The sequence below is a fragment of the Drosophila arizonae genome, chromosome 5 (assembly GCF_054131065.1).
Source record: "Drosophila arizonae isolate 15081-1271.41 chromosome 5, UAZ_ARI_1.0, whole genome shotgun sequence".
NCBI classification, from domain to species: domain Eukaryota; kingdom Metazoa; phylum Arthropoda; class Insecta; order Diptera; family Drosophilidae; genus Drosophila; species Drosophila arizonae.
This window is the reverse complement of record NC_142925.1, coordinates 24,016,450-24,585,414: the sequence shown is the minus strand read 5'-3', so window position 1 is coordinate 24,585,414 and position 568,965 is coordinate 24,016,450. Positions and strand designations below refer to the sequence as shown.

Below are 568,965 nucleotides of genomic sequence, written 5' to 3'. Positions count from 1 at the left end.
CGGGCGGCGACGACTGCGCGGCGCGCATCTGGGATGCAGTGGATGGCAAGCAGCTGACCAAGATGATGGTGAACTCGACTGTGCGCTGCGTGGCACTCAGCTCCAAATCGGAGTACCTGGCTGTGGGCTGCCTGGATCGAAAGACGGGCCATCGCACCGATAAGGTTCTCTACATGTACGCGCTGGAGCACCCGGAATCGCCGATGTCGTTTGAGGGCCAAGCACGGGGCGTGCGAGATGTCATATTCTGTCGGGACGATCGCGCGATGCTATCCTCGTCGCACGATCGCTCGATACGCCTGTGGGATCGGATTAGTGGCAAGCAGGTGCACTCCATCTCCTTGCCGCATCACGCCAAGTCGGTGGAGCTGTGTGCGGATGGACGCACTGTGAGCATTGCCTACGGCCACAGCACCGTCTTCGTCGATGTGGACCGCTTCGAGGTGCTGCAGCATCACAAGCTGCCCGTCCGCCTCATCGGCGTCTCGCTGCATCCGGAGAGGAAGACGTATGTGTGTGCGGGCAGCAACCGCTGGATCTACAAGTGTGACTATGCCACGGGCGAAATCCTGGAGACCTTCAACGCCCACGAGCGTCACATGCACTGCATCAAGTACAGTCCCGACGGCGAGGTTTATGCCTCATCTGCAGCCGACGGCGGGCTTCGCCTCTGGCAGCAGACAGTCGGCAAGAAGTATGCATTGTGGGATGCACGAATCCTTCCGATCGAAGAAGAAGATGACGAACAGGGCGACGCAGATGATGATGATACTGGGGGTGATGATTATGATGATGCCGAGGACGAAGGCAACTACGGAGAGGAAGCCAACGACGACGGAAATGGCAACGACGAGTATGAGGATGAGGATGAGTATGAGGACGACGACGATGGCAATGACGATGGCGACGGCGATGATCGCCGTGTCGGCGTCGTCAGCGACGGCCACTACGACGAAGAGTACGATGACGGCGGCTGCGACGAAGACTTCGATGGCGAGGGCAACGATGCCAACAACGGCGGCGACTGCGATGATGAAGAGGAATACGGCGACGAAGAGGGCGAATACGAAGAATACGACGAAGAGGACGAATACGAATACGAAGGCGACGACGACGACGACGACGATGGCTCTGACGACGCCGAAGCGCAGTCGTATAGTTGCGCTTAGAGCTCGGAGGAAACAGAAATCGGCCCCAAATCCAGAATCCACAATCTCGAAAACTGGATATCAACTGTGGCTGCACACGTGTTTAGCGTTTCTTTGGGTTGATTTTCATCAGTTTCTTAAATTTGGTTCCAATAATAAAATAAACGAAAAAGGGTCACGCTCTGGTCCCTCTAATAAATTTGTCTGCAACCGCGCGGCGTTGTGTGATTGACTGCCCCAATCTATCTACCTGTGTCTGGCAGTCTGTACCCACAAGCCTGTCATGTCCGTCCGGTTGTCCGTAAGCCGCGACTCTAACTACCTAACATTTTATTGTCTTCTCCTTTTGTATACCATGTAGTCCCCGAAAGAGTGGGTATACTGTATTCTGAGATCTGTAATTTGGAGTATATATATAATGTAGATGTTTCCATACGGTTTATATGTAAATTATTAGTAGTACACATGAAGATATGAAATTCGTCAAGGCTTTAGATAAATGCAGAAATAATGGTAATCTTATATAGATCTATGTGGGTCCGAGCCTTACTGCCTTCGGAATACCGTGGCATTAGAGATATACAATTTTGGTTAGATATTTAAATTATTGAATTAAATTTTCGATTTTTGAGATATCGGAAACACTTTTGTTTAATTTTATAATAGATCAGCTTTTAAGCAAATCTACCAGCACTCCTGGCAAAAAATAGAATATATGAGATCTAAACAAAGTGATATCTAATAGTCGTGTATACCCGGTTATTGTTACTCATTTCGACTGCTCAACCTGTTTTCGTTGCGCATTTGACTGAGTAAAAGGTTTCCTGAAAGGATTTTAGGAAAACCCAAGAAGACGTCGCTCAATGCCCCAAACTCTCTGGTGTTTGGTGTTTTCAATGCCGTTTCTCACCAAATCAGAGTCATAAATGCATTTTATTATTATTTATACAGTCGTGGCAGTCAACAAAACGTGGCCCTCTGGGCATTGAAATCGTTTTATTATGCATCCAAAAAGCAGTACGTAGGTTCTCGATTTCTTTCACTTTGGGGTAGGTGCAGGGCGAGAGAGTCTGGCTGCAGCTAATGCACTACTGATAGAGTAGGCAAACAGAGATACAAAACATATGAAGATACAATGCAGCATAGATACAAAGTTTTTGGTGGGGCAAACAACGAAATGCTGACCTAAGTTACCTAACAAGATTTTGTCGCTTGACTTCGTATGTTTGTTTGCTCTTGCTGCAAATGCATTTCCATAAATATATATGTATGTATATACACAAATTTTCTTCTGCTGATAAAACAAGTTTTCCACACACACACACACACAAATAAACCCCCTGCTGCTGCAATCATGCTGCGCTTAGTTTCCACGCGTTTACCAGGAAAAACACTCCAGTGAGGACGTTCCCAGTCTGCCTCTCCCTCTCTCTCTCTGCCTCTCGCCATCTCCTTCTCTTTTTGGTTTGTTTATCTAGTAGGTTGTTCCAATAAAAAGAAATGAGTTGTCATTTCGAATCGGTCCTGCAACAAGGTTTTTATCTCCAGCACAAGTGTGCGCCCTGATTGATGAGGATTGTTATTGCAGACTGGAACAAGTAGCACAGTAGCCCGGAAAAGGATTTCGTTCTCAACGGTAGCCAGCACAAATATTTGCATATGTACAATATTTAAAATCTCCTATTTGCTTTGCATTTGAAGAAAAGTCATCAATATGGCTCATCAGCCCATTAATTTTGGCTGATCTTCACTGTCAAACAGGACCCCAGCACTGACCGCAGCAATTTGTCCGAGAGTCTCAGGTCCAAGATAAGCCACAAGTCATTTATAAATGTCATGAGCATTTCTGATTTGTTTTTATATTAATGGTCGGTCATTTAACAAGGATCGAGATTCTTAGCACGGATAGAAGCAGCGTAATTGAAATAAGAGGATGAATTTGATATGCAGGGAGTGTCTGGATATTTAAGGAAGCACGATCTGGTTTTGCTCAGACTGACAAATGTAGATTCCTCAAAGCAAACTTTCCTAGTCTAGATTAAAGCATTTATGGAGATCGTATTGTTAGCAGTATGCACATCTGTTGTAATTTTAAATCTGAGATCTACCATGGCATTCCTGAGATTGATGTACTAAATATTGCCCTACCCAAGCAGCATGGCACTGTGAATGTTATATTTGAGGGAACTAAACATCAGTCTATAACGTGGAAGCGTGACAAATACATATTAATTTTTTTCTCGCCAAACAGAAATAGAAGCTTGGCAACTTGGATAATATATATGATATGATAAGACGATAAATAGAACACATTAAATATCTGCAAAAAATAAAGCAGGAACACAAAATTCATTTTATTGTTAAATGCAAAAACTTTGTTCTATATGATCTCTCTAATACTTTAAGTATTATCTATATTTAATCTAATATAATCATTAAAATTTATACAAGAAGAATTATGATAGATGCTAGAAGAAAGGTAAACGTATATTCACAAACTACCATTACGATTAATAAAGAGTTTTCTACCAAATTATACAATCATAAATAATATTAGAATTATAATAATAATAGCACTTATATATGGAGATATTTTTGCAGCTGCTTAGATTCTTCGACATTTCTCATATCAAGTAATTCCCGTACAACACAAAAATAACCCATTTGCTTGGTTAAAAAAACGCGAATATAATCATTAAAATTTATACAAGAAGAATTATGATAGATGCTAGAAGAAAAGTAAACGCATATTCACAAACTGCCATTACGATCAATAAAGAGTTTTCTACAAAATTATAAAATCATAAATAATATTAGAATTATAATAATAATAACACTTATATATGGAGATATTTTTGCAGCTGCTAAGATTCTTCGACATTTCTCATATCAAGTAATTCCCGTACAACACAAAAGTAACCCATTTACTTGGTTGAAAGAACGCGAAGTCTATTGCAGCTCACTTATAAAAGAAATTACAATTTTCCCATAGGCTGTTAAACTTTATTAGACCCTATCGAGAACACTTCCGCTGCTTGATGTGAATAATATCGTGACAAGCCCTTAAAAACGAACGCGAAAAATATCCTTAGCCATAGCGCACCTGCCCCAGAGTATCTCAGTTCCGAATTGCGCTTTGCGGTCACAGTTCGTGAGCTAAACAATTTTATGGCAATTTCCTTACCAGAATGCCAGAATGCTATATATACACATGCATATATGCATATGTATATTTTGTATGAGCAGGCATAGAACAAAATATATCTTACGGCAATTTGGAACGTTACTTCGACTGTCACGCTAGGTGGGCAGGAAAAACTCGATCGGCCGCCCGCTAGGAACACGTGGCATATCGTATGCTAAGTTATTTTTTATTTTCATTATACTATCTTGAGCTCTGGGCTCGGGGGGTGTCTGTTGATTTTGTGTTCCGGTCGGCGCGATAAGGCGTGCTGCATTCGAAATGAGTGTAACGTATATTTTATGCAGTGTCCATTGAGTTTTTACCAAGTGAGATAATACTAGTATATTATGCTTGCAATGGCGACCTTCAACTTGGGCTTCTTATCGAGTCAGAAAATAGAAAAGACACAGTCTTATCAGTCGAAAAGCGACCATGAGAGAGAGTAGAGCTATAGATTAAAGAGACCCAATCAAATATTGCCCTGATAAATTGAGCTATGAAACTTTTATATTATTTGTTTATCACTCAAGTATAGATCTGGGAGACAGAAATGTTTGATCAACTCAAAGAATTATCAAATATTGACAGAGTTTTTGATTCGTGCTGTATGAATGATCTTTACATAAGTCTGTGAATATACAATCTATCGTCGATCAAAGTTTTATAATATCGTCGAAACTTCTTATCAGATCATAAGATATAAATGCAGACGCTTTACTCTATTTATTTCTCCATTATATATTTATATTTAATGAATTTTATAGAGGTTAAATAAATACAAATAAAAAGAAGAGCTAGTGATAAGAATATTGTCAACATGTTCTAAACTATAGAGATATTCAGCATTTCTTTGCATACTTTGGAAAAACCTTAGGTAAATATTATGTAATGAAGAAGTATTCATCTCAATTTTATATATTCCTTTAAAGTTCAACTAAAATTTGTCTATCAGCCAAGAAATGTTTTTGTTTATTGCGACAACCAGCATTAAAGGCTCACTTTTCTAAGAAAACAAATACGCATCTAAATACCCGCACGTTCCAAAGTTGGGCAATCCTTTGATGAGCTGCCCTTATAAAGGATTATGAGCACCACTTGAAGGACACCCCGAATTGTGTTGAGCTGAGTTACCTCTTTCATTATTCCTGCACAATTCGACGCCTCTCTTTTCCGTGTGTTTACACAGCAAAATACAGCCCATATATATTTTCAGTACATCCTGTTAAGATATCGTCAACTCGAGGAAATTACTTAAAAGGATCACGAACTCTCGCCAGCCATCCATGGGCCTCCCCCCTTCAAGATCGTGACTTGTTTATGTTTCAGGCATGACTGCAACTCAACGCCGGCAGAATTTTTCCAAATTTGTTAAAAAGTGTGTAAATTTACGTTCCTATATTCTTCCATTTTTTTTTTTTTGTTTTTTCATCGGTTTTAGGAGGGTGTGTCCCATAAACATAGAGCTCTGCGGTATGTCTGGCTAGAGGGGCGAGTCAAAATCGAGACTTGGCTGCCTAATCGATCTATAGATCGGTTTCCTTTGCAGCCTTTTCTGGGGTGATTGCACTCGAGACTCAGTTTTTCCTTTTCCACTTTTGGACAAAAAAATAAAAATAACAAGAGTTTTTCTTCTCTTCTCTCGGCACAAAGCAAATGATGTCTTTAGCTATGAACCGGGTTGACTTTTCTATTCTTTTTCTCGCTTTTTTGTGCACTTTAATTGCATTTGTGCAAACAATATAAATCGTATTTTATTGCCCTGGCAATGTAATTTAATTTTTTACGATTTTGCACTCAAATGGCGAAAAGCTTGGGAAATCTTTGTAATCATTTTTTGTTCGAATCATATTAAAATATGCTCCCTATGTAACGGCTGCAAGTTTCATTATCTTTACACTCTGTTTCGCGTGCTCTAATGCACTTTTCCACAGTCTGCCCCACTTTTGAGAATCAAGGCCCCCGAGTTACAATTGGAAAGTGAAACTGTTGTAAAACGGTTGGAAACTGTCTGCGCGGCCGCCCTATATCCAATTTGTCCGACTCTGACATGGCAACAAACACAGGCACACACACATACAAACCCAAACACACGCACACAAATAAACCAAATCCAGTTTCAGGTTAAACAAACCGAAGCCAAAACATTTTTATCTACTCATCGTATTCAAGCCAAAAGTACAGCTCCAACTCGGGCTGCAACAACGATGCGCAGGGATTTTTCCCTAAGCCGAATAAAGAATGTTCTTATTGATATACATATGTACATACTTAGTATAAACATTTTAATAATTTTTCAGCTAAGCACATTTTATAAAAATATTAAATAAATTCTTTAATATATAGCATGTGTTACCATCATTAAATAATTCTGCTTCAACAATGCTTTCATTGCTTCTATTTATCGAATATTACAAAGCTCATATTAAATTGGGTATGCCGCAGTTTTCTTAGAGCAAGAGGAAAACACAACAGCGTGAGCGCTCACTCTGAGCTGCTGCTTTGATCATTTTGAATTCGAGGGTTGCTATGCCGCTTTTAGTAGTACGTCGTATGGCAACGCTGCGGTGGTTGTTTGACGTTTCGTTTTGTGGTTGTTCTCTTGCGCTCACAACCTCTCGTGCGCTCTCTGACTTTGTGAGACTGAGTCTTTTAACAGTGTAGCACTCAAGCTAGCAAGAGCGTAAGTGTCCGCTCTCTGAGCGCAAAGATAAGCGTGTATAAATATCATTTTTAACCGTTTGCTTACGTTCAGTTTTGTTATTCTGCTCGTTGCGCTAGGTCGAAGAGTGCGTTCGCAGTGCGCACTATAAGGCAAACCAATGAAATATTCATAAAAAGAAGCAAAATCATTCGAACGCTATTATAAAATATATTTAATATATTACAACTTACGTTGTAAAGCAAAAGAAAAACACTAAATATAAAGTGCAAGCAAGTTGAACGCGTATTTCGCAACAGTCGCAACTCAAACTCAACTCGACTCGTCAGTTTCTTCTGTGCCTTGAGTGAGTGGTGTATTTGTACGTGACCAATAAGACAGCAATAATCGACATTTGCCAGTGCAACAAAAAACATTTGTTTATATCATATTTCTATACAAATACTTAAAAGTAAAAAAGCAACAAATACGAATTTCACTTTTAAAACGAGTGTCTATAAAGAAAGACGCAAAAAGAACAGCAAGAACGAACGCACACAATCAAACATTTACGCTCAGGCACACCAAACGACGACGAGTTGTGGAGACTCGTGTCGCGTGTAAGTGTGAGTGCGTGTGAGATTGCATGGGAGTGTGTGAGTGAGCTCTCCCCTCTTTTTGCGTTGGGCAGCGAAAACGTACAGGCGAGCACAAAAAACAATTTTAGTTCCCGCCAAAAGTTTGACGGTTTGCTTAGTCGCCAATTCGCAAACAAGTAGAGAACAGTAGACACAGAAAGACTCCCAAAACACACGAGAAGAAAAAACAAAAGAACGAATAAAAATAAGAAATACATCAAATAAAACACGCATAGAAAGTGCAACAATAACAACAGCATGGTCAGCGCACGAATGCTTCATCCAGTGGTGCTCAGCGAGCTCTGCAAGATGAGCTACAGTCCAGCCAGTCGATTGCAGTCGCCCTGTGTCCGCCAGTTGGACGTCAATCGCATTAAGCGCAATCTGTTTGGTTCAGTGCCGCTAACAGAAAACAACCCGTACGTAAAATATTAGTGTATAAAATGTAGTGTCATATATTCTATATCAATATTAATAAAATCATTTCAATTTTTAGTAGCTTCTTTAGCGCTGAGCTGGAGCTTCAGCAGGAACGAGCCTCGCAGAAGTGGGGCTTTGATTTTAGGGCAGATCGCCCGCTGGCCAGCAATGCCAGCTACAACTGGCAGCGCGTTAGTTCGCAGGAGTCGACTTTTGCCCCACAGATGTACACCCTCACCCGCGCCGCTCATGTGCGTCCGGCGGCTGGACCGGCAAGCGATATGGATGTGTTGCTGAACGATCGGGCAGATCGTGAGAACTCGGCGAATTCCTCGCTGGACGCGAGCACGGACACCGAGTACGACTCGCAGGATGAGTCGCTGAGCTTCAAATGCAGCAGCAGCAGCAGCATCAGTGTGGTCGCCTCCACCTCTGCAGCCGCATTGATCGCCTCCGCCTCCTCCTCCGCCACCGCCACAACCTGCAGTTCGCCCGCGCAGCAACGCAAGCGACAGCTTAAAATCACAGGTGAGTTCCGTTTCCTGCTGCGCCCTGTTTATGCTACTACCCTAGCGATCTTCCCTTACCTTCCCAACGTTCTGCTTGATTGCACTTGAACTTCGTTTTTTTTTGTCCGTTACAAATTCATTTCCCATAACGCTCAATGTTCGCTTATTGAACGCTTTAGTGGGTGAGTTCGTTAAATGGGAACTAAACCCAAACAAGGTGCGTACAGTGCTCACACTATAATAACTACAGCTGATACTTATAATTAAATTTAATTTTTTAATTATTTGAAAAATAGTTTTCTCTAATTTAGAACTCTTAAAAAAAACAAAAGAAGAAAAAAAGCGAGAGTTCTCTTCAACTTGATCAACTAGGAATGTTTTCGTGCAAGGGATTAACGCAATAGAATCATATAAAACTCACAAATAAGTTGAATATCTAAATACTTAGGCATGCGATCTATTGTGTACACCGGAAAGTAAAGACTTCTCAGACATAGCATATACACATATGTGTATCCTTAATGCATTCCGAGGTTACTTCATTAATCGTTTTCTGCCATGGGCGCAGCCTTTTTCATTGATTATCGCGTGGGCGTTGTTCCACCATCCCCAAAATTGAATGCCATAATAACGGGCTCTACCCAATGCGGCTTTAAGGCATATAATTAGTTTTGTTTTATGTGATTTGGTGAAGGGGTTACGATATAGCAGCGCGATCAGCTGCAGCTGTTTTCGAGCTCTGATTCCCCCCAACCGTATACCCTCCCCATCCCCGCTGGCTATCCCTCTGGCTTAGAGTCAATGCACGCAACATCCCTGCGATTGCCCCTGCAACTGGGACTGCGACTGCGTCGCGGGGGTTGATTTTCAAATAAGATCATTGCATGCGGGTTGCTGTAAATGTTAACAGATGTGCGCGGCTCTGCTTCGATTTGACCTCATTAGAGGCAGCCAAAAGCAGAGGCAGAGGCAGACAGAGAGAGAGAGAGAGAGAGAGAGAGAGAATGATAGAGAAAGAGGGAGCGAGGAGGGGGAGCAGCACACAATGCGCCGCCATCAAAGCGCTGCGCTTATCAACAGCCGCTGATTGCTTTTGTATTATAATTTCTGTCTCTCTATTTTTTTAGTGCCACTTGGCACAGTTATTAACATAAAAAAAAAAAACGAAACGAAACGAAAAAGAAATAAGTGTCTGTGCTGGACAGCCCGCATGTATCTAGCCCTGTTGTGGGCATGGCTGTACTTTTGTGCAGCGAAGCCTAGAATCTTGCCCAGTTGGCAGTTGGGCGTGTAATTTATGCAGCTATGCAGCAAGATCGATGCAGCGCGGACTACCTGAGTGCGCCTCTCGTTTTCCTTCTGCGCTCATTCATTTCATTCATTCGGCTACCCCTGCTGTGGCAGCCAACCCCTGGCCAGCCACGTGCCACGTGCCACAATTCCGAAAAATCAAAATGTGCAAAAACAGGCGGCGCCTGCTGTTATTATTAAGCATCAGACAACAAATGTCGTGACTCATTCATTCACTCGCTAAGGGTAGCAATGCCAGCTGACTCTGATATCCCTGTCTCTATTTGTGTTTTATTTGATTACTAAATGTCTGCCCTTTGTTTCTTTCTTTCAGAGTTCATGAAGGAGCGCAAGCGACTGGCCCAGGCACCCAAAAAACTCTCACCCGCCAAACGTTTGCGCACCAGCTCCGGCAGCAGTAGCAGCAACGCGAACGCCACCTCCGTCGGAAGCCTGCTGAAGCGCACGCGCCACAACTAAAACACACTAAAACATGAACACAAACATCAAACACAACCTACACGACCTGCAATTTGTAATTTTATTTTTAATTTTTTACAACACTGCAAAGGGCAACATAGGTATTTTTTACAAACACGATACACGAAACGAAACACACCAATACATTTCTATAGCGTAAATTTTAAGTAGTTTTCACATTGCATTTTTTTACATATACAAAATTAACTACTCATTTTTGTGCAGTGCAAGGGCGAAAGTTGCGAATATTAACTTATAGTTTAACTAGTTTATATGCCAGTTACTACAACCAGTACTAGTACTAGAACAAAATAGATACTTAGCTTTAGCCAAGTAGCTGAATCGAGCTATATGAAACTTATTAGATTTCTCTAGTGAGAAATGCCATAAACTAAGTGATTAGTTCTTAACAACTACAACAACAACAAAATCAACATTAAGAACAATAAGAAATCGAAATAACGTAAATCTAAACTGTAAAGGAAATCAGAAAACTTTGAGACATCTTTAATGAAAGCCACATTTGAATACCATCCTTAACCATGAATTATCTAATCTACTAACTTAACTAAATTGTAAATCCAATTTGTTAAATTTTACCAGCAACCTTAAGAGTTCCTTGTAAAATTTGCAATTCAAAACTTGACGTAGTTCTGCCTTCCTTGAAAATTCTTTGTACTCATTTATTTGTTTATAAATCAAAATTTGATTGAATGCAGAGTTATGTTGATTTTTGTTCTTTTTACCAAAGCAATCACTAAAACTCACAATTATAATTATGGTTTAATTATTAATTATAATTGTTTTTGTTTTTGTGGCTGTGACTGTGAACAAACTCCTTAAATTCGACCAGTGTAATAATATTTATGAATTAAGTTATTTCCTTTGCTAATTTGTGAGCTTTTGCAGATTCCTAATTTGGTATTTGCAAAACTTCATGAATTGGCCATTACACAATTGTAAACTTTATATAAAATTAATTTCTATCCGTTGCCAAATTGTTTGGCAAATGATGAAAGAGATTTTGCTTAACTCTAATGTACAAATGCTATGAATACTATATATATATTCATATATATGTATTCACATATATATATTTATATATATATCAACTATTATATAACTAGGCAGAGCCTATATTATTGAATAACACTTACACTGATCATCCTACTTCATAAGTCTAGCATAGAGAAAAAATCCAAAGTATTTATATCTAATGCATATTGTGTTTATAATCCCACTCATACTTCAATAAAACAAGAAAACAAAAACAAACTATCATCCAATATTACGTCTAGAGTTATTCATTTTTAATTTTTATGTTATTGTTTTCTTTACACACGTATTTGTTTATACACTATAATATTTAGTCTGTAGTTTAATTTCCTTAAGTTCTTTGGTTTTTTTTTTTTTTAAATAAATCTTTGTTTTTCTTTTTGTAATAGATTAATTTTTTATTATATTATTACAAGTTCTGCGGAGCTACAAAGAAGTCTTGCTGTGTTTTATATGAACAAGTGCTTGGTTGAATTTCGTGCTACATAGATCAGATGGTTTTGCTATAAGTTCGAGATTTTATTTTTGAAGACTGTCTATACTTAATTGTGAATTATGAGTGGATTCTATCTATTAGAAGAAACAAATCGGATAGAAATAAATCATATTTTTTTTCTCGGTATGATTTTTACGTGGAGTATTTGTGTAGCTGCTTTTTATACACAATCATGAAATGGAGCATATTGGGTTTCGAACGTTTGAGAGACATTCAGCTCGTTTTCTGTAAGATCGTATCATATATTTTTAAAAGTCTCCGACCTTGAAAAAATGAAAAATCAATAAAAATTTCTTTTGAAATGTATTAGATCAAAATTACTTATATATCATTCTAATGTCCTTTTTTTTCAAGTATAAATTATCTGCCAAAATATATTTTCGCAGAAAATATGGTTACGGATCAATTCGAATACGAGAAAGAAAGCTATAGTATATGTAGATTTAAGTACGAGTGGATTATAGCAAAAATCTAAGGTATTTCAAATACCCATGAATTCAAATTTTAAATTTAGAGACTCGACCTCTAAAGATGTAGGGCTCAATCGATAAAACCAGTACGTAGGTAGTTATCGATTATTTAAAACAAAAAACGTAGTCTCTAGCTTTTATATTTGTTTAAATCGACTCGGTTAAATATACGTACAGGGCTATATTTATATATATTGAAATATATATAATAATATGTAATGAATATACAATATATCAAATTTTAAATTTAGAGACTCGACCTCTAAAGCTGTGGGGCTCAATCGGTAAAACCAATACGTAGGTAGTTATCGATTATTTAAAACAAAATACGTAGTCTCTATTATATTTTTATACCCTGACCCCATTTTCAATGGGAAATCAGGGTATAATGGTTTTGTTGAAATGTATGTAACAGGCAGAAGCAGGCGTGGCAGACCCCACAAAGTATATATATTCTTGATCAGGGCGACGAGCTGAGTTGATTTGGCCCTGTCCGTCTGTCTGTCCGTCTGTCCGTATGTATGAACGCGTCGATTTCAGAAGATATAAAAGCTAGAGACTTCAAATTTTTTTTAAATGTCCGTAATTACAGCGCGCATATCAAGTTTATCATTAAAAATCGATAACTCATCCCGGTCTTTTTTATCGATAAAAAACCTTATCGAAAACCAGTTATAAAATTTTATCTTCTACACCTTTATTGCTAGAGTGTCCAAATTTTTAATGTATGCTTATATGCAATTTATACAATTTCGGGTTTTGTTAAAATTTACCCCCCACCCCTATATTCACCCCCTCACCCTCACATTTGTAAAAGGAGTATTTCAAATACTAGAGACTTCTGCTTTGGCAATTACATGCATATCCATGTTTTAATCATAATCTAAAAGTCATGAAGATCGTACGTCCACAAAAAAAGTTATTAATCAATTAAGTTCTCATATGCCTGTGTGTGCGTGCGTGTGTGTGTGTGTGTGTGTGTGTGTGTGTGTGTGTGTGTGTGTGTGCGTGTTTCTTGTGTAAGCTGAAAGACGCGAAAAATTATTGAAATAGCTATTACTCCAAGGGTTCAGGGGTTCTCGTAGTCGAGTAGTCTCGACTAGAGCTTTCTTACTTGTTTTAGATCAACTCGTTTAAATATACAGGGCTATATTTATATATATTGAAATATATATAATAATATGTAATGAATATACAATATATCAATGTATTCATCTGATGATGACGATGTGTATTGATCGATAATATATCAATATCAGTATAAAATTTGATTTGTGTATGCTCTGCAGGGTGTATGCCGAATTCAGGATATACCTCAGCCTGACCTACCCAAGACCGATTGAATTTCGATTGAAGTCTTCCATTTAAGTTTTATTTTCAATAAATTAATATCATTTATCACTTACGACAAATACATAAACAATTTGATTCATGCGAACATAGAAATTGACTAACTGTAACTGCGATTGACTAAGTTTGTATTTGTATTTTCCTTAATGATGTTCTCTCATTAGTTGCGATTGATTTTTGAGCTGTTTGTCGAGTTTATAGTACATGAATTATATATAGGATTATATACAGTATTCAGATGGTACCGTCGTCCACTACTTCCCCGTTGCCTTCTCCTCCAGTTGGGCCTGTATGTGCTTGACGTTCTGTCCGCCGCTGCTGTGGCTGTGTCGCTGGAAGAAGGCATTGATGGAGCTCATGGAGCGGTACTCGAGATTATCGCTAATGTGCCAGTCGACGCTGATGCTCTGATGCCTGCCCACGGGATTGCGTATCTTCGTCTCATTGTACTTCTCCAGCAGATGCAGCAAGCAATCCTTCGTCGTGTTGGCTGCCTCCTCCAGATTCACCGTCTGATGCGTATCCGGCAATCCGATGGGCACGTCGCGACTCATTTGGTTGATGCGAAACTTGGCTCGTCGACTGCTCGCCGACTCCGTGAAGACATGATTGCTTGAGCTGGCACTGGAGCTGTTGCTGTTGCTGTTTCTGGTGCTGATGCTAGAATAGAATTTGGAGCTGCTGGTGCTGGTGCTGGTGCTGGTGCTGGTAGAGCTCTTCTGCATATGACTCTTAGCATTAGCCGTGCTCATGGTGCTCACTGTAGGCTGGCTGCGCAGCTGGGACTGGGACCAGCTACTGCTGCCATTCCCATTACCATTGCTCAGCTTCGGAGTCTCCTCTATGGACTGCTGCAGTCGCGCGGACAACGAGCTCACCTTCTGCTGGCCATCAGCGGATCGCACGTGTGTCTGGCTGCTGGAGCTGGAGCTGGCGCTGTGCAGCTGCCCGTGTGAGGTCACGCGGGTGCTGCGCGTGCTGCTCTTCACCTTGTTGGCTTCCTGGATGACGCTGCTCTCAGTGGTGCTCGAGTTGTTGCTATCGCCCAGCTTGGTGTTGATCTCGGCCAGCATGAGCAGGTGATCGGACAGCTTGCGTATTTCATCTGCCAGATTGACGCGCTCTCCGGAGCTGCGCCTTCCCAGCAAGTAGGTCGTGTCCGAGTTTCGCCTGTCGAATGTGTGCAAATAACTCTTCATGCTGCGCCGCTGCTGTGCGCTGCTTTCGCTGCCGGAGAACTCATCGAAGTGCTCGTTGAACAGATGCTGCGGCGTGGGCGTGGCACAGCCAGATGTACCCGCTGCACCCACTGCTGGGAAGAGTTTCTCGCGGGACTCATTAATGGGCGTGGTCGCCACCGAATGGGGACTGTCAGCGCTTGGCTCATTCTCCTCCTCGAGGGCCGCTCCAGCCTCTTGCTCATCGTCCGTGAGCGTCGCTATGGACTCACATGGCGAGGGCGAGCAAACTGTAAAGGCAAAAGGATTTTAGTCTGGAGCAGTTGGGCGACGTAAAGATCCACAAACAAATTAGGTTATTTTTGGGGTTAGGTTTGGACGAATTATTAACATTGGTATATCCGAATTAGATATATATAGAGGTACATATAGACAGAAAAATAGAGCATGCGTATGAGACAGACAGCCCAGTTTGTTAACGGAGAAGTTAATAATGGATTGTACCAACTAGCCCTGATAGACAACACACTTTGCGCAAGGATCGAACTTGAAGAAATGAGCTTTCCACTGGTTTTGTTCTCTTATCTATATAAGATATTATTAAAATTTGTACCTAACAAAGTCCAGAAATATGGTTTCGTAATATTAATAAAAATATTTTTGTTATACTAATTTTTGTTCTATTGAATTTGTTTCAGTACTACAAAAAAGGATTCGCTTTAATTTTTTAGTTCAATTCAAGTAGTTCAAATTTATTACTTTTATAACTTTTTTAAGAAATAGTTAATGCTCTTCACTTACTATCAGTACGGGTTAATTACATTATTTAATGACAGAGTTTTCAAATAACAAAATTAAGCTTTGCGAATTCGGATTTCAAATTTAAAAAATTTAGAGCTTTAGCAATTTAAATTGTAAAAATTTGTAAGGCTCAACATTTGAAATATATTTTAAAATTTGCTTAGATGCATTTTAATAATTTCTTACAGATACGGAACGCAACACAAATAAGCATCATGTTTTGATGAACATTGAACCCGTTGAATGAAATGATATTTTGACTTAAACTTTTGAATTTTGCAGCATTGATCGACAGTTTTTGCTAGATCTTTGATCGATGAGTGGAGCTTACCTTGTCCGATAGTTTTGAATCTGTGGCTAGGTGTTGAGCTAAACTTGAACTAGGTTTGGGATAATGTCTTAACTTGTATTCGATATGTTATTGTTTGTTTGCTTTTGGAATGTTTGGATAGTTGTGTGGCTAACGTATTTGAAAGAAAACTTGTAGTATTTGAATTTGAAGTATATTTTGGTATTACTCTTGTCATTGGCTGTCTTTATCACAGTGGCGAAACGCTAAGCAACTTATACAATAAGGCGATTTGGTTAATAGAGGTAGCATCCGATATATGGATGCGCTTAAAGCTACAATTACTTAAAGCCTAAGCCAACAACACTTGAAAGTACTTTGTTGTTGTTGGCATGCCGAATTTCTCTCACACATACAAGTACAACATAATTACAATATAGCTCATTAAAAGTTTATATGTTAACACAAAACACAAATTGATTGCAATATACATAAATAATAATAAAAAGAAAAGTTAAGACTGAGAGGCAGGAGAGCTTTATGAGTGGGCACTCAGCGAGCCCTTCTTTGCACTTCTCATTAAGCCAACTTGGTCTACATTCAAAGTTAACAGAGAGTGAGAGAGAGAGAGAAACAATTAGTTGGCTGATTTTTGTTTTTGTTGCTCTTTTGTTGTTGTTGTTGTTGTTTTGAAGTTAATTATGTAATTTACAAAATTGGTTGTGATTGCGTCGCCCCCGCTCATTTGCCATGGATGAGCGCATGCCGGTCGCGCTGCCTCTGGGAGCCACCGTCGCGGCAGTACTCACCTCGGGACGAGGAGATGCTGTCCGGGCCATGGGGCCGTCGGGGATGCGTGTAGCTGCTCTCATTTAGAGGCGCTATCACGTTGCCCTCGACGTCAAAGACATACGGACTGTTCGGATGCGTCTCCCAGCGCACTATGAAATTCTTTAAATTATCCTTCGTGGCATCCAGCTCTTTGTTCTGTGTGGAAACATTAGGCAAGCACAGAATGCTACAGTGCTCGGTGCTTCGCTATTTAGCTAACTTTCTATTTACCTCTAGCTCATGTGTTTTGCACAGCTGCGCCAGCTCCTCGCTGTCCTCGTCCTGTTCCGTCGCCTCGCCCTCATCCCCATCCTCGTCTCCATCAACATCCGCATCCTCGATTGTTTCCGTTGAATCCTCAGAAGACTCCGAGGCTAACGTTGTGGGCGACTCTGACTTCAGTCGCGTCTTGCTGCTCACTGAGTCGCTCTTGCTAACTGTTGTTTCAGCTCCTGCTGCTGCTGCTCTTGCTGCTGTGGATGCTGTTCTCTTGAGGGGCGTGGCGGGGGGATGCTGCTGCAGCCATTTGTGTTTCACACAATCGGCGGCTGTCATGCGGGTGCTGTGGGGCATTTGGTTGATTAAAAGAGCGAGTGCTGGTTGTGTGGCCCGGTTATGGGCTAGACAACTAATTAACAAAAAACCCACCTCAAGTCCTTGACTAGGAGCTTCGATATGAAATCCAGGCATTCCGGGGATATGCCATTAAAGCATTCATCCTCAAAATCGTATTTTGCAATGGTTACATTTGACATTGTTTCAATGTCGTTCTCGCCCATGAAAGGCGACAGACCAGATATGCTGTAATTGTTTTTATTGTTCCACGTGTGTGTGTGTGTGTGTGGGGTGTGGCAAAGTCAATAAACATGAAATGTAAAAGCAAAGCACACAAAATAAATAAATACATAAAAAACACACAGCAGCAGCATTTAATTAACTAAATTAAATTGGCGTCGAGCGAGTTTTCTTGTTTAGTTATTTGTGTCTTTGGCAGGGGGGATTGGTATACCTTGGCGGTTTGCCTCGAACACCTTCCCAAACAGTTGTAAGACTTTGATTATTTAATTCCTGACTGCCGCAATTTTCACAGATTTTTAATTAGTTTACTTTGCTCACTCGAGCAACGCCAATGCAAAGCCCGACCCCGCACTCGGTCCTTAAGCTAGCTTTGATTAAATTTTCAAGTATCATATTCTTGAAGCAACACTGCGCTACATAAAAGGTATTAGAGCATAGAAGAGTGCACTGCATTGAAATATAAACTCTTTAATTTGGTTAATTCATTAAACTCTAAAGAGTTTATATTCTTTAAAGAAATGAAATAAATTCATTTATAAATTCTTTGACATAATTTGCCAATAATAAATCTATTTATCTTATAAAAAAAGGAATAAATAGAAGCTAGAAGTAAAGCTCATCTCAAATATTGATAATAGAAAATGTAATAATTCTGAAATTCAGTTCCCAAATTTAGTTGTCAATTGGTTTCTATAAAATTTTAAATTAATTGAAGACTTTTCTGTAATTAAATCTCTGCTGTGTAGTGTAATGAAGTTTTTATTCGAATATCTCGACACCAAATACTTACAGCACATAGCAAATGACGCCAACGCTCCACATATCAGTGCCATAGGAGATGCAGTCAAAGTTTACCACTTCGGGCGCCACAAACTCAGGTGTGCCAAAGAGAACCTGAAAGAGTGGTATGCTATATAGATACCCTGTATGAACAGCAATCAACTGAAACTCACTCGCAGGCGCTTATCGGGATCGAATTTGCGTGCCAGTCCAAAGTCAATGATCTTGATGCGATTTCCCTTTTGTGACAGTACCAAGATATTCTCGGGCTTCAAGTCGAGGTGGATGATGCCGTTGCCGTGTATAAAGGCCATGGCCTCGCACACCTGGCGTATAAAGACTCGGCACACGCGCTCTGTGAGAACAAACTCATCGTCCACAACACGATCGAAGAGCTCGCCGCCTTCAATGCTAAGGAGTCAATGGGTGAACACCATTTAGAGGTTTTTAAATATGTTATAGAGAATATATAAATATACATAACAATAGAGGATAGAACATACAATAAGCATGCAGCTAAAGCCAAGACCACAGTTAAAGCAGCTAATTTAACTCCCATTTAGTGCTGAGTTTTAGACTCATTTCAGTTGGCTTACCTGCCACGGTATAAGTCTATTTATGTTATTTACAAGAACTACGCATTGTTTGACATAACACGAAAATCAGATAATACATGAACATCAACCTACGAGGAGAAAGTAAAGTGCAGCAACTGAACTGCAAAGCATTCCACATTTGCTGAGAAAAGCAAATGGAAAATGCTAGGCAATTGAAAATTTCGTGTATCTTATGTCAGTTCCTGCAATTTACTTCAAAGTGCTACATCTATGAGATTTGTTGTAATCTACTTGCATTGGATATATTACTGTGTTTATATGAATTATATGTGAATCCGTATACTAGACACTCAGAGATTTTATTGCTTGCTTTATAAAATTGCGATATATTGTATATTGTCATAAAGTCAGGTAGAGTCTCTTAACATATATTGTTTTTATTTAAAAAGAGTTTTTTATACTGCTTGAAGTTTTAAAACTCTGGTGTAGAAAAAGTCTTAAATAATTTATTTTTGATTTGATATAAGATTTGCCCATACGTCTTTCATATGATGATTTTCATTTAATTTATAAATATGAAAATTGTAAATTATTAGTTAAATTAAGTAACTACTTTATTATTTTAAATATAATATGGATAATTTCCCGCATTTTAATCGAGAATACCCAATATCATATTACTCTTTAATTCTTCAAAGACGGCAATTTTATTAAAATCAGCTTTTCAAACTGGAGTTTTTAGAGTTGGAGTGCTGCTTCTTATTCGCTTACTGTCGGTAAATTACTGAATAAATCCATGTCCTCCCATTGTATTTTGATATTTATGAATCTCTATGTCGCTGTAAATTGCTTTTGTAGTGAAGCTAAGAGGAAAACGTCTTGATTCGAGGTTTATAATTATGGTACATGTACATTTTCCACATTTGCCTTTTTACTTTGATTTTAATTTAACATTAACTTGATAGAAGTATTTTGTACATATTCAATGATACATTTAAAGAGTTAATAGTTTCTTAATCTATCTCATTTAGCCCAACCAATCTCTGGTTTATTTATCCGCCTGTCTATATACATTAAAAATTGCCTGCCTACAGTCCTAGCCAGAATATCAATTTCCCATTCTTCGTATCAAGAGATGAAACATTTAACAATTGTTTGTCCGTATTTAAATTATATCTGTTTCAAATATCGTTATTCATATGCATCGAGCACATTTGTTTGCAGGGTAAATAAAAAATGCAGGTAAATACTTTCAAGCTTGCCCTTTACTCGACACTGGCAATAAACTAAATTCACTTTTACCAGTTTTCATTCAATTTGAAAAGACAAAAAAAAAAAAAAAAAAAAAAAAAAAAAAACAAGAAGGAAAATAAAGCATTTAAAAGCTAAAGTCAATCGGCTTATTTGTGAAATTTTCCAGCTGCAATTCTCATGTGCAGTAATCGATGTGACTTATATGACTTTTATGCAGCTGCAGAATATATATTTTTGTCAGTTGACATAAAATGTGAAATATGAATTATTTACAGAGCAAAAGGGACAATTGAAAAAGCTCCATGGCAATGCCAGAAATTCAAATAAATATTATTGTTTGTGGAAATAAACTGCAATTTTCATTAGCAAAGCAAATGGACAATTTACAAAACGAGTTTGCAGTTTGCAGTTTGTCAAGGATTTTTGTCTTGGCACAAATATGTTTGCTGCATTTTATGAATATGCAAAGCGACGAAACAACTTGCGCAAGTAAACAATTAAGACTCCCACACAAAACAACAACAATAAGAACTGTCAGCATTGTTGTCGACTGTAGAACAGGATAGAACAGATAGAACAGAACAACACACTCCCAGCCATGGAAATGCATTTCAAAAGTAAAAAGTCAAGTGAGCTGCACAAAAGACTCGCAACTTTATTGTCTTTTTGGCTCTGCAAGTGTTGCCGTTTTATTTCTGTGGCGAAAAGATGCCCACTCCAGGCAAATGGGTCAAGGCCATGGCTTAATCAGTGCACCTTTGCCTGACTCAAATGGTTTTATGGCCCAAAGAATAGGGCCCGCCTACGTTTTTATTAGAGACCAAATATGGGATACAGCTAAATATGAGTTTTATTTTCTTATCAAATGTTGAATACCCTTAAAGTTTAATAATGAACAATTATAATATGAATATGGATATTAAGCCCCATCTAAATATCGTCAAAAAAGAAAACAGAACCTATAGCTATATTATTTACTAAAATACCTAAGCACATGAGTTATACAGTTTATGAATATTCAAATGCATCCAAATTCAAGCTTATAAATTTTGCTGATGCATCTTTATGATTCATTTTTATTCCAAATATAAAATATGTCCAACTGAATAAGTGAAAATAAAAGAATTTTTCCCGATCCTCTTCTTTGTTTGCTCTCTACTTTTATTTCTTGCTTTGTCTTGGTCCCATTTACTAAGATTTTCGTGTCTCTTTTCTTTAAGTTTTAATGTATGTATGTAATATTCATTTGTATATGTTTTTGTTTTATCTTCTTTGATTTTAATTCTTAAAGTATTCCCTTGGACTTTGTGATATCTAAATATGTCTTAATCAAGATCGTTACTTAATAAACTAACCTATTGATCGATTACCAAACATAGAAAGACGTATGTGTGCGAATTTTTAATTTATTGTCAAACTTTAGAGACTTTTTAACGGTCAGACAGAAAAGACTAGTACCTACCGATAAAAATTCTAATTTCGTGAACTTCCTTGTGGGTGTGTTACACATTAACTGATAAAAGTGCAATGCTCCTTATCAGAGCACTAAATACATTTCTAGAACAAGGAAGTGCGATAACCTGTTGCTTAAGGTTTTCTTTCTGAGTGTGCCCAAAAAAGGAAAGAATAAGAACGAAAGAGAAAAGCATGGTAAAACTTTTATAGTTGTGCGGTGCGTGTGTGTGTGCATGTGCATGCGCGGAGCGGTGTGTGTGTGAAAGAAGTTTACTAGTTTACGATAATGTGCGTACGTGTAAATCGTATTTTATGCACATTTCCCGCTGATTGCAAGATATTGTGTTCCACAACAATGTAACAACAACAATAGAATGGAACAAACAAAAGAGACCAACAAAAGTTATGAAGATGTTGTCAAAGTAGTTTGCCATCAAGGGCAACAAAACACACACACACACACAGAGACGCACTCCACAATAGTAAAGACAACAACAACAATAATATGAAATCAACATATTCTTCAACATGAATATAGAATTTCTACTATATAGCAACTGTATATATAGAGAGAGTTGCGTGTTCGTTTGGGCCTTACAGTTCCAGGACGACGCACATCATTTTCTGATATTCGTATGCAGCATACAATTGTATAATGAGATGATGTTGCAATGAATTCATAATCTCCACTTCCCGCTCCACGTTCCGCTTGTCCTCGCGCTTCGGTATGGGCACGAATTTGGCTGCCAATAGGAGGCCGCTGGCCTTCTCTCTGCACTTGTACACTGTGCCGAATTTACCACTGAGAATTGGGTAGTATATGATTAGCATTTCATTCCACTGTTTGAGGGGCGCTCTCTGAAAGATTGGGCTCCACGCCGTACTCACCGTCCCACCTCGCCGAGCACGTCGTACAATTTATGGGCGTCCACATTGCGGTTTATGGTCACATCGCGCATTGGAAAAGCGGGCTCCAGAACTGTGGAAAAGCAGTGCGATAAAGAAAAGTGAGTGCTGAGTTCAAGTAGCTGTGCTTAGGGCTAAGAATAATGTAATGCTTAAAGTAAGAAATATCAATTTTGCCCTCCTCCCGAGGGACGAGCTACGAAGATTAAACCATTTGAATTTCATGGACCAATTTAATGAAAGCCTTTCTATACAAAACATAAACAGTTAGTTCTTTCGACTTATTTTTATTCTGTTCACCCATAAATACATTCCAATTTCTGTTGTCAATTTTACTCTTTCGCTGATTTATGATTTCCTTTCTTATGCGAGCCACTTGCAGCTCAGCAAGTCTGTTGTGCTAATATTTTGTGCTACTGCATGACCTCTCTATGCGCTTCTCGCGCTGTCATGCTCATGTCTGCCAGATAGTCGGAAAAGGCTTAAAGCGAACAAATTGAACTTCACTTCAGCATGTATTCGACTACTGAGAAGCTCTCTTGAAATATGGCATTCAATCATTTTCATTGTGCGCCCATATGAAATGCATTTAATATCGGGTATTATGGGGCTGCCTGCCTTGCCTGCTCTTTCTGCAAACTTTTTTTGCTTGTCACATATTTCGCAACATATTGCAGACAATTTGTTGTGATATTTTTTCGTCTTTTGTTATGTTTCTTATTCAAAAGGAAACCCTTTTCAAAATTTATTTGCTGTTGCTGCTACTGCTACTTTTACTGCTGTTGTTGTTGCTGCTGTTCTTGTTGTATCTACAAGTTGCCAAACAAATAAAAATGACTTCATTGAATTGAATTCTGCAGCCAAGGGACATGAGACATAACCGCAGGCAAAATAAAGAAAGAAAAAAGAAAACAGGACGACAACAACGATGACTAACGGGAAATACACAAGCACATATACACAGGCATATGTATGTGTGTGAGTGTCCCCAAGCATGTTAGTACTGTTAGGTGTGCCTATTGAAAGAACTATTTTTGTTGTATGTATATACCCTGTAGCCCTAGGGCATTATAAAGCTATAAATCTGATGGCGTCATAGGCCCAAGTAGAAATTTTGTGAAATAAATAACATATATATTTCGTTATTGGTATTGATTATACACTTTTGTTTATTTACAAGTTTAGATTTAATATATACCCGTAACCGTATAAAGTTTAGATTTAATATATACCCGTATAGTTCAATAATAAAAACTAAATTTTAAAAATGTTTTCAATCTTCTAATTAAAAGCTTAACAAACCTCAAGATAACATAAAATCTGAATTTATCATCTTTACACTGAAGCTATTTTACATGAATTTTACCATTTAATGTATTAAGAAATATAAATTAAAAAAATACATATTCATTTATATGTGTATATCATTAAATAATTCATGTAATTTGTTTTTCAATTTTTAAAAAAATTTTGTTTTGTTTGATTATTTAAAATACTGCACTTCAATTTTATAAACTCTTAAAATATTAAATATTTACCATCATTTCATATGTAAAATTCGAAAAAGTTTTTTTAATTTTTTTTTTTTATATATCAGTTCCATTGAATTAAAAATGTAATTCTGGCATTTCTGACTAGGCTTGAATTTTCTATATAAAAATATAAAAGACATACGTTTTCATACATCTTATATATTTATAAATTTCAAATACATATTCAACAACAATGAACTTATTAAACTCAGTGCAGGGTATTTCGTAGTCACGCTTGCCTAGCTCTTTGCCTTGCAGTTTATTTTTCTATACATATGTATTTCCTTTTAAATATTTTTCTATTAAACATAAGCAGTCCAAATTGACATTTGGTCGCAGTGAACGACCCTCTTTAGAAGTTTAGCCGAAAGCTTGAGCAGAAATCAGTTTGAATTTTGCTATTTAAATTATTGATAAAAAAATGTGCACACGAGGAGAGCTCCTTCTCTATCTCGCTCTCTCTCTCCCTCTGACTGTCTCCTTCACGCCGTCTTTCTAACTCTAGCTTGCTCTGAGCGTGTTGTTTGTTCTAAGCATTCGAGATGCACTCATAAGCGCTGCCAACTGGAAGAGTTTGGATGCTGTCTGCTCTATTAATATGCAAATGGCGCATATAAGTATGCCACGAAATGCACGATAAATCTTTAAAATCAAAGGCGAGCCCATAACGGTGCATGACTGCACGAGTGTGTGTGTGCGTGTATTTGCTCTAGTGTGTGTGTGTAAATTGAAACGTCAGTCGTGGAGCCAGCAGCGGGCAACGGGAAGCTGCGAAGTGCATCTTGCGCAAAAACTTGGCAAATTCAAAGTGAAAGTTGAATAGAGGCATGTGTGCATGTGAGCATGTGCTTGCATGCGTGTGTGTGTATATGTTTGTGCAGTGCCATTTCTGTGCAGTGAGGCACTTGTGCGTGTGCAGCGATTGCTGCAACTTGACGCCATCTCAACAACTGCTATCTGCTGCTCTAGGGCTGTGTTTGTGCTCCCTAAACGGCTTTTTGGCGCAAAATTTATGCATGCCTGCTGCAAATTTTCAGTGTGTGTGTGTGTGTGTGTGTGTGCGTCTTTTGAGTGCACTTTGCCAATAATGCGCACAATTTAAGTTGAAGCAAACACGCCCAGTGCAATTGGAATTGCAGCCGCCTGCTGCTCGTTAGATCAGCGAGACATATTCAATTCGCATTCAAAACTTGGCCAGAAGTTCAGGTAATAGCAAAAAGGAAATATAATTTTTTTTTTTTTTTTTTTTTTGTTAACATAATTTATGGGCAGACGCTGAGCAAATCAAATATTTTCATAAATTGCATGCGTGGCAGACAGAGCCCGCACATATTTTATCCACAAAAACAAACTTAAATACACATGTGAGAACACTCTCTCACACAATCACAATTACAAACACACACACACTGACACCCACTCACACACAGTCGCGCAGGTAACACATTCATTTCCGGTTTTGAGCTCATGAATAAATGAATTTATATCGACTATGGATGGCAGTTGAACTGCAGCGCATACTTTGCAGCGCTTATCCTGGCATATCCTAGCTGCCTCCTTCTACTGCTCAGTTTCGCATTCTCTCTGGCTCTCTCGTTGCAGCTCTTGCGATTTTAGCTCGAAACTTGTTTGTGCCTCACGAATCGAATTGGATTTGAGTTTGGATATTCGATACGTAATGCTGCTTAGCACAGAGCCTCGAGCTCTGGCCATCGTCGTGCACAAATGCGTTTATAAACACAGCCAAATGGAGTCGAGTGGAGCCTTATTAGATGCCAGGCATCTGCCATTGAGCCAGGTTAAGGCTATGAATAAACAAGTGGGCTCGTGCCGCTTGCAGTCAAGTCCAACGATTTCCAGCTCTATGAAAGTGTGCTTTTATTCCTGCTAATTATTTGCCTATGCAAGCGGCTGGCAAAGCAAAAGCAAACATTTCATGTATCTTCTCAGCAATTCTAAGAAAATAATAATTTATATCAGCACTTTAGCTCAAAAATCCAACAAGTTTTGGCCAGAATAATTCTCTCTTAATTAAAGCCGGTTTAAACTAAAGAAAGCAAATTTGAAAGGAAGTTCACAATCTGATAGAAAGCAGCTAAAAGATGGATTTTCAACCTTTCCAATTAACACAGTAAAATATTTTTAATTTCAATCTGTAAATCAAATAAAAATAGCTCTCAAAAGGGCAACTAATTTGATTGAACTCGAGTTCAAGTGGCAAAGGGCAGACAGCTCTTAACTGATCCATTTAATATAATCTGAAATGGCCCACCTTAAAGCCACGACCACGACCATGAGCATAGCCACGCCCCCATTGTGGGCGTTAAATGGTACTGATAAAGTGCCACTCGTTGCAATTTCACCCGACTCAAAAAACTTTGCCAAGTTAATTTATGCACAATATCAAAAGCGCATTTCGAGAGGGCGATTGTGAAATGCCTCGAGAGTGTGAATGGGCTAGGGGTGGTATTAAGAGAGAGCATATATATATAGTATATTCAAATAATATATAGTATATAATGTATTTGCCAGCACTCTCATTCAATTGAGTGCTGTTCGCAGATAGCTAAACGGGACGGATTTTTTTTTTTTTTTTTTTTTTTGGGTTTTTGTTTGTGCTAACGCCGGCAATTTTGGTGATATGAAAATCAGCAGTTTTTGAATTCGCAAAGACTTCGCAGTCGCTATGCGCTTTTCTTTTGTGCATTTTGGCAACTGCTGACAGTCTAGACGAGTCGACATTCATTATCGTAAATTTCGAATTTTTATGGCAATTTAAAATTTGTTGAAATTAATGAAACATTTACTGCTTCCCTTTAAGGGAGCGACTCGTTGTACAACAAATTGTTCAGGAAATTTTTAAACTGTTGCACATCAATATGATAACGATGCACACCCACGCCCACACACACACACACACACACACAGCAACATTCACACACCCGCAAAAAACAATATTAATGTGTCGCATTATGCATACGCCGCGTACGCAGCAAACACAAAAAAAAGTCGGTTGTTTTTTATTCAACAAACGCGTTGGCATTTTAATATGTGCGTTAAAAAGTTTGTATCCTGGTGGCAGCGGGACGAATTCGTATGTGGTTTATAGGTTTTTAATAACACTTTTTATACGTCTGCCAGCCGCACAGCACAACAAATCCACGACTTAAATGCTTTACTTCGCTGCCCCACCCGCTGGCCGCTACCCCAAAGCAATAAGCCAAAGTATGTCAAGCATTTAATGGCCAGGCATATAAATCCAAAACACGGCATATTTACACAAAGATTAAGCAAGTTTTATTCTCATATAGAGGTTGATGTCAAACAAGTACAGCCCCAAGACCACCCAAAGATGTTCTCAAAAATAATTCCGTTGCATGTTTCAGCGTTGCAATGTGAGCAAAGTTTTCCAGCAGAATATTGTTTATGCCCAAAAGAAGGTAATGAAATAAACATGTTTAAAAACTAAGCTTTATACATACATAAATATATCATACCCAATGTTAGTTTGTGCTTTAAATATTATTTTTAATCTAAAATTTTTTAGAACTTTGAATATAAAAGAATTATTTTACAACTAACAAATCTATAAATACCAAATAAAATAAAATGAAAAGATATAGTTTGATAATATGAATGTATAATATATATAATTTTATAAGATGTTTTTTCTTATATCAAAAAAGTTATCATTCAGAAAAATAATTAAAGCTATATTATTTAATTTTTTTATATTTGTATTTTTTTTTTATATTTTTTATTTTTTTTTTTTTTTATTTTAATTTTAATTATTATCTATACAAAATTAATGACTTCAAGAAATTAAGTTCATCATTTGTTTCATTTCTTCTCTTGTAAAGTTTTCATTCAATTTCTAAAAAATATTATTAGTTTATTTTTTATATAAATTTGTTTGTTATTGTATTTTAGCTATTTATATTCGAATTGTGTCAATAATCCAAACATTCCAATTATTATTTCTGTTTGAGTTTTACATTTCTATCAAAGTTCCGTTTATTTACTTTTTAAAAATTTTTTTTTAATGTTTGTATTTAAGTATAAGAAAATGTTTTATAAGAACGTTTTCAATTCTTGGAATTTCGGCTTAAATATGTTTTTGTCAGCTTTGGCCCAGACTAACAAATAATAACTGACATTGCAGTTGACTAATGGCGAAAAGCATATGACAAACGAGCGAAAAAAATAAAAAAACTGCTGAAAATTTGTAAGAGTGTCTGTGTGTGTGTATGTGTGTGGCGCTGTAGTTGTGCTAATAGTTGTTGCTATTATTATTGTAGCTGTAGCTGTTACTGACTGGTTCATGCACTTTAATCAGCCTAAGTGCTGGCAAAGGAGAGAGTCAGAGTCAGAGTCAGAGCCAGAGCTGGGTAAAAAAGTAACGTGTAACACGGCGAAAGGGAAAAATTAAAAATGGTAAAACTTTGCTCGTTTGCTGCTCTGATGGTCGCTGGCTCTGCTGCGACTGCGACTGTGACTGTGACTGCGACAGTGGCTGCCATTTCGAATTGGTTATTACAGGGAATCGTCCATACACTTACACCCACAGACACACACACAGACACTCGGACATGCCCACGTCGGCCGTCTCTGTGTGAATGCAATGAGCAGACACGTGCTGCAGCTTTTCCGCATTTGTGTTGACTGTTTGCCTTTGCATTTGCACATATTGTTTGCCGGCTTGAAAAGCCGAAAATGAGAATTGAATCGCATCATTTTTTCAATGTAGCTCTTACTGATTCTCCGATGGTATTTGACATCCATGCAGAAGTGTTCATTTAGCCTAATCAGATTTTGCATAGAGAATTTGAAAAAGTGCTAGCAATCTGCTATGAGCATTGGCCTAAATGAATTCATTATTTTCATTGCAATGCATTATTTAAATTTCGCTTTAGTTTGTGTTTGGTTTCTTTTCATTGACTAAAACTTTCATAAAATTGTATGGTTAATGTAGAAAAAATGTTTAAAGCCAACCATATAACAAATATCATAAGAGAATTGAATTTTGACAATAGAGCTTTCATTGTTTGAGTTTTGCTGTAAATGATTGTTTCACATTTAAACATAAACTATATGTATTTGACTAGGCAGGTTGAAAATGTGGGCGAAAGTAAATCTTTTGTCTTAATTCCTTAAGTATATATTGACAGCTAATGCATAATACGTATTATGCGACTGTGTATGTATAGAAAGTAATTTAAATATTCTTATGTAACAGTATTTCAAAAAATCTAAATTCTTGTTAACTTTTAAAGATATATAATATGTAAGGACAATCGTATATAGCCATTAACAAAGTAAAACCAGATTCTTGTTAACTAAATCATGTTGGCATGTGTAATTTTCATAAACATCTCTTTCTCAAGGCAATTCACTCATAGAAACACACGCTTGTTAACATTACCTGGAGACAAATATTAATCAAAACTCGAAATGCTAAATATAATTTATTTCTTACAATTGAATGCATTCGCTTGAGAGCTTAAGGCCGCAGTCGATAATCAATGGAACAGATGATGAATGACGAGGCCAGAATGTCTAGCCCTGTCTAGATATGATTCTACACAATACAGATTTTTGTGTTTAAAACAAATGTGTGCGGTTCAGCGAGCATGCAGCAAATCAATAACATCAACAATGTCGCCCCAAAATCTATTAATACTCGTAAATATATTCGTATATGTATGTGTATGTCTGTTTGTATGTATTTGATGTGTTCATGTAGATACAGATACAAATGTATCTACAGCCACATGGCAGCGCCAGTAATTCATCTTCATCATTTTTGCATGCCATGCGTAAATCCGTTGCCACGCCCACGAATATTTTAGCATAGCTCAAGTGACAACAGCGTATCAAAAAAACAAAAAACAAAAAAAAAAACAACAAAAAAATGCATAATATATGAAAATCGTTAAAGCGAAATGAAAAGTAATAATCAGTAGCGCGAACCCCTGAAAAAATTGTATAGAATCAAGCAAGGCGAATAGCAAATAGGAGACTCTATGAAAACTGTGTCGGTTAGTGTGTGTGTAAGCTAAGCTGCTCTAATGCACTGTCAAGTGTTTCAACTACCAAGTCTGGCCAAAGTGTTGCCATGAGCCAAGCGCGCACTTTTCAACTTTTCGTTGCATACTTTTGTGGGCCACTTTAATTGCCCATTGACATTTAAATTTATGCGTGTGCGCTTATACATATACATATATATATATATGTATGTGTGTGTGCGTGTGTGTACTGCATGAAAAAGTGCCAACTAACTGGTCTGGTAGCTGTTCAGCGTTGCTCATAAGATTTTATGATTCTAATGCCGCTTGCCAATTTGAAAGTGGCGCAAGTTGATTATAAGCCATCAGAGCAACGGAGCAGCAGCAGAGAGGTTGGGTCACACGACTTTCGCATAAACTTTGTCAAGTCTAACCAATTATTTGGCCACACTTTTTGATGAGTTGCTTAGGCAACAGATTTCTGAAAGTTTCCCCATTATTACTATCATTATTTATAAATACATTTCCTATATTGTGTAATCTATTTTAGCTTTTGCTTTGATTTGCGCGGAGTGATATAAATATAATTATATCCTTGGTAAATTTAGTGTGAGACATTAGTGAAAAAAGGAAAAATTGCAAGAATTTAAACAGACTAAACTCATAATAAAAATAGTTGTAGAAGAAAAAATCGTTTGAAAATAAAAATATTGAAATTAAATATATTTAATAATACTACATTTATTTATTTATTTATTATTTTTGAATCAAATATATTTAAATAAAATTGAATGATATATTAGTGAACATTATTTAACTTTATATATATAGCAATGTCGAATGGCAAAACTTATTCGTAGAGTATTCAAATTGTAGCTGCTGAAAGGTTTTTACTTAGGTAATTTTTTCAGCGTCTTTATTTCGGGCTGACAGCAGCAAATTAGCATTAGTAATTTGTATGCATGTGTGTACAAATTGAGTGTTGCCTGGCAGAAATTTCATTTTCATTTTCATTTGGATTTTTTTATCTCTTTATTTTCATTGCTTTTTTCATGAAGTGCGAAAACTCATTTGGATCGCGCACTTTGACTAACCAAGTTATTTCTATGCATTTCAATTATTTGCAGTATTTTCTACTTATTTTTAATTTATTTTTTTTTTTTTTTTTTGGAGGCACAGTTCATTAAGCTGTTTAATTCAGGGGCGGACGTATGAAACACGCATACGCCATGTGCGCCGGCTGACAAAGGCATTGGTCTAAAAGCATTTCTGGCGCGCACATTTCTTAAATTGTTTTTTACCAAACACTTTATGCGGCTGTGGCATGCCCCAGAGAGCCGCCCACCGACTGGTGCAAGCGCTTTTGTGGCGTCTTATTTCTATGCGCACTCACACGATGTTTAGCTAACCCTTTACACATTCATTACGCGCGCGCTCTGAGGCGCTGGGCGTGTGCATATTTCGCGCTTATGTATAATCAGCGCTGTCTATGCGTGTGCGTGTGTGTGTGCTTCCTCTTTTTCCTTTCAATTCAGTGTATGTGTATGTGGGTAGCAAAGTTGGCAAAGTTTTGAGCGCTTTAAGCAGAGTGCCATAAAATTTAAATCAGCTGAAAGTGCTGTCTACATGCTGGCAAACGGGGCCAGCGCTAATTGATTGATGTGAGCACAGCAATTTCAAGGCAATTTCAAAGTTCAACAATGGTTCAACAATGGCTCAACATGGCCCTACAACCGACAACCGACAACCGACAGCCGAATGGAGACTGGAGACAGGAGACAGGCGACAGACGCAGACGTACAGGCCACACAAGATGGATGCAAAGGGCCAGCTGACAGCTGCAAAAGATAAACACAAGAGAGTTCCCTCCTCATCTCCTGCCTCCAGCTTCGTCTGTGCCTCCCTCTCTGACTCCACTTGCAATACCATCTCCATCAGCTTTAGCTCTTCAGCTGCAATCACTGCACTTTTTTGTATACCCTTGCAGTGGCTATTCTGAATTCACAAATCACAATGATTGTGATGTGCATTTTCGGAACGGGTCAGAGATTGTATTTATTTCGATCTGTGTCAAACCGTTAGTTAAAAAAGAAGGAAATGCATTTCAGTTGAGACCATTTAAGGTATATCTGTATATCTCCTCAGTGATTTATAAGTCTACGCCCGTCGATCTTCATTATGAAATGTGAGCTCAACTTTTATAATGGAGGCAACATTTCAGTTAGTCAATTTATTCGTATATTCTGTTTAAGAGTGAAGCAAATAGCTCAAATTAATTTCAGATGCATAAGTGTTTCGACTAGAACCATGTCTACATATACATAGTTAAACATTTAATTGAGTATTTTCGAGTACATATTTGCAGAGTATTTACATTTCGTTCATCGAATCCTTCTTTATTCTCCTACATAGCTGATTTCTTTTTTTAATTTTTTGTCATGTCAGCAACAGGAGCTGTAGATATAGCGGGTTCCTTAACTAGACGTTCCGCTCTCATAGAAAATGCAAAACAATTTTAAGGCTCTCTAACGATGTATGCGATACGTCGTTTGGCTATAGCCACAGCCACAGAGAGATAGATGGAAAGAGAGCGAATGAGAGGGTGAGAGAAAGGTAGGGAGAGTGAGAAGGAGACACTCGGTTCTGTGTGTCAGACAGTATTCGAGACGCGGCAAAGATGTGGCGACGCAGTGAACTCATTAAAAGTTTGTTTAGCTAAGTTGCAACAAAACGCTGCAGCTGCGACAAATGTTAAGCGTTGCATGTGCAATGCCTAAATAATATGCAGGTGGCAGCAATGCATTCACGATTTCGCGTCGCCTTTAGATAGCGTTTAATTAATTTAATGAGCTACCTTCTGCCAAGCGCTACGTATGCCATTCGCCATTTGCGATTTGCCATTTGCCATTTGCCATTTGCTGTTGTCTGCCTCCTGCTAATGACTTGCGCTTCACGCAGCCAAGCAGCCAAGCAGCCAAACGTGCAACGTGCAGCTCGTTACCATAACAGCCAGCCAGGTGGCAACATTTTGCCAATGAAGCCAACGGGCTGGCGCTTAGTTAATTATTGGCGTTTGCGGTGACCAGCGCAAAGCGTATTAATTTATGACACGCATACGCCATGCTGTACAATCTCACACACATAGCCGTTATGATACCTGCCAGCAGCAGCAGCAGCGGCATCAAATGGGGGAATTAACGGTGCTGCGGCTGAAAGCTGTTTCGGAGCGTTTTTTTTTTTTGTACTTGGTCCTTGTTGTGGTTGTCGGTCGGCGCTCTTGAACCATAATTTGCAATGAAATGTTGCAGCTCAGGTTAATTAATAAAAGGTTATGTTGTTGCATCATGATTTTCGGAATTTCACAAGCAAGCGCTATAAGCATAAATATCAAAGCTGCGAAACTCAAAGCTAAAATGCTGATGGTTTGCTTTACGCAGAAGTTCAGTTACCTGGCGCATTGCGCGGTTGCTGAACCAGCGCTCACACGACCACAAAACATCAGCTCACTTCATTTTGGGCGGCCATTAATTAATTATTTAGAGGAATTTTAATTAACATTTTATATTCTTGTTCAATTTGAGATTTCTTATTGTTTGCTTTTCCACTGACAGTATTTAAAATATTCGTTTTCTCAGCTTGTTGAGCTGATGTTCGTCTCTGTTCAAAATTCGCATCAATCAACATTATTTGAAATTTAATAAAATCCTGTACGAAAGAGATAGCAAAAATATATTCAAAATTGAGTTAATTTAATTTCCGACTTTATACGCTTTAAGCTTGATTTCATTTTATAAATGATTGTGATTTAAATGACCAAACATTGACGAAATATCTATATATTATGCTATATATACATATAGACAATATATATATATACATATATCCATTTTATATTATTTTCTTCACATATTGAAATAAATCAATCATTGCGTGAAATGTTTTATTTATATTTTAAATTATTTTAGTTTTATCTTTCCTCTGCACTCGCTTTTTACTTGAATATTGGATTTCGGTTTGAATATATATTTTCTCAACTTTTGTAGTGACCGAATTGGCGGCTGCTAATTAGGCTTGTGCGTTGGCATCGCATTCACTTATCTGCCGTCGCACATTTCCGCCGCCGCCCATAAAACGGAAAACCACTTGAAAAGAAGGCAACGCGGCCAAAAGGCACAGCAGCCCAGCAGCAACAGCAAAAGCAACAACAAAAGCAAGAGCAACAGCAAAAAGGAAAAGCAAGCCACAGCCGCAGCCGCAGCCACAACAAAAAGAAATGAATGCTGGCGAACAGGCAACAGACATGGGCAAGTTTTAGGCCAACGGACGTCGAGAATCAAAAGAAGAGGCAGACGAGTGTAGTATGTGTGTGTGTGTTGGTTGGCGTTGTGTGTGTGTGGCTGCTTTAAAAGCGAAGGCAAACATTAGCGAACACATATTTGCACTCAAATTGAATTGAATTGAATTTTAGGCATAATCTAATATCAACTGTGAACAACGAACTATTTGGCCAAAAATGGCGGCTAACGCCAACGGAAGTGCATGTGCGGCTGTGCTGAAATGGCCGACAATTTGGTCGAATTTGCTGCGTGGGGCAGCAAGATAAATCAATTAACGTGCCGCCGCACAGGGCACAAACAAAACAATTAATCAAGATACTGGTTTTTAGTTACATACGTACGCGGAAATGAGGTAATTGAAAAGCCATCGATTCAATGACAGCTTCGGGATCAATATGTGTGTGTGAGTGTGTGTGTCTGTGGGGTCAGCATCTGGCACATGTTCGCACGCGCAACTGACAACAATTTGTTAAAATTTAACGCTTTATTTACTGCTGACTGGCTGAATGCCTGAATGGCTGACTGGCTGCGACTGCTGGAGCAGAGGGGGGCAGGGGCCGGAACACGATTTCTTCCCAGTCTTCCCCACGGACTGCCTGGACACTGTGAAGTGTCCACGTTGAACGACAGTTTGACATCTCTAAATAAAGTTTGCAGTGTCTAGCTACGTGTGCCAACCAATACACACCACACACACATACACACACACACACACACACATCTTGACAATCTAATGGTGTTGAGGTTATTTATACAATACGCTCACTGCAATCACTCAAATATTCAACAGACTGCAGCCAATGACACGACTGGCTGACTGGCACGAAGTGCTGGGACATCTTAAAGCGTTTACCAGAGCTTAATTCAATTTAGGCGAGTGAGTGGCTGGAGACCAACAAATCTAATATTCAAATTATATTTTATTGCTTTAGATGCAGTTGGAAAAACAGACAGGAAGAATATAAATTACGTAAGGCTTTAAAAATGAAATATTACAACTTGCTTAGGGAGGGACATTAAAAAGAATACGAATTTATATATGAAAATATGGAATCTAGAATTATATACTCAGATAATATTTGTTTATTGAATCTAGATTCATATCCTCAATAAAACATGACAATAATTGTTTTTTTTTTTTTAACTTTTTAATTGTAAATTATATTTAAGTATAATTTAATATTATACTTATTAAATATGTATGAAATTTAGATTCGTTGCACTTTAATGAAATATTTAATTGGGAATGTTTTTTCAAACACAATTTTACGGTTACAGCTTAAAGGTGTTCAATTATAAAGCAAAGTGATAACATTTGTGCGTGCATTAAGCGTATTCCATAAAAGGAATTGATAGCACTATAAGCCAGCAGTACTCATTAAAAGTTCTACAACAAATTGCTCTCACTTGAAGTAAAATATAAGAGATTTAAGGAATGAAGCGAAGCAACTGCTGCAAATGTTTATATTAAAGAGCAACTTTTATAACCCAGAGCAACTGGCGAGCCGTGACCGCAGAGAAGGGTCATAACTCAGCGGTAAAGCGCATTATATGAGCCACCCGATACACATTCAGCTACACTCAGCTACTCAGCTGCTCAGTTGCTGAGTTACTCAGTTACTCGGGCACTCTGGCCATCAGATATTTGGCATTGCATTTAATTTGAACAGCACTCGAAATTAATGGGCAGTGAGCGCCGGTTGTATCAGGGCGAATGGATGGCGAGTTAACAGAGACAAATGTGAAAACAAACTGGAAGCACTCCAGCCCTTATTACATGTCCAATCCAATCCAGCGCAACTGGCCCAAAGGCAATTAAATAACGTGCGCGATTTGCAATAATTCGACAATAATTAACCAGCTTTTAGTGTAAACACAAACAGAGGCCATGCCCATCGGGATTCTGGTGCCCTGCAGCCCTTGAGGCGGGCCCTCGCTGCGTTTACGCAATGGCGTTAGCTGATTAGCGGCGCGGCGGGGTGAGGCGCGACGCGGTCAATGTTGCAATTTATCAAAGCTGCCACAAGTTTTTTCGCTTGTTGCAATTCACAATGTTGCACCCAAATTGCAACAAGGGAGGGGAAATGGAAATTCGCATTGCATATCGAATGCGCAGCTGAGCGCCGAAATGTTTGGGCCAAAGCGCTGAGCGCTGGGCGCAGAGCATCGGGAGCTGGCGAGTTGCAATAAATAAAACAAATGAGAGCAGCGCGCAGGTATTTACATAATTTCGATTATTTTTGCGAAGCTAGAGTACTGTCTAAGCTGACAGCAGTAACAACAACAACAACAATATTGGCCACATTGGCGACATCAATGTTTGCAGTATGGAAATTGCAGTTTGTCAGTTTGGCATTTTGGCGCGAAAATGTGTGTGCATGAAAATTGAGTTTCCAATGCTTATGCATATACGCACACACACTCAGACACATACATACATACATATAAATATATTTATTATGCTTGTCTCTGTTTGCATTTGCCAAATGCAATCTTAACAAGATTTCTGGTCGCTCTGCCTGCAATACATTAAATTGCAATTTTAATTTGCTTAGCACGCGCTAAGCTCGCTCTCTCTTTATCTTTCTCTATCTTTCCATCTCTCTCTCTCTCTCTCTCTCTCTCTCTGTCTCTCTGAATTCTCTTCGAGTGCTCAGCTCTTTAGCTTAGTCTGCCAGTCGCTCCGGTTTGCTGCCTGTGCACCACATGGCGTATGCGTTATAGAGTCGTATAGGCATACACAAACACACGGACAAACATATATGTATACAAACAGACATACATATGTACATATATGCATGCACTCACGCCTTGTCTGCAATTTTAATGTTGCTGCTGCTGTTGTTGGCTGTTATTGTATTTGTTATTCTTCTTCTTATTGTTGCTGTTGTTGTTATTGGCGGTGCGGCTGCTGTTGTTCCACCTGCAGCTGCGGCTCAGACAGTCGCCAGATACTTGAGCATTAAAAATTTAAATAAAATTGCAGAGAAACAGCGTGAAAAAAGGAAAATGGTATTGGCTTCTGTTTCATATATGCATCCATATACATATACGTAGACATATGTATACATACATATATGCTATATGAAAATGGATATTGGATAGCTGTACTGGGCTCTGCTCTGTTCTGCAGTACGTGTTTGGATTCTACTCAAAGTACTGTTACAAACAACAGTTCAATTGCTTACAACGATAAACATTTGAATATGCTTAAGAGCAGTTGGCTTTAAAGCCATTGCCTTCGATATTACGTATACGCAGTGATTACATTTTATTGTTAATGTGTTTCTAGCAAAATATGTTTGCCAATGGCCTTTATTAAACTAGTATATATAAAAATAATTCACTAAATATTTTTAAGACGAAGTCCAAACACATTATTTCCATCTGGTAAACAATTTTTTGTGACATCAATATATTAATATATTTAATAAAATCTTAATCAAATTCCTACTTAATTATTTAAGTATTTTGTGTGTATATAAAATATATTATTATTATTTTTTACTAATAAATACTTGATATATATAATTTATATAGGTTAAAATAATTTCATGATTTTTATTATCAATTTCAAGTTCAAATTTATATATTCTATTGTTTCTACAGCATGCTTTATACAAGTTGTGCTTTTACAAAGATTTTTATTCACTGCTAAAATTAACAGAAAATAAAAAAAAAAAATATCCGCGTACCTCCATTGTCAATCGCGGAGAGAGAAACGTGGGAGGATTCATGAAACTTGGTTTCTGGCCAATTTTTCGGCGCACAGCGACACACAGACATAAGCACGTTCATTCAGTTTTTAAATAACCAATCTGCATGTATTTAGCCAAACAAGAGAAAACAAAAAATACCCGAAAATTCAATCAAAGACGAAGATCTGCTAAATGGCAAAGCGAATCACGAGGGAAGTGCAGCCAAAGCAGGAAGAAAATATCCAATTGGTCGTTGCATAAATTTATCTAATTAATTGACATTTCGACAAATTACACTAAATACATATCTATATGGGGAATATTGTGCAACTATTGCAAATTTGTTGATCATTAGCGTAAAATGTGCAAGCCCCAAATACGATGGAAAAGAACGCGGCATGAGACAGTCGCAAGGAATTTGCAACGTCAAATGAAGTGAATATCAACGAACGACCTTCAACATGAAATGCGACGTAAAATAAATTTATCTCAATTATATATGTATATAAAAATACATGCATGTGTGTTGTCGGCACAAGTATGTGTGTGTGTGAGTGTATATGTAGATGTATATGTGCTACTGCTTTTCAGTTTGCGCTCATCTGCGCTGCTAGCTGGGAATAGCTTAAAGACAAGACGTGAAAAGTTGTGTATATATTTATATTATATATATATATATATATATATATATATATATATATATATATATGTGTGTGTGTGACTGTGTGTTTGTTTGTTTTACATTCACCTTGGAAGCACACAAAAATTAATAGAAAAATATAAATGATTTTCATATTTGTGCGGCAAACGCGTAAAAAATATGAAATATCTATCGCCCTACAGTAAATACTCGTTACATGAGAAATCGACTATTTTCATCTGTTAACTTTTAATTAAAGCTAAACAGGATTTAATTAACATAAATACGAGTCGAAGCGTGTGTGAGAATAGTTCAAAAATGATGAAGAAAATGGAGAATGATTAAGAATCGGTATGACGTGACCTCAAATGTGGTGTGAAGTCAAATTGTTCAAGCATGAATGATGACGAGCTTGTTAGATGTGGTTGCATATGCGGTGCGATGAATGTGGCATGGGACTCTGACAATTGGAGAACAAACCCAATTTGCATAAATACTGTGAGAATTTGACTTGAAGTGGGTAAATTGCAGTGGAAATACACACAACAATGAAATATACGCTTAAATAATGCTGAAAATATATTTGATTTCTCCCGTTTTATAAGCAATATAATGCTTGAGTTTGCCATCTACAATAGATAGACTTTACTGTGTCCCGAATATCTCTTAGCTACATATACGAATATTTGTGCGCAATACATGACGCCAACACACGAGGCGCTCGTTGGCCAGTATTTTTATGCATTTTTTGTCGGCTGCTGTCTGCGTGTTTTTAAATGTTTAAACAAAAAACAGTATGTACGAAAATATTGTGTATACTATAGCATCTAGCTCGGTGGCAATTTGTTTGAGTTGGCGCTGATATAGCAATTGAATACATAAATTGTGTATTTAGCAGACTAAACCAGCGATTCATAAAGTAAATATGAAGTACTGGCAGAGCTTTTAAATCATTTATAAAATTTGATTTATTTAAAGTATTTTATGTTTATTCATTTTTTAATGAATTTCCCTGCGTGGTTTGGCAATTTCCGCTCAAATATATACATACATTCATTTCTATTTCCGCTTCGTTTTTCATTTTTGAGCGGACCTAATTTAAGGAGAGCTTGGAAGAGCTTGCCGAGATTATTTGGCTAACGGACAGTGTCCCCAATCGGAAATTGAGAAATCAGCTTTCGCACCATTAGCACATAATTCAGCTGTGACAACAGCCTACACGCACTCTGTCCCACACACACACACACACACACACACACACACACAAAGGTGACAAATAAAAACTTTGCAATTTGCCAACACACACGCGCACACACCTACATACTCAGAAAAGGGTTCAGGTTCTTCATACCTGTAGCAAAAGTATTTCCGTTTGTTGTTATTTGCCAATTTGAGAAAACAGCCTGGGAAATCGAGCCGCCGCAGTGTAAAACCTTTTTTTTTTTGCCTGTGCCTGGCTTGTGGGCGTGACGCAGGCGTTGTGAGGTTGCCCAACAGTAAATCACGACACCCGTGTGCGGTCACACCCCTTCCCAGCGACAACAAAAAATAAAAATAACGCAAAAGCCAACGCAAACACACGTACCGCAGTCAAGATACCCTCTGCCAGCTGATGATTAGGGAGTATCAAGTAATATAAGCGGAAATGTGTTTTTGGTTGAGCGATATGACTATGACTATCATCATTAGAATCTTAAGGGAAATATGTACCTAAATCTAAAAGCTTGAAACATTTATCAAATATATTGAATAATTGTTATTAAAATGATTTAATTATATCACAATATTGTCTAGTTAGTGTTGCTTCGGCATCAACAGCATCTACTCTCTAGATTACAGCAAAAATATAATATTGCATGATGTATAGGGTATTTCTAGTCGTTAGTTAGTGCCTACAATGCTCATACTCGTCTGATTTTAACCCGTTGGCCCTTTCATTTTTCAAATTGCTTCGCGCTTACCATTTTTCAAGCTACACGCTTTTGCCTTTATTCAGCCTGACTTTTGTCTCACAATCTGTCTCTCCTCTACTTGCGCCTCTCTCTCTCTCTCTCTCCATCTCTCTCTTCTCCCTCTTTCCCGTCTCTTCCGTTTTCTGTTGTGCCGCTCATCCAACTACTTGACACTTCCGTTTCCGTTTGAGTCAGCCTGACATTGTCTTCGGTTTCTAAGCCAGTGTGAAATTTCAAAGCTGAGCCACTGTAGTTACACTTGCGCATACCGACGACCCCCTTTCCCCCTTTGAATTTACGTTTGACGTTTATCCTTCAGCGCCTTTTCGTTGCCAGCGCCCAAACTTTAATATGAATGCCAAAAAATGAGCGAAAAAAGCAAAGTGAATACCATTTGCTTTCAGTGTTTTATGCGTGAAATTTATTGTTTCTGACAATGAAAATGGCGGCGCAAACGTTTCCTGATCAGAGCCCTTCTTATCTATGGACCCTTTTCCTCTGCTCGTTTTTTGTTGTCTGCCGGCTCCATTGTCGTTTTTTATTGAAATTCATGTATTTTTAAAAGCCTTGGCCATTTGGTAGCTGAGCCGCATTGGCTGTAAATCGTTTAAGCATTTGTTCTGTATTTTGTCTTCTGTTTTGCTTTTGCTCGAATTATTTTCGTTTGATTTTTACAGATATTTCGATGTTGTTTGCTTTCGGCTTTTGACGTTTATCTGAGCATAAAAGTTAATGTTTTGCATCATGGCGCACATATGTTTATTGCATCGTAGACCTATATTAAAGCGTAGTTTGGAGGCGATATCTAAACTGCCAATGGGCCCGAAATGGAACAGCTGCTAATCTATAGATTTGCCTTGATTTGATTTGTCTATGTGCCGTTTGTTGCCTTGTTAGCTTCATATCAAGGGTTGCAATGAATGGATAGAAGTTTCCGTTATTCTTTTCAGCCGTCCGCAAAGAAAAAAGACCAAATTTAGCAAAGATATTTTCTTTTCAGTAATGTAGTTTTACTCTATAAGAATTTTGTTTGATTAAGAACTTAAATATTTCTTATCTTTTTTATGGACTGTCGATTTATTTTGTGACCTTGACGAGTAATCGGAAACCCCCCAACGAATATGAAGGAAAAGAGAAAGCACAGCTATTGTTTATTATTATTTCAAGTCAACTGTTTGGTGTCAAATAAGTTCGGAAGTTGCACTCGATATAATTATGTTAACCCAAAATCGATATAATTGAGTCTGGTAAATAAGAAAGTAAAATTTTTTATCCACATGGCTCTGGAATCTTAACTTTTTGGAAGATTTCGAGAAACGTCCGACTTCGACATATGCATTATGAACTAATGGCAAACTATGAATTGGAAAGCCCCAAGAGGCTCACCCTAATCAAAATATCAATAATTTTCGGCCTTAATTATTATGCCTGAAATCAGTGAATCAGTCTACTAAGTTGTTGTTCCTTAGACAGAATTATTTCGTTATTATGCTATTCAAATCTTTAAAATCATATGGAATACTATTAATATTTATGTAATTGTACATAAAGAGAAACAGTTATTATTAACTTTACGTACTTTGCCGATTGACCTTGATCTTCGCTTATCAGAGACAACAATCAGTCTGAGGCTTTAAATAGAATACGCATAATGCTGGGCTGTCCCAAGTTGAACAGATAAAATCCATACGCCGTAGATTCTATAAATTATTGTCCGCTATAAACTATTCGAGAAGTGTTGTAAAAGCTTTTTAATGCCCAATTTACAGCTGTTATCAGAGTCGTATACTTGCCGGCATATCAGCAGATAGGTGCACATGGGTACAACTATATACATACATACATGTATATGCATCATATATATAGTTAGATATTTTTAAGGTGAAACGCCAGACCTTATCTTATCATTTATCACTTGTCACTGATACACTGATATACATAGGCGTAGTGTTCTTGTTTTAATATCTCACTTCAACTATGCCACATATATGTATGTACGAGTATTATTCCTTCAATTAGTTGGTAACTAACGTATTTAGTTCAGTGACTTACCGCCTTCCGGCTCTGAGTCATCTATGTAGATCATTTTCCTCTGGCTGCGTCCCTTGGCGCTGGGTTCACGTAGACGAGTGCCCGTCTTGGCGGCTTGTACTTTACAATAAATATGTAGGTATATGTTGGTGTATGTAGGTATAGATATATTCAATATATATTTTCTATATATTTATGAGCGTTTTTTGTTTGCACACACTTCGAAGCTTTTTGCTGGTATCTATAATATTTCGTACAAATTTCTTTTTATAACACAAAACATTTCGTTTTTGCGTTGTGGCAAAAATAAATGATTTTTTCTTTTGACAGAACTTCACTTCACAGCGAGAGATTTTGTTGTTTTGATGTTATTTACGTTGTTATTTGTTGTTCTCGTTTATTTGTGGTTCTGCTACGCACTTAGACGAAATGACACAGGATTATTTGGGATACTTTATATTTCTGCCTGACTTGTTGATCGATACACGTTGCGTATGCGTAATATTAGCAAAATAATTGTAGCTAACTTTCTGGGTTATTTCTTTGAACTGCTTCGGGTTGTGGCTGTGGCTGTGGCTGGGGCTGAGGCTGCCTTTTGATTGCGTGCTATTGTGTCATCGTCATCGCGAGCGAGCGTTTAGCATCAAACTGTTTTTGGCCTGCGCCACATTATTTGATTTGGGGCTTCGCGTTGCCAATAATTTCTGTTCTTTTGTTGCTTTTCGCTTTTCGCTTTTCGCTTTTGCTTTTGCTTTTGGCTTTTTGCTTTTGGTTATTGCCTATGTGTGTTGCGCTCTTGGGCGCTCAATTATAAATGTGTTTTGCCTGATAGCTGGCAGCCTGGCAGGCAGCAGGGGCAGGCAATGCGAAGGGGCCGGTACGACTTGTCGCCGATCGACTCGACTCTGACTCGAGTCTCCGAGTTTCTCAGGCTAGCCCAGTGCCAGTGCCAGCGCCAGCACTCGCGAGCGTTTTTCTATTTATAAATAAATCACATATAAAAAAAATTGAAAAGGGAAAGATACAAATACACTAGTTGCTGCTGCTCTGTAGTTCTATCTGTATCTTTATCGGTATCTTTGCCTGTTTAGTTATAAAAATAAATTGCAAAACAATTTGTTTGCTGCTCGGTCTCTTTCTCTCTCCGTCTCTCTCTCTTTTTGCGGCTTCCATGTGGTAAGCGAATGAAAATGATTTTCCCTACTGCCGCTTAGCACATTTTTGTAGTGTGTAAACTTTTTATATATCGTTTTTTTCTTTGCCAAGTTTTTGCCCACCTAGTTGCCGTCTAGTTATGTGTTTATATATGCATCTCTATATATTTTCATGAATATTACCGGGTATTTGCTTCCTATTGTCCCGCCCAGTCGCCTCTAATCTCTCTGCTGCCAGTTTTTTCCGACTCGCAACTTGTTGCCATCGTCAGCTGCATTTTCGCTCTGGGCAGGTGTCACGTTTTTTCTCTCTTTATTCTTTCGGGAAGTAGCTTATATTATATTTTTGACCTTCGTTGAAATTTGGCTTATCAACTATAAATATTACTACTATTTTGATATTTCGATTGTTTTTGTTGTTATTTTACATTCTTGTGAAATTAAATGCATTAATAAAATTGGTAAAAGTTTTATTTTATTTTTTTTATATTTTTATCAAAACCTACGATGATGATAATTATCTATCAAAGATAATTAAAACTGTTATTTAGTGTACTTTTCCTAGTTTTTATGTCCATCATCTTAACTTTGAACTAGATTACAATCATGACTAGAGCAACATGCTATCCCAATGTGAGTTTGGATCTAGTCAGAGCAGTCTAGTAGTAGGACTGTAATAAGAAGCTACGAGACTCAGCTACCGAATTCCGCACATTCCTGAATCCGCTGGGGTTTAAGGTCTCTTTCTCTTTGTATTTGTAGATCAAGTGTGAATTATAAATATTTGAAAAGTTCTTCAGACATCAGCAGGCACATTATCTGGGCCGCATTAAATTAAATTACGCTTTTCTATATTTATATGGGTTAACATCATGGCCGATAAGAGCAAGCTCACACACCCCCCACACAATACCTGTGGGCTTGACTATCTTATCAGACGGAAGAATGCTTAATTGCCGGACGAGCGGCCAATAAATGCGTCATCATAGTAATGCAGATAAAGAAACCTAAGGAAACATGCAACAGCAGAGAGAGAGAGAGAGAGAGAGAGAAAAAGAGAGAGAGAAGTATAACAAGAGAAAAGATTGAGAGACAGGTGGAGTAAGCATTCGTAACTACAGATGGACTGCATTCTGGTTCTAATTGGGCCGCTTTGTTGCAGGCGTCCAACTTAAATTGCTTTAAAACGTAAACAACAATACGAACTAAGCCGACAGAGCATAGCATAGTCGACCGCTCGCCCGAAGCCGGGCCAATACAAAGAGAAGGAGAGAGTGAAAAAAAGAACACGTTGCGTATACGCCATGTGGTCGGACTTCAGCCCAGAGTGGACAGCAAAAGCAAATAAACACAACGCTGTCTGCCGACGTGTTTCGACGCGTTTGCGGCTGTGAACAGGAGTCGACTGGAGGGCACTGCTTTAAAGCCACGGCAGGAAGCGAGCAGAGATGAGGTGAGCCAGAGAAGGTCGCAGAGGGGTTGGCGTGGCACTAAGCCACGTTTTGATTTGCAAAAGGTCCGGCAAATGCAAGAGGCTTTGATGCACTCTCTAAAGTGACTTGGTCCAAGGCAAACGTTTTAGTCCAGCTCGAGCTTTGTTTTAAATAATGCAAATCCCTTAAATGCGCTAAACGGAGCGAACTTCAGCTCAGTCTCCACATAGAATGTTCCTTTTTTTTTTTATTTTTGTTTTTTTTGTGTGGCTGTCTTTCACTTAAAAATCGAATCGAAAATCGCGCACACGGCACGTTTTTGTTTTCCTGTTTTGCAGTATTTGTTGTTGGTGTATTTTGCTTCCGGCCGTTTAGCTAGGCGTTGTCCAAATGCTTTTCGTGATCAGAAAAACAACTTTTTGTTTGTTATTTAGTGTGCACGAAATCATTTAGCGAGTGCAAGCGCCTTGCATTCACAATTGTTTTGCTTGTTATTTACTTTTATACTTTTCTGTTGCTATTATTATTTTCTCCTCTTCTCCTCTCTTTTTTGCGTCGCTGTGTATTTTATTTGTTTTCTAAAAGTGTTTACATATCAATGCTGCACAGTTTTTTGCACATATTTTGATAGCATTTTTACACGGATTTTCGTTGTCGCTGCACTCCGCACGGCTGCTCATTGCACGCTGAACTGCTCGGAAAATATTTAGTTTTTCACAATTTCAATCAGGCTTTCGGGAGAACTTTTTTCGTATGTGTATTTCGGGCTGCCAACGCCTCGTGGCGCTATTTTCGTATTGTTCGTGCACATTTTTCGAAACAATTTTCGTTTCTGTTGTCCGTGCGTTTTTTGTATTTTGATGACCTGTAGGAGAAAATATAGGCTCGATTGAAATACGATTTATCTATAATTTTGAAATTCAAATGTGAAGCATATACTGGCGCAAAGTAATCTACGAATGTACCGGACATCTTCAGGTCGAGCACTTGTTGTAATAAACCTCATAGTCTATATATCCGTTATCTACGGATATCACTTTTATATCAAATTCCCGTCACTGGGTATTGATTCGTCGTTCATTTGCTACAATTACGTTTCTCACTTATTTTGTAATTTTGATGCGGCTCTGCGGAGTGGGGAAGGGAGAGTGCAGAGTGCAGACTGCGTGCTGTTGGCGCAACATAAAGCCAATGTGTTTACCGCGCCAAACTTCTTTGGAGCTAATTATAAACCGAATCTGTGGGCATTGCATGCAACACAGCAATGGACCATTAGCCCCAATTCTATGTGGGCGTGCGCTCCAGACGCCTTCCAGCATGTTGCTATACGTGCGACGTAGCAGGAAGCTCAATGTGTGCCACTAAGTTTATTCGCTCTAGAATTTTTAAACAAGTTTTTCGGCTCTACAGGTTGTCGATATTTCCATTATATTTATTTGAGTTTGCAAGTTAATAAAACATAATTCAAGACACATTTACAGTATATATAAATTTGATTGCCCATTATTAAAGGTCTAGCGTATTTGATATGCGTCTAATATTTTATAGACATCGGATTCTTCAGATGCCAGCGCGGTCCTGTGGCGCAATGGATAACGCGTCTGACTACGGATCAGAAGATTCCAGGTTCGACTCCTGGCAGGATCGATTTTTTATTTTTATTTTTTATTTTTATTCAAGTTATTTTTGAGCTATGAAGTAAAGCCTCTTCTTAGATTCTTAAAATAACAATTAGGAATTAAACAAAAAAAATCAATTTAAATTTCTTAAAGTCACCTATTAAATCATTATGCAATTGGTATTTTCGGTTCTCTGTTTTCTACACTTAAAACTGTATGCTCAGCAAACTTCGAAGTACTCTAATTCTCCAGTTGGCAAAATATAGTACTGCGCCCAACGTGGGGCTCGAACCCACGACCCTGAGATTAAGAGTCTCATGCTCTACCGACTGAGCTAGCCGGGCTGGTTGGCCGCAATCCGCTAAAAATATTATACTATATAAATAGGTGAGTCCACAATGATTTAATAATATCTTGAGTTGTATAACTTACCTATTTAATTATTGTAATTATTTTGTTTTCCTTAGTTTCTATATCTCTTCTGCAATTATCTCTCACTGACCTTGAAATACTCACACACACCCACACACACAGATAGACACAATATTAGTGAGACTCTTTCTCTAACCACATGGCGTCTTCCATGTTGGCCATCTACTCTAATTCATTCTGTTCGCCTTTCATCTCAGCGTGCGCTTTTCGGGCTGTTGTCTTAGCCGCAATTATTTTTTCTGGGTCATTAATGGAAAATATGCAAAGTATGCAGACAAATGGCAATATAAATTATTTAATTTCCACAAACATATTTTCGCCTGAATTTTATGCTATATGGAAATGTACACACACACACACACACACACACACACACAGAGAAACACACATACATCTTATATAAATATTTCATTCGGTGCTCTCTAAGGTCGTCGCCGAGTCGTTGACTGCAGCTGTGCTCGACTTTTGTTGTTGGTCTGGTTGGCGCCGCATTTTACGACAGTTCACGCACATAATAGCTTTGTATATAAAAAAAAATATATATGTATTTATATAGATCTATATATACGTATATATGTGTCAGTGATGTCGCTGGCTGCTGCTTTATTATTAAAATTAGTGGCATTTGGCCTTTTGCAGCGCGTTGACAGCCAGAAATCAATGTTAACGTGGCCCGAAGCGCTACAAATTTATGAGTCTCGTCGGCCTTGTCGCTTGAACTTGTGTCAAAGTGGCACAATGACAAAGATGCGCAATCACAGTGGCCAGTAAATGCAACAGCAGGCTATAGCCACGGGCAGCAACAGTCTGTCCCAAAGTGACCAACAAGGAGATTTCAATTGATACCCTGTAGAGCAGCACAGCATGAATGGAATATGCGGTGTGGTTAAGAAAATAAGCTAAGAATATGGCTATATGTGATATGGACTAAGAGCTAATGCTCTGTCTTTTGAGCATAATTTCGTTCTAGATGGTTGGCATGAAGGTTAGTTATGATGGTGTGATTGGCTTTCTTGTCACACTTCGATAAATATGTAAGTGTTCAGGCATTATTTTTACATTACATCTTCTATCTATATATATAAAAGAGAGTTGTGTAAAAGTGTCCAAGCACTTATAACTCGAGATCTGCTGGACCAATTTTCATGGTTTTTGATTTGTTGGATTTGTCTCCGCAACGAGTTTAGTATAGGGTCTTAAAAATACTGAAAAAATTTGCCGAATACTTGAAAAACGCGGTTTTTTCCCCAAAGGTTCAAATTTTTTTTATACCCAGTAGGCTTGGTAACAGTGACAGTTTTGACAATAGTGTAGAAGTAAATAAACAAATGTAGTCAGTCAGTCTACGGCACAGCCTCGAGCAGGCCAGACTATTCAACAAAAAAAAAAAAAAAAGACTATTCAACAAAAAAAATTTTTTTTCCTAATCAAAAAGAAAAATATTTCAAATCAAAAATCTGCAAAAATTAAAAAAAAAAAAAATCAAAAGATTAAAACCTGACTGTTCAAAAAATAAATAAAAAATTTAAAATTCGAAATTCAAAAAAAAAAAAAAAAAGTTAATTATTAAAAAGTGTATTTTTGGCTTTTTATATTTTTGGACTTTTAAACATTCTAAATATTTCAAATCAAAAATCTGAAAAAATTAAAAAAAAAAATCAAAAGATTAAAACCTGACTAATCAAAAATAAATAAAAAATTAAAAATTCGAAATTAAAAAAAAAAAGTTAATTATTAAAAAGTGTATTTTTGGCTTTTTATATTTTTGGACTTTTACAAAAGCTAAATATCTCGAAAGTTCAGGTATTTGTTTGTCTCAAACATAAATTTGTGTAAATTATTTATATTTATATTTCTCGATTGATTTATATGGTTTTGTGCGAGGGCAGTATTACTATTAATAAAAATGCCGCGTCCTAGAAGATCTAATCTTTCCCGGCGGACCCATAATGCAATTAGGCAACGGAATAGCGCGAGTCAATTATCTGACGAAGAGCGAGAAATCGCCCGAGAAAGGCTCCGCGTTAGTACCCAGGGAAGAAGGGCCTTAATTCGTGCTTCTCAAAGAGAGGCAGCCCGTGAAATGGCAATAAGAAATGGTTCAAGGATTGATTTGAATCGAGCAGCGTTTCGATATGATTGCACCATTGATTACAGCTTGAATCGTTTAGTTTGCATTGGTCCAATGGACGTTGTTTGCCAGCATTGTGGCGCATTGAAGTTTGCTGGTGAAACGCCCGGTTTGTGCTGCCTTAGTGGTAAAGTGACATTGCCATTAGTGGTCTCGCCACCAGAGCATTGCGTTCCCTGCTTTACGGCGAAACACTAGAATCACGACATTTTCTAACGAGCACTCAAAAATACAATGCCTGTTTTCAAATGACTTCATTTGGGGCGGAAATTATTGGTAACGGATATAATCCGACATTTAAGGTAATTTACGTTAAAAATGTTATTTTCTATGACTGTCAAAATAAAAAAAAAAAAAAATTTTGGAATAATGTAGTTTGTTAGATTTATGTAAAAAGTGTTTGTAAATCTAACTATAACTATGGCTTTGAATTTAAAGATTCAAGGCCAGATTTGCCATCGCATTGGATCATTGCAACCTATTGAAGATGCACAGCAAAAATTCTTGCAAATATACTTCATGGGCAATATGGAAGAACAACTTGACCGGCGTCAAGAAATGAACACAGCTATGAAAAGAGCAATTCTCCAAGATTTGCATGCTTAGAAATTTAAACCAACCAAAACTGTGCAATGGAACGCGTTTGGTGATAAGAAAACTGATGAGCAATGTGATTCACGCGTCGATACTCAAAGGAAAATTTAAAGATGAGGAAGTTCTTATTCCTAGGATTCCGATGATCTCAAAAGATATGCCCTTTGAATTTATTTGAATTCTCGCTTCGTCTTGCCTTCGCCATGACGATCAACAAGTCACAGGGCCAATCTTTGACTATTTGTGGCCTCAATCTAGAAAATGTGTGTTTTTCTCATGGTCAATTGAACGTGGCAAGCTCACGTGTTGGCAAACCATCCGCATTATTTGTTCTTGCACCTGACCAAAAAACGAAGAATGTCCTTTACAAGGCGCTTGAATGAAAATCCGATTAATAAATTAATCAGAGTGTATCCCAACCTGAACAACATAGCTTTCAACAATTTTTTACCGAGAAATAATATAGAGGGCAATGCAACGTTTGCCGGGCCAGCTATCTTTGACTATTTGTGGCCTCAATCTAGAAAATGTGTGTTTTTCTCATGGTCAATTGAACGTGGCAAGCTCACGTGTTGGCAAACCATCCGCATTATTTGTTCTTGCACCTGACCAAAAAACGAAGAATGTCCTTTACAAGGCGCTTGAATGAAAATCCGATTAATAAATTAATCAGAGTGTATCCCAACCTGAACAACATAGCTTTCAACAATTTTTTACCTAGAAATAATATAGAGGGCAATGCAACGTTTGCCGGGCCAGCTAGTATTGAAATATTGCAAAGAAAGCTTCAATATTTTTATTTATTTATTTATTTTTTTTTTTTATTTAGTATAAGTACTTTTATAGGGAAGTTAAACCTTATCATGCAGTATGAGGATTTTAATCGAGGGTGGCTTACATTCGTCCAATTGTCTTTGCCGTTTAAGCCTCGTTAAAGGTCTGGTTGCGAGTGGGCCTTGTGAGCAGGCTGTATCTCTGTATCTGCTTGTATGCTTTAATAACTTTACGATTTTGATTTAATTAGTATTTCATATACATATATGTGTCAAATTTTTAATATAGGCAAGAATAGATGGAGCAGTATTTTGTATTGAAATATATGCGCAATTCGTGCAATTTTAAATTTTTTTTGTATTTTCCAAATGGGAATTATAACACATTAATATGGTAGGAATAGCAAAATCCAAATATACTTACTCGAATTTATTTATTTAAACATTTTTCGTTATAAGTGCTTGATGGACAAGTTGGTTTCCATCATGCCACTTTAGTATTTATTGCCAGCTTCATTCGCTGCTGCTGCTGTTGATGTGGACGTGGATGTATATGTTGTTGTTAATGTGGATTCGATGTTTTTTTTTTTTTTTTTTTTTTTTTTGTTCTTTACGTGGCCTACTTCCGGCGGCTCTTGTTTACGTCTAATTGGGCTGGGTACGTAAACAAATGTTCAGGTAAGTATTTATAGGTGCTTTGGGTGTATTGAGTTGGATTGGTGCTGTGGCTGCGTCAACGGCTAAAGAATTTCGCTTGATTTGCGCTGCAGATAAATAAATTTAATTGACATTTATGCCAGGCAGCTGACTGCTCGTTTATCATACAGATACGAGAGAGCAAACATACATTTTAATAAAATGTATATAAAATTCAAATTATTGCCAGACGGACGGACGGACGGACAGACAGACGGCCGGACCTACGGACTGGTTTATGTATTTTGTGGTTCTTTCGCATTTCTGATCTGAGCCGAAGAACTTTTGTGGTTAACCGCAAAAACAATTTAATTTGATTGCCTTTTAAGTCCTTGGAGTATTATTCGGCTGTGGTGAGCACCATCCGCACGCCTGCCCTAATCCTTTTCGCAAAAGTTTCATGTCTTGGCACGTATTTCCGGCACGCCCACACCTGAGAACTCAGTTGCCGCTACTGCTGCTGCTGCTACTGCTGCTGCTGTCATGAATTGCAGAAAATTTATTTTACCACAAGGACTAGCTGCTGTTGCTGTTGCTGTTGCTGTTGTGGATGCTGTGTGGCCAACACGGATTTATGCCGAAAACAAACAAGTTTGCTTGTGTATTTCGATAAAACTTAAAGTCAGGCAATTCATTTATTGATCAATTTAAACATTCCCTTCAACCGAAAGGTCACTGCGATGAATCGATGAATCGGCATGCCAGAGTGTTTCACACACGCGCACATCTTCTGTGCACAAAGGCGAGCAAAATAAATATTTATGAATTGCGCAAATGCCAACGCAAATGGCCAGTCCAAAGTTGATGACGTTACCCCTACACACCCACACACAAAACGCACCTACACATACACACACACACACACACACACACACACGTGCACACATGCACATATGCACGCCTACACGCACAGTGACAGATAGCGAGAGCGAGCAAAAGAGCAAATAAATTTAACCGCTGCGCCCAAAAGTATGCAATGCCAAAATGTGCTGCATCAAGAGATCCAAGGCTTGGAAAATGTGTTGCATACTTTTAGCTGCAAATTGAAATTACTTTCCAAATGCAATCGCATCTACGAAAGCTGCTCAACGGCTGCAGCTTAATCAATATGACCATTTCAAAAGCTGTAAAATAAATAGATATAGTCAAATGCAGTAAAATCGTTTACATACATTTAAATTAAATATTTAACGTTCATTTACAAGCCAGGCAGAGAGTCAGAGAGGAAGAGAGTGCAAGCGAGAGAGTTAAAAATCTAAATGAAATTTGGCAACACACAAAATAAATTGCCTTTGTGCTGTATATCACTCACTTCGGCAAACTCTCTTGGCTAACCCAATTTAATTAAGTTTATTAAGAATGATTTAAGAGCTTGTTTGTAATTGACCGAATAAGCTGTAGTGATTGAAGTTTAAAATTTATGCCGTATTTTCGTGCGAAACGAAACGACTGCAGGCTGCAGATATAATTGAATTTCGTTCAGATGAACGAATATTAAGAAATAAAAAAAGTCTCAGTTGCAAAGAAAATAATTCCGGTTGAAAGGCTCCTTGAGAATGTGACCGTTGCACCCTGCGGAGCTCCGTGTCCACAATTAAGCGCGTGCTTACGCAATGTAATGCAGAGCAAACCAGAAAAAAATGTATGTAAATATACACATATATATTAAAAAACTGTATAAAATAAAATTGATGGCAAATGTTGCGCAGCAGCCATAAATTGAAAGCCAGACAAACAAAAGCTGAAGCGCCAAGGGAGCTCAGATGCCCTGCACAGGTGCCGGCAAAATCTCATCAAAAACGCAAAACCAAGAAAAATATTGAATGCAATTTTATTTGCCGCACGCATATGCAGCAGCATGTGGAGCACAGCTCAGCAGCAAGCTGCAACCGTATAGCGCTTCTTTTCGAGCTACTGCCTCATGGCAACTGAGACTGAAAGAAATATATCATGTTGGTGCGCGTGTGTGTGTGTGCAGAACTATGCTACTTAGCGTCTGTTTGCATAGGTGAGCGACTGCTTATAAGTTGGCTGTCACACATACGCACACGCTCGCCCAAAAAGAAATCGTATTTCCTGCTGCACACAATGCAGCTGAGCGTAAGGTGCAACCGCTCGCCGCACATTGTCATTGCAATGCGCTTGCCACTGCCACGCCCACCGCTCCTCTGGCTGTTGTTGTTGTCAATTCAGAGCGTGCTGATGTTCGCAGTTCTCTGCAAAAAGACTCACGCAGCCATGGGTCTACCAGCTAACAACATGTCCCTAGCCAACCAAGCCACCCGATCACCCGACCACCTGGCTACCAGAGCCACCTGGTGGCTCCACCTGTCTACTCGTGTGTGCCTCTAAATGAGTTTACGTGCTGTTATGTGTGCGTTGCCACCCGTTGCACCCTCAGCAGATCCTGTTGCCAGCTCTGGCTCCTCTGCTGTTTCTTTGTTTGTTTGACTTTCTCCTCTCCGCATCGGCTGCAGGATGAGTTCCTGTCCTTGCCTCAATTGTTGTCTGTTGTCTGTTGACTGGTTGGTTACCTGCCTCGCTCGGCGTCTGTGCTGCTTGTCTCTCTCATCAAAATCCAGTTTAAGATTTTTGATTTAATTTTGTTTGCTTGTCGGTTTCCTGATGCACGTACCATGCGCTTCAGGTTGGCTCTCGGCATTCGGCATCGTTCCGTGCAGTTGTTGCCCCAAACGAATTTATGTGAGACAATCAAAAGGTTGCCTTTGACACACACGCACATACGCACACACGCACACAAACACATTCACAAACTTGGTATGAAGTGCTTATCAAGTAGTAAATATGAAATGCTAATTTCAGATGATGCTGAGCATTCTCTTCGGAAATGCCATCACACGCTGCTTAGCTTGTTTAGCCGGCTTCATGAGTAAATCTGTGATTAGTAAATAACTTGGATTATTCTACTCGAACACCTAACTTTAAGAATTATTTGCACTTTTTCTAAGAATATATAGCTGCTTTGACTTTTGTCACTTGTCAAAGCAAGTCCTTTATATAACAATGGAAGCCCTTTCACTTCTCTTTGTCAGCGTCTATTAGTGGCTAACCAAAGCACACGCAAAATGTTTACACTTCACTGTCGCTTATTTAAAATCAAATTAAATTCACCTCAATTCACAGCAGAAATAGTGAGTGAAACAGAAAAGAAAAAAATCAGCAATAAACAACACCAACAAGAATTGTAAATGAAATCAGAGCAAATTAGTTGTAATTGAATTGTTGCCTACTTTGCATGCGTTTTGCTCTAATCGCCTTAAAGCGAGCAGCAGGGGCAGAGCCAGAGCCAAAGGCAACAAGAACTTGTTGATTACCGACGACCCAGACAGGTGATCAACAACAACAACAATAACAACAACAACAATAACAACTACAACAAAAGCAGCAACAGCAATAATAGTTGGAATGGAATGTCGAGTTCAAGTACACGGACTGGTCAAAGGCGGTTCTGTGGCCCTTGTAGTGCACGCCTCATATCGTATTTGTAGCTTCTGCATGTATTTGCCACGCCGACAAAACGGCCAAACGAATACAAATATTTGACGTTTTAGTCTAATTAAATTAGCTCAAACCCAGCGCTGGCCCTCGGGAAATCGGTATAAATTTCTGCGTTCCGGCCAAGTGGCCAAACGCAGTTCAAAATTCGCTAAAGCCGGCGCGTAACGCAACACAGTGTGCCACAGTGCGGCTAGCAGAGCGCTACCATGTGTATTTGTAACTGTGAAAAATAAAACATAAAAGAAACAAAAATTAAATAATATTATACATGCAATTGCTATGCACGTGAGGAATATAAAAAACTGCTATGCGTCTTAACGTGTGCAATACAAAAGTTAAGCCACAATATTTTTACCTCTAAGCCACATGAAATTCCATTGTCCATTGTGCGGTCGCGCTGAACAATTGCACACGTTTTTATGCGCCAGAATGCAAGAAGTAAGTGGCTTAAGAGTCCGAGCGACCAAGTGAATTATGTACGACAGAGCAGGGGCAGCGGGAGGCACACATAGAAGGACACTGAGCGCAATAGCAACAGAATTGAAAAAAATCGCCGAACAAAGCTGTTGCCGGTCATTGTCTGTACACACACATCAGTGTGCTAGTATGTGCGTGTAAGTGAGAGTGTGGTGCATATTTAAATTGAGTACTAACAAAGCCTGCGAACGAGGCAAAAACAAAAACTGCTGAAGCTTAAGTTAAAAAAACTCCAAGCATAAACATGAAAATATTTTTAAAACAGGTATTAAAAGCCCCAGAAAGTAGACATGCCCCCGACCATTAGAAACTATCAATTTCATGAATTTAACATCCTCCAATTATTGCTTAGATATATAAAACAGTTCTTAAACATTAAATTTCACTTTGTAGTACCCGAGAATAACATTAAATATTGCTAGATATTCATACGACAAATTCCAAAATTCCTACACTCAGTAGGCTAAAATTTTGGTGGGCTTTAGTTATTGAAAACGTTAGAAAAACAAGAATTACTCAAAAGAGTTTTGTGTGCACGTCGAATGATAAGAGCATTTAGCCACTGACCTAGCTGAGCTCAATGAACTTGGAGTGACTAAGTGGTTATAGAGCATCCCGAAAAAACGTATGCACCCGACAAAGCTGTTATCTCAGCATACTCTTAGCATATATCATTCCCAAGAATTTGGGATTAAATAAAAGTGACTCGATAAATTATTATACTGGTCTTCATTGCAATAATTGTAATAGACCATTCTTAGTTGTCGATGTCAGAGCAATCTTAGTTTCGCTTCCTACTAAGCGAACACACCCACACAGCCGAGCCATCAGCTGACGCTGCGTATACGCTGTATATCAGCTGTGTTTGCAGATAAAAATGAATTTATGATGGCAGTTTTATGTGCTTCCTTGTCGGCAAAAGGAAAGAATTAAATGAACTATATGCATGTTAAGTGACAAAAAAGTGCGCCAGGCGCACTTATAATTCTATTAGCTTAATTAAACAATGCAATTGTTGGCTTTTGTCCGGCAGCTCCGCAGCTTCGCACATACCTCCTGCTGTTCGCTTCCAGCGGAAGTGCATTTTTTTCAAGGGAGGACATTTAAATTTGCATTGGCTGGATATTTTTTGCTTTTTGTTTTTTTTTTTTTTTGTGCCACTGTGAAAGCCCTTCAAAGGCAAACGCTCTTAAAAAATATGCATAAATTGCAAAGTTTGTTTTAAATAAATATTTATGCATTGATTGGACAATTGCGAAAATCAACATGTTAATTAATTGAAGTAAGAGATTTCATATTTTGATGTGCGAGTTAAGCTGCGACGCGAGCTACAACTAAAAACAATATTTCGTTTATGAATTAAGTTATTTGTGAAATAAAACACTTGTTGGCCAGCGGGCGTGTGTAAACAAATGCAGTTATAAACAAATGCAACTGCACAGCTAAAGAAAAACACAAACACAAAAATCAAATTGAATTGCGAAACAAGCTGCGTGTAAAATGCAAATGTAAAATTCGAAATTGAAAATTTGTAAGACAAAAAAATGTGTGAAAGTTTTACTTGTGATTTTTGAATAAAACAATACATATGATACTGAGAAAAAGAAAGATATCAAAATGAACAAGAAATAACAAAAAAATTAAAATATCACAAAAATATGTGAAGTTTAAAACTAACAGCTTGACATTTCTATACGGAAAACAATTAAAAAATATAAAAAATTTAAACACAGAAATTATAAATAACCAAAAATTAAAAAAAAATTTAATAATTATAATAATAATAATATTAATAATAACGTTATAAATAAATAAGCTAATAATCATATATAAATATATATCATATATATATATGCTTAAAATAATAAATATCTTAAATATGTATTAAGAAAATTATTTTTAATATTTTCCATGTGACTACTTCTCCCTTCCAATTATATTTAATTCCTCTACAGTAACTCCATCAATTTACTTGCAGTTGAAAATTGCTCAAAAATTAAATACATAAAATTGTCGAAGAACTTAAAACAGCTTAGCTGAGTTCAGGCAAAAACTGAATAAAATAAAAATAAATTAAAATTATAAACAGCTTAACGGACACTGACCAAATACCATAAACCATGACAAAAACCAGCTGCATACCCACACACGCACACATATACAGATGAGTGCTACATGAAGTTCTGGAAACAAGAGTGATCAAAAAAAGTGAAAATAACTTCACTACAAAGTTGCAGCCAGAGGGGCTTAGTGTTTGCGAGTTTTTGGTTTGGCTTTTGGGCTGTGAACGCGTGAGTGTATGAGTGTGCGTGTGTGTGTGAGTGTGAGTGTATCACTGTGAATGAGTGTGAGTGTGCTTAAGCCCATGCGTTGACAAGCAGCTGCAAAAAGAGAAACCTGCAATAAATGAGCTTAGAACTTTTCTCAAGCAACACAGAGACAAATAAAATACAAGTCGCTTCTTGTTAAGTGAATTACGCCCTCACACATCCATACATACATATATAGAAAGATATCATAAAACAGTGATAAACATGGGTCGCAAGAAGAGGCAACCGATGGGCGTAAGTATTCAATAGTAGTTGCTCGAATATTGCAAGTATCAAGCAGCTGCCAGCTTCTATTTGCATATTACGCATACGCCGCATTGCACGCGTATCAGCTAGTGACTGCTGCCGGCTCCTGGTGGCTGCTGCTGCTACCGGCTACCGGCACTTAGTTTAAACGCTCCAAAAGGCACATTTCATTTCCATGCCATTTAAGTGGTGCGAATAAAGCAACCGCTCAGCCAGGCAACCAGCCATCCAACACTTTGTACTTAATTTCCCTATATGTTTACGTTTATGTTCTTCTCTTATTTTTATTTATTTACACCTGCGTGTACTTTCACATACTGACTCTGTATTTTTTTTTTTGCATTTTTTTTTTCGTGGCTCAGTTGCCGCCCGGGGGCATCCCTAAAACTGTGGGCGGCTGTTGTGTGCCGCTGGGATTACCGCAACCTTTGCTGCTTGAGGAGAAGAAATTCTTGTTGGCTGTCGAGCGTGGCGATATACCAAATGTTCGCAGGTGAGTACCGTGCCGTGCCGCGCAGTGACGTTGCGCTTCTTCTTCCACCTTTTTTTTTACAGTGCTACCAAATTTGCGCCTGTTTTTTAAATGTTGTGTCAGGGGACGCGCAGGTGTCGATGGGTCGTATCCGTATCCGCGTTTCGTATCCCTCGACGCGATATGCGATATACGGGAAACGTATAAATCCTATCACCACGAAGGCGTGTGTGTCTGTATGTCAGTCGCATGTGTATGTGTGTATGTGTCTGTGTGTGTCTGGCTGTGTGTTTTGGGTGGTTTCAATTATTTGCATAGCTGCCTGTTTGTTTGCCCTGGGGCATATCTTGCGTGCCACTTAATAAGCAATATGCGGAAACGAGTCCTGTTTGCCATTTCATGCCATTTAAAATCGCATTTTAATAAATTTACAATTAATTTCGTTCTATATTTAAGAGCGCAGACACCATGTTGAGTGGCCAGAGCATTTAAAGTGCCATGCAATAATATCTAATTACATATTTATCAAATTTCCAATGAGGTTAAATGAAATTTCATTTATATTTCATTTGATTGGATGTGTTGAGTTCCAAGGGCTTTTGCTTCAATAAAAAATAAAAAATAAATCTTATATTGCTCGAATTGTAATATAATCTATCTAAGTTTATTTATGCTTATAACTATTAAATTGGATAACTCAATAAATAGCTCGACAGATTTATTAGTTATATGATTGCAGGAATTATGGCTTTTACGTCAATGGGTTATACGTTTAAGGGTTGTTTCGTTGCTATATTAATAACTAAACCCAACAAAGCTCACTCACTCTCAATATGTCTACTATTCTATATATTTGATTTGTATATTTTTACAAAATTAGAGTAAATTTGTTTTTTTTTTTTTTTGCTTGTATTAAACTTTTGGACCGATTTTAAATTTATTTACCAGTACAATTCTGCAGAATATAAGTGATATAATAGGCTACGAAATCTGTACAGACGATTAACAACTCTACACGTGGAAAAATAATATCATTATATGCTTTAGTTAAAAAAAAATTTGTTTTGTACATTGGGTTTTCAATTTTGTATATTATATTTTGTTTAGTATATTTGTTAGTCTTACAAAAATTAGAAAAAATAAAAATAAAAATTAAATAATCAACAAAAATAGAATACAATAAAATAAATAAATAGTAATATAAATCGAAACTCTTAAATATAATATGTACAATCCAGAGATTAATCTTAATGTATTTTTCTGCTAATTCCCAATATTATACAATCAATTCACGTGTAAGGCCGGTTTGGGCTCTTGTTTTAATTTTCTGTCTTAGGTAGGCGGACAGACTGACAGAACATCAAAACCAACAATCATATCAGATTTGAATAGGCAATTGCAGATACAGACTGAAAGAACTCTAGTCTTTAAACTGCAGAGGTGTCCAAACTCAAAAAGCTTAGAAGAAAGAATTAATCAGGATTGTAGCTTAAACAATTACTAATTATTGATTTATTTACATTTTTTATTATTTGTCAACGTCTTTACTCCTCAAATTTAAAGAAATAAAAATAATACAATAGAAAATATTATACCATATTTGGTTCATCAACCATAGACCCAAGAACCAAAAGCCACTGCTCGGTTATATAACCATTTATGAACAATCATCAATCGTTTTAAACATGAAAGAGTACAAGCATTAAACACATTAGATCCTGTGTGTGCTCTGTGTTAAATATGAAATCATAAAAGTGTAAAAACATCGAGTCATTTGGGAGGGGGCAACAGACTCTCAACGTGTAGTGTAGTGTAGAGCACGGTGTTGATATGGTTGTAGCGGTGTCTTGTTGATGCTGTTGTCGTTGTTTTTCTTCTGAGGCGGTTTGCTGTTGCCTAATTGTTTTTTTCGTTACTTGTTCTAGGTGCTGGTGCTCCAGCTGCTGCTGCTGATGTAGTTGATGTGGTTTTTCTTTTTTCTTGTTTTTTTTACATTTTTAAATTAATAAAACGATAGGGATTGTAGCTCTTCATCTCGTCCAAGGTGTAACGGTAGTGTGCCTTGGAGGGCTCCTCTTCGGAGCCAATCGAGTCATCCTCCTCCTCGCGCTGCACTCGAATGCCCTTCAGTTGGCAAGCGCGACGATAGAGCTCCTCCTCGCGATCCTTGTAGAACTGCCAGGAGATGCGGCTGAACGCGGGCATTTGATTGAAGTCTTGCCCAGCTCCATTCGGTGGAACGGCAAACCAATTTGCGCCACCTAATTTGACTGTTTGCGTTTCTAATTGATGGATGGGTGGGTGGATATAAATGGATGGATGTATGGACACACCCGTTTGTTTATTTAACAGTCGGCTGTGGGGTATTCGGCACTCACCCTTGTTCTTCTGTGCCATTTTAATGACCAAGCCTTGATCCTTAGTAGCGTCCATACTAATTGTTATTATATTTTTTTGTTTCTTATTGATTTGGAATAGGTTTACAAATAATTTAAGTGCCAAAACAGTTTGTTTTATTCGGCGTTCTATTCAATATATATTTCGTTTTTCTTTGAATTTTTTACAACAATTTATGTTGACGAACAATTGTAAAATGAATATTCGAGATATGTGCTGCAAGGTAACTAAACTGAAATTTTGACAGCTGCAAGTCAAAGGTAACTACGTTGACTGTTGTGTTAATCGAACAGTGTTGCAAAATGCACCATTCGAGTAGCTCACTTCAGCTTACCAACACTGTAGACCGATACCAGGAATTTGTTTTGAAATTGAAATTCTTTATGATTTGATTTTACAAGCTTTTCCATATTAAATTTGACTCTACTTACAGCCCCAACTAGTTGCCTTTTGTAAAACAAAAAACAAATACTGAGTGCCCAAAAAATTTTGAGTGCTTTTATGGCACTCGATTGATGGGCAAACTTTTCGCTGAAGTCGCATATAATTAAAAACTTTAGGAGCCGAAGAATAACGCAAGGGCAAAAGTTATTCCCGGCCGCTTCTGTTTTCCAATAATTTGCTTATTTTTTCTTCTCTTAGCCAATTGATTTTAATTATTTGCCACGCCCACTTGTGGGGCACCTTTCTTTAGGATATTGCAAAAGGCGTTGCGGCAGCAGCACATCAACATCAACTGCATGGACCCGCTGGGCCGGCGAGCCCTCACCCTGGCCATCGACAACGAGAATCTGGAGATGGTGGAGCTGCTGGTTATCATGGGCGTGGAGACAAAGGATGCCCTACTGCATGCCATCAATGCAGAGTTCGTTGAGGCCGTTGAGCTGCTGCTCGAGCACGAGGAGCTCATTTTCAAGGAGGGCGAACTCTACGTAAGTAATACGACTGACGACTGACGACTGACGATGGCGACCGACTCCAGCTTCACACTTTTCTTATCATGGCCATACATAGCCTGGTGCTGCACTCAGCTAATTTGTGGCACACATCGAGTGGTTCTGCTTTCAGTAGCTGCTCGAATCTGAAGCTAACACGATTTTAATCAGTTTTGTGTGGCCTCGTTAGGCACGTACATGACAGACGCTCAAGTGATTGGGAGTGTGCGATAAGCGAGCCAATGCTTCCGCCTCCGACTGTTCCTATATGCCACACACAGTATGCCCGATAATCCCGCCTGTGTGCCTGCTTATCTACATTATACACTTTCATTGGCTGGCATAACTTTCTTGTTCTATATATCACATATGTATGACTCTGCTGTAAACTATTCGTATCATATATATTTTAAAATAACAGTTTAAAGCTCATCTACTAATTTAAAGCTAACTTTGATTACTTCTCATATAACTTGTATTGTGTTCAATTTAAAGGATCATGTAAAATCTTTTACGTTCGCTCATTATACTAAATATATTTTTGTTTATTTATTTGTGTGGTTTTTATATATTTTGTTTTCCACTAGGCTAAGTTCGTTTTGTATGAGATATACTTTGAGCTTTTAATTTGTTTAAGTGATATTAAAAAATATATATGTATATATCATGTATTTCGAATATCTTTCAAATTCTAATTTCAATGAAAATGTACAATAGAAAATTGAGCTGCTGTAAATTGATTTAAGTTCATGCTTCAATGAGTTCGAAGAGTTGGATGATTTATTAGCAACTCCTAGGTTACCCTATGTAGGATCATTTTCATCTGCCAAGCCCTTAAGCGTATTTAATCTTCGGCTATGACTATTTAGTATTCTTCTCCTGTTGAAAATAAAGTTGTATGAGTGTGGGCACGCTTCTTCCTAGTCTTCTGCCCCACTCACACACACAGACACACACACATATATATACATATTTATGCACATATGAGCGCACGCTTCATTAAGCAGCCATTGGACGCAATCGAAGCGTGAAAATTACAATTGTAACTCATATGCAATAAAACGTTTAATGAAGCCAAAATATCAACTCGAAAACTGAGTGACTTCTTGAGTTGGCGCAACTTAACCTTAACTGTAATGTGAATAACTTTCGCAGAGCTGGCAGAAGGTGGACATCAACACGGCCATGTTTCCGCCGGATATAACGCCGCTGATGCTGGCGGCGCACAAGAATAACTTTGAGATATTGCGAATACTGCTGGATCGAGGGGCCGCCGTGCCAGTGCCCCACGACATACGGTAAGTTGGCCCCGCCTCTCGCGAGTTGCCATTAACCTTGGCTCGTTTAGCTGCGGCTGCGAGGAATGCGTGCGTCTCATGGCCGAGGATTCGTTGCGGCATTCGCTGTCGCGCGTGAATATCTATCGTGCGCTCTGCAGTCCATCGCTCATTTGCCTCACCTCGAGCGATCCCATCTTGACAGCCTTTCAGCTATCCTGGGAGCTGCGCAACCTGGCTTTGACCGAGCAGGAGTGCAAGCTGGAGTACATGGACCTAAGACGTCAGTGCCAGAAGTTTGCCTGCTGCCTGCTGGATCAAACACGTTCTTCCAATGAGCTGGCAATTATACTAAACTATGATCCCTCTATATCCAGCTATGAGCCGGGAGATCGGATGAGTCTCACGCGCCTTGTGCAGGCCATATCCTACAAGCAGAAAAAGGTAAAAAAAATAATTCGATAATCAATGTGAGATGCAATATTTAACGATCAAAGTCTTTATTGTTACATATTCTATTAGAGAGATCATTCTTATATCTGACTGATTTTATATTCGAAAATACATATCGCATAGCAATTGTATTTCTCCTATGTCCCTCTAGAGTGTCCAATTAAACTTTTAGTATTTATATTTGTGCATATGAATTTTATATTAATTGTATACAAATTAATTATAAACCCGAACGAGGTCCTTGCCTTGTTTAAAAAAATAAGACTTTAATTGTGAAAGTGTGCCTACATAGTGATTCTATATGAATCTATTAGGCACATTTAAGAACGCAGGTCAGTTCGGGTGAAAGGTATTTCCCAGTCGGACACCCAGGCTGAATTCTTACTGGTTTTAATCTGAGCTTTGGCTGTTCACATGCTCAACAATCTGAGATAATGCACAGTTGCCAGTAAGCCGCTTTGTATCTTACATAGTCTATTGTATCTCGAGGAAGCTATTGAATCGCAAAGATACCTTTGCAGCGCAGAGGCGCCATTGTGTGCTGCGGCTACTTTTGTATCTGAAAGACGTACTTTGTTTTTAATAGCTGCATGTCCATGCCGTTTCAACATTTTGTTTGCAGTTTGTGGCCCATTCGAACATCCAACAATTGCTGTCATCGATTTGGTACGATGGACTGCCCGGGTTCAGGCGCAAAGGCATCGTCGACAGATTCATCTGCATAGCGCAGGTGGCTCTGCTGTTTCCGCTCTACTGCTGCATCTATATGTTTGCGCCGAACTGTCGCACGGGCCGATTGATGCGAAAACCGTTTATGAAATTCCTCATTCATGCGTCTTCCTACGTGTTCTTTTTGTGTGAGTATGGGGCGGGGCAAGCGCCAATCGGGGTCGTGGGTCAAGTGAACCGTTTATGCTGTAATAACAGGAGCAGAGTCGGAGCCAGAGCCAGAGCCAGAGCTCATATCCTGACTGTTTACCTTGCAGTTATCCTCATATTGGTATCTCAGCGGGCGGACGACGATTTTGTGCGGCTCTTCGGCACGGCTCGCATGAAGGCTGAGCTGGCTGAGCAGGAGCAGCGGCAGCGAGGCCAGGCGCCCAGCAAACTGGAGCTGCTTGTGGTGCTGTATGTGATTGGATTCATGTGGGAGGAGATCCAGGAGATTTTCGCCGTGGGCATGCAGAACTATTTGCGTAACATGTGGAACTTTATTGATTTTCTGCGCAACAGCCTCTACGTGAGTGTCATGTGCTTGCGGTAAGTTCACGTACAACTGTGAACGTCAGCCAACAGCTAACTATTCGTAATGCACCCGCAGCGCCTTCGCCTACATTCAGCAGGCGACGGAAATCGCGCGAGATCCGCAGATGGCCTACATTCCGCGAGAGAAGTGGCACGACTTTGACCCACAGCTGATTGCCGAGGGTCTGTTCGCGGCGGCGAATGTCTTTTCCGCCCTCAAGCTGGTGCACTTGTTCAGCATCAATCCGCACTTGGGCCCGCTGCAAATATCGCTGGGGCGCATGGTCATTGACATCGTCAAGTTCTTCTTCATCTACACGCTGGTGCTGTTCGCCTTCGCCTGTGGACTGAATCAGCTGCTCTGGTACTTCGCGGCGCTGGAGAAGAGCAAGTGCTATGTGCTGCCCGACGGCGAGGCGGACTGGGCCTCGCACGGCGACTCCTGCATGAAGTGGCGACGCTTTGGCAAGTCAGTCCAGTCATTCAGTTAATTAGAGGGCGTATGTAATCCTAACCGGTCCTGCCTTGCAGCCTCTTCGAGTCATCGCAGTCGCTGTTCTGGGCCAGCTTCGGCATGGTCGGCCTGGACGACTTCGAGCTGACCGGCATCAAGTCCTACACCCGGTTTTGGGGCCTACTCATGTTCGGCTCGTACAGCGTCATCAATGTGATTGTTTTGCTGAATCTGCTCATCGCAATGATGTCCAATTCGTACGCCATGATTGATGTGAGTCGCCGAAGTGGGAGCTCCACTGGCCAGTGGCTTCATTAATGACTTTGATTGCGTGATTTGCAGGAGCACTCGGACACCGAGTGGAAGTTCGCACGCACCAAGCTCTGGATGAGCTACTTCGAGGACAGCGCGACGCTGCCGCCGCCGTTTAATGTGCTGCCCTCGGTTAAGTGGCTCATTAGGGTGTTCAGGAAGTCCAGCAAGGCCATCGATCGACAGCGCTCCAAGGTGAGCACCACTTAACGACGCCCCACCCAAACTGTTTTCACTCAAACTGTTTTACTCCCGATTCCCGCAGAAACGGCAGGAGCAGGAGCAGTACAGCAAATACGACAACATCATGCGCTCCCTGGTCTGGCGGTATATCTCGGCCATGCATCGTAAGTTTGAGAACAATCCGGTCACTGAGGACGACATCAACGAGGTCAAGAGCGAGATAAGCACGATGCGCTATGAAATGCTGGAGATATTTGAGAACAGCGGCATGGACGTGTCCTCAGCCAATAAGAAGGAGAAGCGTAAGTGCGCACAGTCGACTACTTGACCCAAATATAGGACAGATATATGTGTATAATATATACCCAACGCAGATCCGCGACCTCGTCGCATGAAAGTCTGGGAGCGACGGCTCATGAAGGGCTTCCAGGTGGCACCGGTGCAGGCCAGCAGCGAACCGGAGCTGCTCGGCAACGTGAACGGCGAGGGCGAGATGCGTGAGGTCAAGGTCGAGTCGGTGCCCTCGAGGCCGGCCAAGGAGACGGCGCGCGAGCGCTTCCAGCGGGTGGCGCGCACCGTGCTGCTGCAGTCAAGCACACACAAGTGGAATGTGGTGCTGCAAGGCACGCTGCAGAACTCGCAGATTGGTCGCAGCACCAGGCATCAGCGCAAGAGTCTGCACAATCTGGGCAAAGCCATCGAGGAGGCCAGAAAGTGAGTGGCTCTGCAGTAAATCTAATAGATGATTCTAAATAATGATAAATGCTCTCCAGGCTCATTCTGCTCAACCCGAACTGCGCGTCGGGCCGTGAGTCACCCATTCGCATTGAGTTCGAGGACGAGAAGACCAGCACGCTGTTGGAACTGCTCAATCAGATCAGCGAGGAGATCAACCACCCTCGGCTATCAAGCAAGCCCTGCTGGCGTCCCCCCCTGAGCACTGTGTCACCACGTGCGATGGCCGCCAGCAATGATTGGTCCAGATCCCACACGGCGCCGGAGCTGCAGTTGAATCGGAAGTCGGCGCCTCAGTCTCAGCCACAGCAACAGCCTCAGCCACAGCCTCAGCCTCAGGCGGCACCAAGTCGTGTCGGCTATCGCACACGCGAGCTACCGCTTTGTCCAAGTAAGCTGGTCACGGCCTCTGCACCCACCGCCAAAAAGACGGCACCACCTGCCCCACACGTCCTACCGCCAGCAGCTAAAGCTCCAGCAACAGTTAATAGCGGCAACAGGGCCAGAGCGACGATGCCCTTCTCTGTGGAGCTTGGTCTAGGCAGAGGAAGCTTACATCGCGTGCAGCCCAGCCATTCTAATGCCTTCGATATACATGTCGTCGACTTGGATGAGCGCAGCCCAAGTAGCACTGCACTCGATAAGGACAACATGTCCGATGTCAGCTCCGTGCTAAGCGTGAGTCCCAAGCGGCCAAATCCTTAAATGCGTCGTTTGCGTGGCCCCTTGTGATAAGTCTCTGCCCCAGCCCGAAGCAGACTCCGTCTTTAGTGCTACTTACGGCGTATGCCAAGCCAGCAAATAACATACGTATATACTATAAATGATACAAAAATTATATACATTCGCAAAATATAAGTCAAATGTCTTTAATATTTTTTATTCTTTGTTTCATATCATCTTTATTTTTGCATTCATTATAAATTTGAATATGTTTATTCACACGTAATTCCCATGAACAAATGAGGACAATTTGAAGAGAAGTGTAACTAACAACACCCTGTACAAAATGAGAACGCTAAAGATGTGGAAGATCTAAAAATGACTATACCTATAAAATATTAGACTTAATTCCTTTAAGAGAAATAAATTCATATTTAACAAGATTATTTAAACTACTGCTAGACAATTTTAATGGAAATTTTATTTAAAAAAAAAAAAAAAAAAAAAAAAAAAAAAAAAAAAAAAATATATATATATATATATATATATATATATATATATATATATATATATATATATATATATATATATATATATATATTTAAATATGTTTTTTAATGTTATTTAAAAATATTAATATTATTTACTATTATTAGGGCAATTAGGATTCATTCATATCAATAGAATTATTTATATTGAGTTTAAGAATCACAGAAAATCTCAAAACATTGCATACATTAACATTAATGTCGAAGCTCATAATTGTTTGTTGAAACTCAAAATATATCTTAAAATATCTTAAAATAAATTTTATACACTTAGAAGTAAATCTTTAAAAGAAGATATAAAATAAATACAATTAAAGTTGCCGGCAGATCCGATTAAATCTATAATATTAAAAGTGGTATATTATAACTTTATCTAGACAATTTTAATTAAAATTATATTGCAAATAAAATATTTAAATATGTTTTTTGTAAAAAAAATATATATATACATATATATATATATATATATATATATATATATTTTTTTTTTTTTTTAACTTTCTTTTTCTGATGAATTCACATCAATAGATTATGCAGATATATGACTAAATAGGGCCATGCTCCTTTAAATTTCGCATACAAACTGCGCCTTGAACTGTGCATGCCTGACTTACAAGTACTACACTTGGCTAATAGGCTCGCCAATATAGCCATTTACATATAATCGCATGGCCTGGACGATGGCAATAGACACGCGAATGCGAACTCATGCCGAGGGGCGACCCTTCCGGCTGGTTGATTTTTTATACCATCTGCGCCCGGCTGGCAAGGCAAAACGTGCGTAAATTCTTAAGCTGCCAGCATTAAACGCAATAAAGACAGAACAACATAAACAAGTCGCCCGGAGAGCTAAACACCGCTTTTAGCCGCCGGCCATTGAGCAAAATGAAGCGAAACAAGGAGACGAGGAGTTGGGCAGGAAAATTACAAATTCAATTTGATGTCATATCAATTGATTTTGCGATACATCTTGTTGCCTTTGTTGCTGACAAGCTGCAAACACAGTTCAGCTCAGTGGTAGGGGTATTCCCCATACACACGCATATATATATATATATGTACGTTTATTTTTTGGCTGGGTTTTTCCCTGTGCCTGGCATTTGATTTTGATGACGCGTGGCACTTTTGAAATTTATGCGCTACTCTAAACACACTTTGTATGCGCCCAATGCCACGGCAAACATGACGAAGAGTCCAAGTGGATGCCACAAAATATGTGCTTGTGCGTGTATGTGTGTCTGTATGTTCTGCATGAAATTTGAAGCTTTTAGCTGATTCGCTCTGTCAGTAGGGGATAAACGCAGGTATTTTGAGCACGCGCCGAGAAACAAGAAATAAATAAAAAAAAAATAAAATAAATAAAACAAGAAAATGAAGCCAGATAGGTAAGTTCCTGGAATAAATTAAGACAAATAAGAGTTCCTTTACACGCACTAATGTAAACTTATAAAACATTAGAATATAATTTTAAACGGCAGGCTATGACTACTTTCTAAACTTGAAATAAATAAAAAAAAAAGTAAGCAGCACATTCACAAACACACACACGCACACGCATAAGGGTGCAATCAGTGTTGCCAGTTTAGCCTATTTCAGACTAGAGCTCGCCTATTGATAATACATCCATTGAAAATAAGCATGGGATGGAATATCAAGAAATTGAGCCAGTCTATGCATAAGTCCTACTCCTTAAGATAACTTAAGAGAAAAATCTGCTATCTATGCCATCTAATATTTATAAATATTAATAATATAAATAAGCTAGCTTAGAATATCAGGCATGTACATACATACATATATGTATACATTCTTGAGCAGCGTAATGAGGTAATCCGATTTAGCGATGCGCGTTTGTTTGGCTATATATTTGTTCGTATGTCAGTCTGTATATCCGTCTCTCTGTCTGTCTCTCTGTTTTATCTCAGAGTCGGTCAATGTGTCTGCAGAACTGCAAAAGATCGTTTAAGTTTTTTATATTTATGTATCATTCCTCAGTTGGTATTCATATTTGCGTGAGACTAAGTTAGAATGCTTGTAGCAGCACAGAGTCACTTAAAGCTCGACTGCAACGACCTCTACCTGACGTCAGACTCAACATATAAAGGGCAGGCCTATATAAAGGGCAGCAGATGCAGCATTTCTTCAGTCGCCCAGGCCTGGTTGGTCAGTCGTGCAGTGCAGTAAAGTGAAGTGTGTGATCGTTCAGCTAAGCATTCAAGACGTGGAGGAAATACGTAGACTAAATACTTAAAGAAAATACTTAGAGGTAATTCGTAAAGAAAATACTTAAAGTAAATAGGTAAAAGAAAGAAATAAATAATCGCCGACCTTATAAAGAATATATATATGTGGTTTGCTATGACTTCTGGCTGATTTCCCGATTCAACGGGTTCAGGGTATATACATACATTTATATATATTATTATTATTATGCACCTCAAAATAAGAAAAAAAATTAAAAAAAAAAATTAAAAATTATTTTCATAAAATTTTTCCCACATACAATTTCATCTATAATATCCGCACTGATTGAAAAAGTAAAATTAATAAACAAAAAGAAAAAAAAAAAACATGTAAGTATTAGAGTTGTTTACCTTGACTATTTGCATGTGAAGCTTTAAGGATTCGGCCTGCCAACATCATTCCAGTGTTTCAATTCACAATAAAACAGTCACAGCTGGCATTCACAATATGATAGATACTTCTGGCAGTCAAACAATGTCCCAATGTCCAGCCTGTTGGCACTTACGCAATTTGCCCTCAGTGTCTACCCAAAAGCATATTTCATTGCCAATTGCGTTGAAGGCAGTATGAGGCTAGGCAACGAGGCGGCCATAAATATGCTACACGAATATGTCATAAACTATTAGCAGTCATGTCCTTTCGTATGGCAGCACTGACAAACAATCTTTACACTACACACACTCACACGCCCACACACAGCTTGACACTCGTTGTCAACTAGAGAAATTGAGGACATCCATGCATGCCACTCACGTACCCAGAAATCTATCAAATTACCGAATATAATGATCATCATCGTCGTCATATGGTAATGATGAGCCTGAAAAAAGTGGCCAGCGCTTGCATTGAAAATATTTCATAAATTTGCAAAAGTTGGTTTTATTTACACGTTTCTGTTTTACGAGTAGAGCAGACGAGAGACTCACGTGCCGCTGTCTGTTTATATGTATTTAGACTATGTATTATACAGCTGATTAAGCATGCATTAGCATATATTGAATACATTTAGCACTAACAACTATGTCTAATAGGAGCGTGTCCTGGTCACACATACACATATACACAACATGGGAGATGGCGCAGCTGGATCAATCGCTGGTTAGCTTCAGTCGCACGGCGATGCGTTTGCACTTCCACATGAGCTGAGTCTCCAGTATGCTGAAGGACATGGCCACCAGAACGAGGCCCAGCAGCAGATAGGCACAGCAGGCGTACAGCTGCAGCTCGGGTCCATTAAAGGTGCGCGCCGGCACAAAGTCGCCGTAGCCAATTGTCGAGAGCGTGACAAAGCAGAAGTACGCGCCATCCACCAGTGACCAGTTCTCCCACAGCGCAAAGATAACGGTGCCCACGCATATATAGCACATCAGTATAAAGAGCACCAGGCTAATGGGCACCTGTCGCTGCGACTCCTCATTATAATCATCATCATCGTCATCGTCCTCCAAGTGCTGCTGCTGGAGCTGGAGCTGGTGCTGGTGCTCCACGCACTCGTGGGAGCCATTGCGACGGCTGTGCTTAAGCTTCTTCAACACGAACTGCTCGCTGCCGTGCTGCATGTACTCCTCGTCCTCGGAGGTCTCCGTGTTGGCGGTGGCATCGTAAAGCGCAGTCGCGTGCTTCTGGCAGCGGCGCGTCAGCATCAGAGTCTTGCGATTCAGCGGCTGCAGCGTGTGGCGGTTGAGGCTGGCCGCCGTCGCATTTAGCAGGCCGCGCGCCTGATAGCCGGCGCCCGGCTTCTCCGCCAGCGGCAGCTCGTGGGGCAGAGTCAACGCGCCGCAGCCGGAACTCGCTATCAACGGCACACGAGACGGTGTGCCATGCGGGCAATTGCTGTGAAAGAGAGGATATAAAAGACGTACGTAAGTGTGGTAGCCATGGCTTTAATAAATATTTACGCGGCACTTGGTTATAAAACGGCGTCAATTAAAGCAGCCAAAACACCAAAAACAAACAGATACAGGCTATAAAAAGAATAATACCCAGGCACGTTCGCCATGCGGTCAGTGGCCAATCAATAAGCCATAAAAACAACCAGTTGGCGTGTTATATGTGGCGTATGCGTTCTGTTATATTGCGCATACGCCTAGTTGGCCAAGTGATTTAGCTACTAGACGACTTTAAGCAAGATTTAATTGGATTGCGAAAGGGCATGAATGTATTCATGAACCAGTGGGCGGCACAGTAGGCGTGGCTGTTACCCAAAATGTGCCGCGACCCAAACGGTTATTGATAATAATTGCTTTCGGTCAGCTATTAGCCTTAAGGCTTAGTCTAATCTTTGAACTTGCTTTAACCTATAAGCTGACTAACATCAAACAAAATAAGAATACAGCTATTTTTAGAGGCCCTGCTTTTAAATTGTTTATTTTTCATCCGTTATTTATCTGCCTTAAAGGTATGAGCTTAACTCATTGCTTTTTCCATAGAATCATTTGTATCATGAAATCAAAGCTGGCCAAGAACGTTATTTTGACTGAGACCAAAATTGATGTCATAGCATGTAAAACATTTGATTGATTATACCATAAACAGTTTCCCAATTAGCTGAAAACCCAAATAAATATCAAAGTGACAACTAAAATTGAATAAAAATAGAATCAAGAGGTATATAAAGAGAGATATGTATATTTACTTCAATCTAAATCAATTGAATTTTCATCAAATATCCTCAAGATGGCCCAGTCCAACAGCATGCCTGATGACAAGTTTCTGTGGGATGTATTTCAGCGCATTGATAAGAACAAGAGCGGTTTTATTTCCGCCGATGAACTGCAGGTGGCGCTTTCGAATGGCACTTGGTCGGCCTTCAATCCAGAAACAGTGCGACTGATTATTGGCATGTTCGATCACGAGTACCGAGGCACAGTTTCCTTTCGGGACTTTGGAGCATTGTGGAAGTACGTGACCGATTGGCAAAATTGTTTTCGCTCATTTGATACCGACAATTCAGGCTATATCGATAGGAAAGAACTGAAAAGTGCGCTCAGCACATTTGGATATCGTCTAACAGATCCCCTAATCGAAATCCTACTACACAAATTCGATCGCTCCGGCCGGGGAAATATTCTATTTGACGACTTCATACAATGTTGCATTGTGCTGCACACGCTGACAACTTTGTTCAAGTCACACGATACTGATATGAAGGGTGTCATTACCGTAAACTATGAACAGTTTCTCCGAATGGTATTGGCACTTAAAATATGACAGGGGTATATGTGCTCAACTGAGGAGTTAAAATTGTTCGAGCTGACTAGTGGAGCTGGCCTACTTTTCGGCAGGTCTTTATCGGAGTCTTAAATGAGAGATGCTCAGGTACAGACTTGAATAAATTTGAAAACGCCTCAAATACAAAATTTCATTCAATTGGCAGGCCTTTTATGAAGGAAGCAATGAAGTCGAAAACCATATAAAAATTAAATATTTGCATTAATTCGAGTGGCTAAAAACTTTATAAATATACTTCGAGCTGAGCTTGGCCAAATAAATAAATATAATATGATGATAGCGATCGTAAGCTAAGCAAATGACCGCCACTTATAAAGAATGTAGCTATATCTAAGAGTATAAGAGCTCAAAGACTAATTCAAATGCACATTGCAGCTGGCGGGGGGAAAGTCCACTTGAGCTGCACTCGAGTGCGGCTGACAAGTGTGCTTGGTCAAATCAATTTGCGGTACGTTTATTGAACTTGTCTGTGGCAATGAGCAGCAGTGGCAGCTGGACTGGCCGAGGCTTGTTCAGTCTGGTCGAGCCTGGCCGGATGTCAGCCACTTCGACTTGCACTTAATGTGCGATTGGCCGGCAGCTTGGTAAACTACAAGCAACAGAACACTCGAGAGCGAAGTGGAGATAGATAGAGAGAGAGAGGGAAAAAGGAAGAATGAAAGAAAAAACCAAGGCCTTTAGGCTAGTCAACTGTTTTGATTTAGGACGCCCGGTGCTGCCATGTCGACAAGTGAGTTAGACTTAAAGCTCATATTTTCTGTAAACTTAAGCATCGGAGCAACCAAGAGGATAGCTAAGGGAGAAGCCGCACAGTAGATTGAGGTTGAGCCACACAATTCGCATGAAATTAATTGACCTGATTCAGTTCGCAGCTCGGCTTACAATTAATTACGCGCACACACACACATACATCCATAGACAAACACTCGAAAAACACGCACACACACACTCGCAGTTGAAATTGAAGAAGGATGCGAAGTACGCGCCGCCTACCGCCTACCGCCAGATGGCGCCAGAGGCGCGTGCACAGGTTCACTGTCAAAATTAATTACCATCTGCTGGATTTTATTAAATAAAATGCTCAAAATGTATCTCAGTGAAAAAGAAAAATAAATAAGAGAAAAACCCGGCTACGAACGCAACGAAAACCGTGAAATTCGGGCAGGGCCACTGACGCCGCCGCAAATGTTTGGCTTGGCTGCCAAGTGTCCGGTGCAATATGCAAGCGGAAACCTTGAAGTGTTGATTTAAAGCATCGTCGACGTCATCAGCATCTTTTTTTTTTGTTTTTTGTTTGTACAGCTACTCTGCAGTGACAAAAATTGAAAGGGAAACTCTTGAAAGCTCTTAACTCTATATAGAAATTGTGAAATCTAAGCTAAGACCAATTTGGATTTGAAAGATTTCAAAGCTTTTAGCACTTATAAATAAAAGTATTTCCAGTTATTATGCTTTGAGATGAGTTTTAAAAATCTTTTTGAATACTTTTTAAAGTAAAAAAACTGCCGAGTTTAAACTAAATTGTTAGGAAATTTGCTTTGAAATATAATTTCAAAAAAAGAATTAAATACATGCTACTTTAAAATTTATTTTCAGTGAGCGTCTGTGACATAATAGAAGTATATACATAAATATATTTAAATGAAATATTCTTGATGAAGTAAATTAAAATTATTTGAATATAATTTGAAATACGGACGAAACGCTTTACCGACCGCAAATACGACTCGTAGCAGAGCTCTATTGTAACTGTCGTTGCCAACTGTCTAACTATGTATAACTGGATTGTGGTAAAGGCTGCAGCCATTAGGGTCTACCGCCAACGTCAACTGACCAATTGAAGCGTCTCTACTCAACAAGACCAACAACACGCCGCACAGCCTCATTTGCAAAGGCAAGTTCGCCTCTTGAATGGCATAAGCACACACACACACACGTACATACCTGGAACGTTCTCGCTCCAGCTCATCTTCGTCCTCCATAATGTCCACATTGCCAGCTGAGCTCAGCAGCGCCGACAATGTTGCTGCTGCTGTAGTTGTTGCTGTCGTTGAAGTTGCTGTTGCTGCTGTTGCAGGAGATGTTGTTGCTGTTGCCGCTGCTGCTGTTGCACTGACTCCAACGCCACAGACACCTGCGGCCATAAAACTGTTATCGGCCATTGTTGCATTTGCTGCTGCTGTTGGCTTAATGCCGCCTGACAGCTGCGGGCTGCTTGTTGCTGCCGTGTAGGTTAACAATGCAGCGCCTGTTGCTGTTGCTGCTGTTGCTGTTGCTGTTGATGTTGCTGCTGCTGTTGTTGCAGCGGCTGCTCCAGATAATGCATGCGGCAATAAATCATGCCTGCAGGATAAATCACTCGATCCCCCACACAACAGCGCATTGATTTCTGGTGCCAGCGGCTGCGTCACAAATTTGGCTCGTCGCACGGCTGCAATGAGCGGAGCAAGAAGACGGTGCAGAAAAGTCAGTGGAATTAACAATGTGTTGATTAAATAATACTTTTCGAAGCACACACTTTTTGCTTGGCCAAAACAGAATACAATGCAACAAAACTGCTAACGAACGACAGAGGGAAGCCAAAAAAATAGGAATAAAATAAAATGGGGCAAAACTTTTTACGAACTTTCATCAACTGCATTTGTGTGACCCCTCCACACACTATGTGTATATAGGCATGCCCATAAACATATATATTTATATACATACTATAACATGTTGTACTTAGTTAGTAAAATTATTTGTTTTCGCTCGAAAAGTTGAGCAGCATTTTGTAGCGGCTGGTTTCGAATTTGCACAGTAAAAGTTTTGGCCATTGGCAGACGATGAGAGGAGGGCGCTGCAACAGCTGGCGAGCACTGTGGGCAGGGTTGCCAGATTTATCCCTGTATTTACCGAAAATATTAAATAATCCTGCTCAAATCAAATATGGTGCCTAACTCATTTTACATTATTAGGTCCATTTGAATAATACCATCGGACTAGCATATCTTTGTTTATGTGATCATAGAGCTCCACAGATTATAAAGAATTTAATGACTATGTAATAAATATATAAGCTGTTGTTAACAATAACCTATTCATATTCAATTGATACAAAATTAAACATTTTGATTTTAGCTAAGGGTAACTTTCATGTTATATCGCTCTCTAATTCTATGCCAGGTAATTTAAATTAAATTAAAATATTTATTAAACTAAAAGCCTTTCTCTACATATTGCGAGATAGAGAGAGAGAGATAGAGGATATATATATATATATATATATATATATATATATATATATATATATATATATATATATATATAGAGAGAGAGAGAAAGAGAGATGAAAAATTTACATTTTTCCTAATATAATAATTTGGTATTAAATGTTAAAATATGTGTGTGTGTTTTTTTTTTATATATATTTTTGAAATCAATAAATAACAAAAGACGCGCATTACAAAGTCTTTTTAAATAAAAAATGCCATATTTTTTCATTAATAATAAACACTTTTTTACAAATTTTAGTAAACGTATTTAATAAATATATTTTATTAATTATATATTTTAATAATGGTAAGAAATACTTAACAGCAGAAATAAATGAATTTGAATTTAAAGACAAATTTATTTAAATTTAATTTTTTCAAACATATTTAAATATCAGCTCAACTTCACAGTTTTCTGCCACGTACATTTTTCATATCTCATATCAGCAGAAAATGGCAGGAATAAGGAAGCCAAAGCCCGGAAGGAAGTGACTGTAATGGCATCTTTCACTTAGCCCCGGCGCAACTGTTCACAGAACTCGCGTGGAACGCGTTGGGCTGTGGTCAGCGCAGGACATGGCCAATTTCAAAATATTTACTTAAAGTTGGCTGCAATACACACACATGCAGACACACATATACATACACATTTATTAGAGTGTTGAATGCATTTCGTACATGGCTGGGTGCAATGTGGCTCGCAGTTTGTTGCAACTTTTTGTGGAACGTTAATGGCGTGGTCAACCGCCGAGGCAGCAGAGGGGCAGAGGGGCTGAGAGTTCAGCCTGAGCGTGACGAGACAGATAGATAGAGAGAGAGAAAGGGGGGGGGAAGAGGGAGAGAGAGAGAGTGTAGCAGGACAATGACCACGCTTTGAGTGTCGCCGTCCTTTGTGCGCTATTTGGCACAGCTGAAATAATTAAGGTGCATATTGCAATGGCGATGGATGCGAGCGTATTGATATATTGACTGCAATTTGTGACAGCTAGCATAAAGGAATGGGAAAGAGCAGGAGGCGAGGACACATTGCTTGTGTAAATCTGTCACGTGCTCTCAGCAGAAAGTAAAATAAGTTTAATGAGTTTTGCATGCAGCTGACACGCAGCAATAAAGCGTGATACAGGAGCGGGCTAACAGGCAAGAGGGCGTGCTGTCTGTCCGTATACGGTCCGCTGACATCTTGCGTCGTAGTGGCATGCGGCATGCGGCATGTGGCAAGTGCCAAGTGCCAAGTGCCAAGTCATCATTATCGTCAATAAAAGCTGTCGCACATGTCTCGCCTTGACTGGAGTGCATGTTGCTCGTGTTGTTCTTGTTGTCCTTGTCATGTCCTTGCCGAGACGAGCTGTTGAAAACTTTTAATGCGCCGTCCCCACTATAAAGTACAGGCAAAAGTCGCTAAGAGCGCTAGCTTAACTCTGTCATTTTAGCACGCTCTCCTCTCAGCTCTCTGCCCATTGTGCTGCGGCTCTCAACAACGATGATTGTAATGATAATTTGCTGCTGACAGCAAATTGTTAAAATAATTATATGCGCAAATGAGCTGAGAGCCGCACACGTTGTACCACGCGGCGTATGATTGATGAATATCATTTTCATTTGCGGCCTTCTCATGCATCCAATTCAAAGCTCCTCAATCACAGATGCACACACATCTCTGTGGTCTACCCCTGTAGCTGTTGAGCTGATGAGTTAATGATAGATTTCTGCTCATATAGACATGAAATTAACGCTTCTTCATTGCACATATTAAACAGATTGCCTTGTGAAAATGATATTAATAATAGTATTCAGAATTAAACAAACGTTCTTCTTTGACTTTCACTATAATGAAATTAAATATTATCTGAATGATGTTTGATGCTTTAAAATCTGATCTATCGGTTGGTGATGATATATTATAATTGTTAAAATATCCTGAGACTTTGTAACATTTTCTATTCCTTTAATAAAATATTATTTATTTTGAGTTTATTTCTAAGTGGAATGTTCTAAGCATCAAAATATATATTTTTTAGAAGCTGCTTATGTAGTTTACTATATTTTATTTGGGCTACTAACTTGGGTGAGCTTGGCCCAAATTGTATATTCCTTTATAAATACAGTATATTGTATACATAAAGACCTGGGCAATAGGGATAATCTGTATATTTCGCAGATATCATGTTCACGCCCATTAGAAGAATTACAGGACTGATTTTATAATAGAAAATATTCTTATTCGTATAAATTTTCATCTTTTATTTGTATCTATTATTATATTTTGCGTACTTTAAATTGAATAATAAAGGTTATTGAAAAATATGTATTTAATAAATTTATTTATTAGAGTTTCATATAATAAAATAACTATATGTAGTAAAATGAAATGGTAATTGTTATATAAAGCAAAACAAAATTCTTAAAAAATATACGATTTAATGTAAATAATATATAAAGAAAATATAAATATATACTTAAACTTTAGCTAGTGATAGATTTAATTCCAGCACTACTTTCTCATTCCATAATTTAAACCTGCTTGAAAGGCAAGACACAATTGCAATACCCAGTCTTTCACGTTGAACGATATAGACATTATAATAACTCTCAACGGTATTTACCGTTTAAGTATCGTTTTTCTTTCTGCTTAAGCAGCTATAAATGTTCATAACACCATTTGGGATAAGTTGCAGCTTATCTCTGCATAATCCGTGTACTCACCATGCATATTAGCTGTCTGATAGGCAGGTGGGGGAGGCAGTGTGATGGTCTCCAGTGTGGATGTTGCTGCCGTCAGGTCGACTGCCGTTGCCGTCGTCGTACCCGTTGCCGTTCCCGTTGCCGTTGCCGTTGCTACTGGTGCAGCATCCAGAGTGCTCAGCAATCGATGCTGTTGCTTGGCAGCGGGCTGCAAGTGTATCGTATGATACTTGACCAACGGCTGGGCGCAGTTGCTTGTGCTGCCCGTGGCAGACGCGAATGGAAAGTAAATTGTGGCCGTGGCTGGAGCATAGCAATTCGGAGGGCCTCCTGCTGCCAGGGGCATTGTGGGTGCAGCAGTAAAACGCAGCATGCTGCTCGGCACGGCGACAAAATTTGGAGGCTGCTGCTGCTGCTGCTGTTGCTGGTGTTGTCGTGGCAATGTTGTTGTCGATAATTGCTGCTGCTGTTGCTGCTGTGATGCGTTAATGTATTGCTGATGCTGCTGCTGGTGCTGCTGCTGTTGTTGCTGCTGCTGTTGTTGTGGCAACGCTGCATATTTCAGCAACGCATTGCCACTCGTTGTTGTTGTCATTAGCATGACATCAGGCTGCTGCTGTTGCTGCTGGTAAAATTGCTGCTGCTGCTGCTGCTGCTGCTGCTGATTCAACTTGCTTGGCATCGCATTGCGTAACAATTGACAGGCATCTGCTGACCGCAGGATAATGGCGCGAGTGCAGTCGGAAAAGAGGACATATGAATGTTGATTAACGATTTGCCAATTGTTATGCTGACAATTCAATTCATAACTACTGCCCCTCCCCCCCTCTCCTCCTCTACCAACCGCTTTGTTCCTTTGTCACCTACCTTCGCCTTGTTCCAGCGACAACTTGCGCTTCATTGTTGTCGCAATCTCCGACGTCGTCCCTCTCCTTTGGCCACACTCATAGCGCTCGCAGAGGCTCGTTTCACTGCTGCAGCCTTTACAGCTCGCCTGTAATTAAGCGGGATAATTTTATTAATGCCGCACAGCCGCATTGTCATGTGAAGATATGAATAATTGTAATTGCAGTTCATATATACGTATACATGAGTTGGTAATTCAAATTGAATACCTTTATGCACTTATTTAAATTTAAGATGAATCTCCTCAATTTGAATTTGTTGTCACAAATATTTGCATTGAGCTTTCCTTATCTGTTGTCAACACAATGCGCAAGTTCTGTGTCTGATAGGTGGTTAAGTTCATGCTATCCGAATTAGGAATTGGCAAACATGATGGTTGACAGACTTTGGGACAGTCAGATAAGGTAGTTTGATAAATATCCTTTGCTTGTAAAACATGAAAAGTATAATTGAAGGATTCAAGCAACGAATCTCTTTGTCATTTGCGTGATTAAATGCCGACACGAAAGCCGCTCATCTCGTTTCTAATTAAGCCAAAAGGCAGCCAGACAGACCGATTCGGGGACCGCAACACAATTAACTTTAACAAGCTGCACAACACTTGGGATTTGCACCTTTATTTGGCTACCTTTAACAAACGTCGGGCGCTGCTATAAAATCTCAATGAAATTGTAATTGACACATTTGAAAAGCTAGCAGCTCTATACCCACTCATTCATACTCTCAAAATGATATCCTTGCTCTAATCTTTGTTGCGGTCCTCGCTCAACGTTGCGCGCTGTTATGCGAAGCGTTGTCATGTTGCTATCGTGTTAGTTGCGGTTCTGTGGCAGCATGATGAGATGCTGACGCAACCACACACACACACACACACACACACTTGCATAACTCAAATGATTTGCCAGTGTGAGCTTGCGGCTGGCCAAAAAACCATTTACAGTGTGCGTCATGATAATTGCAAGGGCAACAGCCAGGACGAAGGATAACGAGCTGGGCAAAGACGAAGAAGAATGCCAAATGCCAAAATGCCAAAGGCCAAATGCCAAATGCGAACGGTCAACATGCTGATAATAAGTCAAGCGATGAACGCATATGGCCCTTGCGTTAACCGCAGGGCTTATCAATTGCCAGCGCCTCAAAGGACACGGAAAGGCTTCCTGTTAAAGCAGCAGCAGTCGTAGCAGCTGTGATTTGCTTAGATTGAATTAAGCCCTAATGAGTCGTTAAATGAGAGTTATGTGCAAAAGGTTTCCAGCTCAGGAATCCTTTTTCCACACTCTCGATGCGATTCAGCCAACCTCAGCTTTCGCACTCTATGCAAATTACCTTTCGTCGGCAGCAAATGCGAAAAACTTGTTGAACAACTACCCAACACATTCAACCAAACACGTCTCGGCCTAAGAGCAGTGAGAGTTGAGACTCGTAAAGTGCATAGCGAGCAGCATTTTTTATTGCCACGTGCTGCATGCGGCAACAATGCGTCATCATGCTGGAAAAATTTATGCTTTTCCCATCGAACTACAACGCAAAAAAAAAATTGCTTGAAAAAGCATAGCTCCATTTTTCCATTATATATATTTAAGGTAGAAGAGAAAAAATTGCAAAATAAAATGTTAAATTCAACGGAAATTAAATTTTTATAAATTGCCGTATAACACATAACATCAGTCGGATTACGTAACTATATCAAAATAAATTTTAAATGGTTCCTTGAATTTAAATTCATAATGAAGTAAGTAGTGATCAGAACTAAAATTTATAAAGTCATTAAAGCCCATTAAATTACAATTTGGCATAAAAAGACTAGAGAAGTTGATAACATGAAAATGAAAATTGGAAATAAATTTGAGAACGAAATGAAAGTTAAATCTAAATGAAATAGCGTAAAACTCATAAACTAATTGACATTTTGTAAGCATATCAAAATAAATTGTAAATGGTTTTTTGAATTTAAGCTCTTAGTTAAATAAATAGTTAATATATATTTGAGACTTAAAAAGCTTTTAGTGCCTATTAAATTTGTAAGTAATGTTGAAAGTATGATCAGAAAAACGCAATTCAATTTGCTTATAAAGAGTAAAAGAGTCAATAATATGAACCCACTGTAATTTGTACTTTGAAAATTAAATGATAATAAATTAGCGTACAACTCATAATAAAATAAAAGATTTATTAAATTATTACAATTACGAATAACAATCATGATTTAAATATTTGATATTGCATTTAGATTCATGAATAAGTAAATGGTTAAAAAAGAAATTAATAAATGAACAGATAATAATGCATTCAAACGTATTCAAGAACTTAAAAGACGATTACATGAAAGGTTTTAGTGAAAATTGTTACAGTAAAGTATTTTGTATAATAGAAAAGTCTATTTGAAACTTTGCATTCGCCGCCCGTTATATTTGGAAAGTTTTTAATAAATGAATTGCTTGATAATGTCCTAAAGTGGGTAGTCAATTAGTTTTCCATTTCTTGAAGCATTCGAGTTATATGTGAGTTTCGGAATTGCCCCAACCCCTCCACAGGAAACACAAGCAAACAGTTTCCACCACTTTCCCGCAGCGGCTCATAAAAAAATCAATTACACTTCGCATTGTGCAGCGGAAAATGAAAAGTTATTGCACGCTTTTAGCCTGGCCAGCGTAATTTGCAGGTCCGAGCCGGGCAAAACTTTGCGCTGGAGCATTTTTAAAGTGAACGCAAACTCATTTAATTTACTTAGCTTGGCACTTTACGTGGCCTTTAACCAGGAGGGGCGCAAGTCAAATTGCAACTGGCGTCAAAGTTTCGACCATGCTCAAATTGTCAGCCTTTAATGCTGACGAAGTTCGCAACTTGGCCGCGGCCAAAGTTTCTATTCATTGAATCCAGTGCTCTGTCCGCACTGCACCGCACTGCACTGCACTCTAAAGTAAATGTTAATGTTTATGTTAATGAATTTCAACCAAAAGCCAAATTAAATAGTAATATTTTAAATGACAAACAAACTGCTGCAGTCCACTCAGCCCAGTGCCGACCGCAGTTCAGTTATTTGGTCACGCACCGTATGTTGTTGTTTTTCTGGAGAGTCACTCTGTTTGTTTTTTATATCTTCCAATTAAACAGAAATTTCTGCAACCATAACCAAACAAACGTGCAAAAATGAGTGGCATAAATAAAACAAGCTCCGATAGTCTGGTGGTAAATCAACTCTGCAAATGTCCACATGAGCTGAGAGCTGTGTGTGATTGATGTGCTAGCAAATACTCTATATGAATGTGCAGATATATACATACTATGAAATTATGAAGTATTATAAAAATGGACGGGTATGTAGGTGGGTAAGGTAAATAATTATATACAGATATATATAAGCGTAATCATTCATAATAGATCAAATGTTATAATAAATATAAGTGAAAGGTTGCCTACAAATATATTTTATTAACATCAGATAGAAAGCCCTTGCCAATCTTGACTTCATAATATTTTTACTATACTAACTAGCCTTTTAGCGTTATACCTTATATTGCTCGATAAAATATAAACGAAACTGTCGAAACACACTATTGTTATCGAATATTTATAACCATAGCTGATTGTGCAATCCTGATGACCAATTCTGGCTGAATGAATTAATTTGTTTATTCCTATAATTTCAGTCACCGATTTCTGCAGAATTAATCGATTTCAGATGTTGACAGAGAGAATGTGAAAAATACGTTTCAGCCATAAGAAATACGAATTTTCCTTTATCTATAAATCTATCAGATATATGTTTACTGAACACTGTTTAATTTATCTATAATTTGTTTATATAAATTTTTATATGTTTGTAAAATTATATATTATGAAAATTTAAATAATCTCAAGAGGTATTATTCTTATTCGAGCTTTATCATTATCTATAGTAATATGATAATTTATGGGTGGTAGGCGCACATTGAATCAATTAATGAAGTAAGCTTTTAGTGGGGCTATCTGAATGCAATGAAAACATAGCAGAAACGCAATGAAAATAATTGTACTTAATATGTGGAGGTAGTGAAATGCATAAATGCATATTTTTAATGAGTGCAAAAGTTCTTCTTCTTCATGGAAATATAAACAGGCTCAAGGCTCTAACTAAATAAGTCTCCAACACATAAAAAGTAAGCCATAATATTGCTACCGAATTGATAAACTTGCTCTAAACGAACATATCTCTCTCTCTCTCTCTCTCTACAGCTTGTGGGCACCTCGTACATCATATGAAGAGGAAACACACTCAGAAAGTAAAGCGGGATTCATAGCTCAGAGTTTAATAAAAATGTCAGTGAGAGTCGTGGACGGTAAACAAATGACTTACAAAAGTTGTGCACGAATGCACAAAACATGCAAACAGAAGGCCGAAGGCCGAAGGGACCGTCACCCTCCGATTTTAGGCGGGTCTACAAATTATATATGTATATGGCGTGCGGAGTGAACGCGACAGCCAACTTTTTTGTTATCACAGCAAATAAAAAAACGTAGCCTGATTTGCCAACACACACACACACACACACACACACACACACACACACACAATAATAAAAATAAAGGAAAAAAAAAGGGGAGCAGCAAGCAATCTGGACAGTTCGCAATCTGTGGCACGATCCCAATTTTTGCGCAAATCAATTACAAACTTTCAGTTTGCTGCTGAAAGCAGAGAAAAAAACGACGTATCAAGTCCGGCTGCAAACCCAAAAATGGGTCTAGAAACTTAAAAGGTTTCTGTTGTCTTAATTAAAAATATGTTTTGCCCTATCGAAATTCAAATCCATACTGAAACCTAAGTGCACAAGTCCAATGCTAAAGTGCTGGGCAACTGGAACGCTGGAAGCTTTAAAATAAACAATTAACAGTTAGGTGAATTTTCAATAAGAGCTCGGAATATTTTATAAACATTTTTATAGCCAATTAAATGTTCAATTAAAAAATAAATTATATAAACTAGAAAGTTTGTAAATAAAATTAAGGACTTCCAGTAAATAAGCTGCCATCGAACTTTATCGCATTTCAACATAATCTTGCTATTATTATAAACTGCATACAAAATACAGCTTCAATAGTTGCAGCTCAAAGTTACTTTCGCATTTTAACAACTGACTGCGAAAATCTTTAAAAATAAACTACATGCACAATGCAAGAAAAGCCAACATTTTTCACGTAGCTTTAGTTACAGCAGACGGAGAAAAGTTTAAGCGCAAAAATGTGAGCAGCCAGCGAAAGTTTTTGGCCAACAAAAGCACTTCCTTTAGCCAGTGGCCGAGGCTGTGGCCATCAGCGGCTACTCAACAATGGAGGGATGCGCAGCATTTCCGGGAGAGGGCGGAACTTTATACAGCAAACACTTAAGCCACGATTTTGAGACACACAGTTCACGGTGTTATTGCAGCTGTGCGAGAACTTTGACAGGCGTGCCAATCGAATTAAGATCCATAAAAAAGTCAACACGATAAAGTTGCTGTAACTCGAGCTTTTGCTGGGCAGCATTTGGCCCGGGCAGCTGTTGCATCAGCAATCGAACAATATCAATCATACGCACTGTTTGACTTACCCCATTTCCAGCGCCGTGGCGTCGCTTTGTCAGTGTGCCCGTCGTCGTCGTCGTTGAAAGCGCTGCGTTCTTTTCCCCTCCGGAGCCCCGGCTGCGCTGCAGCTGACAGCAGAGCCGCATGTAGGTGCACTGCAGCGCCTCAGCGAGCAGCGCTCCCAAGCTCGACAAACACATCAGCATCAAAGGGACCCCGATGAGCGCATAGAAGATGGTCGCCAGCTTGCCAGCTGCTGTGCGCGGCGTCAGGCTGCCATGGCCTATAGAAGGGAAGTAAACAGATTTGCGTTAATATAATCAGTTTCATATTCTATTACCCATAAATCAGAAGCAGAAATAAAAATATGCCTTTAATCATTGATAATATAATAATAGCATGTTAAGCTGAAGCATATGATATTTATTGCACTTATATAAAACATTCGAAATAATATTTTCTCAGCATTTTTAGGTTAGCAAACTTATTAAATTAAAAAAAAAAAATTAATTAATAAATATTTTAATATTAATTAAATTATTATTTGTTAATTATATAATTAGCTATATAGTAGAATAGGTCTCTGAAATTTTCAAAGTCACGAACTGACTCTCTTTAAGTTTCTATGTATAAATATTAATATAATTCAAAATATTATTTTCAGCATTTTCTAATATTTTAAAATCATTCCTTCCCTGATTATCCAATTGTTAGTTGTTATTAATGGGCTACTTTTAAAATATTCAAAAGTATTAGGTTTTGTCCAGAAATCGATTTAATCCATTGTTTTTATACCCTGAACCCATTGAAAATGGGAAATCAGGGTATAATGGTTTTGTGAAAAAGTATGTAACGGGCAGAAGGAGGCGTGGCAGACCCCACAAAGTATATATATTCTTGATCAGCGTGACGAGCTGAGTCGATATAGCCCTGTCCGTCTGTCCGTCCGTCCGTCCGTCCGTCCGTCCGTCCGTCCGTCCGTCCGTCCGTCCGTCCGTCCGTCCGTCCGTCCGTCCGTCCGTATGAGTGCGTCGATCTCAGAAGTTATAAGAGCTAGAGAGCTGAAATTTGGCATGCATACTCGTGTGTACCATACGCAGTACGAGTTTACTTTATTTTTTCGATAAATCGTCCGATAACTTTTTTATCGAGAATAATCGAAAAATTGATTTTGTTTTTTTAGCCTAACTTGAACATTTTTAGACCTGGAGTCTTCAAATTTGTGTTGTATATAAAGTTAATCGATACAAAGATTTTGTAATTTACAGATTTTGGATACCACGCCCCCTTCTCCCCCAATTTGTAAAAAACGCATTTCAAGTACTAGAGACTTGTGCTTTGGAATGTACACACATATTTACTATATGATTACACTCTGAAAGTTTCATTAAGATCATATGTTTACAAAAGAAATTATTCGACAAATAAATTCTCATAATATTGCCCACACTGCAGCGCAGCCCAAGCGCAGTCGCTGCTTACTGCGCAGTTAGCAGAGCGCAGGCTTATGCGTGCGTGTGGATGCATCTGTATGTATGTGTGCATAAAAGAAGTGCAGAATGATTAGAATATCAGATTAGAGGGTTCAGGGTATCTCCTAGTCGAGCAGTCTCGACTAGAGCTTTCTTACTTGTTATTTATTCTCCGCTGAAGTCCACCCAAAAAGTTTAATTTAAATTTAAATACCCAATTGATTCTTGCAACGGCCTGCTCGAGCAAATTAATCCTATTATGGCCGTATCCTTAATCATATTTCCGCCAAAATTAAGTTTTGTATACGATGCACTTTGTTAAAGAAAAACACTTAAGCTGCTCTTAATTTGCTGGAGTATTTGCAGCTGCTGCTGAGGGAGAGCTTAACTATCAGCCGAATAACACTTCATATTACTATATACGTGTATGCATGAGTGTGTATAGAGGGAAGTAGAGTTCTGTTGGCACAGTAAGCAGTGAGCACAGACAAGAGAAGAGGCCTTAACCATATGCAAATATTTTGGCAGGGCCCACTGGGCGTATACATAATATGTATGTTGTCTTGCCTATGGCTGGCGTCGATGTTGCTATTGCTGATGGCCCCACTGCAATGTAAATATTAGCAGTTATTACAGCCCACTGCGATAAATTCAAAATACCCCGAAGATGATTGTAAATGCGAAGCAAACAGAGTGCCTCGAAATAAACAGCAAACAGCTAAGCCGGCGACTTCAAAGGTGGCTCTAAAATGTTGCTTTGCTACTTACCAATTGTTGTTATCACAGTCACCGAGTAGAGCAGCGCCTCGCTAAACGTCCAGCTCTGCGTGTCGCCAGCGTCGTAGCCAAAGTGGCCCAGTGCACTGGCACTGGCGCTCGCCCCAGGTCCCGCCATGGCGCCAGCTGCCCCGCCGGGACGCGTGGCAGCCACGATGGAGCCCTCGAAGCGACGCAGCTGCTCGTGCACCAGCATCGTCCAATTGCGCTCATACAGCACGTTGAGTTTCTCTGCAACGGGACATAACAATTAAAGCATAAATAATTGGGTCAAATGCATTTGACGCTCCCCCAGTCTGGCGATTGGCCAGTGGCACTCGGAAAAACCCTTGGATGCAACCTTTGCAATTATGCAATTTCGTGCAATGTACACTGATAACCTTTAAGCTCGAGCAGCGCAGCCTTTGCGTCTACCAAGTGTCGCCCAGCAACGCCAGCCACACCAGCCACGCCTCCGCTTGGCTGCCGCCTGCTTTCGATTTTGCTTGGCTTGTCTTGCGGGCGCTGCTCGCATTTGATTTTGATTTTGCCTCCACAGCAAATTGCAGAGGTTGCTGGCTGCCGCAGCTTGTTAACAACAACAATCGTTAACAACGCCCACTTGACGCCATTTGGCCTTGGCTATGGCCCCACTGCCGCCCCGGAGGCATCATTCAGACCCACCAGCGACTGCATCCATTTCAGCTAGAAATGAAACACTCAATACTCTGGGTCCTTGTATTGGCAGCTAGAGATCCTTGCCAGATGTAAATACCACAGCAAATGTGCTTCGTGTTCAAGTCGAATTCCTCCACAAACAGACATAGATATACATATACACATGTATATGTGCATATATACTCATTTTAATAGCAAATGAATGCGCAAGTGCTCTCAGCCTTTGGTTTCATACTGAAAGAAGTCTGGAAGCACTTTACGTGACTATTTGTGTAATATAAGTTGTTGCTATGCTGCCTTTGGGTTGCCAAGTGGAAGCCGCAGGAGTCGGTTGGCCTTCAGCTTTATTTAATGTAAGCCAAATACGTCGATAGCTAATTTAAGCACTTCAGATAAGTTGCAGATAAATTTATTTGAATTAACGCTGAATGCCAAAAGGAATAAAATCCTGATTTCTATCTAATGGTTCATGTCTAACATTTTCTATTCACACTTTAAAAATATTTTTATTTAACTATTCCTGTATATCTGCTCATATTTTAAATATAAATTAAATTGGATCCAAATGGGAAAAATATATCATTTTACGGACACTAAATTTGTATAACACTTGAGCACCTTGAGATCCGAAACTAATCTAATCTGCAAGTAAAACAAGAAGAAGAAATGTTTCCAAGCATGAAATTCCATTTAATTTTCTATTAAAAGTGCTTCACGCGGCCTTCACTTAAATATTTACATACTAAGATAGACTATCAAATAATGAGTATCTGCTATAATACCCCTCTAGACAGTTGATTTAATCTCGTCATGAGAATTATTAATTAAATATGCCCCTAAGTGTTTAAAGTCTTCGTACCCCAAAATTCCGGGATTTGTCAAAGGAATTGCGATGAGTGAAATGCAAAGTTTGAGTCAAGCTCGGCATCATTAAATGCATAGTCTTGTATATTAATCATACGCCAGGTGCGCGACTCCAAAAAGCAAAATGCGCGTAAATTAATTAGTTTATTTATGATGCGAAATTTTCATTAAATCAACATAAGCACACGCCAATGCACGTGCCAGCGAGACAGACAACAAGCGAGAGGGAGAGTGGAGAGTGAAAGGGAGTGAGACAGTCTGCCACAGAGATGGGCACGGTATGCAAATAATATATTTTTTTGAACATAGAATTATTACAGGGTCTTTTTTTTTTTTTTTTGGTAGAGAAAAAAGCGTGCTATTAAATTTTTGAAATGAAAAAAAAAAAAGGGAATACTATGTATATTAAATCAACAGAAATATCTCAGCTCTTAATTAGTTGTCAAATATGTCAAAAAATATTTATTTGTATGTTATGAGATTGTTGATTGTTTTTTGGTATGCGTTAGACATTATATGGATAATGTATTTAACATTTATAAATGTAGAATAAGAATTCAGAATTTTGTGGAGTCATGTTTATAGAGATTAAGGCAACAGTTTAGCTAAAAACATTTTATAAATTCCATATGACATTTTCTAAGGTTTAACTGCCTTTAAAACTCAAATTTCCTATAAGCAATTCCAAAAAGATATGACGAACTGAACCTCACTTAAGAATATGAATATATATTTTAATACATCTCTCATATTAAAATCATGTTTATGCCCTTTAAGCTACCAATTTGGCCCACGGTATCAACGCAATAATTTGGTTAAGGAAAATACTGAAAATAAAAATCAAATGCTTTTGCAGTTTATGGAGATTTCCGTGCAAATTGAGAGCCAACGGCAGTTGCAATCTAGGTAACAAAGTAATTAATTTCCAATAAATCACGTCAACTAGTCGCAGCAGTAGTTAGATCCCCCACACAAACACACCCACACCCACATACATATGTATATTCCATGCCCTCTAAATAGTTTGCAAGCTTTGCGTAAAATTTGTGAAAATTGTTTTCTCAATGTAACCAAATATTTGGCTTTGCAAATATTTTGTTATTATTCAATTTGGCGCAAATTCAGAGGCTAACTGAAAGTTAATTCCAATTAAAATATTGATATTTGTTTAGCATTAATTGCCATTAGCAGAGAGACCTTAAAGTCGCTCTAAATGCATATGTATGTAGATATGTATAGTTGTATATTCCAAACAAATCAAGCGTTAAATACAACACAAAACAATTTTCGGTTCATATTTATGGGCAATGCGGCAAATAATTCACGCTTGATTTATGCGTATGCGGCAAATAAACAGTTTAACAAATTTTGCTGGCTCGCTCACCCGTTATGATCCACAGCTCGCGCAGACAATCCTCCCGGCTCTTGGCAATGGCCGCCGACTTGCTCAGGTCCTGCGGTGCCTCCAGCAGTGGGAAGATGAGTGCACCCAGCACCGAATACCCTGTAACCAGTAGAACGAGGCCGGGCGCAGAGAGCAGCAGCTTAAGCAGCTGACCCAAGCAGCGTTCAGAGGTGTGGCGTTTGACCAGAACACTGGACTTCACGCCGCCAGCCTCCTGACTGAGCTGCGGCTCGTCCAGCTCCTGCCGCTCCTGTTCCAGTTCCTGTTGCTCGTCCTCATTGTCGTCGCTTTGATTGCTCTTAAACGCCTGCTCAACGTCACACATGATCGCAATTTGTTTGGCATTTGCAATTGTTGTTGCAACATTTAGTTGACGTCTGCTCCTTGTTGTTGCTGTTGTTGTCGCTGCTGTTGGCTGTCAGTGTTATTGGGCGTGCACTTCCGTTTCCGCCTCAACTTATGATTCATGCTGTGCTGCTGCTTGTCAGCCATCCGTTTACTAATTACAACAACGTTTTCTCATCATTCCTTTGTTTTTCCTCTAAGTCTCTTTCGCTTTTCGTCCCCCTTTGCTGGCAGCTGTTAGCGTATTATGTTTTAAGCTGCTGTTGACTTGTTTCCAGTTGTTGTTCTTGCTGTTGTTCTGCTTGTTGCTGTTGTTGTTGTTGTTTTTGTTGCAGCAGTTGCTTCTGTTGCTGACATCGCATTTTGCATTGTTCCCGGTCTGTGCTCTTCAATCCGTGCACTTGGTTTGTACTTTTAAAGTTGTTGTCCCAGTTTATTACCCCAGCTTTGCCAGCGCCACGCCCTGCTCCGCCCAGCCGTCTGTCGCCTGCAATTGAAAACAAATGTTGTATTGTAATTGTTGTTGCTGCTGTTGCTTGTGTTGCTGCCGCTTCTACTGCTGCTGCTGCTGCTGCTGTCGCAGCTAGTGAAGTGCACTCGGGCACAGGTTAAGCACACCCCTCGGGGCTGACAAAGTGAAAATGCACTAAATTTGACACTTAACTTAATCTAATTAACAACTCTCAAATGCCACTGCATTATGTGACAGCCAAGACATTTAGTCGCGAGCAAACTTCAGCTCCAGGTCTCCAGTGTGCCATTAAAATATGTTTAAATGTTAAGTAATTGCGGGTTAATTAGTGTAAAATTTAATTTCAAATCAGCCGAATACATGCTAGAATGGACAATAAAGAATTTCATTTAGTAACAAGCAAATAAAGCTAAATGACGAGTTGAATCGGCATCTGAAATAGGAGGAGCTCTGTCATACCGAGATGCGAAGAGTCATGTAAAGTCAATAGCAGCAGGAAATAGCTCAAGAGTGGTGCAAGAACATTAGCCAAATATCAGATTCATATGCAGTACGTTGAGAATCTTCAAACGAGTTTTCTTTTTACCGTTGCCTTAGCAATTTAATTTGTTAATAAAAAGCCAAAGTCAAGTTGCAGACAATCCCAACACTAAATTGGAATAATTTATCGCTAAATTTATAAATTAATCGTATCACTCTCTATTATTATGTCTCGTTCTAATTTCTAAGCAAAACATTCACTTAACAAGAATAGGTTAAAGAAACTTCATTGATTTTCAAGTAATTACAAATATCGTACACATCTCATATACATTGCCAAAAATCAAATTCAATTATAAGTAAACTAAGCTAAATGAAGAAATCTGAAGCGCTAGTCTTTCTCACTAATCCTAATCTGTGTACAGTTGATTTCATCTGCATTTCACATTTATTTATGCCAATTTACCCAACAATTTCTACAGAAATTCATCATATTTAAAATAATCTTTATGGGCGCAGCTAAACTCTTCCGCTTCCCTAATTTCCAATCAAGATGAGCTTTTCTTGTCGTGCTTTTCACACTTACATAATCTATATATTTTATATATATATGTGTGTGTTATTTGGTTCATTTAGTCGGGGTCATTAAGATTACAGCGCGTTTACAATGGGCCAGACATTATCGATAAAGCCCATTAAAGAGTGACATAAAAGCGATAACAATGCCAGCTCATGTAATACAAATTGAAGTGAAATAACAAACGCAAAGGGCGATAGCTGTATCAGACCAACACACACACACGCATACACACGTACATAGAAAAGCACACTAATCATTATTGACGCTGCGGCTCGTCGAATAATGCGCTTAGAGTGCTTCGATGGAATCAATTAAAGCTAAGCAGAAATTGTACTAGGGAGAAGCATCCCAGTAGCGATTAGCTAGTTCCTTCTGCAACTATTGAGGTGTGACGTCTGCATCATCGATGAGCCTGGCAGAGTGCGGGCCTTAAGTCGACGTGATTTATACAGTTGGCCGAAAGGCAGCTGGCTCAAGTAATTTCGGTTAATTGGAATACAAAATGGGCCGGCGTCTGCTCAAGCTCGAAGCACTTGTCGCTTTGACAAAGGCCACTTTTTTCCTCTTCACATTTGCTTCTTGGGCTTTTTTATGAGCGAGCGCGCATAATTAAATTTGCGGCTAACGTGGCGAAGGCGCAAGTCGAGTCGGGGTCTGGCTAAGAGGGCTAATGCAAAATTAATGTCAATCGCTTTTGGCTATCGTCAGCATTGACTTGGCCAGGCCCCTGCGTCCCACTTGTAACTGTCGCTCGGCTGGCACTTGAACCTTTGCTCGAGCACGCATCAAGCAAGCTAAATGGGAAGAGCCCTTGAGGCGCCAGCCAAAAGGCAACGCGTCTGGCGGAAGTTATCCCTTTTAGTCAGATTGAAATCAGCTTAGCTCCGGCGCTTAATTGAAATGTTTGCATTTCACTTTAATTAAAGTGTTTTTCGCTCCAGACCAAGAGTCACAAAAAGAAACAGAAAACCTTTTTAGCACGCACAGGACACACTGTTGCCAGAGAGGTGCGGGACGAAAGGAGTTTCTTTGATTTCAATGGCATTTTTCTTACGTTTTTCATCTTTCATTTCAGTGTGCGCTGTTTTTCGCACGTCATTTTATGAAGTTTGCCGTTAAAGTTTTGTAGTAGTTAAATGAAAACAACTCGGTTGGCTCCTTTGCCAGGGCCCGCATTCACAGCCGGGGCACTCTGCTCGCCTTTTAATGCATTTTCTTTGTGCGTGCGCTTTTCTTGCGCCCAGCGTCTGCCCTATTATGCAATAATAATTATTATTATTTATAAATGCAATGACAACAAACGCAGTTTAATTACAATTTTCTTCTGCTCGCTCATTTTCTCTTCTCTACCAACTCATCAAATGCAGCAACAGCAACAGCAGCAGCAGCAGCAGCAGCAGGAGGAGGATCCAGTAAACGACGTCCGATGTGACGCTAATGGCGCTAGCCTCATTTCTCGCCAGCTCTGGAGCTGTTCTTAAATCCAATTTTCCTTCATAATTCTATAACACGCCCTAGCAGTAAGCCCTGGTCCCCATTGGTCGCATCCTTTTCGCCATCCGCCTTCCGCCTTCCGCCCACTGATCCCTGACCCCTAATCCCTGGCACCGTTGTCCACGTCGCCATCATGGTCGTTGCCTATTCCCAATTTAATTGCATCGCTGACATTTAGCACCAGCATAGGAAGCAAACAAACAAAAAACAAACTACCAACGAGCAGCGCCAGCTTAAATAGGATTTTGGTTTTTGGTCCCACGGCTCTTTGCCACGTTAAACTAAGCCGCGTCTCTGCCAGTCACTTGTTTAATTGAACTTGACTCACGGCATGCCACCCGTGCAGTGCTGCACTCGAACTGTGAAACAGTCGAGCAGCCGCGTCTAAACTATACACAATACGCGCATTCCCAATTCATTGGCGCCCGGTGGCAGCCAAAGTGCAAGCCAAATGTCATTCAATTGAAAGGATTTAACTCAAAGTTCAGCTGCACTTCGCAGCTTTTCTCCTCCTCGGGGATTCGCTCGTCCCTTGGCTGACTGGCTGCTTTTGTTGCTGCTGGGTTTTATTTTCTGTGGACTCGATTGCTCTTTGATGTAATTACATTAATGACAACAGAATGAACGCAGCATAGAGAGCAGCAACAGAAGTGTGAGAGCGAGCATGTTTGACTAGGATATACCCGGTTGTGAGAGACTTAATGGAGATGTCATTGAATGAAAGGCAACGCATATACAATCGTATTATGATTGGAAGATGTAGAAGGCGTCACGCTGAAGGATATGAAGATTTGATAGAATAAATGTGTGATGATTAGTAGGAGTAAAGAGAAGGAAAAGACGAATTTTAGCAATTAGAGTGACAGCAATCGTTATAAAAATCACATAACAAGCCATAATTTTAAACAATAAGACGAATTATTTCAAATGCGATTACTTATGATTTATGCGTCAAGAGAAGGGATAATTAATCTTCGATTGGTCAAGTGCTAATAGGCCACACAGTTCATAAATTCTAGATAGATGGAAATGAAAGGCAATTAGATGCAAATGCCTTAAAAGTTAAATGAATTGTAAAATTTTATGTGGCAGACAATCGAAGAACAAGCTGAAAACTCGTTTCGGCTGTGCGTTAGGAAACAACAAGCCAACGCCAGACTAATAAGCAACATTTATTTGCAAATTTCTCACCTACCCATGGACTGAGGGATAATTTTGTGCAGTCGAGTGTCTATAATGAAAATTGAATGCGAAAAGGCGAGCGCTGGGCAGCAAGGACCTGCCAGGATATACGCCAACGGGCAGGAAGCAGGCAGTGGGCAGTGGGCAGCGGGCAGCGGGCAGCAGTCAGCGAAGCGTGTCCGAACTTTTTACACATTAGCCAGCTGGTGGCGAGTGCAGTGCAGTGCAGAGGTGTAATTCGGATACGAACAACAAGGGAAGCTAAAACAATACCTAATAAGTATGGAATTGAGCGCAGCGGAAGGAAAACACTTGAGAGCCCAGCTCGGCCATAATTTATAATAAAAAGGACGGCAGCGGTGCAAGTGGCGAAAGAATAGCCCAGGATAATGACCATGTTAATGCAATACAAAAGTGCACTGAAAGGAAATGAGCAAGATAAGTAACATGGGTCCGACCCCCAAAGAGCTGACCAAAAATTTCGCCATTTTAGCCCCACAAAACTTTGTGGCGCAAAACAAACGATGCCCGGTCTCAGGCCATGCTCATTAAACGCGCTCAACTCGACTGCAACTGACTTAATTATGCGCCCAAGTCTTGGCTGGTAAGCCAGAGGAGGAAAAGTATTAAGATAAGAACTATCCGGGGAGATGGAGCAGCGAAACAAAATACTCTTCATGAAGAGGCTGATGAAATATATATTGAAATGGAAAATGATATTTAATACATATCTTAAGCCACTTGAGAACAATCTTTTGCACAGGTAGTTTAACGACTGCCAAAGACAAACATTTGTAACGCAAAAATATCGAATCATGGCTTTGCCTCATCCATAACTTAGTCAGGATGCCCTACAGCATGCAGAGTATACGCAGCACAATCAGCGCTGAAACTTACAAGACATCGCTTTGCCGAAGCTGATTAGTTTTTGGAGTGCCTCAAGTGCAAGTCAAGCACTCGCGCAGTCAGTCGGACGAGCGGGCATTAGGTAGTCAGTCAGTCAGTTTGTTAGTCAGCTTGTCAGTTGGCCGAGCTGTTGGTCGAGCGTGTAAACTTTTGCCAAACAGCCGGCAGACAACAACCAAAACAACAACAACAACAGCAACAGCATTTTCTTAGCCGTTTTCTTTGCAACAAAAACTCATTAAAAATGGCGCAAATGCAGCTACCACGTAAATATGCAAAGAAAAAGCTAAATTTGAAGACCAAGAAGTGGAAGAAAAAGAAGTGAACAACAAGCGAGCCAAGCTAAACTTAACTAAATGCAAAGTGCACAATAATTAGCGGCAACACTTTGAAGACGCTTATAATGATGGGCTACCTTTGTGCCGGAAGAAGAGCCGTGATTAATGCAGGATTGCAAAGAGAAAATTAGTAAAGGCGTAAATAATTAATCTGTATATTCAAACTGCATTTAAATAAATATAAAGGAAAATCTATACAAAAAAGTCAACAAATTTTAATGCTGAGACTTTAAAAATGTCAAGAAAATTCATTATATTAGTAAATCTATTAAATGAGAAATCACTTAAATGAAATAATACTTTCTCTTTATTCCAATCCTGTGTCTTATTTTTTCTTCTCTTTCGTTCTGTGCTATTTTTTGGCTTCCACTCTTCTAACATTCATGGTTATGACTCATCTCGTCTCTGTTTCTTTTTCTTTTCCTTTTCACATCTTTCACTGTTCCAGCTTTCTACTCTCCTCTTATACTACTGATAACTGCATTAAATGTTCTATCATCTCTCTTTAGTTCTTCAATAGCCTTGCCTTCTTCCCTCTTTTCTATTGTTCAACTTTCCTTTTACCTCTTTGCTAGATCACTATGCACTATTCCATTCCTGATATATTCTCATTTCCTATATTTTTACAAAATATATCTCATCAGCATTAAATATGCTTTTGTTTCTTTAGTCTAAAATAAAAATTTGTATAATCAACTGAATATCCCACTTTGGCCTTTGCACATAAATGACACACTTTTGTGGCTAAATTTTATAAATTTGAAACTGCCTCTGGCATATTTCGTTGAACATTTCCAGTTGAATGGTGGACAGACAGAGACACACACACACAGAATGGGAAGGACAGGGAGAGGGGGAGGGGCAGAGCCGGTTGGTTGGCTGTAGCCGTCTGCCTCTGGCAGTTCAACTTAAACTTGTTAGCTCTCGTAATTAAATTGTTAAACATCAGTTGGACTTTAATTGACTACCGGTGTAGCCGTTAAGCAAATGGCTGTCAGACAGACAGTCTGCCAGGACTCGGGCAGGACTCGCATACCAATGGCGACCTTCCCGTTAGCCAGCTCAGCAATATTGCTTAAGTGGCAATTTAGTGTCAATTTGCTTTTGTCTTAGCACTTTTTTTTTTTCTTTTTTCTGTTTTCTTTTCTGATATACAAATTTAATGCTAATTAAGCCCAAGGCATTTTATATACACAAAAAGCACAAATACTGGCCGATGTCTGCAATTATTTCAGTGTGAATGTGTGAGCAAATGTTTGCCTTTAATCGTTTACAGCAAAAAGTTGTTAACCCTAACAAAAAGAAAAAAACAACAACAACAACAAAAGGGAAAAAATTTTAATCAAATAAAATCGAATTGTTGGCCAATTGAGCGCCGCAGCGAGATGAAACGCATAAAATGCAGAATGTGGGAGTGGCACAAGAATTTGCATAACTGCGCGCGAGTGTGTGTGTGTGTATGTGTGCCTTTGATAATGCCATTTTAAATGCACTTTATGCGCTCTTTGTCTCAGCTCAGTGCCATTGACAACATGCAGCTTTAGCGCGGCTAATCCCCATGAAATATAAACTGCACCGATTTGCATATATAGAACAATCGGGCATTAAATGCGATAAGAGCAAAGCAAAAGCTCACTTGCTCTCATAGATATGACGACCTAGCTAAATTCTGAACCAATTTTCAATTTCTGAACACACGTGCTGAATTTAACTATCTTTAAATATGACTTAAAATCTTAAAATAATTGCTAAATAAATATTACAAATTTCAATATATTTAAAGGCATTTCAGAGAGTGAAATGTTTTAATTTACTTATTTTTTTCTGTTTATTCTTAATTAATTACTTTTGTGTAGTTCTTCAGACTTAATTTAATTGAATTAATTCAATTTACTTATCTTAACTGAATTGATTTTTTATTGTTTATTACAAATCCAAATATTTCTTCATTATTTATTGGCCAGTCATTGGTTATTGTATTTATTGTTGCTATTGCTGTTGCTATTGCCTTCGATGCAGCTGGTCTGTTTTCTGTTTTCGTTGGCTAATTGCTCGGTCGCAGGATAGCCCAAAATTAATTAGTCACGTGAGGGCAAGACGTGTCACCGTCTGCCGCCTCGGTTAACGTTTGGTCGCGTTTGTTATTGATGATATTTCGGTTAGCATTTAATTTGATGCACGAGTGCCTTGTGATAGCCAATGCTAATGATTGAGTGTTAATGGAGTAAACGTGGCCGAAAAGGAATCAAAGCCGCTCGGAAAACATGCCTGTACATGTTTAATAACGGGGCGGATCAGCTGACCCCGTTGAAATCGGTGTGGGTGCGGGTGGGGCAGGTAATGTGCAGGTGGGCGCTCGGGTCGTTCAGCAGCAAACACAGCGCGTGTCAATGCGTTGCCTGCTAAGGAGCACCAAATAGCAGCAGCAACAACAAAAGCAACAACAACAAAAGCGAGCGGCATAACCAACATGTTTGCAGAGTTGGGTAAGGCCTGGGCACAGATGCAAACATTGAGATATGCAACGAAAAGCACACACCCATACAATAACAAGCTGGCAAGTGTGTCATGGACATTGCTCAGTATGCATTATACATGTGTGTGTGTGTGTTTGGGTGTGTGTGGGTACAGCACACTAACACGTGTTTCAACGGCTGCTGGCTGGTAGTTGATGCTGTGACTGTGTCTGTGACTGTGGCCGTTGCCATAAAAAAAGGCACATGCTAAAATGGCAATACGAAGGACAAACAAACACACTAAATACACAGATACTCATCCCATACGAACACACACACACATCTACGTATGCGCTGTAATTGTGCTTGAAAAGTCTGACAACACGTATTTATGCAAGATTGCAATTATGATATAAAATACTTGTTGGGCTCGAACTGCTCGAAGAAATGTATTCAAAAAAGAGAGAAAGAGAGAGAGAGAGCGATAGTGAGAGTGAGACGAAAGAAATGATTATGCTGCCGCATTGTGTGCTCAATGCTCGAGTGCATTAAAGCTGAATTGTGGCCAACCAGCGTACTTGAATATTTATGTTAATGTGCCAGCAGCTGAGAGCCAAGGTCGCAAAATATTTGAAAAGCTGCACAGAAGCAAACAAATTTAGGATGGGAATATACAATCTATAAGAGAGGGCCTGTCTGGATAATCTTCGAGAATTAATTGTAACACTTTATTTTCATTTTAAAATGTATCAAGTTTAAAGCAGGAAAGACACTTGCTCAAATGATACTCAATTGAAAATCATGACAGTTGGGATAAACTAGTATCGGAAAAAGAGATGTAAGAAGAGCTGTCATATATTGTATTTTGAATGAAATAGATTATATCAAGTCAAGTCAGCATATAGTGTTATATCTTATAAAATGCTTAAATCGAATTCGTTATTTCAATTAATTTTTATCAAGTCTTTTTCCTTTTACTAATTATGTTTCTTTCATTCTTCCTTACCTTCACTTTCTCTCTCACAATTTGCGTATTATAAACCAATTTAACTGTAGTTTCTCCAACTCCACTTTAATGTTGCAAATCACAAGTTTCTTAAATTGCCAATGCCAATTAACGCATTGAACTTTGCTTGACCATTTGACATAACCTAAATGCGCTTGTGGGCGTTGAATGTCCTTTTGTTGTCAGCCTTCCTGCGGCGCTGGCAAAACTGTCATACCGTTAATTGGGTTTGACACTAATGAGCGTGCAATCGTTACATAATTGATTTATAAATGCACCAGTCTACCCATCCGTTCATCGCTGTATCTCTATCTCTTACTCTCTCTATGTCTGCCTCTCTCTCACACCCTGCTCGATTGAGTTGAGCACTTGAGTTTATGGCGTTGTCGCTATTCCGCGTTAATTGGGTCAGTCAAACAATGGCCAAGAGGGAAGCTTCAAACGCCCCAAAATATTTGAAGGCTTATGCCGCTGCTGCTGTTGCTGCTGCTGCATTCGCCAGGACACAATTCAAGCCGCTTGACAGGATAAAATTTGCAGTGGAAAAGGAGGAGAGGCGCACATACGCCCGTGTAAGCCCATAAAAATCGCTCCGTAATGTTTGCGGGCATAGACAGCATAATTATAAGCAGCATCATCATAATTATCACATGGCCGATGATCATCGCAATAATCAGCATCATTTTTGTCCTGTGGGCGGGCCGCTTGCCACAAGCGCTAATTCCACACAAATTGTAATTAATTTGAATTAATTATGTTCTACTTCCACATGCCAAAAGCAAACACAGGCACACATACATGTCTGTGGGCGAGGCGAATGAGACATATTTTTTGTTTTAAGCATACTAAAGCATAAGCACACACACAACCACAAATACACCGCAGAACGGCGGGATAAAGAACGGATTTTGGCTGGGTTCCGCCAGCAGCTGGCAAAGTTTTCGTCCTTTTTCGCTGTCTACTTTGGCGCGTCGCATACAATTCAGCGAAAATATCTTTAGAAGTTGTATAAAAATAAAGTACTGTTACAGTTTCATTCAAGCGTTAGAAACACAGGCAAAAGTTAAGGGACTTTTTAGAAATTTAAAATTATTAGTTTTTATTTTTATTTATATCTTTAAATCGTTATGGCAGCAGACCACGTTTAAAATATTTGATTGACTTATTCAACAACATGTAACCTTTTTGGAGAGCATATCATTCGTACGAAAACTAACTTCTATATCACCTGAAACGGACGCAATACGAGTAGATTATGTCACGATCCTACTGTCCGGCAAACACTTTAAGCTCGTTTGGATTTATATATTTAAAAAAATTTTCATTTAAATCCCCGTAGTAGTAGGCTGCGCTCAACTGAATTCTAGCTGATGCCCGAGTAACATTGATCTTCATTTAGTTTGAAAAATTACACAATTGGCTACAGAACTTATAAAAATATAATTTTGGCTCTCTACGACTAAATTACGCTTTCGGCTTGCATAACCTTTGAATTACTGAGAGATAACAGCAAACACGATGCATGTACTGGTCATAACGCCGAATGGCAAGACAATGAAGGTAGACGTCGGAGAGGACGTCGATCCCGCTGATATGAATCTTGAGGGAATCGTGCCGCTAGACGAGGCCAAGGACAAGTACCCAACCACCTCGGAGCAGGCACAGATCCACCGGCAGTTGGACTTCATTGATAAACTGACCGAGCTCGAAAGCAGCGAGACCAAGCATTACTGCAAAAAATCGTAGCTGGTCAACGGCACTACCGACTGCTTTCAAATGGTATTAGAGCTGCATGAAGCGGGAAACTTGTTCTTTCAAGTTTTTTAACTATATATTGGAAAGAAGGCAAAATTGAATTGTTTGAAGTTATGATTGCGACGTAAGTGATAAGGAGAAATAAAATGCTCACGCTCACATATATAAATTCATAAGCAGAACCGGAGTTATATTTTGGCAACTGTGCGTCGTCCGACAAAAGTGCAAGTGGCACTAGCTCCGTACAAAACTCGTTTCATTTTATGTAACTTTTATATACAACAAAGTGCACTCAAACTCATTCGAATGCATAAACTTAATAAAATATTCCCTTTTATTGAAAAACATCAACTTTATTATATGTGGGTGTACTTTTTTTGTGGGTGCAGCCCATTTTGGTTTCGCTGATAACGAAATGTTTACTATATGTTAATAAGTAAATACGTTTAAGAATATTTATGCAAAATATTTATGATAAAAATCTATAATGTGACTTCCTGTGTATAAGAATACATCATACCAACTTGCCTCTACCTTACCCAATGAGCGAAGAGACTTAAAAGTTACAACTTTAGCAACTATCATACTCTTTTTATACTCAGTATAAGGCGAAAGAGGGACGCAGGAAAGAGTCTTGATGAAAATTTCCAATCTGTCACAATTAAGGCAAATAGGCCTTACGTTTGCTTAGAGTCTGGTTAGGCTTGATCTAGCTATTTGTGTCCATAGGCCGAAGCGAAATAAATAGTATTCTATGGACGAAAGAGTGTAGATAGATGTGGGTAGCGGGGAGCAGGATGTAATTAGATGTGCAGTCAACTCTAGCAATTGCCTGAATTGCATGCCTATAATACGTAATATCAATTACAATATAAATACAAATATCTCTTTGAGTATGAGCCAGCCACAATAAATAAACAAATACTGACAACTCTTTGGATATGAGTCAGCAAACAGATATTCTTGCATATGCAAGCAAAGTTGCTTGAATTTTAAAATGTTTGTTTGTTCATGGAAGCGACTAGGCAAATGCAACGGTACGAAAATTTAAATGATTATGATTATATATGAACTTCCGCATGCTTAGGCAAGAGCATATTTGTATAGCATAATTCTTGAATGTGGCAAAACTCTAATTTACACATTGACACTGACAAATCGCAATATCATGCCTATAATTAGGAGTTCGTAGCATAAGCTCTTTAAAGCGAGAGTTTTCGTATTGCCTTAAAAGAAATTAAGCCACAATTAAAGAAATTCAGTTTGAATGAAAAGCCAAGAGACAGTAAATCCCACTTTGGTTAGGGTATTAGAAAGTAAGTCAGTGAATGCGAGCATGGTCGTATGACACGTTTGCTCTAATCTTTAAGCAAAGAAGACGAATCCAAAGTATTTAGGCAACACGTGCTAAGGAAATTAATATCACAAATGCCGAGTCTAGCTTGAGGTGGTGCAAAAGCCGCCAGAGAACTACCCAAGCCACAGCGACAAGTGAATGACATTGTCTGGCACGAGTGGAAATGTTGACAGCAAAAATTTAACGCTTAAAATGCCAAACACACAAATATTTTGACATTCAAAACACAGAGTGAGGCGCACACACACACATGCACAACCGAGAGGTTGCTGTTGTTCTATGTTGGCTTTTCTTTTTGCGTGGCAAATTTTCCATGAAAATTGCATGAATTGCAGATTTTTATACGCACGAAATGCGCTGCGCTTGGCATGCGACTGGAGTCAACTCTAGTTGAGTTGAGCTCTCTTTGTGGTTGTTGTTGTTTTTGTTGTTGCTGCTGCCGTTAGTGCTGCGTGTGCTTCAGTCATTTTTATGGCACCGCCGGCGGCACTTGGTGCAAAAATAGAACAAAACAAAACAAAACAGCAGCAACAACAACAACTACAACAGCAACGAGCACAGCGTGCCTTACATTGTTATAGAATTTGGCTTTAACAGTCGCTTACGGGGCACCTAACAATGACTTAATATATTGCAGTTGCGATATGTGCAATGTGGCGTATGCGTGATGTTCCTTGGCCACAGCATGCAGCCAAAAAGCTGGCAATGTCAACAGCAGCAGCAACAGCTCAATTATGTGTAGTTGTCGAGCACGGGGCGTATGATTAATGCAGTATATATTCAAATGCCAGCCGAAAAGTATGCAACAGTAAACGGCTAACAATCCAACACTTGTGGCACACCCACACACACGCACACAGACATGTGTTGCTGCCACAATTGCGACTGCATGGCTAATGCAATATATCTGTAGCTGGGCCCAGACAAATTGCTTAGGTGAACTCTGACCCCCAAACGTAGTTCGGCCCAAGCCGAGGTAGTCAGAGCGATTACTCGAGTTGAAACTAATTTGTCAGACGAAAACTTTTACAATCAGCCTGAACTTAGTTTATCTTGGCTTTGTTTTAAATAAGATAAGATGTATGCTACCTCTAAGCTGTCCAATTTAATTAACTCGATATGAGTGTCGAGATCTGTTCTCGAGATAGCAAAGCAACTAGAACTTGTTTGCCCAGCGCTTGGATTAACTTGATTTTCCAATTAATTATGGTCATTTTGCTTTTTTTCGATGAAATGAGCTAGAAATAGCCGTGGACGACTCCATAGGCAATGCGTATTCTCAATCAGATATGGTGTTTATCTATAATATTAAGGCAATTCCTTATAGAAGTACCATTTAATTGTTTCGTCATGCAGCATGTTAGTTAAAGAGAGTATGCTTCATATAGAAAGCAATGTCGTAATGATGAAATAGTTATATTGTATTATAAATCTAAAATTTTGGTTTTATTATAGATAATAAATCAAATAATATATACATAAACAAAAAAAAAAAAAAAAACAAAAAAAAAATACACATAAAATTTAACAAATATATACATAAGTAATATTGTTATTATTATTTATATTATAATTATATAAATTAAATACAAATTACAATTATATTTATTTTCATTTAATATTAATTGTATTTCATTTTATTTCTATATATTTTTCTGTATTTAAATTAAATTCATTGTTGAACAATTCTCTCATCTAATACGCTTAGAACAACACCCCACGGAGGCATTTATTGTGCCATAGTGAAAACTAAATCAAATTCAGCGAGCATTTTAGAATTTCAAGCATCCATTCGTAATGTTTTTACGCTGCATAAATCAAGAGTGACAACAAGCTGCCACCTGACAAACGCGGCGTATACGCAATCTGCCAGACCGCCTGCTGACCGGAAAATCTTTAACCATCTGTTTTCGCAGCTGCTCTCTGACATTTGTCTCTTTTGTTTTTAATGTCCAAACGCTATAAAATTTAATGTACTATCGAAACACACAAACTCAACAACAACAACAATTGGGTCCGGCAGGACGACAGGATTGCGGTGGCAGCCTCTAGCTTTTACCTTAAGATGTTTGTCTCTGACTCGGGACATTTGGCAGTCGCCAGCCGGAGGTCGCCAGTCGGTGGTAGTTAAACAGTTGTCATTTCGATTTGTTTAGCCATGATTTATGCCCAACTGGCGCTTGATAAATGACTGCACGCATTTCTAAGTGGCTTCTACTTGGAGCTGAACCGAAGAAGCCTTCCCGGAGTTCGGCTAGGGCATAAATTCGCAGTTGGCTGCATGTCTAAATTAGCATTGAGGTAATTGTGGATATTTTGAGTGTGCGTTAAATATGTAATGGGTTATTGCGGCAATAAAGCAGATAACTTAATTACATGATCTTTGCGTAGCCGAATAAATAAGCTTAAACCACAAATGGGCCTCGTCATACATACATACGTATGCGCCTTGTTCTTTCATAAAGATCTTTCTCAACATAGCACAAATATTTAAGAAACATAAGAAATGTCTTCTTAAACAAATCATTCTTATTTTATTCATTCAATTTGTGGATTTCAGATATTTTGGTATAAACTGATTTAATTGTAGCAAATTGATTTTAAAAACGTTTCTCATTTTTTTTTTTTTTTTTTATAAAGAAATTTTATTTCAATTTACTATTGATATGCAAAAGTAACTTAAATTCAAATTTAATATAAATGGATTTTATAAATAGTATTAAACAATTTTTTGAAGATATGCTTGAATTTATAAATATTGTATTATTTCACAATATTTAGCTTTTATATAAAATCCCTAAAATTCCATAAATGTAGGCTAAGTAGGAGTTAACTGATTACATTCTAGATATATATATATCTATATAATAGCGTGTATATACTGTCTTTTGAGCAAATGCAGACACCGACGACCGATAAGAATCCATATCACAAGCTACATTCGCATGATAATGCAAGTGTTTATATGATTCGTTTAACAACTTCTATATAATTGTCTTATATGTATGCATATAATATATGCTATATAATTATAGTAACAACAATCGCATAAAATCTGCAAATCTGCAATGCTGAACATGCGTACAAAATGTGGCTACAACCACATAAAAAGGTGAGAGCCACGAGTGTGTTTGTGGTAAGGCAACTCAAATTTTAATTGGATGCGAATGGCCAGGAACTACTAAACAGTATTCAAACAATGAAGTTTTGTTTTAAGCACAATTTGCTTTTTGGGCCATTAACTCGAAATTGACCGCAACAGAAAATATTTCATTATTTGCTGAGAGCAACGTTGCATTATACATTGATTACGAGTTAAACCATTCAATTGAATTGAAAGTCTATATATGTATATATATAAATACATATGTATGTATATATCAATGCTTGAGAGCATACTAAATTGCATTTATCGCGCCCGCATCAATAAATTATTTTTATTGTGCATTCACTTTTTTCTCCCTTATTTATTCTTGATTTCATTTTCATTTTTCCTCTTTTCATTTTTGCCATTTAGTGTGCAATTAATTTACATTAATATTGAAGAGTTTATCTACATTTTTATCACTTGCGCTTGGCTATGAATAATGTTGAACATAAATAAAAAGATCGCAGTCAATGCCAAAAGGTTTGGACAATTTACATATGCAGTTGAGTTAATTGATAAGTTAATTAGCCATGGCTAGCGAGCAGCAAAAATTAATCCTTTGTTGAACATGTAATTAAATATGTGGTTTTTTTTTTTTTTGGTAAATTTTTATTGTTTTTATTTGGATGTGGTTAGCTCTTTTTCAATGCAGTGGAAATTTTGCTTAATAATATTTTTTTATATCAGGCCAATTATTAATCTAATTGCATTGTCTAGACGTTGCCCGAAATCAACAATACAATAATATAGCCATTTCCGCGTAAAAACGTCAAGATAATGTGTAGATAGTTTTGTTGACTTTTTATACATTAACTTTCGTTCAATAAGTATATAAAATAACAACGAAAGAAAATTTTTTAAATGAATCGACGGTGTGCCCTTGCATAAGAAAATGCTCAAACTATTTAAGAAGTGTAGAAAAACAAGTAAGAAAGCTCCAGTCGAGACTGCTCGACTAGGAGATACCCTGAACCCTCCAAGCTGATATTCTAATCATTCTGCACTTCTTTTATGCACACATACATACACATGCATCCACACGCACGCATAAGCCTGCGTTCTGCTAACTGCGCTGTAAGCAGCGACTGCGCTTGGGCTGCGCTGCAGTGTGGGCAATATTATGAGAATTTATTTGTTGAATAATTTCTTTTGTAGACATACGATCTTAATGAGCGTAATCATATGGTGAATATGTGTGTACATTGCAAAGCCCAAGTCTCTAGTACTTGAAATGCGTTTTTTACAAATTGGGGGAGAAGGGGGCGTGGTATCCAAAATCTGTAAATTACAAAATCTTTATATCGATTAACTTTATATACAACGCAAGTTTGAAGACTCCAGGTCTAAAAATGTTCAAATTAGGCTAAAAACACAAAATCAATTGTTCGATTATTCTCGATAAAAAAGTGAACGGTTGATTTATCAAAAAATAAAGCAAATCCGTACTGCGTATGGTACACACGAGTATGCATGCCAAATTTCAGCTCTCTAGCTCTTATAACTTCTGAGATCGACGCAGTCATACGGACGGACGGACGGACGGACGGACGGACGGACGGACGGACGGACGGACGGACGGACAGACGGACGGACAGACGGACAGGGCTATATCGACTCAGCTCGTCACGCTGATCAAGAATATATATACTTTGTGGGGTCTGCCACGCCTCCTTCTGCCCGTTACATACTTTTTCACAAAACCATTATACCCAGATTTCCCATTTTCAATGGGTTCAGGGTATAAAAACGGATCCCCTTGTCGTTTCAAATTAAATAATATATTAAAAATAAATGGTAATGGAATAAATAGAGGTAATGAATAATATTTGTTTTGAATTTTGAAAGTTCGATGTATTAAGATCTCATATTCTGTCTGGAATAAATTAATTAGGTAATCATAAATGAACTAAAAATATTGGTATTTTTACTAAAATATAATTATTATAATAAAAAATTAAAATTTATAGTCCCTGTTTCATTTATTAAATAACAAGTAAGAAAGCTCCAGTCGAGACTGCTCGACTAGGAGATACCCTGAACCCTCTAATCTGATATTCTAATCATTATGCACTTCTTTTATGCACACATACATACACAAGCATCCACACGCACGCATAAGCCTGCGCTCTGCTAACTGCGCTGTAAGCAGCGACTGCGCTTGGGCTGCGCTGCAGTGTGGGCAATATTATGAGAATTTATTTGTCGAATAATTTTTTTGTAAACATATGATCTTAATGAAACTTTCAGAGTGTAATCATATGGTAAATATGTGTGTACATTCCAAAGCACAAGTCTCTACTACTTGAAATGCGTTTTTTACAAATTGGGGGAGAAGGGGGCGTGGTATCCAAAATCTGTAAATTACAAAATCTTTGTATCGATTAACTTTATATACAACACAAATTTGAAGACTCCAGGTCTAAAAATGTTCAAATTAGGCTAAAAACACAAAATCAATTGTTCGATTATTCTCGATAAAAAAGTGAACGGTTGATTTATCAAAAAATAAAGCAAATCCGTACTGCGTATGGTACACACGAGTATGCATGCCAAATTTCAGCTCTCTAGCTCTTATAACTTCTGAGATCGACGCACACATACGGACGGACGGACGGACAGACGGTCAGGGCTATATCGACTCAGCTCGTCGCGCTGATCAAGAATATATATACACTGTGGGGTCTGCCATGCCTCCTTTTGGCCGTTACATACATTTTCACAAAACCATTATACCCCGATTTCCCATTTTCAATGGGTTCAGGGTATAAAAAAACATTATCAAAACAAAATAAAACTCCAAAGATAAAAGACGGAAAGAAGCAACAACAGTTGAAATATAAACGATTCCTGAATTATATGATTCCCTATATGAATATCTAAAATCAAATAAATTCAAACAGATCTCAAACAAAATATTTCGCCCAGTATAAATCGATTATTAATTACTTTAATATTCGACGTGGATCACGTCTTTAGCATTACCAAATCAAGCGTCAGACAAAACCTATGGAAAAGTTTTGACCTATTTGCGTTCTCAATACAGGTATTTTGTTTTTAGCTTTTATTTTTATTTTTTTTTTTTTATTTATTTATTTACTTTTATTATTAATTTTCTTTTAACCTTGCTTACCTTAGTCAAGTCAAGTTGTGAGCAATTTCTTCCGTTATACGCTGTCACAGTTGTCGTCAGCGTCGCAATTGCTGCCGGCGTCGCTGCCAGCGTGGCGAAGTCTTGCCGTCGCGACGTTACAGACAGCGCTTCTATATGGCCCAGAGACTCCGTTCAGTGATCACTGGGCCTTTGTCGAGTGCAGTTCGCTGTTTTCAAATCGAGCTAAAAGCAACCCCTGGAAATAAATTAAATAATATAAAACTGATCAGACGTGTGTGTTTGGGGGTTAATTGCAATTAATTATGCGTTCGGGCTTATATAATTTAAATAATTGAGCAGTTGGTAATATGCGCGAGACCAAAATTATGATAGATTGTTTGCCACATGCTTAAATCGCGTTATACAGTCGCGGCTCAAAGCCAAATTGGTAAACGAATTGTCGCGTGATTAACGTGCCGCTCACAAACACCCAAATCTGGCTTATGGAATACAATTTGACTGCAAATAAAAAGTAAATAAATAAATAATTTACAAAATGTGTTGATAATTTCCCTCATCTATAGGCTGGGCGCCGGCAACAGTTGGTTTGTACATAGTTGAGGCTTAATCATTAAGCAAATAGTACAACGTAGAGAGAATTAAACAGAATGCCAGTCGCGTGAATAATAAAAATATAAAAATAAAAAATGAAAAACAAAGTAAAGCAAGCGAAAACTGATAAACAAAACAGAGAGGAAATTAACTGGTTTGCGTCTGAATCCAACTGTTAAAACGAGCAGAAATTTCGCTCGTTAAAGAGACTTTTATTCGGCGTGTATAATAAACCCAATGAATACGCCCGTTTTATGGGTCAAGGCTTGAAAAAGCCGCCATTCTGGCTTTTATGCAACGTCAGTTTATAACTAGTGCTATATTTGTTAGAGTTCCCTTTACGCAGCGAAAGCTCTGTGTTCCGATGTCTCAGATAACTAAAACTTTATTAGGCTTCTACTTTGTTTATTGTATGTGAACATAAAAATCTAGCTTTATCTGGCCATGTATCTTGTCTACCATTCGGCTAGTACAAACCAACGCAATAACAAATCTATAGCTGGCCGAACGTGTTCAAATAGATAATAATATAAACTATATTGGAACCAAACAATAACAAATCATTTGCGTGTCTCATTTAAAATATAGATACAAATAGATCATCGAAATATCTGTTCGCATAGTCATTCAAATTCTTCAGTTAGAAATGGAATTATACGTGCTCTTGGGTCGTCAAATACTGACCCACTTTAAGGTGGATTCCCCACTGCAATTACGAGCGGCACGTCTCGCGTTCCTCGTTCCAACTTTGAACGCTGACATTTCGCAGCGAGGGCAACGGCTCTATGTACCTTCACTTTTCATTAGCTACGAGAACAACAATGCAGTAAGAGCAGCAAAAGCAACGACAACAAACAGATAAACAACAATTGCAACAGCAACAATAACTTTGACGACACGCAGCTGCAACGCGCTTCGCTTTGCGCATGCGCAAATGCAATGCAATGTTGCAATAACAACAACAACATACACAACAAAAACAACAGCAGTAACAACAGCAGAAAAGATAATATGAAAATTTGTTGCAAAAATCAACAGAGAAAACTATTTTAGGAGTATGTGATTGACGCTAATACCCTTTCAAGCATTTTCATATATGTATATGATATACATATACCTTTCAATAAGTATATATTATTCAAATCTCTGATATTCTATGTAAAATGTCATATGTGGTTATTATACATATGTTGAGTGTCGCAATAACCGGATTCTACTGTATATATATATAGCCAATTTGTACCAATTGATTACTAGAAACAGCAGTTATTATAATATTTTCAATATAAATTTAAAGTAAGGTTTTTTTTCATGTGCTGAAAAAATCCGCATTATCTTTCTCTCACCTTCCTTTTTTCTGATATACTAATGCTATTGCATTAAATCACACGCCCAAGCAGAATGTTAAAAAGAAAAACGCATATCTCCTTTTTTGCCTATCAATCATGATAGCCCATGCAACAATATAGCAATAGCAATGCAATTAATGGCATATAAATGAGCTCTATGATTGAAAATATGTTCACTAGACATATCAACTACAAACTTCAATATGAAACTGATAATAAGCCATATACATGTGTACCTTATCAGCTTCATGAACGTTGTCTATGATAATTCAAAGAAAATGCGATCTTTGCAGTTGAGCATAAACGAGTGCGTGATACTTCTTTGCGTCTGTAAAACTTCAATTTCTGTTTAAAAAAAATTGCAAATATGTAAATTGCTTTACAGACCATATAGCTCATAGATTGATATGTAGATCATCTAATCAATAATTAACCAGAAAAAGCTTTTAAATATGATTTATTAATGTTTCCAAGTACATGGATTTTATAATCCCATCGTAGTTAACGACGTCCAATAGATCAGATGACGAGCAAATATCTTAAATTTCAAGACAATTATACAAAACAAGACTTCAATTATTCGTGAATGTGCAATTTTGTATTTATAAATATCTCATCTAAGAGATAAAGAGCTCTTCAAGTACTTTTTATACTTGTGAAATTAACAACCCACCGTTAATTGCTGAATTCTATTCACAAACATTGTCAAATCGTAAATTATTGCTTACAAGAGTTATGATGGGTTTTGCTAAGCAATAACATTGTAAGAAACTGGGAAAAGCACGCAATAAACGATTATGTCTGGCTCTTGTAAATGGATGACTAAGAACTTCCTATGAATTTCCCATTTGCTATAAGTGGATTGTCTAATTAATTTATAACCTGCCGTTTAGATTAATAAACACTTAAAAAAAAAAATAAAATATGTATTCATTTCAAACAGTTGCCAACACAGACTGATCTGTCTTTTAAAGCCCAATTGTTCATACAATTTATTATTTTCTTTTTATAATATCAATATTTAATATTAATAAAAAACAAAAAAAAAAAAACGGAAAACAGGAAATGCAAAAGACCTATCAGATTACAGATATTTAATATGTCGGTCTGCACTTAACATTGCAAACTTTAAAACCATATCCCAACCTATGGTAATTAGACACCCCAGTTATCCATTGCAAAATGAATGACATTCATATAATGCTCGGGAATCCCGTAGGTCTAAGAAAGTGAAATGTAAACAAAAGTCAAATCGAAGTTAACTGAAAACAGAGGCAAATGCTACACGATCTGAAACCCGCTTGAGAAACTCGTTTGGCCCTACAAACAAGAAGCTGGCAGCAAAATGTTGGATTTGTATTGGTTATATGCAGTTTTCTTATACCCTGTATTTGCTGAAATTTAGTGAAAATGGATAAGATGATTTTATGAGGTGTTACAATTAAGAACAGATTAAAATGGAAAACAATATAAAGTTTTTATACCATACACACTTAGATGATGAGAATTCTTATTACAAATCATTAATATATGCTTTCTGTTTATTAAAAAAATAAAAATAAAAAAAAAAATTGAATTAAATCCATTTTTTTTTTTTATTTTGTGTTTCTTATTATTATTTTTTACTTATTTTTTTTTTATTATTTTATTTTATTTTTTTTTATTTATTTATTTATTTATTTATTTTTTTTTTTTTTTTTTTGCTTTTTTGTAAAATGTCATCCAAGCTAAATATATCGGATCGGATTCAATTATTTACGAATGCAACCTTATTCGTTCATTCATATGCATAAATGCATATTACAGGGCATCTCTTAGTCGCTGACTCAAAGCCACTCTTACTAGTTGTTTCTCGTGCTGAATAAATGCCGCAAATTGTTATATAATCGATGCTTGAGTCAGTGGGTCACTGACTTAGCTGCATTTGTATTTGTTGCTTGTCTTTGTTGGGTCTGCAAACCGGTTGTCCGCTTCACTTGCCGCGTAGTTGGCGGTTTTTAATTAGTATTGAGCCACAAAACTTGACCATAAGAGTTAACCTTCAGCTGGGGCGCATTTTGATTGATTTTACAGCTGCAATAACAGCAACAGCCACAACAACAACAACGACGATGGAGCAGCAAAGCAATAATAACAACATCAACAACAACAACAACAACAGCAACAATGGCTACCTCAATCCCGCCTATGTGGGCTCATCGAATGCCTCCACCATTTCCATACCAGGTGCCTATAAAGCCCAAGCGGAGGGCCCAGCGCCATCGAAAGACCCCAATAATGGGCACAAAGCGAGCGAGGCCCAGGAACCACCCGCTCCAGCGGATGCGGAGCAAGCCAAGCATCGTGATGGCTGGAATAATGATATTGAGTTTCTCATGTCCTGCATTGCGCTGAGCGTGGGCCTGGGAAACGTTTGGCGTTTCCCCTTCATTGCCCTGGAAAATGGGGGTGGCGCATTCCTGATACCCTACCTCATCGTGCTCATACTGGTGGGCAAGCCCGTCTACTATTTGGAAATGCTGCTGGGACAGTTTTCGAGTCGCGGCAGCGTCAAGGTCTACGATTTTGTGCCTATACTAAGAGGTGAGTATTCATTAGTGTGTGTGTGTGTGTATCTGTAATAACAACTCCCACTCAGGCATCGGCTACGGCCAGGTGCTGGCCACAGGCATTGTGACGACCTACTATGCCACCCTAATGGCGCTCACGCTGCGCTACTTTGTGGAATCATTTTATCCCACATTGCCGTGGAGCTACTGCCGCGACGAATGGGCTCCCAGTTGTCTGGACTCGGCGCCGCAGCAGGGCAGCCTAGTGGGCGGCAATCAGTCAGCGGTGCGCACCACCTCAGCCGAGTTTTATTTTACGTGAGTAAATCGGTTTGCAAATGTGCAATATCAATGCATCTCCTCTATCTGCTCCCCCAGCAACATCATTCTGCGCGAGAAGTCAAGCATTGACGACGGCATCGGCTATCCCAGCTGGAGCTTGTCGCTGACTCTGGCTGTCGCTTGGCTCATTATAGCCGGCATTATGTTCCGCGGCATCAAGAGCTCCGGCAAGGCGTCCTACTTCCTGGCGCTGTTCCCCTATGTCGTTATGCTCATATTGCTGGTGCGTGCCCTGACTCTGCCGGGAGCCACTGATGGCGTCCTCTACTTCTTGAAGCCGCAGTGGCACAAACTGCTCGAGCCCCAAGTGTGGTATGCAGCTGTCACCCAGGTGTTCTTCTCGCTGGCTATTTGCTTCGGCAACATTATCATGTACTCGTCCTACAATCGGTTTGGCCACAATATATATAGGTGAGCTGATTAGCTGATTTTAATCCATCAAGCATTTCCCATAACTAAAAATCAATTTCGCAGAGATGCCAACATTGTGACCACATTGGACACGTTCACGTCGCTGCTGTCCGGCATCATCATCTTTGGCATCCTGGGCAATCTGGCCTATGAGAACAACACAACCGACATATCTAGTGTGGTGAATGGCGGGCCGGGCTTGGCTTTCATATCCTATCCGGATGCCATAGCCAAGTTTAAGGTGCTGCCGCAGGTGTTCTCAGTGCTGTTCTTCCTCATGCTCTTCGTGCTCGGCATTGGAAGCAATGTGGGCATGGTCTCTTGCCTGACGACCGTGCTGAAGGAGCAGTTCACGCAGCTCAAGCAGTGGCACATTGTGGTCTTCATATCGACTATAGGGTATCTGCTGGGTCTGCTCTACATAACGCCCGGCGGCCAGTTTGTGCTGAATCTGCTGGACTTCTTTGGTGCAACTTTTGTGGCCCTGGTCCTGGCCATCTTTGAGCTGGTTGCCATTGGCTGGGTGTACGGTGTAAAGCGCGTCTGTCGCGATGTCGAGTTTATGTTGGGCATCAAGACGTCCATCTATTATCGCATCTGCTGGGCGGTGATAACGCCGCTGCTAATGCTCGCCATATTGGTCTACATGCTGGTCCTGTATGAGCCACTGAAGTACAAAGACTACACCTATCAGTCGGGCGTTTATGGTAAGCCGCACTCTAATCCCAATTAGATCCGCAGCTAATTTAATTTTGTACCCACAGTCTTTGGCTGGTGTCTGAGCGCCTTCGGCGTGGGTCAACTGGTCATTTGGGCGGTGCCCGCGGTGCGACGGCAGCCCGTGGAGCTGGGACTTTGGGTGCGCATACGCAAAGCCTTTGAGCCACTGCCCAACTGGGGGCCAGCCGACCCCAAGACCCTCAGGCGCTACCAGCTGCATGTGGAGCAGGCGAATGTTAGCTCGATGTTCCAGCGCAGCGGTATCTGGCACAAAATCTATGACAATATCTTTGGTTAGTAATAAAAATCTGCTGTAGGGGAGTTACTCGTTTTATGTGTGGCAATCCGAAACACTATGCGCTCTATATAAAGCTCCACATATGCACACACATATATGGCGCAACCCTTTCATAATAAAATCCAGGCTTAAGTGCCAAACGTAGTCGCAGCACCAGTTGGCCTCCAGCGAGTCCTCTAAGACAGTGGCATTGCGCTAGAGATGGGCTAACCCGAATGGACCAGCCCGCAGAGCAGCACGATAACACGCGTAATACTTAACGAATTTATTGTTAAACACTAGAAAAATAAATAAATTAACTTTTAAATTTTAAATTTCAATTTCGAAATTGATAACAGATTTAGCAGGCGGACTCGAAGGGATGAAGCAACAACTTATTAATTTGAATTCCATTCAAAGTAAGCATAGATGAATTCATTAACAAATTGAACAGATAAACCAAATTTATTTTTATGTGTTGAGATACCGTTCTTCGGCTCATTCTACGACTAACTGATCGACATATCGAAGCTTGAGACCAGGGCGCGACCTATCGATAACTTACAGGGGTACAGAAAAAATATTTAAATTTGAAATGATTTGATTCACAACAACTAGCAAAGGTGATATGGAAACAAAGATCAAATTTATAAACTTTTTCATTATAATCACTATACATATTTACATGCTCCAAAACCACATTCTATATAGTTTTGCATTATCATTCCCTACAGCTTTATTGTGTAAACTAAATAGCGCTCAACATCGGCAATTAATCTTCATTTATATTTTAATCACTTTAAATTAAATACGACATGCGGCTAGAAAATTAACTCAGCTTAATATACAAACAGTGTTGAAAGACCGCAATAATTAAAATATATATTCTCATAAACTAAGATTTTGCTTACTCTCGGTAGTCCGAAGTCGTGTTATTTGGTGATTTGAAAGGCCTCTAAGACGAATTCCATAGCTTTGCTATGGCTCTCCAAGATATTTATGGTACTCGAAGATATATATATCTATCAGAATTACAGGTCCGTTATTGTGTATATTTACCTCTTAGCCTCTCAACATAAACATGTTTAAACATCATTTTAATATTTTCAAGTATTAAACTGACAACTTCCTTAAATTTTGTCAGATATTTAATATTCTGAGTATATAAAGCGTCGCTCATCAACAAGTAAAACAAATGAAAGGAAGCCAACGCTTCTAAGTAAGCTAAGCAAATTCCTCTAATTTGAAACTAATAAGCTTTGTGTATAAGCTAAGCCGCAACACTCTGACAGCTCCAACACTTCCACATACTTCAACAAAAAGTTATCTTTCTCCCACTTTTAGCTCCACGTCAACTCTCGTGACTTTCGTGTTTGTTCACGAGCTCCGCCGCAGCGTGTGTGGCAAATGCAGAGCCAAAGCGCAAACAGGCGCAACTATAAAAGACAAGACAATTGCAGCCAGCGGCGCTTTACACACACTCACACACACACACGCACTGATTATGCCGTAAAGGGTAAAAAGTTCTGATTTTATGATTGAGGCAAAAAGTTGCAAGTAGAAAATTGTCCCGAGCACACATAACGCATGTGTATTAGCGCACGCGAGCGTCTGTGTCTGTGTGTGGGTGCTGTAAAACACTTCCACTTCCGTTTCCGCGTAACAGCAGGCGCAAAGTATTCAAGTAATTTGTAAGTAAAGAGCCAGCTCCTATCCCTCTTGCCTTCCCCCTCTATCACTCAGTTTCTCGCACGCCTGCTGTGCAGATAAGCATAAATGGCGTATTGTTGTTTTGTTTGTTGTTGTTGCCGCTGGCAGCGAAATGACAAACGAGACGCCTATAAGCATGCAATATAAGAATACAAGTGAAAAAAGCTTTAAAAAACAACAAAACGAAAATATGTACACATATACACATATATATATAACAAATAGTAGCGTAATAAATCACGTGACTCGCAAGTAAAACACATACACCCAAGCATCTGCATTCATTAGCCCAAACATATCGGCAGGTTGACAGGGCTCAAAGATAAACAGAGGTGAATCTGGTACTGACGAGCTGAAGCTTGTCACTTATTTTGATACAGAGTATATCTGCTCGTTTCGAAATCGTCTCAAAAGGCAGGGGTTTCACTTCTAATTAATTAAATAAAATCTGCTGCAAAAGTATAAAATTTATGTTCAGATTCTTCAAATCATAATAACAATATTAATAATAAATAAAATAATAAAAATAAAATACATTTTACATATTTCGGTGTTCAGAAAAGAATTGCAGTTTAATGAAAAAAATCTACTAACACCTAACACATGTGTCTAGTTAACTATTTTTTTTTTTTTTTATATTTATTTTGTTTTTGGATTTTTTTTTTTAATTTAATTATTTTTTAATTTATATTTAATTTAATTTTTTAACAGAAACATTTATTTTAAATTAAATATTAACAAATATAATAATTATAAAATAATCAAAATAATATTACTTTTAGATATTTTTTATTGAAAACAGCATTTTTGTTAGATTATAGATAATTTATTTAAAAATAATATAAATAATCTAAAATATATGGCGAAATAAAATCACTAATTCTGTATACTACTCAATAATAAATAACAAATAAAAATTAATATTTCGTCAAGATGATAACAAGCAATTATTAAAATATTATTAGCACATCTACTAGATCTGCTAGTTTTATTAATACAAAGTTTTCTAATATTATCAAAGCGAGCGAAAACTCCTTCCAAAAATATCAAACTAACTTCACATCTTCATTATTATATTATTTAATGATCCCTACGAACCTAAGATTCATATGATCCCTAAATGGTATCCTAGACCACACCAACTTTTGGTTATAACAATTTTCCTATTTTTCAGTCACATTTTTTGTTGTCGTTTTTCACCGGCCCGCAGCTGGGCTGCATTTGCAATCCCTTGCTAGTTCAACTTTTTGGCTGTCAAATTAATGCGGCTGTCAACAGCTGAAAGCCAGATTCACTGTATTTGTCAGCAGCTCGAAAACGACGTTGTGTAATTGCATTGATAAAATTTATAAAAGAGTGAATAAAGCACTGCTCACAGACGCTGCTCAGGGATTTCGGCGTTTGCGAGGCGTGTGCTTTAATCAGATACCATATGTATATACAAATAAAAGTATATTTATTTAAAAATGTTTGTATATATGTGTGTAACCGGAAGTGAATGCATTTCGAGTTATTTGTCAAGCCATTGTGTCTTGTTAATGAGTTTTTAATGGGCAAATGGTGAAAGCACAACTCTTTGTGCATTTCATTCGAGTGGATACTTTACAGTGCCACGCCCATGCCACCGACACCGCCCCCTGCTATGGCATACGGTCATTACTCAAACCTTTGCTAGGCTCGCTTAATTTCATTGTTATTCACTGTAAATCAAACATAATGCGATATTATGACCGCGTCCACGCTGCGTATGCTTAATTAAAATATATATTAAATAACTGATTGCTGAAACGCAAACCAATCATTGCATCAAAGTGAATTCAATTTGCGCACATTCGACAATATCAATTCGCAGCTCTTGCGCTCCTGCGGCCACAACGATTTCACCTATAAATCGAACGTTAACCATGAATTTTCGATATATTTCGTTATAATTAAAACAAACCCATAAACCGCTCAAGAATATTTTCAGATAACATTAATTAAGATATGACGATAAACTCCATACGAGAGTTTCTGATTTATCGGGAAGCATTTGTCATAAATTAACAAAAGCTATACAGGTTATAAATAAATGTTCCTAATTAATTATTTTTATTTGCAACTATATTCGTATTCTTATAATCATATTGACTACTTCTAACATTTGTCTGGGATCTGATAACATTGCACTGCGATCTATATGGAATTGTTTTTTATAATTATGCAATAGTTGGGTATGACACTTAATCTATATTATACTTATACCCCATTTAATAGCCTAATTACTGAGGGATTTTCCCCTACATCCCTGCATACCTCCTTCTATCTATCATTTCTTTTTTCACTTCTTATTTCACTTACTAGTTTCTCACTTCACTTGCGTTCAGAACAGAGCTTTCAACAAATTGGCAGCAATTCAACTCCATAAAGATTGTCACGTTTATAAAAAAAGAAAACCCAGCTAGTGTGAGAGATAAAAAAGTGCTCTATGGCTCTCACTTTCACTCACTAAAAGCTCGACGCTTATCTAATCCAATATTATGCGCATGGCTTACGCTTGTCATCAAATTGAGTTTAAGGGAAATAAAGATGATATTATGATTTACGTGATGTCTGCGCTATATTGAATAGCAGATTTATGGCCAAGCAATAATAACTTAAAATCATAGCGACCTGTTTATGGTCTAGAAAATCAGAGCCACAAAACATTCAGCAAATAAATCAGCCCTAGGCGCGGACACTGGCAGAGGCAGAGGCAAAGGCAAAGGCAAAGGCAGTGGCATCAACAGCAGCAGTGGCAGCTGCGAAAAGCGGTAAATGACAGGACAGGTACGCACCGTTACCTTCCACGCACATTTCCCCAAAGTAATCAACGCCATCGCCGCAAACAAAAGGCCAAAAACGCAGTCGTCGGATGTGGGCCATATGGCTGCCAAAGGAAGCTAGTCCCCAAATTCAGTTGGCCAACTTTAATGGGCGATAGTCAAGTGTTTATCTGTGTGTGTGTGTGTGCTAGTGCGCTGCTGTGTGTGTGTTTGGGGTCGACAGGCCTGCTACTTAGGTACACATTAACTTTTGGCCTTTTGTGTTGAGGCAAACGCTTTGCCTGCCTTGCTGCTCAATTGTTATCTTAGGGCTAGACACAGCTGCCATTACTTTACATTGTTTGTCTTCCCATTTTTAGTCTTTCTTTTTTTTAAATTATTTAAATAAATCAGCGCATATTGTTTGTGCCTGCCCCTGCTGTCCATATAGATTGCAGGTGATTTAATTTGAATAGCATTTAGCTGGAATTTCCATTCTGCTTCTAAAACGACAGCCGCGGGATGCATTCGCGCGTTGGCTTAATCCGGAAAACAACCTAAAACGCATTGTTGTAAAAATTTACTGACAAACTTTATTGGCCACAACTGTGTACCCACTCAGCCTGGCTATAAAAGCATAAAGGCAGCAGCCAGCCAACCAGCCTGCCTATTAGATTACTTCAAATAAATGCTGCAACAAATCCCATAATCGTGTTCCTCTACAAATTTGCAATTTAATGTTATTAACAATGTTTGAAAATTTACATTTCATTTGAGCCTGGAGAAAATGGAAAATGGAGAGAATAAAAAACGAATTGTCGAATGATAAGCTGCATTTAATAAATTTAATAATAATAATAAACACATTTATAACGGTAAGCAAAATTAGTGCAGCATAATAATAATAGAAATATATTTCTAACAAGTAAGAACGCTCCAGTCGAGACTGCTCGACTAGGAGATACCCTAAACCCTCCAAGCTGATATTCTAATCATTCTGCACTTCTTTTATGCACACATACATACACATGCATCCACACGCATGCTGCGCTAACTGCGCAGTAAGCAGCGACTGCGCTTGGACTGCGCTGCAGTGTGGGCAATATTATGAGAATTAATTTGTCGAATAATTTCTTTTGTAAACATACGATCTTAATGAAACTTTCAGAGTGTAATCATATGGTAAATATGTGTGTACATTCCAAAGCACAAGTCTCTAGTATTTGAAATGCGTTTTTTACAAAATGGTGGAGAAGGGGGCGTGGTATCCAAAATCTGTAAACTACAAAATCTTTGTATGATTAACTTTATATACAACGCAAATTTGAAGACTCCATGTCTAAAAATGTTCAAATTAGGCTAAAAAAACAAAATCAATTTTTCGATTATTCTCGATAAAAAAGTTATCGGACGATTTATCGAAAAAATAAAGCAAACTCGTACTGCGTATGGTACTCACGAGTATTCATGCCAAATTTCAGCTCTCTAGCTCTTATAACTTCTGAGATCGACGCACTCATACGGACGGACGGACGGACAGACGGGCAGGGCTATATCGACTCAGCTCGTCACGCTGATCAAGAATATATATACTTTGTGGGGTCTGCCACGTCTCCTTCTGCCCGTTACATACTTTTTCACAAAACCATTATACCCTGATTTCCCATTTTCAATGGGTTCAGGGTATAAAAAATACCGATTAATATATTCATCACATTGATCAGTGAACCGCCAATGGAGATGATTCAAAAAGTAATATCTCCAGGAGATGAATTTATATATATTTTATGCATAATTTATAGTGCTCAATAAATATGATTAAATTCTTTTTAAAAAATTTAAAATCCACGCAATCCATAAAATGTTGAGAACTTTTAACTATTCAAACAAATGCCAATGAAACGGAATTAATTAAATGTAAAACCAAAGTTGGGCAGCTGCTCATGCTGCACGCTTGAATGAAGTTTCCAAGCTAAGGCTGAGAGCAGACCGACCAAAAATGCCAGACAAAACAGATATTTCTGGTATTTCGCATGACATTTTATCAAAGGTTGCCCGGCCAAAAGAATAAAAAGAAAATAATGTAAATAAGATAGTGAGAGAGAGAAAGACAGACAAAGAGAGAGAGAGAGAGAGTGAAGACTGGCAGCCGCAAAAACAGATCCTGACGATTGTTATGTCGATGGTCGTTTGGTCTGAGTTGTTGTCCTGGCATATGTACTACATAGTTTTGCGTTATGGCTTCTTACCGGCTCTGCTTTTTTTCCTTTCTTTTTTTTTCTATATTTATGACTGTCAATGTCTGTCAATGACAGGCACGACCAGACGGACAAACAGACAGATAGACAGACAGAGTACACAAATAGAATCCAGCTAGTGTCTGTTGATTGGCACACTTCACCGGAGCGAGAATTATTATTGCTGCTATCAAGTGGGCCAGCGTTGTGCTTCAGCCATCGATTTGCCGTGTTTTATCCATATAAAAATATATACGTAAATATGTACAAAACTATCTATATGAGCTGCCAATTAAAGCATAAACAATTAAGTCGCTTTTTGCCTGCACTTAAACCTCACAACTTTACGGATTTGCAACTTGTTGTTGCCTGAAGTTGAATTTGGCCGGCTGTTTTTGTTTCTGTTGGTGTTGGTGTTGGTGTTTTCCTTTATCTATATTTTTAAGCTATAAATAATTATTTTTTGCCGGGCTCTGGAAATGACGAGCAGAACCGAACGACAAAACCTTGACAACTTTGCGAAAGTTTTATGACAAGTTTTTGCCTTTTTACTTTGCTGTGTCGTGCCAAGAAACCAAACAGACATTAGGCCAACAGTTGTGAGCGGGCTGTCGAGTGGGTGTTTTGTGTGGGGGAAGTACCCGCAGTGTATGTGAGTGGAGAGTGAGCGTGCTGGCAGAATGGGAGAGCAGCCGCTGCAGGAGGGGACAATAGAATAGTTAACAGTCAGCCAGGTGTACAGTGGTTCGAGTACTTCCGAAAACTTCCTGATGACAATAAATTGTATGATTGTGAAATCAGGAAAATCACAGTTTACGAGAATTTACTTCAAATAAAAGAAGAGTTCATAGTTAAATCGAAGAGTTCATAGTTAAATCAAAGCGTGTATTAAAAATATATGAATATATTAGCACTTTACAGTACAATATTATCAAAACTCATTAAGTAAGGCTTTGAATCATTCGATCTGAATTGATAAACTTTTTTTTACTAGTTCTGAATAATTAGAAATAATTTTTATTTTAATGCCACTAAATCAGTGAAATGATCAAAAGCCATTTCTGAAAACCTAATGAAAGACAGTGGACCCTCGGTTCGTTAAGCAAAACGTTCGTGACCGAAACCGAAAAGGATAAACCTAAATTGGCAATAGTGCCAAAAAATGCCACTCTTCAGCAAATATTATGTGTATTCAGGGTGTCTCCTATTTTGTTGTTAAACACAGATCGAAATTTTACCTACAACATTGTTTGTTAAGCGAAACTTATTTTCCCAAAAAATGTGTTCGTTATGCGAAATGTTTATTAAGCGAAGATCCTCCTAACGTAGGAATAACTTACATGAAACTGTCTAAACATTTGGGAGGCCGATTGATAACCATATTTCAGTCATTTCGTATTATTAATTATATTTATAATTAACGAGAACTGATTTTTTGTCATTCCTCTAAATTATAGCTAAACAACCGCTTACATATATTCCTTACTCTCTTTTGAATTTATTATAACGTATACTACTATTCATCCGCTTAATATTATATCAAATATATTCGTATATTTACGACTTTACAGTCCATACACTAATATTTATCACAAATCTATTCGATCTTGCGTTTTCTACATCTGAACGAGTCGGAAAACCCAGTTGTCTGTCTCTATTCAGCTTTGCCTAATTGAGGTATTTCAATCATATTAAATATTATATTAATAAATATATTAATGTAAAATATATTATATTTCTGTCTGCACAGCGCAAAGCCCTCTCCAGCCTAAAGAATGGCTGCCGCAATAAATGTCAGGATTACCTGAATAAATACAAAATGAATAAATTTTTAAGGACTCTGCCTATCAACAAGCACTCAAGCAATTTGCTTTTAATAAGCTCAACGCCCACAGTGCCGCGTGATGTGGCAGCTGACATGCCACAAAACAGACAGGCGCCACAGGGTGGGTGCAGGGCAGGGGGGAGTGGCAACCAGCCAGGCAGCAAAAACACCCCATGCCACAAGAAATGCCTTCGGAAGTCGCGCCAATTTGAACCCAGTTCTATGAGGCAAAAAATAAAAAATGAAAATATATGTAAAGAGCAGCCAGCAGGCAGCTCGGGGTTTATGAACTTGTTCAACACGTTTAGTTGGCTAAGAGCTGAGAGCGAGAACTTTAAATGCGACGAGTTAATTATGATAAAAAAAAGGCGTATCAAATTATATGCACAGCCATCAAATGATACACAGCCCCTGGCTGTCATTTTGAGTAGTCACTGTAGCTTAGCCAGCGCCGTTTAGTAGCCCTTTTTGCCAGCGGGTACTGGCCTATAAAACGAAAAGTCAGAAATATTTCTAGACTCTCAAGCTGTTGAGATCTTTCAATCTAAATGGCTAAACTTTCAGTCAAGTCGTGTTAAATTTATCGTCACTGCATCTTGCTGGCTGCCAGCGCACATAAACTTGGCCAAAATTGTTTCCGCCAACTATAAAAGCCAAACATCCACAGACACACACACGTATACATACACACTAAAAGATCCAGAAACACACTAAAACTACAGCCCCTAACTATGCCTAGTTATAAACAAGCAACAATCAGTAGATTTCGGTGTATGTGTGAGTTTATGCGTTTATGTTCTGGCTGTTGGTTTCGTCGTTTTGGGCTTGTCGGCAGAATTTCTACTACATAACACATCAGCAACAGCAACAGCAAAAGCATCAGCAGCAACAGCAGCGACATCAACTAAAAGCATCGTTGAACGTCTTCAAAAACTGTTGTTTCGCGTCAAAAAGTTACAACAATCAACATTAACATTCATGCGTGCATCTAGCCGGAAATGTTTCAACATTTAGCCGCAATGTGCCCCACATGTCGTATACGCAATGTGCCACACTTCAACCAAATTTCAACTATGAAAAGCTGTTCCTAGCTTGCTTTTCTTTTATTTTTGTGGGATAGATTTCTAGTTTCACAAGTGCTTCAGTCTGCAGACTAAAAGTTAATCATAATATGTACTTTTAATTTAGTTTGACTTATTTGGCGTACGGTTAGTTAGGAACCTAGCCTTAGGTCGATTAATGTAATTAAAGAATTGACTAATATAATTAAATAATTTGAGTAGCACAACAATTAATAAATAAAATTTATTTAAATATCATATATTTCTTTTATAAAAAGATATTTTAAATAATGAAAATATGTAAATACAAAATAAAATAATATTTATTTTTTTTATTTTTTATTTTGATCATTATTTAAATTACATATGTATATAAAAGGAGAGCTTTCTGACTTTAATGAGGCTATAAATTGACTTACGACTTAGATGCGCGTTTGTCCTTTCGAACTATGCAACTCAGCGTAATAAATTCCCCCCACAATTGTCAATTTAAGCGCGACTCTGTCTTAATTATGTCAATCTTATAGCATAACCGCAGGAGTGAATGCTGTTGCGGTTTTATTTATAGAGTCGAGAAGAGCTGTTGACCTCTGCCCTGATGCCACATCCAAAGCAGAACCGCCACAACCATTAACCACGAGGAGAAGAAAGACAACACCTGGTATACGCACACGCACACATCCGAACCTTTTGGTACAAAATAACAACAATGTCTTTGTATATTATCTGGGCTATTGATTGATGGCTTTGGCTACCTTATCTCCCTGGCAAGAGCCACATACAAATACAAATGCGAAGTGAACAGCATCTGCGTAGGTAGACAAAGTCATTTGCCAGGTAAAATCAACAAAAATCATTTTCTTAAGCTGCTCCTTCACGTCACGGCCAATGAGGACTGTTTTCTTATCAAAGATACATCAACATGACAGGACACAAAAAGGACTCGCGCACTCTTAGCTCAGCTCGGCAGATTTGTATAGATATTGAGAAGGCGGCAGTACAGAATTAAATGCTAACAATCTTGAGTAAACCACATCATACTAAATACAAATCTAAAGAAAGAAAATATAGATATAAATCTAAAGAAAATGTATATCTTATATACTTATGTGGATTATATAAATATTGATTATATGTTGAGAATTTCCAAAATATTAGATGTTTTTTAAGCCAATTAATTAAAAATGTTTATTAAAAAAGATGTAATATTTTAAGCCATTACTTTACAAAAATATAAATAAAATAAAACAACTAACGTGATTGCCTTTAAACAAATTTAACATATAACTTCTAAGAAAATATAGATCAAATACAAAATTTGAGTCTTTGGCCACCTGTCTATGGTGGATGGATTAAATCCTTAAAAATAAATATGTATGAATACATGAATTCATAAATATATTATTTTTAAATTTTAAGAAATGTTTGAGTCATTTCATCTATTCAGTCAAACTTGTAGAAATTTTTATTTCTATATTTAGTAAAATATTTATTACAATTATATTTGCGACTATTTATTTGAAGTCTATTTCAATAATATTAATAATGAATAATAATGAAAATTGTGAAGGGCTCACAGCTAAAGCAAACCCTCGCAGCCAAAGCAATCCATCAAAATTTAAATGAAATGAAAACAATGCTTTTCCATTTTATTGCGAGCCTATCAGGATAACTGGATAAGTCCCAGCAAATGGAGTTAAGCCAAACCAGAGTCCAATGTGGCGACAGCCGAAAACGTAGCCCAGCTCAAGCCAAATGCTAAAACAAATACACAAACAGAACCGAAACCTAACAACAATTTATTATTTGCCCATTTCTCAGCTAAAAGCGTTCAAGTTTGCTTTTACAAACTTAAATAAATAATGAAATCGGCATTCAAAGTGGGCCAAGACGGTGCTGCTGCTGTCTTCGGGTGCTACTGCTTCTACTTCTGCTTCTGCTTCGACCTATGCTGCTGCTGTTGATGCTGTTGTTGTGGTCAATAGCTAGATACGTATGCAGATGAAATAGGTTGGCTTACATTGCGGCCGGCCAAGCAAATCCATCTAGATCTGAGTCCCTGCTCACCACCAAGATAAAGTCAGGGCAAAGCGTGAGCCTAACTGACTTGTGCGTTCATCAGTCATTTGTCTGGCGCTTGGGTTGGTGGAAGGGTCGGTCATTACCAGCCCAAAGGGTGAGCTCAGAACTCAGACCTTGCAAAATCTACAAATCGGAAATTTCTCAATCATATTTAAGTGACGTCTAAAGGATGAAAGCAGTGGGCATGGATGAACTTCTAGAGTTGGGTGCGTGTCGTGTTTGCATAGCTGGCACTTAAAGCCAAGTAATCTAAAAGTTATGTTTCGGACAAATATGCGGTTACACAATTATATCTCCTTGCAAATAATACAGATAGAGATGCGATCGTACTACTAAACCGAGTCGCATCATTGCCTCGGAATATACTGTAATTTGCATACCCTTTCGTAGGCAAACCCATGTGAATTCTGGGGTTTGACTAAACGTAGCTAAATTTTAAAACGAACATAAGTTTAAAGGAAGTGCTAAATAATTATTTATATATTTATTTATATTTATAATTAATGTTGTGTCAAGTCGAATTTGACTTTCTTTGAGAGTGTGCTATTCCTAGAGCTCTAAAGAAATAACTATTATTGGGTCACTTATTTCCAACTATTATCTCATCAGCAATCAGATATAAATTTTTAATTCATTATTTTATTTTTTTATTTTCAGTACTAAAGTCTCAAGTTACAAAACGAACTTCTTAGTGTCCAGAGCATCCACCAAATCGGTTCTTCCTTATCGCATATAAGATAACGAAGCAATAGCTGTACAAAGTGAGAATCTGATATATGTACATATTGATATGTTTCGTTCGTATAGTGCTGAGATTTTGCCGTGTCTGGCTAAATATTTGTGACACGCGCTCAACTCTCATAGGAACTGCAGCAAAACGCACGCCCACTACCATTAAAACTAAGGCCGCTTAGGCTCCGTTGGCCCTAGTCGACCTTTTTATGGCGTGAACTTAATAAAATATGAAAAACCTTGCCGTAGAAACGCCGAAACGCAGAAGTCGCTCGGCAAGGGGCGAATGAAGGAAAAAAAAAAAAAAAGAAATCATATAGCTACGCCAGGCACTTGGCAAGTTTATGGAAGAGCTTAGCAAACAAAATTATATTCAATTTCCTTTAATGGCTACCATAAAATAGCAGTCAGCAAAAGTAAAGCCAGAAAAATCCGCCCAAAAAAAAGAGAACCGACAAAAATTGAAGGCGTTGCGGCGCAAACTTGCGAGAAATTCCAGATATGCCCAGACCACTTTTCCTTCTTCTACTTTTTTTTTTTTTTTTTTTTTTTTGGGTAGGTAAGCAAATTGTTTGAAGTATTGTTAGTACTTCACATTGGCTTATGCCTAGATGTATGTTTATAGCGATGCAGCCGGCTTTGGGCCATAAGCTCAATTAGCCAGCTAATGAAAGGACGTCTCAGGCTCAGCTAGAGGTGTTGAAGTGTGTGGGAAACTTGTCAAGCGAATTTGCATATCAACAAAAACAGCCCAACTAGTTCAAAACGGCATTTCCGGCAAATTAATATGCCATTTTCCAGCCACATTCAATATTTGTGTTTGTGTGCGTGTGTGTGCGTGGGTGGCGCACAAATTGTCAGATTATTATTAATTAAGCACCATTGATCAAGCGAGCTGCCGGGATTGGTGGGCTGCTTAGTGTGAAAGCCAAATTAGTGAGCATTTGCATTTGCAATTTGCAATTTGAACTAGTTCGCTCTTTGCTTACACAAAGCCTCGCCAGCTGCGAGTTGTATTAAATGAGCAGTCTTTAGCCACAGCTGTCAATAGGGATTTACATATAGCTACACATTTGTTTGTTTGGTAAGCTTAATATGCATCACAGATAATTATTTGCTAGTTGCATTTACAATATGTTATATGCAAATGTTGCAAATTTTGCAAGGCTAAAGCAAAATTTGATGTACAATGGGCCATCGAACTAATTTGGGTTTATGAAATAATTAACAGCAATTTATGGTAGCTTATATGAGGTAAGTTTATAAATGAAACACAATTTGATTTAAGCTAATAGCTGATTCAAATTCAATAGACGTTATATTCATTATCTAGAGAATATTGTTGTTATTTATTTTAATTTTTTAAATTATTAAGTAATATATATGTTTATCTGTATCCCGAAAAGTTAATAATTCAACTATTGGATAATTTGAAGCTCGGTTTTCACATTACTGATTTGCCATTGTTGGACGGACGAGGATTTCCTGTTGCCGTTCACCAGCGAACACACAAAACCTTTTATTACATTAAATATTAAAATTGATTGGAAAACAAGGTTTAAACCCATATATATTTATACAAATATATATCCTGTATGAAAACCACTTTATACATATCAATAGTAAATTCACATGAAATAAATTCACATGTTTATGAAATGACATTATTTTCGCGTAAGCCTCTAAGCAAGGCCGATAAAGTTATCCAATGGAAACATGGTCTATCGAGTTAATCAGCACTTCAACAGGCAATAAATTATGCGTCTAGAGTTGCCACTTACACCCACACACAGACACACACACATGTGAAGTTATTGTAGGGTTTCGCTTTGGAAGCTGTTCCCTCGCACACTTTGAGGCAAACAGTTAATACATCAAATGCGAACGTCTTGACAGCGACAACGTTTACTTTTTGTGGTCTTTTATGGGCCTTGCGGGAGGGCTGACAACTCTGAGTATGGTTGCCATTGACAAGCCGTTTGACATGAAATGAATTGTGAAATTAAACAGGCAGCACAAAATGACAAAGGCTATTGAAGGGCTGTCACAGCCGCAGGGACAAAAGGATGCGAGGCGAGTGCTGCGGTAACAAATTGCTAAATGATTTTGACGTGAGTAGAGCAAAGGGCGTAGGATTGGCTGAAGCCAATAAGCGTTCCACTAAAAAGTCGACAAAGAATCTATTGGACCTAACACTTGAAATCATAAAAACAAAAAACAAAAACAAAAAAATATTCAATACATTTCGTGTTAGACTTTTCGAGCCTCAGTGCACTTACCAGCCATTCATTGGAGCTATATATTTCAAATTGCAGAAGAGGAAGAGTGGCCTGTCAATTAGCTGATTGCACACAAAAACAATTCACACAACTAATCACACACGCGGCGCTTTAATCAAACCAGATCCAGATCCAAAGCCAAAGCCAAAGCCACACACACAGATGCACACCGACACATATATACGAAATCAAGAATTGCCCAATGGCAAAGCTTTTTTGGACTCTTCCTTCGCTATCAATTTTTGGCAATCGTATTTACAGTTAGTTCATTCGCTACGCGCTGTCTGCATGTACTTGTATTCAAAATACCGTTAAACAGTTAACACACCGACGCTCGCTCGGTAACGACAGCAACGCGCTTCCGTCAGCTGCGTCTGTGTAGCCAGCCGACGTCGTACTGAAGCGATTTGGCGTGCAGCAGGCGCTTAAGAATGCCAACAGCCGAATGCGTTCCAGATTACGTTCCACATGTGCCCAGGCGCAGGCGCCATGCGCCGTGTGGATGTCATTTAAAAAACGTTTGATTTTCCCTCTTTTTTTGATGTTGCAAATTTTTTGAATGGGGCAGTGCTTAAAGCAAACTTTGTTGCCAAATTACATTTGATTTTTGGCGTTTCATCGAAATACAAATACGGCCATTCAATTATGCACAGCTCACAGATGTGACATTGGCTGAATGGGAGGCACCAGGGAGCGTTGCATACGTCTTAAGCTGAAACCCATTGACATTGGCTCCTCCCTATCGCCACGAACGAGTTGTTCTTTGGTCCGTTTGCAGTAGAGGGATTTAGTTGCGAGCAAATAAAGTAAACAAAGTGCTATTAGCTGCAGGTTGCAGCTGTGCCTGCCACACATACACACATTTTATTTCTGTATGTGTGTATAAGCGCAGCTATAGATGGAAGAGTTTCGCACAATACGACTTCAATGCAGGTTGCTTCCAACCAAAAAAATAATTTTAACTATCCAAATTTTGAATTAAATAGTATTTCGGTATTAGAAATCATATTTATACTCATTCCCGAAAAGAAATAAAGTGAATATTGGTTCTCTGAAATGTTGAGTTTGCGCTGAGCTCGAGCACACAGAAACCATTTCGCCATTATTGAATCAACAGTCTTCGAATTTGAAATATTCATACTCCGATAAATTATTAATTATTATAAGATTAAGCCGGTATATTTATAAATTACAGCCTCAGCTACGAAAGCACGAGCTTTTTCAGTCCCATATCAAAAATGTTACCAAAATTGTTTTATTAAAAGCTTCATCGATGTTCAGTTATTACAAATTTTGTAGATCCTCAAATTTGTAATGTAGCTTTATATTCCAAATAAATGTAATTTAAAAAAACAATTTTTTTTAAATATCATACACATTTTATATACACTTTTTTTAATGGTATTGTTTTTTTTTTTTTTTTTTTTTTTTTTTTTTTTTTTAGTGAAACTTGATATCAACAATTTTATCATTTATCAAAGCTCTCTCTCCTCTTTTAATAAAATCGTATCATACTGATCAAATACAAAAAACGTATGATCAATAAGGGATTTGACCACACGGAATATAGGGCCTAGTGATCCGGTTTAGGTTTTGCCATGTCTCACTTGTTGGTTTGTATGAATATTATTTATGGCATATATGGTATGTTAATTCGGTCATACTTAGGCATATTACATTGGCAACTTTACATAGCAGAGTTGTTAATGCCATATATATTTCTTTTTTAGACTTGCCAGCGCTAATGAACGTTTAAAAACCGTTTATAAATACAATCAAATCCGGCTAAAACGACTCCGCTTATAGCGTTGGTACAGTTATTGCGACGTAGATTCCGGTCCCTGGACTAACTGAAAGCGTCTTCCGGGTATACCGACGGTCCATTGAGCGTTGGTTTTACCTGACTCTACTATATATTCAAATTTATATACATATTCCTCTTTTTTGTTTCGCTGTAGATTGCATTTGTAAGAAAGTATATATGTTAGATTATGTTTTTATATATTCCGGACTAATCATTCAATTTGCATAACATTATCTCAAATTGTCGCACTCAGAAAATTTTAAGAATTTTAAATTGCTTAAAATAACTTTAATATTTCCTACATTTTTATTAGTTTGAATTCCCTTTCTTCTATAAACTCTATCAGAAAGCAAAGTGTTTTGCTGCCACACCTTGCTCGCTTTTACCCCATCCCCCAACCCCTTCCTTCATCACAGACTGGCTGGCTGCCTGGCTGGCTGGCCCTTTGGCAATTCTAGAAGCTGCATAAAATGCGTTCGCAGTTGGCGCTCGAGCTGCCTAAATGCAATTTCAATGAGCACAATTCCCCCTACCTAAGCGCAGTATAAATATATATATAGGTATATGTATATTGGCAGCCGTGCAGCAGTAATAGCCAACGGAAGTAATTGAATTTTGTGCAAACGAGTTGAAGGACGATTTGCCGGCACAATCGCAGCACTCAATTTATTTTGCAACATTGTTGTTGCTATTTCCACGGTTATTCTTCTTGCTGTTGGCTAAATGATTTTAACGGATAAGCAGCAACGCGTAGCTGCTTTAAATGTGGCTTTGATGTTAGTGCCTAAGGTCCTTGGGCGGTGACTTATCAAGCGCTCGTCAGCCATAAATCGCCAGCTGCCCAATTGTCACGCTCAGTCAAGGAGCTGCCCAAGCGCCACTAATTGCATGACAACAGGGCGCGACAGAAACAGATAGAGGGAAAGAGAGAATGGGAGAGAGATAGACAGAGTGAGTGTGAGTGTGAGTGGGCGATACAGGTAATCCTATACAGGCTATTGATGACACTATCCATATCCACACAATGTCTACTCGGCGGAGCTAAGTCGCTTTGTGTACTTCCCCAAGCAGGCGGCCAGCCACAGCAATTTTCGTCCTTCGTCCTGCCAGCAGTTTGGTTTATTAATGGGCCCAGACATACACCGGACTCATAAATCAAAGCCTATGAAATCAAGAACAGAGTATAAGCTATAACAGCGGTCGGTGGTAATTGGTCGATAATTTTGTCTAGCTGCGGCTTTATCAACCCTGACAATGGATGGCCATTTGAATATTTATTTAAGAGTTCTTCTATCCCAAGAGTGATTCATGAATTGCAATGATTTTCTTTTCTTAGTCTTAGCTGATGCTGAGCTGTAATAATTGATAGCCGAATTGATTACAAAATATTGTAACCGAGGAAAAAGCTAGGCGTATATGCGGTCAAGAGTACAATTTAAAATATGAAAAATATATGTAAGTACAACACATATCTCCGTGATACCAAGAATCAAACAAAACACACACCTAACTAAAGTATTTTAAACCAGAATCTCTTAAGTAGTATTCATGTTTTATATTTATTTTATTTACAAAAGGTTTTAGGGATAATCAACTTTTACTCTATGCTAAATAGTAAATAATATATTTTATTTATTCCATTGTATCTGTTCTTAATATCTGAGATCCATAACGTACAGCTGACAGAAATATGGGAAAGTGTAGGAAAAAAGTGCCGATGAGAAAGAATTTTATATTCCTATTTATACACTTTTGACTAAAGTAAATTCGAGCATCAATCCTTTGCCAGGAAAAAGCATTAAATAATAAAATAAAATTAGAAACAAAATGTGATAATATTAGTTATTATTAGTTTACTTAAATAATTGACTATTGATTACTTGATTTTTGCTTCACGCATCTAAGTACAAAATGCAATGATTGTAAAGAAGTCATACGCCAGTTACAGCGACAGCAATTACAATAGGATTCGGACTAGGGTGACACGTATGGAATAAATTGGCCTGCTTCAGTCCTAATGTCCTGATGTCCCGGTGCACTGTTTTATTGTGTCCTTCGACATGCACCAATGACTCGAATTGTATCTCTCCACGGGTCTCTAACTGTTTCATAGATAGTTCCCTCTCACAATTACACAGGACTAATCTTTTTCCACTTTTTATTGCAAGCAAGGCGCGTCAACGTCCATTGAAATCCTGTCTAATGGCAGCCGCGTGACAAACCGTTCGAAAGTGTTAGTCAGGCAAAGCCCCGCGGCAACGGACCCAATCAGGGCTCGTTTTAAAGTTTAGATCATATTCATGATACCACGACAATAAACGCACTCCTAATTACACACACAGTCGCATATGACGCAGTAAATGACATTAAAATTTTCAGATTAACGTAACGCCCTTGGCTTAGCTTTGAAATTAACTTATCATGTGGCATGAAATGAGATGTTCTCATAAACAGGAACTCCTTTTGAAATGTTCGTGGCTTGAATAAAATATAATGTAATAGGCATAAAAAAAATATTTATAACAGTCGATTATAAAACTAATATATTTTACTTGATGTAAATTGAGTCAGAAAATATTTAAGAGAACAAAAGTATATCTGAAATAACAAGTAGCTGAGCTTTTAAATTATAATATGGTGTCATATATTGTTATTAATTTAGTTCTTTCCGATTTGACCTAAGCTTGTGTACACATAAACAAATTTGTAGCCTCATACTTATCGTAGTTATAAAATTGTACATCTTAAATGCTCAAAAATCATGTATTTGTATTTATTAATAATAAGGTAAATATAAATACAGTTACATAATTTTTAGTAGGTAAATTTAATTATTTTAACTTTAATAAACTTAAGTAAGTTTAAATAATGAACGACATCTTACATTTACATTAAAAACGATTCGCTTACCAACACTTAAGACTTACATCTATTTGTGGAACACATGCGTGCGCCACTGCCGCCCAGCCCCACGGTAGGGGCACTACCTCGCCTTTTCTTCGCTTCCCGTCCTTTTCCTTATATTGGCCAACGTCCGCCGAGGGCGCGCAAATCGCGACTAACATGACCCTAACGGTAACTGCACGCCATTTTGTATGCGGTCGCACGAGCTTTGAGCATGTTTAAACATGATTAATTTGTGTTGATAAACAGTTATTTTAATTAATCGCCAGGTGTCGCTCGTTGCAGGGCCATTTTTCGCGTGATTTTGCTGCCATATTTTGAATAAATTCATTGTGGCTTTTGATATTTTTGTTCTGCACAGCCTAAAGACATTTAAATTTAAATCAACTCTATATAAGTATATACATATATTTTGTGGAATAACTAATTGCAATCACATTTGGTGGAACTGCATAAATTTCGAATGTCGAATCCCATTTATCAAACAAAGAAACGCTGGACCAAGAACCAGCTACGATTACACACACACACACACAGGTAAACACACACACAAACGAAGGTAATCAAAAGCGAACTTTATCTGAAATTAAAAATCGCCTTTTACATAAATTTTGTCAGCACTTTGCAATATGCGAATATCTATGTATGCATGTATAATGTTATATACATACATGTATGTGTGTGTGTGTGTGAAGGTATATATGTTCTAACCAATTGGACTGCAACTGAGCAAAAGTCAGTTGCAGTCAACAGCGCAAAAATTTTACCATAATTAAAAGCTGGCTAACAACTTAGAGCACGGAAATGTTAACATGCTGCAAAAAAAAAAATCAAGTAAAATACCTGAAACTAAATAAAAGCAGTTTTGTTGCTGCTGTTGTTGTTTCAGCTGCTGCTGTTGTATAGGTTACAACTTTTCTATCTTTTGTTTGAAAGTTTTGTAAATCAGAACTTTTAGGCATTCGCTCTGCAAAACTGAAATTCTATCTGTATTGGCTGTTATGCTTACCGAATTTAATTACATAGCAAACTAATATCACACAGAAGCCACAGTCAAATACAAATACTCAACCACAAAAAAAAAAAAAAAAAAAAAAAAAAAAGAAACTTCAAGCTTGAGAGTCACATGTCTATTGAAATTCGAATTTATCTTCTGTTAAATTTCGACCAAAATCAACTTGTTTCATTTTAAGCAAGCGCCACCTATGGCTCCGAATTCGAAATTGAGTTCGGACGGATAAAAATGTAAAGAAATGGCTATCTACAGCTCGTATTTTATTTTATTCGACCAGTATGGTAGTATTTCAAGAACGTGCCATCTATAGCTCATATTTCCGAAGCATTTCAAATTTCGGACTGAAAACTATTTGTTATCTCAGCGCCATCTATAGGTCATAATTGCAATCTATTCTAGTGGTGACACAAACCAGCACTACAAATCGCGATCTATGCAACACACGTTTCACAGCACTTGTAAAACTGAACATGTATTTCCAGATCAAAAATTGAATAAACTATAGGTATAAACACCTAGCGATTCTCTTCAAATCACCCAGCATATAAACATTGTCGACTTTTTCATCTACATGGTAAAACACATTTTTGTAATTTATTGTGCAAAAAGTTAAAAATACTTAATTATACATTTCTACATAAAACAGAATAGATACTTAACAAAGCATAGCTCTTTCGTTTTATCATTATAGTATCATATATATAAAAACATTCTTATTTATAATATCAAATGCTTCAAAGTAACAAATTTATAATTGTATATCAAAAATAGTGAAAACTTAATAAAAAACTATTTCTTTTTTATTTTTGCTTTGTGCATATCAAAAGCTGCGCTGCAAGAAGTATGTAAAACTAAAGTGTTCAATACAAATACATATATATAAAAAATCCAAAAATACATATAGTGTATATATATATATATATATTAGAATAAATCTTTAGCAATCACATTACTGGCACTTGTTACGTTGAAGCATTCCATTCTTTTTTTTTTCATTTTGTTTCTGCTAAAGCATTTTCTTGGTTTAAACACAGACGAAATTTGTTACGTTATTTTCTTTTGTTTGTTTTTAGAAGGAGGGGGCAACATCTATTTGGGGCCCAGATGCAGCTTGCCCAGCAGCTGGGAGGCCTGCTGTCCGGCGTTCTCCTGTGCCTGGCTGGTCGCCTCCTGGATGTTCTTCTCGAGTCCTTCGCGTTTCTGGTCCACGTACTGGTTGGCCTCGTTCAGCTTCTGGTCGACAGCCTGGCTGGTCTGCTTCAAGGCGCCATCGATGGCGTTCTCGGCCTGCTTCAGCTTTTGATCGGCCACAGACTCGGCGGCCTTGACGCTCTTGTTGATCGCCTCGTTGGCCGCCTTCTTGGTCTGGTCGACAGCATTGGCAGCAGCGTTTTTAGAGGCCTCCGCCACATTGGCGGCCACCTGCTTGGAGTTCTGGACAGCGGCACTAGCCTGATTGACGGTGTTGTCCACAGCCTGTTTGGTTTGATTGACGGCGCCGGCAGCGCGATTGACGCCCTGGTCAATCGCTTGTCCAGCCTTCTGTGCCTCGGCAGCGGCCAAGGCGGCAGCATCCTTAGCTACAAAATCATAGATTTATAGAATTTTTAATTCCTCTCTCTCACTCTTTCTCTCTTTCTTTCTCTTTCACTGATCTATCGAGTTACCTGTGCTGGTTGCCAGCTGCTCGGCCTCGTTCTTGGTCTGCTGCACTGATTGTCCGACCTTTTTGGCCTGCTCCTCAGCCAGTTTCTGTGCCTCGGCTGCCTTTTCGTTGGCCAGCCTCTCGGCCTCATCCTTCTTCTTGCTGAACAAGTTGGCGGTCTTGTCGCCAAAGCTCTTCAGTGAGGCTGTCGGAAAAGAAATATAATTAAAATCAATTTTACTTCCAATTCAACTCAAACTCTCTCCCTTTTCGCACATTTGGGCTGCTGGCGGCTGGGATACATTTTAGCTAAGCTTTTGAATTTCAACTAAAGGCTATGCCAGTTGCCGATCATAATTTATAGACTGGAATGTACTGCAATCAGTCGAGCTTTTGGCCGAGCTTATCGATGAAAATTGTCAATTGTGAAAACTGTGCCCAGACGATGCTAATTGCCAAAGCATAAAGCAAAAATACCTGGACACGGCCTGGAATTTCATCGAGCATGAACTAATCAGATCGTAATTACATGCCATGCCTGATTCTCACCCTGATTAGAGGCAGTTGACACCCAGCCAGCTGCTGCGCAGTTCGTGGCACTTAATTTGGAGGCGGCAGCAACAAATTGAAACGCATCAAATACGAAAACTAAGCACGTAAGATGATTAATACTTGGGTGCACGACTACTGAATGCTCTGTGCATGCATTAACATATATATATATATATATTGTATGGATTGGTGAGGAATGGCTGGAGCTACGACTACATGAAAATAAAATGGAGCTTTGCATGGCTGATATCAGTTGAATACCAACTCTTATACCGCTAGCTCTAAACAATTCTGAGTTCACTGAGGATGCCAATTTTATATTAGAATTTAGATTTCGAATGCATCAGATTAAATCATACCCAAATTATAGATCTTTAGATTTTATATAGCTGCCGAATTCGCAAAGGAAATGAATATATCCAAAAACAAGATTTAACTGCGTAGGTCTTGTATTAGAAATATGTAGATGCTATCATACCAAATTTCATAACATAGTTCGATGAGGTCACGCAGTTGAATCGACTAAAAAATAAGACTATATTAATCGAACGCTGACTAATATATATGTATATGTGTACATATTATATAACTTGGAGAACGAAGTCTTCACAGTTTGATAATAACAATTTGTACATACACAGGGCATACACAAGAGAAAAAATAAAATTTTAATTATAATTGAATAGGAATTGTGCGCGTCGGAAGCAGTGTCCCAGCCCAGAGAGACTGTTCAGCTGCTGCATTCCCATAAAGTGACGTGTGCGTTCACTCAAATAGAAACAGTGTGCCATTAAAAGCCACCGCAACGGCAATCCGCTCGAATCGTCGATTTTCGAGCTATATATGTATATGTATGTATGTAGAACTATTCTAACAAGGCATGCCAAGTGTAACTGTATGTGTGTGTGTGTGTGTGTGTGTGTATATATATATACATTAAACAATGCGCAAACATTTGAATAATTTACAGTATGTGATGTCATAATGGCGTTTCGTGGTAATTTATTCCAATAGTTTTCAGCTCTTTATTCACGCTTTCTTGCGGCGCGGCTGGGAAAGCAAAGTGTTTACATACCAAAACTAAATGGCCTTTCGAATTTAACAATATGCATGCCTATATAAAAAAATATACTATGTACTAAAACCGCTTCTTTATATTTATTTTCGCTTTTTAGATATTTTTGGCACAAAAAAAATGTTAATTAGCATTTTGATTGGACCACGCGCCGATGAGTGCGAGAAAAAGTGCGAAAATTATGGAATTCTTTTGGAACGCAAAATATGATAATGGAAGAAGCAGGGAACTTCGATCAAATGGTATACAAAGTTTGAGCCAAAAAGCAAGGCAGAATAGACAGAGTTACTTGCACTTGTGCTATGAAACTCGACGGATTTTCAGCAGAAGCCTATATAAAACAATATAACTATAACTGGTTATACAAAAACAAGTAAGAAGGCTGTAATCGAGACTGCTCGACTAGGAGATACTCTGAACTCCCTAAGCTGATATTCTAATCAATCTGGACTTCTTTTATGCAAACATGCACACGCATCCACACGCACGTATAATCACGAGCTCTGCTGACTGCGCAGTAAGCAGCGACTGCGCAGTAAGCAGCGACTGCGCTTGGGCTGCGCTGCAGTGTGGACAATATTATGAGAATTTATTAGTTGAATAATTTCTCTTGTAGTAAGAGTATCTTTATGAAACTTTAGGAGCGTGATCATATGGGTAGAATGTGTGTACATTCAAAAGCACAAGTCTTTAGTACTTGAAATACGTATTTTACAAATTGGGGGCAAAGGAGGCGTGGTATCCAAAATCTGTAAATTACAAAATCTTTGTATCGATTAACTGTACACAGTAAATCTGAAGTCTCTAGGTCTAAAGGTGTTCAAATTAGGCTCAAATTAGTCGATTTTTCGATTCTTCTCGATAAAAAAGGTATCGGATGAGTTATCGAAAAAAAGATAAACTTGTACTGCGTATGGTATACCCGAGTATGCATGCCAAATTTCAGCTCCCTAGCTCTTATAACTTCTGAGATCGATGCACTCATACGGACGAATAGACGGACAGGGCTATTAGATTCAGCTCGTCGTGCTGACTTTATGGGGTCTGCGATGATTCGTTCTGCCCGTTACATACTTTTTCACAAAACCATTATACCTTGATTTCTTACTTTCAATGGGGGCAGAGTATAAACATATACAGAGGATTTGTATATGAAATTAACGTTAGAACATAATTTTAGATATATTGTAAATACAAATAAACAAAATTTGAATGTTCTTAAATTCTTTCAAAGTAACCTGTTTATTATATATTAGTATTAAAAAAGTATTATAAAAAAAGAATCTTCCCATCAGCTATAAAAATAGAAATAAGAATAAGATACAAAAAATTGTTATTGTGGAGAAACTTGTAGCGAACGAGTTTGCTGTTTGGTAAACATCAAAAAGCTAATCTATATTTGCATTTGAAACCAAAACCGATTTCACTTACAAATTAATAAATCTGTAAATAAACAAAACAAATTGCCTGTCTTACAGGCGATAGCAAAACAAATTTGTATTCTGCTTGCAATCGACTAAGAATAGAAATGTCGAAATCATGTGGCGAATAGCGAGCAAGAATCCGACTATGAAACACTAAGTCTCCATTATACCAATAATGATTATTTATCAAAATGAATCAAGTGCTCTCAACGCATTTGTGTAATAGTACGACGCAGATTTTAAGCTATGCTGCGGTCAATAATAAGAATAAACGAAAAATAGAAACACAAAAAAACCGGCTAGAATGTCATAACATGGCCATAAAGTAACACAATAAGCCACAATTGAGAGCAAGCGTCGAGAACCTCAGATGTTTTGTGTTTTTCTTTTTGCTCCTCATCGCCGCAGATAATGCGCAAAAGAGCTAAGCAGAAAAATATAATACATGAAAAAAAAAAAAAAAAACACAAAAAATAAATAAATAAAACCTGAACTCAAGACCAACAGAACTCAAGCGCAACAAATACAAACAGGCGACAGACACAGCTAAAGATACACCAGCAAACCAGATACAGATACAGATACAGACACAGATACATTTGTATCTCTCACTCATATGTATGCGTATCTTGTCGTTCTATGAGTAACTGCCAGCCCAGTTGAGAAACTTACGTTCCACACCAGGTTTTCACAGACCTCACACACACATGGGCAACTCAACACACATAGCTGTGAATCGATGAACCGAACTTTAGATGCTGCTTCTGCTGCTGCTGTTGGTGCTTCTCAGTTGTTGATGATGTCATAGGAATCGTAATCGCTCGCCACATGCCCGCCCGGCTGAATAATGAAAAATTCGCACGCCCCGCTAATTGTGTAGCTTCAAGTTAGCTCATTGTCGAAGGTCAATACCAGACAAAAAAGAAAAACAATTTCTCAGCTTGGCAACGGAGCTGGTACTTCGTGTCCTGGTAAAGGACACGGCTGCAAACAACGAAATGTCGAACAACAAATACAGAATACCGAATACGGAATGATGTCATATGCACCCAAAAGGTAAATCAATAAATGATTCATGGCTCTGACCAAGGTCAAGGTTTTTCCTTAAATATAATACACCTAGATCAAAGCTTATGTAGTGGAATGTGATTTGATGGTAATTAATGAAGTTATTACTATTTGATAGCATAGAAGGAAAGTATAATACATTATAATAATATATTATATAACTATGCAATTTTAATATAATCCTACCCTTAACCAACGGCAATCTTTTTCTGTAAATATAACGAACTTAATATTAAATATAAGTAACATTAAGTTAGGTCTTTCAAAAATTTAGTTTATTATTTATTAAATTAATGAGTAGGATTCAAGCTGCAAATATTATATTAAAATCCACTTTCTGATTAACCCTATTTTCTCCTCTAAAAATAGAATCATTTCATTCTTAAAATTTATAAAACAAATTAATTTTAATAGACTACCTAGCATTATTTCATTGTAATCTTTACTGTCCATTTTTTTTTATTTCTGTATAGAACTCAAGCATTTATATTGAATAAAACTGTTTTTATTATTATTATTATTATTATTATTTTTTATTTTTTATTTTTTATTTTTTATTTTTTTTTTTTTTGTAATTGTTTAGTTTCATTTTCTTTATTTTTATATGCAAACAAATACAACAACAAACTGTATATTCGTCTATTTTCAGCACTTTGTAAAGATCTATTAACAAATAATGTTTACTCTGCGGAAATTCGCTGAAAGTAACTATCAATGGCACTCTGGCAATGAAGAATTCAATTAAACACATAACCCCTGTTGACCCACAGACACAGTAAGCGGAGATTTCATCAGCAAAACCAACTTCGATGACAGCACGCCGTCTGGAGTGAAGTGTATGTAGCATTCTTCCGGAATGCCCGACCAAGTGAACTCAACTAATTGAATTAGCTGATCATTGGCATGGCAGCTGGAACGATCGATAAGGGATTGGCGCGACCATATATTTAAGAGGCATGGCAAACGGATTGGCAATTGCACGCTAGGAGAGGATATAAGTACAGGAGCGAGCAGCGCCAGAGCACACAATGGTGCATTGGTCAGGCGAGATGAAGCACATCATAGTTGTGATCATTGCCGTGCTGAGTGTCCTGCACAGGGATGTACTCTGCTCAACAAACACCGGCTGTCCTCGGCGCTATCTGAGACGCATCAACGGAAAGTGTTATTACTTTTCAGTTAAAAAGGTAATTGCTTTGGTGAACTAAGTGATCGATTATTTCTTATATATCTCTCTATCTCTCTCTCTCTCTCTCTTTCTCTCCCTTTCTCTGTCTGTCTGTTTGCAGCTGAACTGGTTTGGTGCTCTAAACAATTGCCTACGCAAGGGCCTCACACTGGCCGACCTGAGCAATCCACGAGATTTCAACGGTGCTGTCGAATTTCTAAGCTCCAAAGGCAACACGGAGGACTTTTGGTTTGGTGCCAACGATCTGCAAACCGAGGGCCGTTTTCAATATATCAGCAATGGTCGATTAGTACGTTACTTCAGCAATTACAGCCTCGTGGGGGAGTCGGAGCATTCGAAGTGCGATGATTGTCTGGAGGTGCGCATACGCAACAACATGACAGTGGTGGCCGCCGACAATTGTCTAGAGAGGGAGTATTTCATTTGCTCTGAACGGTACTGCGACTTCGCCGAAAGCACTAAGAAGCGCCATCACAGTCACGAGCACTTACATCACTTCCATCACGATATTGGCGAGCCCAGCGACGAGGCTGGGGCAGGGGTTGACGTGGATGGACAGCAACCTGAAGAGTTGGTAACGGAAAAGCCGGACGGCTCGGAGGAGGGAGTTGATCCACCAGTGGGAGGTCCGACGGGTGAACCACAACCGGATCCAAACGAAAAGCCAAGTAATGGGACAACTATAGCCGAGAATAATAATGTAGCGACTACAGTTCAAGAGGGATCTGTAAAGCCACCTGAAGTCACAACTGTGGATCCGAACAAGCCATCTGGAGTCACAACTGTGGAGCACAACAAGCCACCTGGAATCACAACTGTGGAGCCCAACAAGCCACCTGGAATCACAACTGTGGAGCCCAACAAGCCACCTGAAATCACAACTGCGAATGCTAACCTGCCACTTGATGTCACAACTGTGGTTTCGAACAAGCCAGATGCAGTCACCGGACAGGATACGAACGCGCCAGATACCTAACTGTTGGAGGATGCCACGGAATAATGGATGTTTCACAAATGGAAACAAATTGTATGCATACTAATTAATAAACCAAATAAATACAAGAAGAAAATGCTATTGAGGGCACTCGGTCAAAGATATTACATCGAATATAATATCAACTGGGCATAATTAATGCTGCTAACTGAGGGTACATTTCGAAAAATCACACTTAAATTGATTCAAGTTTTCAATTGCTATAGCTGGACACACAGTTGCTAAAGCTAACGCAATTTGATGAATTATATGTGAATACGTTTTGTGCATTTTCTGTTTCACAGAGATCTGTGCGATCATATCGACAGACAGATGGTAGAACAACAGCTCTGATCGCTCTCATCAATACTAAATATATATTTATACACACACCTCCTAACAAGTGAGAAAATCCCATTCGAGACTGCTCAACTAGGAGACCCCCTGAGAATTAAATTCTCTAGCTGTTGTACTTTCTAAGGCCGGCTCCGCCATACATATGGACGGACAGAGGTAAATCAACCTAGCTCGTTACCTTGACCAAGATCATGTTGACAAAGGGGTCTGGTACGCTTCCCTCTGCATACACACATTTAACACAACCAATAACCCTGATTTCCCATTTTCACTAAAAAATGCAAATATCGAAATGTACAACCATGATTAGGTTAAGTAAAACTCTTTTCAAATTCAATGAAATCACTCCAGAAACTACAATCACATCAAAATGTGATGTTACATAAAAATAAAACACCAAAGTGTACTGTCCGTTCTTAAGGTGCTTAAAGAGGGGAAACAAGTTGCTTACTTTTGCTTACTGACTCATTCAGTCATAAAGATGTTTGGCTTGACCGCAACGAATTTAAATTAATTGATTTATTGAACGCTGGGCACAATTGAAGCAGCACAAATTATGCAATTTCAGTAGCATAGTTGGCATGGATAATGCAATTGTCACGCCCCCAATGTGGTTATATATAGAAGGAACAAGCTAAATTGACACAGTTTGTGGACAACGGCGCCTGCAGCCATGAGGTTACTGCAAATTGTGATATTGACCCTAATCGTAGTGTACCCAGATGATGTCCTCTCCGGAAAAGGCTCAAAGCCGAAGCCGAAGTCTAAGTCGAAGGCGAACAACAAGAGTGATTTAGGTCCTTGTGGAAAGCGGTATTTGCGTCAAATTAATGGCAAATGCTATTACTTTGCCGGCAAAAAGGTTTGTATTCGTCGCAACTTCATGGACTATACAGACATTTTATGGCAGAATCCCTTGTAGATGAACTGGTTCGGCGCACAAAACAATTGCCTACGCAAGGATCTCAATTTAGCTGATATTGCCAATAAGGACGACTTCGATGCCGTTATGAAGTTTCTACGCTCGCGCGGCAACATGGAAGACTATTGGTTCGGCGGCAATGATCTACAGACGGAGGGCCGTTTTACATATATTAGCACTGGTCGTCCTGTACGGTATTTCGGTGGTGCGGCGGCTATTGAGCCGACGCATAGGGCCAATTTGGATGACTGTTTGGAGGTTAGGCTGAGATATAATGGCACCACGGTCACCGACGACAATTGCGAAGAGGAACAGTATTTTATATGTCAGGCGACTGAATTGAAGTGTGCTCAGCCTACGGAGGATTCAGTTGGTAGTCAGCATCATAGCCATGAGCATTTGCATCATTTCCACCACGATCCGACCAAGAACGAAAATACTGGGAATGCGACACGTACAGAAAGTTTGGAAAGCGACTCACGGCCGCTTGATAATTCGAATTCGGCGCAAGCGGAGTCGAAAGAGAATACCACTACAACTGAAAATGACGGAACGGAGAGTACACTCACGACGGCAGAATCAGATATAACACAAACAGAAACAGATGGTACAGCAGAAACGAGTACCATGCCGACAGGAACAGTAGGAGAGCATGGTAAGCCGACAGAAGCTCCCACGCCAACACCGACAGATATAGGAGGGGACCATGGTAAGCCAGATGCTTCCACGACAAGACCGCCAGATATAGGTGGAGATACTGGTAAGCCGAATGCTCCCACGACAGGACCGCCAGCTATGGGAGGAGATACTGGTAAGCCGGATGCCACCACGACAGGAACGCCAGATATAGGAGGACAGGACGAAAATTCCGCGCCGCAGGCAGCACCGCAAAGCTAAACAGCTTAATTAACTGTACTCGCCACTGGACGAGCTTCTCAAATATCCCCAAGTCCCAATGAGTTTGTTTATTTGCAGCAAATAAAATGCCAGAGATTTTATTTGGCCTCCAATAAATCAATTTTATGTTAATTTACTACGGATTGAGAGGTAGCATTAAGGGGGTGGTGGTGTGTGGCTATCGCGATGGATTGGAGTAGTGGTGGTGCTAGTGGTGGCATTACTAATGGTGGTATTCAGAATTGCGGAAACATTCTGTCTAGAGAGCTACAAGACGACACCGTAAATAAATATGGACACTCTCAATACAAAATAAATATTTATTTAACAAAAAAAAAAAAAAATATTTTTTAATTTGAACATGAAGTTTCAAAGCAATCTTCAAAAAAACATTCATATTTCTGAACATTTAACTTTTTACTTTACATTTTGAATTATCGTCTTTTCATCTTCAAAAAAACATTCATATTTCTGAACATTTAACTTTTTACTTTACATTTTGAATTATCGTCTTTTCATTGTTCTGAGTGTATAAATTATCAAAAATGGCATATTATATTAACTTAATGGATTTTACTTACACTTCGAAGCATCTGTTTGCATTAAGTGGAAACAGAGAATATTAATCAAAAGTACAGTTCAACATAGCCTAAAAAAGTTACTAGGAAATATTTTTAAAATTCAATTCTCTTTTCTTCTTTCTCAAACTGAACTCAAATGCAGGGAGACGAGAAAACTGCGACTGAACAAATTTTAAGGTAACGGAAATAGAGTAAATTATTTTTAATTCGTCTTTCAACTTGTATATGTGAGGGTATGTGTTTGTGTACACACACAATGAAATACATCAAAGAGGGATCATAACTTTCTCAACATTTGCTCGCAGATATATTTATAATTTCAATAGAATGCTAAAATATATATTAAACATTTATAGATTCTATACACACGACAATATATGTATCTATGCACACACGCATACATATAATATATATAAATGGCACCTTTTGGGTGTGGGTTGTGCCAGCGAGAACAATTTATGATACATAGACAAGTATATATATATATAGATGAATACTGCGCCATAATTGACTGACGCTGCCGTATCGTCATTATCATCATCATCGTGATCATCGTCAAGCTCTATAAGTAATCGTAGCAAATAATTAATTCTATCTACGCGCTACTACTCCGTTTTTATTGCTTGGGACGATGATGTAATTCTATTGTAATCCTGCAATGCGGTCATAGGCTTTACGAGTCCTAACAGCAAGGTCTCACAATACATTAACTCTTTAGTTGCCGTTGTTGTTATTTTCTTTCATAGCACATAACACCAACCACAGTTTGCATATTTAATTCAACATGTCTCTTTGTTTTCTATTTCGAAAACTTTCACAAATAGCTTAACCTGAGTTTTGACTTTATTATTCTCCTTTTCATATAATTCATTATTCTTTATTTCTTGTTTCGTTTCTTTACCTGTAAACGAGCTGAACATGTTGAAAAATTTGTGTAGTTTTTAAATTGAACTGTTATTTGAATTTCGCTTTGGGCTGATTTTATAGTCGATTAATTTTAGTACGATGCGCGTTTTAAACGTTCCGAATGCGTCGACGGCAAAATTACGAATAAATTCCAAGCGAAAGTATCTTATTGGAATTGTTGTCGCTGACACTTTTTCTTGTTTGCTGCGTTGTTGTTTTTAGCTAAAAGTTCTGGTTCTGCGTGTGGAACGTATTTACTGCATGTGGACTCTAGCATTGAGTACCATTGCTGCCAGATTTGCATATGATGTTGCGGTTAGACTAGTATTAGTGCTGCCAGACGTAAATATACAGCCTGGTAGCAAGTGCTAGGAATGTTCGATGCCTATGAATATTGTTTAACTTACAAAGTGATTTGAATTTTAATATAAAATGCGACTCACCACGGTGCTCTAGAATCTATAATCTGTTAAATCTTGATTATCTCAAATGTTTTAGCGTTGCCAGACTAATAGATTACCATGAAAGCTAGAAAAAAATCATTAAGAGCTTTTGATCAATTTTTTAAATAAAATCTCACATAAAAATAATTATATAACAAAGAAGAACAGGCATAAATAAATTGATTGAATAACACGGATAAATATCATTGGCCAGAGAACACATAGACTAAACATCTAGAACAAATTTTGGTGTTCTCTGGTTAGTGTAAATACACACATATATACATTTCTAACAGCCTTTTTTTGTGCTGAAATCTGTTGTCATTATTTGGCATTATTTCTTTTAACAGTGATAACCGGTGAATGACTTAAAAATATGAAAAAATAAATAAATAAATAAATCGTCGGGATAAGCGGATTGTCGTTAAAAGCGGAGACGTACTAAGCGGAAGCTCTTTCATTTAAGTTTGTATGAAGACCAACCAAGACATTGAATTAACATAATCGGTTGGACACTGTAAGCGGAGTTGTTATAACCGGATGCCACTGTATATACTTAAAAACAAATTTTGCAAGTGACAGAAAGATTGAATTCAAATGGCCTAACGAATGGATTTTTCACTACGATTTGCATGTATTGGCTATGGTTTACATAATAAATTTCCTTTTTGATCAAAGATTTATAAGTCAATCATTTCGAAAAGCCGTCATCATGAAGCTACAACTATTGGCACTGGTATATTGTTTGGAGCACTTTCAAGGGATTGCAAACGCTTATCGGTGTTTCTATTTAAGCAGAACGGAGGTAATGATACCACTGTATTTAAATGTTGATAATTATTATAACATTGTATCATTTTGTAAATTGTACCATGCAGGCCACCTGGCATGAAGCTTGGCAGATATGTAAGAAACATCATCTCTGTTTTGCCAATTTCGAATCGACCACCGAATACAATGTACTGGCAAGGAAAATGATGTCCATAGATCAAGCTGACTATTGGTTTGGTTTCAAGGACGAGTACGGAATTATCAGAGCGATATCCACATCGATAGAGAGCATCTTGAAATACTCTCCAAGAATAAAAAAACAAATTGATGTTAACGATAACTGTGGCTACATAAATACACAACGCGACATTTCAACCACTGATTGTAATACAAAAAAACGATTTGCATGCCTTAAAGCCGTCAAATGCTTTAATCTCGGTATGCCACCTACGACGGTGAACGAGGCGGAGGTGTTGCCTGGAATTGTGCCGTGCAAAATAAAACCCCAGATCCGGGAAAAGCTGGAGCTAGATAGCAAATATTTTGATGAGCTATAACGAATAAATATCGATACATGTCAATTTGAATGTCAAATCAAAATGAATAAAAGATTATATCAACATTTTGTATATTTATTTATTTACTTTTATTATTTTTTACATATATTTTTACTTAAATGTTTCATTCTTGTATTTGTAACAAGAGAGAATTTTCAGCATTATCAACTCTGAATAAAATCTGAATACTTGACAGTGTTTTTGATGGAAAACTTCAAACTTCTACTCGACTTCAAACGAAGGATGACACCATTTTATCGCATACCCCAACTCAGTTAACTCATGAATTATCTCATAAAATCGTTTATTCTCTAGCTAATAATAACACTTATAAATATTAGCTAAAATAGTCTATTCGTCCGTCCGCCTGCCCGTCTTTCCGTATGAACGCAGTTTTTTTCGGTGCTATTGAAGCTAGAGACTTGAAATTTGGAACACATTCTCGTGTATATCTCCGATCCGCCGACTAGGGGCGTGGAAAATCGGAAAATGGATTTTCCGGGCGCGGCAAATCGGAAAAAACTGTAACTCCAAGAGTTTTACAGCTACAACGCTGAAATTTTGCACGTAAGCTAAGACCCACGTAAGCTAAGCCCAAGACCAAAAAGCTTCGACGGATATATGTCCGCCCACAGGAAGCGTGGCAATCCGCAAAAGTTTATTTTAAAATATAACAGCTAGAAGCTTCAAATTTGGATAGTTGAGTGACTAGTAACCTCCTCTATCGATGACCCCGATGACCACGCCTCTTTAGGGGTGTGGCAAATCGAAAAAATACAGTATTGGAGCTACACTTAGCTGCTAAATTGCTGATGGGATGTGAATGAGTACTCCGCAGTCAGTAACGCCCGACTGCAACGTTCTTACTTGTTTTTTTAAATATAATTGTCTTAGAAAGTTAACTTAGCTAGAAAATAAAAAATTCGAATTTATTATACTTTCATATATTCATATATATATGTCATAGAATGATTTACATTTCTTTAAGTATTTGGTTGATCTTTGGTTCAGTTTATAGGTAAACTGTAGTCAAATTTGATAAACAAGAACAAACCCTCATGCGGAACCTGTGAACATTGTGGGTCAACTTATTTACATTTTTTTTATTCCAGCAGCTGACGAACGATTCGGATAACATATTAAATCGGTCACGATTCGTTTTAGTCAGCCTTTTCTTTTTGGTTAGTTTTCAAATTTTGTACTTAACATATACGAATAGCCCCCTTCGCTATGGGTCTATAGAACTTCTTGTTCCTAAATACTTGAACAACCCCAGTAGTTTACGATAATTGCTTCAATAATTGCGCTTTTCTATAGACTCTTCGTAAACTTGAATTATGAAATGTATATACATACATATGTATATATAATAACTCTATTATATCTTTAATCCGAATATGGCAACAGAAATATGAAAATGCAAGACATGATTTCAGTCCCTCGCACAGATTTACAGATCTCGCTATAAATTCCAAGTCTTCCATTTCACTAAACTTGACCGAACAACGACTTGCGTCCATCTGCTTAGACCATTCATCTGCATTCCACTCAGTACTTCGATACTTGATCCGCTATACTGTTTACACTAATTGAAAAAAAAAAAAAAAAAAAAAAAAAAAACGCTATATGTGAGGCTCATATATTTCTATATATTTATTATTATTTTGAATAAATCCGAACTACTTAACACAATAATCTTTGCGCTGCTGTCGTATAACTGCATTCAATTTGAGGCACTGTTGTCGCAGTTGATCATTGTCAGCCTTCAGCACCTCGATGGTCTCCTCCTGTCGCTGTATCGTTTGATGTACTCTATACAAATAAAAAGGGCAAGGAATAAATCTGATCTATATATATAGTTACATCATCAGCTCTTTACCTCTTCTGCAGCTGTTCCATTTCCTGTTTGTGGCGCTCGTTAAGCACATTCAGCTCGCTTTGTATATCCGCATTAAGGTTGTCGCGCAGCTTGTCCCGCTCGTTGATGAAGTCGCCGCACATTTTTTTGCTGTGGCTGAGCTCCATCTGGAGCTGTTTAACTTCTGCCTGGCTATTGCGCACCTGAGCATCAGCCTCGGCCAGCTTCTCACGCGTCTCGGCATACTTTTCCCTCAGTGACTTTTCCACGTTCTCAGCCAACTGCAAATCCTTCTCGAACTTCTCCTTGAGACGTCTATAGATGGAGCATTAGTTGGTAACTCGCACAGCTATTCGTTATACTTACAATATCTTTTGCTCGTGCTCCTCGCTGCTTTGGAGTGCGTCTGCCTCCATACGCACCACCAACTCGTCTAACTGCCGATCTCGCTCGGCTCTATAGTGCTGCCTTATAGCATTCTCCTTCTCAGCCAGGGCCAGCTTGGATTTGTTCTCGTATTCAGTTTTCCACAACTCAAAGTCAGCTAAGTATTGCTGCTCAACGGTATTAATGCGGTTCTGATACTTCTCCTCCTGCTTGGCCATCTTTTCCTGCATCTCAAACTTAGCCTGCTCCAGCTCGTTGTCGTGGTCCCGCTGCGCCTCCTGTCGCTTGGCTAGGTATTCGGCTTCCTTTTGCCGCAGCTCCGCCTGCAGACGCTCGCGCTCTGCAGCAAAATCATCGGCAAGTTTCTGTCGCAACTCGGCCTGGACTTTCTGCTCCTCCTCCAACTGACGCTCAAAACGCTCTCGTATGGCCGTACGTTCCTTCTCAATGATGCTCTCACGATCCTGGGCGCAACTTTTGCGAATCCCATGCTCGATTTGTTCGTGCTTTAGCCGCGCCTCCTCCAGTGCATCTAGAAGCTCCATCTGATGCGCACGCTTCAACTCCGTCACCTCGCGCTGATGATCGCAATTCATTTTGTTGATTTCCGCCTCCAGGCCTTTGACAGTGAGTTCCTGTTGAGGAACAATTGTGCCATATATAAAAAGCCTCTTTGCTCAATTTTAAATTAAATAATTAATTCACAATACTAGCTCTTTAGCTCTGTTTTCTAAATAATTTATATGTATATGTATGTATGAATGCAAACAGACAATGATTTTAGCGAAGAGGATTTAGTCTCTTTAATGAGTACTCAGTATAAATAATGTTTTGATTATTGAAGCTCAGCCGCGACAAACCAATCCAAGTTTTTTAAAATTAAAATGCAAATAGTTTTCAATATAATTAATTTACTTTAGAGGTTTGCAGTTTTGTTTGCTAGACATCTTTGACATCTCTAGCGACTAGAACCACCAACCATATGGTTAGTCTTAGAACTTAGGTTTATATGGAAAAGTGTAGCTCTGCATATCTAAGAAAATAATGTAAATTAATCGATAGACATCCTCAGCTAATCTTATTAATCATCAATTCATGGATAGACATATTCAGTTAACCCATCAATAATGTCTGAATAAATATATACATACATACATACCTATACACATACATATGTACATCTTCATCAAGCTAAACTTACCCTACACCCACCTTAATTTTCTTGGTATTCTCTCGCACCCAACGTTCTCGTCGAATCTTCTCGCCTGCTAGAGTTGTCTCCTTTGTGCGGGCTAGTTCGGTTTCGAGTCGATGCTCCCAGGCTTGATTCTGGCTCTCCAGGCGACGCGTTAAGGCAGCCACCTTCTCGCAGAGCGCGCCCTTATCCTTGAGCAGCTGCTCTATGAAGCCCTGATGACGCGTCACAACCTCCTCGTAGTGCTTCTTCTGATCGCGCATTTTCGTAGCGCTGTTGGACTTTTCGGCACGGATCGACTTCTGCTTCTCGCTGCGCAGTTGAATCACATGCTCCTTGGACATATGAATGGCATTGGCCAGCTCGTTGGCACGCAAGCTGAGCGCAATGACGCGTCTAGCCAGCTGGTGATTGGGAAGCATTAGCAGCTCGGAGAGTCTGTAAGGAAACAATAATCTTATGGCATATGTTGCCTATAAGCGTATATCTAGATCCACAACTCACTTGGGCACCTCATCAGTCAAGTCCGGCTCCACCACAAATTCCACTTCGGAGCGATTGCTGTCCGGAATAGAGCGACGGGTTTCCATCAGAGTTTTGTCACAGCTGCTCTCCACATTATTTAGATATGCCAAAATGTCTCTGCAAAGATTTTAAAATATCGGATTCAGCTTTAAGCAACACAGATATTTAAAGAATGACTAGACAAAGATATTGCTGCTATGTTTCATAGCCAATCCGCGTTCTCTGTGTATTTATATTCTCCGATATAGGTCATTATGTCAAGGTGATCAGTTGAAATATATCTAAACCTGTTTTAAACTAAAACTAGCTATACACAGCTTAATCTAGGTTAAGTTCGTGTGGGTCTATTTATATACCTTCATATAAATTATATATATTTAGTGAATGTTCTCTGGCCCACGATTATCTTTGTATAACATAATTATCATTCCCAGCTCTTTGTATTTGAAAATCAAAGAGGTTCATATAATTGAGCCTTGAGGCCTGAGACTCCCTCATATTCTAGAGTGGCTAACATTTGTACTATATGTCCACAATCCCATCAAGAAATTACATTTTGCTTGCATCAAAGATTTTTGTATACCATAATTAATACATTAATCCATAATTAGCCACTCACTTGTACTTGTCGCCACTTTCGGGCATCTTGTCCCCGATTTGGCTAACCGAATCCGTCGTGTCGGCTCTTGAGCTGGATAGCTTGAGGTTCAGATCACTGGGCAGACGTTCAGCAAAGTTATCTGAAAGATGTTTATCCACATAAGTAAATCAAATAAATTATCAATATTGTTCTGAAAGCGAACCCCGTTTCTTATCCTCCTCAATCTCCTTGATAACTGACACAATCTCATCGTAGGTCGAGCCTCTAGAGTCCTCGTTCGATTTGAGCGACAATTGAGAGCCACTGTCGTTGTCATTGTCGTTGCCCTCGTCCAGCTCGTCCACGCCCTGTTTGTGCAGCTCCTCGAACTGGGCAAGCGCCTGCTTCTGCTCGTGAATGCTCATCCAGCTGTCTACCTTGTCCAGATTGTACTCGGTCAGCTTGCGCTCCTCTCGCAGGCTACCCACACTGACGGCCTTCTTCAGCTTGCCGGTGGAGCCAATTGTTGGATTTTTGGTCAGAAATTTAGACTTGTTGCTGTTTCGACTGCTGGCCTCTGCACTGGCTGGCTTCACATTCTCCTTCTTTTTGCCCACAAATGGGGGAGTGGAAGCGATCTTTAGATAATTGCTAATAACGGAATCGGCGTTGGTGTTGCCGAAATTTCTGCGATCCTCTTGCACAATGGGCAGAAAATTATTCTCAGCGCCGAAATTACGTTGCCCAGTCGAGCGGTAGGTGGCGCCACTATTACTCTGAGCGTGGTTGTTGTTATTGTTGTTGTTGCTGCTGCCATTCACTGGACTGAGATTCTTCTCAGACAAATTATTCTGCTTGTCCTTGGCCTGTGCTGCATACTTATCCAAATAGTTAGGTAATTCCATGTTGTTTAGTGGCTCCAACGGCTTCAGGGTTTTATCCGGAGACACGCCCACCGCCTGCTTATACTCCCTGATTACACTCAGCTCCGACGAGCCAGACTTGGGCGTGGGCGTCGGCAGCGCAGACGGGGGCAACTGTGGCTTGGTCTCCGCAAAGCGACAAGTGGGCGCATCGCAGGAGCATTTGATGTCAGCGGTGGCTTCGTTGGTGCTGGCCGTGGAGGAGGAGCGGGTGCTGCAGGTGCAGTTCTCCGACGGGCATTTGGGATACTCATAGGTCTCAGCCAGCACCTCGGCACTGCCGCTACCCGAATTGGGACTGCCGAAGTGCACAGATTTCTTTTGTCCACTGGCATCGCCCGGTTCCAGCTTATTTCCGTTCCCGTTATAACTAAAGTTGGGAAGTGTTAGAGGACCTGGAGCTGAAATATTGATGCTATGGCTGCTGTTGGACCGAATCTCCTGCTTATCATTGTCACAGTCACTGGAATCCACATCATTGTGCTGACTGCTGTTCGGCTTACTGAACGACACGCGACCCGGCAAATCTGGCTTAGCAGTCTTTTGCAGTAACGTCGCATTGCTAATTCCCTGACTCTTGCCCGCCGACCAATTGGAGGCATACGATTTTGTTTTGTCCGTGCCTGTACCTGTGCCTTGTCCTGTACCTGTACCTGTGCCTGTGCCTGTGCCTGAGCCCGGCATGTTGATCAGAAAACGTTCCAGCTGCTCACCCTCGCTGCAGTGACTTCTGACTTCTGACTTCTGCGAAAAATCCGACTGTTCGTCAGTGGAAGAATTGCAGGTGCTGCGGCACAGCCAGCTGCGCTTGATGGGCTCCTCTAGCAGCGATTTGAGCAGATCTGTGGAAGATACTTGAGCCTGCCAAATAGAAGGTAGAAGCAATTACACACTCAGAGTAAAATAAATAGCTCGAATAACCATAAAAGTGATCAATATGTAGCATATAAACTGGATTTCAATTCAGTCATGGATCTGCCAGACTAACAGAACAAAAATATAATTGAATAATATGTTGTCTTTTAAAAAAACTCAACTGAAAATTTGCTATAGCCTAAGCTCAATAATGAAATGCTATATTTCATAATACTGTTATTGCGACGGAAATTCTGGTTCCCAGGCAAACTTATATGAGCAAACTACTGCGGTTATAGAGTCTTCCAAGTATTACGTGGGCCCTTGAGTGTCGTTATAACCGGATTATACTATATATACATTATACGAATTTGTATACTAAGAATAGATATCACTAATGTTCTTTCAGTTTTTGGATAAATGTAATAAAATTATTTGATAAAATATTATTTATTTCCATTTTGCGTAACTCGCTAAATTTTGGTCCATTTTCTTCTCGGCACTCTCTATTAATAAGCAAACGTCATTGTTTGACAGCTGGTACTCACGTGCTTATTGTGCCGCAACTCCTTGTCACCAAAGTAAACACTTAGCTTGCGTCCGAACTTGGGATCCGCCGACTGCGGTCGTCCCAGGAAGGGCGAGGAGCGACTGCGTTGCTGCAGAAAGTTGGCCGAACGTGGACGAAAATGCGGCGTCGGACTGTGTAGCGTGGTCAGGGAGCGACTATTGTACTTGGGCTTCGATTTTTGTCTAGCGGCGAGGTTTATCTATATATGCGAGGGGAGCGACAGGACAGTACTAGAATAGCCCAGACCCTACTCAGTATGTCTACCTACCTGTGAGCCTTTAAGACATAAATCCATAATAGTATAAAAATTCGCACACGACACAACTTTGACACTCGCTTTTCACTTTTCATTCAGCTAGGGTTACCTTTTTTCCGAAGCTTGCTGCATTGAGCTGAACTGACGGCCGCGCCACAGCCAACTGATTTCAATCGAAAACTTGTTTGGCCCATGGTCGCTTTTGTTTTGGCCAACCTCTGTATATGTATATATGTATGTATATGGAAAATGAAAATAACAGCCCCTGGCCAAAGTATCGATTAAACGCTGTCGCCGGTCAGGACATGTGCCCACAGATGTTGGTCAGCAATGCAACCCCCGAAGCCAACCTGGACATGGTTACCATGGGTCACGAGCGTCACGCTCGACAAACTCACAGCTAAATGGAGAATTAGACAATACAGGTGCTTGCCTCTCACACATTCAAAAACCTTAAGCTGATATCTATTTTTAAGCAAGTATCGATATACCATTCACGCCCATCAAGCGATCAATCACTGCCATTGAATAATTTCATTAATTCAAGAATATATTTAAAGACATTTATATTTCCTACTGCTGAAGGACTGTCTAGTTGTGCCTTCCAAATGTCAAAGTTCAATTGTTTAAAATACTTTTCGCACAAGCGATACATATCTAACAACATTCCATTTTCAAGGTCAGGAGATATGCTAATGATAATTGCATCACTATACAGCATACATTCATATACATATAGTGTTTTAATAATTTGTAAAGCAAGCTAGTGCTACGCGTGCATTTATCATACTTTGGTCTCTCTCGTATTTCCATATTTTTTGAAATAGCCTTATATAAATAATTATAAAAACTTTTTAATTATCCTTAAGAAGATTAGGTAACCCTACTAACTGTCAGATTCAAGCGATAAACTTTTTGACATGCCATTTTTTTTCTTATTTTCAATTGTAGAGCAATTATTTTTGGTTCCAAAACTGTAGGAAATAAAGATTTTTATAATTTGTATTGCCCACTTTCTTTTATCATGTGATATCGAGGCTTGAGAAGTTTAAATAATAACGTTTCAAAGATAACAGTTGGAGGATTACAAAATTTTCCACTAGGGGAAGTATCGGAAAAATACTTCTACCTTATTAGGCCACGAATATACTATATAATCCCAACCGCTAGCTTCAGCTGCGGACGAACATATTGAGTGTAAACATTATTATATACACATTATTTTTAAAATGGAAAAACTGTTCAAATAAGCTTTATATATAAATAAACCAAGTGCTTGGACACACTTCGAAAAGCCGTACAAAGCCGGTTAGGTATCCAGTTAATAATTAAATTCAGCAAATCTTCGTATTTCGTTTGTAATAATAATTTATTTAAATAAAGCAAATTGTTTTTGAAGTAAACATAGTTAAATGTAGCTGGTGGCCAGCCACAAGAGGCGGAAGCCCCAGGCGTGGCAATTGCCTCAACAGCTAGCGCGTAGTGTGTGTGTGTGCGTGTGTGTGTGTGTATGTGTATGTGTGGGTTTGTATGCGTGCGTACACGGATACTGACTGATGCGCAAAAGCATAAAATTAAATTTGGCAACATTTCTCATAATGAACTTAGTCTCTAACACAAAGTACACAAATACATTAAGTTTTCGTTTCTCGTTTTGTTTATCTTTCCTTTTGATTAATAACAAATTGCACTAGGAGCCCACTAAGGGATTTGGGTGTTGGACGAGAGGAGCAGCCGCCTACTCCGCACGCAAGACGGGTGTCACCTGCACCTCGTTCTTCTCATCACTTTGTATATCGAACTTAAGCTTGGTCAACTCCTGCAGCTGCGCATCGGCAGACGAGGCGGGCACCTCCTTGGTCACCAGCACCGTGTCGGGGTAGTTGTTCTCGCCAGCGCCCAGCTCTTGTGAGAAGCTGACGACCGTCTTCGGCTCATAGTTGACGCCAAGCGCGCCGCTTGGATCGGCCCTAGCTACGGTGGGTTGCTCACTGGAGTGTCCATTCGTATGGGAGATGGTGATGCCAGCTTCCTCAGTGGCGACGCCGTTTTCAGTGGCTGCCGCTGGAGTAACCACCTCGACCTGTGCCTCTACGGCAGCCGGCGGCACTTCATCAGCTGTAACTGTGGGTACAGCTACCGCTACTGGTGCTGCTTCAACTTGGACCTCTGCTTGCTCCGATTCCGCTTTGGCGTCGTCATCCTCGCCGGCCACAGCCTTGTTGACCTCCTCTATGGCCTGGGCCACCTCCTCGGGCGCCACATCATTATTCGCCCGTCCATTGCTGAAGGGCTGCTCCTGTTCCTGCTCTTGCTTCGGCTCCTCCTTCTCCTCTCTCTCTACCTCTCCCTCCTTCTCGCCATTGTGACCATTGGTAAGCACCGCCGGCTGGTCCAATTCTGCTCTGTGACCATTCGCAGTGGGAACAACTTGCTCCTGCTCCTGTTCCCGCTTGTCGCCCTGCTGCTCTTCCTCAATCTTGGCCGGCAGAGGCATCTCCAGAGAAGGAACTATAGCCGGGCTGGCCATAGTTTCAGCAAAAGAGGTACGATTGGGTGAATCCGGCGAGATCATGACGTGCGTGAAGTAGCCACTGCGCCGATTCTCAAAGTCCAGCACATTCTCCTTGGCCAAACGCTCCTGAATCCGTCGCTGTCGCAGTATAAACTCCGGCACGTTCTCATCATCCCCAGCTGCAGCCGCCGGTGCTTCCGAGCTGGCCAGCTTCGGGCGACGCAGCACCACCTTGGCTGCTTCATTCTGTTCCGCAGTGCCGTTGCCGTTACTACTCGCCCAGCTGGCGGCTGCTGTGGAGGGCTTGAAGACGCCATTGAACTTGGTGCCGACCACAAACTTGTTGGTGTTGCTGTTGTTGTTGTACCCGGCGCACTTGTAGGGATTGTAGTTGTTGTTGGCGCTCGGTTGCGGCGACAGCGGATGCTGGCCATCATTGTCTTCCAGCTTGGGTGAGCGGGCGATGGTGAAGTTCGGCTTGCCGTGGCTGATCAACAGCTTCGTTGCCGGCGAGGGGCTCTTGTCGCTGAGGGGCGAGGGCAGACCGCTGCGAATTTGTATGCTGGGCTTGTTGATGGTATCGGCCATGTTGCGAATGTGCGTGTGTGTGTGTATGCCGAGGGAGATGTGTGTGTGTGACAGAGTGTGTGGCTCGTTTGTATCAGATACGCGCTTTTACTTTCCGTATGTTAACGGTGCTTCGCCTGTGAGTAGCTGTAAAAGATGTTAACAAAAAGTAGGAGAAAAAGAAGTAACAAAAAATTAGTCAAATGCAAATTATTTTTTCTTCTTTTTTGGCTTTTTTTTTTTTTTTTTGCCCTTTTTTGCCCAATCATAATCATGTTTAATTTGTGGTGAAAACCAAAATCAAACGTCGGTTAGCAAATTTTTGTTCGATTTTTATTGAAATTAAATTTTAATTTTATATACTTTAGTTTAGTTTCTTTTTGGAGCAGCACCTTGAGCATGCGGCGACTGCTTTCTATAAACTATTTGATTTTATGGCCACTCAGGCCAGTTTAAAGCGTTTTTATAATGCCCACAAAGCAGGTGATTCATTTGCTGGGAAACTTTTGATAAGACACTTTTAAGTTGCTGCTTTTTTTAAGCTAAGACAAATCAATTACTCATTCTTTGTTTATGACATGAATTTAATGTTAATCAACTCACAATATATGTATATCTATATACATGTAGTTTGTGGCATTTATTAATCATAAATAACCAATTCAGTTTTACTTATGGCTGTAGCTAATTTATAACATATTTATAAGACTGTTAACTATGTCCAAAGTGCACAAATGCCACAAGCTAGAAATTTAATTGATGGGCCCTTGGCAATTGGTTTACTTCATGAATATATAAACATATATGTTCATTTAAATCATGCTGTGCCTAATATTAATTGTATATTGCAATAATGCGATCAACTCATGAGCTCCCCAATCAAAGCTCTCATTCTCCGAAAGAAAATATCACTATCACATGGAATTCATGTTGAATTCTTGTGGGATGCTTGGGTAGTCAAGTTTCTTTAAAACTGGCAGAGTATCACGACAAATCCTCTGAGATACATACAGGATCCATTAGCTAGCATTGCTTATGCTGTCAACGCTCTGTTGTGAAAATCAAACAGATCCGCATATAAATTTGAGACCGTTTTCATTTTTTCCATTTAAGAAAACCTTTTTTTTTTAATTATTTAATTCATTTCATATTACTCTACTATTGCCTAAGATTCGCGAATATTTAGATCAAATAATCATTAAGTTTTTAGAAAATGAATTAAAGTTCTTTAAACTGAAGGAATAGTGAACAGAATATTGCTTAAATAGAAGTTTGTGATCCATCATATATACATATTTAGCTAATTATACAGTCTGACATTATATTAATTTACTGTGTCTAATGTACTGCAGTATGTCGAATCTAAATTGTTGTTTGGACTAGAACTTTCTGTTGAAACAAATTACAAATAGTTGCATTATAAAGACTCATCGAATATACTAAAAATATTAATTGCAATCTATACTGCTCTGCTTGTAATATTTATATTAATAAACACATTCAATCGGCATTAGCAGCCCATATCAACTCAATTTGCCACAGATAAGGAAGTCTGTTCCATAATAAATTATAATTATGTATTATGATGATTATGAAATTGATCAAATATAATACCACTCTGAAATAGCCCCAGAGTACAAAATAAATAAATAAACTATATTATTCTATTGATAGCTCACTTAGAGTGGTGCCTTGACAACATATCTTTATGGATGTAGATATATCAATCTATGGTGTGGTTCCTTCCTTGGTTCTTTATCGACTGGGTTATATAATGGCCACACGCTCTCCGCACAATTTGTGGCTTATTTATCTATCTCTCCGACTTGGCGCACAGCCTCGTGCTATCGATCACATGTTCAGACATCGACAATAAAAAAGCAATACTTTTGCATACTTTCGCTGGCAATTTGTACCGTGTGTTTGCGTTTCTGTTTTTCCAAAAGCATTTTTTATGTTTTTCACATGGCGTATGCGTAATTACGTAATGCGATCGGACAGTGCATGGCCAGGGCCATCAACTGGTCATTGTCTAAGCTGCCCCCAACCAAAAAAAGTAGGCAACAAACACGATAAACAAATGCCATTGATTGTTTATTGAGCTATGTGAGCTGCTTAAATAACAATTAGCGGGAACCATTCGTACCATATACACTTCGGGCCGTAGCACAGATCGATCAACTGCATGTGACCCAACTGGACTAGAATCTTATCAATAAACCAGTACACGTACACGTATACGGCTGATTTGAGTACAATTTTCATTGTCAAGCCTTGACGGTCGGAGCCTCCCCTCTCCATCTTCAATGTCAATGGCTAATTTAATTAGTAGCTGCAATTTATGGACCTGCATTGCAGTTACTCTCATAAATTCTATGCACATTCAATTACTTAGCCAAAGGTCAGACTCACAGTTTATTTGATTTCATTTTCAGTTTTATTGTTCAGCTGTAATTGAACTTATTTTTGTAGTTTATTTCTGTTACTATTGCTGTAGTTGTTGTTGTTGTTTGTTTGTTTTATGGCGTCTGGCTGAGTGTCTGGCAATTGCGACGCATCTAAATTAGGTAAATACGCTCAATACCGATAAAGTTTTCCAAGCAAACATCTAAAAGTTAACCGACTCGAAACTAGATAAATTCAGAACGAAAAGTAAAGCTCTTCATTTAGAAAGTATTGTACAAAAATATCAACAACTATTATCTGTAAATCTGTCAATTTTAGTAGGTTCTCAAAATTGTCCTTGGCAAACCAACTTCTTGTAGGCAATGTTCACTGTACTCCACTTGATTGAAGCTGAGGAATATCAGAGCAGTGCACATACATTATTGACTGACATACTGACTTAATTATTTATTCCATTAAGCAGCCGAACGTGCCGAACAACTCGTATTAATTTGTATTTGTCTTCAACGTACGCACAGAAGCCCATGACAAATATCTAAATAATGTTCATTTATGTGCACACAATATACACATACGTGTAGCTGCTTATATATTGATAACTGAATATATACACAAAAAGAAAAAATAATAATACTAATAACAAAATGCCAATTACAGAACCAAAATAAACTGTGCTCAAATCTTTTCACCGTTTGTACTTTGCCGCCATGGGGCATTTTGTTTTTGTAAAGTTTTAAGAAATCTGTGGGGCGAGCGGTAGCTGGGTAGGTTTGGTGGGTTGTGGGTTTGTGGGTGGATGTGGGCTGTTGGTTGTCGGCCCGCCTAATTAAGTGCAAATATCCAACTCGGCGACAGCTGTTTACAGCAAATAACTTAAGCTGTTTTGAACATATTTTCCGTGTCTTTTTTTTTTGTATTTGTTTTTATTTTAATTCCAACTTGAAAAAACACACAAAAAGTTGCACATGATCTGTTTATTGCCTGGGGCACGGAGCACTTGAAAATGCGAGTTGACCTTGGGCTTTGACGACTTGTGTGGAATAAGCTGAGATTTATATATTTCGTATACCCTCGGACTATGCAAATGGGGTGGATAAATTTCGCTTGACGAACAATTTCCTAAGCACTAACATTATATTTTCATATTATTAAAATATCCAAGAATTGTCTTAAGCACTTTTTGTGCGTAGAAGATCAAACATACATCTGATGAAGAAATTAAATTACTTTTATCAAGATCGACAATAAAATGCTGAGTTATTAAAGTATCCATTTACACTTATCGTAAACTAATTATCATATAATATACTGTTTATGCATTTATCTCAAGTTTGTTGGTTTTAAAGCTGATGTCATACAAATCGGTTTTGGGTGTGTCGTATTAAAGATTAGATAAAAATAAACAAATTATATTGATGCTATATATGAACCCACAGGGGGAAAAGGAAAAACAGCATCTATATGGATATAATTCGTAAAATTGAATTTAAAATTCAAATATACCAACTGCTAGTCGAGCATTCACATTTCATAAAAATGTTCCATTCTACTACATTTTTATATGCAAAATATTTGCATAAAGTTAGCGAGAGCGGAAGGCTATTAATATATTTCTGGCTGAATACAGAATATTGCACTTAAATAAGCTCTCAGAGTAAACATATCGTATATAATATATACATATTTATATATGACTACATATATTTATTTATTGATTAATTGGCAAAATTTATTCATAAAAATATACAAATACTATACAATGATTTATCTCCAAAGTTTTTGCTGCTGAGCTAAACGTTCGTAAAAAGAAAAAGAAAAAAATGAAAACCGGCTTTTAACCTAAGACCTTGGCTGAGCACCAAAGAAAGCGAAAGTATTTACATTGTAGCCTGATACACGATTTAAAAAGTTGCATATCATATACATATATGCAAAGCAAATAACAGAAAAATCCAAATTTATAGATTGTCAACTTTCTGCATAAGATTTGATAATAGCAGCAAGGCAGCTCTCCATTTTTTGAAACTGTCAGCTATTTATGAGCTAAAACCATAAACAGCGCATTTGGGCGAAAAGTTCTGGTGTTGAGCAAAAGCTGTTAGGTGCGAAGTGCTGCTGTGACAAATGCCCCAAGACAATAAAAATAAATAACCACAAACAGAAAAAAATGCTGCTATAAAAGACCCAGCCCAGTCCCAGTTATCGGCTACGGAGAGCCCAAACCGCCAAAAAAAAGACCAGGCCATTCACATTTGTTCAAGTTTTTGGGTTATATCTATTCATTTCTTCGCATTTAGCTGTTGTTGCGTGCGTTTGGTGCGTCTATCATTGGTAAATCAAAAATTGCTTACTTGGCCCCCTTTTTGGCCCGAGCAGAAGAAGTAGGTGTGTTGCCAACACGTCTGGCCATGTGTGTGAACACGTCGCTCGCTGCTCTGTTGCCACAACAATTGCATCGACTTTTTATTATGATGTTATGAAGTGCGACGCACAACTCATCATGCTGGGAATCTCGCACTTTTTTCTCTACATATGTATTAAAATAGGCCCGGTAAATCAAGCAAATTTTACAACTCAAAGCAACATCTGAGCTTGAGTACTTCGTATGCCTCCTCTCCGCAACTATACTATATATGTGTATATATAGTATTGTGAAGCATCTCCATTTCATTTCTATGAGAACCTTTTTAACATTTCAATACTCAATAAATTCGACTTATATAGAGATATGGAAATATAAAAAATTCTAGCATTTTATAAATTTGATAAAGGTATTATACTGAAAATTGTAGCATCAGCCAGAAGTCAATCTAATCAACAATCATAAAAGGCAAAAGCAACAATTTCTCGCAAAAACAACGAAAAAAAACCCAAAATAAACAAACTGATAAAGAGCATAATCCAAAAACGCGTAAACCCCAAGAACTTGGGCGCGCTGTAATAATTTATTATCTAATCAGATGATTAACGGCCTCCACCTGCAAGAAAGTGAAAACTCGCTGCATTAAAACCAACAGCATAAAGTGTTCAGAAATAAAACGATGTTGTAAAAGCGCACAAAACTGAGTTCAAGGTAAAAACCCAATGCATAACGGTAAATACGACTTGACTATATACATATATATATATATATATATATATATATATATATATATATATATATATGTTTTTTTTTTAGTTTTTTAAGATCGTAAAACAAAGTTTTGCATGCAATCGAAAAAGTGAAAAGCATTTGCCGTTTAACGTTATTATAGCGTGTCTGCATGTGGATTATATATATTATATTATATATATATAGATATTTTTCTTGTAGAATGTACTATAAGTTAAGCTTGAGCTACGCGACACTTGAACCGATTTTCGAACAATTTGATTTGTCTACACTTGACTGGAAATTTAACGGACCAAGTCACGCACAGATTCTAAGCGGCTTTTGCTGGCATTTATTTTCTGTAGCGGCCAACGCGTCGTATGCGCAATTGTAATCGCGTAGAATGCGCTCAAATATGATTTACACGTTAGCAAAATTATTTTATTGTTATTATTTTTTTTTATTATTATTATTGTCATAAATATTATCAATTTTTTTTTTTTTTTTTTTGGCAACAAACGCACCTTGAAAGCGATTGTCGTTGATGTTGTTACTGTTTGTCCGCTGCGTTACCGTAAAACGCCAAAACGTAACTGAAACTGAACCTGAACCAACTTCAACACTGACGAGCACCTCTGAAGTCGTCCGGCTGTCGACGTCGACGTCGACTCTGTTGTCGCTTTTATAATACGCAGCACCCATTGAAGCAGAGCAAATAGGGTATCATGATTTTGCTGAAACATGGACACGAAATCAGGACATCAGTCCAACTATATAATAGCACCATACATTTGTCTGTCTGTCAGATCTATAATTTTTTCTCAGTTTGTGGAAACTTACTTTACCCGAATATTACACTCCGACCGAACATATTTCGAATCATCACTAATTCATTTCAATAAATGTTCATATCGTAAGCCCGGTTTTTGAGGCAATCCCACACTTCTGAAGAGCTCGAATCATCGAAATTTGGTATGCATATACTATTGTAAGGTATCAAAGCTAGGTAAGCTTATATTATATTGTATTCCATATATATAGTATATTCAAATACAACTTATTGGATTCATTGGATTCTTTACAAGGTCCACATGGTATATAGGGTATGTTCTAGTCGGTCACTTCCGCTTTGAGCACTTTTAGTTGCTATTGCTTCTGTGTTTGTTGGCTCGGTTATCGCGTAAAGTGCTCGTGCGCATAGCTGCCGCAAAATAAATATATGTATATAAAAATAAAAATAAAAAAAAACACCGCGAAATAAAAGAAAAAAATACCTGAGCAACAAACGTGTAAAGTTGACGCAGTTAATAGCTAAACAAATGCCCTACAGGCGCGACCCACAACTGCGTGAAAGGTAAACCGAAATCCAAAGACATTTCCCTTTAGCCGAAAAATTGTTCGCTTTTCGTTTTTCACTTTTAATTGTTGCACAAATTATGCATAATTTCTAAGACGGGCCAAAATGACTGGCATTTCCGACACTTGTTGTTAGCCAAAATGGAAAAGTTAAACAAATATCGAAGACCTCAACGCTTCAGCTGGTTCACACGTGTACCGAGCACGTGATCAGCTGATCACGTCAACAGACCCAGTTTCAAATGCGTATTAGCTGGACTTGTTCATATAGACCTTTATCTCATTATACAACCCTGCCTGAATCACTCTCGATTTAGTAAGCCTTTCGACTTAGTGATATAATCGTATGTACATACATATAGCGTAATATGGGTCAGAGATATTGCAGCTCTCAATTGTTTCAAACGTTGCAATTACGGTTCGTATGATTATATAGATTTATAAATGTGCGTCAAGCATTGCTAGCAAGAGTTATTTACTAGCAAATATTTAGAGAGTTTTTCAAACAAACAATAACATTTACGAGTACGAATCGCTTATCATTCGAAAACAACAAAAATACATGGGAAAAGTGTAAAATATTCTACTTTAAATGGTGTAAGGCATGAGATAACGTATATTAGTCACTCACATGATGAATGCTATTAGTGAAAAGACTAGTATTATAATAACTGATATGAAGAGCTCAAAGTGTTCATCAGATAATAAATAGTACTCAAAAATAGACAAGTATATTTTGCAAAAATGAAATGAAAAGTATAAGATAAAAGTCTTATTAGAACATTTCTATAAGGCTGTGAATATTTTAATCTTCCACATGATTTATCGGATAGCAAAAAAAAATTAATATATTTAAAAATTCAATATTTAGATCGGATTAAATTCCTGAAAACAATACAAAATTTTGAAAAAAATTTTTATTTTAGGACTTTCTACACTTTATATTTATTTGCTGTGCTCCTCAAGAAGAAGTTTGCAGTAAAAGTTTTAGTTCTATAATGCCACAGATAATGTGATGGATTTGCTAAATCATACTACCTATCACCTATAGACATATACATAATATTTGGCAAATCTATATGCTCATCAGCCACTTAGATTTAGATAACTTTATTTCTTGCTCTAAAAGTGTAAGGGATATCATTTTTCCCATGGACCACGCCTCAGTATAAACTTACAAAAAATTTTGTTTACATCTTTATAATACAAAAAAGTTCAGTCAGGGATTCTACTATTCTTGAGGATGTCAAGCGCAACTTCATTATAAAATTTTATTTTAATTTATCTATTTAATCTATATAATCTAGATAGTATGTATATTATATAGTATTTATTAGACGAGGGCTGCCTACGCAAATATATATTTAGAATTTGAAGTGCTCAGCAGCAATTGTGTCAATTTGTAAAGGATCTCAAAGGTAACTCAAGCGTCAAATTAATATCTCTCGCACACTAAATAAGAGCGTATCTTCTTATGCCAGAATTAGAATTTTCTGACTTACCACGTCGAGCGTATCTGGAAAATCGGAACATCTTTATGAGAAGGGGTTTTATAACAATAAAGTTCCTATGAAATAAAGTTTTCTTAAGTATTTTTTAGAATCAATCAACTTTTTTTCTTGAAAGCCGATAGTAGTACAAATACCAAAACCAATTACAAATATGAATGTAATCACATAGTTAGGTTTACGGAGTCCCATCTACATAAAAAACTTGTTGAACCACTTTTAAATAGAAGCTTGATATCTTCAAATAGAATATAATATAAAAGGAATAAAAAATTTAACAATCTTTCCTAATAAACCTTCTAGTATACAATAAAAACAAAAAACAAAAAGGATCCAAGTGAAATAAATATAAGTTTTAATAAAATAAACCTTAAACATTACAATTTTATTTTAATATTTTCTATTGATTCGAAAATTGGAAGATTAGCAGTTTCATATTTTGTTCACATAAAATATTAGCACGATACGCCAGTTAAGGTAATTCAACAAATAAGAGAGATAATAACACTCTTATAATACACTCCCCGAAAAATTTCAACTGCAGGAGCATGCAAAACGTAATGAGCAAAAACAAAATGCCAAGAGCTATGTAAGCGAGCTATTACCGCACGAAATTCCCCACTAAGAACGTTGCTAATCCGGTATTTCAGTTTCAGCTGTTGTCGTCTTTTCATTTCGTGGAATAGCAGTACCATCACGTTCCCATTGCCCGCATGAACGTGGCCAAGCAATTGGTGCACGCCAGCAACAGCAACAGCAACAACAACAACAAATATTGTTAACAGGCGCTTCTCGTATCGATTTGATAAGTGTATTTATTTATTTTTTTTTTTTTTTTTTTTTTTTTGTCTTTGCGATTGGCAGCAGCAATTTTGGTCTGGTGTTTTGTGTTTTTATACTTTGATTGTTTCAAATGATATGGGCCGTGGAAGCGAGAGAGTGTTTGACTTTTACACGCTACGATTTTTGACGGCTCCTAATGCGGGCGTCGGCTTCCGCTGCCGCCAATATACATACAAATAAATAATAATAATAATTTACAAGCAACACTTAACGCGTTGGCCATGAAATTGTGGCCAAGGCGCTGGGTTGGGTACAAATAAAAGCCGTTTGACTTGGTTCACCAAGTGCAAACTGGAGGAGGCAGAGGCGAAGGCGTGGCCCACTATAGTTCGTCTGCGATAAACGGTACTCATATCTCTCACAGAGGTAAACTGGTATGTGTAAGCCTTTCGACCCGTTTTTTGTAGTAATAATAAGACTCCGTTTTTTTTTTCTGTCTCTCTCTCTCTCTCTTTTTGCTTAGAACCCAAGCCAGTTTTGTATGTTATGTGTTAATAGCTGGTTTGCTGAATATTAGCGGTTAATTCAATATTGGCACATCGTTACAGCTGAAATTTACTAATGTGCTTTGACTTTCAAACTATCTGTATGCAAACATATGTAGATATTTGCCCGGTTGAATTTGGCTAATTGGCAGTGGAAAAAAAACAGTGAAAGAGGCGCCGAAATGGATCGCGCTGGAAGTTAAGCCGCCATTCCAATCAACCTTAACAAAGAAATTTCAATTTGCTTAAAGGCAGACGAAAAATGTGTTTATCATATATGGAACTTATATTGGTCCAGATAGCGACACGTCGCTTCAGCTTTTCGAATTGTATCAATTTATTGCAAGAGCCAAACGAAGAACAAAACCAAACCAAGCCAAACGAAATACACACGCACGCAATTCTGTCTAATTCCACATATATGTTAAGAAATGCCGACAGCAGAAAGCATTTTTGATTGGCTTAATTATGCACAATAAATACAGTTCGTCCACACATACATATGTGTGTGTGATATGTTATGTCCGATATCATATTTTGCAGCTTTCTTTTCTCATATGGTAAATTGTTGGGCGCTGCCAATTAAAATAGAAATTGTTGACCTACCAAAAAAATGTTTATAGCGCGCTTACTGCATTTGCATAATAAATTACTACAAATGTTGCTGCAAACAAACACCGAAAACGTAACACAGTATTTCGTCGGCGTAGTTGTTACTGCAAATCACACGCGTTTTGTTCAATAGAGGACAGAATAACTTTCGAAATACACACGACTTTTAAATTGTTAAAGCGCAAAAACGCTCTGCACAGGCGCATAACGTGTTTTAAACTGAGCGCAAAGTCGGAGTCGATCGGTCAACATCGCGCGCACTCAGCGCCAACAGCTTTAAAAACAACAACGACAACAACAACGACAACAACAACAACAGCAACTACACAGCACAAAAGCCACAATAGGTAGCTTTAGTGAATGAAAGTGTATTTTTTTCGACTCAGCTGTCTCTATTATTGTTACAATGACAATGTGCAGTTTTTATGCATGAGCTGGGGGCTTACAATAACTGTCCTTTACATTCCCACAATACTGCGGTACAAACAATGAGCAAAAGCATGACTAAAATCTAACATATGCTGCGCTTGTAACGCACAGTGAGCATAACTTTTGAATTGAAGCGCGCAGCACCTATACAAATTATCGATAGCCGCTCCTAGGGTTTTGCAACACTTTTTTTAGTGTACCTAAGCAACAATCGAGTTTAATCGAAACTGGCACTTGGCTCAGCTGTTTGGAAGAAGCAGCACAACCTTTTGCAACGAATTTTTTTTGCTAACAAAATCATTAAGAGACAAGAACATGGCTGGACGTGAAGCCGTCAAACGTGCCGTGCAACAAGTGCGTCCCATATTGTCCGTGGACAGAGAAGAAGCACGCAAACGTGCTCTTAATCTGTACAAGGCATGGTACCGTCAGATTCCTTATATTGGTAAGTCCGTTTGTTATGTCATCAAACTGTCCCGGCGGCTACCAAAAATAAACAATATTCTTTTTGCGAACAGTTATGGATTACGATATTCCTATGAGCATCGAGCAGTGCCGATCCAAATTGCGCGAGGAGTTCGTCAAGCATCGTCAAGTGACTGACATTCGTGTGATCGACATGCTGGTCATCAAGGTGAGTCTTCCTCAGATGATGATCGCTGTCCTTAATTTATGATTGTTTGCCTAATCAAATACAGGGCCAAATGGAGCTAAAGGAGACTGTGGAGATCTGGAAGCAAAAGGGGCACATAATGCGCTATTGGAAGGAATCGCAGGATCCCAAACCAACAGATTTTCTCTCAAAGTTTATTCAGGGCGTTAATTAGTAAATAAATCGAGCACTGTGCAAATGCTTACTAAAATTGAAATAGTTTAAATACGAAGATTAAAATGTTTCGCACGAAAAGAATATCTAATTAATCCGGATTTTTGGGAGCGCTTTCGAAGCACTTGATTTGTTGTTTATTTACTTCAAAATATCTATGAACAAACTATTGTGTGTGTATACCCTACTTTCAAGGGTATGTGGAATTGGTGAATTGGTTTTGGGTAAACGAAATACAATTTAAAATCGGAGCTAGATTGTGCAAGGTATGCTTTGTGATAACGGCTTTTGATTGTTACTGCATGATGAATGGTTTTATTGATTGATAGGTGCAAACAGTCTTCCAGTTCTCGTTAGCTATTCATCGCTGATCCTTAAAATTCTATACAGGTAAATGTATCCGTTGCCCTTCATGCTTCATGGCACCAATTCAAGCAGATTGTCCAGCGCGTTAATGGAATTCGAAAAGAGATCGGTTGTAATATCATCGTAGTCCAAGCCCATGCTTTTAAGCTCTGCAAAACATTCATCACTGAAGCCTGGTATTTCCAATGAGTTGTTACTCTTGCTGAATGCATCATGTCGATTAGTATAGCCAATGCGTTCTCTAAACATTTCGGCCAGCTGCTCATCCGTTAGCTCCACCGCATGCATCTTCTTGGAATGTTGACGTATCCTTAAATACAAAACGTTTAAATATCTCTTATATTTTCATGTAAAATCAGCACACTTACTTGCCACGATCAGCAAACTCTTCGGGGCAGTGCTGGCACTTGTATGGATAGTCTGTATGCTCGTATTGATGTTGTCGCAGACGCGCCCGTGAATTGGTCTCGAAGTTGCAATTGTCGCAGCGCCAAATCTTTGACTTCTGATGATTACGCTGCTCATGTTCACGCAGTAAGGCAAAATTTTGAAATTTACTGTCACAAATGCGACAGCTGACCACCTCTTCCTCCTGCACGTGGGCACGTTCATAATGCACACGCAGCTCGGCCGCATTGATGTAGTTAAGCGAACACTTCGCACACTGATAGTGCCGCTCTGAATGCCGCTTGCGATGCACCGACAGCGATTCGCTGTTCTTAAAGCTCTTTAAGCATATTTCACATTCGTGCAAGGTATCCACTGCATGCTGTTGCTGCAAATGCAACTCGTATTTGCGCATGCTGCTAAATTGTTGCTCACAAAAATTGCAGTGCACAGGCTGCTTCACCTGGCAGAAGCGCTGATGCGCCTGCAGACTGCTCTTCAAGTTGAACACCTTGTCGCAGGCGGTGCATATAAATTGTTGCTCAGCAATATCTGCACCCAATAGCTGCTGCTGTTGAGGCGTATGCATTCTTGTATAGTGAGTGCGAGCCGATCGCTGATCCTTGAAAATGCGTCCACAGGCGGGACAATTCTGTTGCACGTAGCAATACATTTCTGCAAAGGATTAAGATCAACCCTTAGGTTTTTTTTTTTTTTTTTTTTTTTTTTTTTATTATCAAATACGCACCAAAATCGCCATCAATTTTGTGATGCTCTATTAGATGCTGCTGCATGTCCGTGCGACTATTGGTCACGTAGCTATTACAAGGTCGACATTTAAAGCTTTGATCTATGAATATTGCATTATTATATAGTTGTAGACACTTGTAGTTTAGCCAAGCCTTACTTTTCGTCAGTCCAATGATATCATCCTCGGGCACATCACAATTGTGAATTCTCATATAATGGGTGCGCATCTGTTTGGCATCCGTGTGCGTGTGCTTGCAGATAGTGCAGCTGAGCAACGGTATGTTCACATTCACTTCTTTACTGGTCTTTACCTTTGAGGTGGTGGCCATGGAGCTGGTACTTGAGCCACTCAGTTCCTCCGTAGCTTCAAATTAACAATGCAGATTTAAATCAATTACACGTCAGAGAGTTTTGAGCTTAGTGCTTACATTTTAATAACGTCGCTTTAATGGATTCAATGGATTGCAGTTCCTGCTTGCTTTGGCCGCTGTTATTATCCTCGTTCAGAGTCATATAGAGAGCGCGCTGTATAAGATCGCACTCAGCATCCGGCAGACCGGATAAGTCACCATTTTTGTTATTAAAATTATAATTATTGTTGTTCTCGCTGCTTTTGCTTTCATTGATATTAATACTATTGTCATAGAAGGTTTCACTGTTCTTCGCATCCGACCCATCGTTTTCATCCTCCTCATCCTGATCATTGCTATCATACTTGACATCAAAGATAATAACTGCAAAGCATTTAAGATACATTTAAGATACATTTCTATAACTATTAGTTAAATATGCTTGCTTTCATCCTCCTTAGGTGGCTCGTTGCTAAACGTAACATCAGTGTCTAGACGTGGCATTTTTGCACCGCGCATATAAAGTACATTCTCCTCTATGGGCGCGGATACACCATCGTAGCTCTCCACGAACTGCTGGAACTCTTGACTGAATTGATTCCAATGCAGGAGCTCGCTGCTAGCTTTTCGCTTCAGTTCACCTGTTGTCGTGGTCGGCGAGGTCGTCTGTGCCGGCGGCAACAGCTTTAGGGTTTGCGACTCGGCGAATAGCTTACGATTGGACTCCAGGGCGAGCTCCACGAAGTGCATCGTTACCTCAAGGGCTCGGCAGCAACGAACGCAAATCTGCATGGGCCACCTGTAGCCGCCGGGTGAGCGAGCCGTTAATGGTAGATTCGTACACTGGCGTAGGCCTTGACCATAGGTGCGCGCATTTTTCAGATCCGGTATTTTTGCATCCAGTTTGACGGTCTGGCGACTTACTGAGAGGCACGCGCGGCATTTTGTGTTGTTCACTTTGTTCATAGCAAGCAGCGCGTTGGATTTTGCAGCATCCGCTGCGGCGGCCATTCGTATGCAAGTCAATTGTCTGTATATACGCACGTAAAATCTGTTTCACTGTATTTATTTGTTTAAAATGAGTTATTTGTATGGATTACAATTTGACAATGCCGCATTAGCTTTTCACTTGTTTTTTTCGCACTCTCGAAATATTAGAGAATCTTGAACAAGAGAGTTTAGTGTGAACTGAATCGATGCCTTATGAACAAGTTCCACGGCATAGCAACCATGTTTATTTGAATGGATATATCTACCATTTCAAAATGGGTACAAAAAAAAACTTATAAACGGAATTTATTAGTTTTCTTATGATAACTCAAAAGCAAGAAAATTATTACTATACTTCAAAGAAATAATAAGCGGATCCCTGAAGCGTTTAAATTCTATTCGATATTCACTAACATTTATCGATAGTCATTTACGATATGTCAAGATAAATTCATCATTGACCCGCGTAAATCGAAATAATTAAATAAAATATTGAAGAAATCGATATGTTTTAAATAAATTTATTATTTGACAATGCCCTTCTCGAGCCCAAATAAAATATCATTTTGAGTTCAAAATAAATATCATTTAAAGTTTCGTTTATATTAATTAGGTAATGATGGACTCACAAGTCCAATTTAATCAGCTAGTTAAAGAAATACACTTTTGTTTTAGAAAAGAATTGTCTTTAAAACTTAGGTTTGGATAGGTTAATATCTAAGTACTCTATATTTATACAAAATATGTACATATATATAAGTTATACAGATACTAATTAATGTACGCATTGATGGCAAAGACAGCACTTCAAATTGATGTAGATGCATTACTAAATAATTAAACTTTATTACTGTTAACAAAATATATTTAAGTAATGATGCAAGTATATTATATAATGTGCTTTACATGAATGTTTAAATCTTGGAGATGCTAAATAAAAACTGAGTTAATGCTTATAATGTCTCTATGTAACCATAATAATAATACCTTTTCACAAAGGTATGAACAAATAACACTCGATTTACTATTTCGATACGCATATCTTAGATATATAACTGGATACTTATATATCTAAAATATAAGCATACTTGATTGCCATGTTAAGTGTAACTCTAAAATAAGGTATGCATTAAAGCGTTTGGATGAGTGTTACATTGTATGCTTATACTACAAATATCTTTGTACAGGTTGCCATTAAATTACACAATTCTTATCATTTTTACTTTCAGCTTGATGCGTCAGATGGCTGGCTAGTCAGACTGGTCGATCTCAACCCTCAACGATCTACGCTCACGAAATTTACCCAAAGTCGGTATATCATTAATGCAGTAAATTTGATCAATCTCCTGCTCGGTCAACTCCCACTTGTGCTCACGTAGCGCATGTCTGCGAAAACTAAAAAACCAAACCAAAACAATTTGTATTCAAATATAATTATTTCGAAATATATAAAGAATAAATCAAAACTTACGGATTGCGCCTCATATAGGTGCGCACACATTTGGGACACTTGTACGAGTGTGTGCTCTTATGGCTGGACATATGATTCCTGAGATGCAGACTAGTTAGCATATCGCGTCCGCATTCCGGGCAAATATACTGCACGGCCGTGTGGGAGGCAGTCTGATGGCGTTTCAGATGATGCTTGTAGTTAAATGTCTTAGTGCAGCCATTAATGCCGCATTTGAGAGGCGTCTGTGCTCCGACGCTATGCTCCGCCAATAAATGCGACTCCAATTCGGATATGTTTGCAAACTCTTTAGGGCACTGTTTGCATGGAACTTTTACGGCAGTAATGGCATGCCGTTTCATGTGATAGTTAAGTAGCGTTACAGTGCGGTATGTTGTATTGCAGATCTTGCACTGATGCTGGTAACTATTGCGCGCCGATATTATGCCACTGGAATGTTGCTCCAGCTCGTGTTGCAACAGTTTGCTAAGCTCATCGAAGGTGTGATTACATTGCTTGCACACAAAGATAGGGGTACGGGGTAGGCGCGAGCGAAGGTCTTTAACTGGCGATGGCTCTAACGCAGCAGTTAGTAGCTTATCGGTTCCATTCAATAGATGACTGTGATTGGGTTCAATGCTGAAGCTGTCGCTGTTCTTAATGGCCGTGGCATGCTCTCCATCGCCTATAAAATCAAGATCGAAGTCAAATGGAGTGGGTGTTGGAAAGAGTGCTGAGCCAGCAGTTGCTGTTGTTGCTGGTCCTTCTTCACTTGTTGCTGTTATTGATGGTGTTTCTGCTTCTGTGGTGTTAGTGTTTGCTGGTTCTGTTGATCCAGTAGGTTCAGTAAGTTCAGTTGTGGTTGCATCGATTGTGTCTTTTGGTGCTTCGATTTGTGTATTTGTGGTTACATTTTCCGTTGTGAATCCTGTGTCCCTGTCTAGCGACGATGAACAAGGATCATTGAACATCAGCGTAGTTAAGAAACATTTTTAAATTGTCATTTGAAACGTTAAGTTGTTGCAGTTGTTGTTGTTCCGGCATGTGTTGGGCATATTTGGAATTTGAGTTTGAATTCATTGTTGCTACGCTATTGACCCTCTTACCGCATTTTCCATTGCCATCGCCATCGCCGTTGCCATCGCCTCCACCGCTGCCATTGCCATCACCATCCACAGAGTCCGAGAAATGCTGCCCCAATATGTTCGAATCTAGTGTAGTTGTCGTCCCCGATGTTGTTGTTGCTGTTGTTGATATATTGCCATCACTGGCGTTGAGCGGCAATGTGGTTGTTGCCGTCGATGTGGTCGTGGTTGCCGCTGAACTAGTTGTCAATTGAGGCGCCTGCATCTCAATAATTGTGTCCACTAAATGGCTACGCTGCAGATGTCTTATAAGCGTGCGCTTAGCCGCAAAGGACCGAATACAGCGTGGACAGTCATAAGGCAATTCTACTCAAAGAAATTGCTTCAATAATTCATGCTTTATAAATTAATCCCAATATTGTTACTTACTGCGTATGATAAACACCTCATTGGCATGCGTAGACCCTGTACAAATTTTCGAGGAGAATGGTTTGTTTAAATTTATTTTTAATTTTAATATAAATATATTTACCACCATCGTTAATGCCATGATGCGCACTTAAATGTTTGCGCATTTCACCCTCCTGTTCGCATTCAAATGGACATTTAGCACACATTACCATAGGATCTGAAAAGACAATGGAATAACATAAGTACTGAAAATGAAAATAGACGAATTTTTAAAATATGGACTTAACTTTCTGATCTTGGTTCACGCACTACAAAAATAACTTCTAGACATATAAATAAATTCTTAGGAGTTAGATGAACTCGCATCCTTTTTTATTATCGGCTATTCCACACTTGTTTCTCTTATCAATTTAAGGATGCCCAGCGGATCCCTAAGACTATCAGTTTGACTTCTTAATTTTTCTTTTATCTATCTAACTTTATATATATTCGTGATATGATAACACTCTATTCAGATACTCCAAGTACTTACTTTTGTCAACGTGAACATTTATCTTCTCAATGGCTGTACGGGCCACAGAAACCTTGTCGCCCTTGGCCTGCACCATGTCCCGTGTGGGCATGCGCTTATGCACCGTCTTATAATGTCGAATGAGCAGTCGTTTCATATTATACAGATTGGTGCATAGCTCACAGCGATACGGCGCCAAACCTACAGAGCAACAACTCAATGAAGTTAAACAAAGAACAAACATTTACTAGATTCACTCACCGCGGTGCACGAACATGTGATTCTCGAACTTATATTGGCTGGTGAACTTCTTATTACAATGGATGCAATATGGTTTCTGCAGATGCTTCGATTGTTCATCATCGAAGTCGTCAACATCGTCATCGTCACTGGTAAGCAACAGATTCTGATCAGCAGCCGCATCGTTGTTATCATTTTCATCCTCATTTTCAGCATCCTCCTCGTCTTCATCTTCTTCGCCAACCTCGACATCTTCAAAATCCTCGAATAAATTTTCCGCATCAAAGTCCAAACTGATATTATTGTTATCAATAACAATATCATCTCCATCAACGACAGGCATATCATCGGCGGGTATAGTACAAATGGCAGCCACATCGGTATTATCTATAAAATCTTGCATATCACCAAATATACTTGTGTTTGGATTTGTTGTGGCCGATGTGGCGATTGCCGCACCGTTGGCGTCTGCTGCAATTGTTGGCGGTGTTGTTGTTGGTGTTGTTAGGCTGTTAGCAAACGATTGCTCTGGGAACATTGAAAATGTATTTGACTCTGTAGCTGCAGTCGTTACTGATGTTGTCGCATCAGTATTCGGTAACTGCTCTGCAGTTGCTGCATAGAACAATGGTGTGGTATCCACCACAACATTTAGCTCATTCATAGTTGTTCCCACAGTTGTTGTTGTCGTTGTTGACTCCAGAATTTGTGGCGCACACGGAGTTGTTAATGTAGTTGAGGCAGTGGATGCCGATGACGTCATTGAAGGATCTTAAAATAAAAAATTCTTTGTTTAAATCACACTAAATTGGTAATTGAAATTATTAGTCTTACATTTTATGGCAACTGGAATATCAGGCTGGCTGGAAGCATTACCACTGTTTACCATTGTATTAGCGCCCCCCTGCTTCGGCTCATGCGTCCAACTGGGACGCAGTTGCACCTCACTGGGCACTATTAGATGTTTATCGCTGTAGTGCACACGCAGTTGCCCACTGGTTGCCGCCTCGAATAGACACATATCGCAGGAATAAATGCGACTTTTATCTGCCGGCAAAAGTAATTGGGATCTATCCAAATTATTCGAACGATTATCGCCAACGCTGGACTTATGTTCCGTCGTATAATGCTGGATGAGATCGGCGCTGCGTAGCGAATAATAGGAGCACTGATCGCAATAGAATTTTGGCAAATCTATAAAGAAACCATTGTTAAGATAAATAAAGTGCGCTTTCTTAATTTACATTGACTCACGACTATGCGTTAATTGATGAGATTTCAGACGTGCCATCGTGGGAAATGCTTTTGTACACAGCTTGCATTTATGTTTCAGTGCGCCAGTAGACGCGGGAGCTGGTCGTGCCTTCGGCTTGACTACAAATAGAGAGCAAATCTTAGTTAGCAATTACTAAAATGAGTAAATGCGTTGTAGGACACACCTTTTATCTGTGGCAATACATTGCCCACAGACATATGACTTAAGTCGATGTCCATTGCACTATATGTCAAGTCAGGCTTGGAATCATCCAGTAGGGTCTGTAATGTCATGTTAGGTGCCGCCCCATTGCCGTTTTTGCTGTCGTCAATGTACTCGAATACCACACCGCCATCATTTACTTGCTGCAAGGAGCCATCGGGCATGACCAGAAACTCGGCACCTATGCTTACATTGCCGCTATTGCCACACCCTATTGTTGGCTCAGGCGCCTGGCTGGTGGACTGCACGACGGGCAACGAGTTCGCCAATTGTTGCTCTATATCACGCAGCTGATCCGCATCAAGTTGAGGATGCGAAAAATCTTCTGGCGTCAGCACAGTGGGAATCAACAGTTCCATATCCTCCAGAGTGCAGACCTTCACTTGCTCTTCGCCATCTCCTGGTTCTATTGGTAGTTTTGGCGGTGATTTTATTGCGTTTGCAGCTGCCTGCATGGATCTGCGGATCTTGAGCTGATGCTCAATTTGGGCAGCCGTCAGGCCATGTATTTTGCGATAATGTTCCAGCAGCTGGCGGTGCTTGTACGTGACAAAGCTGCACAATTTGCACTGATGAGTCGATGCATCTGTATGAGCGTCCGGATTTGAATGTGCGTGCGTAGAAAGTACAAAATGTTGCAAATTAGTTTTAAGTCACTTTCAACGTAGCGATATTCAATGCCAATTACGAATTAGCACCACATAGGTAATAAGTACGATTAAATAAATAGCATACATATATATAGTTTGTAGTAGTCGTAGCAATATGGAAATCAATATATAAAAGCAATACAAATGAATTAACTTAAATAGATTGAACATTTTTCAGTCTATCCTCGACTGAGGCAATGTTTCTCTGCATTTTCTAAATTTGAGTTTATTACTCAATTCCCGACACAATGTCGCCAACTATTTGACAATTGGACAATAACAGAGTCGCATCATAATAACAAACTGTCAAAATGCACCTGAGTCATCCCTTTCTTACCTGCGTGCATGCGTATGTGCTGCTTGAGCTCCATGCGATTGTATACCATGGTACCGCATACTTTACATTCGTGCCGCGTCATGGACTTTTGTGGCTTTTGATCCCAGAGTCTGGACTGAGACGCATCCTCGCTCTCGTTGGACTGCAATAAAATCAAAACAAATGCTTGAAACACACACCCACACACACAACCACAGGGCCTCTCACACCCACCTCGAGCCTTTGTGTTGGCTGTTGACCATTGGAACGCGTCGAGTTTAGCTTTAGCTTGCCGGGGCACAGTTTCCGACAGAGTATTTCATGTGCTCTCAGTCCGTTCTGTATGAAATAGTAGGAGATTTGCAAACTCTTACTACACTCCACGCATATGTATTGCGGCAGCTCGGGCTGATTTTCGATGCGCATGCAGAATAATAGTAAACGCAGCAGGGGTATTTTTGTAGAGGACGCGTCATTTTCGCCACTGCCGCACTCGATTAGCGAGTCTAGTTTGTAGAATTCCGCCTCGGATTTAAGGCAACAGCGACACGAAAATTTGTAATTCGTTTCCATGCCCTCTGTTTTTAATCGCTTGTTCGCCATGTTGGCACATCTAAAACGGTTTAGAGTTATGCGGCGACGGTGGCTATTGCTTTTATTGACAGCATATAAACAAAAATTGAAATTATTTTGTTGTGTCGCGCACTAACGCAAAAATAGTGTTCATCTAGCCGTTCTAGAAGCGCAGACATTAAAAAAGCATTAACAATGTGACGCCGTCGCGTTAGTTCAGGGTTGCAACTGTATTATCATTTTGTGTGAATGACAAATAGTGATTAAATGTTATCGAAGCCTGAAAACTTACTTTGATAAGGAAATACAAAACAATGCAATTGAAAACTCCAATTTATTTATTTATTTTTTTAATGCATATTTTAGCTTATTTTAAATGCTAATTCTGCAGCAATGAGTGTTAATCAAGCTCGTGTTCAAGCTCCACGGCATGCATTTTTTTAATATGACACTTAAGCAAATGGTTTTCACGATATTTCTTTGGACAATACGGACAATTCACCGCGGGCGCCAAATGTGTGCGTCGATGCACAGCCAAAGAAGAGCTGGACTTGGTTGAAACCCCACATAATTCACATGTATATTTGCGCTCTCCACTGTGCGTCGGCAAGTGTGCGCGCAAATCCCACTTGTTTGGGGCGCAATAGCTGCAAAAAGTACACTGCCAACGGTTCGACTTATCTTCATGGTAACGAATCCTGTGTAAGCGGAATTTACTGGCATGGGAGAAGCCCATATGACACACATCACAGACATACGGATAGCTGCCGCTGTGTGCACGATATTTGTGCCTTCGCAGGTGTTCTTCATTGTAAAAACATCGCTCGCACTCATCGCAGTTTAACATTTGAATATCCTGAGTGGGAAGGAACTCCAACAATTTCTCGTAGTAAGATTGATAGCGGCAGCGAAATCTGGAATTTGCTTTACACATTGCATGCTGCTTCTGAAACCATTTAATAAGCGCACAGACACTGCGACAGACCACTCGTGGACTGAGTGCCACATTGAAACGTTCTGCCAGCCTTTGACTTATTTCCTGGGCACTTTTCATGCGCTCTTCCTTGAAGTCTTCGTTTCTGTGGTCCTTTCGCCATAGATATTCATGTTGATGCATTTGATCAATAAAGTCAAGCAGAAGCTCTGGGCGAGTATGCTGCATGCTATAGAATGGCCGATTGGTGTTCTGGGTGGAAACTAATTAATAATAATAGAATTCATTAATAAAATTCCACTTACCTACCTGAGCCGGTTCCTTGAAAGTCAGCACGTCCTCAACTTCCGCTCCTAGCTGCATATTTAAGTCTACTTCATCCAAATTAGAGTTATCTGTTTCGGCCTCCACATCTGAACCCTCATATTCGCTGTTAATTTTTTTTAGATTTTGCAGCTCCAGCTCAACTTCGGCCTGGATTTCCAAATTCAAGTTCGGTGCGTGTTGTCCCTCCCATTGGTCCGCGGCATGGCTTGTTCTCAAATGCCTGAGAAACAGCACCCAGTCTGCAAACCCATCTATGTCGCAAAGACAACATTTAATAAAAATTTCAGCAGGTCCACCTAATTTTAAATAAACTCTTGCACTTTCTATATAATTATTGTTTATATAGACCCTGCTCATTGTTCACTTGTTAAACATGCCAACTTGTTCTTATATAAATTTAATTTGCCATTCACCCGATTTCGTTTTCCATTTGGTATTTGATAGTATATTATTATAAGTTATTGCCGGTACACAAATTGTGTACACTTCCCATTTAATTAAAATTATTAACGAAGAGTTGCACCGTTTTGAATTTGTAAAGCACTTTAAATGGCAAACAGTTATGATATACCCAGTTGGGCAGGCAAACCACCCACTGGGCTGCATTTGGATGTGCTCAAGGATGACAAGCTGGTTCAAAAGCTAATGGTTGACGAGAAACGTTGTTATTTATTTGGCCGGAATAGCCAAATGAACGATTTCTGCATAGATCACGCATCCTGTTCGCGTGTGCATGCAGCCTTTGTCTACCACAAGCACCTGAACATTGCCTTCCTCGTTGATCTCGGCTCCAGTAGGCTAATCAAGTATAATGAAACTTCATCTTTACTCATTGTAAATTGTTGACATTACAGCCCACGGAACATTTATTGGCAACCTACGCCTAGAGGCGCATAAGCCCACACAGCTACAGATCAACAGTACCTTTCATTTTGGGGCCTCTACACGGAACTACATATTGCGGGAACGACCCTCAGCGGGTGGTCAGCATAGTAATATTATGGAGGATCTGCCAATGAGCGAGACGAGCGACGGAACTTTGCTTGGTCTCCCCGAGAGCCAAACTGAGCTGGATGTACGTCAAGGCCAGGCAACCTAATACTTATCTAGTAATGCTGAAAAATTCTTTCTCACAGAACCTGACCGAATATAATACGGCCCACAACCGCCGTATCTCAATGTTGGGCATTGCCGATGACAACAATTTACGCAAACAGAATGCTTTAAAGCAGGGACGCAAGAGACGCAATGTAACCTTTAACGATGAGGAGATCATCATAAATCCCGAAGATGTGGATCCAAATGTTGGACGGTTTCGCAATCTGGTCCAAACAACTGTGGTGCCAGCGAAACGTTCACGCTATGAACCAAATCACATGGGTCTTCACACAGGTACTAGTAGTGCTGCCAGTGCTCATGCTACTCATCAGATGTTCCAGCAGAGCCTAGTCGAGATGAAACAGCAGCAGCTACAACAACAGCAAAATCAGCAACAGCAGCAGCAACAGTTGCCGACAACACCCCAAGCCGCTAGCCACTCGCCAATCAATTCATTATATCAGGGATTGCCAGCCAGCAGCTATGAGCACAAAGGCAACAGCGAATTTGAACCGATTTCCCCACTGGCCATTGGCTCAAAACTGGGTCTCATGTTACCGAATCCGGCACCAGATGTAACGCCCACATTCGAGGAGCCGCTGATTCCCAGCTCGTCAATAGCCCAAAAGTTGGCTGTGGCCAATGCTAACGGTATGTAGTATTGAATATGATTTTAATTTTAGGCCTAAATTATAATTTGTAATTTTCAGTGCGTCGCTTTGTGGATGATGCGCATGAAACAAGTGGAGAGGGCGACTCAATGTGTCCGCAGAAGAAGAAATATGCTAAAGAGGCGTGGCCCGGACGTAAGCCAATGCTGGGGCAATTGTAAACCCTGTCCCATAATCTTGGATAAACACATGCAAATAGGGTACACAGCTATTCCAAATTGGAATTTCCCTGGCGCCCTGAATGCGAATTAACTGTAACCCATTTGTAGTTCCATAACAATTTTTATGAAAAATAGAAAGAAAACTAAATTTCTTGATTACATTTTGCAGCTGTGTGGATAGCGTGGATAGGGTATGACGTCCCTAATGTTCTTAACTCCCGTCAACAGCTGAAGATAGCGCTCAAAACCCATGCCAAAGCCTCCAGTCGGCAAGCCACCATATTTGCGCAGTTCCACATACCAAGAGAGGTCCTTAGGAAATTTTGGATGTTTACTCAGTAGCTCAGCATCAGATTCACGTAGGCTGCCGCCGCACAACTCGCCTACAGAAGGCATCAGCAAATCCAGCGCATGAACTCGCTGTGGATCGCTGCGTGAGACCTTCATATAGAAGGGTTTTTGTTGTGTAGGCCAGTTGAGCACAAAGACTGGTGCTCCGCAGTGTGCGACCAAAAATAACTCTTGCTCCTTGCTAAACCCATCATCTGCACTCACAGGCGTCTTAAACTTATCTCTATTAGCCACAACCACTGCCAAAGCCTCATCATAGCTCATAACTGTCCAAGGCACCTGCATCCAATCCAAGTCTGAACTGGCATTAGCCCTACTCTGACAAAAATGCAAATCGGACGCACTGTTGTTGAGCAGGCGCTTGGTAATTTCCTTTAGCGTACACTCTATAAATGCCGCCAGTTCATCCACCTGTTCCATATATACAAGCTCCGCCTCAAACATGTAGAACTCGGCTAAATGCAGCGGCGATTTGGAATTTTCCGCACGAAAGGCAGGCGCAAACGTGTACGTATTGCCCAAGCCATAGGACATTGCTTCTAGATGCAGTTGACCAGAGACGCTCAGAAAGGCCTTCTGATCGAAATAACTCTCCTCCATGGGCACATTAGGCCGCGACATCTGCTTGAGCAACTGCTCTGATTCGGGTTGAACGCGAAAGACCTACATATAAGAGTATGGAAGGTTATTTTAAGCGAAGCAATTTTTCTGTTCTCTTACCTCGCCAGCTCCTTCGCAATCGTTTGTAGTAAGTATGGGCGTGTTTATCTGCACAAAATTCAGCTCGTCCATGTAATCGTGTATAGCCTTCTGTGCCTTGTGTCTGACTCTCATCTGGGCTGCAATGTAGTCGATACGTGAACGCAAATGCAGGTGCTCCCGCACATATTCCGGCGCATGCTGCTGTTTGGGTGAGAACGGATACCCGTCCTGCAGATGACCCTCCGCTGCACACAAATAAAATATGAGTCGTGTGTATTTATTATATGAGCTACACATGTATGTAAGTATTTACCTATTGATTGAACATTCTCAGCGTGCAATTCGTAATGCCCATTTGGCGCCACTTGTACACGACCTACGGCGCTGACTACGCTACCCGCTGTCAGCTTCTGCGTCTCCAGAGTTCGTGGCACAACCAACTGAAACTTGTCGCTAGTGGAACCATCGTTGATGTCCAAAAATATATTGTTTTTTAAACGTCGCACATTCTTTATCCAGCCCTATAATAAAAAAAATCGTAAATCACATAATAGTTAGCCAGGCCTTGTCTCTTTACCTGTACTTGTAGCGTGTCACCTGGTTTATTGGCGCCAGCTATTTGGGCAATGCGTTTAACGCTGCTATAATATCTTCTAATCAAAAACATTGCATTCACATTTGCTTGGCCGCCAATCAGCTGTTTCCAGCAAAGGCAAGTACGCTGCTCCAAATGCCGGTTGCCAAGTGAGTATGGCCGGACAAGCTTCGATAATGGTAGGTACTCAAGTTTGAAGTCGCATTTTAAAAACCCACTCTACGGAATACCCATATATATTGCAAAACTATATATATGTACGACATACTAGCTTTAAACTGCAGCGCGATGCATTACAATCGATTACGATCGATAACACTATACTATTCAAAGTTTGGCAGTTAAGTTTGTACCGTGATGAAGTGAAATTAATAAATTTCTTCTTTGAACCATTGGAAAAATTTAATTCCGTTTATTACGTACGATAAAAACGTACAATATTTATTGTTTATTTAATACTTAGCAAATATTAACTTATAAAATAGCACATAAATTGCTTTGAAAGCCAGATTTCAAGTGCCAATATAGACTGATAATCTTTACTGTTTTAATGAAACATCTACATTTCATCGGGATATAGAACAGTCAGTATTTTGCTGGATCCAATCATTAGCTAGTTTTAATAGTTTTGGATTATCCACAAATTCTTTTTGATCCTGCTGCTTGGCGTCATTATCTTTGCCACCTTTACGCACAAATGCGGCTTCGCCCCTCCTGAGAATTCCAACTTCTGCCATTTCATTCATGTTGACAGACTTATTTTCACGAAAGTTTCTAATGCTTAGGTGATTAACTAATTTTTCCACTCCCACAGTATCGGGAAAGTAATTTAAAAATTTGCCAACTTTTTTTATAGTACCTGGTAGATCTACGAGCATATCCTCATAGTTAAGATATAGCACATTTGGGAGTTGACTATGAGCCTTGGCCTCTTTTATATGACTGAAATAAGGTAGCCAAGGATCTGCAATTAGTTAATTGTGTAAATTTTTGAAAGGAAGCTAATATTGGAGATGTATACTTAATCCTTGCTGAAAATAGCGCCAATAACGTTCGAAGTCTCCCACGTAGCCCTGTGTGCGAAACAAACGATTCAGATAATAATAGGAAACAGCTACATCCTTGGGATTGCGAGCCACATAGATGATCTAAAAAAAAAAAACAATAGGAAAATATAACCGAATTTTTGTTTAGTTTAGAATTTCAGTTACCTTGCATTTATTCTCCAGGACACTTGGTGGTATCAGAGAAAAGGGAAAATGCGTTTTAATAAATCGTCGCTGACTGTGAGGTAATTCGCCCAGCGTCTCGTAACCCGGTCGCGAAATTTGTTCAATAAACTCTAGAGCAGCTGGAGAGTGACTATTCTCAAGTTGAAGCTCTGCCTTGACATCATCATGCACGAACAAGGGAAATCTGTGGAAAAGTTTATAATTAAAAGAAAAAATTCTGCATGTTTCGAATCTCTACTTACTCTAGAAAGGGAAAACGTTCAGTGAGAGGACGTTGCTGTGCCTGTGCAAAGTCCAGACGATTGGCTAGTAACCAGATTAGCTCTTGTGTCCAGGTGGTGCCCGATCGTGGAACGGTTGCTATCCATATATCATCGGGGCGCGCCTCGAAATTGTAATATTGCGCCGCATGAGCCTTATACTTGTATGGAAAGAAATAACCCTCGGGTCCAACTTGCACAAAGCCCGTGCGCTCACCTACGAAGCGTATTTCGAATAAATTCAATTTGAGTATTTCCATTTACTGCCCACCTTTGAAGTACTCTAGCAGCTCCGCATTGATGGAAGCTTCCACATCGCGAATCTCATAAGGAAATATTTTTTCGCACTTTTCCATTGCTCTACGAGACGCACTCGACAAGAAGCTTGCATTAACTAAATGCGACAACCGCCCAACTGGTTGCGATTGTGGCCGGGAAAGCGTCTTGTTAATACACGTACACACACAGACACACGCAAATATACTCTCACACACACACTCAATACATTTGGTTGCAACACTTTCGGCTACTCAGTGAAAGTGACCTCTGCGGCCGGAATTCGACAGCCGCTTGGCACAGTATTCAATTGGAACTCAATAAGTGCCTAGATAAGCGAAGTGTAATGCTGAATAAAGTAAACAACAGTAATTTGCTAGGCTCTGCAAATACCTTTCAGGCAACTACAATGAGTATTTTTTAAAAAGCGTTGCAAGCCCTAACTGTGGTCTGACATTATATGTATATAGCATATATCTATCTGAATATATGTAAGTTGCAGTAGCTAAAGTTCCTCAAGAGGTTTCTTAATGCTAATGCATATGCCACAAAATAAGTCTTAAAAAATAATAAATGCGATAAAAGAGAAATAAATTCCAGTCTCTAAATTTGTGCTCGAAATCAAAATATTAATAAAAATGGTAATAAAAGATAATAAACATTCGAAAATTTTTAACTAAGAAAATGGAGTATGTTTATACATAAGTTTACATTATTACTTCCGAATAATCAAAAGCGATTACATTGTACAACTAATTATTTTTGCAATATAATTACTTCAAGTTTTTCCGGGGGTTTTCTAAGAATACATACATATGTGCTATATACACAAACATCAAAACTAAAACTTAACTAAAACTAAAAAAAAAATGGTTTAAAAATTCGTATCTTTCCCAATAAAATCAGCAATAATACAGTTGTAGTCTAGTATACCCTTTAGTTCAAGTGCATCTTATGTAAGCAGAGACGAATGACAATCGAGTCGCTTTTAATTATGCCAAGTCTTGAATAATAACAAATGCAATTAAAACAAACACAGGCGTGTTGCGTTGATTACAGCAAAACGTTTATTGCGACTTTATTTGAAAAGTGTTACAAATATGTGTGGAATGATGCAGCTGTAGTTCTCCAATTTGTAGTTGTTTACTGGATCTAGCAGGCTGGCAGGTTGCAGCGACGCTGCTTGACCAGGCGCTTGGGGCAGGACTGGCCACCATGCTGCGGTTCGCTGATGACATAGCGATAGCCCTCGGAGTAGCCGGAGCCACAGCTCACGCTGCACGGCGACCAGTTGGACCAGTCGGACATAACGCAGTCTTTGGGCAGGTGGGTGGGCGTGTCGACATTCTCGCCACGTATCTTGCTGCAGGTCTGCAAGCAATCATTCTCGGTGAGGAAATTGTTGCGATTGCCTCGGCAGCCGCCGTAGGTGAAGGACTCGCAGCGATTGGAGTGAGCATTGTAGGCGTAGCGTTGATAGTTGCCGCGGCAAGGACCAGTCTCTGGCTGTTGCACGCATATTTCCTTGGCTTGCTCCATGTTGATGTTGCAGTCCAAGGCGTGTTGGCATTCCTTTTGTTGATGCAGCTCCAGCCGTTTGGTGCAATTATCCTTCATCGGGCCATCTTCCAGCAGCACCAAACGTTTGCGTATGGTGCTACCCAGTCCACATATACCGGAGCACGGACTCCAGTCACTCCACTGGGTGGTCGGACAATCGGGATCAGGCAATTCCACCTGTTCGTATGTGCACTCCGGTCGCATGCACTTGTTCTTCTCCACAATGGTGATGTGCGGACAGCGTTTACGTCCCTGTGGATTAACAAAAGTGCGTGTACGCATGGTGATGCCAATGCCGCAGCTGGCGGAGCACTCAGACCACACGCTCCAGGGTGTGGTTCTACAGATGCCAGCGCCTTCGCCATTGTCATTGACCAACGATTGCGAATTGGCCAGATTTTCGCCCTCATCGTCGTCACGTTCTTGGCCAGCCGCACCATTGTCGCACTCCGGCACATCTGCGACGCACATCTCCTTCGAAATCAGTTGACGGCTGCATTTGCTCTGCTTCGCGAGCTCGGCATTTAGGTAATGGCGGCTACGCATGCGTATGCCCTTTCCACAAGATACTGAGCAAGGGCTCCAGGCACTGTAGCTGCTCACACGACATTCAGCTAGGAAGGAATATTAAAATTGGTTAGAGAGGTTATTAATCTATGTATATGATGATATATGTCTTACCACGCGTGTCCTGTTCCTCGGCATCATCGGATACCTCCAGTTGCAGGGCTTGCAGAAAATCGTCATCGCAATTTCGTGAGACAATTTTCTCGCGGCGCAAGTAGAGCTTGGCAAGCGGCGTCATTTGCTGACTCTTTGGATTGTAGAATGGTGCACGTGGATCCTCGGGGTACATAGTCGTAATCCTGTACATGCGTTCGCGCGGCTGAGTCTCAGCATTGGGGGACTACAGTTCGATTACAGTTAGTTTAAATACAACTTAGAATAAGACAGAGTTATTTACCATATAAGTTATGCCGCTGTCAGTGCCCGCATCCCAGGGATAGAGATCAAAGTCCATGGACTCCTTCCAGCTGCAGTCCGAGGTGCAAAGATCTACTCCATTAATGCCCACCACCCAGTCAGGTGAAGGACCAAACATGGATACCAACGAAATCTTGGGATGCTTGCGATCCACTCGAAATTTAGAAGAAGTGTTTTGATTCACATTTGGATACCACAACCCTGCCGCTTTGATGAGCGTGCGCAGTTTGGGACCTTGAGCACGCAGCTCCGTTTCCAGGGCCGTGGGCGAGCCCCATTCAGCCAGCGAGCGGAACCCATCTGTGGCTATATGATTCTCTCCCCAGAAGGAGAAATTTGCCTCATGCGAAGCGCCAATTACATCGGAAAAATGCGTCAGCCAGATGGCAAAGGGGTAATCCTTGGGATGCGTTTCATTTGACCAGATGCCCTCGAAAACAAACTGCCAAGATGCTTCATAGATTATGCATATGGATTATATTGATTATATATCTCCAACTTACGCTGTATTTAGCCTCATCACAGGCACAGCATTCCTTCTGCGTATCAGCTGCGGTTGGCTTGTGCTCGCAAATTACTTGGGTAAGCTGACCGTCATCCGAGAACCAGGCACGTGGACCTTCGTACACCATGGCGGATAGCGACACACAACCCGAGCCTGCCTCGGGTGCCACCCACATGACCTGCACCTCTGTCTTGGGTAAATCATCGGCTTCTGAGACTGTATTGACGCAGCGATCGTTAAATTTGGTAAGTGAATCGCTGAAGAGCTGGAAGCGACCAACACGACGTGGACTGGCCACCTGGGACCGTCTACCGCCAGTGTGTGCCTCAGCAGCAATAGTAAAGTGGGTAAAGTGTTGGATTTTTGTATGGGTGCGTGAGCCAAGCAACAGTACTGAAATAGAATACAAGGAAAGACTCGTTAAAATTTAAATTAATTTAGCGCTATTTATCGATAGTTTCAACAAAGAGATTCGTTAAAAATGAAATCCAGCGTCGATAGCTCAGCTTGATATTTTACGTATTGCAATTATTCGTGCTATCGATAGCTAAGTACAGTGGCTTTCATACTCGATCATCCCGCGTTTTCAGTTTGCATTGTTATTCAGTTATTGCTTTTAAAATTACAAACAAAACAATAGCTAGAAATAAAGATGAGTTGCTTTTTCAATTCGCTTTCGGATGGCTGTGTGACTTTCGAAAAGTGTGGCGATGTGATCGTTTCACCGCAAGACAATATGATTGGGATGTTTTGTCGTTTTTGTTCTGACATTTACACAAATCTGTCGGAGTTTCTGCATCATTTGCAGTGGATGCACAGCGATGTGCTTAGATTTACCAAAGCACACAATGTCTATAGCATGGAAGAACTAATGTCTTCCACCGACACACAGAACGATGATCATTTGCAAGCAAATAGCAGCAGCAGCAGCAGTAGTGATTCCGGGATGCCAGCTGATGCGGCAGATGCAACAGACGCATCAACTGGATGCTTGAGTAGCGTCATTAGCTGCACAATGGAAAGCGATGCAATAGCAAGCATTGTAATGAATAAAAATATATTGAGTGCCTTAGCCACCTATGAAGTGGACTATCAAGAAACGAGAGCCAGCAAGAAAACAAATTCACCCAAAAATGTTTTGCAGTGGCAAGCGGAAGGTGAGTCCAATGAATTGCTCTAATTGAAAGTGATCTAAATATATATATTTGCAGTGGATAATTGCCTGCCGGTAGCTGATCAAGCAAAAGACGTCATAGCGGAAGTGGAGGCCATGTTGTTAAACTCTGAGCTACGAGCTGAGGAATCATCAGCTCCCAAAAAACCAAAGCTTCAGTTTGAAGATTGCTCCGATCATAAACTGCAATTGAAACAAAATCCAGATTTTGAGCTATCGAAACCTAGTTCAGTAGACCTAACCGAAAAGCCCATCAAATCCATTGAGGAGCACAAATCAAAGCGTGGAAGACCACAAACGGAAACCAAAAACAAAACGCAGAAACCTGAAAAACCAATGTTGACTTGCGATTATAAAAGTTATGCTATTTCGCGCTCTGTGCGCAAGCGAGAGCAGCAACAGCGTTTGCAAATTATTAAGAAACGCATATTTAGCTCGTTAAAAAGCGATTTCCGTAGGACAAACCGGGTGCCATTTAAACCAACTGAAGAATTCAATATCATTGAAGATCACTTGCTAGTGAAAGCTAAGAATATAGCGAAGCAAAAGGAATCTTTAATTAGAGACCAACTTGCCCAAATCGACCGAAAAAAGCAGATATCGTCCACAAAATTAAATCTTCAAATTGAAGCTAAGACAACCCTTCCAGTCCGCCATGCCAAACTTAAATCTGAGTCGGAAAACTGTTCGAATACCAATGAAAACCATCTTGAGACGCTTACGAAGAATAAGGCCAAAGAGACACAATCATCGACAATTGAAGTTAATAGACAGAAGACAATGCCACCTCGGCGACCCTCTTATTCGGAACCAAGCGTTGCCAAAAGTCAGCTACAGGCAAAAACCGTCGAGCTTAGTAAGGTAGATACAACCGAGAACGATAAGAAAAATTCTGGAAATGTTGTATTTGAGACACGGTGTAAGAAAGCGGAACAAAATACATCTAACAGAGTCTCACTGAATTTCGATTTATCCGAAAGCGCCGTAGAGTTTCTCCAAGTAAGCGAAAGAGTTACACGGCAACAAATTATAAAGTTACGATACTTTGTCTAATCAATTGTTTTATTTAATTTTTTGCTAGAGCGAACTACAAACTTCATTGGTGAATGCGGATAGCTTGCTGGAATTGGCTGTTCCTAACAATGCGCAATACAACAGCAATGCCTCTGACACTTTACCTAATGCAATACCAAGCGAACAGCAGCAGGTACAGAAACAGTTGAGCACACAGACGGAGCAGGAAAAAGCAGAAATTAAAATCAATTCAGTAGACAAAGATCTACGCAACGATATGACCCTCCTTAAAGCAGTTGGGGTAAGAAAGTGCAGAGTAAAAAATATAAATAAATAAATAAATAAATGTTAACTTTATATTGCAGCTATCCATCATAAAGAATGCAGATTTTGAGGAAGTAAAACCGATTGAATTCGTCGATTTAATACGAGGAAAGGCAGCTAAATTTGCTAATATACTGCGGCAATATACTACTGTTTGGAATCCCAAGAGATTTAATACACAACTTACACAGAAGGTCCTCAAGGAACTGCTTCTTCTCACAGAGGAGACGAATGCGGAATTTCAATTCAACTTGGATGTCAGCGAAGTGAAGCGCATTTTAAATTTAATCAACACCTGGCATGCACAACAAATCGATCTTAAGTTCTTCAAAAAGGTCACGCTGTCTAGTGCAGTTGAATTTTATCTACAGCTGTTCGCCTTTCTGCCCAAGATAAATAGTTGTATGTATTATTGCGAGTGGTGCGACGAAAGCAGCAGCAACAAATCGCGCTATGAGAAACATCGTATAACCCATCTGTCCCGCTACGCCTGTCCACAGTGCAAGCGAGGTTTTAAGAAACAAGGCTATCTGTTCAATCATTTGCGCACTATGCACGGCCTGAATCATTAGAGTTGTGCCATAAACCAAACTTATTAAGTTTTTAACTAGTTACTAGTTAAATCTTGTTTTTTTTTTTATATTTTGTTTAACATACTTTGTACTTATTATTTAATTGTGTTTGAAGTTGTCAATTTTGTCAAAAATGTGGAAAGTATGTGCCATAAGTTTTATAGTATTTATGTTAAGCTAAATGGAAATTCATTATAAGAATTCAGAAACTAGATCAGAGATCATTTGTTAAGCAAAATTTTTGCTAGTATTCTTTAGACGTCAGAGCTAAAGAATATTGTAATTTCTTTATCCTTATCAAGGATTCTATATATTTTACATGTTAACCTTGTCGCAGAGTAATGCAGTTATCATGTGTCATGGAAGGAATAGCTTGTATCTTTACAATTAATGCAAAAATCGAGCTTATTTAACTTTTTGAATAAGGATCTTAAAACATTGTCTAACATACTCTTTAGTTACTATGAAAAAGTGTTACATTTATGTCGGGAAACCCTTATATTATCATACAAATAAATATATTTGAATATTGGACTCTACTTAAATTCAGAAAGGTTTTTATTTTGACTTTTCACTCATAAATAGTCAAACCCATATTGGGAAATAACAACATTACAATAAAGATTGTAATTAAACTTAATTTACATGATAAGCATTTTGATGAATACTTTATTTGAATAATATCAAATTATACGGCAATGTAGAGCTACTATCATAAAAGACACACACGACACGCTCCATACACACACACATCTTTTGTATACTTGTTGCTTATCGCCTTCGCTTTGAGCTGTGCGTTTTAGGGGTCACAAGGCCATGACCCTTCCTAGCGTTGATTAAGAAAATCTTTTGTTTTTTTCCTTTTTGTTGTGCATAGCAAGATTTTTAGATCCACCTAACACTTACGATTGTACGCCTTGCCGGGTACATATCCATTGGGTCCATCAGCCACAATTAATTTGTATCCATTGTCGCCGCGTGTACGTCGGCCGTGAGGCAAGTGTGTGGGAGCCCGGGGGCAGCCAGCCGTTGGACTAATTGCGCTTGCCACAAGACAGAGGGCAATAGCAACGCTGATAAACGACGGCAGCGAGTGCCACATTTTATAATCTTTCAGATTTTCTTTTTTATTTTCTCGAGCGAATAAACAATACGCGACCGTCGTCGACAAAGCGCACAAACCGACTGAATCCCAATTTGAGCAATTTCCAGTTATCTTCGGGTGAATGTTTTATATATACATATATAACAAATATATTCTGATTGTCTTACATAGTTGTATGTACTATATAAGCAACATATGGATTTCCATGTGCACTTTGCTTCTCCTGATTAAAGCAGCATCTGCATGGGCAATCACATGTTAAAGATATTTTCAATGTTGATATTAAATGTAAATTTACAAATATTGGTATAGATGTTGAGCCTTCCTGATTTGTGTTTATTTTGCCCTCTTTTTATTTAATCGGTGCGATTTGAAGATATGAATTATGATTCGATTAACAAATCAATTATTTATGTGAAATGAGATTCAAATTATATCAAGGTAATAAATACAGGTATTATTGCTAATAACCTCTTGACAATTAGAAGCAAGAAGTGAAAATAATATACAAATATTTTCCCTGATCTTCACTGTTGATCAGCCCATTTAAGAATTCAATTTGTCTTTTAATAATTATTGTACGCAAATGTTTTTATTTCGATTTACAGTTTTGTTCTCTATATATATGTATATAGTATAAATGTTCCACATAATTACAATAGTATTATTACATACATACATACACATATATAGCTTTTATTAATGGTAACAATTCTTTTATATATTTTCGAAATGCAGCGTATTAGTAGGTGTATATATCAATATATATAGCTTATAAATTTGTAGGTTGGCTCAGCGTTGCATTTACATACAAGCATGCTATACACCCATTCAAATACATACGTTTATCTCACATATATATTGTTACTAATATATATAATAATGCCCCCTAGTTAATCTGAATAAATAGCCTAGAAATCTGAACTCAGCTACGGACATTCGAATTGGCATTATTTAAGCAAATTCAAAAATTAAATTATGAAGAATGGAGCAGCAGAACTGCTGCCACCTGAGATACAAGTAAACATTGTTCCATATATAAAAGTAAACTTAAAGAAGGATCACATGATTTGCCAGATCTAATAAATAAAAGGAGATATTTCTGTATAGGTAATACTTTAAAGCATAGTTTAACAGCAAATCACAAGCGACGAGCAAAGCTAATACTAAAAAGTCAGTATGGGCGTCTCCCGGTGATCCAAAAGATCTGTAGAAGATGAAATGAAAAAGATCATTTAGTAACATTGACATACTTTCTTATTATAATTATATTATATATTTAATGACAGTTCTTGATATACTCTTTGAAGTCAATTAAAAGTTTTTAAATATTTCTTTTCAATTAATAATGAGATCGAAAGCTATGTATATATGTAGATAGGAACAATTGAAAATTTGTTAGGAAAACAAATAGAGCTATAGAAATCGTCTAAACTGTCTAGCTCCAAGAGTAAGGTCAATCAATCATTTGGTATGACTCACCCTTGGCTATGCTCCACCAGGGCAGTGTAACATATGTGAGGAATGCGTTGAGCGGCGTCGATTGCTGTCTCCGATTCTCCTTCCAAAAATGAAAGGATTGCGTAAACCCGCGACTGGTCCACAGGGGATTATAGGCGCCATCGTCGAGCTCTGCAAGCATAGAAATGTAACTAAATCAGTGAGGCAAGTAATTGATATTCAAATAAGTTGATAAAACATGCAGAGTGGATATTGGACTATATTATGAGTATGGTGTTTAGTTAACCTTTGAGCGCCTTCTTGGGCAGATCGCACCAGTAGTAGATATTGGTGCCATCGGGCGTACGGCGCTTGGGCACCAGATGCAACACCTTGTGGTAATAGGATTGCTTTGCTGTGCGAGGCAATGTGGCGCTGCTGCCCGCCGTCTCGTTGCCATTTGCCGCATCCGCTTCGCCATTGAGCAGTGGCTGCTGCTCCGCCGATTGCTGCTCGGTCAACTCCGGCTTCTGCTCCTGCTGCACATTATTGTAGTTGTTTGCGCTGTCTGCCGACAGCTGCAATGGATGGCTCTCTGATTTCACAGGTACACGTATACACTTATCGAAACGCTGCGCGGACGTCACCTCTGCTGGTGGCGATGGCGTCGTTGGCGTCTGCTCCACCACAGGCAGCTCCTCGCGCCCGCGCACGCTTATCAATAGCTTGCTATCGCTTTCGCTGAGTATGGCTATTTTAGCAGCAGATGTTGCCTCGTCAGCGTATAAGGATTGGCCATTCAGGGAGGTGGCATCATCAGCGATTTCGTATTCCTCAGTTTTGGCTGCAGCTGTGCTCACTATGACATGATTGTTGTTGTTGTTGCCAGTTTTGGACTTGATTGCGGCTTTCGGTCTCTCCTTCTCCTTATCCTTCTCCTTACTTTTGTCTTTATCCTTGCTCTTCTCTTTATCTTTGTCCTTCTCTTTCTCCTTATCGACGGCTCGGGCATTCCGCAGCCTTTTTGGCGACATCTTTGCGAGCAAAGTACTGGTACCATTTGCTTTCTGATTTGTGGATTTCTTGTCGTTCTCCTTATCTTTATCCTTGCCCTTGTCCAGCTCTTTGGACTTGACCAGACGCACACGCGATGGCGTCACCTTTCTAGGCATTGGCACACTCGTTCGTCGATCTGCAGCGCTCAAGGACACGCTTCGTGTAATATTGCTGCCGGCCTTTCGCTTGCTCTCTAGGCTGGTAAGCCTCAGGCTGCTACGCTTTCTGACCACCAGCTCGCTCTCCACGGACAATATGCTTGGCGGCTTGGGCTTGAGCCGTGTCTGGGCCCGTTTGTCGGGCATTTTGCTGAGGCACGCGGGCGTCTCGTTGGCCGCATCCTCGCAGCTGGGGCAGTACACCTCCGACATTTCGGGAGTGTCCACCGCGCTCCTATTCACCGATGTCCAGCGTTTTTTGCACTTCTTGCCACCGAAGCAATTGCAGCCCGTGCTGCTGCTGCCTCCGTTGCCGCCATCCGTAACCACCTCGACTGCTGCGCTCAGCGGTGGGGGAGTGACCGCTGTGACAGCCATGGCTGCCGAGTCGCCAGTTGCGCTACTGCTAGCAACTGCTTCGTTGTCTATGACAGCTGGCGTTAAATTTGTTTGGTCAGCTAACAGTTTGAGTGATTCACAATTCAGATTTGGGTACTGTTTTGCAGCGGATGCCGAGAAAGCAGGACGTTGCTGATCTACAAGTAGATATAGATCGGTTTGTTGCATTTTTATAAAGCATTTACAACGACACATACAACAATCGAGCGAGACTCGATAGGCAAGCAACATAAAATTTATTTTTGGCCAAGTAACAAACAAAAAAAAGCAGCTTAACAAAATAATAAATGAAAAACCGGGATTGCGCTATATAGGGTGAATCACTATATGTGGTTACGGCGTTGAGGAGCAAGTAAGGTTATATGGAATATCATAGGAAAAAGGCAAATGAGTACTCATAGTGGAAACACAGCGAAGGAGTCGCCTTGAAGCTATTTACAGTGGATGAGTGGTCGGTATTTCATGAATATTATCAATGAACATCCCTAATCCTGTATATGGAAGAGAAAAATCTAAAGTTTTACTATATATATTTTATATGCTAAGGATTTCCTTTCTATATATTTAATGGTCTTATTAAATCTGTTTCTAAACATATTTCCTTTTATATTAATTTTTAATCCAACTATTCTAATATTATATTACACCGATCCTAAATAAATTACTCGTACTTTTCTTATTTTTTTAAATTGCAATATTTAAAAGCCAACGCAAATTTAAAACAAAAATTTTATATTCTGTAGTTGTTTTTGATTTTTGTTTTTGTTTTTAGTTGTCCTGCTTTCTCGGCAAAGTCAAGTATTAGGTATATACCTGTTGTTCCTTTTTGGAAATATTTATATACACACATTGTAGTTGGTTAATTTGAATTTGAAATTTGTTAATTTAAGAAAAATCTTAGGAACCACAACATGTTTACAAGGAAATAGAAAACAAAAGCAAAGAAAGGAAATGAACGAAAGCAGAGCAAAGCTAGCAGGAAAAGCGACACAAAATAAAGACAACAACAAAAAAATACTCTACAAATCAAAAACAACTATAAGTGGGTTAACATTATTTACAAATGAGCGGAGTTCATGCAAAATATATAAAAAATACTATTTCTGTGACATCGTTGCGTTTAGACAAATGTACAAAGAATATAGATTGCTTACCATCGCGCAAGTCGCCAGCTTCGATCTCGGATACCTCGCTGGCAAGCGAGTCGAGTCCTTCGTTTTCGGAGCGCGCTTTGACGCCGGCAGTGGTGCTGGTGCCACTGCCCACCATGTCTTGGTTGGTATTCTTTGTCCGCCAGCCGTAGCGGGAAAAATTATTGAGATTCGCGCTCGGATCGCTGAGTCGACGTTGATGACGATATGTGCAATAGTCATCGTTCTCCTCCTCCCATTCGTCCCACATGTCCGTGGCGCAGAAGCCAGGCTCGCTAGTGGGCGTCTCTACGCCAGAGCCTTTCGGCTTGGTCACTGCCATCTCGGCATGACCCTTGCCCTGTGGCCCCTTCATGCGCACGAATTCGCAACGCGTTTGGACTCCTGCTCCACTGCTGAAAAGCCCAAACGACATGCGTTGCGCCACCTTAGAGCTCAGACTGGATTGCTGTAAAAGCAAAATATTAATTTGACTTCGTATTAAATGGATCGTTAAATTATCCTAACCCTGGCATCATAGATTTTCTTCAGCGCATCGTAACGTATGGAGCCCAGAAAGATAACGCCCTGTACGGCGCCATCTTTGTCATTGGCCACCAATTCCACGCAGACCATTTCGCCATCGCGTACCAATATGTCGCTAAACACCTCATCGAAGTTGTCCACCATGAAGCATATATGCGGATAGGTAATCTCTTCGCCCTCGCCCTTGGTATCCATCTTTCGGCGACTGGGACTCGCGTAGACCCGCTGCGAGTGCCGTCGCAGGACCTGCAGCTCCTTGGGTGAAGTCCTTGTGCATATGGCCAAGGTTAACGTGTAGTCGAACTGATGTATAACCATGTTCAAATAGACAGTCTCCTCCCAATCCACATCCGGATCGCCGATGGGCAACTTGCGTGAATCCTTGCGAAATACCTCAACTTCAGTCTGCAAGAGAATAAATTAAAAGTAAATGGTTTACGTCAGTGTATGATTAACATTAACCCACCTCATATTTTGGCATATGGCGCGAGGAGCTTTTCACGTGCTTTTTGCGCACAAAAAAGAGCAAATCATCCGAATCGATGCTGTGCACAGGCTCCGTTTGGAATAGAAAATGACGCACAAACAAATCCGTCCAGTAGGTCGTGCCCTGAAGCACCACAAAACCGCCATCTGAAACAACAAATTAATAGTGTTTATCATATTAGAAAAAAAAAAAAGTTGGACGGGAAATAGCACTAAACTTAATACGCTTTCGATGTAATTACTGTATTTGAAATGGTATAATATTTGATTGCAATAATTTTAGACTGAATGATCTGATTAACAAAAATGTTATTAAATTTCTATGCATTGAAATCCGTTTTTTTTTTTTTTTTTTTTTTTTTTTTTTTTTTTTTTGACTTAAATCGTTGATGCAGGAGCAGTGTAAGTCCAATAAGTGATGTGAGCTTTATAGGTCAGTACAAACGCCACAAAAAAAACTACAGGTGGTCCCATATTTAACTGATATTTCAGATGCTATTTAAAAAAAATCCATGGATGTATTTTATAATATATATATATGTACATATAACATACATACATAGAAAGATGTAAACATATATACATACTTAAAAAGTTTAGTCTATAATAGTGCTCGATATTTACATTCATGTATTACATAGAATTGCTACTAATTCGATATCAAAGCAACCTAAGGAGATTTTCACTTTGCATAAACCACACACACACATGAATATGTGAGTACCCTTTACAGATGGAGACAAGACCTTACAGAGTAAACAATCACTTTTGCTAAGCTAAAAAGCTGTTTTAGATCCCAAATAAATGTATATGGATATGTATATCCTAATCTGCATACATACATATATGTATGTTTGAATGTGTGTACATATGTATGTATTTATGCAAATAGATTTGCTAAATCGGAGCACAATCTGAGCAGACATACAATCAGCTGTGTATGTGTGTGGGCTCTGTACAAGGGTGGAAGGAGTTGCCGGATGGCCGCTTGACAAATCGATAATGTGCAAATGTAGACAATTTTTCAGAATAACGCATATGTAGTTTCTTGTTAATCATGGTTATAGTATGAGGTTATTAACAATTAATTGTAGTTACCATCCTTGAGCAGCTGTCGCATTTCTTTGGTGCGCTGGAAATTAATGTCCTCGAGCAGCTGCTGGAGCGGCGTTTGTGGTTTGAGCAGGGCGCCCGCTGCGCTGGCCAAAGCCATGACGACTTTTGTGAGGGGGTTTTTAAAGATCAGCAAATGTAGACAACGATGGAAAAGCAATTATTTCACAATTCGCTATAGTGTGACATGCTTTGAAGTTGCTGACTAACATGTTTAGTAGAAAATTTCCATGTTGTTTCTCTTTAGGTAATTTACAGCTAACCGAAGCGAGTTAGTGAGCAACGGAAGCAAAACTGAGAGTTTAGTTTAGATTGACGAGTAGACCGCTCTGAAAGCACTCAAGTTGTGACTGAACAGCAACCAGTCTCTGCGTCGCTGCAGCTTTTGTGCACTGCCCACCTTTGATTTTTTGTCACCCTATTTTTTCAGATTGGGGTTGCTAATTTTACAGCTGCTGCTTCTGCATTGTCTCCATTTTTATCAATCGTCTAGTTTATTTTGGTCAGTCAGCTGTTCAATATCGTCATGAGAATAGCGAAGTTAGGTCCATCATATTAAACAAAAACAATTTCACAAGACACAATTTAAAGCTATATTACAATATGCATAGTATAATTAAACAATAGTAAAGCTGCAAACTCAAAATGAACCCTTTCCTCAAGCAGTTTTACATATCGTCCGCCTCCACAATATTGTCTCGATATGACTAACTATCGACTAATCGAACTTTAACGCTAACCACTAACCAGAGAACACATAGACTAGACATCTAGAACAAATTTTTTCACCGGCGAAAAAATGCGCTGAGGAGACTACACAACTTCGTATTTGCTCGGCTCAGTCTCTTGAGGCTCAAGCATTGAAAATAAGGCAAGACAAAATCAGTGTGCTGCGAGCGCTGCCACGAAATGCACGCATTACCAAATGAAGCACGGCTATGCGCTCTTTTTCCCTTGCTCACTCTCTCCCTCTCTTTATGCTCTCTCTCTATGGTCTCTCGAATGGCAGCAGCGCACAAAAATTGAAAATTGTTCGCGACGATCTGAGCTCGTTCCTTTTGAGTGAAGGGTATACCGAAATTTGTAAAGCGTTCGCCACGTTCATGCAAACAAAATGTAAGCGTTTCGATGGTTATTCGTGGGAAGGGTATGAAAGCGTTGATACGCATAAACAATATGATTTCGCGACGGACAAGTACACACACACTTGTAGTCTCTTGCTACATGTATGAGCATTTGTGACCTGCGTGCGTTACTCTTGCTGCTTGTAGCAATTTTAAAGCCCAGCATTTGCATTTGGTCGGTCTTACGGACTGTCATAACCACTTTATACAGATGTACTATGTATGAACATACATACATATGTACATAAGTACATTTATATATTATTATTGCTAATCATGTTTATAAATGTGTTTATATCCGTAAATAATTATATATAATTAAAATTATTTTATACACATTTTTAACCGAAAAAATTATAGTAAAACACTACTAACTTTATTAAATGCTTTGCAATATATGAAATACACATGTCATATTATACTCAAGCTTTACTCATTATTGTCAAAAATTTCTAATTAAGTCATAATGGCCCATTTGATAGTCACCCTACGATTCAAATCATACAAAATTTACAAAATAATAAATCCAGAGACAATTAGCTTGCCATCCCATACAAGCATACACATACACAAATGTATGTATGCATGTGCTCACTTCACAAGGCAGACCAATTCAATTCTTTCTCAGTATTTTTGTCTATTATGATTTTGCGACGGGCATGCACACACACACTCTCCCTTGCTACATGTACTATGAGCAGTTGTATGCCTGTGTGCGTTACTCTTGACTTTTCATTTGGTTGGCCTTGGGAAGTGCTCACATACATACATATGTACATATATACATTGGCGTGGGCCTACCTCAACTTAGAATTGTGTAAACGATTTTAGATTCGAATTGCAGAGGCGCGCTTATACAATATTTAAGTACCTTATTTTGTAGCAATAATTGTGTGCTTGCCTACCGAAGTGTATAAAGTGGTTATGACAGTCCGTAAGACCGACCAAATGCAAATGCTGGGCTTTAAAATTGCTACAAGCAGCAAGAGTAACGCACGCAGGTCACAAATGCTCATACATGTAGCAAGAGACTACAAGTGTGTGTGTACTTGTCCGTCGCGAAATCATATTGTTTATGCGTATCAACGCTTTCATACCCTTCCCACGAATAACCATCGAAACGCTTACATTTTGTTTGCATGAACGTGGCGAACGCTTTACAAATTTCGGTATACCCTTCACTCAAAAGGAACGAGCTCAGATCGTCGCGAACAATTTTCAATTTTTGTGCGCTGCTGCCATTCGAGAGACCATAGAGAGAGAGCATAAAGAGAGGGAGAGAGTGAGCAAGGGAAAAAGAGCGCATAGCCGTGCTTCATTTGGTAATGCGTGCATTTCGTGGCAGCGCTCGCAGCACACTGATTTTGTCTTGCCTTATTTTCAATGCTTGAGCCTCAAGAGACTGAGCCGAGCAAATACGAAGTTGTGTAGTCTCCTCAGCGCATTTTTTCGCCGGTGAAAAAATTTGTTCTAGATGTCTAGTCTATGTGTTCTCTGGTTAGTGCGCTAACGGAATTGGAACTTAATTTGACGGTATTATGAAAACAAGCTATTTATAATGCACAATAAATTATAAATTACAATAATTTTATTATAATAAATTACTCAATTTTGTGACTATTGTCACTCTGGAGCATAGTAGTCCATATACCAGTAAAAAAGAATTGTCTTATTGATTGCCGTCTTAAATTTGTTCCGCTAAGACTAGTTCATTGAAATCGATTTTGGCGCTAACGAAAGTAAGATTTCAGTATTTTGAAATACAAAATATCAATAAATTTTAATTAATCACATCATTTGGTTGTTGCAGCACTTTCATGTCATTTTGAAGCTCTTTCAGCTCTCTAAGCATATTACGTGCCAAGTGACCCTCCGGCGTGCAGATAGGTTCATAAAGCAGCATGCGAAGTGATTCCCGCATCATAATCTCAATCTGCTGCAATTCTCCCTGCATAATTGATAGTTTTTGTTTTAGTAATAAATATACATATTAAAAGATGTGAGTATTTTACCAATAAATCTGCAGCGTTATGCTCCTGTTCACTGAACAATTTTCGCGCAAGCTCAGCTTGTGTGTTGGCCAATTCATAGAGTGCAATTGCTTTAAGGCGGGATATGCCAGGAGCCAAAACCTTAAGAACCAACAATATTTCTTGGCATAGGCGAATCTTACGCTCGTACACTTTACGGCTGGGTCGATGTGCCATATTCTGCAAGATCTGCCTCAGTATGGATGCTATATTCTGTTTAAGGTCGAGCATAATATAATGATTGCCATGGAGCAGACGTCCCAGCTTGGCCAGCAGCAACTCTAGACGATAAATATCATCGCGAGCATGAAAAACCTCTTCCTTAGCACGTTCCACTACACTTGCCACAAATTCTGGTTTCAGAATGTGCTCCGGATTAAGCAAACACTGCCACGCATTAGAGCCAGGCTGTTTTACTATATATCCACCTGCACAGTGGGAGCATACGAAGCTGCTCATGTGAGTGCCCAGCTCAGTAGGATCCAGGCAGCGGACACACTGGCAATCAAAGCACTTTCCAATCTTCAAAATCTGACGTCTTTCGTCCGTGCCCAGCATAATGTTCGTATAGCAATTGTATAGAATCTCCCCAGCGGCTATGGATCGATTTGCATAGAGCTTGATGCGATGCTGTTCATCGATGGCCGCTACTACATTGGGAACACAGCTGTGCGCAAAAAGACCGGCTCTCAAATAGACACCGCGCATGGAACTCCCAGATTCCGGGGCGCGTATTTCAAAGCCATTGATGTCCGCAATGCCAAGCATGCGTTGCAGCAGCTCTTCATCGATTTCCGAACCATTTCGCAGCTGCAATAACAATCCGGCTGATTGAAGTGGCTCTATCACCTGTTTCTGATAAGTGCGCCAAATTTCTGTGCCCCGACGACGAGCTAGATGTGCCTCCATTTGTAGTAGCTCTTCATACCGAGAGTGCATTTCTGCATGCTCCCTCAAAAGCAAAAACTTTAGAACATTGGCAATCTCTGCATTCCCTTGCAGCTGCTGCATTTTCTCCACATGCAGCTGCAGCTTCGCCAAGCGTAGGCAGTCAAGGCCATGATGATCCACGCACTCCGCACAGAGCGGCATTAGATGACACTTGCTGGCCACTCCCCGAACAGAAAAAATGTCACACAATGAGAAGCTCTTTAGGATTACGCTGGTCAAGTACCTACCCGCAAAACGTGGAGGTTAACTGATGGCAGTTGCAACAGCGTCTATCAGCGTTGTTGGCGAGCAGCAGCAAAGGTTGCTCCAGCAGCAGCGTTTCTCCGGCCTTGATATTGACAGCAGCTACCAAATACCTTTGTAAATAAAATATAGGCAATACGTCAACATGTCATAATTGTATGTATGTATATCAACAGGATATTTAAAATGTTCTTCAACATAAAGTTTAATATGCCGTTCTCCAGAGCATTAAATAGTGTAGTAAATATGGAACTGAGGAGGATATTAATATAGTTTTAGCATGTCATTTAATTTGATATTAGTAGAGCCAAAAGAGTACTTAATAAGGTACTCAAAATGTTCAGCAATATAACTATCAATACGGCATTATCCATTCAATTTGGGCATGAATATGCAGATGGGATATTTAAAACGAATTGAATTGGTCAATTGATAAGGTATTCTTTGGTTTAATCCACCCACCTGCCCATCGTCTCGTTTTCTTTCACTTCAAATTTATTGGCAAAGTCTTCCATTCTGAATGATTATTTGAAATGTGAACGCTTCCCCGTTTCTTTTGGCCACGTTTTGCATCTGGTGTTGCCAATTAGCACTTTTCGACTGAGGGCCCAATATTGTGTCGAGCGATACTGAGACTCTAGTATCTATTTAGATTTATTTATATTTAAAAGCGATTCTTAATTTAATTTGTATTTCAATGTGTGTTTTCTCTGCCCATCGTCCGGTCACTGACGCCTCTCTCCCCCCCTGGCTCGTACACCTGAAGTGAATGCGCTTTTGTTTGGCTATTGAACTCCTTCTAGCCACGATCTAGGATATTGCTTTAGAAACAATCAGAAATCATCTTGAATTTAAATCGCAGATTTTAAATAATGTTATATTCTCTTTTATATAAAAAAATATAAATTAGTACTTAAGACAAACTTTTAAATGGAAGACTGTACTGGAAACGTTAAAAGTTCATTTTAAAATTGATATATCCCTCTGAATCAAGTGTATTCATCTGATTGTAATTTTATAGAATCATTTTTTAATTTGAATTGTAATAAAATAAAATATCTTATGATATTCTCTATTGTCTGCTATGGGAGACTGTCTGATCAAATGAATAGCCAAAACTGTTAGCAATGTTGACCAATGTTAGTTAAAATATAGTAGTCAGAGATAAAAATCATTTAAATTTTTTTGAAATTTGTAATTAGTAACATTTAAATTAATATTTTGTGAACTGAACTACCCTGAACTGAATAAAGATGGGAAATGATATACCATATTGAGGAGGGTTTTTTTCTTATTTTATTTTATTATTTTATTTTATTTATTTTTATTTATTATTTATTATTTTATATATATATATATATATATATATATATATATATATATATATATATATATATATATATATATATATGTGTGTGTGTGTGTGTATGTATATGTATTATTTTCTTTATTCATTAAGCTGGATAGTTTCTATAACAGTTCAAATATTTTACAATTAGTAGATTTCAGGCACTCCAACTCCACCACTCGACCATAATATGCTTTGGTCAATATTCACATATGTACGCCATTATCACATACTAAAAGTTTAATAAGGACTGTCTATTTACAAGAACAATAATTTAGTATCAATTTTCCCTTAGTGTAGCCAAAACTACAGGCTGAGTGCAGTCGATGCGTCAACTGCGCTGTTAGCAGAGCGTACGCTGTGTGAATGCGTTGTTTGCTACGTATGTACATATGTATATACATATGTTTGTATAAATAAAGAAAAGCGTGATTTTAATGTAATATAATTTATTTCAACCGATAAAAAGATCTCTATTGTAAGCATTCAAATTTTTTGAAATTTTAGCTACAAGTTCGGATTAGGGAAATATTGTTGAAAACATGCATTGAGAATTAAATTGTCTGCCAAACATTGTTTTATTTTGGCCTCGTAAAGAAGAAACCCATTTTTGATGAAATGAAATTTTTCAGCATAAGATGTTTTCAGCATGCGATTCTCTTCCAAAAAATTATATTTTCTACATATTTTACAAATTTTCATGTTGATGAACAACATTTCCTATCGAAACTCTCATTTCTAAGATATTTTAATGTTTCCCGTATTTCATTAGATCAGATTCGATGCGCTCTAACTCCATAGCAATGCGTTCGGTTAGAAAACCCTCGGCCGAGTTCTCTGGTTCGAATTGTAACAAATCCAGTGCTTCCTTGGCCACCGATTGGGCACGCTTCAGTTGCGCCTATATAAATGAAGGATTTAGGCATGGATTATGGCTAAGAGTAAACTAAAGATTATATAGTTTACGTTCCACTTACGGCGTATCCCTTTTTGTCTACATCGCCTTCGGAGAACTGCAGTTCGGTGAGTTCCACAAAGGACAGCAGGTACTCGAACAGAGCAATCGCATAGAGCTTAGAGATGCCGGGTATGACCGCACGACAAATGGGCAACAGATCACCGCAGAGCTCCACGCGACGTGCTAGCAATTTCTTGCAGGGATCATTCAGAGAATTCATTAGAGCTGCTGCACGCAAAATGCTCGCAATGTTCTGTTTTATATCCAGCAAGAGGAAATGATTGGGATGTAGCAGCTGTTTGTTCTGGGCAAGGAGGGACTCATAGACACTCAGCTCGCCCTTCGCATCGACCAGAGCACCGCCGACTTCAGCGAGCAGCTCGTGGACATCGGCAGCTGGTATAACAGCTCCGCAGCTCACATCGAGGCAACGCCAATTGCCAGTTCCGCGCAAATCACAAACGGCATAGCCATCAGAGCAATCCCGACACTTCATGCTGCTCATGTGGGTGCCCAGTTCCGTAGGATCCAAGCAACGTACGCAGGCGCACTCCATGTGCCGCGTCATTCGCAACTGATGCTGTCGCTGGCTGGTGCCCATTAACGGATTCGCATAGGATGTGAAGATGACCTGGCCGCTCTCAAGGGGCACAGCGGCATATAACTTCAAATTGAACTGCTCGTCTAGAGCGACCACCGTATTGGGGACACAGCTATGTGGCAAGTTAGCTCCGCGCACATAGACGCCTTTAAGTGTATCTCCATCCCTTGCGGTCACCTCGTAGGCGCTGCAATCAATGCGAATGCAATGAGCATGCAAGGCATCCGATGTCAGTTGCTGATCCGGCAAAGCCTCTGCTAAGCCACTGTCCATTATTGGACGCACCACCTGCTCTTCATGCTCCTGCCAGACTCCGTCTTCATTTCGATAATCTTCCAGCTTAACTGGTCTTTCCAGCAGTATTTGGCATTGCGCCCGCTGATCCGGCTGTTCGAGCAACAACAAAAGCTTCAGCAGCGCACAGATGCCGTAGTTCTTAATTAGCAGATCTTTTCCGATTCCACTACCGGCTCCACTCGCGAAGAACTCGCACTCGAACGCATCGTGCTCGCTGCAGTCCATGCACAGCGGATATACCTGGCACCTGCGACATATAACATACGACTCCTGTAGACATTGAGCGCACTTTAGTCGATCGCATTCCCAATGGGGCGCCACCAGCAGAGGCTGCTCCTCCAGCAGCGTCTCGCCGGGCTCAATGCTTAGGCTGGCCACTAAATGCCTGCAAAATTTGATATATATTAACTAATCTATGTAGATGTTTCCACTGATTTTCCAGCACCTGCCCAATTTCTCATCGTAGATATCTTCCAATTTTTCGCTGTATTCTTGCATCTGCTTTGATTACGTGTTGTACGTCTGCAAAAATACAATAAGACGAAATGTGTGTTTTCACGGCAATGCGACCAAGCAGCGACTGCCAGACGCTTTACTTGGAACTCGCCAATTATAAATATAGCAGGAGCGAGTCTCTCTCGACTGGCTGCCGCGCTTTCCTAAGTACTTTGGCTAATTGCGTGAGTATCTCCACAGACATATTAGATTATTTTTAGTTAGTTGTCTCTTAAGCAACAGCGACTGCCGATTGTTCTCTTTACTGGACGCACATATTTTTATGTATTTTCAATATGCTTAGTTGATGATATCGATAATTAACGGTTTCAATTGTAATTGAAGCTATCGCAGATAGAGAACGATGTATCCGATTTTATTATAGCAATTTTAACGATGGTTCCCCATGCGAAACAGTTGGCAGCCTTGTTGATTTATAAAACTTCGTTAAATTTTAAATACAAGTTTTGGTGCTAAGGGCTTGTCTAAAATAATTAAATTGAATTGAATTTGTTACACGATTGGCGTCTACCAGTATTATTTAGGTTTTTTGAATTTATTTGATAATTTATTATCAGTGTAACTTTTTTTTACCGTAATGTAATAAGTGGCAGCATTGTCGGTTTCTGGCGTTTTTTGTTTTTTTAATAGCGCAGTAAGAAAAGTATGCCTGAAACGATGAAAAACAATGGCTGATTGAAGAACACTAATCTGTTCAATAAAAACGTCGGAAAATTGCAATTGATTTTGTATGCATTAAAGTTTTATTTAAAATATTTCTTTGCCATTTCTTTTTTTTGTTTGTTTGTTTTGTTTCACACCTTCCTTATTTTGTTGTGTTGGTGTGCTTTATGTGGCTACTAATATTAAACATTATGCTGCTTTTAAATTATAATTATGGCTTTTGCTCCGCCGATATATCAAAACCACATACAAATTGTTGTGTATATGTGTTTTCAAACAATTTTAAGTGTTTTTTGCTTCCGGCTGTATTTATGTGTGTGTGTATAGAACATACAGATACATTTTGTAAATGGTAATAGTAATAATAATAATAATGATAATCAGAATGCCTAATGCATTCGATCTTCGTAAAAGATACATATACAATTACATATAGGTAACTATATATATGCATGTATATTTAATTTGATTCCTCTGTTGTTGTTTTTGCTTTTTAACACTACATTGCGCGCACACAAACACTCACACACACACACACTTTCGCTGGGTGTGTGTGTGTGCGCGCGACTTTTATATGTAAATATATGTGTGTATGTATAAGTAGTAAAAAATTTAATTTGTATATGTTTTTATGCTTATTTACTGCGTTTGCCAGATGCATTTAAGCACCTATTGGCCTTTTGTACTCTACGTGCCTTCTTCGCCTCCATTTGCTCCACGAAAACTGCATTGCCCAAATGGGACTCAGCAGTTGCTTGAATTGATTCACTTTTGATTGGCTGGAGCAATTGCAACTGCTGCTCGTTTCCCTTTTCCATTTCATTGCCATTGGGAGGCAGCATTGGCACCAGCTTAATGGACACTGGACTCACAATCACGCCGCTACGTTGATGATTGCCATAAAAGAGTTTCGTCGAATAGCCACAGCTGGTGCTGCCGCTGGCTTCGACCTGTTGACTCGCTAGATCCTGAGACGGCGATGTCGCATTGGACGCAATTATATTGGACGTTGCAGCGATTTCGCTGTCCATCATCGTTGAAGCATATTTGCGTTTGAGATTTTTGGCAGCCGAATTAACGGCTAACAGCTTGGATGTGGTTGCCTCATCTGGCAGGGCGAATGGGTTCTCAACGCTTGCGTTCAGCTCACACCCGTCCACATTGGCGGCAGCCGTCTCATCCGCCTCGGTCTCATCGTTGATTATGATTATGTTATCCGGATCGACACCCTGATTGACCAGCGCTTTTAAATCCTCGTGCGGTAACACTGGAGTCACTTTTAAATTGCATGAACTGCAGACCGACGGTATTGCAGGGCTCTTAGAGCGCCAGAATTGCAGCTCGGTTTTGCACTTGTTGAGTTCCTACAACGATCGAAATATATATAATATCGAATATATTAACGGTGCACCGTCTTCTTACGCACCTGCAACAATGTGGAAAATTTGCGTGCCATTTCTTCATTCTTCTTGTCATTCTCGTCCAGGCGATTGGCATATTCCAGCGTCTGCTTCTGATGCTCCGCCAATAGATTTTGCTGTTCGGCAAGCTGTTTGCTCTGCTCAGCGGATTTGCGTTTGCAGTTCCTTAGCTCGGTGCGCAGCACTGATAGCTGATTATTGTACATCTTCATGCCCTGCTTGATCTTGCGTATGCCCTTACGCAACACCATGTGGTTCTGAGGTGGTGAGTTATTCGAGCTGTCTGAGAGATCTGAGCTAATTGCTAAGGTAGCTGGAATTGGTAGAGAAATTGTTTTAATCACCAGGTGAAGAATTAAAATGAGTTCGACTTACGCCGCTTTGTGGTAACGGGCAATTGGAAAAAGTCCTTGTTAAAGTAGGCCAGGCCCGGCAGAGTAGGCTCAATGCGGTCCTTAAAGTACTCCATAGCCATGGTGGAGAGATCAAATAGCTCATCGGTGACACGATAAGGACGCTGCAAGCGCGGCGTAATACTGATGTAGTTCAAAATCGAGTGCACTTCATCAAGAATCTGCAAAGGCATAGCGATTGAATTCAGATAGGGCCAAACTAATTGCTAATAAGCTTCACTTACGGCACCCGGAAAGAAACAGCAGTGACCACGCTCGATGTGCTTGCCCATGGACATTTGGAGCAACGACAGTCGCATATAGCAAGTCTCGATAATGTCGCATTCGCAGGCCAACGGATGATGACGACGAGCCGACTCGCGGCGCGGCATGCTCGACTTTATCGATTGAAAGCGATTGAAAGTCGTCTTAATCTGCTTTGCGAAAGCCGCATTCAACATATTCATGCAAATGTCGTTCATGCGATTCGACACCTGCGAAAAAGAAATCATGTACAACACATGTCCATATATTACTTTTAAGTTCATGATTCTGTTTAAATTCAGCAAGATCACAGAGCGCCAGCAACGACCCGCATCCCAAATTTTTAGCGCATCTCATAAATATATCAAATTACGATTGGCTGGCTACCTACTACACAACATATTCTCAAATACACGCACACACACACACGTGCGCTACACATGCACACATAGGCAAACATACGAATGTGGACACAAAATCAAATGCATGACAAAACCCAAGAAACAAAAAAACCAAAGATAGCGATGTGTATTGCATCTCTACGTGACACGACTTGCTCGTTTTTTTTTTTTTTTTAATACTAATAAAAATAATTGTATTAAAGGTATTTAAGATACAACATAAATTAGCATTATTAAAACAGATATAGCTCGATGTGAAACTACAAAATATTTTCCAATTGGATTTGAATTCAAATAATAATTAGAATAGACAACATATTATAACTAATAATAATACTGATAACGCTCGATATGAAATTTTACAAACTATCATCCAATAAGATTTTAATTAAATTTATATTCTATAACATTTTGATATTTCTTAGTACTGCTCGCTGTATTGTAGGCCTAGTCTAAAAGTAATAATTTTACACTCTGTCAAATGCCGTAGCTTCTTTCCTGTTTACCTGCGCACACATAAAGGCATCGTGTCCATTTATGAAACATATTATCGTGTTGACATTCGAATAGCAAAAATGATAAATATTCCAAAAACAAGAGCACGCACAAACATGAATCGCTCGGTCGAGCCACGACCCACGCTCCGCTCTAGCCGCCGATGACTTTTTAGTGGCAAAAATAATATATATTACAACAAAAACATGCACAAGTGCATGCAGGTAGTGGAATAACATGCCTCTACCCCTCGAACCGCCTATCCATCGACTACTTAGCCAACGACGACCCACGCGCATTCTACTTACATTTTGCAAATTGCTTTTTATTGATTAAATAATGAAACTCGCTTTGCACTTGTAACAGACCAACCACACCCCAACTCCTCTCCTTCGCAGCCTGTTGTCACTTACCAATCTTAAATTGCTTATTTTCTTATAATCCAAGTAGCCGAGCGTTTTGATGATCAGCTCCGTGGGCAAGTCCAGGAAATTTAAAACGGGAGCGATGGTGGCCAGCGGCTGCTGCCGCTGATGCTGTTGCACTTGCTGCTGCTGCTGTTGCTGCGGCTGATGGTGATGGTGCTGATAATGTGTGGTTCGCCGCACTACTGTGGCGCGAGTAGTTATTGGCGCCTCATCATAACCACCGGCGCCTCCCGCATTTCCACACATTTGGCGCGTTGAGACCATAGTGAACAAACAGCAAAGACACTTAGTTGTTTATCTCCAAAACTTATTAGTTGCAAAGTGCTTTGAAGTATAGGCTAAATCGTCTTTGATGGACAAATGCTAGGAAATATGGATCGAAGAAAAATGTTTAATTGCAGTTTTTTTGATTTCGATTTGTGTCGACATAATTTACAATCGACCGAAGACAGGCATCATTCAATTTAGTTCGTTTGATCGAGTCTCCTATATATATATATATATACGTGTGTATGTGTGTACAGTGGGGAACTCTTGTTGAGAGCAATTTGCTACGCACTTTAGGGATAGTGCATTTCTTACCCGTTTTATTCAATGGAATTACTGTGTGTACATTGTTTTTTGAATACTATTCAGTACGCGTAAGCGTTTAGTGCACAGCACAACACTTTTTCGTTGTATTTGCAACGTTTTCATGGACTTTTCACACAATTTTTCTCGACCAGCACAATTAAAACTACATACACGCAAAAAAAATGGTCGAAGACACAGGAACCAGCTATTAATGCTATCGATAAGTTTCTTTACGAGTATCGAGCTAGTTCTTTGCTGCCACAGTTGCCACATAGAGACGCGCGCCAAATGGTAGACGAGTAGTGTGAGGTGGCAACGCTAGTTGATGTTAACTAAACAGTAGTCTGTAAGGTGGGGGCAGTCCGTTCTGTTAAGTCAAAACTCGCTCAACATGCAGGCTGAAAAAAACAGCAAATGTGCTCATTTTCATTAATTGATCACAAATAGTATATAAATTAAAACAAAATTAAATGGTAATAAACCAAATATTCGACACGACAGCACATCAATACCAAATCAGCATATGTGAAAACAGTGAAAGCACCAGAACAGAACGCTTTGTGAGTGCGTGCGAGTGTGTGGCTTACGAGTGCGTGTCAGTATGTGTGAGCGTGAGTGTTGACAAAAAAAATGAAAAAATATATATATGTATATATTGCTGCAAAATCAAAACAGGAAGTGCATACAAGATAAATGCATGGAAACAAATATTAGTGAAAACAGATAGTTGTAAAGAATATGCTTCTAAACACTGTCTAAAAACAGAATTTAACGAAATTCATGTGGGGGCGTTTTTTTTTTATTTGTTGAGCAACTTTCTGTGTTATTTTGTTGTTGTTTTCAAGTTGATGCCGCTTCAGGGACGCTTTAAATATTATTGAATATCACGTCATTTGGTAACGCTCGCGCGCACTCGCTCTCTCACTCACACTCTCTCTGTTGGTTTTGTTGTTGCACATTTTAAAAGCAAAACTCACACGCACACACACACTCACATGCAACAAACTTTTTTGCAGTGAAATCGAAGACTTGCATTTAAATGAATGTACAAGACTTACTGTTGATTGCTGTGAGTGAGTGTTGTATATGTTTATATGATTGTGTGAGTTTTTGTACGTGTATATGTGCGCTTTGGAGTTCGTTTTCATATGTTAATGCATGCTCATAATGTTCGCTTTTATCTTAAAAAAAAAATAAAAATAAAAAGTTTCGCGCTATCGCCGAACAGCAGCAGCCGCTCCCATTCAACATTCTTGCCAAGCACACACAAACACTAAACGGAGCCACAGCGGAGAATAAAAACAACAACAAAAGCCACAGCAATAACAACAAGAACAGAAACAAAAACAGCAGCATCAACAGCAGCACTTGGATGCCTATTGCTTGCCCACGCCCACAATGACAGCCGCTCCGCCCGCCCACGATAATGGCGAGCAGAACCACCAACAACAACAGCAGCAGTACGCATTAGTCAAACGCGCCGAAGACGAACGTGAGGATATTTTCAAGCGCTATGAGCTGGGCCTGGATCCCCATAACGTCGTCGACTCCTGGGAGAATCCCACATTTGAAATCTATCACATAACAGACAAGTAAGTAAGGATGGACTTTGTTTTCCTTTGTTTCAAGCGATTAGCGGCTGTGTGTGTGGTTGTGAGCTGACTAATGCATAAATAACTGTTAATCGCAACAATACAAACATGTGCCAACAATAGGAGGTAGAGGTATTTAAGAACAGCCAAAGAAGACTTAAAAAAAGAAAGTATATAGGCATATTCCGAATTTAGAATAATCTCTTATTGGCCACATTAAATGTGAGTTTGGCTGACGCATTTTCATATCTCTCGAGCATAAGTTAATGGAATGTATGACATTCTATTGCTACTTTCTTTATATATAATTTGTCGTGATATCTTATCAGGTAGCAGCAGCAATTGTTTAATCTAATACATAATAACCGCTAATCGCGAACAATGTAATCAAATCTTTTCGAAGTGTTTATTAGAGAGAACTGTTTATCCACTTTGAGTAGCCAGCATATAATCAGATCTAAATGTAAATAAACCCAGGCTCTCCATATCTATGTTGGCTCAACATTTTCATGTCTTATGTGCATTAAAGAAAGTTAGTTCAGTTAGGAATTTGTGCACCTGATGAAATCGTTTGTCTACTGCTATCTTATCAGCAATGGCAATTGTCAGCGTTAACGTGTATTTAATGTATCTTGTTTTTAGATACGGCTTCATGCACGATTCCCGCCTGCCATCGTCTCGCGACTCCCAGGAGGTGCAGCGCACGAAGATCGAACTGGAGCGTGATAAAAAATGGGTCAAAATGCTGAATCACTGGCCTCCGCCACAGGACAAGCTACACAAGCGGGTCTACAAGGGAATACCGGATCGGATGCGTTGGCCGGCTTGGAAGCAATTGCTCAATGTGCAGCAGTCCATGGACAACAATGTGGGCGTGTACGCTCGCATGCTGCAGATGGCCAAAGAGAATGCAACTGAGACGCGGCAAATCGACGCGGACGTCAATCGTCAGTTTCGTGACAACCTGGCCTATCGGGAGAGATATAGCGTGAAGCAATGCTCACTGTTTAACGTGCTGAACGCCTACAGCATTTACAACTCCGAGCTGGGCTATTGCCAGGGCATGGCGTGTGTTGCGGGTGTCTTGCTGCTGTACATGCAGGAGGAGGAGGCATTCTGGGCACTCAACACGCTAATCACAGATCGCAAATATGGCATGCACGGCCTGTTTATTGAGGGCTTTCCAAAGCTGACGCGCTTCATCGAGCATCATGATCGCATTCTGTCGAAGATAATGCGCAAGCTGCATAAACATTTTATGAAACACAATGTGGATGCACTGCTCTATGCCATCAAGTGGTTCTTTGTGGTCTTTGTGGAGCGCGTGAGTAAAATGATGAGTGTGCCAAATTATATTCCGTTAATTTGATCAATATTTTTGTATTTTCAGGTACCATTTAGTTTAAGTTTACGTGTTTGGGATATTTTTCTGCTTGATGGCGATCGTGTTATATTAGCCATGGCCATTACTATACTTTATTTGCACAAGGACGAACTGTTGCGTCTGAAAGATATGGATGGCATTATTGAATATCTGCAAGTGAAGTTGCATAAGAACTTTGGCTATAGTGACGACGATGCCATTCAGGCGCTCGAGCGTGTCATGAAAAAGTTGAAAGATCTGAAACTCGATGTGCCCCCACCAGCGAAAACCAATGAGTTTCCCACACGGCCACTCGGCGTGTTTGTGGCGGCGGATCTCGAGAAGAAAACTGGACGCAGACGTGACTACACCGATACGGAAAAGCAAGTCTTAACAGATGTGATAACAAGGTGCGAACATTTGCGCATTCAATTTCTATACACAGTTGTTAATGTATTCACTTTATTGTTAAATTGATAGGCAAGAACAAAACGCAATTGAAGTACAATCTACGGTGTCCTATGAGACATCTGAGTGCGCAACTGGTGAGTTTTTGTATATATATTGATACCTATTCAATAGCACAACTACTTAACTTGACTTTTCTTATATACACTATATCTAACGCTTGCTTTTCTATTAATTACAAAAATAATAAACCCATTTCTTTAAATCTTTTTATAAACAAACATGACTGTAATTTGTAGTGTCTGTGGTGCAAGCTTTGAAATTAGTTTAAATATTTATTTAAAATCCAATCAAAAGTAAATTATAATATTTTACAACTACAATTTAGTCTTATGATCGTTTTAATTTTGTATACAGTTCCATTAATTGTATTTTTACCAAGCGTTTATCATACGTATTTAGTCTTGTACATCTGTAATGAAATCTCCCCATTTGTTGTATATTATTTGATGTTTGTATATATTTTTTTTTCTTGTCTCTTTTGTTTTAAATGTGCTGGTTAATTTTTATAAGATTCCAAAAGGTTTCAACTTTTGTTTAAGAGAGACAATGTCTACATAAGGGACAGACCTTTAAGAATTTCCTATTAATTTCCAAGGCTGTTTTTTATTAATTGTTTATAATGAACTTCAACCCAAAAATGAATACCAAAAATAGAAAATGTTGCATTGAGTACGCATCGCAAAGTTCGCTGACCCAATTAAGTGGTTGTAATTGGCTAAATTTAACGACCGGACTATGTGATACCCTGTTGTATTCTTTTTGCGGTTCTGGGCTGCGGGTGCGAGTTGTGGTTGTTGTGCTCACTAAAACTAAAAATAATGTATATATAATGATGAATGAATGCAAGATAAACTGCCTATGTGTATATATTTATATTATAAAATTGATTAAACTGAAGCATAAACCGTCGCTTATTAAATATGCGTCACAGTTCACGCGTCATTCGAGATTTATATATATACATGTATAATGTTCCATTTGAATTGCATTTGTCTAACAATGTCCGCTCCATATGTATATCACACGCATTTATTCAAACGCTTCAATTGCAATGTCTACGCGGGATTTTTTCTTGTGGAAACATGTTAAAACCTCTCTGTGTGGCGTCTATCGAATATTTAACTAAACCAAAAACATTCGAAAGAAACAAAAAAACACTGCATAATCTCTATTGTTCGTAGGTGATGCGTATTCAATGAAAACCTATCAGAGTATGACTAGTTTAGCCACCTCGCCGGCAATTAGTAGCTATTCGCTATATAGCAATGGCAATGGCTTTGTGATCACCGGGACCGAAGACAGCCGCAGCCAGAGTGTTAACAATCTCAACTACCATTGGCAGCAGTCGCAGCAGCAGTCCTATGCCTATATGCAGCACATCTCAGCCGATCGTTTATCGCACCAACGGCATAGCTATAGCAGCGATAGCAATAGTCGCAATCGACTCGATCTGGATAAGGCGCTGGAAGCGCTGCAAAGCCAGCAAGTGCAACTGCAGCACGAGAATCATCATCAGCAGCAGCAGCACAGCAAACGAATCCTGGTCGAGAATGGAACTGATAAGCTGACGCAGGAGAACTTAGCCAAAGCAGTCAGGCATCATAATGAGAAAAGCTATGATGTCGATATTGTTAATGATGTTGACGTTGATGTTGATGATGATGATGCGCTGAGCGTGGAGAATACGCGACTGTAGTCTGTTTATTTCATCAATCTACAATCGTACATTTGTCGTAGTTTTTAAGTTGAATTTTGTACTTGAATTTATAAACTTTATTCGATTGATTTGTCGTTGCTCAAATTGAATGCCACTTGATTAGTTACAAATTTACATTAATTAGTAATTAGATTTAATTTCTTTGGCTATCGAAAATTGTTGCTTAGCACACAAATTTGTTAAACGTAAATATTTGTTGTTGTCTAATGTCAACGTTTTGTATTTAGCGTAAATTTCTCAAACACACACGCAACTGATATTATCCTTACATATATATTGAAATCATTCATATATATACTTATTCCAAAAACAAACAAAACTGATAATTCCTAAGATACCAACGATTCCAGCAATACGTACAACGAGTTTCAATGCGCAACCTAACTAAAACCACTTAACCTAAACTATTAACTACTCTATACACGTATTTATTAATGCCAACAAATCTGATATATACCCTATATACACAAATGAAGTCTATCTACACATATATTAAAATGTAACTGCATTTTTAAATTATGTTTCTGCTTAAATTAAGTTTGCATTTATACATCATTTCATTTGCTACTTAAAACACACAGAACGCCAAATTCAGATTGTAGCTCTAGATAAAAACATGAAATAGACATATATATACAAATGTATGTATATATATATTTAACTAAAATAAATATATATGATTTTTGTACTGAAGCAAATTTTCATTTCTTATTGCCAGTTTATGTTTTTATTGCACTTTGCATGTCCTTTGAATCTAGACAAACTCTATTGCAGCTTATAATTGATAATAAATTAAAATACGAATCATTTTTATTTTGCACAACATACACTAACAAACTATTTAACAACCAATTCGCAATCCAAACTAAATGTTAAATTGTTTTTTTTTAACAAAAAAAAAAAACTGAAAATAAAATAAAAAAATCTTCAATCTACATTGGAAAACGCAACAATTGGAAAACAACGAACTACTTCTAAACATATTGGCAAACGTTACTATATCACTCTCTTTCTATAAAAACAAAATCAAACCCAAAACGAATACATAAACTATTAGTTACGCTTACTGTACCCGAGGACTCGCACTCAATTCGAAGTTCGCTTGCAGGTACTTCAGTTGCCTCTCACGGCTCATCGGAAACCATGTCGCTGGAGGACAATAAGTAAAGTCTTTGCATTTACTCAATTTTGGATTCTCAATTAATATGTTAATGATTGAAACATTCGTTTATTGCAGCATTCACTTGAAAACCGCCAATATGCTGCAAAATGCACCGCAACGTGAAATGCTGCTGGGCACCTGACGTCAGCTGCCGCCGGCATCTCAAGCGATGTCCGCCGCGGCAGCAGCAACAAACACTAAAACAGCAGCAGCATCACCAACAGCAACTACAACAACCACTACAACAAACACTGCTACAACTGCAACAAGCAATGCAACCACTAGAACAAACACTGCAACACCGCCACCCGTGCCGCCGCGTTCGCCGCTGGCGCTGGGCTGATTAGCAGCCAGGACGACGTCAACGACAACATCGACACCGGTTAGAGTGCCATACTTAACCGTTAAGACATTCTAATTGTGTTCCACGTCCAGTCATCGTCGTTCTTGCATAGTTTTTAAGCTTTGTCGCCTTGCCACAGAAAACTGATATTTAAATGTAATGTAAAACGCAAGCCAAAAACAAGTTTCTCAAATTTCTAGTTCGGTTTATTAACAAAATTGTTCGCAGTCAATCAATTAATCGGCAATTTGTATGTATATAAACATATATATATGCCTATAGATTTTGTATATAGATACTTAACAGAGTGTGCTTGCAAAGAAATTGCACAGAGCCAAAAAACAACTGACAAGGGCCAAGCTCACAATCAATAAAAAATATAAAATAATCTACCGCAAGAAAAGCAATCGAGAAATAAATGCAGATATTTCTTGTAGCAAGAGCAACATGTATTTAATACAAAATAAACTAAAGAGAATATGAAATTATAGAGCTATTATAGGCATGTTGTAAATTGTATATATAAACCCAAACAAAATACAAAGCAACGTTAAACAATATATATATATATATATATATATATATATATATATATATATATATATAAACAACATTAAAAAGTTACGTCCATGCTACCAAATATTAGCAAGTGAGCAAGTTGATATATATACATATATTGATAATATATATATACAACAAGAGCAAACGAATGATTATGATTATAATTATAATTATCTACATAATATATCTATGTATTGTTTTGTATGCCCAACTATATATATACATATTAAATTTAAGTAATTTATATATTTGAAAAACAAGTGGAAAAACAACTAAGTACATGCGTAAATTAAGTTTAGTGCGCACTGAACTTTATGTTCGTCTTATTAGCAGTTTACATTTCTCAGAATAAGTTTATTTTAACTTTATTTAAGTTACAAGTTCATTGTAAATTAAATTTTTGAAGTGCGTTTCAAACATAAATACGATTTGTTTAGCAAATATTCATAGGCTTAAGATTCGGCATCGATTTTAATTTTGCCGCCCTTTTCGAATATGTTGCCCAGATCCTTAAGGGATACGTCAGCAGTGCCTCGGGGCAGTGGCTGCGGCTGATTGGGCCCCGGCTTCCAGCCCACCAGGTAGATAATTTGAAATGTCGCTGGGACGCCTTCCTCGTTCGGTTTGCCGTAGAGCTCCTTGTAAATAGCACTCGCTGCCATTAAAGTTTCGCGACTTAGATGGGCGGGTCTATTGAAGGCGGCATTGTTCTCGGCCATGCCCTTCAGATCCCACATCAGCTCAAACATGCTGGGATAGCCGATGACTATCTCGTCCGTATCTATGGTTAACATCGTAAAACCGGCTCGATTGAGCAACGAGCCTATATCACGTATTTGAGTAAAGGGCGAAACGTGAGGAGCGATTCCGCCCTTTCTCTCCAGCTCCGCCAGCTGCAACGAGGAACGCAACTCGTACAACGTGTCACCACCAAATAGCGAAGCAATAAACACGCCATCCGGCTTTAAGCTACGTTTAATACGCGCAAAGCAGCCAGGCAAATCGTTGACCCAGTGCAGACTCAAGCTAGATATTATCAAGTCCATGGAGTTCTCTTCAAACTACACGGATAACAAATTATAAAAACAATAGTTTAATGCATAAATTTCATTCGTTTACCCACATCCAGTTGCTCCTCGTCTTGCAGTAATTTGCTCATTCGAAGCCCTGGTGTGCCCTGCGCCTGTTCCAGCATGGAGGCACTTGTGTCGGTCAAGGTCAGGTGCTCCACACACTCGGCGAGGATGTGCTTTGATATATAACCACGGTTGCAGCCTATATCGGCAGCGGTTTTGAATTCGCGCTTTATGTCAAACACACGATCCGATAAACGGAAGCCCACCTCCTCCTTAAGATAATCATATAGCGCCACATCTTGGCTGTTGGGAAATAAATTGCTATAAAAGAACTCGATGAAACTTTGTTGAGTATCTTACTTAAGTGCCGCTCTTTCTTTTTGTAGTCGTTTTGCATTTCTGTCGAAAATATTCATGTGCGATGGCTGCATCGAAAGGCAGCGCATTGTGCCATAATTGTTTGTTAAATGTTTCGCGCACGTTTTGAGCATTATTGAATAATATTGTGCCGTAATGCCGGCAGCAGCTAAGAAAACAATACTATAGGGAAACAGCTGTGTTTATGTGGGGTCCATGACATAAAGTCGGTATATAATAATATTTGATATAATTAAATTTTACTTTTTGTTTACTTTGTGCACTTTATGGTTTACGTTGTTACATATGCATTTGTAATTATTTATATTTCTTTGCACAGTGTTGAATCACTATATTTTATTTTTATCGTCGTCCCATAAAATCAGCTGATAAATTGCACGCCAGGTACGCTGTTCATATAAGTTGGGGATGGTGAGTGTGGTATATACTAATTTATTTATAAGCATATATATTTTATCTGATTTAAAGTTTGTCTGTGTAGAGATAAATAAATTAATTTAAGAGCAAAAGTAAATCGTCATTTGCTTGCACTAATACACGGACTGGCAAGCCAGTCAGTGCTGCAAATGACGTTTGACGTTGTGCAACACTGCTTAGTTACGTTTTGGCGCGAAACGCTTAGGAAACGAAGGTCGAGGCTGAACCAAATCTCGGATATAAATAATAATACAAAAATGAGTTTTACGCGCAGTTCACTGCGTTATGCGCACACTAATGGGTACACTGGACTATTGTACACGCCTAAAGGTGATTTCATGATCACGTGCGGCACTGATGGCGATATACGCCACTGGACCTGCATCAGCGACGATGATCCCCGTTCCACCTGTTTGGGCGAGTTTGTTATGTGCATTGCGCACACGGGAAGCCGACTGCTGGCCTCCACAGACCGCAACACGGTACACGCATATACATTTCCCGACATGGACAGCGATGGCATACTCATGCGTTTCACCGCACCTGTTACGTGTCTACGAGTCAGTGGTTCCTTTACAGCTGCAGGCAGCGAGGATACACATATAAAAGTGCTGAAGGGTGACAATGCTGGAGCTGAGACTACGCTGGAGGGGCACAAGGGACCTGTATTAGCTCTCGATCTGTATGCTGAGCGACATCTGTTGGCTTCGGTGGCCGGAGACGGTTTGCTTAAGGTCTGGCAGTTTGAGACGGGCGAGGAGCTGAAGAGTATATCAGGATTACCGCGAGTAAATAGCTTTGAAAGCGCTAGCCTGTTCGGGACGCCTAGCTTTGAGCCACAGCGCGGTGAACAGTTGGCCTATGCGCTAGACAAGGAGATAATTGTGCTCAATACTTCAAACTGGGAGGTGGCCTATAAGCTTCAGGATGATCGTGTCTCTAGCAACTACAGTTGCTGCCAATTCTCGCCGAACGGAGAGCGTTTGGCAGCGGGCACCACTAGTGGGGAGCTCAGCATATTCGATGTGGTGCGCCGAAAGGCATTGTCGGTGGAAGCACCTCCCAGCGACTGCAAATCCATCACGTGCCTCGCCTGGAATCCAGCTATTGCTGATGAGCTGGCCTTTTGCGATGCTACTGGACAATTGGGCACCATATTTCTGGGCGAAGAAGAGACACGAAGCGGATTAGATGGTGAGCTAGAGGAGGAGCAGGATGAGTTGCTCACTGGCACTGGATTTGAATTTGAGGGTGGAGACGATGAGGATATGGCGGAACCTGATGACGGCGATGGAGTTAGCCTGGAGCAGCTGAAACGTAAAGTGATGAGCAAATCGGGGTATATGCCAGATGAAATAGACGACGAGCAGTCGAAGCACTCCATAGCCAGCAGCTCCACTGTTCCCCCTGTTCCCCAGCTGAAGCTCTTCAAGCAGCAAGCTCCATTTCAGCCAGGCGCCACACCAGTTGATTTGGAACATCACTATTTGGCTTGGAACGAAGTGGGTATTGTGACAGCGCATACCGAGCCAAGCGGTGACGGAGCTATCGATGTGGAATTCCACGATGCAAGCGTGCATCATGCGCTGCACCTGAGCAACAACTACAACCAACATAACCTGGCCAGTCTCAGTCGTAGCGCCTTGGCTTTGGCTTCCACGGAAAGCAGCAAGCTGGTTGTCATTGCCTTGGCCGCAGCTGGCAACAAAGAGTGGTCGCTGAGTCTGCCGGACTGCGAAAGCGTGGAGGCGCTGGTGGCCACCAGTCAGCTGATTGCCGTGGCCACCAGTAATCACTTTCTGCGCCTTTTTACCGTAATGGGGACGCAGCGCGAGGTGCTGAGCCTGCCTGGACAGGTGGTCGCATTGGCCGGACATGAGAATAGCGTGATGTGCGTTTATCATGCCGCCGGCTGCAGCCAGAGTCAACAGCATTTGGCTGCCATGCTGGTTAATGTGAGTGGCTTGAGCCTGCGCGTGGAGCAACTTGTGTTGCCTTTGACACCGGGACGACAACTGAACTGGCTTGGATTTTCGGATGTGGGCTCGCCCTGCTTTGCGGATAATATGGGTCTGGTGCAGCTATATCGTCGTGCCAGCAATGCCTGGTTCCCCATCTGCGACACCCTAAAACAGAGCTCCAGTGTGTCTAATAACTACTTCATAGTTGCTCTCTCAGAGCGCAGACAGATTATTGAGGCTGTGCTCTGTCGCGGCAGCTCCTATCCCATGACTAATCCACGTCCTATGCTGCAGGAGCTGCGCATGCAGCTGCCGCTCTGTGACATTGAGCTGGAGAAATCGGAGCTGGAGGACACGCTATTGAGAGCCAGCTTGATGCAGTGGGAAGGCGCTGAGAAGATACAGAAGGAGACGGCCATAAAGCTGTTTGCTTTGGCCTGCAGTAGCGAGTGTGAGACGCGGGCACGTGAGCTAATCGAGTCTATTGCCTGCACAGAGCTGCTCCAGCTAGCTGTTAAATATGCTTCGAAACGAGGACGCATTCACCTCTCAGATAGACTATGCGAGCTGCTGCCGCAACTGGAGGCAGTTCAGGAAGCGCGCAAGCACCAGCAGCTACTTGGCGCCAACGGTATTGCGGCCACCATTGTTCTGCCGATGGCTCCAGTGCAGACTACAACGCCGAAATTAGCGCCTAAGGCTATGGAACTGAGTGCCTCGAAGCGGGGAGCCTTAAAGCGTTTCTCCAATTCTCCAAATTTATTTAAGGCTGCTGCTGCAGGAGCATCTCGTCCGGCAACGCCAGATGTAACCACAGCCCTGGATACACAGGAGAATTTATTTGGTGAGTCAGAGTCGCAGGCAAGCGACTGCAAGGATGGAGAGCAACGTTCGCCCCTGAATTCCGTTAATCCGTTTGCTATGAAACGCAAGCTCGTTGATACGGGAGTCATATTTGGCTCCGAGAAGCTGAAACTGGCCAAAAAATAAATGATTTTATTTATAAACTTTTTTACTAGTTATGTAAGATTGATTAACTTTACAAATAAATATAAACCGTTTTCATCTTAAGATACGAAATTGATTTGTGCAGTGAGACCTGGTCTGCTCGAGAAAATACTGTTCATCGGATTAGTTAGCAATGCACAGGCTGGTCACACTACAGCGCTTGTTTAGCCTGTTGATAGCTGTTGCTTAACAAAGACCAATTTAGTTTAAAGTCGGTTCTTCCCGTTACAGTTGTGTGAGCTCTCAGGGTGGTCCTTATCCACAGATAGGTGGTTTTACCCACAAGTTGTGTACGTGTCTACCAAGTTATTTCACAACCTGAACGCATTTTAGATCACACTCACATTTTGAATTGAGTTATATTTTAAATCGTGTTACACGCAACATTTTAATACCTACAAAAAAAAAAAACAGACAAAAATACATATATACAATACATTTTAAGAAGGCGTGGCATGTTTTTATCGCAATCAAAAATTCGCAGTGGTAAGTGTATGCATATGTATATATATGCGTTGTATATGCATATGTGTGTACGTACATAAGCATGTACAATTGTTTCTGGTTATGTATGGCAACAAGAGCATATTGCCGTTATTAACCGTTACATGAGCGCGCGCGCATATATCCCAGAATCCATCTCTCGCACACATATACACACAGACGCACACTTAATCAGCCGAGCACAACGCTCACTTGCAAGAGCGTGAGTGAATCAGCATCAGCATCTTCGATTTCTGTTAACAGCTACCAGATCAATATCGAATCGTAATTCTAAGCTCATGTGCATATACGTGTGTACATACATATATAAGAGCTCTGATAGCTGCAGTTTTGCCATTTACCGTTGAACCATTGCGGTGCGCAGGTTGTTCTTTGTTCAGTGCCAAAACAAATGTTCGCGAAATATTGCAATCTCGTTAGTGTGTGTTTGTGTGTGTATGCGATCGTCGAGCTGTGTACTCAAACAAAATCCGTATTTAATTACAGTTTAGAAACCAGAATCCAGAGTGCTATCAATTCTTTTTATTTTTTGGCACTGCTACTGTGAGTCAGTGTGCACTAGTGTGGGTGTGCGTGTGCAGTGTGTGTGTGTGTGTGTGTGTAAGAGATCGTGCGCGTCTGTGCGTGCTTGTAAGTAGTGCAAATCATCTTCGTCCCTTTGTACGTATTTACTATGACAAAAAATAAAATTCAAAAAAAGGCCAATGGCCAAAAGAAGGCGATCCCTGTCAATAGATTAAAAATAGTAACAAATACAGCAACAATGCCACCTTCCATTTTGACGCCGCCAGCGACGCCGCCGTCAACATCATTTGTAAACTTAAACAACAAAAACTTAACAGCCAACAACCACAACAGCAACAATGCTGATTTCCAAGCCACACAGCAACGCAAGCCATGGGGTAAGTGCATTAACTACTATGCTTTATTGTACTATTTTTTAACTCTGCATTCAATTAATTTCTTAAAAAAAAAAAAAATAACCTTAGAGCGCGAGTTAATTGGCTCCTTTCTGCTAAAAATGGCTGAGATCCAGGTGGTGAGCGCGCGTAACAGTTGGTTCGTGGATAAACGAACGCTGCGAAGGGAATTCGAAAAGCATCTGCTACGGGAGCCCAATAGCACAGAGCTGCACGTTAAACTCTCCGTAAATGGGGCTTATAATGTAAGTAGACAAGTGCTACATATATTCTTCGTGGGTGGTCTGTGAAAATTATATTCTCCTGTTTCGAAAATTACATAAAAAAGATACAGTCAACAGTTAATATAATGAACTAAATTATTGATAAAAAATATTAACCGATAATAATTTTGAATTTCGAAGATTTACAGACCACCGTTAAATACATACATATAACAAAGTAGCAGTCCACAGTCGATATAGTGAATTTCATTTTTAGTTGCTATCCATAGACTATCTATATAGACTCATTCATGTAGCTTGTTAATATTAATTTCTTACTTGACAAATCTTGCATTAAAAAGTTAGGATCTCTCTAATTTGCTCTATAATTAATATTAGTTGAGATCAGTTAATGACTAGAGTTTTTTTTAGTTTCATATGGCTTATTATTCTGTATGCACACTGTACTAAGAACATTCATATCTATTTGTGCTTTCTTTGTTATTCAAACAATCACTTTCTTTTTTTTTTTTTGCAAATCTTTCAATTTTCTATACCTAACTTGCTTTATCAACTCAACCCAGCTCTCTATCTCTCTCTACAACCGATCGTAGATGTGAAAATCGGTTAGTCATATGTTTGCAGGCAGCTCTCTGGGTTTTGCCAGACAAAACTGTAATCTATAGTCGCCTCTCTTAGTTGTATTTTTTAAATTTGTGTATAGTAAATGTTCAGCCATGTGCGCTAAGCCGGTTCTACATTCTATTGTTATTGCTATATAAATATACATATGATTTGTATACATGTATAACTACACATGGGTATATGTATGTATATATGAACAGATATGTACGTCTTAATTATATTTTGTTATAGATGCATGCAATTTGTGTTAACGTGCCAAATGGAAATTAGTTCTGCTACTATAAATATATACATACATCAATATATTGTTTCCCAATATGTCTTCATTTATTGTTCCGTAAAAATGATAATTCAGGATATACTGGTTGTATACAACAGACAGATTTCGTTATCTACATACATACATACATATGTAATTATGCATATGTATGTATCATCGACAAGCTCAATGAATCTAGTCTGATTGACCTATCCGGCTATCCCATACCCAAGTTAGTGTTGCTTGAATGAATTTATTTAAAATTATATCTTAGCTATTCATCAAGTAAAAATCCCAAATAAAATTTGGGCGAAACCCACCTAAATTTACTTTTGTATATAAAATTCATCTGCTCTATTCGTGGGATTCCTCTTTCTAGATACACATTAAAGCTTAGAACAGTCATCAATAATAGTGTGTATTATTTATTTATTTTTAGATCGGCTCACTGCTGCAGCGTACAAACTTCTTGATGAATACTCCGCGCGGCGATTCCAACTACCGCATCAAGAGTGTAGCTCTAATGGAGTTTCGAAGGGAGAAATATAATGCCATCGACGAGAAGCAGCGACAAACTGATTTTGCTGCTGTCAGCAATGTGACGGATGCTACGCAAGATGGTCCCATCGCCCAAAGTAAGCTATACCCATACGTTTTGATCCTTCCGCTTGATTATTGATTTTTTATGGGATACTCTATGTGGGGTGTCTTGTTTTTCTTCTCAGAATATGTGCTGGATGAGGAGGCCGAGTCAATTCCATTGAAATATCAAAAGACGCAAAAGCAACATCGCGATTTGGACTTTGAATTAAGTTCGATGGGTTGCTACATTTGTCAATGCAACTTTGATAGCATTGAGAAGTATGAGGAACACATCGAATACCATGGTGATGAGTCGGACTTTGAGTCGTTGCAGAAAATGACAAAATAGTAAGTGTTATACAGATAATCTAAGTAGAATGTATATAAGAAAGCAGTCGTATCTGTGTTATATATATATTATTTACAATTTCTTAACTGAAACAATAGTATACTATATATAAATGATGTATGTAGAATGTTACCTGATAGCAAACCATAGTTATAAACAATCTATATTATATGTTTAATAGTTGTTGAGCTGTTGTTATCAGGTCACATTCTATAGAGAATGTGTGTGCGCTTAAGCTCATTTATATTACTCATTTCTCATTTACTCGTTTCAATTGCTTTAATCTGTTTGCGAACTTGCAATTTGTTATTATTTTAAAATACTTCACAATTTATGCCTATGTAGTTATTGGCTTGTATTTTTGTTTACTTATAAAGAGATTGTTACTGTTTCTAACACTATCTCTCTCTCTCTCTCTCTCTCTCTCTCTATCACTCTACTTTTAGTAGCCAGCCAATGCTGAAGCTTTCGTATAGAACCTGCGTAGATAGTCATTATTTTGGTTTTACGCTGGAGACGCAGCTAAAGGATATCGTGATTGAGAAATTTACCATTGTGCAGTCGCGTCAGTTTTATTACGTCTACAACAATCGATTGCCATTGGAGGTGACCGAAAGTGGGCAACTGATCTTCTTTGTCGACTCGCACGTCTTCACGATACTGCGTGAACAGCCGATTGTAATTGGATACAGTCAGCTGGTCAATGGGCAGCGCCATCATTATGTGGAACAGCACCACTTTATGCGTACCGATGCATTGCCTAAGGCCAGCTTCGATGTGAATCCCTATCGGCTGTCCAGCAAGAAGCTGTTTCGTGGCGGTCGGCTAGAGCCGGCTATACCACCAAAGCCCGTGGTTACCGCACTGAAACATAATGCGGAGGATGCCCAAGCTCGATTGTCTGAATACAACAAGGATTATCGAAACTTTTGTGAATTGGGGGAGCTCACGCAAAGCAATATTTATGAGACGCTGCGCACCCTTCTCCAAGTGGAGGATATTGAGCGGCTGCAGTGCTATGTTGCCCTTAAGCAATCCAAAATGGAGCTGCATCAGTTCGGCAAAGAGTTGTCCGTTAAATTGCAGCCAAATTCCAGGAACTTGAGTGCCGAGGATATTCTCTCGCCTGGCGATGATGTCCTTATCATCAACGAGCGTTGCACGATTACTCCGTCAGAGACGGGCAAAGCGAACAGCATCAGACAGCTTTTGGATAATAATGGCCTTATATTGGAATTAGCACTCAAAGATTTCGATGCGCTCATTCAATGGGGTCAGAAGGTCAACGAACAGTTTGGCCTACCCGAAAAGGATCGTCGTGAGCCCCGCGTCTATTTTGCTCGCATCCTGGGCGTCTCGACCCAACGCGTCAATATCACCTGCGATCGTCATTTGCTAGACAACACTACGTATACGCTGCTCTTTCGACCCGTGCGAGCCGTTCTCCGATATCAATATCGGGCTCTAGGTCAGTTAAAGCTCAGCAATCCAGAGCACGTGGACCGTTTGCTGTTCCCACCTTCGATTATGCGACAACCGGTAGCCAGCGGCGCTTTGTGCTTGTATAATGAGAATATTGGACATAATCCGGAGCAACAGCAGGCGGTGCAGCAAATTACATTTTGTGATAAGCTGCCGGCTCCTTACATTATCGTTGGGCCGCCCGGTACTGGCAAAACGGCTACAATTTGTGAGGCCATCTACCAGCTGTATGTGCGTCGACCAGAGACCCATATCCTGGTCCTGGCCGGCTCCAATACGGCCTGCGATGAGATCGCATTGCGTCTACTGCGCTCCATATCGAAGGTGCCAAGTCAAGCGCGTCCTCTGACGCGCATCTTTGCCGCCAGCTGCGATAGACGCATCGATAATATTGATGACTTGCTGTTGGAGTATTCGAATATGTACGCCCTACACTTTTACCCGGACGTGCAGGCGGTGCACGAATATCGAATTGTGGTGTGCACCCTTAGTCTGGCGGGCAAACTTTCGACGGGCGGCTTCGGTCGTGATGAAGACAAACGCAGCGTATTCACACATGTTTTCGTCGATGAGGCTGCTGCCTCTACCGAAGCGGAGGTGCTAATGGGCATTACCTGTACCGTTGCCCCAGCAACAAATCTTATTTTATCTGGCGATCATAAGCAGCTGGGTCCGGTACTGCAATCGCAGCGTGCCGGCGATTGGGGTCTGGGCGTATCTCTATTCGAGCGTCTACTCCAGCGCGAATGCTACCGGTTGGGCGAGAACGGTGATTACAACGCCGTTGTACAGACACGACTGCGGCGTAACTATCGTTCCCATCCCGAAATTGTTAAGCTCTACAGTGATCTCTACTACAACAGCGAACTGACATCGGAGGCGGAAATCGGTAAGTCTATCTGACCGGACTAACTATTAGTGTAGTGCCGGTAATAGTTTCGATTGTTTATAAAATCCTTGTTAAAGGATATTAAAGCTAGCTGATAGCAAACAATTCTTAGTGATCGTCTTTAGTCCTTAACTCTTTCACGTGCTCGAATACTTTTATATTAACAAAATATATTTGCTTTTGTTTTTTTTTTTTAGAAAACGTTTGCATGGCTAGAAATTGGTTTCACTCGCCCAACGAACATTTCCCTATATTGTTTCATTCGGTTTTTGGCACGACGATGAATTCGCAAAGCTCGCTGAGGTATGCTTCTCTCGATTTGAGCTAGTTCCTATATAAATAATCGCTTTCTTCTGCTTGACAGTCTGTGCAACAATAAGGAAATCGATGCAGTTATGGACTATGTGAAAGATCTAATGTACTTTGGCATCAATGGTGATAAATTGGCCCAAACGGATATTGGCATCATATCGCCATATAAGAATCAGTACCAGCGCATCCAGGAGCAGCTCAACATGCGCAACTGGCATCAAATTGATTGTGGCTCGGTTGAACTGTTTCAGGGCAAGGAGAAGCAAATAATAATTGTTTCCTTTGTGCGCTCATTCACCGAAAAATTAGGATTTCTTAATAATAGTCGAGTGAGTTTGAATTTGACTATGATTACTATAGGAACATTATTAGATGTTGATAAATTTTGGATCATTTTCAGCGTTTGAACGTTTTGCTATCACGTCCCATGTCTTTGCTTATCCTAATTGGTAATCCGCGCACGCTAAGCAAGAATCAGGAATTTCGTCATATTATCGACATGTGCAGGGATCGAAAAACGCTCGTCGGCTCGCCCTATTATCCGGATGATAATAAGATGAATGAGGCGAACGGCGGTGTGGCTCAAACAGTTAATCCGACGCGTTCTGACTTCCATCCGAACAACAATCATAATACCAATAGCAAAAAAAATAATCTTAATTATCGGCAGCAGCAACAAACGGACGAAACAGCTGAAGACACGCTGGCACATTCATTCAAGCGAAGTAATAATAATCGTTGTCATAATTATCAATATCACCAAAGAAACCAAAGAAATCGTGATAGTGATCATAAATGCCTATATACAAATGCATATGCAGGATCTTTAGCATTTCGAATGATCCCATAATAGTACATATCTATATACATATATATATATGGATATATATATGTGTGTATATATAAGTATAGTATATATTTATATATAGATATGTATTTATGGATTGAAAACGAGTTGAATCGACCCAAAAATTCACAGATCTAAATTGTGTCAATAGCATGCGTTTTAGAAGTTTTCAAGATCGGCGTAAACAATTCCATTCCACATCTAACATCACATTCCACAAATCCTTTATAATATAATATATGTGTACATGTATATATGTATAAATATATATATATATAATTTTTTGATATATATGTATATATGCACATAGAGATATATGCATTCGCAATATATTGCACCGGGATTCGGTTGTTGGCGTAAAGCACCAAGCGATTCCGATAATGGGGAGCTATTGCAGTTCTTGCAGTCCATGTTAATAATAAATTGGCATACGCATCTTTTGATCATGCACGTGATATATGCTCCTTTGGCTAATTCATTTTCGCACTTATCCTGCTTATCACGTTCATAGCGTTCACGTATCTCGGGTTGTTTCTTTTCTTTCTTTTGGTGAACGACGAAATGTGTAAATCATACCTCTAAATGTATCAATTTTCTTCTATTTTTTTATTCAGCTAATGTACGCAGTAAGCCCTTGTCGGCGGCTACAAAGATTGGCTACAATAAAGCCGAGTTGCTGTCAATGGGCGCCCAGGCGACTCAGCAGCACAAAAAATCGGATCTGGACCAGCTGTTCGATGAGCTACCCAGCGTGCCGCGTTATGTGGACAATGAGTCCGAAACCGTGCGCTCCATTCGAGCAGACATGCAGCGTATGTCTATTAGCCGTCCGCCCACTGCGACTGCTACCAGTAAACCAGCGACAAAGGCTGCCCAACCAATACAACTGACTAAAACACCAACACGTACCGAAACGGCACGGCCATCTACTGATGGTAAATATGTGGTCGGCGTTGAGGCGATCGATGTGGCATTCGCACCTAGTGCACCACCGGGTAGTCCAAGTCTGTCGCATTGCAATCAGTATAGCTACATACCATCGGTAAATTCGCACTTCGAGTCTGTCCGACTACCAATGGAGTACACATCTCCGCCGCCATTCTTCGACCAAGGACGCTCTCCGCCTTATTATGATTGGGCTAATGGAGCTCCACGATCGCAGCCACAGCCGCAGCCCAAGGAGAAGAAGAAAAGCACTTGTGTTATATCATAATTGCATATATATATTAAGATTATGTTGTTTTTTCATGAAATAACATAGCTACGAGGACTACACAGGACAATCGAGTTCCTGAGTTATCCTCTTTAGACTTTTGCTGTATGTCGCATGCTGCAATCGACTGCATACTGTCGGTCAGTCTGCATCAGTTGCAACATATTTCATGCAGCAAAAACTTAAAACGAATTTTCAGTATATAAACAGCAAATTCGCATTGGATGGATTAACAGTATTAATGGCGTTGTGAATGCCCACTGTTAATTTGTCAGTTGCGATTTTGTGTGAGTATATAGTGCTTTTACATATATATATATATATGTATATGTACATGGGCATGAATCCCAATGAATTTCATCCATGTACATATTCACAAAAGACAAAGCTAATTTGCTTAACAAATTGATTCTTTTTCGATATTTATAATTTGAAATTTTAAAATAAAGAATTGTGTGTGGCTCATTTTGCGCTCTATTGCCAAACTAATTCATCCCTTTAAGAATGAAAGGATAAGATACAAGATTGCAACATTAAAGTATATCAGAACTATCCGATAATAACCGACATTTATAATTAACCATTTCGTATTTTTAATGTAAGAAAGATGGAAAGAAATCTGCTCTATGTTACCCGAAATCTGTAATAAACTATATTTTTTGAGCAAACCAAGATGTAATCTATTTTTATGAGCATGTAAATGGAATGTATGTATGATACAACAATGATAGATTATTTGTTGTAATTGAAGCTAATAGTGTGATGTACATGTATATCTTAAGTATGATTGTTCTAAATATAAACAGATTCAGGATCAGAAAAGTGTAAAATGCTTATGCATAAGAGCATACGAAAGGCTCGTAACTATATTACATTATCCAGTTTTGTGAAATAGATCACATGTAAAAAACGAAGCTGGCTTTGCGAAAGTAAATGCTTCAAAACTCAGATAATTTTATTTCGTTGCAAAGGAGCCACATAACATTTTTTTTTTTAAATACTGTATACATGGTTCGAGGAAATCGAGTAAATTCACGTAGCTCTTAAAATTATAATAAAGTGAAGCAATTGCTAGATTATTCAAGGAATCCGCAAAGATTGTGCGCCTAACGATCGACATTCACATTTGCAATATGACTGCGCGCGGTAAATTGGCCACGCCCACTGCAATGTCCACGCCCATGGCCATGGCCCAACCGAGATTGAATTACAATCGGACCACAAATGAGACGTTGCGTGGCACCAGATTGGCGACGCCACTATCACCACACAAGACCGGGAAAGCAGGTCGATGCATCGGCGGTGATGGCGATGGTGGCACCGCTGCCTGGAAGAGAACCAAAACCACAGAGGTGTCGACCATAAGCCGCATGGAGCTGACGTCACGGCTGGAGAAGCCAACGATTGCGTCAACGTTGCGTTCAGCCAGCAATCGTGGCAGAGTAATGGCCCAAAAGGCAGCGGTTCCTCGCAAGCCAGCAACACCGAGAGCCGAAACAAAGTGCTTAGATGCCACACCGAAGCAAGGTATGCCGCGCAAGGCAGGTGGTGGGAAAAAGGAAAGCCTAACGGAGGGACAGCACGACTCCGCCAGGGTGGCGAAACACCCAATGTCAGAGATGGGCGTGCAAACGAATGAGGCGGAGATACTGAATCGCGATCTGCTCGTGGGAGATATAAAGCTGCTGCTGCCCTCCCCGGAGCTTGCGAAAGAAATCGAACTGGCCCGGGCTGAGCAGAAGAAATCGTATAAGTCAATGATACGTACATTTTCACCTCACGAGCAGGATGAGGAGCAGCATTTGGACGAGTTGAAGCAATACATGGAGCGCACTTATGTAACCAGACGCAAGCCCAAAAAACCACCGATGCCGACGTTGGCCAACTATGAGCCTCATGAATATAGCAGTGTATTCGAGACGATGGATGAGTTCTTTACACGCGAAGTGCAGAAAGCCGAGTCCCTAACGAACATCAAAGATCGCATTAAGCGCAAGGAATTGGAATTGATGAGCATGTTCAACGAGGTGGAAGTTAGTGAAAAGATCGAATCTGATTCCGAAGGGGATTAGAATCAAATTATTATAAGTATGTAACTCCCAGATATATATTGCGAAAAAATGAAACAAATTAATTGAATAAAACAAATAAATTCATGTAAAAACAAGTAAGAAAGCTCTAGTCGAGACTGCTCGACTACGAGATCCCCTGAACCCTTGGAGTAATAGCTATTTCAATAATTTTTCGCGTCTTTCAGCTTACACAAGAAATACGCACACACACACACACACGCACACAGGCATACATACACACACATACATACACACACATACATACACACACACATACACAAACATTTACATACACGTACACACACAAGCATAAACACGCATGGGCGGCAGTGAGCGCTTACTATGAGAATTTAATTGCTTAATAACTTTTTTTGTGGACGTACGATCTTCATGAAACTTTCAGATTATGATTATAACATATGCATGTAATTGCCAAAGCACAAGTCTCTAGTATTTGAAATACGCTTTTTACAAAAGTGAGGGTGAGGGGGTGAATTTAGAGGTGGGGGTAAATTTTAACAAAAAACGAAATTGTATAAATTGCATATAAGCATACATTAAAAATTTGGAGACTCTAGCAATAAAGGTGTAGAAGATATAATTTGATAACTGGTTTTCAATAAGGGTTTTTATCGATAAAAAAGATCGGGATGAGTTATCGATTATTAATGATAAACTCGATATCCGCGCTGTAATCACGAACATTTTACAAGAAGTCTATAGCTCTTATATCTTCGGAAATCGACGCGTTCAAACATACGGACAGACAGACAGACGGACAGGGCCAAATCAACTCAGCTCGTCGCCCTGATCAAGAATATATATACTTTGTGGGGTCTACCACGCCTCCTTCTCCCTGTTACATACGTTTCAACAAAACCATTGTACCCTGATTTCCCATTGAAAATGGGTTCAGGGTATAAATATCACTTGTGTCTTTCACCAATTTTTTTTTCAAATATTCTTAAAAGTGTATTGATTTCGCTAGAAGTTTTATTTATATTATTTATAGACTTTATTTTAACTTTAACGATGTTGATCAATGAATTGAGTTGAATTGTGGATAAAAGTAGGCTATCTGCCGAAATTGCGGGCAAAAAAACAGCTTTTGATTAACTTTAATCTTGATTTCATACAAATTTCCCCAATTCTGTTCTGGCAAAAGTCATTATCCTCTAAGTACATGTTTACTCTGAGTATTTCTTCCAAATGTTAAATACTGCTTCCATTTATTTTCTCAAAGTATTTCCTATAAGTGTTTCCTGTACTTATTTTCTTTAAATATTTATCCTAAGTATGTCTTATAAATATTTCTTCTAAGCGTATTTTCTAAATATTTCTGAAAAATATATCTTCTATGTATTTCGTTCATTTCCCCTAAGTCGCTAAGTCTTTAATGCTTAGCTGAACGATGACTTCATGTCAGTTCATATCAATTTACTGATAGAATTGTCCAACTGCTGCAGCTGATGCACTTTATATAGGACGACTTTTACTCAATGTCAAAATCGCGCTCAAATGTTGAGCCCGGCGCCAACGGGAGTACTCTCTACTGCTGCAAGCACTCTAACTTCGTTTTTACGACATATGAATACCAAATGAAGAGTGTTGCATACATATAAAAGCTTGAATGCTCTACAATAGGCTAAACTGGTAACATATATTCATTTATTTATTTCGATTAGATTGGCATCACTTCAAAAAATACTTCACCTGCTGTAAGACTTTTAAAACACGCGCCGGTAATCGACGTATTCAAAGTTCTGTTATCGATAAGCAGTGACCAGTGTATACACTCTCGTTTGTGAATAGAGTGATTCATCGCATTTAGCAGCTGTTCATTTGGTAATACCACTAATCATACAATACCAAATTGGCATTTTCACACTGGGTTTGGTTGGCGCTGAAGCATTCTGACAAATTTGTTTAATTTTTAATAACATATAAATTAAACTGACTAGTCGGCCAGTTTAATGTCAACCCACATTTAGAGAGTCTCATCAAGACTCTATTTTCACTCCAGAAACAGAACACCTATTGCTGTGCAATACAAATGCTGTAAGCAAAGGAAAACATTTATTAAATATTCCAACTGCAGCGACTACATTTACACTAATAAACATATACATATATTTATATATATCAATATATGTATGTATTTATATAAGTAGGTGAGTAAGTGAGGTGAAAAAATTGGCATATGTAGCATGTGATTCACAACAACTCCATTCACCAACAGACAAAGATGACGCTTAAAGTAACGAAGCTTGCACTAACGAGTCGCCTCATCGTCCTGGCTGTCCAAATGTTGGCCAATTGGGTTGTGCCGGATCATAAGCCGGATGTATTTCGCATGCCAATGCCCATAGTGAATGCCACGGTGCCTGCACATGGTCTGGACACACTTGTGACGACCTGCTTAGGCGGTTTGAGGCACTGGGATGGCGAATACTTTCTGCATATAGCCTACTATTTGTATACCTACGAGAATACGCTGGCCTTTTATCCACTGTATCCGGTGCTCATACGGAATGTGGCCATGGTTTGTGAGACCTTAAATGTGCCCATGTCGCAGCACGTCCTAATGCTGTTAATCGCTGTCGTTCTTAACTTGTGGTTCTTCTGCGAGGCGGCCAATTACCTATATCAGCTGACGCAGCGTGTCTTTAACGATCTACACAAGAGTTGGAATGCAGCACTAATTTTTTGCTTCAATCCGGCGAGCATTTTCTTCAGTGCTGCCTACTCGGAGTCGCTGTTCGCCTACGCCAGCTTCATTCTGATGCTGGAATGTGTGCGGCCAAAGCAACAGTATAACTTTGTGCGCATTTGTGTCAGCTTGACCGCCTGCATCATGTGCCGCTCCAATGGACTTATCGCCGTCGGCTTTCCCCTGTATTTCTTTGCGCGCCATTTGATACTCACTGCAAACGTGAAACGCTGCAAGCAGCTCATCAGGATGTCACTGGCAATAATCATCCCATTAGGCGTCTTGCATGCCTATTACTTTTACATATACCGAATGTACTGTATGCCCAGCACTAGAGTGAAGCACCCTGAGCAGGTAGTGCATTACGCCAACGAGAGGAACTATCTGCTTGCCGGAAGGGGACCGGAGGGATCGCCTTGGTGCCAGTATACTTTGCCATTCCCCTACAATTATGTGCAATCTACGTATTGGGATGTCGGCTTCTTACGCTACTATCAATGGAAACAGTTGCCCAACTTTTTGCTCGCAATGCCCATGTTAGTCTTTATGCACTGGCATTGCTGCGATTATCTTTGGTTTTTGGCCACAAAATTGACGCCTCAGGCTTCAAGCTGGCGGGAGTTGTTCAAGACACAAAAGTCGCTACCATTTGTGCTGCATGGCGCCTTTTTGACCCTCGTCTGTGCCTTGTTTGTGAATATTCAAGTGTCTACGCGTTTGTTGGCCTCGGCTACGCCCATTTTTTATTGGTTTGCTGCTGATCATATGCCAAAGTCGCTGGCGCAACTCTCGTTCCGCTCAAAGGCTGGAGCTCTATTTATCTGGTGCACCACGTATTGTGCTTGCGGCACGATTCTCTTCGCTAACAACTTTCCTTGGACTTGAACATTAACTATGTATATATTTATATATATATATATTTGTCCGGCATTTATATGTATGTGTATGTATGTGCACGCTATTTTTATTATTATATGCCAAAGAGACTGTCTTAGGATTGGATTAGTTTTTAGATATTCTTTATAGGTGATCATGTTAATCAGGAAATGACAACCGAAAGTAATTGCACTTTGCTTATAAACTAAATTTAATAAATGTTTAAATCCGATTTTGCGGGCACACATGCTGGTACGCGAATTTATCGAGAACGGCCATAATATATCGATTATTTTTCTCTACGTATCGTATGAAAATAAAGATTAATATCTTCCAATATATTTTGCGGAGACGGTACGCTTTTAGAAAATAAATATAAATATAAATAAAAGACTCATTAAAATTTCAAGTATATAATATAATATAGTCTGCAATTTAATGTATTTTTATGCTTTAAATAAAGCAAATAAGTGCGCCAAAATATAAATATGGAGAGGATAGTTTTAATCAGTTATTGCTGCATTTGTCTCTTCTCCGTTGAGATGTGGTCTGCGAGTGCGTTATCAGGAAATCAGTTTATTGTTTTTCAAAAATTACAGAATAAAAAATGAATTGGAAAACATCGTCCTATTACAATTCATTCACGAACATCGATAATTTAATGTAAGGTTGTAAAACATAAATAAATCGATTAGGTTGAATACAAAATAGACCAAATCTAAACAAAAGAAGTTCTCTTGTGAAAAATACGAAACGCCCGCAAAAATGGAACAGCTTTCGGGTGTTATGATAATAATTATCATAGGCGGTGGCGTACTGACTTTTGTGATGCTCTTCATATTTGCCAAACGCCAGATAATGCGGTTCACGCTCCGTAGTCGTCGCGGTCCCCATGTGCCAGTAGGCAATGATGCCAAGAAGGCGTTGCGCCGTGAAATTGAACGCAGATTGGACTGCATACAAAAGATAGCACAGGAGCCAAAGTTGCTATGGACCGATACCGACAAGTATATATTGCAGCCAGGCACGGAGCAGGAACTGCCACCCTATTACTATCGAATGAAGGCCGTGGACGATGTTAAATTGGTAGAGGCAGAGATAGCGCGTGCGGATGGCAGCATACGTCACGCCCATGAAAGCTTGCGAGCCTTTCTGTTGACAACCCTCTCCGTTACGCTTAATGGTACTGGGCAGCGCATAATACATCAGTTCTGCGACACATATGAGCACGCGCGCCACGATCCAAACGAATTTGGAAAGGACGAATACGAGACGTATCATCATATGCTCCTGAAACTACTGGAAGCGTAAGTCCGCTCAATAAGCGTTTGTCGTTTAAATAAAAACAATATTTTTCTTTTTTCATAGTGCTAAGCAGCTGAAAAACTACAATTCTAGAAAGGCTTCACCTGCACGTACACCGCGTAAACAGAAAATGCATTCGTTGCTCGATCCAGCTCGGCTGCGTCCGCCACCCGTCGTGGAGCCACAGAACGAGCTTGCAGCTGGTCAGCATGCCAAAGTGAACATGACGCTGGGACTGCAGGGCGATGAACTGGTGGCTGCTGAGCTGGCCACCAATCCGCTGCACTTGCAAGCACCTGCCGAGCGAGATCTTATAATCCGGAACCGTATAAAGACACCCACACTAGATGATATTGTGGTTGAGACAGCAGCGGAGCAGCCTCATGGCGATGCGAACACCAGCATTGCGGAGCATGAAATAATGAGCATCTCGTCGGTGCAGCTGCAGCGCAACTCGAGTGTTGTTTGAAGGTAAATTACTTCGATCCATTTACCAATATTTTTTCTAAATAGTTATTCTATTCGACTCTAAAAGTTCTTGCATTTACTTTTATTAGCATTTGTCCATCTTTTGCGAATATAAAACTAAATCGAGTAAACGACACGAGTAGCCTGTCTCATTGTCATACCATGAAATCAGCTTTACAAAATTATCATTAAGTGCAATGCACGCATTGGCATCAAACACTGAGGCATAGCGTGAGCCATTCATGTCTGATGAGACGACAGAGTCTTCTGTGTAGCCCAATATGCCTTTCATTCCACCCTTGGAAGCTTCCTTGATAGCCGCCTTGATCTGCTCCATTTTAGCTGAACATCCCAAACGGCAGGTCAAGTCGACAACGGAAACATTTGCCGTGGGCACACGAAAAGCCATACCGGTTAGTTTACCATTCAAGGAAGGTATTACCTTCCCCACAGCCTTGGCAGCTCCTGTGCTTGCGGGGATTATGTTGCACATTCCGCTGCGACCATCGCGCCACGCCTTAGCACTTGGTCCGTCTAAAATCTTTTGCGTGGCTGTGCAGGCATGGACTGTTGTCATCAAGCCTTCCACAATTTCAAAATTATCATGCACCACTTTGGCCACCGGTGCCAGGCAGTTGGTAGTACAAGAGGCATTAGATATGATCTTCATGTTTGGCTTGTACTGGTCTAAATTAACGCCGCACACAAACATTGGCGCATCCGACGACGGTGCAGAGATTACCACTTTCTTTGCACCGGCGTCTAGATGCACCTTGGCCGTTGCCAGTGTGGTAAATCGACCAGTACATTCAACCACCGTATCGACTGAATTTTCTTTCCAGTTTATTTTTTTCGGATCCGCTTCGTTAGTGACGTTTATCTTTAGACCATTTACCATCAGAGTCTTTCCATCGATGGTAATCTTCTTCTTGAACGGGCCATGCGTCGTGTCGAAACGTAGCATATAAGCCATATATTTGGGCTCCATGGCTGGATCGTTAATTGCCACCACTTGTACATCTTGTCGCCTGATTGCCTCCCGTAGGAACAAGCGGCCTATGCGGCCAAAGCCATTGATGCCGATTGACATAACTGCTAATTTTTATAGTTAGGTTACACAAATTCTTTTTGCTCAAGTTACACTTCTAAGAATTTGAAAAAATTTAAAAGTTTAAAGCAAAGTAAATCAATAACTAATTTATATAAATAATGTATTATGCCAACTTGACGGAATTTCTAAAGCTTGTATGTTTTATTATCGTTTATTTCCAGTTATTCCCAGATGTCGGAACGCTCATCTGCGTAAATACTAACCAAAGTTAAGATAAAATAGGGCACATCGAATGTCATTTGTTTCTGTTAGTTTTTCGTATATGTTATATTATTATGTTCATATAATTGTAAGATAATATATAAGTAATTAAATCTAATTGAATGTATGATCGTCATTACTGAGACTATGTAAATATAATTATAATTATTTGATCCTAATTTAATTGTGTTTAGATGTAAGCAATAAAACTCAAGGTAATTATATTTCTCTTGGTTCGTGCTACTTTCGCATACGTTTAATAAATATTTCATAATATAAAAATTATATAATAATTTTTAGAAATCCACAAATGATATAAAGAAATTTCAACTTACGTGGATTTGTATTAATGATTGAATACTCATTATTAATCTGTTTTGTATTTAATCAATTATATCCTGCTCCACCCATGTGCACTTTAATTACTTAGTTCAATAACTATTGCGAAGAGTCACAATTGTGTCCCTCCGATAGAGAATTGAAAAATATTGAAAATAAAAGCTGAGGCAGTTAAATGAATATACCCATTACATATTCGCTAGATGTGGGGGTATTTTCTTTGATACCCTCTTATTCAATTTAACGCGGCTAATTAAATTGATCTTCTTATCGTATCAAGCTTTCGACGAATCTGAGGAGATTTAGAGATATCACAGCCATCTCCATTTATAGATGGTATTTCATTGCTCTTATGTGAAGTCTTAAAAAAACTCGGCCCAGTGGCTTAAGGCTTTTTGAAGATAATTTTACGATCCAGTGTTAAAATTTATAAAAGACTTTAATTTATAAATGTTCATTATTCATTGTATTTGGCTTGCCATCGGTCTATTGTTGGGGTTTCGATAAAAAAAAACGTAATTTTGACAAAATGCGACTCTAAATGCAAACATAAAACAGTTTTTGTTGAGAAAAGTGAAGAATTTTTTGAGAAAAGCAGCGTAGATAAGGTTGTACAGTTTTTTGCAAAAAAAAAGCTCAGATATCTACAGCTTTGCTCAATGACTCAATGAACGTGGAGCACACATAAATTGTTTTTCGCTGTGGCCAATGCCCAGATGCCAATTTTGTCGATTTACAAAGCAAACGGCGCACACATGAAAGATATTTTCGAAATCTTCTACAAGTGGGTGTGTATAAAAAGTGTTTGTGTGTGTGTTTATGAGTGTGTGCGTTTGTGTTTTGTAGTTGGTATTTTGGAAATGCTGCTGGCTAAAAGTGGGGGAATCCATGTGCGGACAGCAGAGCCTGCTTCTATTCTGGCAATTCAAGCCTTCCGGCTAATTTTTGGCATATTTGCTTATAGCAGCAAAGGCCTCAGTCTCAGCAGCCTGCGCATATTTAATTGACCAAGCCATATAGAAAGTCAAAGTAGAAATTGGTAATATAAAATAGCGCAATCTGTAACGAAACGTGTGAAAAAGTATGGCAACAAAAGGTAAGCAAAAAGTGCTGGAAAAATTTCATGAATCCCTTTGAATAGTTAATCAAAGCTTTAATACTTGGTTGGCTGAAATTGAGTATAATTTTTGATATGAGCTCCAGTGTTTCGTTTCTACAGGCCATTGCGTAGTCGCTTTTGGCTAACAGTTATTTGCTTAAACATTTAACTGGCGTCTTGTTAGTCAGCAACATTTTATTGGTTAGACACACAGCTGCTTATAAATCAATCGAACGAAGCCAGCTGCCATTCACATGCTGAATCCGGAGCCGGAGCTGGGTCCGGGACCTAGGCAAGGGTCGGGGTTGGTGCGAGGCCGGGGCAAAAGGTGTTTGTACAAAATGCAAATGCGTGTCCCTAGAACAACGCACACAAAATCAGCTGCGTTGCTGTGGCATGGGCGCCATTACTCACCTTTGTCTGCCAAGCGGCCCCCATCACCGTATGCATAGCTGATGTATCAAAATTTCGCTTGCCGAAATGGAGCCCCAGGGGCAGAGTTTCTGTTGAGGGGGCATGGCCCAAACCACTTTGTATGAAGAGTGAAGCGCTCTCAAGCATTTCGAATGAAAGAAAGTTTCTGCGCGTCGAAGTTTATGAGTTGAGTTCTTGGCCAAATGCATACAACATCCAACTTAAAACCTTCCACTTTAATCTATAGATTGTCAACTTTACATTGTTTCGCAGCTTTGGCAACATGTTGCCAAAGGTGCGGCAGCATGTTGCTAGGCGTCCGACGCCCACACAAGGCGATTTGCTCTCTCTTGTGATAACTGTGGCTCTCCTGGCACTGGCCGAGGTGAATTCTGACCCCGGACCTAAAAATGGGGCCGCCTATTACGAAATTGCTTAAGTTAACAGCAGAAGTTTTAGTCAATATATTATATACATATTTATATATTGAAACATTCTATTTCTGATCCGGTCTGATCATAAACGCGAGCAAAATGGAAATTGAGAGTCATGTTAACAGCGGACTAGGCCTCCAGTTCGGAAACGGAAGCGAAAACTTTGTTGCATTCCTTTTACTTGTATTTTTATTTTACTGCTCAAATTTATGCGCAAAACTTTAAAATTGAAACTGTTTTTCGTTCCGACTGCAGCGACACGAGCAAAGTTTTGCATTAAAAATTGCATCAAGTGTACGCCAAGGTTAAAACCAGCAAGTTTTTATGCCAACTGTTTGGCCAAGTTGAAAGCAACATTTTCCTTTGTTTAATGATGGCTTCATTTATTTAAGTCGAATATCGCCGACGCTACCTAAAACCTCCGATGGCCATTTAACTTCTTTGGCTCAGTGCAGTTTGAGTCAAAATTCCAGTTAAGTTTCAGCTATGTGAAGATTTGACTTAAAGACAGTTTAATGAAATTATAAGTGCAAATATCTAAAAGAAAAAAAAGTTTGCTTGCGGTTGTTATAAAAAAGAGTTTGTTTTGTGTTCCTGTGTGAGCGGGTGACTTAATAATAAAGTCAATGCTTAAATAAAACTCTATTATTGTTATTTTTACTGATTTTGTATGAGAAGCAAGTTTTTATTCTCAATATAATTTTAAAAAATAAATGAGAGAGCAAACGTATTTTTTTTATAAATTATTATCATAATTATGTACCCAAAATGTAAGGCCTTTAAAAAAACACAGTTTTTCTACTGTATAAGCTTAATATACGCACAATTGTTGATTTAAATATAATGACATTCGGGTTGCTTGTAAATCGTTTCTTGACCGCCTAAACACAAAATTCTAAACAAAAGTTAATCATTTCGAATAAATGAAGATTGATATTCCGTTGTTGATTGAAATAAAATCAGTGCTCAAACCGAATTAATGTCCTTTTGCTTAAGTTACACAACGAGTGCTAACTCTGTATAGTAAATACTTTAATGGCTTTATTAAGCGAGCTCGAATAGTTTGTTAAATATTTAATGGAAGGAGCACTAGCTAATATTAATATAAAATAATAAGAAATGGTTCTGCAACAAACGGTCCACCTGAAATAAAAACTGATTGATTTTTAATAGTTTAATAAAATACATAGTTTAGTAGTTGTCTAAACAACTCATGCGAGAATATTTATGCTTAATATATATTTAAAATTTATTTAAAGAGTTTTACCAGTTGGGGTCGCAGTTAAATGCGTCTCTCGGGTGCCTTTACAACGTATTTATGGGCCACTTGTTGTATCGGGCACTGGAACTAAATAAAAGAGACAACATAGTTGAGGATGAACATTAATAGAGCAACTTTAGGAGCCAATAACATTAAAGCCAATAGCAATAAATTGCAGGGTTGTGAGCAGGCGTTGACAATGGCCAAATTGTTGGCAGCTTAACTGAAGCAGCTAGAGCAGTAAGCCGTGGCTTAATCGCATTTGGCCTATATCGTCAGCAGATAAAAAGAAAAAGCTGCTGATGCAAATCAATGCATAATGTAAGAGCAGCAACAGAAATTGTCGTCGCTGATGCAACAGCAGACGATGCAATGAAGTTTGCCAAAAAATCAGCAAATAATTCAAATTTAAATGCAGCCTGCAGCTGAGAGTGCGATTGGGATACGGATAGCTCGACTACAAATTGAATTGTCAAACACAACTGCTGCAGCAACAGAACAAAGCCCCGTCCACAAAAGAGAGCAACTGCAGCAGCGATGCTGCGGCACTCACTGCGACGCAGAACAGCGCAGACATTTCTCTCTAATTGTGCGCTCAAGTGTTCTGCATACAGCCTGGTTACGAATTTAAATCAAAAGATCTATGCAGGCGGGAGACAGCTCGGGGGAGAGGGTACTTCTCCAAGTGGCTATGGCCAATTCCTTTCGGCTCAGAACAAAAACTTTACACTGCTTTTGGCTGCATTATTCGACGACATAGGCAACAGAAATGGACAGTCAGTTTACGAGCAGACCAGAGCAGACCAGACCAGAAAAGATGGACCAAATTAGGCTAACTGCACTGCGTGCCATGCACCCTGTAGAGGGATCAGGCTGTCTGGAATGCGAATGATGCTGGAACACTGGTCTGACTAAATTGCAGACAGTGAACTGAAAGTGGACAGTGTTTTGCTACATACACTGAGGGAAATTAGCCTTGACATTTGTATTATATATTATTATCTAATTTATAAATAAGAGAGATGAAATTGAAAGATTTCTAGCATTTATTTGTTTATATTGTATATATACACAAGAGTAATTGGAACAGGCTAAAGATTGTATGTCTTGCTCTAAGTAATTTCTTCAAATAAATAAGTGGATATTTATTATTCAAATATAAATATAATGTACACAATAAGAATTACATAGTCAGGCGAAGTACAATATTTAAAACCCCTTAACAATTTTCGCGTCCTTCTCTTTAGTTTGCTATTGAACGATAAATTGCTCATGCAACCCACAAAAGTACTAAATGCATGTTCTTTTATGCATGTTCACCATCTCTAAACAGGCTTAATACCGAACAAACTCCTTTCGACTGATTTCAGAGTTAATTACACAATGAACAGAGTCCGGTGGAGGCACTCAAGTCCGTCTAACAAATTAGCAATTTCGTAATTGAATGAAAGAAAACAATCTATTGCCGAGTAATTTTGACGCTAGCAGAACTAACTTCTCTTACTTTAAAGAGAATAATTATTTTCTTTGTTTTTGTGGTTTTTATTAGGGCTCTCCAGTAGCTAGTTAGGAAAAACGGAGATTGTAACCACAGACTTGAATAATCTTCGAGTAGATAATTAGTTAGGAGTAGATAATTAGTTAGGTCTAAAGTTTGACCCATGACTCAACAACATTTGAAAAACATTTTTGTGGCTATGTTCGCTTAATTTAACTGCCCAAATAAAATATACTATATTTCAATTTACTCCATTCTTTCTCGAAACACTTTTACAATGATCTTACAAATACCTTTTCCACTTGCTACAGGGTATGCTGAGGAATGAAATAAAAACTAGTTTTATTACTGGCAAATCAATGGCAACTACCCCGCCCACCTAATGGGCCCCCCCAATCAATTGTGAAAGGTACTTTAGAATTTGATAGGATGATATAAGAGCAATTTCCGAGGCAGTTTTACTCTTTACAAACTTTGCCAAGTTGTCAGTTTATGAAAAGAGTTTACTTTGTATATAAATAAATGTGAGCTACTTAAAGAGTTTTAGCCTGGTTTAAACAGGTGAGCGAATTAGGTACACACACACCCACACACATCACATGGAGTTATTTATGAGCTGGTTACATGAAAAATTGCTGTGAAATTGAATCGCAATAAGGCGAAGCAATTAATTTGGCTGAAGGCAACCGCAGCAATTACATTGATATATACTTGTGTATATGTAAGGGGTTATGCACTGTATATGGTATAATGTCAATTTGTTTGATGCGCACTGCAGCAATAGCAGGAGTAGCAGCAGCAGCGTCAGCTACATAAATGTGTGCCATTACGTGTTACGCGACGTATACGTAATGCCAAATGTCATGAAATTTCATTACGGTTCGAGTGCAAGCAGCAGCAGAAGTCGACAAAACGTTGAACAGTGGGTTAAACTGCCGGCTAAACCAATTACATTTGCACGCCATTGACAACAGCAACAATAATGTCAACAGCAGCCGCAGCAACAGCAACAGCAGCAGCAACAGCAACAGAAACAGCAACAATATTGCCCCTAAAAGTTGGGGAGGAAACGGAAGGCGACTCAGCAACAGCGCTTGAAAAATGTCCACAATGAGGAAATGACGTTGAGAAACTGTAAAAATACTCACAAGCACACACACATACACACACACACATGAGACAGAGTGAGTCGTCGAGCAACAGCAACAACTTGTAATGAGCTGCAACTGAGAAGTTAAAGTGATTTATTCAATTCGACGCGGGCCCAAGTAAACAAGTACCTAAAATAAAAAGTAGACAGTATGGCTAAATATACATTGCCGCACCTTGAATATCCTATAAATAAACGTTTTGTTATATATTTGGTATATTGCTATCCTTCGAATTTCCCTTTGAATTCTATGAATATGGGAAAAATGATTAATGTAATGAGAAATATGTATAATTCCTACAAACTATTAAAAAAATCCTAATATAGAAAAGATGAAACAAATATAGAAAAGAAAATAGTAAAAGCTTAATGTAATAGCGAATATATAGATTCAAAAATGTTGAAAAGCGAAAAAAGTATAAGAAGAGTCAAGAAGAAATAACAAACAAGCAGAATCATGGCAGTAGCTGAATTGAAGTACTAAATAGGGTGAAAACGACAGGGGAGAACGTGGTAAATGTACGATGAAGATTAACAGATGGAATATATGTGATGACAAAGAAACAGGAAATATTTCTAAATATCTAATGAAAGTTAAGAAAATACAGAAATCAAACTGGATTAATTATGTGAAGGAGTAGAGGATAACGTGAAACTAAAAAAGAGACAGATATGGTATAGAAAATAGAAAAATAGAAACAAGTGTAGAGAAAAATTAATGAGAAACACGAGAAGAAGTCGACGAAAGGAAGTAACTGAAGGAAGTAACATTTATGCTTTGCATACTTGTCATTTCTTTTGCTGACTTTAATTTCTTTCTTCTCCATATGCTTGCACCTGCCATCCAGCGCAGCAGTAAAGTGAAATAAAGTGGCCTTGCTGTACACTCAAGGGATCTGACGCTGTGGATGGTGCGATTGCTCCCTGCGAACTGTCTGCTGCAAGGCGTTACACAATTCTCGACATATTTATAGGAGCCTATTGGAAAAGGGTAGACAAATTTAGGGCCTGGGCGCGCTCCCCAAATGATTGACCCGAAATAAACCCCAATGCCCAAGCTGTTGCCCGCTTGTCAAAAACTCATTTATTATTTAAATATTATCAGGCGAATAAAAAAGTTATGCAGAAAATAATGAAGAGGCAGACAAGCCGACAGGCAGACAGGCAGACAGACAGACAGAATGCTGCTCATTTTTAAAAACTTTTCTGCGTACTACGTTCTTTTTTCTCTGTTAGTCCGCTGTCAACTTCAATGTGGCATAATGGGACACGGCAAGGTGGCAAAGCCGCGGACACTTGACGCAATTCCCTCGCATTGTGCGTATAAAATTACAATTGGGAACCCGGAAGACGAGAGACCAGCTCAAAAACTTTCTTAAATTTCTGCCGAAATTATTGTACAGTACAAAACTTGAACAAAATGAACAATTGTGAAAAGTGAATGAATTATGGTGTAAAAGTGAGCAGGAAATATTTGCTTACTGACGTGCCTTGCGGTGTGGTCAGGGAACGTTATCAACTGCGCTTGATTGGCACACAAAAATAATAAATATATCTGTAGATTTAATTTATTCACATTTCATAATTTAAAATCATTTGACATCTACAGAAGTTTAATTCTTTTTAGAAACAAGAAAAAAGTTTTAATATGAGCGTCTAGTTGTTATTATTTTTTGATTACTTGACGAGAAGTTTTACCTTATTTCTTTCTAATAACTATATTGGAAAAATTAAAGTGGTCTTTCGACTAAAAAATACTTCTTCGGAAACTTGATAAACAATTTAGTATATATTTAATTAGAGCGTGCAAAAATGCATCTATGCCGTATTATGTACTAGATTAATGCGTTTATACTTAGGGTGAGGCAAACCAGGCTATACCTCAAGGAATACTATTTCTGATCGCCCAGTATTGCAATAATAATTATGTTAGCTCAAGCAGACAATTGGGTGTTAACAGTGCTATATTAACATTTTATGTTACGACTGATCAGTGTGAGATAAGCAGACATTTTTTGATAGTATCAAATCAACAGTGATATATTAACAGTGGCATATTAACAGTGGAACATAAACAATGTCACATTAACAGAACATCGTATTATGGCTTCGCTTTAATGAATCAGTCAAACGAATGTTTCCATTAACCCATTCACCCGTTCAAGTCGCAAAAAAAAGAAGCAAATTGACGATAAATAAAATACAAAATTTGGGTGTGACTGCAAAACGTTTTTTATGGCAAAAATAAAAGACTAAATTGTTGTGCAGTTGAGAATTTATGCCAGGACATTTTCTGTGCCTTATCATTGTCACAGGACGCCCGCATGGCCCCGCAGCTAAAAAATATTTCTTAACATTTCTGTTTTTGTGCATAAATAATTGTTTATGAACACGTACCAAGAGGGCGGCAGACTGGTTGACAAACAATGGCGAGCACATGCAAAAGCGAAGTCAAGTGGAAGAGCACCAGAGACTGGCAACTGGCAACTGGCAACCGGCAACCGGCAACTGGGTTAGGCGGCGACATGGCACGACTTCGTTGACTTGCGTGACCAAAGTGCAAGAGGTGATAAATAACACAAAATGTAGACATCACAGAGCCACGGCCCAGAGCCAAGAGCTCATTGCCGGGAACCTTAACGCTAGCGCAACCTGCTACCGAATTCTCACCCGAAGCGTATCTCGGTTTGTGCATGTTTCAGCAATATCGCAGCGGGCAATGCAAACAAAGTTGATGCCGCTTTCAAGTTTGTGTCGTGCAGTTTATAAAGTGGCAACAACAAACTACTTACGAGCTAGTTGCCAAGGCTGCTAAGCATTTAGCTCGGTTTAACACTTCGCTTGGATATAAGCAGCCAGAGATGCGCACTGCCATTTGCCTCTCCACAATCTACACACGCGACCTTCCCCACGTGGCTCATCCTCGTGGCTGACCCTGGTTACGCGACCTAGCTGCTAACCACAAAACATTCACATGAAGATATCGCTCGTATTTAATTTGACACTCTTACAGAGGCCATGCTCATTTTGCAACGAATTCTGTAACCTGTCTGTAAAATTAAGGGGCAAATATGATTTTGACTCATGATGTTTCTCATGAACCTTTTAATATTAAATAAGTTAGAAAAATAAAAGGAATAAAAGATTGTAAGTAAAAGTAAAAGGAAAAAAGAATGTAACGAAATATTGTTTAAATTTTATGTATAAATAATTGGTCTTATCATATTCTGACTTTAGTTCACCATATAATTGTTTTTATTTGTATATTTTATTTATATATGAGACCCATTAAATATGACAAATTTTTCTCTATTATTGTTAAAATGAATTAGAAATAGTATGTTAACATTCACTTTATATTTATGTTAATATTACGGCCAGCTAAGTTTAGGTGTGATTTAATAAAACAAAGTAAAAATTGAATCTGAGATGCCTACTCAGAATTGTGAATATCTGCATATAAATACTATATTAAGGCATAAAAAAACGGAGTTCTCAAAGTTATCTAGTATATATTGGGGTATAGACATAAGCAAATATAAATTATAATAATAAAAATAAAAAAAAAAAACACAAAATCAAAATCAATAGCTACACATACATACTATATCAAAAAGGGTATTAAAACTTCATAGTACTGCCATTTCCCTCTTTTTCGCTATTTCATATGTCGCAGCACTCATCTCTTTCAACAGAACCACCTTGACAAGAATTTCGTCCTTGTCTTTGTTTTGTTGGCATTGTGCAACAAGGGCTAAAAATACATATTAAAGTAAACATGCAGATGCTTCAAAGCAGCGCGGACTCATATGAGTGTGCAAGTTGAATGAGACCGACTAGAAGATACTGTGTCAGCTCAACCAGATGCCTGAATCACTTACGAATTGGCTATAGACCTTCGATACTGTCCTCATCTGAACCAAAAAAGAAGTTAAGTTTTCATGACTTGCTAATGCTTAGGCTGCCAACATAGTGAAAGGTAATGAGCTTCAATATATTTATATATATTATAGGGAATATACTAAATACCTGGAGACACAGTAATATATATATTATACAAAGACTTTTTTATGCTATTTGCACTTAATAAAGATATAAATAAATTATTATGTCTATGTATGCATAAAACACAAATGAACTGGTATATATCCTTTGTCCTCTGCCCATTACCTTGGGTTCTATTGAACGTTTGTTTGCCGAACTGGCACTTAACTGGGCTAACAATATACCTAGACGGCGCTGATGTGCACCACGCATTCGCCTCCTCTTGCCCTCGGCCCGCGCATTCCACTCATTCCCCTCGTTCCATTCCTATTTGTATTTCTGTCTCTGTCAAAGCACTCTCATTAAACCATATTTGACAACTTAATTGAGGGCCTAACATAAGTTGAGGTTCTTGTTGTCAGGGCCAACAAAACATTCTCACCTCTTGAATGATTAATGCAATTCGATTTTATTAAAACTTGGTTGGGCGTGTCAGACAGAAGATTATATTGTTATACATGTCACGAAATGATATTTTCTATACCATTTAATTATAATGATAAGAATAAAAGCTTTACATTTTTTAATTAAATGCCGGATTCGGACAACGACATGCGAATTGAAATCCATGTAATTTAAATAGGTCTTCAACTATGCATAAATATGGGTTATAAACAATAAACAAATTCATTACTCTAATACCCTAGAAGATTAGATAACTTCATTTTTTTTTTTTTTAATAATCAACAAGTTGTTGAATAATTTTTGTTCTATACGAAAAATCATACTACGGCTTATAATTTGCGGGAAAGGTTTGCTGGATACAGAGTAGTCGTCAGAAATGTTTTATATTCGCAATCGGAGTATTCCTTAAATATACCCGCAGAGATAATTTAAGATCTAGCTCTATGGTATTCAAGGTAACATTAATGCTTTAAGTCAATTATTATGGGTACTAATAAAATGGATTTAGCTATTGAAAAATTTATAAGCTTATTGAATGCTGCTGAATTCTGCTGAATTCTTACTAGCGGACAGATGGACAGGCAGATATGGCTAGATCTTCTCTTCCTTCTGTTGAGTAATATATAAGTTTTACCCATAAAATATGTATAGTACCTTCAGAAACGACAGCTCCTTCGACTAGATATTGAGTTTCGGAGTATATTGAATAGAAGACTTAATTCAGCATTTTTCTATCACGTTTGGCGTTATTTATTTATTATAGAAAAAAAAAACAATATTCATAAGGTAAATAAATTTTCTTATATAAACGTCACCATATTAGAACAAAAACGTAGTAACAACTGTAACCAGGGTATCCCTCTAGTGTAGCACTCTTTCTGAGATACGAAAATTTTCAGCCACAAAAACGTATGCATTTCATTATATGAATTTGTAAGCTGAGATTTTCATCTGAATTAAGTTTGATTTGGTATATAAAATATTCAGAGTTTAAAGTCTATGAATTATATAAAAACAATTTTAGCAGAAGAAAAAATGTTGATTAGAATTTAGTGGCGGACAAAAACGTTTACATAATCTAATTGAAAAATTGAATACCTAAAGTGCTTTTCAGATTCAATTAAAAATTGTTAATTGTGAGGTAAGCATCTTCTTGAGTTTGGCTTAAATGTAAGGTAATGTGCATTATGCTTATTAAATGCGAAACTGTCAAGGCACGAAAAATGCCGTGAGTGCCGTGAGTACGTTGTGGTAAAGCGCAAGCAGATGAACAACTTTTCAACAAAGATTTGCTCTTGGTCTTAGGCCAACAAAGAGTAGCTACAAAAATTCCACATAATCCGCAAACAGGCAGCCGGGAAAGGCATCATGCGTATAGCGCGTAGGGCGTACAAAGCACTCGTGGATTCCTTGTCCTGGCCAGCGAGAACAAGAGAGAACTCTGCCATCTGCTGCTGCTTTTGCTTCTGTTTCTGTTTCTGCTCGTAGTCCTTTCTGTCCGAGCATATTTTATGTATCTCTCTACTGTGCACCGGGGTGTGGGTATCTTCACACTAAGCTCTTAATTGGCTATTGAAAGCGAGTCGACAGCAAGGCAGAAACTTTGACTGTGGCTTAAAATAGAAAGATGGATTTCGTTGCTTGCCTTGAATTGTACAATGAGCTATTCGTCTGGCCACTGGCACACGAAAGTAAGGCGCAGTTACACGCCATAGCACTGATTTGATTAGTCAGAGAGCGCATTTAATCTCCATAAAAAACGTATATATTTGAATTTACTTTGGCTTATACCCTGTACTCGAGTTTCATAAGCTTACGAGCAAGGCTTAATGCCTAAATTTATTTTCTTTCTTTCCCGTTTTCTATGTTAAAGTATATCGTCTTTCTATGTGATTCTGAATAGCTTTGCAAGGGCTTCATTGAATGATGATATTTATTGCTCTCTGCCAATCCGTTTATCAATAATAATTGCCGCAAGCACTGCCAGAGGGTATTTAGTCTTCGGTTCAGTTGCTAGACGTGTTTACTCTCGATTTTCAGCTGTTGAACTGAATCGATTTATTTACACGCTCATAACTTTTGGCAAACAGCGCGTAATATTCTTATTTGTCTATTAAAATATATAAACAAAATACACGATTTGTAATGCGCAATGTGAATGTATATATATGTATAAATTAAATGCGCACAACGTATACGTATAAATAAATAAATAAATTGTTAATAACCGTCAGACTGTCCATATTTATATTAAGTACATATCCATCAGTTTTATGTTTTTGCTGCGCCATAGGGTACTCGATTACTCATACGCCGCGTATGCCTGTGAGAGTATTAATGGGTGAGTGAGTACGCCTATGTATGTGCATATATGTTTGCCATCGATGCTGATGACATCATAAGGCTTTTGCAGGGTGTTTTGAATACCCTGTAATAGATAGACTAATATTTAGCATGCAGTCTTTAACCATGACTAGAATACAATAATATATATATAATTAATTCAAGTACTTCAAGATATTTGGGATACAATTTTAGCTATCGATTTGTTTAATATTTTTTCAAAAATTATTTAAATGTCCTTAATTATTGTAGTCTACCGATAAGTTTATCATCATTATGCAATCACAAAATCCTTGAATTCCTAACTATGAGTGTACCCACCTTCTCCATTATTAAAGGGTATCTTCCAGTCGACCACTTCCATCTAAGTCACTTGCCATTGTGGATTGGCTTAATGCACGTATAAAATATAATAATGCCAGCTATTAGCCAACTTGACGACGCATATAAATAGGCGTGTTGCAGGGCGTGGCAAATGCGTTTAACTGTTATTATGCAGGGAAACACGTTTGAAAATGTACGTTACCGTACGTTGCTTATTTTTTCTGCTGACAATTCTAGAAATTTTCCGCCGAGCGGCGCAAAAACAATTTAACGAAATGCGCGTAAAAATAGCGCTGCTGGTGGGGGGTGAGTTGAATTGGCCGAGGGGGAGTCCCCGCTCCCACTAATAGGTAGCAGGTTGTTTGGTCTACGCTTTAAATACAGCTGATTGCACCCCCATGCTCAAAGCTAATTATCGCTATACACACGTCCGTTGACAGTGCTATCGATTGGCAATTGTTGTGACTGAGGGCGTGGTCTGTGTCGCACCCGGATGCGGTTCCAGCCCCTCCCGTTGCTGTTGCTGGTGCAGGTGCAAGTGCAGGTGCTGGTGCCGGTGCCAAAGTGTGCTATGATTGAGCGCATTCGAAAGTTAACTCTGCACTCAACAACAGCTGCAAAACTTAACAATGACACGCCCCTTAACACACATGCACAGCTGCAGCTGTACACACAGGCGTAGGTGTAGCGTGTGCTTCGACTGTAGCATTAACTATAGCTAACCGATTACATTTTTCGTACACTGAGCGAAACTCGAAGTAGGTTATATTAAACAAACCGATATTTTTCTATTTTCTTTTAAAATTGCACCTAGGTAACTTGTGATACAATAAGAATATCATTTAGAATATTATCTCAATAGAATATTCCCAATTTAATCGTGCCACAATGATCTAAAGCCTTTAGAAATTCGATTGAAATGATTTTATATCATAATCTGAATATTCGCAAATTAATATTAAAACAAGTAAGAAAGCTTTCGTCGAGAAGAAAGCTCTGCTCGACTACGAGATCCCCTGCACCCTTCGAGCAATTCATATTTCAATAATTATTCGCACATGCACACACGCACACACACAGGCACGCACGCATAAACACGCATTGGCTGCACTGTGAGCTTACTGACTGCCTGCTACATACTTTTAACAAAGCCATTATACCTTGATTTCCCATTTTCAATGGGTTCAGGGTATAAGTGTTATTTATTACGAAAATCTAATATTATTCTTGACAGTACGTGAATATTTTTCACGGTGTATCACTGCCTACGCACAGTTTAAGCACTGCTTACGTGTCCAGCACGTCAAGTTGCATGAAATGGATGCGCACAGCAACATTTGTCATACGCACCGTTAACCCGTCCAGCCTCACATGCTGCATATTGCATATTGCCGTGCAGTACGTTCCTTTTTTATTGAAATTCGTGCTACAGTGCATGGCAATGAGATGATGTTGCATACGCAAGAATCCTCTACCAATCCCTAGACAGTTTCCTTGTGCATTTGCAGCCGCTGTTGTTGACTGTGCGACAACTTTTGTTGTTGGCTCGCTCGGTATTTTGTAGCTTTCTCTTTAAACTCGCCCCTTTGCAGTTCATCAGCTGCCATTGGCAATCGCTTGCAAATTGTCAAAGTTTTCGAATGAAAATTTCAATTATTATGCAGCGCTTGCTTTAAACTTTCCACTTTCGTGAAGCAACACGACTCGAATTGCCAAACGCAATTTGCAATTTTGTGGCTTGTTTATGGCAAGCTGCATAAATGCAGTTTTTTAGCTGTGCATTCCAAATTTAAAATTGTGTGTGGCATAAACTGCAGCTGAAGCGCTTGCTAAAAAATTAAGCGCATATTTTGCATACTCCGCGTTGCCGCGTGGCATGTGTGGCATTTAACATATATATTCTCGTGTATATGCAACCTGAGTGTCGAGCTTTAAATAATATTCACACGTAGCTTATGAGTAGCTGCAAATTGGCGAGTAACACCAACGCTCAAACCTTAAACCAAAACCTCTTTACATTCATTTTAGATGAAGCCCACTTACAGCTTGATACCTGCCGTGTATCCTGCTTGATACCCTCTAAGCGAAAGTTGTAAGGGAGATTTTGCAGTTTGACGATTTCTGTTAGATTTTTCATTTTGTAAAGTATAAAAATTTTTAACAAAAAATATTTATATGTTTTAGTTACGATTCTATATTTATTGCTTGTTCAATAATATATTCTACAAACCACAACCTTTTTATTAAGGCATCAAAAAAGAAAAAATTTTCAAGGCTCAACAGTGGGGGAAAGCTGAGTTTTTATAATAGTTTAAAAACTATCGATAACAATGCCACTTTTATTGTAAATTTTAACTAACTAAAACATATCATCACATTACAATCTGCCAAGCAAATGCTTCTTTTGAATTTTTTTTTTTATAAATAATGAGTGAATGATTCATATAAGCAAGCTAAAGGAATAAGTCGGTATTATAAAAAAAGATTTAATAATATAATTAATCAAACATAAAATGCTTGTTGACTGCACTTTCACAAATATTTAAAGCTCAAGCTATCTGTTAAATTTAGAGAAAGCATAATATATTTCTTCTGATATGAAGATGTCTCATGTACGAAAAGAAATTTTAAATTAGAATGGAAAATTATAGTAACAAGAATAATAAAAGTACTATACATTATATTAATAAGGACTCCGTTTTATCCCTACTCTTAAATTATCTGCAGGATATTCTTCATCATATTATTAATATAATATATTAATATTAATCATATTAAAAGCATGTTACAATTCATGTTTACAATGTTACACCAATTGCTAAGATCATCCATCCAGTTACTATTCCATTTATTGACCTACTCTACAAATCCCTGTTTTATTCCAGGGATTATCAACTAGTCTAGCTGGCAATATAATCAGAGTAACTTGAGGATACTCTCTTCCCGATGGTAAGGAAATACTGCTAGTCGACTTAGAGAGTTCCACACCTGCTTTCAGCTTTCAGCTTTCGCCTCAGCCTTTCAGCCACTGTCGTCGCGTACATTACGCTGTCAAAATGTATGCAAATTGAATTAATTAAAGTGCTGCGTCAGCTGGTCGCGCTTATTTTTGAACCTGTTGCGCTTCGATTGAGTTGCTTGTTGCTTGTTTGTTGTTCATATCCTTTCATGTGGCCCAGATGGTGGGCCATTTGTAAATGTTGCATGCAACGGGGCGTTGCCGTCGAATTTGTCAGCGCCACTTGGCGCTCGCTAATGAGCTGCAGTTAGTCTGGCATTGAGCAGGGCGGTGGGCGTGGCCTTTGGCTTTTTTTTATAATACTTATGGACTGTCAAGTGTCGTAAAAGCTCAGCTACTCTGAATAATAGGCCATAAACAAGGCAATAAGCCGCACGACAACAACTTAAAGTCTTAGCAGCCCATAAAAGCCAACCGTCGCTTATCCCTTTGCCCAGACTCAACTTCTCTAGACTGCCAATAGTTGGCATTGTTCATTTATAGAGTGGCTCAACTAGAGACTTAACCAAAAGCCGTAGGCTAAGCTGATGTGGCTTCACTTTTGTCCAAACACGAGACACTCAGACACAATCACACACTCAACCTTTGATCAGTGTTTCGATGGAATATGTGTGCGAGTAGCTGTCTGTGTATGTGTGTCTGTGTGTGGTACTTACTGTGGTTTTGATGCTTCTTGTTTATTGTTAAACACACATTGACACGGGTTTGTGGCATTTGACAAGTGTGCTTGTAGGACAATTGAGACTGAGCACTGAGAGAAATAATAGAAAATATATATATATATTTGCCAGTTAAATATACATATACATAATATTACTTTTACGTTACTCCATATTCAAGGAATAAATCTAGAATTAATAAAATTGAATAGATCGCGTCTAGTAGTTTCTCTACTAATGGATTTTCACTTTCATATTATATTTAATGACTTTGGCAAGTGTAATTTCAGATTATACTTAGAGCATAGTAAATGTCTTTTGCAGATTTCATCCATACTGGCCACGACAGCTGCCAAATGGCAATTAAATGCGACAGCCAGAACAGAACTCTGAGCTAGGGTCGACCCAATATAAATATGTATTTAAACACCCTTGAGCACACAAGCGCACACATACACACACACAGGCATACGTATACAGTGAAACTAATTTGCATGGACAGCGACGTGCCTGTAGACTCCCCAAAGTGATAAAGACATAAAGAGCTGCCGACAGTGCACTATGGGTCAAACGCCCGATTTTTTGGAAAAAAGTCTTATTTTCAAGTTGAAAAAATGTACAAAATTTTAATGCGAATCCATTAGGAATACGCTATATGTAAATGTTACATACTCAGAATTTTAACAGAGACGCGATCTGCTAACAAAACTGCTGTTAAACCGAGCTGTTATGCATGACACGCACATTATCAGTTTTGTAAAAACTTTATATGAATTTCAATCGCCAATTGAAATAAAAATAATGGCGATTAGATCAAAATTTGTTGTGGAAAATATAGAATCGGGCTTGTTCTTTGTTTTTACGTGTTTGTATTGTCCAAAATCTTTATGTGATGTGAAGTTTTGAGTAAGTCAAAAAGCTGCTTTTGACATCATTAAAAAAAAAAATTGTTGTCTTTGATAAGAGAAAACTTGTGTTTGTAGCATTTTGTAGCGATGAATTTACGCCCATATTATAAAATATTCAATTCCGAGCTATGACCTATAAGTTCAACGTGCACTTTTGCGCACTTTTTACGCAATTTCATTTTTCAGCAACTAACCTCGTCGCAGGTGAGGAAGAGGAAATAAGCCTGTTCGAAAGGCAGGATACTTCAAATTTTGAGGTTTATGGCATGCTAGCTTCAGATAATGAAGAATACGCTGATTAACAATAAAAGAGATATATTTTAATGTTATTTGTGCTTAAAATCATAAAATATAACCTTTTATTCCTTGAAAAAGATTTTTCTCAACTTCTACATATAAAAACTATATGATATAGTTAACCGATTTTGATAATTTTTTTACAGGGTCTTTGAAACATGAAAACACATCTAATATGTGAATTTGGTGTAAATTACTTAAAAAGCTAAAAAGTTGGGACATCTAATAATATGAAAGAGGGGCGATGTCACGCCCATTTTTTCATCACAAATGCATGTTGCAAACAAAAGTCAAATGCAAAAAAACAAATTGAACTATCTTTACTGATTCAAAAGTTATTAATTAATTCCAAAAAATCGGGCGTTTGACCCATAGTGCAGTGGCCCAACTGAGTTGGCCCAGACTCGGAATGCCAACTAGTTTGTGTAACATAAATCAAGGCTGGACAGGGGCCGGGGGCGATTCGGTTGCCCCTTGATGCCGACGCGACTGTTGCTCTTTGGGCTCGCATTTCGCGCTATCTGAGCAATTAAAAAGCCAGCAATTGGCAGGATATTTTGCCTTAATACCCCTTTGCAAAGCTGTTAGGGTATGCTAGGTTTGGATCGCAAGAATTTGGCACTCAAATTTTGTTTATAGATAATTATATATCTATCTCTATATTAGTGAATATATATAGTATATTTCGGCATTGACGGTGGAGTGGTGACTTGTCACTACTTGAGCTTTTCTTGAACACGCGAATAAGTATCACGAAGTCGCCTATAGCCAAGTGATATGTTTTTACTTACTTTTTGTTTGGACTTTCGACTACATTGTTGCCCCAAAGGCGGCGAAACTTGCTTGTCTATCGGCAGCCAAGTCAGCCGTTGGCCTGCCCTATGCTAGAGACCGGATGTGCGCCGGGCCATGAAAATTTGTCAACATTTGCCACAGAAACCGAAATAAACGAAAACACGAGAAGAGAAATCAAATTTTCCTTTTTGGTTTCGTTTTCAGTTTCAATTCTGTGTGGGCCTAGCCGAGTACTCAAATGCTAAATGGAAATGACACAGAAGCAAGGCTCATTAGGGCACACACCAATACACACACGCACACACGAACACTCTCCGCACACATGCTGGCAATCAGCTTCTCTTGTGGCAGCCAACGCGTCGTATGTGTAATGTGGCATCAAGCTGGAAATAATTTGAATAAATGAGGCCGCAACGCCGATGACGTGGCGCATTCGTCGATAATTATTTTAATGACACTTGCGCGCACTTGAAAGCTTTGTATTATTAATTCTTGCGGCCTTTTGCATTTTTCATACACACACACAACCACACCATATTTTCTTTCTTTTTCCGACTGCAGATGTGAACGCATGAATTTCTAATGTATAACACGCACTCACACAATTAACACGCATTAGGCATAACCCACAGGTGCTCCACTATGCGTGAGTGTGTGTTTGTGCGTGTGTGTGAGCGTACTTACCTTTAAGCAGCCGTAACCGATGAAATTTAATATGCCAAGTGCTTTCGAGCACAGCTCACATAAAACTCAATGGCAAATAGAACTTTTTGCTAGCGCATTAAATGCAAAAGCAAGTTAAGCAAACTATTTTGATTGCGGCAAAGCCTTTAATACTCTTGGCCGAACAGGTTCAATATTTCTTGGAATTCCTTCCTTATATATATTATTGATACTTATACTTTATCACACTGCATTTACGGCAGCTCAATGTCAGCTACTGAACTCCTTGAAAGATGACAATGAAATTTTAAAAAGTTTCCTTTTGCCCTAAGTCTGTTTGATATGCAAATATATAAATGAAATCGCAGCTGATTTTATTTTACTACATTACTGAGTTCACCCTTTGCTACGAAAAAGATTTGTATTTCGAAAGTGAAGTAGCTGGAGTTTTATCCAGGCATGAAATATAATTTACTCTGAGTATATGGATGAGTATATGAGTGAATTACATTTATCTTGGATTGCGCTGCAATATCAGCTACATTCATTAATGTGAGAAAAATTCAAGATGTAACGAAGCATTCATATATTATATGTTCTTCCTTTTATACTTAAACTCTTTTAGTTATTGATCTATCTGAGTTTGCATATAGAAACCCACTCATATATAATGAAAATTCCCTTATTTATTAAGAGCAAAAGGTCAATGTCTTCATCAAATATAAAATGCCTAAAAATTACTAGAAGGGCAAGGAAAAGGGAAAGCTTATATGAAAGTAACAATGCGATTAAGACACCAACTAAATAAATATTTGGTCATCTTGGCCGGAATTAACAACCCTTGACAGCCGTAATATCAAGTATACGCACTGTGTGCGCAGCCTCGAGCCAGAGGCGCAATTACGTAGCATACTTTTGTGGGCGCAAATTAATTTTGAGCACAAAGCACATGACGCAGATGTATATCTAACGATTCACAGTTCAACAGCTGTGCGGTCAACGAAAAGGGAAGATTAAACGAAAACACTAAAAAGAAAAAAAAGTATTGAAATTATCGAAAAAACTTGACACTCATAAGATGCCTTGAAAGTGAGAAAACACTCAAGAAACAGTAGTTAGATAAGTAAAACTGAAATGTGGCAAGCTGCTCGTGGCTCATTGCTCGTTGCACGTTGCAAGTTGTTTTGGCCACTTTGCCACGACCCAAAATCAAAGGAAACCTGCAGCGCACAGAAGCCCGCATAACTCGTGCTGACAAACCGGAAATGGAACAAGACAGCACAGTCGGCAACGGAGAGTCGGAGAGTGACAGCTGCAGCCACGGCCAAGTGGGTGAGCTCGGCCTGCTGGGGAATGGGACTGGGAATGAGAATGGGTGAGGCCCACCGAAAAATTGAAGAGAATAAATGTGTGTAGAAGGTGATAGCTATAAAAAGTTGAAATAGTTTTCGGAGCAAGTAAAATCAATAGGCGCCTAGCTGGCAAACAGTTCAAGCCTTCAACTTTCTTAGACTGGTACAAAAAAAAAAAGAGTTTATTAGTTTTCTTGAAATCGTTATTAAATTCTCTTCTTTTTTTTATGCAAGCGTCCCTAAGGACGCTATGCTACAACATTTTTCATTAGCAATGTGTGAACGAATACATTGACTATCATGGTGTTTAGTTACTCAATACGTAATATTTTTCTTTATTGTTCTGAGCCCGGGTTGTTATACCCAGAGTAACTCATGTTTCAACCCTTAAATCAAGTGCGTCTATTGCTGAGCTTGTAAGACTCCAAGCTCCTATCCTATTGCAGGGTTTGTAAGGCTCAGCGTTCGTCTCTTACGTAATCTGGGAATGCACGGGTTAGTGCTCATCTGTTTATTTATAGAGTCCGTACTTGTGACCCTGATCTTTTTCTATCGCCCTACCTGCTAGTCGTTGAGTGCGTCGGAGGCTTGTATACGATCTTCGTATATTTGTATGTTCATGGCTGAACAATGTGTTTATTTGATAATTAAACTTGAAATTCTTACTTGTTTTCAGTAGCTCTAAAGGTAGTAGCTTAATTACAATGAATAACACGAAGAGTTTTTAGTCTATACATTAAAGCATGATTTTTATATGTATATAAAATATTTTTGTCCTGACCAACGAATTAATGCTCGACTCAATAGGTTCAGCATGTACTGCATTAGATAAAATAAATAAATATAAGGAAACAGTGCTTATTTTTAAACTATTGTATTGTATTCAAATTATCATAAAATTATTGCCATATTTGCCTCAATTTTAATTTAGTTTTGACTTTATTTATTTTATTTTGTTAATTTATTTATAATTTTTTGTAAGCTCTGAACAATGAATTATAATAGATGCAGCTCATTTTTGAGAAAAAACTCAAGTTTAGTTACGATGATTACCCTATAATTAAAACGCCTCAAACTCAACGTCCTTAAAATGTGCTTCAAGGTTAAGTAAAGTATTTAAAAATTAATGCATCCCCTCATATTAAATTAGGCAGACGGCAATTAGTCGCCATAGAAGAGTATTTAATAATGGCTATCAAATGCAGCAGACATAATTGTGGCCTGGCTTAGCTTTGGGTATACGCTGAAAAGTAATCTGTGTAAATATGTATATCTGAGCAACAGATAAGCAGCTGGGCGTAAAGAGCCACGGAGCGCACCCCAATAGCATCGCTCATTTGCACCCCAATGTCCGATAGCAACCCTTCTGCAAACTAAAGAATAGCTGAAAAAAGAAAGAAGCAGTTTAAGAACTTAGTTTAAGAAAATAGTTTGAATAGCTGGAATCTCCCACTTAGCTTAACTTTATGCTTATTGAACGGCAACTTAAACTATTCAAACTGTTTCAATTGAATGCAAAGCGATTTGCTCTAATCCATTCACTAAACTCAAGTGCAAAGTGCTTTAAGGCCTTGAGGTTGCAGCAAAGAAAGATTAACAACACAGCTCAACATGGAATTAAAAACGAGTTACTTTGAGCTTGTTGAGCGTGCTGGGTATTTAATATCCTGTAACTATCCCTGTTGGGCTCTTCACTTTTAAACAAACTTCAAGTTATAGCAGTAAATAAAATATTAATTAAAAATTTAAAAAATATTGATTTCTTTTTAATTATCAATAATTTAAAATTATTTATCCATGAACATGATATTAATAAAAAATAAGAATTCCTTTAAACAGCTTCGTTGGTTTGCAATGTTTTAGGGCTGTGCTTAAAAATCGATATTCATCGAATTTAATCCGAAAGTAAATTTTAAAATTACAGTCAACACAAGACAAGCAACGAAAATTTTAATGGTTGACAAACACTAAGAATAAATTACTTATTAAAGCCACTTATTGTGCAGTAACCTATCCACAAAATTAATGTGCCCTGCTCTTTAGCTTACTTTCATGACTAGAGGGTACTATAAAATTCGTGCAACATGGGCCTTGTAAGTCTCAGCAAAAATCACACGCCTGAGGAGTGGGCAATGGCCCAAGTCCGCAACTAAAAAGAATGTTGCAGAAAGAATAGCAAACAAACGTAATGGACGGATGGGAGAGCGGAGGAAATGTCGAGAGCATGAAATGCAGTAATTAGAAATGCAAATGATGCGTCAAATCAGAATCGCAGCAGCTCAGAATAAGCCCTGGGCATGCACTGCGGATGAAGCGCATATTAATTGAGCTGCACGTGATGACGGCTGCTGCCTTGGGCTGGGACTGCGACTGGGAGCTGACGTAGGCGACAGCTCCAACTGCGGACACTTCAAAGTAACTTTTGTAAGCCCTAGTCAAGACTTGTAAACACGCAGCTAACTGTAGCCTATTTGAATTTAATTAAAATTGAAATTCGTAATGACCCTGAGATGAAGACCTCAACAAAGGTCGCGATTTGCTCATGACTTCTTATGTAACCTACAAATGCGAGAAAATGTATATTAAATGTTTAAAGGCGTCCTTTGGTGTGCCCTAGAATGAGAGAAATTTAAGAGAGAGGTATTTAAGACAGAATATTCAATTAGTTAAGTAGATTTAGTTAGCAATATCACTATAATAAGCTATATAATAATATATAACGTACGTGAGAAATATTAGTTTAACAACTCTTTAATGAATTTTAAGTAAAGAGAATAACATGCAATATTTCAAACGAATCATATTCTAAGAGGGATGCGAGAAATCAGAGAGCATGAGAAGACGCAAACCACACTGAAGAAAGTTTGATTAGTACTTATTTAGTGCAAGCACTAAGTACCTTATGTTGCTACTTAAGCTTGTAACCAAAACTAATTACTGACTTCACTGAAAGTATGTCTATGATGCTTGCATAAGTTTCCTTTGACTACTCAAGAGATGAAGAGACTTAGCACTGTCGTTGAATATTGTTATTTGTTATGGAATGATAATTGAAATACTCGCCTATTCAACACAAAGCGGAGACACTCAAAACACGCATACGGAGCTGTGCACCATGAAAAGAGCGTAAGTGGAAAAGTTGGTCAACCGTTGGCAAATCTAATTTGCAATAAACAAACAAATAGTTACAGTTAGCTAACTTTATGCATAGAACAGTGTCAAGAATGTTGTGGCAGACGTATGGGATAAGCTGCAGGCGGAAAATGTCTCGGAAAATAAATAAAATCGAATTGGAAAAGTGCTCGAAATGTTTGTGGACTGAGCTGAGGATGCAAATGCTGTCATGCCAAAGTGTCATAGCAAAGCGAAACCGCAAGATAGAAGCAACGACAAGCACACACACACACATACAGCAATAGAATGGAAAGCTGAGTAGATTTTGCATGCAAAGCAGCTAAGAGACAAACCAACGAGCGCAAAGGATGTCTGCATCAAATTCCAACCAAGTACTGCAGCATAAAGCCTTCTCGCAATCTCACAGTCGACAAAGAGATTGTTATTAATTTGTGAAATTATAATGCAAACACAGATTGTAGCTAAAATAATATTTGCATACCGAAGTTAACCAAAACCGAGCACAAATGCAATGCACTTGTCCAGCACTCAATCCGAATCAAATCAAAAAGTGCTTGTCAAATATGCTTCTTCTTCTTCTTCTTCTCTGCAAACCCTGTGCCCACTTGGGTCTATTAGTTGTGTTTGTAACTGAATGTTATCAAAGCGAACATATGTGCCAGCCATCCAGCCTCTCTCCCTCTCTTTCTCGCTCTCTCGCTCTCTCTCTTACTTTCCCTCTCTCTCTCACTATCTCACTCTGAGTTGCATACTTGACGTGCAATTGCGTGTAGCGTTTAATGGTGGCCTGCAGCAGCAGTTGTTGCCTGTTGTCAACACAAAATGCCGCCTGTGTGCGAGGAAATATCCAAAATCGAATCGTATAGGCCATAAGTGCAATGAAATGGCATGCACGACTATGAGTTACCTTTTTTCGAGCAAGCATTAAACGAATTTCGAATTAGTGAGCTTTTTCGATTGGAATAGCTCACATATGTAGTTTTCTCCTCAATATTTGTTAATTTTCTTTATTAAGCATGGAATTTATACACTTCTGATACCTTAACAATATAAGCACGACAAAGTTTAAGGAGTAATTTAAACAGAAAGTCAAATTTAAGAAAAAATTTAATTTATCAAAGAAAATAAAGCCAGACAATCGTACAAACAGGCATTTCTCCGGAAAATCTATAAGCATAAAAAACAGATAATATTTAAAATTAGCTTGGCACTATAATTAGTGCGATCCCAAGATAATTAAAAAAAAAAAAAACTAAAGAGCTAGACTTTTCTAGAGAAATGACCATATATAAAATTCTTAAATGTTTAGTTTATTAATAGTCTTCTTGTAATCCACTTTTGTCTTCTTTTGGCCATGTTTACGCTTCGCTTCTCACTTCTGGTAAATTCTGTTTCTTTATTGCTTTTTCAATCTGTTAAACTTTTCTCTTTACTTTATACTTCGTGTCTGGAATCCCACATTTTCGCTACGCTTCTGGTTCTGGTCTGATTGATCGATATGCTACAAGTTGCGTGCTTCTACTTTAACATCTTTATGAGTTCGAATTCGGTTCTCTCTCTCTTTCGTTCGTTTAGCCTGTTGCTTGAATTAATATTTATATTATTCAATTGCTTCTTACCTTCTTCATTTTTATTGATTATGGTCAGATTGTTTCAAGCATATCACTCACACTTCTGGTAAAAACCTACTCAACAACAGTGCCTGACGTCCCTCTGCCGACAGCAGTATAGGGTATAGCAGCAACTGTGGCGCCTGCATACAGCAAATATGTGTTGACGAGGTTGCCTAAAAGATGACAGGTTCAATTTGTGCGAGGGCCCGAAGCATATGCCAATAGAGAGACCTCCACCAGCGGCACCAAACATTGATTTATGCATGTGCGTTTATTTGGTTGAAAGCCAAGGGGAGGGCTGTGCAGCGGTCGAGTGCGGGTGTTCGGGGCTGGCGTTGCTTTGTGGATGGTCAGCACTGACGGATTCTGGACAGTTGTTAACACTCGAAAGCTGTTGCGATGATTCTGATGTCCTTGTCGTGAATTACAAATTGTCATGGCGTTAAATTGAAAATGTCAGCAAGCTCAATGAATTGTTTCGGCACAATGGGAAAAAAATCGTACCAAATATTTGGCTCAATTTGTTTGCAACTGAAAGCCCTTCAGTGGGCATTTCATTAATAATTCAATGGGCCTAATTAATGCAAAGCAATTAACTTAATTTATAAGCATTGCACAAGCTCGAACACGTACAACAGCTCCACTCTGTGCCACTGACCAGGCCAATTATAGCCGGAGAGGAGCATAGGCTGTTCTGATTGCTAATCCAATCGATGAGACGTTCTGCTTGCTGTCGCTTTCATTAGGTAATTCGAGTAAATCACTCCAATTGGGCACTTGGTAGTACAATATGCCCAAGACTATTGTTATACCCTAAGCCAATTAAAAGTTAGTTAAATAGGGGTTAATAAGGGTCAAAGCATGATATGCATCAGCCTAACCTCATTAAACTTAAGGAATGTCTGGTCAAATTTTAGATGTAATCTTTATGACATCCTTAATTTATTCCAGCATTCCAGCTGTTGAACTGAAATCTTATTTTTCTAATGAACCCCTTAAACCTAATAACAGTACAGGATATCTCATAGTTCCGTCTTCTTCCCACTACAATTCTGGGCGCTTCACTTGTGCTTCGGCCTTTGATTTGAGTGGCTAGCATTTGTTTGCTGCATTGTTTGTATATTAATATAATCAATTAGTTTGCTTGATTCAAGCCAAAGTCGTCTTAAATTCTCTTAAATTATAATGCGAGGCGTTTCAGCGCGAAGCAAACAACAATAAATAAAGCTTTAGAGACCAGCTGAAAAGCTGCGGTAGCTTTCAATAGGCTCACAGCTGATAAAGGAACTGTAAACGACAGCATCGACGAGAATTTACATTTAAAGGTGTTCCGAACACCAATTTCACCTCTCAAATGTATACAGAAAACGAAATTATTTATTATTATTATTTTATATTATATAAATAATTTCGTTAATATTATAATTATTTTATTATATTTATATATATATTATTATGGATTTTTACTTTGTACGATTTATTTTGTAAATGTTTAAATCCTATTATTTGATTGCCTTTCAGCAAAGGCATATTAACTTAATTTATATGATTGTATAATTTTTAAGTTGAGGAATCGCTTTACAGAACACTATCAATAAATACAACTTTTCACTTTTGTCGCGGTGGCAAGCATTTAGAGCCTCCAAATGTGCAGCATACTTTTTTGTGGCATGCGGGGCCTATTGACTTATAGCGATTGTGTGTGTGTGCGTGGGTGGGCGTGTATTTGTTAGCTTGGGGCAGCCGAGCGCAATAAATTCTCACAATTGATTTTGTGGTGGCTACGACTTCTCCATACGGCACACAGACCATGCTCCGTGACTTCTCTCTATCAAAGTAGAAAGGGAATTTTTATTTATTTTTTATACTCATTCACGAAAGTGAATCAGTATATTGGTTTTGTGCAATGTCCGTCTTGCTGTCCGTCCGTCTGTCCGTCTGTCCGTCTGTCCGTCCGTCCGTCTGTCCGTCTGTCCGTCTGTCCGTATGAACGCAATCTATTTCGGCGCTATTGAAGCTAGAGACTTGAAATTTTGAACACATACTCGTGTATATCTCCGATTTATAAAGTGTTAAAATTTTCCCGATCCGCCCTCTAGGGGCGTGGCAAATCGGAAAATGCATTTTCCGATATACCAGAAATCATGTTTGTTGAAGAGCTAGAAAGCTGAAACTTAGTATGTAGGTCCGCGTTGACCACCCAAGATCACGAGTTATGGCGGATATATCTACGCCCATTGGGGGCGTGGCAAATCGGATAAAACTGTATCTCCTAAAGTTGTAAACCTAGAATGCTGAAATTTTGCACGTCAGCTAATGGTATGATTCTATAAAGTCTGAAGATAAATTATAAGTCTACGCCCGTTGGGGGCGTGGCAAATCGGACCTGAAGATATAGTGATTTTTTAAATTCTCCTATATTTTGGACACTATTGATGGCAGAGACCTCAAATTTTGTATATATACTCGGACTGATCACCCAAGACCAAAAAGTTTTGTCGGATGTATGTCCGCCCACAGGGGGCGTGGCAAACCGCAAAAGTTTATATCTCCTAAAGTATAATAGCTAAAAGCTTCAAATTTAGATAGTTGACTTACTGGTAGCCTCCTCTATCGATTCCCCAAAAATAATTTTTACGCCTCTTTAGGGGCGTGGCATATCGAAAAATACCCTGTAATTTTCACATTTTTTTAGGGTAAGCATTCAAACTTTGCAGTTAGGGTAACGTTATCTCTTTCTAAAAACTGACCAAAAATGAGGTGTCTACGCCCAGTTGGGGCGTGGCAAATCGGAAAAACCTGTATATTCTACAGTATTAGAACGAAACTTAACTACTAAATTGTTGATGGGATGTGAATGAGTATTCCGCAGTCGGTAACGCCCGACTGCAACGTTCTTACTTGTTTTATACTTATTTTGATTTGATGGTTAAATGTTTTATTCATGGAAGCAAAGATGACGTCGACGACGGCGGCTGCAGTGGAGACCCACGAAGTGCCATTAACATATTTAAACATTAAAACAAAACAAAAAAAGAAAAACAATTTCAAAATTCCAAAATGCTTTCAATGGAAATGCACACATACACACGCACCCAACACTCACACAAAAAAACACGCAAGAAATACAAAACAAATGTAAACCGAACATTTTTTGGCTGTACAATAAAATAAACAATTTCAGCACTTGGCCAGTTTTATTATTAACTTTCTAGAAACATTTATTTGATATTTAATTATTTGAATTTAACAACATTTTTGTTGGTAAACAATTGATTTCCGTTTTGTTGCTGCTTTGTTTATGCGCCAAGCAACATGTGAATTGCCAGCGAGCCATAAAAGAGGAGGAGAGGGGTGGGGGGACTACTGGGAAATACTGGAAAAGCTGCTTAGTCTGCGCCAATTGAGCGATAAGCAGCGCATTAACGACGGAAATTTATTGCCAGATTTCATAGTTGAGATGAGCTACCAAATGCGCTGAAATCACAGCTGCTGTTGCCGCCAATGTTGCTGTTGAGCTGCTCTGCTGTTGTCTTTGAAATTCGTAATTTCCGCTTTGGGCGACACTCGACGAGGTCTCTGGGGCGTGGCGGCTAAACTTTCATTTCACTATGCTCAATGTCAAAACAAATACATAATGGTTATTTAGTCAGTTGAAAAGTAAGCGACCACACGCATACTCCCCTATGGGAGGCCATAGCAAGTCAGAAACAATTAACTTTAAAGGCTCAGACATAAATCCCAGTACAAAAGGTAGCCGAAACTGTGCGTAGTAAGAAACTCGGGCAAATGCAAAGAAATACGTGAAAGCGGCATGAAAAATGAATGAGCCACACGCCATGATAAGCCATGCAACGGGAGCTGGGGCATGCTCAACAGTGGGTTGCTTTGTAGACTGATCTAAGGGCTAATGGTCATTTATCTTTGCTGACTTAAAAAAATGCAAATCAGCTTAGCTGGCTATATTAGTACATTAAGTGTTAAGGTAGAGTCTCTAATATTAACTAAAATCTACATTTGTGTACTCAAAGTCTTGCTTCTTATGTAATTTGATCAAAATCAGTGATATAGATAATTAAAAATGTTACTTATTTCTACATTGTTTACTTCGCACTGACTATTCACACGAAATACCCCAGTTCAAAATCATTTTTCACTACAGGGTAGTTCAAACAATAGTGAGTTGCCCAAGTGTTTGCCTTGGCATGAGCCGCACTTGACATTGCCTGACGAGCAACTCATATACTACCCCAGCCACCCACACACTCACACGCTCACCCACCCACACGCACGCATACAACGCCACACTAAGGCCAAGGGCCAAGTGCTATAAAACACAAAAAAACAGTGCTTTGCTCTAGAATTATAATATTGCATGCTGATAAAACATTGAAAGCCAAAGCACCCAAGGGGATTACAATTAAAAACAACACATACATACACATACACACACACACACACACACACACACACATCTGAGATATGGACATAGCGCGGAAAGTTGAACTGGCGGAAATCATTTTGCGCATTATGTTCATTTGTATTTTTACACTTTGGCATGGCAGATAAAAAGCCAAAGCCAAAGCCAGCCACTTGCTAGCATGCCACATGCTGCCCATGCCACAGCTCTGCCCACCTAAAATCTCATATGCCATAGCCAAAGCTCAGTTTGGAGCACATACTCAATCATTCGCACACACTCGCACACATAGGAAAGTTGTGCCACTGTGCCCTTTGTTTCAGCTTTGTTTTGTTTACGGAATGCCTGGAAACGCAATTCAACAGTTTGTTGCTATCAACATGTTGCTAGCTGATATGTTGCGCCCACATATGTTGCAGAGGGCGCCTACGCTCATTCGCCCCGGGTAAGTCGTTCGTTCGCTCGCTCTCTCTGTCTCTCATTCTGTTGCTCTGCCTGTCGCCCTCTTTCTCTCAGCTCTCGCTCTTTGGCATTGCTCGGCCCCAAGGTGTGTTGAGTTTTTGGCTTTGATAAACCATTCGCCAGGCAACATTTCAAACAGTCTGCAAAGGATTCTAGACGTTAACGGTTCTTCTCTCAAAACCAAAAGCCTCGATAAATTCGTCTCGTGCGTTCGAACAGTTTGAATCGTATCAAAGTCTTTTTTAAACAGTGCTGAAAGTGCAAAATAAATTCAAAAAATAAGAAAAACAATAAAAGCATTTGAATATAAACTGTTTGAAAAAATTCTGGGAAATTTTTTCGGCAGCTCTTTAAGTAAATATAAAATTTTATGTTATCAACACCTTGAAGCACAATTCAAATACTTTTCTATTCTTTGGGGACTTACAACGAAATGGTTTATGTTTATATGGAAATTTAATTGTGATATTTATATAATTATAGTGCAAATCTGTGTTTATCTGAAGAGCTTCATTTCAGAGAAACTTATATTTATTAACTATTTCTCATTTTTGGTACATTGGAAGTGGGCTTACTATGAATGCAATTTAGTTAAATTTTCGATAAATAAATGCGAGAGTTTTTTCAATGTTGGTTGTTCTGATACGTTAATAAATTCTCACATATATATTTTTATTCAACTAAATTAATTTCGTATATTGGTCATAAATTTATAGTTTATTACGTAGCAATCTAACGGAAAATAGTTAAATATTAATTTGCAATAATGATTTGAATTTTAGCACATCTGAATAAATCAGAAGCAATTGCATTTTCTGATTGCTCGGCGCTCACAAAGATTCATGTCGCAGTCTTTGCCAATTGTCTGTCTCATTTGCGGCCAACAAAAGACATTAGATATGCAATTTTTTATAATAAATTGATGTTGCAGCTACCTTGATGACCGTTGCCAAAAAAAAGAAAAAAAGAGAACAGAAAAGCTAGCGCTCCACAAGGTCGAGTCATACGAAACAGCTGCATGCTGCAAGGGCCAAGGGTTGAATTTCGGGGCCCGAGCCGGTTGGAGGTGGTCGTAAAATCGAATGCAAATATTGCTGCGGCAATTGGCAAAACTTCGATATGCAAACAGAAGAAGGCTCGGACCGTTCGACCCTTTATGTAAATTTGTTGTAAAGAAAGAAAAATATCAAAAAGTGCTGTAGCACTCGACAGTCGAAACACCAAAAACAATAAAACCGAACAACAGGTCCAACAAAGAAGTCACATTAAAATGCTTGAATTTCAATTAAAAAGGGTCCGACAATCATAAAAAGAAGAAGAACAAAAATGCCAGCAGTAATTTATATTCATATTACGTATACACAGCGGGCACCAAGTTCGCACTCATTTAATGATATAAACAAAACCAAAAAAAAAAAAAAAAAGAGGAAAAGCTGACGCTGAAAATGCCCCCAAAATTGGCGTCTGCAATGTTGTTTTTGTTGCTGTTTGTTGTGCTCTCGCCAAATTTAGCATAATGTGCCCCCGAATTGTCCGTCTGCGCATCGCAAGTTCCTCGTCAGATGTCGCCTTTGTCACATTCATGACAGCCCCACCAAAAAAGTCACGTTAATTTATGCCCATTCATAAATTCTGGCCTGCGACGAGGACACAGCCTGCCAGCCAGCGAGTGAGCGAGCCCCAGTCTGTGTCCAAATTCTTTTGCATTTGCGCGCGCCTCTGCGTATGCAACCAAATTTATCATCTTTTTGTGAGAGGGATTTGGAAAATTTATCATCGAAGTTGTTGATTTAAATGACGGAAATCGAGCTGAAATTGACTGATATTTATGGATCCACAGCCTGACGCATCAACGAACCAATCAGGCTTAATAGTGGGTATTATCTACCAACTAGGCTTTGCATTTACAAATATAGACATCTACAGATATGTTATCTCAACGAAATATCGATTATATTTAATTGAATATATATTGAAGATTTTCTAATATTCAAAGATAGCTGTAGTTATAGTAGTAGTAATCGAAGTAGTGTATTCAAATCAGTACCTCTTCTAAGTAGTATTAAAAGAGAAAATAGTGGCAATATCAAATACGAAACAGTAGTAGTAGAAACAAAAGAATACATAGTAGTAGCAGTATAAGTATTCGTATTACTTGAATGAGTAGTAGGATTATTGGGAATTAACATATATAGTTATAATAATATTAATACTATAACTCATTTATATTACTACGAATACTTATACTGCTACTGTTATTGACTGATAGTATAGAAAATATAGTAGTACATGTACGATTTTGTAGTATAAATAGTATTGGTAAAAATCAGTCGCAGTAAAATTTAGTTTTTATTCAGTAGTAATTGTACAAATTGCAATAGTAGTAAATTTATTGCTGTGCAACCACGTGTAAACTAATTTAATTATGCGGAAAATTTGTATGAAAAAATGTATATGAAAACATATACTTGACGTAAATTTTGTTTGTATTTAAATAAAAATAAATTAAAAATAATATTATTCAAAAATGTTATTGAATCTTCTGATAGCTATAATTGCCATCAATATTTGTTCGTGGAATTATGCTTTTATAGAAATAATATAATTTAAAATTGCAAATGATAATAGCAACTCACTTGGTAAAAAAAAAAAAAAAAACTATGCAAACAGTATAAACTCTTCAAGTTTTAAAATTGAAATTTCTATATGATATACATTTATATATTGTATATAATATAAACTTTAGTAAGCAGAAAATCTGTTTAGGAAAATACACAACAATTTCTCATGATTTATTTAGTTAAATGTTTTAAAATTAGCAAAACCATGTCGACTTGACAGCTTTTCAGGGAAAAGCATTGCACTTTCTACAGCTGAGCTGCTAATTAGCTGTGTCAAGGGGTACAATACATACGTACGATCAAAGGACAATAAAACATACTGAAAAGAAAATGGCTATCGTTAGCGGAGGATATGTAAGCGTTGCAGGCGGTGGGAAATCAGAACTCATTACAATTATAAAAGGCAGCAACAATTCAATTTAATATTAATTTGCCATTTCACTTGATTTATTTGCACAGTCAACCTGAAGGGAGAAGTCGAATGGAAAATGTTTTACATGCTTTTCATTCTTATTTTTTGCCATCGTCTTTGCAATTTCCTTTGCTGCAAATGAAATAATTAAAATAACACAAATGCTCGTGCTGCACACATGGCGTATGCTTGTTATTGTTGTTGGCTTGTGGCATGTTTTCTTAATTTAGGCAAAGCGTGGGCTCATTCCGAACGCTTTGTGGCAATAACAATTGCCACAGAAATTATCAAAATAAATATGGCCACAACAATAGAAACAATTCTGCCCTGACTGGCTGACAGAGGCCAGGAAGTCAATGGGCCATAATTTGATACAAGTACATAAATATGATGTTCGCTTCAAACATTTGATTTTTATGGCAACAGCCGCAGAAGCAGCGGGTGTCGAAACATCTTTAATCTGTTGCTGATTGAAGTATTTGCGTAGACGTTATTTACTTCAATGTGTGCAAAATTATTTGACTTGTGTAAATATTTTCAAACATTTTCAACTCATATCCAAACAGCATGATCCAGCTGAAATGCTGTGAAACAATCTATGATTTGTTAATTGCGCGTGCTTAAACATAAAATTTAAATTGCCAATATGTTGATGGAGAGAGAGCTAACTGAATAGACGTGAGATGCTGCTAAATAGTGAATCGAAAGAGTTACTTCGCACAAAATGAGTCTAACACATGTGACCAGAAAAAATACTTGTCCTATTTATACCCTGAACCCATTGAAAATGGGAAATCAGGGTATAATGGTTTTGTGAAAAGTATGTAACAGGCAGAAGGAATCATCGCAGACCCCATAAAGTATATATATTCTTGATCAGGACGACGAGCTGAGTCGATATAGCCCTGTCCGTCTGTCCGTCCGTCCGTATGAGCAAAAGGATCTCAGAAGATATAAGAGCTAGAGAGCTGAAATTTGGCAAGCATACTCGTGTATACCATAGGCAGTACAAGTTTGCTTTATTTTTTCGATAACTCATCCGATAACTTTTTTATCGAGAATAATCGAAAAATCGACAATGTTTTTTCAGCTTATTTTGAACACTTTTAGACCTGGAGACTTCAAATTTGCGTTGTATATAAAGTTAATGGATACAAAGATTTTGTAATTTACAGATTTTGGATACCACGCCCCCTTCGCCCCCAATTTGTAAAAAACGCATTTCAAGTACTAGAGACTTGTGCTTTGAAATGTACACACATTTAAGCCATATGATTACGCTCTAAAAGTTTCATTAAGATCGTATGTCTACAAAAGAAATTATTCAACAAATAAATTCTCGTTATATTGCCCACACTGCAGTGCAGCCCAAGCGCAGCCGCTGCTAGCTGCGCAGTTTGCAAAGCGCGTGCTTATACGTGCATGTGTATGTATGTGTGCATAAAAGAAGTCCAGAATGATTAGAATATCAGTTTGGAGGGTTCAGGGTATCTCCTAGTCGAGCAGTCTCGACTGGAGCCTTCTTACTTGTTTATATTTATAATTATGTAAGTGTGCAAAACTAAAAATCAATATTAAATGCTTTGTATATTCTCTTCAAGCTATTTGAACTGAACTCAATGCATTTTTATGTGACATAACTTGCATCGACTTATTTAATATAGTGTCGAATCGCTTTAAAAAATATTTAAAAAAAAAAAAACCTTGCTCGTGATTAATAACAATTCTGTTAATTTTACGTCTGGACATTCTTGTAAAAAAATGCAGAACAAGTTATTTATCAAGCGAATAATAAAATTTCTTAATATTAAGTTACTTTTATTGTGCGATATTCAAAATATATTTCTATATGATTCCTACAATATGAGATGTATTATTCTCGCACTCCATGCAATAGATTCAATCACAATTGTTCACAGCATTTTTGGTTTATATTATATATTTATATTTTATTTTACTACTATATTTAAGTATTTCATAAGCCAAAGCTGCCTTAACTCCGTGACTTACGTCAGCTAGAGTCGGGAGAGCGGGGACCAAGGCAAGCCCATTAGAATTAACCGAAAATAGTCAGCTCAAGTAGGCCCCAGTGTAACCACTGTAATTGTCATTAGGCAAATATTGTTATGCTCTTCAATTGGCTGCCACTTGAAAAAGGCAATTTGAAAGTGCTAATTCAAGTGAGTACGCCCACACACAGACATTTACACACATACACATGGTAAACAAGCCCACAGGAATTTTCCAAAAATTATCTTTGCGTAATGTGAGGGGTGCGTAAGGCTGAAGAAGTGAAAGTGAAAGTGAAAGTGCCATTAAGTAACTTTCACGCCTAACAATAATAATTCGAATAATTACAGCCATGTCGAGGAGGCAACGAGTGTTGCCATTTGCCTCGGGCCGGGCCAAATATTTGGCCAACATATTTGGGGAGCAGTCAACAGGGGCAATCAGCATAAATTTGTGTATACCCTGTGAATATTAGACTAGCTAAAAACTGGGCACAGCAAGTCAGAGAAACAAACGAGGACAAAATTTAGTCGAGCATATCAAAGTGAACGAAATTCTCCAGCTCTCAGAATATAAGAGACACTGAGAGAGTACTCGAAAGATAGAGGTTTTATTAATTGATTATACTCGTAAAATAATAATACAAATGAAATTGAGATTTTAGAGGCCTGTGCAGCTCAGGCGTCCAAGTCGAATCGAGAGCATCTTTTAGTCGATCACTCACTGATCTGATTGAAGTCAAGGTATTTGATGCTATTTTCTTGTTGATTTATCATGTCTGGGTGTGGGAGAAAAAGTACGGAAATCTTTTAGCACATCCATTGCTTGCCAGATATCCAGCTGCTTTAATTATGCCGGCCTGGTCATTATTATTTATTATTATTATTTCTTCTTGATTAATATTTACACAGAAGCGCATAAAAAACGGGCGACTGTGTAAATATTTACAACATTTGCGCGTGTCTTCACTTTATGATGGGGCATTAGTTGGTCAATATATCAAGCTGATGATATACAGTTGGAGAGCCGTGGAGGAGGCTAATCAACGAGCGGCATAAAATGGCATTTGCTGCGGGCGTTAACATATTTAATGAGCCCTATTCTTGACCGACAAACAATTAAAACTTCTTTGAAATGGCTGCTCTGAGTAAATAATCCGAAAAAAATTATTTAAAAATCGTTAAATTCGTTTTCTTTTGCGTATATTTATAGCAAGATAATCCCGTTATGATCTTGAGCTAGGGCATTCTTTTCCGGCCGAGCGCTCTTTATCTGTTTTTTTTTTTTTTTTTTGCTTTTCTTTTTTTTTTTTGTGAACATGTTTTTTATTTTCCTGCAATTTGTCTGCCCACCAGCCAAGCATTTAGCTGCAAATGGTCGATGACGCAGCGTCCGCTCTTGGCCGGAATTTGACTTCTGTCTGTATTGTGTTTTCTTCTCCCTTTCCATTCTTGTTTTCTGTTTACCTTAGCTGCTGCGCAGCAACACTTTGGTATTTGTTTAGCGCTAGATACTACGAATTGGCATTCACATTAATTGAGTAATTATTTTTGTGTGTATGCAAAACGTGCTGTGGCCTCATGTATGTGTTTGTATACATGTATATTTGTATGCGCAGCATCATGCGGTGTTGCGCCCACTGACCACACCCACTGACCTACGTACCGACGCTGACGCGTCCTTCAGGCGCTGCGCGGATCGGAGAGTGTCTGTGTGTCTGTGCAATGATTCTGACAATTTCAGAACGAATGACTGACATTTCCATTTGCAAATTGACAAAACCCGCGAGCGTGGCTCAAAGCAAGAGCACAACAAAAACAACACGAATTGAAAACTGTCACAGCATCCTCAACAAAAACAACAGCCGAGCGAACAATGCGTCACTTGTGGTTACCCTGCAGGGCCTTGGTCGGTGTAATAGACATCACTAGATCAGCTTAGCTGCACTAAACTATCCTTAGACTTGTTTTTACACCATCCTAATATGACCACTATCTTGGTACTCACTTGAGTATACTTAATATGAAGTGTGAAGTGCGAGACGTAAGATCAATTACTCAAATGTATTGCGCATACCTAATGCATTCCTCTGCACCATACAGGGTATAAGCGTGCTCGCTCCACCATGAATATTTTACTGCGTCATGTGATTAAGCATCTGCATTATTAACTAGCTGAAATGCGTACTTCAATTGTATAAAAATACACAATAAATGAGGAGATATGTTCCTACCAGAATCTCAACATTTACAACCAATCCAGAAAAATAATCTCTGATATATTCCAACAATAATTCAGCATAAGCATATTCCAGCGCTTTCAAAATAACACTTAATATATATTATTTAGACGCTTCGCACAGTTAGGCAAAGTGAACCCTACTCAGGTGTGTGCAAGCATGAGTTTTCAGTTGTGTTTGAAGAGGGTATGCATGACTAGCGTTTCCCAGCACTGGGTCAGCGGAGGAGGAAACAGCAGAAGAGGACTTGTGCTCATTTTATGCTTAATTGAACTCTTGTCATATGGCTGACAAGTTGTTTACGATGTGGGGCAAATGTATCTGCATAATAAAGAGAAAAAAAACAGAAGGGGCTAAACTTTTATGTACTTAACATACAAACGGCACACTTAAGTGTGAGAAAAATGTATAGAAACCAGCAGGCGAATCAGCGTGAAATGCTGCGTGCCAAAAGAAAAAAGGCCAAAGCAAAACAGAGCAATATCATCTTTAGCCCCTATATAGACTTTTTCAAGAGCGAGGCCATCAGCAAAAAAATAGAACAAAAATAGAAGGAAAACAAGTAAGAAGGCTCCAGTCGAGACTGCTCGACTAGGAGATACCCTGAACCCTCCAAACTGATATTCTAATCATTCTGGACTTCTATTATGCACACATACATACACATGCACGTATAAGCACGCGCTCTGCAAACTGCGCAGCTAGCAGCGGCTGCGCTTGGGCTGCACTGCAGTGTGAGAATTTATTTGTTGAATAATTTCTTTTGTAGACATACGATCCTAATAAAACTTTTAGAGCGTAATCATGTAGCTAAAATGTGTGTCCATTCCAAAGCACAAGTCTCTAGTACTTGAAATGCGTTTTTTACAAATTTGGGGCGAAGGGGGCGTGGTATCCAAAATCTGTAAATTACAAAATCTTTGTATCTACTAACTTTATATACAACGCAAATTTGAAGTCTCCAGGTCTAAAAATGTTCAAATTAAGCTGAAAAAACAATGTCGATTTTTCGATTATTCTCGATAAAAAAGTTATCGGACGAGTTATCGAAAAAATAAAGCAAACTTGTACTGCCTATGGTATACACGAGTATGCATGCCAAATTTCAGCTCTCTAGCTCTTATATCTTCTGAGATCCTTTTGCTCATACGGACGGACGGACGGACGGACGGACGGACGGACGGACGGACGGACGGACGGACGGACGGACGGACGGACGGACGGACGGACGGACGGACGGACGGACAGACGGACAGGGCTATATCGACTCAGCTCGTCGTGCTGATCAAGAATATATATACTTTATGGGGTCTGCGATGATTCCTTCTGCCTGTTACATACTTTTCACAAAACCATTATACCCTGATTTCCCATTTTCAATGGGTTCAGGGTATAAAAAAACAGAGTTTAATTAAATCACAGCGTGAACCTGAGCTGCGTCTAGTTGCCACAGACCTCTAATTAGTTTTATACTAGAGTCTGGTATTCCTTACGTTATTATATTCTGACTCTGTGTTTTGCTCTTTTTATACCCTGAACCCATTGAAAATGGGAAATCAGGGTATAATGGTTTTGTGAAAAAGTATGTAACGGGCAGAAGGAGGCGTGTCAGACCCCACAAAGTATATATATTCTTGATCAGCGCGACGAGCTGAGTCGATATAGCCCTGTCCGTCTGTCCGTCCGTCCGTCCGTCCGTCCGTCCGTCCGTCCGTCCGTCCGTCCGTCCGTCCGTCCGTCCGTCCGTCCGTCCGTCCGTCCGTATGAGTGCGTCGATCTCAGAAGTTATAAGAGCTAGAGAGCTGAAATTTGGCATGCATACTCGTGAGTACCATACGCAGTACGAGTTTGCTTTATTTTTTCGATAAATTGTCCGATAACTTTTTTATCGAGAATAATCGAAAAATTGATTTTGTTTTTTTAGCCTAATTTGAACATTTTTAGAGATGGAGTCTTCAAATTTGCGTTGTATATAAAGTTAATCGATACAAAGATTTTGTAATTTACAGATTTTGGATACCACGCCCCCTTCTCCCCCAATTTGTAAAAAACGCATTTCAAATACTAGAGACTTGGGCTTTGGAATGTGCACACATATTCACCATATGATTACGCTCTGAAAGTTTCATTAAGATCGTATGTCTACAAAAGAAATTATTCAACAAATAAATTCTCATAATATTGCCCACATTGCAGCGCAGCCCAAGCGCAGTCGCTGCTTACTGCGCAGTTAGCAGAGCGCAGGCTTATGCGTGCGTGTGGATGCATGTGTATGTATGTGTGCATAAAAGAAGTGCAGAATGATTAGAATATCAGCTTGGAGGGTTCAGGGTATCTCCTAGTCGAGCAGTCTCGACTGGAGCTTTCTTACTTGTTATACCCTGAACCCATTGAAAATGGGAAATCAGGGTATAATGGTTTTGTGAAAAGTATGTAACAGGCAGAAGGAATCATCGCAGACCCCATAAAGTATATATATTCTTGATCAGGACGACGAGCTGAGTCGATATAGCCCTGTCCGTCTGTCCGTCCGTCCGTCCGTCCGTCCGTCCGTCCGTCCGTCCGTCCGTCCGTCCGTCCGTCCGTCCGTCCGTCCGTCCGTCCGTATGAGCAAAAGGATCTCAGAAGATATAAGAGCTAGAGAGCTGAAATTTGGCAAGCATACTCGTGTATACCATAGGCAGTACAAGTTTGCTTTATTTTTTCGATAACTCATCCGATAACTTTTTTATCGAGAATAATCGAAAAATCGACAATGTTTTTTCAGCTTATTTTGAACACTTTTAGACCTGGAGACTTCAAATTTGCGTTGTATATAAAGTTAATGGATACAAAGATTTTGTAATTTACAGATTTTGGATACCACGCCCCCTTCGCCCCCAATTTGTAAAAAACGCATTTCAAGTACTAGAGACTTGTGCTTTGAAATGTACACACATTTAAGCCATATGATTACGCTCTAAAAGTTTCATTAAGATCGTATGTCTACAAAAGAAATTATTCAACAAATAAATTCTCGTTATATTGCCCACACTGCAGTGCAGCCCAAGCGCAGCCGCTGCTAGCTGCGCAGTTTGCAAAGCGCGTGCTTATACGTGCATGTGTATGTATGTGTGCATAAAAGAAGTCCAGAATGATTAGAATATCAGTTTGGAGGGTTCAGGGTATCTCCTAGTCGAGCAGTCTCGACTGGAGCCTTCTTACTTGTTATTTTTAGTGTGTCTGCCCTGTTAAATTGAATGTATAAAATTAAATTATATGCTGGAAAATCATGTGGTGCTTGCAACGTTGCGCTCCATTTGCTCCGCACTGACAATTGCAGCAGTTTTAATTAAATTTTTATGACAACTCCTGCAGAGAATATGGGCGTGGGGGGAGGAGCGTCGGCTCTGCGTGTGGCCACAGACAAGGGCTACTAATTAGTCGACGCCATTGGTAGCTTAAGCTTTCAATTGTTTAAATAAACATGGTCGGGCTTTTTTGATCTCGATTGCAGTCAACATTGCGTATGCGTAATGCCATTGAATGCGCCCGCAGTCGACAATGTAATGCGATGTGATTAAGCAAGAGACCGTATTTAATAGCTGGCTCAGTGACATAATGACACTCGGTAATTTCGATGCCGATTAAGTGCTTTCATCTCTAGTTCTCACTCCCTAAAGCTAGAGCTGATGATGATGATGATGATAAAAGCCCAAAGGGCAAACTTTAGGCCAGCTGTCAGCTGCAGACATTTGTTTCATATTTTGAATACTTACATGAACTGTGTAGACTCTAGAGTCGAACGAGCAACAGTTTCCTTCTTGTTAATATTTACAATTTTTATTATGCAAACATTTACCAGTTACTTATCTAGCCTAGTAAATGCCTACAATAACAATATGTTTCTAATGAAAATATCTATCTGCCTATATTTTTAACTAATAATTGTCAAATCCGATTTATTTACAATCTATATATAAGTATAATTTTTCACGTTACAGTATTTTTCACATTACTGAAATTGGGCAAGCTCTTTCCTACTACGCCAATAATTATAATGCGCATCTATTGCTTGTGCAATCAGAAGCTACAAATTATATGCAAAACGAGATTCCGAATGAGACTAGACTGTAAATAATTAAAGCATCAATATTCGATGTTCCACAATGATTGTATGCGTTTGCCAATTTGATATAAAATATTCATGTTTGGCAATGGGAATTACATTATTTCTTAAATATTTATGAATAGCCAACAAGGTATTCCATGCCGCTGGCTACTTTGTAGTTCAGCGTTGTAAGATGACGCAAGTGCAGGCAGCATGTGACCTCTCATAAAACCAAAACCTAAACCAGAACCCGGACCAAAGACGCCCCGCTGACCTATTTGCGGCATCGCAATAATAATAATGAGAGCCATAATAATAATTCCTGCATGTTTTCCTTCACTTGTCAGTGGTGTGCCAAAAATAATTGAGAGGCAGCCGCTTGAAGTTTCATTCACGCCAGCCTTGTCAGATCGGCCTGGCCTGGCTATATATAGAGGCCATATGACGTGTGTGTGCCAGGGCAATTGTTATATATCTGCATCTTTACAAGCAGGTCAGACAATTCGCCCAATTAGCGAGTGGCCAAGAGTCTATATCATTGAACTTGTTGTGCGCTACGCTGCGGCATTGCCAGCTAATTGAGTTTACACAGATCGAAATGAAATAGATGAAGAAGCAGAAGAAGAAGAAGAAGAAGAGCCCTCTGCATTTCAGCATATATTTAAAGAAGCATTTTTCGTATTTAATTTATGGCGTTTTACGAATTTTACATGCACATCAGGTGAACCGCGTGTGGAATCGCTCAGCGCAGTGGGTAAAGAAAAATAAATATTGAGATTTATATTAAAATCGTATGCCATAAACCATTCATTTAGATACGCAAAGCGGAATGTCTTCGAGCTGATTTATTCTATTTAAATTGCCATAAATCTTGGTGCTGTTTGCAACTTAGCGTCTAATTAAAACGTATCTCGATATTGAACTCAAAGAGCGGCCACATATCCAGTGTGCGAACTCAAAGCAATTTCTATAGATTCTGCCAAGCTATAAATCCAGCTGGTACGCATGGCAGACAAGTATATCATGCAGTGCATAAAGCTATCCCTATATAAAGACAAACAGCAACAGTTTAGTTCTTTTACAGAGAGCTTAATCCAATGTAGACTTTCTCTTCATTATAAATCAAAATAAATTCCAATATACAATGAGAGTTTTCACGACTTAAATAACTATTACATTTTATTATATTTTGCACATCAATCACTCAATCATGGTAAACCGTTTGACTTAAATCCTTGTGCTAATGTCTCAACCAACGCCAATCAAGCTCTTGTGCCCCTTTAGGGTATCTTTCGGTCGATTACACACTCAGCACATTTATGCACATCCCCATCTAGTTGAGATTCGTTTGCTACACAAATTGGCATTTAAAATTTAACTGCATGTTTTATTAGTGAGCGCCCCATTCCAATTGGCAGGGCCTCTGGCATACGCCAAATTGCAATAAATAAAATTGTAGAAATGTCAAAGTGTTTTGATAAATTGTCTGCCTTAGCTCGGCTCTGCCATAAATTATACGACCTACCCGCGCCGTTTCCAGCTTTCGGCCATTTTGCCAACCTTTTATTGGGTAAGCCTTTAGGTTACAGATTGATCGGATCAGAGATACCGCTAGGCCGCTGCTGCCGCTGCTGCCGGCCAATCCATTTGAGACTCGAGACGAATGCAAATCAATGGACCCCTTCTCTTTTTGTTTTGTTTATGGGGCGTGTATGCTCAGCGCAATTTACAAGCCATTGAACAGCTGATTTGGTCCTGATTTCAACTTTAACTTATGCCATATGCAAATGTCAATGTCAAGACGCAACTGTTGCCTGTCCCCTTCTTTTTCCTCTGTTTGTGGCCAAGTGCTCTTTGACTTTGAAGCCAAGGCTAAGTTTATTATGGCCGCTTGCATGCACAACCTCTTAAGAAACTAAGCCTTTGGATTTCTGGCCCGGCCCTAATGAAAGTGGAATACAGCTGGGACGAAACTTAGACAACGCAGTACAGAACTCAACACAAATACCAAGCAGAAGTGGTTGACAAAAAGTCCGTGATGTTTGGCTTACAGATGCCCTGCTTATTAGCACCTTATACTATTATAATCTATATTCAATATCACACTCTATACTATACAGTCAAGTGTAACTATTTCTATATTAGTTTTAAAATTCTTCTGACATCTCTAAGAAATTTCCCCATACAGCTTGAAGTAGAATTATTCTCCGACATACACAAACACGATAAATTACTCTAAATTTGAGTATACTTATGCACTATAAATGTTAATGCTTCCTTGTAAGCACCTAAAATTTGCTTGTTTCTTACAGTCGAGTCTTATGCTAGTCTATCATATACGGCATATACCCTCGATATCTATTTTGGTAACAGAGCATTGGGACAGACAATGTCTATTCTATAATTCAAAAGCTAAGCAGCAGGCATAGTATTCAAACTGGCCGTCAGTCAAATAGGCTGTGCGTCAGCCAGTTAGTCACTTAGTCAGTCAGTCAGTCAGTCAGTCAGTCAGTCCGTCATTCATTCAGTTAGCTGGCTGTCAGAGCTTTGAGCTGCTCTTGAATATATGAGTGTTGTGTCTGTGTATCTGTGTGTGTGTAAGTACAAATGTGTGTCTTGGTTTTCAACTTCCGCCTGCACTTGCATAAATTACTTGTGTTTGTGTGTGTGTTATATGTAAAGGCTGTCTGTGTGCGTGTGCATGTCTTTATATATTATTATTTATGAATATGACTTTGCCTGACACATTGCAGCAGAAAGCAACAAAGTTTTTACACCCATGCCTCACTCGCACCAGCTTGCTGTCTGTCTGTCTGTGTGTGTGTCTGTCTCTCAGTCTGTTTGTCTGTCTTTATATGGTCGCTTGTAAAAAATCCGGCAAAGCTTCAGTTGACGTTCTCCCTGCCGCTTTTACAGCCCTTTTAACTCTGCATCTACCATGTGTCTTAGCCCAACACAGGGCCATAAAAGTCCAGAATATCGTGCACTGAACGAGCCAACTAACATGAAAAGTGCACTGCATTAGGATTTATAGACCAATAGCCAGCAGGGAACCAGGCTAACACAGGAAATTAACTATGATAATGAGCATCGAGCTGAATATGCTTAAGGCCACAACATGGAAACGAAATTCAATATAGTAAGTCGTGAACTGTGTTAGCTGCTATTTGAATGTGGCTTTATTGCAAACAGGAGTCACAAAGCTTCCAAGATCTTAATTAACATATACTTAGCTGGAAAATGACTGACAAATAGATAGATCGATAGATCGATTAAAACTGTGTAGACAGTAAGACAGATAGTTTGATGAAGAAATACAAAAATTATCAAAGCTAACCGGAGTAAAATTAAATATGGTTTCAGCATAGAAGAGAAACTTTTACAAATGTATATTTAAAATGCATACGTATCCCTACATGAATTGAGTATACGATTCTCCACATACAGTCTGTCAAAACTAAAACTAAATTTGTACTTATTTTGCCGAATATCCCCAGTTGTTCAGTTGTGCAGATATCGACTGAAGAACATTAAAGTTGAATTCATACAAAATAAAAACAAAAAGCTTGTATAGGAAACAAGTTAATCATATTCCAAACAAAACCAAAAAGGAGGATTGATCCACAACAAACTCTTTTTCTGTGCACAAACTACTCGCTCTGCTTCAAATCTGAATTTCATTCATATTTTCCTTAGCCCGTTTAGGCCACCTATACATTCACTATAATACATACGTATATTAAGTATACGCCTAGTTAATGCTAACGAAAATAAATAAATTCTGAGCTATGGAAAATCAATAGTTGACAACAACTAAACGCAAGGCCAAACAATCCATTGTGAAAAACGTTCACAAAAAGGCCAAAAAAATATTTTTGTTAGTAGCTTTTATTGTTGCTGTTCTTGTTGTTGTTTTCATTGCAAATGTCGTTGCTTCGCGTAATTAAAGCCAAAAATAGAACTATAGAACAGACGTACACGTCGACTTTGCAGCGCATGTATATATATATATATATATATATATGTATATATATATAATTCAGACTTTGTGCAAAGCATTTATAAATAGACAGACAGCCGAGGCAACCACGACTCGTAATTGAACCAGAAATAAACAGAGGAAAACACTTCAAATTAAATGCGAACCGCGCTTAATGCACTTAAATAAAGCGCACAATGAAGATGGCCAGCGAGTGGCCGGCCAGGGCGCTGCGGGGCAGGTGCGTGTTACAATGGATGTCAATGTCGAGCTGACGTTTCCGAGCGTCCACTCACAGGTAGCACGGTCTGCTCCGTCTGTGCGGACCCTCTTCTGGCCAGGCTGTGCGTGCCTGCTCGCCGCGTACCCACTTTAACACGCGTCGCTGACAACCTGCGGACTTGACTTATGCAATCGCGAAATGACGACGACAATGCCTGACAATTGCTGTTTGCATCATGGTTGCAAGGCCAGGAACAAAGGGAAATACGACTAACGCAGACGAGCTTACTCAACTGATTAATGCTTACTTTAATGCCTTCCAAATCTAATTTGATTCTACCATTGGTTACTAGTTATCATCATGCAGCCGAAGAGTCCTTCTACAAGCCTAATATACTTCCCTTCAGTTTTCGTACAAGTCTGAATAATCGCGGTTTCAACTAATGGCTTGTGGTGAGCTCTGCAAATTGCAGTTGCACTCATCAAAACTTATTAGTTATTCATAGTGTGAATCAAACCATAGCCTACACTTGAAATTCGTGAAACTTATAAAGTTACAGACTTTTCAAATGCGTAAAAACTTATTTAAATAACATAATCCATATAATATCTGTTTAAGCTTGGTTTCGTTTGGCCAAATAAATAATATTTAAATGTATAGGTAATTATATTAATTTCAATAAATTCAAAATTTCTTACTTTCTTACTTATCATTCATGTATTCATATAAAAATAAATAAAATCGATAAAAATATTTTACAATATTTTTCAGTTTGGAAATTTTTTCTTGATTTTCTCAGATATTAAATACTTTTACTCAAATTTCTTTTCAAATCAATTCAGGTCGCAGTATTACAAATTCGTCACTCAGAAAATATTTATACAAATATTCATTCATAAGCTTTTCGGCTCACATTATTCCTGCTTCGAGTCAGTTTCAATACAAAAATGCTGAGCCACCTCGACTTCCATACAAAAATGTATCCGCTTTTCAGCAGGTATTTTCGCTGCTGTCATGTGAAACGCCCATTACGGCGCCCAGCGTGAAAGCCCTTAAGTATGCTTGGCGAATTTTTACACTATTTCTGCTCCACCATTTCCGTTTCCGGGCGTTGCTGTTCTCGCTTGTTTCTGGTTTATTTTCGTTTGCCGTTGACAGTTCGCAAAATGTGCGACAAGTTGAATTAAATTCATTCAATTGTTTTCAATGTTTGAGTATTTTTCAGCACAAACAAAATTGTTTGTTTATTTGCATGTCAAATTGTTCATGTGCCGCGCGTATACTTAATATTTGTAGTAAATATTTATGCATGCTTATTCATGTTGATATTTCGTTCGCACGCCCATTTTATGAACAAAGTGCGTGTGAGGACATTGGAGCTGATTTTCTTTTCATTCACTCTTGTGATTAATTATGCCAATAAAATGAAGGCAAGGAAACGCACAACATTAAAGCTAATTATATTTAAGAGACTGTGCTGCCTTAATGTGCATAAGTTGTTAATAAGCTAAGTAGTTTAAATCAAGTGGAGATACATATTAAAAAACTTAAATCCTGAAACTTCCAAATTGTTATATCATTTAAATTAATTGTTAAAGTGTGTATACGTTATATTTAAAATAAAAACAGCTTTAAGAAAACTTTCAAAAGTATAAAACCTACTAACTGAATCTGATTTATATATAGTTCGCCTCACCAAGTGCTCTCTTATATTAATCTTTATAAAATATGAAGTGTATATACTGACCAGTTGACTCCTTGACCAGCAAAATCAAAAAGGTTTCATCTCATTCAGTGATTTTCGAATAAATTTGTTTCTTAATAAATGCATTTAGATTTCTCCATTGATTACTGGCCTTAAATTACATTTTCAGCTGAATAGAACTTTGTATCTGATATATGCCCTTTGCTATGCATTTCTTTTGAGCACTCGAAAATTGCCCGAGTTCTGCTGTCGGCAACAGCAGCATGAATTATATTACGTTATATGGGAGAGTTCACACAGCGGACTAATCTGGGCCATAACTTATACAGTTGAGAGCAGCAGGACTTGTACGCAGCTAGAATGCGCTTGGCAAACATTAGCAGCGCGTGCAGCTGGCAACAGCAGCAGCAGAAGAAGAAGCAGCAGCAGCAGCCATATGGCATGCGGCATGAGGCATGAGGCATGCGGCAATTTGCACTGAAAAATGCAATGAGAGCTGGCCTTTTCGAGTGCCATCCAAAGCAAAATGCATAGCGAAAGTTTTTCACATATTCTGCACAAGTATAAATATATTTGTTGCCTCACATGCCATTGCACAATCTCAACAGGAACAACAACAACAACAAAAACTGCAATATCAACAACAACAACAAACTGCAATAGCTTCTGGCTATGTAACTCGTATTTGTAGTCCTTTATGCGTTCTGTAATAACAAACGGCGCGCCAACAATGCGAAGGTCCTTCTAATGAGCCTGACCCAGAATGTTGGCTTTCAATGCAATTCCCTTTGGCCATAAAATGTCAACACACAACTCTAGATGCTAAGTCTTTAAGCAACGTTTGCTATTGCTATTGCTATTGCTATTGCCCTTGCAACTGCAATTGCACTAGCAGCTGCAGTTACTGCTGCAGCTGCTGTAAATGCAATCAGCTGCACAGTGAAACGTGTTAGTTTACCAGGCAAAGTTCACACTTTGTATGTTCTGCCAGGTACTAAATGTAGTACAACTTCTCAAAGTCCTGTTCAGTAGTTGATCCTTTTGTAGTTATTTTTGCTGCAGTTTGCTGTTCATGTTGTTCATGTGAAAAGTTCTGCAACATTCAGACGACAATGCTTGTTGTAGAGAGAGAGAGAGAGAGAGAAACGTCAAATTGTAAATACCCTAACAGTCATATTTTATTTATTTTAATTTATATGCAAACAAAATTTGTACATAAGATTATCTACGTATTTAAGACGCAGAGTATAGTGTATCTCATGTTAAATTGATGAACCTTATAAGTTTTTATATTATTGTTTCATCTAAGACTTAATGTAGATGGATTAAGTTAATCATAACATTTAAAATTTAATCAACGTCATCGTCAAGATATGTAGACATATAATATCTTTATATATGAAACTTAAAATATAAAGATATATATAAAGATAAATATAAAATAATTAGTCTCGTCATTTTTTAAATAAATAAGCTTTCGTAACAATTACCTTTATTTCTACTGTCATATATTATTGTATATCTTTTGGATCGAAAATTCTGCTTCTTGCATTCAATTTAAAATATTGCATATTGTGTATAGCCGCTGTGAGTTACAAAATGTATGACATAATTAGAATACTTTACAAAACTGCACAAAAGCAACAGAAAAATAACAACAACAACAACAACGGCAACAAGTTGCCCCCAGGAGCCCGCATTGATTGTGTTACGTTGCCCAACTCATTTAGCGGCAGCTGTGCGAAAGACTAAAAAAAATGAGGTGCTACATGTCCGTGACGCACAGGCCGTGACCGCCGTAAAGTGGATATGCCACAGGAGCCGCAGCCAGCAGACAAAACGCCTCCCGCAATTTCCGAACAGGACAAACGCTTAGTGCACATCCTGGCGCGGCGGCGACTGGAGCTGCAGCTCATCCGTCGTCTCATCCTCAAATTGTTTTTGTTTTTCTTTTCAATATTTTTGTTGTTGCTGCGAATTGTTGCTTTGTTTCAACGCCCGCAGCTACCGCACAGCAGACAAGCAGCAACAACAACAACAATAACAAAAGCACAGTAATTTATGCTTGTTATTTTGCTTTGTAAAGCAATTTATATCGCATTCTCCTTGTTATAAACATAAGTACATATTTAACTCACAGCGCTCGTTGCTGATATGATCCGGCGTGAGCGTCGGGGTCAGGGCAGTCGGACTGAGGCGATTTACCCTGCTGCGCTTTGCTCTGCACGAAGCTAGCTGAGTTTAGCTGCGAGCTGCAAGCGAAAGAGACAGCGAGAACATGCCACATTTCGTTAAAGCTTATCACACACACACACACACATACACAAAGTTACTCAAACTCACGCACACAACTTTGCTGCGTGTTGGCTCTAATCCTGTTAGTTGCGCTTTTTTTAATAACATGTTATAGAGTATTTTTTGAGGGTTGTGCAATTTTCTATTTAAGTATAGAAAAGTTTGAAACATTTTTATACATTCAAGAAAAAATACGCCCAAAATTATGGCCGTATATTTTATAAATTATCAACATGATCACAATTATTATATTAAGAGTATTTTACTAAATTATAAAATATTTTAAAAATTGTTTTCCATTTTACTTTTTCCAATAAATATGCGAGAAACAGAAAAATTACAAAACTAATTTGAAATACTTAACCATTTCCACGATTTAATAGCTCTATATTCATCTGATTTCTTTAATTAGTCCATCTATAAATTTTAAAAATAAAATAAAAATAAAAATATAGCTAATATGCAAAGCGTGGTTCTTTCATTCCTTCATCTATAAATTTAAATATAAATATATTAAAAAGTAGTCAGTATAAAAAAGGTTTTTAATTTATTAATTAATTTATATGTGTATTTATATATTTATTTCTGTATATATATATAATTGTGTTATCAAGCAAAAATTGTTGAAAATAACTCTGCCATAATACTTTTCCCATATCATTAAAATTTGACTTTTGTTAATAAATTTTAATTTAGCCAAAAAGAAAAAAAAGAAAATACAGCTATATTATTAAAATATTGCATTTATGTACATGAGTCCTATATTTAGTCAATTAGATTTCAGAGAAGACATAATAATTACAATTAATATAATTATAATATATAGAAATCGGAAGGGTATTTTCAAGGGTCTGCAGAGCAAATGAAAATGTTCGTTCTCTTAATTTTTCTAAGCTCTCAAATAGTTGCACGGACGTCCCGTGGTCAGCGCAGCGGCAGCTCAAAGCTGTGTTTATGTGGGCGCTTCTGCTTGTGTGTGCGTGTCTGTGCACGCACGTACACAGGCGTATTTGAGTATGTGTGTGTGTGTATTGTATGCTATTAATTTAAAGCTCCACCCACAGGGACATGCACACAAGGCCTCACGCCCTGTCTACACGCTAAGCCAATAATGAACTGGCTGTCAAACTAATTGATTTAATTTTTAGATTTTTTCTTTCAGAATGCTTTGAAATATGCAACAGCTAATTGAAAATACTTTAGGGTTGGTGCACCAGATAGAGCTGGGCTAGGGGGTAGTTGAAAGTAGTTTTTCATGTTAAGCGCAATTCGATTGCCTTACGTAACTGCCAATAAATCGCATTTCAATTGAAATATAAAACACCTTTTGCTGCGCTTCTTTTATTTGCAGATTACGCCAGCAGCGAACAACACACTCACATCTAGTATATATATATATATATATATTTATAGACATAAATATATATATATATATAAATTGAGCAAATATATATATAAGCCATAACGTAAAATGGATTCTGCCGCAGCTGCCGCCGCCGCCAAGCGCGTGCAAATCGAGAAGGCGCACAACTTTATGCGCCAATATCGCGATCCCGAATCGCGCGAGCTAAAGAAACTATCAGCCAATCAGTTCATGGATGTGTGGGCACACTACGATAAGGACGGTGGGTATATACAAATCGCTCTTTATTCGACTGCCTCGACTTTACTTATTCCACAGGCAACGGCTATATTGAGGGCACCGAGCTGGATGGGTTTCTGCGCGAGTTTGTGTCCAGTGCCAATGTGACAGACATAAGTCCAGAGGTAAGCAGGAGACAAAAGCAACTTCTCCATTTGTGCTATCAAAACCTCATCAAAATTCCTCTCTTCTGCTCTATCGCTCATTCCTCTTCATTCAGGCTGTCACCGACACAATGCTGGAGGAGCTGAAGTCCTGCTTCATGGAGGCCTACGATGATAATCAGGATGGCAAAATCGATATCCGAGAGGTAAGACACATGCATTTTATGCTCAGCTCACTCACAACTGCAAAGCATATTTGTTTGTAGCTTTGCTGTTTTAGAACTTCCAGCGACATTTTAAGCTGCTTTTCTTTTTGTTTGCCGTTGCTTTCGCTTATTTTACGCTCTGCCACGCCCACACGTGTCGTTTGCGCAATGTTGCTGTACGTGCATATCTTTCCATGACATCTATTTTGGAGCTTAGCACTGAGCGCGTGTCCCAGTCGAAGTTTCAATTTGCGCGTGCTTTGATATTACTCTGCAGCATGCTGTCTATTGATGGTCAACATCAGCTTAAGCACTAGTAAACACAGCTCCAGCTGACTCATGTTAACCCACAGATGTCAACTCGATATAGTGTAGAGTAAGAGTGTAAAACAATTCGAATCTGATTAAAAATTTACTTATTAATATAATAAACAATTTCAGAGCCTTCAAATATATTTATATTAAAGAAATATAACCAACTAGTATTTATAACAGATCAATATTAGTTTACCTCTTGCCTTGAAATCTTTACCTCAACATCTTGCATCACACGTACTTCGTGTTTCATTGCCCCAATGTTGGCAACTGTCGTCCATCTCTAGGGAGAGTCTTGTTCCACATTTGCTGCTGCGTTTTGGAAATTGCTTTTTAAATGATGCTGTAACATTTGTGCACTCTCACCCCCGCACCCGCTCTTGCTCTTCCTTGTCGCTGTCTGACTGCGCCAATTTGCTGTGGCTCAATAATTTATTTGGCCATTTCGCCATTTGCCAAGGCCCCAACTTTTGCGCCAAGGTCTACGAAAAAGTTTTTCCCGCTACCTCCTTAAAATGAGTTTTTAATTGAGGCTTACAGCCGCCGACACAGCAATATTTCGAGTGGCTTTAAAAATTGAATGAACGAGAGACACGAGAGGAACGACTGTTGCCTACATTGTCGCCTGGCCTCACATGATAAATGAGAGAAAGTTTGTGCCAGGTAGCAGTTTCTAGTTATCTCTGATTATTGTTTTGTCCGAACCCTTTGTGACTTCAAAAAGCACTCAGCTACCCGAATCATTCATCATTTATTCATTCCCTTACAAAAGTGTTACGCATACGCCATGTGGCACATCTGAGATTTTGGCATATTCAACATTTTCCTCAGCTTTCGTCTGCTGCTTTCAAGGTTCTCGTTTCGCTACAGTTCTGTTTGCCTAAGCTCAGCCAAAGTGTAATTAACTTAAGTGCTGGCAAAAAATATCTAAATTGTTGTTTAATGAAATTAAAAGCAGCAACTTTCTGCATGCCGCGGCATTTAGTTGCCAGTTTTGGTTGAAATTCGAATCGACACTTTGACTATGCAAAGTTTTGAGTTGCAATTCGTCTGCCACGAGGAAAGAAATTACAGCCTTCGGGCTTAGGCAAAATATTTTCAGTGAAATTGAAGCACAAACTCCTGCGAGTTTGTTCTCCGTTCTCCGCCCCAGCCATTCATACAAGCGGCTTAAGTCTGCAGCTGCAAAATGTTGATTCCCGTATTGTGAAAGGCGATTTACTTGAATTTCTGTTAGTTTTATCGATTAGTTGCAGTGATAGAGCATCAAGTTTGCTTAAACGTATACTTTAGTCTCAAAGGGCAACTAGGTTTCCTATATTGAAGAGGAATCAGCTTTCATCTTGATGTAATTCTTCCAACACAGCATCAACTTGCACTGATGAATAATAATTTGATAGAAATTGATATGAATTTCAAAAATTCGTTTGATACTGTCTGATAAATACCTCCTAGCCCACTAATAGCCCTTTTGAGTCATGTTTAATGCCACGATTTTTATTCTCATCTCTAATATTTGCCCACTTTTTCAACAGCGTAGTTTTGTTATGAGTGCGTAAATGTTTTTATTACACTTTTCTTTTACAAAAATTTACTTTCTCAAACTTACTCCAATTGCTTGCATTTATCACACTTTTCACATTCAGTACATGCTTGAAGCGAAAATTATGCTTAAAGTTAGTTCAAGTTCAAGTGCCTGCACTCAAGTATTTTCGCTTAACACATATCTTTTCCTTTTTCTTTCGAAAATTAATGTATTTACAGCTTGCCCAACTTTTGCCCATGGAAGAAAATTTCCTTTTGCTCTTCCGCTTCGATAACCCCTTGGAATCAAGCGTCGAATTCATGAAGGTAAGTGCTGGTCAACGAGGCGTTAAACAAGCAGCAGCCCCCAAGGCTCGGCTCCTCCTGGAGGACTGGCCGAGTGGACCGAGAGGAAAGCCAAGGCTGTCCCCAAATATTTCCCTCTAATTAATTTTTCTCACGATGCTATTTGGTCGATTAGATCTGGCGTGAATACGACACTGATAATTCTGGGTACATTGAGGCGGATGAACTAAAGAATTTCTTACGTGACTTGCTCAAAGAGGCCAAAAAGATCAATGATGTCTCCGAGGATAAGCTCATTGAATACACAGACACCATGGTTCGTATACATAATATTTAGCTAGATAAATCATAGTTCATTATAAGCAAGTGTCATGCTAGCAAAAATCGCTGACCACTCAATGTCAATGTTGTCCTCAACACTTTGTTTGCCAAGTCAAGCGTAAAATACGGCAATTAATTTCTGGCGTGGCGAGAATTATGCGAATCTGCGCCGCAATTTATATGCACTCAAAGTGCTGTTAATTAAAAACTTTATAATGGAAAAACGCCAAGCAGATGTATATATATATATATATATATATATGTGTGTGTGTGTGTGTGCCACACAGTTTGTTGTGTCTGCAACTCCTAAGGCAGCCGCATCACACTCTCTTCTTCTTATCTTCTTCTTCTTTGGGCTTGCTTGTGATAAGTTGTGCCTGGTTCATAGACTTCTCCGTTCTAGACATTATTTTCGGTGCACGTATCACAATAAATGATGATAAAATGTAGCTCGCTGGCGGAACTCGCAACTCATTTGCAAGTTAAATTGCCAGCGCTCAAGATAGAAGCGAAAAGTTGTCAAAGATTAAATGCAGTTGAGAAAATTCAGCAACAAATTGTTTCTATATAAGATAGGCCAGCAATAAAATTAAATATGACATCGTTTAAAACAAAACTTTATTGCATTATCTACAAAGCCATAAAAGCTGCGAGAAATGTATTTTATCAGTAGACTTTGAGTTTTCAAGTCTATTTTAATACACATTTGAAATCCTAATTGATGTCCGTCTCTTTTTTTTTTAATTTAGACAATCCAAAACAGTTAAAATTAAGAATTTATTAAATTTGCCAGATCCTTTCTCAAGTATTTAGTTGATAAATTTAAGCAGACAATCAATAAGCACACACACAAAAAAAAAAAAAAAAAAAAAAAAAAAAAGAAATGAAACAACAAATGAATAACATAAACTTTAAGAGCAAAACCCTCGAGAGTGCTCCGCCTAACGAATCGACCATGAAAAATTTATTTCGATTTTCCGAGAAACGAATTGCGAAATATATATATTTGTATATATGCCGGCTAAAATTTGGCACGACTTGCACTTGGGGCAAACAGAATCATGCGAAGAGAGCATTTTGCAACTTACTTAAGTCGATTTACGAGAATGTGTTTATTCTTGGGGCTGGTATACGTGGTCTCCAGAGACACAACCAATTTATGTATCATTAATTAGGTATAAAAGTTCTGTCATTGAGCTCATTATGTTTGCCTTCTCCCCTTCTGCCTTTCTCTCTCACACAAAACAGCTTCAAGTGTTCGATGCCAATAAGGATGGTCGTTTGCAGCTCTCGGAAATGGCCAAGTAAGTAGAGCAATGCCGCAGTGCTTGTCAATGACAAAAACGTCGAACTTATTTATTACAGACTACTTCCGGTTAAAGAGAACTTCCTTTGCCGTCAGGTATTCAAGGTAAGTGCCAAGTATTATGATAGCCATTGAGACGAGGAAATTACGTTTCGCTAGCCAGTCAGCTGAGGCTGACCTCTTGAGTTCTTACTCAAACTACATATATTTGTGACTATATTTTACACTAGCACATAGGTTAAATTTAGCTTTAGCTTTAGCTTTAGCTTTAGCTTTAGCTTTAGTTATTAACTAGCTGCCGCCTGGACTAAACATCAAGCCAACTATCTATGCAAGCGCAATGCGTATGATTTTATTACCTTGTCTCTTATTTATTTTTATTTATTTTTTATTTTCATTTTACTGTCTGTGTCTGCTCAAAGACCTATCAGCCACGTTTTGCTCTATAAACGTAAAATAAAAAGCCAGCGAAGCGCACAAACGCTATGAAATTGCATTGCGCAGCAAAAAACAATGAATCAGGGAGCAGCAGCTGCCGTTGTCAACGGCTGTAGCCGACTGTTCAATGCTTCAGCTGGGGCCAATAGAAATGCCTTGACTATAAATAAATCAGGGGACTCAGTAACTGTAGAGGCAACACAGCAATAGATAAGATAGTTGAACAACTAAGAATTGTGGTTTAGAAGCCACTTTTCTTATTTGCTTATCTTACGAAGAATCAGGTGTCTTTTGTTCATATTGAGCTTCAAAATTTTAACTTTATTTATTTAAATTTTTTGCTTCTAAATTAATAAAGAAAAAAATAAACAAAGCAGCCAGCACGACGTATACATTATATTGACTTCATAATCGAAGTACTAAATTTATAGTTATATTTTGATTGGAGATCTCATGATTATTGTACTTCTCAAAAACTTTATGGGCTACAATTTTTATGGATATGTACCAGCATATATACAAAATTTACTGCCCTCAGCTGCGCCATCTAAGCACAATCTATTGAGAGTGTGAATATATATACAAATATCATATCTATATGTATGTATATATATCTTACAGTATCTCCATGAAACATTAAAGGTTCAGCAAGCCTTAAGACTTCATAAGAATAAATATACAATCACTTTGAGAATGTTCGCTCATTATACTCCTTTTCACTGTCTGAACAGAGTATATTAATAAGGCGTACACCACGGCGTATGCGTGATGTCAAAGAACACAGGAGACAGCAAAATCAAACACCTGTGTGCTGTGTGTTGGTTCGTTTTACTCTTGACTTCCCTCTTTCAGTGGGAGGAGAGTGAAGTATTCCCCCTTTGGTACGCTGAAAACAATTCCAGTACAGCCCAGAGAACCCGATTGTCATCCCTTAAATATATATTTATCTTGCGTCAGCTGCTTTTGTCTGCCGCTTCAATGGGCGAGCAATAAAAAGCCAACTTTCGTGATTTTTCCTGTGGCAAATAGGCAAAGGAATCTGTTTTTGCTGATTATAAATACAATCGGGCTCGACCAAAACTTTTGACTTTGTAATTAACACAGAACACCTGTCAGCTGGCAGCACAATTGCTGGACATTCAGTGACAATGCTGTCGATACAGAGCTTGAGCTGGGGAACGGGTGCGAATTTTTGTTGGTCACATTTCAGAATTTATTCGACATTTAATATTTAAGCGCAGCGTCTGCTCAAAATGCGCCCATTGGGGGTTAAATGGAGCGCACAATTCGGCTCGACTTCAGTCCACTTGGCCGCGCTCTCTTGTGGGCCATTGTTGTAGCCGACTCGAGCAGCTGGCAGACTGACTGACCGACTGACTCACTGACTGACTGACTGATCCTTGGATGCTGGCCGGAACGTAATTGGTCACCAGGCCACATAGCAAAACCAAGTTGGCCATAACTTTGCCACGGCCATACACGATGCTGCGAACTTTGACTGCAATATTTGCCAGAATATTTTCTGTTCGTTTCACATCACGTGGCCTTTCAGCATGCTCAGCAGGATTTGAGGCCGAACAAAAGGCATGCACAAGGGGTAGTCAAGAATGAAATGCACTCGAGTTTGGGATCAAAGGATAACTTATTGAACTGACTAACTCAACGTAATACCAATCCTTTGAGCTGTTCAAGTATGAGTACAAACAAAGCCATTGATAGGAGATTGGCTCAATGTAAATCAAATAATTAAGCAATTACCAAAACTCATAAAATTAAATGTTCGCCTATACGTCATTTGTAAAATCTAATTTAAATCGTATTTTATTATATTTCTTATTCTTTATAAAAATAACAGTCTTAATTTAAAGGTCTTAAAACCTCAAAGTTTATTTAAAAAATAAAAATTGCCATTTAAAGAATTTAATTGAGAATATAAAATGAATGAAAACATTGAGTAATTTTATATATATTCCTTACTTTACTCCTCCTAGTATCTACATGAAGGTTCTTGCTAGATATTTTAATATTATTCAATAACAAACCTGAAGTAATTTCCTTTGCTGTTGACTTTCATGAGCTAAGCTTTCCAGCTACACCAAGTTAAGTTTCCTGTGTTTGCTTAGCCCACATAGCTCAACTACGCTACAAATTCCACAATCTCCTGACAAACCCTAACATATGGATTAGGTCGGAACTCTGTGTGTGTGTGTGCGTGCATGTGTATGTGTCTATGCCCAGCAGCATTCCTTGAGCAAACTCTTTGCTATTACAGCTACTTTTGGCGCATGTAACGCCAGCAGATGTCCAACCTTGTCCGTGGTCAGCTACATGGCTTGGCATTGGCTTTTCCCTTCCGGATTGCGCTATTGTTGTTAATCAACTGACTTCGACAAGGAGCAGCGAAGCATTGCAATGCGACAGTTGCTAGCTTATTGTTATTTGCAGCAAATGTACGTGATGCACACCCATACAAATATATCGTGTAGATATCGTATTTCGGCTGAAAACTTAAACTGTCTATGCGCTCTCTGAAGAGTGCAGCAACATTTGGTGTCACATGGCGTATGCGCAATTTTAATTAAACCACACTAACCGCACTTGACAAGTGGTTTTAGCGACAACTGATAGCAGAGCTGATCGCTTCAGTTTACAATGTTGGCTTTGTTCGATTTACATAGTGTGGCACTAGCCAAAGGCAATGGTATTGCAAATGCTGTGCAACGCGGCGAATGCGTGATGTGCACAACCATGTGCAATGCGAGCCACATTTACAGTTCGCCACCAGACACCAACCGAAAGTCAGCCATTGCCCATTGTTACAGCTGAGTGCACGCCGACATTTTATTTGGCTTTTATTGGCAACTCCCTTGCCTGCTGGTGCCACGCCCCATGCATGTAGGAGACAGTAACGTAACATGTGGCAAGCAGCAAGCCGTTGATGTGGCAGCCGTTGATACGGCAGCAGATGCTTAAAGCGCCAGCTCCCTCTACTACTCCAATTATAATGCACATTGGCTGGCCATATGCAGCTGTCGTTAAATCATAATTTAGATGAAGCCGCGAGGCACCTGCAGCTGCGAGATAAGCATTCACCTGGACTCTAGCGACTTTGTTGCAGCAGGGCGCGCAATAAAACGCTGCAAGCTTAAGCAGCCATTAAATTGGCATTTCCAGCCCATTTGGCCATAACATAATGCGCATCAAGTCTGACGGAAAGCCGTGCCGGCGCCCATTCCATTGCGCAATAAAAATGAAAATATAAGCATGCATCAACATTTTTACAGCCAGCAAGTGGCAGCCCCAAGACTTATGAGTTACGGCATGTTGACTGCAACAGCCAGGTGAAATGCCAGCCAGGTAATTGCCAGCCTCAATTACACTGCATAGCAAAAACGAAGGGGCGGGACAATATATGAAATGTAAGCAGATAATTATCCTGCTAACAGAGCTGTCTAAGTGGACATTGTCATTAGCCAAAGCTGCGCTGGTTCAAGCACAGCCCAAAGAGAGACCCTATGTCATATAAAAGTATATACATATAACTTTTATTACGCATAGAAAAGAATCCTTTTCGTATAACAAGCGAGCTCAGTCTCAATCTGGTATATAGTCTCAGAGTCTAGTATAAGTATAAGTAGAAAAGGACAATGTGTCCTGTACTCTTAAATTTAAAAATATCTTAAACACAACACTTTTGTATGCAGTAATTGAATAAAAATAAAGTGTCCCATATAAATAAAATAAATAAAAAATCGAATATGTAAATATTTTATAAACTTTATTTAGTATTTTATCTCAATTTATTAAATTCATATTTAAAAATCTTTAAAATTCAAGTATATTAAATAAAATAAATATGCTTTAAATACTTTTAAATATGTGTATTCCGCATTTTCTTTCAGTTTATTTAATTCATATTTAAAATTCATAGAATTCACCTCAAAATTCTTGTAAATTCTTTAGCTGGAATTTGTACACAGGCGGCATTTTTCACTGTAAGCTTCTCTTCTCGACAAGTGAAATGTTTGCGATATCTGTACAATTTTAAAGCCATTTGTGGTGCATATAGAAGGGACTATCAAAATAATATGCACAAATCTGTGGCTTTGCAGTACATCGTTGAAAATAATTCAAAATGCTAATGCAATTTCATGCGCTCGCAAACAAATTTGATAAGCTCGCTCGCCGCTCAATTGCAAACTATTTAGTTTTAGCTAAATTCCACGAAATTCGCCTTTCAACATAAATTTGCACAGTTTTATGTAATGCTATTTAAGCACTTTATGGTTGTGCGGCATTAAAACTAAATTGCTGCAGCATAGTGTTTAAAGGCATCCGCTTGACACGGCATTTTTCAGGGGCAGGCGGCAGCCGGCTTGGCGCTATGCCAATGTGCCGGAACGGCTTATGCTAATGCACATCACGTATACGACGCGTGTGTCGCAAATAATGCACAAGAGCTACTGCGGCTGCTGCGGCCTCAGCAGCTACTGCAACTTCAAAATGCGCTGCTGTGGATAAACTTTCGGTTCAAATGCGGCTGCTCAAATTTGTTGTAATTGCATTGTGGCTGGTAGTGGGTCGGTGGTGGGTGGTGTTTGGTGCAGGGATCAGGGATCAGGCCTTTGCTGGCCGTTTCGGTGGCTTGGCTTGGCTTTTTCACTTAACTTTTCCGGGCCCAGCACTAAGGTGCATATTTTTGTTTACGCTCTCTGCGGTGCCATTAACTGCAGTCAGCTTACGTGAGCAGGCAAAAACGAGCCAGCCGTCAGCCCCTCAGACAGACACGGACAATTTTAAGTATTTTTTGGTTTGTTAAAAACAAAATAAAAAGGAATTATCTTTATTTTTTGAAGCTCTTTGCACCTTTAAGCAGCGGTAAATTAAATAAGATAACAGCAACTAAAAACCATTGCTTAAACTTGAATTGGTCTTGCCTGATGATTAACTAGACGTATACTTAATATCTTATATAATTTTAGTTTGCTGCATTCTAGCTGGTATCTTAGCTTACTAATCAACATTCCTAGACTTAACTCATTGCAATTTGAACAATCTGCGCACCAGCAGCCAAATAAAGTTATTTCAATTACAACTCTTATGCAATTATTTAGCTCTTGTGCGCATATATTTCTAGCTAATATAATTTTTAATTTACAAATACAAAACAAAAACAGAACTTTATCAACTATTTTTCTGACTTTCTTTTTTCCATTCCCCGCCTAACCCCTTCTATATTGCAACTATCTATGCCTAAACCAACTACTGCAACTACCTAAAAAAAACAACAAACTGTATCTATATATTTACCTTTTACCTCTATGCATATATTTCTACCTATGAACTCTACATATAAATATATTTATATAACTCTATATATATCTACAACAATCAACACTTGTACATTTTTATAATCAACAAAACCTTTGTAAACGACAATCAAAACTACAAAAATATTCAAATACTCTGCACGTGATGTAAATTTTGGCTGCAACAAATGTTACTTTTCCACTTTTCGCAATATGAACAAATCAAAAAAACAAAATCAAAAACTAAAACTAAATCGATTAAAAACTCGACTCTAAAATTGCTGCAAACCAATAAAAAATTAAATATAAAAAATCAATCAATTTTACAATAAATAAAAATAAATGCTGTATATAAAATCGACATCAACTACAACAACATCAACTACTACAACAATCAATATGCACTGCCTACAACAACAACAACAACTACTACTACAACAACAACTAAACAAAAAACACATGTACTCGTATTCCAGGAGGGCATCGATGTAAGTATTTACCATCCACGCCGAACTAAAGCGAAAAACTAAACGTTGTTACCCAACCAAATGGAATACAAAACAAAACCAAAAACAAAACAAAAAAAAAAAACAAAAACAAAAAAAAATACAGCCACCAACAACAAACAACAGTGAACACCCGTAAACATATAAAGCAACAAAATTGGCTTTGGCCAAGCCAAGCATTGAATACTCTTGCAGATAGCAGAGAAAAATATTAATCTATAGAATTGTATACTCTATATTCCCATTCCGAAAGCTTAGATAAATGTGGATGCATTTAATGCAAGTCTATTTGGCTTATTTGCTTAGTTCATGTGCAAACCAGCAAACCTCCATATATTAAATTCACTTTATTAATTTAAGCTTTATGACTCAAAATTATATGAACTTGCATCAACTTAAATGTAATCCCATATTCAAGCTGGTTTAACGCAAAGCAAGTCCATATAGCCTGAATTGATTAAAATAGTTCATCGATATTTTGTTACTTAACTTTATCCACATTAAAGAAGAATACAAATCTAAAATAAGTCTAATACCGTAAAGTGTATTAACAATCTATATTTTAGCTTAGTTTTAATTCTTGTGTGAGAGCTTTGCTTTTCATTGGAATTTGTTGTATACAATCAATATTATTTTAATTTATTTTTTTATTATTATTATATCATTTATTATAGTTTTTATAAATTTTCATTCATTTTCATTATCACACTACCTTTCATTTACCTTAGCTAAGAAAAAAATATTTTATCATGGCCATTAACGTCGACAGTATTATTATTATATCATTTATTCAATAATTTATTTTTCATATTATTCTTACTATTGTTTAAAAATATTACTAACATTTTCAAAATCATTTTGAATAGTTTTAGTATTATCATTATTTCCATCCACTCGAATGAGACTTTTAATGCAAAATAGTTCAATAATTCATTCACTCCTAAGAGACTCCGCATCCCAACTTGACAAATCAATTCAATGAATAATTAATGATATTACCAATTACTTACCAATCAAACTCAAGTAATTCAAAGCATCAAAATCTATATCGGATTTTTAAGCAATCAAATTATAGAGTGTTTGCAAGAGTATTTAACACAAAAAAAATAAATAAATACACCACATACACTACTGTATTTATTTACCCATGAACAAAAGGAAATTTACATTTCCGATATAAAATACCGCCCACTTGATCGTCCCAAGCTTTTAGTCATTATCAAAAGATATTTTGGAATTCAATTTGTTTTGTTCATAAAAAAAAACAAATACAATTTCTAATGACTTTTGCATATTTTGTTTTTACGACTGATTTATCTTTTGTTAGATGTAACTATGGAAAACTAACTGCATACCCTTTAACTCTAGTTTACTATGTATTTCTATTGACTTTTTGTATAGGTACAATGTTATATATAGATCTCTATAAATACATAGTACACCAACTACAACTATACTACATTTACCTTTTATATGCATGCTGGTCTGCTGTGTGTTTGCTTTGCTTTCCTCGAAGAGCTTTTTTCTGCTTTTGATAATTCTTTTTTTGGCATGTTTGGCAGATAAACCGCGCAACAGAGTGGGTGTGAAAAAATTGTGTAGGTGTGCGAGGTTGGGTGCATGTGACTGTGTATGTGTGTGCAAGTGAACATCTCGAGATGTTTGCGGTCTGTTTGATAGCTCAAAGAATTATACGCAGTGCTTGATTAGCTCAGCTGGCTGAACCAGAAGACTATCAACTTGTAAGGAAAGCAACTTGATTTTTTTGTAACATCTAAAATCGATGTATATAAATTGGTATAAACCCTGAATAAACTAGACTCATCAAATTATTAGAGAACATTTTAATTTCACTAGCTAATATGAAATGAAAAGAAATATTTTACAACAATTTATTTTGTATATTGAATAAATTTTTAAACATCTTTAAACTAAAGTTACAATTTGTATGAATTGCTTCGCCAACCTGGTCCGTAAATTGGGCTTAATTACTTTGCTAAAGAGTCAAGTGCTTAAATAGGAGCACACAGAACTTAACAAATATTTAAGCTAACCTCAATGGGCTCGAGCTGCGAGTAATCCAATAAGTAAACGAGAACTATGTGCTATACTAATTAGATACACACACACACACACACACACACGCACAGCCACCTTGCCGGAGATGGGCGATAAGTGCATGTACGTGCGCTGCTTAAATCTAATGAAGGTCCAGATACAACCCTGAGCTGTGACCCTTTGCATAATTTAGAGGACAGTAAACGAGGATGAGTGTGTTTATGCTACTGTCTGTGTGTGTGTGTGTGTGAATGCCTTCCGATGCTGTCCATATGGATAATGGCAGCCGCAGACATCCGCCGCCATCGCCAAGTCCGTAACTGGCAATGGTTTTCAAAAGTGTTGAAGTATAAAATAATTACTTCATTCTATCAGAGCTGTGCGAACGTGACGGCTTTTGTAGGCTTCGCAATTTGTCAGAGGCAAGCGCTGACAAAATGCAAAGCATCCTTTCAGGCAACTGTCCGCATAAATTCCATACAATTTGGTGTGTGAAAAAGTGTTGGCGCACAAATTAAACACCAAGGCTCAACATTAAGCCCATCTTTATTTTTCGCATTTTTTAAAGCCCACACACACACGCACACATACTATAACGCTAAGAACAATGTGATAAAACGGCTGCCAGGGCAGACGACTAATGGATTTCCAATCCCCAAAACATACACACGTACGCACAAAATAACCGATTCGATAGGTTCCCGATTAGTCTGCTCGACTGATAGTTACTCTGTGAGATACATGCCCAAGCTACTGACACAAATAATCTGCAATAACTTAAATATCATTTGCGAGACAAGTCAAATTAAAGAGATTAAACTAAGTATGACGACAATATCTTACAAAAGTTATTCTTCGAAAAAGAAGATTCTCCTTATACAAGCAAATCTTGAAAAAATCATTTATAGGTGATTGAAATGTCACCAAGCCAATATACACTTCTTGACTGAGTAAAGGGTATATGGGACAGAAGAAGTAACTGCGTTTTGTCGTACGCGTCGTTTATAAAACAAGTCCAAATAAAATTAATGTTATCAGTCCTCGGGGGAACCACAAGCCCACAAACATTTTCAACACACACACATATATATATATATATATATATACAAAGTCACACATATAATACAAATTGCTGCCTAGCAAAATTTGAGCCGTTTCCTGTTTGGTTTTGGGCCATGAAACACCTGCAGCGGCTTTGAACTTGAATTGTTGATAGCTCGAAGCTAGGTGCCAGGTGTAAAACCTCGAACCTTGGCCAATCCCTTGCGCACCTGCATGTCCTTTCCTGTCCTGCTTGCATAACCACAAGCAGCCAAAAACAAGGTGCAGGCATGTATGTTCTCCTCTGTGTGTGTGTGTGGGTGTGTTGGACAGGAAGTGGAATCAATAAATCTAACTGGCGCTTGTAACATACAACACATACATCTCTATCTCTACATAAGCACACTCACACACACGGACACACATGCGAAAGCTGCAAATGTATGCGCTGAAATGTATGCTACATTACTCTAGTCCCATAGCGATTGAGAATAAATATGGACTATACCCTGTAGAGAGTTTTATGTAATAGTCAGATATAAGTAAATAAGTAAAATAAAATATTCGATCAGGAATATATTCTTGTATAGATAGCTCATATATACATCGAAAAATATATCAATAAAAAAGTTCAAGGCTTAATATATATATAATAAATACCTAAAGTTGAGATTCCTCAACTTATTTTCCTTCTATTTATACTCAAAGAAGACTCGATTATATCCTCTCGCATTTTGAATACATATTTAATATACCCATTTTCATTGCAATGCCATCGGTACAGGGTATGGCAAGCCACAGAAATTTAGCAATTTACCTTAATGCATATTAATTACCTAATGTCAAGCGCATAAACCAAATTGCCAAAACGTTCAGGTAGAAAGGGCAATGCAGCCACAGAAGGGAGAAGCCGAGAGAGCAGAGTCGAGATGTACGAGTCGACAGAGAAAAGTCAAGTACAAATACAAATACGACGCGGCTTAATTAAGTCATTCGTTATAATGCGCATAAGTATGCAATCTCTGGCTATATAAACGTTTGTCTAACGCACTAGAGATGTGTGCGTGAATCATTGAAGAAAAGTGCGTGAGGGGAATGCGTTGAAAGAAAGAATTTTCGCGACTTTTTAAATCGAGAAAATTACTAAAGACACATGGCAAAGTAACTAGAAAAATAGTTAGTAATATGGAAATCATAAACATTTGGAAAGAGTTTTAGATGATAAATATGTATCAAATCAGCCACGCTCCATGCAGCTTCATGAAATCAAAGATATATCATCATTCACGAAGTCAAGATATATCGAATAAACACCCATCTCTAAGTGTAATATACAAAAAAGTCATGCAAACATTTTTCGACGCAGCTGCGTCTAAGGAGCTCATTCCATTTGGTTGCCCTCAGGGCTTTGTTTTAGGGTTTTTTGTGTGCCGGAATGTGCAAATAATTGTGCACAAATTGGCTGTAGTATGAATGAAGAGATTGAGTCAATGCAAACATGAATGGCAAAATGTAAATGAAAATTGATTTGCATGCAGGTCACATATGTATGTGTGTGTGTGTGTGTGTGTGTGTGTGTGTGTAAGTATGTGTGTAAGCGCGTTTGAGGGTGTGCGAGTGTGGCTTGAATTTCCATAGACAAACACGGGCCTGGCATGGATTGCATAATAAAAAAGTTGAAAGCATGAGAATAAATGATTTTGCATGAACAGTAAATAAATATAACGTAAACAAGTACACGAACCCACACACACACTCATAGTAACACATAACAGATATATATACACACACACACACACACGCGCGCACACATCACAAACATGTAGACTAGAGGCCCAAAAACCATGTGCCAGTTGACATTGAAAAACAAATATCCCGCAAAGACTAAAGTGTGTGTGTGTATTAATATTTATATATATTTGATGTAGGATCTGGATTCTCAGTTATTTCAATGCGATTTTCGTATGCTCTTTCTTTTCAATTGCTCATAAAACAGGGCGCCACCAAGCTAACCAAGGAGGATATTGAGAAAGTATTTTCGCTATACGATCGCGTAAGCACAAATATATATAATATATATTATATATAGCATTGGATTATTATATTATTATTTAAAAACAGGACAACAGCGGCACCATTGAGAATGAGGAGCTGAAAGGTTTTCTCAAGGATCTCCTCGAGCTGGTCAAGAAGGTAAGTGCAGACATTCCTTATAGATTAATAGCGATATATTTATATATACTAAATATATTTTGCATACAGGACGACTATGATGCCCAGGATCTGGCTGCCTTTGAGGAGACAATCATGCGTGGCGTCGGCCGTGATAAGCATGGCAAAGTTTCGCGCAAGGAGCTCACCATGATACTTTTAACCCTGGCCAAAATCTCGCCCGAAGACGAGCAGTAAATTGGGCCAACTAGCTAACGCAACACATATACATATATTTTTGTTACCAATTTGGGTAAACTAATGCAAATGGGGCGAGTATTTTTGGCCGCAAGCCAATGAACAAATTTGATTACTTTATAAAACTGCCCGCAAACTAGGCGCAGCTCGAGGACATAACCTCACAAATGCAAATTAGAAAATTAAAATAAAAAGAAAAAGAAAAAGAAAACGAACCTGAGAACAAATTGATGAAGCGCAAATCTACAAAAAAAAAAGCAAATAAATAAATAAATATAAAAGCTAATTCAAACTAAATGTTTCAAATTAATTAAATGTTTATGCATGTTAAGCTTTCGAAAGTCTATTTCCTAAACACAAGAGCTCCAAAATACAAAGCAACCAAAATTATTATGTATGTGTATTCGTAAAGCAAAACCTCTTAAGGAAATTTTTAAATAAAAACAAAATAAATATTAAATACCTAATACTTGAAAAAAAATTACTTTTGAAAAAGCAACTCGAAACCAGCCAGAAAAATATACAACAAATATTTAATAAATAAAGTTCAGTACATCGATTTTAAAAATAATGAAATAATTTTCGGGTAGCCAAAGTACTCGTAATATTTATATTTTCTATTTCCTATATATTGCATATTTATTTATATATTAAACTAAAATGAAAATAATTTAATTTTGACTTAATTACAACTTAGCTAAGAGTAAGGACACTCAATAAATTATTGCAAAAACAAACAAAACAACAACCAAAACACAAACAAAAACAAAAAAAGAAATTAAATGTGAAATTTAAATTATTATAAATTATTATGTAGTGCGAATTTTTTAGATAATTGTTGTTAATAATTGTGTGTACTTATAATAATTATATATACATATATATAAATGTACTGTATTATGAATATACACATATATATATTTTGATGCGTGCGATTTTTCTGCTTAGTTTATTTATTTTGGAAAATTTACCTTAATTTTTGACAAGAAGAAGTCACACAAACAAATACCAGCTAACGATAAATATATCTATGTATATTCCACAAACAGTTTAGTGCATAAGTTTTACCAAAAGTATAGCCCAAGCCAGCATCAATCAAAGCACTCGACAAACAGCTGCCAATTGGCACTCGAGCACGGTCCAGAGGCAGGTGAAAAAGAATGAAAAAGAAGGTGGGTAAACCAAAATGAGAGAGAAAACTAAAATCCACTTACAGTTGGCAAGCGACCTCTTCAACCAACCAACCTACCCACTCCTTCGCCTCCCCAGCGCCCGCCTTGAACACATGTCATACTTGTGCTCGTGCTTGTCCAAGGGCTGCACGGATTATGCAGAGGCGGGTCCTAAAAGGGAACTTAAGCACAGACAAATTGAGAACAAATATTATTTAAAAAAGGAGAATCTACAGCTTTTAATGATGTTTGATCTAAATGTGCTTTAAATATATGTATACCTACATTTTAAAACAGAAACAGAAAATTTGGAAAATCCGCTTTACATTGAATTAAACTCTTCTTAAGGTGCTATCGCTATTATAAATACTTGAAGCCAACTATTGGTGTAAAATCATTTATTCAATTTGGAATTTTGATTTGCCCTCCCTAACAAAAAATAGCCAAAGAAAATCAACATTTCTCAGTAAACATTTGACTAAGCTTTTAAAACAAAACAAAAACGCAGAAAATTTTCGTATGTAAATCTATAAAAGGAAAACTCCAAAACAATAACAGTATAACAAAAAAATATATATGTATGTTATAGAGAACTGTGCGATGCAACAAAATGCCAAGTAAAGAAAAACAAATATCGTATAAACTTATATATTATATATCTTACTTATGCTAATGTTTAAGATGGATTATCAGATGATATACATACGACAACAGCTTCAGAGAGGACTTTCTCAAAACACGATACCGAAATACATTATTAACTATAACTATAAACTACAACTAACTATAAATATATACATATATCTAAATATATATATGTATCTATTTATATAGATACTACATACAATACATATATATGTCAAGCAAAAATTCTATGATATGAAAAACGGTGTTTTAATAAACTATTGATAGATTACAATCTCAAAAACACACAGCATATTTGTTTATACTATTGTGGTTGGATCTTCAAGTCCTCTGCATCTACACATTGCCTTGCTCCCGATTCTGTTCCTCAAGCAATTCATTCAACTTTTGCAACAACGCATTAATACCAATTATATTCGAATTCATTTCGGGAATCAGTTTGCCATTTGAATTCATAACAGACTGTTGCTGCTCCGGCGTCGGCATTGCGCCGTTAACTACCTCATCTATATAGTCCATAGTGTCTTTGATCTTCAGGCAATGGCTATTTAGTAAAAAAGAAAAAAAAGAAGAGTGTATTAGTTTCTAAAACGTAAATCTATATATATGCTAAATCGGAGTAGGGCAACAAATGGTACTAGCTGAATCTTAGGTATATAGATTAATGATTAAGTGACTAGACTAGACTAGTCTAGAACAATATAGTGTGCTCCAGTCGAAACTGTTCGACCCTGCCTTTCTTCTAAAAATTCAAATTTTACCAAGCATTCAAATATTGGCCATTGTGCTAAAACGAACAAAGAGACGGACATAACTAGATAGTCAAATTTCCATTTTCAATGGGCTCATGCTACAACGACTATCATGACCTATGTGTATCATTCAGTCGACACATAAATGATCGTTATCGATCATTCAAAATCGAATTTTATTTGTGCAAATGACGAATAAACGTTAAGAGCATAACTTTTGTCATTGATAATGGAACAGAAATAATTGAGAAGTAGGAACTATTTAAAACAAACCCATCAACTCTATACAAAACATTTTCTGAAAACATACCCATCTAGCAAAATGAAACTACTGATACCCTAATGTTGAAAAATATCAAATTCCCTCGATACGATTTAAATACAAATTGCGACGAATCGATGCCCCTTAACCCACGAAACGGGTTAACTCAATGATAGGGTATTTATGTTTGTGAATCCAATTTTTCCAAATTAGAAAATGATCTATTTCATAAATTATATAGCTAATACTGTTGTAGTAATTGTTCCTCGAAAAAGTGAAGCAAAGCTTTTCAGATCTGGACAAATATATACTAAAATTTAGATGTCTGTGAGAAGATTTGCATTCATACCTTTCAGATGATCTGTAGGGAATTTATATACATAAAAGTCGTTTGTAAATTGGGCAAATAATACTCTTACTATATAAACTTATATGTATAGTTTATATATAGCTCGATATATATATATACCATACCATTTGGGCATCTCATAGTCCTTGGCACTAAAATTCCTCCACTTGCAGCTGTCCAAATGCCAAGCGAGACAGGACACTTGCAATCGACCCTTGCGCCTAACAATTTTGGTAGCACGCTGCGGCTTCACCACGGGCACATCCTCCAGATGCCAGGTGAAGAGCTTTTTCACCTGCTGCTCATCGCTCTCTTGATGGTCTCCGTCATCCATCTGATCGGACTGGAGTTTGTGATCGACGGCGTTCGGTTCGTAATGCGCATAGTCGTTAAGTCCAATAGATAAAAGCATATCGCATAGGGAAGGCGTTTTCCGAATGCTTCCGCCACGTCCGAAATGTCGTTTAAGGAAGCCAATGCCCTGGCTGGCGCAATCCGTGCAGCAGCGGCAGACCGTGGAGCCCATGCTACGAAAAACGAAGCCGGACGGGTTGTTGATCAGAAAACGCGTTGAATTGTTGGCATACGTGATGTGCGTTTGGCTGAGGATATTACAAAGGGATATTACTGCAATACGAATACCAAGATCAGTTGTCGAGTTCACTTACCACTTGTTGATGTTAACATTCAATTTGGTAATGCACCCAAACGACATGGTCGCTCAATTGGAATTTTATAGGAATACTGAAATACCAGTAATTTTTGTAAAAAATGCTAGAAAAAGAACACATAAACATTTAGATTAACTGCACACTAAATACACGGACTACTCGAATTATAAAACCAGAGCCAAAAAACAAAAAAAAAAAAGTTAAATTCTTTTAACTACAAATTTATACAGAGACGGATCAACTACGCTCTCAAGTAGGCCTCCTCATCCAGTTTTTGCTGATAGGCCAATCGCTGCAATATGGTTGGATGCGTATGATGCCAACGAGCATAGCAGGTATCGTAGACCGGGAAGCTCATGTGGTCCGCATAGATTTTCATGAGCGCCGAGCGCAGCAGCAGAGAGTAGCCCAGTCGATGGGCGAATCGATCCGCGGCATATTCGAAGCGTCGTAGATTCCACAGCATCAGGAAATTGGCCAGCGTCAGATAGGGCGTGAGTGCAAATCGCAGCACGATCAAAAAGCCGACAATAATTGGCCAGACACCCGGGGCGAAGCCAACCGCCTCATACAAGTACGGGCAGTGGAAGAACAAGCCGAATAGGACCATCGTCAGAAGGAAATGCAGCTTCATGATGAATGTGGCCTTGTAGAAGTGTCCGCTCTTCCAGTGGCCTAGCTCGTGTGCAACTACGGCGACCACCTGTGGATTGGTCAGGCCACGTCCAATCTCATACGGCTGCAGCTGCGTGACCGGCTGACCCTTATTAAGGAGTAACGTATCGAAGATGACGATGCGCTTCAGGCAGCAGCTGCCGTAGAAGTAGGCATTGCTGTACTGCATGGACTTGGTCTGAATGATGAACACCCGATTCATGGGGAATCCCGTCTGATCGCAAACGACCTGGACATCCGCATAGAGGGGGCTCCCGGGTGGCAGTCGACGCTGGACACCAATGCAAGGCACACACAGATAGGGCAGAAAGAAGACGAGAAACAAGGTAAAGGCGGCCCACATTAGCCAGAAATACAAAAAGAAAAAGAATCCCATGATCTGAACACTGAACACAATCAACAGGGTGAGCGGTGCCAGGATTATCTGTGCGAGGATAATGCACAATAGGCCCATCAACAGGTACATATAGCAAGGAAATCGTCGGTGCGTTCCATATCTCAACTCCAAGATGCACTTATCGTATATCAGGATGGGCAGGCAGCGCAGCGATATATATATAGTTAGATAGAATACAAAGATCAGGCTAATCCACAGCTCTCGACGTGTTAGGGGGGCCAACGTGCTAGCGGCCAGCCCCCAGACAAATGGATAAAACCCAAAATATAATTCCAATAGGCTGACGATCAAATCGATGATATTTTTCCATATGAAGAGCTCCATTTTGTGCAATTCATATACGCGGGCGCGATGAAAGATCTCCGGCGGTATAATATCTCTTAACGGGTCCGGCACCATGATGGCATTCAGGCAGGTCAGTTGCTACTAGACGAAAATATGATTCCGGTGAATAATTGATTCATTGATTGATTGATCTGCGTTGAGAGCTCCGCCCTCGCTTACCTGTCGCTTGGCCAATATTATTTCCCAAATGTGGTCGAGGAACAGCACCACCATCATAAGATAGAGCAGTATTCGCGGATCTATCTTCGGCCAAGTGTCGTAGGATACCATCGCTCAGGATATGATCATGTTACCAAACCAATATAAACAATAGAATAACAAATAAATCAACAATCGGCATATATAAATAAATATATCTATTCCATTATACATCCGAAAGTGGCAGTTGGATTTGAATATACATATGTATTCGTAGCTAGCTATGTTTTTTTCTGTTTGTTAATAATTCGAATTTTAGGTTCCATTACTTTCGAGGCGCTCCAAGCGCTGCAAGCGATGCAGCATCGTGGGATGTGTGTGATGCCAGCTGGAGTAGCAGGTGTCCGACAGGGGGAATGTGAGATTGTCCGCATAGAGCTTGAGCAGCGCCATGCGCAGGTGCGCCGCATAGCCCAGCTGGAAGGCGAACTTGTCCGCCTCGTACTCGAATTGTCGCGTCATCGTGAGCATTAGCACATTGGAGATGGTTAGATAGGGCGTCAGCAGAAAGCCAAAGATGACGATAAAGCCCACTATAACCGGCTGGACGCCCACATCGAAGCCAACCGCCTGGTAGATGGGCCCGTGCGTATAGCAGATGACGAACAGCACGAGCGTGATCAGCAGGTGCAGCTGGAACATGACAATGGCCTTATAGAAGTGGCCCCGCTTCCAATGGCCCAGCTCGTGGGCGACCACAGCCAGGACATGTTCATTCGGCAAACCCTTGCCCCTTTCCTCCGGCGGCAGCCGCGCGTCGCTGGCCAATCCCCTATTCAACAACAGCGTATCGAAGATCACAATGCGCTTCAGGCAGCAGCTGCCAAAGAAGAAGGCATTGCTGCCCACGTTCGGGTCTCGGACGTGTATAATCTGGACATACCGCATTGAGAAGCCCACGCGGCGGGTGAGCTGTTCGAGACCCGCTTTTAGCGCCTGATTCTCCAACTGCACACGCTGGCCAACGAAAGGATCAATCGCAATGGGGATTATCAAAATGATAATCACGGTCAGCAGCACGGCCATCAGATAGATGCCCACGAAGGCGTACTGATTGAAGGCGTTCACCATAGACACGACCACCGCGACCATTGTGGCCATGAGCAGCAGTGAGCAGCAGATGTCCACCAGCTCCATGGCAATGCGCTGCGACCAACTGCGCTTGGGTTGCTTTACCAGCTTTCTGATGCAGCATTTCTCATAGATTTTGCCCGGCAGCGACTTAACCAATATATAAAGGCTGAGAAAGATCAAGTAGACGAATGACATCCAGATCTCGTGCTTCATCCACGACCAGATGGCGCACCTGGCAACCAAATCCCAAAGCAGTCCGTAGAAACCAAAATACAATTCAAGGCAGCCACAAATGACGACCATAATGAGCGTATTGACTATGATGAACCAGCTCTTGTGCAGCTTATATCTGCGCATTCTCTCAAACAGCTCCTGGGATAAATACGGACGCAACACCTCCGGCACATGCCTCGCACCATAAACCATTTTAATCTATAATAGGGATCTCTTAAAATATATGGAGGCAATGGGAATTCGGTTGTTTACCTCGCGCAGAATCAGGTAGAGGTTCCACAGATTATCCACCAAGAGAATGATCATTAGGCAGAGGAGTATTACAGCGGGATCATTCCAGAACTGGACAATCATTGTACGTTAATGGTATCTGACATTTCAGCCAAATACATTTGATATCCACATTTTGGAATTTTGTCGTATTTTGTATTATTTTGTTTTCGATTTAGTTTTTAGATTTGTTTGTTTATTGGTCAAGTCGGCTATCGCTTGTTTTATTGAAATCTACACAATATACAACTAAACAAGGAGAGAGAGGGACTACTATGATACGGATACGGTTTACAGAATACAGCGAGAGAGAGTAAGTGGGGGAGAGAGACAGTGAGAGAGAAGCTAAATGCTTTGGTCTACAGTCTCGCACTTGAATGCGCGGCCAAAATGCCCACCTCGTAGTTTACTGCACCTTCTTCTGCGACTGTCCCAACTGCTTAAGGCGTGCCAAGCGCTGCAGCAGTGTTGGATGCGAATGATTCCAGGTGGAGTACAGCCAGTCATAGATGGGGAAGCCCAAATTGTCCAAATTGAGCTTGATCAGAGCACGGCACAATTGTTGCTCGAAGCCTAGCTTGTGGGCAAACTCATCCGCCTGATATTCGAAGCGACGCGACAATATTGTCATGGCAAAGTTGATGATGGCATTGTAAGGTGCCATCACGTACGTGAAGATGATCAGTAGACCAACGAGTATGGGTCGTGTGCCCGGCGGAAAGCCCAGTGCCTCATAGAATGGCGCATACTTAAACAAGTAGCCAAAGACAAGAAACATGAGGAACAGATGGACCTGCATTATGATAATATTCTTGGTCACATGTCCCAGCTTCCAGTGGCCCAGCTCATGGCCAAGCACAGCCAGCACCTCCTCATCCGTGCAGCCCTTGCCCTTCTCATCGTCATTCAGCTCCGAATCGTCGGGTTTCCCTTTGTTCAACAGGAGTGTGTCGAAGAGCACAATCCGCTTCGAGTTCCAAAGGCCATAAAAGTATGCATTGCTGTGCGAAGAACGTTTCGAGCCCTCCACAACATATAGCTTGGTCAATGGAAACTTGAGCGAGGCAGCCAAATTCTCGATGGACTGACGCAGTGGGCCCTCCTCCAGGGGCGTGTACTTATCGAAGAGCGGCGCAATGAAGATCGGATAAAGGGTAAGTAGCACCAGGGAGATGACGCCGGCGAATACCCATAGCCAAATGAAGAAATTGTCGCCACCGCGCTGCACAATAAAGATGATAGCCGCTGTAATGGGCAGCATTACAATCTGGGTAACCAGGAAGCCCTTGACCTGATCCCAGGCAAAGAAACCCGCCGTTTGCTTATTAAAGCCATGCTTTTCCTCCAGCACGAAGATCTTGTAGATCTTAAATGGCAGCGATTTAAATGTGGACAACACATTCGAGATGAGCACAAAGACGAGGCTGACAATAATCTCATTGCTAGAGTCCCATTGCAGACGTTCGACCACATCTACCGACATTTGCCAGAGCAATGCGATCAATCCAATATACAGTTCCAGGCAAAGAAGCAGCACGTCCATCACCACGGCTTTAAAGATGCCAAAGTTCTCACCATCCAGGCCATATTTGCGTGCCTTATGGAACGTCTCCGAGCTCATATGAGCCTTCAGCTCAGTGGGCACAGTCAACGCATTTCGATAGACTTTCACCTGTGGGGAAGGAAAATGCAATATATCTAGTATCAACAGTGTCTCTGGCAAATCAACGAACTCGGCTGGCATTTAACGCGCTAAATATACACATACTATCACTTAGATACTACACCTTGTAAAATACATAGACAAACATTAATTGCCGCCTTGAACGCTGGCACGTGCCGGCATTTTGTATATGACTCACCTGGCGATAGGCTATATAAATTTCCAGAGCATTCTCAATAATGACTAATGCCAAAATGCTGTACAGCACATCGTCTGCTTCTAAAATGGACATTTTAACCTGAATTTCATAAAATTAATGTAGACGTATATACTTTAACAACGCCGCACTCTACGGCTTGCACGTAAAGCCTCAGAAACAGTGCTGTACAGTGTTTAAATATCGTCTATCGATTGTACAGAAAAGGCATCGATTACTTTACACGGAATTGCATAGATGTTTATTTTTCCTTTTTGAAAACAAATATCGGTTTCTTTTACTTTAAAAACAATTTTATTTAACTATGACTAGCGTATTTGCACATTAAAGGCCTCCACACTGGCGTCAGCTATGTGTTTATGTATCTCATTTACTTCAGCCTGAGTTAATGTGCGTTCCATATGCCGATAAACAATGCGGAAGCAAAGGCTGGTTTTGCCCGTCTTTGGATGCTTGAATTTGTCCACCAAACTTATCTGAAAAGGAGTAGAATGTAATGTTATTCATATGGAGGAAAAATTTTCGCACCTGTTCCACCACGTCCCCGGCAATAGTGCGCGCTAGATCATAAAAATCATTGGCTGAGAATCCAGCATCGATCTCCACATTGGCTGGCAGCCAGAAGGATAAATCGTTTGAGCATTGCGGATAATGTGAGATAGGTTTGTATTTGGGCAGATTTTGTAGATCCTGTTCGCTAAACTGAGACAGAAAGCCGCTATCGTTCGACCAAAACAGTCGAATGTCCGGAATATCGAATAGAATCATAGCCAATCGCTCCAGACCCACTCCAAAGGCATAACCAATCGACTGATGAACGCCCGCCTTTTGCAGAATCTCGTGGCGCATGATGCCACAACCAAGCACCTCCAGCCAGTTGTCCTTGAAGTAGATTTCCAACTCCCACGAGGGCTGTGTAAATGGAAAATACGTGTCCACCCACCGATATTTAATGCGGGGACCAAAGAGATCCTTCGTAAGGCCCACCAGGACGTGCTTCATTTCGTGTTCCATCAGTTTGACAGCCTCTAGAGTGTGACACGGCTGCTTTGTCTGATCCATGCACTTGGATGAGGGCAAAATGCGTTTTGGATCTGCTAGCGAGCCACTCCACGTCTCCTCGAATAGCTCCAGACCAGGATTACGTTCGAACAGCTTATCCTTAGTGACAAGACGCACTGCATCCGCCTGATGGAACACTGGGTAATGTGTGCTATCGATCTCATCCCGTCTATACACCTCGCCGACAACCAAGAAGTTATCCAGTCCACCCGAAATCAGCTCCACTTGATGAGCCGTCGTATGGGCGCGCAACAAATGCTCGCGGTTCACATAGTAGCAATCCGATTTCTGGCGACTTACATGATCGATGGGTATGAGTAGATTGTCGAAGTTCTGTTGCACCGTGACTATTGGACTAAGTTTATCATAGACGGAAAATAAGGGATTGCCACGCTGATTGCGATAGGCACCATAAAAATAATTGACAATGCGCTGTCGTATTATCGACAATGGATGATCACGCTGCAGATGCTTATTCAAACCCAGATGTGACAATATCTTCGGGGTCACATTCGTCCAGCTGTCTGTGGGGTACGTGTTTCCATTGATTTCCAATTGCAAGGGGTGTTGTGTTGCCTGTCTTTTGGCCTCCTCGGGAGCGGTGCTGGCCAAGAGGCGACGATGCTGTTGGCGGCCCAGATATAGGCGGGATCTCGGCACACGCAGCGTTAATAACATTCTTTCAGGCTCTTTTATTTAAATTTTTATTAGCTAGCACAATATCGCATTATATGTATTATAAAACAACAGCTGTTTTGTATCGATACGCGTGCGACCAGAATATATCGATTAATTTGTATATAAATCGAGTGTGCCAGGGCTAGAGACATACATTGCTATCAGCTGTTATCTTTTTAATTTTCAACGACTCAATGTAAATAAAATCAATTAAAACTCAAACTGTTAAATATTAATAAACTAATATTATCAGTAAAAAACTTATACAAGTTAAGCTTTTCCAAAAAAATATCAAATAACTGTTTTATCTGTTAAAATGATTGAATTTAAATAAAAACATTTCGCTTTGCATTACCTCCCTCAAATTAAGAAACATTCATATTTTATAATATAGGTTTTTATTTCATACAAAACTTCAACATTGTAATATGCCTAATTTGTATCAAGATTTAAATGGCAAATCATATAAAAATTGATGATGAGTTTTACAGATAATTAATTATGCCCATTAAATTATAAGCGTTTACTTCTGAGGTGATCGCATTGGAATATAAAAGGTATTTTGTTTGTGATTAAATATTAATGAGGTCGACCGTCGATGCAAACACATTTATCGCAAATATAAATTCGCCTAGACCAGAGGATAGCTAGAGGAGGAAGCAATGCCGCACTGGTTGTCCTCATTGCGAGCCATCTTAATGAAGCCCTTGTCTCCCCAAGTGGTGCCCCACGAGTTCTTGACCAGCCAGTAGTCCTTGCCGCTCTCATCGGTGCCGTAGCCAACAACGAGGACACCGTGATCCAGATTTTGAGAATCACATTCGGGTTCATTGTAGATACCCTCAGAGTAGAACTGGAACGACTCGTGCGATGCATCGATGGCCACTGAGACAGGTCCAATAGTGGCCACAGCCTCCGCCATTTTTTTCTCATTGCCCTGGGGGATGTCGACAAAACCGCGATCCGTGGCACCAATGCTGCCCTTGTTGAAATGGCAGGAGTCATCAATGCCCTCATATGGATACGATTTCTCGGTATCAATGCCACCATTATCCTTGATGTAACGGAAGGCGTTGTCCATCAAGCCTCCGTTGCAGCCATTGTTGCCATATTTGGCGGAGCAATCAACCAGATTCTGCTCGGAGAGCGAGACCAAAGTGCCCGTCTTACGGAAATGCTGACCCTCAAGGGCGCCAGTACTGGAGAATGCCCAACAGCTGCCGCAGTGTCCCTGATCCTTAACTGCGGTAACGGCTCCCTTCTCGCGCCAATCCACTGACTTTGGCAGCTTAACATGCGCCGGCGAGATGAACGTAATGCCAGTAAAGCTGGGATCCGAAGCGCTATTCGGGTTGATTTTCTTATAAATCGAGTCTTTTCAAGATTGGCTGCTATACTTACCGAAGCTCCTTGTGCAGGGTGTAATTGAATCCGTTCAAGGTCTCGCGGAACTCATGATGCAGCATATCCGCATACTTGTTAACGGCCATCTTAAAGGTAACCTCACCTGCGGCATAGCGTTGGTTGTGCTTCGCAATCTTGTGCTTGTTCTCGTTAAAGATCTTCAGGCGGAAGCGTTCCTCAGTCTCATCTTGATAAGTCTTACGATGCTCCAGCTGCAATTAGAGAGAGTGTAGACACACATATGTATATACAATTACGCTTATCAGAAAAACTGTTATCAGGACTTGTTATTAGCTTTATACCTACTCTCCACACGGCCAGCGATTAGATAGCGCCGCACACACACAATCGAATGCACATGCCCTGACTGACGGCGAGTCGAAGTTCAGGTTTACCTAACCAAAGCATCGACTCTTATTCTGATTCGGATTCTAATTCTGATTCGGACTCAATTTCATAGATTCGATTTATTGCTCTTGCAATGAGATAAGCCTCTGACAGCTGTCTTATCGCTAACCGGACAAAAGGTGCCACCAAACCCAGTAGCTAAGGCCAATAAAACTCGTCAACGCCATAAAACTAGCTATAAACATGTTAACGAGTCAATTCGGCCTGAAGTTGTTAAAAGTGTTATGAAGAATAGTAAAAATACCCAAAAGAATAAAAAAAAACTATGTTTACGTACGCGAAACGGACTATGAAATAGATTATAGCATACCCTTAAAAGGGTCTGCACCCTGAAATGTTTCCTTTATATATGTACATAAATGAAATAAGGTTTTAACCAAGTGAAAATAGACAATAACCCAGAGTTACACCACTATATTCATAGAGAATTAACGCAAGTGTCCATTTAGTATTGCCGGTATTTTGTGCTACCTACCTATAAAGATATATTAACATTAGCTAATATACTAAACCGGTCGATCTGAAATCCTCTATTACGACTACTACTCGATCTGTTCGTGCTATATACAACAAATGAAAACTCAAATACCCTGCTTTGTCCAGCCCCTAGAGCATGGACAGAACAACGAACATTAATTTGATATCCAGTAAAAATTCACTAAATGCATTCAAACAAACTGGTCAAACAGGCCGCCCTGCCCACATACATATATCGTATAATTATAGCTGACATGGGAGCAATTGACGCCCTGACCGGATGGTAATCATAATGATGATGACGATGACGATGATGATGTTAATGGTGACTCTGTTGATAATAATGTTGCTCTTGTTGTTGGATGACTTGCTGCGATAAGCGCTTGGTCATTTGCTGTTTTTTTTCTTCTTTTGCATATTATTGATGTAATTGCTGGAAATTATCTGCTCTGAGAACTTCCAGCGGAGAAGGGCAAAGAGTAAGCATCGTAAACCCACCTATTGATTTTTCGCACATGCAAAAAACAATTTTTAATTTTTTTTTTCATTTTTGTTTATTTGTATTATTAAACAAATTTACACATTAAAAAAGAGACTTGGCGAGTCCGTAAAAAGTTAATAGAAAAACCACGTAGGAACAGTTTTTAAATGCACATGCCTAAACATCTATAGATAAAATCATGATAAACGACTGTAAGCACTTCGTTTTTTTTTTTTTCTATTATCCATTTCTCAATGATATTTGCTGTAAATATACAGTTACTGAGAATCCGAGACTACTTTTGTACTAAAATTAGTATTATTTGTTATATGCTAAGGCAACACTGGTTGGCGGAGTTTGGCCGCTAAAGTCGCTCCATTTCGATTGGACAGCTGCGATCGGTGCAGGCCGATGAGGTGGTGGGCCCATCAGCAGCTGCTGGTGCGGCATTAGCTGCTGCTGCTTCTATTGTATTGGCAGTGCGTTCTGTTAAGTATTGGTATTCTTTACGCTTACGCATTATGATGCGCAGCACAAAACAGTTGACCACACAGAGTGCAGCTATGAACAAAACCGGCACCACTACATCCACAATAATGTGCAATTCACTGGCGGAGCTGGCCATAACTTATTTTACGTCTTTTATATAATTTAATAATATCCGTAATTTTTTATTTGTTCTGCTTGCATTAGCACGTTTTTCTGAATGACGCGCGTGCTTTCCTTTAATGTCTCTTAACGGGTAATGCTCTCTCTATCAATAGCTCCGTCTCGCTCGCTCTACTTTTGATTTCAGCGCGCGCGCGGTTACCCTCTCTGGTTACTCTCTCCCTCTCTCTTTTTGTTTGCACTCTAGCGCTCGCTCGCAAGTGGTGCGTCTGCTTGCGTTCAGCGTCGGGTGGGTAATATCAAAAAATGTCCGTATGCCTGTTTTAGTTTGTAGCGCTGCCACTGCGCGCACACACACACGCTCAGATCCAAAAATAAGGCATACTTGTGTGGGTATATATGTGCGTGTGGCACATGAAATGCTTTTCGTATTTTTGTACATACAATCAAATAGATGTTCACCAGTGTGTGTTAATGTTTACAAGCAGATATGTATGTATTGAAACCGTTTCGCACGAATGAACCGGTTTGGTACGTATAAATCCGCTGATTTATTAGGATATTCATGCATATGTGTCTGTAAAGGCTACTCTCACGTCCACACACACACACACATACTCTTACAATACTAATCGCCCACTTGCTAATTCCACTTTGCTCTCCATTTTCGTGCAGTTTGCAAAAACAATAACAATGAAGAGCCTCGCAAGCTTTTTCGTCGCACAGCACAGCACAGCACAAAACAACACAGCATAGCAATGACAAACATTAAACCAAGTGATAAGCTTGTCAAGCTAGTCACACGCCATTTCGCGAAACTCTGACGCGCTTTAACTTTGCATTGTTGTTCTTATTGTTATTTATTTTGCGCATAAATTGAGATGTCAATTAAATGGAAAAAGAGAAAAAAGACAACATTCGACAGTGTTTGGGGGGCCGCATTCACACGCTTATCGCAATACTTTCGGTTCAAAGTTCTTCGAGGCCTGGTATTTGTTTTCGCGTTCCACTTGTCGATTTGAATATGAAAAATCACAACACCCAGTAAACACAGTATGTTTACGCTCAACCGTTGAATACGTACGTATAAGTAAACACAATATGCCCGATGTGCAAATTAAATTGATATGTAACTGTTGCGTATTCTGTTCGCACTGTACAGCACTGGAAAAGTAAATGCCGCGCAAAAGCAGGCAACACTTTTGAAATTGCTATCAAGTACCAGTTGGCGCCAAGATTCAAATGTCGAATTTATCAACAGTTGCCAAATGTGAAATTCTTTTAGTTCTTGATAAGAACGTCATTATAATTAAGAAAATAGGTAACAAATTTATTTATTTTATAAATAATTAACAAATTCCATTTTTACCGGCGCTTAAAAGTAGGCATTAATGCAATATTGAACAATTGAGAGTGAAATTGGAGATAATAAGAATTATTAACTTATGCAAACTTTGAAGAATAACTAAATTATTTGTTAAGAACAACTGAAATTCTTAGTATGCGATATTTAAACCGATATAAGCTAGCTTTTAAGTAACAAAATGTGTTGATTTCTTTCAATCTCGACGAAATGGAATATTTCTATAATATATTTACTATAATAACAGTTAATGGTTAATTTTGAAAACAACATCTACGTCTTCCAGGGATTTCTTTCGTCACTTTCTAGATTGAAATGAAGCCGTTTATTTATAATGTTCATGTATTTGCAACTATGATCCACTTCTAGTCTAGAGACAAAGCTGAAAACCTTTTTAAGCGTTTCATAGCTGATAAGAGTGGGCACATAATATTTATTGCAAGTGGGAGCTGATAAGCTGATTAAGAGAGAGTTCAAAGCGCTCTACGACGCAAACTAACCCAGGGCAAAGACAAAGAGCCAACAAATCGAAAAGTAATAATCAATAAACAAGAATGCAAGACAAATATATACGAGAATGTAAATACGCATGAATAATGAGTCAGAATTAAGCACTTAGTGTCAATTGTTTAGAGTTGAGTGTGTTTTTGAATTGGTTGACTATGCATGTGGCTTATCATCGATCGATGCCAGGCACAAGCCGGAACGCACGATTATCAATGGCTGGGCGGTCTAACGGTACTGCAAGCCAGGCCACTGATAAAGAGATTTATGTCGGCATCTCATAAGACGGCTCAGCTACATATATTGAGTCTGTCATGTGAGCCGGCATGTGACGGGCTTTTAATCAGCTTGGCTGCAACATTAATTGCAACAGTAATAACAATAATATTAATAATAATACTAATATTAATAATACTAATATTAATAATAATACTAATATTAATAATAATACTAATATTAATGAAAAGAAAAATTATTAACGGCACATGACTCAACGGTCAAAAATGCATTGAAACAAAAATAAAGCGGAACAAAATCCTACGTAACAAAGGCATTAATCACACAAACTGCAGTTGACACCTGTTACGAAAACAGTTGCTTCTAAATTCGAGCAACTTCTTTTCCTTCCCCATTCTCGGATTACTAAATTCCAATTTCCTCTGATTCCAGAATTCGTCACCGGATAACTCAATCCATGTCTATTCCTCTATTCTTCCTCAATCAATTACTTACCTTAAAGGTGTTCCACTCCTCTTTGATAACATCAGCAAAGGAAACGGCCTGAGCCACAGCCACCAGGGCCAATAGAGCGTAAAGAGTGCGCATTTTAGCTGAAATTAAAAATTAAAATCTGTTAACATATTAAAACATTTTTAATTGAGCTGAGCTTTCAGTTTCAACCTTCACGTCTACTCGTCACGTGATGAGCTTTTTACAAATGTATCATGGTGTGAGAGAGAGAGAGAGAGAGAGAGAGAGAGAGAGAGAGATGAGTAATCACTAATGTGACTGAGTCCCTGTGACCGTTCGTACTGTGACTAGTTCTACATCAAGCTCAGATCTCATTACATAAATATCTTTAAAATTATTATTAAATGAAATTGTATTCACATGCATTTTCGTGACTAGCAATAAAATCTGTAATAAATTTGGCATTTTAGATGGTCAAACTGTATATTTGGGCAGTCAATTTAATTAAATCGCGGAAAGCCATCAGCGCCGTTAACAGTGACTGTAAGGTATCAATAATGCGCATTTCTAGATTTGGCCCACACACACCGAGAGAGAGAGAAACAGCAAGCTTCATTACTTTTGTACAAACTAGTCGGGACAGAGTTGAATTTCATCAGAAAAAAAAAACAACAATAATAAATATCAAGGGAGTGCAATGATAAATTCGCAGAGTTGGAATTTTTTGTCGATAACATGATCCATAAACATCAACCGCAGGCACCAGATGCTCTGTGGGGGCGGATTTGCTTACAGAGCAGATAGAGAATAAAAATAAGTAAGCGACATAAATGAGAATTCCATCAACATCGCTGCAACTAAATGCGAATTCACAGTTGTTTAGTTTTTGCTCACACACATGCATATGTATGTATAAGTTTCGAATACGAAAAACTTTTGCCGTTATCTTATCGGCCATTCGCCTTCGTGTTTCTTGTTGTCTTTTTTTTTTTTTTTTTTTTTTTTTTTTTTTTTTTTTTTTTGGTTGCGTCTAATATTCGGTTTTGTGCGTTTTAAGTTAATGTATTTACTATAGCAATAGACATAAATTGTGACAAGGTTGAGGGCAGAAACTGGTTTTGCAACCTGCACGCCAGGTGACTTCGCAAACACAGAAATGCTCAGAAATAAAATAGGGTAAAGAAAGAAAAGAGATAAGATAGACGGAAAATGGGCCACAGCAAAGCGTGAAGCAACAGCTGAAAACAAAATGCGCAAAAGCAGCAGCAACAAAAAAATGTTGGCAACGCAATAAACAAAGACGCCAAAGGGTTAAACAGATAAAAGAAATGCAATAGGCGGACTAAGAATAGAAGAGATGCTGCTGGAACATGCCAGACAAGGACGAAAGATGAGGCAATTAACAAACAATGGCGACATTATTTGTCTTCATGTTTATGAAAATAAGTGCGTCATGCATTTGTTTTGCCAAATAAACAAAAGAATGTTTAAATACAGAAATGAAAATGCGAACACATTGACAATGATTATGCGGAAATAAATGTTATTCTTACCACTTGTGTTGAATGACAAACAATTCACGATTTATTGCGCTTTAAGTTTCGCGATTGAACAAACTGCCAACTTCAGATGTAATTAACTGAGTATACAAAACTTTTTCAAATTAATTATTAGTTACAAATTCTTCGCGAGCTCCTCACTCGAACACTTTTCGGTTTTAAATAAACTCAGCTGCAAATTGTTGTTGCGAAGAAATCTTACACACATATACATTAACTTTGATACGTTATGGTCACACTGCTAATCATACTGAGGCTGCCAGACTGTTAAAATGATTTGTACCATTAATGTGCAAAGTGTTTTAATGAAGAAAATTATTGCACATAAATTAGTTATTCAAAGATTTTAATTATACAAATATTAAATTAAATGTCGTATAGCAACATATTAAAATTCGTTGGCATTAATTTACATGCGTTTCATACAACAAAAAATTGTTTTATAATATATTAATAAAATAATAATTCATAATAGTAAGCAAAAATAAAATCAAAAAAGATCGTAGAAATTTCAGTAAATTTATATCAATGGAAATTAGGTACTCTTATGTGACAGCTTTAACTTTTGAAATGCGTAAAACTGTTTTACTCAAAGGGAGCTGTTATAACAATATCACTAACACTGGCAGCTCTAGTTTGCTTGAAAATCGAACTGCTCCCATCACTAGCAAAAGGTGTCAAAAACTGCTCGTCATCCGCAGAGCAGGCGATTTTTCTTTAAAGGATTACCAAATTTATATTTATTCCCACACATTATATATCCAGTGAGTGTGCGAAAAGCAGTAGAGACGAACCCAACTTAACGCCCAATACAATTGCAGCTTTCGAGAAGAGCCCGCATCATGTTTGGCAGGCAAAGCGGTTTGGGCAGCTCCAATAGCTCCAATCTTGTGGAATTCCGTGCTGGACGCATGAATATGGTTGGCAAAATGGTTCATCCAGATGCTCGCAAGGGCCTCGTCTACATGACCCAGAGCGATGACGGCTTGATGCACTTCTGCTGGAAGGATCGCACCAGTGGTAAGATCGAGGACGATCTCATCGTCTTCCCTGACGACTTCGAGTACAAGCGCGTGGATCAATGCAAATCGGGTCGCGTCTATGTCCTGAAATTCAAGTCCAGTTCCCGTCGCATGTTCTTCTGGATGCAGGAGCCCAAAACCGACAAAGACGACGAGCACTGCCGTCGCATCAACGAGCTGCTCAACAATCCGCCCTCCGCCCACCAACGCGGCGGCGGCGGCAGCGGCAGCGAGGGCACCGACTTGCAGTACATGCTGAACAATATGTCGCAGCAGCAGCTAATGCAGCTCTTCGGCGGCGTTGGCCAAATGGGCGGACTCAGCTCGCTGCTGGGTCAAATGAAGTGAGTGCAAATCGGATAACTGAAAATATATTTTTATTTTACTTACAACATGTATAATATGTATGTGAGAAACTATTAAGCTTTAGGAAATATGGCAAGTGGAAACGAGAACATACAAAAAAAACGATATTTGAGACAGTGGAAACGGCAAAAAGTTTAGAACTTCTGCAATATCGAAAATATCTAGTCTAATTTGTTATACAATATATAGGAGTAAGGACAGAGATATACATTGTATGTATATAGAGTACATATTAATTATTTCCAGATGTAAAACAATATAGGGAATTCATTCATTCATTGAATCGTAAATTTAAATTTTAGTCGAAAAGGAAAATTCTTTGCATTGTTAAATTTGGTTTATGTTTTGCAACTATTTCACAAGCGGAAGCAATAGATTTTATAGTTGGAGAAGGTCATTAGATAACTTTAAAATAATGTAGAGTATATCAGATAAATACATTTCTTAGAAGTGTATGTATGTAGTCTAACTATTTATATTTATGTATAGGTAATAGCAAATAGAATATCAGGCGGAAGGATTTTATATCTAGAAAATTTCCAATCCCTTTAAACACATATATTCGAACATATATACATATTTGAATATAGAAATATTAGAGTATCGCATAAAATATATATATCCGAGTATATATGTAAAGAGAATTGTAAAACAGTTTAGCTTATAGTGGCTTTGTTTATGAAATATCTAAAAGTTCAATTTCTAAATCACATTGAGTATGAGGAGCTCGCTTTAAATTTGCCAGACCAGATGAATTGCTTTAATTAGCTTACAATATTGGCTTTTAACGTCTTGGCATAGCAATTTACGAACAGCAGCAGACTTTTCATCAAAACACATTTTGCTGAAATGTTTTGTGTTTAATGGAACAAATACATCCACACTAATATAGTTATACATATATATGTATACTCAATGTCCTCTGGAAATTCCCATAATATTTAAATAATTACAGATCTCTGCAACGATATACTAGAATTGTGAACCATACCCGTTGTATAGCTCACTCATTACCAGTTATCATTTCCTTTTCCAATTATCGCCCCTCTTTGCAATTCGCATGTCAAGCTGTACAGGAAATTCCAATATTTTTGATTATTTGCCTATTTGTAATGCTTAAAGTATAATTTATATTGTAAGTAATATATATGGTATATTTAAATTTTACCTCATTCCTTCTAATTGTAATATCATAAGTCCATAGTGTTATCAAAATTGACTCCACTCAATCAAATCTATAACCATCTTGGTTATTTTTCTCTTTGCAGCTCACGCACGCCCTCGTCTCGCACGGCAGTCTCGTCGGGAGGTGGTGGAGGCGGCAGCGCCGGCCTGCAGACTCCGGAGAACGTGAATGTGCCGCGCACAGTGTCCGCGCCAAGCAAGCCGAGCAAGTCCAGTGGAAATCGGAGCACCAGCGGCGGCGCCGGCAACGCTCAGAGCGATGCAGCTGGAGGAGCAGGCGGAGGCAGTGGAGGAGGGGTCGTAGGCGGCAGCTTGGCTGTCGATGCGGATGGATCCGGTAAGAAAAATGCGACAAATGCGACAGCAGCAGCAACAGCCAGCGGAGCTTATGCGAATCCATTCCAAGCCTATTTATCCAATCTCTCCCCTGAACATGGCGCAGGTCGTTCCCTAAATATCGACCTCTCGACCGCACTGTCCGGCGCCGAGGCGATCAATCAACTGATTTCGGATCCGGAGCGTGTGAAATCGTTGATTGTGCATTTGCCGGAATCTGAAGATGCCGATGAGGATCGCAAGCAACAGATCAAGGATCACATCAGCTCCCCACAATTCCAGCAGGCGCTCGCTCAGTTCTCCAACGCCCTCCAATCGGCTCAGCTGGGACCCGTGGTCAAGCAGTTCGAGCTGTCTCATGATGCAGTCGCTGCTGCCTACTCGGGCAATCTGGAGGACTTCGTGCGTGCCTTGGAGAAAAGCTTGCCAGCGGGCGCAACTATGGCAGCCGACGATGCAACACCCACAGCCGCCTCCAAGGACACTTCTGCTGCCGAGAAGAAGGGCGAGGCAGAAGAGACCGCCGCCGCTGCAGCAGCTGCCGCCTCGGCCGACAAACCGGATGAGAAGCAGAAATAACGCGCAGAACACATAGATACTCCTATACATATAGCCCACACACAGATATCTATATACCTTCTATATAGGGCAAGCAAACACACACACCAACTCAAAATAGAGACGCGATTAATCGTAATTCCCGAATTTGAAAAAAACTACCCGAATCAATATATTAATTTTTTGCACATTTAATCAAGTTTTCGGTTCTAAAATAAATTGGCCATGCAAATGTTGCTATATACGCATTAAATATTATCTGACTACAGTAAAGATTCGCTTAAACCAACGACGACTTTCATAAGTAAGCTGTAAGTACGAACAAATAAATCTTGGCGACATGCCCATTAGCTAGAATTGGTACATTCTATAGTCCTACGAGCGAACAAAACCCTAAGAAAACTTCGTTAAATAGAGATGAATTATTGATAAATAACTTTATCTATTTGTGGAAGAAATCTCTATTCGATAAAAAGCTGTTTTCGTAGTACAATGAATATTTTTGATAAAACAGCTGAGGTATCAGGTTTGTCAGCACAGGGTACAATGTGGCTTAATTGAAGAATCGCAGCTGCAGCGAGCTGACAAACATTCAGAAATTGCAATACTTTTGATGTTCAAGAACAAGCAGTGGGCTACAGTTATGTATACCAGCATATAAATGTTGCAATATTCTACAGTTTCAAGTTCCCCTCAATTATTAATTATTAGTTAGCTGTGCGTTACGTCGAGTAGTTACTGTATGCGCCTTAAAGCGACAAGTGCTGCCAGTCTGTTGCTAGAAAGAACCGTTACTCCGAAGTTGCCCTTGACTTGTGTTTGTGTTATGATTTTTTGGCGCACATACGCATACAAATGGCACCCACTGTGCTAGAGTGGCGCTCTCTTGTGCTCTCTCCTTCGCTGCACTCACGCGCCGCCGCTCTCTCGGCAAGCGCACACAGATACACACAAACACAACGAAAAGAGTGTGTGTGCATGGTTTGCGAATACTTGGCGCAGATATTTGTATTTATTCAACTTCAAACGGGCAAACCGCGCGTTCGCTAAATCGCTTGATTTTGATTTCGTATTTTGATCTCGGCAAAAAATATAAAAGCACAACAAACGCACTCGGTTTAACACTGTAATTGTATGTGTAAAAAGTGCTGTATAGCGGTTACATTTATTAAATAATTAAAACACGAAAATTCTGTTGCTATTTTGCGTCGTAAGTTGTTGTTTTTGTTGCTGCTTTCATTTGCAGCAAGCTGCTGCTGCTGTTGCCACACTCACCTATGTGTTGATATGTAAGTGTGTGTGTAGGTTTGTTTTATATTTTTTTTCAATGCATGACTGCGCGCCGCATTGTTGAGAAAAGCTTTTTCCTCGACTCTATGGCATAAAAGTTAGCGCGTTGCCGCAATGACAAATACAACAACAACAACAATCAACTACAAATAAGAAAAGAAATAACAACAATTAGCAGCAGCGGCAGAGCGGTGAGCCAGTTGCACTGGTATTGGTAAGAAGCGAGCGAACGTCGTCAACGTCAAAATCTCTGACTCGCTCGCACATACACACTTGCACATAAAAGCTTGCAGAGAAATATATGAACAAACGTCAGCGGCTGCAAAAAACTGTTGTTAAGACAAATAAACAATCAAGAACAAAAAAATAAATACAAAAAATAATTTCGCAAGTTTGTTGCTGATGTGAAAATGTGTGCGTAAACGACTGAGAGAGGGACAGAGAAAGAGAGAGCAAAAGTTACTTTATCCCGGTAACGATCTGGCAACACCAACAACAAAAACAGCAGCAAAAGAAATTGCGTTGCGGCAATGGCAACAATTTTCAGCAATAAGCTCGAAAATAATCACGTCACAAATTTAACCAACCATTCAGCAATAACAATTAAAGTAACTGTAATAAATTATATAAAATAAATATAAAACAAACAGAAAGAACCCAACAAAAATCAACGGAAATTTGTGAAGATCTCAAGCCAGGCAATCAACTAACTTTTAATGTGTAACAATTTTGAAACAAGATTATTAACAAAATCAGAAGCAGCAGCGGATCGAAAAAAATCAGCAACGAAGATAAAACAACAAATTGAAGAACAGCGAACGACTTGTCGCTGATAGGCAAATCCATAAAGCGCCGCATCAGCTGCAATTTAGCGATAAGGTGAGCTTATAGTGTGTGTGTATGTGGGCGTGTATGGGTCGCAACGTCAAGAGACTCGTGCTTGCCTGCATGCTCCAGAACAGCTGCAGTAATTTCTGCACGCCCACGCGACTGCAGCTCGCGCGCCATTTTAGCTAAAAGTTGCTCAAGGAACTTTTATATATATAAATATATATACATATATGTATTGTCTCCATTTGAGTGTGTGTATTATACTGTGATGGCGCCTGAGCATATGCTATGGCCGTTGGGCTAGAGCGAAATCTATGTGCGAGCGAGACCACCAGCTGTGTCGAGAGAGCCAGTTTGTGTTTATATTTTGGTAGAAAGGTCACACGAACGATTTTCTTCGTTTTTACTGCTGCCGCACGGCCATGTACAAGTGCAGCAATGCATGTGTGTGTGTGAGTGTGTGTAAGTAAGTGTTCATGTTTTGTATATTCCAATAAATTTGATTGAAGGACATACAAAACCAAAAGTACGGCAGTATAAGTATCTATAGAATTTAACTGTAAATGTAGAGAGTTGCCACTGCGTTCTATGAGCACTTTCACTGCCAATTACCAACAGCAGCCCCAACCACAAGTCTGGGTTATGCAAACAGGCGGCGTCCTACACTAATTTAATGAAATTGAGGGGGTGGTGCAATTGGGATATTCAGACGCGAGACAATTTCCAATATGGCCGTCATGGCGAAAACCCACGCACAACAATTTCGGCAAATCAATTTGAAGACGAAATCTAAAGCTTTTTCTGACATTGAACTTGAATGACGACACTCTCTATATACATGAAAGTGTGTGTATGCATGTATATATATAAAACACTAACACTAAAAAGCACACACACGTACACATATGTATCTTGGGCCGTTACAGAAGTGTGTGTTGTAACAGCTTTCTCCAAATTATGCAGGCTGCATCTCAACAGTTTGTTGTTTTTATCTGCAGCAATTCCAATCGATATGCATTGTTCATACACACACATATGCACAGACACGATTCACCCGCCATTTTAAAAGTTCAACTCGAAGCTTTAGCTTTTGCATACGTGAGCGAGTAGTGCATTTTTATTTTATTTTTTGAAGGGGGCGCTGGAAATTTTCATTTGCCACTCACACTATTATCTATCTCCCTCTCCCTCTGAGTACTCTCTGAACTTGTGTTTGTGTGGCAAAAAGAAACTGCAAACGGCGAAATGAAAGTGAAATTTTGTGTGTTTTTCTTCGCTCGTTGCGTCTTCTTCTTTGCCTTTGGTCTATTTATTGCAAGGCAAACACCTGTTTAACCCTAAAATACTGCCACAACATGCAAATAAAAAGCATATCTATGTATGTATGCTCTCCTCTTTAAGGGATTTCTGTTTATTGACTAAAAAAGGGCTATACTTATGCCACTGTGGCCAGTTTTCTGGTTAATTCTGGTTGACCTCCTTCACCCAGGTCCAATTATATGAGTTTGCAATTATGTGTGGCACTTTGTTCAATTATATTTAGCAGCTTCTTTCCCCTCCTCTTCTTCATCAGCTTCCATTCCTGCGAAGCGCAATTATATAAGGCTGTGCCCTGTGTCTCTTTCTGTCTCCCTCGATTTCTCAGCCCACTCTCCTGTTTCCCTTCAACTCCTTCGGCAGCGACTGTCTCAACTTTTTTATTTTCGGCTGACTGCAACCAAAGCAGATGATTTTCCGGTTTAGAAGAGCGAGAGCTGCTAACAGAGAGAGACAGAGAGAAAGAAAAAGTTATACACACTATGCCGACTATTAAATACTCTTACATTTGATAAAAGCATATCTTATTTGAACTTAGATGAAATTGTCGAGAAATTTCATTTGTAAAACCATTTGCGTCATTTTTTCTCTTTCAAATATATTTAAAGTCGTCATATATAAAATGTCTTTAATATGTGTGGTTAACACTTATAATTAATAATATAAAACAATCAAATTTGAAATTATTATGAATGTCATAAATAATATTTTATTAACCTTATTTAATTTATTCAAAACCTGGTAGACCTTTAAAAATTCTGAAATAATTTGACAGTCAAGATTGACTATTATTATTTACTATGTCATCAGCTATCGATAAGCCTATGAATATATCAACAAAAATTGAGGTATACAGGCTGAGATAACAGCGTATGTACTTCATATTAAACATATGAAATTCCTAAGAATTTTAGTTGACTCCGTAATATCTAATATCGTACGACACGCAAAACAAGTAAATAATTTGATTATGAATGAATTGCTGGTTAAATTGAATACCTGTTATTAACAAGTGGGAATATTTAAATTCCTTACTGATAATAATAAAAGATTCCAATAAGTAAGTAGGGACATCTGATGATATATATATATATAGCTCCTGCCTAGATCGATATAGCATATTATATTGCTACAATCTAGATTAGTTTATATAAGATAAAATATTGAAATGCCTAGAACCACTTTAGTAAGCTTATGAGATAAAGGGAAATGAAGGCTCTTTTAAATATGCGTTTCTTAAATATTTATGTTCCAGACGTGTTTTAGTCAAGGCGTTACATTTTGCCTTTCGAGGTGGCGTATACCCTTTTCAAGTGCATGAGATGCTGTTGCTCAAAACTGGTTTGTGTTACCAACAGGCAACAGGCTCTGAAGTCGAATCTCCGACTGGTTGCCAGGCTCCAGCGCCCCAGCGCCCCAATGCCCATACCCATACCCATGCCCTTTTTTAGGGTCAGTCGTACGAAGCAAAGACAATGGAGTGGAGTGTTTTACATATTAAAGCTTAAATATTTTTAATGTTGGCTCACAAATCAGAAATCAACGGGCTTGATGGTGATAAAACGAGATAAAATAAATGCCACCAAAATTGTGGCACAAACGAAACAAAAGGCGAACGTGTAGAAGCTCTCCTCAGTGAAGATATCGGTGAAAGCGGGTATGTCCTGATAGATCTGCTCAATGACAGCCAGCGTGCCCTTGTGCTTCCGCGCCATGATGTGGCTGGAGATCTAGGGTCTCTGAGGTGTCTTTGGTCACAGATAGAATTTATTTCTTTTTAATGGCCTTCTTTCCACCGGCGCCGCTGCCCAGCTTCTGTTTCTCTGCCTTGGTCAGAACCTTCTTGACAATCTCCTCTGGCGGTGCTAATGTGGAGACGTGCTTATTCAGAAGCTGCAGCAATTCCAGGGTATTTAGATTGTCGCTATTGAAACGAATCTCCTTCACTTTGGCTTGTTCTATAAATAAATGAAAAAGAGCTCAAGTGAAAATTTATTGATCAATTAGTTTAGAGATCTTACCTTGCGCCGAGTCAATGAGCGAAAATTTAATGACAGCTGGTGAACGATCGCAGACTATATCCGGCTTAACAATACACTTCGGGTTCGACTGCGAAACTTTGGGCGTGGAAAGCAGGAAGAGAAATTCTCTGTAAAGTAAGGGAATATTAAATTACATTTAAATTATGTACATGAAAGCTGAAAAGAAGGAAACAAGCCGCTATACTCTTTCTTTTTAGTCAAACACACCATTTACTAAATGCATTTATTTATCAGTATTTGGTATTAATTGTCTTGTCTATCCCTTATTCTACTTATAAGCAAATATAATCCCATTATTATGACATTTGAACATATATTATCATTATTTTTTCTATTTGGACATTTAATTGATTTTTCCAGTCACTTTCCACTACTTTCTTAAGTCAGCGCTTGTCTATTTATAGATTAATTTCTCATATGAATTTGTTGTTTAATACAAATTAAATGGGATTAACTAGAATATATTTTCAGCTGTCTTTATGTAATTTGAATATAAATATGTTTATTTTAAACCGCAAGGCAATTTCTTCACTAATTTGGTATAATCTTATTCCTTCAAGCTGTATCTGTCAGTGGGAATAGAGGGAAGAACGCCTCAAGCTGACGCCGACACCGACTAAGATGTCAACGGAGCGGGAGCTGGCTGGCGGACCAGCCCAGCTCCATACGCTACCGTTTCCCCCAGATCTGGGCACCTCATTGCAACTGAACACAGCGGTGGGCATTATTGGCAAGGTTTATGGTAAGTGGCAGAACGGTCAGGTGCGCCACATAGTGGTCACATTTATATTTTGTTTCGTTCAATTTCATGTATCCTGATTTGGTGCACTTTGTCTATTTTATTGGTTAAATATTTTTCTTTATTACAATTGTCAAGAACGCACTTTTGTTTCGTGAAAATCTTTTACCATATGCGATGCAATGCGCATGTTTCATAATCGATAAATTGTGGGTGCTGGGAAAGCGCTTTTCCAACCCTATCAACCCTCCATCTTTTCCTCCCAGTCACTCACTGTTTCTTTCCTTCTCGCTTACCGTGTGGCTTTTACATTTTCGGCAAAAGGATCGAACTGCACTGTAATGCGTTTGACGCCTTTTAGATTAACGCTTTTTAGCTGCTTGCCTATGGCTGACACAATGCCGCCCGAGCGGCGCAACGTGCCGCTAAATGGTATTGACATTTCAATGCAATTCAATCAGCAAAGATGAAAACAAGCGCAATTGATTTTGTAACAACACACACGGCGCTGCCAATAGCCAGAGTTGCCAAATGTACAGACTCGGTCGAGTGTGACCACACAGTAAAGTTAGCATTTTTCAACACTTAAACCGAACTTTGTCAGCACTGCTGTTGCCATTTTGAGTATAACAGTGCCAATTTGAGTTAAAATGCGACTTGTTCAAACATGTAATTTGTAATAATTTGCCACGCTAAAGCTATTGCATCTTAATAATAATGATAAATTTCTAAAAATAATATTGACAGTTTGTTTAAGCTGCAAAAAATGCGTCATGCTCACACGCTCGAGCGTCAGCAACATGCTGTCATCGCACTCACACACAACACCAACCCCCAGCCAAAGTGCTTTGCCCTCATTTAAGTATGGTTAGCGTGCACAGTATGCGTCTCACTCACACACGTCGCGAGTTAAAAATTTTGTGTTTGCTGCGGGACGTCCAAGTGTGAAAAACTGATGAAAATTGCATATTTTGCATAATGCGCGACGTGAAAAGCTAACAAAAATTGTTAAAAATTCCAATACAATAGTCTGGCTAGCGTTTGTGCATAGTTTCTGGCAGCGCATACGTGTTCGGGTGCACAAAAACGACGTCTCGAAAAAATAAAACAAATCTATATATATACGTGTGCACACACATTTTCTGCTGCCCAATCTAAAACGCATACAAAAGCATTTTATTGCTGTAGAAGCACCTCCGTCGTCGTCGTTTGTCCAGCGGAGCACCCAGCACACACCTACACAAAAAAAAAAAAAAAAAAAACACCCACACGCGCACTCATACAGCCAAATCGAGATAAAGAAACATAAAGAATAATTGTTCTTAGTTGTAAAAACCAAAATATAAGAGCATTAGAAATACATATGTACATACATATGAATATGTATTTGTATGTATACATATACATACAGACATATACATAAAACGAAAGCTGTGCCTACATTTGTGTTCTTTTCCAATACTTACAATAAACAACAATAAGAATAATATTTAAAGTATAAATATTAATAGTAATAATAATTAACTGAAAGAGGACTCGACAACAACAACATAGCGTGTGTCCTGTGTGAAAATTGAAATTTTTACAACAACAAATTTAAATGCGAAAATCAACCAAACGAATAAAACTACTTTAAAGTGTGATAAGCAAAAGGCTGAAATAAAAACGAAACAAAAAAAAAATAATATTTAGTAGGAACGAAAAGCAACAAAAGAAAACCCAACTACAAGAACAATCAATTATATTTAAAACACATACACGAAAAAGCAAAAACAAATAAACAGAAAACCTTTGTATACATTCTTATATTTCTTAAACAAATACTAGTGCAAAATGTATCCAGTTGGACAACGTAAGTGGCAAATATTGCAATTGCAATTGCAAAAAAAAAAAACCGTACAAATCTGCCACATGTTATACACAGTCGTACCCCTTCCCCCACTTTATTGTTCTACTTTTGCAAACACACACATACATTTGTGGTTGCCTGTCTTTGCAAATACAACTCTCCAAAGCATAATCAAATTTGAGAATGAATGAATGCGTAAAATGGCCGAGGGCGAGGCACTTGAGACAGTTGTTGAGTAACTATGAAATGCAATGGCGCTCAAAGTTCCAATAAGCGACTGCATTAAGCTAACAGCATAAGGAGGAAGAGCACAGTAACGATTGTAGACTTCTGTAGACTTTGCCGCATAAATTGAGGAGAGAGCGATAGAGAGGGCTAGAGATACAGGAACAGCCAGGCGTTTGTGTCAAACATGTGCGCAAATTGGGTCAACGACCGCAACGCAATAGTTGAGAGTTATTCCGTTGGGGTTCAAGTGAAGTATTTGTTCATCCTTTCTTCCGTTAGTTCGCTCGCCCGTTCGCACGTTCGATTACCCCTTCAGAGAGGAGTTTTAATACGGCGCAATTCTGTTTTGCATTTTGCGTATTAGATTTGAGAGGGACAAATACGTAGAATAGTGATGGTAGACTTTTATATCTGTCTCGTTGATAGTACAGTGTGGCAGGAGCTAATGAAAAAGTTAAATGAATCATGATCAAAAATATTTAGTCATATTTGATTGCTGATCTTACACATATAAATTCCCACACACACATACGAATAAAGAAACATGTGGCTGATTTACAATTGATTATTAATTAGAAATGATATGTGGATAATGAAGCTGGGAGAAAGTTGTAACTAAAAATATTAATCGCACTCTATATAATATTCAATATTTTTCTTTATCGCCTTCTATTTGTTTGGTCTTCATTTCTCATTATATTCATGTAATTAATCAAACATGATTGGCCATTTGTTATAATTTTTATTTTTGTCTTTTATGTTCTATTTTAATATTTATATTTTATTTTTGTTCAATTGATTTCGTTTTTGTTTGATTTTTGACAATTTTGATTTTGATTAAATTTTCTTTTTATAGAGTCACAGTGGACCACCTCCTCGCCCACGCGGCCTCAGAGCCCCTCTCAGGCGCAGACTAGCTTCGACACGCTCACATGTAAATTTTTCTCCAACAAAACCAAATTACTAAACTACTAAAAACATAAATCAAAAATTGAAAACCAAAAACTTGTTTATGTTTATTAAGTTTGCTGTTTGAAAAAAAAACTTACTAAATTCCAATTAACAAAAAGTCTACACCTTACTAACCCTTCCAAGAGAAAGTCTACACACTAATTTTCATAGTAATGTGCAAAATTTTTACTAACATTTTTCCGTTTCATGTAATGTTTGTTTCTAATTTTTACATTTGTTGAATGCAAAACTAAAAGCACAAATGTACTAAAAACGAAAACAAAACCTCGACACAAAATATAAATTGTATACAGCGCGTTTACCGTTATATCGAACGTTGCATAAATTTTATGTTTTTTTTTTGTTTTACTCGTGTAGTGCAACTAACTGCATGCGAGTGTTACTCGTAAAGTTCTTTGAGTACCCTTTCAGAAGTTTTAGAAATATAAAATGTATAAAGGTAAAAATGTTTAAGTATTCTGCGTATCTGTTGCCATATTTGGCATAAACATTGATTAATATTTATATAGAGATATAAATAACATATAAGATGGATTGAATATTTCCAATCTCAACGTGAAGCTACCAGAAAGATATCTCAACCAGAATAAATATATAAATACCGTCAGTAATGTTTCACAAATATTTTACTTTCAAAATGTTTATATAACTCTCTTAAACATATCCATGATTTATGTTTCTATAATATATAATCCAAAGCCAAATATCCTGGTATTTTATTAAGAGTTTTTATAAGTGCAAGTATATTAGAGGAATGTTTATATATATTCCTAATATATCATATATATATTCCTCATAAGTCATATCTCTGTTATTGTGTTTGTAAAAATCAAAATCCACGTCTTAATCTTACATTAATTAACAGGGAAGCATTAGGGGCTGTGCTCAAACAACTATTTAAATATATTATATAAATGAACACTCATCAAAAAATGTTGTATAGATCCTACAGCGATGATTCTTCATAAACTAGTATTAATAGAAACTTTCTGCAAGAGTATTAAAAATTCGGTTTACCGAATAGAAATGTTTTTTAGCTTCTACTTAGTACAATTAATTGCCTAGTTGCTAGAGCGTCGCGTAGTGGTTAATTACTTGCGTTTTTTATTTTATTTCTTTTTTATCTATTTGCTCTTTCTTTCTCTTGAGCAGAGATTTCCCTTTGAATCGACTAACTCTAAACTTCTTACAGCACCGCCAGCGCCCGGTTCTTCGGTAAATCCCACCGCTGTGACCAGTCCGAGTGCTCAGAATGTTGCTGCAGGGGGTGCCACGGTTGGTGGTGCCGCGGCTGCGGCTGCTGCTCAAGTGGCGTCTGCATTGGGGACCACGGGCGTTTCGGCGGCGATTGCTGCGGCAGCGGCATCGCCCACAACGCAGCCAGATATGCCCGTCTTCACGTGCCCGCGACGACCAAATCTGGGAAGGGAGGGCAGGCCGATAGTGCTGCGTGCGAATCACTTTCAGGTGACAATGCCACGCGGCTTCGTGCATCACTATGACATCAATATACAGCCGGACAAGTGCCCGCGCAAGGTGAATCGCGAGATCATCGAGACTATGGTGCAGGCCTACAGCAAGATCTTTGGGGTGTTGAAGCCAGTTTTTGATGGACGTAACAATTTGTATACACGGGATCCCCTGCCCATTGGCAATGAACGACTGGAGCTGGAGGTAACGCTGCCCGGCGAGGGCAAGGACCGCATCTTTCGTGTGACGATTAAGTGGCAGGCGCAAGTGTCGCTCTTCAATCTGGAGGAGGCTCTGGAGGGGCGCACCCGCCAAATTCCCTATGATGCTATCTTAGCGCTTGATGTGGTCATGCGACATTTGCCTAGCATGGCGTATACTCCAGTTGGACGCAGTTTCTTTAGTTCACCGGACGGCTACTATCATCCCTTGGGTGGTGGTCGCGAAGTCTGGTTTGGTTTCCATCAGAGCGTGCGGCCATCTCAGTGGAAAATGATGCTCAACATTGATGGTGAGTGGAGAGACCAGCTAGTCTAAATTAAAATTGCTTAACTAATTCGAATCCTTGTGTTTCAGTTTCGGCTACTGCTTTCTACAAGGCTCAACCTGTCATCGATTTTATGTGCGAGGTTTTGGACATTCGCGACATTAACGAACAGCGCAAACCGCTCACCGATTCGCAGCGCGTTAAGTTCACAAAGGAAATTAAAGGACTTAAAATTGAAATCACGCACTGTGGTCAAATGCGTCGGAAATATCGCGTCTGCAATGTGACCCGTCGACCAGCTCAAATGCAATCGTAAGTTGGGCCTGCAGAAAGTGTAATCCTTCACAAAAGACTGCTTGGCGAAAGTGGATTGTAAGCCGTAGATAAGGCAGTGGAGTGTAATCCTTAGCAAAAGAAATCCAATTTAAAAACTACGAAAAGTAGAAAGCAATCCTTAGCAGGATATTAGTCTATCCTGCTAAGGATTGCTTTCTACTTTAAATCCCCAGCAGAACTAAAAACAAAAATGAAATGTAAGCATTAGTGTTGTTAGATTTAAGAAGAGCTACACTAAGGGAAAATTTTATCTATTCTCAACGGGTGCTGAAATTTAAAATCAATTAGAAAGCTTGATAGATTTTCTACGTTAGTCGGGATTAGTGCCAAAATATTCTTGAACAAAGCTTTCTTTACGGCTAGCAACGTATACCCTTATAAGCGCCGTAATCTTTTCTGATTCTTGATAAATCTGTAGATTTTTGGACAGAACTGTCTTAAATGAGATATTTTTTTACCTTCGCCTACCTTCTTGATTTTCTGATTGATTTTGAGGAAATCGTTTTTAAGCGGAATCTAATTGCCTCTCCTTTCGTAGCTTCCCACTGCAACTGGAGAATGGACAAACCGTCGAGTGCACTGTGGCCAAGTACTTTTTGGATAAGTATCGCATGAAGCTGCGCTACCCGCATTTGCCCTGCCTGCAGGTGGGTCAGGAGCACAAGCACACCTATCTACCACTTGAGGTGTGCAACATTGTGGCTGGACAACGTTGCATCAAAAAGCTGACAGACATGCAGACGTCGACCATGATCAAAGCGACTGCACGCTCGGCGCCTGATCGTGAGCGTGAGATTAACACTCTGGTGAAGCGTGCGGACTTCAACAATGATCCCTATGTGCAGGAGTTTGGGCTAACCATCTCCAATTCCATGATGGAGGTGCGTGGCCGGGTTTTGCCACCACCAAAGCTTCAATATGGGGGACGTATGTCGTCGGGGATCACCGGACAACAGCTATTGCCGCCACAGAATAAGGTGAGCCTGGCATCTCCAAATCAAGGCGTTTGGGACATGCGTGGCAAGCAGTTCTTCACGGGTGTCGAGATCAGAATTTGGGCGATTGCCTGCTTCGCACCACAGCGCACAGTCCGCGAGGATGCCTTGCGGAACTTTACGCTGCAACTGCAAAAGATCTCCAATGATGCTGGCATGCCCATCATTGGACAGCCCTGCTTCTGCAAGTATGCCACGGGGCCGGATCAAGTGGAGCCCATGTTCCGTTATTTGAAGATCACTTTCCCTGGACTGCAACTGGTAGTTGTTGTCCTGCCGGGCAAGACACCAGTCTACGCCGAGGTCAAACGTGTGGGCGACACGGTCCTTGGCATGGCCACGCAGTGTGTCCAGGCCAAGAACGTGAACAAGACCTCGCCACAGACGCTCTCGAATCTGTGCCTCAAGATCAATGTTAAGCTGGGCGGCATTAACTCGATTCTGGTGCCATCCATACGGCCCAAGGTCTTCAATGAGCCCGTCATTTTCCTGGGGGCCGATGTCACCCATCCCCCCGCAGGCGACAACAAGAAACCATCGATAGCCGCTGTGGTTGGCTCAATGGATGCGCATCCCTCGCGCTATGCGGCCACGGTGCGTGTGCAACAGCACCGCCAGGAGATCATACAGGAGCTGAGCAGCATGGTGCGGGAATTGTTGATCATGTTCTACAAATCCACTGGCGGCTATAAGCCGCATCGTATCATACTCTACCGCGACGGCGTCTCCGAGGGCCAGTTCCCACACGTGCTGCAGCACGAGCTGACCGCTATACGCGAGGCGTGCATCAAATTGGAGCCGGAATACAGGCCAGGCATTACATTCATTGTCGTCCAGAAGCGCCATCACACGCGACTCTTCTGCGCCGAGAAACGCGAGCAGAGCGGCAAATCGGGCAATATACCAGCGGGCACCACCGTCGACGTTGGCATCACCCATCCCACAGAGTTTGATTTCTACTTGTGCAGCCATCAGGGCATCCAGGGCACCAGTCGTCCTTCTCACTACCATGTGCTCTGGGACGACAACCACTTTGATTCCGATGAGCTGCAATGCCTTACCTATCAGCTGTGCCACACCTATGTCCGGTGCACGCGGTCTGTGAGCATCCCCGCGCCAGCCTACTACGCCCATCTGGTTGCCTTCCGAGCCAGGTAATTATGACTTATGCTAATCAAATAATGCTAGATTTATCAAACACCTTTTTCTCACAGATACCACCTGGTTGAAAAGGAGCACGATTCCGGCGAAGGATCACATCAAAGCGGCTCATCCGAAGATCGTACGCCCGGGGCCATGGCACGCGCCATAACGGTTCATGCCGACACGAAGAAGGTCATGTACTTTGCCTAAGCAGTTAAAAGGATGAAGCAAAACCAAAACCACACAACATCAAAAGAACAACAATACAACAGCAACACCAACATCAACAACAATGAGCACTGAAATTTCGAAAATAATTCGAATAAGCAAAACATGAAGAAAATATGTACGAAAGCCAAGTCGAAATCATTAGAGGATAATTTCAAAATGATGTTTTTATATATTTAAGTTAAAGGAAAGCCAATATATTAGCTTTTAGGCCACACACACACAAATACACAATCAACACCCACACGCCAAAATCGTAGGGATTAGAAAAAACAAAAGGGAATCGAATGTTTATGCACAAGCAGACGCAACAAATGTGAATGAGAATTCTCAAAATAACAAACAAAATTTATAATAAAAAGCGTAGCGAAACAAACTAAAGGGAACAAACGAAAGTCAAATATAACAACAACAACAACAGCTGAAACAACAACACACATTTGCGATGAACTTTTGTAATAGGATTAATTATATTTTTACACAAGAAGAAACAAAAAACAAAAACAAAGTTTAAAAAACGTGCAGACAAAGTGCAGACAACCAAAGGTTTTTTAGTATATCAAAACATGAAACAAGTTGCTGATTCAAACACAAACACACAAGACACATACAACACGTTACAACAACAACTCTGAATTCTCTGTACTGTGAACGAAGACCACCAACAAAAGCTTAAAAACTAAAAAATTAAATAAACAAAAAATGACAAATTAACAACAATACGACAAGCATTAAAGAGAGTGTAATAATTAGCCATAACAAGTAAAGATCAATCCAACTCAAAAAGTCCAGAATTATTAAAGGGCTAGCTTTTTAGTAGAATTAAGTGCGGAACTACCAAAACAAAAAAAAAACAAAAAAAGGAAAACCTAAGTGAAAGCAAACAACCAACATATTTAACGAAAACTCCAATTCCAACAAGGGACAAACTTTTGGTCAAAACAATGGCTAATTATATAGTATGTATATATATATGAGTACATATATATTTAGGCAACTATATTGTAAGTGTAAAAGCACACAAAATCAAACAATACTTAAACAAGTTTTCGTTTGAAGATCGAAAGTAAACAATGGTAAAAGTCAAAATTTGCTGTCTTTAGTTAACAGCGAGTTTTTAATTTAAGTTAAAAAGCTTATGTTTTGTATAAATACACACATACACACACAATCAACATACACACACTATATAAACACGGCATATCAAATCCCAATGTCCAACTAATTTATGTACCTCTTATTAGCTCAACTTAAGTTTCATAATTTAAAAGCAAAAACATTGTTAATTCTATTTAATGGAGTCTTAAGCAGATTACGTGGTGTACGGGTAAACAATTAATATGCTAAACATATTCAATGCTCTATATAAATATATATATAAACACATATATATATATATATTCCATACTTTCTTAACATAATTTTGCCGCTGCATCCCTTAACTCATGGGGCATATTTAGTTTTAGTTTTAGTTTTTACATATACATTTGCCAATTTTACAAATCTAACAAAATACCATATGCATATATATATATAGATTGAGTTATATATATGTACTCTTATGGAAGACACAGTTCAAGTTAACATTATGCTGATTTGTTCTATTATGGAACCAAAAACAAAAAACGAAAACAAAATGCAATGCAACCCATTTATTTATAACAATAATTGTCCTGAACAATTTTGTTGCAGATTTCAATTTTCTATTAGAATATTATTTAAATCAATTTTTATTGTTTTTTTTTTTTTTTTAACAAAGCCTGTTTAAATGTGTCATTACACACACACACACACATACATACAGACACAAAAACACATTTACATGCATTATATATATGTGAGCATTATAAAATACATAAAGTATAAACATGATTAAGTGAAACAATTTCTATTACAAATTAGTTTTTTAATTCAAACGAAAACAAAAAACAAAACAATGTGTGCAAAATAAGTGAGTTTGCAACAAATATGTTTTTTTGTAAATGTATTTTATTATAAACAAAATATTAATTAATTAGCATGTTTTAACACAAGGGATTAAATTTGTACGTTTATTTCTTAACAACAAAAAAGAAAGAAAAAACCTTAAAAAAATCAATTATAATTTTAAGCACATCCAAAAGCAACAATGTAAACGAAACAATGCAAACAAAACGAGAAAAATCTGCGGGGTCTCTTTAAGTTTTAGGGTCTCTCAACATTAAAACCCCAACAACAATTTTACAAATTACCAATTACATTTTTATGTACTTTAAGCTAAAAGAAAAAGAAACAGTAAAAAAAAAAAAACACACAATTTATGTGCCGACAATGAATGTATCCTTGTAATTGTAACTTGTACTTGTAAAACACATAGAAGAGGCACGACATTTATAGAGCAAAGTCTAAAGCTTTAACATATATATATATATATATGTATATATATGTATATATATCTGCATCTCCAAATCTAACTATATGCGCAGATGCAAGCAAAAAGTCCGTTGACATTTGTGATTAACACAAGAACATGATTTTGGCTGCGTAACTTATTAAAATGCAAAAACTATAACTATATAAATATATAGTCATCTGATTCAAATGAAAAAAAGAAAAATATTTATAGTATATTTTCCACACACACATAAACACATTTCATGGTTTCTTCAAATGTCGTGCAGCTAAAAACAATAAACATTATATCAATATCTCATATGCTATATGTACGTTTATTTATATATAGCGTAGAGTGAGATTTCCATGCATAATATAGTGTCTATTAAAAACCCAACCGCAAAGCCGACTATAATGTTTCTCTCACTTTCTATGTGTCGAAATTTAATTGAGCTTTAAAATACAAAAACAAAAACAAAACAATTAATAATAATACTTATAAATGTGCCGTTTATTGCAAAACTCAATGATAAAATTAACAACACATTAGCAACTAAGTAAACACACACAATACATAGATGTCTACAATACAACTATATATATATATACATATGTATGTATATATAGATATATAATATGTATTCTAAATAGAGATCAATCGAAGCTAGAACAGCAATTGCACAACTCTTCCTAAAGGAAATAAAAATTTATGCCACAATTAACAAACGAAAAAAAGGACTAACTCCAAAGCAATTATATACGTTATATATTACTTACCGATACATAGGTTATATATATGTATATATAAATGTATATATACATATATATATCTGTGTGTAACTGTGTACTCTATTCTTCCAATTAGTCCCATACAGAAAAGAAACCACGCCCCCCACAATTGTCGTAGTGTTCCAATTAACATGCAAAGACAAAAACAAAAACAAAAACAAAATAAAATAAAAAGTATATATTGAACCCTAGCTGAAATTGGATTAGTAAAAATCTTGAATAAAGTAAAAGTACTCGTAAATCAAAGGTATCAAAACTATCTATCTGAAGCTTACAAATACTTACTTCACTTCATATATATATGTATATATATATATATATACATATATACATACGATCCACTTATGAAAAAGATCAATTTAAAAAAAAAAAAAAACAAACAAAAAAAAAAAACAAACTCTTACTTTAAATGTTTATACCAAAACGCCGGGTAATTAATCAATAATTAATTATTACTTAAGCAGAAATGAGCAAAAATACATTATTCGTAAATTATATAAAAATATATGAAAATAAAATAAAAAAGAATAAAAACTTATTGAGAAACGTAAGCAACGTAAAATATGGGAAATCTGTAACTTTGGTGATCTTTTTAAATGTTATTAGTAAAGAAGAAAAAAATTAAAAAACAAAAACTAATGTAACAAAACAAACACAAATCAAACAAGTTCTAAATGTGACTTAAATTACGACGTAAACATTTTTTCCAGAATATTAATATTGGAGTGTATCATCAGAGACAATTAATTTAATTCAATTGAAATTTAAAAATAAAACAAAAACTAAAACATAAATTAATAAAAATCAGCTGTCTAACAATTAGTGTAAGCGCTTTAATACAAATAGTTCTTATGTCTAACAAATAATTCAATTAAGTTATATTTTATACAAACGACAAAAACAAATAACCAAACATTTCAAATTACTTTGCAAATTTTTTGCGGTTTTACATAATTAGTTTTATGTATTTTTTATTTCAAGAACTAAATCTACATTTGGCAATACACCTTTGCATGTCTATATACATATATGTATGTAAAATCAACAACAAAACAACATATTCGATCGCAGACAAGAAACAAAATACATAGATACATATTTTTTGTTCAATAAAAATATATTTAACTAAAAATTTGTTGAAATGGATTTGAATAATGTCACAACTGGAACTTTTGTTCATTTCTTCATAGATGGTTCAATTATTTATTGCCTCAAATACTAATGGAGTTCCAATTGATAAAATCAATTTTAGGCATTTTTTATAACTATAATTGGAAGAGAAATTGATTTAGTAATTAGAATGGAAGTCTGTCCCAAATGACGTCACAATTGGCCAAGTAAGGAGTAAAAGCCCAATGTGACTGGTTCACTGACTCGTCTCTTTCTTGGGAGCTTTACATTTTCGGACTAATCTAAGTTTCGCCTTTTTTGCAGTCTATTCCAAAAAGTAGCCTTAGTTTTAATTCATTGAATATTATTCCAAAAATTTTATTTTATTTTTATAAAAAGTCTGCTTGTGAATATTCAAAATTAAAAACTACAAATTTGGAACTAGGCCCATAATTTATACATCGATAACAAGTCCACAACAAAAACTATCGATATGTACTCAATGCTACGATGGCCACTACGACTGCTGACTCTGGGTAGAAGTCGCGAAAACAGCGCCTTGAGCATAGCTATACAACAGCCGAAGGGAACTTACATCAATAAAATGGATGGGAAACGTGCTTTGATTGTCCTGGCACCAGGTGCCGAAGAAATGGAGTTCACCATTGCTGCGGATGTGTTACGCCGCGCGGGCGTGAGTGAAAAAATCGAATGTCTGGCTATTTATAGTAAGACATTTTTTGTTGTTTTGTTTTAGATAATTGTGACGGTAGCTGGACTGGAAGGCAGCGAACCGGTCAAATGTTCGCGTGACGTGATGATTGTGCCGGATAAGTCGTTGGAGGACGCTGTTACGGACCAGGTGTACGATGTTATTGTTTTACCCGGGGGTCTGGGTGGCTCCACCGCCATGAGCAACTCGAAGGCAGTTGGCGAGCTGCTGCATAAACAGGAATCGGCAGGGCGCCTAATCGCAGCTATATGCGCAGCTCCCACAGCGTTGGCCAAGCACGGCATCGCCACTGGCAAATCCCTGACGTCGTATCCAGCTATGAAGCCGCAGCTGGTTGAGAAATACTGGTAGCTACATAAAATATCGATATACAAATTGCTTCAACAACTAATTAATGTTTCTTAGCTATGTGGACGATCAAAATGTCGTCCAGGATGGCAATTTAATAACCAGCCGTGGACCCGGCACAGCGTACGAATTCGCCTTGAAAATATCTGAGCAACTCGCGGGTACGGCCAAAGCACAGGAGATAGCCAAAGCCATGCTGTTGAGCTACAATTAAATTATTTATATATGATGATATGATAAAATCGAAGACAAAAAAGTGATAGCTAAATAAAGTTGAAATAAAAACAAGTAAATACGCTGTAATCTTTAAGAATTTTATAGCTACTACCGGTATACTAGTAGTTGCGAATATCGATATTTTACCGTATCGATACTCGATAATAGAGTATTCGATGCCCTTCGAACGACCTCACGGTCAAAACCTCAATTTAAATTTAATACGTTTCTATATGATTTTAAATGAAGTACGTATATTTAATAGATTTCGTTTTCTTTTTTGTAGACCTTGAACAGTATTTAATTTATTTGTTGCTGAAAAACTTTAAAATTAGCTACACCTTGCACTTTTCATACAAATTGGGGGAGCATATAAAATGTATTTAATTTTACAAAGTTAAACTTGGCGCCTCTCATATGCAAACGTATGTGACGTAATGAACTCGTCTCACTACTCACAGATAAGAACTCATAATGCACTGCCTACCTTATACGTTTTCGTGCCATGCGCAGAACGGACCTGTTTCACAGAAACAGTTGCGCTCTCTTCAATCGCTCTCTCTGAGTGCAGTCGCCGCCGGATAGAATCATTTCACTTGCTCAATCGATAGACGATATCAGTTTCAATTCAAAAGTCAACGCGGTAGGACGTATGCGCTCGCTCCACTACTGCCGCCAGGTCCGTTACTCGCATTGCATTTCGGTAGAATTAAATTTCGCTGCACTGAGAAATTTTCATTGCGTGCGCGTGTGTATGTAATTTGAGCACGTGAATTATAATTTATTGTAGCGAATACGCCTTCTACATGTGCATATCTGTGTGTGTGTGTCTGGTTGTCTAATCGTGTAAGTGTAGTCTGTGTCTGTGTAATAACACCGACAATTGTAAATTGCACAAGTGTAACGGTATCTACATGAAGAATTGCACCAAGCACAGCAACAACAACAACAAGAGCAACATCAACTCTATTGTAAAGTGTGTGTAAACGAATTGCAAACCAAAGCGTAGCACCGAAAAAAATAGTTGTGCAGCTCATTCAAACTGCAAGCGTGTAAAAGAGATTTTCCAGCAACAACAGCAGCAACTCGAACGATTCGCTTGCTTAAATTGCCATAAATTATTTTATAATTTTTTGTGTATGCAGTGCATATATTCATGTGTGTGTGTATGTGTGTGTGAAAATTAACATAAGCATCAGAGCAACTACGAACAAAAGCTAAAATGTTGCTCGAGAAAAGCCAAAACGAAAAGTAAAATATAAAAAAAAAAAAATATTGTGAAAACAGCAGCAACAACAACAAGAGCAGGGTGCTCAGTCGCTCCTTGCGCTCACTTCGTGTCGCCTTGTCTATCTTTTCAACCTCTTTTCAATCTCTTTTGCTGTAAGTGCGCTGCTCTCCCTCTCTCTCTCTCTCTGTCACTCTCATGCTGCCACCGTCTCTGCTGCTCCTTATGAGTCAGCTTGCAGGGCAGCGCTGCTCGCGTCGGCGACCGCAGCACGATTTGAGGGCAATGCATGGCAAACAAAAAAAAGGAGAAAAAAAAAAATTAAATAAAATAAAACAAAAAAACGTGCAAAAGAAATTGTGCAAAACACAAAGATTCGACGTGTTTCGGTCCTCTGCAAAATGACAAATGCAAAGTGAGAAAGAGTAAGAAAAAAAGAAGAAAAACTGCATGGAACAGATCATCACAAAATAAAGTTAAAAAGCTCCAACAATAAACGGTATTTGTTCTCATGAGGAATTTTAGTTCCAGCCGTCAACATTTGTTTTTGCTCTGCTAATGTGTTTGTATATGTTTATATATGTGAGTGTGTGAGTGTTAAATAAACAGCTACATAATTTGTTTATAAACTTTTTAATGGAGCACAAAGGCAACGTACATATTTACATACACATATCTACATATATACATATGTGCATGTGTGTGTGCTTGTAAATTGTGTCAACCCTCAACCCTCGTCAGAGAACGTCGCAGCTGAGGCGCAGCCGGCAAAGGCCGGTTTATGTGGCGGCTGCGCTACTTCTGCGAAGATGCAGCAACGTTCTCAACGTTATCTTTGTCAGCGCTAACATCGAAAGCTCTCCTCCCTTCAAATTTCGCACTTTGATGCTAATAAGCCGATGCATGTGATACTTTTTTATCTATCTACATTCATTAAGTAATGTTCCTTTTTTTTTGCGGGCCCCTTGAAAAATCGATAGTAAAAGTTAGGGAGGGGTAATTTTTTGAGTGGTGAGTGACACATTTTGCTCACATTTCACATGCTCCGTTTTGATCAGTCAATCGCACGCATTACTCATACACACACACACACACACTGACATTCAACCTGCTGCCTGCCGCCTGTCAATGGCAGCCCTGACACTGACCACAACAACATTCATAAAGCAGACAGCGCAAAGAGCGGACAGTGAGAAAGAGAGTAAAAGACAGGGAGAGGAAGAGGAACCAGTGCAAGACATTTCGCTCTCAACTTTACCGGCGCTCTGTTTACAATTTACTTTTTTTTTTTTTTTAATTTCTTTTTTTTTTTTTGTTCGTCTTTCTTTATTTTGCTTGTTCTTTTTATAACAGCAAAGTTCAGTGGCTGCTGAAAATGCACGCAATCAACCCCCAAACACGCACACACGCAAATACTCACATAAACACGGGGTATTGGATGTTTGGTCTTTTGGCAGCTGTTCCAATAGAGTGAATGCTCCTAAATTGAAAACTTACAGTGATTCTAATTGATAGAGAATTAATTTAATTATATATATTTCTGTAAGTCCTGGCGCAGTTGTGGGTACATTTGCCTCGATCAGTATAAATATAGCTATTGATTTAAGAGCGAAAATAAACTAATTCGTATTCAGGACTAACGTTTAGCACAGGGTATATTTGAGTCGAATATTATAATTTATGCAGTGTTTGCTGCTGGGGATTACACTTTAGATCGGCGCGTTTACATTAGCGCGCATTCACTGTACATTATAATTCATATAACGACCTGCAATGTGTTTTCTCTCCCTCTCATCTTTATTTCTCTCCCGCTCTAACTTAACTAGTTGTAACATCATCAAATTGATTTGCGGCCCTAGCCTAGAAAAGCAAGAACTCAAGGGTTGCCGATGTAGTTGTTGCTGCCATCTTTTTTGTTGTAGTGGTTGTTGTTCTGATGTTGGCCCGGAAAATGCACTCGAGCGTTGACTGTAGCTGTTTTATTGCTTCGTCTGCCTGTGTCTACATCCACTGCCCCTACTCCTCTCTGTGTTCGTCTATTTCTCTTAGCTGTCTGACAAGCTATGCGTTTTTACCATGCACTTGGCCCATGTTTCTAGTTTTTTTTTGTTTTTTGTTTTTTTTTTTTGCTTTTACTTCTCTTGGCTAAAAAGTTGCCCTCGGTCTGTTTGGCGTCAGGGTGTGTCGGCCCAATCCTCAGTCCCCTATCCCCCAGTTCCCCATCCATAGTCTCAGCGGAACTCTGAACTCGTAACTAAAGTTCAAGTGTCGCCGCTTTGCATGCGAATTAAAGGCGTGACGCTCAAGAGTTGCCCGATTAGCCTAATTAAAGCGGAAGCCCAGTAGCTACAATGAAGCTATTCTACAACGTAAAACTTTATTGATGTGTCTTGCATCATCGTCACTTCAATTGAAGTATAGTTGATATTCTTAGTCCGACTAAAAGTAATGAAGAACTTTATTGATATCTCTTGCATCTTTCATAATCATCATCATCGTCATCATCATGATGATTGTCATGTCTTGGGCTATCTGGCATGTGGCATCTCTGATAAGCGAACAACCAGCGCAATCAACAAGTCTTTTTCTACGGAATTAATATTAGTTACCCAGCTTCAAACTTCAAAATTTCCAGCTAATTAAAATTCTGCAGAGGAAACGCCTACAAAAACTATAAACGAAAAACAAAACTCTATTCTCCAAGCCGCACCGTGAAAGGAAAGCCCCAATTAGACCGCCAACTGACGCTCGTAAACATGAAAAATAAAGTGTTTCAAACAGGCCCCATTTAACAATTAGCGGCTAGACGGTTGAAAAGATGAAAGACCAACTGATGATTAGATGACGCAGACTTACGAACACTTTAAACAATGACTGATCTTTGAGGACTAAGCGATATATGGCGGAATGATTGGACAACGGACGAGTGGATTTGCCTAAGAGAGAGCGGAGGGGAATAAGGAATATTTTGAACTGAATTGAAAACTGAAAAGACCTATAACACATATCTCCGGTGAATTTATGATAGATCATACGACGATTAAGAATATGTCGAGTTTAACCTATAAACCTATAAAGAAAAATTAAGGAACATTTAAGCATAACTGATCAACGATTAATTAGAAAAAAGCTTTAAGTGATGTGCTTAACACAACGATGTATAGTATAAATATATTTAAATTTAAGAAACGCAACCAGAAATGACTTCAAATAATTTTTTCCACGTTACAAAACGAAGTAAATTAGATTGATAATTGCTGGGGTCAATTGATGGGATCAAGAGAGCTAAATAAAACTCGAACTTTAACAATCAATATTTAAAACAGTTTTAAAATTTAAAAACAAAAGGGAAATATTGAAGAGTAAACTGTGAAAGAGATAATTATACATACGATAAATGCGAATAATTATTTATTACAATATTATTGATATTACACATAAGATCTGTATCGAGAAGTTCACTCAACCGCCTAAAGCTAAAAATATGCTAATTCGAAAATTAGACATTGCTTAATTTTACGCTTAAAATTGATAATAATAAACTAGATAATGGCTCAGTTTAGATATTATGCCGCCAGCTGTTGTTCGTCCAATGCAAACTGGAATGTAAATTATGAAATTTGAAATATTTGAAATAACTATCATTTTTAATTGAGCTCGTTTCCAGCTGATATGCAAAATGTTTGCCTAATTGGGTGACCCGAGCGGCTGTCCGATAACTAATTGCATGGCCCCACGGCCCCAGGCTCGTGATAGATGACATAATCACCGATATGCGTCCGTGCTATATATCGCAAACAAAATAATGATCTAATATAGTCGTTTACTCAATCAATGCAATTGAGAATATGATTTCATTAGTTTCTAGTTGCTTATGTAAGGCGAGACTAATGCCGTTTATTAATGCCTGTCGACTTTCGAGACAATTAAAAAATTGTACTACGACTAGTTCCCATGGTCGGGTATTTAGGCCTATCCCACCCCCCTCACCTGTTGGCATGTCGTTTCAAATTCCATATTTTATGCCCTGTAAATATTGGAAGAGACTGAGATTGAGCATATTGTGGTTATAGAGTATAGTAGTATTTATAATCAGTAAATATCAACGTTAATTTGATGTTAATAACTTTTTGTGATATCAATGTATATTAAAATATTTATATTTATGATATTGATATTGACGATCCTAAATCAATATTTATCGAGAATTTCGATTCGAGATCATAAATATTAAGGTAACTTTTGATATTAAGGAACTAAATTATAGCGATTGGTTCTCAGATCTTACTGATGAAAAAATTTGGATGATACTACTGCGGTAAGACCTCTGATGGATGTGCCTGGTTGTTACAGTTATCTTCTAGTCTATGGGAGGAGGAGGTAGAGAGAGCAGGAAAAGACTTTTAGCTTATAATAGGATATCTGCTAGTCGTTCGCTTCGTTCGTTCGTGTGTTTTATTTTTTACTTTTTTTCAAGCGATGACGTTGTCAAACTGGTTGCCCATTGTGTGCGTTTTATCAGCATTTATTGTTTTGTGACGGTTTTTATTTCTCCCATTTGCTGTTATTGTCCGTTCAACTGTCGCTTAATTGACTTTGTTACTGCCCTCTCTCTGTTGCCTCGCTGATTCCTCTCTTTGTGGCTCTTTTTGGCACTGGAAAGCCCATTGCTGATCTAAACTCGGTGCACGTGCAAGCAGGTCTTGGCATTGCCTTAGCGTTTCTTTGGGCGAGGAGTCAACGTATGAAATAGACTCCTCTCTGGTCATCAAAGAGTCTTGGGGTGTTTGCTTCAAGTGCTTTTTTATGGGCTCTTCACACACAGAAATCGAGCAACGACTTGTCGAGTTATATAAATGTGGCGTTGCTTACCACATTGTTGTCAGAATCGTTATACAAGTTCTCAACCGCCAGTTCCGGTGGTTTGCTTGATAACCAAGGCTTAGGAATGTCGGTACGAAAAAACAATCTAGAAGAAGCTTTTAACAATTGGAGCAGCAGCATTAGTCAAAATGTGAAAAGATAATTTGATAAAATTGGAACTAGTTCACTCAAATCGAATTAATATTGCATTTTAGTTCCGCTTTGCTATTTGGAAAATGGGTTGTTTGAGTTCCAAATATAGTTCCAGAAGATTTAGATCTATAGAGGTAATAATATTGATTTAAATCTGTAGTATATATCTTGTGTGCCTTCATAATTGATCCGATATTTTTATTTTTAAGAACTAGATCAATTAATGAATCTCGTTTTTTTAATTTGAGAAAATTTGATTGTAAAAGGTAGTAATTTATTATAAATAAATAAAAATGTTAGTTTAATCAATTAAACCTGATGAGTTTTAGGAAGCTGAACTTTAAAATAGGAACTTAGAACCCAGAAGGCTATCCGTAATAAAGTTAGGTATAATGTATTCATTAAATCATACTTATTAATTATATGTGTATTTTGTATATATACAATGTATATATAGTAAATAGATATTCTAAGGCTTTTGTGTCCATCATTCTGTCAGGTCTTGTTTTTATACCCTGAACCCATTGAAAATGGGAAATCAGGGTATAATGGTTTTGTTGAAATGTATATAACAGGCAGAAGGAGGCGTGGCAGACCCCACAAAGTATATATATTCTTGATCAGGGTGACGAGCTGAGTTGATTTGGCCCTGTCCGCCTGTCCGTATGTTTGAACGCGTGGGTTTCCGAAGATATAAGAGCTAGAGACTTCAAATTTTTTGTAAAATGTTCGTAATTACAGCGCGGATATCGAGTTTATCATTAAAAATCGATAACTCATCCCGATCTTTTTTTATCGATAAAAAACCTTATCGAAAACCAGTTATAAAATTATATCTTCTACACCTTTATTGCTAGAGTCTCCAAATTTTTTATATATGCTTATATGCAATTTATACAATTTCGGATTTTGTTAAAATTTACCCCCCACCTCTAAATTCACCCCCTCACCCTCACTTTTGTAAAACGCGTATTTCAAATACAAAAAAAGTTATTAAACAATTAAGTTCTCATAGTAAGCGCACACTGCAGCCCATGCGTGTTTATGCGTGGGTGCTTGTGTGTGTATGTGTTTGTGTATGTGTGCGTGTTTCTTGTGTAAGCTGAAAGACGCGAAAAATTATTGAAATAGCTAGCACTCCAAGGGTTCAGGGGATCTCGTAGTCGAGCAGTCTCGACTAGAGCTTTCTTACTTGTTTGTTTCTTGATTTTGCAATTCAATCCACACAAATTTAAATTTAGCTCAGAATTTATAGCCTCTGCAGATATCCAGTTCCCTGTCTATCATCAAGAACATCTAGCTCTGGGTCCTTAGTTCTAATTATAGGTATTTATTTGCAACAGCTCCTAAATCTTAATTATATATATTTGCTAACTCAACAGCTGTTGGGATCTCTGTCGTCAACCGCGGCGCAGCCAGAGGGCAGCTCGTCTCGTTTTCATTTTCTATTTTCGAATTCAAATGAGATGTCTGCTAATTTACAAGTTAAATGTGCGAACCATTCGGATGTTCTTAATTAAATCTGTATAAAATGTAGTTTTAGAGCTTCTCAAGAGCTTCTGTCTTAACACATTCTACATATAGCTTAGCCATACGATAAATCAACGTTTGAGCAACCTTCGTTAGATTTGGACAGCGATTAGATCAGCGCTTTAGCGTTTTAGATACCCTGTAATTAGTGTTGGGTAAGGCTAAGCACATATAATATTGTAGTTTGATGACAAGGTATATTATTTACTTAAATAATTTGTATATTTGTTTTATTTGTATTATTTTTTTTTTATAATTTGAATTCTAATTCGTCTTTACTTTCGATCATACTTATATTTATGATGATGAAACTAGATTTTTATTTATTTATTATTCTTATTAAACAGCCTTGAAAATTGAAGTCCGCTTTAATAGCCTTGGTATATCAAATATATTTATAAAATTTAGTTCAAAAATTTTCTTCCCTCTGTCTCAGTTCTCATTGATCTTAATATTTACAATATTGTAGGATATATTTCAGTCTATATTTGCTAATCCATTTAGATTACACTCGCTATATATAGTCGGTAGGTACAAAAGTAAAGGCCGCCCGATTCATTGCTCTTTTTTTTCATTCGTTTTTTCTTCTGAATTATAACTGTAGAAGTTATCAGTCAAAAAGAAGAAAGAATTCATGACTGCTTATCTGTTGATAAGCGCACGCACACAATTATTTTTGATATTTTTGATATTTGTTGTTGCATTTTGGGCTTTTTGTGATAAGTTTGTTGATTTGAGGGCCGACAGTGACGCCTACGTCGGCGTCAAAGCTTACAGAGCCTGCCTGTACAGTTTGACACGCACTTCAGCGCAAATGTCAAGCTGCGCATTGGACAGTTTGATAAGCAGTCGAGCATTGCTGACAGGCATTCAAAATGTTAAGTTTGCCAATCACGTTTGCCTAGCCAATGCCCCCTCCCTCTATCTTTATTGTACAGTTAGTTATTCGATGTGACTGCCCAAATGTGTCCACAAAAGACTTTGATAAAAGTAATAAAAAGCATGCGGCAAAAACAAAACCGCGTCAAAACAATTCCCATAAATAAACACACACACACAGTCACACGAGTATACTTGTATACAGTCATACGTATACAGTTATTTTTGCCAAAAGGCACTCAATAATAATACAATTCAGCAGCGATAATTGGCCATTGAGTTGATGAGGAAGAGAGAGGGAGAGAGAGTTAGTTAGGCTAGCTGAACTGGAAGCCTGCCGTTAGGTGTCCAATAAAAGTTTTTCTGGTTCTACTGTTTTCTTGTTTGGTCCGACAATTTTTTTTATTCTTGTACATTGCACGCTGCTTCGCAACGTCTGCACCGGCAGCAGCAGAAGAAACGGCGACTATTTCCGGTATTGCATTGCGTTTGCGCAAATGCTCTCGCCGTTTCTCTCTCTCTCTCCTTCTGTGTCTCTCTTCATATGAAACCGGTCTCGCATTTCTATTACCGCTCCCTATCACTCTCTGTCGCTGCTTGCTCTCTGCATTTGTATTATGTTGACATTTCGCTGCACTCTCACACACTTGCACACGTGCACCGTTGTTTATCAGCAAACGTAGTTTCCGTTGCTTCTTCGAAATTCATTGATTGTAAATTGCGCGGCCGTTTTTCGACTTCGAAAGCGCTGTTGTTTTGTTTTTCAATTTTGGTAGTTATCCAAGGCACAATGACTGCCAAACTAAACACATAATTTATCGCAAAGAGCGTTTTCCGTTTATTCACTGTGTGCGTGTGTGTGTGCGATATTGTTGTTTCATTGGCTGGCATTGACCCACTGGCAAACCATTGCCTCGCGAGCAGCTGATAACAAGTGCTTTCATGTTCTTGTTTTGTTGTTGTTGCTATTGTTGCCGCGCATTTTACAAATACAGAGGCGGACAGACAGAGTCATCTGCTATAATATTACGTGCCGCCTAAAAGTATACTGTGGATAATATTACGTGAACGACTCTCAAACTGTGGCATTTATAAAAGCAAACAGAATAGCAAAAAAAAAAAAAAATAGTTTTCATTAAATAAAAAATTAAATAAAAAAAATTTAAAATACTATAAAAAGCTCGCAAAAATAATAATAAAAAAATGGAAAAATACATATATATATATATATATATATATATATATATATATATATATATATATATATATATATATATATATATATATATATATTACATAAATATTGCAAAATAAAATTAAATCAAACTAAGTGCAGTAAAAGCTCGTAAAAGATGCAAATTCAATAATTGTTTAAAATGATATTGAAATAAATGTTTGAATAAGTTAAGAAGAATAAAATGAATATTATATTATTCTTTCAGAAATTGAAAACTTTTCTTAATAGAGAATAAAACTATTATTGTACACGCACAATATTTATTTATTTATTTATTGCTTTATTTATTTCATTTTATTTTTTTTATTTACAGCCAAGTATTAAAATGAACAAAAACAGCATTAGATAAATTTTAGTACAATTTTCAATTAGTGCTTAAGTAAAAACACAAGCCCAGCTCTGGAGCAGGCGAGACAGCAGCAAAGCACTATCTCGCTCGCACACCTCGTCTTCATTACACGGAGCAGAAGACGAGGCAAACACGGCGTCCCCGCGGAGTTACGCTCGCTCTCGCTCCACGCCGCAATCGCCGCACTCGCCGCAGCTGTTGGCGATCGCCGGGCGAGGGGAGGAGTTGGAGATCAATTGCAACGGCAACGGCAACGGTGGCATTCGGAATACAACACCAACAGGTGCCGGCACATCGGCACATGGCTCGTGCCCAGTGCTCCACCCACGGCATCATCAATCCGAGCAGCAGCTGTGCAAACGCCGCCGCATCTATGCATCCACGGGCAGCGCAGCGAACATTATGATGGATCGCGAATCCCTTAGCGAATGGGCTAAGGACAAGCCGCTCAGCATACTGCAGCTGGATCCGGCGGATCGTGCCGTCCTGCGCATAGCAGGTAAGTCCAGCCCATCTCAAAATATTTATTATTTCTCTAATTGTATTTCAATATTTCATATGGGGTCATTTACTATGATATGATATGATATGATATTTCGAATGACATTATAAAAATTTAGTAATTTTAAAAATTATCTAACATGTCATTTCTAAATAGTTCGATATATCTCTGAACGTTATATACATAAATATTAATTTATAAAAAAAAAAAAAAAAACAATTGATGCAATTATGTCCCTTTTAATATGATTTTGCAAATGAAGTTAAAACTTAGGAATACATTGATCGTTTTAGTAAATCAATCTGTGTACTTCAAAATTGTTGAGATTCCAATAGTCGAGTTCATCCAGTTTTCATTTCATACTGACAATGTTAAGGCTAATGATTGCCGATATATAATATTTTATATTACTTCGATAATATTAATAATCTTTTCAAGTAATCGCTGTTTATTATAGCTTTATAGAGACTCGCAAGTTATTGTTATCAATAGATTTCTCTCACTTTTAAAACATTTTGTATGCGAATTTAATTACTTCGGCATTAAATAGACCTAAATATCATTTTATTTGCGTTCGCAATCAACCTTCTTCATGCAAATAATCCCATCCCAGTTTCATTCACAATAATCCCATCCCTATTCAGATGCCAAGCAATTGTCTGCGCCAATTCTTTGTTAGCCAAATATTTGCACTACCCACTTGAACAGGGCTCAGAGACTGCAGTGTTTCGCCCGAGTTTCCCACACGTTGCGACGCTTGGTTCATTGCACTTATGCTCAGGCAGTTACTGTCAAACTGTGCCACAACTCAATGCATTAGGCCATTTAAACGGCTGCCGCCGCATTGACATTTTTCCAATACATTGCCAACAGTTTCCCCCTCTTCTCTCTCGCTCTATTGTCTGCCTACCTCTCTCTCGCTCTATATCTATCTCCCTCTGTCTCTCTCTCTTGACGCTCCCGATCCGCTGTTGGAAGTCGCATATTATGCGCTAATTCCACGCCTAACGGTGCAGCCTCCGCTGCTGTCGCTTTTATTCTATTTCTGTGCCGCCGACGGAGTCGCTACGCAGCCTACAGAGTTGGCGGTTGCACCCAGCCTCACCTCAGTCTGCACCGCCCCTACGCCCCCTTTTACTGTTTGCCTTTTACTAGCGATTTGTATCTGGCCATGTTTCTAGATTTTTTGCTGCGCTTTTTCATGCACTTGTTGGAAGGGTACATCGATTTTCTTGTGGGGTCTGTTATGATTAAATGATTCCAAATCACATATCGTATAGTCAAATATGATTTATTTTATCGGCATCAACAGCTCTGTTGATTTTTAGCCATTTTTCCTAATTTTTATGTAAAACTGGGATACTAAAATTTATTTATCATCTAATTGGGGTTTATATGCAGTGAACATTTTCTATACCATCTTAACTTTTCACATTGCCTAAAGATTTAGATTTATATCTCTAAGAATAACCACGTCAACATAATAAAAAAATGTTATATTTAGTTAGTTATCGTATACAAATTCTTGAAAAATAGTTTTTATAATAGAAAGCGTATTTCACTATTTCATCTCGATTACAAGATTTTCCCGCTGTTCTTGCTTTTGCAATTGCAACATAAAAATTGAAATTTATGTCGCCGTCATTTTGTTGCCTCCGTTGAGGGCATTGTTCGGTTAACAAACAAATTTGTGCTGCCAGCTTTTTTGCGTATTGGGTCCAATGAATGCTTTACAATATTTAGTTGCTCTCAGCTATTTGTGACCCGTTAGCCAGCTCTTGACGGAGGTGCAATGGAGTGGAATGTGAAATGTGTGTGCTTGGATTTAGTTGAGGAATTTCTAGAATACAAATATCTATTTGATTTTGAGTTAAATTTAAAAATATTTTTACGACGATAATTAAGGATTTGAGAAAAACTAATGTATACAATAATAGATTTAAATTATATTGTAAGCTCAAACAAGGCGAAAAGTTAGAATTCGTTTAAAATTATATTTATATTAAGACTTAATCGATTTTGTCGATCGCAAGCAAAAGCAATTACGAAATAAAATAATATAGTGGCATAATATATAAAATGTTATAGTGGGATTGCTAGGAATAACTAAGTTATCTAAATTGAAAACGTCTGTAAAAATATCTCTGCTTTCTGTTAATAAATCGATAGTAATCGATATACAAAATGAGTGATAACAATAATCATGTTCAGCTTAGAAATAGAGATACTTTCACCTGTGTCTTCCATAAAATATGCTAGAAATAAATTATTTAACATAAATAATGTTTTTTTACCATTTATGAACTAGATATAAATATATATATTGCATATAAATACATAAACTAAATTGACACAAATTTGAATTTTAACACATTTTCGAGTCACAAATATTTCTCGCTTAATTTTGGACATTTTTGAAACATTCTTGAGCATTCAAATTATTTTCAATGTCTGTTTTGGTTGGTTTTATGAGCTGTTTGAGTATATATACCTATAAATATAAAAAACAAACAAATATAAATCGGATGTGGGCTGATTTCCTTCTTAGATCGTGATCTTGACTCATCTGCTAAATTCGATCAACTCTTTGCAATAATATTTCAAGTTCAAACAGTTGGCTAATCCTCTACGTAACCTTGGCTGTTTCAATAATTCAACACTTTCAATCACTTTCCGTGACGCCCACAAAAGAGCCACGCCCACAAATATGTAACATTTCATAGCAAAGAAAACAAGCCAGACTTAAGACAAGATTTGCAATGAAAACGAAAGCCGCCTAAGGCTAGAAAAATAGATACGTTGATTGAGATTGACAGCTGGCGGCAGCTGACACTGGGGGCGTGGCACACACACTCAAGCAAACAGAGAGACAGACAGACAGACACCCACGATTGGCGGGGCAGTTGCGTAGGCTTAAAAATATCGAACCGATTTGCAACAATTTTCAAAGTTTGTTAGACAACTTTTAATGTGGCAAAGTTTTGCATTTGCATTTGTATTTTGTTGTTGCTGCTGCTTTTAGAGTTTTAATTAGCCCTGAGCCAGTTAACCCACACACACACACATTCAGTCACACACACCCACACGACTTGTGTTCGTGTAACGGAAAAACTTGGCTGTAAACAAAAATGATTTTTTGTGATTCAACGATTCGCATTCAGCTTATAAAATTGACACCCACACCGATTGAGTCAACAGGGGGCCACGCCTCTTTTCCTACTTCACCTACTCTTGACTCTCCGTGCTCCTCTTACTTGGCGCATCAATTCGTTCATTCAATCATTCAACATAATTTTGTTTTGGACTCGTTAATAATTTGTTCAAACATCATTTGTTAAAAGCGCTTTAATTTATGCCTACTTTTAATACAGTTTAAGAAGTATCTTGCCATCTCTTTCTCTCTACCTTTCTCATTCTCTATTGCGATCTCTTTCCTTTAGTCTGTAACTGTCTCCTTCTTTGTCTATATTTTTTAACGTACGCCTGCGCGACGTTTCCGTTTTTGGTTGCGCCAATTCTGTGGCTCAAAATCTGTAAAGCGTGTGGGCAGCAATTTCTGACACCGTTCGCCGGTTAGATACATAGATTGCCTAAAATGCTCTAACACAGGGTACATTAGGTATACCGATATACCAGATAGGTAGAAGAGAGTATTTGATCATCAGTCGAGTCTATGGGAGTGCTATTATAAGGGTAACTTATAATCAAACCTAAAAAACATAAAAATATGTGGTAAACTTGTATATTTATGGCAATCGATAAGTTATCGATATAACAATAGTTTATTTATACAAGTATAAATGAGAGGTCATAACAAATTATTGATTTATGAATACTGACTACTGATAAGATGACATATATAAATGAATATTGGTGTTTGTTTTAATGTTATAATCATTTGTTAAATTTAAGCTTGTTAACCGATGAATGATATTATATGAAGGTCGATATGTTATCGAAAAATAGTGAAATAAAATGAATATCAATTGACCTCAGATAGTATGAACTGAAAGAGAGTATTCCACATTCAAAGTTAAAATACAAAAAATTTATTCTTTTAATATTTCCAAAAAAATAATTTCTTTGTGAGTGACGAACTGATTGGCCAAATTACCTATTTTAGTCGCAAGGCACATACAAATTTGTTCATAGTATGCTGTCAGAGCTTAAAAAAGCCAAGCATAAGCATTATATTTAGCTTGTTATCGGACGGCAGGCCGCTATCGATAGCTGCCCATTGAGCGACGGGCCAAACCTCTGCAGCCTAGTTGATATTTATTTAGCATATTTCATTAATAAATTTCATGACTTGCCTCTAGCCGTGTTCAATGGAATCGCATTGATCTATTCGATCTACTTGCTATGCAGCTCACAGATCGAACGTGTGCACTGTTTTAATGTTTAATTGGCCTGGCAACAGGCCCCGTACCGGAAGTACAGTTGAAGCGCTGCCAGAGTTGTCGCTCTATTGAAAAATAGTTAAGGAATGAATTCTATTCTCAAAGGAAAAGAAGTTTTCAAGCAGACTGAAGTACCATAATGAAAGATGTAATGAGAGTCAAAATCTTTAACAATTTTCAAAATAAGTATTATTATTATGTAAAGCAATGGGATTGCCTTATCCATTTGAAACCTGAAACGAACGAAGATTCATGGGAGCTACATAAATATAGGTATATACATATCATTAGCCTCCAAATTTGTGTAACTGAACAAATTTATTGTCAAACTGAAAACTTCAAAGAACTTCAAAATTGTCCGTTATTGATTTTGAATTAAATTAATTTTGGGTGTAGGATACAAAATTCTCGTAAATTTTTCACTAAAATAGAATTTGAATCTTAATTGTTATTTAAAATTAACTCAGTATAAACATATTCTTATAATATTACAAATTTTATACATATTGAAAATCTGAAAATGGGTTAATGAGCTCTAAGGGGCTAAGAATTTAGTTCAAAGTTGCTCTGTCGACACAGAGAAGATTTCTATTTGCTTTCCGGTGTGAGTCGATACGAATAAAAGTTGCTTTTTAAATCAAAACTCTTAAAAAATAATACCTTTTTTTTTTTTTTTTTTTTTTTTTTAAATTTATAAATATATATAGAATTAAAATATACTATTTACTATATACACTATATTTAAAGCTTAGCTGATGTGATATATACATGAGTAATAATGTAACCAATTAGAATATCTCTTACATTTATTTTGTGTAAAAAGTTCTATAGACTAAGGTTCGCTAGATGTGCTCATGAAATCTCCTGGGTCATATATTATACACTGGGCCTGTTGTAATAAATTTCATATATCTTCCAAAATTCTAAGCGAGTAGTGCCTCGTCAGTAATACGTAAGAGTGCAGCTCTTCTTTTTTTTTTTAATTTTGTATCTTTTGGACTTTTTTGCTCTTCTTGTGTTGTTTTTATCGTTTTTATTTGGTGTTTTTATTTCGGCATTGTGCTTTGTTTTGTATCTTATAGATACGCCTACTACTGCGGGGGTACATAACACGATGTTGTTAATTGAAAACTGATAACTGTGTGAGCACCCAATCCCGCCCCCTCAGCCCAGAGCTCGGGAACAGTTGTTGCACTTGGAACCTGCTTCTGTTTGGCAGGCACGTAGTGCTCCACAGCTGTCTTTACTTTTCTTTCTCCCTCTCTCTACATTTTTGCTGTATTTCGCTTTGCTGCTATTTTCCTTGATTTCGTTTTGGTTTTTTAATTGTCATTATGTATGCGTGTCGTTCGACCATATCGCGGGGCGTGTTGTCAAATCTGGCATGTGTATGGGGTATTATATCTATATACATATATAAATATATCAGCGTATGTGTCTGTTGATATCTCTAATTAGTTTTCAATTCAATTTGCATTTCCTCCATCTCGCTCGCTCTTAAGCCGAACGTTAATTAACCGTTTGGAAATTATGACAATTTTAAGTGCCTGTGAATTTAATTTGAGTTTAACGACTTAGTCAAACGCAAATAACAAAGACAAAAAAATAGAAGCTAAACAAATCTTAACTGGCCAAAAATAGCTCTATAAATCGATAAGAAATAATGATCTTTGTTGACAATCTGTTGACTATTTTATGTGCATTGCTTTCATAATTAGCTACTCGAGTGTGTTGTGTTCAGGTTCGAAGTAAAGAAAAAACTTAAAGACTGAAGGTCAGCTGACTTATAAGTCACATTCCTAACCAAATCAACTTCCCAGTTATTTTCTTGGTTTCTCAGTCTGTCAATTTTTCCAGTTTCCTCAATATTTACTATTTGTACACATCTTTCATATCGCTCTGATACTTTTTTTTATCTGTCTCCAGCGAAGGCTGTGCAAACCATATGGCATAGTTCCCTAGCTGACTGTGGTTCTTCGTGTTTCTGTGACTCATTAAGATAAGCAATTTTGTGTGTCAATTTGTCAACTCCAAAAAAAAAAAAAAAAAAAAAAAAAGAGAAGAAAAAACAAACAAACTGACATCGCAACTCTTAACGGAACAGACAATTTATTTTGGCTATGTGTCTCTGTGGATATGCCAAAAATAAACGTTGATCAAAAGCCCGTTTGCCGCCCTCTGCGCAATTCAATATAAAATGATCTGGCAAATAAGAGTGCTTGACGCCTTAAACGCCCTGTAGACGAGCCGCCAAAGGCTTTTGAAACTCTGAATAATTTTATTTAATTAAACCATTCTGAGCTCCTAGTTAAACTTAAAAAAAAAAAAAAAAAAACACGGTGGAAAGAAAAATAAATATTACTTATCTTTTAATTCGCAGAATTATAAAAAAAATTTAGTTTCTTTATTAAACTTGGAAATTACTTTGTTTAAATATACCTTGCCTATCATATATGAAAACCTTTTGTTTATATAAATGAAATATCTTCAAACAAAGTATTAATTTCAATATGAATTCTGAGAATATTCTTTAAGTCAGGTATTTTTTTCTGGAATTTGTAGAAAGATAGGAAAGTCTGTTCAAGTTTCTGTTACTGCGATTTTAAGAGTTTTTCTGTTGTCTCATCAATTCAGCAAATTAAAAGTCCAAAAGATATATTGAATATAGGTAAAGATATTTTAGATATTACCATTCTTCATACATAGCCTTCACATAGTTTGCATACCAAAAGTCTATGCGTTGCATCTGCGCTAATCTGTGAGTTCAATGAGGTCTATGAAGAGTTCAAACTGAATGGTGAAGCCGTTCAAGGCGTATTTGCTAATTTGTAGGGTATTGCAAAACAAATACTAATTTGAATGGAAACTGATATAAACCATAAAGCAATACAAAAATGTATTTGCATTGCATTGTACACAAATATTTAATTACGCTACTAATTGCCATTGGCGCCGACAACATTCACAAACACTTCAACCAATACGCGAGGTCAAGAGACTTCTGACTTAACTCCACCCTAACTTCTCCTACTCTACTTTAGTATCTGCCATATAGCAGATGTTGTGCAATGCCTCAAGTGTCTCAATAAAATAACACAAGTGTTCCCTTCTTCTTCGTTTCATTTATATATTTAGTTGTCGTTGTTGTTTTTGTCGTTACACCCACAACTTTAATCGAGAAACTTTCAGAGAAAAATGCAATGAGATCAGCAACCAATTCCTTTAACTGAAAGCGAAAAAAAAATTGCAACAACAATGACACCAACAACAACAACAGCGGCAATAACGACAACGAAAGCGATTATCATTTTTGTGTTTGGGTTTATTTATGGCCTGTTATACATATCACAGCTGTTGTCTGTGTGGGAGGTTGTTGTCCATGACGTCATCGTGGCTAAAAACGAGCTTGCGAAACAAGTTGGCCTTTTGACAAAGCCAACAACAATCGCGCAAATCATTTAAATGACATTACACGCAAATGAAACGTAAACAAGTTAAAGATTGTTAGCAACACTAACAATGGGTGTCTAAAAGATACCCTAGAATTCCAAAAACTTATGCCAAATACATCTCATCTAACGCAACTGAGTATCGATAAAGGAAAATGCAAAGAAGAGGCTTAAATGGCATAATTGAAACTACTGGAAAGAACACAACGCTTTACTGAATATGTAAGGATATAGATGGATCCGAGGTACAATAGTACAATACAATGCATCCAGGACAAGGAGAAGAAAGTTCAGGAAAAGTATTAAATATACCAAGTTGTACCAAACTGAATCTTACTATAGTTAGAGCTACTCTCCAATCTTAGCTTCATACCCTGTATGAAACGAAGGGACTGATATTTCAAATAATTGCAGGAAAAGCAGGCTTAGATATGTCTAGACCGAGACTTCAACCTTCATCAATCAAAGTCTTTTGAAAGCCATGTACACACGCTATCCACCATAAAGTCACGTAGATCTTGACACCCGAGCACGTAATGCTTGGGGAATCTAATACACCCTCTGGTGCCTAACATTAAAAGTCAGTACGCCTACTACACGAAACCTGTCTGCGGGTGGGTAAGCGAGTAGCACTTCGAAAGGGGGAGCCTACTGCGACTCGTATTCGGGGTCCCGGTTGGGGTCGGGGTCGGACTCTGTCACTGGGTCAGTTGCTGGTGCCCTATTCAATGCCAAAGTGAAAACAAAACAACATGGAAATGCCATTGTTTTACCTTTTGCAAAAAGTATCTGTATTGTATATGTACATATATACATTCCCAAGATCAATTGGACTTGACATATATTTGCGTTTCGAAATAATTGAGAGCCTGAAACATTGTCCAGTAATGTCTTCATCTCCGGTTTTAAGCGTATGACGCGCACTCAGTTAATAACTCACTCCGCTGACTGACTGACTGACTGACTGACTGACTGAGTGAGTGAGTGAGTGATACTCATTGTATTTACTTTTCGGTTGCCGCCCTGCACAGCCGGCATATTTTGCAGCACTTCAATTATCATTACGGAAAATTGTCGTCCGACTGTGAGTCTGAGTCTGGGTCTGAGTCGTGTCTGGTGTCTGGTCTTGGGTCGACTCTTCGGTTCGGTTCGACTTCGACTTCGGCTCGTGTCTGGGCTGGCCTGGCCTGTTCTGGTCTGGTCTGTCCCATTGCCGGTTTGTCATGAGACGGATGTGGCCTCTGACAGGCGGAATTCAAGTGGCTTGGGCGTCAGCGCGTGGGCAGTTTGTAATAGATGGCAAAGGTGGGTTGGCTAGTTGCTAGTTTGCTGGTTGCTCAACAGACATTTTTCCTCTCTGGTTTTTCGTTGCAAATGTTTTGCAAAGCATTAAAGAGTGTTATTCATGACTACCATTCATGCTATTCATGAAAATTGTAAGAGGAATTCACGCAGACGTCAGCTGTTGCAAGAAATACTAGTTTATTTTAGAATACAAATATAGAGAATGAATATCTTTGATGTACTATTCATAGGTATACTAATATTTTGGTTGTCACTTTGTATCTATTTAAGAAGAATAAATATAATAAAAATCATGAATAAATAAATATTATTTCAACAAATATATATATATTAAAAATAAATGAAATTTGTGAGTGCTTATGAGGGTCGAGAATATTATTTGTGACCGCTCATACACCTCAGAGGATTGGCTGCGAGTCAATGTGTCAACACGAAGATCATCATACATATATTTTCGGAAGTTATAAGGAATATATTAAACAATATTTATTTTAAAACCTCAGTTACGAATCAAAAGATTTCCCAAAAGCTGACAATCTTAGAATATTATTTTTAGCACTTTCTATCAGTTCGTTGCATTTGTAATAGTCAGTGCTCATTTACTATGCATAAATATATAATAAAAAGAGTCCCTATTGTTAGTTCTGATGAGTGGTATTCACATATTGGCCATTATAGAAATAAAAGAAAAGTTAATAAACTTCAATGAGGACTCGGAAACTAATCTATGTACATCAATAAATGCTAGGAGTGAATCGAAATATATGTAGCATTCATGACTGCTAATATTTCATACTTAACGTTCTATACTCATTGAGATATATGTGTAGCATTCACGAATAATGTGCAATTGAGCAGAGACACTCAAAACAATTCATTTAAATAAAGCTCGAATCATTTATCAAGCATTCATCCTTGTCGTTGGCCTTCCCCACGAACAGCAAAAACTTGGCTTTAATCCGCAGTTCATGTGGGGCAGTGCAGAGAGCAAAAAATAACTTTGAATAAACGGCAGGTTGAGCTGTGTGTCTAACTGTTACCCAACTGTTTTCAGGGGGAGCTGAAGGGGTAGACCACCCCCGTGTGGGCTTGAGCTTACCTTGATTGTGGCCACATTAGCTAGTTGGCGTGCCTGAAGGCAATTCGAAAAGCCTAAGGCAGTCGGCTGGCAATTAAATCAACTGCCAATTTGAAATCAGCTCAAATGATTTTGCGACTAATTAAAAATGAAATTTGCGTAAGCGCGCATTTAGACACCCACACAAATACTTGCACACACATACACACATTTACACTTCTACATTTATATAAAGTGCAGCTCGTAATCTGAATAACGCACTTGTATTGATTAAGGCCGGCCACTTGAGCGCTCAAAGAGCAGGCGCTGCACAAGTGGGCTGCTCTAATAAGCGAGAGAGGGTAAGTAAGATGAAGAGAGAGGCAAGGCAGCGGCAGCGGCAGCGGCTTGAGTTTATATCTGGATGTCAGAATCACTCAAGTGCGACCAGCATATGCAAATGAATGAAAGGCAAAAACTAAGAAACTAACACTGAAACAAACTCAAACACACACACATGATACTCACACACACACACACAGACACACGCACACACAAAGACGCACTCACACCCAGTGAGCTTTAGCATTAAGCCTACTCATTTGCACTCCCGTTTGGAGTGCGGCTTAGTCACGACTTCCAAGGCTTTCGAGGCGCTGACTGAGTCATTCGTGTGACAAAACTTTGCTCAATTTCGGCATCAATTGCCATGCATTTCCGTTAATTGAAGCACACAGCTGTTATGTGATCAATGCGGTTCAGTTCAGCTTTCCATTTTCAAAAGACTGCACTCTCAATAACTGTTATAATTTCGTTCATAATGCACACTGTGACAACTGCATTGGGCCAAGTGCTCTACACACACGCACTGCAACTTTCAAAGCACTCAGCTGTTTTGACAGCGCTCTCTGACTGCGCGTGCTCGCCCTCTCGCTCTCTGCCATTCTCTCTCTGTGTGCCTGCGCCTCTCTTTTGGTCTGCTTGCATTTTTACATTTTTATGGATTCTTCAACTATTTTTACACCTCATAGATTAGCTTTGCCGTTTTTATGTGTGTTATGTTTACTACAACACACACACACACTTGTGTACTTAGCAGAATTATAATTTGTTTCTTTTTGGTCAACGTACTCTCAATCCTAGTGGTGTTCCAGTTAGAGCACCCGCATCGCAGATCCGCTGCTTGTTTATATTTTGCTAAGTTCATTTTGTGGCTATTTTCGTATATGTAGAGTGAGTGCAATAAGGAAGTGAGTGTCTGCAGAGAGAGAACGAAAGAATCTCGCGCGGCGTCTTGTTGAATAGCCAATATTTAGTTCAGCTTCTTTTTTCTTTCCGACCGTTCAGCTGCGCACCAAATTAGGGCTTTTTGTTTATTAACGGCCATGACCATTAGCGGTTTATTTTCTCTTCTCTTTCTTTTGCTGTTGTGTTTTTTGTCAATTTCTTAATTCTTATATTTTCGCTGGCAGCCCACATGCTTGACCGCAGCGTTTTTGCCAATCCCCCCGCAGTTGTCGCAATTAAAAACCCGTAGCAAGAGGCGCTCGGCGAATTTGTTGACCAAATATGTGGCATTTTCTGAGTGAGCGAGTGAGTGAGTGAGTGAGTCTCTCGTCTGGGTCAACTCGCTCACGCACTCGCCGAGCTTAAGCCCTGGCGCTCCCACGATCGTGCTCAGCCCACACACACATACAAACACATACACACACCCGGTCGCACTATAGAGAGCAAAAGACACAGAGAGAGAGCGCTACACCTGCTTAGCTCACGCACACACACACGAAAACATGCACACACACTCAAGCACTGGCATACACATGCATGCAGTCGGCGCTCGCAGCGCGGCACCCATTCAAAATCGTTGCTTGCGCTCTGGCCGTGCTCTCAGTCCAATTTGAACAACGATACCGAGCGGTTGGCGTCCTCTGCAAGCAAATTATTTCCGTTATTTGAGTGTGTCCGAATAGACAGCAGCAGCAGCAGCAGCGACAGCAACAACTACAACAATTTGTAAATTTCTGCTGCCGCTGCCAACGCACAGCAGTTTTTCTAACCTGGCCCTAAGCACCAGCAGCAACAACAACGCGAAAAAAGTTGTCGTGTGTGTGAAAAATTGTGCAAAGTGCGCAGAAAAAAAGAATTGAAATCATAAAAAAGCGTAATAATTTCCACAATATCCGCCCGCAACTTATCATAAATATAAAGTGTGTTTATCTTGGAAGAAAGAAAATAAAAAAAAACTATTATTAATAGTGACTAAAATCAATTGATTAACTGATCGAGTGCGTGTTGCCTGCCTGTTGCTTATCAGGCTCATAAAAATGAAATAAACGCACTCGCAATTGGCAGCTGTATTTGCGCGATGCCTCTTCTTCCAGTTGTACATTTGTGCGTGCGTGTGTGTGTCTGGGCGTGCTGGTGTGTGTGTGTGTGTGAGTGTGCATTTTTCAAATATTTGCCAGGTCTCAGCTTCAAAAGAGACGCCCAAGAAACTTCTTTAGCTTTGCTTCAAATTTTTTGTGTGTTTTGTGTGGCTGTTTTTGCCATTTCTGTTGGCTGGCTTTTCATTCAATAACCAGTTTCTTTTTGTTGTGTGTGTTTGCCTTCCTTTTTTTTGTTTTTTATTTTAGATTTGTTTTCTTTATTCTTATTTTCGGTACCTTTTTCGAGATTTTGGTAGGCTATGCGCCTGCGTGCACGCACAGATTTGATTTCCAGTGGAATTGTCCGCAAATTAGTCATGCCAAACGCACTGTCTCCGGAGTCGTTTCGGCTGGAAAGTCTACCTGAGTAGTTAGCTCTTGATATTTGTCCGTTTTGTTGTCAGCCACCACATTCTTAAGGCTCCTTGCACACATGTCAGACATAGTTTTGACTGCGCTCTCTCTCGCGTTTTTTTTTTCTCTCTCTTGATCTACCTCTTGCTCTCCCTCCGCTCTTTCCGACTTAGAACAATGCAGCACACAAATTGAGCAACGTTTTTTTGTTTCTTTCGAATGCAAGCTAATGTGCGCTCTCACTCAAGCTTAGGCCTGGCTAGGAAAAAGCGACTGAAAAAAACATGTGTGAGACACAATAATAACTGTGCCACACAGTGTTGGAAAAAGTGTGATAGAAATGAGCGATGTGAAAATTAGTAAACAAGAAACACATTTTTCTGAGTTACTGTGTGAATTTTTGCATGTGAATGAAAAACTACAACAGAAACAAATTTAACAAAAAAATTGAAAGAAAAAAATAAATACAAATACACATATATAATTAAATATTAGCAGTGAAAACGTACTTATGCAAGTTGCAATTGAAAATTAATAAGAAAAATTTATATACAACCAATTGCCGAAAAAAAACTACAACAAACAATATATAAATCTAATAATCATAAAAAAATTGAGTAAAAGTGCAATGCAAAACGAATTCATTTGTTAATTTTTGTCGTGCGAAAACTAAAAACAATGCACAATAACAAATAGAAGCAATAAACAAATTGAAAAAAAATCAACAACAAGCAGGCAAACACGAGAGAGAAATTCAAAAAGATATTTGTATAAGTATCTGTTGCGCCGAGTAGCTGTATCTGTATCTGTATCTAAGTATATCTGTATATGTATCTGTGTTTGTTGTGTTGAGGGGCCATCGGTATCTAATCAGCGCGACAGCCTGTCTCATTGGCCAGCTGGGCGTTGCGTGTTTCAACTATTATTTATGTAGTTATTTATAAATTTATTATGGAAGTTGCAAGTTGAAAGAAAGCCAAAGCCAGTTTGTGTCACCCCAACTGCTGACCTCATGCAACCGAGAATGCAAAATGAACAAAAAATAAATAAAAAATGAGTACAGCAAAAAGTTATCAATGAAATTCCATTTGTAATTCAACTCGAATAAGCACCTAAAAATAAAAAATGAGCTACAGACTTGTCGCAAATGAAAGTACAAATTTTTTATGGCCATTGTTCAATTTAAAGTGCAGCTAAAAAATGATATTTATGTGTTTAAGAAGACAGAAGGAGACAAACAATTTAGAGCATAGCTCACTTTTACTGCGCTTTTGTATTTGTGTCTGTGCCTGTGTCTGCAATTGTACCAACAATTGTATCTGTACCTCTAGCTGTCACAGCAGCTGCCCTGTCTGATTTCAATTTATCTTTATAATTTCAATTTGCGACCCGTACCGCGCCCGGGCAGACAATTTACGTCCATACCCTACATAACCTTCGAAAGGGCAGCAAAATGTCGCAGAGTTCAAGATGAAAGAGAACTCGTAATGGTTTGAAACATTCCGTCTGATCTATAGCTTGGTTATATAAATATAGTCAATTGGCTCTAAAATACTCCTATTAAATATGGAAATTGATAGGTTATAAAATTCTATTTCTTCTATTTTTTAAAGAGAAATTTCATATTAATTGGGAAAATGATTTACTATATATAGCATAGCCTTTATTTAGTACACGGTTTAAATAAAAGCTAAAACATAGTCAGCGTCTAATTAGATTTACAACCTGAAAGTTTCTATTTTTCTTGAGAATTCACTGTGTGGGGTCCCCGTCGTGAACCTCTGAAGTTCTGTTCTAATGCGTAGTCTGCATAAATACTTCAAAGTCAACATATACGCTTGTTCCCATCTAAGTTCGTTTACTCTTTTCTTTTAAAATAAGAGAGTATTCTCTTGTTATAAAGTTAAGAAGTAAATCTCTGAAGATGATCATTCATCTTATCATCATAAAGATTAACTTCTAAAGTCTGCCAAGCCGTGTATGCGATATAATTTCCTAGGGTATTTGAACTTCTGCACGTTCATTCTCTTGCTCTTTATTTTAGTTTATATCAATTGTCTGTAGTTTGTAGGGACAAACAGTTCAAGAGCCGGACGACAAAATGCAGAAACAGCGAGTCGTCTGTCATTTGCAGAAAGCATGTAGAAAGAAAGACACAAACACATACACACACATACACACACATACACACACATACACACACATACACACACATACACACACATACACACACATACACACACACACACACACACACACACACATGCATGCATATACACTAAAAAGATACAAAAGATACGCGCCAGCAAAAGATACAAATGCTGCGTACCCGGCGGCTGAGTTAGTTTTTTCTTTTTGGCTGTCAGCCAATTGGAACAAAATGCCGGCAAGAAGAGATTCGCAAATAGACTTCCTCAACAAAAACAGCGCGAGTCAACACAACTTTTACTCACATTTTATTGCACTTGATTTAAATTTTAGTTTTATTTTGCAATTCGATTCGTTTGTTGTTGATTTCACGTTCAAGTACGTAACGCTGACTCATGCGGTTAATTTGCATCTCTCTCGCGATCCGCGACTCGCAACTCCAAGTTTAGCCTTTTTAATTTCGTTTTGTCAATCAGTCAGTCAGCGGAGCAATAAAAATAAAATCACAAAGTGCCATCCACAAAAGAGAAAAATACCCAAAAAAAAAAAGAAAAAGAAAAGAAGACAACTGCAGCAAACGTGCTAAAAATAATAATCAAGCAAGATACGCGCAAGCGAAAGTATTTCATGACAACGCAAGATGACATCGCATTCCTATTATAAGGATCGTCTTGGCTTCGATCCCAATGAGCTGCAGCATGAGCCAGGCAATCATCACAACAGCGGCACCAATTCGATGAAACGGAGCAGCTCCAGGCAGACGCATCATCACCATCAGAGCTACCATCATGCCACAACGACGAGCAGCTCAACCGCATCGCCTGTTGCAAGAATCTCTGTCTCCCCAGGTGGCAATGGTACCCTCGACTATCATCAGGTCCAGCGGGAGCAACGCGATCGGGAGCTTTACGCCAATGGCCATAGCAGCAGCAGCACTCATCATTACCATCACCATCAGCAGCATCATCCAAGGCATTCGCATGGATTGATCGAGGCTAGTCCGGCGGCCAAAAAGGCCAAACACTCGTCAACGCAGGCGCAGCCGCAGGGCGGCTACGAGGATGCGTTGACGCAGTTTAAAGGTACCATGTCCATTTGGGATCATTTTATAGAAGATTGGGATATTATGCGTAAGTCGGCAAAGGTTCATTCTATCATTCGAGTTGTTCGTTTCTCGTTCGTTTGGCCGTTACTCGTTATTTGTTATACGCCGTCATTCAGATGCTCAACTAACTGAATTGCTTTACTGCTCTGCCCGTTACTCGTTGTGTATTGACGAGTTGCTAATTTCTTATACTATTAACCAGCTATACGATACCCGTTTCACCCGACTACGGACTTTCCGTTATACTAAACATATGTTGATAAAAGGAATTATTCCCGGTTTCTTGTTATTTAAGTGTTAACGCTCTATTCGTTATTTATTCAAAAAATGTTGTAGCTTAGAAAAGTTACAAATCACATTCGATCGGGATATATTTTATTATATATATATAATTGTTACAGATTCTATTTGATATGCCTTTCCCATTAATCAAATTTGCTACTAGAACCCCCTCAACTCGTTTCTCCATTTACTAAACAGATCTATGTACGTCTTTAAGCTCTTCACTTTTGATTCTTTATGCTCCACTCGCTAGTTGTTGGTCGTCTCTCGTTGGTAGCGTGTTTTCCGTATCGCAATCTTGCTAAATTCTATTTTTGCCAGTTGTTTGAGTAACATTAAAATTGCCGCCTGCGGAAATGATTTGCATTTGCATAATGATTAACGAAATCACGATTAGGTGAAAAAATATGCTTGCATAATTCCTTATTGTAATTATGATACGGTCCATAAGCTTTCAGCAGCTGGTCAGGGTTCAAGGTCGCCAATATAAGAGTATATAAAATATTGCTTATAAATATGCAAAGAATATATCTCATAGATAAACCATTTGACACCTTTCCGTTTTATGAAAGCACTTCGATTGTCTGACCCTGACCATGAAATTGATGGACCGAAGAGTGGTTCAAACCCTGCCCATGTTTACAGTAAACATTTCACCACCAACCAAGTATGAGGTATTTTACTTTAGGTGGGTCGCTCAACGGACCCATGTCATATGCAAAGCTTTGTCAATATTATTTTAACGTTTGCTTCGGCACCAAAAAATATTGATTCATTTATTGATTTTTACGCGTAAATTTTTTAGAACTGGTTACTGACTCGCTGATTCGCTGAGTTGTTGTCGTATTCTTTCCATTGGTTCTTTTGGAGAGCCCCTAACAGTTGGGGCAATTAACTGGCTCGCTCAAACAAATTAGTTGTATTCGAAATTCTGAGAATTTCTGCTGAGTATTTTATATACACACTATATATAGAAAGAACTCTGTACGTTGGAACCCGTTTATGATTTTCTAAAACACAATTTTTATGAGCTTTTTATGTTGATTTGATTTTGGTTTTTGATTATTAATTCGACTTTTGGTTTGAGCGGACACCCGAAATCTGAATATTTTCTGAAAACTGTTAAGTATGGAAATTCGATGCTCGATATTAAATATTCGATATTTACCAATTTGCTAATTTGTTGATGGGTAGGCGATTACCCCCATGATAAATGCCTTTTCGAAATTCTTTTGTTGTTTACCTACCACAAATTGGACCGGACTTTGAGCCCATCAAGTGCTTATAATTTGTATATATAGGACACATATATATAAATAAATATGTGCCTGGCTGAGTCTGACAGACTCGTTATGTTATTTTATCAAAGCTTAAGTGCGGTAAAGGCATTAATCGACTGTGTGTGATCAATAAATACCCATACACATTGCTTATAATCTATTATAAAAATACCTTATTGTGTAATTAGAGGGGAATACATAGAGAGATTAGGGTCTTTGAACGGGAAAAGACACTCCACTCGTAGCTCGATGAAATCGGGCAAGGATTAATAATGAAGAATGTGCAAATCTATCAAAAATGTTAATTATATTTAATTTCTCAGTTAAAGCGATCGTTGGCAGAACAAAATTAAAGACTCTACCTCTTTTAGACTATAGTTCGATGAGATCATATACTAATTTGCTTTGAATGAAATAGTGGGTCTCTAACAAGATTGTATATGCAGATTCCTTTTGAAAGAGCCCAAAAAAACTATGTCAAATTGATGCTTTGCAGTTATAAATTTAAAATATATTAATGAATTCAAAAGATTCTTGATTCAGTGCTATGCTTGTTAACCCACATATTTTTCCCCAAAGTTTATTCCAAAATATCTCTGTTTACAGGGTATGTGAAGTATAAAACTATTTATCATGCAATCTCTGTTACCTAATAGGGTTTTAGTATATTTTTGGTTTAGGTTGATTGAAAATAAGATATGGTCGACTACGCTAAAGACTTATTTATAGGCACTTTCATAATGACCCAGCAAGCGCTTATCAAAAGCGCAAGTAGAAAGCCTACCAATTATGCTAAATTGTTGTTGCTTATTACTAATGCTAGAGTAATTGTTGCTTTTATTATTATATTTTTGTTGATGTTGTGGTCAAGCAACGTCCTTCGCTTCGTGGCGCTGCCATTGAAGTGCGCTAATCAAAAAGCGCGACGACAGAATGCAAAAATAAACATTAGCGAACTTCAAAGACGTATACTACACTATTGATTTTTTTTTCATTTTGAAGTTGACTAAAAACAACAACAAACGTAAAATACGTTAACAGTGAAATACGTTAACAAACATTTAATCGTGGCAGCAAAATTCAACTTAGAACGTGACATCATCACGCGCTCACGAAAAGCAAGCGCAACAACAACACCTCTGTGTATATCAGATAGTGTGCTTACCTGTGTGTGAGAGGTATATACACAGACACACAGACAAGCACACACATAAACACACTCACACACGTACACATTTGATCATATGTACACTGTACACCTTTTCGTGTTGTCAAATTGAAATGAACTTTATATATTTATGAACTATGATATGATGACTGACTGACTGACGTTTTGCAGACAAACATTAAGGGATAAACTTTTGATACCCTGTAGTAAAAAAGGGCTTACAAATGTGTTCATTACAAAGACAAAAGTAAATGCTCTGTTAAGTAAACATACTATAAAGGTGTTAAGCTGCTTTAGTGATTCAGTTTTTTCCCGAGAATGTATACAAACGTGTAGGAAAAGTCATCTGAGCTCAAGAAATATTTATACAAACTTCACTGCTGTCGGGTGCCTAGACTTCAGTCTAATATATACCAAACACTTCAGGCTCTACCCTAACTATTATAATTTATAATATTATTAAGACGTGTCTTATATGCGCTGAGTTACTGTTAAAACTTTTTGGAGATTTCCCCGAGCACATCCGCTTAGCCATAGAAAATATTTACGATGTTAGATATGTATTATTTTCAAGCATATTTCTCTAGTTTTCTGTTTTATTTCTCAATTATCATAATCATCTCAAAAATTAGATTAGACTTATGCCAGAAACTAGTTCATATCTCTACTGTTTTAATAAAATGCTTGTGAAGGCGATTCGTGTGTGTTTATCGTATGTTTATGAATGTAAAATGTGACGATAACGAAAGTTCGTAATAAAACTAATCGATAACTATCACAAATTACATATGAATTATATAAATATATATTTTATCTTGAACTAGTTGACATGAACTATTAAATAGTGCTTGATATTGAAAGATCTGTGCTATAATTAATAGTTTTTAGTTCAGCAATAAAAGTATATATTAATTGATAACGGGTCAATTCGATACATACCGAATCGAGCAGTAGATAGCAAAAGAATTCTTCTTTTTTCAACGCAGATTTGATCATTTAAGAAAATATTTAAATTAAAGAGAAAAAAATTATTGAATGATCAAAACTATTCATTTCGAATCTGGCTACAAAATTCGAAATATTGGGTACTCAGACTGGTAAGACTGGAAAAGTCTTAATAGATTAATCCGTATTGATTTGAACGTAAGAGGTGGGCGACGGCAAGGGGGCGGGACAACAGTGGTTTTTGCACAGTTGTTATGTCGTGAGTCATTAATGAATTAAGTAGAACTTTGGCTAAGAGTGTTATTCAGTCAGCAATAATTAATACGAACACAAATGCAATTAATAACACGTTAACAGCCTTCACACACATACTTAAAAAGAGTTAAGACGAGAGAGAGAGAGAGTGCAAAAATACAGTTGTATAGCTCGCTCTTCACTCGCTCTCTTTCCGCAACTCTCTTGTTACCTGTTCTTTATCGTGAGATTCCTATGTATATATATAAAAGTGTTATTTTTTTCTTTTTGCACATTTTGTTTTGCTTTCATGTTTCTTGCTGCTCTCAAAGCTGTTTGCTGTCCACTTTATTTGCCCTGCACTACAATTTATCGGGTTTATTAACCGTAAAACTTCATTTACAGCCATTACTATGTACCTTAGCACTCGACTTGATATGAGTCAAATGGGCACTGAACTTTATATTTCGTATTGATGGGTTATTCGCTTTGTGTTATTCTTTACCTTTATGGATTTACAACTGCCATTGTGACGTTAGATTAGATTTCAAGTCTTAAGGAAGAAATATAGATTTGTGATTCCAAGCTATACGTGATATTAGTTTGATTTAAACATTTACTATTCCTCACAATTCATAGGAAATTACTAATACTAAGTGAGAAATAAAGCTCTAAAATATATTTTTCAAAATCAGAAAAATAATATAATATATATAAAATAATAATATAATAATATATCTAAGCTTTATTTTAATTTTATTGGATATTTATTACCCTTGAAGTGTGCTTAATTGAATGTTTTCAGATAATGTAATATCGATGGAGAGCCATTAAACTATTCGTTGTTGTAACTTGTATTTTCGTTAGAATTGTTTATATTTAAACTTGTTAGAATTGTTTATATTTCTGAAGAGTTTAATGAATTTGACCTGGTAAAATCAGTGACACATTTCCATTTTGACTGTGAGTCATTCACAATGGATATTCTAAAAATAAAAAGATTTGCTAAGTTGTTCCACTTAATTGCCATCATAAACGATTAGATATAATGCTATTGAAAGCCAGATTTGTTATGAATGATATGATATAATGTATAGATAGACTTGACACTAATTACGTTGTTCTCCAAAGAGCTAAGCATGTGTTTCAGTGAATCGATGCGGAAAACTAGTCCTAACTGTTGGATTTTTTATTGTATGTCATCAATAGATAAGGAACCCTCTTGCTCTCTCTTTCTCTCTCAGTCGTTCTCAATCTCGCTCCCACTATATTCCTCCCTTTTTACTATGGTCAACAAATCACGTCAACAAAAAAGAAAAAAAATTCTTATCGAATCGTCAGCCTTATCGGACTTTGGCCAAAGTCAATGTCTGAGGCCCTGAGATTCGTATGGACAATTGACAAATGTTCACTGCTTGAAGCTAATTACGTAGCCGCAACTCAAATGAATTGTTCAATTAAAACAGCAACAGCAACAAAGCAGAAAAAAATACAAACAAGCTCATTAAAAGTTTAGGCCATAAGTCAGCGCCCACACATTAAATACTCGCATATGATTAAATATAGTTATTATGGATACAAATTTGATTTTGATTATTAATTTTGTTCTTGGCTTTGCTTGTTTTATAAGTAGGCGTTAAATATTTAACATAAAGTGTACATTTTTCAAGCCAGCAGCAATTTTCGTTGATGTCGTCAGCGCTTGCAGTGTAGATCATATCATATCAAAGTGTGTGAGACCCATATATGTATATTGATTGACATAATCCAAGTGCTTTGCCGTTGCATGAATCCTAAATGAGAAATCAATTAAATATTAACAATTTCATTTAGCTTTATGGATCTTGATCAATTTTAATATAAACCTTTCTCATTTCTGCCAGACGAACGCGATGCCATTCAAAAGAAGACTTTCACAAAATGGGTTAACAAACATCTTAAAAAGGTGAGTGCATAGCAGAGTCACGGAGTGAGCCGCTGATCCACAGTTATCATGAAACATACATATCATCAACATAAGTGCTCCATTTAAGACCCTCATCCAAATTAAACATTTACGATTTTTACGAGCAAAAGTTAGGGTTTTTATCAATTTATGTAAAATTAAAATAGCATTCCTTTATGCTCTCTTTCTTAACTCTCTTAACTACAAGCAGCATTGGAAGTATGCCAAGGTATAGTGTTTGTATAAAAAATACTACGTTTCCAAATTAGTTTTATTTTTTTTCTTAATATTTGCTTTTAAATTTGAAAATCTCACGGAGTACTCTATTAAATTTGCAGACCTATACCATGCTACATGTTTGTGTTACCACAAATGGTATACCCTGTTGTTCACAGTCAGTAAGTTGTGCCAATCTCAAGCAGAGTTTCAACGTGTATAAATGTTTTGCATATATAATTATTAAATATATATATCTAGTACTGAGAGATAAATATATTCAATTTTAATTAAAGAATTTGTTTGAAAAGACCATTATTATTACTTTTTCAATTATTGTTGAAGGTTTCTTTTATAAATATTTTGAAAACAGTTGTATATTTTGAGGCGTTGTACACTAAAATTTGTTCGTTTTTGATTTGTTCGTTTCCTTATGCTCGTTTATTGTTCTTCACTAAATGCACCCGCCCACTAATATTGAATTCCTAAACACCGAATTGTTGTAAACACTTTCTTAACACCCTGCATGCATATACATAGATGTATATATTTGTATAACCTTCAACTTTTACTTTTCAACTGTCGCCTAACATGTTTTTTTTTCTTCTTCTTCTTCGTTTTTCCACCTACCCAGGCCAATCGGCGAGTCGTGGATTTATTTGAGGATTTGCGCGATGGTCACAATTTGCTTTCACTCTTGGAGGTGCTATCTGGCGAACACCTGGTAAGTAGCCACAACCAGCTCTATCGACAACTTTGTGTCCAATAAGATTTTTGTACTCGTTTTTAATTTTCCTATTCGTTACTTTCCCATAGCCACGAGAGAAGGGCAAAATGCGATTCCACATGCTGCAGAATGCACAAATGGCGCTGGATTTTCTGCGCTTTAAGAATATCAAATTGGTCAACATACGCGCCGAGGACATTGTGGATGGTAATCCCAAGCTAACGCTGGGCTTGATCTGGACGATTATATTGCATTTCCAGGTAATGTAGAGCATTCGTTACATGTTATATATAAAAGTTGGATGTAAATGGAGCAAGTTTTTAGAGATTTATTCATTAAATATTTATTGATGTTAATTACTAGTTGCAAACGAAAAGAAGAGGAACATTTTTAATCTCTTAAGAAGATTGAACATTGCTTGACTGAGGAAATAACCTATTTGATACACTTGTCATAATTGATTTATTTTAAGTGACGCAAGTTTATATATGTAACATTATATAATGTAAAAAATATTTACCTGCCGACTAAATTTACGATACTCGGCAGTTTTATTTGGTTTAATTGTTAGAGTTTTGTGAAAGATCTCGGTTGTACGGTACCCCGCCTTAACTCATCTCACTGAAGATCAGTTGAAAATTATTACTGAGACTCTCTGTTACCGTATTTATTATACCTCTCGTTACTTTCTATAGGAGTTAGTTGTACTAATTAAGATAAGCGAAATATGTTACACAGAAACTGCATAGAGTTAAGGCCAAATAATTAGCTTAAGTTCAATTAAAATTGATTCTTGTTAAGCTTAACCTATCGCTGTAAGGCGAAGAAACGAGTAAGTTAAGTAACGAGACAATCTGACCATTTGCTCTCATTTGAATTAGGATAATCAAATTTGAGTGAATCAGATCTCGTTCGTCCCTTTGCGAGCTCGTTTCATTGTAAGGCGGAATGTTCTAGTTCCTTCATTTATAATTGCTTTAACATTATTGCCTAATGGGCTTATATAAGCTAGGCTAGGCAATGTACTTGTTACATTCTTTTGTCGTTACAATCCTAAAAGCAATCATACTCTGTTTTTGATCCAACTACTCGCTGCATTTTAGCAAGCATTGAACTGGTTTCTCAGTGAGTTTTGACTGGTTGTGTGTGTGTGTGTGAGTGCGTAAATGGAGCAAGTGTTGGATAACTGTGGGCAGGTCCACGATATGTTGCCCAACATGGCGACAGTATCAAAGTCAGCGCCAGTGGCGCCCACACGCAACAATTGGGCGAAGGTGACCCTCAAACTGGCCGCCCAATTCGTGAGATCGTTAACAAATGTTCACACAACGAACGAATTCGTTTTCATTTGGGCGTATTTGCTGTATATCTTGTAGATTTGTACATATGTACACGTATGTACACGTATGTACACGTATGTTATAGTTTCGTCATCGATTCATTGATCAACAACTGCAGCTCGGCCCACACAAACAAACACACTCATACATACACACACACATATATATATTGGTTATTTCAGCTTCGATTTTCGGTTAAATATTGTGCTTGATCTACTCCTACCCAGCAGCTGCTATTTTTACAGCAGAGCTCTCCGGCTGTTGTTGACTTATTTTGGCGAACGCGGCGCTGCCTTTTAAGGTAGCCAGTTTACCTTCTCTTCATCAGCATCGTCTCAGCGTCTACTGAGCGGTTGACTGACACACATAACCAAGTCCAAGTGGCTGCTACAGTTCGTCAACTGTTGTTGTTATTGTCCACAAGGCCGCCACAAATCAGCCACTTGCCCAGGCCACCTACACAGCCAAAAACATAAAATAACACGAAAATTAACAACGCACTCGATCGAAGCTCTGGAAAAGGTTGTAGTGCCCGTTGCGACACCTTTGCGCATAATGAAGCTGTTCACCAAATAACAAGCATTTTATCTCTGAAATATGATTGCAGCCTTAAAGCATCGAGCTTGAGTCGAGCTGTAAATGTATAAATTAAACTATTTTCAAATCAATCAATGTTCTCTTAGATAGCATTTGTCAGACCCTCGAGCAGTAGCTACGGATTAATGTGAGCCCATTATTATTAGAAAATTATACGATATCTTTGAATATTTGTTAGATTACATCATAAGTGTTTTATAAACTGTTTTATTGGCAGTTAATTTTTTGTTTTCGATTAATTTCGAATAGATAATCAGTACTGACATAAATTCGAGGTTGAAAAAAAAAATGGAGTAAATTGTCGAAGTTTGAAATTTGTTGTTTTGTTTTTTATATTATTACAATAAAAAAAATGTGTTGATAACTAAATATTTTAATTTATAATGGTTTCCCATTCGATTAAGAAATCAGAAATATTACCAATTTTATATACAGATATACATATGAATGAGTTTAAATGAGTGTTAAAAATATTTAATATTTAATAGTGCTATAAATACATTCATACAATGTTATTCGGTTTCTTATATTTTCCAAAGACTGAATTCAAAAGGTTTTTCCGAAGATTCATAGCGCAAAGCTCAAATTACTTTTTAAGGCAATTGCAATTCTTTTCAAGCCAAATATTTCTGTTGAAGTTGAGATAAGCAGAAAGGTGTTTAGCATGCCACTTGCACTTGCATGTATAACATGAAAAACATTTCTCAGAGCTGTCCACAAGTAAATTCCTTGATGGGTTTCTCATTAGTTATATCAACTCTTAGCTTTCGACTTGAGTTCGGCCTGGCTTGGGGCACGCCTCTGGGGCTCGCTTAGTCATCGGGCATGTTGCACATTTCCGCACTGCGTCTCGAGTCTCCGTGTCTCGAGTCACAATGTGTGTCAACAACAGCAACAGCAACAACAACAACAGCAACCAAACTAGATGCAACTTAAAACTCGGGTATTTCGTAATTTGTGACGGCGCATGCCGCATCGAGCTGCGTTCGATGCTCGGCGGCTCGGATTGATCGATGGGGCGCATAAATGCTCAATGATGCTGCCAGTCAGCCGCGGTGGCAGCCAGCAGCAGCAGCAGCAGCAGCAGCAACAGCCACAACGACAACAACAACAACGGCCATGAGGCAACAACAGCAACTGTTGCTGCTGATTCAATTGAGGCAAAACGAATTGTAAATCACTTGACAATGTGAAACTCAATCGCGCGTCATTTACTGTTTATGTTATTTATTATTTCTTGCTGTCTCGCATTTAACGTGTGCGCCCCTCTCGCGTCTCGTCTTGGCCTGGCAATTGTCGTTGGCCAAGGATTTATGTATATTGCGGCCTGCAGTTGCGGGTGTCTCTCGCTCTCTGTATATCTGTGTATCTGCGTATCTTTGTATCTGTTGCTGTTTGTTTGTGAGTCGCTGATGTCATTTAGTCATTCGCAATGCAAATTTGTGAGCGCGACTTAAAAGGATATTTCTGCTTATTATACACAAATGAATGGTATATATGTGTTGGAGTGATGGCGTCGCCGATAAGTAAAAGACCGGCTTGTAGTTTCCTCGTCTTTATTTGTAGATTAGAGCTGTGTCGCTCGTATAGTATTGTGAATAAGATGTACATATGTCTCGTCAGTACCAGGAGTGGCAAGTGACAAGTACTCGCGAGACGAAGTAGCGGGCGCTAAGTACCGCGAACCAGTAGGAGAACTGGGTGATGTTATTAACAGAATGCTGTTAACAACATAACAGTGTGCGGTGCGGGAGGAGCAATTCTTGTTAATGGGATCTGGCATTAACATACTCCCCCCCCCTTGCAAGGATTGCAAATTAAGACGTCGTGTCCAAGCTGGAGACCTCTTGCTGTGCGGATCAAGGTCGTCAGCGGAGCTGTGACCGCCTGTTTAGGAGTCGAGGCGGAGAGACGTGCTGATCCCTGGAGATGCAGGAGCGTGTGGTGATTCTGGCCACACGTTTTGCAACGTCCCTTGCTTCGGCAGGATTGCCCGGAGTGCTCGTGAGCCAAGCAGTTCGTACAGTACTTATGTGTAAGTACCGCACGCATCCGCTTCTCCCCTGAAAGGCCCAGAAAACGCTGGCAATCCCGGAGACCGTGGGCTCCTGGGCACACGCGGCACTGGAAGGAATTGGTACCGCGTGGCTTGCTGCTTTCTGATGACGGCGTCTTTATCTGGAAGATCGAATGAGTTGGAGGTAGAATTACTTGCTCGTTAGGACACAACATGGAGGTTAGTTTGACAGCACAAGGAGGACGAGGATCGGGTTGGAATGATGGGCCTGAATGAAGAATATCATTCAGTGCTGGACGAAGAGCCTTGAAACCGACCCTCACTTTCGGAGTGGTGCTGTTTGGAGCTCGGAATGGAAGAGCTTCGTCAGATGATACGGTTGGCGGAGACTCAAGTTTCGCCTCTTCCGAAACGGAAACCTGAGTTGTGAAGGAGGAGACCGTTCCTGGTATCATCTGTGAATGTGGGCCTGTCAGTACCCAACCGAAAACAGTCTCCAGACCTATAAGAGGCCCACAAATATTAGGGTGATAACCTCCCTGAATGATAGTCGGAAGGATATCCGCGCCTATCAGGACATCAATTTCCGCACTCTTGTAGAACTCGGGGTCAGCTAGCTGAATTTTCGGAAGTTTGTTTAACAAGAGTTGCGGAACTGGGGACGAAGGGATGTTACCAGCCAGATTTGGAACAACGAGAGCAGAAGCCTTGATTCGCATTCTCGGTTTCAACGGAGAGCCAATATCAAAGTTGCATACCTTGTGTGCCTCAGCTGTCACTGCTTGGTTCAGGCCGGAGACCTGAGTATGCACGGACTTGAATGGCAACTTGATTTTTCGGAACAGTCGCTCAGAAATGAAAGTCGCTTCGGACCCTGAGTCGACTAAAGCACGGGCGGGATAAGTTGCGCCGAAATGGCATATATTAATCACCGCCGTGCCGAGGAGGACACCTCGTGTGTTGGCAGCCAGATACGTTTGGACGTTGGACATAACTGGAGTACGAGTCGGAGCTATAGCTGTTGTGGAGGCAGCAGCGGTCCGAAGAGTATTGTCCCTATGGAGTAGGGTGTTATGTCGACCATTGCACGTGAAACAGTTGTGAGTACTGGTACACTCTCGTAACTGGTGACCTTTAGCGAAACAGTTTAGACAAAGCTTCTTCGATTTTATGTAAGTTTCTCGTTCATGAATGGATAGTTGGAGAAACTGATGGCAGAATCGGATTGGATGATTCTCTCTTGAACACAGATCGCACCTTGTGCCGATTGTGTCCACTTGCGTTCTGAACGAGTTCAGTCGTTCGGGAAGGGCAGGGTTCGCAGATCTCGGAATTGAGTTCGGAACTTTTGGAACAGAACGGTCACCTTCCATAGCTTCAAGAGCACGAGCGCGCTCGCTAAGGAAGTGACTGACGTCCTGCCAGGCTGGGATTTCTGTTTTTCGTTTCAATGAATGCTCCCAGAGAGATCGAGTTTGTTCCGGCAAATTTGAAGTGCACAGGAACACAAGAATGCAATCCCAACTTTCAGTGGATATCTGAGCATGCTCGATTGCCGTGACACATCTGTGCATAGTGCTATGCAACTCTCTGAGAGCCGAGCCTGACTCCTTGGTGATCTTGGAAAGGTTGAGAAGAGTTTTAAGCTGGCTGTTGACTAACAGCCGCTTATTCTCAAACCGATCACACAAAGAGACCCAAGCCGATGCAAAGCCGTCGTTTGTGAGAGGATACTCTGCGACTAGTGCGTTTGCATCGCCTGCTGTTTTTGAATTAAGGTGGAACAGCTTTTCCACCGGAGTTAAACACGGATTGTTTATGTAGATCGCAGTAAAAAGATCGCGGAATGTTGGCCAGCGCAAGTAATCGCCGTGGAACACTTCCATGTCAACGGGTGGAAGGCGACAGCCTTCAGACGTGGCGAAAGGAGCGGACATAGGAGCGGGCGGTGTACTCGATGCGGAAAGTGCGTCGATCTGTACACCCAGATGGGTCGTACACCGCTCGTAGACAGTGTAGCAGTTGTCGAATTTGGCCTCCGTGGCTTCAACTTCGCCACTGCTCGCCCCTTGGCTCAATGCTCTGGCACAGACCTTATATTGCTGCTCAGCATCATCCCACAATGCCTTGACCCGATCTCGACGGATCTCGAAGGCCCGGAGCTGAGCCGCCTGGGTGGCATTAGAGTCTCCGGGACTGTCAATGCGCGACTCAAACTTGATGAGCCTATCCGCAGCCGAGATGAAGTCAGACAACGACATTTTAGACGGACTGGCGGGCTTTATACTGGATCGGGTGACGACCGGACTACGCTTGAAAGTGCTGCTTGTCTGCGGTTTCCCGGACGGAATGGGTGATGCAGAGGCACTGCGCTTGATCAGACGCGAAGCTGGTACACTAAGTTGCGCTCGACCCGAACGATCAGACATGGATGCTAACTAGAAGTTAGCTGCTGGAAATTTCTGATATGGAGACAGAAATTCACTCAAAGAGCAAAGTAATTCAGTTGACAAGAGCAAGAAAGTTGTAAACTGAACGTAGAGCAAATTAGAAAAGAATTATTGCCTTTTAAGCAAGTAAAGCGAAAACAAAGAAGAAGAAGAGGCAAAAAAGTTTAATTTATTTAATTAGGATAAATTAAATAACCAAATTCTTAATTTGAAAGTCGACTTTGTAATTAATTATTGTAATTAGGATAAATTTAATAATTAAGAGGGTGGCTTTATATTTTGCTTTACAATGGCTCTTTGAAATACGATAAATACTGATCGTGACACAACTATCGTCAGAAATTGTGGCGGCCGGTGATAGTTATTGAAAATTCTATCGATACTAGTGACGATCTCAGCTGCTTGGACACAAAACAAAACAACCAATTTAACAATTTAAGTTTATTATTCTGTAAATGTGTCGTGTATATGTATGTGGAAGTTGCAATTGTGAATTTACATATATGTTAATTGTGTTGCTGGGCTGTTTGTACGCGAGTGAAATATAAAGTTACAAGATGCTCATATGTGCATACATGGATGTATGTATGTATGTATGAGCGTATTTGCGTACAAACAGAAGAAAGCGGACACACAATTAGCAAATAGATAACCAAAACAAGTAGAAATAATTATGCTTGGAGGATTAATTATTAAATTGCAAAATAAAACTATTAAAAATAACAAAGGATATTGTGTTTTATTTAATAGTTAAGCGAGAAGCATGTACATATATATGTATGTATACATATATACATATGTCTCTCTGCAGCCGGCGACTAGTTATATACTATATGAGTATGTGCGGATGTGTGAAAAGGCAGAATATGTAAATAAATTTATTAAACGATCAACAAAGGATATTGTTCTTTTCGTGTTAATAAATATTAATCGGATTTAAACACAGCTTAATACATATCTATATATATAAGAAGGTAAACATATAGGCATGTAGTCGAAATATTGCTAGATTAGTACATATATATGTATATACAAGGGAAGGCGGATGAGAGGTGCCAGTGTATTTATGCATATATATATGTATGTACTACTCTAGACAAGAATGGGGTACTTATCTCGACGGCCGATGGAATGCTGGTGTGAAGGTGGATGAAGCTCCGGCTCGAAGGACCAAATGTTGGAGTGATGGCGTCGCCGATAAGTAAAAGACCGGCTTGTAGTTTCCTCGTCTTTATTTGTAGATTAGAGCTGTGTCGCTCGTATAGTATTGTGAATAAGATGTACATATGTCTCGTCAGTACCAGGAGTGGCAAGTGACAAGTACTCGCGAGACGAAGTAGCGGGCGCTAAGTACCGCGAACCAGTAGGAGAACTGGGTGATGTTATTAACAGAATGCTGTTAACAACATAACAGTGTGCGGTGCGGGAGGAGCAATTCTTGTTAATGGGATCTGGCATTAACAATATGTATGTATGTACCCTATGTTGCCCCAAAAATGGTTAGCCCAAAATGAAAATGAAAAAAAGGAAGGGTATAATCAAGTTGTTCCAGTTTATCTAAGGGGCTGGCAGTTGACTTTTTTATGGGCATATATTTTTTCATAGCTCCATTGAGAGATTCTATAACAGAGGTATTTTTGGATGTTTGTGAACGCAATTTTTATATTACTTCTGTTAAATTGCTATTGAGTATTTTCCATATAATTCTGTAATTGTGCACCGAAATATCTGAACCGATGTGAGTTAACTAAATAATAAATTTTTCAATTAATTTTATCTAAAATATATTTACTTTTGTGCAAGTATTTTCTGCCGCTCGAAAGTCTTTGAACTATATATTTTCAAACTATTTATCGGCACTATCTCCGTATTTTCAGATGTATCCATCTGTTGTCTATTGTTCATATATTCTTTGGTTTATACATCGTTCTATCTACCCAACTATGATATCATATACGAATTCCGTTAATTAAAAGTATCTAAATAATATATCACTCCTCGCTATAATAACAAAATTAGAAACACTTTAGCTTTGATCTGAATTGAGTTTTATTATGCCATTTTGCATTCGAAATTGCATTTAACTCAGACAAACTGTGTTTGGGGCGTTGACTTGAACGAAATCTCGTTTGGAGATCGCGTTTCGGTTGAATTTCAATTATGACATAATGCTTATTTATACGGCAATTGCAAAGATATTCGCATTGTTATTTATTTTTGCGAGTCTGTCTTTCTGTTTGTTTGTCTATCTGCCCGTTTGCATTAAATTCAATTAAATGGCGCATTTTATAGGTCAATGTGCAAAATACGAAATGTTTAATTCAAAGCGAAGCCGATGCCAATAAATTGCAGGCAATTTGCCAAGCAAACCCGGCGGCAGTTTGTAACGCTGCTTTGGCTATAATTAAGTTATAAATTGTGCCTTATAGATAATCGCTGTGATCTACGAAACACCCACAAAAGCTCAGATTTTCCCTCGAATGAGGAGTGCCACGGGGTGTTTAAAGTATATATATCTATATAATGTATTTATGTGAGCAGTCAAGTTCTGACAGGCCTTCGCCTTGACTTTAAAACATTTGCTGACTTCCGTCAGCTGGAGATACTTAGTTGCTGCTAAGCTGTGCGCGTTCTCAATTGTTTAATTTGAGCACAAAAAGACAGAAAAACAGACATAAGTTTATGACTTAAGCGGCAGGCTAAACTGGTTGAGCATGCGCCACGAAAAGTTGCCCTGTAAACAGAATTTGTCAAAAATTTGAATAATACCTTTTAAATAATTTATGTATACTTGATAAGATTGTTAAGAAATTCGCCAAATAGCCGTATATATATACATATGTATATTTTGTTCAGGTTTTTAAGATTCATTATTTATTCATTTAAAGATTATTCATTTTAATTGAACTGCATTTGATATATGTTCTTCCACATTGCTAAATTTGTGAATTTCTGCTGTATTTAATTTTAAGAACAATATATTAGATGTTTCAGATCAGCCAATATATGCCATAATATAAAGTATATATTTGGTGATGCTGATGAGAATGATTTGATATGATGATAGAATGATCTAGCTTGTCCTTGACGCAACTCAGCTTGATATACCCGATAGGCTTCTCGTTTACAGAGCATTAAAGAGTGCCGCTGGCTAACTAGCTGCACGGCTTAAAAGAAGTCTGTGAAATCTATGTCGAATTACGCCTGACAAACGTTTTCATTATAAGCTTTGCGTCTAATTTTCCAAGCAATTTTTGCACATAATTCAACGCTCGTTTTGTCTTTTTTGACTGTGCTTGGGCACAGCTCAGGTGTTTCATTTGTGCTGTATCCGACAGATACAGATGCGCCTGCTGTATTTGGGCAGATTACCATAAAAGTACAAACAGAAAAAATAAAGAAACAAGCACTTGATGTTTAGTTGGGGTGCCCATGCGTTAAGTTAGCAAACACTCAGTTTTCAATTTCAGATTTGTTCTCTAAAGAAAGTATCTCGAGCTGCTGCTCCGGCTCACATCATCAGCTTTTGGTATTTTGATTTATTATGAGACCTGGGCCACAACAGAGTCAATGACAGTCGACGCTCAGCGCTGCTTCAGGTGGAACAAAATACAAAAGCGTATTATATCTGAAAGCCAATAACAGAAGGCTTATGGCATGAAATGAAATAAAATGTGTTATTTGTTTATGCCTTGGTCATGACATCAGCCATATAACAATACTGCTGACCCACCGCGTTAGAAGTGTCACGTACTAAGAAACAAAAACGAAAGACTTCAACGCAAGCAACGAACTTGCTAGCTGAACCAGAACAGACATGGAAAAATAAAGAAAAACAAAACAAACAAAATGCACTTATATGTCTCAATTTATGATAGCGATGACTGAATTTCGTTTATGATGCGTGGGCAGCTGATCAAAACCGAATTGAACATCAAAACCTATATCGAAATATATGTATAGATCGATGTGTATGTAGCCAGTCACAATATTTTTAAATGTTTGCCATTTCGTTTCATTAATAAATTGCTTAGCAGCTTTTGCACAAATATGGCCCGAGTGCCTGCAAACAGGTTGAACATGCGCTCAATCACTCAATACATTCTCAATGTATGTATATATCTATAAATATATATATATATAGCATTGGCCAGTTTAGACAGCGAGGCGCAACCACGCAAAAAATTCCGCATTTTCATATGCAAATGTTTAAGCTAGCCATATAAGCAAAGATCAGTTCAGTTCAGTTCAATTTGAGGGGTATCTTACACGCGGCTCGAACGTGTTTCAATTCACAACCGTTGATAATTAATATGAATGAACAACAATTACAATAACAACAGCAACAATCATTTCAATAGCTCAAGTACGTATCTGTGTGCTTCACATTAGCTACATTCTGAGTGCCCAGTCAGATATCTGGTTATATAGTTATAGAGTGATATGTAATTTATAATTTTATTGATGACGAGCCCACACGCTTTGCCGCTTGCCGCTTGCCGCTTGCCGCTTGACAGTAAAAGCTGCTAGGAATGTTACATATTTGGCTTGTCAAATGACGTGCCCACACTAAAGCTCACATAATGCGACTGAATAGCTAAATTACGTGATATAATAGCTAAATACAAATTACTGCTTCTATTTGTTATAGTTATTCACATCAATTTTTGATATTTACCCTCAAGACTATAAGCAAGGGAGCAGTTACTTGGAGCACTTACATGAACTTAACAGCTGAACAGCAACTGTTAAGTCACTGTCAAGATGCCACCAAAATTTTATTCTAATATGATTGTAAGAAAAGTTTTAAATCATTTTTTTTATTAATCTTTTATGTCAAGACGTGATAAGGGTTCTAAGGCTATAAATAAACTGTAATTTAATAGCAAGTGAAACTAATCAAAAATAAAAAGTATTTTATTAAAGTGTTTGTCCGCTTGAATTTCTAACTAGTGGTTTCTTCAACCAGTACTTTCGTATTTACTTTCATACTCTGATCAGTATAATGTCTGTTCTAGGAAAATATGTAAAAAATGTTAGCAATTATTTTCTGCTAAATCATCTTGAGCTATTTTTTTAAACCCGAGCTAAAAAGATTTAAATAATTGCTTTAAATATTGCTCTAGCTTGACCTTCTTTAAGCCAACCTATATTAAGTCGAAGATATCTAGTATGTGATTAAGATCATTAAACATTCGTAGCTGAACTCAAACTAAGCTTATTTTAGCTCATATGAGTTAACTGCCGAAACCGTAGGGAAATTATAAGGTTCAGTAATTGCTGTGGGCATATGCTTCGTTCATTTTAATAGACTCTTTCTGAGTCTTACAGTTGACATATTCCCTTGTTATTTAGCAAGACAAATTGTTCATGCCAGTGGGCTTCCCTATTATATTTCCTTGTTTACAGGCCATATAAACGATAATCACGACAGATTTGTTTTACGTATCGATAACAGATTAGAGAAGTATTTACAATTTTGATCGTGCGGGTTCTAATTGCAATCGCAGCGAGCTACCGTTTGGGTTTCCAGCACTTCCCACATTTATGAGCTATTTGAGATTGCGATGCTATTTAGCCACCACAAATAGCACGTTCTAGGTGCGAAACGTTGCTCAAATTACCAGAAAATACATAGATAATGCACAACTGTTTACTCTCTTGCATCACATCGGTATTAATAAACTAGTCAGAGACTTCTCCCTCAGCCGTATCCCTTCTTCTTTTGTTGTTGTTTTACTTTTGACTAATTAGATTTTCAATTTTATTGGTAGCAGCAGCAAAAGTTGCAGTAGCTAGAAACCTAGCAGTAGTTAGAAAATAGCCAACAACAATGTGCCATCGTAGCGCTTCTCCATTTCGCTGTTTACATACAATGCACGAGTACGTATGTATATATTTATTAGCTGTATATATGTTTTGTCTATATACGTAGCAGGTAATACAAAACAGCTGTAGTTACTGGCTTTTTAGCCATGTAGGGCAACACGGGCTGGTCGCTCATGCAAAATGCTAATTAGCCTCCTATATATGTGACTCCCTAACTGTCAGTCTGTCTGTTTTAGCACAGACCCGGCTGTCCCCTCTTTCTGTCTATATGCGTGTGAGTGTGTGTGTGTGTGGGGAGGTTAGCCTCTCTACCTACCATATAAATCAATCGTTACATGGCATTTCCCGTCTCTCGCATGCGAGTGTTACATTTATAGAGATTTCAACACCCACTCGCATCAATTACACTTTTTAGACAATCACCTATAAGGGATATTGCGGTGACAGTTTGTGTGACCATTTTTGATTAGAATATGATTCGAACGCGTTTTTATTGCTGCTCGAAATGCTTGCTCTTAGCACACCTTAGCGCACACTTCTAGATCGACTGCAAAGCAAATTCATTTATATATTTAGGTACTTGGGCGCACGTTTACTCGTTAAAAAGATTTATGAACACTTTAAATGAAGTTTTTAATTTGTTTACATTTTTATTTTCAATATATATGCATATTTATATGTATTAATTTGAAAATATAATTAAGCTGTTTAGAAATCATTTTAGATCATTTTCGCCCACATTCTTAACAGTATTTCAAAATGTTTAAAAGTAATAACCTACTTGAAATTAATTTATATGCGAGGAGTAAATGTTTTACTTTTTTGTGCATGTTCATCAGCCAATTTTATATCATAAAAGTGATTATTCAGTATACAGACACTGATACAGACACTGTTATAAATTATTGAACTAATAAGTAGTACTAAATCATCACCTAATAGGCTAAGCCAATAAATATCCAAAAATATATACGAATATGCACAAATACGAATATTTTTTATTGATCTCAAGTGCAATTTAGTGGGCTTTTACTTGAAAACAAATTAAAAAGTGGATTGATGTCATTCGAGTTGAAACCATCCGGGTATTTATAGTTATAGTTTTAAGATTAGCTTATTGTACAAGACAGATTGCAAATAAAAAAGGAAAAGGCCATGCAGTCAAGCAGCATTTAGTACTTCAGTTAAAAAGTCTGCAATAATATTTGTTAGAGATTAAAAATCCATAGATTAAAAAACCATATATATAAATATATATGTCTTCATTTATCTGTGCAGAAAATATATTTCCTATATTTTATATTTTTAGTAGAGCTTGCTAAGGTAATAACTATTTATGATAATATTCCTGTTTTTCGTTTTACTTTTCTTTATCTGTAGTTCAACTTTCGGCCATGTTGCTTTGTCCCATTTTGTACATTTTTTATTACCCATTAATAATGGCCAAATTCGCAAAATTTCCCTGTTTTTTCCCACTGTGGTCTTTTCGCTAGACTTTAAAAGAGTTCCCAGCATTTGGGTTTGTTTCTGGCTTGTGTAACCTGTAAAAAGTGATGGTCGTCTTGGTGGTCTGTCCATGTTTTATTTTCGGGTCACTCCATGGGCTTTGGCTGACCAGTTGGAGCAGTGCCGCGCAGCTTGCCCAGCTGTGTAATGACTGAGTCGTGATATGTTATGAGCATCAAATTCAAATTACTTTTGCCTAATTTAGTTTTGTGCGAATCGGCAAAGGCAAAGAAAATGTCGTGGGGTCAGCCAACTACAACAACAGCCGCACTGGAAGCAATAGAAGCCGATGTTTGGTCTCTTCTAATTAGTGAACAGATGATTCTCCGATTACAACTGACTTGACCCACTGTGCAACTGCGCAGAGCGTCAAGTCTTAATCACAAAACTTGTTGTTCTTTCTGGTTTCGCCCGAAGACTTGGGATTGTTTTGTGTGTGTGTGTATGTTATGTTTGGCATTCTTATTGTTATTATGAGCATTCTATGGCTTTGGCTTTTGTCTCGATTTCTATTTTGGGCCAAGAAGTACTAGCAGAGCGACTACCTGATGGCTTTGATGTCTCGATGACGCAGCCTGAAATGTTTTGACTCACAAAGGTGAATAGAAGTCCAAGTCAAACATTGTAGCAACATGGTAAATTTTGGCTACCACAAACCAAATGACAACAGTAACAGCAACAAGTTAAGGCGCCGCAAATGCTTATGTAATTCCTTTGTTTCTTTTACCCTGCACAGCTAAAAGACACATAAACTTTATGATAATCAATGGAAGTGCAAGCCGATTAATCGACTTTTATATTCTTCCTTAACTATCTGTCTAAAGTGGTAGACTAGCTAAATGCTTATCTATTCCTTTGTATTCGCCGCTTCCACTTGATAGTTTTAGTCATTAAAAACTAATAGACCAATTTATGTCATTTGGATGGTTTCTCCATGAACTTTTTAGATACATATATGGGGATTTTGTTTATTTGTATGCTATAAGATTTCATTTTCTCTAAACTGTATTCTAAGTTCCCTGATCAGATAATAAATTATCGAAGTATATAAGCTATAATATATAATATAAAAATACTCTAATGTCCTGTCGTGTGTCTATAGGTAATACCCGTACTAAAGCACAAAGAATACCCAGAATGAAGGAGCCCAAGCAAGATAGGCTTATCATCTTCAAATCGACCTAGCCAAGTTTTTGATTAAAGAAGTTTATTTTAAAGCTGTTTGCTTTAAGATCATTCTTAAAATTTCCATATCCTACATAGGAGATATTTGTAGTGGACCTTTATTATGACGTTTGTCACTAACTAAGAATTAACTATTACTAAAGCTACTATGGCTGAGAATATTACCTCTCTTCAATAGGTATCTTTTGTGCGAGCATTTTGAAGCTTTACTTTACTCTTTGCTATTGTAACCTTCATTTTGCATATTTTTTGTTGTTCTGCGTTGGCAGTTGTTGTTGTTGTTGTAGTTGCTGTTCTTGTGGCGCTGCGTTGACGTAGGCGTTGGTTGCTATGACCGCCAACCACACACACACACTCTTTTAAACACATGCACACACAGGTGTAGCTGTTGTTGTTGTAATATACATACGTCATGTGGTAGGAGCGCTGAGCTCGAAGTCAGCAATCCATAACGGGGTTGTCTGCTGGCAGCGACGTCGACGCCGACGTTGGCGTCAACGGTCGCACACACACACGCACAGCTGTCAGCACGATCGCAATTTCAGGTCCAATTCCGAATTAAACTATTTTTGTTCAAGCTTTGCCTTTGGAACGCCAACGCCGGTTTGCGTTTTTCTTGTGCCAATTCCATTTCGTCTCAAATGCGTATTTTGTTGCTGCTTTTTCTATTCTCGCCACAACAGACGCTAGCAGCGCTGCCAGCAGCGACGGCGTCAACCGTAAACACCTGGCATGAGCAACACTTTAAGCGTTTTAACTTGGTCCGATCGCGTTTAGTCGTTGTTGAGCCGCCGCACACATTCGTTGTTAGTGCCCCCCGTCGCATGTATCTTTAACGTACATATATATAGAGAGAGATATAAATACAATTGTACATTGTAATACCATCTATAAGTCGTAAAATGCCTATGTCCAGCTAAACGTAGAACGATAGCAATCTAAACTAATATTGTCATGTGCCTTGCCGCAATTTTTTCTATGATTTAATATGTATATTAATTGTAAACATTCGCGTGCTCCAGATTAAAAGAAAGAAAATATATTAAAAAAAGATAAATAAAAAAAAATTGAATTTGAAAAGAAAAGTTTAAATAAAAAAAAAAAAAAAAAAAAACAAGTAAGAAAGCTCTAGTCGAGACTGCTCGACTACGAGATCCCCTGAACCCTTGGAGCAATAGATATTTCAATAATTTTTCGCGTCTTTCAGCTTACACAAGAAACACGCACACACACACACACAGGCACGTACGCACACACAGGCGTACATACACACACACGCATACAGACACACACACACGCATACATACACAAACGCATACACACACACATACACATACACACACACATACACAAACACATACACACACATACACAAACACATACACACACAAGCACCCACGCATAAACACGCATGGGCTGCACTGTGCGCTTACTATGAGAACTTAATTGTTTAATAACTTTTTTTATGGACGTACGATCTTCATGAAACTTTCAGATTATGATTATAACATGAATATACATGTAATTGCCAAAGCACAAGTCTCTAGTATTTGAAATACGCTATTTACAAAAGTGAGGGTGAGGGGGTGAATTTAGAGGTGGGGGGTAAATTTTAGCAAAAACCGAAATTGTATAAATTGCATGTAAGCATACATTAAAAATTTGGAGACTCTAGCAATAAAGGTGTAGAAGATATAATTTTATAACTGGTTTTCGATAAGGTTTTTTATCGATAAAAAAAGATCGGGATGAGTTATCGAATTTTAATGATAAACTTGATATGCGCGCTGTAATTACGGACATTTTAAAAAAAATTTGAAGTCTCTAGCTCTTATATCTTCGGAAATCGACGCGTTCATACATACGGACAGACGGACAGACGGACAGACGGACAGACGGACAGACGGACAGACAGACGGACAGGGCCAAATCAACTCAGCTCGTCACCCTGATCAAGAATATATATACTTTGTGGGGTCTGCCACGCCTCCTTCTCCCTGTTACATACATTTCAACAAAACCATTATACCCTGATTTCCCATTGAAAATGGGTTCAGGGTATAAAAAAAAAACTACGTGAGGATAAAATAATATGCAATAATTAAAAAAATATAAAGAAATTTAAATAAAACATAAAAAAGTAAAACCATAAAAATAATTTAATTTAACAATGACAGACATCTATCGAAGAAAATTGACGACACACATATCTTTTCAAACATATTGAAAAGTAATAAACATGTTTGAGATATGCTTTAAGATTAACTAAATAGATAGTCATGATGTTAAATAAAATTGAAATGTATATGCCTTTAAATATATGTGTATACTTTTAATTTGATTTAGCAGTATGTATCTGCCAAGTAAATTAAAATATATATAAATAAAATCATAAACAAGTGCAAGACAAAGCCAATATAATAATGCTTAAAATACACACATAAATAAAACAAATAACATAAAAAAAAACAAACAACACCCACAACAATATGCAAACAAAACAAAAAACAAGACAAGACAAGTTAAAACTCTTTTTGCATGATGTCAGAGAACGCGCCGAGCTTCAATTTCAATTTCCATATGGGATTTATATCTGGCAAGCGGCTCGTAAAAGCCCCCTCGAGCTGACCGCGTCTCAATCTTTGTGTCTGTCTCGATTTATTAATGCGCCTGCTGCAGTATCGTTATTTTTGATTTATTAAATGCCGCCTATATCAATTGATTTCAATCTGAATGCAATTGAGTTCAATTTTGTTTCAATTAAGTGTGCTTCATAAGACGAATTCATTTTTTCAAGTGTTTGTCTGTTGTGTGTGTGTGTGTGAGTGTAATAAAGTGTTGCTGCAATAGCAGTAAAAATAATGACGTGCCCAGACATATGGCATCTCCCTCTTCTGTTCCGCTTCAGCTCATTTTAGCAAAAATAAATGTTTAAAATATTTTGTGCTTTTTGTTTGGGCTGTTTATTTTATGATTTGCCCGATTTGAATTTATGTGCTGTCATTGCAAAGCCAATGCAAATATTGTCTAAAGTCGTCAACTTCAAACAGTAGCCAGCAGCCAAAATAGGCAAGAGCTACTTGGTTATATAGAGAACAACAGCTGCTGCTGCGACTGCGGCTCCATTCAAAATGTCAAGCCATTAACGCCTCTTAGTGTCGCCTCCGCAGACACTTAAAGCCAAAAACAAAACAAAAATCACTTCATTCAACTGCAGCATTTTTATTTTATTTTGCTTTTAATAATGTTGCAATTAGCATTTTTTGTTGATCTGTGTGAGTGTGAATGTGTGTGTGTACGTGTGTCTGTATGGGAGGAGGAGCTGTCGACCGCCATGTCACGCATTTGCGCAGGCGTCGCCTTTCAATGGTAGATAACGGGTGGGTGCTCATTTTGGCCAAACAACTTATTGCTGTTATTGTTGTCGTTGTCGTTGTTGTTCTTGCTTGATCTTGAGCTATAATGATTAGATTCGGGGTTTCATAGTAGTTCCAAATTCATATCATATCTGATGGCCTTGCTTATCATCGCTTTTAAGCAAAGCGACTGTCAAGCTAATTGAAATAATAACAAACAAATCGAATGCATAAACTCAGTTATTATTTAAAAGTCTATATCAATATTTATTTTTTTAAGCAATCGAAATATCTCGTCTCTAAATTTGATAGACATTTGATACATATCTTATCCAAACCGTTATACACATTATGTGAATAGCTTCAAATACAGTTCTCTATGGAATTTGTGGAACAGCTTGTTAGCCATCGAGAGAGTGAATTCATCCGTGTTCCATCCCAATACGTTCCTTTGCAAAATCATTCCCTTTCTAGCTTCACAATTAGCTGTATTGTTGTTGTCGTGATTTGTGCCCCGCGGCTTCGCTCGTTCCGTGCACATGAACTTTTAGTTATGGTTGTTGTTACTCTTTTTTTCGTGCGCATAAATATATGAAGAGAAATATTTATAATAAATAAATTACATTTGGCATAACGACTAGCAGATGCACTAAGCACCTTAGTTTAATGTACATGATTACAAACCTAGTATTGGGATGTATATTTTTTAATTTAACTGATTTGTGAAAACAGAAAGTTAGGAAAATATTGCTGCTTTTTATCCCGAACTACAAAATCAAGAGATAAATTATATATCTTGAGATCTGATGATATATTTTCTGGTCTTTGAACAACACTTTCTCTTATGTCTCTTATGTCTCTTATATGCATGAATTGGACAGGTTTAGGATAAATTTATTATATATATATTATGCATATGAATAGGTGCACAGATATTTTGTAAACCAATGCATCGTGTTTTTATTCCATTTGCTCGTTACACATTCTATCTATAGCACTATATACTTTACCTAAAGGCATAGTAATAAAATTCCCAAAGACAGTTAGACAATTGGACGGGCAATCTCTAGTTGGTTGGCTGGCTAATTATGTGTATGTACAAGACATAAATAATTCGCTCATCAGCGGTAGCAACAACAATAACAAGTTGAGCACCGCTGTGGGGCGAAGCCCTCGACTCTGTGGGTGCCTTTTGGCTGGGTATTTCGCACTGACTCAGAACAAGACATCCGGTGCCAATGCCGGTGCCGGTGGCGGGGCTGGTTTTGGCCGGCTTTTGACTTAATTAAACGCAAATTGCGGTGCCGGCAACTCAATTGTCTGTAAGCACGAGAAATGCGGTGGGGCGGTTGGTGTAGGAAGTTTAAACGAATTATAATCATTTGTTTGAAATCACGCACAAAAATAGAATTACGAATCAAGAGCTGAGAGAGTAAGAGACACAAGAGAAAACGAAACGAAAATCAAAACGAAAGAAAGTCAAGTGAGGAAAAGAAAACAAAACGATATAATAATAAATCAACGATATCTCGATAACGACAACGATAACGATAACAGGCTGGAGGCGAAATCGAAATCATGCACTCCAGCTCCAGCTCACAGTCGACTCTGAAGCGCACTCAGCAGCTGGTGCGGCAAACGAATGGTGGTCCACCCCACGTAAGCAGCGGCAGCGAAGTGGTGCACACCAGCCGTGGACCAGCCATAACGACCAATATCGATGACTCCAATCTGCGCTATCGCCACGAAACGAAACGGGAGCGCACTGTCGAGGCAGTCATCACCGACTATCCGGGTGTGGCGCCGTTTGGGACTGTGCCACACGAGCGCTCGAACATTGAGCGCATCGTCACGTTCCAGGATGCAGTGGATGGCGGTAGAAGCAGCATGAGGCGTATATCGGATAGCAGTCGCGCCCTGGTACCCTCGAGTGGTGCTCCCACCGGCAGCTATCAGCAGGTGACGCGCAACAAGCGCATCTCCACGGAGGTGCTTGGCTCCAGCGTAGAGAGTACCAAAACATCGCAACGCGCTCCGAATGGACATCGACGTGTGACCACGCACATAGTGCGTAAGGTGACCACGCTGAGTCGCGCCGAGGAGAATCAACAACCGGCGGAGGACTTGCTGCCGCCTGCTAAGATGATACGTAGCTCCGAGTTGGAGTATCGACGCGCGATCCCGCCGGCCATTGAGTCGAGTAGCATGCAGCGCAGAGAGGTAAAACAAGGGCTAGGATGATATTCGAAGGGGAGGGAAATACTCACAATACAAAATTATTATAATGTGAGAATGAAGAGTTGATGACTCAATAATATATCTATCTATTTATACGCAAAGAAACCATTTAGGTTTTCTTTCCAGGTATTTGTGATAAATCACTTTAGGAACATTTGCTCCATTTACATTCGACACATAAGAAGCATAATCATGAATCAATTTCAATTTGAACTTGGATCATCAATATCTAATTTAATTTAAATTTAATTCAGATTTCCGATATTGTTGTTGGCAAAGAGGACAACGTATCCGCACGTGAGGCCCTACTGCGCTGGGCGCGACGCTCGACGGCTCGGTATCCGGGCGTTCGTGTCAATGATTTTACATCGTCGTGGCGCGATGGATTGGCCTTCTCGGCGTTGGTGCATCGCAACCGACCGGACTTGCTTGACTGGCGAAAGGCAAGGAACGATCGGCCGCGCGAACGCCTCGAGACGGCATTCCATATTGTGGAGAAAGAATACGGTGTTACGCGTCTATTGGACCCAGAGGGTGAGTGACGATTATTATTAATTAATTAGAAATAAATTGTAATACTAAAATCTGCTTAATTTGTATTCTTAGATGTGGACACCAATGAGCCGGATGAGAAATCCCTGATAACGTACATTTCATCTCTGTACGATGTATTCCCGGAGCCGCCATCCATTCACCCCCTGTTCGACATGGAGTCACAACGTCGGGTGCACGAGTATCGTGATTTGGCACAACAGTTCATCTATTGGTGTCGGGAGAAGACCGCCTATTTGCAGGAGCGTTCGTTCCCGCCCACGCTGATTGAGATGAAGCGTCTGCTGAGCGATCTGCAGCGCTTCCGTAGCGAGGAGGTGACCGCACGAAAACGCGACAAATCCAAGCTCATTCAGATCTATAAGGAGCTAGAGCGTTACTTCGAAACAGTGGGTGAAGTGGATGTGGAGGCAGATCTGCGTCCGGATGCCATTGAAAAGGCCTGGTATCGTATGACCACAGCCTTGCAGGATCGTGAAGTTATTCTACAGCAGGAAATCGAGCGCTTGGAGCGCTTACAGCGTCTCGCCGATAAAGTGCAACGCGAAATCAAGCATGTAGATCACAAGCTGACCGAGCTAGAGACGCGCATCTCAGAGGAGAGCAGGCGCATAGAGCGTTTGCATCCCGTAGATGCCAAGAGTATTGTTGAGGCCCTCGAAACAGACATCAGGCATCTGGAGGAGCCCTTACAGGATATGAACCAGGACTGCCACGTGCTCAACGAGGGTCGCTATCCCCATGTCAGCGAGCTGCACAAGAAGGTCAACAAATTGCATCAGCGCTGGGCTCAACTCCGCACCAATTTCCATACGAACTTGGTACAGAAGCTGTCCGGCTTAAAGTTTCCCGTCCACGAGACGACCGTGACGCGTCAAACGCGCATGGTGGTCGAATCACGACAGATCGATACGAATCCACATTTCCGCGATCTGCAGGAGCACATTGAGTGGTGCCAGAATAAATTGGTGAGTCAGAACCATTACAAATATTAAAAGTTTATAGCTAACCCCTAATTTCTGTTGTGATTCTAGAAACAATTGCTTGCCGCTGACTATGGCAGTGATCTGCCATCTGTCAAGGAGGAACTGGATCGTCAACAGCACGAACACAAAATCATTGATCAGTTCCATAGCAAAATATTGAACGATGAGCGCCAGCAGACGAAGTTCTCGGGCGATGAATTGAACCTCTACCAGCAGCGACTCAATCAGCTGCAGAAGGTCTATGCAGAGCTGCTAAGCACCTCCACGAAGCGTCTATCCGATTTGGATTCACTTCAGCACTTCCTTGGACAGGCCTCAGCTGAACTTCAATGGCTCAACGAGAAGGAGCAGGTCGAGATCACACGCGACTGGGCGGACAAACAACTCGATTTGCCTTCTGTGCACAGATACTATGAGGTAAGTAGTATAGCTATATGATCAATGTGAGATCAATATTTATCTATGTGAAGCAGACACGAGCATGCCTGAGGGAGTGTTCCATGCATGAGTTGTCCGCATACTTTTATAATTACTTTGATGTACTTTTTTCCATTTGGGCAAATATTCTAGTCCGACTCTTTATCATTATTATGGTACTCTTCTTGAAGTGGAAACTTTATCATTTATTTAATGGAAATATTTTTATTAGTCTTCTTTTACCATCGTATTACTCACCCCTTTTTATCTATCTACTATTCCTTAAATCTTCGGCAAGCCGTTGATAGTCGTTGTTGATGTTGTTTATATGTGTATTGTGCTTTATCTAATTCCAAGCGTGCATTTGGTAATGGCGACGAGGTAAGATCGGTTTTAAATAGCCTCGAAATGAAAGAAAAAATTGAAGGCAACCAACCAAGTGCACTCCCTTTATTCTATTTATATGCTTTACTAATATTGCCGTCCTTAAATCTTCACAGAACTTAATGTCCGAACTGGAGAAGCGTGAGATGCACTTTGCCACAATCTTGGATCGTGGCGAGGCGCTGCTCAATCAGCAGCATCCGGCATCCAAGTGCATCGAGGCCCATTTGACGGCTCTACAACAGCAGTGGGCGTGGCTGCTACAGCTTACACTCTGCTTGGAGGTGCATCTGAAGCATGCAACGGAATACCATCAGTACTTTGCCGAGATCAAGGATGCCGAACAATGGCTCAGTAAGCGCGATGAGATACTCAACAGTAAATACTCGCAGTCCGATTTCGGCTTGGATCAGGGTGAAGCTCTGTTGCGCGGCATGCAGGATCTGCGTGAGGAGCTGAATGCGTTCGGCGAGACCGTTGCCACGCTTCAGCGTCGTGCTCAGACGATTGTGCCGCTCAACAAGCGCAGGCAGCCGGTGAATAGGCAGGGTCCGGTCCAAGCGATCTGCGCCTACAAACAACAGGGTCAACTGCAGATTGAGAAGGGCGAGACGGTCACATTGCTGGATAACTCGGGCCGTGTCAAGTGGCGAGTGCGTACGGCTAAGGGACAGGAGGGTTCCATACCCGGAGCCTGTTTGTTGTTGCCGCCACCCGATCAGGAGGCCATCGATGCTGCCGAACGTTTAAAGCGTCTCTTCGACCGCTCCGTTGCGCTGTGGCAGAAGAAACATTTGCGCTTGCGCCAGAACATGATCTTTGCCACGATTCGTGTGGTCAAGGGCTGGGACTTCGATCAGTTCCTGGCCATGGGTCCCGAGCAGCGAACGGCCATACGGCGTGCGTTGAACGATGATGCTGATAAGCTGCTCAGCGAGGGCGATCCCAATGATCCACAGCTGCGACGCTTGCGCCGCGAAATGGACGAGGTCAATCGTTTGTTCGATGAGTTTGAGAAGCGCGCCCGAGCCGAAGGTGAGTTGGTGGGCGTTTTACAAGTGGGAAAAGGGCGTGGGCGTCGGTCGACAAGTCGCCTTTCAATTGACGGCGTTTGGCCAGCTGTCAACTTTTGACTCTGGCGTCCAATTAAGCGCTTAATTGAATTGAATTTAATGTGCGCTTGATTTGCACCGAAGCTTCGACCAGGAAGCGCACAACTTAGTCTCAAGTCACAAATCAAACGTAACACAACATGAAGAAACTTTTCGCTAGTGCCAAGCAGCGCGGTAATCTTCACAAAAAACACTCAATCTAATCCTTGTTTTAATTCCGTCATTCATTTGCAGAGGAGAGCAAACAGGCGAGTCGCATCTTCACGGAGGAATGCATTGCCATCAAGAGCAAATTGGAGGATATGGCTCGTGAGCTAGATCAGATTATTTTGGCTCCACTGCCACGTGATTTGGATTCGCTGGAACATGTGCTTGCCATACATGGCGACTATGAGCGCCGTCTGCATCTGCTTGAACCGGAGCTAAAGCACTTGCAGGAGACCTTCCGCACGATAGCTTTGAAGACGCCTGTGCTAAAGAAATCGCTGGATAACCTGAATGAGCTGTGGAAGGAGCTGAACACACAGAGCAACCTGCACAAGGATCGCTTGAAGCTGCTGGAAGCTTCGCTGGCTGGACTCGAGGACAACGAACATGTCATATCCGAGCTAGAGAATGAGCTGGCCAAGCACCAGGACTTGCCCTCCACAGCAGAAGGACTGCAGCATGTGTTCAAGCAATTGACCCACATGCAGGACATAATCACGCAACAGCAGCCGCAAATGGATAAGATGAACGATGCAGCTGATCAACTGGGACGCATGGGCGTGCCCACCAAGGTGTTGGGCGATCTGAAGCGTCTGCACTCGAACGTGGAGCGTTTGAACACGCGCTGGAGTGCGGTTTGCAATCAATTGGGCGAGAGGTGAGAGTTTGAATTGTATAGAATAACTTCAATGGAATGGGTTATACGAAATGCTTGCTATAATTAACATTTCCTGAAACTATTCAGTTGTCCGAAGAACTGAATAGATGATCAAGCGAATCGTTGTCGATCAAAGTCATGTCTCAATCATCCAATGCTGAATATGAATATGAATAAAGACAAGCCAAATCACCTGTCGGCTGGTGGAACCTGTGTGCTATGCTTCATTAAAGTCCCCATATATGCTTCCATATACATTATTCACCTATTCACCTCTTCACACCTGGCTTTTTCAGAATGCGCTCATGCGAGACGGCGATTGGACTTATGAAGAATCTCCAATCGAGCGTGCAAGTCGAGGAGTCATGGGTGGACGGCACCACCGAACGTCTGTCGGCCATGCCCACAGCAACTTCAGCTTACGAATTAGACGTGAGTAGCGCTCGTTTAATATATACTTATATCATTTTTACATATTAATCGTTAATCAGTTCTGATCAGTTAGTTTATAGTGAATATATGAACTTTTCTCTATATATATTTAGCATATACCCAATATTGTATAGTTATACCTCTCAGCTATTTAGTGAGATCATTCAATTCCCCTTTAGGGCTATATCTTTTCAAGCAACACAAAGTATATATAAATTTATTGATAATATTTTTATGATGTATATATATTTAATAGTCAATTTGAATTGAAAAGGGTAGTTACCTATTTTTTGCTTAATCAGTGCTACGTCCCCAAACTCCTCTGCCCAAAAAGTAGTTTTGCCTAATAAACATTTAAATATATTCCAATTTATTTATGGGTCAAAACATTGGTGTTGGACATATTTTCAATGTCTGTGTGTTTTATATGTAGTAGAGAATCAAATGTATATTTCAATTTGTAAAATGTACCTTCAAACAACATACCCTGTAAATTCTTGCTGTAACTTGTCCCCCAGACTCTCAATATTTCGTAGTTTTTGTCTAATCAAAAAACAAATAAAAACCGTAGCAAGCTGCTCTGTTGTCAGGCAGCCAAATACACACACACACATACCTCCACACAGCTATGTATTATATGTATATATACACTTCATACATTCACACCAATTGTATGATGTCCCTACACACCCCAAACTCTCGAATACACCCATTCGTATATCCCAATTCGTGTGTACACAGTACATTTCTGAATATATTATTATTGTTATAAGTAAATGTTATATATCTGTAGTTTTGTACCATCTACATATACATATGTCATTACGATTTCATCTACACATCATATCATTATTGTAGTCTTATTCGTATTTGTAGTTGAAAACTAATTGTATATGTATTTTTGTCTAATTTCTTGTATTTTCACCCAATATCAAAAACCAAAATCAATATTACATTCTATAAAAAACAAAACACAAACACAATGAAACAACAAAAACTCAATCAATCAATTTTTACAAAAAATACCAAAATGAAAAAAAAAAAAAAAAAAATCCACAAATTGCTACCAAACCTCCCTCGCAAATGTATATATATATAAATATATATGTATATATAGAAACTGCTCGGAGCTGCTATCGAACGAAAACCAAAAATCGAAAATGTCAACGTGGCTGGAGGACGTCTAATTCGCGAAGCTAAGGTAAAAATTTTGAATGACTGTCGTTTGTATGGCTGAAAACTCGATATATTATATATATTATATTAAGCATACGGCATTTGATATAGATTTGCTCTGAAAAACTTTTCTACTGAAAGGATGTTATAATGTCAGTTTCTATTTGAGCTTTACCTAAGTTTTATAAACTATATAGTCTTAGGTTTTTGGTACTCTAACGATTTAGTAATTTTTCAGTAGAAATCTAATTATTTTTTATATAAATCCAAAAAGTTAACTTACAATTGACTTCAGATCTCATATAGACCAAATAAAACAGAATACATACATATGTACATATATTAGAATTTAATATTTAAATTTTTTTTACTTCCATGCCCTTCCATATAAACATTTTTTGGAGACTATATAATATCATATAAATAAATAAAGAGCAATCTATAGCGCCTGCCCCGTGCTAGATATCTACTCCGTTTACCTTTACCCTTTTCTTCTGTGTGATTGTGCGTGTGATTGTGAACAATTTTCGAAATTTGTATATCAACTATGTGATTCAATATTCTATACGTTGAGTTACCTATTTCCTTCGCCTACCCTCAACAATTTTCGTCTATTGTATTTGCTATATCTTTACTCTATACGAAACTTTCAATATTTAATGCTTTTTAAAAAACATATGAGAAATTTCGGTGCTTCGTTTGTGAAGCGCGCGATTGCGAGTAGTTTAAAACTACGGGTACAAGGTGCGTCAATAACACTTGGGTTAAACAACAAACACAACAACAACAACAACAACAATAATATTGACAAACACAACAACAACAACCAACTATAAACAAACAGCAAACCAAACTCACACAACAAACAATTAAAAAGCAATTGTAATCAACGTAATTTCGTATTGATTAATCAATGAAATAAAAAGCACTAAATATATGACTAGAACAACAATATTTACCCCCACACAAACCCCTCTTAAACTATTGTTTAACACGAGCAAAATACTAACATTTAACCGAAAAATTAACCCAAAATGCTGCGGACAACAACAAAATCAACGTCATCAACGCGATCAACATTTGTGACGTCACCGGTTGTTACGGACTCAGATTTACGATAGTAAATGTCTGCGTTTCGTGGATTGGTTGCTCGAGGCTCGCCCCTCGTTCTCGCCGCCGCGTCGCGATCTGCGCCCGGCTGACAGTGATCCAGGTGCCACACAGTATTACAGCCAGCGTTTGGATAATCTAAATACGAAATACGACAGATTGCTGGAACAGTTGTCCCAGAGGCTAAAAACTGCAATCGAGGTGAACGGCAGCGATGGTCTGGTGAGTATCTACATGATCACTGAGAGAAAAAGAAACAGAGAGACTGAGAGAGAGAGAGAAAGAGAGAGATAGTGAGCGTGAGCTGCACAACTCCTGATGCCAAGTGTTAAATTTAGATACAAACGTCAATTGTCGTACAATGACTGAAAAAGTATCTATAATTATAGGTAACGAAATTTTAATGACGTAACCTTAGCAAAGTATCCAAGCACTTGCTCGGTAGCAAAATATTTGTTTAATTACAACAAGAGGTGCTTAAGTGTCAGTATCTATGGCTTAAGTGGCGTACAAGTTATCGAACTCTCAAGGTATATTCATTGTGAACATAAGTGATATTTTCTATCACATTATACAAATTATCTACATAACAGGGGCGAATATTAAGCTTCTTCGGCTCAAGAGCTGTATGTAATTATTTTATGTATGATTTACAGATGATATAGGTACATTGTTAATATGAGATCTATCAATAGTCTTTTGCATCTATCGTCTCAAAATTAAATGTATTCTTAGTCTATTGCTAATATATTAAACGATGAAATAGTTTCCAGATACATATTGTAATTATTTTCCAGATAAACTGATTGTCTCATAGATAGACTTCTAAAAATCATAAAGTAATTTCAGTTTTAACTATTATTAAAAGAAACAAAAACAACTGTACAGTTTAATTGTAACTGCTAGCTGATATCATATTTATCTACAGCATCTTAGCCTCAAGTACAACATTGAGACTACTTTCGGTTTCAATGAATACTCTTCCAATTCTAGCGCACTTTGTATTTGTATCTGTATCTTTGTATCTTTTTGCTAGCCTTATGCAATGCTATTATTAAATTAACCTTCAAATTAGATAGACCCACACACATACACATACTTACGCGCAAAATAATGACATCAGAGCGCGATTCCGTTGCGTTGTCAGAGTTTGAAATGTTGTCCCATAAATCACCATTTGATTAATTTATCTAAATGTTAAACTATTTTTTTTTATAAAAGTAAATTATTTTATTTCGTTTTATATCTTTTTTATGCGCGTGACAATCATTTGTCTAATGTGCAAATTGCACTTAGAAGATATACGAGTTTATCTATATAAAGTTTTACCTCTATGTGTCGTATATAAGAAGTTAGTTTTTTTTTTTATTATTATTTTTTGTTTTTGCAGACCAATTAGGCAAATGAAGTCAACTTAGCAATTAAGAATTCTGTTTATAACATGATGTCAATATGAATATATTATAAACATATTTCGCATATTTTTCGGATACCTAATCTTCGCTTGTAGGAAATTCAATGCCAAACAACGTCATCAACAGTTCATTGTTGACATTTTGTCGCATTAATTATTTCAACTGTCAATTCTTTAGATTTTGTTTCTTTTAAATATTTTTTCTGTTGCTCGTAGACTATTTTTGGCAACTGGTTTTTTTTATTTATGCGTCCAGAAATTCAATTAAAAAATTAATTTTACCACAGAGTTCAAAAACAGAAAATTAAAATAAAATTCAACTCGTTTTGGTGTGTGTTTCTCTTCTATTTTAGCATACTCAAATATTGCCCATGTTTGCAGAGTTGTGTAAATATTTAATTTGCAATTAACATTTAATGAGTGGAGATAGAGAAAGGACTGTTTCCCCACTTCGTTAGTTGTGTGGGTCAGCAACCGATCAAGTATTGATATCGGTGTTGTCATGAGCTCACACTCATATTGAGGTATTCGCAGGGCCCTTAACAAAATTAGCACTTTTACCTAAGAATCTATACTCTAAATATGTATGTCCATTGTGTTCTTAAAGGTGTTGCTCTTGACTGAGAGTGACATCATGAAATGCTACTAGGCATAGCTATATACATATATATGTGTTAGACAACTTCATTGCCAGCTTTGGGGTTTATGTCTAAGGCTTAACTTGATATGCATAACATGGGCGGCCAAGCTTGGCATTAAGTGGAGTGAATGAGCATTTTGCTATTTAGAAGGTTAGCTTCACCATTTGACTACACAGCAAACTGGTTTTCCCTTTTGTTATTTTGTTTGTATTTATGTAAATACCCTGTAGAGCTGCTATGGATTTAACTATGATGTCAAAATGTTGCACATTTGTGTACGGCTCAAAAAGTTAATTTTATTTTTACACTCATCAAAACTCTTATAACTAAAGGCTTGCATATATTTTTAAAAAGTTTTTACGAAATTCATTAGTGTATAAGAAAATATATTTAAAATCTGTCCCCAGGGTATCTTTCCATTTGATCAGTTGTCGTTTGTCGGCATCTGTTCTTATTTATTTCTTCTTACCAAAAATCGAAAACAACCGAAATTTTCAGTCTTAGCTATCTCATAGGCCCCAAAAACAACAAAGAAAAGAAAAAGAACAACAAACTATCAACGGTAGGCAAATAACATTGTTCGACCACGTTGTTTTCATTGGAACGCGAACTTCCGTGTATTGTTTGCAACATTTTGACCGCTTAGGAATCAAATAGGCAATTGTAAATGGATTTTAGTTGATAATCAGCCGGAAAGAGCAACAGCTGATGAGCGCATAGCCGGCATATTTGGCTGCTCTCTGCAAAAGCTCGCGCTCTAGCACAATAATTTAAAAAGCTCTGGCCGCTCTCATGGGCCGTATGAACTACGGCTGTGAGTTCCGTTCAGTATCAAATGCGACGTGGTTGTATAACGACGTAAAACTGAACGCGTGCGACGCGTGTCTTAAACAAATAAGAAGTTTTTTGTGTGTGCGCGTATGTGTTTCGCTGTGTGTGTTTGCGTGAACAAAGGCTAAAAAACCTAAATAAGGTTGCCCTTTAAGTTGAATAAATTCATTTGAATTACAAATATCTCATTTATTTTTTGCACATATTTGAAGCGTGTAAGCAAAACCCCAACAGAATACCCTAACCCAAAAAGCAACGAAAAATAAAATAATAATAGAAGAATAAATCACGTATAGGGCCGGCGCGGCAATGCTCATACGCCGCGTTGTCACATACAAATAGAAAGTGCGATTGTATCTGTGTTAGTTTAGCTGTGTGCGTGCCTTTAATTGAATACTCGACATTCACGTCTCTGGCCCGATTTTATTTGTTTAATAGAAATTTAAATATTTTATATAAAGTTCTGCGGCCCACACGAGAGCCAAATACGAATTCAGAAAATGAAGTCATTCACAGTGCCAAATAAAAAATAAAAATAAAATTTGAATAGAAGAGCAAAATATTGCCTAGAATTCGAAGTGTGAAACTGAAAATAAAAGATGAAGAAAACAAAAAATATAACAAAATACATAAAATAAAACCAAGAAATAACATATGCAATATTCATATAGCCTTGAACATGTCGCAAGAATCCATGTTTTTTTTTTTTTTTTGTTAAATACACATGTGGACATACACTTACTCTATATTTATTTGAGTGCTAATGAAGGCAGACAAAACGAACAACAAATTGGTTTATTTTGAGGGAGTTGTATTTTTAATGAGGCAACACAAATTGCACGAGTCCAGAGCTTGTTAAAAGAAAATTGCCCCAAAAACAATTTCGAAACGGCTATAAAAAAGTGTATTTAACAGTGTTGCGCTTAACTAGATCCATTAGACTAGTCAACTGACCTACACACGCACATGTAAAACACACACACACATATATTTATATATACATATATACACATATATAGAGAGACATGCACACTCATCCTAAGTTAGTGACATCTGACAACGACTATCAATGACTGCCATCAGCGCTGTCTGTCAGCAAGCCAGAACTGAAGGCCTAATCTAATCAAGAGTTTTTAAATAAAATTGTAATTTCTCCATCTAATATGTTGCAGTCAGATTTTAACAAATTTATATACTTTTGATTATCAATATACTCTGCGCGAACGCAGGGCGATGGAGCGTATTAGTTTTCTGTGTTTTCAAATTTGTATACATTTATATTTTGCACAAACACAATTTAATTATTCTCTGATTAAATTCAGTTGCATTGATAAATCTGTTAGAGTATCATAACTCTTTTTTTTAAAGACACTTCCTTCTTTGCCTACGCATAGAATAAACATAAACATTTTTTCGATTAGTAGAATTATTTATTGTTAATTACTAAATTGACACTCATTTCAAAGTAGCAAATGTTTTTATGGTACTTTTAGTTTCGAGTCGGGGTTTTAGATTCATTTTCAATAGTTTCAGAGACTCCGTTTTCAGATTTCTTTCGTATAGTTTCATTCTTGGCAAATTATTTTCACTTTCATATGTTTCTCATGATAATGATTTGGTGATTTACAGCCTTTATTCACTTCACTTCATTTTATATTTTTGACCTAGGCTACAGAATCTAGTTGGATGGCTAAAACATATACAAAATATGTCACCTACGTATTATTCTATTTTTAGGACTTTTATTATATTTCTTCTTTTATCATATTTTATGTGTTTTCTGTTTGTTTGGTTTTCATTTTCTCGCGCTTTTCTGTTTGTTGTTACATTTTCGTTCAACTTTTCATATGTCATTGCGCTTGGTTTTTTTTTTCTGCATTTCTCACACATGCATTACGCTGCTCTTTATCGATTAAACTAGACAGAAAAATTTTGGCCGCCGCCTTAAACACATACACACACACAAGCAAGTATTTTTAGTTGTTATTCGTGTGTGTGTATGTGATCTATTAAATTAGAAGAAAAACCAAACGAAAGCGAATGCGACATCTCTCGAAAAGCATCGTGACGCCGCCTATTTTAGTTGTGCAGCGTGCGGCGTCCGGTATGCAGCGTGTTGCAGCCGGAAAGCTCGTCGTTTAGCCGGCAAAGCTTCTTAAAGCGTGTCAAGCGCAAATCTCATACCAACACAAGAGCGGAGCGAGGGCAACTTAAGGCCTACTTTTTGCAGGAGCTCTCAGTTTCATTTAACTGCTGTTATTGTGTTATGGTGTGTGTATGTGTGCGTTTTGTTTTTTTGTTGTGGGCGCACGGCAAACTTGTTTTAGATTATATAGAAATTACGGATGACATCATTGTTTGTGTTCGCTTCTCAATGTGTGTGTGTGTGCTTATACGCTCTTAATGTGTTTGCTATTTTTTTTTTTTATTCGTATATATATTTTTGCTTTTTGCATTTTTGTTAATTATAATTTATTTGCTGCCGCTACTAACTCTAGGGCGACCTTCGACAGCCGTTTTGAATAATGAGCAGTGAGAAAAGAGAAAGAAAAAGTGATTGCGGCAGCGCAAATTAAGAATTAAGAATTTTTTTTATTTTATTTTATTTTTTTTGTTTTTTTAATTTTTTATTGCCGAACAGACTTTAAAGTAAGGCAACTCCATTAGCAAGTTGTATATTGTGGTTGCTGATAAAATAAATTGGGGCAAATACAATTCTGTTTATTTCTTCACGTCTGACAGTCAATTGAATTTTAAATTCGCTTCATACTCTACCTAAGGGTACTGCGATTAGTTATAAAGTTTGAATCGTAACATCTATTGATGATTTTATGATGTTCATTTACTAAATTAAAAGATTCTTTAAACTTGAATTACAATAATTAATTTATCCAATGCATGGCTCATCAATTTTCCAACTTTGTGAACATTTTACTATCGGTCAACCCACGCATATTTCACATCTGAAAGTGAATCTGGTATTTGTCTTGCTGAATAAATCTAATTTCGCGTGGCTGCTGCTTCGTAGCTTGAACGTACATATGACCATATGTTGAGATATCAGATATACCATTTTCCTGGCACTCTGTCATGTATCAATGCTGGCCTTGTTGTATTTGCTTAATGCAAACAAAGATAAAACTTAATTATGCACTACTCGGGAAGGGTAATCACCCGAGTCGAAGTAAATCACTTTGAGAGTTATAACCATATACTCGGCACTCTATATCTACCGGGTATTTATTGCAGTACGCTCGTATTTGTATATCTGTCTGACTGTGTGTGTGGCCCTCAATAATAGCGTCATTTCTATTTTCACAAAGGCTTGCTTTTGCTTTCTGTGTCTGACTTAATGCTTAAGTTTGTGTGTGTGTGATATGGTGTGCGCTTTGGTATGGTTAGTTGATAAATACAATACTTAATGGTTTAAGAGCACTGATAAGTCATCAAATGCCGGAATTCTAAATGTTATTTATTTTGTTTTGATTTTTGGTGAATGAAAATGAATTCCACAAGTTAGCTGATTTTTAGGCAGACCCAAGGGCTCCAGTTTATGTTTATGTATCGACCTGCAGTAGAGAGAGGTGCTAGGCAAAAATATCTTAGTCTTAAAAAAATTAAATTTAATTCTGTTGATATGCTAGAAATATAACATTTTAAGTTCCTCAAGCTCACGTGTTTGCACTCTTTTAGTTTATATTTGATTGACGATAATTTCTAATTTACTGCCTAAATTAAAAGGCTTTTAAATCATATATCTGATTTAATTTTTTATTTCCTTAAATAAAAACTGTTAAAGATCTATGCCACCGACTTGAAACCCAACCATAGTTAAAGTCTCTAGAATTATTTTGCTAGTAGGTTTTCTTCACTCTTTTTGTTTGGTCTACAACGTTTTGGCTTTTAACTTAGGCTCTTATCGCAACACATTTATAACTGTCATAAAACATTTGCAAACACACACATGCACGGATACAGTCGCAGGAAATAGTAATGAGTAGATACAAGTTTTGAAGACGAAAATATGTGCGTGAATTCGTTCGCTTTTTAATTTATTATAAATCTCGCAGTGCATTGAAGAAACGTCAGAATTAAATCAAGTGCCTATACCTACCAGTGCTGGCTATGACTATGTCAAATTGAAAGAAACGCAAGATTTAGACATGCCTCAGCATAGATCGGGTCGCAAAGTGGCCCAAACTAAAACCAAATCCCAAACCACAACTGTCCACGTGGCAGAGGAAAGTGACTATGACTTCGCGTTCGAGTTTCAGGTAATGCAATCCCCAATCTCCCCCAAAAATTACCACAACAATCCCCAACAATCTCTCTCTCTCTTTCTCTCAAGTGAAAATTTTAAATACGCAACTTTTGTTTTTCATTTTTGGCTAATGAGCATTTTTTTCTTTTTTCTTGACTGGTTTAGCAATACGCTGAAAGTCTGCAGAAACCGCTCAAGACCTTTAGAGTTGACTTCAGTGCGGGCAGCGTGCCAACTGGCGATGGCTATGCTGCACGCCCGGATGATCTCTATACAACAACATATAGCACAACACAGTAAGTGAAATTCCCATAAATTTCAATTAAATACACTTAGCAAAAAACGTAAATTTTAATATGAAGATATTAGAGCAAAAATCAAATTAGATTACACTTTTCTTACATCAATTGTTTCCGATTTTGTAGATTCAGCTCAACGAAAACAACGAAAAGCTCTTCAAAAAGCATATACAGCAGCGATGGCATAGATGCCGCTGGAAAAGAATCAGGAGTTACTCCACAGTCGCAAATACAATTCAATGAGATACGTAGCCTTAAGCGGGGAGGTAATATTACCTCTGTGCTCGATATTGCCGGCATACGTGATCCGCGCACAGGACGCGTTCTTACCATTGGCGAAGCCATACAGTTGCGCATTCTGGACGTTCGCACTGGTGAAATGCTTGTGGGTGAGCGTCGCATATCACTTGAACAGGCCGCTGAACAGGGTCTGATCGATGCACAGCTGGCGATACAGTTGCTACAGCCAGGTGCAGGACGAGATGCGACCGGACGTGAACTCTCATTGCTGGAGGTGATACAGCGAGAGATAAGCGAAGCGGAATCCGGCTATGAAACGGCGGAGAAACGCATCAAGGTAAACAACACAGTCACAGTAGAGCAGTTGCCATTGCCAACGCAATCCCCATTGGATGTGGCGTCCCCCGAGAAACCTAGAAATATTGTCGATGCCATTTGTGCTGGCAGTGTGGATGCCAAGACCGGCCTGTATCGTGTCAAATCGGGCCAAACAATCAGCCTGGCCGAGGCGTACGAACGTGGCTATCTGATACGGCACGAATCGGTGACAATTAAATCGAATGCGCTGTGTTTGAGTGATGCCATTGCCCATGGCCTGGTGGATAATGCTGGCTGGATTGTCGATCGCAATTCTGGTGATAAGTTCCGTTTGGATTCGGCTATTGCCAATCAGCTAATTGATGCGAGTGTGCGCGAAGTAGTCGATGCTAAACGCGATGTAAAAATAACACTAGAAGACGCATTAAAATCGGGCGTTTTGAATGCTAAGACCGGTCGCTATCTAAACGAGGTAACCAAAGAAAAGCTTAGCTTTTTGGAGGCACGTAATCGTCAATTGATTGTTAAGCCGTATACTCTAAAAGATATATGTGATTTAAATTTGCTCGACAAACAGTCTCTGATCACAAGTCCCATGCGTCGCGAAAAATTAAGCATTATGCAGGCCATCGAAGCAGGTGTCTTAGATGGCAACCACCTCAAGTGCATAACGAAACGTAAGGGTGAGCTAATCACATTGCAGGAAGCTATTGCAGATGGCATTGTGTTGCCAGCGGAGTGTAAATATCGTGATTTCATGACTGGGGAGCTAATTAGCATACCCGAGGCTGTAGAACGTGGCCTGATCAGTTCGGTATCGCAGCGTTCCATTTTTGATATCGATGGATTCAAAGATTTGCGTAGCAATGATTATGTTAGCTTTAATGTGGCCCTCTCGCGTGATATTTTACGTCGCAAGAGCACGGGCTTTGCCTTAGAGACAGGTCGGGATAGTCTAGTTCCACTAGAGGTGGCCGTCGGTGAGGGTCTGGTGCGGCAGGAGGTTTATGAAATGTTTAGTCGCGGTATTGGTGTGCACAATGCCAGTGGTAAGGAGCTTAGCGTATTCGACTTGGTCTATCACAATCTGATTGACCCGAAGACTGGGTATTTGCTCGACCCTAAGACTGGTGAAACAGTGCCTCTGGACAACGCCATTGAGCGAAAGTTCATCACACCCGAGGGTGCTTTACTGTTGAGCAGCCTGCTTAACATTACGTTGACCACAGAGACTGTGACTAGGACGATCAATCGGTATGTGACCATACGTGCCGGCTCTCAGGAGCCAGGTGATACAGTTTTATTGACCTTTACCGAGGCAGTGCGTCAGGGTTTCATTGATGAGGATAGACAACTATTTAAAGATCCCAAAACGGGTAATGTTTACTCTGTACAGCAGGCGCTCAACTATGGGCTTCTTGTACCCGATAGTAATCAAACGGTGCCGGAGCCCACAAATCGTAAAAAGACCAAATCAACTATAACAATAGTCACAAAACAAATTATACCGGAAGCAGAGCCTATCAAACTCAACACCCAACATACAAAATATGTTGAAAAGTCAGTTGAAATACCAATTTCTCAGGAGTTAGTCAAACCACAACGCGTTGTTTCAGAGTTCATTAATCTGGAGAAGAGCAGCTATTTGGAACAGAATGTGACAGAGCGTCAGATTATGGAGCTGCCGCCTGGTGGCTGGCGCCTAAAGGATGCGATTGAGCAGCGTCTATTCAACCCAGACACAGGTGTGTTCCATGTTCAGGGCACTGATCGTCTGGTAAACTTCGAGGAGTGCATAGATAAGCAGATTATTAACAATTTATCCGTAGCTGTTATCGAACCTAACACTGGAGATAAAATATCTGTAAAATCAGCTTTTGAGCGTGACATCTTGGACAGCTATGGCAACTATACAAATAATAGGCAACAAGTTCTGGGCATGCGCAGCGCTATCTCGGAAGGTAAAATTATACTAGAGACGGTACCGGCGACGCGTGGTGCCAGTCAGAAGACTATTTTGCGCATAACACGAGTAAACAACATGCCCGATGTGTTGGAGGTATCGACGCCATTGAAGGATGCTCCACCACGATTCGTAGAAGTGAACACATGTCAGCGTGAATTGGCATCACCGGAACCACTGCAAATAGCACCAGGTGCCATTTACGATCCGTCTACAGGGCTCGTCATATTCACACAAAACGGAGAAACAGAGAACATTTTTGATGCCGCGCAACAGGGCCTAGTTGACGAGCAACTTATCAAAATCGTGGATCCCACAACTAAGCAACAGATTTCGGTCACAGAAGCCATTGCGAGATCAATTTATGATCCACGCACAGCGACGATACTTGATGCCGAGGGACAGCCGATTGATTTGATTACGGCTACGAAACTGGGTTTGTTCAGCGTGGTAGGTGCCCCACTTGTAGCTGCCGAGGGTGCTTTGCGCACAGTTCGCTTTGTAGTGGATCCACGAACCGGTGAGCAGATACCTGTTGAGGTGGCCTATGAGCGTGGTATTGTATCACGTGATCAGCTGCAACGCGGGCGTTCCTTTGATTATGAGCCAACAACAACCACTTCAACAACAGAGGATAAGGTTGTAGTGTTGCAGAAGATGCGCAAAGTCATATTAAAGCCGCGGGATGCTCTACGGAAAGGCATTCTTGATGAGGAGACCTGTCAAATACTTGAGGATACCCGAAACTTTACAACTCCCCAAGGAGAAGTTATAAATATAACTGAAGCGTTGAATACTGGTTTAATTGACGGACGCCGCGGTAACGTGACGGATCCACAGCGTAATCGTGTGCTCAATCTGCGACAGGCTGTCGAGCAAAAGATAATTGATCCGGAGCAAACAAATCATATTCTTATGCCCCTGGCCAAGAGTCTGTCCATACCAAAACTTGAATCACAAGGTCTTATTGATCCACAGTCACAGACTATTGTACACCCCGAAAGTGGTTATCCCTTGAGTATTCATGAAGCCATTATTTGTGAAGTACTTGACCCACATTCCAAACTACATAAACCAACAAAGTGTACCTTAGAACAAGCCATTGAAAAGGGCATTATCAATCCGGATGAATCCACATTTAACTATAAAAATAAAACTCTAAGCATTTCTGAAGCGATCGAAGCTCATCTGTTCGACGCGAGCTATGATAAGCAAAAGGTCAAGGTAGAAATACCACCCGTGGGGATGATATTCCCAGTTGCTGTAGAGAAGAGTCTTGTGGAGCCCACAAAGTCTGTTGTACTGCATCCTAAAACCAAGAAACCACTTCCCATTAAGCAGGCTATCAATGAGGACTTCATCATGTCCATACCATACCCGCCCAAAGCGGATGCTATTGAAGTTGTACCTGCGCTGGAGCGCGGTCTTATCGATGTGGCTGCACAAACCTTTACCCACCCCGTGACTAGCGAGCGATTATCGTTACGACAAGCACTGGAGGATGGCGCGCTAATCATTAAGCCCCTTTCCGATTTTGTTGTCAATCAAAAACCTATACCCAAGACAGAGGTCATGGAAACAATACGTGCGGTGCACACGGTGACCACTAAAACGATTGAACTTATGCAGGGTTATGTACTCATATCCAATAATGAGGTACAGAATGTAAACACTGGTGAGGTGTGCAGCCTAGAGCAGGCTAAGGAGTTAGGTATACTACGCGAGGAAGAAATAACGCGAGAGACCAAAGCCACAACAGGCGAAACAGCGGAGCAGACGGCTCCAATTTTAGTTCCAAATGCAAACGATCAGTCAGTGATTGTCGAAGAGCGCACACAAACCGTCGTGATGAGCTCAGATACAAGAAAACAAGAGCTACAAGTAACTAGCACCACTCAATCTATGAAGGAAACTCCTGAAATTTCAGATAAAGCCAATAAGGAACCATCCAAGACACTGCAGAATGTTAAAGATGCTGCGAAAATGGGTGCCCTGGGTGTCATTGCAGCCCCCGTGCTGGCAGGTGGTGCTATTGTCAGCGGTGTGAAGAGTCTAATCAAGTCTGCCAAGTCAAACGCTGAGGAAACGAAAACTATCACAACGACAACAACGATAAGCAGTAACAAGGAAATAACATTGCAAACAGCGAAACCAGAGAAACCTCAAGTAAACTTTATTGAAGACGAGTGCATGGCAGTTCAACAGCGAATGGAAGAACCATCAAAACAATCGCCCACTGAGGTCGATAACCTCCTGCAGGATACGGAGAAATTTATAAGCAGCACAACGGCCAACTTTATAGCGAACGAAAGGCTGCATTTACCTAAAGAACAACCGAAGCCAGAAGAAACAACCACAGCGTCCAGTTCAACAACAACAACCGTCACAACGATAACTACCTCAAAAACAACCGAAGCAAACAAACGGATACCTGATGTATCAAAAGATGAGTCACAAAACAAGAAATTAGTCGTGAAAGCTAAGGAGACTGTGAGAGACAAGGAAATTGCAGAGGGAAAAGAAGTTGCGAATGTTATAGAAACGATCCAATCAGTAATCAGTGAGAAGCCTGATGAACCACAAAAGAATAAGCCGACAGATCAGCCAACGCAAATAACAAAAATAGCGGAAATCCCAAAAGAAAGAGGAGAGATTACTAAAGTAACGGAAGCAGTTTCTACTATATCCCCTGCTCAGAGAGATCCGACGCCGGAAGCCGCTGCCAAACAACAAGCAACTGTTAAACTTGAACAAGAATCCACGCTAGAGCCTGCACCGCGAAACACTGTTAAGGAAGTATCCGAATTAGAGCCACTTTACACAGCACCACTTGCGCCTTTCCAGGAGACAGTAACTAAAGTAACTAAAACCATAAAAGAAGAACCACTTAGTACGGAATCACAAAGCACTATCACAACCATTACAACAAAGGAAATAACGAAAACTTCTGAACCAACTGTACAAGACCTAACGGAAACAATAGAGCCAAGCAAGGAGAAACCAGAGAAGCTGATTGAAGGCTCTGAAGAAGTGTCAAAGCAAGTTGAGCAACAACCGCAACCAATTGAATCTTTCAATGTTTTGGTGGAGAAGCGAGTTGTGTCTGTCGAGGAACCTACCATCAGTGAGTCTACAACCACTACAACTGCCACTACGACGATAACAACCACAACTGAAGAGCAGAAACCAGCGAAAGTTGTCAGTGTAACAGAAGAGATAAATAAGTTGTCTAATGATGAGCCAGTTGTACCCGTGGCTGTGGCTGACTCAAAGGAACAACCCAAGGAGGTTGACTCAACTCGTAAAGAACCTGCTGTAAGTGTCTCTTCCACCAAGGAAACAGTGGTCACCGTGGCAACAGAGGCGACAGAGAAACCTAAAGATTTAAGTCAAGAACCAACAATTGCAACTACACGCACAACGGAAACAATAACCACAGTAATTTCGGTAACAGATGATCAGCAACAAAAACCTAGAGCTCCGGAGAATATCAAGAAACCTGAAGATTTGGCAGAAAAGCATCAAACTGTTGTGGATTTCATACAACATGAACAAGAACAGCAACCTACTGGAGAAAGTGGCAACAAAATAATGCAGAATGTCAAAGATGCAGCCAAATTAGGCGCACTAGCTATAGTAGGAGCGCCCATCCTGGCAGGTAAAGCTCTGGTTGATGCGTTAACTACAGATAAGAGTAATATACCAACACAGGAGCCTCAACAAATGGGAATCGAACCTGATAGCTCTTCAAGTAGTACAACAATTGTCACAAAAATAACAACAACACATACTACAACATGTAGTAGCACTGTAGAACCAACACCCGATGATGAAGCACTCGATACAGTGGAAACTGCAGTCACCACATTGGAGCACACAGGGAACCGTGAAGTACCTACGACGTTGGTCATAGGTGATGCTATATCACAGAACTTAATCAGTCCCGAGGAGTGCAGAGTCATACTCGATGGTGAGGAACGATCAGAAAGTGTATCCACATTGCTCAAAGACGAACAACTTAGTCCTTTGGATGAGCTGCAGATCATAGACGATACATTGATAGTTGTCAACCGTGTAAACTATCTGGTGGATGTGGATACCGAATTGACGCTTGAGAATTTCAGTAACTTGAACATTTACGACACAAACCTTCAATGCTTCATAGATCCCTCTACTGGTCAGAAAATTTCTTTCCAAACACTAGTGTTTGATATGAATATCTTTCATCCTGATAGAATTTTAGTAAAGAACTTTAGTAAAGGGAAATATGAAACACTAGCAGTTGCACTTGAACGTCCGTTGATGGACAAACATACTGGTCATATGGTCGACCCCAAGACAGGCAAGAAAATACCATTTTTTGAGTGTATTGAACGTAAGTGGATAATAAGTGCCAATCCGGAAGAGCAGAGACCTGCAGCCATTGAGAATGTTACAATAGATCACCGGTCAGGCAAAGTGGTGCTTGACGATGGTCAAGTTTGTTCCATTGTTGATGCTATCAACAGTGGCAAACTCGACATACAGTCGATATCGGTGCGCGACCCTGTTAGCGGTGAGGTAATCCCATTGCGTATGGCAATTGAGTTGGGTGTGGTTGATATGCAGGCTGGTACGGTCATAGATATACAGACATTGAAGGAAATACCAATGGAGCTTGCTTTGCAGATGGGCTTCTTAGTGCCCGGCGCACGTAAGCCTATTTCCCTAGAAGCAGCTGTTCGCAAAGGTCTTTATGATCCAGAGACTGGCAAGCTCTACGATAGCGAGTCCCAAAATCAGGTAGATGTACAAAAGTCCATAGAAATTGGCTTGGTTGATCCTAAGATTTCGCTGATTGTGGATACAGTCACCAAGAAGGAGTTGAAGCTCGACTGCGCTATTGAGGATGAGCTGGTGCTCACAACGGGTCAAATTAAGGATAACAAGAATAATACTCTTGTGCCGTTTGATGTCGGTGTTGAGCAGCGTTTGGTAAAGACCGATAACGTTACCTGGAGCCTACCCGAGGTGCTGCAGCGCGAATATTATACACCCAGCACGGGTAAGGTACTGAATCCGGTTACAGGTGAAGATATTCTGCTACAGCAGGCTATTGAAATGGGCTTTGTTGAGTTGGATTCGACTTTAGTTAAGGATACCGAGAATGACAAAATTGTGCCGGGGAAGGAAGCTGCAAAAGTAGGTCTTCTGGATACCGTACGTGGCACTCTTAGTTCGCCAAATATTAGCTTAGACGAAGCCTTCGTCAAAGGCTATTTGATAAGTACTAAGAAACCTTGGTCCCTTGTCGATTGTTTGCTGCGTGGTCTTTACGATCCTTTGACAGCCAAATTCAATATTGACGGAAAAGAGGTCGACTTAAAGACAGCCATTGCACAAAAACTCATCAATCCCGAAGAGTTGGTGCTACTGGATCCCAAAACAGAATCAATTATTTCTCTGAATGAAGCAATTACGAAGGGCTATCTAGATCCAGTTGGTGGATTTGTTATTAATCCGTACGCTTCAACAAAGCTCTCTCTGAACGAAGCTCTCGAAAACCGTATTCTTATACCGCCAAAGCGAAAACGCAGCCTGCCTGATGCAGTTTACAGAGGTTTATACGATCCAAAGACCGGCCAGTTTAGCAATACGATCACGCGTGAGAAACTGACAACTGAACGTGCCATTCGTAGGGGTATTCTCGATCCCGATTCGACGGTCGTCAATGTTTGTGGTCAAGTTTTGCCATTCGGTGTAGCCACCGAAACAGGCATTGTGGATAGTCAACAAGGTACGGTTAGGGATGCAAACGATCAGCATATTGATTTTAAGGAAGCCTTCGATAAAGGTGTGCTTGTGGAGGCTAAGAAACCCTTGCGTCTCATAGAGGCAGTTGTAAAAAATATTTACGATGAAACCGATGGTCACTTTATCGATCCCAAGTCTGGTGAAAAACTGAACTTTGCCAAGGCATTAGACACCTATTTAATAGACGAACATAGCGTGCAGATCCGAGATTTCAAGACTGGTTTGTATAAACAGCTCAATTTGACACATGCCAAGGACACAGGTCTCATAGATCCCCAAAATGCTAAACTACTTTATAACAACCAGTCAGTGACCATAAAACATGCCTTTAATATTGGCATTCTTATGGATGTTAATGCTCCTATAAGTGTACAGCGTGCTATTCATCAAGGTCTTTTTGACGATAAAACTGGAAAATTGACTGACCCCAAGACTGGACGTAAAATTACTTTATTGGAGGGCATGCGAAGCTTTGTCATTAATCCACAGCTGCCTTGCTATTTTGATGAGCAGTCGGAGCAAATGCTTAGTCTCAGTGAGACTTGTCGCAATGGCATCATTAATAGAAGGGAGGGTGTCTTTAAAGAACCAGGCAGCACCAGCTTTGTGCCTCTTGGTGAGGCCATGAACTTGGGTTTGATTGTGGATATAGAAAATGCTGGCTTTGGGCTGTACGAGCTCTTAGCTATGGGCTTTTATGATGTGAACACACGTCAAGTTTTACACCCAGTCACCAATCGAAAACTGAATCTAAATGAAGCCTGTGTTGAGGATGTTGTCAGTCTATCTTCCAGTTTAGTTAAGCATAATGAGTCTGGCAAGTATATGCGTCTAGCGAATGCTATTAAGGAGCAGCTCATTGATGATAGCAACGGTTGTTATAATCTGGGAAATGAACAGCTAGATTTGCAGACAGCAAGGGCACGTGGGTTAATTGTCTCTAACCGTCGTCTACTGAGTCTCGAAATGGTTCTTCGTATGCAGCTTTACCGATCCGAAACAGGGAAGTTCTGTGATCCTACCACGGGCGATTATCTTGATTTAATTGAAGCTATACATTTGGGTTTTATAGATCCCACTAGTACAGCTTTTAAAAATCAGCTAACAGGCAAGGAAGTACCGCTAACCGTAGCTATAGAAAATAGTGACATAGATGTAACTAAGGGACGCGTTTTTGATCCGAAATCAAAATCTACATACAATTACGATGTAGCCTTCTCGCGTGGCATACTAGTGACCATACCGCGTCCTCTTACTGATCGCAGCGAAATCGTACGCCGTCAAGATAGCGTTGAACTTTTAAGTCAAACCCCCGTAAGCGTTGTTATTAGCAAACCTCGCGAAATGTCACTTGAGGAAGCCATCAAGTACAATATAATCGATCCAAAAACTGCGCTCGTACGCGATTTTGATAACTTTAAATTCCTGCCATATGCTTTGGCCAAGGAACGCGGTCTTGTAGATGTTACTAAGCGCACGCTCGTTGATCCTAAAGCCTTGTACTTTGCATTTGATCCCACGCTGTTGATCTATGTACGGGAACCCGTCACATTCGATCAGGCGGCTGAATCCAAGTGCTTGGATCTTCAAACCGGTATGCTAACTTATCAACCAATAATTCCCATCAGCGATGACAGCGCAAGCGATTCACTAACTGTCATCGAAACGTCGCCCAAGATATACACGCTTAAGGATGCCGCAGGCACTGGCATAATTGATCCCGATTCAGCGTTGGTCAAAGATCTGGCCAAGGCGAAACTCGTGCGTTTACCAGAGGCCTTCCGCAAAGGTCTGATGGATGCCAACAAGGCGAACGTATTAAATACCCAAACCTCAAAATTATGCACATTGCAAGAGGCCTATGAGAGTGGCTTGATTTGTACACCCAAGCGTTCATTTGGTTTGCTAGAAGCCATCACATTTAACCTGTACAATCCAACAAATGGCTGTCTAGTTGACCCCTTCCAAATGCATCCCGATATCATCAAGCGTAAGAAGTATACATTGGCCGAGTCCATTAGTTCCGGCTTAATTGATCCCTCCTCAACGGTGGTACGTGATCCTAGCTCTGGTGTCATCTTACCACTGGCCGCTGCAATAAGCAGTGGCTTGATTGATGCTACTGAAGGTCGTTTGAACGATGCCAACGAACCCAAAAATAACATTGATTTAGTGAAAGCCACCGAGAAGGGTTTACTGCTGCCAGCCGAACAGAGGGTAAGTTTGACAGAGTTATTCTACACTTGTGTCTATGTGTACTAAAAGGGTCTTTTATTACTTTCCACCTAAAAAAAAAGAAAATAATTATAAATCAAATTCGAAAAATCACTACAAAAAATTTTACAGTTCGTGGCATGTTTCTTTTTGGTATATTATATATATATAACTTTATATAATATTCATAATTTTTTCAAATTTTCGTTACATTCTTTTCGATCATAGCGCTATTTACTTTCTTCTTTCTATCATCGGACTAACTAACAGCTGTCTGCTTATCTAAAATGAAAATTAAAAAATTTTTCTTTGCTAATCATATTTATGATTATATTATTATTTTATTTTGCTTGTCCTGAAAAATGGACAAAAATTTTCTTATATTGCAGCGCATGGCATTGAATTTTATATGTTCTCGTTCACAAAACATCAATTAAATCAAATCTATCGCATAACTTTTTAAAAATGAACCAACTCAGTTTGCTGAACTTGCTTTTAAAAGTTTTTCAAGTTATGAATGCAGCAAGAAATATGTATATCAGCAACTACTACATACAACATAATTACACCACAGATCGGTTGTTATCATATCAGACAATATTAAAATCAATCATCAAATTGCTTGATCTGGCAACGCAACGCAACGCGCGTCTCCATTACTCTCCATAACTACTCAGCACGAATGACGTCGGCAATAATTTATTTATAATCTCTTTCTATCATATAACTATACATACATATCTATCGATAACACAAAACATATACATACACATATACATTTACAAACAAATATATTTTGTATTCTTAGTTTTCGTAAGTTCCAACTAGGCAGAATTTTATTGAGGTTCATTCCTAACCATACCAAACTGTAACGCTATAGAGTCTTTGTAAATTTCTATGGTATTCCTACTCAATCAATCCTATTAGAATCTATTCTTAATTAATCTTCCATTTTCGTATCCTAACATTTTTGTACACTTTTAATAATTTCTTTAGTTTCTTTTTTTTTTTTTTAACTAAGGTTCAGTGTATCTGGAATTTATATATACATTAAAAGTATATTTGCCCTTCAAAAGTTAGTTAACGTTACAGTTTGGTCCGATTACAGATGCTATAAGACCTAGTACATGTAGTTCGTCTGCTAATCATAACTTGCTCTTAATTTACTCAAATTAGTTACCATTTTTTAGTATTTATTTGTTATATGCATATATTTTAAATATCGATTTTCTACCTATTTTCAGCATTTTATACATACAATTATTCTTATATTATTTCGTTTGCAGTTTTAATTTATTGAGTTTGCTCAATCAACATTAAAAAAAAAAAAAAATAAATTAAATAATAATAATAATATAAACCCAAATTTTAACACTAATCCTAAACAATAATTACTGAACAACAACAAAAAGAAAAACCCCGTTAAAACGTAGTTAGTTTCCCATACTAAAAAGTATAAAACTTGTAGTTTTCCCAGTTCAAAAGTAGTGCTCGTTAATTATTTAGTAGTGCCTAGTAGTAAACCTTGGTGTTATTTTGTGCGTCCTTTAACAATTATTTATATTTGTTATGTTTCTTGTACTATAAAATGCTTGCAAGCCTAACTTATCATAACTCTCGCCTGGCCTATAAAATGCTTTAAAAAACTCTTGCTTTTACTGCCGCTTAAGTTATTTATTTTTCAGCAATTGTACGTTTGTGTGTCCTCTATATATATTTTGTGTTACATATGTTATGCCTTTCGATTATGTACTATTTGTATACAAAATTCTTTTAAATATTTTCATTTACGATCTCTCAACATATATATTTTACCCCAAATATGAAATATTTAAGTATGAACCTGTAACTGGTTAAGTAATGTTTTTCATCTAAAACTTTACTAATTATTGTCTCTTTTACCATCATTGTCAAACATAAAATTTGTGTATATAGCAAGCAGTATTCGAGAAGTTCAACATGTGTGAGGAGAATGTAAACGATCTGCTGAAATGGGTCACCTCAGTCGAACAGAAAATCTCAAGCGTTGGTGGACCACGAGAGAAAATCGATGAGCTACGGAATCAAATCAATGCGCTCAAGGTAATAAGTCTATAACTTAACAAACTAATATTACTATTTTAGTTTTTCTAAAAAAAATGTAGTTGGTCTATAAAATGTCCATTAAAATCTTATCCATTTCATTTTCATAGCAAATCAAGGATGAAATCGAATCGCAGCAGCGTCCTGTAGCCACCTGCCTGGAACAAATACGTCAAATTGTTCTCACTGGTGGTGATGTGCTCTCCGCACCAGAGGTCACCACTCTGGAGAACTCTGGTCGTGAATTGCGTTCACGCGTAGATCGTGTTAATGATCGTACACTTCGTCTACTGCGTCGCCTTGAGGCTGGGCGAGATGAGCTAACGAAGCTGCGGAGCGAGTTAGATATCTTTTCCGACTGGCTGCAGCTGGCACGTCGCACACTCGAGGATAAGGAACGCTCGCTATCAGACCTCACGCGACTCGCTTCGCAGGCAGACACTATTCGTGAGTTTGTCAGCGATGTGATTGGCCACCAGGCGGACCTACGTTTTATTACCATGGCCGCGCAAAAGTTTGTCGATGAGAGCAAGGAGTTCTTAGCTGTGCTTAACGACTTCCGCACCTCACTGCCAGAGAGGCTGCCACACGTGGAGCCATTGTCTAGCGCGGAGAGTCCCATACGCCAGGAAGTTTCGTTGGTGTCAGCACAGTACAAGGATCTACTGAACCGTGTCAATGCCCTGCAAGACCGTGTCTCGGGCTTGGGTGGTCGGCAGCGTGAGTACCAGGATGCCTTGGATAAAGCCAATGAATGGCTACGTAGCGTACAACCACGTGTTTCGCGTGTTATATCTGAACCTGTCGCTGGAGATCCCAAGGGCGTGCAAGATCAGATGAATGAAGCCAAGGCATTACACAATGAGCTTCTGTCTAGCGGTCGTTTGGTGGACAATGCTCAGCAAGCTTTAGATAATCTTCTACGCAGTTTGGGCGGTCAACTCAGTCCCATGGAAATCAATCAATTGGAATTGCCTATCGCTGATTTGAAGAACAACTATCAACAGCTTTTGGATACGCTTGGAAACCACTGCAAGACCTTGGATAAGACTCTGGTACAATCGCAAGGCGTGCAAGATGCCCTCGACAGCCTAGTGGGCTGGGTAAATCAAGCCGAGGATAAGTTCAAATTGAACTTGCGTCCCGCTTCGCTTATCAAGGAACGTCTACAGGAACAAATACGCGAACACAAAGTACTTTTAGCTGATTTGCAGTCGCATCAAGCTAGCATCGATAGCGTTCAAATCTCTGCCAAGCATCTGCTGGCCAGTGCATCCAATGCACGTATAGCCAAGAAGGTGGAGTCAAATTTGAACGATGTAACTGGCAAGTTTGAAAAACTGTATGATAAGGCTAATAAGCGTGGGGAATTCCTGGATGATGTATACAGTCGTCTCTCTAAGTACCTGGATGATATTAGCACCGTGGAACAGCGCATGGGTAGCTTGCAGGAGGCCCTTGACAGCCGCGAGACCAGTTTGCTTGCCACGGAGGAGGTAGCGCGTCGCATGCTCGACTTGGCCCGTGAAAAAGACCAGCTGGCGCCACAGTTTGAGGATTGTGTACGTAATGGCAAGGAGCTAATTGGATTGCGCGATGTGACCGATACGGGCGCTTTGCGTGATCGTATCAAGGCTTTGGAATCTCAGTGGCGCAACGTCAACATCAGCATAGATGAGCGCGCCAAACTATCGAAGCAGAAAGCTGAACGTCGTCAAGCATACGAGAGCCTTAAGGACGAGGTTTTATCTTGGCTAACCAGCACAGAAGGACGCGTCAATGCTCTTGCACCTGTAGCCATCGATCTGGACAAGATACGCCAACAGAATGATGAGTTGAAGCCTATCTGCAAGGACTATCGTGACTATGCGCCAACTATTGACAAGATTAATGATATTGGCTCCCAATATGATGCACTTGTTAGGCCCGAGAGTCCCTCACGTAAACGCTCAACATACAGTCCTATTAAGAGAACAAGTCCGCTGCGTCGCATGTCTGGAGACGCCAGAAGCCCCAGCCCGACCAAGGGAGGCATACTGTCGCCACTATCGACTGGTTCCAGTGGATTCGGTAGCCGCAGATCCTCTCAGGATGGCTTCCAGCTCTCTGAGCTGTCTCCGGTGCAGCAACAGTTGAGCGAGATTAACAATCGCTATGGTTTGATTGGAGTTCGTCTAAATGATCGTCAGCATGAGCTTGATAATCTAAGTGAAGAGTTGCGCAAGCAGTACGAAAATCTCAAAGGATTGGCGCAGTTCTTGGAACGTATTCAACGCCAGGTACCTAAGGAATCGGTGTCCAATAAAGACGAAGCCGATCGCTGCATTAAACAAGCGCGCAAAATCCTTGAGGATATGTACGAAAAGCAGAGCTTGCTTGACACAACAAAGGCACAAATTAAAGACATTCTGCGACGCAAGTCGGATGTGCCTGGCGCTGAGCAATTACGTGTGGAGAACGACAATATACAAGAAAAGTGGAAGAATCTCAATGACATCTGCAAGAATCGCATTGCTTTCTCTGAGAAGCTGCGCGACTTCCTGGACACCCATGGCAATCTCAAGAGCTGGCTAGATAGCAAAGAGCGCATGCTTACTGTGCTGGGACCGATTTCCTCGGATCCGCGCATGGTTCAGAGCCAAGTGCAACAGGTGCAAGTATTGCGCGAAGAGTTCCGCACACAACAGCCACAGCTAAAACACTTGCAGGAACTTGGACACGATGTTGTCGATCATTTAGCCGGCACACCCGATGCACAAGCAGTTGAGATTAAGCTCAAGGATGTGATTACCAAATGGGATGATCTAATGGGTAAGCTGGATGACCGCGCTAATAGCCTGGGCGGTGCTGCCGATAGCTCAAAGGAGTTTGATGCGGCAGTCAATCGGCTGCGTGAAGCTTTGCAAGGCATTAGCGATAATCTGGATGCTCTGCCAACCGAAGGCGATCACCAAGAGAATCTACGCAAGATCGAAAATCTTGAACGACAACTCGAGGGCCAGCGTCCACTCTTAGCTGACGTAGAACAATCCGCGGCTACATTATGCAACATTCTCGGCGACCCAGCCTCACGCGCTGATGTCAACTCACGTGTGGCAGCACTGGAGAAACAATATCTGGCGTTGCAAAAGAAATTGGATACGAAGAAGGCTGAAACAGAGGCTTCTCTGCGTGATGGTCGTCACTTTGCTGAGAACTGTTCGAAGACGCTCGGCTGGCTATCCGGCGAGTTGTCCAATTTGACCGATCGTCTGCTGGTATCCGCCCATAAGCCAACACTGCAACACCAGATAGACACGCACGAGCCCATCTATCGAGAAGTTATGGCGCGTGAGCATGAAGTCATAATGTTGATCAATAAGGGCAAGGATCTGTCCGACCGACAACAGGATCGTAGCGTGAAACGGGATTTGGATCGCATACAACAGCAATGGGAGAAACTGCGTCGTGAGGCAGTCGATCGTCACACGCGACTGCAGACCTGCATGGAGCATTGTAAGAAATACTCTCAGACCTCAGAGACCTTCCTTGCCTGGCTACGTACCGCAGAGGATAAATTGGCGGATCTAACCCCTGGCGTGCTATCCAAATCAAAATTGGAAACTCGTCTGCGTGATCTGCAAACGTTCCGTAGCGAGGTTTGGAAACATTCGGGAGAGTTTGAAAATACCAAAGGTCTGGGTGAAACATTCCTCAGCAGTTGTGACATTGACAAGGAACCAATCAAGGCTGAGTTACAAGATATACGCGATCGTTGGGAGCGCTTGAATAATGATTTGATTGCACGCGCTCACGAGATTGAGAACTGCTCGCGGCGCTTAGGTGACTTCAATGATGAACTCCGCAACCTGGATCATTCATTGGGTCGCTGTGAGGATCGACTGGCCGCACATGATGCCCTGGGCGGAGCGGCGAAAGACCCCAAGCTACTCGAACGCGTCAAAGCTATTCGCGAAGAGTTGACGAATCTAAGTAAACCACTGCAATCACTCAAGGCGATGGCAAAGGATATTAGTGCCGAGGCACGCGCCGCTGGCGGTGATGCTGATCATTTGACCAGTGAGGTTGATGGATTAGCTGATCGCATATCCGAATTGCAAGGCCGTTTAGATGATCGCTGTGGTGAGCTACAATCGGCAGCAACTGCTGTGTCCCAGTTCAACGAGCAGATGAAGAGCCTGGGTATTGACCTGAATGATCTGGAAGCTGAGGTTGAGAAGCTTTCGCCACCTGCACGTGAAATTAAGATTGTGCAACAGCAAATAGATGATGTGGGCAAGCTTCAGAATAAACTTGATCGTCTAGTTGGTCGTTTGGAGGATGCCGAGCGTGCCGCTGATGTTCTTGTAGACGCCGGATTTTCTGCGGATACTACCCAGACTCGCGAGCAAATCTCTACCTTGCGCAAGACCCTCGGTCGTCTTGATAATCGTGTGCGTGATCATGAAGATAATCTACAGAGAACACTTAAAGCTTTGCAAGATTTCTATGATATGCAGTCACAAGCGCTGGATGATATCCAGGATGTGAGTGAGGAATTCAAACGCATGAAGCCCGTGGGTTCCGAGCTGGATCAGATCAGACGCCAGCAAGAGGACTTCCGCAACTTCCGAGAGCGGAAGGTTGAACCACTGGCTCAAAATGTAGACAAAGTCAACATGGCCGGACGTGATCTGGTACGTTCGGCAGGCAGTGGGGTTTCTACGACTACCGTTGAGAAAGATTTGGAGAAGCTTAATGACCGGTGGAACGACTTGAAGGAGCGTATGAACGAACGCGATCGTCGTTTGGATGTGGCTCTCTTACAATCTGGCAAGTTCAAGGAAGCGCTAGCAGGTCTGTCTAAATGGTTGAGCGACACCGAAGAAATGGTTGCTAACCAGAAGCCACCAAGTTGTGACTACAAAGTTGTCAAGGCGCAGCTACAGGAACAAAAGTTCCTCAAGAAAATGTTGTTGGATCGTCAGAACTCTATGGGTTCATTGGCCAACCTCGGCAAAGAGGTGGCTAATCATTGCGAACCCGCTGAGCGCGCTTCTATTGAGAAGCAGCTTAATGATCTGATGAAGCGATTCGATGCATTGACTGATGGTGCCGAACAGCGTGAACAGGATCTGGAAGAGGCCATGGAAGTGGCGAAGCGCTTCCATGACAAGATTAGCCCACTGGAATTATGGCTAGATAATACGGAGCGTGCAGTTAAGGCCATGGAACTGATACCCACTGATGAGGAAAAAATACAGCAACGCATTCGGGAGCATGATCGTCTTCACGACGAGATTTTGAGTAAGAAACCTGACTTTACGGATCTCGCAGATGTAGCTGCTCAGCTGATGCACTTAGTCAGTGACGAGGAGGCCGTGAATCTGGGAGAAAAGGTTCGTGGTGTAACCGAACGATATACAGGTTTGGTAGATGCCAGCGAAAATATTGGTGCATTGCTTGCCGAATCCCGTCAAGGATTGCGCCATCTGGTTTTGAGCTATCAGGACTTGGTTGCCTGGATGGAAAGCATGGAGAATGAGCTAAAGCGTTTCAAGTCTGTGCCTGTGTATGCCGAAAAGCTGTTGGAACAAATGGACCATCTGATAGAATTAAACGAGAACATTGCAGGGCACGCAAATAATGTGGAGTCGACTGTTGAATCCGGCGCAGAGCTTATGAAGCACATTTCCAACGATGAAGCCATACAACTTAAGGATAAGTTGGACTCTCTGCAACGTCGCTATGGTGATTTGACAAATCGTGGTGGTGATCTGCTCAAGAACGCTCAAAATGCTTTGCCATTGGTGCAGCAGTTCCATGACGCCCACAATCGTTTGGTCGAATGGATGCAGAGCGCCGAGGCAGCTTTAGCACCTAGTGAGCCACGTCAAGCTGATGTGTTGCGTCTAGAGACTGAGCTTTCCGATATGCGTCCCATGCTGGACACCATCAATTTGGTTGGACCACAGCTGTGCCAATTGTCGCCGGGAGAAGGTGCCGCTACTATAGAGAGCATTGTTACCCGAGATAATCGTCGCTTCGATGCCATCGTAGAGCAGATTCAACGTAAGGCAGAACGCCTGCATCTAAGCAATCAGCGAGCCAAGGAGGTAACCGGTGATATTGATGAGCTGTTGGAGTGGTTCCGTGACATGGACACCACATTGCGTGAGGCCGATCTGCCAGCTATGGAACCTAAATTGGTGCGCGCTCAATTACAAGAACATCGATCGATCAATGATGACATATCCAGTCAGAAAGGACGTGTGCGTGATGTCACCGCCGCTTCCAAGAAGGTTCTACGAGAATCGCCACAAAGTGAGAATACGGCAACACTTCGTGAGAAGTTGGATGATCTAAAGGAGATTGTTGACACAGTTGCACAGCTGTGTAGCGAACGTCTGGGCATCTTAGAACAAGCTTTGCCACTTTCAGAGCACTTTGCTGATTCTCATTCGGGTCTGACCACCTGGCTGGATGATATGGAACAGCAAATCTCACGCCTGAGCATGCCAGCTCTGCGTCCCGACCAGATCACATTGCAGCAAGACAAGAACGAGCGTCTGTTACACTCCATAGCCGAGCATAAACCACTGCTCGATAAGCTGAACAAAACTGGCGAAGCTCTGGGCGCGTTGGTCGCCGAAGAAGATAGTGCCAAGATCAATGAAATCCTCGACACGGACAATGCTCGCTATGCGGCTTTGCGTCTGGAACTACGCGAACGTCAACAGGCACTGGAAAGTGCCCTGCAGGAGTCGAGCCAGTTCTCCGATAAGCTTGAAGGCATGTTACGTGCTCTTGCCAACACGGTGGATCAGGTGAATCAATTGGACCCACTCTCAGCACTGCCACAGAAGATTCGTGAGCAAATCGAAGACAATGATGCTCTAATGGATGATCTAGATAAGCGTCAGGATGCATTTAGCGCTGTACAACGAGCTGCCAACGATGTCATTGCCAAGGCTGGCAACAAAGCTGATCCCGCTGTGCGCGACATCAAAGCGAAACTAGAGAAACTAAACAATCTGTGGAATGATGTCCAGAAGGCCACTAAGAAACGTGGCAGCTCCCTCGATGACATACTGAGTGTTGCGGAGCCCTTCTGGAAGCAGTTGAACAGCGTAATGAAGACTCTTAAGGATCTAGAGGAGACGCTCTCATGCCAGGAGCCACCAGCGGCACAACCGCAAGACATCAAGAAGCAACAGGTGGCACTGCAGGAAATACGTCACGAAATCGATCAGACTAAGCCAGAAGTAGAGCAAGTGCGCCGACATGGCAGCAACTTGATGAACATGTGCGGCGAGCCCGATAAGCCAGAGGTGAAGAAGCACATCGAAGACTTAGATAACGCCTGGGATAATATCACAGCCCTGTATGCTAAACGCGAAGAAAACCTCATCGATGCTATGGAGAAGGCTATGGAATTCCATGAGACACTGCAGAATTTACTCAAGTTCCTGACTAAGGCCGAGGATAAGTTTGCTCATTTGGGTGCTGTAGGCTCCGATATTGATGCTGTCAAGCGACAGATTGAACAACTCAAGGCGTTCAAGGACGAAGTCGATCCGCATATGGTCGAAGTAGAAGCATTAAACAGGTAAGTTTTGAATTTCTTAAAATTAATTTTAGTTCAATTCTCATATCTTATAATCTGTAATAATGATAAATCAACGACGTATTTGTGTGGTCTACCTACAATCGTACAATTGGCAGAGGTCTCGAAAGGCAAGATAGTTTCAAAATTTCGTACGTTCTTTATAGTTCGTTCGCTGTTACTGTGTAAATTTAAGTGCCTGTGCATCTTATCTGCAATCGCCAATCAGTGATCAACGATCTGTGATCTATAATCAAGAATATTTCTTGTACTGCAATATTTATGATCTTAGATCCATAATTTGCGATCTGAAATCTTCGATTGGTGATATTTGAATTGTGATCGCAAATCTATATTCTTTGATTTGTTATCAAAGATCTCAGATTTGTTATTTCACAATTGCTTTATGCATGTGTTTTTATGATTTATGACATAAAGCCACCGGAACCAACGGTTCCATTACCAATGCATGTGCACTGACAAAGCTCAAGTTATTATTATTATTATCGTTGTTCTGTCTGCCTTTGAATCATCCGTTTTAATTAAACAATGCTAATTTTCTGCTAACCACTTACAGACAAGCTGTGGAACTGACGGAACGCACTTCGCCAGAGCAGGCGGCATCAATAAGGGAACCTCTGACCGTGGTCAATCGCCGGTGGGAGGCTTTGCTGCGTGGAATGGTCGAGCGCCAAAAGCAGTTGGAGCATGCTCTGCTCCACTTGGGTCAATTCCAACATGCTCTCAATGAGCTATTGGTTTGGATTAACAAGACAGACAACACATTGGATCAGTTGAAACCGGTAAGAGAGCCACGTTGTAGCTTCTAGTAAGCATTATCTAATTGGTTTTTCATGTAGATACCCGGTGATCCCCAACTGCTCGAGGTTGAGTTGGCCAAGCTTAAAGTGTTGGCAAACGATATACAAGCGCATCAGAACTCAGTTGATACTCTCAATGATGCCGGAAGGCAACTGATTGAAACTGAAAAGGGTTCTGTGGAAGCCTCCACTACGCAGGAGAAACTGCGTAAGCTGAACAACGAATGGAAGCAGCTGTTGCAAAAGGCTAGCGATCGCCAGCACGAGCTAGAGGAGTCTCTACGCGAGGCTCAAGGCTACATTGCTGAGGTTCAGGACATTTTGGGCTGGTTAGGTGATGTAGATGCCGTGATTGGTGCCAGTAAGCCTGTAGGAGGCTTGCCAGAGACAGCCACCGAACAGCTGGAACGTTTCATGGAAGTCTATAATGAGCTGGAGGAGAACAGGCCTAAAGTAGAAACAATACAAGCTCAGGGTCAAGAATACATTAAGCGCCAGAACCAGATGAAGGTTTCTTCTAGCAACCTACAGCATACACTGCGCACACTGAAACAGCGCTGGGATGCAGTTGTTTCGCGTGCATCCGACAAGAAGATTAAGTTGGAAATTGCACTCAAGGAGGCTACCGAATTCCATGAGACACTTCAAGCTTTTGTTGAATGGTTAACCCAGGCAGAGAAACAGTTGACCAATGCTGAGCCCGTCTCGCGTGTGTTGGAAACCATTCAGGCCCAGATGGAGGAACATAAGGTACTCCAAAAGGATGTGAGCACACATCGGGAGGCCATGCTGCTGCTGGATAAGAAGGGCACTCATCTCAAATACTTCAGCCAGAAGCAAGATGTGATTCTTATTAAGAATTTGCTGGTCTCAGTACAGCATCGCTGGGAGCGCGTAGTCAGTAAGGCTGCAGAGCGCACACGTGCTCTGGATCATGGTTACAAAGAGGCACGTGAGTTCAATGATGCCTGGAATGGTATGATGCAGTATCTGCAGGAAACTGAGCAAGTGCTGGATCAAATTATCGAAGAAGCCACCGCTTCGAAGGAGCCACAGAAGATTAAGAAATACATTGGTAAGCTAAAGGAGACCCATCGCCAGCTGGGCGCCAAGCAGTCCGTATACGATGGAACAATGCGTACTGGCAAGAACCTCATGGAACGTGCACCGAAGGGCGATCGCCCAGTGCTTGATAAAATGTTGCTGGAACTGAAGGAGCAATGGACACGGGTCTGGACGAAGAGCATTGAACGTCAACGCAAACTGGAGGAGGCCTTGCTACTTTCTGGACAATTTAGCGATGCTCTGGGAGAGCTGCTCGATTGGCTTAAGAAAGCCAAGAGTCGCGTCAATGAGAATGGACCAGTGCATGGTGATTTGGAGACGGTACAAGGCTTGTGCGAGCATCACAAACACATTGAACAGGATCTTCAGAAGCGGGCTGGTCAAATGCAAGGCGTGCTTAAGACTGGTCGAGATCTGGAGCGGTCGGGCAATAATCCCGAAGTGGGTGGAAAGCTCGACGAGCTGCAATCTATTTGGGAGGAGGTTCAAAATGCTGTGGGCAAGCGCGGAGAGAGACTCCAAGTTGCTTTGGTGGATGCTGAGAAACTGAACGCAAGTGTCCAAGCTCTGTTCGATTGGCTAGATCATGCGGAGCATAAGCTACGCTATGCCAAGAATGCTCCTGATGATGAGAAGGTCTCACGTGAGATGATGGAGATTCATACGGAGTTCATGCGAGATTTGCGCGTGCGCGAACGTGAGAAGACGGAAACGTTTGAGTATGCGGAGGTGATCATTGGCAAAGCCTATCCCGATGCCATACCCATTATTAAGAACTGGTTATCGATCATTCAGCAACGCTGGGAGGAGGTACGTCAATGGGCCATCAACCGTGAGTCGAAACTAGAGCAGCATTTGCAATCTCTCAAGGATTTGGATGATAACATTGAAGAACTGCTGGCTTGGCTCAGCGGACTTGAGGGCACGTTATTGAGTAAGTTAATCAGATTAGTTCCTATACGGTCGATACTTAATGCTTTTTTACATTCCTACAGATCTAAAACATGAACAACTGCCAGATGAGATACCGCCTGTGGAGAAATTGATTGAGGATCACAAAGAATTTATGGAGAATACGGCACGGCGCCAGAACGAAGTAGATCGCGCCTGCAAGCCACGTCAATTGCCACCTGGCGCTCGCAAGCCTTCACGTAGCGGCAAAACGCCAGTGTAAGTGTTATAAAATTACCCTTTATTTTCTGTATATACGAAAAGTTTATTTTGATTTGTTATTTTATTTTTTATTGCAATTTTTCACCAATTTTACTGCTACAAATATAAAATATTTTCCCCTGCAACGTTTTGCACACAAACTCTTGCCTATCGTCTACCCAAAATACAAAAAAACTATACTGTACACCATGCAACAACTACTCAATATATATATACAACTGTAGTCGTGGCTCCAGTCACGATCTGCGTGAACAGTCGCCCGATGGTCAGCTGCGACGTCAAAGGTTTGACTGCTACTTTATACTCTACACTATAAATTGCAAGCCACACAAAATATCAACAAGTGGCGAATGCGCTTACCAACACTGACTCTCACCCACGCTCACATTGCCAACTGGTTAAAGTCTGCATTTTGCTTAACCATTGCAACATTAAAAGTCAAATACCAGACAATCATTCGCTTACAAATAACATTAAGTTATTTCTGTGATCTATGTAACGCTAAAATTTTAAAGATCCTACCTACCTATCAGTACTACATATCATCAATTGTAAAGAATTACAAGTTTCAAACTTGGATCATTGTACCCTCGATGTACCTTTACTGAAGTCACAAAGGGTTATAAAAATTCATATTAATACGTTTGTAGTCCTATAATGCGTTAACAAACCAAGTACATAAATTTATCATTGAATACTAAGAGCTTAGAATGAATCCCAAACAAATCTATATTTAACATGAGATTAAAGCAAATATTGTTCTTCTCTTTATAAATACTTGTATAGCTAATATGTAAAAAAAATTATAATTTCTTAAAGTAATTTATACCATATGTAGACATAACTCTAAATGTAGTAATAGTTAGTATCTTTGCCACTTACCACACCACTGCACCTCGCACACACACACAGCACCCGGCTTTCAACACTGCTGCTAAAACTGTTGCTTTATTTTGATTTCTGACAACCCAACTAATAGTGTAACTTTTCTAATATTTGTTTGTCAATCTCTCTCTTCCACAGTTTCAAGGGTTCGCGCGATCAAGGACTTAACGCTCGTAAGGGCAGGTGAGTTATTTGTCTGAGTTTCTAGACCCTGATTCTTAAATAGTTCCAAGAAATAACTGTGCATGCACTTTCAAAATGCTCAATGAAATTTCTTTTGTTTACTCTCAAATATTTTTTTTTCGGCTCTATGCAACACAATTTTTGGAAATGCTGCGACATGTTATTTATTTCGTGTATACAAATCTAAATATACTATCAAAATTGTCTTTGTACTGTTGTTTTGTATTTGTTTATATTGTTTCATGTTTTGTTTTTGTCTCTCTCTTTTGTCTCTTTTTTGTGATTCTACTTTCATCACGCTACGTAAACGTTGCCTCATATCAAACTCTATGCATCTTGCTGCTTAAATACTTGCTCCACATCATCAATAAATCAATATTTATACATATATATTTATATATATATATATCTATAAATATATGTATATATCTTTAATTGGCTGTACAGTCGTGTTACGCCCACGCGTGATACGCCCGACAGAGATCGCCTGCCGCATTATGGCCCACGTTTCTCACCAAGGTAAGTGACCAACCGACCAATCGATGTTTCATTCACCATTTGCTAAATGCTATGTTAAGTATTTTGTGTATGTTAAGCATTTTGTAGTTGATATCTTTTTCTTTCATTGTGCTTCCTACAAATATAATCTTAGACTTGTGCTAATCCTATACAACCTTATTTAAGCAGCTCCAATGGTGGAGAACTTGAATTCCGTTCGCCACGTGCCAAACTCCTGTGGAACAAATGGCGCGATGTCTGGATGCTGTCATGGGAGCGCCAACGCTTACTTCATGAGCATCTCATGTATCTGAAGGACGTGGAGCGTGCTCGCAACTTCAGCTGGGATGATTGGCGCAAGCGAGTGAGTACCTTTTTTGAATCTAACCAATTATCAGTAAATAATACTTGAAAATATTATATCTTCCGTAGTTCCTCAAGTACATGAACCACAAGAAATCACGTTTGACTGATTTGTTCCGTAAAATGGATAAGGACAATAATGGCATGATACCCCGCGATGTGTTTATTGATGGCATACTCAATACGAGTAAGTTCTGAAATCAAATTAGTTAAAATAGTTCTTCTAATTGAGTTTCCTTAACAGAATTCGATACATCGGGACTGGAAATGAAGGCTGTTGCAGATCTATTCGATCGCAATGGCGAGGGTCTTATCGATTGGCAGGAGTTCATTGCCGCCCTGCGACCTGATTGGCAGGAACGTAAACCCGCCACAGATTCCGATAAGATTCACGATGAGGTCAAACGTTTGGTCATGCTTTGCACGTGCCGTCAAAAGTTCCGTGTGTTCCAAGTGGGCGAAGGCAAATATAGAGTAAGTCTAAATTAAAGTTGGATGTTCATACGATTTTACATTTGCTTACGGATGTATTTTTTCATTGCAGTTTGGTGATTCCCAGAAATTGCGCCTGGTTCGCATCCTCCGTAGCACTGTAATGGTGCGTGTGGGCGGCGGCTGGGTTGCTTTGGATGAATTCCTGCAGAAGAACGATCCTTGTCGCGGTAAGTCGCACTACTCAGAAGTCATATATAACCGTTCTAAGTATAAACAAATTTTGTACACGTACACACACGAAAATTTTCGAGAAATCATGTTAAATTTGAATCATTAATCGCATAATATTTCTAGAGTAACTTTTTGTAGTCCACCATACCACAAAAAAAGATAATCATAAATATTCCATTCCCATCTCAGCTCATGCATTTTGTCTATACCTTAGATTATATATGCATCGTTCTTTTAAAAGCCCATTTTGATCATATCTCATAATTCACATACATCAACTTAGGTACAGTTGTGCTTAACAACTAATTATAATATTTTTTATATACAAGCTAAACATTTTTTTTAAACATACCAATATATCATATTAATAATACCAAACGGATATGGTCATTTAACCAACAAATAAATATTAAACTTTTGTGCCTAAATATTTATAACTAGCATATGAACCCAAAAGAAAACAGAAACATATAAAAAACAACATAACCTAAACACACAATTTTTGAAAATATCATTAATTTGTTTGGTTGAAAAGTTGCTTTAAAAAATATTAAAAAAAAAAAAAATTAAAAATTAAAAATTAACAGCGCGCAATATTTTTGAAGAATTTTTGAAATTTAGCCAGCGCCTATTTTGACGCCTCTCATACACACAATAACCCAGCGAAATCAAAAATCCAAAAAACTCTATCCTACCCAACTACATTTAAGCTCACATAATAGGCCTCATCATGCTCATTATTTTGTAGCTTTTATAAATGTTAACTCAGCGTTTCCTCCTACCCCCATACCACACCTTGTATTTGTATTCTACTTATTTGGTATGTTTTCCAAAACTGGGTTTTGAGAACCACTATGCTTATTGCCTAGCTTAACCTTAACCAAAACTTTGATTGACAATATAAAAAGTTGCTTAGTACGTTTTAGTGCATGCTTCATTTTACTTTCGCTGTATTTTCTCTTTGTGTAACTTAGCTGCAGTTCTTCATACTATTAACTAACAGTCATGTCGACTGTACCTACCTAGCTGTAACTGTCACGCCACATTCGTTAATTTCTGTTTTCATCATTCAAATTTTTGAATTGAACTTTTTGTATTAATAATTTTGTATACCGTTTTTCGTTTTTACTAATCAAATTTTTATGTTCTCCCCCGTTTTTCTTTTTCAAATGTTTTTTATATTATTTTTATTTGTTAAATCGAAATCGATATCGATAACGATAAAAATATACATATAACTTCATACATGTGTGTCACAAAAATCCGCTTGCGCTGCCCGACCGCCCGCCTGACCACGCCAAACATGCACTCGCCTGCGATTAAAAAAATACCACAAAAATACCACGAACAATATCAAACAAACAAAAACCACAAAATACTGTGATTAAATACCATGCGGTAACAAAATTTCGTTGTTATTGTTGTTATATGTACAAAAATACAACAACAATCGAATGCGTGATGGGTGTATATGTGTGTATATATGTATATCCGTGCTTGTATATATATATATGTATATGCCATTTGGTATATTTCGCGGCATTTAACGGAGCAGCCAAGGGACGCACTAACATTGAGCTACGCGAGCAATTCATTTTGGCCGATGGCGTCTCACAGAGCATGGCCGCCTTTACGTCCAGACGTTCCACGCCCAATGCTGCCCAAACTGCCAACAGTTCGCAAAATGGCGCCGGTAGCCCCAACTTGCCGCCATATATGAGTGGACAGGGTCCCATCATAAAGGTAAATCAACAAACCTATCTCAGATGTGGGTTAACTAAAAGAAAGAAATCGAAAAAATAATGAAGATTCCTTTCACAATCCCTTCACTGATCCCGTATATTAGAGTTGTATGGTTCAGAACAAGTTCAATTGAGGAAATCTCATAAGAGGACTAGTGCACTTTTTCTGTGATCTGTGAACGATGATATTGAGTCTGCTATAAAATTTGCCTCTCTAGATTTCAGTAAAGATTCATTTTGTCCGACTTCTTATGAATGCCACGTTCCACAGAGTTGGTCAGCAATTTAAAAACAATCTGTGAACGATTCAATTCGCTTAATCAAACTTTGTGAACCGTATCTCGATCATTTTAACCTGTCCAAAGTTTTACTAACGGAACTATTTGGAATAATCGGCAGTCTAGTTCACACCTTAATAATGCTTAATTGAACTTGGTCAATAAATTGAACTATTTTTCCCCAACTCTAATGTATATCCCATGTTAGGCGTCGATTATTGATTATACGAAAGGTAAGTTCTGAGCTTTCGTTTCGGGTTTATTGTGTGTGTTGTTGACAAATAAAAAATACCATAAAAAAGCAAAAGTACAAACAAAAAATACATGCTCGCTCGCTGCTGCCGCTGCGTCGCGCCGACTCTTGATTTTTGTGCATGAGAATTTATATAATTCTACAAACATATATATTTATTGTATTGAACGTATTATTGTTGCTATACTACATACATATCGTATATATATTTTACGTATATCTTTATTTGATAATCCTCCAATTGTTTTTTATGTTACGCTGCGTCATTTCTTTTGAGTTAAATGCTAGCTACATTTGATTGAAATGCGTCAACAGTTGCGCTCCCCGTTAGGCTAGGGTTTTTTTTTGAGGTTATGTACAGGCATTATTTAGGCTATATTGAGGCCAGATTGCTTAAATGATCATATACCGTTTAGTCAGCTATAAGCATATAGAGCAAAATGCCAACCAAAAACAACTTATTTCTATATATGTAGCTGATGAGCACTTGGCCGAGTTAATGCCAATATTTGAGAAAATCCGTGCACAAGACCAAGTCCCATGCGCCTTTCCCATACATATGGGCGCCGGCGGCACAGTATTCGTGCGCTGCAATACCAGCCGCTCGGTACCACTGAGTCCACACGTGCTTCATTGTCATCCAACCACACACTGGGTAAGTCGAACTGAAGCTGAGGAAGCAGACGGAAGTAAACCTCACCAGGTGGCAACAGTGCCAGTAGCAGGGGGCACCACCAAACACCGCAAGGATTACGATATTAATATATAATCCATTACTTCCCTTTAGGTACGCGAGCGTTCCGTACGCTCCATACCCATGTCCAGGCCATCGCGCTCTTCGCTTTCGGCCAGCACGCCTGATTCGCTCAGCGACAACGAGGGAAGCCATGGTGGACCCTCGGGCCGTTACACGCCGCGCAAGGTCACCTACACGAGCACACGCACGGGCCTCACGCCAGGTGGCTCACGTGCCGGCTCCAAGCCCAACTCACGCCCGCTAAGCAGACAAGGCTCCAAGCCGCCTTCACGACATGGGTCAACACTTTCGCTGGACAGCACAGGTGGGTCCATCGAGTTGCCCATTATCTCACACCAATTATAATCCAATTCTTGTCTATTTTTTAGATGATCACACACCCTCGCGCATACCACAGCGTAAGGCGTCCGCTGCGAGCACTACCAGCGGCACCTGCACCGGCACCACACCGCGGCCGGCTCGTCTGTCTGTCGCCTCAGCATCCACGCCGGGCAGTCGGCTAAATGGCACCAGCACCATCACACGCAAAACCGCTTCCGGTTCGGCAAGTCCAGCGCCCACAAGGTAAGAATTTGAGCTACGAAGTAAGACTGATACCATTGTTTGGGGGTAAAGCAGGGGGTTTATTTGATCAAAATGTGAACTTTATTAATTTAATTATTTGTTTTTCAAAAATTATTTTCGGTTACTGCATTAACTTTTGACTCACACAACAACAATACCAACAAAATACCTAAATAATACCGAAACATATTCAACATAATACTCGAAAATCATTAATGTACATGCTACTCACACAACAAATTGGCTTCTATTAAAAAAAAAAACATTCAAAACACAAAATACAAAATATGATTGAAATGCTAACTTACAAAATGCATATTGGCTTGAATATCATATCGAAATTGAATGCTTGAAATGCAACTAACTGCAACATCAAAAAATACCAAAAATATATACCGACTTGTGCCTGAAACAATCCAAAAATACCAGCAATGGAGGCATGAGTAGATCATCCAGTATACCAGCACTAACAGGCTTCGGCTTCAAACCACCTACTAGGTAATGCCCAAGAAAACAGTGAAAAACTAAATAATACTAAACATAACATTATTTTAAATTATTTTAAACTCATAAATCTTAAGTTAGACTCAGTAAGATAAGCTAGTCTCTAAGCAGTAGCAAAAATATATTAATTCTCGGTTATGGTTGTACTTATGCTAACTATTCATATACTAAAGCCGCCCATCACGGATACCGGTTAAGATACCCCTCAACGATTCCAAAACATCATCGCCCACCAGCTCGTGTGCCAATCCAAGCAGCTTGGGGTAAAGATCCATATATGTATATGCCAACGTATTATATACAGAGGAAAAGAGCTCTGTCTAATTATATCCACAGTAGAATTATTTCAGCAAATTGTAGAAAGTAATTATTATAATTTCAATACTTAAAGTATATTTGTTGTTTCGAGTTTTGTTATCGTTATTGTTATTGTTAGTCTAATGCATGTCCACAGCAAGTGCCTCGTTTCTTTTCTAACTTATAAGCTCAACTAATGATTTAAGTTTGTTTTTGTTAATGACCTTGCGGAGGGAATTATATACTTGAGGTGTCTGTCTGAATACAAAAAGTACCACATGTATCACAATAAAAGTTTCACATTATAAATTATACGTATTTTTCCAGATTAGATATTCTGATTTAAACTTTAATAAATATACTTTTCTTTCAATACTTCAAATATTTTAATTTAATTAAATTCGTTTTATTGTTTGTAAATTAACCTGTAAAACAAAGTAAATTAAATGGCAAAGTTAAATTAAAAATTAAATAAAATGTAAAAGACTTAACTAAGTGAACCTATTTCCGCAAGCTCTGCAATCTTCTGTAGACCGAAACTATATATTTTTTATATTTATATATATGTTACTGTTCAATTGTTAAAGTTTCTATTATTATTTAAGTATTTTGAAAAGCATTTCTCATATGTTTAATTGATTCGCCATTCACAGACGCAACATCAGCGGCAGCTCCACGCCCTCGGGAATGCAGACGCCGCGGAAGAGTTCCGCGGAGCCGACGTTCAGCTCGACGATGCGGCGTACATCTCGCGGCACCACGCCCACAGAGAAACGCGAACCGTTCCGACTTTAAGGCGGAAGCAAAAGTTGCCAATTAAAATTTAAAAAAAAAAAAAAAAAAAAAGGAATTCATAAAATTACTAACCACGCACTGAAGTTCTTTCAACTAATCAACCCAATTGTGAATTTGCCTCCTGACTCTCTACTCATCAGACTACATTGATATACAAAATGTAGCAACAGGAACCAGTTTGAAAAGACGCTTCCAATCCATACAAAAAACTGCAAATTTGTATGAAACAGCGCCAAGAATATTGCAAAATTCGGTAAAGCGTAAAAGACACACAAAAAAAAAAAAAGAAAATGGGGGACTACAAAATTTAGTTTTTATAGCAACCGTTATAAAGCAAAAAAAAAAAGCTATTCACACAAAAGTTGAGAAAACTAAACACGACAAGTCATACTAACTAAAATGAGAACCTTTTGCTACTACTAATATTTAATGCCTTCTTTTTACTAGTTATACTTAAATATGGATTTCCAAGTTTATAATTTGTATATACTTATATAAAATGCAAAATACACTCCAAGTGCTTTAAGGCAATTCAAAACTAAAACTAAAAAAAAAAAAACAAACAAAAACGATAAAAATTAATAAAATAAAAAATTTATAAAATTGAAAAACATTCGAATTGTAAGTCGATGCGCACTGTCATTAGTTCCTGCAGTCTCCGGCCACGCTCACAAAATCGCCAGTTTGTGGACGTGTTCTAGCTGTGGGCGTGGCAGTTGTGTGTCGACCAAAAAAAGAAAAAAACTTAAGTAAAACTTTGATTTTGTTCTGTTAAAACTAATTGTAAAAGTGAAGCTTGTAAGCCGCATAAAAGAAAAAGAAAAGAAAAAAATATTTAATTAAATACTAAAAGTCATTACTATAAGTTTAATTAATATTTAGTTAATAAGCCAAACAAACACACACATACAATTTATAATGCATATTAATTTTGTTTTGTATATGCGAGTGGAACACATAACTAATATAATAGAGTTAAACCGAAATGATAAAAACCTGCAGAACCTTTATATAAATATTGTATAATACTAATACTAAATTATTTTGTTATACAAAACGAGAGAAATGCATTGAACGTTTTTTGTAATTCTATTAAAATAAAACAATTCAAACGTGAAATAAACATTTACAAAAAAAAAAAAAAAAAAAAAAAAAAAAAAAATTAATAACAAAATATGATAGTTGTTTTCATAAAAGCTTTTAACAATTTAATTACAGCTTTAAACAAATATTTCTATATACCATTTGAAGGCGATCATTTTCACGTATGCAATAATGCGTGCTCTAATTGAATTTTTGGGGAAAACTGTAAAATAGTCGAACTGAGAAGTTTTTGATAGTCCTATCGAAAATCTTCGATTTTGTGAACCCTTGATAGCCCTATAAAAAACAATCAGTGTAGAATACCTTATAATAAATAAACCACAAGGAACATATTTATTATGGAACTGAATTTATTTATTTAATTTATGAGAGCTTTGTATTTGTATTTTTCTTTTTGACACATTGAAATTTGGTATTCGTAGTATTCGTTACATGCGTTACATGAATTGCATGTTTTTCGTTTTTGCCTTCTTGCTTTACACATAAACATTTAATTAATTAGACATTTAAATATATGAATGCAAACGTATACATCTATATGGTTGCTAGTTAGTGCTATGATTTGTAATTTCTCGGTTCTGTCATCTAAAGCTGACTAGAATGGCGCTGCTAATGGGAGGACATGCCTACAACTATAGATATTGTGCCTGACGGCTGTCTTTTCATTTCAACATCGTCTTATTCTGTTGTCTTTTGTGCTAATTGCTGCCTCAGGAAAACTATGAAAGATGGGGAAGAGTTACGAGTTAACATTTATGCTAAAGTTTCAAGTGCGGATTGCAGTTTATGCGTTGTAGTAAATATCAAAGTGTGTATATAAGTGTTTCTGTGTGTATGTTCGTATCTATGTGGGTGTGTGTGTGTTTGTCTGTACGTCAACGCCAGCGCTGCCAGTTGGTGCTGCTAATAACTATCATCTATTACAACAACCCCCCTAATTATATCGCTAGCAATAATAGTTGCAGCAAGTCTTTTGTAAGCCATTACAAGTACAAATATAGATATACATACATATCTAAGATAAAACTAAATACATAAATATACATATAGATTCGTAGATCAATTGAAATTCGCTAAACCACGCTTGCCATACAGCTAAACTAAACATAAGTCAATCGATCAATCAATCAGGAGCTGAATGCCTGAGCAGATTGTCTGGCTCAGACAGTCAATCAATAAAGCAATCAATCAGGAGTTGAGCCAAGCGCCTGGCTCAATCTTTCACAGAAATCGAGTGTTACACAAAAAACCAAAATACTAAAAAAATCAAACATTCAAATTGGGAGCCGGTCTTGAAGTATGGGGCGAAATGTTTTGTATGTTGTTGTATATTAGCAGCAGGTTGACAGAAGGTAAAGCGGCAGCAGGGGCAACAGCTGTGGCATTGGTATTGTTCGCATCAGGGCTGCGTTCTTAGTTTCGCTTGGGATCGTAAGACGCAGCATCCAGGTGCTGCGCCACTGTCACCTGGCATGGCCGCTGCCGGCAGTTTGCGCCTTTGGCTGTTTGCCGCCTGCAGAGTTGGCACCGCTGCCGGCTCCGCCAGGAGCAGCAGGTCCACCACTTCCACCTCCTCCTCCTCCAGCTCCACCAGCTGCTGTGCCAGAACCCTGAGCTGCCTCGCCTCGATGATGATGATGGTGATGATGATGATTGTGATTGTGATGTCGCCGACCGCCTCGATAATGTCGACGATTGTGATGCTGATAGTTGTTGTTTGTCGGCTCCGGCAGCACGCGCTGTGTGTCCTGCACTACAGGAGCAAAGCTGCTAACCACGGGCTTGGCCTGCGCAGCTGCGCCGCTTGCCGGGTCTGATGTGCCGGCGAGCTTCTTTGCTGCCTCGGCCTCTTCGCGACGGCGTCGCCGACGCACATCCTCCTCCGTTTCGATGGCTATGACGTTGCCAGCCTCAGCCTCGACATCGATGATGGCGCCACGGCTCTTCTGCTGCAGATAGAGCTGCGACATGTGTTGCTGCATTTGCCGCAGTTCTTGGGTCACTTCGAAATCGGGAGCATTTTCCAGCTCGGAGGGCGGCATTGCGCACTTTAAACTGTCCGATTCGTCGCGTATGTGCTCGCGACAGACGGGGCACAGAGCCTGAAAGGGATCGGCAGTCTTTTGCTGCCAAGCGGGCAGTTTCTCGAACTCCTCCTGGTAGGTGCGACGCATCGCATTCAAATGCCGGGCCAAGCAATAGCTGTGTAGGTAGTGGAAGCACTCGGTGCGTGTGAACTCGTCGCCCTCGCTAAAGCCATACAGGCAGATGACGCACTGCCCACTGGGCAAGTTGCTACCGGTCAAGTGCTCGCGCACCACATCAATCAGATCGAAGACAACGGGCTGACCCAGGGACTCCTTGATCTTGGCCTCACACGCACTGCGTATGGCCTCTAGCCGGTCATCGTCCAAGCCACGGGGACGCAACAGCTTAAATTCTGGACTCACATCCGGATAGCCAGCTGGGGGCCGCACCTGGAGCGTCACACAAATATATTGCCGCTCATCCTCCTCGCCCGTGAGCGGCAGCACCGTTGTCTCGATGACGTCCACAGCGCCACTAAAGAATTACCGGTAGTATTAGTATATACAGCATAAGAGGAGCTTGAACAGTGCGGAGACCTACCTGGCAGCTCGCACTATGCGCACATCGTCCATGAGAATCGCCTCTAGCGACTCCAATTCCTCGTCTAGCAAACTGTAAATGAGTCACAGGACAACAATACCATTGATTTCGCAAATGCATGACCATTAATTGCTGTGTTACAATGTCTGCTTACCTGTCCATATTCGTTGTTATTTGCCTAGGTCTTTAAATGCTATGTTTCTTAAATATATAATAATAAAAAAATCGATTGAGACAGAAATTTTGCGCCCGACAACAACAACTAGAATAAGGCAATCGCAGCGAAACGTAAACACGAATGCCAGTCACAACAAGCGTTGACATAAGCAGTGCCGCTGTCAGGTGCGCCCTCTAGTGTGGAGTAGCTAACAGTATTGGGGCTATTAACAGTATGTTTGAATGTGCTGTCCTTACAGAACGATTGCTGTCAGGGCTACATAAATGTTTAATGTCGCGAGCAATTTGAATCAGCGTGTTCTTAATGAAATTTAAAAAGAATATAAGTTATTATTTAACTAATGTGAGAATTTGAAACAGATTAAAGTAATAAATATATATTTATGAATAGTAAATATAAATACATCATGCTTAAAAATGCTTAATGAAATTAAAATGTATGATGAATATTTACAAATAATAGTAACTATATTTTAGTTTATAACTTACTTTATCATCTTTAATATGCTTTAACTTTTTGTTAAGTGATCTAATGCCGTTGCGATTCCCTCAACATATTAATACTTGTTAAAAAATAGTTACATTGATTATTACTTAATTTTAATTTACTTTTAAAATAGTAATTATTTGTATACAAAAATGCTTTTTCTTTGTTCGCTCACACGTTCTCTTTCCACCTCTTTACTTCTCTTTCTTTTATGCTGCGCACTAATAAAGGACACTGCTGGCATTCCCTTGAGTCGCTTGCCCTCTAACACTCATACACACACACTCACAATCACACACACGTGCACATCGAAAGCTAGCCTCTGTCTATGTGTGTGCTTTTTTGGGCTTGAGCATTTTAATGCGCTAGCCAAAATAATTTTAGAACTGAAAAATTTCCATAGCAGAGTCCTACGCCGATTGTGTGCGTCAATTCCCATTTGCTAGGTGATGGTGGTGCTTGCGGTGGTGGGTCTGGTGGTTCTTGTGGTGGCAATGTGTGCTCGCGCGCTTTTCACCACACTCAGCTATCGAATGTGGGAATGGCAATGAAATCGAATGAAGTGCATATCGCACCCCAGAGCAGTCGCAATTAAATGGCACAGGCAGCATTTTCGGTACTCGGCGCCAAGCGAAAAATCAGTTTACAACGGAAAGCACAAAGCGACGGTCGTTAATATTTAGAAAAGCTACGGGAAAATTAAATTTAAAAAAAATAAATAAAAAAAAAATAAAAAAAAAAATAAATAAATAAATAAAATCCCAAGCAAAAGGGAATTCAACGTAAATTTTGCGTGGCAACGAAAAAGGTGTTGGAATTCCTCTGAGTGTGTTTGTTGTGTGCATTAAATTCCACGAGTTGCCAAAGAATTTGGCCAGCGAGGCTAATACAGCGATACGTGTCCTGAGCGAAGAAAAACCCGCCCCAAAACCCAGAAGCTAAGCCAACTCAAAGTTTGGTACGTTGTCGCATGGAAAAAGAAGTGAAAGAATGAAGCACAGATGAAATAGCGCATAGCATTTCGAAGCACTTTTATCCTGACGTGTCCTGCGCACGCAGCACATGCGAGCAAAGACACACATACACATACATTGTCATCTATATGTGTGTAGGTAGATATAAGCAAAGGGATGCACGTGCTTTAGTCGAATTGTCTCTGCTTTTGCACTACGAGTATTTAAATATTTGCATAAAAAGTGCTTCCAAAAATACAATTTGAACAATCAGCAAATATTTGCATGCACGTCGCAGTATTTTTCTTTCTTTCTATTTTATTTGTATCAATTTTGAAGCGAAAAACATTAAAAATCGAGTCAAATTTATGTCTCAGCGGGAACAGCACGTGTTGCAGCCGCGACAGCAATTCTATAAATGTCAACTTGCAACTTATATTTCTTTATTTATCTAACCGTTATATTGATTGAGCATCATATAGTCGACTCTTAAGCCATAAACATAAATATTTGCCATGCATGGAAATGCATTCGAATAATTTTCGTTTTCATCCCACAAGCTTTTCACGTCTGCTCATCCATTCACACCTCTCACCCTTTTCTCTCTCCCTCTCTCTCTCTCTCTCTCTCTCTCATCTGCGTGATGTGGTAAAGGGAAATTGCATTGAGGCTGGCAATGGCATTGGCTGGGGGTTGTTCTGCCCAAAAGAGTGGAATATAAATGAAAAGCTCACACTCACGGCAATTCGCCCTTCCTCTTGGATACACAGCCTCAGCCGCATCCTCATGTTTGGCCCAGCCGTTGCCAAAAAAATATCACAGAAAAAAAGAGCATGCGAAAGTGAACTTTGTGCTTGGCTGATTGCATTTTAGCCCTGGCTTCTCCTTCTCGCTCCCACTGCCTCTGACAGAGCGAGAGCGAAAGTGCATGTCGCTATATAAGGCATTGGTTATTTAGTTTTTGGCATTTCCCAAACGTATTTGACGGTGTGATGAATCGCCTTTACTTACATACATATATCTCACCATAATTCTATTGATTAAGTTTCTTTTTACATAGCAGCCTTGTCTCGCATATATCAGCTGCTTTTGAGTGTCGGGTAATGAAAGGTTTCCATGGAATCGCAGGAAATCGGTTTAAAGCGAGAAACAGCTGACTTTCATCCAACTTATGTTACGATTACTTTAATAGTTCAACGACTCGCTGTCTATTTGATATTTAATATCTATTTAACATTTCAGTAGTTTAGTCAGGCGAGCTATGTTAATGCAGACTCAAACAGCCCAGCTGAGCTGTGTTTGCTTATTCACGAATGCAGTTCGACTCTGAATGAAGTTATTCCTATATGAAGTATATTTAATATGAAGTATATTTATGGAAATTTATTTTAGTATTCTGGGCTAAATAAGTTAAGGAAGGATATGCATTATATCATATATTCAGTAACCCGTTATGGTAATATTGATAATAAATAATACATATGTTGATCAAAAGATTTGTATATACATATAAACTAAATATTTTGTTTAGCCAAGGATAGATTTGGTTAATAACTAGCATAGCTTATCCATCATTCCGTAGCATACAAGAAATATCAAAAACCACTTAGTGGCATGCCCAATATTGACAATAGACTCTATGGAAATTTCATTGTTAAGCATCTATCAGATACTCGATGAAAACTTTCCATGTTCCCAACAGCTGAGCCACAGCCACATCAGCTGCAAGTGTTTATATAAGAATTCTGGCAGCTTGCAATAGACCAAGGTTAGGATGCATAAACAATCAAATTAAATAAATAGAAAGCTAAGCAGATGAAATACAAAACCATTGAATGGAGCAGTTAAAGCCAAACTCAAAGCAGTTTAAGCAGTGCCAAGTGGCTCCAACCAGTCCAGTCCAGCCCAGTCCAGCCCATGGACAGACAGAGACTAACTCGGATTTCCAGGAAGCCAAACGCGTCCAATGCGGGCGTAGTTTGTAACAATCAAGGCCAGAAACAGAAAGAGCGCGAAAGAGACGACAAGCAGACGTCAGGCAGCAGGAGGCAAGGTTATAGATGCTGCACTTGAAATTTACCATCGATTATACATTATATATGTATATGTGGCGTAGATTTTCGGCGCCAAATGAATTACTTTCATTGTTAGACCAGAACCAGTGAAAACCTTACATTGGATGTGCCACTTCTCACTAACACTGAAGGCCATCGATTTTTGTGATAATAACTGGGAGACATTAGATCTAACTCTGTTAATACTTTTATATTTCTATTTCTGTAAATGTGCGAAGAGCTTGTTAATAATATTATTTACTTTTAAATTTAAGCATAAAGAATTTTTGGAGCATACTATATTACAATAAATTTACTCTAAACAAATCTATTGTATGAAAGGAAATGCTTAGAGCACAACTTATTTCGATTTCCTAGCCAAATAACTCATCAGATTAGAGTATTGACTTATTATATAATATAATATAATATAATAATAAGATGATGTATAATACTAACTGAGATAGCAAACTAGTAAGGCAAGCATTTCACTTGACTTCTTTAGAGGTCATCTATATAGAAATATATATAGATATAGAAATGTGCAATCCTCAACCGATATACTGCTTTGCGCGGTCCCAACAGAGTAATATATTTTCAAGAGCAAAGGCCAAATGCAACGTTTGTGCTACATTTGAGTGAAGCAATTTTGAAAAAGTGCCGCCAGCTAATCCGGGCAAATGCCAAAATATGTCGAATCCAAAAATAGCTCGGAAATGTGCAACTATTTACATGCATTGGCGGTGTTTACAAGTGCAACAGCGACGCAGCGACGTAGCGACGCAGCGGCGCGGGCTCTGGAAGCAATTACAAATTCGAAAAAAAGCCATAAAAAATGCGCGAATCGATTGCATGAATTGAATGCATTTTACAGGCAATCAAACTACATGATTTATGTAAAATAGTTGAGACCCTAGCACTGTCTCGCTCTCTCGCTGCCTACCTCCATCTCCCTCATGCTCATAGCCCTATCGGTTGCCTCAATTCACTTATCGATTTGCTCTGACAAACACGCCATGTCGTATGCACTCAGGCTCCCCCGTGTGCCACATCTGACGTCCCTTCCTATCCAAAAATTTATGATACATGAGTGTGTGTGAGAGAGTGTGTCTATCGGTGTGCTTTAAACTTGATGGAGTCAGCAACAATAGCATTAAAGCAACCCCGCACGGGCCCTACGTGCTTTGAAAAGCTAAAGGGGGTTGAAGTTTAGATACCCTGTAGTCAGAAAATTAATATAAGGAAAGTATGTTTGCCACAGAGTGGAAAATATCTAGAAACATAATCATTATAAAATTAAAAAAATATAAAAATGCTGAATAGATTATCATGCCTTAATAATAATAATTATTTAATAATGGTTTTGATTTTAATGATTTACGCATATTAAAGTAGTTTGGTTTAGCAACGAGAGCTATTAAATTTGTAATGTAAGGTCTTATAATAGTATGTATCTATTATTTTATTTGATACAAATGTAAATAAGTATGTTTGTAAACACATATGTGGAGTGAAAATTTACTTATCGTAAATATCAATATGTACAACATTATTCTTATGTATTAAGTATTATATAAAAATGCAATCATGAATAGTTATTATCAGATTATCATTAGATATTTGCTTTTGAAAATGATTGGTAATCAAAAAATATATAGTAAAATTTTGTATTTATATTTCAGTTCATTTGCTCATATAAAAATAATATAATGTGCAAAGCATACTCTCATATGTGGGACTATTTATGTTGTATGTACAGGATAACTCTCTTTATTTAATTCCAAAATATAATATATTTAATATTAATAATTTATATTTATTCTTAAAAGTTCATAACATTCATAAATAGGTTTATATTTCAATTAATTTAGGGTTTACTATCTACAGGGTATTTTCTAGTCGAGCATTGCTTGCCAAGAGTGCTCTTTCTTGTTTTTAATATAATATTTGGCACGACGCAATTTCGAATCGTCCTTTATTCTGGTTTTCAAGTTGAGCCGCACCAAAAAAGACACCAACACAAATGCCGAATGGCAAGCTTTTTGCCATCGTTTGAGTGTGTGTGTGTGTGTGTGTAAAAGGTATACATAGGTATCGTTGTTTTAGGGGTTACACGCTGGTATATTTCCACTCATTTAAAATGTATTTCTGTGCTGGGAGAGAGCTCGCTGTGCTATTTGCGTTTGGTAAATCTGTTTGCATTTTGCTTGTTATATAATTGGACCTCGGCAGGATATCTGCATATTGATATTTGCAGCTTGAGATGGAGTATTTGAATGGAGTAGCTATATATGTATGCCTATTGCCAGGCTAGGCGCTTAGCCTGCCCGAGTGCCAATAAAAAACGATTTGAGCCGCAGGGTTTTATTGAGCAATTTCCTATGAAAATTGTTTAAGCATTCTTTTGCACACCTCTTAGGGGCTAGAGCACATACACATAGACTCACATACACACACACATAGATAGCTGCATAGCTTGGCGGTGACAGGGCCAGGGCCAGACGTGTCCTGCGAATAGTAACGAGTTGACAGCTTGAGCTTTATTTAGAAAAAATGCCGGTCGGGCGTGCTCGAGGAGTGAGCCCGCTGCCAGGTGGCTTAAAAAAAATAAAAATGGGAAAAAAACCTAACTGCGACGTAGAAATCTCAGAAAGCCAACGACAACAATAGCAAAATCAGTCAACAACAATGGCCAGCCTCGGCGCTCAGCGCTATTGCAGGACGTTTATTTTTGCGTTCAGCTTTACGTAACACAAGTGGGATTGTGTAATCAACAGAGAGTGAAAGGGATAGAAAGGCCAGGACAGAACAGACAGCTGGGCTTTGACAATAATAATAATAATAACAACAACAGCAGCTGTAATAACAACAACAACAACAACTGTGGTAACAACAGCATTTGTTTGCACTAGGTCAAGGGTGTTTGCTCAGCAAACAAATCATTTTCAATGCAAAATCATCTTGACTTTGTTGTTATTCTGTGTTTGTAACATTTTTTTTGCAGCATTTAACTTAAGTATTTACAATTATGAATAATTATAATTTATTACAGTTAGGGGCAAGTCGTTCCTCCTTTTTGGTCTATCTGAGCCTCCACTAAATACGCAATTGCTGCTGGTTGTTCGCTTAAGGCAGCCAAAGACGTCATAGCGCATTACGTATACGCAACGTTGGACGCAGCAAAGAAGTGCCAACACTTACACACTGACGCGTATATATACTCTTATATCTATACATATAGTCGTACACCCACACAGACACACACAGCACACAGCTAGGCGCATTTGCCATCAATGAAGCGGCTGTCGCTGCAGGACGCCAAAATAAAAGCTTTTTCGCTTAGCTTTCAACATGTTCTAGCTCGCTCGCTCTCACTCAGTCCGTCCTTTGCACTCTCTCCCTGTCTCTGTCTTTCGTGGTGAATTTCTCTTTCATTTGTGCAGCAGCTGCGGCTGCTGCTTCTTGCTGCACAGCTGCTTACACACACATACACGCTCACACCTACACCGTGTACGCTCTGTCGCTCTCTTACGGCTGTTTGCCATCTTCTCTGTCTCGCTCTCTCTCTCTCTCTTTCTCTCGCTCACCTCCTCTCTCTGTGTCTTTCTTTGGCGCTTTTGCTTCCGCATGGCTCGGACTTCCGCTGGCGACAATTTTTACTACGTCAGCAGGCGAGACGAGCCTCCAAGTAAATAGCACACAATACATGGACAGAGCTGTGGATATGTATGTATGTGCACCTACCTACCTACACTCATGTAAACATATATATGTGTTTGTGTCTCTCTGTGCTTGTGTGTGCGTGTTCCCTTTGCTTTTTGTTTAATTTGATACGACCTTCTGCCACAGATTGTTTGGCTGAGGTTGGGGCTTCCATGTTTTGAGTGCAGTTTTGGTCTAATGGCAGGGCATGAACTTGCAGCAGTGACTCTCAAACTGTGGCACCCACATACACACACACACACACGCACATAGACAGTAACAGAGGTAATAGCACTGTATGTGTGTCAGTGCCGTTTAATTAGCTGTGACCTTTTCATGGAAAACTGTTGACATTTGAGCTTTGGCTGTAGACAACAAGAAATGTTTGCCAGCAAAAAAGGTTCCAACTACTTAGCTTAACTAAGTTAGTTAATAAATTTAAGTACACAAGTTGGCGCATGAATTGCACAGCGAAAAGGAAATTTGCTTAATGGACTAGCAGTTGGGTCGCAAATTGAGTTAAGCGTCGGGAGGTGGAGACGCCCACGCGCCAGGCCACTTGAAAGCACAGCTCAAGGACGAACCAAAAAATGGCAAGCAATAACAGATTTCCATATAAAATTCATGACTAACTAACAGACACACACACAAACTAACTTAAGCACACGCACACACACAGGGAAAACTCTGGGTGACTTATTGATCAAACAGAGTTTCCTTAAAGAGTTGCATGCTGTGTGTGTGTTTGTGGCGCTGCAAGAGATAGCAAGTATGAGAGTGAGAGTGAGAGTGAGTGAGAGAGAGAGAGAGAGAGAGCTATATGAAAGTAAAGTATTGACTAGTCTATGCCCTGACCAAAACTGTCTAAGTCTATGACGGATTTTAAGATTTTTGATCATCTTATCTAAATACTTTATATATATTACTAATAAAAAAATCTTATATAAACATATTAAAAATATCAAAATGAAAATCTATTTTGTTTAGATTGACATCTCTGATGTGAAAACATATCTGAAAATATATCAAAGGAATATATATTATACTACACAGACATTAGCTTGAAGCTATTCTTAATGGTATATATATTTTCTTATTATCCAAGTTAGAATCTATTGAAGCAATGATCGTTTATACCAGAATTCCATCGAGTTGAATACAAAACTTCATAAGAATAAAATTAAAGCAAATATTAAATTTATTGTATTTAAAACAAGCAAGTGCTCTACGATTTGTAGTCCTGCTTGAAGTTTGAACTTATCAAATTTAATGAAATGCACTTCTTGCCTTAGAGCTTCAGATGCAGGCAAATATTGTTAAAACAAGCAACTATACTTATTCTTACTTAGCTTATTACTCTTTAATTATCGCACAATATGAAATGATCTTCGCGCCAATCAAGGGTATCTGAGTTTTAACAGGGTATGCATGGCATGCACACATTTGATTGCATCTTTTAAACATTTTTATGACAGGCACAAGCATCTGCATAGCTTTATAATTTTCTGACTACAGGGTATAATAAGCGTGATTGGGCTCATGCAACCGCGCACTCGCCTGGCCATATGTCATGCGGCACACAATTCTTTAGAGACTGAGCACTAGCGGTTTATTCCAGCTCAGCTGTGCGACCATAAAGCACGTAAGCTGGCAGCTTGCTACAGGGAGACTAATTGTATTGCTTTTCCATTTGTTGTCCTTGCAGAAGTCGACGGTTCGTTGGAAAGGCCAAGACATAGAGTTAATTGAGAACGTTGATGGCTGCCACCAAAATCATTGATGCACCGCGAAACGGCCACGAAATGGCGCCACTGAACACGAGAGCGCGAGGCGACGGCACCCATGGGGTGACCATTGTCCTAACTGCACCGCAGCGCAATTCGGTGCAGTCGGTGGATATACCTGGCGAGCCAGATCGCGCGGCCTGGAGCGGCAAGATGCAGTTCTTTCTCAGCATCATTGGCTATTCCGTTGGCCTGGGCAACATCTGGCGCTTCCCGTACCTCTGCCAGCAGAACGGTGGCGGTAAGTAGTACCTATTGCTCAAATTGAAGAGTCTATCATATTACCCTGGAAGTCTCTCTGGTAACACTCGGTCGACGAACGACCAAAAATGTGCAATGCTTTTCACTAATAAGAAACGTGTGCCACTCAATGGGTGCACTTGGCAACCCGCTGAAAGCGGACAAATACCTCGGGCAGTTCCAATTACAATCACAATCGCAGTTCCACTCCCAGCTAAAGCCAATCGTCACCTGTTCGCCGTTGATAACGCTAATTACTTTCGCTGCAGCTGCTCGATATTGGGTGCAGTCATTGGCCGCAGGAGCGGACCTAAGTTGTTCTGTCATTTGGCGGTTATAGCGACTGCGCTTATAGCGGGTGTACGGTTATTGCGACGAAAATTCTGAGCCCCAGACAAACTAAGCAAACTTATATGGTTACAGCGTCTTTCAGGTATAACGACGGTTCTTTGAGCGTCGTTATAATGGGATTCTACCGTATCAGAATTGACTTAAAATACTGCATTGCAAGTTTCAAAGTAAGTTGCATTACAACCTGTTGTTCGTCACTGTTAACCGAGGCTTCCTATTACGAGAAACGAGAAATTGTATATAATTGTGGGTTGAGTAAAAGCACTTGAATTACTTTGAAGGGTTTCACTCCAAGTCAAGCATGCAATGTCTTTTAACAAACTTCATACTTCATTCTTGAAGTAAATTTATTTATCGCCCAATTAGAATTTATCTTTAGCCCCTTATCACAAATCTAATTAGTCATTTGGGCCCTGCTCACTGCTAGCTCCGCTCCTGGCCGGTATTTACATACAAACCGATATCGTGTGTCTGCTAAAGCTAATCAAATGCGCAACAATAACATTATGAGATTTAATGCGAACTAATTGCAGAGCTTTCGAATGGTCGAATGAGTGGTTCGGCTGGGGCTCTGATGGCCTCTGATGGGGTTGAAGGGCAAGGGTTATTTGCATATAATTTGTGCGCCTGCCGGAAGAGCTTAATTGGGGGGCTTTTCTTTTTTGTGGGGCGGGCTAGACTGGAGCGCCTCGTGCCAAGCAACGCATTTTTATTGAAAGACACATTCCAAGCTTAAATCCCACACGCTTCTAATTCAATTACGAACGAGACAAAAGGCAAATGAAGCAACAAGTAAATGCAACGAATAGGAAATGCACTAACCCAAACCAGAGCCTGCTATGTTTCCTATATATACACAACATATATATAAGTAAAACAAACAATAATAATGAAATGTCCAATGTGAACTCGATGAGCTCTTGTCTTTCCATATGTTGCAGGCGCATTCCTGATACCCTTTATGATCATGTTAGTCTTGGAGGGCATACCGCTCTTCCTCATCGAGCTGGGCATGGGACAGCGCATGCGCCTGGGCGCTCTGGGAGTGTGGAATACCATACATCCCTGGCTGGGTGGCATCGGCATCTCCTCGTGCATTGTGACGCTGTTCGTGGCGTTGTACTATAACGTGATCATCACGTGGGTCTTCTACTATCTGTTTAACAGTTTTCGAGTGAGTCTCTAATCCAGTCTAATCCATCGGCAGTTCTTTAATACTCTCTACTTGCTTGCTTAGTATCCGCTGCCTTGGTCAACTTGTCCCACTAATGGCACTGGGTTTGAGCTGGAGGAGTGCGCGAAGTCCTCGGAGACAACATATTTCTGGTACAGAACCACCTTGGATGCGGCTCCCTCGATGGATGAGCCCGGCGGCCTGAAATGGTGGATTGTACTCTGCTTGCTGCTCTCTTGGACCATCGTCTTTTTCATTGTGATGAAGGGCATCCAGAGCTCCGGCAAGGTGGTCTACTTCACCTCGCTCTTCCCCTACATTGTGTTGACCATCTTCTTCATACGCGGCATCACGCTGCGCGGAGCCGGCGCCGGACTAATGCACATGTATACGCCGAAGGTGGAGAAGCTGCTGGAGCCAACAGTCTGGCTCGACGCGGCCACGCAGGTATTTTACTCGTTTGGCTTAGCCTTTGGCTCGCTGATTGCCTTCGGCAGCTACAATACGCCCAAGAACAACTGCGTCCGAGACGTGCTCCTGGTGTCTGTCTGCAATGCTGTCACTGCCATCTACGCGAGTGTCGTCATCTTTGCTATACTCGGCTTCAAGGCCACCGTCAACGTGGATCGCTGTGTGGCCAGGTGAGTACATACAATTTGTACGCAATACAAAGTCCAGCACAATAGAGGGTATATAGTCATTATTTGTAGCCAATACATACTGTAACCCCACATGATAATTTCAGTGAGAGTTCATACATCGATATGCACTCGAAATTTATGTCACAAGTGGAAACGCTCACTTATTTACATTTGAATTTAGAGAGCATCTTCTCTACTCTACTTCTACTTTATTGGGCTGGGGTCAGGTCATTGCAAGTTCAACAGCACGCTTCAACGATTCACATTGGGTGGGTCACGCAGTTGATTATTCAGTCAATCAGTCAGTCGGTCAGTGAGTCAGTTAGTCAGTCAGTCAGTCTGTGTACTCGTTCATCAACTAGTTGTAACCGCATTGGATAGCGGCTTTACCCATCTTTCTCTTTGTTATTTATTCATTGATATACCAATCGATACGCGCTCGTCTGTCCGTTCGTCCAGCAGGTCCGTCTGTTTGTCAATTTGTTTCAATTAATGGGCGCTGCACAGGTTTTTGCATTGTGTCCCCGCCGCCAGCTCGCCCGTCCCTTGCATTATTGACAATTGCTCTTGAGCTATTTGCATGGCCCATTTGTGTAGGTGGCGCCCAGGTATCGAGCCATTGTCTACAATGCTGATTGTAACCGATTTGAGCTGGCTATCCAATAATAAACCACCATTCACTCGCTCTCTATTTATAGCAATACGGACATATTGGTTAAGAATGCGCTGTTGCCCTTCAAGAATGCCTCCAGCGAGGATTACGACTCAGTCATGCAAAAGATCAATGGCACCGAATTCGAAGCTCTCCACCTCAGTGAGTGCAGCTTGTCCAAGGAGCTGGACAATGTAAGTAATTTAAGAAGATATAATATGGTATAATATCAGTATTTGTATGTAGTCGAAGTCTTTTAGATGATCCATCACATCTTGATCTCAAGCTAAATGCTCATCGTTTCTATTCAATCTACAAAATACTGTAGAATTTGTATATGTATAGAGATTTATTTGTTTTCAAATTCAAAAGCTTTATAAATGGGAAATCGACAAAAGCAGAATTTTCCATGCCTAATTTCTTCTATTTTTCGATTAAGGTTACAAATCTATGGATTTTTACTTAAGACGCAATTCCCATTATCGAATAAACTAAAAACTTGGTTATCTACGAAATTGTATTATATATTCAATTATTTTTGATAACTCAATCGGTTATTCTAATATATTTAATGGACAAGTTATCATTAATAGAGATAGGTATGATTATGATGATGATCTTCTGCATTGTAATATTGTTGATGGTGATGATGAATGAAATTATTTTACTGATTGTGATAATGATAATAAAATAATTATAAATAATAAAATTATATACATAAATAGGTAATCAAAAAAATTGTAGTAATAAAGATGATGATTGTTATCGCTTATAATAATGCTAATGATAATGATGAAGATAACAATGATTCAGCAGACATATTGATTTATATGTAAATTTAGATATTCGAGTACCTGCACTTATAATTCAATTCGCACTCCAATATTTATATATAATTCAAATATCTCTATTGCTAATTTCACAGGCCGCTGAAGGCACCGGCTTGGCATTTATTGTCTTCACTCAGGCTATTGTCGAGCTGCCAGGCGCACCATTCTGGGCGGTGCTGTTCTTCACCATGCTACTGTCGCTTGGGTTGGGCTCACAGATTGGCATTCTTGAGGGGATGCTGTGCACGTTGTTCGACATAGACATCATCAAGCGGGTTAAGAAACAACATGTCACTGGCGTGGTATGTCTATTCTGCTTTATTGTCGGTTTCATCTTCTGCACAGGTGCCGGTGAATATTGGCTCAAGATGTTTGATTCTTTTGCCGGTACAATTGGCTTGGTTGTAGTCGCCCTAATGGAAATGATAGCAGTCATATTTATCTATGGCCATGAGCGGTACGTAATTCCTTATATAGGCAATATATGTAGAGCTACAATATATATTCTTATATATTTATACAGCTTCACTGAGGACATCTATCAGATGACAGGCTATAGACCCGGCGTTTACTGGCAGATGACCTGGCGCTATATTGGTCCAGTTATCATGGTCTGCATTTTGGTCTCCTCTATAGTCTTCATGGTCATACGTAATCCGACATATGGTGCCTGGAATGCCGAAAAGGTATCAGGAGGAGCCTATGAGCATTTTTATTGGAGTACTAAATATGTTTCTCATTGGTCTTTGCTAGGGTATTGTTGAACAGAAGGATTATCCGAACTGGGTCATGGGCATTGCCCTCGCCATGATCTTGGCTGGTGTATTGCCCATGCCCATTGTGTTCCTCATGCGCAGCTTCCAGTGCCTCAAAGTGGATCTGGACATACACCAAGGCTCCATTAGGCGCAATGAGACAACCGCTTCAACCAAGGAAATGATCGACAACGATGACGACGTGAGTAGCAGCTGGTTAAATGTGTTGATTTTGGGAACCTCTTTAGTTTTGCAAAGTACTTGTATCTAATTTTTGGTCCAAGTTATTTGTTGTGTTTGTTTTGATAAGACCTTAAGCTAAGACAGTGTCTCTATCTAACTCTCTATCGTACTATAAATGTAACTAATTGTGTCTTTCTCTCACTTAACGACTCATCCCACACACTTACGCTTGTTTCTCTATCTGAATAATAATGCTTTAAAACCAAATTAAAATACAAAACATGATCGAAAACAAACTTACATCCTTCACGCGCTTAATGTCGTTCAGAATTTGAGTCCGGATATGCCACCGCAAGATTTATTAGCGGCCACACGCTTCACAATTGGAGACTTTGAAGTAAGTTGTTCGTTTACCTATCCGCAAAACAATCTATCCAGTAAAACACACGCTCTCCCAACAACCTGCTAATCACACATTTCTTGACTCTCTTCTCTCTCTCTCTTTCTCTTCTGTGTCATATTGTATATTCGACAGAACTAGAAACTGAAGTACTAAATACATCCAACAAGATACCTAACCTTAAACATAACTAACTCAAAAAGTAGCCTACCACAAAAATGAAAAAAGAAAAGAATTAACAAAAAGCAACGCCTGACACCCACGCTGTGAGGATAAATTTCACGCGCCGTCTGCCTGACTAGAAATACCCTACAGAAACAAAAGCCGCACACAGATTACGTAACAATTCGAACCGATCCGCATTCGCCACTAAGTAAACTATGAATACTTTTAAAGACGCACAGCAAAATCTTAACAGTAGCAAAGAAAAACGAAAAACGAAAAAAGAAAACAAAAACAATCGCAATGCCATTTAAATGTAATAGAGTTTGATAAACGATAAGCGATTAACTTCGATAACAAGTATTCGTCAGCGCCTTCTTTACAAAGAACAAAAACAAAACATAACTTCAAAAGTGAAACCGAGAAAAAAGAATTACAATTATTTACGAGCAAACTAGTTTAGTGCAATGTTTACGAATTAAGCTAAATATTTATAAACTAAAGTTTAGACCCGTAACGCTCACCTAGAAAGCTCAATGTTTAGACCTAGGGCTGTAGCATAAACAAAGAAACAATACTTTCGATTGGCTAAGAAGACGGCTCTGAATTGCGAATCCTGAAGGTAAAGTAAATATTCAAGAAAACAAAATAACATGTAAATCTAATTACTTCCAATTTTGTTCTCTTGTGTTGTTGTTGTTTTTGTATTTGTGTTCTATCGAGTGTGTTTCCAGAAATATTGTAGTATATTTTTATTAAAGTTCTGTTATGGTTTGTTAGTAACGAAAACTACCACCATTGGCGCTGCGTGCAGCGCCCTCTGTCGGCTGTTAACGAGAGCTTTTGCCGTTGGCTTGCAGCTTTCTGATATTGCGCATACGCCGCGTGTCCATATGTTTTGTGTTTAATAACAAATAAGCTAAACATGAATATATGTGTTATTTATAGCTGATTATGGTTTTCAGATAAATTTTTATTTTATGATAAGCAATGGTTGACTTATTTAATAATATGTTATCTTTGCCATGGCAGGACGACGATGAGGATGATGAGAATGACTTTAGTGGGCCCGCATTGGGCGGTCATGTGAAAACTCAGAGTGATTTCTCCGACGAGGACGAGGAGGATAAGCCCATGACTATGCGTATGATGATGATGCGCTCGACAACAATTAATGCAGCTACGCCCCTCAAAAAACTGGGCGGCAATCATCTAAATGTGCCAACTAGCAGAAAGCAAAACTATAAGAAGGACGCCTACGATGTGTAGATAAACAAATGTGGCCAGGGTAAGCCAAACCTATCGAGTATAGGGTTCAAGTCAAAGAGATACCTATAAAAATATGCATATATAATATAGGTATGTATATACATATGTATATATTTACTGGCAATATGCTAAAAATATATATATATATACTGCGAAGATAGCGCAAAAAACCATTTATATATTTACATTAAGTATTTTAACAAAATTTATATTTAAAAAAAAACTTAAGATTAAGAGATAAACAACATAAAATAAAATATTATATAGCAGTTTAAGAAATATGTAAACCCGAAATTGTTGAAACCATATTTTAATACCCACACCCACACACAAACACACTCTTACACACAACTAAACTATGTACAATGAGCTACAATTGAACTAAAAACGGGTTATTGAAGAGAGTAAAAAAACACATGTAATCTTTTTCCATTTCTGTTGCCGTAGCATTTAGTTGAAAACTGTTTTTAGGCGTTAACTGTTAACTTTATAAATCCCAAAATATATATTATATATACAATATATAACCCAGTTGTATACCCTGCCTAGCCATGAGGACTTTTAATTGCTAAACGCTTTTCGTAGTGTAATCCCAAAGAAACTTTTAACCAATCGCATTTCCAAGAGTTTAACTCATTATCTTTTATTTACCTAGTAGCATTCAGTTCAAGTTCAACTTATCATGCCCAATACTGAAAAGAAACTAAATATATATTCAGTTTAGCTCTACACAGATGAAATATACGAAGATTAACGTGTATATGTATAATTGCAAAAGTATTCTATTAATAGTAAGAATTCATTGAAATGTGAACGATAAGTTAATCAAGTTGAAATATTTATGAAAATACTAGTTCAGTTGTTGACTGCAAATAAAAAGAAATACTTAAAAGAAATACCAAAAATATACTAAACATACTAACAGACAACCAAAAGAGAAAACAAACCAAAAAAACAAAAAACAAAAAGAAGCATAGCATGTGTGATATTCTAAATAATATCCTCGAATGTTAGTCTAAGCAATTATCATTTATTCGTTGTTCAACACTGTCTACAGCCACTTGCTTCTGCTTAACCTCAATTTATTTAATTTTTAATATTTGCTGCCTACGCATTCATACACATACACTGGAAGTATTTTCTTACATACAAAAAATAACTGCTGTGAATAGTTTTAGTGGTTGTAAAATTCTATTACAAGAGATCGAAGAATTACGAATTAAAAATAAACGTTATTAATAATTATGTATGAATAATTTGTAAGATGGTATGAAGCTCTCTGATCTGATCGGATCTGATCTAATCAATCCCTCACCTAAGTTCACTCTAACAGATCCAAAAATAAAAGCAAATACATAATCCAATTTCAAATTCGGTTTCCGCAAAATCACTGCAACAGGTTTTTATTACTAAACAATCCACAGTTCCCATAAAATCAAAAGGAATATAATTAAAAAGTCTCGATTTCGGATCAAGCGAGAAAAGAATAATCAAAAATAGAATGGAAGAACACGGACATTTTAAGAACTAGTACTCGTAAACGGCAAACGTTGAAGACAATAAAGCATAAAAAAATATAAAAATAGAGAATACTTATGATATGATGACGAACTGGACAGAACTGTACTTCGAAGGAAGCGCAACTTTATACAGAGATTTTTTATGATTTACAATTTTTCGAAAAGAGATTTTTAAAAATTACATAAACCAAATAGTACAGTACACCAATTTCCTTTTACAGTCTGTATAAATCGTAGCGAGGTGGTAAAGCCATCTAAGAGTTCGATTAATGTACCTTTACGATGAGACAGGTCGTTGGGTGAGTTGAGTTAGTTGATAAGTCTATAGATGCAGAGAACTAGAGCAGAGGAAGCATACAGCTGAGTTAAAGAAGAGCTTATATATATCTAAATATATTTAGATATATATAGCTTAATATATAAAATCTGTTGACATACTTAGAACCCAGATAAACCCAAATTGAATGATTTACAGATAAGGTACTCATAAGTGTTATAAACGTATAACGCTCCACAGCAAAAAAAGGAAATATATGGAATACGAAATACAAATTATAATGAAACAGTTAAGAGCCATCAGATCATATCCTCGCAAACCGTTAACCGAAACCAAATAGTTACCAATATCGTATTGTATAGTTATTTCACAACTAATTCTTTACTCAAACATACTAAAAATATATTATATATATACATATATTGTATATCAATTATTGTCGTAGTGCTTAAGGGAACTAAACCATATATTTATACGTGCATATTACATATATGTATGCATTTGTGTATATGTATGTATGCAAAGAACATGGACTCGTGTAAATTTGATTGTATTTAAAACGTAAAGTGAAATTACTTATGTGAAACATTATTATGATATACGCAGGTAATTATGATTAAATAAAGATATATAAATAAATAGTGCGTTAAGTTCAAGAAAAAGAGCAAAAACCAACAAGACTTTGAATTATTATTATTATTATGATTATTTTTTAAATTACATATTTCAACAGAAAAGTTTAGTTCCATCCTTCAGTAATTCTGATATGTTTTGTACACAAACATTATAAAATTTGAAAGCGTTCTACTGGGTCTTCATAATGTCTTTTATGGACATCTTACTCTCCGTTCGCTGCAATATTTTTTTTTTTTTAATTTTATAATTTTTTATTTGTAATTCTCACAAGCCAAAAGCTAAAAGAAACTCTCATGTGAAGATTAGGCTTATCGCTAGGGTTCAAGTTTCGTTTTGGCTGAGTTTCTTTTTTGCAGTGCTGCAAATTCAGCATTTGATAAGTCATGAGCAATCTACATTCTTCTTCTTCTATTTCTCTTTTTGACTCTAGCCGACTGTCTCTCTCACCTTTCGTGCTCATTATATAAGTGCAGCGTGTGTGACTATAGTTCAGCTAATGGAGGCAGCTCTCATGGTACAAATTTTGATTAAAAACACCATTAAATGTGACATGGGGGCAACTGAAGTATGCAAGCGAGAATAACAATAATAAACGTGCCGATACTGATCAAATGATAAGCTGGGCGTATGCCGAAACAAGGCAAATATATATGTTAAATGACTAGCCAATGCCCTGTGCTTAACTTAGGGGACAACATTTTTTTCATCAATGAGTTTTACGGAGAGCGAAAAGAGTAGTAACTTTTGTATAACTTACTTTTTTTTTACAACTTGTCGGCATTAAAGACATATAAATATATATAAATTATATATGTAATTTAAAAGAATATATTCATGAAAAGTGTAACTAGGTGATCATACAAAAGTTAACCCTGAGTTTCAATGATATTTTAAATACCTTAAACCTGACAATTATAGGGTATATTGTTATGCTGTCTTACTTCTGCAAACAAGAAAATAAACATTTTTAATATTCAACAATATAAAATAGAATATCGCCAATTAATGTCAATTAATTATTTTAGGTAACAATCAACAGATACTCTATATTTGTATTAAAGTTGAGTAGCTAGAAATGGTAAACTATTTCAGCACAAACCGGCTTAAAAATAACAGCTTTAACAAAGAGAGACCAATATCCTTTTTTTGGAAACCACGAGTAACAAACTATAGGGTAGGAAATTTTTCGTTTTGTTTATGGCGAATTTACACGCTCTTTGTAAGTCGATTTGTGCATACAGTACTTAAATAAATCGTGTGGGAGGCAATTAGTTCACAAAGAGATAGAGATATCCTTTCATAGATATTGTATAATAACTTTTTCAGGGTACATCGTATCACTGTGAGTTCTTTCACAAGCAGCTACAGAAACATACCCTCTCTTTGTCTAATTTTGCTGGGTATGCAAAATCAGAGCCACAAATAAAAGATAAGCTGCTCTGGCTGCGGCTGCTGGCTCTGGTCGGCTGATGAATGATGTAAGCGGGGCAGCCGCCTCTTAGGCCACAGGCCACATACATCGATAAGCAAACATTTAAATTTGGCGCTGGGGCAAGAGAGTCTGGCTGTCCGTGTGTGTTTGGCTGTGTCTGTGGATGTGTGGCAACAGCTGAGCTTAACTGAGCAGGTTGCAGTCATTTGGAGGAGGAGGCGCGTCGTCTGGTGCATGCGGTGGGTGGCACGTACATGGCAATCGACAGGCGATGTGGGCATGCCGCTTATCTTATCAGCAAGCGGGCGCTGCATAAAAAATACACAGAGAAGGAGAGAGAGAGAGGGAGAGAGAGAGAGAGAGAAAGAGCGAAATAAACTCAATCACACAGACACAGAGGAACGGTCGACTAAAATGTATGTACAAATACTCTGAATAATGTGTAGTACATCTGTTACTTAAGCGCGCAGGCTGACGTAGAGTTTCAGTTTCGATTGTTGTGTGAAGGCAGCAACAAGTGCCCCGGCAGCAGCAGCAGCAGTAGCAGTAGCAGTAGCAGCAGCAGCAACAGCAACAGTTGTTGAAGCGCAACAAGTGCCACGCGTAGAGCGAGACCGAGACAGGCGAGAGAGGGAGAGTGAGAGAGCGAAGGGAGCTAAGAAAAATTGCCAGAGCTAAAAGCCCGCCACGTCTCTTCAATTAGCTCTGCTGCAGTTTTATTTAAATATAAATTCGCATTAAGGCATTCGCAAATTGATTAAATTAAACAACGAAATAAATTCATTAAACGCAATTCAATTGGCAGCCGCAACAGCTGAGCGAAAGAAAGCAAGGAAACGTGCATAAAGTGAAAGGCGACAAGGAAAAAGGGAAAACCACAATAAGTGCAAATGCTGCTCAAAGGCGTACAACTGCTGCGCGGCGGGTGAGTCTCAAGAGTTTCCATATGAAAAACCAGTTAGAAATATAGCTATATAGAGCTTTAAGCGGGTCAGTGTCGTGTGGTGGTTAACGGTACCCTCCCGGTAGCCCCTGTCATTGGCCAGCCTACTTAACTTACCTGTACGTTTTCTCACGTAAGCAACAAATAACCTACCTCAATTTTAGGCTATATTACAACACTAAGCGAGTGCTGCTTATCGCAGTGATAAAACCATAATTATTTATTATTTATTATTCAGCTGAAAATTTCCATATTGAGCGTATGTTTAGAGCAGATTTTGCAAATACACTCGCAGAGTTACTCCCACGAGAGAGCCTCAATGTTAATGTCGCAGATAATCCACAGATCAATACACTCGCTGCGGGGACGACAATAAGCATAGCAAGTACTGCTACAGAAAAACAATTGCGATAACATCAAAGACCACAAAGCGAGCCACAATAGCTCTTACTATTTGCACTCTCCCGCTATTCCTCTCTCTGCCTACCTCTTTTTTATTCTCTATTTTACAAACACTTTACACTCATGTGGTTTGTTTATAAACAATTTTTCACGCGCGCTGTCAGCCCCCTTGTCGACCCATTCAGCCTTTCCCAATCACGTTTTATCAATGAATTTGCCCGCGTTAGTTGAGGTTTTTCTAGGGCGCTCAAAAGAAGGCAACACTTTTAAGATTTCCACATTGCGGTTGTTCAAGCAAAAACTATGCGAACATTTTATGTATTCTTTGAATGGGTTTCTTGGTATATTAAATATAAATAAGAGTACATGTATTTATGAAAACCTATTTAAAGCGTTAAGACAATAATTATAAGCGAGCAGCGAAATAAAAAATGCTTTCAAACCTATATTTAGCTCTGAGTAGGCATCCCTAATCTATATATGAACAATTAATTTTTATGTGGTATTGTGGGAAATTTGGAGAAAGTTTGGAAACATTTTTCTTCCGGTCAAGACAGGCATAACTCAAGCAGAAGACAAATTTCTTACATATCCTCAAAAAATTTTTTAATTTCACCTCTTCTGATTAATAAATTTCACAATTCGTATTAAATTTAGACTCTAAGTAAACTCTTATCAAGTCTTTGAAAGGTGTTCACCTTGATTTTGGCCTTGACTCTTTCAAATAATCCAAATAGAATTCATGATAATATTTCTAAGCTTGTAGTTGCCTCTTTCAGCACTACCTAAGCAATCCTGTCAATAGCTTCACTGAGAGCATTTATACGGCTGCTGCTGCATCAACACCTTCTGAGCCCCAGATAGGTTCCAACTATGGAATTCGACTAACAAGAGAGGCCAGGGATCTTTTGTTGCAAAAAAGAAGACTTCGTAGACGCGCAATCAGAACGCAGGACCCATGGGACCGAATCTTATGGAACCGGGCTGCTAGGCAACTACGAAATGTATTGAGAGAACTTCGAAGCAACTTCTTTGAGCAGAAGCTGGCTTCTTTGGATTATACAGTTGATGCTGGATACTCGCTTTGGAAGTGTACCAAGTCACTTAAGAGACAACCGTTTAGGCAGGTACCAATCCGGTGTCCTAGCGGTGATCTAGCTAAGAACGAAGAGGAGCAAGCGAATTCGTTTGCGAAGCATCTAGAAGCCAGGTTCACACCCTATGAATTTGCCACTGCTGATCAGATCGAAGAGACCACTGATAGTCTACAGACACCTCTACAAATGTCCTTACCCATTAGGGCAGTTAGGGTTGAGGAAATTGCTGAAGTCATAAAGTCCTTGCCGAATAAGAAAGCACCTGGTTATGACAGACTGAGCAATGCAACGCTAAAAGCCCTCCCTACTCGGGCGATCATCTTCATAGCTTTAATATTTAATGCTATGCTGAGGGTGGAATTCTTTCCTAAGCAATGGAAGATGGCAGCGATTGTAATGATCCACAAACCAGGAAAGCCAGAGGATGACCCAGAATCGTACCGCCCAATAAGTCTGCTGTCGTCACTTTCCAAAGTATGGGAGAGACTTATTGCCAATCGACTTGGCAATATCATCAGTGAACGTCATATCTTACCGGACCATCAGTTTGGCTTTAGAGAAGGACACGGAACTGTGGAGCAGGTTCACCGGTTGACGAGGCACATCCTTCAGGCATTTGATGACATGGAATACTGCAACGCAGTTTTTGTCGATATGCAGCAAGCATTTGATAGGGTCTGGCATACAGGGCTTCTCAGCAAAATCAAAAACCTCTTCCCAGCACCTTACTTCGGGATTCTACGATCGTATCTGGAGGGACGGCAATTTATTGTCAGAGTACGGAACACATACTCGACTCCTTGCCAAATGAGAGCTGGAGTTCCTCAGGGCAGCGTATTAGGGCCGCTGCTTTACTCCATTTACACGGCCGACCTACCCTCCCCTAGCGTGCGCCACATGGAGAATCCTGGCAAAGCCCTTCTCGCTACTTACGCAGACGATATAGCGGTGCTCTACAGCTCAAAATGTCCCACTGAGGCTTCGAATGGAGTGGAGAGCTACCTAAACACACTAGTAGCATGGTGCAAAAGATGGAACATGAAAATCAACCCACGCAAGACCACCAACTCTTGCTTCACCCTAAAAACCTTCATCAGCCACACCCCGCCTATACGTTTAGATGGCGAAACACTTGATCAACCTTCGCAGGCAAAGTACCTTGGCATCACCCTTGACAAGCGTCTAACATTTGGTCCTCATCTTAAGGCAGTGGCTAGGAGATGTGGGCAACGCATGCAACAACTGCGGTGGCTGCTCAACAGACGCAGCACCATGTCACTCAGAGCTAAGAGAGCGGTTTATGTCCACTGTGTTGCCCCAATTTGGCTCTACGGTGTGCAGATTTGGGGAATATGCGCAAAATCAAACTATAAACGCATACAGGTCCTGCAAAATCGTGTATTGCGGCAAATTACAAACTGCCCATGGTATGTGCGCGGCTCAACTCTACATCGAGATCTGAAACTGTTTACTGTGGAGGAACAGATTGGGAGACACACTAGTCGATATAGTGACAGACTGGCTAGACACCGGAGCAGACTAGCGAGAAGATTGCTTCCTGCGAGACCACTAAGGCGATTAAAACGCTTGGGTTTTGCCAAAAATATGAGATAAGTCGTTTAGGGATACTTGTAAATATATATTTGTAAGTCCTCCTGAATACATCAGAAGGTTAGGTGTTATATAAAAATTCTAATTGTGTTGTTAAGGTACTAAACTTGCATTGTACAGATTCAGCGCTTAAAATATATATACAAACAAAAAAAAAAAAAAAAAAACTCTTCATAATATTCTCATAACATTCAGTCCACTTAGCACTGTGCTATCAAGATTTGTCCCGTAGCTTTCCACTTGAGCAAATAACCTTATCTCTCTATGGTAATTAATGTCAGCCGAAATCAAGCTGTACAACAAGTGTAGCATACTTTTCAGCTGATCATAGAATGCCTTACTTTGTCTGCTTCTATTCAGATCAAACTTACATTGCATACTTTTGTGGGCATAGAAGCTTTCGCTTCGTCGAGCTGTTTCTTTGTTTTGCTTTGTGCCTTGTTTCTTTGTTAGCTTTCAGTTGACGCCGCTGCACGTCCCTCACTGTATTCCGACCAACACTGCGCACTGTTTTTGTGTTTTTGTTTTGGCTCCAGTTTTTTTTGCGCTGCTATCGGTGCTATCTGTGTGTGTGGGAGCAGGCGAGCACGATCTGTGCGCGAAGAGCGCCGCTGCAGTTGACCGACAAGTTTAGCTGCCTTCCCCCACCCACTCGCTGGCTGATTTGACAGCCTGTGTGTGTGCATATGCGTATGAGTATGCGTGTGTGTGTGCGTGCGTAAATAAACACAAACTGCGGTTTGCATTGGTGTGCTATCTTTGCTGTTGCTTTTGGGGCACTTAGCAACAGCGTCGGACTCTGGAAATCAGAAGAAACAAAATGAAAAAGAAGAGAATTTAGAATAAGAAAAAAAAAAAACACAAAAAACTTTTTGGCTTTTAGCAGACTTGTTTGGCTTGCCTTTTGTTTTGATAGCCGCTTTTTTGGTGTGTGGCGTGTTTTGGACCGGTCAACAACGTGTCACACGCTGACCATTTCGTATACCCTAGCAATATAAATAAAGTGCGAGTATGATAAGAGGATCAACTTACTATAAATGTATTTTGTTCTCAGCATCGAGATGCAAGTTGATTAAAGTTTGTTTTCCTCTCTGTTTATCTCTTTGTGCCCCTGTGTTTTATATATATCAAATTCAATGTTTAAATATGTATATGGAAGACAGCCAACTGTACAACTACAGGGTACTTCCAAGTCAATCAGCTTTGACAACGGTCCTCTTTAATTTTTGCACTTGACTTGCATGGGTTTCCTCTTGGCGTCTACCTCTTTTCCAAGAGCTACAGTTATATATCTGCCAGATACACAGCGTGACAGACATTGTTGTGCTTGTGCAATCCACAGACAGACAACAGACAACAGCAGCAACTGTCTATCTCTCTCTGTGTCTGAGTTCTCTGAATGATAACCTCAGACAGCCCGAACAACCCATGACAACAATAAGATTGTTTTTATTGACGTCTCGCATTGGCATTTAGTTCGCTAGGCGAGCCCCCCAATCGAGCGCAACGGAACAGAAATAGAAATACGACAAACGAAAAACACAATATTCGAAATACAATAATATTTTTTGCATGCAATTCAATTGCCTGAATGAATAACAATAATGAATGAATAACAATAATAATATTTTCCACTTAATTGGAAAAGTCTCGAATTTCGATTACTCAATAAAAACAATTTGAAGCGCAGCAAAATTACTAACGAAAATTTCACCTGCTAATTACGTTTATATCGTATTGTTTAGAGCTTATCAGTTAATTGTTTGTTTACTACACTCGCAATTATTTATTATCACACGAATTTCGAATTTCGATTCGGTTTCAAAGAATTCCTCATTGCTGATAAGATTAGATAGCTAATGGTCGTATATATGCTTAATTTCGATAGTTCCGAGCAAACACATGTTTTATATACCCCATCGATGGTATTTTCGATGACGTGAAATATATTTTATATGCACTGCGAGAAATGTGAGCTTGAAAAATAAAAGAACTGCAAAATACATTTGGTAAAAGACCAACTTAAGCTGGTGTCTGTCTGTCTATCTAGTTGTCTTCTCTGAATAAATATTAAGACAGAGAAAGAGTATTTGAATGTATTTGAATATATTTCAGCAACTCTTTTATTAATGTACATATTCAGAGAGTTAAACTTTATGCTGATGATAATTTTACTGGCTATCCTTCCATAGTCTTGTCTCCATTCTCTCTCTATCCCTTTCACTCAGTTGCTTAACTGCGCCTCAGAACGAGACTTTGCACCCACTGTATCCAAGTGCGCCTGCATAGACACAGCTTGGGCCGTTGGTATATGTATGTATATACGCATATTACCTTCCACGTCACTTACATATGTACACACATGTATATAAATGGAATGCTCTATAATCTACGCAGACAGACAACTTATATACGCCTACATTATGTAGAAGTTCTCGCTTATCAGCTGGCAAACACACACTCACATATTGAGTCGATGTTTCTGGTTGTCGCTTGGACTTTGATATGCCATAAAGCCTCATTAAATTAAATAAAGCATTACGACTTTTTGAGTTCTCTAAATCGAACTAACGTATTAGTTTTATTAGTTGGAACTTAGTTCTTGTGGAACAACATTCAACAACACTGCCGACCTTGGCACTGAGCTAGTGGCATATTTTGTTGAGTGGGTCTCTCCTCAGACAACATTAGTGGAGCTTATTGGAGTTATTAGTGTGAGCAATATATGTTATACTACTTATAGCCTATCAGCACATATTTAATGCAGTAAAAATTCTAGATTGTACTGAGAGTACGTATAATTATCGTATAAACAGCGAATCTACCAAAGCTTATTTATTGAACTTGTATGCTTTATTTTGAGAGAAGTACTTCATAAATAATCGTATAATGCTATCTTGCTCAACACCAACTAAAAAAGAATAATTCTAAACTAGTTTTCACTGGACATTTTTAAGTATAATCTAAAGAGTACAATCTATTCTGATTGATCTTGATCTTATTTAAAAGTAGGACAATTTCTAAATGTGCTGTCTCTAATAAATATTGATTATAAATATTTTAGTAAATATCGAAATGACCAATATTTTGGTATCTGGTGTACCACATTAATGTCTATAGAATCAATAGTATTGATGTATTGACAGACTACGAAAGTTGAGTACAAAGGACTACGGACACATACAGAAAAAAATGTAATGTACAATAAATATATATATATATATATTATTTTTATGTATACATTTATATTTATATTAAACTATAGTCGAATTAAGTAATTTCTCCCAGCATATTTATAAATTTCTCCAAAATCCTTTTAATTTTCTGATTTTAAAAATACATTTCCACAGAAAATATTTTTAAATATATAATTTTCAATCATTTTTCGAAGAAAATATTGCTGATGCTTGTCTAGGGAAACTTAGCATCAAGCAACTATAGTATATTACGATTATTATATATATATTTTTTTAAATACTATACAGACTCTCGCCAATGAATTTCGAACCCGGATTTTAGTTGACTTATAATTAGTGAAATATAATTAAATTCCAAAGTTTTCCTGTTCTTATGTACATATATAGATTGATTGTATATATGTATATATATACAGATTAACAGTATGTGACGTCAAGTCGCTATGGAAAAACCTTTCATAGCATATGCGACTCAAATTCCTACATATGTAGCTATAAAACCAGTTCATAGCTGATTTCTTTATATACGGCACATATAGAGAAGTTCCCAAAAAAATAAAAAAAATAAATAAATAAATAAATAATAAATAAATAAATAAAAAATAAAAACCAAATATATTTTATATGTACATATATACTAATGTTTATGCTCAGATGGAATTTTTTTCCTTGTATACATCCTGCTACTGATTTTCCCTAACGTTATAGTTCAATTACTGATTATTGCATTATATGGTAATATGTTATGACGTTTATAACTGTGAATGAATTGCCCAACAGCTGAGCGATTTTTTATTAGAAACTATACACAATTGGGCACATTCCATTTCTGTAGATCTTTTATATTGTAACAAAATAAAATAATAATCGTAATAATAATAATAAAATTAATAAATATTGTTTCGACTTTTAACTTTTTTAGCCATGCGTCGGCATCAATTTTAATTTTAATTTTCTCAATTATTTGTTCTTTACATTGGTATTGGTGGCAACTGGTTCAAACCGGAGCTGGGCGAACTGGTTTGATTTAGAGTGCTTGCTCTGATGGCCAGCTGATAAGAGTGAAAAGGGGCGTCCAATACCACTGTAAGTGTGTGTGTGTGGCTAGTGTGCCCTTAACTGTCTGTGTGATTGTGCTCTGTCTGGCGCTGAAACTAAGGCCATGGCTAGATGACTTGGATGATGAACTTGTTCAGAGCCAACTTAAAGTTCTCTGAATGAAAGGGCTAGCCATTTAACGAAGAACGAAGAAATTGATTAGAAAATTAGCGGTGGAAATCAGCTGAAAGTTCGATTTCCATTTACTGTTGCCACGTATCCAAAAATAAAAGTGCCACGTCTACATGTATATACACCCAAGCACACCCAACTACATATAAGTTTTCCATATATATAAATAAATATATATGTGTATAAGTATGTATATATGTTATATGCTATTTATATATACATATAAGTAGAAAAACACGCGCTTGTTAATTTTTTGCGTATTCCTTTTCGCAACGAGTAAAAAACGCAATAAAAATAAAAATAAATATGCTACACGAAAATAAAATGTGCCAAAGAGCAGCTGCCGGCATGCGTTGCGGCATGCCCACAAAAATGGGCGTCAGAGGCGAATATACCCTATACTAAAAGTAATATTTTCGATTCTGGCATGCAAAAAAGTAATTCTCTTGTGATAAATTTCAGCAAAACTAGGGTATTATTTAGTCAACATACATTTTGTGTTCTTCTCTTTGTTTTTGCTAATTTAAGAAATCAGTGTACAGTCAACAAAAGCAAATCTGAAAAGATTGTGTAAATAAAGTAGCTCCATTAATGCTTCACAAAAGGTCTTTGTGTATAGGAATTTACAGGGATTAAAGGAATTTCAGGGCATATTGTATTGTATATCACGTTGGATCCATAAGAAAAAACATTTGTGTTCACCTTTAAGGTCTACAAGGGAAGGGTATCTTAAGGTCTGCGCTTTTCATAATTATTTGAATATCTCTTATAATTAAGAGAAAGAATGATTATGATGGACTTCACAGCTACTGTGTAGTCTAGGGTATTCTTGAGCACATCTATTGTCTTTCTCCTAATAATTAGACCTGCCTCGGATTAAAACGCATTGCCATTTGCCAAATGCCAAGAGAACAAACGCACTGCAGAGCGTGCCAAGCTAAATATTGCTGATCCCATTTCGAATTCCCACTCCAATCCCCATTCCTGTTCCAATTCCCATTCCCATTCCCATTCCTATGTCCAATACCTATTACGTTTCACATGTGCTATCTTGTGTTCTTCTAATCAGCTGAAATTGAACTCTTCGCTTGCTCTGTGCGCGTGGCTGCCATCAAATATTGTCGAGTCGTCTGCACCGAATAATTGCTAGAAGCGTCACAGCTGATAATGAGAGTCTCGCAGTTGAGTTTTTGAGCATTTGCCATAAGAAGGCCAGCGAGAGCTCTTTACTATTTAACTATGGTCAGTTCTTATCATTAGCGAGCTCATGGCACATAAAAATGACATAAATAAAAAATAAATACGCAAAATAAATACATTTAAGAGCCGTATTAAAAGCGAATCCAGCCAAACGGTAGCAGCGCAAATTATAGTAAATATTTGATCTGGGCGGGGTTCGGGCTTCGCTTTGCGGACCGAAAATGCCAGCTCAAGAAGTTGGCAAAACTTGAAAAAGATAAACAATAGAGCTCCCCGCGTATCCCCATAAATGCTGTCAATTTGATAAAACAACACAAACATTTATTAAATATTCATTCGCTTTAAATTAGCAGGCAAATTAATTAGCGCTTCGTGATTCGATTCGACGCAAATGAAGAAAGGTTAGTTTGAGAGAATGCGCACAATTTATCGATCGAAAAATACTTATTATACATTAATAGAGAATATGTTATAGAAATTGGAGAAATTTATCAAAATGGGCATTAGTATAGGCATTCAACATAGAAGACACAATATATACAATAAGGTGTGCGAAATAAGTAACTAACACTACGTTTTATACAAAAGTATATGGTGCTATACTATGTTTAGTATATAAAAGTATATAATAAAATATTTTATAGAAGCGATCAATATATAATTTCTTAATAAAAATATCAAATTTTATAAAACATATTTTCTATATATGTATATGACAAAAAAGAAGCGAATAATTTAATCTATATTAATGGCAATTAAAAGCTGATATATATTATATGATAACTCGCTGTACAGTTAACCAACATACACAACACTTCTGAATTTATTTATTGGACATTCATGTTTCTCACATATCTATGTTCACAGTGTCTTTGCTAACGATCGCAGATGTTTATATAAATAAAAAATATATATATAGTATATAGTATATAATAATAAAATAATAAAAATGAATCTAAAACAAAACATACTAAATGCTATTTAAGCAGTTGTCAATTGGTAAGCTGTCTTAGTCAACGTCTCCTTCTGGTCCACTGAACACAATGAGAAGCCCCAGGCGAATGCTGCACTTTATGTAATAACTTTCGTATGATTACACTTTTCATTTAATCTACGCTTAGAGAGCATTATTTCATTTGTCTGCAAATTAGTTTGATGACATTTCGGGTGCTGCATCGAGTATATTTTATCATGTGCCAAGCTGTGCACATATACATATGTATATATGCATGTATGTAGTATAGTTAATGTGTGTTAATAACTCGAACCGGGGCACTGACAATCTGCCATACAGACCACGCACAAGCACAAGCATATAGTATTTTGTATTTTGTATATATACATATGTATTATCTATATATGTATGTGTGTGTGTATGTGCATATGCATGGAGTATTTAAGTAGCTAAACGCGCCACTAGAAAATGCGCAGTTTCCGAAAAAAATTCGTCGTCTGACCGAAACAAAATTAGATTACATAAATGTGTGACGTCACTGAACGACAAGGAACTATGGCGTGAATAGTCAATGGACTTTGGACCCAGCGGACAATGTAACTAGAACTACACGATTGTGCCCCAGATAAATGCTATGCGAGCTGATTTATATGATAAACAATGCCGATAAATTGATATTGACGATGAGATTATAGATAGCAAGCTCTGAAGGGCGTCTGCTTTGATAAACTGAGATGCGAAATGCTGGCCATGTTTGGCATTCTGTAACAGTTACAGCCAGGGTCAACACACAGCTGTGATCAGAGACAGCCAGTGAGACAGTGAGAAAAAGAGGGAGCGAGAGAGAAAGATTATCTCTTAGGATAACCATAACAGAGAACACAACATTAGCTGCCGAACCAGCTGTTGGCTGATGAAATATTGCATCATACAATTGCGTTCGGCCGGTTCAGCGAAACGAAAGTGAGGCAGTCATGACGCCTTCACATTACTCTCTCTCTCTCTCTCGGATTCGCCTTCTCTCTTTCTTTCTCTCGGCTATGTTGTCGCTGACAATTGAAGGTTGTCTCTCTGTCTCGCTGTGGCTGCTGCTTCGGATTCCCCAAACCAAACGCGCTGTGCAAAAGTCGAAGCAAGTTTTTCATGAATTCACAAGCAGCAAACAGAAATAATGAACAACAAAATATTGAACAGCTATTAGATACTCTGCAATTGTATGGAAGCTGCTAATAAATAATTAATAAATAATAAATTAAAAATATCTAATATATCCAGAGATCAGCTTTAGCTAATCATAAGAAAAGGCCTAGAGCCAAAGGGGAAATGCTGTTAGTCTCTGTCAGCCTGCCTCCACTGAGAAATATACCCATTTAGAGCAGCTGCTTTCTGGGGTATTGTCAGAAACCTGCACAACCAGCCAACAGCTGATTAGCCAGTTTTGGTTTTACAATTGTGTGTGGGACAAATGCGACGGGTGACGGCAACTCAACTCTTTTTTTCCAACATACTTAGAATACTAATTGAGGTACAGTTGTGCACAAAACATGCAGATAAAGCGGGCTGCGGCCAGGTAAAATTGGTAAACCCTAAAAGCAGCTGTGTTAGGATTTCAACATATACCTGAGCAGGTAGCTCTCAGTACCCTACTTATCGGAGATAGCCATTTTTCTTTTCAGATTGGCCTCTCCGCCCAAGTGCTACAATTTTCGGCTCGTCTGCCGTTCGCTGTCCGTGCAATATGGCGACGTGAAGACACTGACGCCCGCTGTCCGGGAGTATGTGGACAAGTGCGTGAATCTGTGCCAACCGGACCGAGTGCACATCTGCGATGGCACCGCCGCGGAGAGCAAGCTGCTCCAAGGCTTGATGCTGAAGCAGGGCACAATCTTGCCTTTGCCCAAGTACACGAACTGCTGGCTGGCACGCACTAACCCAGCTGACGTGGCCCGCGTGGAGTCCAAGACGTTCATCAGCACGGAACGCAAGGAGGAGACGGTGCCAGTTACGCCAAACGCCACGCCCGGAACCCTTGGCAATTGGATCTCCGATGCGGATCTGAAGGCGGCCATTGCCGAGCGTTTCCCGGGCAGCATGAAGGGTCGCACCATGTACGTCATACCCTTTAGCATGGGTCCCGTGGGCTCACCTCTCTCCAAAATAGGCATTGAGATCACCGACTCTCCCTACGTGGTAGAGTCCATGAAGATTATGACGCGTGCAGGCGCTCCAGTGCTGGACGTGCTGCAGCAGGGCGACGGCCAGTTCGTCAAGTGCCTTCACTCAGTTGGCACTCCCGCCAGTGGCGTGCAGGCCCAGGCCTCGTGGCCATGTGACCCAGAGCGCACCATCATCCTCCATAAGCCAGCCGAGAACGAGATCGTTTCCTATGGCTCCGGCTATGGAGGCAACTCGTTGCTGGGCAAGAAGTGCTTTGCCTTGCGCATCGGCAGCACCATTGCCAAGCGGGAGGGCTGGCTGGCCGAGCACATGCTGATTCTGGGCATCACCAATCCGCAGGGCAAGAAGATCTATGTGGCAGCCGCTTTCCCTTCAGCTTGCGGCAAGACCAATCTGGCCATGATGACGCCCACTCTGCCGGGCTACAAGGTGGAGTGCGTGGGCGATGACATCGCCTGGATGAAGTTCGACTCGCAGGGTGTGCTGCGTGCCATCAATCCCGAGAACGGCTTCTTCGGCGTGGCCCCTGGCACCTCGCGTGCCACCAATCCCATTGCCATGGACACCATCTTCCGCAACACGGTCTTCACCAACGTGGCCTCCACGTCGGATGGCGGCGTCTACTGGGAGGGCATGGACGCCTCTCAGCTGGGCAATGTCACGGTCACCGACTGGCTGGGCAAACTCTGGTCGGCGGAGTCGGGCAAGCCGGCTGCGCATCCCAACTCTCGCTTCTGCACGCCTGCGGCTCAGTGTCCAATCATTGATCCCGCCTGGGAGGACAGCGCAGGAGTTCCCATCTCAGCGATTCTGTTCGGCGGTCGCCGACCCGCTGGCGTTCCCTTGGTCTACGAGGCGCGCGACTGGGCACATGGCGTCTTCATTGGGGCTGCCATGCGCAGCGAGGCAACTGCTGCGGCCGAGCACAAGGCCAAGGTGATCATGCACGATCCCTTCGCGATGCGTCCCTTCTTTGGCTACAACTTCGGCGACTATCTCGCTCACTGGCTGAGCATGGAGCAGCGTGGAAAGGTGCCAAAGATCTTCCACGTGAACTGGTTCCGCAAGAGCGATGAGGGCAAATTCTTGTGGCCAGGATTTGGCGACAATTCCCGAGTGCTGGACTGGATCTTCCGGCGTGTGGAAGGCGAGAAATGCTACGAGGAGTCGCCAATCGGACTGCTCCCTAGTCAGGGTGCACTGAATGTTGAGGGCGTGGAGGGCAATGTGGATCTGAAGCAGCTGTTCGATCTGCCCAAAGACTTTTGGCAGCAGGAAGCCAAAGAGATCGAGCAGTACTTCCAGGACCAGGTGGGCGACTATTTGCCACGCCCCGTCGCAGACCAGCTGACAGAACTGAAGAAGCGTGTGGCCAACATGTGATGTGAATAATCGCTCCATTCTGTGCGGTTTCATAGGTTATTCCTAATCTTAGTTTATTAAACTCTCATAAAAAAACCAGCAAAAAAGATTTTGTTGTATCGCATTCCATGGGCATGGGCATAGGCATGGGCGTGGCTTTTCGGGCACGCAAAGGGAGAGAAGGCAATGCGAGGAAGTGGGAGAGAGGCCCGTCCACGAAATTGGCGTAAACAAGCAAATAAATTCATAATCGTGTTAACCTCTCTGCACCACTGCGAATTATCAAGATCGCTGGAAAAAAACGAGCAAATATTATGGAATATTATGAAAAAAGACCAAAAACTTGGAGCTCATAAACGTGCCACGCAGTTGTTAAGGTCTGATTAAAGACCTGGTCATGGGGTGGTGTGATTCGACATGCAGCCAATTAGAGAAGAAACAAGCCTCACGGCACGCGGCTCTGATAACGCATTGAGTCTGCCCGAAAAAGGGGTTCCGTTAGATCCGGTTAGATGATCATAAACAATTATCAATAATGATTAACAGCCAATATATATGTATATATATCAAAATTGTATTCGGCTGAAGATTCTTGGCTAACCATGAGCTATGGTTGAGATGAAATAATCCTGTTTTCAACACAGTAAGTAAAGAGCCTAGCCTTGCTAGATCCCAATCAAATAAATCGAAGGATAAGTAGTAAGAAGGATCGGTAAATACATTGATTTATTCAAGTATAGATTATAAAGGTTTAACACAAACTCAAATATGCTTTCCCATGTGGATCTTTGCCCTTACTATGATATTTATTTTTTGACTTAATGATAACATCTAACATGGACCTTTGACTATGCTAAGATATTTATTTTTAGACTTAATGATAACATCTATTGCAGCAATTATTAATGTATTATAAAGTATATATACATATGTGTTATATCACATAATCTAATCAAAATTTGACTGACTTTCCTAATGGCATTTCACATTGTTAGAGCTTATAAGGTCTAAGGTCTGTGGGAATTCCTGGTCTATCACATTAGCTAACATAGTGAAGCCTAGAGCCTGCTGCAGTAACATCCGAATTTCTTTCGTCAGCTATTACAACAATTTCTAGATCCGGATTACAGTTAAAAACAGATCTTAAGCCTATATTTAGAAAAAAATATTTTCCATTGCATCGAGACTGCAGGGGCTCGTTTGTGCAAGCTGATAAGGCCCGTTACAATATATATTTCGCTATATGTGTATTGATTTTCATTATTACTTATTGATCCCCCAACTCATTGACGTAAATTCAAAAATTAAGTCAAGTCATCAAACGCGCTTTAGTAATATAGCTGGGCGATCTTTGCACGGCGCGGGGCTGAGACAAGGGGCATAGGGACTGAGGTAGTGGGGAGCTGAGGAGGAGGCTGGCAGGCAGGCGGGGTAGCACAGGCAGACACTTGATGATGATTGTGATGATGATGATGCTGCTTATCAAGCTCAACTAGAAAAACAAGTCCACGGTTTAAAAATAAATACGCCAAAAAGAGCATTCCGCAAATTTGTGTTGAATATTTTTTTATGCTCTTTCATTTGCCATTAAAACAGGCGCGTGGAGGTTGGCTGATAAATAATCTTCAACGGAACTTTTCAAGGATTTCAAGGTTACGAGCTGCTCACTTTAAGGTGAACTACCCGATCAAAATGCCATTTACTTGTGGGTACAGAGATCACTCGTATCCCAACAAAATTGGTGAGAACCTTCATTTCTCCTTCGAAGAGCACATGATGATTCCATGCGGCTATTCGCGTCATGTCATGTGAAATTCACTATGTCCATTCATGGCCTCCATGTCGGTTGGCTGATGGCCATGGCCAACATTATAATAGAACAGCGTAGAATTTTGCTAGATCATCGAATCATCTTCCCCGTCACCATTTTCGCCAATAAGCGAAAGTGGCCAAACAAAACATATATATATGTATATATGTATATATATTCTGGCAACGTGACAACAGATCGAAAAGGCCATGTGATTCTATGTCGTGACAGAAGGCGTAGGTGGGCGCGTGTGTATTAGCCTTAGGTTGGAGTGGAGGAATTACTTCCATAGGCCTATATTCAACAAATTAGCTGTATCAATTTTGAAAGGGAAAAGCTAAAAGGTATAGGTGAGAGTGGGGGGAATATGAATCCGTTTCTATGTGTAAGAAAAAGAGTTACCTTAGTATAAATATTATATATAGAATTCGTATGGACTCTTATAACATTGACTGTGAACTTGAATTTTGATAAGGCAAATATAAGTAGATAATTGGGGTGTACTTGGGTTCATCATTATCTTAAATGGCATATCATCGACTGCAGATAATAAGCCATCTGTACAATGTTCGGATAATACTAATACTAATACTATAGATATTATAGGTAAATAAAAATATAAAGTAAGCTAATAAGAAAACTAAGATACATATATAAGGTTTGTTATTTCACTATATATAAATATATACGTACATATGTATATGTGTATGTATTTATAGATCATAAGGAGCATTCATCTTATCATATGTAAACCATTATTTTTAATTAGATACCACAGAAGCTGGCTCATATCTCTGGAAAGAATAAAACATCTTACTTAATGATGAAAATTATTGACACAAATGAACTAATTATTAACAGGAATTGAATTATTAATAGCTTAATATTCAAGATTTTGGATTGAGATTGCATATGTATATTTTATATATTCCTATATTTATATTAATAATATGAATCAAAATATACAAATAATTATATTACTCAGCCTGTGCTCTGTATATTTTCGATGGGTTAAGCAAAGACCAACAGGCAGCTCATGTTACGATAATTGTACGTAGGAAGAACTTATTGATACGTATTTGACAACATATAATAACTGGGCTATTTACGCACTGGAACGATATAGAGTGGAAAGCATAAATAAACAAAGTAATTAAATTAGCAGCAGCTGACAGAGCGAAAAACCAAATGACGCTGAGTGGAACGTAAATAGCGCTAAATGATTCTTATCAACCGCGAATAGGCGCGCTATCAAAACAACAACAGAAACGACTCCAAGAGCGGCGAATCGACGAAAAAAAGAAAACAAAAACAGCCAAAATAAATGAGAAACAAAAATAAACTGTAACTTGCTACAGCGGCACTAACAACATGGCTTGTTGTCAAGCGGCACCAGCAGCCCACCCCTTTCGCTCGCCCTCCGCGCTCACCCAGAAGCTCAGTGAAAAACCAAAACAATTGCCGAGCCTCCGACCCAACAGCCAATCAGCTGGCCCGCAGTTTGACCTGTGGCGCGCGCGCTACTCATAAAAAGATAGAAACAAACACAAGCGAGCCGAACCCGAATGACAGCCGAAGCCGAATGGCAGCCGATCGTGCGGCCCCCGTTAATCATGTTCTAGTCGCATCGGGCAGTCGCCCGGCAGGCAGCGCAGCGTATAAAAGGCCGACTGCAGCAAGCAGCTGGCATCAGTTACTCGTGGACTGAGTAAATGGAAAGATCAAGTGAAACATTTAATTTCAGTGATCTGAAAATCAAATTGATATTTGACAAAAAACTCTGGAAAAACATATGAAACTACAAGAGCGCATCAGCTAAAGCCCAATAAACCAACAAAAGCAACAAAAAGTTGAAATTGTGATAATTCAAATTGTGATACTTAAATTTTTTTGCCCAAATAAAAGCAAATAAATCGAACCGTTAATTAGTGCGCCATATTCCAAAGTCTTTTAAAGAATATTAATTTCTAATACAAACCTAAAGAAAACAAACAAAAAACTAACAATATGCCTGAGCTCATTGAACAAAGCAAAATTATGTAAGTACGAGTTGTTTCCCCAACAACAACAAACAAGTAATGAAAAGCGAGCATATGCATCACCACACCCAGAAACCTCTAGCATGTTGCATGCCCCATAATGTATTTTGAAATGAAAAAAGAAGAAACAAAATTAGTGCGTTTTCTTAAAATAAATAAAAAAGAAAAAACATTGTGCGAAAATAGTTTCCAAATTATTTAGTCTCAAATATTTTTTTTGCATAAATAAATCCTTTGCGAATATAGAACGTGACTTTGAAAATTGATTTTAATATTTTGCTAAAAAAAATCTTTAAAAAAAAATCATATATAAAATGTTGATTTTTTAAATGTTTTCCATTTCTACATATATACATATTCGTATACAAAATGAAGATATATGTATATTCTGCTCTTCTCTGCATAGCCCCTCCACATTTCATAAACTGACCCAGTCTCTCTTTAACTGAACATTAACTTATAAATTCTCTTCTCTCCTCTCTTCAGTGCCGCTAACGGCTGTGCTCTGCCTCAGCTGAACAAGCTCCGCCAGGACAACTGCGGCCTGTACAGCCACATTCGTGGCATTCCCACCTCGTATGGCGATGTCAACTCCTTGACTGCCGGTGTGCGCAGCTTCGTGGAGGAGGCAGTTGCTCTGTGCCAGCCCGACCAGGTGCACATTTGCGATGGCTCCGAGCAGGAGAACAAGATGCTCATCAAGGTGCTGCTGGAGTCGGGCACCATTGTGGCGCTGCCCAAGTACGAGAACTGCTGGCTGGCACGCACCAATCCGGCCGATGTTGCCCGCGTGGAGTCCAAGACTTTCATCTGCACTGAGAAGCGTGAGGAAACCATTCCCACGCCCAAGGATGGCGTCAAGGGCACTTTGGGCAACTGGATTTCGCCTGTTGACATGGAGGCAGCTATTCAGCAGCGCTTCCCTGGCTGCATGAAGGGTCGCACCATGTATGTGGTGCCCTTCAGCATGGGTCCAGTGGGATCCCCTCTGTCGAAGATTGGCATTGAGATCACCGACTCGGCCTATGTCGTCGCCTCCATGCGCATCATGACCCGCATGGGCGCTGCTGTGCTGCAGCAGCTGGCCAAGAAGGAGGAGTTCGTGCGCGCCCTTCACTCCGTGGGCACTCCAGCTAACGGCATTGTGGAGCAGCCATCCTGGCCATGCGATCCAGAGCGCACCATCATCCTGCACAAGCCCGCTGAGAACCTGATTGTGTCCTATGGCTCCGGCTACGGAGGCAACTCGTTGCTGGGCAAGAAGTGCTTTGCTCTGCGCATCGGCAGCACCATTGCCAAGCGGGAGGGCTGGCTGGCCGAGCACATGCTGATCCTGGGCATCACCGATCCCAAGGGCGTCAAGAAGTACATCACTGCCGCGTTCCCCTCGGCTTGCGGAAAGACCAATCTGGCCATGTTGAACCCTTCGCTAGCCAACTACAAGGTGGAGTGCGTGGGCGATGACATCGCCTGGATGAAGTTCGACTCGCAGGGTCTGCTGCGTGCCATCAATCCCGAGAACGGCTTCTTCGGCGTTGCCCCTGGCACATCGAAGGAGACGAATCCCATTGCCATGAGCACGGTCTTTAAGAACACCATATTCACCAACGTGGCCTCCACCTCAGATGGCGGCGTCTACTGGGAGGGCATGGAGAGCAGCCTGGCACCCAATGTGCAGATCACCGATTGGTTGGGCAACCCCTGGACCAAGGAGTCGGGTAAGCCAGCCGCTCATCCCAACTCGCGCTTCTGCACACCTGCAGCCCAGTGCCCCATCATCGACAGCGCCTGGGAGGATCCAGCTGGCGTGCCCATCTCTGCAATGCTCTTCGGCGGTCGTCGCCCAGCTGGCGTGCCCCTAATCTACGAGGCTCGCGACTGGACCCACGGTGTCTTCATTGGCGCCGCTATGCGCAGCGAGGCAACTGCTGCGGCCGAGCACAAGGGTAAGGTGATCATGCACGATCCCTTCGCGATGCGTCCCTTCTTTGGCTACAACTTCGGCGACTATGTGGCCCACTGGCTGAGCATGGAGAAGCGTGGCAAGGTGCCCAAGATTTTCCATGTGAACTGGTTCCGCAAGAGCGATCAGGGCAAATTTATGTGGCCCGGATACGGCGAGAACTCCCGTGTGCTCGAGTGGATTCTGCGCCGTGTGAATGGTGAATCCTGCTATGTCGACTCTGCCATTGGCCACATACCCGCTGAGGGGGAACTCAACTTGGCCGGCATGAAGGAGCAGATCGATGTGAAGCAACTGTTCTCGCTGCCCAAAGACTTCTGGACTCAGGAGGTGGAGGACATCCGCAACTACTTCGAGTCGCAGGTGGGCGCCGATTTGCCCGCTAGCATCTACGCCGAGCTGGACAAGCTGAAAGCCCGTATTGCCGAGCTGTAAGAGGACTCCAGGAAGCGACAGAATTTATCACAAACACACATCTTTACCCGCCTTGCACCACCTATAAGCCTAAGCAACCCTGTACTCCAGTACCAAAAAACGCATATAACCTATAATCCCGCCCGCGCGGGACTCTATATAACTAACGAAGACTATACTAACGATACAACTTTTTCACTTAGTCGTTTCTCTAGAGTTTAAGCCGCAGACTTCCAAAACTATTTATTCAATAAGTGTTTATATCTAAGCCTAAACTTAAGATCTGTATAAAGAAACCAACAAAAAAAAAATCCAGCAAAAAAATGCAAATTTAAATAAAACTAAAAAGATTTTATCAAACAAAAATTAATATGTTTTGATTTTGTTATATTTAGAAAAAAAAAAAAGAATGAAGCATTCGAAAATTTTAGATAATCAATATAATTCTATATGTGATAGTATTAAGGAAGAGCCAAAGAAGTCTACGGAATTAATTTTAAATAATCTTGGACTTCGCTTAAAAGCTTCAATCATCCAATATTAGCAACAGAAAATTAGAAAAGCATATAAAAAGTGGGGGAAACAAAAATGTTTCCCAAAAGTTTAGTTAAGACATATCTTTTAAAATATGTAAAACTTTCATTTCTGCTCGTTTAGTGATATTTAATGCATGCATAGCTATCAAAAATAAATTATAAATGAATAATATGAATACAAAAAAGAAAACAAACAATTTTTAAAGTAACAATAACAAAAATAAGAATTTTTGCATGCTGAAATTATATGTTGAGATTTGTTCATGTATTTAAAACTTAAAACTTAAAAAGAAAACGGTGAAACTTCTGAATCAGGGGAAATCTAAATCAACTAAGATAAGAAAGTTTTAGTAAAGAGAAACGCTGAAAAAAAAAAAACACAAGCTAGCATCTGTGAGCCACAAAAAAATAAAATAAAATAAAAGTTGCGGAACATTTAACCGCAAATCAGAACTAAAACTTAAATGAAATAAAGCCGAATTTTGAGAAGAAAGCGCTCTCAGTCGGAGGACTTCCAGGCTGGAAGCGCGAGCTTAGAAAGCTTCGACTGGCCAGTCTCAACAAAAATGCAGCCGAGTCGTGTGGCATGCCACAGTTCAGCTCGAGCTGCGTGCGCGCTCGGTCGGGCCATATTGAGCGGCAGCCAGCGGCAGTTGCAGCACCAGCGCGCGTCCAAGCGGAAACGGAAGTGCAACACATACAAAAAAAAAAAAAAAAAAAAAAAAGAAAAACACAAAACGAAAAATAAGTGTACAAACTGTTGCTGCAGACAATTAGCGAACAAAAAGTGAAGTTCAAAAGTGAAAAAGTTGCAGGAAATTTTCGCGCATCGTAAATCAAAATAATGGTAAAGCTAAAATATTTAATTTCTAGCAACAATTATGCGAGCTGCGATGCGAGTGTGTGTGTGTGTGTGTGTTGCTGTTGGCTATGTGCCTCTGTATGTGTGTGTGGCGCCTGTTGTTAAGCTGCGATTTGGCATGTTGATTTATGCGCTGCCTCTCACTCACGCATACAACTGCCAGTCGCTGTGTCTGTATACTTGTGTATCACTGTGTGCGTGTGTATGCTTATGTGATGTGTGTGTGTGTAAGTCGCTGGGATTATGCGTGTGCTCTTTAGCACTTGTTGCGCTTGTTACCTCGCACACACACACACACACACACACGTACACACACACAGGACATTCGCTTAATTGCTAATCCACGCACCCCAATCACTCCGACGCCCCCGGATGCGTCTAATTACACGTAAGTTGCCACAAAACGCTGCCACCTGCCACTGAAACTAGCCCCCAACGTTGGCAAATGACGCATTTAAAGGCAAATTGGCCGCCGAAAGCAACTGCTGCCCCACTTAATATGCCATCAACATGAGATTTGCCCAAATGCCGCCCGTCAAAGGAATTATGTGTGGCAATAAAATCGATGGCTTAGCCAGGGCAGCGGGGCTGTGGCTGTGCTCCTCTATTAACTAAGTTGCCGAACGTGACTTTTGGCCCACAATTCTAATTCTGAACTGAGCAGTTGACCAGCTGAATGCTCCTCTCAGCCACCGCACCGCACCGCACCACCAACGCCAACAACAGCCACACCGGGCGCCGCTAAATAGGCAACGGTTTTGCTGACGTTCCTCGTATATTGTTTGATCCTAAGTGTTTTATGGACTTTTCTTGTTTATGCTTCAGCAATACACTCCGCACACACAGACAGACACCCTCACACACACACACACACACGCACGCATACCCATACATTTATTTTTACAACAGACGCTAATTCTACAGCCAAGTGCTGGTCAATGCCGAGCATTGAGTGCAGAGGCGTACTCTATAAGGGGGTCTAGCGGGGGGTCGACTGCTGAGAAAATATTTATGTTTACACATAGCATACATGCATGTGTGTGAGTTTGTGTGTGTGCGAGTGTTAAATATGTGCTTAACGGGTGCGGGCATGTAATTAAGCAAAGTTTACTAAAAGGGTTGTCCGGGAAAAGGACATAATAAAAGAGAGTTAAGTAAGCTCCTTAACTTGTGGAGTCGGTTCACAGTGCACTGTGGAGAAAGAAAAGTTGTCTTTCTCTGCAAATTTCACTGAGAAATATGCTGAGCAAATAACTTACATAATTGACTTCTGTCAATATATTCAGATATATAATAATGTTTCAAACATTTTGTAAAATTAGTTTTAGAAATTTTAAAGTTTTTTAAAAACCATACAGTGGAAATTCGATGTCTTGGTTGGTCCCCTTACAAACTTACATATATGAAAGAGCCTTCGCTTAGTTTAGATTACATTTAAAACTTTCAAAGCAGAATAATAATAATTTGAACAGTTTGAGTTCTAAAAAATCATTTTAAAGATATATTAACACTGATCAACTTCGAAATCCTATTCCAATAAAATATACAGCTGGGAAAATATTCTGAACATACGAATTCCATTCATTTGGTGTCTAGGATGCTTATGGGAAAATGAATTTTGATTTGAAGATTGTTTTTAAATATAATATAAAGTTTAATATTTGATTAGAGCTCTTTAAAGAATAAATAGAAATTTCAAAAAAGCTAGGTAAATTTAATTGTCACTCTATCGAATCGGTTCAACCAGAACCGTTCGCATTTTGCTCTAATAATAACTTTTCTCAAACTGAAAAGTTCTGAATCTCTGCCCGCTTTTCTCTGAGTGCAAAGCAAGCCACAACTTAATGGCTGTGGGAAATGCACTTGAGTTCATTATACTCCATGACGTTAATAGGGGTTGGCGTTGGATTAGGGCTACAATTGGAAGCAACAGACGTCAAACTTGTGTTTTTCTGCCACAGGTCAGAGACATTTGAACTTTTTGCTCTTCTTTATTTCTTATGACTGCTGGGCAGCTATTTTTTGTTTTTTTTTTTTTTTTTCTCGGCATACGTAATACTCAAACAAATTACATTGTCAATTCAGTTGAGTTTTTCCCGAATATGCAAATCCTTTTTTCCCCTTTTCAGCGGCATTCGCCCACACACACGCACACAAAGTAAATCCAATGCTAAATCAAATCAGTTTCAGTTGGTTTGGCTCGCAGATTTGTTCGATCAAATGCATGCATAGCTCGTAAGCACAGTGAGACTCTAATATAGAGAACAGCTTGGGTAGATGCTTTTAATATGGAAATAAGTTCAAGCTATTTTTTGCGGATATTACACGAAAGAGTTGAATAACTTAAAGTATATTAGAATACTGCATTCAAATCAGCCTTCGTTGTTATAGTGCGCTATAGGCAAGTTCGCCTGTATAGCATTCCGGAAAAAACAAATGAATTTGCATAACACACAGTATGAATATATTATGTTTTTTATACCAACGACTTATTTATTGAAAAATCCGCAATAAAAAATTCATCAAATTTTATTTCGGAACATTCAACATTTAAATTCCGCATTCGGTTCATCATTTGGTTAACTTTAGATCAGAAATACTTTTTTTATTGTCAATGAAATTTCCTATTGACTGATGAGCGAATTAGCTTTTGCAACGTCAAAAGCGGAGCATGTAGCAAGAAGTGGCTACAATACTTTGCGAAAATCCAGCCAGATACCATTTCTGGTTTAAATTCTCTCGAAACACAATCGCATTGGCATTGGCATTGGCAATGGCAATGGCATGGCAATGACAAAGCTGGAAAGGGGCTTTCGGGTTTCGCTTTCAGATTTATCATTCATGCATAGACAATAAACATAATGCCAATGAAACTCGAATGAAGACCAGTTGAATGAGAGCTGACACACAACTCCCTTACTGACATGACTCGGAGCGCTGGGTAGGTTGGGTAGGTTGGGTTACTTGGGCTGCTTCTCTTTTTTATCCCATTGAATTTATTGTTGTTGCCCATGTCCATGGCTGGCCTTGAACGCATCTGAAATGTTCTCTATTCAACGTTTTTATGATTATTCCATCCATGTCACAATTGTGACCCTCTCCTTGCTCCTTACTCTCTGCTCCGTCCATTTGGGCATTTGGTTACGGTGGCAACGGGACAGGTTCCCTGTTACGCTAGCGCAATTAGGTTGATACAAAACGAGGGTGAACTACTGTAAGATACCCTCTAGATTGATATGACACTGTGCTGTTAACAGCAGGAGCAGATGGGAGATGGAAATATTAGGAGAGAGCTTTTATGTTTGTCCCAGGATTAACTGGATAAACTGGATTTAAATTTTGGTCATGTTGCTAATATTTTACATTGTACATTTGCAATACATATAAGCTCATATCATATTACAGAAATACGTTTCATTTGTATGATTTTATTAAAACAATGTAAAATTTACAAATTGCTATACGATTGTGTTGATAATAGTTTAGTAGAGAACTTGAAATGAGCTGATACATTTTTCACTCTTTCTTAAATATTGTTAAAAAGCTTGTTCATTATTATTTTATGTTGATCGTTCTTTAAATAAGCTAAGTACTATTTTGATATTCCTGTAAATAACTGAAGAGAGAAGATCTAAGAAGTACAATTTGGATTTTACTGACAGTAGCGACAGTAGAAATTCCTGAAAATGGCATAGATTAATAAATAAAACTCTACATTCAATACTATTAGTTTTTAAATTTGTATATACGTCAAGCAATCTGAGAGAAGCTTAACAATGAACTGAGAAACTTTGTCTTAGGCATTTTCAGTTAAGTTGAATGAATGTTTCCCCCGTTTCAGCTGTTCGTTATTTAATTTCCCACAACTCGCACAGCTGCCAAAACTTATCCAATCGTAATATACTCCACACAGACACCAGGCTGGGACCTTATAAACGACCAACAGGTAGCACATAAGTACACATTTGTACATGTGTATTTTATCTGTGCGCGCATTCGTATTATTTGCTTTACATTATGAACACGTATACACGCTTTGTGTCCGGCCGTGGAGAGTGCGGCGGGTGTCCGGCTGTTTGTATAGAGGCTCGTACAATAGATAAGTTATTTAGCCAGCGGGTCAGGTGGCTGCACAAGCACAGTTAGAGGCGCAAAGCACAGGCGACAGACGACGGACGGACGACGGACGACGGACAACAGCTGGGATTTACGTTACGAGCTATGCGGACAGGAGCTAGAGCAACTAGAGACGTACAATAGAATGCGACAGACACTAGGTTGGCGCATATAAGTAGTGAGGGCGATTTTACGGCTGGATTATTAGAATATACATATATACATACATACGTATATAAATGTATATATATATAATATATCTTTAATACCCTCAAACAAAGTCGCTGATAAAACGAGTTGATTAGCTGCTGCACGCTAAGAAAATACACTTTACAAAATTATTTTATGGAACTTTATACAATATCTATATACATATTCTCTTTAATTTACATTTAGAGTATTAAGAGGAAAATACGAAATATTCTCTTTAATATACGCCAAGAGTATTAAGAATAGTTGAGCTTCACATTGTATTTATTGAGATTTTTATGTACTATATTTAATATACACAGACTTGAACTTAGAATCGCATATATTAGAATAAATGGGATCATCATCATCAGCTAAACAGCTTACTAAATCCTTCATACAGGGTATCTTGAAGCTCATTGCTTCAATCTACGCCATTCCGGCGGACTGCTATTGTCGTCGGGGAGCAGACAGTCATAAAAACTATAGCACAAATAGTTTCTATGAGCCGCTTGGCTGCAACAATCAGAATAAAGTCAGGTGACAGCTGTCCCGGGAACTTTCTGAGCTGAGACTGCAAAGCGCTCAACACATTTGCCAGCTAATGCCGCTGCCAACTGGGCAACTTATTACACCTGAGTCAGCGGCAAGAGCAGCAGCGGCAGTCTCCTCAGACACAGACACAGACACAGACGCAGCCACAGCCACCGCCACAGCCGTCGACTTCGAATTCAAGTTCGAGTCAGTCGCAGACCTGGTCGAAGTTAAGTAAGTGCAGCAAAGTGCTGCACGATAATTTCGGGCACAAATCTTTTGTGGCCAATGCACAAAAGTTTGTGCAAGGCGCGAGGGTGCGACTGCTTGGGTGTGTGTGTGTGTGAGTGCGTACATATATATGTGTGCAATTGTGTGCTGTTGTTTGTGTGTGTACAAGGTCTGAGTTGGCAGTTTGCAGAGAAAAAGGCGGCTAAGCTTTAATAGAGTGCACTCGATGGATATATGTATACTCTGCCAAAATAGATATCGTAAAGGACTAAACATTTACATACATAAGTTGTTTATGTGAAAATGAATACGGTAAATTTACTTTGTAAAGCTCTTTAAAGCACTTTAAATGAGTAGTAGACACAGGATAACGATATATTTAAATTTATAGCAAGTCTATAATATTAATTGATTGAATAAAATCAACCAAATTACAAAAACCGAAGAGACAGAGAAGAAAGGAGAGAGAGAGAGAGAGAGAGAGAGAGAGAGAGAGTTAGGGAGAAAAACAGAGAGAGTCAGATATACAAAGAAAGAGAGAGAGAGACAAAGCGAGAGAGAGAGAGAGAGTGAGAGTGAGAGAGAGAGCGAATGAAAAATTATCGATTCAATCAGGCTTAGCGATAATAAGTTTATGAATAAGATTATATAAATTGGCTATATTTACTTTAATATCATATCAATATTATATTACCAAAACTAAAAGGCAAATATTATTGCTAAGTTAAGTTGAATAACTATTTCAAGTCAGTTAAACTTTAACTGATACTGATTAATAATAGAGCTGAGTTTAATTAGGCGTTACATGTTATAATCATGCATGAGTTCAACAAATTGAAGAAGATATCATCGAGCAATAAAGAAAAAATATTTGAATCAATGCTGATCTGATCTGGGAAATTTGTATATGTGTATAAATATTTATTTAAAAGGAAATTTTCATACAGAAATTATGTTTGAAGCACGAGTTAGATCTGATCTGGGAAATTTGAATATATAAATATTATATTATTTAAAAGGAAATTTTCATACAGAAATTAGATGTTTGAAGCACGAGCTAGATCTGAATAGTTTCCAAGTCAACCCATCCAAACACACTTCTGTAAGATATTAGACTAAAATGTAAAGTCCAAGCTGGACATTAACAGCTTCTTTGGCTCACTCTCTCTATCTTTGTCTCTTTCGCTTACAATCTAACAATATTAGCTTCTTAACCCATTTACAATGTGGCAACAGGGTATAACAAGCATTAATTTTTAACGCATGGCAAAAGCCAACTGTTGCATGCAACAATGACTGTGGTGGCATGCGTGCATTGCCAACCGAGGGAGAGAGAGAGAGAGAGAGAGAGAGGGAGAGGGAGGAGAGAGCAAGCTGAGAAGCTGTTGATATGTGTGGAGTCTCAGCCAGGACCAGAGCCAAGGCCACGGCCACTTGGGCTGTCAACTTAAAGCGAGCTGAACGCACATTTCACAATAATTTGCTGACACACGCAGCACGCACACGCACACACACGCACATCCACACAGACCCGCATACAGAGAAGCTGCCCGCGGGCAACATTTAATGTTGGATGTTGGATGTAGACATGGAAGTCAGCGTAGCCATTTGATGAGTTTTGGTTTTATTGTAGTTTGCATTATTTTATTAAATAAAGATAAAACCATAAATTATGTGTGCACAGTGTGTGCGAGTGAGTGTGTGTGTGAGTGTGTGCCTGTGTTGAGTAATGGCCCGTGATATTTACACATGAGTGGCATTCAACTTACAGCAGCATCAGCATCTGGAGCATTAAACCTACTCGACCGTCCGCCCAGTCCCCGGTCGTCGGTCCCCGCCAGTATTTGGTCAACATGGCACAGCAGCAGCACAGCTGGGATGGTGGCGATGCGTCCTCCAACTATGGCACACACGGACACCCACACACACAGACAAACGCCCACGGCCACGCCCACGCGCACGGCCATGGCGGGCACAAGACGCCAGCGCGTGCTGCGAGCAATCCGCTGCCCTACAAAGGCGCCACGCCTAAGTCGCCCAGGTGAGTCGGCGAGGCCCCATTCAATTCGTTCAATTCAAAAATAGGTCTCGCCCCAAGCAGAAGCTACTACGCGGCGCCGCCCTCCGTCTATGCCACGCCCACGCAGTCGAGCAGCAGCTATGGCTATGGCAACTACGATCAGCCGCCGCGCAGTCCGAAAATAACGACGACCTATGCCAACGACAGCTGCGACGAGGCCAGCAGCTCGACGCCCTCGTCCTACTATCAGACGCCCCCGTCGGGCTCCGTTGACGACTCCGTCTCGCTGCTGACCCACAGCCCCAAGTCGCCGTGCAAATTCGTCTTCGACGCAGTCAGCCCAGCTGGCGGCATGGATCAAGCAGCGCTGGGCAAGAAATTCGAGTACTATGAGCCCATCTCCCCGGACGACGGCTCGCTCTACTATGAGCCGCCCAGCTCTCCCAGGCGCCAGGGCTCCAAGAAGCTGATTCGTGGCCACGCGACGCAGCTGGAGCAGGTGCCGCAGCTAACCACAACCGGTGTGGCCGGCAAGCGACGGCGCGACGAGTGGGAGCTGCCCATCATAACGAAGGTCGATGCGCGATCCCTGAGTGCAGCAGCAGCTGCAGCAGTAGGGGGCGGAGGGAGTGGGGGCGGAACAGGAACTGGATCATCTGGCGGTTACTCCACACCCGGATACTATGGCCTAAAGCGAGACTCCTGCGTCACGGAATGCACTCAGCTGTCCAACGAGTCGGGTGAGACGGCGACCCAGCACACGACCACCACCACCACGAGCTTCAGCTACACGGACACGGATGGTCAGCCACAAGAGCAGCCGCAGCAGCAGCAGCAGCAGCGCCGCCAGCGTCGGCATGCCATCAACATCACCTCGAATCCTGGCTACCAGGTGCTCCACAGCTCCCACTCCACCTTGGATCGCACCTGCTCGGACAGCGTTGTGTCGCTGCGCTATCGCAAGTCGACCAGCGACTTGACCCAGGACGCCGAGCACGAGCTGAGCGGTTGCAAGCCATCCAAGCCCAAGCGAGATGCCGTCGAGTACAAGCCAAGACGCCGTGGCAGCTCCAAGGGCGGCCTGGCCTACCTGGCCAGTCGTCGCAGCTCGCGCGAGTCCATGAAGAGCGCCTGCTCGAATGCTTCCATATTCTCGAACGATGACATCGGTCCGTTGGCCTTCCAGAGCTCCAATCGTGGGCGACAGCGACGCACGTCCAACTTTTTGGAGCTACCAGGTGGGTAACACACAAGCATATGTATGTATGCAAATATGTACGTATGTGTATGTATATATAAATATACATATAGTTTTTTTCAAGTATACATATCTTCTACCCTTTCACTCTTATATCTCAGCAATTTATCTATTTAAAGTAGTTTCTCCAGTTTCTAACATTTTTAGTTTCGTATCACTGCATAGCTTTCTGTTAGTATTTTCTAAGTATCTTCGGTGCTTTTAAAATATTTTTAAGCCACTTATCTCTTCATTCCCTAATTATTTTGAGGGCCACACTTAGACTATCAGACATTTCCTTTTATTACATTTCTTTAAGCAAAATATTATGAGACGGTGTCGTATGATGAAATTTCGATACTAATTGTGAAAATTTATTTATTTTATTTATTTATTTATTATAAATTATTAATTATTGTAAAATCAATAATAAATATATGTTTCTTTTATTTATTTTAAATTATTAATTATGGTAAATTTGTAAATAGCAGCTTTTATAATGGACTCATATGATATCCAAGTGGTCTAACTGAATATGAGGAATCATAGTTATCAGATATTCTGTGGGGTGGGTGAGTGGAGTCAGTATAAGATGGAGTCGGTATAAGATGAAATAGTGGAGTCAAGAAAGGATTAGGGATGACAAGTGAATCAAGTAGTGACCGATGTAGGTGATGATTAGAGTAAAAAAGAATGATGTTTTAAGCGTAAAGAGTAAATCATAAAATATGAAGCAGCTACAGCAATTGTCTGTGTGAGTTTTTGTTATTCTCAGTACAACACACGAAGGCAACGAAGAGGCGTGTTGGGATCATGGAGTGGTGGATTCAAATTGATTTTATTAATACAATATTTTAAATCAAATCAAATAAACTTGACTTACCTCGATATTGATGAGAGAGAGGGTAGCAGTTATCTTTGCAGGTATATGCCTTAAATATTCGTATTGTTATTTAGCTTTAAATCCCTTTGAACTCTTAGCAATAAGTCAGTTGATTCTCATAATCATCTTTATGCTCATCTTGCAGGGAATTCTTTATGCTTAAGTTATCTCTCCGATAAGTTAGCTATATCATATACTGAAGTGCAGCTATCTCTATGAGAGTAATTCACTTTCTTAACAGTTCCGGATCATGTACGCCCACGCGTCTGTTCGTTGCCCGAGCGTCCGTACAATCCACGGGCAAGCGACGATCTCTATCGGCTGCGCCACTTCTCTATCAGCAAAGGCAACGTGGTCAACTGTGGGGATTCGATCATATCGCGACGATCGCGCAGCAACACAAGCGTCAATTCGACGAATAGTCGCGCCAGTGAACGATCACCCTTCGAGGGCAGCTGCTGTGGTGCGGGCTATGCGAATGTGGACTCGCTGCCCGCCTCGCCCGATGATTCGGAGAGCATGGATCCGCCGCCCCCGGCACGATATCGGGTCGTAATGCTGGGCGATGCGGGCGTGGGCAAAACGGCGTTGGTCAATCAGTTCATGACATCGGAGTACATGCACACGTACGATGCAAGTCTGGGTAAGTTGATAAATCTCTCTCTCTCTCTCTCTCCTCCCCCCCTCTGGATGTGTGGGTGTGAGTATGCAGAGTGAGTAACGATTGATGCCCTTTGATGAAACCTATGCGTGTCGTATGATCCTCAGTCGATCCCGATTGCCGCTGGTTTCCGCTTTCGTCTATAGGGTTTAATTCTGATCTGAGTTTTAGACGATGAGTTCGGCGAGAAGACGGTCAGTGTCTTGCTGGACGACGAGGAGTCCGACATGGTCTTCATCGACCATCCCAGCGTTGAGATGAGCGTCGAGAACTCCCTATCCACCTACGAGCCGCACGGCTGCGTCGTGGTCTTCTCTGTGGTGGACAAAGGCTCGTTTCGCATCGCCGAGGAGATTATCAACTATCTGTGGCAAGAGAATTACACCAAGGACAAGGCAGTCATACTTGTGGGCAATAAAGCGGACTTGGCGCGCGCAAGGCTTATCACGTCACAGGGTGAGTAATGGGCTCGGACAGAGCGGGAGGTTATAAATAGAGATGGGTGCGACTCGTAACGATAAGGAGATACCGTGAAATGGACTCAACGAAATAATCGAAACGAATTGCTTCTGCGATGAGAGTTAATGAGTTTAATGAGTATAAATGAAAGACGTTGAAGGATATCAAAGAGGTTCGAAGTCCAAAGAACTCTCTGTGCTTCAACTATACTCATATCTTAAGTTAGCATATATCAAAAGCAATGATAACTCAGAGCGAGTCATATCAGTCGATGATTCACAGATGAGTATATGACTATAAATATATTGATAAATATTATTAATAAAATTGTATTTAAAAGTAGTGAAATAATTACATAGGCATATAGAGTATTTTTTTTGTTTTGAATTGAATACCAATTGATAACAACTACTAGAGAAGGAATAGAATACTATGATTATAAATATGGGCATACAGATTGCTTGCTTGTAGATAGAGTGTACATGATTAAAATATTAAATATCCAAAAGAATGAGTGTATAGAGAATTATCGAATTTGATTCACCATTAATGATGATGATTATTATTATTATTATTACTGTCTACTACAATTTTCAATTCAATATAAATACAATACTAAGCCTTGCCCCGCTATTTGTGCTGACTAATAGGAGTGAATCCTTCAGGCTTTCACCTCTTGTTAAATAAAAACAGACGCCTAGACGGATGTATCCTGTCTTAATTATGATTTCTCATTTCTCAACTCTCGTTTCACATTTAATATTTCATGTTTCATGCTTTGACGCACACACAGAGGGAAAAACGCTGGCTGCCTCACGCGATGCCAAATTTATTGAGACCTCCAGCGGCATACAACACAATGTCGATGAGCTGCTCGTCGGGATACTGAAACAGGTAAGCCAGAGCAGTAGCAGTAGCAGTAGCAGGAGGAGGAGCAGGAGCGGGAGCAGCAGTAGCTTTCGTTCCGGTTGGGGTTGGAACGTAATCCTGCTGGGGGTCGGGCTGACTGAGGGGTGATTTAGGTTTAGGTGCGAAATACACGCAACTCATTGATGCATGCGAAAATTGTGCAGGAAATAACTTAAATGGATTTGTGGTACGTTCGGTTGTGGGCATTAGCCTTTCACATCGTTTCACTAATTAATGAAAATTGAGCTGAGCCGCGCCAGTCGGACTGCCAGAATGGTATTAAAACTGGGCCAGCTACAATGCATAGCATTTTCCGAATTTAGCTGCCATACAAATCGCCGTGTTACTCACATTACCTTTGCAGATGCGGCTCAAGGAGACGCGCGAGAAGAAGGCTACCTCATCGAAGATGAAGACCTCACGCACTCACATCTCGCTGCATCTGGCCAAGGAAATACTGCAAAAAATTTGCCTTAGCGATATTTCCAAGTCGAAAAGCTGTGAAAATCTTCACGTGCTGTAAACAATGCAAAAAAATGGAGCAAGCAAAACAAAGCAAAAATTACCCCAAAGCAAACATAGCAGAAATCAATAGCCAAAAGAGAATGGAGAAAGAAATATAAGTAAAAAAAAAAAAAGCAAACAAAAAGAAAACAGCTAAACAAAGATTATTTTGCTAGCATTTTAAAGCCATATAAATTCCATATATAAAACATAAATATATATACATATATATATTCATATATTTATATATTATATAGCCAATGCTCAGCTTGCATTAAAACTGTTTTGATGTTCTCTTTTTAAAGGCATTTTTACGAGTATTATAAACATATACAAATTATTATGGATGTTGAGTCGAAAAAATTCCAAATTTCAAAAGGAAAAGAGGAAAAAAAAAAAACAAAAACAAATTATATAAAATATGTTACAGCCAATTTGTGTGCGCTATGGACCTATATAGTATATGTATGTATATGTGAGGACGGTTTCTCATATCGGCTAAGAGCAGGTGCCGAGCCTCAAATTGTTCACAAATTTGCGTCTTTCACAAAGCCATTTGGGCTCGTTACTCAAGCTCTTGCCAAAGTTAACAACTGCCTTTAGCAGGTGCTGCAATAGATTGCGTCTGCTTATTTTCTTATTAACTGGGGATTGAGCAAACAGGCGAATTTAGCTTTCTAAACTTTGTGTTAATAACATCGCAATGCTACGAACGGCCATTAGGTGAATAAGCCCGAAGCCGAACAACTGGCATTAGCTGTGACAGTAGAAAATGGAAAAGTGCAGACATCATTTTTAAAATGTTTACTCAAACTTTCGTTAGCTTGTGTATTAAATAAAGAGACTCGTCTAAGTGCTGAAAAGCTATTCCCTAATAAGCTAGAACTTTGACAGTAATATATGAATTATGTCTGTCATAGATTGTTTTCACATATGATTCAATTTGATAGAAGAAGCAGATAAGCTAAAATGTGAGATGTCAGTTGGAGCTAGTAATGGCACGAACATATGATACACAAAAATCGATTGTTTTACCTCCATTATCGATTCAATTGCATGAAAAAATGCGATTAATTGAAACCATAATCGATTATTCCAAAAAACAATCGAGTCGGTCTCTAGAGTATTTTCATTATAAGCAGAGCGCCCTTGATGTCTCGATTATTTTTCGTCGATTAATTGAAATCAATAATAGCGTAGCTTAAATAATTATATTATTTCATTCATTCGATTCAAAAATTTTTCCATCTCTAGTTGGAGATGAATATTGAAACTGAAATCAACTTAGCTTAGATATACAGCTTTTAGCAGAAATGAACTAGAAAGTCTCTATTAAATTTATATATGTATCCTCAACTCTATCAATATAAATTTTGAAATGAAGCATTCGAAATTTTACTATCTGAATGTTTGGGATAACTTCCAATCTGCTTAAACTCAAGCTGACCTTGATGAATGTACAAAGGACGAACTAAGTGATTTTAAAATAAACCTCAAGCCTCGTTTTGCTAGCGACCTGGCTCAAGGTACAAAATAAAACCAGCTCAAGTTTTGGTTAGCTAAAATTAATTATAAAAGAGATAAAACTGAGAGCAGCTACAATTTATTATCAACTTACATGAACAGAGACTTTGCAAGTGGTAAATTTAAGGCAAGGCTGACTTCGGGCAACGTGGGCGTTGACAGCAACATCTCCCCGGAATCCACATAGATTAGGCAAGGCGAACTTGAGGCTAATTTAAATTGTGGAACATCGACTACGTGCCCACCTCTTATAAGCTTGCTAGAGACGCATTGCTCACATGTGCTCAAGTCATTGGCGTTTTGGGCCGCGCGGTCAGGCCCCCGACTCGAGTTGCGATTGTGGTATTTTGTTTATGGCGGATGTTTTGATTGGATTGCCTGCTAGACCCAGACAGCAGCGAGGCAGCGCGGCAGCATTTATCACCAGCTCGGGCGTCTGGCCTTGGCATAGCCCGAAGGCAAACCTAATTTTTTTTTTTTTTGGGGGCTGATAACAGCGTTAAACAGACGCGTGGCAGTTGGAATTAGCTGAGAGATAGGCTCACACATACATACACAAATAGCATTATATTTCTATGTGTTCCAAAAACAAATTTAAATTCAATTCAATAATGTGCTGTCAATTTTTTTCCAAAAAGTATGAAGACATATGCTTAAAGTATATAATCCAGCAGAACTAACATTAACATATTAAAGTATTTAAATAGATGAATGTGTTTTAATAAATTTATATTTTTAAGTGTGTATTTAACTAAGCTCCTTTGAGTAACTAGATATATATTTTCCAAATGAGCGCCAACTATATCAAAAATCAAATCAAAAACAAAAACTAAAAACAAAAACAAAAACAAAAACAAAAAAACAAAAGGAATCTAACTAACTTTAGACTTGGCAAACAAACAAAGAAATCTCTTCCAAAACACACAAAATGCAAATGAAACTCATATCGGAATGACTGTTAAATGTTGACTGTTGTTATTAACTAAGCCTACAATGTTACTGAATTTAGTAAAACTCTATATACATATAAAAATATACTATATATAAATATCTATATATACATTGCATATATTTATGTAACTCTCTTTTAGAATATCTAAAGCGAAATGTTTAAGAACAAATATTTACACTGCGGTTGCCTACTGTCTTTTCTATTAATCTATCTATCTAACTAACTCAAGCGCTTCTAAAGTCAAATACGGCAGAGTTATATACCAGATACTTCATCTATCATACACACACACACACAGATACCCACCCACTTAACTATTTTCACATGCGCAAATTATAATTGGAGCTCGCGAGCAGCTGCCTGCCGCAGTGCTGGCCAGGACTTTCGCTTTGTTTAACCTTCACTCACAGATTTCTCAAGTGCACTTTATCATTTGGCAGACAATCACATATACACACGCGCACACATACACACATAATACATGAATACATGCCAGCACGGGCCGAACTTGAATGTTGATTCGACTGCAGCTGAAATATAAATGTAAAAAAAATATGTTTGGCTTGGTCCAACTTTTAATTTGCAGCAGTTTGTAAAGTGCGCAACAAAAAGCAACAGCAATAACAACAAAATACACTCACACATATACACACACGCAGAAGTAGCGCTAACTTTTACCAAGCCCTTAACAAAAGTAAATAATATAAATATATGTAAAACATGGCGTATACGCAATCTGCATCGCGCATACGCTGCGTGTGACGTCCCAAGCGACGACTTTAAATTTGATTTACGCTAAAAGAATAACAAAATAAAAAAGTTGAAAAACGAAAACTTTCGCTAAACATAAATTCAAATCAACGCTAACTAAATGCCCACCGAATTTATTGTGTACTCTATGAAACGTAAACAAGTAAATTATATATATGCATATGTGTTAAACTGTAAAAGAAACAACTTTTCAACATTTGTCTAAGCATTTAACTAATCGTCAAGAATTTATCGTGCTAACAAAAGAGGCTTAAAGCTGAAGGACGGAATGGCAGCGAGAAGTGTACGGGTATGAAGAGGAAGTAAATTGTTGAAGAAAGTATTTGCCGAGGAGTTAACAAAGAGAGAACCGTGATAAGCAATATTGAGAAACATAAAGTGAAAGCACAAGGGCAGTGAGGGAAAGGAATTCGTAAAGTTAAAAAATTAACTAACTAAGTGGAGAGGGGAAAGAGAGAGAGAAAAATAGTGAAGTGACGTGCTAATAAACGCAAAACTAAAACAACATTAACAAGATCGTCGCAAAAGGCAGAACAAGAAGTTAAGCAGCCGCTTCACATAGTAAAGATAATACTCCCAATTCGAAATGCTCAGAGATGTGTTAGATAATCTCAGAATAATATTTGTATATTTGTAGAAAAGCATAATGAGAAAGGGAAGAAAAGAACAGATAAATCTATACAAAATTAGCTCAGGAAAACAATATTAACAGTTGCATATTTTTTTTGTAAATTGCGCTTAGATGGAGCTATTTAGCGATGGAATCCAATTCAAAGGGTATTCAAACAAATTCCTACTCACTATCGCTTGACAAATCACTTTGAGCTTCTCCCTGCGCTTCTCGCTGCCCAACTGATATCAGCCAAGGGCATAACTGTACATACATATATATTTTTCCACTGCTCTCTATGCAACAAATGAACTCTTCAACAATTTGCATAGCTAACTCAATTTCTGAAGTGACCTACATAACTTGCAATGAAACTGTTGCATGTGTTTGATGAAATCTGAATAACTAAAAAACAAAAACAAAATCAAATCCAGATGAAAATATGGCAGAACCATTAATTATTCATGCTAATATCGCGTAGATAAGAAGCAACAAGATAAAAACTATTCGTAGGCATTGGGATAAAATGCAAATTGTAATAGTCGTGCCATGCCTCTGTCACAGTCTCTACCACTCTGTCTCTGTCATACACACACACATACACAGACAAAAAGTATGAGTATTATATAAAGGACAAAGCCACTAAAAATATTCAACCTGGCGTTTTAATGGATGGGCGATTGGGGATCAAAAGTGTTTTTAATTTAATTTTATTTGTTTTTTTTTTATTATATTATAATTCATGGAATTAATAATAGAATTCAAATGAAATATAATAAACCAAATAATGAAGGAATATATTGACTTTCTCAAGAATCTGAGATGAAGTTTCGTAATTTCTATTATTTTAGGTACTATAGATTTTTATATTGCCTGCAAAAGAAGTAGTCAAAAAGCCGATATCTTGGGCTTGTCTTGCCGAGAAAAATTTAATAAGCGAAAAGAACCTTTCGAAAGAGCCAACAAATGTTCTTGCCTTTTTCTTGGAAACAGTCAACAATAACAAGTAAGATTTTTGCAGACGGCTGGGAGTTGTTTTGGTGCCCCTAAAGAGGCGTACAATTTATTTTTGGGTCATCGGTTTGTAAAGGTCAGCAGAAACTCAACTTTCGAGCTTTTAAGCTCTTAACTATGAATGTGGCAGATACAATTTTACCTGATTTACCACTGAGTAACGGAAAAATCTTAACACATTTTAAGACGAGAAAACCCATGAGAATATATTGGACAGACGGAGAGATGGACACAAGTTGTTTCACTATGTGAATGGGAGAAACATAAAATAATTTATACACTTGTAACAAAACTTAGTAATACTCTTAACTGAGTTTTATAGACTTGCCCAGACTTAAATTCTTATTTACAGAAATATAGATTTATAGATTTTCTTTATAATTCAAGCTCACTTGAGATTCTCAGGATAAAGGATTCCCTCACAGATGATTAGAAATCTTTTTCTATTAACTTTTTGTTTAGGAACTTGAACTATTTGTGAATTTTATTATAACGCAATAAAAGCTGTCGGCAGTCAGCAGTTAGCAGTTGGCAGTTGGCAGGCATTATTTCTGCTTTAATTTGATTTACGCGCAGAGTTGTCAACATATAGTTTGGGCCAAATTGTGTTTGTGTGGCACGTGGCAGAGGGACGAATTCACATGCTGTCAACTCATGCGGCGACGGCAGCTGCTCGGCTCGGTTCAGCTCTGCTCAACTGTTGCGCACTTGCGGCTCATTAACGACGGCCGCAGGGCGCAGTGGTGGGCGTGGCGAGGCGTGACGGGGTGGGGTGGGGCTGGGGCGTGCCAACTAACGTAAAGTTTGTGTCCACTTTGGGGCGACACAGAAATGCGTTAAGTGCCTGATGTCAATCAGAGCCAGCTGTGGGGCAGGCAACACGACCGGATTACACGCTTCGCTGCATCAGCGAGTGAATCTTTCACTGATTTCTTGAATATCCCTCTACGCCGCGCTCTCTCTTTCTCTCTCCCTCTCTCCCTCTCTCCCTCTCTCTCTTTCTATCTGTATCTGTATCTGTCTCTGTCACTCATTATCTCATTCTATCTCGCTCATCGTCTGGCTCGTTGCGCCATGCGTGCGAGAATCAATCAAGCGCAAAACTTTCATAATTAACTTAAAGTTGACAATGCGCCAGCCTCAGGACTCAGTCCCCAACGTCCTCAATGCTCCTGATTGATGGAGCAAATGGGCAGCCAAATGCCATAGTAACAAGATTTAAGAAGGCAATCCCCGGCTAGAGATGGGCGCGTGTCTTAGATACACGCCTGACTCACGAGTGTGGGTAGTTCGGTCGGCAATTCTTCGAATAAAAGATGCCATAATAACCTAATAGTCAAATCAAATTGGATGAAAATGCGCACATCGGGAATAATAAGCAGCAGCTGGAATGGTTGTGAATGAGAAGCAATAAAGAAGCTTTAAGGATTTAAGGATAATAGACTTGAAAGCTATCCCAAATGTGTAAAGGAATATCGCCAGAGCAAACGGGGATGACAATCAAACAACATAAAGTTATGAAAGAAAGACGAACAATAAATCCTAAACAAGAAAACTTAAGTATAGCAATTTTTCTTTTTTAAGAAATTTAGAAAATCGAAAATTGGAAGCTAGGGCATTGGTTTCAGTGAAAATCTATGAAGCAGAAAGCATATATATTTGTGATCAGGACCACTAACTGAGTCAATATATCCTTGTCCGTCTGTCCGTTCGTATGATCGATGAGATCTCAGAAACCACAAATTGAAATTTCAAACGTATAATTGTTTATACAATTCCAATATCCTAACAATTATATTTTATCGATAATAATCGATTATTGGACTTCGTATTTCGGAAAATAATTTCAAACACTGTATGAAGGTCCATGTGACGAGCACTGAGAAACCCCTTTTATGTTAACATAATAAAGTAATTAGATATTTAAAATTTGCGATTTGCAATTTTATAATTTACAATTTTTAAAGCTATAAAATATATGAGAAGGATAATAAGCACAGCCTTTGACATGATAAAATACATGATTCAATAAAGAAATTAATATTGCTTTGAGCTATTTATTAAACTTTTAAGAGTTTAGGAAAACATTTATTGTTTTGGTATTTTCTGTCCACATGAAGGTCTGTAATCCCAGTGTAAAATCGAAAGAAAATATAATTGTAAATCATCAGATTTCTTCAAGTAGCCTGTCAAATTCTTTAATTAAGCGAATTCGAGGCTATCGCAATAGTTTGAATTAACATGAATTAGCTGTCTTCAGTTGGTGTCACGACTTTTGGCCCTTCTCTAAAGAGCCGGTCGCAGTTCTTGCTTATACCCTGTGATCTCGGCGCATTGCCACCTGCTCGGGGCTCATCATTTTAATGAGCTTATTTCATTATATTTAACGCGCTGGCGCCCATCAACTTTTGCAGGATTCATCGTGGAACGACGATGGAGTGGAAGGGGCGAGCAGAGGACTTATTATACAAATTGCAGCGCCATTTTGTATCATCATCTTCTTCTTCTTCTTCTTCATGTTCTTGTTCTTCTTCGGCATTTTTGTGTGTGTTTTATAATTTGCGTTTGGTTTTGTTTATGCTTTTGTTTTTGTCCTTGCTGCTGTTGTTGGCTATCATCTTATTGCGCTGTCATTTACAATTAGCTTTGTTGTTTGCTTTGGGCTGAGCGCGGGCAGCGAGGCCAAATAAAACTAATTTAAAGTTCAATAAAGAAGCAGCAACAAATGCGTTCATCCTGTAGCTGCGGCTGTCCTTTAATCAACGCCCGCGTCATCATCATCATTCGCGCTTGCCGGCGACAACAACAACAAGAACAACAAACGTCGACAACAAATATTGACATACTTTAAATAATTTATGAAAATATCTGCAACGTCATTGGGAATCGAGCGAGATATTCAAGGTGCCTCTGCCCCAGTCTCTTACTCTTTCCCTCTATCTCTCTTTCACTCCCTTCCCCTCCTCCCTCTCGCTCTCCCATTCGGTGTGTGTACTTTGCGTTGCGGTGTCGTAATCGTAATTGAGTCAAGTCCATGGGGGCCAGCAGTGAAGATTGAAGCGTGGCCCCGGTACACGGCATACACAAATCGATTAAGAACTTAACAAGGATTATGCCAGGATAACACGACCCAGCTCAATATGCTACCGCCGCACAAAAGGGAAGCGTCCAATTAAAGCCGCACATTGTAGTTGAATCACTAGAACACGAGGACGCACAAATGACAGGGTGCTGAGAAGTCGACCAGGTGCCGCTGACTGATGCGAGCTGAGGATAAGAATAATAATGCCCTGACATGACATCATTTGGCAGCTATATTAACTATATCAACAAGCTTTTCCCAGGTGGATATGTAAAATTTCTAATCAGTAGATTTAGGTATCTTACGATCATTTAGCTGTTAATTTAATCAACTATCTGTGATACTGTACTTTACTCAACTAAAATAAAGACATTCACTAAAAGCATTGAACATTTTATATTCCTATTGGTTTAAATTTTTTCATTTATTTAAACCAGATATATAAAAGTCACAACACTAACGAGTTTTAAAAAATGAAATAAAGAGTATGAATTTCTTAAGAAAGATTTCAGAGTATTTCGCAACGACCTCACAACATACATAGATTCAACAAAAATTTCCATTCTAGAATTTCCATTTGGGGCGGACTGAGTTTCTTTTCTGAATTCTATAATAAATGTAATTCGATAAGCTTATAATTATTTGTTTATTTAATTTTCCATTATTTTTCTTAAGAGAAGTACATACTTATTTGCTACCTTCAAGCTCGTAACTTGCACTTGATATACAGGTAACTACTAAGCAACAATTTAAGTCAACGCAAGTGCATATTATATTACAGTCTGTGCAGAAAGGGGGAAGCGGATTTGCTTTGTTATTATGACTTTCATTGGCTTTTGCAATTTACACTTTTTCTCCTGTTTCTATTTGTGTTTACAAAATCTGTAAGTGAAATCATATCCATGTATTTACTGTTAGATTAAATGGCTTTGAAGCTTTTGCAACAAGGCAGATAACGGAATGAGCTGCTATCCTAAACCCTTCTAACGGATTAGTTGGCTCTCAATGTCAGCGCTGTGAGATGTATTGGGACTGAGATGACGGAGGGATCAAAAAGGATGCCAAAGCATACAAGAATTTTATAGAGCACAGGCTGTTTGCATAGCCCAATGTGTATGTGTGTGTGTGTGAGTGAACATAATCGAGAATATGTATGTATGTATTACATACACTCGTGTATATATATTGTATATGCGGGTATATATGTATATGGACTCAGGTATTCTAGCTGGCCACTCAGAGCCAGAGGCTAAGATGCTCCACTCTCTCACACACACACACACACAGATAGACCACCTGCGCAGAGTATTATGAAGAAATATTCGCTCGGGACTCATAACCAAATAAGCAAAAATTTGTTTTAAAGCATACTTTATATTGCCCTGTGCAAATTACCCAGCCAAAGAAATGCACAAAATTTGAGTTTGCAAAATGAAACTTTAAGCAATGTTAATATAAACAAAAAGAAAAAATTGAAATTTAAATAACGATTTATAGCCTTTGAAGTATGATTATTTGTACAGACGCTACGGAGGCGGCAAATAAAACAACTCTGACGTCACAAAAGCCAAAATGAGAGGCAAGACAAAATGGCGACTAGCGAATGCACTGAATGCATAACTGAACTTAAATGAAAATAATGTATGTATTTAAATAATTAACAATATTTCATATTAACATCGAACAAATAAAATTACCTGTGGGTACATTTTACATATAACGAAAATGACAATTACAATTTTACAATTTCTACAAAAAGCACAGACTTTCACTCGTAGCCATTTGTATACGATATCTATAAAGCGTGACACGCTGCGATCTGAACTTATGCACTATCGCGGTGTACACCGAATATCGATAAACTTTAGCATGCGAAACACATCGCTATTCAAGCGATCTGCCATTTTGAGTAGCTTCGGCAAATTTTTTCTGAAAAAAAATGGTAAAAAATAAGTCTGTTCAAAATGTAAGCTTGTCAGATTTATAAAGCTTAGCTACAAAGAGAGATTTACGTTTCTTTCAGCTAGCGCACCTTAATTGCACATTAGTTTGCTTTGCCGTTTATCCTCTTATTAAAAGAGTGAAGAGTGCGAATGAGAGCAGTTTTAGTACCTAAAGCTCTTTGAAATGACCGGCTTGACCGCAGCTTAATATGCCAGCTGTGTGGGTGTGTGTGCAGGACTCGCACCAGTTGGACCGCAACTGAGAGTGAGAGTAATAGCAGTAGACATTAGCGTGTCCATAATATAAATAGCTGCAAGCTGCGTCTACATGCATAAATTGTTGTTGTTTTATTACGGTGGCTGTAGGCAGTGGGAGTGTGGGAAAGAGAGAGCAAATGCCTTGCATGGAATTCGAAATGGGGTTATGTAAGCATGCTACACGCCGCGTGGCCTAGCTGATGTGCCCTAATGGCAAGTCTTTTTTCTTGATTATGGCTAGCACGGGCCAAATAAAGGGCAAATTTGTAATGCGCTCAAACAGACAAACAGGCGGCAACCAAAGCAAGCAGCGTTGCGTGTGTGTGTGTGTGTGTGTGTGTGTGTGCAAGTTGATGTTTACGTATGTGTATGTGTGTAGTCAAAATCAAATACGGGTCGGGACTGGGATAGGGCATGGGCAGCCAATCAGAACGGGGGCCAGCCTTGTTGCTGTCACTGTCGCTGTCGATGCGAGGCATCGTGCTTAAAAGCAATGCCATGAAATTGCTTTTTGCGAAAGGTAACTGCTACAACAGCAACAAGTGTGCGTGTGTCTGTATGTGTGTGTTTGCACTGCACAAAGGAAATGAGAAAAGGTTGTTGCTGGCTTCCCTTTGCCGCTTTTGTTAAATTTGCGTAGCGTCGGCGCCAACATTGAGGAAACAGGAAGTTGCCCGGACATTGTTTATACTTTTTCGTTGGCAGACAAAATACCAGCCGCAAACAGCATAAGTCAAAAGCAACAAGCCTGCAACCCGCAGACGACAACAGCAACAACAACAAGCCCATAAATTACAAACGGAATTTAGATTGTGTTACCTAGCCCACTGGCCGTCGCTCAAATGTCGGCGGCTACGGACAAAATAAAGGAAACTTAAATGTTTAAGAACGTTGACAAAATAATCTGCTAAATGTGAACGCAAATGCACGAGGGGAACGAGCAAGTGGGGCGGGGAGACTGGCAGTCTGGGTGCCGGCAGCAATAAGCAAATGCTAAATGGACGCCATCTTTGTTGTTGGAATTGCTGTTATTTTGCATATGAAAGAGAAAGGGTATATCGCGTATGTATGTAAAATATATGACATATATTATATTATATTATTATATTCTATTATGTGATGTACTCTATTCATTTACTGTATACATTTCGTAATTTATTATTTTATACAGGTATTCCTATGCTTATATTTCATTTTGCAATTATTCTTCAATTATCAACTGGGGCTACACAGTATCGCCTAGTCGGTGATTCCCCGGCGTCGCACGCAGCTGTTAGTTGTTGCTTCACAGCTAAATGCCAAAATGCCATTTCACAAAGTTTGTCCCGAAAGTAAGCAGACGAGGTCTCGCAGGAAGGCGACCACGAAGATGAATACGAGCGCGAAGAAGAAGCAGGCGCAGGCGAAGGCGATGCCAACGTTGGTTAAAGCATAAAAGTCAAAGGCGAGCGAAGCAGCAAAAAGTCGGTTTTAGCTTTCAGCCATTGCCAAAATGTTCTGTTGTTATTGTGGTTGCTCTGGGTGCTGCTGCTGCTTCTGCTGCCGCTGCTGTTGTTATTGTTGTTATTGTTGCCGTTGTTGCCGTTGTTGCTGTTTGTGTTGAAGCTTTATCAACGCCCCGTGTCAGCGTGCACACTTGTTGAGCATTAGGAGGGCCGGCGCAGCACTAGGGCGAAGCGAGGGGGCAGATGAGTAAGAAGACCAATAACCGTTACAGCAACAGCTAGAGGAAAATGAAAAACAGCGCAACAAAAGTGACAAAGAAATTGAAATTCTGTCAGTGTACAGGAGGGGGCCACAGGCGTTGAGTGGAGCTGGTTTGTGGGCTGCAGTAATCGGTTGTTTTAATACCCTGTAAAACTACAATTTTATGTTCGTTTGCTCTCTTGTACATGTGTTTTGTAGTACAGTATATATATGTATAGATTTCCAATATTGGTCTCTGCGCAACAATGCATTTGATTGCATAATACAGGGTATATCACAGCGTTTTGCTATAAAAATAGTAAGTAAAATGTAATAATTGAAGGAAATCGGTGTATGTTTGCATTGACCGCAAATAAAATATTGAGCTTGCAGCAGGGTATCTCATAGTCAATGATCAAAAGCATAAGCAGATGTGTTAATTTTTCATAATATACATATCTAAAGCGAAATATATGTAAATATAACTGATAAACTCAATGCTTTGAGCCGAGTTGACAGAGGCAGAGGGTATCTTTGGGCCCAGTTGAAGGGGAGACCTGAGAAATGGCGACAAGCCCAAATTAAAAACCTGAGTAAGTGCATATGTATCAAATGTTCGGCGTTAAATTGAAATACATGGTATAAATCAGTCTTGGCACTTAAAAGATTATTCGTCTGTGTCTTGTGTCTGTCTGTCTGTGTCCCTTCTGGCAGTTGATGCTGCTGGTGGGTGAAGAGAAGGCAATGACAAAACTTCGTTATCAGACGCAGACACACACTTACACCCACATCCACACAGTCGCACCACAGACCCACTCTGGCCCAACTTTAATGCAGTCGGCTCACGAGCTGACAAAAATGTTCAGCTCCATCAAAAAAGGAAAGCCAAATGCATACGAGGCTCCCGGATGGCTGCAATCTTTTTGGCCTTCAACAGACGCGAATAAAGGGCAAATAGCCTGGAGCGGCAAAAGGTGCAGACAAGTTGCCCTTCCAATTGGAAAAAGCCTATTGGCGACTGCAGCAAGCTGTCAGCCGACAGACAGGATGGCAAAAAAGCACGCCCCATCTTAAATATCTCATTCAAAGAGCTCAATCAGCTCACACACACGCATACACACACAAACACGCACACACTGACATACGCACGCATGCAACATTGTTGCACGCTGGAAACGAGGCGCATGTCCCACAACCAATTTGTGCGATTTTATGCCCTGCACGCAGTCAAAGTACCGCCGAATGGGGTATACGTAATAATAGTTTCTTTAAATTCTAATGAGAATATCAAAAAGGATGAAAATATATATTAACAATATGGATGCATTATTAATCGATTAATAATGTCAGAGCTCGATCAAAAATTGATAGATATTAACAAATTTATTCATACATACATATATACATACATATGTATCGATTAATGCACAAACGATAAATCTTACTGATAAAATACATATGTAACATTTTCAGTTTGTGCAGTTATTATTACCGAATCGATTGTTGCTTTTGTTTTATTATGTAAGAATATATTTTAATATACTTAATTAATTGAATAGATGCAATGATCGATGATAATCTGTTATGACTCATATATATTAAATTTATTTGAGAACCGATTATTATCGAATATCGATTATTATTATTAATAATATATTATTTTCAACACACACATCTATTTATACATATATATATTTATTTGATATATTTTCTTTGATTATCACATCCGATAAATATCGAAAGTCCGCTGAATGCCAGCATCTCTTTCAGTAGATCCTGGCCACATATGTGTTTTGCACACCCACTCTAGGGTAGCTCCCTAGTCGTTTGATCTCATTTGGCGCAATATGATTCGTTTCGTTTCGGCTTTGTTGGTTTTTCGGTTCGCGCTGATGTTTGCTTTGCGCCACGACAGGTGGCGCTTGGTTGGGCGTTAATAACTATAAACTGTTTGTCTAGCGTGTGTGTGTGTGTGTGTGTGTGTGGGCGTGCGCATGTGGTTGTGGCTGCCTTTCAGTCCGCGACTGTGTTTGTGTGTGTGTCTGTGCGGACTGGACATTTGCGCTTCAATTATGCAAATTTTCCGTGAATTTTTCAATAGGCGCCGCGGACTGGAGACTTGGGTATTGTTCTATCAAGTGCGTTGAATGACATAGTATATACACATAAACAAGTCAATGGCTGTGTGTGTGTGTGTGTTTTCTGATTTAATTTTCCAGCGTACTGCATTCTGAGCGGATTTGAATTCCCTATAAACCGTTAACAAGTACTTGAAAAGTAGGGACTAAGGCCAAGATTTTAAAACAGAATTAATGGTAATTCATTACTATACAATTATTAGGATATATATGTATAGCGATATTTGTATTTGATATATGTAATACATATATATATATATGTTGTACTTTATATATATATATATATATATATATATATATATATATATATATATATATATATAAAGTACAACTGCTTATTGACCAGACATTCCTTTCATAGATCAATTTGGAACTCGAGTTGATTTTATAAAAATTGTTGCCTACTTTTTAGGATTAGCAAAATGTAGGTCTGAAACAGAATAGATAACGTCGCTCCCAAAATACCTGTATCACATTATAAATATTTCTTGGGCATGTGTATGATAATCTACTATATACTATTATCATATATTTATAATATTGTTATTTTTCTAATTCGCAAAAATTACTCAAACAGCTACTCCTTCGCTTCCTTGTGCCATAGAGGGCATCTAGCTAGTCAGTCACTTGTAACCCTCTGATTGCGACCCGTTTCTATGAATTCCGCTTAATGAGTATGGCGTGAGAGCACAGTTCCATTTGCATAACGAGCGAGTTTTCATGTCATTCTTTTTTACAATTAATAAATTTCAGAACTTAATGGTGGATTATGCATTTTATAAATCGAGTGCCAATGGGAGACGTGAGCAACTCTTTTCCAACTCCTAATGTGAATCGATGCAAAAAATAAAATATTCACCAAGTAAATATCTTTTGACATATATCTGTTTACTTAAAACTCCCGTTGCAAACCAAATGTGAAGTCCCTTGTGTGCCGTTGTCAGTTTACATTGAAAATCTTGGCGACAGCCGACGTTAAGATTTTCAGCAATGAAGCGGATTGAGTAATCACTATACAATTGGGCTTATTTTGTATAAAAGTATTATATAAGCCAGCTGGGATTGTACATCGACTTGAAACAAAATTCAATTAAACGAATTAAACAATGCAGGCTTCATTTCTAAAAATTCAAGATTAGGATACTTTCTAGAGGCGAAGAGGTGTATAAGCCTAAGAAAGTTGGATTGTTATTCTTTTGCTCTTGGCATATTCACAACTCATATTTCCATTTGGCAATTTCATTGTTTAATGTCTATATAATTATTACTATTATATATTATATTATATTATATATATTATATAGTATTCAAACTAGTATATAAAATAGAACACAATCATTTACTAGTCTGGAATACGGGCTCATATCTGATTATCTGCTTATTTAATTAATGCTGTTATTCACCTAAGATCAGGGCACCCTTTCTGATTACATTTTATTTTAAAAATATTAAACTATATTCATAATGCTTGCATTAGATACCTTAACATTTAGACTAGCTTGTTGTAGAGGCTTTTGGCCGAAACCTTGTAGGGGATTATTGCAATATTGAGCTGAAAATCCAATGAAGCCATTCGGTAAGGAAAATTTACTTGACTCGGTTGTGCTTTCTTCTGTGGCGGAGTCTCTTGGCAAGTATGATTGGCTAGTAGTGCAGTTAGTTATATTTGTTTGCGGTTGATTATTTATTATTATTATTATTGCGTGGGTACAACTCGGCACAGTTGCCAAGTTTGAGGAAGTTATCTTGTGCTGTGCGTTTTTCTTTGAGTAACATTTTAAGGCAATCCATAAATTTATATTCCATATCTCCAAATTGAAGCATTAAAGATTTTCATATCAGTTTTTTAGTTTTAATTAAAAGTATGTTAAAAATTTTTGGCAATCAAATTTGCCATTTATTTCTGAATTTCATTAATTTCTTAATTTAATTTAATTTCTTAATTTTGTTGCACATTTAAAAAATACAAGTTTGTTGCTTGTTGATGTTTCTACACATACAATTAAAATTAAGTATTGTATATTTTTAAATGTTACTTATTCCAGATATATTTGTCGTATTATCAAAGCTGCAGATTTATATTAAAATGGAAATTACAATCATATATACAATCAATATTTCACAATATTTTTGGTATGCATTCTCTCTCAAATTAGTTGGGAGACGGAGGCATGGCTAATTTGAGCAGTCGAGTTTCATCATCTTGAAATTATTAAAGAATTTTTTCAATATTACTATGGAGAATTTTTTCAATATTACTATGAAGCCATATAATCATAATCCATTCATTCTACAAAAAACTTTTATTTAATTAGAAACATTATATTCAGTACAATAGTTATCATTCAGTTGGATTAATTTTATAAATAATGATAAATCTTAACATTTTTACATATTTAAATTAACTAAAAGCCTTTCATATGTTCCGCTTTAAATTCTACAAATTCTTAAACATTTTTCATATTTTGCTGAATTTTTCAGCTGTGAATTGAAACGCTCATGCACATTTGAAATGCGAATTAGGATATGAGCGGATGATTGATTGTTTCAAGTGGAGAGGACTTGTTGCCTGGCATTTGGCATTTGGCCAGGTCGAATTAGGCCGCATGGCTCGTAACTGTTTTGCCCCCAGATGCAAAGGAAAATAAAGGCGCCACTTGCGAACAGCAATCAGCCAAATGCATAAAATGCACATGAAATTCATAAAAAGGGAAATGGAGGGCAAAGACCAGATGGGGAGTGAACGCAACCCTTAAGCGCAGCCAGGCCAGGGCTGCCCTCTGCCACGTGCCACCTGCACATTTATTGAGCACGGTGCCTCGAGGAGGTTGTCCGCCAGGACATTAGTTTTATGCGCTGATCAAGGACCTAGTCGCACCCACAAGAAAGTGAAATTCAAGTCAGACCAAACCAAGCAAAGGGTAGTTGCAACCAACCCCCACACCCCAACGCACACAACACAAGTTCCGAGAGTGAAAGACGAGCCAAAGAGCACGCGAGAGCTTTTCGCTCTCTTCGTTTTGCTCGTTTACTCTTCAGTTTCCATGGGAAAGCGCACACAGAGGCGGCTCGTTTCATAGGGATAGCTACCCCTAGCGGCCGGCTATTTTAAATAACTAAAGTTATAGATCCAGACAATAAATAATGTATCCATTCACATGATAGCTTTACAATTTTATTTTTCGTTAAAGGAGAATTCTAAGACCTTTGCATGAAGCATTGAAAACAATTTGGATGTTATTTTAGAATTACTTTGAAATTATATAGGGCTAAATAAATCTAAAAATTCTAGATTTTTAGTTTATATTGAAAATTTAATAAAGTATGCATTTTTATTTATTAGAAATAAAATATTTATAATTATATATATATATGATTTAATTTATATATATATGATTTATACATTTTATTTATTATTTTTTTTTTAAGTCTTTTTTTTTTTCAATCGGAGTGGATAGTTAATATTAGTCGAGTATTTCATTGCAATAACCCTGTAAAAGCTACCCTCCATTCTTGATTAATTTATTTTGTACGCTTAAGTTTGCCTGCTTACCCCACTGTGCAGCATAACAGGGTCAAACATAGTCGCCGCTGCCATGACAACAACGAGTCCTGTTTTTGGATTAGTTTTTTGTTTACGCCAAACAGTGCAGTCAGAGCAAAAGTTGTCAATAGAAGGGAGCACAAGCTAGAGACGTGAGCATGGCCAGAAGAGGCGTTCCAATCACAGATCTGGATCAGAGCGAACAGGAGCCAGAGCAGGAGCAGGAGAAGGCGCAGGAGCCGGAGCACTTGAGGCCAGCGACCCAGCCGAAAAGGCAGCGCAAAGTCTTACAAACGCTAACGGGAAACTTCAGTCGCAGATCGCGCAGCGTCGAGGTGGAGCACCGTCACCCGGCCGACGTGAGCGGCGGCAGTGCCAAGAAGAAGCAGCAGAGCCAGGAGCGCACGCTGAATGGATTGGTGAGTGAAAAGCAATCGAAGAAGTCCAAGTAATACCCCCTGACATATGCCTTGCAGCTGCAGGCCAAGGAGCAGCAACTGGAGCAGTTGCTCCAGCGTCTATCCACGCTGCACAAGTACAACGAGCAGTTCGCCAGGGAGAACGAGCGGCTGCGCGACCAGACCGAGCAGCTGGAGCAGCGTCTGGCCGCGGCAGAGCAGCGCGTGGCCAGCTGTGAGCGCTGCCAGCAGCTGCAGCAGCAGCAGAGCCAGCTGCTCCTGCAGAACCAGGAGCTGAGCAACGATGTGGACATGCTGAAGACCTTGGTCTTTCGACTGAATGTACAAATCGAATGCTATCAGGATCAGCGACGCATGGCGCAGCCGGAGGACGCGCCTCTGGCCAGCGCAGCCAACAGCTGCTCCCTGCCGCCATTCTCCGCCCAGCTGGGCAGGCACACCTTGGCGCCCTTGCTGCAGGCCTATGACGAGTCCTTGCGCGACAAGGATGCGCTGCTCAGCCAATACGCCGCCGACTTTGAGCTGTTCTCGAACGAGCTGAAGCGTGCGCTGGAGGAGAACACCAAGCTGCTGCAGGCGCAGGAGCAGCTGCGTCGCGACGTGGGCGGCTGGCAAGAGGAGCGAGTGCGTCTGCAGGCGCAGCTGAGCGTGTGCCGCAGCAAGGCCGAAACACAGACACGCAAAACGGATCTGGTCAAGGAGAAGCTGGTGGAGGTGATGCACTTCTACGAGCAGCGCAATCAGACGCTGCTCCTGGACATGAATCATCTGCAGGATGCCTATGCGCGCTGCAAAGCGGAGCTCGTTTCCCTGAAAAGTCCAGCCTCAGCTTCAGCGCCCGCTGCGCCTCCGCCTGTGGATACAAATGCTGCGGAGCTGCAGCAGTGCAAGGCGCTGCTGGAGCAGCTCAAGCAGGAGCACGCCAAGGAGCGCGCCGCCCTCGAGGCAGAGAAGCAGGCGAGCAGCACGCGCGTTGCCTCGCTCCAGCGCAGCTGCGAGAAGGCGAAGCATGCCAGAGATCGGCTGAAGGCTCGCCTACGCATGACATTACAGTGGGCACAGAAACTGGAGGCTGGGCAGGCAGAGCTGCGCGAGACCTATGATGCAGTGCAGCAGCTGTCGACGTTGCTGAAGCACAAGGAGTCGCAGCTGCGGGGCATGCAGCTGCGCAACAGCGAGGAGCTGGACAAGCTGCGGCACAAGCTCCAGCAGAAGGACGAGACCATTCGGAACCTGCTGCGCAGCAAGATGGAACGGAGACCCGCCGTGGACTAGCCGCAGCCAGCAGCCGGCAGCTGCAGCTGAAGCTAACAGAACACCGAGTTTAACAATTAAAAATATATAATTTCAATACAAAATACATTAATAACTTAAAGACTGTTGATTTGAAAGCTTTCGAAGCACAGCTGTGAACGAGGACCTGATTGCAGCATCAGTCGAGCGTGGTGCGGGTGTTGGAATCGGGGACCAACGCTTCGCAATCGTCGCCGCCGCTGCCACTGCCGCCGCCGGCACAGACGACGCACGCCTTGGGCACCGTCTGCTCTATGTACATGTTAATCTTCTCGAGCACCTCGGGGCAGACGGCGTGCATCAGCTGCTCGTAGCGGGCGGGGCCCAGCTGGGACTGCAACTGTTGCAGCTGCCATTTGAGGTATTCGGTTAGGGGTATCTTGTAAACGGGATCCTTGAGCACCAGCTGGCGATGCCTGTCGTCGTGGTAGGTCTTTGAATGGAAGTCATCGTACAGCTGCGGCTGGAATTCCTCCAGCTCGTGCTCGTCGTGTATGACCAGAGAATCGTAGAATCTCGGCGTTGCCTTGTCGGCGGCCTCATCTGCGGCCGCATATTGCTTGTCCATCACCTCGCCGAGCGTCTCCTCCACCAGCTGCAGGATGTGCGGCAATCGCGCCAGCAGCAGCTCGTTGTTTCCGAAAATCGAAGCGAACGCCAGGCAGAAGAGCTTCCTCTTCTCGGCATGCGTGTCGGCCACGAGGGGGAACATCTCTATCCACACATCCAGGATGCGCGCCAGGGCATCCGTCTGCGGCAGCTCCTGCACCACAGACATGAACACCGCCTGGTCGATGAGCAGGGTGCGCGCCAACAGAGTCAAGTACCAGCTCATGGTCATCGGGTATTCCTGCTTGAGGCACACCTGCTGGAAGATAAAGGGCAGGGCGGGTCGCACCAGCCGCAGGCCCATCGCGGCATCCGTCTTCAGGCAAGTCTCAAAGATGCGCAACATGGCGATGATGCCCTCCGTCCGTATATCCTCAAAGGAGCGCACGCAATACGCCACAAAGCCCTCGCCGTAGCGACTCAGATATGCCTGCAAAGGAAGCGCATGTAATTGGGATACTCTATGGACACTCTATAGGGACTATAAATTGATTTTACATGCGCATCGAGCAGTATGTAGGCGTGGATCAGCTGCAGCACTGTGCGCAGATTCTCCGAGGACATCTCAATGATGGGCAACAGATGATCGCACAGCCCCAGCAGCTCAGGCGTCAGCGCAGTCGAGTTGCCAATCACCGCCAGCCACAGCATGATGCCATCCTCTATCAGGTAGACGTGAGAACGTTGCTAAGCGGGAGAGCGAGAGAAGAGATGGCCATGGATTAGTCATGTAAATTAAATGCCATTAAAAGTAGCACAAGACTTGTTTATAATAATAAATAAATAATTAAACATAACAATTAGAATAAATAAATAAAATTATGTAATGCAATTTTAAGAATGCAAAAACAAATAAATTTAAAAAATGAATGAATAAACAAATTAAATTAAATGCATGATTTAATTTAATTATTAATATATATAAATGTTTAAAGAATCTATAAAAAAGTTAGTGAACCGGTTCACTATCAGTTCAGTTCATTTAAGAACTGTCAAATTCTAAACTTCGATTTGACAGTTTGAGTCGAGTGCAATTAAATTTATTAGAGAATTCGGATTAGGAGCTGGGACTGGAGAGTGTGAGCAAAAATGTTTACCTGCAAGTCGGTGCTCAGCTCGATGACGCTGTAGAGGAAGGGCTTCATGCTCTCGGGGACGTCGCGTATGGTTCGCACGAGCTGCTCCAGGGTGCCGATGATGGCGCACCGGAGCATATTGTACTCGTGCTCCTCGCTCTCACGCCAGAGCAGCGGCAAGTAGGCAATGAATTGCAGAGCCTGCGGCTCGATGAACTCGCTCATCTTCTCAACGAGCAGGGTCATCGTGCCCAGGACGACGATCTTCGTGTCGCAGGCGCCCGCCTCGCGCAGCAGAAGGAACAGCGCTTCGAACAAGGCGGCGAAGTACGGATGAAAGGCTTCGGGCATAAATTCAAAGTCGTCGATAAGCAGATTCAGGGTGCGGGCGGCGGCCAGGCGTATGGGCATGTCCTCCTCCGGTCGCAGCAGATGCAGGCACGCCTCGTAGGCCAGCGGGCGCAGCTCGCGGGGCAGCTGGACGCCCACCCAATTGCCCACCAGCCAAATGATGCGGCGGCGCAGGATGCGGAAATTCGAGGCCTCGATGCGCAGCTCGGCGAGCAGCTGCGAGGTCAGCCACGAGCCAAAGTCCAGTTTATTGAAGAAGTGAAACGAAGCCTGGCCGACCGCGTTGTAGATCGCGTCCTTCAGCAGGATGGCCTTCAGCTCGGAGTCCTGCGTCAGCTGCAGCTGCTGAGCGCGGCGCACGAACTTGAGGACCTCGTTGATCATGACATTCGAGTGTTGGGTGAAGCAGGTGAAGTACAGGGACTCGACGCAGGGACGCAGCTCGTATTTCCAGGCGTCGCCGCCGCCGTCATCCTGGCCATAGCTCTCCGGGTCCTGCTGCCACTCGGCCAGCTCCTCGGGAGTCAGCAGGAAATAGTGCGTGACGATTTTCTCGCACAAGTACGTGACACGTTCCACGCTGAAGAATTTGCTCTGCGTCTGGGACGCGGTCGCCAGCAGCTCGTCCTCCAGGGAGTTCGCCGTCTGGTCCTGGGCAATGCTATAGTTGCCGCTCATCATGATGCCCTTGAGCAGATTGATGGCTTGAATGACGAAGTGGCTGAAGTTGATCCGTTCGCCCGCATCGAAGATCAGTGCGGTGCCCTCGTGGAACACATAGTGGAAGCTGAACTCCAGTGCCACGGGCACAAACCGAGCAAAGGACAACGAGTGCCGATCCATGAACTCATTCAAGGTCTTCATCATCTTCAGGATGAAACGCTCCAGGTCATTGATCAGCTGCTCGTTTCCCGATGCGCGCAATCGCAGCTCGTAGCGCAGCTCCAGGCACTGGCGCAGTCGCTCGAACAGCTGCTCAATGAAGTTCATGTGGTCGCTGGACTTGTAGGGCTTGCTGCCGCAGCCGTAGACGAGCAGCTTCCGAAGCGTTCGCATCGCTATGTGGGCACGCTGCAGACAACTGTGTGCCGCCGGATCTGTCTTCTGCAGCTGCAGGAAGCGCGTAGTCAACGTCGCCCAAATGTTCCAGGCCATGTAGCTGAAGATTTGCGCCGACAGCTCCTCGAAGGCTCGCTTCTCGGCCATGAGGCGACGCGATGCCAGCGCCTTGATCACATAATGGAGCACGAGCAGGGTCCGCTGTTGCTGCACGGGCGACTCGCTGCACGCCTGCAACTGCTTCATCAGCGTAGGCATAAGCTCGGGCCAGCAGTCCATGCGGGCGATTTTGCTGAGCAGAACCGCCACCTGCAGCGCCACTTGGGGCACGTCCTCAGCGTCGTAGTGCTGCAGCAGGATCTCACGTATTTGCTGCTTCTGCTCCGGGGCCAGCTCCTGGCGGGAATTGTGACGCCAATAGCGTTCGATGCCATTTTTCAGATAAACGGCTGCCATCCAACGGATTTTCACTGAGTCGCTAAGCGTTGCAGCTGCAGCCGCAGAGGTGGCAGCAGCCGCTGCGTCACTGTCACCTTGCAGCTTCATGCTGAGGCGTGCCAGTATGGGAAAGAAGCCCGGCTGCTGCTCCCATTCGCTGAGCTGCGCCTCAGCCTTTTGCACAATTTCATGATTGGGATTGGCGGCACCCTGTAAGGCGGCTGCAACAAACTGCTCCGCAGTGGCCATGGCACACTCGCAAACACACACACGCACACCGAGAGAACAGTGGACAGTGGACAGACGAGTTGGGAGCCACCAAAAGTCGGCGTACGAACTTGTCTGATACTGGTTTGCAGCAAACTTCGTGAAAATTATTGACGAAAAATTACATCGCCATTCCGGCTGATGCGCTATTCAATTAGTGATGTTCAATCAAACATATCGATTGTCTACGATGAATTGTGCGTGAGTGTGAGCAATGTAATGAGTGCGTGAGCAGCGTACTAGATTTGAGAGCTAATGCATTGGACATGAAAATTATATGCATATTTTTAAAGAGATTTGTAAACATAATTGAATCAATAAAATTGTAAAAGGAGAAATATATAAAGAAAACTAAGTTGGCTATGATAACATCTACATATTACATCGTATCATATATATATTGATTCTGTTGTCTATTGAATCTTGTCCCCTAGCAACCAAGCCGATGCACTTTTCTTAAATGACTCATGTATAGGCTATATTTACTCTAGCAAAAACATAAATATTATTACAAATATTATGATACACAATATACCTCTCATGCATATCAGTAATAAGCATATGCACACCTCTTTGAGAACTTAGCGCCTTAACAGCATACCCTATACGATTCTTTACAGCATGAATTGTAACTATCGCCAGCTTGCCGATGTAGTTGGCAACGCGGCGCACACAACAGCTGACTGTTCGCTGGCAGCGCGATATCGATAGTTTATGTATTGGCAACGTAAACAGAATTTGATATCAGTTAATTTAATAGATAAGAAAAATTATATGCACAAAGCAAATTAAGTCATTTGCTACTCAATTGCTTAACCTAAAACATGCTGAAGGCAATTATATTGATTGGCGGCCCCCAAAAGGGCACTCGCTTCCGCCCACTGTCGCTGGATACTCCAAAACCGCTTTTCCCAGTAGCCGGACGCCCTCTGATTGCTCATCACATCGAAGCCTGTGTCCAGGTAAAGGAACTGCGCGAGATCCTCATCATTGGCTTCTACCCGCAGACTCAGATGGAAGGCTTTGTCAGCGACATGCAGGCGCTTTACAGCAGCAGCAATATAAACATCAGGTGAGCCACATATTCATATACCCTGTCGACTTTAGTAGGTGTGTAAATGTGGGGTATATTGATTTTGAAGAGCGGTATGTTATAAGCAATAGTTTAGAAAAAGAAGCAGAATTGCAGATAGTTATGAATATACCCTGTTATATTTGTAAGTGTTAGGTATGAAGTACGAATATTACTTTTATTATATTTACAAATTATATAGAGACAAATATCAGTACATAGTCTGCGTAAGATGTGTAACAAGAGGGTATAACAGTTTGCAGATATTGACAATAGATTAAGTTAAAGTATTTATTATATTGATTTATCAATAGTGAAAATAGGAGAATTCAAATGAGTTAAAATTCTTAATTTTCTAGTTAATTGTGTTAATTTTCTATTTGATACGAAGGTTACAGCAGATCATAGGCACTCTGGTTAGTGTCATAGGTCTAATATTGACTGTGACAATCGATTATCGATTACTATCAACACATTATTTGTATCGATAAATATCAAACCCCAGCCTATATTAGTTTGAATGTGGCGGACTGCCATTAGCTGTTGGAAGAACTTAATTTAATATCTCGAATTTAAATTTTACACAGTATTATTTTTGTTTCTGTATCACATTCTAGTTTCAATGAATATCAATTGAAATTAGATTATGATCTTAATTTTTATATCCACAGTTTGATTGTTAGCTTGCATAGAATCTTAGAAATGAAAACACTCCATAAAACGCTTAAGCTAGGGTATTTATTGCATTAGATAAGCACTTGATTGATGGTACATAAACTATTTCCATTGAAATTCTTGAAAGCATAAACAATCATAATGTAATGATATCTAGCGCCCATATATAGGGTATCTACGTAGCCCATCCCTGCTCTTAGCATACTGTGATGACGTGTTCCGTCTTTGCCATCTTTTAGGTATCTACAGGAGTTTACCTCGTTGGGCACGGCTGGCGGCATGTATCACTTCCGCGATCAGATACGGGCAGGCAATCCGCGCGCGTTCTTCGTGCTCAACGGCGACGTCTGTGCGGACTTTCCGCTGCAGGAGCTGTACAGCTTCCATATGGAGAGGCCGGCGAGCGCCTTGGTGACGATCATGAGCACGGAGGCGACGCGCCAGCAATCGCTCCACTACGGCTGTCTCGTCTTCGATCGTGCAAGTGGTGCCGTGTCGCATTATGTGGAGAAGCCCAGCTCCTATGTCTCCACGTACATCAATTGCGGCGTTTATGTCTGCTCGATGGACATCTTTACAAAGCTCGCGCAGATCTTCCATGCGAAGTGCGAGGAGTACAGCTGCATCAGCTACAGCAATGGCAATGGCAACGGCAACGGCAAGGATCATGGCCACATCAAGTGGGAGCAAGAGGTGCTCACTCCTCTAGCTGGCACCGACATGCTCTTCGCCATGCCGGTGCCCAATTGGTGGTCTCAGATGAAGACCGCCGGCTCGGCCATCTATGCCAATCGGCACTACCTCGATCTCTATAAGCGCACTCATCCCGAACGTCTCGCCAATGTGGGCAACAAGCGAGGCGAGGGCGATGGCAATCTGATTTGTACCGTCTATCCGGATGTCTATGTCCACCCGAGTGCTACGGTCCATCACTCGGCTGTGGTGAGTATACCCTAAATATGTTGTACAGCAAGAGGTAGATAGATATTGAAAGTATACCCTGTATAGGCATAACAATGAGCTCCACTTATCGGTACGATATATAGGTACGGGAATCAGTTCCTATTGTCGATGATAAATTCCAAATGTAGATCGATATATCTAGATACTCTGTATGCATTGTAAACTGATACACGTAAAAAATGCGGGATTAATCGATAGCTAATGCCATTTAAATGCAATTGAGAGACATGTTTGTTTATAGAAAGGGTTTTATCGGTGTTTTCTTAGCTTTCCAATGCACACTTCAATCCTATAACATTATAAATTTCATATGATATGTCTAATATCAATCAATTTTACTTTTTGTTATATAATTTGAACTTAACCTAAATAATGTTTATGGTAGTCGTCAATATAGGTAATGCAAGCTATCATTAAATTTTCGATGACTTATAGATGTTTAATTATTGTGCTTACACAAAGATAAATGCTTCTGCTTGAATGGCTATTTCTAATGGCTTCAGCTAGTCCTAGTCATGCGCATTCGCCTTAAGCTCTCGCAATTGTTCAAGCTCTAATTCTCCATTTTCTTTTAGCTCGGGCCCAATGTGGCCATAGGTCCTGGAGTCACGATTGGGCCTGGCGTGCGCATACGCGAATCCATTGTGCTGGAGCAGGCCCAGATCAAGGATCACACCCTCATCCTCCACTCGATTGTGGGGCGTGGCTGCACCATTGGCGCCTGGACTCGAGTCGAGGGCACGCCCAGCGATCCGGATCCAAATAAGCCATTTGCCAAAATGGAGAACCCGCCGTTGTTCAACAATGAAGGCAAACTGAATCCATCGATAACTATATTGGGTTTGTTTTCCGAACAAAATAAAATCTTCAGATACCGTTAACACTTAAAATTTCTTCTCTGCTCCACAGGCTGCTTTGTGCAGATACCCGCCGAAAAGATCCTGCTTAATAGCATTGTCCTGCCGCACAAGGAGCTCAGTCGAAGCTTTAAGAACGAAATTATTTTGTGAAAATCTTGTTGGATGCCTTTACTGTCTTGTTTCTTATTTATTTATATATGCAATACATATTATATATTATATATTTTATTGGTATGCTAATCGATCTTGGTGTTGTGCAATAATCCTTAAAACAAAACTTCGTATTTGCCATTTCATTAATTGTTTTATACGTTTCGCAACTACTTTACGGTATTGACACTTGTTTTAGACAGTGCTGCATAATAATTTAATAAAATAGTTGTATATTTTATAAACTGTGAGGAACTTCATTTCATTATTATTACATCTAGTAGAGATTAATTACATTAAAGACACGTTTGCATGTATAAACTAACTGTTTGTACGAGCTGATTTAAAATTGAAAAATAATTCGAATACGATACTCAATACATAATTAGATTACACGCAACGTGAAAAAATAATATCACCTATTAAAGTTACAGTAAGAATTTCAAAAGTACAGCATTTACTTTGAGTTTATTAAAAAAATATAAGTTCATATATACATATATATGTATATCTTTCCCATAGACCTACGATCATTAAATTTGTTAACGCAATTATTTTGGTATTTAATATCTATATTGAACTCATCAATTTTCTTTATATTTTTTTATTTTTATAAAATATTTAATTTAAAAAAATATATATATATACAACAATTATATTCTTTCTCTTTTCCTATTTTTATTATTATTATCTATTATAATTTAAGTGTTTGCTCGCGCAATATGACGTTGAGTTACGATATTCACGCGATACGCGCTAATGCGATCACGGTATTCCAGCCATTGATCGTTCACATTTATGTCATGCAGCAGCAACTCGTTTTAGCATTGCATGACATGCATTCGCGCAGGTAGGCAGCCCACTCAAAAGAAATCACACTTATTATGCGCTCTCTCGATCTCTTCCTCTCTCTATTTCTACCTTTTGACTCTCTCGTCCATTGCCTTTCGACCAAAACGCGTTTACGTTCCGCGCTTTTGTCAGTTTGTAGCCGTCGCTTGTTGCTGTTAGAAGGAAAGAGAGAGATACGAAAAAAGAGATATCCAAAAACGTTAATATTCGATAAGCAAATACTTTCGATAGTTGTTTTCAATATGTAATTAACAAATGTTAAATTGTGAAAATAAGCAAACGCACGCAAATGCAAATATTACGAAAAATGGCTGGACTGGAATTGGAATTTTACCGCTTGAAAAACACAAACAGGTACGTGGGCAGTTCTGTTGGTAATTGAGCAAGCTAAAGAAGAAGAAGAACCAGCAGCAACAGCAACACATACCCACACACACACACACACGCTACACTGCTGCACAGGTGTGTACGCGCGGGGGCTGCGCGAGTGGCTTCTCGCAGGTAACTTCCAGAGCGCAACAGTGTGAGAGCGTAAGCAAAGAGAGAGAGGGAGAGATGTCATGGCTGAGCGAACGTAACTGTCTTTACTTGATTGCGTTTGTGTGAGTGTTTGACGCTGTGTGCGCAGCGTGGGAAACTGCAATAAGCATAAGAGAGGGACGGTCGACCCTGCTTTAGCTGTTTCTAACTACGCCACTGCGTAGTGACACATGTGTGTATCACGTAATTGTTGTTGCTGCTCGAATTTGAGTTGTTTTTTCTTTTGATCTGCATTCATTCATTGATTCAATGGCAGCTTTGTTATTGCTTTTAAGTTTGCATACCGCAAGGCTGATGCCGCGTTGCCAACCACCACGGGGACAGCTCATTGGCAAATCTAGTCAGCTTGTCTATATAAATGAGTTTTATTGTTGTTGTGCGTTTGCGTGTTGGAATCTTGTTTGGCATCAGCTACCAGCTAGCTGGCCCATACACCTGAGCTATGCCATCGAGACGCTCTCTCTCTTTTCTCTCTCTCACTGTGTATGTCTTTTGCTCGCTCACTGTTTATTACTGCTCTCCACAAAGGTTTACACACACGTATACATGCACACCTGCAGCAAGCGCAGCTCACTTACCTTCGTGGCTGCTTGTGGCCCACGAAGTTGATCAGTCGCTGTTTTAACCTGGAGACAGACGGACGCGGCCGTCGCAAAAGCACCAAGAGAAAAGACAACTTAATACACTCACACACAATCGAGCACTCACTCACACTCGTAAAGCTTTTAGTCCAAAACTAGAAAGAAAACAAAATCAACAGTTAAAAAATATATAAAGACACACAAAGTGGTAGAAGAAGCAGCCAGAGCAAAGAAGGCGAAAAAGTGACTTGTTTTTTGTTTGCATGTATTGCGCAGACGTCGACGTTGACGTTGACGCTGGCGTCAGCGTCTCTGCCCGTTTTGTACGTGTTGGTATTAAGATCGGCGGAGTCGTCGTGTGTGGAAAGGCAAAACGGACAACGCACACACACACAAATACAAAAACACACAAGCAACACTAACTGCTAGTCAGTGTGACTAGCAAAAGAAGCAGGCGAAGTACACAGAAGAAGGGCTTACATGCATACGTACATGCGTACATGCATGCGTACCTACAAATACATACCAATACATATGTGCATGTGTGCTTACGTACAAATTTGTTTGTCTGCATGTGTGTGAAAAAGAAAGTGCAATAATAATAAAAAAATCAAAAAAGAGTGGTGAAAAGCATACAACAACAATGAAAACAACAAGTGCAATGTAAAACAAGAAAAGAAGAAGAAAACCAAATAAATAAAGTTAAAAAAAAAAACAACAAAAAATTCAAGTAAAAGGATCAACCTGTTGCTCAAGCCCACGAATAACTGTGCACAAAAGCTTTAAACGCTGGCATTTCCCATTGGCTGCTGTAAGTTGTAAACTATTTGACAAATTTGTGACACACATACATACATACGTATGCCTATCGACATACATACATGTATACATCTATGCATGTGTGTGGCCAGTGTGAATGAACGAGCGAATGAGCAACAACAACAACAACAGCAACAAAATGTAAAAGAAGCAGCAGCAGAAGAGCAGCTCAAGACACGGTATACGTTAAAAGCAGATGCGCAAACATAACAAAGTGAAAACATATTTACAGTTACACAGACAAGAAATATTAAAAGAGCGCAGCGTTGCTGCTGCTCAAACGTTACAAAGCTTCCAAAGTAAACTGCTGCTGCGCTTTGAGAGAATTGTTGTTGCTGTTGGCTTTGCTTCTGCTTCTGCTTCTGCTTTGAGCTCTTGTGCATTTTTTGTGTTTTAACTCTTTGACATGCGCGCATGCACACAAACATACAAACACACACACACGTAGACAGAATCACAACAACGGCAACCGCAACAATTGCTGTTGCACTTGTTGCTGCTGCGAGCGTAATGCAGAGAGAAAGAGAGAGAAAGAGAGAGAGAGAGCGAAAGAGATAGAGAGAGCGAGATAGATAGATAGGGTCGGTGCAGAATAACTTTGGCAATTGGCATTTCGCTCGCATGCAATTTTGTACGCAATCATAAGTTTCCTGTTGGCAAAAAACACTAAGAGATAACGGCACACGCCAATTGCAATTCCAAATCAAATTCCATTGCCTCCTCCAGTAATTTTGACTGGAACAATGCGAACTCTTGCGTAATTCATATCATTAATAAATCAAAATGAGTGCAACAAAATTGTAATCTTGCCACGAACAAATGCAAATACCCTATAAATCCACTAAAAATATAAAAAGCCTTATATTTTTTACAAAAAACATTTCATATTTTAAGATGATTGTTGATAATATTCAGAAGAGGCTTGGAGGGTGAAAGCTTTTTAATGTTTTTCGTATTGTTAGAAAACAATTTGGATTAATAGATTAATGATTAAAATACATAGATATCAGAAGTATGAAAAATAATCGAAAATATATATTATTTTTCACTTTTTCAATTCTAATGGTTAGAAATTTATGTACATTTTATCTATATACTGTAGTAATATATTTTATTATTTTGCTTTCATTCTATAAGTTGTTGCCAAACACTTGCCCAACTAGAATATACCACATATCTGTAGTTAATTCATATTTCATACTGGGTATCGGTCTGACTGGTTTACCAACTTATTAATTGCATTGCCTGGCTTTTGCTATTGTCGCTGCAGTTATTTATCACTAATTTATACCAACGATATAATTTAGTATTCATTGTCTTCTCGAAATAACCGTAACATTGCTGTTCAATTCTGTTGTTTCTCTTTAATGAAGATTTCGCTGTCGTTGTATCTGTGTTTGTTGCTTTCTTCCCGTTCTAATTAGTCCCCATCTCATGCAGCAACCCGTTATCCATTAATGAGCTACTCGACGGAAAATAAGATTTATTGTCTAGTTTTTTTTTGGTTGGTTTTTCGTTTTTTGTTTGTCACGGAGCGACGCATCGTCACCTCGAAAAAAAAAAAAAAACGCAGTTCCACACATTCCAGTGAAAACTTCGCAACTGGACCTAGGCCTTGGCTCTCGGTCAGGCATCAGTGGGTCTTCAAGTGTGAAACGAAAGGGAAATTCATCCACAGCAACGAAAAACAACAGGTTTATGAAGTGTTACGATACATAAACCTAATTAAATTCATTGGCGTAATGTTTGTTGTTAAAACGCTGTCAATTATTTTTACATCAAAATCAAATCAAGTTATCAACTCTAATGTGGCTCATAAATATTTACTACAATTCCTTCGATAAACAAGCAATTTATGGAGTCATAAATTGAAGCTGAAAAACAATAGAACAAACTGTTGCAAATGTTTCGAGTGCCGCTTAAACAAATTTGCTTTAGATAAAAGTGAGCTTAAAGTCTGTTCAATCGGTTATTTATTGAGTGGGAAATGGCACGCAACTGTTACGAGCCCGAAAGGTGCTCGAGCAGTACTGATACTAGCTATTAACGTAAATGTTGAAGTTGGCGGAGGTCGATAGAAACTTTCGCAATACAGGAATGATCTCATAAAAACATTAATTGTAGTAATTTTCAATTTAAAAATGTTAAATATGGAATGTTAATTAGGAAATGTTAACAGGAAAATCTTACATTTTTTTCTCCGAAAAAGCGAATGAGAATAAGAAAGTAGAATAACAATTAAGAATAGAGAAGAAACAAGAATATTTGATTTTTTTATAGCGGATTTTTGTTTTATATAGTGGATCAGTCTCTTTTTCTTGCTGATCGGAGTTTAAATCAAAAGAGAAAATTATGTTTAGAGATAATAGACGATTATTGAAAGGAATATCAAAGAGTTGTACGACAATTATTTCATATATGTTTTTGAATGATATATAAACAGAATCGTAGTATGCGTAAGGCAAAAAACTTAACAAAAAACTTAACTTATACTTATCATAACTGGTTATGGAGTGCCTCAGCTGTTAGCCTAAACAGACAGGCGAAAGAATTTAAACATTTACAGCTAATGATTATATTAGCGAAACCTCTACAATCAATAAATAAATTAGAACATTAGAAAGCTATTTCCGTATTCCCATAGACTATAGATCAGAAGAGTGTCTTTAAAAAAACTTTTATTTATTATTCAACAATTTGGAATGCAGTAGAATCAAGAATTTTCTTGCCTGGGAATGGTAAAATTCACACACTCTACGTACTCGGCTACATAACGGAAAAAACGAAACAGATACCGATGGATATAAGTATATATAATTGGAGAGAAAGAGAGAGGCAGTGCGAAAGCCCAGCATAAATTGCAATCGTCTTCGAAGAGCACGAACACAAAATACTCATTAAAAAAAATGGAAAAAAAAACACATTGACCATTTCCCCAGCACACGAAGCGGAAACTTGCAGCAAAAAAAAAAAAAAAAAAAAAAAAAAACCAAAAGGTTTTGCTCGTGTTTAAGTTTTTATTATATAGTTTAAATATGAACAAGTAAGAAGGCTCCAGTCGAGACTGCTCGACTAGGAGATACCCTGAACCCTCCAAACTGATATTCTAATCATTCTGGACTTCTATTATGCACACATACATACACATGCACGTATAAGCACGCGCTCTGCAAACTGCGCAGCTAGCAGCGGCTGCGCTTGGGCTGCACTGCAGTGTGAGAATTTATTTGTTGAATAATTTCTTTTGTAGACATACGATCCTAATAAAACTTTTAGAGCGTAATCATGTAGCTAAAATGTGTGTCCATTCCAAAGCACAAGTCTCTAGTACTTGAAATGCGTTTTTTACAAATTTGGGGCGAAGGGGGCGTGGTATCCAAAATCTGTAAATTACAAAATCTTTGTATCTACTAACTTTATATACAACGCAAATTTGAAGTCTCCAGGTCTAAAAATGTTCAAATTAAGCTGAAAAAACAATGTCGATTTTTCGATTATTCTCGATAAAAAAGTTATCGGACGAGTTATCGAAAAAATAAAGCAAACTTGTACTGCCTATGGTATACACGAGTATGCATGCCAAATTTCAGCTCTCTAGCTCTTATATCTTCTGAGATCCTTTTGCTCATACGGACGGACGGACGGACGGACGGACGGACGGACGGACGGACGGACGGACGGACGGACGGACGGACGGACGGACGGACAGACGGACAGGGCTATATCGACTCAGCTCGTCGTGCTGATCAAGAATATATATACTTTATGGGGTCTGCGATGATTCCTTCTGCCTGTTACATACTTTTCACAAAACCATTATACCCTGATTTCCCATTTTCAATGGGTTCAGGGTATAAAAAAGTTATTAAATGCAAAGACGCAGAAACATGCATAAAATAAAACGAAAAATATTAAAAAATGAAGAAAATTGTATAAGAAAAACAGTTCAGAGTTAAGAAACTGTCGCGAACTGTGTTTTGCTTGTCTTAATTACAAAAGCTTGGGCGTTGTTGTGAATACCCTGCAGGTACTTGGTATTATGGGTAGGATAGTTTTGTATATAAAATGCTCAACAGGAGGCAGAAGTTGGCGTGGCTAAAACTCGAGTCGTCCTGTTTGAATGTTACAATGTGATTGTATTAATATATGATTTTATATTTGTAATTTGGATTATTAATAAATCTAAGAATGCTCGGAAAGAAGTAGTCTTTGGCTCATAAACAATATTTAAGTTAGCCAGAGAATAAGAGTCAGGGTATCTGCTGGCTGGGCTTTTCTAATTAGAGTGCTCTTTCATGCCTTTTTCGCCCCTTTTTTTTCTTTCTCATTTTAATTACAACAAAAATTAACATAAACGCGATTGCAAAAGCTTGTGCTCTGAGTCTTTGAGTGCGCCAGTGCACCTCGATTAACCCACGACCTTTGGTTAAGCGTGTGCTTTGAATGCCTGAACATCAACAGCCTTTCAGTCAGTCAGTCAGTCAGTCAATCAGTCGAGCTCTGCTTGATGCTGCTGTGTGTTTGCTGTTTTTCATTAAAAGTAAAACTTTTCACATTAAAAATGCCCATAAAATTGCACTTTAATTTTTGCTGTTGTGTGTGTGTTTTTTTTTTTTGTTTTTTTTTTGGTGGCCGCCAGCGTTTTCACATTCGCCTTTTGCTCGACTTTGTCCAAACCACTTGTCGGAGCTCCAAGCTTTAGCCGGACTGGCTGCTTGGCAACCGAATGGAGCACAAAATTAAATTTCAAATCGTTGCGCAGGTTAATAATTTCAATTTGACCTCTTTGCTCATGCTCTTTGCGACAGTTTTTACTGACTTCGTGTGTCAGACGTCGTTTCAGTCGTTTGATGCCTCACTGAAAATTGGCAACGTTGCGCACAGTGCTTGGCTTATGTAAATATCTTCGTAAGCATCTAGAGAGCCTCTAGATAATAGAGTGTGAAAACCGGCAACAATGCTTAGCAAATTTAAGTGTTTCCTTAAACACTTTATTTTGTATGAACTGAAAATTGGCAACATGGTTTAGGCTCACCGTTGCAATTAAGCATATCTGAGGTGGATCTTAGATTTGGAAACGTCGCTCTGATAAATGGCGCCTCAGCTTAGCCGAAAACGGGCAACAGTGCTAGGCTTACGCAAATGTCATTCGCATCCGATATGGCACTTCACTTGAAGTGTTTTTATTAGCTTAAAGTTTGGCAACGTCGCACTGTCTAATTAGAAACTTGCCCTGCAAATTGGCAACGTCGCTGCAAATTTGCAAATTTCCAATTGGCAACCATTTGGATTGCATTTGCTGCCAATTCGCCTTGGTTGGCATTTTCTTTGAATTGCATACGTAATTAGCTTTTCGTTTCGCCAGCTGTCAAGGGTTCAAAATATTGTATAAGCAGCCACTCACCTCTAAACCCCATTCGCACCTCGCTCATCCATAATATTTATTTCCTTTTCCACTTCATTGTTTTTACTTTTTTATTTCATTTTTTTTTTTTTTCTTTCGCAGCCATAACCAATGGGTATCTGAGCAGGGAATGCAGTGCCATCAGCCACGCAGCGACAGCAATTGCAATTGATAGCAAGTAGCGAAAATCCAACTCAAGTTCACTCTCGGAGCGAGCCACCTCACACATAGCCCTTAATTGCGAGAGATCAAAGACAGAGATAATCTCAACAACAGCGACATCAACAACATAAAAAGCAACGACAACAACAACAATTGCTTCAGTAGAAACAACAATAACAACAACATGCAGGTGCCCGAACACGTTGTCTCCCTCTACATAGCCACATGTGGCCAAAACGGACCCGGCCTTGGCTCGGATGAAAAGGAAATTATACTGATGGTCTATGTGCTGCTCGAAGTGGCAACGGGACAGGTGAGTTCACGAGTCAACACACCTGTTGACGCCATTGTCTAAGCCCTTCAGCTCTGCTCGCTCCAGCAGCGAGCGTTGTTGAAGCTCAGCTCTAAGCGCCGCCTACTGAGCGACGCCATTTTGCGAAGCGTGTGCGCTGTCGTCGCTTAATTAATGAATACCCGCACACACACACACGCGTATATTTATGAACACATGCACACACATACACGCTATAATACGTTTTTGTTGTATAAGCTGCACTTTCAACTGTGCGCGTTGATTATGTTACAACAACAACAACAACAACAAAGACAGAGTCAACTCGACTTTGATTCGTTTAAAAGCAACAAGTACTTAGTGAGCTCAACTGTGTGAATATAGACTTGAATATACCCTGCAGAGCAAATATATAGAGCTGGTATTTTAACAACTCTAAGCTATACTTGGAGATATATGTTGTACATCGAGATATACTCGAATGACATAATCTACAATTGGTCTTCACTAAAGAGTCTTAAGTATGTCAAAATATCAAGCCGAAGGCGTTAGTTGCCGTAGCTCAATTTGAAGTTAGTTTTAGTTTTTCATAAACTCTAATTTATTTTAAGTAGATACATAAATATCAAGATATGCTCTCTCGCTTATTTACTAGTCTTGAGTCTTATCAGCCGTAATGAATAATTTACATTTATAATACTGAGACTGTCTGAATTTAAAAGTCAATAAATCTATATTCTAATGGAAACGTTTAGAGCTCAATATTAATCTGAGTTACAATTATTAATTTGCATTATAATGAGTTCACTTGTATATCAAGAAAGCAATTGAATTTTATATTTGATTAGGGTAAATTGAGTAGCTACGTATTTTCCATATAAATTGCAGTATTTAGAGTCTACTGAAAAAAGAAAGTTCTAGCTCGATTTCAAGTGCAAGCAAAGGCTACTCTATGCTATGGGTCTACAGGGTATTCAATTGATATGAATGTTGTGCCTGTTGATCACTGCCATTTGCTTGAGCTAGGGAACATTCCATTGGTCTTTTCAATATAATCAACGACAACTTTGAGCTGTCAGTGAGAGATGGGGCGGAGGCAAAGAGGCGTGCAGCCCCTATCCGGCGACTATATAAATATAAGTATAGCCCATAGTCAGGCCGTATTTGCATATTTTGAGTTTGCCAAGCGATTGACACTAATTGTTTAAAAATGAAAATGACTAAAGCGACGCATCGGTGTGGTGGCCATTGCGAAATCCCTACAAATAACCTCGCAACCCAGCAATATACATAGGTATATATAAAAATATATATGACTTTGTGCAACACGTGTATTTACCTTTCTAAAAGCAACCGATTCCAAGTAATACTTAAGTTTTTAGCTTAGTTTATGTATTAAGAGTCTAAATAGTTGGAGGTGTGATAATAATATATCCAAATTATTATGATAAATATATACTCTAAAAACTTTCCCGCTAAAAGTATTGCTTCAACTTTAGGAAAATCTTGATATTTTCTCAACAATTTTCATTACATTGTCTTTTCAAGTGATTGCTTTTCATAAAAGCTTTTCCATTGCATAATCACGCTCTGCAATTTTCCATTTCACAGGCGTTTACACATTTTTCAAATCAAAGCATAAATAAACGAAAATTGGCTTTTTCATAGGATTTCGTAATCGATTGCCTGCATTTGATTTGGGCACATTATTTGATTTAGATTTCTCACTGGAAACTCGACAGTTTTATATTTTCATTTTATTATTTTTCCCTTGTTTTACTTTTCTTTTTTTCAGTTTATTTTGCATTTTTCATCGCTTTTATTTGCATGCAAAACAAAAAGCGAGTCTTGGGCCAGCGTCTGGTCAATAATTTCCATATACGCAATATTATTTGCAAAATGCTTGACAGCACGTTACGTAGACAAGCTCTGCAGCAGCCCCTCCCTGTAATCCTCTAGCTGTTAGGGAATAGAGTGCGCTGCGTGTTTGGCAAGAAAATGGCTCTGTATATATATATTTGTGTCTATGAGTATCTGAGTATGGGTCTGTGCATCACTGGCTGGGCCTGTATTTACTAGCATTTAACTGATGTTTGTCTGCCTCGCCATAGGCTTTACGTCTAGATCCGTCAGCCTGAAACTTTTGTTTTTTTTACGACTTGAACACGCAATATACATTTCTGTAAGTGCATCACCATTTTTCTCTTTTTCCCGATTCGGATGACATTAAGTGCTTTTTAATGGCATTGCCTCTCGAGAGATATTTTAAACGTCTCGGAATTATCTATGGATAGGGTTAGTACTTGGGTCTTTTTTTATTTCGGGGTCTCATTATTAGCCACGCTTTGGCCAAATTATGATTAATTTTCTAAATGCTGCTGGTAGTGGCAGCCAGGCAAAACGAATTCAAATTTGAATTTTTAGGTATATATGTTTATATACTTATATATACATACATTTAGACTTTCGCAAGTCGCAAGACTTTTCGGTTTACTCTTTGGCCGTTATTATGGTAATTTCTGCGGTGAGTCCCCGGCTTGGGAAGGCCAGACACACTAAAGTTCATCAAAGTTTCATTAAAATCTGGCGCTGTGGAAATGTTTGGATGTTTTGTTTTTGCTTTTTTAATATTTATTTATATTTTTGCGGTCAGAGTTCGGTAGGTCAAACGCGCTCGAAAGTGCTGATTTTTAAGGCTGGCAGGTGTTGGGCATGCGGTCCTAAATGGCATGGAACAGCTCTGCGCATCCCATTGTATAAGACTTGCCAAATTATAGTAAAACAGTTTTTGTTTGTTCAAATATAATAATTTGATTATTTTTTGCAACAAAAATATATGAAATTTATGCGAGCATCAGACTAGTCGAAATTTATTGTTGTTAAGCGGATGAAAGTTACCGGGTCCTAAAAGCCGATTAAAAATAGCTGGGAATCAAAACTTTCTACGGACATGAATCTGCGCCACACACTTGATACATTCATGGCTATATATCTCGGGGCTATAGTACGAAAACAGAATGTGTATATTATATATAGATATGTCTTTATGGGCTGTTCTCATTTGCCGACTTAACGCCCAGATGTCATCCATGTGATTTGTAGTCTCTTAACTACACACGAGAATTGCTGAAGTCTCTGCGCATAGCAAATCAAGAATCAAACTGGATTGTGACTCGACTAGCAGATACCTAGCTGATATGCAGCTCACTTGAAATTTCATTATAGAACTATTTATAAATATATTATTTATATATATTTAAAGCCGAAAGGGATTATGATCCAAATGCTTTTATATCCAAGTTCTATGTATTCATAGTTTTGCTTTTACAATTACTCATAGCAATAGGAGTTAATAAACAGGGCTTGGAAAGAACACTGGGAGAGTCAGTAATTTGAATGTTTACTCTCTCAGTGACAACTCTCGTCACATACAAGAATGCCCCTTTGATCGCGTTTAGCAAATACAGGGTATTATAATGCTAAAACGAAAACGCACTGAGCCACAACGGCGCCGTCATCAAACTGCTTTCAGCTGACCACAGAGAGTTTTAAGCATTAGTTTTAATGGCTTATGAAATATCTGTAAAATGTACACATAGAACAGCCGCCGACCATAACCGAAATGGAATAAAATTGAAAACCCTTTCAAATTACTGCAAAAAGCTTTGATTCAGTTGTTGGCCAGCTGACGCATAGCCATTGCTCAAATGTTACACAAATCCAATAATTGAGGGGCCCCCTGCCTGACTCTATGTGTCTGACATTGACATGACTATATATATTTAATATATTTCTTGATTTCTATATGCAATTAAACTGCCAAATGGAGCGCAAGCTTCACATTTTGGGCAGAGCATATCGTTGATTAGCATTCAAATTTCATCAAAGAATATTATTAAACATATCATATGTGTATATATATATATATATGCAGCTGTTAGAAATCGGACGCCGTTTTCCTTATCGCAGTGTCTACACTGCGACAATTTATAGTAATACTTGATATTTATGTAGATTAGGGCTTAGTTACTGATATATGGGTAATGTTGACCCCATAGATTACAGAGCTTTCTTATTTTACTAGGATTAGAGAAAAAAAAACCTTTTCTAGTGATCTATAATTTATAATTTTTTAAAATAATTTTTATACCCTGAACCCATTGAAAATGGGAAATCAGGGTATAATGGTTTTGTTGAAATGTATGTAACAGGCAGAAGGAGGCGTGGCAGACCCCACAAAGTATATATATTCTTGATCAGGGCGACGAGCTGAGTCGATTTGGCCCTGTCCGTCTGTCCGTCTGTCCGTCCGTCCGTCTCTCCGTCTGTCCGTATGTTTGAACGCGTCGATTTCCGAAGATATAAGAGCTAGAGACTTGATTTTTTTTTAAATGACCGTATATACAGCGCGGACGTCGAGTTTGCTTTTAAAATTCGATAAATCATCCCGTTATGTTTTTATCGAGTAAAAACATTCAAGTTCAAATCATATGCCACAATAGCTAATTGTGAATGATTTTTCCTTTTTTTTTTTTAAATTTCTCAAATATTCAATATAATATGTAGATCATATGCTGAAAGTTTCATTAAATTCCGTTCAGTCAAAAATGAATAAAAAATAATCAAATATTTGGCCAATTAACAAACGCACGTGCAGCAGCTACAACAGCATCGTATGCGTGTGCACATATACATTCAAACTGCTTCTAGAAACATTCGTTGAATCACATCAGCTGTTAGTTTCGTTTAGTTTTGCTAGATGGCGCAGCAACAGTGAATCTATTTGAGTTTTGCCAGCGCCACTAGCAGGAGTGGGGTGGCCTAGTGTTTTAGCTGCATGACGCTCGATCGAGAAGTCGCGGTTCGAATCCCGACCGATGCAACTGATGTTAATTTTTATACCCTGAACCCATTGAAAATGGGAAATCAGGGTATAATGGTTTTGTGAAAAAGTATGTAACGGGCAGAAGGAGGCGTGGCAGACCCCACAAAGTATATATATTCTTGATCAGCGCGACGAGCTGAGTCGATATAGCCCTGTCCGTCTGTCCGTCCGTCCGTCCGTCCGTCCGTCCGTCCGTCCGTCCGTCCGTCCGTCCGTCCGTCCGTCCGTCCGTATGAGTGCGTCGATCTCAGAAGTTATAAGAGCTAGAGAGCTGAAATTTGGCATGCATACTCGTGAGTACCATACGCAGTACGAGTTTGCTTTATTTTTTCGATAAATTGTCCGATAACTTTTTTATCGAGAATAATCGAAAAATTGATTTTGTTTTTTTAGCCTAATTTGAACATTTTTAGACCTGGAGTCTTCAAATTTGCGTTGTATATAAAGTTAATCGATACAAAGATTTTGTAATTTACAGATTTTGGATACCACGCCCCTTTCGCCCCCAATTTGTAAAAAACGCATTTCAAGTACTAGAGACTTGTGCTTTGGAATATACACACATATTCACCATATGCTTACGCTCTAAAAGTTTTATTAAGATCATATGTCTACAAAAGAAATTATTCAACAAATAAATTCTCATAATATTGCCCACACTGCAGCGCAGCCCAAGCGCAGTCGCTGCTTACTGCGCAGTTAGCAGAGCGCAGGCTTATGCGTGCGTGTGGATGCATGTGCATAAAAGAAGTGCAGAATGATTAGAATATCAGCTTGGAGGGTTCAGGGTATCTCCTAGTCGAGCAGTCTCGACTGGAGCTTTCTTACTTGTTTTTAATTGTTTCAAAATATTTTTATATTTTCATAAATGAGTTTGGTATTTAATTTATATTTTTAAATACATCGAAATTGAAATTTCAGCCATACTAAATGGGCATTTTTATTTGTTGGGTTCAGGGTAGTATCTAGTCGATCACTCTCGACTAGAGTTTTCTTACTTGTTTTTTCTGCTGTTTTAAGAATTATTAGAAATATCAATTATATTTTATCTCCACATACATAATACTACATAGAAAACTTTTCTATTCAGTTCCTCACAAAAATCAATTACAATAGTACAAAATATATCTCTTTAAGCCGTATTTTTAATCATTTTTTATATATGATAATTTATTTAAGTTTCTTGGTTCATCATTTTGAAGCAGCCATTAGTTTAATCTGTTTAAATTGACTTTGAGTTCATTGAACCCGTTCGGACAGCAAACTGACAGAGCCAATTTGTTGCTTTCTAAATTGAAAACGTAAACAGAAAATCTGTCGAGAGTTTCCTTCCGTGCGAAAACTTCCTCTCAATCAGCACGAATTTTCTCCTTTTGTCTTTCGAGTCAAGTGCTATAGATTTCTTGCATCAGCAAAATTGCCTTGGATTGACAGATACTTACACACACACACACACACACACACATGCACAGACAGTTAGCGTAATTGGCATGTTAATTACAGGCTGGTTATGACTCGAATGGCAACAATTAAACTTAATTAACATTCGTGTGCAGCCCGGGAGGGAGGGGGACTTTTGAAAATCACACAGAGAGTGCAACTTTTGCATAGAGTCTTTATTGCTTCTCGCGATTTGAGCTGAGAGTCAGACTGGCGCAAGTCAGCCCCGTTGCAGTTTCTTCTAGGCCAGGCCAAGATGTCTGCATTGACATTCAGTTAATTTCATTGAGTTTTCACTTGGCTAAGGGGGCCACGGGGCACACGACACAGAACTGGAACTCATGGCACGTTTTCATTGATCTAGAACCGGCGGCGGCGGCACCGTTTAATAGATCGCTGTATCTGTATCATATATTCCGGTTTTGATCATGTCTATATACTTGTATAAATATATACTTGGCTATTTTTTAATGGGTCAATACGAAGTGGTCTAAATTTTCCATAATTCTGAATGTTTTAAGTATGACGAAAACTGTTTTACATTTTTCTCCTCTCTGCTCTGTCTCTCCTCTGCTTTCGCTCTCACTGACTCACTTTTCACTCTACCTCTTCATATATTCATCTCCATCTCTCTCTCTCTCCTTCTCTCATTGTGTCATTGTAGCGTATAATTAGCTCGCGGGCTTAACCCTACTTTGAACCCACCCGAAGGCGAGAAAATCGTTTTTTCCTTGCTTTCATTCTTGGGTTTCTGTTGTTGTATTTGTTTTTTCATTTTGTTGAATTTAACATCAGGCGACGAACTCATAAATATTTCATACACGGAATCCTACCTAGTGCGTGCATGGTGTTATATATTCAAAAGCTATGCAAATCGATGGCATCAGAAGTCAGAAATCAGTAATCCAAAAGAAAACAAAAATGGAAAAATAAAAGGAATTTCAAAAAACAGTTTTCTATATGTTTAGTTTTCGCTGTAGCTTGACTTTTTTACATTTATTTATTTCCTTTTTTGTGTATTTTGCATAGCTCAGTAGCTACCTGCAATCGCACTCGGAGTCGGTTCTCCATTTCTAATTACTAATGCCCCATTCCCGATACCGAATTCCGAATTCCAAATCCGATACATCCGCTGACGCAAACATCATCGTCTCTTCGTAGGCCTGATTCAAAGAAAAGTGCCTTCCAGATCAGTTTTGAATATGTGAAACAATTTTTGCACCTTGATTTTAATGAATCATGAAGCGGAGACATAGAACCCCACAAAAAAAGGCTGGGCATCAAGTTCAAACTAAGCTCCGCTCTCTAGTACACTGGTCCCAGGCTCCCTATCTAGCGACAATATTTGATGATTAATATATTTTTTTCATTTCTAATCTAATAATAAGTTTTGTCTCCCCCACCTTGAGAGCCAACTGCTTATCAGGCGTAAGCAGGTAGCATAATGTTTATCTTACGCTCTTGTTGGAATAGTGTAATTATACCCTGAACCCATTGAAAATGGGAAATCAGGGTATAATGGTTTTGTTAAAAGTATGTAACAGGCAGAAGGAGGCGTGGCAGACCCCACAAAGTATATATATTCTTGATCAGGGCGACGAGCTGAGTCGATTTGGCCCTGTCCGTCTGTCTGTCCGTCCGTCCGTCCGTCCGTCCGTCCGTCCGTCCGTCCGTCCGTATGTATGAACGCGTCGATTTCAGAAGATATAAGAGCTAGAGACTTCAAATTTTTTTTAAAATGTCCGTAATTACAGCGCGCATATCAAGTTTATCATTAAAAATCGATAACTCATCCCGATCTTTTTATCGATAAAAAACCTTATCGAAAACCAGTTATAAAATTATATCTTCTACACCCTTATTGCTAGAGTCTGCAAATTTTTAATGTATGCTTATATGCAATTTATGCAATTTCGGTTTTTGTTAAAATTTACCCCCCACCCTTAAATTCACCCCCTCACCCTCACTTTTGTAAAAAGCGTATTTCAAATACTAGAGACTTGGGCTTTGGAATATACACACATATTCACCATATGATTACGCTCTAAAAGTTTCATGAAGATCGTACGTCTCCAAAAGAAGTTATTCGACAAATAAATTCTCATAATATTGCCCACACTGCAGCGCAGCCCAAGCGCAGTCGCTGCTTACTGCGCAGTTAGCAGAGCGCAGGCTTATGCGTGCGTGTGGATGCATGTGTATGTATGTGTGCATAAAAGAAGTGCAGAATGATTAGAATATCAGCTTGGAGGGTTCAGGGTATCTCCTAGTCGAGCAGTCTCGACTGGAGCTTTTTTACTTGTTTTGCTATGAGCTTTGTAATTCATTAACATTATATATCTCCAAATTTGAGCTGTGTGCTGGAATGCCATGAAATTATTCTTTTTGTAAATTTTTGTATATTACCATAGATATTATGAAGATTCTGAACTATTTATGTACTACATTTTAAATTTTATAAATATTTAGAATTTTTAAACATTCTATATTTCATAGAAATTACCGTTCAGAGTATGTCTACATATACCAGTTTCAATCCCTTCAGATTATAATATAAAAGAATATTTTAGCAGAAACTCTTTTTTGATTAGCAAGCCATATACATATATTAAAGCTATCCGTTAAAATCTATTTACTGGTTCTTAAAAACTAGCTACATATCTATACTAGTTTATATCTCAATTTACTTTACTCTTACTTTTCTGTTTATGTTGCGCTCTTTAGCTTTGTCTAATCGCTGCTCTTTGCCTTTTGTATCTTTTGCAGATCATTGGCACCAAACAAATACTCGTGCGCCCTGATGGTTACTTCATTAAGGATCGCACCATATCTAGCTCATCGGACAACTCGAATGCTACAAACAACACAGCCTGCTCGCCGCCACTAGCCATAGGCTATGCCGGTGATAATAGCTCAAATAACAACAACATCAATGCAACAAACAACATCACAAATGTAAGCAGCAGTAGCGGGAACAGCGCCACGAATGGCATCTGCCTCACCACTCTGGAGAACAGCAACGAGCTCATATTGCCCATTGCGGAGGCTCAGTCAGCTGGGAAGCCCCTAGCCGAAGCGATCGAGGAGGTGAGTAAGAGCAAGAAATGTATGAGAAGAGAAGCGGATATTAAAACGAGAGAGGTCTGAGTGAGAGCAAGGAATGAACTTTATATAATTCAAGAGATCGACAGGGAGAGAGAAAAACTGGGAGAAAGAGAGAGAGAGAGAGAGAGAGAGAGAGAGAATAACGGGCTTAAGGTGGATATAAATAGGAACGGTATATCTGAGCCAAAAAGGATAAAGTCAGCGAGCATAAGATATGGGGATTAGAGCGGGTAACGAGAGCAGTATGAAGGAGGCGGAATCCTCAAAGAAAAAAAAAGCAGAATGAAAACAAAATGATAGAGTAATTAAGTTGAAAATCTGAAAAAATGCGACATATATTTGGTAAAGGAAGGCTACAGATCAGACGAAATAAAGTGACTGTGTCAGACGTGCAATATATAGAAGGGGACATAATTCACACTTCACAGTTCGCAGCTATCGCGCGTGGGAGTCGAGTGAGCGCTTCAGATAAGATTAGTGTATAAGAGGCAAACTCACAAGAGAAAGAGCGAGTGAGAGAAACGGTGTCAGATTGAGTGTGATAAGGTAAGAGCAATGGACAAAGAGAGACAAAGAGAGACAAAGAGAGAGTGATATAGGGTAACAGGGAGAAAGAGATTACCAGAGCACGCGCTATTCTATTTTTATTCACAGTCCATGTGATAATCCCAGCTGATCTTCGATCTGGACTAGTCGCCAGCCTAAGACTGGAAAATTCGTAGATCCAAAGATAAGGGAACGCCATAAATTATTCAATAACTCATACGGACTGGAATCGTTGGGATGTTTCTTCTCGTAGAGTCACTGGGGATTGCATTTGCCCATTAGGTTTCGTGTTTCTCTTTCGCCCCTGGACAACGCCACTGATTGGGAGCTATGGAAGCGTTCGACTTGAAATCTTATCAGACTCTCTGATAAGCAGTACGTTGCGCCGCTACTTGAGCACTTCGACAAGCTCCGCGGTCCCCCTTGTTCACGATTTCTCGTTACGGAAATGTAAACGATTGTATAGTAAATACCGATGTAGCACCAAGTAGATGTTGTAGATAAAGATTCTCTCAGATCGGAGTATGGGTATTGTAAACTTGGGTGCAGCAGTCGGTGTTACATTCACGTGTGTGCTATATGCATATGAAATAACGTTCATGAACTATATTAACTAAAATCAGAGCAACTGATTATTCCAATGACTAATTATGCATATCGCACATATAAATTTTAAGTGTTTGGTTATAAACCTAGATATTGAGCCGTTTATATTCATTCACGTAGTGAATGAGAGTCTACAAACTTGAAATTTGGAATGTTTGCCTGATAAAACTTTTAGGATTTTGCTGATACACCCACTAAAGGCGTGGCAAATGGAATCATACTATATCTGCTATCTTAGAATCGTTACTAACTAAATGGCAAATGAAACTTTGAATATAAACGCGCATTGACGAATATTTGGTGGATCTTTCTATGACCATTGCGTGAATGGTCAGTCGGCGTAAAACTTTATCTTCTACATTCAGCACGTGAAGCTCGTCATATAGGGAAGTTAAGAAATTAAATATAGAATCTATATAGGCTTAACATACAATAAGAGGATAAGACCTTATTTTGCGTGATAAGGAAAATGAGAAATGCCAGATAAATTATTTTATTTTTGAAGATTTGAAAATCATTAACATAGTTATTTATTCTATTTTTTATGACTACTTTCTTTTCATCTAATATCATGTATATAGAGTGACTCTAAGAGTATTAGCATTGTCGTAGTCATGAAATCGAAGCCCATAATAAATCCAATACTTAACAATTAGAATGAGGCTTGCGTGTGACCTCCAACTGAATACCCTAATGAACTCTATAATCTCTCAACTAGAGAGATGCCTAACTAACTTGGATCATTAAGACGCTGCTGTACTATGCACCCGAGTGTCATTAATCTACTTTATGGAGTGTGTTGACGAATGTACGTCAATTAGATGTCGTATTATACATATATATGTATATGAATGCAACTTTGGCAGCCGATCCGTAAGCGACACGTGACGTAATGCCAGAGAGAAAGAGAGAGAGAGAGAGAGTGATAGTGAAAGAAAGAAAGAGAGAGTATGTGAGGGGGAGAGGGAGAGTAAGGCAAAGGGAAAGGGAAAGCGCGTAAAGCTGTCGGCTATTGTGAGCGTCTGCTTTGGCTGGCATACTAATTTGCCTGGTCAATACACACTTGGCTATTAAATGACGAGATCGCTGTTCTCGCAAATATTTGCCCAGGGGAGCGCCGTTGCATAGGGCCCGGTCAGCTGAGAGGAGGCTCGAAGGCAAGCTCCGAGGGCGCTCAGGGCTAGCTCAGAGACAAGCTCTACTCAGAGATTAACCCGAGCTAATGCGACATAAAGCTGCTTGTTATGTTTACTCACGATGACATGGCACAAAAAACACTATAAAACTATAGCTAAAACGATTTGTTTTTGTTTCTGTTATTTATTTTCCATGTAATTGACAATAATTGCAGCAGCAGCAGCAGCGACAGCAGCAACAACAACAACATCATCATCAGCAACAACAAATAATAAACGGGTTTAAACAAATTGCGTTCGTAACCTAGAAAATTGCACCAAAAGAATTAGCATAGAGCCAAATAATCCCCACAAACCTTTCGTCAGTTCTTAACCGTTGAACTTTGAGTTTTGACTGAGGTTTTATTGTCAGCGTCATTGTTATAATTTGCACTAAATATATCCATATATGTTCATATTCATATATAGAATGTCGGGGTTTTACTCAATTAACAGTTCATTCATTTCGTATTGATTGAATATAATATTTGTTAGGAATGTTTTAGCTGATAATATTAATTATACAAAATAATAAAAGTCATTCGTGAAATTTATTTCTCATATTTTGGAAATATTTAATTCAAGTCTAAACTACAAAAAAAAAAAAAAACCTTCAGTCATCTTAATATGCAGGAATTTTTTTTTACGGTAGAAAATAATCTTGTCATCAATAATAAATACAAAATGAAAATAATTAGAATGGGCCAATATTGTTATTATTATCGATTATTATTATCAATAGTAATTTTATAAATAAATAAATCAAATTTCGTGCAATTTGAACGAACGGTCAGACGGATAGATCTAGATCATCTCAGCTTGATCAAACCTATAAGAAGCTTATGGGTTCTGCCACGCCTCCTTCAGTGTGCTACATATATTTTCACAAAACAATTATAACTTATTTTCATACATAATATAAAAATCTGTGTATTTCCCATTTAATTAAAAACAGGAATCAGGTTTTTATCATATAAAGAGCTAATTCTTTGGGTATAATAATGATAAATGTATACTCGAAAGAGGTATAATGCCGACTATTAAATATACTTATATATATTCTAAAATTATGTTCATCTATTGATTTTTCTCTAGTTAAAGATTTGATCTTATGCAATAAGAAACGTAAATTCCATGACTTATTATTGATAGACCTGGATAAATCGAAGATGGCAATATATCTGAAATATTCCACATACAAAAGAAGAAGAAGAATTTATTTTGATTTATATCCGTATGTTTGTCGTTGTAGTTCGATGGATATCTGCGGTCCTTATCGCTGCACGATACAGAGATCAAGCTGATCACCGATGGGCAGCTGCCGTTGCGTCAATGTCTGCATCGGGAGGCCTGCGCCAAGGATGTGGAGCTGCCTGCCTATTACAACAGATTCAGTGATCTGCGCAAAGAGTTCCAGCGCTATAAGTCGGGCGATCTATCGCGTGCCCTCGTTCCACTGAAGGACATCAAGAAGATGCTGCAGTCACCTGTGCTGCCCATGCCGCAGTCCATTGGCGAAATGCTTAAAGGTGAGCTTGCATTGTTTTCCATCTGACCTCGATTCGCTAATGATTTCTTTTGTATCTCCATTATGCAGAGCTGAATGCAACACCTGTGGAAGATAATGATTTCTATATTCGCGAATCTCGCGATATGGTCACTGTGATTCAATCATTGCTTCAGGCGGGTGAGTTTAGTTTGGGTTTTTTGTTTTTAATTGAGAAACAACTTACATTTATGTATGTTTTACTTTAGGTCATAAGTTTGATACTAATGAAGTCGTAAATCTTGTGCTGGAGCCTGGAATTTGGTAAGTTGAAATAAATTAGTTAGTTAAAGAGATAGTAAAAGTTGATTCTGTTACTCACATTCAAATAATAAATAATAAAATTATTAATTTGAATTATTATCATAATAATAAAATATTATTTGTATTTGTATATGAAAAAAATTTGACTGGATTTAATTATCCGATTAGTTTTGTATTTTGTATGCAAATACAAGTATAAGTAAATAAAAAAATAAATACCGGAATAGAACCGCAAATAAATAATTTATTAAATAAGTGATCATATTCACGGAGAAAATCTACTTCGATAATGGAAAAAGGAATGAAATGAAGGAAGCATAGATGGGTACGAATTAATTTGAAATAACTTTTTTAATCAAGAACCAAAGAGACTATTTACATTTGTATTTTGAGAAATTTCGGCCGTATCTTAAGTAAATTTTACATTCCGCATTTACTTATGCCGAATTTAATTTCTTCATATGTCAATTGCCAATTTGATATGGCATTCACTTTATAATAGTATATATATATTATATTTGTGTATATGTTTTAAATGACTAAAATGCTGGAGCATTAGAGTATATAGAGCCATCAATCTTATTCGCTTCGCACAGTAATATTGTCTACAGCTTTCTCAAGAAACAGATCAATTAGATTTAGCTAGTTACTATGCAATTTACTGATTATAAAGATTATCGATTCGGCATAAAATTTACAACGTTTTATCTAATCATTATTAAGTAAATTTCATTGAAACATATTTTTTATTTCATTTATATAAAATATATTTAATTATTAATAGAAGTGAGCAGCAAAATATTTAAATATTAGACTAAATTCCAGCTAGCGTTTAAGAATTCAAATTAAATATTTTCAGGTAGCCAAACCCTTAATTATTGTGTTGTTAGGGTAGAGTCAAGGATTGAGAAAGATCTTTATTAAACTAAAATTGTATAGCTTAGGGCGAGACACTTTATTTAGGGCATTCCAAATGAGAGTATGCAAAATATTCATTTTTCTAAATGTTAAGTTGATTGGAGTTTTACTTACTTACTGAATGGATTTAGTTTAGATCTCCTTGGATCTCTCAGATCATATTTGTATATATATTTATGTCTATATTAAAGGAAATAATATCAGTGAAAATACAAAATCAAATATCATATGCGATAACTCACTGTGTACCTAAGGTAGCGCTCACTCAATTTGTGTAAGAGCACTTCAGAGACTGATTCAGTACCTGCCTCGCTTCGCTTGACTGTACACTCTCTCATTCAGCGAGACTCACTCAATGTCTCACTCTTTGAGTGGCACTCCGAGTCTCAATTTCAGGCACTCCAGAGTCATTCTAGACATTCAGTTCTCGAGCAGCAGGCAGTCTTTCCGACGCTCCAGCTTTGTGTTTATGTCTGCACTATTTCAAGTCAGCCCCAGCCCGAAAACACTCAACATACATACAAGCAAATGAGAAAGACTATATATTTTAAAAAATAAGACCATTCAGAAAAATAAATATTACTCAGAGCTGACTGTGAGCCAAGCGTCGCGACAAAAATCGTGGAACGGATCGCGGCTCAGTCGGCGATTGGATCGGTGCGCGATAAGAACTCGTAGCCGAGGCCCATCTCTCAAGTGTAGGAAATTAGAAACGCATCGAATTGTGAGAGTTCCTGATGAATTGTGACTATTGTTATCGCTGAAAAAGGAGAAGAAGAAGAATAAGAAGGCGAAAAGAAAAAACAAACACATGAAAATGAAGTGAAGTAAAAACACGTTTGCCATAATCTTTAGCTCGACGAATAAGTGTGTCACATAAATAGAGTAAGAAGCTCTACTGGGAGGCAAAACTCTGAAATAAAAACCCATTAAAAACAATTCCAATTAGCGTTCAGGTAAGGCAAATCAGTGCAAAACAGTCTCGAATGCCATTTCAGATTATGTGCCACAAAATTATGATTAAATTTGACTTTTTGTTTTTCAACATTTGTGCTGTCGCTGCTGCTTCTGATTATTCATGTTTTTGTTTGTTTGTGTTGAGACAGCCTCAGTGTGTGTGTGTGTGTGTGTGAAAAGTCAGCAAAAATGTTTATGTTCTTGAAAGAACGAAACGTGACTTCAGAGAAGAAACTTAAAAACTATATACCTCGGTATACAAAATTCCACAGACGCCCAAGTCTATTACAGGGCACAGCTTTGGAATTTGTCAAATGTAGCTTCTATATACAAGCAAACACATTTATAAATATATATTTATATGGCTTAGCTCCTCTTACTTTACAACGAATTTCACTGAAATTGTAAACTGAAACTGAACTTTGCATTCCTTCTGGTATTCTTCCTACAGCTCAATTGACGACGAGGTGGACGGCAATTGCATCGTGCGTGCTCGTGGTTTGCCCTGGCAGAGCAGCGATCAGGACATAGCCAAGTTCTTTCGCGGACTCAACGTAGCCAAGTGAGTAGCGGGAAAATTGAGCTCCTATAGCAATCTAAAATTGGTCGAAATCGAAGTTTCATTACACTGAATCGCATTGCAAACAGCGAGTGACTGAATTCAATGAATTTTGATATGGTTGCTATTTGATAATAGTTTTCTATTATACGATGAGCTGTTTAAATTGTATGTTAGATTAAATTGAGTCAGTTTGACATGGCATAAATAAATGCTCAATCAAAGAATTTGATTGATTGATGATTAAGATTTCCAAATAGCAGAGCAACTCAGAGTTGTTTAAGGCTTAGCAAAGATTGCAGCACATGAGAAGAGCTAAAGTTGAATTTGAAATATATTTGAAGACTACGGATTTTTTTTAAATTTAAACTTGAGATTTAATCCTCATCACTTATATTCTCTACAAAATCGAATAGAATCTATTGTACATTCTATGATTAGAGGTCTTTATATATAGGGGTATTTCAATTATGTATTTTATGCTCTCTAGAGTATATTCCTTCACTCAAATTTATGGAGAATAGATGCCTTGCCATGTCTCGTTCTGAAATCATTGTACCCTCTGTATACTCACAGAGATCGACGTAACCCATTGATAAGCTGTGCTCGACGCGCAGCTTATCAAAGTTCAGCGGGTCGGCGGCAGATTACGGCCGACGACCAATGAAATTCTTAGCTATTTGCCAGAATTTTCTTTATCATATGCGCTCTTCATTAAACCCACTGTACTCTTCCCTTCTCTCCGCTCGACTCTCACTCTCTCTCTCTCCCTTATTCATGCACATGCAGAGGCGGCGTTGCTTTGTGCCTTTCGCCGCTGGGCCGGCGCAACGGAGAGGCTTTGATTCGCTTCGTTTCTCAGGAGCATCGCGACATGGCTCTGAAGCGGCATAAGCATCACATCGGCTCGCGCTATATTGAGGTGTATCGCGCATCGGGCGAGGACTTTCTGGCCATAGCCGGCGGCGCCTCGAACGAGGCGCAGGCGTTCCTCTCCAAGGGCGCACAGGTGATAATACGCATGCGCGGACTGCCCTACGACTGCACGCCAAAGCAAGTGGTAAGTGTGTGGCTGAGATGAGATGACTCTCGAATCTGCTCCTTCATTCAGAATATACTCACCTTCTCCCTCTGCTCTTGCAGCTGGAGTTCTTTACCACCGGCGAGTCGCCCTGTCACGTGCTGGACGGCAGCGAGGGCGTGCTCTTTGTGAAGAAGCCCGATGGACGCGCCACGGGCGATGCCTTTGTGCTATTTGCCAACGAGAGCGATTCGCCGAAGGCGCTGGGACGCCATCGCGAGTCGATCGGGCAGCGGTACATCGAGCTATTCCGTTCGACGACGGCGGAGGTGCAGCAGGTGCTGAATCGATCGATGGACCCGAAGACCTACGAGTCGAACAACCACGGCCAGCCGCCGCTGATAGCACAGTTGCCCACCATGCAGTTGCCGTTGCTGCCGCAGGTGGGTGCCGCTGCTGGCCACGCCCTCAACCCGCTGACAGCTAACGCTAGCCACGCTAACCTGTGCCCCCCACTTACCCATGCCCCACAGCACCTCATCACCTCGGGCACCACCAAGAACTGCATTCGACTGCGCGGCCTGCCCTACGAGGCGATGGTGGAGCACATTCTGCACTTTCTGGACGACTTTGCCAAGCACATCATCTACCAGGGCGTGCACATGGTCATCAATGCGCAGGTGAGCGAACGGGATCATCTCGATCCATTTCTGGAAGGTTCACGAATGTGAAGCTATGCAAATGAATTTAGATAATTGTTGCTTAAATATATATAATGGGGATCTCTTTCAGGGCCAGCCCAGTGGCGAGGCCTTTATCCAAATGGACTCGGAGGACTCGGCGCGCCTCTGCGCTCAGCGGAAGCACAATCAGTTCATGGTCTTTGGCAAGAAGTTCCGGTATATCGAGGTCTTCCAGTGCTCTGGCGATGATATGAATCATGTGCTGAATGGCGGCTTGGCCTCGCCGGTGGCGCCACCGCCTCATCCCAGCCACGCCCATTTGGCCGCTGCTGCTGCCGCTGCCGCCGCCGCCGCTGCTGCAGGCAAACAACCGTCGCTGCTCTCTCCGGGTATGTTAGCTCAACCGCCGCCGCCACCCACCGGCGCTCAGGGCATCGGCTCACACTCGCACACACACCCACACTCGCACACACACACGCATGCGCACGCACACCCACACGCTGCAGCAGCTGCTGCGGCGGCTGCTGCTGCCGCTCATCATGCATTGCAAACGTCGCCGGCGGCCGCGGCCGCTGCTGCGGCCAGCCTAATGGGCGCCACCTCCCACGCTCCGCTCACGGCGGGCACGGCTAGCGGCTTGGCTGGCTTCATGAGTGCCACAGCCCCGGCCACCATGTCCAGCCACTCGTCTCTGTCGAGCAGCGCCCTGGCCCAGGGTGGCCTTACCGCCGCCTCACATGCCGGCTATCCCTTCAATCTTCCGCTGCCGCCCTCTGCCGGCGCCGCTGCCGCTGCGGCTGCTGCCGCGTCCAATCCCGCCCTGCTCGCCCAGCAGCAGGCGCAGTTCATAGCGCAGCACAATCTGCTGGCCCGCCAGCAAGCGGCCGCCGTAGCCGCCGAGCAGCAGCAGCAGCAGCTGTATGCCAACGCCGCCATGCTGCAAACGCATCAGCTGTACATGCAGCACCCGGGGGCCGCTGCCGCTGCCGCCGCCGCTGCCATGGGCGGCCAGCCGCAGTTTGTGTTCATGCAGCGCCCCTATATGCAGCCCTTTCCCATGGGCTACATGTCCGCCGCGGGCTATCCGTTCCCAGGCGCCTCCACAGCCGCCGCGGCCGCTGGGGTGCCAGCGGGTGCCAGTGCGCCGGGCGCTGCGGCAGCGGGCAATGCGGCCCTTGCGCTGCAATCGCACTCCATGAAGCGCTCCTATGAGAATGCCTTTCAGCAGGATCCGGCTGGGGCGGCGGCTGCAGCGAGTGCTGCCAAGCGCGCCCTAACCCGAGCGCCCAGTAGCGTCTACTCCTACTATAATCCAGGCATTTAGTTGCTCACCATCATGAATGATGATCGATGATTGATACTGAAATTTTGGACATGAACATTATTGATTACTGAATGTACTCAATCAATTTTTATTCCGCTTAGATTATTTCTCTTACACTTCAATCATATTTGAATGGTTTTTAATTGATCGATATTTAAAATCAATCATGATTGATTTACTTGCTCTTAGAAGTTCTTTTCTGTTAGTTTTAAATTCAATTGATCAAACAAATTTGATTAATAGGTTATTAACTCTTTTCTGTCAATCATTCAATTCCTTCTTATTATGTCATGATTGATGCATACTTCATGCATATTACTTAATCCAGTTTCAATGGAACTCTAACAATATGAAGCTCCGACTCTTCAAATACATTCCAAGTTATATATTCACACATATTTCATACACTTAGAGGGTCCTAGTTTGCCCTCAATCAAGATTGATTGCTTTTCATCTTCGGCTCTTGCAATGCATTTTGAGTGGCGATATGGGTATATAGGGTATATCTACCCTATATATGTACATGTGCATTCCATTGCTCATCTTGGCAACTCATACATCAACACACACTCACATATACACACTCACACACTTATACCAGACATTTCTAATTGTAAATTTTTATAGTGAAATTTCGTAGTCGTAAGTCAAACGAAAAGTAAGGAGTTTGTTTAAGGTCTAAGCATTACTTACATATATCTGTATATCTATATCTATACACCGCACACGAACACGCACACATACGGCATACACCCTACCCACACACACATAGACACAGACACAGACACACACACACACACAAATACAAACACAAACACATCCCGGGCAAGCTAACAAATGTGCAAAGCAAAATTGTTTTCGTCTGTTTCTCGATTTTCTTCCAAATTGTTTGTAAACTAAAAAGTAATGAAGCTGATTCGTAAGCTATATAATATTTAACTATTAAGTGTAATGTGTATGTGCTTGTGTGTATGTGTGTATGTGCGGGTGTTTATGTGTGTATGTGCGTATGCGTGTGCGAAGCGCTACTTCAACAACAGAGGCTAATGTCCTTCAGGTAGCGAGCGTTGGCTGCGTGCTTCCGTCAATCTATTGGTATCTGAACGTGTATGTGTGGGTGCCACGCCCATTAAGTGCAATTTAAAAATTATTATTTAAGCAAAGGCACACACACACACCCACACGCGCTCACTGCCTGAAGGGCATCAGGTGTTGGCTCATGCGTAAAAAATCGAACCTAAAACAAAATGTGCAAAACTCAAAACTCAAAAAAAAAAAAAAAAAAAAAAAAAAAAAAAAAAACCTTTTAGCTTAAAGACTAGCGTTATTCGTATATACCACATATATACCATATAAAATAATAATAATAATAATAATGGAATACCCTAGCTTTAAGTCGTACAACTTGTAAAATTGGTTGGTTACACAAAACATTTTTGATTAATATTTAAAAACAACAAAAAGAAAGTGGAACTAAGCACTAGAAAACTTTCCTGTGGCCACCTGTAGCTATTGCCACAGCCACTGCACTGCGATCTGGGCGACAACACGCTCACACATCAATATCGTAAATGTAATCCCGATATGCTATATACTATATCCTACATATGCTCATTATGGGTTCGCGCAGATCGCAGTGCTCAGCTGTGGAAGGTCTCTAACACTCGAAACTCATTATAAATGGAATTTTAAATTTGATTTTGGACGTATTTTAAAATCAATGATCAACGCATATACATAGAGAGTATATCGTATATCGTAAATCGTTATATGTATACCATTAGCCGATAAGTGTGCGTAACTGGTGTTAGTCGCAAATTGGAAATTCTATCGATATATATCAACTCTGTGTGTTCTCTGTCATCACTAATTTTAGTTTATAGTCAAAATCCCCTTTTATTACTCTCTCCCTCTCTCTATCTCTCTATATATCTGCCACTCTGACTCTACCAATCAGATGCTCGTATATTATATACATATGTATTATTCGAGCTACTCCCAAACTGCTTTTGTTTCATTTGTACGTTCTTAGCGCTTTAGTGTTTGATATATAGTTAACTGACATATCTCTTTTTATATATATTTATATATATGGTTATGGATATTTTTTGGGTTTATGCTCTAAGTATATATCTACAAAATACAATTATATATAGTATGTCTGTATGTCTTTAAAAGGTAATTGTATATGTTCTTACTGGGCGCTATAGATCGCACTTTATAAACCAGAATTGTGCCGAGCAGAGAACCAAACATAAAATATAGATATTTGCATAAATTTATATATATCCATATAAACAAATATTTACCGATCCTAACTCCTCTTCTGCGTCTAACAAACAGTTTTGCGCTGCTTCTTGCATTTCAATATAAATAAACGGATAAAACATACAAAATTGAATTAAAAAGCATGGGAAAGATTTTTATGGCTTAGCATCTAAAATATTTAAATTGTTAGTTAACTCCTAGTTCATACGACAATCGAGTGGTTCTCCATGGGTTTTTTCTGCAATATACATACATTTACGATCTATGGCTTCCATACAAAAGAATAAAACTCATAAGCAGCCACTTAAAAAAAAAAAAAAAAATACAAAAATACAACAACAATTTGATTAATAACATTTATAATAAACAAATACATTTGGAATAACTTAATTAGCTTTAGCACCTAAAACAAATATTTTTGATATTTAGCCTAGAGACAATCGAACTTTTATTACAACAAATTTTTATACTTCAATAAATATACATTTCGCTACCTGCATATCTATGAATGCTCGCCAATCTTATATCTCTTCCTAGCTATCGACCTCTCTTTGCAATTCTCATGCCACTTAAAGTCAACATAAAGTCTTTCTTATCTCTTTGATATCTTCTTTATATATCCTGATCAATTTATTAATGTCAATTGAAATGGTTGAATCGATTCCTTCTCATCACTCTATCTCTCTCTCTCTCTTTCTGTTGAGATATACGTATTTGTAACTCTTGGGTCGGGGCTTGGGTCTAGCTTTACACACATTTTCAGGCGCATCCTCTCTGGGCTCTTGTCTCTGTGGCCGCAGCGGGTGCTTTATGTAATTTTTGATGGCGTTACGAGTTGCTAAAGTGTTGAAATTGATAGGTGACTTATTTCGGATTTGGAAATTTTATGGTCTATATACATTTTTGTCTCTCTTGTACGTGAGTGCAACTGCGTAACGTCTGATGGGAAGCATCTAATAAAATGTAAAACGTAATCTTTAATACCACCTAGCTTTCTTCTATAGACACACTCATCTTGTATGTAACAATGAAACGATAAATTGGAAAGCTATCGCCAAGCAATCAAATCAAATCTGATAAACAGCCAATAAGAAATCGATCAGCTAACTAACTACGTAATCTATAAGCTATAGTCTGTTATTGGCCTACAATCATCAATCAAGCATTATGAGCAATCAAAGCAGCAGTCGATAAGAAATCGATAAACAAAAATTTCATAGAACAACAATAGGATATCGATTGACGTAGTCGGTAGATAACTTGTAAAAAATTAATTGTAAACCTGCGATTGATAACCAATCGATTAATTAGCGACAAGTGTTTATATAATCATCGATAAATTACCGATAACAATTCAAACTGGTCCTCTGCTGCTTTTGTGTAACTCGTTGAGGAGCTGGTTGTGCTCTCCTAGACCTAACTGTAATCGCATATATATTTGTTTGTACCATGATCTAACGATAACGATAACGATAACTTGACTCTCTACACATACGCCGTCGTTGTTGTCCATGGTCCAGCCCTTTTTCTCTCACTCTCTCTATGTGTGTGTGTGTGTACCTGGTTTCTACTTAATTTTTTTTTTATTACATTTTTGAAGGCTGGTTGGTGCTTGGATTAAACAAAAAATCAAAAATGCAAAAACTGAACGGGATAGAAACATGTTTTAAAGTTTACTATGTGCGCAAAATGTATTCATGGTCTCTGGGTAAACTGGTAAATATATATGTATAAATATAAGTAGGAATATGTATGTGTATATTCACATATATATTTATGCTTAAATTTTACATACCTTCAAAATCAAATTACAATTACTTTATACTACATGTCTACTCTACCATATTTTGCAAATGTCTAAACGGTGAGTGTTTTTGAATACGATTATATTTAACTTGAATAACTGTGATAAACGATAAATGATTTAACAGATAAGAGCACTAACAACGTATCTGAACTAACCCTAACAAGTACAACAATATCTACTAAAACGCAACTCTCAACTCCAGTCTGAACTTTTTCTTTCCCTTCTACATCTTGTGTGTTTGCTTTCTCTTATCCTTACCGTTGGCTTCTTCCTCTTCTTCGAGACTAACACACTATACCGCTCCGCTTATAATTGAAAAGAAAAATGTTATAGTATACCCAGCCATACTCACAACACTGACTTTCAATTATTTTATTCTCGTTCTTTAAGTTTTATCTTGAAATTACGTCTCCGGATTTTAATCTATTCCATATTGCTTCGACAGGTACCACCGTACTGGGCGCGCATTTCGGTGCTCACTTTCCGGCTTATGGCGCACCTCAGCCGCCGCATCACTCTCCGCTGCTGGCCACGCCCCGTGCGCACCACGCCCATGCCCATGCCCACGCCCATGCGCATGCCCATCACCACCACCATCATCATCATGCCTCCGCATTCTATCCGCCTCCCCTCGTCTACTGGCCGTATCCCAGTCCACCCGTATCGCCCACCACGTACTACAGCCAGCCAGGGGCGCATTCTCCCTCTCAGCATCAGGCTATGGTAAGTTGGCAATAAAGTCAAATGATTGATTGACCATTATCGTGCAAAGTAAATGTTTCATACAAACTTAGATTTAATTGCATATTAACTTGAAATTCTAGTCGCTGTTTTATCATGATTTGAAATGATGCTTATTTATTTGTTTAACTTTTTATTTACTTATATTTTTCACAGTATCCGATGGATTTTTTCCCACCCTCGCCGCTCTCACCGCCCAATGCCGGCATCATACTCACGCCCAACAAGAATGCCGTGCCATTTGTGCCACTAAAACAACCATCCAACAACAACAACAACAATAGCAGCAACAATAGCAACAAATTAACAGCCACGCCAACTATTCATACCGCCAGTGTATCGCAGCCGTCGACACCAGTGCCCATTGTGAATGGGGGCGAAGTAGCTGCCGCTGTTACGCCTGCTCAGTCCGTGAGGGCGAATTCGACACCGCCGCCGTTGCTTAGCCCGGACACGAACCACACGGCTAGTGTGCCAACGCCCGCATTGAAAACCGGCAGCCCAAATGCTACAGTGAACGCCTCGCCCATTGTGAGCAATTCCTGCGTGGAGCTCTATATAACGTAGATACTCTTGCTGCCCTAAACACGCTCTCTCTTTATTTCTTACACTCTCTCGCTCTCACTCTCACTCTCACTCTCACTCGCACTCGCTATCGAGAATGAGAATTTGTCTTGCCAATCGAAGAAACTTGTTTGTAGTCTAGTTTAGAACCAGCTGTGGATAAGTCGCGAACCACTAGCGCAGAGCTAAGCGGCGAATTGCGGCTTCATCACTTAACGAAAGGAATCTCGCCCCATTCAAAAACCACAAATCAAAAGGAAAGGAAAACTGAAATTGAGGAGAGAAATTCATGAATTTTTAAAATAGAATTGGTTTTAATTAATGCTTTAAGTAGACGCCCAGTGCAAATTGAAAAATCTATTTATTATTGAAATGCTGCATTAAATATATACACATATATATTCCAAATATACATATTAGCGAATTAGCAAAAGAAAGCAAAAACAAAACAAATACTACAAATTTATCCCTAGTCAATAGTCAAATTATTTATATAAATATATATTTTTTGCAATTATCTAATTTTAACTGCGTGTTATATCAAAAATATAAGAAAACAAAAAAGACATGGAAAAATAACGAAAATATTGTGCAATTGTCAGTCAAACAATAATAATAATAATAAAACTAAAATAATAGATTATGCGTTGTTTCATAATAATCATGTTTTGTTTAGGCTAAGCCATCAAATTCTTGTTACTTGTGAAACCAAGATATCTATTTTTTTAATTTGTTAAGTTTCAGTTCGAAAAACATCAACACGATATTATCAATTGTTTTCAAATATGCAATTACTATAAAATAAATCAATAAATGAATACAAAAATTTTAAAAATTTCCCTTTCGTTACT

General features: G+C 39.1%; 56 protein-coding genes, 8 long non-coding RNA genes, 2 other non-coding genes and 1 pseudogene across 174 annotated transcripts in view; 34 read left to right on the top strand and 33 right to left on the bottom strand.

Annotated features, from left to right (window-relative positions):
* Positions 1-1,347, top strand: part of LOC108617148 (serine-threonine kinase receptor-associated protein) — a 1,741-nt gene extending 394 nt beyond the window's left edge. The window contains exon 1 of the mRNA XM_018012843.2: positions 1-1,347. This exon is cut by the window's left edge and continues 394 nt beyond it. Within this exon, the coding sequence (XP_017868332.1) occupies positions 1-1,169 (1,169 nt within the window). The 3' untranslated portion in view covers positions 1,170-1,347.
* Positions 1,348-7,067: 5,720 nt separating this feature from the next.
* On the top strand, positions 7,068-11,595 carry dap (cyclin-dependent kinase inhibitor dacapo). Its single transcript, XM_018012845.2, has 3 exons — positions 7,068-8,027; positions 8,105-8,556; positions 10,162-11,595. Exons 1-3 carry the CDS (start codon positions 7,867-7,869, stop codon positions 10,305-10,307), a joined length of 759 nt encoding a protein of 252 aa, XP_017868334.1. The 5' UTR covers positions 7,068-7,866; the 3' UTR covers positions 10,308-11,595.
* A 2,084-nt stretch (positions 11,596-13,679) lies between these two features.
* Positions 13,680-46,069, bottom strand: sqa (spaghetti-squash activator). 6 transcript variants are annotated; one of them, XM_089472222.1, is made up of 10 exons: positions 45,951-46,069; positions 42,745-42,964; positions 22,511-22,601; positions 22,221-22,424; positions 18,530-18,767; positions 18,367-18,470; positions 17,427-17,579; positions 17,010-17,340; positions 16,757-16,934; positions 13,680-15,147 (listed from the first exon to the last, which is right to left on the bottom strand). In XM_089472222.1, exons 2-10 carry the CDS (start codon positions 42,776-42,778, stop codon positions 13,934-13,936), a joined length of 2,547 nt encoding a protein of 848 aa, XP_089328348.1. In that variant the 5' UTR covers positions 42,779-42,964; positions 45,951-46,069; the 3' UTR covers positions 13,680-13,933. The 6 variants fall into 6 exon arrangements, with proteins under 6 accessions (XP_089328348.1, XP_089328345.1, XP_017868331.1 ...); XM_089472219.1 differs by having other exon boundaries at positions 42,745-43,699; positions 45,951-45,992; XM_018012842.2 differs by having other exon boundaries at positions 42,745-43,699; positions 45,810-45,991.
* A 105-nt stretch (positions 46,070-46,174) lies between these two features.
* LOC149268843 (uncharacterized) lies at positions 46,175-50,514 on the top strand. The gene is made up of 2 exons (XR_016270679.1): positions 46,175-49,164; positions 49,251-50,514. It is a non-coding gene; the product is annotated as an uncharacterized LOC149268843 (long non-coding RNA).
* TRNAR-ACG (transfer RNA arginine (anticodon ACG)) lies at positions 46,885-46,957 on the top strand. The gene has a single exon. It is a non-coding gene; the product is annotated as a tRNA-Arg (tRNA).
* On the bottom strand, positions 47,201-47,273 carry TRNAK-CUU (transfer RNA lysine (anticodon CUU)). The gene has a single exon. It is a non-coding gene; the product is annotated as a tRNA-Lys (tRNA).
* Positions 50,515-55,181: 4,667 nt separating the features above from the next.
* trpl (transient receptor potential-like) lies at positions 55,182-67,708 on the top strand. Of its 2 annotated transcripts, none has more exons than XM_089469935.1 (13): positions 55,182-55,816; positions 58,490-58,620; positions 61,691-61,928; positions 63,087-63,229; positions 63,280-63,652; positions 64,284-64,518; positions 64,648-64,921; positions 64,983-65,375; positions 65,438-65,633; positions 65,703-65,867; positions 65,938-66,157; positions 66,230-66,569; positions 66,629-67,708. In XM_089469935.1, exons 1-13 carry the CDS (start codon positions 55,796-55,798, stop codon positions 67,293-67,295), a joined length of 3,396 nt encoding a protein of 1,131 aa, XP_089326061.1. In that variant the 5' UTR covers positions 55,182-55,795; the 3' UTR covers positions 67,296-67,708. The 2 variants fall into 2 exon arrangements, with proteins under 2 accessions (XP_089326061.1, XP_017868725.1); XM_018013236.2 differs by lacking the exon at positions 55,182-55,816 and adding an exon at positions 57,509-58,115.
* Positions 60,241-61,357, bottom strand: LOC108617430 (uncharacterized). Its single transcript, XM_018013237.2, has 2 exons — positions 60,978-61,357; positions 60,241-60,881 (listed from the first exon to the last, which is right to left on the bottom strand). The coding sequence occupies exons 1-2, from the start codon at positions 61,030-61,032 to the stop codon at positions 60,589-60,591; spliced, it is 348 nt and encodes a 115-aa protein (XP_017868726.1). The 5' UTR covers positions 61,033-61,357; the 3' UTR covers positions 60,241-60,588.
* A 3,184-nt stretch (positions 67,709-70,892) lies between the features above and the next one.
* Positions 70,893-130,798, bottom strand: LOC108617289 (uncharacterized). The gene is made up of 9 exons (XM_018013020.2): positions 130,413-130,798; positions 109,483-109,699; positions 90,813-91,665; positions 87,899-88,138; positions 85,685-85,941; positions 80,080-80,206; positions 79,234-79,920; positions 75,221-75,707; positions 70,893-71,878 (listed from the first exon to the last, which is right to left on the bottom strand). The coding sequence occupies exons 3-9, from the start codon at positions 91,156-91,158 to the stop codon at positions 71,134-71,136; spliced, it is 2,889 nt and encodes a 962-aa protein (XP_017868509.2). The 5' UTR covers positions 91,159-91,665; positions 109,483-109,699; positions 130,413-130,798; the 3' UTR covers positions 70,893-71,133.
* LOC108617291 (programmed cell death protein 6 pseudogene) lies at positions 72,378-73,595 on the top strand (annotated as a pseudogene). 2 transcript variants are annotated; one of them, XR_016270186.1, is made up of 3 exons: positions 72,378-72,652; positions 72,722-73,363; positions 73,422-73,595. The product of XR_016270186.1 is annotated as a programmed cell death protein 6 pseudogene, transcript variant X2 (transcript). The 2 variants fall into 2 exon arrangements; XR_016270185.1 differs by having other exon boundaries at positions 72,722-73,595.
* LOC149268842 (uncharacterized) lies at positions 101,452-102,192 on the top strand. The gene is made up of 2 exons (XR_016270402.1): positions 101,452-101,971; positions 102,028-102,192. It is a non-coding gene; the product is annotated as an uncharacterized LOC149268842 (long non-coding RNA).
* On the top strand, positions 109,693-116,038 carry LOC108617290 (sodium-dependent nutrient amino acid transporter 1). 2 transcript variants are annotated; one of them, XM_089469398.1, is made up of 7 exons: positions 109,693-109,975; positions 110,028-110,048; positions 113,478-113,987; positions 114,043-114,271; positions 114,332-114,706; positions 114,770-115,413; positions 115,471-116,038. In XM_089469398.1, the coding sequence occupies exons 3-7, from the start codon at positions 113,516-113,518 to the stop codon at positions 115,722-115,724; spliced, it is 1,974 nt and encodes a 657-aa protein (XP_089325524.1). In that variant the 5' UTR covers positions 109,693-109,975; positions 110,028-110,048; positions 113,478-113,515; the 3' UTR covers positions 115,725-116,038. The 2 variants fall into 2 exon arrangements, with proteins under 2 accessions (XP_089325524.1, XP_017868514.1); XM_018013025.2 differs by lacking the exon at positions 110,028-110,048.
* A 6,238-nt stretch (positions 130,799-137,036) lies between the features above and the next one.
* On the bottom strand, positions 137,037-147,929 carry LOC108617361 (uncharacterized). Of its 3 annotated transcripts, XM_089469475.1 has the most exons (4): positions 147,720-147,929; positions 146,819-146,830; positions 137,803-137,985; positions 137,037-137,715 (listed from the first exon to the last, which is right to left on the bottom strand). In XM_089469475.1, the coding sequence occupies exons 1-4, from the start codon at positions 147,736-147,738 to the stop codon at positions 137,225-137,227; spliced, it is 705 nt and encodes a 234-aa protein (XP_089325601.1). In that variant the 5' UTR covers positions 147,739-147,929; the 3' UTR covers positions 137,037-137,224. The 3 variants fall into 3 exon arrangements, with proteins under 3 accessions (XP_089325601.1, XP_017868636.1, XP_017868634.1); XM_018013147.2 differs by lacking the exon at positions 146,819-146,830 and having other exon boundaries at positions 147,720-147,927; XM_018013145.2 differs by lacking the exons at positions 146,819-146,830; positions 147,720-147,929 and adding an exon at positions 138,057-138,217.
* lectin-46Cb (C-type lectin 46Cb) lies at positions 142,872-144,186 on the top strand. Its single transcript, XM_018009038.2, has 2 exons — positions 142,872-143,086; positions 143,189-144,186. Exons 1-2 carry the CDS (start codon positions 142,928-142,930, stop codon positions 144,062-144,064), a joined length of 1,035 nt encoding a protein of 344 aa, XP_017864527.1. The 5' UTR covers positions 142,872-142,927; the 3' UTR covers positions 144,065-144,186.
* On the top strand, positions 145,052-146,358 carry lectin-46Ca (C-type lectin 46Ca). The gene is made up of 2 exons (XM_018013142.2): positions 145,052-145,280; positions 145,341-146,358. The coding sequence occupies exons 1-2, from the start codon at positions 145,092-145,094 to the stop codon at positions 146,235-146,237; spliced, it is 1,086 nt and encodes a 361-aa protein (XP_017868631.1). The 5' UTR covers positions 145,052-145,091; the 3' UTR covers positions 146,238-146,358.
* An 866-nt stretch (positions 147,930-148,795) lies between the features above and the next one.
* On the top strand, positions 148,796-149,573 carry LOC108615220 (uncharacterized). The gene is made up of 2 exons (XM_018009567.2): positions 148,796-148,972; positions 149,046-149,573. Exons 1-2 carry the CDS (start codon positions 148,811-148,813, stop codon positions 149,493-149,495), a joined length of 612 nt encoding a protein of 203 aa, XP_017865056.2. The 5' UTR covers positions 148,796-148,810; the 3' UTR covers positions 149,496-149,573.
* A 209-nt stretch (positions 149,574-149,782) lies between these two features.
* On the bottom strand, positions 149,783-156,823 carry dila (centrosomal protein dilatory). Of its 5 annotated transcripts, XM_089472063.1 has the most exons (10): positions 156,658-156,823; positions 156,367-156,588; positions 154,264-155,824; positions 154,080-154,200; positions 153,440-153,577; positions 152,953-153,373; positions 151,720-152,375; positions 151,375-151,668; positions 151,184-151,307; positions 149,783-151,080 (listed from the first exon to the last, which is right to left on the bottom strand). In XM_089472063.1, the coding sequence occupies exons 1-10, from the start codon at positions 156,682-156,684 to the stop codon at positions 150,958-150,960; spliced, it is 3,687 nt and encodes a 1,228-aa protein (XP_089328189.1). In that variant the 5' UTR covers positions 156,685-156,823; the 3' UTR covers positions 149,783-150,957. The 5 variants fall into 5 exon arrangements, with proteins under 5 accessions (XP_089328189.1, XP_089328191.1, XP_089328193.1 ...); XM_089472065.1 differs by lacking the exons at positions 156,367-156,588; positions 156,658-156,823 and adding an exon at positions 156,001-156,180; XM_089472067.1 differs by lacking the exons at positions 156,367-156,588; positions 156,658-156,823 and adding an exon at positions 155,885-155,999.
* Positions 156,526-159,875, top strand: LOC149268841 (uncharacterized). Its single transcript, XR_016270628.1, has 2 exons — positions 156,526-156,659; positions 156,745-159,875. It is a non-coding gene; the product is annotated as an uncharacterized LOC149268841 (long non-coding RNA).
* On the bottom strand, positions 157,996-170,247 carry hebe (protein). 7 transcript variants are annotated; one of them, XM_089472069.1, is made up of 3 exons: positions 165,749-165,888; positions 161,407-161,571; positions 157,996-159,874 (listed from the first exon to the last, which is right to left on the bottom strand). In XM_089472069.1, exon 3 carries the CDS (start codon positions 159,746-159,748, stop codon positions 158,384-158,386), a length of 1,365 nt encoding a protein of 454 aa, XP_089328195.1. In that variant the 5' UTR covers positions 159,749-159,874; positions 161,407-161,571; positions 165,749-165,888; the 3' UTR covers positions 157,996-158,383. The 7 variants fall into 7 exon arrangements, 6 of the variants coding, with proteins under 6 accessions (XP_089328195.1, XP_089328194.1, XP_017866305.1 ...); XR_016270627.1 differs by lacking the exons at positions 157,996-159,874; positions 161,407-161,571 and adding exons at positions 161,811-162,074; positions 162,140-165,111 and having other exon boundaries at positions 165,749-168,078; XM_089472068.1 differs by lacking the exons at positions 161,407-161,571; positions 165,749-165,888 and adding an exon at positions 170,023-170,247.
* A 432-nt stretch (positions 170,248-170,679) lies between these two features.
* ND-B14 (NADH dehydrogenase (ubiquinone) B14 subunit) lies at positions 170,680-171,367 on the top strand. The gene is made up of 3 exons (XM_018010825.2): positions 170,680-170,902; positions 170,976-171,091; positions 171,156-171,367. The coding sequence occupies exons 1-3, from the start codon at positions 170,773-170,775 to the stop codon at positions 171,282-171,284; spliced, it is 375 nt and encodes a 124-aa protein (XP_017866314.1). The 5' UTR covers positions 170,680-170,772; the 3' UTR covers positions 171,285-171,367.
* Positions 171,368-171,384: 17 nt separating this feature from the next.
* On the bottom strand, positions 171,385-174,400 carry LOC108615938 (uncharacterized). Its single transcript, XM_018010807.2, has 6 exons — positions 173,583-174,400; positions 173,215-173,520; positions 172,944-173,150; positions 172,785-172,886; positions 172,018-172,711; positions 171,385-171,959 (listed from the first exon to the last, which is right to left on the bottom strand). Exons 1-6 carry the CDS (start codon positions 174,145-174,147, stop codon positions 171,701-171,703), a joined length of 2,133 nt encoding a protein of 710 aa, XP_017866296.1. The 5' UTR covers positions 174,148-174,400; the 3' UTR covers positions 171,385-171,700.
* Positions 174,401-174,708: 308 nt separating this feature from the next.
* Positions 174,709-181,027, bottom strand: LOC108615932 (uncharacterized). Its single transcript, XM_018010798.2, has 12 exons — positions 180,501-181,027; positions 180,288-180,429; positions 179,263-179,886; positions 179,078-179,197; positions 178,658-179,017; positions 177,845-178,594; positions 177,605-177,784; positions 177,194-177,289; positions 177,091-177,126; positions 176,683-177,027; positions 175,598-176,516; positions 174,709-175,521 (listed from the first exon to the last, which is right to left on the bottom strand). Exons 1-12 carry the CDS (start codon positions 180,867-180,869, stop codon positions 175,377-175,379), a joined length of 4,086 nt encoding a protein of 1,361 aa, XP_017866287.1. The 5' UTR covers positions 180,870-181,027; the 3' UTR covers positions 174,709-175,376.
* A 127-nt stretch (positions 181,028-181,154) lies between these two features.
* LOC108615950 (uncharacterized) lies at positions 181,155-182,508 on the bottom strand. The gene is made up of 2 exons (XM_018010824.2): positions 182,083-182,508; positions 181,155-182,025 (listed from the first exon to the last, which is right to left on the bottom strand). Exons 1-2 carry the CDS (start codon positions 182,455-182,457, stop codon positions 181,240-181,242), a joined length of 1,161 nt encoding a protein of 386 aa, XP_017866313.2. The 5' UTR covers positions 182,458-182,508; the 3' UTR covers positions 181,155-181,239.
* Positions 182,509-182,518: 10 nt separating this feature from the next.
* On the top strand, positions 182,519-184,178 carry NiPp1 (nuclear inhibitor of protein phosphatase 1). The gene is made up of 4 exons (XM_018010817.2): positions 182,519-182,893; positions 182,955-183,175; positions 183,237-183,849; positions 183,909-184,178. The coding sequence occupies exons 1-4, from the start codon at positions 182,650-182,652 to the stop codon at positions 184,028-184,030; spliced, it is 1,200 nt and encodes a 399-aa protein (XP_017866306.1). The 5' UTR covers positions 182,519-182,649; the 3' UTR covers positions 184,031-184,178.
* Positions 184,132-185,823, bottom strand: AsnRS-m (asparagine--tRNA ligase, mitochondrial). The gene is made up of 4 exons (XM_018010815.2): positions 185,661-185,823; positions 185,397-185,604; positions 185,102-185,328; positions 184,132-185,044 (listed from the first exon to the last, which is right to left on the bottom strand). Exons 1-4 carry the CDS (start codon positions 185,748-185,750, stop codon positions 184,187-184,189), a joined length of 1,383 nt encoding a protein of 460 aa, XP_017866304.1. The 5' UTR covers positions 185,751-185,823; the 3' UTR covers positions 184,132-184,186.
* Positions 185,824-186,075: 252 nt separating this feature from the next.
* On the bottom strand, positions 186,076-187,775 carry St4 (Sulfotransferase 4). The gene is made up of 5 exons (XM_018010818.2): positions 187,442-187,775; positions 187,153-187,387; positions 186,890-187,094; positions 186,700-186,826; positions 186,076-186,642 (listed from the first exon to the last, which is right to left on the bottom strand). Exons 1-5 carry the CDS (start codon positions 187,524-187,526, stop codon positions 186,245-186,247), a joined length of 1,050 nt encoding a protein of 349 aa, XP_017866307.1. The 5' UTR covers positions 187,527-187,775; the 3' UTR covers positions 186,076-186,244.
* Positions 187,776-188,490: 715 nt separating this feature from the next.
* On the bottom strand, positions 188,491-194,777 carry fat-spondin (extracellular matrix protein f-spondin). Its single transcript, XM_018010805.2, has 5 exons — positions 194,486-194,777; positions 190,494-190,888; positions 189,971-190,432; positions 189,688-189,913; positions 188,491-189,620 (listed from the first exon to the last, which is right to left on the bottom strand). Exons 1-5 carry the CDS (start codon positions 194,679-194,681, stop codon positions 188,599-188,601), a joined length of 2,301 nt encoding a protein of 766 aa, XP_017866294.1. The 5' UTR covers positions 194,682-194,777; the 3' UTR covers positions 188,491-188,598.
* Positions 191,049-194,124, top strand: tef (teflon). The gene is made up of 4 exons (XM_089469375.1): positions 191,049-191,652; positions 191,707-192,668; positions 192,751-192,984; positions 193,049-194,124. The coding sequence occupies exons 1-4, from the start codon at positions 191,148-191,150 to the stop codon at positions 193,577-193,579; spliced, it is 2,232 nt and encodes a 743-aa protein (XP_089325501.1). The 5' UTR covers positions 191,049-191,147; the 3' UTR covers positions 193,580-194,124.
* A 480-nt stretch (positions 194,778-195,257) lies between the features above and the next one.
* LOC108615934 (uncharacterized protein KIAA0930 homolog) lies at positions 195,258-201,725 on the bottom strand. Of its 2 annotated transcripts, XM_018010802.2 has the most exons (7): positions 200,998-201,725; positions 199,880-200,046; positions 199,396-199,818; positions 198,892-199,336; positions 196,432-197,874; positions 196,167-196,316; positions 195,258-195,891 (listed from the first exon to the last, which is right to left on the bottom strand). In XM_018010802.2, exons 1-7 carry the CDS (start codon positions 201,110-201,112, stop codon positions 195,851-195,853), a joined length of 2,784 nt encoding a protein of 927 aa, XP_017866291.2. In that variant the 5' UTR covers positions 201,113-201,725; the 3' UTR covers positions 195,258-195,850. The 2 variants fall into 2 exon arrangements, with proteins under 2 accessions (XP_017866291.2, XP_017866292.1); XM_018010803.2 differs by lacking the exon at positions 196,432-197,874 and having other exon boundaries at positions 200,998-201,724.
* Positions 201,726-203,688: 1,963 nt separating this feature from the next.
* Positions 203,689-206,075, bottom strand: SmydA-6 (SET and MYND domain containing, arthropod-specific, member 6). 3 transcript variants are annotated; one of them, XM_089471660.1, is made up of 5 exons: positions 205,823-206,075; positions 205,345-205,473; positions 204,149-205,271; positions 203,929-204,084; positions 203,689-203,866 (listed from the first exon to the last, which is right to left on the bottom strand). In XM_089471660.1, the coding sequence occupies exons 1-5, from the start codon at positions 205,873-205,875 to the stop codon at positions 203,846-203,848; spliced, it is 1,482 nt and encodes a 493-aa protein (XP_089327786.1). In that variant the 5' UTR covers positions 205,876-206,075; the 3' UTR covers positions 203,689-203,845. The 3 variants fall into 3 exon arrangements, with proteins under 3 accessions (XP_089327786.1, XP_017866302.1, XP_089327787.1); XM_018010813.2 differs by having other exon boundaries at positions 203,689-204,084; XM_089471661.1 differs by lacking the exon at positions 205,823-206,075 and having other exon boundaries at positions 204,149-205,278; positions 205,345-205,634.
* Positions 206,076-206,779: 704 nt separating this feature from the next.
* On the bottom strand, positions 206,780-209,340 carry SmydA-7 (SET and MYND domain containing, arthropod-specific, member 7). Its single transcript, XM_018010814.2, has 3 exons — positions 209,010-209,340; positions 207,686-208,949; positions 206,780-207,609 (listed from the first exon to the last, which is right to left on the bottom strand). The coding sequence occupies exons 1-3, from the start codon at positions 209,060-209,062 to the stop codon at positions 207,457-207,459; spliced, it is 1,470 nt and encodes a 489-aa protein (XP_017866303.1). The 5' UTR covers positions 209,063-209,340; the 3' UTR covers positions 206,780-207,456.
* LOC149268839 (uncharacterized) lies at positions 209,107-209,996 on the top strand. Its single transcript, XR_016270581.1, has 2 exons — positions 209,107-209,244; positions 209,303-209,996. It is a non-coding gene; the product is annotated as an uncharacterized LOC149268839 (long non-coding RNA).
* dmpd (F-box protein dampened) lies at positions 209,795-213,928 on the bottom strand. The gene is made up of 6 exons (XM_018010812.2): positions 213,727-213,928; positions 213,130-213,507; positions 211,802-212,050; positions 211,540-211,738; positions 211,170-211,477; positions 209,795-211,107 (listed from the first exon to the last, which is right to left on the bottom strand). Exons 2-6 carry the CDS (start codon positions 213,406-213,408, stop codon positions 210,379-210,381), a joined length of 1,764 nt encoding a protein of 587 aa, XP_017866301.1. The 5' UTR covers positions 213,409-213,507; positions 213,727-213,928; the 3' UTR covers positions 209,795-210,378.
* Positions 213,929-214,030: 102 nt separating this feature from the next.
* On the top strand, positions 214,031-221,349 carry RN-tre (USP6 N-terminal like RN-tre). 5 transcript variants are annotated; one of them, XM_018010811.2, is made up of 7 exons: positions 214,031-214,190; positions 214,946-215,309; positions 215,952-216,633; positions 216,700-217,082; positions 217,153-217,217; positions 219,969-220,023; positions 220,098-221,349. In XM_018010811.2, exons 2-7 carry the CDS (start codon positions 215,116-215,118, stop codon positions 220,162-220,164), a joined length of 1,446 nt encoding a protein of 481 aa, XP_017866300.1. In that variant the 5' UTR covers positions 214,031-214,190; positions 214,946-215,115; the 3' UTR covers positions 220,165-221,349. The 5 variants fall into 5 exon arrangements, with proteins under 5 accessions (XP_017866300.1, XP_017866299.1, XP_089327784.1 ...); XM_018010810.2 differs by having other exon boundaries at positions 219,918-220,023; XM_089471658.1 differs by lacking the exons at positions 219,969-220,023; positions 220,098-221,349 and adding an exon at positions 218,325-219,558.
* Positions 221,260-222,785, bottom strand: LOC108615948 (arginine-hydroxylase NDUFAF5, mitochondrial). Its single transcript, XM_018010820.2, has 3 exons — positions 222,363-222,785; positions 222,050-222,305; positions 221,260-221,987 (listed from the first exon to the last, which is right to left on the bottom strand). Exons 1-3 carry the CDS (start codon positions 222,491-222,493, stop codon positions 221,379-221,381), a joined length of 996 nt encoding a protein of 331 aa, XP_017866309.1. The 5' UTR covers positions 222,494-222,785; the 3' UTR covers positions 221,260-221,378.
* Positions 222,786-222,852: 67 nt separating this feature from the next.
* Ctf4 (Chromosome transmission fidelity 4) lies at positions 222,853-225,829 on the top strand. The gene has a single exon (XM_018010804.2). The coding sequence runs from the start codon at positions 222,947-222,949 to the stop codon at positions 225,746-225,748; it is 2,802 nt and encodes a 933-aa protein (XP_017866293.2). The 5' UTR covers positions 222,853-222,946; the 3' UTR covers positions 225,749-225,829.
* Positions 225,830-225,933: 104 nt separating this feature from the next.
* On the top strand, positions 225,934-234,643 carry LOC108615933 (uncharacterized). Of its 7 annotated transcripts, none has more exons than XM_089471655.1 (10): positions 225,934-226,056; positions 226,757-227,172; positions 227,260-227,435; positions 228,737-228,932; positions 229,023-229,227; positions 229,675-231,599; positions 231,797-231,902; positions 231,964-232,240; positions 232,312-232,636; positions 233,373-234,643. In XM_089471655.1, exons 2-10 carry the CDS (start codon positions 226,944-226,946, stop codon positions 233,969-233,971), a joined length of 4,038 nt encoding a protein of 1,345 aa, XP_089327781.1. In that variant the 5' UTR covers positions 225,934-226,056; positions 226,757-226,943; the 3' UTR covers positions 233,972-234,643. The 7 variants fall into 7 exon arrangements, with proteins under 7 accessions (XP_089327781.1, XP_089327783.1, XP_089327782.1 ...); XM_089471657.1 differs by having other exon boundaries at positions 225,964-226,252; positions 227,062-227,172; XM_089471656.1 differs by having other exon boundaries at positions 225,964-226,252; positions 227,029-227,172.
* Positions 234,644-234,787: 144 nt separating this feature from the next.
* LOC108615949 (uncharacterized) lies at positions 234,788-236,184 on the top strand. The gene has a single exon (XM_018010823.2). The coding sequence runs from the start codon at positions 235,105-235,107 to the stop codon at positions 236,041-236,043; it is 939 nt and encodes a 312-aa protein (XP_017866312.1). The 5' UTR covers positions 234,788-235,104; the 3' UTR covers positions 236,044-236,184.
* Positions 236,185-237,878: 1,694 nt separating this feature from the next.
* On the top strand, positions 237,879-239,912 carry PIG-V (phosphatidylinositol glycan anchor biosynthesis class V). Of its 2 annotated transcripts, none has more exons than XM_089471663.1 (2): positions 237,879-238,218; positions 238,283-239,912. In XM_089471663.1, exon 2 carries the CDS (start codon positions 238,289-238,291, stop codon positions 239,636-239,638), a length of 1,350 nt encoding a protein of 449 aa, XP_089327789.1. In that variant the 5' UTR covers positions 237,879-238,218; positions 238,283-238,288; the 3' UTR covers positions 239,639-239,912. The 2 variants fall into 2 exon arrangements, with proteins under 2 accessions (XP_089327789.1, XP_017868865.1); XM_018013376.2 differs by having other exon boundaries at positions 237,880-238,214.
* Positions 239,913-240,103: 191 nt separating this feature from the next.
* On the top strand, positions 240,104-242,938 carry LOC108617513 (lipid transport auxiliary protein 1). The gene is made up of 3 exons (XM_018013326.2): positions 240,104-240,936; positions 240,998-241,405; positions 242,675-242,938. The coding sequence occupies exons 1-2, from the start codon at positions 240,395-240,397 to the stop codon at positions 241,401-241,403; spliced, it is 948 nt and encodes a 315-aa protein (XP_017868815.1). The 5' UTR covers positions 240,104-240,394; the 3' UTR covers positions 241,404-241,405; positions 242,675-242,938.
* On the bottom strand, positions 241,470-242,675 carry LOC108617512 (glyceraldehyde-3-phosphate dehydrogenase 2). The gene has a single exon (XM_018013325.2). It carries the CDS (start codon positions 242,490-242,492, stop codon positions 241,488-241,490), a length of 1,005 nt encoding a protein of 334 aa, XP_017868814.1. The 5' UTR covers positions 242,493-242,675; the 3' UTR covers positions 241,470-241,487.
* A 2,714-nt stretch (positions 242,939-245,652) lies between the features above and the next one.
* Positions 245,653-256,563, bottom strand: LOC149268838 (uncharacterized). Of its 2 annotated transcripts, none has more exons than XR_016270580.1 (4): positions 256,023-256,563; positions 255,587-255,786; positions 246,268-246,348; positions 245,653-246,155 (listed from the first exon to the last, which is right to left on the bottom strand). It is a non-coding gene; the product is annotated as an uncharacterized LOC149268838 (long non-coding RNA). The 2 variants fall into 2 exon arrangements; XR_016270579.1 differs by having other exon boundaries at positions 245,653-246,143; positions 256,023-256,562.
* Positions 256,564-273,468: 16,905 nt separating this feature from the next.
* Positions 273,469-312,511, top strand: Cbp53E (Calbindin 53E). 2 transcript variants are annotated; one of them, XM_018009463.2, is made up of 12 exons: positions 273,469-273,702; positions 294,274-294,547; positions 294,604-294,689; positions 294,785-294,874; positions 296,954-297,040; positions 297,195-297,335; positions 298,589-298,644; positions 298,706-298,751; positions 304,870-304,881; positions 309,995-310,051; positions 310,120-310,191; positions 310,261-312,511. In XM_018009463.2, exons 2-12 carry the CDS (start codon positions 294,394-294,396, stop codon positions 310,405-310,407), a joined length of 948 nt encoding a protein of 315 aa, XP_017864952.1. In that variant the 5' UTR covers positions 273,469-273,702; positions 294,274-294,393; the 3' UTR covers positions 310,408-312,511. The 2 variants fall into 2 exon arrangements, with proteins under 2 accessions (XP_017864952.1, XP_017864953.1); XM_018009464.2 differs by lacking the exon at positions 304,870-304,881.
* On the bottom strand, positions 312,450-314,397 carry LOC108615158 (uncharacterized). The gene is made up of 3 exons (XM_018009465.2): positions 314,256-314,397; positions 313,713-314,189; positions 312,450-312,768 (listed from the first exon to the last, which is right to left on the bottom strand). Exons 1-3 carry the CDS (start codon positions 314,300-314,302, stop codon positions 312,561-312,563), a joined length of 732 nt encoding a protein of 243 aa, XP_017864954.1. The 5' UTR covers positions 314,303-314,397; the 3' UTR covers positions 312,450-312,560.
* ste24c (ste24c prenyl protease type I) lies at positions 314,304-315,976 on the bottom strand. 2 transcript variants are annotated; one of them, XM_018009454.2, is made up of 2 exons: positions 315,835-315,976; positions 314,304-315,756 (listed from the first exon to the last, which is right to left on the bottom strand). In XM_018009454.2, exon 2 carries the CDS (start codon positions 315,727-315,729, stop codon positions 314,500-314,502), a length of 1,230 nt encoding a protein of 409 aa, XP_017864943.1. In that variant the 5' UTR covers positions 315,730-315,756; positions 315,835-315,976; the 3' UTR covers positions 314,304-314,499. The 2 variants fall into 2 exon arrangements, with proteins under 2 accessions (XP_017864943.1, XP_017864942.1); XM_018009453.2 differs by having other exon boundaries at positions 314,304-315,753.
* A 38-nt stretch (positions 315,977-316,014) lies between these two features.
* On the bottom strand, positions 316,015-317,574 carry ste24b (ste24b prenyl protease type I). The gene is made up of 2 exons (XM_018009458.2): positions 317,434-317,574; positions 316,015-317,379 (listed from the first exon to the last, which is right to left on the bottom strand). The coding sequence occupies exons 1-2, from the start codon at positions 317,533-317,535 to the stop codon at positions 316,129-316,131; spliced, it is 1,353 nt and encodes a 450-aa protein (XP_017864947.1). The 5' UTR covers positions 317,536-317,574; the 3' UTR covers positions 316,015-316,128.
* A 51-nt stretch (positions 317,575-317,625) lies between these two features.
* Positions 317,626-319,518, bottom strand: ste24a (prenyl protease type I). The gene is made up of 2 exons (XM_018009455.2): positions 319,314-319,518; positions 317,626-319,123 (listed from the first exon to the last, which is right to left on the bottom strand). Exons 1-2 carry the CDS (start codon positions 319,404-319,406, stop codon positions 317,858-317,860), a joined length of 1,359 nt encoding a protein of 452 aa, XP_017864944.1. The 5' UTR covers positions 319,407-319,518; the 3' UTR covers positions 317,626-317,857.
* A 27-nt stretch (positions 319,519-319,545) lies between these two features.
* On the bottom strand, positions 319,546-321,181 carry PheRS-m (Phenylalanyl-tRNA synthetase, mitochondrial). The gene is made up of 2 exons (XM_018009451.2): positions 319,860-321,181; positions 319,546-319,807 (listed from the first exon to the last, which is right to left on the bottom strand). The coding sequence occupies exons 1-2, from the start codon at positions 321,069-321,071 to the stop codon at positions 319,640-319,642; spliced, it is 1,380 nt and encodes a 459-aa protein (XP_017864940.1). The 5' UTR covers positions 321,072-321,181; the 3' UTR covers positions 319,546-319,639.
* Positions 321,182-321,452: 271 nt separating this feature from the next.
* CtsL1 (cathepsin L) lies at positions 321,453-328,778 on the bottom strand. 2 transcript variants are annotated; one of them, XM_089470893.1, is made up of 4 exons: positions 328,561-328,778; positions 327,050-327,167; positions 322,473-322,687; positions 321,453-322,414 (listed from the first exon to the last, which is right to left on the bottom strand). In XM_089470893.1, exons 2-4 carry the CDS (start codon positions 327,140-327,142, stop codon positions 321,703-321,705), a joined length of 1,020 nt encoding a protein of 339 aa, XP_089327019.1. In that variant the 5' UTR covers positions 327,143-327,167; positions 328,561-328,778; the 3' UTR covers positions 321,453-321,702. The 2 variants fall into 2 exon arrangements, with proteins under 2 accessions (XP_089327019.1, XP_017864949.1); XM_018009460.2 differs by having other exon boundaries at positions 327,050-327,147; positions 328,561-328,777.
* Positions 328,779-329,168: 390 nt separating this feature from the next.
* Rpn13 (regulatory particle non-ATPase 13) lies at positions 329,169-332,286 on the top strand. Of its 2 annotated transcripts, XM_018009457.2 has the most exons (4): positions 329,169-329,330; positions 329,388-329,932; positions 331,223-331,476; positions 331,582-332,286. In XM_018009457.2, exons 2-4 carry the CDS (start codon positions 329,409-329,411, stop codon positions 332,052-332,054), a joined length of 1,251 nt encoding a protein of 416 aa, XP_017864946.1. In that variant the 5' UTR covers positions 329,169-329,330; positions 329,388-329,408; the 3' UTR covers positions 332,055-332,286. The 2 variants fall into 2 exon arrangements, with proteins under 2 accessions (XP_017864946.1, XP_017864945.1); XM_018009456.2 differs by having other exon boundaries at positions 331,223-332,286.
* A 136-nt stretch (positions 332,287-332,422) lies between these two features.
* Positions 332,423-346,905, top strand: AGO1 (protein argonaute-1). 9 transcript variants are annotated; one of them, XM_089470885.1, is made up of 8 exons: positions 332,423-333,165; positions 333,974-334,202; positions 338,074-338,255; positions 341,186-341,263; positions 342,494-343,282; positions 343,348-343,570; positions 344,133-345,743; positions 345,804-346,905. In XM_089470885.1, exons 3-8 carry the CDS (start codon positions 338,135-338,137, stop codon positions 345,940-345,942), a joined length of 2,961 nt encoding a protein of 986 aa, XP_089327011.1. In that variant the 5' UTR covers positions 332,423-333,165; positions 333,974-334,202; positions 338,074-338,134; the 3' UTR covers positions 345,943-346,905. The 9 variants fall into 9 exon arrangements, with proteins under 9 accessions (XP_089327011.1, XP_089327010.1, XP_089327008.1 ...); XM_089470884.1 differs by having other exon boundaries at positions 333,918-334,202; XM_089470882.1 differs by having other exon boundaries at positions 332,423-333,243; positions 333,918-334,202.
* Positions 336,953-337,186, bottom strand: LOC108615162 (uncharacterized). Its single transcript, XM_018009470.2, has one exon. It carries the CDS (start codon positions 337,184-337,186, stop codon positions 337,004-337,006), a length of 183 nt encoding a protein of 60 aa, XP_017864959.1. The 3' UTR covers positions 336,953-337,003.
* Positions 337,239-338,799, bottom strand: mRpL53 (mitochondrial ribosomal protein L53). Its single transcript, XM_018009467.2, has 3 exons — positions 338,549-338,799; positions 337,493-337,620; positions 337,239-337,429 (listed from the first exon to the last, which is right to left on the bottom strand). Exons 1-3 carry the CDS (start codon positions 338,692-338,694, stop codon positions 337,239-337,241), a joined length of 465 nt encoding a protein of 154 aa, XP_017864956.1. The 5' UTR covers positions 338,695-338,799.
* Positions 346,906-348,669: 1,764 nt separating the features above from the next.
* Positions 348,670-350,639, bottom strand: LOC149268837 (uncharacterized). Its single transcript, XR_016270406.1, has 2 exons — positions 350,521-350,639; positions 348,670-350,387 (listed from the first exon to the last, which is right to left on the bottom strand). It is a non-coding gene; the product is annotated as an uncharacterized LOC149268837 (long non-coding RNA).
* Positions 350,581-351,606, top strand: DJ-1alpha (class I glutamine amidotransferase-like superfamily protein dj-1alpha). Its single transcript, XM_018009466.2, has 3 exons — positions 350,581-350,926; positions 350,990-351,312; positions 351,371-351,606. The coding sequence occupies exons 1-3, from the start codon at positions 350,726-350,728 to the stop codon at positions 351,525-351,527; spliced, it is 681 nt and encodes a 226-aa protein (XP_017864955.1). The 5' UTR covers positions 350,581-350,725; the 3' UTR covers positions 351,528-351,606.
* A 554-nt stretch (positions 351,607-352,160) lies between these two features.
* On the top strand, positions 352,161-451,639 carry shot (dystonin-like protein short stop). Of its 50 annotated transcripts, XM_089470880.1 has the most exons (36): positions 374,361-374,642; positions 377,886-378,491; positions 384,307-384,368; positions 384,580-384,597; positions 384,707-384,766; positions 385,219-385,308; positions 385,401-385,571; positions 406,084-406,363; positions 406,436-407,349; positions 407,416-407,784; positions 408,142-408,165; positions 408,285-409,203; positions 409,515-410,145; positions 410,442-410,577; positions 411,695-411,778; positions 412,864-413,085; positions 420,176-420,306; positions 420,436-430,840; positions 432,773-432,919; positions 433,030-440,507; positions 440,624-440,635; positions 441,082-441,307; positions 441,365-443,324; positions 443,386-443,560; positions 443,788-443,847; positions 444,587-444,631; positions 445,079-445,150; positions 445,316-445,493; positions 445,562-445,679; positions 445,737-445,966; positions 446,037-446,154; positions 447,714-447,901; positions 449,219-449,492; positions 449,557-449,752; positions 450,430-450,519; positions 451,207-451,639. In XM_089470880.1, exons 2-36 carry the CDS (start codon positions 378,050-378,052, stop codon positions 451,346-451,348), a joined length of 26,667 nt encoding a protein of 8,888 aa, XP_089327006.1. In that variant the 5' UTR covers positions 374,361-374,642; positions 377,886-378,049; the 3' UTR covers positions 451,349-451,639. The 50 variants fall into 50 exon arrangements, 49 of the variants coding, with proteins under 49 accessions (XP_017864896.1, XP_089327003.1, XP_017864915.1 ...); XM_018009407.2 differs by lacking the exons at positions 374,361-374,642; positions 377,886-378,491; positions 384,580-384,597; positions 384,707-384,766 and adding exons at positions 352,161-352,375; positions 361,733-362,267; positions 450,182-450,250 and having other exon boundaries at positions 440,624-440,656; XM_089470877.1 differs by lacking the exons at positions 374,361-374,642; positions 377,886-378,491; positions 384,580-384,597; positions 384,707-384,766 and adding exons at positions 352,164-352,208; positions 361,733-362,267; positions 450,182-450,250 and having other exon boundaries at positions 440,624-440,656.
* Positions 451,640-452,784: 1,145 nt separating this feature from the next.
* LOC108617474 (E3 ubiquitin-protein ligase RNF25) lies at positions 452,785-456,185 on the bottom strand. 2 transcript variants are annotated; one of them, XM_089470892.1, is made up of 4 exons: positions 455,747-456,185; positions 455,235-455,557; positions 455,081-455,152; positions 452,785-455,014 (listed from the first exon to the last, which is right to left on the bottom strand). In XM_089470892.1, the coding sequence occupies exons 2-4, from the start codon at positions 455,240-455,242 to the stop codon at positions 453,916-453,918; spliced, it is 1,179 nt and encodes a 392-aa protein (XP_089327018.1). In that variant the 5' UTR covers positions 455,243-455,557; positions 455,747-456,185; the 3' UTR covers positions 452,785-453,915. The 2 variants fall into 2 exon arrangements, with proteins under 2 accessions (XP_089327018.1, XP_017868770.2); XM_018013281.2 differs by lacking the exon at positions 455,747-456,185 and having other exon boundaries at positions 455,235-455,567.
* Positions 456,186-456,311: 126 nt separating this feature from the next.
* On the top strand, positions 456,312-471,238 carry LOC108616796 (sodium-dependent neutral amino acid transporter B(0)AT3). Of its 3 annotated transcripts, none has more exons than XM_089470887.1 (10): positions 456,312-456,702; positions 461,804-461,962; positions 464,159-464,478; positions 465,770-466,002; positions 466,066-466,643; positions 467,342-467,489; positions 468,221-468,582; positions 468,649-468,811; positions 468,879-469,082; positions 470,658-471,238. In XM_089470887.1, the coding sequence occupies exons 3-10, from the start codon at positions 464,211-464,213 to the stop codon at positions 470,892-470,894; spliced, it is 2,193 nt and encodes a 730-aa protein (XP_089327013.1). In that variant the 5' UTR covers positions 456,312-456,702; positions 461,804-461,962; positions 464,159-464,210; the 3' UTR covers positions 470,895-471,238. The 3 variants fall into 3 exon arrangements, with proteins under 3 accessions (XP_089327013.1, XP_017867718.1, XP_017867716.1); XM_018012229.2 differs by lacking the exons at positions 461,804-461,962; positions 470,658-471,238 and adding exons at positions 469,392-469,460; positions 469,599-470,020 and having other exon boundaries at positions 456,314-456,702; XM_018012227.2 differs by lacking the exon at positions 461,804-461,962 and having other exon boundaries at positions 456,314-456,702.
* A 2,246-nt stretch (positions 471,239-473,484) lies between these two features.
* Positions 473,485-492,682, top strand: LOC108616798 (phosphoenolpyruvate carboxykinase [GTP]-like). Of its 3 annotated transcripts, none has more exons than XM_018012231.2 (2): positions 473,485-475,684; positions 487,071-492,682. In XM_018012231.2, exons 1-2 carry the CDS (start codon positions 475,650-475,652, stop codon positions 488,953-488,955), a joined length of 1,920 nt encoding a protein of 639 aa, XP_017867720.1. In that variant the 5' UTR covers positions 473,485-475,649; the 3' UTR covers positions 488,956-492,682. The 3 variants fall into 3 exon arrangements, with proteins under 3 accessions (XP_017867720.1, XP_089327015.1, XP_089327016.1); XM_089470889.1 differs by lacking the exon at positions 473,485-475,684 and adding an exon at positions 485,369-485,514; XM_089470890.1 differs by lacking the exon at positions 473,485-475,684 and adding an exon at positions 486,650-486,964.
* LOC149268836 (uncharacterized) lies at positions 478,820-481,489 on the bottom strand. The gene is made up of 2 exons (XR_016270405.1): positions 479,845-481,489; positions 478,820-479,611 (listed from the first exon to the last, which is right to left on the bottom strand). It is a non-coding gene; the product is annotated as an uncharacterized LOC149268836 (long non-coding RNA).
* Positions 492,432-496,434, top strand: Pepck1 (Phosphoenolpyruvate carboxykinase 1). The gene is made up of 2 exons (XM_018012230.2): positions 492,432-492,783; positions 493,270-496,434. The coding sequence occupies exons 1-2, from the start codon at positions 492,752-492,754 to the stop codon at positions 495,179-495,181; spliced, it is 1,944 nt and encodes a 647-aa protein (XP_017867719.1). The 5' UTR covers positions 492,432-492,751; the 3' UTR covers positions 495,182-496,434.
* Positions 496,403-510,879, top strand: Rgk2 (Rad, Gem/Kir family member 2). Of its 3 annotated transcripts, none has more exons than XM_018013387.2 (7): positions 496,403-496,543; positions 503,400-503,669; positions 503,730-504,886; positions 506,010-506,411; positions 506,601-506,885; positions 507,682-507,782; positions 508,162-510,879. In XM_018013387.2, the coding sequence occupies exons 2-7, from the start codon at positions 503,482-503,484 to the stop codon at positions 508,318-508,320; spliced, it is 2,292 nt and encodes a 763-aa protein (XP_017868876.1). In that variant the 5' UTR covers positions 496,403-496,543; positions 503,400-503,481; the 3' UTR covers positions 508,321-510,879. The 3 variants fall into 3 exon arrangements, with proteins under 3 accessions (XP_017868876.1, XP_017868874.1, XP_017868875.1); XM_018013385.2 differs by having other exon boundaries at positions 506,595-506,885; XM_018013386.2 differs by having other exon boundaries at positions 496,404-496,543; positions 503,403-503,669; positions 506,595-506,885.
* A 14,823-nt stretch (positions 510,880-525,702) lies between these two features.
* Positions 525,703-527,617, top strand: Cep89 (Centrosomal protein 89kDa). Its single transcript, XM_018009346.2, has 2 exons — positions 525,703-526,242; positions 526,300-527,617. The coding sequence occupies exons 1-2, from the start codon at positions 525,982-525,984 to the stop codon at positions 527,515-527,517; spliced, it is 1,479 nt and encodes a 492-aa protein (XP_017864835.1). The 5' UTR covers positions 525,703-525,981; the 3' UTR covers positions 527,518-527,617.
* Positions 527,566-531,520, bottom strand: Impbeta11 (importin beta11). The gene is made up of 3 exons (XM_018012424.2): positions 529,242-531,520; positions 528,643-528,831; positions 527,566-528,574 (listed from the first exon to the last, which is right to left on the bottom strand). Exons 1-3 carry the CDS (start codon positions 531,315-531,317, stop codon positions 527,675-527,677), a joined length of 3,165 nt encoding a protein of 1,054 aa, XP_017867913.1. The 5' UTR covers positions 531,318-531,520; the 3' UTR covers positions 527,566-527,674.
* A 488-nt stretch (positions 531,521-532,008) lies between these two features.
* Gmppa (GDP-mannose pyrophosphorylase A) lies at positions 532,009-535,145 on the top strand. The gene is made up of 4 exons (XM_018012426.2): positions 532,009-532,407; positions 533,322-534,024; positions 534,621-534,885; positions 534,955-535,145. Exons 1-4 carry the CDS (start codon positions 532,160-532,162, stop codon positions 535,053-535,055), a joined length of 1,317 nt encoding a protein of 438 aa, XP_017867915.1. The 5' UTR covers positions 532,009-532,159; the 3' UTR covers positions 535,056-535,145.
* An 878-nt stretch (positions 535,146-536,023) lies between these two features.
* On the top strand, positions 536,024-568,636 carry fus (epithelial splicing regulatory protein fusilli). Of its 5 annotated transcripts, XM_089471350.1 has the most exons (14): positions 536,027-536,261; positions 536,976-537,839; positions 543,354-543,726; positions 552,797-553,117; positions 556,715-556,991; positions 557,060-557,149; positions 557,218-557,272; positions 559,599-559,709; positions 560,496-560,766; positions 560,850-561,407; positions 561,520-561,799; positions 566,603-566,718; positions 567,255-567,532; positions 567,707-567,948. In XM_089471350.1, exons 3-14 carry the CDS (start codon positions 543,598-543,600, stop codon positions 567,801-567,803), a joined length of 2,583 nt encoding a protein of 860 aa, XP_089327476.1. In that variant the 5' UTR covers positions 536,027-536,261; positions 536,976-537,839; positions 543,354-543,597; the 3' UTR covers positions 567,804-567,948. The 5 variants fall into 5 exon arrangements, with proteins under 5 accessions (XP_089327474.1, XP_089327473.1, XP_089327472.1 ...); XM_089471349.1 differs by lacking the exon at positions 566,603-566,718 and having other exon boundaries at positions 536,028-536,261; positions 567,707-568,636; XM_089471348.1 differs by lacking the exons at positions 566,603-566,718; positions 567,255-567,532; positions 567,707-567,948 and having other exon boundaries at positions 536,024-536,261; positions 560,850-561,170; positions 561,261-561,407; positions 561,520-565,501.
* Positions 557,122-558,900, bottom strand: LOC149268835 (uncharacterized). Its single transcript, XR_016270528.1, has 4 exons — positions 558,774-558,900; positions 558,433-558,728; positions 558,305-558,370; positions 557,122-557,262 (listed from the first exon to the last, which is right to left on the bottom strand). It is a non-coding gene; the product is annotated as an uncharacterized LOC149268835 (long non-coding RNA).
* Positions 568,637-568,965: the final 329 nt, after the last annotated feature.

Bases quoted from the DNA above. Each gene is read 5' to 3' on its own strand.
- dap (XM_018012845.2), top strand. From the start codon at position 7,867: ATGGTCAGCGCACGAATGCTTCATCCAGTGGTGCTCAGCGAGCTCTGC. The intron at 8,028-8,104 runs GTACGTAAAATA...TTCAATTTTTAG, and splicing joins CCGCTAACAGAAAACAACCC to TAGCTTCTTTAGCGCTGAGC. The intron at 8,557-10,161 runs GTGAGTTCCGTT...TCTTTCTTTCAG, and splicing joins GCGACAGCTTAAAATCACAG to AGTTCATGAAGGAGCGCAAG.
- sqa (XM_089472222.1), bottom strand. From the start codon at position 42,778: ATGATCTACATAGATGACTCAGAGCCGGAAGGCG. The intron at 22,425-22,510 runs GTGAGTACGGCG...CCCAATTCTCAG, and splicing joins GTGCTCGGCGAGGTGGGACG to TGGTAAATTCGGCACAGTGT. The intron at 15,148-16,756 runs GTGAGTACTGCC...TTGCCTTTACAG, and splicing joins CAGCATCTCCTCGTCCCGAG to TTTGCTCGCCCTCGCCATGT.
- trpl (XM_018013236.2), top strand. From the start codon at position 58,086: ATGGGTCGCAAGAAGAGGCAACCGATGGGC. The intron at 63,653-64,283 runs GTAAAAAAAATA...TTTTGTTTGCAG, and splicing joins TATCCTACAAGCAGAAAAAG to TTTGTGGCCCATTCGAACAT. The intron at 64,519-64,647 runs GTGAGTATGGGG...TTTACCTTGCAG, and splicing joins TTCCTACGTGTTCTTTTTGT to TTATCCTCATATTGGTATCT.
- LOC108617430 (XM_018013237.2), bottom strand. From the start codon at position 61,032: ATGGACGCTACTAAGGATCAAGGCTTGGTCATTAAAATGGCACAGAAG. The intron at 60,882-60,977 runs GTGAGTGCCGAA...TCCATCAATTAG, and splicing joins AATGGCACAGAAGAACAAGG to AAACGCAAACAGTCAAATTA.
- LOC108617289 (XM_018013020.2), bottom strand. From the start codon at position 91,158: ATGTGTGACGTTGAGCAGGCGTTTAAGAGCAATCAAAGCGACGACAAT. The intron at 88,139-90,812 runs GTGAGCGAGCCA...GTCCCGTTGCAG, and splicing joins CGAGCTGTGGATCATAACGG to AGAAACTCAACGTGCTGTAT. The intron at 80,207-85,684 runs GTAAGTCAAACA...GCTTAATTACAG, and splicing joins GCCACGGCGCTGGAAATGGG to GCGAGCTGTAAAGGCTGCAG.
- LOC108617290 (XM_018013025.2), top strand. From the start codon at position 113,516: ATGGAGCAGCAAAGCAATAATAACAACATCAACAACAACAACAACAAC. The intron at 114,707-114,769 runs GTGAGCTGATTA...TCAATTTCGCAG, and splicing joins TTTGGCCACAATATATATAG to AGATGCCAACATTGTGACCA. The intron at 115,414-115,470 runs GTAAGCCGCACT...TTGTACCCACAG, and splicing joins CTATCAGTCGGGCGTTTATG to TCTTTGGCTGGTGTCTGAGC.
- lectin-46Cb (XM_018009038.2), top strand. From the start codon at position 142,928: ATGGTGCATTGGTCAGGCGAGATGAAGCACATCATAGTTGTGATCATT. The intron at 143,087-143,188 runs GTAATTGCTTTG...GTCTGTTTGCAG, and splicing joins ATTACTTTTCAGTTAAAAAG to CTGAACTGGTTTGGTGCTCT.
- lectin-46Ca (XM_018013142.2), top strand. From the start codon at position 145,092: ATGAGGTTACTGCAAATTGTGATATTGACCCTAATCGTAGTGTACCCA. The intron at 145,281-145,340 runs GTTTGTATTCGT...AATCCCTTGTAG, and splicing joins ATTACTTTGCCGGCAAAAAG to ATGAACTGGTTCGGCGCACA.
- LOC108617361 (XM_089469475.1), bottom strand. The intron at 137,716-137,802 runs GTAACTCGATAG...ATGATTTTGTAG, and splicing joins GCAGCTGGCAACCAGCACAG to CTAAGGATGCTGCCGCCTTG.
- LOC108615220 (XM_018009567.2), top strand. From the start codon at position 148,811: ATGGTTTACATAATAAATTTCCTTTTTGATCAAAGATTTATAAGTCAA. The intron at 148,973-149,045 runs GTAATGATACCA...TGTACCATGCAG, and splicing joins TCTATTTAAGCAGAACGGAG to GCCACCTGGCATGAAGCTTG.
- dila (XM_089472063.1), bottom strand. From the start codon at position 156,684: ATGGATTTATGTCTTAAAGGCTCACAG. The intron at 156,589-156,657 runs GTAGGTAGACAT...TCGCATATATAG, and splicing joins TATGTCTTAAAGGCTCACAG to ATAAACCTCGCCGCTAGACA. The intron at 151,669-151,719 runs GTAAGTATAACG...CTCCATCTATAG, and splicing joins GAGCACGAGCAAAAGATATT to ACGTCTCAAGGAGAAGTTCG.
- hebe (XM_089472068.1), bottom strand. From the start codon at position 159,748: ATGGCCGATACCATCAACAAGCCCAGCATACAAATTCGCAGCGGTCTG.
- ND-B14 (XM_018010825.2), top strand. From the start codon at position 170,773: ATGGCTGGACGTGAAGCCGTCAAACGTGCCGTGCAACAAGTGCGTCCC. The intron at 170,903-170,975 runs GTAAGTCCGTTT...TTTTGCGAACAG, and splicing joins CCGTCAGATTCCTTATATTG to TTATGGATTACGATATTCCT. The intron at 171,092-171,155 runs GTGAGTCTTCCT...AATCAAATACAG, and splicing joins TCGACATGCTGGTCATCAAG to GGCCAAATGGAGCTAAAGGA.
- LOC108615938 (XM_018010807.2), bottom strand. From the start codon at position 174,147: ATGGCCGCCGCAGCGGATGCTGCAAAATCCAACGCGCTGCTTGCTATG. The intron at 173,521-173,582 runs GCAAGCATATTT...AATGCTTTGCAG, and splicing joins GCCACCTAAGGAGGATGAAA to TTATTATCTTTGATGTCAAG. The intron at 172,887-172,943 runs GTAAGGCTTGGC...CAATATTCATAG, and splicing joins TATCATTGGACTGACGAAAA to ATCAAAGCTTTAAATGTCGA.
- LOC108615932 (XM_018010798.2), bottom strand. From the start codon at position 180,869: ATGGCGAACAAGCGATTAAAAACAGAGGGCATGGAAACGAATTACAAA. The intron at 178,595-178,657 runs GTAAGACTAATA...TTTTATTTTAAG, and splicing joins TATTCCAGTTGCCATAAAAT to ATCCTTCAATGACGTCATCG. The intron at 177,127-177,193 runs GTAAATATATTT...AAATTTGTACAG, and splicing joins TCATGGCATTAACGATGGTG to GGTCTACGCATGCCAATGAG.
- LOC108615950 (XM_018010824.2), bottom strand. From the start codon at position 182,457: ATGAGCAGGGTCTATATAAACAATAATTATATAGAAAGTGCAAGAGTT. The intron at 182,026-182,082 runs GTAGGTAAGTGG...GTTTCCACCCAG, and splicing joins CTTTCAAGGAACCGGCTCAG to AACACCAATCGGCCATTCTA.
- NiPp1 (XM_018010817.2), top strand. From the start codon at position 182,650: ATGGCAAACAGTTATGATATACCCAGTTGGGCAGGCAAACCACCCACT. The intron at 183,176-183,236 runs GTACGTCAAGGC...TCTTTCTCACAG, and splicing joins AGAGCCAAACTGAGCTGGAT to AACCTGACCGAATATAATAC. The intron at 183,850-183,908 runs GTATGTAGTATT...TGTAATTTTCAG, and splicing joins GGCTGTGGCCAATGCTAACG to TGCGTCGCTTTGTGGATGAT.
- AsnRS-m (XM_018010815.2), bottom strand. From the start codon at position 185,750: ATGTTTTTGATTAGAAGATATTATAGCAGCGTTAAACGCATTGCCCAA. The intron at 185,605-185,660 runs GTAAAGAGACAA...TTTTTATTATAG, and splicing joins GTGACACGCTACAAGTACAG to GGCTGGATAAAGAATGTGCG. The intron at 185,329-185,396 runs GTAAATACTTAC...ATTTGTGTGCAG, and splicing joins TGAGAATGTTCAATCAATAG to CGGAGGGTCATCTGCAGGAC.
- St4 (XM_018010818.2), bottom strand. From the start codon at position 187,526: ATGGAAAAGTGCGAAAAAATATTTCCTTATGAGATTCGCGATGTGGAA. The intron at 187,095-187,152 runs GTAAGTAGAGAT...ACTTTTCCACAG, and splicing joins GAACGTTTTCCCTTTCTAGA to ATTTCCCTTGTTCGTGCATG. The intron at 186,643-186,699 runs GTATACATCTCC...AACTAATTGCAG, and splicing joins CTATTTTCAGCAAGGATTAA to ATCCTTGGCTACCTTATTTC.
- tef (XM_089469375.1), top strand. From the start codon at position 191,148: ATGAGTTGCTTTTTCAATTCGCTTTCGGATGGCTGTGTGACTTTCGAA. The intron at 191,653-191,706 runs GTGAGTCCAATG...ATATATTTGCAG, and splicing joins TTTGCAGTGGCAAGCGGAAG to TGGATAATTGCCTGCCGGTA. The intron at 192,985-193,048 runs GTAAGAAAGTGC...TTTATATTGCAG, and splicing joins CCCTCCTTAAAGCAGTTGGG to CTATCCATCATAAAGAATGC.
- fat-spondin (XM_018010805.2), bottom strand. From the start codon at position 194,681: ATGTGGCACTCGCTGCCGTCGTTTATCAGCGTTGCTATTGCCCTCTGT. The intron at 190,889-194,485 runs GTAAGTGTTAGG...ATTCTATTTCAG, and splicing joins ACCCGGCAAGGCGTACAATC to TACTGTTGCTTGGCTCACGC. The intron at 190,433-190,493 runs GTAAGTTGGAGA...GCATCTTGGCAG, and splicing joins GTGATGAGGCTAAATACAGC to TTTGTTTTCGAGGGCATCTG.
- LOC108615934 (XM_018010802.2), bottom strand. From the start codon at position 201,112: ATGGCTTTGGCCAGCGCAGCGGGCGCCCTGCTCAAACCACAAACGCCG. The intron at 196,317-196,431 runs GTTAACTAAACA...CTATGCTTGCAG, and splicing joins GCCCAAGAAGGCGCTCAAAG to AGCTCGACGATGGCGCCTAT. The intron at 195,892-196,166 runs GTGAGTCATACC...CATCTTCTACAG, and splicing joins CTGGTGGAGCATAGCCAAGG to ATCTTTTGGATCACCGGGAG.
- SmydA-6 (XM_089471660.1), bottom strand. From the start codon at position 205,875: ATGGAAGACTTTGCCAATAAATTTGAAGTGAAAGAAAACGAGACGATG. The intron at 205,272-205,344 runs GTAGGTACTTGA...GGGAGTGGCCAG, and splicing joins TTAACCTCCACGTTTTGCGG to CAAGTGTCATCTAATGCCGC. The intron at 203,867-203,928 runs GTGATTAATTAA...TACTTTCGTTAG, and splicing joins TGCTGCAACAACCAAATGAT to CGCCAAAATCGATTTCAATG.
- SmydA-7 (XM_018010814.2), bottom strand. From the start codon at position 209,062: ATGCAAGAATACAGCGAAAAATTGGAAGATATCTACGATGAGAAATTG. The intron at 208,950-209,009 runs GTGCTGGAAAAT...CAAATTTTGCAG, and splicing joins TACGATGAGAAATTGGGCAG to GCATTTAGTGGCCAGCCTAA. The intron at 207,610-207,685 runs GTAAGTGGAACG...TCATTTATATAG, and splicing joins TAGACAAAAAGGGATACGCC to GCGCAACTGAAGCGTGCCCA.
- dmpd (XM_018010812.2), bottom strand. From the start codon at position 213,408: ATGGTCTCAACGCGCCAAATGTGTGGAAATGCGGGAGGCGCCGGTGGT. The intron at 211,739-211,801 runs GTAAGTGAAGCT...ATGCCTTTGCAG, and splicing joins GCTGTTTCTTTCCGGGTGCC to ATTCTTGATGAAGTGCACTC. The intron at 211,478-211,539 runs GTAAGTCGAACT...TACCAATTCCAG, and splicing joins GCCCGTTACCACAAAGCGGC to CTACCTTAGCAATTAGCTCA.
- RN-tre (XM_089471658.1), top strand. From the start codon at position 215,116: ATGACAGCCGCTCCGCCCGCCCACGATAATGGCGAGCAGAACCACCAA. The intron at 215,310-215,951 runs GTAAGTAAGGAT...TCTTGTTTTTAG, and splicing joins ATCTATCACATAACAGACAA to ATACGGCTTCATGCACGATT. The intron at 217,083-217,152 runs GTGCGAACATTT...TTAAATTGATAG, and splicing joins TTAACAGATGTGATAACAAG to GCAAGAACAAAACGCAATTG.
- LOC108615948 (XM_018010820.2), bottom strand. From the start codon at position 222,493: ATGCTCAAAACGTGCGCGAAACATTTAACAAACAATTATGGCACAATG. The intron at 222,306-222,362 runs GTAAGATACTCA...ATTTCCCAACAG, and splicing joins AAAGAAAGAGCGGCACTTAA to CCAAGATGTGGCGCTATATG. The intron at 221,988-222,049 runs GTGGGTAAACGA...TTATCCGTGTAG, and splicing joins AAGACGAGGAGCAACTGGAT to TTTGAAGAGAACTCCATGGA.
- Ctf4 (XM_018010804.2), top strand. From the start codon at position 222,947: ATGACGTTTGACGTTGTGCAACACTGCTTAGTTACGTTTTGGCGCGAA.
- LOC108615933 (XM_089471655.1), top strand. From the start codon at position 226,944: ATGACAAAAAATAAAATTCAAAAAAAGGCCAATGGCCAAAAGAAGGCG. The intron at 227,436-228,736 runs GTAAGTAGACAA...ATTTATTTTTAG, and splicing joins CCGTAAATGGGGCTTATAAT to ATCGGCTCACTGCTGCAGCG. The intron at 229,228-229,674 runs GTAAGTGTTATA...CTCTACTTTTAG, and splicing joins TTGCAGAAAATGACAAAATA to TAGCCAGCCAATGCTGAAGC.
- LOC108615949 (XM_018010823.2), top strand. From the start codon at position 235,105: ATGACTGCGCGCGGTAAATTGGCCACGCCCACTGCAATGTCCACGCCC.
- PIG-V (XM_089471663.1), top strand. From the start codon at position 238,289: ATGACGCTTAAAGTAACGAAGCTTGCACTAACGAGTCGCCTCATCGTC.
- LOC108617513 (XM_018013326.2), top strand. From the start codon at position 240,395: ATGGAACAGCTTTCGGGTGTTATGATAATAATTATCATAGGCGGTGGC. The intron at 240,937-240,997 runs GTAAGTCCGCTC...CTTTTTTCATAG, and splicing joins CTCCTGAAACTACTGGAAGC to TGCTAAGCAGCTGAAAAACT.
- LOC108617512 (XM_018013325.2), bottom strand. From the start codon at position 242,492: ATGTCAATCGGCATCAATGGCTTTGGCCGCATAGGCCGCTTGTTCCTA.
- Cbp53E (XM_018009463.2), top strand. From the start codon at position 294,394: ATGGATTCTGCCGCAGCTGCCGCCGCCGCCAAGCGCGTGCAAATCGAG. The intron at 294,875-296,953 runs GTAAGACACATG...ATGTATTTACAG, and splicing joins GCAAAATCGATATCCGAGAG to CTTGCCCAACTTTTGCCCAT. The intron at 297,336-298,588 runs GTTCGTATACAT...CACACAAAACAG, and splicing joins TTGAATACACAGACACCATG to CTTCAAGTGTTCGATGCCAA.
- LOC108615158 (XM_018009465.2), bottom strand. From the start codon at position 314,302: ATGTCGTTTGGGTGCATTACCAAATTGAATGTTAACATCAACAAGTG. The intron at 314,190-314,255 runs GTAAGTGAACTC...TAATATCCTCAG, and splicing joins AATGTTAACATCAACAAGTG to CCAAACGCACATCACGTATG. The intron at 312,769-313,712 runs GTATGGTATATA...TTTACTAAATAG, and splicing joins GACTATGAGATGCCCAAATG to CCATTGCCTGAAGATCAAAG.
- ste24c (XM_018009453.2), bottom strand. From the start codon at position 315,945: ATGGTATCCTACGACACTTGGCCGAAGATAGATCCGCGAATACTGCTC. The intron at 315,754-315,834 runs GTAAGCGAGGGC...TTCGTCTAGTAG, and splicing joins TAATATTGGCCAAGCGACAG to CAACTGACCTGCCTGAATGC.
- ste24b (XM_018009458.2), bottom strand. From the start codon at position 317,535: ATGATTGTCCAGTTCTGGAATGATCCCGCTGTAATACTCCTCTGCCTA. The intron at 317,380-317,433 runs GTAAACAACCGA...TCCCTATTATAG, and splicing joins TCTACCTGATTCTGCGCGAG to ATTAAAATGGTTTATGGTGC.
- ste24a (XM_018009455.2), bottom strand. From the start codon at position 319,406: ATGTCCATTTTAGAAGCAGACGATGTGCTGTACAGCATTTTGGCATTA. The intron at 319,124-319,313 runs GTGAGTCATATA...CCTTCCCCACAG, and splicing joins TTTATATAGCCTATCGCCAG to GTGAAAGTCTATCGAAATGC.
- PheRS-m (XM_018009451.2), bottom strand. From the start codon at position 321,071: ATGTTATTAACGCTGCGTGTGCCGAGATCCCGCCTATATCTGGGCCGC. The intron at 319,808-319,859 runs GTGCGAAAATTT...ACTCCTTTTCAG, and splicing joins CCGGGGACGTGGTGGAACAG to ATAAGTTTGGTGGACAAATT.
- CtsL1 (XM_089470893.1), bottom strand. From the start codon at position 327,142: ATGCGCACTCTTTACGCTCTATTGGCCCTGGTGGCTGTGGCTCAGGCC. The intron at 322,688-327,049 runs GTAAGTAATTGA...CTCTAATTGCAG, and splicing joins AGGAGTGGAACACCTTTAAG to CTGGAGCATCGTAAGACTTA. The intron at 322,415-322,472 runs GTAAGTATAGCA...CAACCCGAATAG, and splicing joins ACCCTGCACAAGGAGCTTCG to CGCTTCGGATCCCAGCTTTA.
- Rpn13 (XM_018009456.2), top strand. From the start codon at position 329,409: ATGTTTGGCAGGCAAAGCGGTTTGGGCAGCTCCAATAGCTCCAATCTT. The intron at 329,933-331,222 runs GTGAGTGCAAAT...TTCTCTTTGCAG, and splicing joins TCGCTGCTGGGTCAAATGAA to CTCACGCACGCCCTCGTCTC.
- LOC108615162 (XM_018009470.2), bottom strand. From the start codon at position 337,186: ATGGCGCGGAAGCACAAGGGCACGCTGGCTGTCATTGAGCAGATCTAT.
- AGO1 (XM_089470885.1), top strand. From the start codon at position 338,135: ATGTCAACGGAGCGGGAGCTGGCTGGCGGACCAGCCCAGCTCCATACG. The intron at 341,264-342,493 runs GTAAATTTTTCT...AACTTCTTACAG, and splicing joins TAGCTTCGACACGCTCACAT to CACCGCCAGCGCCCGGTTCT. The intron at 343,571-344,132 runs GTAAGTTGGGCC...CTCCTTTCGTAG, and splicing joins CGACCAGCTCAAATGCAATC to CTTCCCACTGCAACTGGAGA.
- mRpL53 (XM_018009467.2), bottom strand. From the start codon at position 338,694: ATGTCAATACCATTTAGCGGCACGTTGCGCCGCTCGGGCGGCATTGTG. The intron at 337,621-338,548 runs GTAAGCGAGAAG...CTTACTTTACAG, and splicing joins GAAAATGTAAAAGCCACACG to AGAATTTCTCTTCCTGCTTT. The intron at 337,430-337,492 runs GTAAGATCTCTA...ATTTATTTATAG, and splicing joins GCTCATTGACTCGGCGCAAG to AACAAGCCAAAGTGAAGGAG.
- DJ-1alpha (XM_018009466.2), top strand. From the start codon at position 350,726: ATGTACTCAATGCTACGATGGCCACTACGACTGCTGACTCTGGGTAGA. The intron at 350,927-350,989 runs GTGAGTGAAAAA...GTTTTGTTTTAG, and splicing joins ATGTGTTACGCCGCGCGGGC to ATAATTGTGACGGTAGCTGG. The intron at 351,313-351,370 runs GTAGCTACATAA...AATGTTTCTTAG, and splicing joins CAGCTGGTTGAGAAATACTG to CTATGTGGACGATCAAAATG.
- shot (XM_089470846.1), top strand. From the start codon at position 378,050: ATGACATCGCATTCCTATTATAAGGATCGTCTTGGCTTCGATCCCAAT. The intron at 420,307-420,435 runs GTAAGTGAAATT...CCGATTTTGTAG, and splicing joins ACAACATATAGCACAACACA to ATTCAGCTCAACGAAAACAA. The intron at 445,680-445,736 runs GTAAGTTCTGAA...TTTCCTTAACAG, and splicing joins TGATGGCATACTCAATACGA to AATTCGATACATCGGGACTG.
- LOC108617474 (XM_089470892.1), bottom strand. The intron at 455,015-455,080 runs GTAGGTCTCCGC...GTAATTCTTTAG, and splicing joins CGCATAGTGCGAGCTGCCAG to TGGCGCTGTGGACGTCATCG.
- LOC108616796 (XM_089470887.1), top strand. From the start codon at position 464,211: ATGGCTGCCACCAAAATCATTGATGCACCGCGAAACGGCCACGAAATG. The intron at 464,479-465,769 runs GTAAGTAGTACC...CATATGTTGCAG, and splicing joins CTGCCAGCAGAACGGTGGCG to GCGCATTCCTGATACCCTTT. The intron at 467,490-468,220 runs GTAAGTAATTTA...CTAATTTCACAG, and splicing joins TGTCCAAGGAGCTGGACAAT to GCCGCTGAAGGCACCGGCTT.
- LOC108616798 (XM_018012231.2), top strand. From the start codon at position 475,650: ATGCTGCTCAAAGGCGTACAACTGCTGCGCGGCGG. The intron at 475,685-487,070 runs GTGAGTCTCAAG...TTTTCTTTTCAG, and splicing joins GTACAACTGCTGCGCGGCGG to ATTGGCCTCTCCGCCCAAGT.
- Pepck1 (XM_018012230.2), top strand. From the start codon at position 492,752: ATGCCTGAGCTCATTGAACAAAGCAAAATTAT. The intron at 492,784-493,269 runs GTAAGTACGAGT...TCCTCTCTTCAG, and splicing joins ATTGAACAAAGCAAAATTAT to TGCCGCTAACGGCTGTGCTC.
- Rgk2 (XM_018013385.2), top strand. From the start codon at position 503,482: ATGGCACAGCAGCAGCACAGCTGGGATGGTGGCGATGCGTCCTCCAAC. The intron at 506,412-506,594 runs GTAAGTTGATAA...TTCTGATCTGAG, and splicing joins CACGTACGATGCAAGTCTGG to TTTTAGACGATGAGTTCGGC. The intron at 507,783-508,161 runs GTAAGCCAGAGC...TTACCTTTGCAG, and splicing joins TCGTCGGGATACTGAAACAG to ATGCGGCTCAAGGAGACGCG.
- Cep89 (XM_018009346.2), top strand. From the start codon at position 525,982: ATGGCCAGAAGAGGCGTTCCAATCACAGATCTGGATCAGAGCGAACAG. The intron at 526,243-526,299 runs GTGAGTGAAAAG...TATGCCTTGCAG, and splicing joins AGCGCACGCTGAATGGATTG to CTGCAGGCCAAGGAGCAGCA.
- Impbeta11 (XM_018012424.2), bottom strand. From the start codon at position 531,317: ATGGCCACTGCGGAGCAGTTTGTTGCAGCCGCCTTACAGGGTGCCGCC. The intron at 528,832-529,241 runs GTAAACATTTTT...TCTCCCGCTTAG, and splicing joins AGCTGAGCACCGACTTGCAG to CAACGTTCTCACGTCTACCT. The intron at 528,575-528,642 runs GTAAAATCAATT...CTTCCTTTGCAG, and splicing joins ACATACTGCTCGATGCGCAT to GCATATCTGAGTCGCTACGG.
- Gmppa (XM_018012426.2), top strand. From the start codon at position 532,160: ATGCTGAAGGCAATTATATTGATTGGCGGCCCCCAAAAGGGCACTCGC. The intron at 532,408-533,321 runs GTGAGCCACATA...GCCATCTTTTAG, and splicing joins AGCAGCAATATAAACATCAG to GTATCTACAGGAGTTTACCT. The intron at 534,025-534,620 runs GTGAGTATACCC...ATTTTCTTTTAG, and splicing joins CGGTCCATCACTCGGCTGTG to CTCGGGCCCAATGTGGCCAT.
- fus (XM_089471347.1), top strand. From the start codon at position 543,598: ATGCAGGTGCCCGAACACGTTGTCTCCCTCTACATAGCCACATGTGGC. The intron at 557,150-557,217 runs GTGAGTTTAGTT...GTTTTACTTTAG, and splicing joins TCAATCATTGCTTCAGGCGG to GTCATAAGTTTGATACTAAT. The intron at 561,408-561,519 runs GTGAGCGAACGG...GATCTCTTTCAG, and splicing joins ACATGGTCATCAATGCGCAG to GGCCAGCCCAGTGGCGAGGC.